Source organism: Rissa tridactyla, chromosome 19, assembly GCF_028500815.1.
Source record: "Rissa tridactyla isolate bRisTri1 chromosome 19, bRisTri1.patW.cur.20221130, whole genome shotgun sequence".
Lineage (NCBI taxonomy): Eukaryota > Metazoa > Chordata > Aves > Charadriiformes > Laridae > Rissa > Rissa tridactyla.
In genome coordinates this window covers 7,322,278-7,842,970 of record NC_071484.1, presented here as the reverse complement: position 1 = coordinate 7,842,970, position 520,693 = coordinate 7,322,278, and the positions used below count along the sequence as shown (strand labels likewise).

The 520,693-nt window shown below is 53.2% G+C and overlaps 26 protein-coding genes and 4 long non-coding RNA genes across 67 annotated transcripts; 20 read left to right on the top strand and 10 right to left on the bottom strand.

Moving 5' to 3' along the window:
• Positions 1–7,904: 7,904 nt before the first annotated feature.
• On the top strand, positions 7,905–14,152 carry LOC128919293 (uncharacterized). 2 transcript variants are annotated; one of them, XR_008469875.1, is made up of 4 exons: positions 7,905–8,035; positions 8,620–8,835; positions 10,109–10,194; positions 11,352–14,152. It is a non-coding gene; the product is annotated as an uncharacterized LOC128919293 (long non-coding RNA). The 2 variants fall into 2 exon arrangements; XR_008469874.1 differs by having other exon boundaries at positions 8,620–8,922.
• A 16,257-nt stretch (positions 14,153–30,409) lies between these two features.
• On the top strand, positions 30,410–32,044 carry HOXB13 (homeobox B13). The gene is made up of 2 exons (XM_054224813.1): positions 30,410–31,028; positions 31,788–32,044. Exons 1-2 carry the CDS (start codon positions 30,410–30,412, stop codon positions 32,042–32,044), a joined length of 876 nt encoding a protein of 291 aa, XP_054080788.1.
• A 41,432-nt stretch (positions 32,045–73,476) lies between these two features.
• On the top strand, positions 73,477–79,393 carry HOXB9 (homeobox B9). Its single transcript, XM_054224680.1, has 2 exons — positions 73,477–74,111; positions 77,584–79,393. Exons 1-2 carry the CDS (start codon positions 73,604–73,606, stop codon positions 77,817–77,819), a joined length of 744 nt encoding a protein of 247 aa, XP_054080655.1. The 5' UTR covers positions 73,477–73,603; the 3' UTR covers positions 77,820–79,393.
• Positions 79,394–84,142: 4,749 nt separating this feature from the next.
• Positions 84,143–88,273, bottom strand: LOC128919355 (uncharacterized). The gene is made up of 3 exons (XR_008469883.1): positions 87,967–88,273; positions 85,365–85,473; positions 84,143–84,890 (listed from the first exon to the last, which is right to left on the bottom strand). It is a non-coding gene; the product is annotated as an uncharacterized LOC128919355 (long non-coding RNA).
• HOXB8 (homeobox B8) lies at positions 86,075–89,082 on the top strand. Of its 2 annotated transcripts, none has more exons than XM_054224632.1 (2): positions 86,075–87,104; positions 87,881–89,082. In XM_054224632.1, the coding sequence occupies exons 1-2, from the start codon at positions 86,684–86,686 to the stop codon at positions 88,186–88,188; spliced, it is 729 nt and encodes a 242-aa protein (XP_054080607.1). In that variant the 5' UTR covers positions 86,075–86,683; the 3' UTR covers positions 88,189–89,082. The 2 variants fall into 2 exon arrangements, with proteins under 2 accessions (XP_054080607.1, XP_054080608.1); XM_054224633.1 differs by having other exon boundaries at positions 86,078–87,104; positions 87,884–89,082.
• A 140-nt stretch (positions 89,083–89,222) lies between these two features.
• On the top strand, positions 89,223–94,890 carry HOXB7 (homeobox B7). Of its 5 annotated transcripts, none has more exons than XM_054224637.1 (3): positions 89,223–89,380; positions 90,751–91,033; positions 93,948–94,890. In XM_054224637.1, exons 1-3 carry the CDS (start codon positions 89,300–89,302, stop codon positions 94,199–94,201), a joined length of 618 nt encoding a protein of 205 aa, XP_054080612.1. In that variant the 5' UTR covers positions 89,223–89,299; the 3' UTR covers positions 94,202–94,890. The 5 variants fall into 5 exon arrangements, with proteins under 5 accessions (XP_054080612.1, XP_054080610.1, XP_054080613.1 ...); XM_054224635.1 differs by having other exon boundaries at positions 89,277–89,380; positions 90,434–91,033; XM_054224638.1 differs by having other exon boundaries at positions 89,282–89,380; positions 90,680–91,033.
• Positions 94,891–97,031: 2,141 nt separating this feature from the next.
• Positions 97,032–107,239, top strand: HOXB6 (homeobox B6). 2 transcript variants are annotated; one of them, XM_054224454.1, is made up of 3 exons: positions 97,032–97,467; positions 104,617–104,783; positions 106,155–107,239. In XM_054224454.1, exons 1-3 carry the CDS (start codon positions 97,454–97,456, stop codon positions 106,412–106,414), a joined length of 441 nt encoding a protein of 146 aa, XP_054080429.1. In that variant the 5' UTR covers positions 97,032–97,453; the 3' UTR covers positions 106,415–107,239. The 2 variants fall into 2 exon arrangements, with proteins under 2 accessions (XP_054080429.1, XP_054080428.1); XM_054224453.1 differs by having other exon boundaries at positions 97,047–97,467; positions 104,196–104,783.
• LOC128919246 (uncharacterized) lies at positions 97,587–116,445 on the bottom strand. 2 transcript variants are annotated; one of them, XR_008469865.1, is made up of 3 exons: positions 116,357–116,445; positions 102,172–102,464; positions 97,587–98,186 (listed from the first exon to the last, which is right to left on the bottom strand). It is a non-coding gene; the product is annotated as an uncharacterized LOC128919246 (long non-coding RNA). The 2 variants fall into 2 exon arrangements; XR_008469864.1 differs by lacking the exon at positions 116,357–116,445 and adding an exon at positions 113,018–113,242.
• HOXB5 (homeobox B5) lies at positions 109,121–111,795 on the top strand. Its single transcript, XM_054224450.1, has 2 exons — positions 109,121–110,058; positions 110,974–111,795. The coding sequence occupies exons 1-2, from the start codon at positions 109,509–109,511 to the stop codon at positions 111,219–111,221; spliced, it is 798 nt and encodes a 265-aa protein (XP_054080425.1). The 5' UTR covers positions 109,121–109,508; the 3' UTR covers positions 111,222–111,795.
• HOXB4 (homeobox B4) lies at positions 113,389–128,380 on the top strand. 3 transcript variants are annotated; one of them, XM_054224448.1, is made up of 3 exons: positions 113,389–113,510; positions 126,127–126,553; positions 127,320–128,380. In XM_054224448.1, exons 2-3 carry the CDS (start codon positions 126,133–126,135, stop codon positions 127,634–127,636), a joined length of 738 nt encoding a protein of 245 aa, XP_054080423.1. In that variant the 5' UTR covers positions 113,389–113,510; positions 126,127–126,132; the 3' UTR covers positions 127,637–128,380. The 3 variants fall into 3 exon arrangements, with proteins under 3 accessions (XP_054080423.1, XP_054080424.1, XP_054080422.1); XM_054224449.1 differs by lacking the exon at positions 113,389–113,510 and adding an exon at positions 122,562–122,641; XM_054224447.1 differs by lacking the exon at positions 113,389–113,510 and adding an exon at positions 125,823–126,018.
• A 10,700-nt stretch (positions 128,381–139,080) lies between these two features.
• Positions 139,081–154,994, top strand: HOXB3 (homeobox B3). 6 transcript variants are annotated; one of them, XM_054224656.1, is made up of 4 exons: positions 139,081–139,747; positions 145,375–145,437; positions 151,000–151,553; positions 152,630–154,994. In XM_054224656.1, the coding sequence occupies exons 3-4, from the start codon at positions 151,118–151,120 to the stop codon at positions 153,394–153,396; spliced, it is 1,203 nt and encodes a 400-aa protein (XP_054080631.1). In that variant the 5' UTR covers positions 139,081–139,747; positions 145,375–145,437; positions 151,000–151,117; the 3' UTR covers positions 153,397–154,994. The 6 variants fall into 6 exon arrangements, with proteins under 6 accessions (XP_054080631.1, XP_054080632.1, XP_054080633.1 ...); XM_054224657.1 differs by lacking the exon at positions 139,081–139,747 and adding an exon at positions 143,195–143,343; XM_054224658.1 differs by lacking the exon at positions 139,081–139,747 and adding an exon at positions 144,237–144,255.
• A 2,730-nt stretch (positions 154,995–157,724) lies between these two features.
• Positions 157,725–159,780, bottom strand: LOC128919405 (uncharacterized). The gene is made up of 2 exons (XR_008469895.1): positions 159,715–159,780; positions 157,725–159,096 (listed from the first exon to the last, which is right to left on the bottom strand). It is a non-coding gene; the product is annotated as an uncharacterized LOC128919405 (long non-coding RNA).
• Positions 158,584–161,467, top strand: HOXB2 (homeobox B2). The gene is made up of 2 exons (XM_054224725.1): positions 158,584–159,102; positions 160,273–161,467. The coding sequence occupies exons 1-2, from the start codon at positions 158,709–158,711 to the stop codon at positions 160,902–160,904; spliced, it is 1,026 nt and encodes a 341-aa protein (XP_054080700.1). The 5' UTR covers positions 158,584–158,708; the 3' UTR covers positions 160,905–161,467.
• An 8,754-nt stretch (positions 161,468–170,221) lies between these two features.
• On the top strand, positions 170,222–171,986 carry HOXB1 (homeobox B1). The gene is made up of 2 exons (XM_054224468.1): positions 170,222–170,822; positions 171,569–171,986. Exons 1-2 carry the CDS (start codon positions 170,222–170,224, stop codon positions 171,892–171,894), a joined length of 927 nt encoding a protein of 308 aa, XP_054080443.1. The 3' UTR covers positions 171,895–171,986.
• A 53,799-nt stretch (positions 171,987–225,785) lies between these two features.
• SKAP1 (src kinase associated phosphoprotein 1) lies at positions 225,786–382,192 on the top strand. Of its 2 annotated transcripts, XM_054224741.1 has the most exons (13): positions 225,786–225,881; positions 232,010–232,115; positions 242,704–242,729; positions 256,790–256,906; positions 351,841–351,921; positions 352,824–352,907; positions 354,362–354,486; positions 355,205–355,268; positions 356,008–356,172; positions 361,798–361,860; positions 367,899–368,011; positions 381,254–381,372; positions 381,984–382,192. In XM_054224741.1, exons 1-12 carry the CDS (start codon positions 225,836–225,838, stop codon positions 381,353–381,355), a joined length of 1,092 nt encoding a protein of 363 aa, XP_054080716.1. In that variant the 5' UTR covers positions 225,786–225,835; the 3' UTR covers positions 381,356–381,372; positions 381,984–382,192. The 2 variants fall into 2 exon arrangements, with proteins under 2 accessions (XP_054080716.1, XP_054080715.1); XM_054224740.1 differs by lacking the exons at positions 381,254–381,372; positions 381,984–382,192 and adding an exon at positions 373,343–373,577.
• Positions 382,193–384,796: 2,604 nt separating this feature from the next.
• On the bottom strand, positions 384,797–392,811 carry SNX11 (sorting nexin 11). Of its 2 annotated transcripts, XR_008469876.1 has the most exons (8): positions 392,665–392,811; positions 388,881–388,929; positions 388,591–388,677; positions 388,106–388,206; positions 387,762–387,860; positions 387,371–387,583; positions 386,224–386,330; positions 385,792–385,923 (listed from the first exon to the last, which is right to left on the bottom strand). XR_008469876.1 is itself a non-coding variant. In XM_054224513.1 (7 exons), exons 2-7 carry the CDS (start codon positions 388,899–388,901, stop codon positions 385,782–385,784), a joined length of 663 nt encoding a protein of 220 aa, XP_054080488.1. In that variant the 5' UTR covers positions 388,902–388,929; positions 392,665–392,805; the 3' UTR covers positions 384,797–385,781. The 2 variants fall into 2 exon arrangements, 1 of the variants encoding a protein (XP_054080488.1); XM_054224513.1 differs by lacking the exon at positions 386,224–386,330 and having other exon boundaries at positions 384,797–385,923; positions 392,665–392,805.
• A 183-nt stretch (positions 392,812–392,994) lies between these two features.
• On the top strand, positions 392,995–404,708 carry CBX1 (chromobox 1). 3 transcript variants are annotated; one of them, XM_054224515.1, is made up of 5 exons: positions 392,995–393,155; positions 401,971–402,146; positions 402,647–402,824; positions 403,564–403,658; positions 404,306–404,708. In XM_054224515.1, exons 2-5 carry the CDS (start codon positions 402,007–402,009, stop codon positions 404,481–404,483), a joined length of 591 nt encoding a protein of 196 aa, XP_054080490.1. In that variant the 5' UTR covers positions 392,995–393,155; positions 401,971–402,006; the 3' UTR covers positions 404,484–404,708. The 3 variants fall into 3 exon arrangements, with proteins under 3 accessions (XP_054080490.1, XP_054080492.1, XP_054080491.1); XM_054224517.1 differs by having other exon boundaries at positions 392,996–393,155; positions 404,339–404,708; XM_054224516.1 differs by having other exon boundaries at positions 393,014–393,155; positions 401,974–402,146.
• Positions 404,709–410,597: 5,889 nt separating this feature from the next.
• NFE2L1 (NFE2 like bZIP transcription factor 1) lies at positions 410,598–421,516 on the bottom strand. 8 transcript variants are annotated; one of them, XM_054224442.1, is made up of 7 exons: positions 421,402–421,516; positions 420,502–420,694; positions 419,573–420,084; positions 415,377–415,592; positions 414,684–414,773; positions 414,144–414,305; positions 410,598–413,808 (listed from the first exon to the last, which is right to left on the bottom strand). In XM_054224442.1, the coding sequence occupies exons 3-7, from the start codon at positions 420,080–420,082 to the stop codon at positions 412,483–412,485; spliced, it is 2,304 nt and encodes a 767-aa protein (XP_054080417.1). In that variant the 5' UTR covers positions 420,083–420,084; positions 420,502–420,694; positions 421,402–421,516; the 3' UTR covers positions 410,598–412,482. The 8 variants fall into 8 exon arrangements, with proteins under 8 accessions (XP_054080417.1, XP_054080415.1, XP_054080413.1 ...); XM_054224440.1 differs by having other exon boundaries at positions 420,502–420,712; positions 421,439–421,511; XM_054224438.1 differs by having other exon boundaries at positions 420,502–420,712; positions 421,402–421,505.
• A 3,606-nt stretch (positions 421,517–425,122) lies between these two features.
• Positions 425,123–428,138, top strand: COPZ2 (COPI coat complex subunit zeta 2). Of its 3 annotated transcripts, XR_008469870.1 has the most exons (10): positions 425,123–425,184; positions 425,716–425,784; positions 426,001–426,082; positions 426,238–426,329; positions 426,400–426,455; positions 426,651–426,728; positions 427,047–427,098; positions 427,184–427,293; positions 427,585–427,623; positions 427,797–428,138. XR_008469870.1 is itself a non-coding variant. In XM_054224466.1 (9 exons), exons 1-8 carry the CDS (start codon positions 425,167–425,169, stop codon positions 427,277–427,279), a joined length of 543 nt encoding a protein of 180 aa, XP_054080441.1. In that variant the 5' UTR covers positions 425,123–425,166; the 3' UTR covers positions 427,280–427,293; positions 427,797–428,138. The 3 variants fall into 3 exon arrangements, 2 of the variants coding, with proteins under 2 accessions (XP_054080441.1, XP_054080442.1); XM_054224466.1 differs by lacking the exon at positions 427,585–427,623; XM_054224467.1 differs by lacking the exons at positions 426,001–426,082; positions 427,585–427,623 and having other exon boundaries at positions 425,150–425,239.
• Positions 428,139–434,810: 6,672 nt separating this feature from the next.
• Positions 434,811–439,201, bottom strand: CDK5RAP3 (CDK5 regulatory subunit associated protein 3). 2 transcript variants are annotated; one of them, XM_054224705.1, is made up of 14 exons: positions 439,163–439,201; positions 438,920–438,977; positions 438,366–438,497; positions 438,056–438,156; positions 437,925–437,973; positions 437,479–437,657; positions 437,041–437,177; positions 436,715–436,859; positions 436,475–436,591; positions 436,284–436,359; positions 435,933–436,021; positions 435,619–435,824; positions 435,297–435,468; positions 434,811–435,207 (listed from the first exon to the last, which is right to left on the bottom strand). In XM_054224705.1, exons 1-14 carry the CDS (start codon positions 439,166–439,168, stop codon positions 435,142–435,144), a joined length of 1,533 nt encoding a protein of 510 aa, XP_054080680.1. In that variant the 5' UTR covers positions 439,169–439,201; the 3' UTR covers positions 434,811–435,141. The 2 variants fall into 2 exon arrangements, with proteins under 2 accessions (XP_054080680.1, XP_054080681.1); XM_054224706.1 differs by having other exon boundaries at positions 436,284–436,356.
• A 1,671-nt stretch (positions 439,202–440,872) lies between these two features.
• PRR15L (proline rich 15 like) lies at positions 440,873–443,137 on the top strand. Its single transcript, XM_054224456.1, has 2 exons — positions 440,873–440,966; positions 441,925–443,137. Exon 2 carries the CDS (start codon positions 441,937–441,939, stop codon positions 442,234–442,236), a length of 300 nt encoding a protein of 99 aa, XP_054080431.1. The 5' UTR covers positions 440,873–440,966; positions 441,925–441,936; the 3' UTR covers positions 442,237–443,137.
• An 836-nt stretch (positions 443,138–443,973) lies between these two features.
• Positions 443,974–447,094, bottom strand: PNPO (pyridoxamine 5'-phosphate oxidase). 4 transcript variants are annotated; one of them, XM_054224700.1, is made up of 7 exons: positions 446,988–447,081; positions 445,886–446,010; positions 445,719–445,801; positions 445,501–445,554; positions 445,099–445,253; positions 444,927–444,997; positions 443,975–444,851 (listed from the first exon to the last, which is right to left on the bottom strand). In XM_054224700.1, exons 1-7 carry the CDS (start codon positions 447,030–447,032, stop codon positions 444,686–444,688), a joined length of 699 nt encoding a protein of 232 aa, XP_054080675.1. In that variant the 5' UTR covers positions 447,033–447,081; the 3' UTR covers positions 443,975–444,685. The 4 variants fall into 4 exon arrangements, with proteins under 4 accessions (XP_054080676.1, XP_054080675.1, XP_054080677.1 ...); XM_054224704.1 differs by having other exon boundaries at positions 444,063–444,851; positions 445,099–445,227; positions 445,702–445,801; positions 446,988–447,094; XM_054224701.1 differs by lacking the exon at positions 445,719–445,801 and having other exon boundaries at positions 443,974–444,851; positions 445,886–446,027.
• Positions 447,095–447,247: 153 nt separating this feature from the next.
• Positions 447,248–450,953, top strand: LOC128919263 (uncharacterized). Its single transcript, XM_054224476.1, has 7 exons — positions 447,248–447,299; positions 447,839–448,004; positions 448,105–448,514; positions 448,699–448,769; positions 448,943–449,188; positions 449,663–449,909; positions 450,021–450,953. Exons 2-7 carry the CDS (start codon positions 447,916–447,918, stop codon positions 450,128–450,130), a joined length of 1,173 nt encoding a protein of 390 aa, XP_054080451.1. The 5' UTR covers positions 447,248–447,299; positions 447,839–447,915; the 3' UTR covers positions 450,131–450,953.
• On the bottom strand, positions 450,905–463,339 carry SP2 (Sp2 transcription factor). Of its 5 annotated transcripts, none has more exons than XM_054224471.1 (8): positions 463,237–463,338; positions 461,112–461,277; positions 457,348–457,423; positions 455,774–456,727; positions 454,867–455,167; positions 452,562–452,736; positions 452,290–452,483; positions 450,905–451,835 (listed from the first exon to the last, which is right to left on the bottom strand). In XM_054224471.1, exons 3-8 carry the CDS (start codon positions 457,408–457,410, stop codon positions 451,735–451,737), a joined length of 1,788 nt encoding a protein of 595 aa, XP_054080446.1. In that variant the 5' UTR covers positions 457,411–457,423; positions 461,112–461,277; positions 463,237–463,338; the 3' UTR covers positions 450,905–451,734. The 5 variants fall into 5 exon arrangements, with proteins under 5 accessions (XP_054080446.1, XP_054080448.1, XP_054080445.1 ...); XM_054224473.1 differs by lacking the exon at positions 463,237–463,338 and adding an exon at positions 462,963–462,983; XM_054224470.1 differs by lacking the exon at positions 461,112–461,277 and having other exon boundaries at positions 463,237–463,339.
• A 12,303-nt stretch (positions 463,340–475,642) lies between these two features.
• On the top strand, positions 475,643–476,746 carry SP6 (Sp6 transcription factor). Its single transcript, XM_054224619.1, has one exon. The coding sequence runs from the start codon at positions 475,643–475,645 to the stop codon at positions 476,744–476,746; it is 1,104 nt and encodes a 367-aa protein (XP_054080594.1).
• Positions 476,747–481,042: 4,296 nt separating this feature from the next.
• Positions 481,043–483,715, top strand: SCRN2 (secernin 2). Of its 2 annotated transcripts, none has more exons than XM_054224427.1 (8): positions 481,043–481,080; positions 481,418–481,589; positions 481,681–481,862; positions 481,951–482,150; positions 482,232–482,447; positions 482,561–482,726; positions 482,826–483,003; positions 483,128–483,715. In XM_054224427.1, exons 2-8 carry the CDS (start codon positions 481,419–481,421, stop codon positions 483,284–483,286), a joined length of 1,272 nt encoding a protein of 423 aa, XP_054080402.1. In that variant the 5' UTR covers positions 481,043–481,080; position 481,418; the 3' UTR covers positions 483,287–483,715. The 2 variants fall into 2 exon arrangements, with proteins under 2 accessions (XP_054080402.1, XP_054080404.1); XM_054224429.1 differs by having other exon boundaries at positions 481,050–481,080; positions 481,509–481,589.
• On the bottom strand, positions 483,706–486,638 carry LRRC46 (leucine rich repeat containing 46). The gene is made up of 8 exons (XM_054224811.1): positions 486,544–486,638; positions 486,346–486,442; positions 486,144–486,252; positions 485,746–485,792; positions 485,445–485,554; positions 484,658–484,727; positions 484,224–484,384; positions 483,706–484,097 (listed from the first exon to the last, which is right to left on the bottom strand). The coding sequence occupies exons 1-8, from the start codon at positions 486,572–486,574 to the stop codon at positions 483,706–483,708; spliced, it is 1,017 nt and encodes a 338-aa protein (XP_054080786.1). The 5' UTR covers positions 486,575–486,638.
• Positions 486,639–487,101: 463 nt separating this feature from the next.
• Positions 487,102–489,293, top strand: MRPL10 (mitochondrial ribosomal protein L10). Its single transcript, XM_054224713.1, has 5 exons — positions 487,102–487,163; positions 487,353–487,525; positions 487,949–488,113; positions 488,239–488,383; positions 488,642–489,293. Exons 1-5 carry the CDS (start codon positions 487,124–487,126, stop codon positions 488,890–488,892), a joined length of 774 nt encoding a protein of 257 aa, XP_054080688.1. The 5' UTR covers positions 487,102–487,123; the 3' UTR covers positions 488,893–489,293.
• A 1,200-nt stretch (positions 489,294–490,493) lies between these two features.
• Positions 490,494–497,655, top strand: OSBPL7 (oxysterol binding protein like 7). The gene is given in 24 exon segments (XM_054224743.1): positions 490,494–490,633; positions 490,841–491,033; positions 491,278–491,400; positions 491,539–491,592; positions 491,732–491,845; positions 491,940–492,059; positions 492,153–492,273; positions 492,361–492,464; positions 492,561–492,653; positions 492,751–492,880; positions 492,987–493,111; positions 493,346–493,426; positions 493,508–493,639; positions 494,187–494,277; positions 494,372–494,649; positions 495,459–495,596; positions 495,676–495,739; positions 495,824–495,902; positions 495,985–496,129; positions 496,680–496,783; positions 496,785–496,822; positions 496,935–497,061; positions 497,164–497,286; positions 497,410–497,655. Coding segments are annotated over 23 exon segments (2,586 nt in total). The 5' UTR covers positions 490,494–490,633; positions 490,841–490,940; the 3' UTR covers positions 497,519–497,655.
• A 679-nt stretch (positions 497,656–498,334) lies between these two features.
• Positions 498,335–508,092, bottom strand: TBX21 (T-box transcription factor 21). Its single transcript, XM_054224698.1, is given in 7 exon segments — positions 498,335–499,110; positions 499,209–499,270; positions 499,933–500,091; positions 500,198–500,319; positions 500,428–500,582; positions 507,279–507,622; positions 507,624–508,092. Coding segments are annotated over 7 exon segments (1,626 nt in total). The 5' UTR covers positions 507,747–508,092; the 3' UTR covers positions 498,335–498,449.
• Positions 508,093–520,693: the final 12,601 nt, after the last annotated feature.

Genomic DNA, 520,693 nt, shown 5'->3' with positions numbered 1-520,693 from the left:
TGGTTTAATACAGAAGTAGCTCAAATGGCTGATAATTAGATATAGTTATACTTTGGATGAGATCCAATATTACATTGATATGTATTGGATAAGGACCTTGAAATAAATTTTCAAGAGGGACAGTAGGTGTTTGGCACAATTTATACCCGAACTCACGTAGCATCTGAATAGACATTCTTAGAAATATATATATAAAAGGAAGAAGTCATACTTTGTGGGACAAATCTCCATGAATATGTAAGTTTTTAAACCTTTACAGAGCTTATCAATCTGGTCCAGCTTAGGAACTGGCCCAGTTTGCTTTCCATGAGCGATCACTGCTCCAATGCAGCACAGCATTGTCTATTCCCTCATCCAGGAAAACCCGCTCAACCTCAGAGAGCTCTTCTCCCTTTCCTTGGTCCTTTTGCTTCTCCTTCATTTTTGCCTGCCTTTTCCAAGTGTGTTCTTTCTTTGCGCTTTCTCTCCCATTCACACAGAGTATATTTTGAATGTATCTGTCCCTGTCCACAGCACATCATTTTCCAATTAACAGGTATGTTTCTGTATGTGTAAAATCCAAACCAGAGGATAACCTCTCAACTGCAAAGACACACTGCAAACTACGGTCACAGAGGGCATCACGTACCAACTGATATCAGTTCATTTCAGAGGAATGACCATTGTTTTGCCTGGAAAAGTTATTTTTGGTGCAGAAAACAAAGAGGCTGGCCACAAGGGAGACAATTCCAGATTCCCAAACTATTTCAGCCCTGAAAGCTGGAGTATCTGGAAGGATGCTGAAATAACTGACTGGTGGCTCAGCTTCTTTCAGAAAGCGATTCCCAATTGTACAGCCACAGTCCCCTTCCTCACTTGAACAGACTCTTTCCTCCACCCTGGTTCATCTCCATCTATCCACGTATTCTCTCCTCTTCCTCCAGAACAATTTGGACCTTCAGCACTGTCAGTCTCCTCCAAAATCACAGCGCTGAGGTTCAGGGTGTATATGAGGGGGGGGTGGAGGCATGGAGCACCACCCATCTGGCAGCGTTGCCTTTCACCCTGCAAAACACAGTCTGGGAGCGCTGCTGCTGTTTCTTGTCGCTTCACCTTAATGAGGCTCCCATGGAGAGCGGAGGAGGAAATAAAAAGATTCCTGACAAAAGGAATGTAAATAGACAAGATGCAGGTGAACAAAGGAGGAAAAGGAAAGCCATGTACAAGCCAGCTATTGAGTGGTTATACTCGGTAATCGACTTCTCAGTTTGATTTTAAGACACAGCAGAAGAGATCAATAATTCTCTAGAGCAGCACAATGCACATCCAGGGTTTAAAGTGTTTTGATCGTCGAAGTCCTTATTTCAGGAATCAGTCCTATGCTTACTTAGTAAGTGGAGAGACGCTTCTGTGTTTGGCGTGTCAATGATGGGAAGCGGAAGAGAGCCGAGAAGGGAACGGTGGAAAAAAATGTTCTAAAATGACACTCAGACAGACTGCCACACCAATTCAGGTGGGGCAGCTCAGAAAAATCTGTGGAAGAAAATGCTCACAGGCCTCTGTGAGAGTGAAAACTGAAGATATTACATTACACTTATGCAGAGGGTTTTTTTCTTTCTTATATTATTTTGCAAGGACACGTTGTTTATCTTTGTTCTGCTGTGGAGATCCAGACTGACCTATTCCTGCTTGCACAGGAGTCAATGAGTCCCTTTATCTCTAGTGCACTAGTACAAATAGAGAGTGCTTAGTGGGTATATAACGGCATGAAACCCAAACGCTGCCATTTATCACCCTCTTTATACTGAATTAAATCACTATGTGAAACGCACTGAAGAATCGAACCTTTATTGTTCTGTTGGTGGAAGGATTGGGTCCCAGAATTACATCAGTTGTTTTCTCTAAACAGCTATTAGCCTCCTCCATTATACTAACAGAACTGGTTTCCATCCTCTGCCTCATTTATTCCAAACCAGCATTATTGAAGTGAATGGGGTCTAGGCCCTGGATATTAGAAGAGCTGTTGGTCTACCCATAAATAACAAGTTGTCAAGGATTTTAATGGAAACCCTTAGAGTGCTGTAAATCTGTGCAGTTCTGCCTGCATCCCCTCCCTCATTTCCATCACAATATCACTCCAGTGGGACCGCAGCTTGCAGCATGTGCCAGGCAGCCTAGATTGGTAGGACACGGGGGAAGAAGGGGGAAAAAAAGAGCTGGAGATGGGGTGGGGGATTCAGAACAGTTGGTACTGCAGAAGCATCTGCCGGGTGGCCGGTTTCGGAGTCACCTGGGCTATTCAGCATGGCAAGGGGAAAGGGCTATTCATCCAGGGGGACTGGAGCGGGGAATAACAAAACCAGGGATGCTTGTGGAATAAAGACGAATGTATTGCAGTTTACATTTCGCTCCGTTGGTCTGTGAAGCAGTAAATCTTAGCAAGTAGAGGGTTTTGTTAGGTTTTGATCACATTTTAAGTGGCAGAGCTAGGGCAGTGGCACTGCATAGACTGGCTCTTGCTGTTAGGCAAAGAGGATTTCCCTTTTCAAGATTTATTTTTTTAACCTTCCTAGCCAGTCCAAACTACCTTGAGGGAAAATTTGACACCACATCTTGATCCAAACAGCAATGCTTCTGTAGTTCACTGGATCTGGCCAGAAACTGGCTTACTACAAAGTATGCCCCTTGACTTAGTCATCCCCCAAATATCTGTAGCTCAGCTGCCTGCTCAGATCATCGCACCTTGCTGTATACAACACTAAAGCCTTCTAGGAAGGAACTTGAGCTCACTCGTCCGTTCTTCGTCAGCTATATGATATTATGGAATATATTATGGTTGGCACAGCCACGCTTGTGCCCATCCCGCTCACAAAGCAGACAAGACGGCATGAGGCCCTGTTTAAGAGATTGTGTGGACCCTCTGCCTTCTGAGGTGCCAGAGCTCATTAAAATCTTTATGCAAGGTCAGTTTAGGCTTAGATGTAGGCTTGCACGCTGGCTTACCACATAATATAAATAAAAAATTACATTGGTGACAAAGCTTTAGAGTGCCCAGGGCTTACAGTCTTACATAATTACTAGTCTAGCACTGAGAGTTTAAAATACAGCAAAGCCATCAGCAACACAGATCCTAAATTAATTACTTTAAATACAGCTCCTTTCACATTACAACCTCCCATGACAAGCACTGAAGAAGCATGCCTTATGAGACTTATGCTCTACATAACATAATTAAATATTACCCCTATGTTACAGACAGGGAAACAGTTACACAAACATGAAGGAATTTGGCCAAAGTCTCTCAGAAAATTTGTGGCATAATTCCCCTTTCCCTCACCAGATTTACCATTCATTTTGAGAAAGGCTGAACAGCACGAGAAATGAGCCAGGATGGAGAAAAAATGGATGGCTGCCAAAAGGGATTGATGCCTTTCAGACTCCAGGGAGTTTTTAACCCTTCCCAACGGTTTTCCCAGTCTGAAAAACCTGGTGGGGTTCATCAGGCTGTACTTCTCCTCTACTGATCCATAAGAGATTCGCCAGTGGGAGCAGCTGCTTTGAGACTGAGTTGATAACTCAAGCCCTGAGGCACTTACATCTGTACGCCTCATCCCCTGCCTGCTTCCCTTCCCCAGTAACAGGATGAGACTAGAATATTGCATGTGCTTTTATAATGTGTATTCCTGTGGGGCCTTGGTCATGATTACGGCATCTAAATGCAACCAGAAACAAACAGTGACAATGAAAAAGACAAAAAAGATGGTCAGCCTGAAGATTCTGAACATTTTTTACACTAAATTTCTTTCTGTTTAATAATATCTTGCAGTTTCATAAGCCATTCAGTGCAGTTAATTCCTTTTTTAATAACAGTTATAGTATTTCTGAGAGCAGCTGCTGCACATGTTATGTAGTACAGCTGAGAGCGCCATATGGATTTTTAATTCCTAAGAGTTATTACTTGGTTGTAGCAGTATATGTGAACCCACGCTTGCCTTAATGGAGTCATTAGACTTGACAATCCTTCCTTAAAGAGGGCTATTGTTAGGATAGATCTGATCCAAAATGTAGGAAACGTGTAGAAGAAGGGCTCTTCATTATATAAAACACAGAACCCCACTTTTTTTTTTTTTTTAGGCAGCTCAGTGTTTTTTACACCTTCAGGAAGTTCCTTCTCTGTTAGTACGAGATAATTTTAATGACCTGTATTCTGTCCATTTAGAACTATACCTAGAAAGTGTGCCTTGAGGTGTTAGTGTTGCTTTACACCAGCAGGTTTTTTAACAAATCAGGCAAAATGGGGACACTCAAACTTTCTTGCAAGCTACTAGAACACCCCTCTGCACTTAAAGGAAGAAATCTTATAATACTCAGAGTTACAATCCTAACACATATTCTGGAAGAGACCTTAGCTTTGAGGGAGATATTAAATCATATTTCTCAGTGAACTTTTCTAAGACAAGCCCTAAACATGAGATTCTCACACTTTATCCTAAAACATGTGGCCCAATGAGAGACAGAATATAGACTAGACGCATCACTGCACAATCCTGAACAGAAATTTCTTTGGTCCCAGTAAAGGTTGTAATCCTTGTGTTTACAAGTGGCAGAAGAGAAAAATACACTGCTGTAATGTAGAAGTTATATATACCTATAGATCACTTGAATGCATTGTATTGAGTATGCTACAGATTGCTCAAATAAATCTAAGGAGCTCACTGGATCTTTAACTCTATTGAAAACGTTGGAAAACTCTTAACCTTATGACACATATCAGGATTGTAAAATTTAAAATGAATTCTAGTAAATCTGCTGCTGGCTGCCATGGAAACGGAGCAGGTTAGTTTAAAGGAATCAGTATCACCCAAAAAAAGAAAAAAAAAAAGGGGAATCCAGGCCTTTTTTTGTGTGACAATTAGCTTAGAACAACCTGCTCCATTTTTAGCCATCTCAGTCTGTTTCCATGGCAGCCAGAACTGAATTCATACAACTATTGCAAATTCTGGATGTAAATGGTGCAATCCATTGTGTGTGCAGCACTAGCAGACCTTGGAGTCTAATTTCAGTTTCTCAAAGCTGGCGGTTTTCTTTCATTATTATTTACGTAGGATGATTTTTGTGCCTTTTTAAAGATTTAAGACAAGGATCTGTGCATGACTGCTAGCCCAGAGTTAGGGCAGCATAGACAGAGACAGTGCAGACCCATCTGCAAACCTCTGTCTGTTTAAAACCCAAGTCCTGAAACCCCACCCAACCAGCAGCACAGCGCCTCATGACAAGGCATGTTGCCTGACAAACTCCTGAAGGGAAGATCCTGTATGCCCACTGCTGCTTGGGGATCAAAGTCAAGGACTTCACTACCTGGTGTCACCTGAAGCTCCTGTGGGCCTCACGCCCTTCTTCTGGCCTCCCAAAATGGCATGCTATAGTGGTGCAAAGGCAGAGTCCTCCACTACCAGCTCTCCACACGAAGCTCGCAGAAGGGGAGCAGAGCTCTGAGGCGGTGGGGAGCAGTTTAGTACCACCACATCCCGCCCGGCCACGAAGCGAAGGGACAGATGCCCTCAGGAAAACTCCCCTCCTTCCCTCACGCCCTCACGACGCCCCGCCTCAGACAACACCTCCCAGAAACCCTTGCGCAGCCCCGGCGTCCCTCCCCAATATTCAAATCACTCCGGTCCTCGCAGCTCGGATTGGCTGTGACCGTTTAAATGAGGCCACGCCCCCTGAGCGAAGCGTGGCCGTTAGTAGGCCGTTGGTTTGGGGGCGGGAAAGGCGGCCAGCAGCGCCGGAATGCGCGTGCGCAACTGCGGCGCAAGCCCGCGCGTCCTCTGGTTGCCGTAACAACACCGCTCCCTCCCCCTTGCTGTTTTTATCCAATCAGAGACCCCTCTGCCTACTTGGCCCAATGGAGAGGTCACATGTTAATAAAGTGGCGGGGCGGCAGGGCGTCGTTTTGCCCAATCAGGAGGCGGGAACGAGCAAGGGTCTGCTACCCCTCAGCCGTCCGGTCGCAGTGGGACTCGCCTCGGCCTTTTACCTCAGGGGCCGCCGTGGGGGCGGTGGTGCTGGCTGGCTTCACGGAGGCGCCCGCCCTCCCGGATCGGCCCTGCTGGGGCCTCTGTGTAGGCCGGGGGAGGGGGGCGCTCCGGCCCCGCTAGCTGCCCCCGCCTCCAGCCCCGTGGTGCTGGATATGGTTGGCCAGGATATGGTTGGCCTTCTGGGCTGCGAGTGGACATTGTCGGGTCACGTTGAACTTCTCATCCACCAGCACCTCAAAGTCCTTCCCCTCAGGGCTGTTCTTAATTCGTTCTCTGCCCATCCTAGATGTGTGCTTGGGATTGCCTTGACCCAGGGGCTCACCAGGGGTCACAAAGTTATTTTAACACATCGCTTGAATTGTTGGAAATCAAAAGCTTTAGTGTCCATGCGCCTTGTTTTGCACAAAGTTTGGCAGGCTGTCTAAGAATTCCCCCACTGATGCAGTTGCCTTCAGACATGTGCTACCAGTCATTAGTCAGAGTATTTCTTTATTGGCCCCGGGGTGTCCCCTGTTGTTCTAACACTTGCTCTTTGCGAGTATGTGCTATCCCTAATGTTTAATCTTCCTGAAGTACTAGCTTGTGATCGTTATACATATTTCTTTCATAATGACTGAAGTTAGGCAAGAAGTCAAAACTTAATATGTCTGTGAGCTCTTGCCAGTATTTTCTGGATTCGTGCCTTGAGAGAAGAACATGAAGAAGTACTGTAAATGGCTCCTTTCCCAGTCCAAATAAAGCATTATTCAGAGTTGTATTCCAGGAATCTTTGTTTTTCACCAGTTTTCAGAAATATCAATGGAACTGTTTGTTATTGCTAGCTAGTATGAAGCTTATGAAACAGTAAGAAATTGTCGGTTTGTTTAGTAGTCATTTATGACTAATTGCCTAGATTATCATCTAAAGCAGGCAGTTTGTAAATAATACATCCATAGTCAGCAAAAGCAATCCACCTTGATTGATTGCCAAGGTCTAATTGAACGGTGATTCTACATCTCCCTCCGAGTCCAAACAGAGAGTTTGAAGTTACAGATCTTCCTCCTCTTGAAACTGCTTCTGCTCTGCGCTGCAGTGCATGGAGCTGCTGGCGGGTATGGCTTTTGGGGAGCAAGAGATAACGAGGAGTGAACAGCATGCTGGAGAGATTATACCGTCTCAACAGATGGGTTAATGGAAATGAAAAATAATCAAGTGCTCATGAGTGTGAGTTGGTTAGGCTATACGCATATCATGATCCATTTAAATTTTTTTTGCAATCAAAAAGGTGGAGTTCAAAATATTTGTTATGTCTTTTTGTCTCCCTGGACTTCTTTCCCCAGAAAGTTAGCCACTTCCCTGGAAGGAGTGAGATCTGTAGGAAATATTTGCCAGCTGGGAACATGAGCAAGGTAGTAAAGCTCTTCCCAAAATAATTCAACTTCTTTCTCAGTGTCTTCTTGCAGAGTAAGCCCTTCTTAAAGCCTTTTTTCTTGGCACAATTATTTTTTAGCTATCAGATTTAAATTCTATTATTTGCATGTCAGAATTGTCTAGCTTCCAGCATATTAGACTCCTCTCCTGAGTACTAGGCAAAGATAGATATGCTGGGCTAGAGGAAAGCAAATAGTTTTCTCTGTCTGAAATTAGTGCTGGAAAAGAAATCAGGAAAAATAAGCAATTGTCACTTAAAACTTTTTTAAGTGCAGAGGACTGAAGGAAAGTAGTCCTGATTCTTCAATCTTACAATATTCTTACAATCCTATTTGCCATTATAGTTAAAGTTACACTTTTGCAAAATTCTTGCAGTAGTTTGAAAACCTAGACCTAGAAAATCTACGTTAGAAAGCAGCTTTAATGCAATTTTTTCACGACTTTTTTAGTGTCCCTCTGTTCTGTTTCTCTCCTCATAGATATGACAATTTGTAGCCTGTATCTGTAAACTGGACTCTGGCTGTCAGGGCAGAGACGTCTTCATCGCCAAATCTGAGAAGGACACAAAACCCGGACAGGATATGATCTGCCAGCTCTACAGCTCAAGGGTAATCCCTCCGTTCCATGCTTCAAGATTGCTGCTTTGTCACTGAGCTGGTGTTTTAATATCCAGTTTAGCCTTGCCTTGATGTGGTCACTCAGCCATAAATAGCATTCACTGGTCATTTTCTTCAGATTCATCATTGTCGAAAGAATTCATTGCTGTCAAAAGACAAATGTCTACTTTACATGTTATTCTGTAAACTCTTGTTCAGAAATGACTTCTAATATTTTGAGACAGAATCACCTTGACAATAGTTCAGGACATTCGGGATAGATGCATTGAACAAGGAAAACTTTATCCCTCATTAGGGAATGAGCATTTAAGTTACTCATTTTTCATGAGTCCCATTAAGCCCTATCTCCTCTTCCAAATAAGTGTCTCACCAAGGTGTTTTTGATTGACGCTTTTAAGTCATGTCCCAAATGAAATCTAATATAAAAATTTCTGTAAGCTTCTAGCTGTTTGGACTTCCAATAATTTGAAGAGCAAAACCTTAATTTATTTTGTTTTATTGTTGACCTTTGGACACACTTTGTTTTATGGACTAAATTTGTTTGACTTTGCATTGACCTCATTGTTATTTTTTAGGGAATGTTCCAAGGAAAGAATGAAAGTCTATGAATGTCTGAAAAAAATAAGAGATGGAAGGGAGGACACGTGGACCCTCTGGCTTGGAGAAAAAGAAAGTAGGAAATCAGATCCTCTTGAGCAGGAGACAGAGTGGACTGACCCACAGGCTCCTTTTCTCTTGTTAATGTTTCATTCCTTCAAACATTCATGCTTGAAGTGAACTTCAAACACTTGGTGAGCTGTATGAAGAGCAGCTATGGCTTTAAATGAAGCGGAGAACCTGCGAACACTGGCTGTCATGCAGACCCAAGCTCTAGTTTGGTCAGTGTTAGGGACGTACACCCCAGTAAGGGGCATTTACAGTATCTTTCCCAGCTCAGCATCAGGCTAGACTATGGTAGAAGCATATCTGGCACAGAAGGGAGAGCAGCAGGGCCATCAGCGAGGCTTGTCACCTTTGCTATAGCGATTAATGAGTTACCAGTGTTGTTCGTGTGTTTCAAGCAAGTTTGGAAGCAAATTGGCTTTGTGTACTCCTTCCAAGCCTTTTATTATTGGTAGATTTAAGTTTGATCTGAGGATTTATGTGGTGGTGACATACTGTGACCCTCTGAGGATATTTGTCTATAAAGAGGGCCTTACACATTTTGCTACTTCAGCATCCTCTGACCTTTTGCATAATAGCTTGGTAAGGAAACAAGTCTATTAGCAGAAGTTAATGACAGTTCAATACATAGCAGACAGAGAGACAGAGAAATCATAATAGTTCAACTGTCCAAAGCATCTTTCTCTTGAGAATCTCTAAGCACTTCATAAATACTAGTAATTCATCTTTCTACTATCTGAGCACCATAAATAAAATTATGCATGAAATATTTGAGCAGATTCTGTAGTAGAAGACAGCATGTGTTATATTATCCAGATCAGTGCTGCATACAAGTTTTGGCACAGTTAATACTTCTATAAATACATACCTAATTAATTTTCTGTATTATTCTGGTACTAGTTTTCATGAAGCATTATTTTGGGGGAAAAAAGATAGTTATAAGAAAAAGAAATCTTGGAAGGAAGAAAGTCCTAAATGCTAAAATATTTTGTTTTACTTCTTTATGAAAAGAAGTCATGGCTTAGCTGATGGCCAGGAAAGGTTCTGGTATGCAGTTCTGGATCATTCCAACACAGAATTAGCTCTACTAATAAGTGGTTGTAGAATGGGGCCTGACTGAGAAAGAGGGTTATCTTCCATTGAAACTGCTGATTTCTCAGAAGTGATGGAATTGGAATGCTGATGAGATTGCAGTGAAGTGAAATTGAAACTGTTGAGCCTCATTTATTGGGTTCTTTAGAGTAATGGGATCAGTATAGGGCTGATCATATTTAGTGCCATTAAATCTTCTGTGCTTAATTAAGATGCTTTGTACATTATGCAGTGTGACCAGGATCATGTAGAGAAGAAGGGAGGAGGCTAATACCTTTCTAACCCTGCATCTTGTTCATTCATTTACAGGATAATGTATGCATGCATCTGACAAATTATTCCATTAACAAGAACAGAGTTAATTCTGCCAGAGAAAAAGACACTGGTAGTAAGAGGTAAAAAGGAGATAACATTTCTAAGCTACTACTCCCAGAGGGGGTAGTGTTTACCTTTTCTCGTACACCTTCATATGCTTGACATAAGTCTTCAAAGCATCTCTCTGTGTTTCCCCAATGCACCATATTTTTTGCTGTTGAATAAATCAAGTGAAGCAACTCAGATGAGTAACAGAATTGGACACCAAAATTGTGAAGAAAACTCCACAGAGGGGAGTTTGTACTCCAGCTTGACAGCATACATTGGATTTGTTTCAATTTTTTTCCTTGAGGTTAAATGCTTGCCGGCTTTTCCTCAGTATACTGATTTGTCTAATAAGATCTTACCACTCCTTCCAAACTTTGCTTGTAATCTTAGATCATCACACCATAACAATTCTATATCTTTACTGTATTTATCTTGTCAGCTGTGATAGACAGGTTTATATTCGTTTACCTAGACATAATATTTGTCCTATTGCAAGCATTTCTCTTGCAATGTTCCATGTTCTTTCTTTGTAAATAAATCGGCAGCAGTGCTGTGGCTGTGCAAGGCATAACTTTTGTAAGGTGATCCAGGAGTATACATTTCTTTTTTACATTTTGCTTCCTAAATCCTTTCCTGTACTAGGACATGAGACTGCTCTAACTCAGCAGTAGGTTGAGCAATAGGAGTTTCTAGGCGTGAATACAGTTATAGCGATATAAAGAAGCAGTACAGTGATTGAGCTATTGGAATATTAGGGTAGAAATACATCAGTTCAGTTACATTTGTGTTTGTTATCAAAGTTTCCAATATTCTGCCCTTTCTAGGAAACTGGCCACTTTTTATAACTGCATGCAGAAAGATGGCTGTGATGCCAGCCAGATGTGGCTGCATATAGAGATGTTATTAATAAAATATGGGTAACAGCACATGCTATTATGAAACATAACTATCACATCTGCTCACCCAGTCACACCAGAGTAGTGTGTACTTTGAAATGCGTGGGTTTGATATTATCTTGAATCACAAATCCAAGCCCCAGTTGCTTGAGGATAAGAGTCTCTCGTTGACCCTGCAACATGAGCATGTATTAACTGGTCGGTCTTCCTTTTTTTTTCCCCCCACAGCCTGTTGGTTGCTACCATCAGCCTCTTTCTTCCCACCACTTTCGCGTTGGTTTTGCTCTTTCCAGGTCTCCTGCAGAATTCCTGGAGCCGGATGGGTGGCCAGCAGAGGGGGATAGACTACACTGAATCCGTGGAAAACCAGTGGCTGTGCTCCTGAACGCTTGCGAGGAGCTTTGCCCGCCTGCAGGAGTCCTCACCTTGGTGCCCAGCTTCACTCCAGTTCTTTGCCTACAGAAGACGTTCAGTTATCCGTCACCCTCGGTGGAAGTTGCTTGGTAATGGAAGGGGCAGACAGTGGTTCTTGGAGCACAGCGAGTTAATGCCAATTCCTCCTCTTCTTCTACTCCCAGCACCCACTAATATTGATATCAACTCTGCATTCAACCTGAGGATATAATTTCAGTGTAACCTGACTGTGTTACTGATTTGTTTCCCTCTTTCCAATATATATAAAAAACAGCTGGCATCACTCTACCAAGAACAGGCTGAATACGAAGGCATTTTTTCCAGCTTAAGTGACTTGTTCACAAATCCTTGTTGAAACCAGCAGCAAAATGCCAGATTTCCTGTCACCTCTGACCTTAGATGCTGGGATCAAGTATAGTGCATCCCCTGACCTGGCTCCGCATGTCTGTCACCTGTAAGATATATTTAACTTCCTAACACACTACATACTGTGCTCTACGTAGCCATCAAATTACATAGGAATTCAGTTTATATGCAGTTTGAGGCAGGTAGGTGAGGAAGGGCTTTCGCATCAGTTATTTTATCTTATCGGTTCTAGCAATAAAGGCAATGGGGCCAGACACAGAGCCCGGTTTGTGGGCTCTGCTTTCTGCAAAAAGTTCTATGCAAAGGGGTAGGCTGGGCTCACAATTTCTGCTTTAGCATTTCCTGGAGCCACAGAATGCAAACACAGTTCAATTCTAGGCAAGTGCGGGTGCTTGGGATTAAACCTAGGATGCGGTGTAAACGCATTCCTTTAGTCCATCTGTGAGCTCAGATATGCCAAAGGATATTGTCTCTGTTGCTCCAGGCTGGGTATGATTTTTAGCAAAAGTCAAGTAAGATTTGGAGCCACTGGATGGCAACAACTACAATCCAAGTGATCCTGCAGTATGTGGTCATCACCCTTCAACAGAGTCAGATCAGTAAGTAAAAAACACTTCAAGGACTATATTCACAGTATTTTTTTCTGTTTTCTAATTCCAGTTCTCTAAATCCTTGATCTCCTTGTGAAAATATTAAATAGCTTGTGGCAGCAGCATACTAGTTATTTGATGCAGAGAGCAGCATAGTGTGCCCTAAGTTACAAGCAGTGGAAGCTACAAATAAATTTGAGGACAAAGGAAGAGGAGGAGGAGAAATTGGGTGGTAATATTTACCTGTCCAAGAACTACCACCTTCCAGAAGTATTCTGCAAATAGTGGGTGAACTGCATACAGTGAAAAATGGTATAGTGGGCCCTATCCCTCGCTGGGGCTGTAGTAAGGAGAGACAGGAGTTACTCAGCGGGTGATTTTTCTTCCTCTGACTCAGCATTGTATCCTCAGTGTTCTATTTATAGATGTTAAGGCAAAGCATCAAAAGAGCAAAAGTTTCCTAATTTTAATTTTAAAGTGATTTAGGAATGAAGGATTGAACACTGCCAAGAGGGGAACTGATTTGCTTTTTGTGCTAGATGATTAATCAGCAATATTCAGTGTATGATAACTGTCTCAGAAATGATGTATTGACCTGGTAGAAGTTATATTTAGAAGGCAAAACCTTGACAAGGAAGGTGCTAGCTTCTGCTGCCTTCACTTTTGCCATCGTGTCGTTCCTGGAGACAATACAGAAATACACTGCCAGGAAGAGGATTTTCAGGATCTGTTTTGCAAGTTGTTCACTAGTCCCACGTCCAGGTTTAACAGAATCTGTGGGAGTGTCACAGGCTGGTGGGGAAGGGTGTGCTTTCTTTCACAATATGATTTCAGTCTGCTTCCAAAGCATGTGTCTGTTCTGCAGTCTTACAGTGGTAGTATGGAGTAGCTGGTCTCAAGCTGGTGCCTTTATGAGCAGTGACACAAAGGTGGTGATAAGCAAGTACCACCAAAATAATGAAACACTGTCCTGCATGCAGGTTAGTTGCACAGAGGAGCAAGCTAATTTGGGAACCCCCTTGTGAAGCAATGTCTGAGCTGAGAACTGACAATGCACGTGCAGCTCTGCTTTAGCTCTACCGCTTCCAGAATCTGAGCTAGGTTGTTTAGAGTTTCAGCCTGTAGTGTGGACATACCATTCGTATGTTAAATATCATGTTTCCTTCCTTACGGGGCTTGAGCAAACCTCTACTCCCAAAATTTGTGTCTCCCCAAATGAAGACATCCTCTCTTCTCTAGACAGTGTTGTTCACTGGGAACTGACAGAACCATTTCGTTGTTTCTTTTTTTTTAAAAATATACTCTTTGGCAATTGCTTCCACTTTTACAGCTTTGCTAGCAAGTAACATCCATCAATAGATGACCAGTGAAATTTGCCTTTAAAAAAGAAGTGTCAGGAGTTTGTGGGTGTCCTGTCGTGAAACCGTTGTACTGGAACTTGATGTATATATGCTTGCTACGATGGTAGCTGATTGCTGCCAGCGCTTGTTTTGCTCAATGAAAAATCCTTTGCAAAGAGTGCCGGTGTGGTGTCTGATCTACTTACTGGAATACAATTAGTGAGGAAAAAAACGTCTCTGTACTGAACTTCAGCTGAACCACCGAGTCCTTGCACCACATCTCAAAAATTTTCTATTCACGAGGCAAGATATGTTCAAACAAGTCCTATGCATTTATGACTCTTCATGAGACTGTAGAGTATTAAAAAAAATACATTCATGTGGTGTAGCAGACTCTCAATTCTCAGTCTCATGAAGAGTAAAGGGTGGAAGAGGCCGAAATGAGGGACACCAACTGTGATCTTGTGAGTCTGGGGGTTTGGCAGGGCTGGTTGTTTGTATTGCTCCATTGAGAGTCATTCATTTTGCACTTAACCCTGTTAAGAGAGCACTCAACTACTCACAGATATGCCCTTCCTGGGCCTAGTTTTCATCTGATTAAAGGCAAAAAGACCTCATGCATCTGACAAATTGCTTCATTGGATAAGGCGATCTCTTTTTCAAGCTCAATTTCAGAAAATGTGTGTGTACTGCATATTAACAAAACTGGAGGTAAGGAGACACTGTCCCCATCCAAAGCACTCACAACATCTGCCTTGATAAAAGAAAGATTTGAGGCTATTGCTTCTTGTTTCCTCTCTCAGCAACAGAACAAATATAACCCGGTGCCTCATTCTGCCTGATCTTCATCCTTGTGTCCAGAGCCCACTGCTGTTAATAGTGCCGGTTCGGTGTTCAGCGCTCGTTCTTTGAATTTGAATTTCACCTGTGGAACTATGTTAGAAAAATGCTGGCAGGGGAGTGGGGGGGAAGTGTTGTTTTGTCATGGTTTTTAACAAAAGCACTTTCCAGATCTGCTGCAGAGGTAGCTACAGGCGCTGTTCCACTCTTTTCTGTTCAGTTGTTTTGTTTCAAAGCAGGCAGTCACTGAGGGAAGGTGGGGACTGAGCAAGGGATGAAAACCTCTGCTCCAGCAGAACAACAACATGAAACAAAATTAAAAGGTAACCAGTGCCTCATCCTCAGTTTTTTTAGCTCATTTTTTAACACTAGCCAATTTTGTAACATAGACTGAGCTGATGCTCTCCATTTCACTGACCTCAGCAATGTTGCACCAAGAATGAATTTAGTCTTGGTGCATCTCATCAATCTGATTTTGAATCAGCTCCTGATACAAGCTGTTTAGCCCTGTGAGACAGATGTGTCTGTGTTAAGGAAGATAATTCCAGTGCAGGGCATCAATAAGGTATTCATCTTTTCATATATTTTAATTGAAGTTTTGGTAGAAATTAAGGTACCTACTCCAAGACTGTTCCTGTGTAAAAGTACAATCAAGGCAATTAGTACCTCTTTCTTTTATCCATCCTTCAGTTCTGGAACCAAACGTACATGGAGAAAAGAAGCACGGCATATTAGAAACACTATACAAAACATCACGAGTGGATTGGGAAAATATGGTTATAACAGTAGTATTGTGGATAGGGAAACTGAGGCACCGAGCTTGCTGCTAGTTGACAGAGATGATCTTCTGTGTCACTGGACCTCTCTGGAACCTTCTCTGTGACCCACGGAACGAGGAACAGAACCAAATCTCATTCTCTCCAAAGTGGAGTCGATCATTCTGACAGCTTCAGCCTGGTTTTGGTTCCGGCTCCAGCTGTTAATGGCACAGGCTTGGATCCGACAGCAAAGACACCCCTCGGGGGCTTTAGCTCCTACTGACTCCTGAGCAAAGAGTGAGATCCCGTAACATTCGTGTCTACAGCCTTGTTCTGGCCATTTCAGAGCTGAGAGTGAACCTTCATGGTTGGATATATTCAGACACCTCTTACCTTTTAATTCTGGAAAAGTGAATTTCATTAGGATATTCTTTTTTGAAGTCATCTATTTCAATAGCAGAATCTCAATAAAAGAGGTTCTGTGTCTGTAAAAGGAAGTTTCTTCATTGTCTTGTGTTATTGTGGAAAAAGAAAAATGATACAGAACTAATTATTTCCTTTTTTGGTTTCACAGTGATATAAGTTTAAGTATTAAAATGGACAGATGTGTAAATATAGTCAGAAAACAGCGACTCCAAGCAGCTAATTTCAGAAGATCTGGATTACTGAAGGTTGCTGTGTGCGCCCTGACCAGTGAGTTAGGACAGGATGGGGTATCCTTAGGGGCAGTGCACTGGGAATGCACATTTTATTTAAGAGCTTAAATGGAAGATGGCCATTTCTGGCTTCTACATAATTGCTAAATACTTAAAAATTGTCCCAAGCTGTTACAAAAGTTTAGTCCTTTGAAAGCCCCTAACACATAATCCCACAAGTTGTTAATACTTCTGAAAAATCAGATTAATCATAGAATCATAATCATAGAATCATAGAATCATTTAGGTTGGAAAAGACCCTTGGGATCATCGAGTCCAACCATCAACTCCACTCTACAAAGTTCTCCCCTACACCATATCCCTTAACACCACATCTAAACGAGTCTTAAACACATCCAGGGATGGTGACTCCACCACCTCCCTGGGCAGCCTATTCCAGTGTCTGACCACTCTTTCTGTGAAGAATTTTTCCCTAATGTCCAGCCTAAACCTCCCCTGCTGCAGCTTGAAGCCATTCCCTCTTGTTCTATCACTAATGACCTGTGAGAAGAGACCAGCACCAACCTCTCTACAGTGTCCTTTCAAGTAGTTGTAGAGAGCGATGAGGTCTCCCCTCAGCCTCCTCTTCCTCAAACTAAACAGTCCCAGCTCCTTCAGTCGCTCCTCATCAGATTTATTCTCCAGGCCCTTCACCAGCTTCGTTGCCCTCCTCTGCACTCGCTCCAGCACCTCAAGATCTCTCTCGTATTGAGGTGCCCAGAACTGGACACAATACTCAAGGTGTGGCCTCACCAGTGCTGAGTACAGGGGGACAATCACCTCCCCCCTTCTGCTGGTCACACTATTTCTAATACAAGCCAGGATGTCATTGGCCCTCTTGGCCACCTGGGCACACTGCTGGCTCATGTTCAGCCGCTTGTCAATTAGAACCCCCAGGTCCTTTCATGCCAGGCAGCTCTCCAGCCACACTTCCCCAAGCCTGGAGCGATGCATGGGGTTGTTGTGGCCCAAGTGCAGGACCCGGCACTTGGCCTTGTTGAAGCTCATACCGTTAGCATTGCCCCATCGGTCCAACCTATCCAAGTCTCTCTGTAGAGCCTCCCTATCCTCATGCAGATCAACACTCCCGCTTAGCTTCGTGTCATCTGCAAACTTGCTGATGATACACTCTATGTCCTTATCAAGGTCATCAATAAAGATGTTAAACAGAAATGGTCCCAACACCGAGCCCCGAGGGACACCACTTGTGACCGGCTGCCAGCTGGATTTAACTCCATTGACCACCACTCTTTGGGACCGCCCATCCAGCCAGTGCTTGATCCAGCAGATCGTATGCTCATCCAGGCCTTGAGCCGCCAGGTTTTCCATGAGAATTCTATGGGGGACAGTGTCAAATGCTTTTCAAAAGTCTAGGTAGACAATGTCCACAGCCTTTCCCTCATCCAATAATCTGGTCATCTTGTCATAGAAGGAGATCAGGTTCGTCAGGCAGGACCTGCCTTTCATAAACCCATGCTGACTAGGCCCGATCCCCTGCTTGTCCCGTATATGACTTGTAAATCCATCCGTTATATGACTTGTTAATCCAATTAAGTGCCCAAGTGAGAGGTGTACTCCTCTAAAAATCTGATCAAAAGAGATGATAGTAACCGCACCTTTTTATTTAAGTTGAGGAAAATCAGCCAAGCTCATAGTACTGAAAAGGAAAACGAAAAAGAAAAAGAAAAAAAAAGAAAAAGAAAAAGAAAAAGAAAAAGAAAAAGAAAAAGAAAAAGAAAAAGAAAAAGAAAAAGAAAAAGAAAAAGAAAAAGAAAAAGAAAAAGAAAAAGAAAAAGAAAAAAGAAAAAAAAGCCACTGTCCGCTTGGTCTGGCTGCAGAGCACATTTTCAATAAGTTTATGCTCTAACAAGCTGTATCAGTTTCATCTCAGTAGATCTGATGGTTATTGAACAGTGTTCAATGTTCTGGAGGGTGCCAGGCACATAATTGTTTTTACAACACTGTAAAATGAATCAGACTGAAATTAGTGTCACTCAGCAGAATCGCTTTCCTTCCCTTTAAATTACTTAATCTGAGGGTTAATCAAAAAGAAAATGAAGTTTTGACACTGCCCTTCAGCTAAGGGCAAGTACAGGTTCAGTTGTCTTCACTCCATTTGGCCAGGAAGAAACGTTTTACAGCGTCTGCACTTGTACGCGTGCCACTTCCCAGCCGCGCAGCCCAGGGAGAGGCAAGACGGTGCTCAATTTCCAGCGCTTCCCACTTAAAAAAAAAAAAGTTGAATTGGCAGAAGAAGGAAGCTGATGCCATTTTGCCATTTTAACTCCTGTGAAGCGGGAGCTGGCAAAGAGGAGTTAGAGGAAAGCTAGGGAAAAGGGTGTTTCTGTGGGGAAGGTCCTCACAAGAAGAGGTTGGCGGGTTCATCTCTTACAAGGCAGAGACATTCTCACCCTCCTCTGGCCCCGCCTGAGCTCGGGAGCTGGGGAGGTGCGAACAGCTAATACAGCCCAGGTATGCCCTTGCGTACAGATAGCAAGTACCATCTCCCTGATTTCTCTGCTATAAATCGGCTCCTTGCTGAGATAAACCAAACCTCCTTTGTTCTGCCCACTTTGAATTGTGTATCTTGGAAGCAATTCCAGTAAATGTCTCTGCCTTGAAGGCTTTCAGGTCCCACTCTATGTGACTATTGCTTTGTTCCGATCATTCGCAGTAGCAGGTTTATTATTTTTTCACTCCATCATATTTTGTATGCGCGCAGGTTTCAGTGGCATTTATTAGTAGTATGTTTTTAGAACAACGTCTGGCTGATGAGTTATATCAATAACAGCTGGGCAAAGTGAGATGATCATGAGCTATAATTATTATATACAGCAATACTGTCGACTAAAGGCTCTGAGAAATGATCTAGGCTAGAGGATATCTGTAGTTTCAATAGTGCATAATCCCTTTGCAACAATACAATTATGCAAAATGAGATTAAAGGGTTTATCTGCATGTGAAAATTGCATCGGTTTCCTTCATATTGCTTTTCAGCTGGTGTAGATAATATTCGTCCTCTGATAGCTTCATTTCAAGAGCTAGTGGCACAACAAGCCTCGGCTTCCACTTTTCCGGCTTTCCTGAAAGAAACAGTACGTCGGGGGCATTTCAGTCCCTTTGGGGTGAGTTCAGAGAGCCCCTTCTTACACAGCTGGTCTGCCAAGGCTGAGCTGCTGAGGGTCAGTCCTCCTCCGTCCCGCAAATGACCGTCACTTAATTCAGTTTCAATACAGCCCTATCATAACCGTAAGCTGTTGCGATCCGGCACAGGCAGCGTGGGCAACCTGCCGCGGGATCAGGGCAGGGCTCTCCGCAACACTCCCGTAACAGATGGACATGTGAGTCCAGCAGCAGAAGACATACCCCCCATACCCGCCCCAGCTTTAGTACGCTGAACAATGGGAGTAAAACCAAAAATAACAGAGGCTTAATGCACGTCAGGGGCCAAAATATTTGCTCAGCAGCTTTCAGGGGCCTGTAATTCCAGCTACCAGCCGGTGGAGGAAGGTGCAAGTCTCTACTTGTGTGCGTGGAGGAGCTGTGCTGCTCCCAGGGCACATCCCCTCTGTTGGGAACATCTGATTGGGATTTAATTAGTTCCAGTGCATATGGGATGGCTTCTTTCAGTACAACATATATCTGAAGATTTATATTCTAGCAGAGACAGGGAGGGATGTAGCTTGTGGAGTGCTCTGACTCCCTTCTGCTGAAACTGCTCTAGATTCCCTTCTCCACAGCAGAGCCAGAAGAGGGGTTGTGTCTGAAATCCCTGACTCATTATACCGGAGTAGTGTTGGGATCAGGGGGAGCCAATACAGATTTTTTAGAATATCCGAGATAAAACCCCTCTACCTTCAGAAAGGATACGGGCCGTTACGGTCTGAGGAAAATGTCTTTTCTACAAGCAGTAAAAATGGGGGAGCTCAAGAGAGGAGATTATTACAATAAGCCAGCCATGAGGAAACAATATTTACTTCTCAATCTCTTTTCTTAAGCAACAACCAATAGTGTTTCTGACACATGTTCAGTAACGAACGGAAAATAGGAAGCCACTGGCAGCAATGTCACACACCCCGCTTTTAACTGTCGGGGCCTGGGTGCAGAAATACATGATAACATGGAGTCCCGCGGGTGGTGACATTGCTCCCAACCGCCGAGGACCAGCGAGCAGCGTTTATTGGTCCTGGCATTCATAAAGTGCTCCGGCGCTCCCCGATGCCTTGCGGTACGTGACTAGTCAGCAGGAGAAGTTGTACATACTGACAGTGCAACGGCAACACGAGTCGTCAACCGTCTGGCGGGCGGGTGCCTTGGAAGTGCTCTGATGTGGCGCACTCACGACGCAAGGAGGGAGAACCCAGATCTGCCGCTCCTTCTGGTGAATACAAAATGATGTGGGCAGTTTTAGAAAGTCTAGATTAGCTTGGCACTGGGAAGAGAGTGACAAGCCAGATCCCGTCTCCTGCTGGTGGGTGTGCAAGTGTATGCACATGGTCAACCTCTTTTGCTACAGGGAAACGGGTCTGGACGATGTTGGAAGGACGTTTGTCAAAGGGAATGGCTGAAAATATTTTTTTAAGGATTTCTAGGGTGGTAGTGAATAACTTCTGCATTGTGAATGTTTTTTTCCCTATATTATGCTTTGGAAATCAGAGTTATTTCCCAACTGTGTTGATCAGCGGCAAGGATCGGACTTAAATGAGGAGGAAGAACATAGTCTGAGACCACCAAAATACTCAGGGCAGGTTGCCCGGGGCGGCTGTGAGATGTGGCCGCAGGGAGGTGGGCAGCAGCTCGGGCGTACGGCTGCGTGCGTGGGGCTGCCTGTATTGAACCTGCAGCTCCCGCGGAAATGCTGCCACTGGCCGTTTCAATATCTAGACTTTTAAGAATACCATGCAAGCTAAAAAAAATCAGAATTCTGAAAATGGGGAATCTTTGAGTGGAAATCATGACCTGTAGATCCAAAGAGTGCATAAACACCTGGTACGGAGACACAGAGAACCGTCTCTGGGTAAGAGAAATGTACCCATCAGTGAGAACGAAGGAAAATAACTTAGTGTGGACAGAAATAAATGGTAGGAAAAAATGTCTAGTTTGCATATAGCTTTCCTAACAGCATGCATGTGTGTTTTATTTTTTATTTATGATTGTGCTGTAATCTGTTCCGTTTTTTGCATCCTTATTATTTGATAATTAAGAAAGCAAATTGATTCTCCTGGCTGGAGGACAAGAAGCTGGAGAGATCACCTGGAAATTAAGGTACAAATTTGGTGGGGAAATGTTGCTGAAAGATGCATTATTCCATTGCCATTAACGTTTCATGAGGACACGAATGATTCAACAGGGAAAGTTTAGAGTTTTTCCAACCAGACCCAAGGGTCTGTCCCCTGTTCATGCCCGGGATCCCAAGGAGCCCCGGATCCCACAGGATAAATTTGCTGGGAAGAAGAAAAAGAGAAGAAAATGAAACCGAAATAAACCACAATTTCGCCGTGGGGGTGCTCCCAGCTGAGTCGTTCGCAAAGAAACCTCTCCTTAAATTAATGACTATACTGGCACCTTTTGGGGCACCTTGGGGGCACCTTCAGTTTTGCCTCAATTTTAATAATCTGAATAATTAACATAAAACAAAGCAGTTGCCTTCCCGGATGGGAACTCGATCCCTTTGGCAGCCCACGGGGAGGAGAGGCAGTGGGTGTCAGCGGGCACCGGCGGGGGGGTCCCTGCTGCGGGACACCTTCCCTGCTCCCAGCACACCTTCCCCCCCGGGGGAGGGTCTGGGGGGGGCAGTGCACCCCCGAAACCCAGCGGGGGTCGCCCGGGGGAAGCCCCAAAGTCAGTGGCACAAAAACGGGAGCGCAAAAACCAGCCGTTTCCCAGAACGGCTTAAAAAAAAAAATCCCAGGTAACGCTGAAATATTACGGAGGGAATATTCAGGAATTAGGGTAATTCGGGCAACACAGGCACTAAGTGGAAAAAAAGTTTTTTTAAAAAAAATCTTAGCCGATTTTATAATAATTTCTCTGTTTTGCGGTGTTATCTCGGTATTTTGTTATCGGGCTTTTGGGGTGTGGGGTTTTTTTGTTGGGCGGTTGTTTGGAATTTTTTTTGCGTTTTGGCACATACTAATAAACTAAGGGAAGGAATGGAAAGAAACCTTTCCTTTCCGCTGCATTAACTGCAACAGAAAAAACCGCGTATTTGTGACTTCAGTAACAGGGAGCTTCCAGAGCTTCCGCACACGCCTTTGTACGTGCTGAAATGCGGGGGCTGGTATTAAATAAAAAGATCGTCGGGGTGATATTTTGTGTATTATTATTATTATTATTATTATACATATAATGCCTTAATAATTTAGTATTTACCAATATGGTTATTACTGTATCAATATTAAAAATACTAACATAATGACTGATGTTAATATTTATTCGTAACTTATAATACATTGATAAATGCACTTCAGTTACTTAAACCGCTCAGGGAAGCTCCCAAAGGGATATCGGGTCTCGATTACAGTTGGAGGGGCTTAATTATTCCATCTCCATGGCCCAGACAGGGGGGCAGCGGGGTTCCCCCGTGGGAAGTTCCGTGTCCCGAGCACCGGGAAAAACAGCAAGTGGAGGGCGAGGAATCTGGGAGGGGAACGGGCTCGGGGGGGCTCGGGGCAGGTGTGGGTCGATCCGGTACTGGGTCAAAAAAGGTATTCCGTCAAAAAAAAAAAAAAAATCTATGGAGATGTGGGCATGGTTATAGTTACGGCTGGTTTGCGACACAACTCGCCTTAGGTGTTCATTCTGCTCCGCAGCGGCGAAGGGAAAATACAAGGAATTTCCTTGCTTTTTAGGGAAAACGAGGGAAAAGGCTCGGGGCATTGACTCTCGTATTGACATGAGGTCTGAGCCCTGCGATGCCCTTGCTGCTCTGCCACGGTCCTTATTTATCAGGAGGACGTTGGGAGCAGGGAATATTACAACCTTTATCCTGCTCGGGGGCGATGGAGATGGGAAACCCTCTGCCTCCAGCGCCGGGATTTATTTAGCTGAAATGTATAGACGGGGACAGATATTTTTTCTTTAATTGCAACTGCGGTAAACTTTTCAGACGTGATGATTTCTTCAGCCCTAAAGCAGCTATTTCTGCATCGACAAGAACTTCTTCTTCTGCCAGCCCGACCCGAGCTCCTGGTGCAGCCCCCCCGGCGTGTGCTGAAACCCGCGGGGTTTTGAACAGTCTCAGGGTGGGACCGGCCTGAAATGCCTGAAAAATCCCCGCTCACCCCCAAAAGCGGCGGGGCTGGGAGAGGAGCCCCAATTTCCCTTCCGAGGGTGGAAAAAAGGGGAGAAAAAGCGATTGCAAACGTCGGACTCGGGTAATGCGGTCTCCCTGTGTTTTGCCCTTTGGAAAAGGACGGAATTATGTTTCTGCAAAGCAGAATATAAAGCATCCGACCTTGTCCTTCTCGTAAAGCAACAATCCTGCCATTGTATTCACGCGTGGGATTAATGTAGTCTGGCACCGCTTGTAAACGCACATTTCACTCGCCCATCGACTAATACTTGGCACTATTTATTTATTTTCCCCCCACCATTCTGGCAAGTAACGTTTGGGCATTTAATTGATTCACAGCAACGCATTTATCTCCTAAACCAAATCAATTCGGCACCAGCTGGCAAATCCCAACAGCCGGGAACGCGTCGCGGGGAAGCTGCGAATCCAGCGTTGAAAAATGACGGGAAATACCTGGATTTGGCTATCGGCTTCATTTAAGACTAAAATGCTGTTCAGGTCCCGGAGCCCCCGGAGCCCCCCGAGCCCCGGCTGCAGCCCGGGCAGGGAGGCGGGAGGCGGCTGCGTGTCTCCCCCCGGCCGCCCCCTTCCCTCCCTGCCTCCCCCCGCCTTCCTCCCCGCCCTCCTCCTCCCCGCCGCCCCGGGCAGGCCCGGCCGCCGCCCCTGCAATAAGGAAGGGGACGGAGTGGGGGGAAAGAGCGACCTTTGAAACCCCCCTCCCCGCTCCCCCTGCCCCGGGCACCCGCCCACGCCTGGCGCTCAGGGCCGCCCGGGGGGGGATGCAGAGCCGGGGCCACCCTCGGGGCTCCCCCCTGCCCTCCCGGCCCCCCCACGGGCTCTGGGGAGAGGAGAGAGGTACAGGGTGCAAACGGTGGGAAGCGGAGGCCGGGGATGCTCCGGGAGGGATTTGCTGCCCGCCCCGTCTGATTCACCGGGGGGCTTTACACCTCCCCGGCGGGGTGAGCGAAGGAAGCGGGGCAGCAGCAGGGGAGAGGAGCTCTGCGGGCCCGATTTGGCCTCAGAGCGTTTCCATCCACCCACATCTTGTGTTGTGCTCTCAGTCCTTATCGCTCTTCCCACCTCACGCTGGGATCTCAAACTGGATGCAAGGGCTGGGGAGGGGGCGGGGAGGAGACCCTGCTCTCAACCTTTGCATTACAGAATAAGTAGAAAAGTATAAAAATGCATTAAAACCCACCGGGACGGGGATGTCTTTCCCCGTCCCCCACGACGCTGCAGCCCAGGGGAGCTCTGGGCTGATTCGGGAGCGATGCTCGGTGCCTTTCCACGCTGCATCCAGCCATCTTCACTGGGAATCACCCCACGCCGAGTGCAGTGGGCAGGGGGGACAGGAGAGACCTCCCCAGGCCTGGCCTGGCAGTGACAGTGACAATGGCAATGGCACGGACCATCTCCCAGCAACTGTATTAATCTCTTGGCAATCTGTTCATCCCAACACACCCGCTCTGGTCTCTGCTCTGCCTGGGCAATGCTGAGCCCCACCCCGGGCCTGTCGGTAACCCCTTTCAGGCATTATTTATTGACCCACCACCAGGCTCAGGAAGGCAAAAAAAGCCTGAACGGGGCACTTGGCCACTTTGTGGGTGTCCGTGGATCTCTCCCTGCAGCACAGGTGAGAAACACACAAGACTGACTCAGAAAAGCAGCAATGCTGCACCCCAGACACCTCCTCGGGGCATTTCCACAGCGTGGCTGCCCTGAGGAGGTTCAGATCTGTGGTATTGACCCGCTCTGAAGACCAAAGCCCCAAAAGTCTCACGAGGTTTTGTCACGAACAGCAGGAGGCATAGTCCCCATTGCAGCGGTCACCGCAGGCCTGGGGACCTCAGTTGCCGTCCTGCCGGCCTGAGGACTCGGAGCAGCCATCGCTCCTCTTGCCGTGATTTACGGTCCATCCTGCGCAGCTCAGTGAGGCTCCCCTGGGCGCAGGGCGTGAGTCACGCCAGGAACGTGAGCTCGGGCCAGGCCCTCAGTGCAGATCACCGTGTCGGTGGCTCGGTCCAAAAGACAAAAGCCTCACGTTTGAATTTCTACCCCAAAAAAGTCTCTGAGCTACCAGAGAGACCAGAAAAGAGAGCAACAACCCATCAAGGGCAGCGGAGCCACCCTGGAGCAGAGGCACAGTTCAGCTGAGAGCCTTTCCTATGGGTTTACGCTGTGAGGGAAGGGGATTCCTCTGGTTCCTCCCTCCAGGCTGCCCCGTGCCCCGGGTACCCAGCAGAGACATGCCTGGTGCGGGGGAGCTGCCCCTGCCCTGCCTGTGTACCACGGATTCGCCTCCTGTGGGGCACGTTTTTAAGAATAGGCCTCAAAATCTTCCTGATTCCACCCAAAATGTGGCTCACCTCCTGCCCCTCCCCACATGTGGCCAAGCTGTGCCCCCTCGCAGGCTGCCTGCGCCACCCTCAGCCCTCTGCGGGCTCCCACCAGCAGTGGAGGGAGCAGCAGGGAAGCGTGAAGGATCCCGACGGCTCCTACCGAATTAAACATCAGAAGCGGGGCTGAAAAAGCCAAGCCAAAAGCAACTCCCCTTTTCTCCCACAACAGCTGAAATGGATCGCTTCAGCTGAGCAGGAACCCGGGGGACAGGGAGCGAGTGCCTGGTGCGTGCAGGGATGGGCGCACGCTGCCGGGCTCGGCGCCGACAGGGAAATGTGCTCAGGAGCAAGGGCTGATCCAGCGGGACGGGATGGACGGGATGCACAGCCACAGCACACAATGCACGTTCGCGCACATAGAGGGGTGTCTGGAGACGCACATTTTGCCATATTTAAAGAAAAGGTATTTGAAGAGCTGGACTGCACATAGAGCCAACACAAGCAGGAATGCGCAGCTGCATTTATGTGGCTGTTCCCAGGCCGAGGATGCGCAAACGTCTCTACTGCAGTAGACAGAGAGATAAAACACAAACATATTGTATAATACATTTGTATTATGTATAATAATTAAAAAAGCTCCAGGCAGGAGCTTTGGTTTCATAAGCTGCACCCAGGCCCCACCCCCTCCAGGTTTTTGCTCTGTGGGTAGAGCCATCGCGGACCCCCACCACGCTGCTTCCCCTCCCGGAGGCAGGAGCGGGGTCGGGGTTGGTCCCTTCTGAGGTTTAGGCCTCCCTGGCCGAGGAGCTCGGGACAAGGCAGGATGCGGGAGTGGGAAGGGGGCTCCTAGAAGGGCATTTTCCAAGGGAGCGGAGGGGTTTGGGGCTAGGAGCCGGGGGGGGGGGGGGTACCGGCAGCTGCGGTCTTTGGGGACCCACCACGGTATTTCATTCTCCATTTTTGACAAACTGGAGGGAGACACCCAAACTGGAGGTTTCAGGCTGGACAGCCTGGGAGCAGCACAGAGCTCCACCTCGGCCATCCTGGTTTATCATAAAGAAATCAAAAGGAAAGGAAGGAGCCTCCGGTCAAGCCTGGGGAGAGGAGAGGAAACCTGGGAGGTGCAGGGACGGCAAGAACCGAGTTAAACAAAACACCTCGAATTTGAAATGACCCCAAATTTCACCCCAAAAAGGGGAGGGGTGGGTGTCAGAAGCGCACTGCGGTAATTGCGGCGCCGGGGCTTCAGCGTGGAACGGGGATAAAAAGAGGGAAGAGAAGTCAGGCCAGGCTCTCTGTTCCCATGCCAGCTGATTTGTTCAAAGGATCCACGAGAAATGCACTATAAAGTACAGATTCTGCCCCTCCAGGCATCGGGGAGAGAAATATTCGCACCTACGTCCCCCGGGCTTCCGGGGATGCTTGTGGGGTGGGAAAGGAGGGGCCGGCGGTGAAGGGAGAAAAGAGAAATAAAAGATCAAAATGTTTGCCTTTATTTGATTTTTTTTCTTCCCAGAAATATTGCCAAAATCAGAAACCAAAGAGCTGGGCTCCCTTCCAAACCCAGAATTCAATTTTCCAACAATTGATTATTTCCAAACGTTCAGTCTTTAAGTAGTTCCAATTTTATTTTTTTTCCCCCTTCAAACTGCTTTGGGGTTTGGGTTGGTTTTGAGGGTTTTTTTCTTGTATTTTTAACGATGGCCTCAAATTCAATTGCTTTAAAAAAAACATAGACCATTAAAAAGTTATTTCCCAGTTTTTCGTATTCCAGATGGTATAAATATTAAATGGATCCTAACGAGAACACAATAAAAGAATAGTTGCAAACTAATAAGCGCATTTGATAATTTTAAGCCCGATCACAGAGAGGAGAGAGGAACTAGTAAAAGAAATCCGGTTTTTCCTTTAAAATAACCCAGTTCCTCTTGCTTTATTGTGACCTTAAATGTTACACTGAAATTTTCTCCGTAAAATTGTCAAAAAACGGAAATCTTAATATCGGTTTGGAAGCCGCATTTTAAACTATTTCCACGGCAAAGCCTGCTCGAAAATTTCCGAGCGTGTTAGAAAGAGGATGAGCTGAAGGGAAGCGAGGTCTTAAAAGCACGAGGTAGGCTGCGATTTCGGAAACCGGTAATACCTCTAAATAAATTAGCCGAAGCGCAGGGAGGGAGTTTTTTGGGGTGAAAAAGGTGAATTCCTGCCCGACGCTGCTCCCGCCGGGGCAGCGGCCGCGGGAGGCGGAGGGGTGGCGGCGGCCGCCCGAGGAGTCCTCGGGAAACGGAATAAAAGCAGATTTCCCTAAATCGGAGGTTCCGACCCCTGCTTCGTCGGGGCGCCTGGGCGCTGGGCTGCCGCTGGATCCCACTCCTCCTATTTTACTTTTTTTTTCCCCCGCTTGGATTTAAAAATAAATAAATAAAATGAAATAAAGTGACACAAACTACCGGGAAAGTCTGCAGCCGGTCGCTCTGTCCGCGGATCCCGCTCCAGCCTCAACCCGGGACACCTCGGGAGCTTCTCCCAGCGAAGCCCCCGGGGGGACCGAGCTCTTCCCGCCGCCGTGGGGGCTCCGGGGGGCGGCGGGGCCGGGGGCAGCCCCGACGGCCGCCGCCGCAGCGAAGCCCCGAAGTCAACAGGCTCTTAACTTTCAACTTGGCCTTGACCTCCGGATCCAGCCCGACCTTTTTCTGGGAAGGAAGCGGGGTGAGACGCGGGGGAGCTGCGGCCCCGTCGGCAAACACTCGGCCGCCCGTCGCCCCAGCGCCCGGGTTATGGGGCTGGTTCAAAGCAAATGGGGAGAGGGCAGGAGCGGGGGGGAATAAAAAGGGCATCAAAGAAGGAGTGCAGTCGTTAAACTACGGAAAAGGGAAGAAAGGAGCTTTGAAATCGGAAAGGTGAAGGCTAAAAGCACAGGGATTTTAAAAAAAATAAAATTATTTTTTTCTCCAGGAAAAGAAAATCATCGTTTTCGGTGAGACTGCGGGATTTTTAGTGGACGACAAGGGCCGAGGAGCCAAGATGCAGCTTTGCGCTGTGGTTTATTTATTTCCCTGGGAGGGAGGACGGGGTGCAGGAGTGGATCTTGCCGAGACAACGTGGGACAAAGACCCTGCCGATGCGGGGAGCTGGAAGGAGCCCTGCTTTTCAGGGGGAAAGCTGCCCCCCGCAGCCAAACGGGGCTTTTCCCCACCTGGGCGAGTTTGCAACCATCACTTTTAAGCCCTGTTTTCTGTGGTGATTTCTGTCTCTACGCATCCTACCTTGCTGTGGCTCATTGGGCCACTGGGTCGTTGCTTTGGTGGCCCAAAGATGTGGCAGAAGGAGAATTTTTATTGTGATTTGACAGTCAGAAAGCATAAATCCCCGATTTCTTTGCACGAAGGAAACAAGACATGAGCTCAAGCTGCCTTCGGGGGAATTCTGGCAAAGCTTTTCCTCAGACAAGGCCTTTGGGGGAAAACCAGAGAGAAAAAGGAGAGAAAAACGCGGCTGTGTGTGTTTATACCATGTGTACAGACTACTCGAAGCGCACGTACCTGTATCATTTATTAGCACGCACATGCACACAGGCCTCAGAGTATTTACCCCAAACTTTTCCAGGCCAATGTGATGCCTCAACACCGTGTCCGTCCATCTTTCCCCCTTCTGTCTGTCTCTCCACCTGCCGGTGCTCCTGGCCCCCAAAGGGGCTCACTCTCTACATTATTTTCCCACCACCCTCCTTTTCCAAGCCCTTTCCCTTCAGGATGCTTCTCAACCGACCTGCAGACCCGGGCCAGGCCCAGACCCACACGTGGCAATATCTTGGTGCAAATAGATTGTTTTCCCCTCCCTTGCAGTTATTTTTTCGGGGTGCCTGGGACCCCCCCCTTTCCCCTCTCTCCTTGCTTTTAAGGCCATGCCCTGTCCCTCTCCCCAGGGAGGCAGGTTCCGGCCTTTTGCAGCTGGAGGTGGGGGTGTGTGGCGATGTGCGTGGGATAAACCCCCCCCGAGCAGGGGCAAAGAGTGAGGCTGGGGCGCGGGGAGGCCCCGTCCCCGGGGGTTCATCTCTGCCCCCATCGCTGCCCGCCGTCACCCTGCTGGGCCGAGGGGGGTCCCCGGCTCTCCTCGGGCTGGGCCGGTTTTTTGCCAGGGCAGAAGCCCCCGGACCTGCGTGGCAAGAAGGGGCCACACCGCAAAAAAAAATTTAAATAAATAAAAAGGTGGTTTTAATCTGAGCCCGGATTTTTCCATCGGGGACTGCTCCTCCGCGCCGTTCGTGATCCTCCTTCCCTCCTTCCCCTTCCCCTCCCTCCCCTCGTCCCCCCCATTCCTCCCCCACCTCTCCCCCCTTGATTTTTTTTTTTTTTTTTTTTGCAAGATGCAGCGCAAAGAGGCGCCTCCCGTGTACCCGCCTGTCACGTGCAGGGGGGGGTCGTCCTCCTCCTCCCATTGCAATAAAAGTATTTTCGCAATTTCTGCAGCCAGGGTTTATTGGGGCTGGAGGGGTTTTGTGTGGGGTTGGGTTTTTTTTCCTCCTTCTCCGTCCTTTTCCCCCCGAGCGGCAGCCAATGAGGCAGCCCCCGGGCGTTGCGTCAGGGCAGCCCGGCGGGGAAAGGCAGCTCTCGGCAGCTCGCAGCCTTTTAAAAAGATCCGGGGACCCCCCTCGGGCAGTGCCCGGGTGCTGCCGAGCAGGCTCTCCCCATGCCCCGGCCCCCGCGCTGCCCCCCATGCAGCCCCCGGAGCCCCGCGGCCCCCCGGGCCTGGAGGGGCTCCTGGCAGCCGGCGGCTTCGCAGGCGGCCAGGGCAGGGGGCTGCTGCCGCCTCCCCCGCCGGCCCTCGGCGGGCCGTCGCCTCCCCCCGGGATGAACCCCGGTTACCCGCCGGAGGGGCCGCCCGAGCCGCCCAAGCCGTGCTCCGCCGCCCCGCCGCCCCCCGCGGCCGCCCCGCCGGGTCCCGCCGCCTCCGCCCCGCTGCCCTACGGATACTTCGGCAGCGGCTACTACTCCTGCCGGGTCGCCCGCAGCGCCCTGAAAACCGGCCCGGCGCAGGGCCCCTTCCCCGCCGAGAAGTACCTGGACCCCCCCGCGGGCAGCGAGGACTTCCAGAGCCGCCCCGCCGAGTTCGCTTTTTACCCCGGCTACGGGGCTCCTTACCAGCCCGTCGCCGGTTACCTGGACGTGTCGGTGGTACCGGGGTTGGGGGGGGCGGGGGAGGCCCGGCATGAGACTCTGCTGCCCGTGGACGGTTACCATCAGCCGTGGGCTCTGGGCGGCGGCTGGAGCAGCCAGATGTGCTGCCCCAAGGAGCAGGGACAGGCCGGGTACCTCCTGAAATCCGCCTTTGCAGGTAAAGTCCCTGCGCTGGGGCTGGCGGAGGGGAGGGGGTGTGGGGGGTGCGTCGTGTGTGGAGGGCGGTTGGGACCAAGGCTTAAAGTAACCTGCTGGGAGCGGCTTTTGCCCTCCAGTCGCACTTAATTACGAACCAAATTAGCCAGTAGGTAGGTTTCACGAAATAATAATTCAGATTAACACCGGGCTTTGCAACGCATCGCCCTCCGAGCAGGGAGGCAGATGGTGCTACTATCGGGATCCCATAGCGATACTATCGGGATCCCATAGCGATACTATCGGGGTTCAGACCCGATCCCTCGGAATCGGGCTGCTTTAGAGGGGGGAAGGGGTGCCCATGGCCCCCCACCGTGCAGGGCCGGGAACGCGGGGCCCCTTCCCACGCACCCCCGTCCACGCCGGTGGGACTGAACTCCCCCCCGGCCCTGCGCGGCCGCGCACTCACCGCGCTGAAAGCGCGGAGCGAGTACGCGAGTATTAGCGCGGGTCTCACCCGCGTCCGTGTTTTGCCAATACATGGGTTTCTGCCCCCAGAAAAATAATAATAAATTCAGGGAAGAAAAACAATATTTAAATATCAATTGGGCGAATGTATCATTTAAATATCTTCAAATATCATCGCTGTCAGGAGGCCGGAGGGAGGAACCGGGGTGGCAGGGAGGGGGGGTGCTGCTTGCAGGGAAAGGTGATGGGAGGTGGGTGCAGGGTGCGTGGAGACCCCCCCGGCCCCGCTCAGACCCGTTTCTCCCCACCCCAGACTCCGCCGGGCCGTTGCCCCCCGACGGCTGCTCCTTCCGCCGGGGCCGCAAGAAGAGGGTCCCGTACAGCAAGGGGCAGCTGAAGGAGCTGGAGAAGGAGTACGCCAGCAGCAAGTTCATCACCCGCGACAAGAGGAGGAAGATCTCCGCCGCCACCAACCTCACGGAGCGACAGATCACCATCTGGTTCCAGAACAGGCGGGTGAAAGAGAAAAAAGTCGTCGCCAAAATCAAAAGCAGCAGCAGCACTCCGTGAGGACACGGCCACCGCAAGCCCCGAAGGGGGTCCCCGTCTGCCCCCCCACCCCGGGGTGTGTGTGTGGGGGGGACACACCGGCACCGTCAGCGGCGGGAGCGAGCGGCCCCCCCGGGGCGGGCTGAGCCGTCCCCGCCGCCCGGGGCAGCGCAGGGCGCTGGGCACCGCTCCCCGCCGCTCCCGCGGGTGAGACCCCCCCCGAAAAGTGTGTGTGTGTGGGGGCGAGTTCGGAAGATGCCCCATCCCTGCCCGCTTTGCACGCAGAGGACCCTGTACAGTTCGCTCTCGCGTTACAGCCGCCGCCGCCACCTCGTGCTCCCTCCGTCTCCCACCGCTTCGGGTTCAACCGCATCCTCAGAGCGCTTAAAAAAAGTAATAATGAGGAAAAACTGGCCTAATTGCATTAATTAACCCCAATACTCAACTCCCGGCTCGCCTGCGTGCGGCCGGAGCGGGGCTGGGAGGTTACAGGGAATTCGTCTTTTAGAAACGAAACAAAAATCTCCTTAATTCCGGCAGAAGTATCAAAATGCGCGTCTAAAGGAGAATAAATATAGTCCAGGTGTGCTGGATAGAAACACACGCGCATTTTTTGCATAAACGCGCAGGTTTGCATCAATGTACAGTATATGACGTATATGTACCCGTAGGCACACATTTATGAAGGCATGATCTACGTTTTTTTGCGCGGTTATATATAAAATATACATAATGTATGCACATGCACATATTTAGCAGTACGCATTATTTTACCTTTTCTCATATACGATGTTTGTGTTCGTGTCTTTATATATACCCAGCTGCCCAAACGTATGCAATATAGTACTGGATGTGTGGCTATAAATATATACTCGATAAAGGTGTATATACACGTGTTTGTATACGTACATATAAACATACTTATATGTACGTTCATGCCTATATTTTGATACAGGTAAATGCAATTCGTATAACTCCATAGGCGCGCTTTCGTTTGTGCTAACATACGTGTATTTGTACACGCATTTTCCTTCTACTAATACAGAATTATAGCGATACGTTTCGTAGCATGTGCTGAGATAATCCCCGTATAATACTAAAGGATCCTGGCTAATATTAAGAAACGTCGTCATCCTTTTCAGCAGAATAAATCGGGTGAAAGTAAACATACTTGAGCACGCGCTTTTCTCTGTCCTTCTCGGGTTATTCACAGCTCCAGGGAAGCGCAAACTCCGCGTACACAATTTCTTTGTTTAATATCTCGGCGTCTCAAGGCAGCGGCGTGTCGGCGTGTCCCGCAGCAGCGCCGCGTTTAAACCTGCCTGTAAACCCCCCAAAACCTCTCAAACGGTGAGAAAACTCAAAAACACCGTTACCGCAAACAATAATTTGCCTTTTTTTCCTGCCTTTTATTTCTTTTATAAATTTGAAGCACTAAACCGCAGTGCGCCCTAAATAATGAACGTTTTAAATAGCGATTTTGTTCGTGTTTAATAACGTATTTATTCAACATTTTAGGCTTGGCCTGGCTCTGGCTTCCAGCAGGTTCCCGGCGCGCTCTCCCCGGGTTTTTCCCCGTTTTTTCCTCGTTTTCACCAAATATTCCGTCCCCGCGCTTTGCAGGAGGTGCGGGCGGCACCCCGGGGTGCAGCCTGACCCAGCCTGGGCGGGCGGCACTCTCCCGTGACGTCACGCCTGACGCCAGAAACTCCGGGAGGCGGACAGCCAATGGCGCTCGGGCTGAGCGTTCCGAGAGGTGACGTAAGCGGGGGCCGTGGGGCAGACGCAATAAATCCCGCCCCGCACGACTCCGGTCCCCCCCCCAAAAAAGGATCCCCCAAAAGGAAGAAACGGGGCGATATGGTCAGCGTGAGCGCAGAAACGCGTAGGAAACCGCGCGGCCCCAGCGCGGGCTATAGGTCCCTGTGCTCGCCTATAACGCTCGCCTACACGGCCCCGCGCTCGCCTATAACGCTCCTCCGGCCCCCGGCATCCCTGCCCTGTGTGAGCAGTGACCGGTCCCCCGGCAGCCGGAGCCCCGGCGGCAGCTCTGTCCGGAGGGACCGGTTACACTTTGCTCTGCCCCATCCGGACCCTGCTCTGAATTAACTCGGCTTTGAGCCAATTCGGGTTTATTTTCTTAATTTCTGGGCCGGAGGGGGGATCCCGGCCCCGAGTCCTGGGGGCACCGGCCGGACCCGCCGTTCCTCCCCCGCTAGAAAGCGGCTGGGAATGTTCCTCTGCCTTCCCCGATGGATGCAAAACTCAAAATCTGCTTTTCTTTCCCCCTCTGTTACCAAGAATGAACATTCTCGCCCTGATTTCTGTGTGCCTGTAGGGGCTGGAGAACAGAAGCCCGAGAGAAGGAAACCTCTCGGATGTCCCCCAAAGAAAAGCAAATAATGCAAGAAAAGAAACCAAATCTGACCCGTATCTGAGCGCAACTTCAAAATAAACACGGTGTGTTTACAGGTTTGGGAAGGGATGCTCCTCTTAGAGCTCCCCTCTACGGCACGTTAAGGGTTAATCCCTTTAGTGAGATGCTTCTTTCTTCCATCCTTATTTCCCCACCACCACCACCGTATAGGGATCTCTCCCCATGTCCCAAACCCGCTCTGGAACGGCTGGAATCCCCCAGACACCTCCAGCTCATTTAGCACCCCCCTCCCCAGTGAGAAACTGGGCTGAAACTGGGAGACGTGTCCCCTCCCGCCCCCAATCCCTGTCCTCAGCTCCAGCCCCGAACCCGAGGCGGAAAATGCGGATGGGAAGGGGAGGAGGAGAGTCTCGGGACGAGCTGTAAAACCTTTACACGGCGGCCTCAGCAAAGGGCGAGAAAGGCCCGACATCCTCGTAAAACGCGGGCAAGGAGCCGCTGCGGGGGGGCGCCGGGCCAGGTGAAGGCTCCCGCCCCCTCCCTTTGCCGTTGAACTTGAAATTCAGAAAACCTGGGGCAGAACAGCCCAAAATGTGGGGCAGAGCAGCCCAAACCTGGGGCAGAACAACCCAAAAACCTGGGGCAGAGCAGCCCTGGGAGGTCCCGGGTGGGCAGCGGGGTGGGGTGGGGGGCTCTGGTATGGGTTTAGTAAGAAAATTGCTTTTAAAACAGCCACTGGAAAGGCACCATCTGCCGGCTGCCCTGTCCTGAGGTCCTCTCCTCTCCCTCCTTTATTTTTCCCCTAACTCAGACGAAAAGGCACCAAAGACCCACCTAGGAGCGTAAGGGGGGCAGAAAGAGGCGCAGTGGGGACACCTCTCCGAGCCCTTCCTTCACGCCTCCCCCCCTTCCCCAGCCTTTGACTCCTTTCTTTTGTTCAAGTTCATGCCCACTGCACAAAGTGTCTGAGCTGCTCTTTTTTTTCCCTTCCCTTTCCCCCTTCAAAGGATTTTGTCATTGAACTTGAGCCCACGTTGTAAACATTCTTGGGTCTTACAAGCATTTTGACGGGATGTCATTAACAGGGACCCCAGACTGCTCTGTCGTTCCCTGCTTCTCCTTCAACTGAATCAAAGGTACAGTTCTTACATCCTCACTCCATTTGTTTCCTAATCTGAGTCCAAAAAATAAAATAGAATACAAAAGGGAGCTCTGCCTCTCTCCCTCTCTTTCTTTTTTTAAAATTTCTTTTAAAACGTATTATTTTTTCAAACATAAGACGACGCGATCTCTTTGTGTGTGTGCTGCTGTACATCACCGTGTAATTTTAGACCTGTAAACAAAACAGGAAAACTCCTCATTGTGGTTACATCCAATAAATTTAAAATGAAATTCCTTACTCTAGAGCACTGCCAGGGAAATGGCTTTTCGATGTATTATAGTGTTACACTCTGTACAAAGGCGAAATATAACTAATATTCCACGGGAATCCACATTATCTTTCTCTGCTAGATGACTTAATTGCTTTTTATAAAATTAAAAAAAAATTTAAAAAAATTAAAAAAGATGAAACAGGTTTATTGTTTGCCAGCAGACTCGCCGTTGATGGGTCTCACGCCACTGTGGAAGTGCCACAGGGATGGAATATTCCCTAAACAGCAACTAAAGCCCTCTTTTCGTTGGGTTTTTTTTGCTCTGATCTACAGAAGTAAGCGTCCAAGTGAGAAATATTTCAATTTTCCGAGCTGAAATTTAATACAGTCATGGTTTTCTAATGGGTTTTTGTTCATTCACGCTCAAACCCATTTCAGTCCCACCGCAGAGAACCGTGTGCTGAATGTTAATGGCCACTGTAAGACTGTGAAATACCCGCATTATACATCCGTGTGCGATTTTCTGTCGCAACCAAAAGACGGAGAAAAGGGGGCTCTTTTCAATTCCTTTTCAAGCACCGTTTTGTCTTTATTGTGACGCTAAACACTTATTTTTTTCTTTTTTTTTCGCCCCTTAAAGATCGCTGACGAACGCCCAGAAACGCGAGGCTGCCTATTTGCATTTCCCCGCATCCCGCAGCCTCCGTCGCCCTCTTCGCCATCAATTTGCGTGCAAAAAAGTGCAAGAAAGGGGCGATTCCTCCCGCTCTCGGCCGGGCAGGAGGAAAAACCAGAACCCGGCCGAGAAATGAGGGGGAAAAGCCCGATTTACCTGGTCCCACCGCCGTTCGCTTCTCCTGAGGCTGCACCGGGGCCGCCGGACCCGAGCGGGGCAGCGGCTGCGGCCCCGAGGACGGGCTACGGGAGGAGGAAAAAAAAACACTTTTAAAGCACAATTTTACCTAGAGAGAAGCCCTGACTGCACCCGAGCTCACCTTGCAAGTGTCTCCTGTCCCCTTCAGCAATTTGCAGCCCGACAGATTTTTTTACAGTACCTGTAAGGTTGTTCTTTTCCCTGAACACCCGAGGCTAAAAGAGGTTTGTTTTTTTTTTTTATTTGGAGGATACACCCACTTGCTTTTAATTTTCATAAGCAAGTAAGAAAGCCTGTCTGTATGGCCACAGGAAGGGTACTACCTAATGAAGAAAAATACGTGGAAATTAGCGTGTTGGTTATTATAAGACTACGGGGGTTTTGCCCAGAGAAGGGAAAGAAAATCCCGGTGCATAAAGCAACATGGGGAATCGAATTAAACTATCTGTTGTTTTTTTCATGCCACTGATTCCCGTCCATTGTATAGGTATAAGACTAGCAAGGGGGCTTGGGGCCACCTGAGGGACAGGACACTTGGTGTGTGCAATGTCCAGAAGAAACCCAGGTCCCAGCTGGGTCACCTTCCAGGGACCATTTATCAGAGTCTTGGTAAGATTTGATTTACTAAAATTCACCTCCAAGTCCAACTCGCCCTCGCACATCGCTGAAACCCTCAGGGGCCCACCCTGGGTCTGTGACCCCGAAAGCGGGTCCTGGCAAGAATATCAAAAGCAGAAGGGAATGAGGTGTGGAAATGCCAGGGACAGACCCAAACCCGGACAAAGGGAGCCAATACAGAGCCGACGGCAACGCTAAGCTGCCAAAACCAGAAAGCGAGCGCGTGGGCTTTCATATCTCATCCCCACTGAAATGCACTGAAATGCTGGAGAGAGATGGAAACGGGAGGGGTGGAAGCAGAGACAGGTCTGCGTTTGCACACATATATTTCAGCAGGACTCAACAATTTCTTACTAAAAAAGTAACCTGGACTCACGGCTTCATTTCCTCATCGAAGTCTCAGTTTCACAGGACACTTCAGTGACTGCTTTAAGCAGGTGAATGAGACACAGGAGCTTCATCTGGCTTAAAACCAGGCAGCTTTCGAGCACCTTGTGGGACACGGGGCTTCTAAGGTTGTCCTCGAGCACCGCACGCAGCCGCAAGGGTCGCGGTACCCGCGGGTGTAAATAACCGAGGTTGCTGGGATGGTCGTTGCTCAACTGAAGGGCTGTTACTGGATGAGGGAAAGGAGGAAAACCATTCTGGCTTGGAAAATCCCATGAGGAAAAGGCTAGTTGGAAGAAATACCTTCCCGAAAAAAATTGTCTTTATTAAAATGGCTATATGCCTTCATCTTGCCTCCCCCCTCAAATTAATGAAGCGATGTAAAAGAAATTTCCTTTGTTTATCCTAAAATTTATCCTAAAGTTTATCTGAAACATAAATATTACATTGGCCTTCCTGAAAAAAAAAAAAACAAATCGAAAACAAACCGCACCATATTCTTTTCTCACATATTTGAGTTTTAGCAGTTTACCACATGAAACAGGAGAGGCGGGACACGGAACACAACTAAATTATGTTAAATGCCTTTTTTCCTGCACGGTGAAATGCTTGGAATCATGGGGGCTCTGTCAGTGTCGTGAGCTCTGGGGGCAACAGCTTCCAGCTTTTGTCCATGTGCACCGAAAAGCCGGGAGCCGTGTTGAGGCGCGGTTCATCCGTCCCTGCCGAGCACTCGCAGCCCTGAGGGTGAGGGTGAGGGTGAGCGTCTCCTCCTGGGGGGGTTCCGAACCAGCACCTCTCCCCATCGCCCCCTTCAGCCCCTGGGCTGGTGTTGATATAAATCAAACAATTCCCCTCAAGTGCAGGGGCAAAATTGTGCCGTCCCTTGCTTTGGTTACAGCTGAACGGAATCTCCTCGAGTTCAGCACGGAGGAGACTGGGACCGTCGTTTCGTGCACGTTTGCGAGGCACGAAGCAGAGCCTTTCTACAGCACGAGCCATTGTTTTCTGTCGCCTTATTATGGCTTCTCCTATTTGTCCCTCCACAATATCCCTCAGTCGACACTGCTGGAACACCGACCCGATGCTGCAGATCCACTGGGGACGGAGCTGTTGCTTGCTCCCATGGGAACTGAGATTCCTCCTCCAACAGCAGGTTTCTCAGCGTCTTCTCTCCATCCGCCCCGTGCAAGCGGTGGCCTATTGAGACAATGTCTTTCAGATGGACAAGAGACTTGTGAGCTGCAATAGCAGAAGTAGCACGTGCTCTTGTGTCCCTTCCTATGTGCACCCAGAAACGGTCCCCGTGGGCCTGTGAGAAGAGGCTGAGCCAGACGGTTGAGAAAGAAATGGGAATTCACGGCTTCACAACTTGTTCTCTTTATCCACCAACAAATTTTCCCTTGATGACAGAAGAGGAATTTGGTCATGGGTTTTGGACATCCAGAAATACAGAACAAAGGAAAGTGGGAATAGATTAACTGCGTGGAGGGCTGTGTCTGGTGCAGTCGGGACATGCTGGGACCTACGACACGAGCAGGTAGATGCGGAGTACACAGACAGCGACTCCAGCAGCCTCAGATGTGCTGTGCGGCCCGTGACCTCCTCTTTATGCCCAGGATTTCCACACTGTGACCCTTCCTTGCCCTCCTCTCTCCAACACTAAGTTCCTCATGTTTTTCGGATGCTCGTTTTTTAACCCTGGAGAATGTTTGTTGGCGCCAAATGTTTCCTCACGGCTGAATCTGAAATGCATGGTGGCAAACACGCTGCAGTCCGCTGCGTACTGGCCCTCCAGCCGCGCGAGCAGCTGAGCTGGGCTACCCCTGGGGACCATTTGCTGGGCTAATGCTTCTACCGGTGTCACACAGACACAAAGCGCAGGTCGGTTGTTAACTCAAATGCCTTTACCGTCTCATCATTTCTCGCCTATGATATTCCTCAGGAGTCTGCGTGAGCTCCTGGACGCTGGTGCCGAGAATATCCAAGTTCCCGCTTCAGGGCGCAGCACGCAAACAGTCTGCACGTTTTTGGCTGATTTTTTTTTTTTTTGGAAATTTTTAATACACCTCACTACCTTCACCTATATGTAAAAAAATAGCCATAGAGAGTTTAATCATTAGAAACAATATGTAAACTGATGTGCTTGATTAAATTTAACAATGTGTGTAAAGCCATAAAGGCCGGTGCTGAGCTGGAAGAGACAGGCAGGTGCTTCTTGTTAAAATTCCTCTGCTGAATTACATGGCAGGTTGGGGTGAACTTCCTGTCATTTGAAGGCTCACCCTTTTTGCAACAACCATCCATCTCCCCCAGGATTATAAAATAGCGCTTAACATTTCTGTATTTCCTGAACATACTTTTGAATAATGACATTTTTCTTCTTTTTAAATAAATCAGCCTATCCCAGATCCCAGATTATTTTCCTGAAAAGGTCTGATCCTTATATAGAGGGCTCTAAACAATGATTTTGTTCCTGTTTCTCCCTCTGAGAAGTCAAGCACCGGCATTTAGCACTGAGATAGCTTCAGCATATTTTTCCAGAACCAACAGGAGCGATTTTCCCAGCTCCAGCCCGTCACAGCGGCGTGTTTGCCCAGCCCTGGGACCTTCCCTGCCCGCCCTGGGACCTTCCCTGCCCAGTCTGGGACCTTGCTCCCCACCGACACTAAAAGAGAAAGTGCTTTTGCGTAGACGGGGAAACAAGCGCCGTGGTGTCGCAGCTCCTCAGACATAAGGTTTTCACAAGCAAAGGAAGGTCAGTGGTATTTTTATGGGAATCCCTGGTTAATGTATGTTGCCGTCTCTGATGAAGACTCTTGTTTTTCTATTCCTACTTTCATGAACTCCCTCACTCCTTAGACCCAAGTGCCCCATAACTTCGGAGGGTTTGCAAAGAAACACAAAGGTTTGTATGCAGTGGCAAACGTGCCCCAGGTACAGAGTCTCCTGAGCAGTCCAAAGAACCGTCATCTGAATAAATGTTGACATAAAAATCACACACCTTGAGCTTTATGGCACCGTACGGCTCCGTCTGCGGTCTGGGCGGGCGGTACAAGGCAGGGGGTGCCGATGCGCACCCCGCACAGCCCTGCGCAGCCCATTGCGGTGCCAGGGGACGCGTAAGAGGCCCAGGCACTCCTCTTGCTGCCCAGACGGGCCGGGCACGGCTGGAGCCCAGCGGGCTGCTGCCCTCCCCTCCACCGGCGGGCGAGGAGGGGGCTGCTGGGCCCCCCGGGGCTGGGAATCTCAGCTGAGGCTTTTAGAGGAGCCTCAGGGAAATCGGCGTGCATTTTTAACGGGCAGCCAGAGAGATTCTGGTCTCAACCTTATCACTTTGTTCTCATTAACAAATGGGCTTTTCCTCCACAGTGACTCAGCTCAGCCCAAATGAAAAAAAAAAAAGGACAAAGCTCACTCTTGCAGCCACGCACAGTCCCGGTTCTGAGAGGAAAGGGAGAGTCAGGCGTAACAAGCCCTTGCATGTGCTCTGTTAGTCCCTGAGGCTGGAGAGCTTATGGTACAGGGGGAGAGCACTTTTCCTTACGCTTCTGCGTATTCTGCTTTACCCCTGCAGTCTGCATTTGGCTGCATCGCGAACTGGCACCTGGGAATTGCAGTTCTCCTACCCCATCTGCACGGTGCTTTCCGTGCCCTGGGCCAAGCCCCCATCACCGTAAATCAGCAGAGATAGTATTTTTCAACATAAATCATTGAACCACCCTTAATTTTTTTAACTCTGATTTCCCACTTGCTCTTTTTTTTGTTGCTAAATCTAATGCTGAGCCTATGCCTGAGCCGCGGGCGTTGGGACACCAGCCACCCAGTTTCCTGTCCCTCTCCCAAGTTCCCCATCATCATCGGTCCGTAGAGGATGTGAAATCTGGAACGAGATTCCAGGGCTCAGAGCCTCCATTCCTGCTGATGCAGCTCCATTTATTGCCAGTCCCATGTCCTTTCTTGGAGCGCTTTTGGCAGTCTTTTCCTACATCTGTGCTCAACCATCATTCAGGCACATTCCTCTAAACCTAGGGTTACACAAACGCATGAAACAATGCGATACGTGTGGAGCAGAACTGGAAACGCACTGAAGGCTTTCGGTATTTGCCACATCCCACCACTGCCGCTACCTTCCTCTGTGCTCCACATCTTAAAATTCCACAGAGAGGTAAAATTAAGGAAATCAGCTCAATAAAATAACTGGAGGTTTTGAATTTGACTGCAGCTATTCTTTATCAAAATACTTCCCAGAATCAAGCCAGTTCTTCCCCTTCCCCACCCAAGTTTTAGAAGAAAAGGGGAACGGTCAGGACTAGGATTTCTCAAAGACAAAAATAAATGTTGGCTTGTCTCTGTTCTCAGCGTGAATTCAAAGCCCAAGACTGAGTACTTTAAATAAAAATCCCAAGATTTGTTTTGCATTTGGTTCACGGCTTCTGCTGTAAAGGAATTAATGTATTTCAGAAGACCCAAGAGCCTGGTGGTTGAGGTGCTACCCTGGGACTTGAGAGGTTTGAGTTGTGCTTCTGGCTTTACCATTATCTCTAATTTTATTTCCACCTCTTACAGCCATTGTAAACTACACAGAGATCTCTGTGGGACTTTGCTATATAAGGGCCGATGTCATTTATAGTCTAAGTTGCAAAGAAATCCTCCCAAATCTGGCCAGCATCTAGCTCATCTGCCAGCAGCAGGCCAGAATCACTGAGAAATACAGCAAACCTGTGGGGTCCTGCAGCCCGGCCGACTGCAGACTTGGGAAAAAGGCTGGAGAGACGCTGTGTGAGCAGGAGGCATCTCAGTCACACTGGCTGGAGCACCAAGAATGGCTGCACGATCCACCGGGCCACCGAGAACCTCGAGGACCATGCACCTTGGAGGGCTCCTCTCTCCCTAAACGTAAATCTCCTTTAGTTGTTACCTTTAACCAGTCTCCGAAATCCAGCTTTCTCAAACCTTTTTCTCTCAGACTTGAAGAGGAAAAGGACGATTTGACGGTGGCTCTTCTTGGCTCACCAGACTGACATGGGGCAAGGTCATGAATGTCTGAGCAGCAGACACAGACCTCAGCAAAACCCTGCAGGAGAACAGGACCGATTTAATAAGTGGAGTTTCTAGACGTAGCCTCTATGAGAAAAGCGCTTTATTCCCACCTCTGCTGCAGGGATTAGGGCAGGAGTGTCTCTGGCTTTGCTCCCTGAGCAGAGCTGCGTCACTGGCGCTGGGCAGCGCAGAGGTGCTGGGTACGGGTCTGCCAGCCCCAGCCTCCAGCTCCTTGGGGGCTTCAGGTGTCCCCTCCTACGTCTGGCTACCTCCAAGAATAGCTCTGCATGGAAGGAAGGAGAAATTAATTAGGAATTAGGGATCTCTGCTCAACAGGATCTGTTGGAGTTTTTTTCTCCTTTCTCCCTGTTTGGTCTTAAAAGACAGAAGAACACACCACAATCAGTGGGAGTTACCACTTTTCCTCCTAAATTTTTTTTTTTTTTTTTTACTTTTCCTTTTGCTGCAAATGCCAGTGTGACGAGAAGTGAGACACCGGAATTCTTCAAGGGAGTTAGTGGACACCAGGTTCTCTGCTCTCTCCCCTCCTGCTCTTGCGAATCTCTACCATGCCGGGACATTTCTCACCCTTGTCACTTCACCATCAAGCCCTCCTCTCAGAGCAGAAGGCTCCAGGCTCCTCTATATCATGGAGCCCCAGGATGATGCGTGGGGCCGAGTCCACCCAAGCCCACCCCAAAGACCCGTGCCCCCTCCCAGGCTCTGGCCAGGGGTGCTCGTGTGTGTCTGGCCCTTTTCACCTCTCAGGAAGCGTAATTCAATCCAATGGTGCTTTGGGTATAAATCAGGATCCCTTCCCCGTCAGAGAGCCTGTGTGTGCTGGGACTGACAAAACTCGGGGGGGGAGGACACAACAGTGGGGCAACCATATTGTCGGGAAAGGTGGTCGAGGGGGGGGAGGTTTGGATCTGACCCACAGGGATAAAGATGCTGAGAAATAAGGGGCTGGAGCAGCGACCCCCTCCCCGCCCGGCCAGGGAGCGCCCCCCCGGCTCCCCCCCGTCGCGGTTCAATTTGCTCCGTGCCAGAGGGGAAATTTATCGCCGCCCGAACAAGAGCACGGTATTTTGGCGACAAACTCTGCTTAAGTGACATTCTCAGACTTTCTCGTCTCAAGTCCCCATCCGGGAAAGGCCGCCGCGACGTTTTACAGTAAATCCCGGTGCTGCGGTTTCCAACGGGCCGGATCGTAAAACCAACCCCCCCGCGGCTCCGCGCAGGGAAAACGCGGAAAGGAAAAACCGGGGGGGACCTTTTCCGTGACAGAAGGCAGGGAGAGGGAAAGGGCTTGGGGGTGATCGGTTGATAAATGAAATAATGCCACCCCCCTGCCCCCGAGGGACGTGGGTGCAGCCCACCTTGCCGCTGGGTGCCCCGGCCCGGGATTCATGTTGAAGTAGGGTTTGCTATATTAAAGCTGCAATAAAGAATATCTGCTTAATCGTCACCCAGGCTATTGAGTCTTAACTTCGGCATTTCACTGCATCCATGTCCCGGGTAATCCCGGCAAATCCCGGCCCCGGCTCTCGTCCCCCGACCGAGAGGGTCCGACGACAATGCCACATCCCCGCACCGATGGGCAGGGGGACGGCGGGGACCCCGTCCGGGCTCCGCACCCACCTTGTGCGAGTAAAACCACCTGAAAAAAAATATAAAATAAAAGCTTCAGGGAAGCGGTTGAGGGGCTCATCCGGCCAGAAAGGACGGGGAAAGGGCTCTGGGTGCAGCCCCGGCGGGGCCGGGGCCGGAGGGGGGCGAGGGGCCGTTTTCCTGCCGTACGGAGCAGAGTTTTGAGGTGGCTGTCGCAGGGGGAGGGTGGCGGCCACCCCGAGCCTTCTCCCACAGCCGAAACAGCCCGGGGAATCGTTGTTGTGGACGGTTAGAAGCGCCGGTTTTACCCGCTTAAATTTGCTTTTCGAATAAATTAATAAAGGCAGAGAGGAAAAAAAGAAAAAAGTAAGGAAAAAAAAACCCCAAAACACAAAAACCAGCCTAATTTTTTACAACAGTGAAACTCGCAAATTAATCAGATTTAAAATTATTTTGGACATCCGCAACTCCATAATATATAAACCCCGTCGCCAAAAAAACCTTAATCCAAAACTCCACCTGCCTGTTCGGTCGCAGCCCCCCCAAGCCCGTGTCCCAGCGCTGGCTGCGGGCTGAACCGGGCACCGCCGCCTGGGTCCTTGTCGCTTCTGGCCCTGCCGCCACCGCACGTTTGCAAAAGTTCTGTAAAAGCCTCTCAGTTTTTGTTGTTTCCGTTTTCTTTGGGTAATTTTTTACGTGCACGCACAGCAAATTAACGAGGAGGCATTTTTAAAATAAGACCGGAGACATACCATTCTCGCGGGGGTAACGATATCACTAAATGCAAGTTTCAACCTTGAAACTATTTCTGTAAAACTCTTCGTGTCATATTAACAATTTACGCTGTAGAAAACTCACAGCCACTATTATTCTCCCAGAATCAGAAATAAACCTTTCGCTCGCCCTAGACACCAAGTTTTTAGGGTACAAATTATTATTTGGCTCTATTTGCAGTTACACTTCCCCCAGGGTTAATTAAATTATCCGTACCGGTTTCTCTGGGTGTGTAAGTTTTTTCTTTGCTCGCTGCCTGACTGGAGAAAAGGAAAAGCGAATCGGATACACTCAGTTAAATAACAATAGAAAGTTATCACTGAAGATAAGAAGGGTCCTGCAGCTCCAAGTTTCTCAAAGAAAAGCGAAGAGAAAATCACTTTCGCCTATGGTGAGTGAAAAGTAAAGAAGATTTAAATTCTCCTTATGCTGTAATATCTCATGCTGCCACTTTGCGTCATCCTCAGTTTCTGTTTTGCAGAAAGTTGTGATTACAGCTATGGAAAACTAAATATCAAGAAAAAACCCCGCCGTTTCTTCCCTGCACGAAACCACTGCTTATTTGGTAATTTTCCTCGCGCATCTGTTTGGCTTGCAGAGACACTTGCAATCTTGCAGATCTTGGCTGCAAGAAAAGATGTCCCAAACACAGCCCAGGGCAGCGGAGCCGCTTGCGCTGCACACGCAGGGGCTCCCCAGGCAACAGTCCCCTCGTTCTGCCCATCTGAGACGCACCTCATCAGCTCGTAGAAAGCACAAATACATTGCAGCACTCTGATACCTATATTTTACCACTTAGCTTCTAGATTTTTCCTCCTCTGCGGGAAGAAGTTATTCTTTCTGTACCTCTGTGTTAAATATCGCTTAAGGAGTGTTGTTGTTGCTGCTGCTGCTGCTATTGTTGTTATTATTATTATTATAATTTTGTAATTCAAGGTGGTGGTGTTATTTTACTCTTGCAATTTAAGGTGGTGATATTTTTGTCTTGTTGCACAGTGCTTTCATGCAGCTGCGTGCACAACTACAAACCGATAAATGCAAGGAAGAAAAGCCAGGTACCAGCCCAAGTAACTGGGTTTACTCAACGTCTCTGTTGCTTCAGGAGATCGTGGCCATACCCAGAGCAGGGAGGATCTTCCCCATATCTGGACTGATGAGGACTCACAACCAGTACAGCTCTTGCTGGTCATGCCCATCATTAGCGTTCGCTGCCAGTCGCAGGGAGGAGGAGCAGACCCTCACTGTGGGCTCCTTTCAGAGGGTGGGTTTGGAAAAGAAGAACCCCAAACCTCGTAGGAAAGGGGGAATCCACGCCACGCCTGGTGGGACAGATGAGCTTTGCCATGAGCCAGCGCGGCCGTGTCCAGACCCTCGGTCGGAAAACCTGTGGATGTCAATGCCCAGACGGAATGATGCTTCCATATAGATATACGACAATATAAATATACAAATACGCGTACCTAGGGGTATATAGCTGTGCCCATACGTTGAGCCCCGCGTGTTCCTCGGCCCGCCCCGCCGGGGGGCGCGGAGCTCTCCGCGGTGCTGCGGGCCCCGGGTTCAAGCGCGGCCCCGGCGGCGCGGGGGGCTGCGGAGACAGAGCCCGGGGCGTGCTGGGGAGGGGTCCCCGGGCCCGCAGTCCCCCCTGACACCCCGCGGGGGGGTTGCTTCGTGCCTGCCCAGCGGTGCAGCGGGGGTTCCGAGCCGCATCTGGGCCGGGGCGTTGCTACAGGACGGGTAATAAATGCTGACAGCTTCTGATCATTGCGCAGTGGTTCCCTGTCCCGTGTTGAGACTGCGTATTGTCTGAGCGTTTTCTCGGTAATTAAGTGAAAAGTAACATATATTATATATGTTCTGTCACTGTGGGTATGGAGTTGGACATGATTTGTTTATCATTTTCTCTGTGATCTCTTTCATCAAAGGCACAAGACCCATCTGTTGGGCAGAGCAAAGCTGCTCGACTTTAATCCATAAATGTTACCATTTAAGGGGTGCAACCTGACAGAACATAGTACAAGTCTTTGAACAAGACAGTTGTGCAACTGGCATCAAATAACCTAATCGAATCTTTCACTAACCACACACGCTTGCTTTGGGCAAAGGTTTTCTTTGTGCAAATATGATCTTGTCCATTTGCTACGAAATTTATTACCTTCCCAATCATGTGAGTTCCATGCTATCTGCAGACTTAAAAGCTTAAACATCATGGATTCATCCTCTGCATGTCCGCATGTTTCATTAAGGTGCCTCATAAATTCATTCTGACTTTCATTAGTTTGCCTTTGCTTCCGTATTACACTTGTTTCTGTCTTTTCAAAGCATCTCAGTTTGATTGTCCCTTTATGCTCTGCCCCTCTGAGCTGGAGACACGATATTTGTTCTGGTGTGTGTTAAACTGGAGTAATTTCTTCTGGCTGAGCACCTGCCATTCAAGGGGAGCACCCAAAATCTTTTGAAAATATTGGCCATATGCTTTCTTCTTCCTCCCAAAATGCCTCTGAACAGCTGTGATCCAAACAGGACTGAATTACTAACAACTCTCAAGTCAGCGTTTCATGATCTCCTAGACCCTGCTTCTTCTCTCATCCTGCCTTTTTCGTGCGGATGAGCCAAAGCTGGGCACGGAGGGCAGGACTTGCAGCTGGGTTTCATCGCACTCGTGGAGAGCAGGGTCAGGGTCCAAAGGCCAGAAGCAGAAGGGGAAGCGGGGACGGGTCGGGACTGGTCTGTAATCTACTAATCAGCTGCTCCTGGCAGGGAAAGCAGGAGGCGAGAGCTGTAAGAATGAGTCCCGTACCCTCTGCGAAAGGCTGGAATGCCAGTCTCAGCTTGCCACATGATCTGGGACAGTTTTATCTTGTTACCTCTGTGACACGTATCCACCCAGCGTCAGGGATCTGCCACCACTTTCGGACTCCAAATTCATCCTTTCTGTTCCTTGCAAATAGAAAATCTTTGAAAATGTGTAACATAAATCCACCTAGTTGCAATCTAAGCCCATCGTTTCTTGTCCTGTCCACCATGAAAGTGAAGAACATGACACACTCCAGTCTTGCCCCCGCTTTCACATATTATTTAACCAATGCTCTGAAATTTCTCTTCAGACTCTACTTCTTTAGACTAATAAGTATTCAAACACCTGCCAGGGCTCATTGCATTTATACAGAAGAGGAGAAATGGCTGTGTAACTTGCAGAGATTCACTGCTCAGCACTTGCAAAGGGTTTGAATAGGGAAAAAAAAATTAAAAACCATTGGAATTTCTTTTTTTCCTACTTTGAAATCAGTTTGCAAGTCTCCAGTAGGGTTTGGCCTCACAGAGCTACTGCAGTGCAATAATTTTTATTAATAATGATGGTAAAATTAGATGCATATGGATTATATTGTTATAATATAACTGGATTATATTGTCATGATTCTCTCTTATTTTTGAAAGAATCATTATAAATGGCTATGAAGGGGGAGTTTAAATTAGAGAGTTGCTCTGGACACTGGATTTATTGCATTGCATAAAACACTCATCAACCTGCTCGATCTGCTTTTTTCCTCTTTATAGCTTTCTGGGTGATGGCTAAGATGGGACTTTGCCCAGAGTCTGCACTTCGCAGAAAGAAAGTCACTCCTGATGGTTATCACTGCTTTGTAGACTTTAAGGAGTTAACTCCAGACCTTGCTCTGGCTCCATTTCTGGTGAGTGGATTTTATGGGCTCCTTTTAACTCCCAGCACAGATTTGACACTCTGGCCTTTCGTAATAATCCTCTCACTCATGTTGTTTCTTCTGGAAACTTCTCCTGCTCAGCTTGTGCCAAAAAGCTCCACATTCCAGTTCTCCCAGGCTTGAGTCTTGTTTCTCATTCCTGCTTTCTTTCTGTAGTTAACAGTTAGCAAGAGACAGGATGCTCCAAGGACTATTTTAACAAGGTTTTGTTCATTTAGTTTCCAGATATTCTTTCTCTGAGCCACACACCCTCACCAGGATGAAGTGGCCCGGTGGGATGCCCAGTTCCCTTCCAATAGTTGTATATTGGGTTTTCCAAACCTTCTCCCTGGAAGTAATTGGGAAATCTCTGAGGTGTCGAGCAGCCCTCCTCAATGGGTGGTTTCTTTACTCAGAAGAATTTTGACCCCCTTTCCCTTCCCCACCTCCCTCCCGCCCCCAGCCCCTGGACACATTCAAGTGCAAAGTTAAGGCCATGCTTGGAAGTAACTTCACTGAAACCCATGGGACACCTCTCACACTTAGAATACAACACTCTTGAAATACTGGCGTAGCTCTTCACCGCCCTCTTAGGAAAAAGGACATCTGAAGAAAATTATGTTTAATTCATGGCTTCTGCAATGTGGCATCTTGCAAAATGTTACAGTTCTGTGATTCTTATTTTGCAGATGGGGAAAGTGAGACAGAGAAGAGGATGAGCTGTTGGATCTGTGACCCAATGGTATAGAATAAAACTCGGAATAAACTTTTGCCAGGGTCTTGCTCACCAGCCTGTCTCCACCGGGCAGGTGAAGAGTGTACTTGCCGGTGTGAGAGTGTATTGCGTAAATAAGACAGTGTGTGAGCTGGAAATCAAGTATCTGGAGGAGGTTGAGAGAGGGGCTACGTATAGATCTGCTTGTTTTCCCCAACGTACACCTGCATCTTCTGTCTGGGTTTTAAAAAGAAAGACGATGAAAGAAGATAAATTCAACCCAAGCCTAACAAAAATAAATGGCTGGACAAGCTTATGATTGCATCACCCAGCAAAAAGTTCTGACTGATTCAAAAGAAACTCTGCTTTATATTTAACTCTGCTTTTTCCTTTTCACAGAACTAATTTGTATTAACGAATCCCGCTGTGTAAAGAAACACAGGCTACCCCAAACTCCCACTCCCCGCAAGTTCCCCCATCTGTGTTTTCCATTTTACAGCCTTCCTCCATCACAGTAATTTGAGCTTTTGCTTGGAAGGAGCCGTGAAAGAGGAAAATCCTCCCAAGCATCTCTTTTTAAGCAGCGTTTCTCAGTTCAGCTCCAGCCGGGGATTGCCCTCTCCTGGAGGACAGGAGAAAGTCGCATCCCAGGACCTTGCAATCCTTCCTCCCGGGCTGTAATCCCTGCACCTGCCAGACCCCAGGGACAGTTTGGCTCTCTTGAGGCAGAGTGCCCTGTAATAAGATATTTTCTCCACCAAACTTGGGGTAACCGCACCAACCATTGCTGGCTAAGCTGCCAGGAACAGAGGGAAGGTTGAGATGGAGGATGGCAGAGGTCTGTCCCAGCCTGGAAGGCAAAGGGAAGGGTCCAGGGGAATATTTATCCTCTGTTTCAGAGCATGGACAGGTTGTTTCTCACAAAATGTGCACTTACACTTTGGAACTCACTGCTACTGGAGGTTTAGGAACCAGAATTGTAAAACAGGGTCAAAAAGGGATCCAAGAGTTACTGAGGGACAATCCAACTTTGGCCGTCAATCATGATGGTCCAGGCAGAGCCACCAGGTCAGAAAGTTTCTTGCTCTGCTGCTTGTCCGAAGCTGGGACATTACCCTCCGCAAAGATGTGCTGTGTGCATGTCCCTTTTCCCCTGTATATCTGCTCCTGGGCCCCACTGGAACCTGGGGTTGGTGTTGGAAGTGGGGCTGGATGGTTCTCGGGGCTGATGCTGTGACAGACCTTACTGCACCCAGCAGCACTGAAAATTCTAGGTCTTGCAGCTACTTTCTTGCTAATGCCCAGCCACATTCCCGCTAAGGACAGATACCATGGTGGCTTTTGTTCACCCCCATCACCCACTCGTAGGATGCCAGACAGGCACATAGCTATGACCACGGCCTACCACAAAACACATAGGGCGTCCCAGCACCTTATTTTCCACACTTCCTTGGCGTCCTGCTGTAAAAAAAACACCCCAGTGGCAAGCCACCATGTAGGCAGCCTGGGTTACGTGGACACTTCTCTTTCCCGGGCTGTGTCCCCAGCTCTGTCTCTGTCCCCGTTTCCAGCAGCTGCTGCCACACGTCCTGCATGCTACGAGGCAGGAGGTTTCCAAGGTGCTTGGAGACCTCCACGGGGCAGTGATACAGAAATGCAAAGCATAAATCCTTTATGTATTTAAGTCTCATAAAAAGGAAGCCCATGTCTCCTTCAGCTGCTCTCTGGAGCCCCAGAGACTTGGCCCGATATGAAACAGATTTTTTTCTTTTGTAACGTTGCTATTTGGATAAGGGCACCAGCAGGAGAGAAGGTCCATTTCTCTGCCTAATGGTGCTTCAAACACTCTTGTGAAGTTGAATTAACACCACTAAAGGGAAAGATTAGAAGTCACTTTAAAGTGGCTCTGGGGGAAGTTTTCAACCCAATCTATTTGCACCCGTGACACTGTATAAAGACAGAGCTAATGGGAGTGCAGTGAAGTCGTAAAGACAGGCAGCCTTGGTTTTAAATTAACGGGAGCATTATTTACACCTAGGACATGGGATACAGTAAACCCTTTGCATAATCTCTGCTATTTTCCTCCTCCCACGTACTTAGGCAATATTAGAGTAGTTAATTAAAAAGACAATATAAAACTTAAGAAAGGTTTGATTCCCCTTTTTTCTTTATCGAGCGATTCATTTTTATTAAGGTTGGTTGGTTTCTGTCAAGATAAATACACAATATCAGTGTTTTATTCTCCAAAGAGCCACTGAATGGGATGCTAATAAGATTAAAATGATAATAAATAAGACCAACAGCAGCTTTTATGACCTCGTTTCTGTTGAGCTCCCTTTTGGTTCAGTTTTGCTCAGACTCGAGCCTGAGCTCATCCACCACACAGCTCCAGCCCATCCACCACGTCACAGAGACATGTTTTGGTGCTGCTTTCCCCTTTCCCTACCCACAGGAGCTCCGCTTAAGTCTGCTGCAACCTCTGAAAACCCCCAGTTGCCTTCAGGAGGCTTCGGACCTCCAACAGAGCTCTGCACCATGCAGGAAGGACTGCAGAGGGAGGAAGGCGAGGGTTGTTGGGGCTCAGGATGGGTCTGCAGACCCTTCTGTGTGAAGACAGCACCACACAAGCACCCCAAAAAACAAGGGTCCCTGCTGCAGCTGCTTAACTGATACCCAAGGGTGCCCCTGGCCCCTGCGACCCTCTCCTGTGGCCTCTTGGCTGTGGTCCCACTGCGTTCGGCAGGCTCTGGATCAGGCCTGGGGACCTGCCTGGAGCAGCTCTGCTCTGGCCTCCCTGGCCATGAGCTTACGGCTGGGCCAGGCTGGGAAGCGTTGAGCCCCTTAACATTTATTCTTTACATTTCCCCTTCCTCCAGAGGCACTTCAAAAATCAATAACGGCATAAAAAAGGCATTTTGGAGACAGATTGATGCCTTCTGCTTTCCCTGGAATGCCTCAAAGTGAAGAATAAACACCTAGGCAGAGGGGAAAGCGGGTTTGACAGCCATTTAAATCAATTAGAACACAAATTGCCCCGAATCAGATCACAAATGCACAAAGCCATTTCCTTTTCTGCATTTTGGGTTAGTGTCATCTCGCTGCTACGCATATAGAGGGTTTTTTTAAATATAAATCAGCATAAATGCAGCTTGAAATGCCGGTAATAGCACGGGTAAACTAATTCTCACTTTCTTTCCCAGCGCCGATGTTTTTCTCACTTGGCTGATTCTCGCTCGTTAATTAGTCGAGCCCGGGGCTCCCTCTAGCGTCGCTCGGGGCCGCTCCCGGGGCCGGGGGCTGCTCTCGCCCTGAACCTTTGCCTTCCCCTCCCGACCACCGGCCCCGAAGAGGGAAAGGAAAAGGCCTTAAGGATGGGCTTAAGCATCGCAGCAAGACCTGGCCTGTGGAGTTTTACTGCAGATCTTTCCGTGCGTGGTTTGCAGGGATGGTACAATGCGGTCCTCATCGCTCTCTTCAAAAAAAAGTTGAAATAGGATCAGGGCTTTTCATCCTTGAGGTCATTTAGAACATATTGACATCATCAGAGGGTCTGGAGCTGAATCTCTCAGGGCTGGGGCTTCAGGGAGGTGGGCTGAGGTCCCGTTGAAAGTCATGGATGTTCACTTTCTGATGTGCTTCTTCCTCTTGGCCCAGGGGTCTGAAGGGGGCGCATATTTGAACATGGACTTTAATGCCACGTTGACTAGCCAAAGGGATCTGTTTCCAGCAGTGAATGGTATGTAGTTTTGGTGGGATGTGCAAGCCTTCAGCAGGGGACATCACACCACCCACGTAACCTCATGCCCAGGACAGAGCAGGGGCCCAGCAGCAGACATGCACAAACCTCCATCTGCGGGGTCCATGGGCACAAGACAGATGTCTCTGGACCACTAAATATGTTGCTTTCCTTATTTGGATGGAGATCCCAGCAGAGAAACAAGGTTTCTGTAGTCTATTCTACCCTTGCTGCCCTTAAACAAGTCCTCTTTGCTCCTCTGACTGGTATCCCTGTGGGGAAACTGAGGCGCAGAGCTGCGAGCTACTCCCCGGAGCACTGCAGGATCTCCCAGAGGGAAGACTTTCGCAGTCGTTGTGTTGGACACAGATTCGAGACTCAGACTCGTGCTGTGCCTCTGTGTTACTTCCCTGCCCTCGGGGGAAGCTCTTCCTTTCTTCCCTTCCTGCAAAGACGCTGCTGGGCAGCCAGCCCTGCCCCAACAGTGGGATGCTCTTTCTATCGCTCTCCACAGCACCTATCTCCATAAAACCGCCAGCGTCGGGGCCTCTGGGCCTGCCCAGAATGCAAATAGTAATAAATAATGGGACCTTCTGGCTCCAGCCATCCTGCCCCTCCTTTCTCCCCTCCTTTCTCTCCTCCCTCAGCCACGGCGCATCCTTTGGGGGGGTCTGCAGGTATGCAACCATCCGGAAGGAGCCCATAATTCTTGGGGAAGTTGTCCTTTCTCACCCTGATTGAGGCATTCCTCTTTGTTTGGAAGACTTTTCCTGTGATCTCCAGCAGACACACCTCAAGTTTCAATCCCAACCTCGCACTCCTGCTCCTTATTCAAGACCATGACCTGCGACCTTCAAGGTCAGACATCTCTAATCCCAAGAACAACATCTCTCCAGTCAACAGGGGGATCTCTCTCTCTCTCTCTCTCTAAATTCCTCGGATCTGGCTACACAAATCCCTCCTCCTCCAAGAAAGGAAAAAAAAATCCCACCACATTAGTAAAAATAATATATGAGGGGTAGAGGCTCTGGGGGTGGGGAAGGGAGAAGAGACCTTAAAAGGCCCCCATCTCCCATGGACGCGAACTAAATAGTTTCAGGATGGTGCCACAACTTGCCTTTGCTCTGTCGGAGGGGAGAGACGCCGAGCTCTGCTGCTGGGATACAGTCTCCTTTTACTCTTGTGACTTGCCTCTTCATTTTGGGGTCTTTTAATTTTATTTTATTTCTTTATCTAAAGAATAATGGGCAGAGTAGTGGGCAGACCCGCACCAGCTCCCAAGCACCAGGAACAATCACAGAGCTGGAGAAGCCTTTTTTTGGCTCTATTTGGGATCCAAATCTTCAGAGGGACTGGAGAAGGGGAGGCTGTGTCACCAAGGGCGTGAAACGCTGACATACACAGAGGAGAACCATAAACCCGAGAGGCGAAGGTCCCCGGAAAAGGGCTGGGGGGGCAAAGGGGAGAGGAGGGCTCACATCCATCCACTTCCAAGGGGAGTTAAGCCATGGATTTGCTTTTGTGCTTTTTCCCTGACTGGATTTCCAGTGCCGCTTTCCCCTTCTTTCCCCTCCTTCTCTCCCCACCAACCTCCTGCTTCGAACCACAAAATGCACAACTAATTAGAAGGAAAACCAGCAAGAACAGCAAAGCAACGCATCTGAGGAGCTTCTCCAACTGCTTCAGGCTGGGATTGGGTTGGGATTTTTCTGTGTGGATGACTGGGCCTACAAGGGAACAGAATGGCCCTTGGGATGTCCCAGGGCCAGGAAACCCTCAGGACAAACCAGTCCCAGCACCTTCCTGCAGATACTGGAGCTACTGCTGGTGGAGGGGCTCTAACCCCCATCATGGGGATTCCAACGACCTTTAAAAAGCCGAAAATCCCCCAGCTGGAATCAGAGTTCAACTCCAGCCGACACGAAAATCCTGCGGTTTAAGGCCAGGTCGTGAATCAGATCTCCTTGCAAGGTTTGAGTGTTTAAATTCATGCTAAACCCGGAGGGATCTCTTACTGGGAAACACAGCCAGGAGAGAAAGGGAGGGAGAGTTGAGTTAAGGAATGAAATGAAACCGTGTCCTGGGAGTTGGGTCGTAAAAAGTTGTTACCTGGTAATTTTCAGGCTCGGGAGATGTAAAGTGACTTTTACAAGGAAGGTTTCTTTAAGAACCGGAGCCATCAGGGCTGTGGCCGGGGGTGCCCCGTGCTCCGACGGACCGGACCGGAGCGGGACCGGGATCTCGGCCCGTGGTCGGTCGCCTCCACCACCGGTGGTGGAGCACGAATTTGCGGATGCAGCGGTTTGGGGTTGTTTCTCATGTGATTTGCACCGTGTGGCAAAATTCACTGTGTGTCCCCTGCCCTCGGCACCCGCCGCCCCGTGGCCCCGCACGATCGTAGCCGCGGGGCTTCAGCGTGAAAACCCCAAGGTGAAGTAAATTTTGTAAAGCCCGTCGGGGTGGGGAGGGGACAGAGCCCCCCGGCTGAAATCAAGTCGAGAAGCGATTGTCAGGATTTGGCGCGGAGAAAAAGGGAGGAAAGTCCCCACCCCACCCGCCTTCACGGTGTGCATTTAGTGCGGGCCCTTCGGCGGCTTCCCCCGGGCGGGGACAACGCCTGAGCCCTCTCCAGCCATCCCTGCGGACGTACATTTGTCATCCTTCAAGTACTTCCACAAAAAAAAACCTCTCGAAAGGGCCGAGGGTCCTTTCCAAGGGCTGATCACATCCCCTGCCCTCTTCCCATCTTTCCAGTAGAATTCAGCTGCCTTTTCCTTCATGCTTTTCCGACAAACCACGGATTTTTTTGCCTAAAAAAAAAAAATAAATCGCAAATCTTCACCCCTTTTAGCCGAGACACCCGAAACCTCAATCCTGAAATTTTCCTTTAAAAGTCCTGCCCCCGTTTATCCGTCCCGTTCCTCCTCCCCAATTCCCCGACGGCTCCCGGTGATGGGGAGACGGTCACGACCAGGGAGCAAGTACAGGGAGCGGGGCCGGGGCTGCAGCGGGCCCGGCGGTCGGGGGGGGGACAGTCACGGCCGGTCCCCCTCGGGCACACGCTGGTTTTGCCCCCCGACTCCCCGGAAGCACCCACGGGTGACCCCTTGGACCGCAGGATCAATGTGCAAAGCGGGGCTGGACTTTGGGCCCTGGAGGAAGAGGAGGGGGAGAGGCTGAAGGGAAAAGTCCCCCCCGAGGGAGCGCAGTGCAGGATCAGACCCTGGCGGAGAAAGGCCTTTTTTTTATTTTTTTTAAATTAAGAACTTTGTGTAAAGACTCGTTGCCAGGGCAAGTGGGGAACCGGTTGCAATAGAAGACGGGAGGCAAAAAAAGAGCTGAAATGGGGAAAAATACGCCAATTTCACAGCTCCCGGCTGCGGCTCGGAGAAGTGCGGGGCGCGGGTCCTGGTCAGTCCCGGCCGGGGGGGGAGCGTCGGGGCTGGAGGCGGCTGGGAGGGGGCAAACACCCGCCGGGGCTCAGAGCCCTCGGAAATGTGCCCCCTCTCCTCCTCCCTCGGGTGTTTTATAGCAGAGGTTTGGTTGCGTTTGGTTTGGGGTCTTTTTTTTTTTTTTTCTATGTGAAGTTTTGGTTTATACTCATGGTTTCCAAAATCTGTAAAATTCTACTCCTCCTTACTGTTTCCTTTTTTTTTTTTCATTATTGCCCATTGTTAGCCATTTAAACCAGCGTATTTTTATATTTTTGAGGACGTGTCACCAATACAGAACGAGATGCAACTGCAGAGTATTTCCTACTGGCGTAAGCTTGAATAGGTTTCCAATAACAGCCCGTCCCCGCAGGCTCATTTCCAGAAGGGAAGGTGAATTAAAGCGAGGAAACTGGATAAATAGATTCGACCGAAGAACCAAATTTCCCCTTTTTTCCATGCTCTCAGGCCGAGACGGTTTGGAAAAGGTGCATCCAACCATCGGAAACCCGCCGGTGCTGTTGGGGTTTGATTTCTTTTCTTCTTTGCACTGACAGCCCTGCAGAGGATTGTACCACAAACCATCATTTTTCTTAGAGACGGAGTCAGAATTAATTCACGCTGATTGTTAAATTGTCCTGTGCGGCCGGGCATTTAATCCTGCGTATAAATCCTTTCTGAAGAGAGAACAATCGGGCTGGGCGCCGTCCTCCGCGGAAACCCGGCTTTCCTCGGCCATGCCCCCAAGCAACCCCCAAACTGGGGACACCCCCCCGCAGCCCCGGCTTTGCCACCCCAAGAGGAAGGTCCCCATCCAGCCACCGGCCAAGAACTTGAATTCCTGCGGGAGGGGGTAGGAAAAAGAAGTTGGCTGAGGATGGGGGATATACCCGGGGGGGAGGGGAACTGCTCTGCTTGCTAATCCCCCAACTCTTCCCCACCAGACCCACGCGTGTGCAGCACCGCAGCCCGCGGGGCGCGGGTTTTCCGCGGGAGCGGCCCGACACCGTCCCCAGTCTGTCCCCGGGAAGGGCGAGGAGGAGCCGAGAGAGGAAAGAGGGGATCCCCCGACTTTTGGGGTGCTCCAAGTGTCACCTCCCGGCTCATCCCTCCTTCCGTGGGTCCCGGCGTTACAGCAAGAAACCCCAGCCGGAAGGTCTTTCCTTCCTTAAAAATGCCACGGCCTTGTTGCATTTAATATTTAATATATAATATTTATTATGTAATATCAAATATACAATATTTAATATATAATATTATAATTTTTCCCCTCTCTGCACGCAGCTGGGTGCAGCCTGCAGGCAAGGTGCACTGAGAGGAGGCAAAGGTCTGGAGCCCGGCTTGCAAACGCCGGGTTCGGTGGGGGGAGCTGGGCATCAGCTCTCGGCAGGACTCTTTCTCCTCCCTAGTTTTTTATTTTTGGGGATGGGCTTTCACGCCTTGGCACAGCCACAGGCTCCCGCTTCACCTCCGCAAAGGGCTCTCCCAAAATAATCCCCACTCCAAAAACGGGGAGGCTGGAAATAGAGGTGTGAGCAAACTGTTTGGGGCCGAGCGGGCGGGGAGGGGCGAGGGGAAAAGCCGGCGGTAGCTGCAGGTCTTTATATTAAAAAATACATCCCCCCCACCCCCTACTCTGCAAAGCGGTGAAGTTTCCCATTAAAACTGACACCAGGGGATGGTCTCAGCATCCTCGGCCGCCGCGGATTGGTGGGCTCGCCTGCAGACGCGCTTTCTAACAGATAAGTCAATCGGCAGAGACCTCTCCCCCCCCCCCCCCGCTTATCCCCAAAATATCTTTTTTTGTGAAGCCCCAGCCCTCTCCTTCCCCTGGCAGCGGCGGGCAGCGCCCCGCTCCCCCCGCCGCCTCCCCTCCCTCCCTGCCCCCCATCCTACTGCAAATTGGGGGGGAAGAGAAGTTCCCCCCCCCGCACCTCCTTTGGGGATGGAGATGAGCGGGCAGCAGCCAGGACTGGGGGTCTTGCCGCCTCCCCTTCACCCCGTCTGGGCTGCTTCCCCCCCGGAGAGGCCAGAGGAGCCCTGCCCACCCCCGTCCCCCCCTCTGCATGGGTACAGATGAGGAGTCCTGCTTGGGCAGGGAGGTTGGAAAACCCCCTGCCATCCCCCCGGGGGGCTCGGGGGGGGGCCCATGCCGCAGAGCGGCTCCCCGCTTTACCCACCGACCCCGCAGGTTGTGGGGTGCCTCTCCAGTCCGTCCCCCCGTCCCCCCCCCCCGCGCTGCGGCGGCCTCTCCCCGGGACTGGGACTCCGCACCGGCGGGGGCAGACGCTGCCGAGGGGGGTTTTGAGGTGCCCGTTGTGCTGGAGCCTGCCCATGGACCACGGGGGAGTAACAGAGAAGATAAAGTCCTTTTTTCATTTTTCTTTTTTCTTTTTTTTTTTTTTTTGCGTCAGGAAGCTCCATCTTTAGACAGGTCTAAAGATGCTAAAACAGCACGAGAAGCCGAAGGTGGGTAAAACAAATCAATAAAAATTAAACTCCCCTCCCCTGCTTTATAGCAGAAAAAGGCAAACAAGCAGGAATTAGCGAGGAGCGGGGAAAGCTGCGGTTTGCCGTCAAAACAGAGTGATTTTGTCTAGACAGGGGGAGGGAAGGTGGGTTTTTTTTCCCCTTTGCTAACACAATGGCCCTTTGGTTAAAAATTAATTTACAGCACCCTCGCTCTCAAGCCAGACTAACGTTCAACCAGGAGTCCCTAGGATTAAAGAAAAAAACAACCCAAACCTTAAATAAAATAAAATCAGCCGGAGCTGGGGGAGGTTTGCTCGGCTGTAACAAGTGGTGGAAGGATGCCTCTGCGAAGAAGAGGGGCTGCCGGTATTTATTCATTTCCCTGGTATTTTTAAGGGGGAGGGGAAGCATTTGCTTTAAAAAAAAAAAAAAAAGACAGAAAGGAAAGGAAAGGCTCGGACAGGTAAGTGAGGGCTGGATTCGGCCTCGCCAGGAGACTGCAGGGGGAGGCGGTTTTCGTAACGTCTTGGGTTTTTATAATTTCCCACGTGTAGCTTCCTGAGAATCCTTTATCCTCCTCATCAGCTGCAGACGTGTGGCTAGAAAACTGCTAGCCAGCTCTCTGGACGGGCGAGCCGACTTGCTTATCTTCCCTCGTCTTTATTTTTTAATGACCATTTCATGCTCCGTCTTCTAAAAAAACCCTCAAGCTCTCTTCTAAAACAGAGATGGGAGGCAAAACCGCGTTGGTCGTATCCCCCTTCTCCACCCGCCTGTTTCTCTGCCGGGAGTTTTGACTACTTTTCTTTTTTAGTCATTGGTCCGACTCTTCATCATTCGCATCACTTATTTATTCACCTATTTGCCTAAACCCACTAACCTGCGCCACGGACCCGGGGATTAGAAGCGGCCGCGTCGCAGCTCCAGCTCACCGCAGAGAAATCCTGCTTGGCTCAAAGGCTGGGAAAACCTTTGGAATAAATCCACCTCATTTCAGCCTCTCCCAGCGCATACGTAGTTTAAAAAAAAAAAAATAATAATAACAACCCAACCCACGCTTTCTACTTACGTGGCTCTACCATTCGCACGATTTTCTTTTCTCCCTCTTTATTTTTTTCCTTCTTTTCCCCTCTCTGCTGACTCTCCGAGCCCGCCGGTGGGATGGGAAGGAAAGCTTCTTGCTAGACTTGAAACTAAAAGGTCATTTCGACAGGACTGCCAAGTCCACTCGCTGAGGGGACTCAACCTTCTCATGTCGCCATGTGTTTCTCTCCGTCTGCATAAACTTGCGTCCGTCCGCAGCGATGCAGAGCTAGGAAAGCAGTTGTGCCATAATGAGGTACCTTTAAATTTAATTTCCTGTCCCCTCCCCTGCTTTATGGATTTCTAATAACAATGTCGAAAACCAGAGAAGAAACCTATTAAAGTCTCCGGGACAGAGGGCTTATGTAAATAATTGAAGGTAGCCAGGCTTAATTGAATTTCCCAACAAATGGATGGCGTAGGAACAAATGGAGTATTTTGTTCAAGGGACCGCCCGGTGCTGGATAGATTTCTGTTGCTCATTTCCAGAGAATTTTTATCAATATTGTTCCCTTTTTTTTTTTCTTTTTTTCCCAACTGAGAACTCTTGCAAAGATTCAAGTGTAATTCAAAATACCCCGAAATACAGCAACTGAAAGAATTCCTGAAAAGAAACAAAAACTCTCCTGAAAATCATTAAAACGAAGATTTTAGAAATGTTTTACTGGCATGCGAATATACGGGGCAAAATATATTCTCGCTCGAGTTCTCGGACCTGTAACGCTCTTGGCAAAGGGAGAGGTTTAATTCTGGAAAGTTAAAGGCGCTCGACCGATCGATTTCTTGTCTGACCATAGGCTTGTCCGAAATATTTTGCTAACTTATTTTATTTAAAGCCTACGTAACTCTTTTGTACGTGCAAAAATTACTTTCTAAGGCTTAACCCCTCCGCCCAAAGCCGCTATTGCTAATTAAAGGAAGCCTCATTTAACTAACTCTGAAACTTTGCCGCATGTCTGGAGACTGATTAATTTTTTTCCAAGCGAAGCAGCTCTCCCTTATCCCCCGGTTTTGGGGGGTCCCGGACCCCGCGGCCGGGCCGGGCTGGGGCTGAGCTCAGCCGGGAGCCCGCAAAAGCACCTCCGCTGTCCCCGGACTCCCCAAATTAAACTCGGCTGCGGGGCGGGGGAAGGTTCTTACGTCCTTGTTCGCTGCCGAGGGGTTTTCTCATTTTGCTTCTCCGCACCTTCCAGGGCTCCATTTCGCCCTGCAAAGAAACAGGGAATTATTATGAGGAGAGTGTGCTGGAGTTCTCGCCGCCTTCTCCTTCTTATTAATTGGAGTTTTCTATTAATTGGAGTTTTGGAATTAACTGGAGCAGCGAAGGGAACGTGGAGGGGGTTTTGCCTGGGTTCTGCTTTTAACCTCGGAGCTTTGCAGAGTTTATTTTCCCTTAATTCCTCGGGAATTGGGTGCGGAGGGAAGGGGCGCTGCGGGGACACGCGTGGGTCATTCCTTGGGTTTCCCTGCCCGGCATTAATGACTGTCTAATTGCGGGTTCAGTCCATAAAATCAGGGGCTCCGGCTCTCCCTGAACGCGGGAGGAGCGTTATTTCGAGGGGGGGGAACCCGCATACGGAAAAGCAAATCCCCCATCCCACGGAGCCCTGACGGAGGCCGGGACGAGGGGCTCCCACGGGCTCCTGCTTCACCCCACTCGTGGGGTTTTCCTCCCTTATCCCGGAGGAAAACTATTTTTCCCGCAGCAACAAGTAGCCGGGGCGACGCTGCCCCCGGGGCGACGCTCCCCCCGCCCCGGTTTTGCTTCTCCCCAGCGAGGGGAACCGCAGGCGGAGCTGCCCCCGGCCGGGCTTGGACGTGGTTTTGGCGGCCCACGGGACGTTCGCCCCCCGGTCCCTCGCCCGGGGCTCCTCCTGCCCTTCGACACCCCGGGGGGGCAAGGACCCCTCCTCTGTGCCTGCCCATCGCTGTCGGGACCCCCCCGGTCACCCCTACTGGGGGCCGTGGCACCCCGAGGCACCCCTCCGCCCCCCCGGGATTACGGGCTCGTAGTGTGGATCACAAGGGCTATAGGGGGCTGCGGAGAAGTGTATTTGGGGGTTTTGTTGCGGTTTTTTGTTATTGTTGTTTTTAATTTTAATGCGTCTTTCCTTAAGGCAGGAAGTTTAATTCCATTTTTACTCCAAAGCTCTTTTCTCTCTGCTTTACCCTCCTTTCACTAAAAAAAAAAAAAAAAAACAACAAAAAACCCCCAACCAACCAACCAACCAAAACAAACCAGTGAAAATGTTTGTATCCTCCTTGGCAGAGAAAGAAAAGCTGCCCCCCGCCTCAGCTGGCAGCTAGCTCTGCGGAGCGCGGCCGGGCCGAGGGCGCTGCGGGTCCCGGCCGAGCCCGGCTGGCGAGCGCCGCCCCGAGGCCACCGGCCCCGCCGCCGCCGTGAGCGGAGCCGGGGGGACACACCGGGGCCGCCGGCGCTGCCGGTGGCTCCTCCGGGAGCCGGGTGGTTAAATACACCCCCGGCCAGCGCAGGGGCGGCATTTATTATTTATTCCTCTTTTATTGTTGTTATTATTACCAGAACTGTAATGATTCAAGCGTCCACGTAAAAAATACATACATATTTTTTTGCAATGGGTGGTTAAGAAATATCACAGCGCGGGTTTGTGTGCATTGCTGGTATGTCCTTTGGCTTGATGGATAGCTGGAAGAAAGAGAGAAAGAGCCCACGCCGAGCTGTTTCCCCCTCACTCCCAGGCACGGACATGCGGAGGGGGAGGGAAGGAGGAGGGTTTAAGGCCAACTTTTTAATCTTTTTCCTATAAATGCGACAAGCACCTCCCGTTAGTAACATATTCTGCTTGGGAATATCCGCATGACTCCTGAGGAGCGGACACCAAATACTCCCAAAGGCTAAGGCTGATGAATGGGAACTGTGAAAACCAGCTGCTATAACCATATTTTAATAAAAATGCCGCTTTGTGAAGATCTAAGTAAGTCACAAAGAAACCCATAATGAGATCTTGAGATTCAGTGCTATTTCCCTTGGATGATCTGTAATAGATTCTTCTATTATGTAAGAGCGTGTGTGTAATGGATATGTACACATATATACATTTACTGATATATGCTCACGCAAACACTTGAAATCCCTCCCATCCCAGCCTATTAATTATTTTAGCACTTATTCCCCTGACAAGTAGAAGTTATCTTATAGCTGAGACATCCATTTACTGTCTAAGAGCTCTAACTTGTCTTTGACGTCTGAATTTAAAATGTCTTTTAAAACTTTAGCAACAGCCAGAAGGGGGAAAAAAATTCCCATTACCTTAAAATGTTATTCCAGCCCAAGAACTAAACCTAATACATCACCTACTTAGGTTTGGGGTTCTTTTTCTTTTTTCTCTCCCCCCCCCTTACTGTTATTTATTTTAAACCTAATCGTGAAATTAAATGGCACATGCAGTTTTGTTTTTCACGCTTATCTTGAGTGCTTTTCTTTATTTATGTTTTCAATCTGCAATTTAGGGGCGGGGGGGATGCTTCATTTCCAAGTTGCAGCAGTGAAAGCTCTGTTAAAATGTATTCCTCCTGCCTGTTTTGTCTGAAAAAGAGCTTTTAGTAAGACGAGTTCAAGTGTGACCGCGACTTTTGTCTTACAAATTGCATTGGCATAAAAAGTAAAGCAGTGGGTCTAGAGGTTTTTTTAATCCTCTTTGTAGGAAATAGAAAAAATTCGACAAATTTTAAAATTGCTATAGGTGCGGTACGTGTAAGTATAGCAGATTGTATGTATGCATGTCTGCAAACACATACCGCATGTATGTACTGGAGGTATGTAATATGATAGATCCCTCGTGTGTAAATGTAATTGAAGTTTTATGGTAAACCTTAAGTTTTTTCCCTGCGCAGGTTTGATTTAAACTTGAACCTGCCTATATTTGTGCATCAAAAAGGAGAGAAAGAGACAAATGATGCATTGTGAAATAACAGAAAAAATCTCTATTAATTTCAAATTACAGCCTCTACCAAAGATGCGGAATCAGACGTTTTCCTCCCTCGGTGCACTTAGAGAGCTCTAACCTCGCACAAAATAAAAACACAAACAACCCCCCCAAGGCTGTCAATATTCCCCCCCCAAAAAAAAAAAAGACACACACCCCCCCTTCCTATTCTCTTTCAAATGGGTGTTTGGGTTTTTCGGGGGGCGGCTGTTCTTTGTGGGTTTGTTTGTTTGTTTTCGGATTCCGCCCCGTCTCCCCGCCCGACCTGGTGTAAAGTGTTTGAAGTTCAACAACATGGCTAAGTTTTATTGTATTTCCGGTACGATAGATTTATATACCGTCCCAGCCAGGCTTTTCAAGGCTTCTCAAATGAAATGAAGTTAAGTTATAGGCCAGGTTCCGGCTCCTCCGTGCATCTCTTGAACTCGGAGGATTTGTTTCTTCAATGAACTTTTAAACTCCCCTAAACTTGCCCTTTCGGGACGGGGCTATCTCTGCCTATTGTCTTTCCAGCCTTTATTATTTCTTTTGCTCACCCCTTTTAGTTATTTAATCCACTTGAGGACAAACCCCCAGCTTACAAGGTAAGACATTGACTTTATGTTATATATGTGTAAATATATATATATATAAAAGTGTTTTGTGCCTTCACCCGATGGGCTGGGGATGTACGCCCCCCCCCCCTTTTTTTTTTCCCTAAATGGGAATTTTGGTGCTTGGTTTTGGGGTGGGGTTTTTTTTGGCAGACTTCCCCCGCGGAAGTTACTCGGGGCTCAGCAAAGCCCCCGGGGCCTGGCCGCCTCCCGGCCCCGCTCCTCGGCTTTAATTCTCCCTTTTGTCACCACCCAGTCATTATTTTATAACACGCTTTTCCAACGCGGGGTGCGCTTTGGAGGGAGGAAAGGCCACAATAAGTTTCTCTGTGTTGCTGTTTACACCTATAAAATAGTCACAATGACGCTTTTTTCTCTTGCTTTAATTGATTTATATGTTCTTGGCTCTTTCTTTCTTTCTTTCTTTCTTTCTTACTTTCTTCCTTACTTTCCTTTCTTTCTTTCTTTACTTTCATTACTTTCTTTCTTTAAATGAATCACGTTATACTTGCTTTCAGGGGAGGAGAATATGAATTAATTGCTTTTTTTCCCGGAACTCACTCATTTGACTCTATTCTCTGCGGAAAGTTATCCAAACCCTGGCAGATTTAGATACCAAAAAAAAAAAAATCTGGTAATAGAGTTTTAATACGGAGTCTTGATAAATCAGCTTCATATCGGAAACGATCCTTTAAATTAGCTTTCCAGAGGAGGTGGGGGAAGAACTTTAGGAATTTTTGCTCTTTTTTATGGCTGCGATAATCGCTTGTTTCTCAAAGTCAATAGCATTTTACTGTTTCCTCTGGTCTATTTGTAAACTATTTGTAAAGTCCTGCAGGAGGGATCCGCTCCAGACACTGTACATAGGAAATCATTTGAATAGTTATTTCGTGCAATCCGAGGGGTTTTATTTCGACTCTGAAAAGATCCTTTTGTTGCTTTTGTCTCCTAGCAACTGTTTTCTATTATAAAAGTTCAGATTGCAGATGATGTCAAACAAAATGGCCGCCCAGGCGCCTTTCTTGGGAATTTTAGCCTTTGACCCAAGGCTGAACTAGAACTGCTCTGTGAATTAGGTAGTTTCATGTTGTTGGGCTTTTAATTTTAAACACAAGAACATCAAACTACCTGATTTACTCCAGTTATCCTCCTCGCTCTTGTTTGCTGAGGGCTGTTGCCCGGGAAGGATGGGGTGACATCCCTGTATCTCCCCCATCTCCATCCTCTGCATCCCCCCCCGCATCCATCCCTCCATCCCCTGGGCCGGAGAGGCACCGGGCGCGGACCCGCCGGGTCCCTGTCCGCCCCCCCCGCCGCCGCCGCCGCCCCCGCACCGAGCACGGCCGGGCCAGGGGTGATGGTTTCTTTGTTTAAATCCCCGTTTCAGGGTCCTTTTGCGAGACGACGCAGTCACGCCCCGAATCATCAAGAGCTTATTAAAGGTCTAATTAGGGTGAGGCGCCTCTCAGAGGCTAAACCCCCCCCTCCCCAGCGACAGGCAGCCCCGCGATAGCAAACCCCTCCGTGTGCCCACTAAAGTTTGTGTCTCGCAGAAAAATATGTACTTATAAGTACACGCACAGCTATAAAGAAATAGAACTGTGTCTTATTTCAGTAGCCGTGATCTACACCTCGGTGTAACGGGTAAAACGTGGGGTTAGGGAACACAAAAGAATTCCGTCCAGGGCATGAAATTAATTGTCCCCGTTGTTAAAAATAAGTTTACTAAAGGCCCTGCGGTGCGTCTCCGCCGCGCTTCGCGTTCGTCGTTTCGCTGACAATGTTTATAGGGACCGGGATGGCGAGCGGGGCTCTGTGCCTTTCCCTATAGTGGTAAAGATTCCGGACTTAGCCATAAGCGCTGGATATTTAATTCGGTATGTTTAGTCACCGAGAAGCTCCTGCATCTCGTAAGAAACGTGCCCACGCCTTTAAAGACTGATAAATGCCAAGCCGCGGTCTGTACGCACGTAGCCGCACATAGATGCGCGGCTGATGCTCATTATTTGGGCATTGATCTTTAAGTTCATCGAATATACCACCTTTAGGCAAACCTGTGCGAGGACCACGGCTGCGAAGTTCATGAAACAAAAGGGTTCAGGTGGCGTCAGAAATGCCCACAATATTTCACCACGTCCTTCCTCCGTATCTCAGTGTTGCACGTGGGAATACGCTGTTTAAAAAAAAACAAAAAAAACAAAAAACAAACAAACAAACAAAAAAAAAACCCACACCAACAAAAAAAACCCCAACCAACCAACCAACCAACCCGTATATATCGATATATATACTAAAAACTATAAAAATCCGCGTGAGAAAGAGGGAGTGCGGAGAGCTCTGTGTGTCAGTGGGTGTGCTTGGATCTGGGATGAAGTCCACCCATTCCACTTTCTGCAAACTGGAAGCCCGTGGAGTTGTGCGTGTGTGTGAGCAGCCAGCCCATGGAAGCGATTTTCCCTGCACTGGTGTTTCAAATACGCATAAAACCAAGTTTCACATGGTCCTGGCCAGGGCTAGAGAAGCCTGGGACTGGATCTCCCTTCGAGGTTTCAAGAATTAAACTTTGATACCATATCCAGGGTCTAAACCACCATCTGCTGCTACTTTTTGTGGCCGAGAGGATTACTTGGATTTCTTTTTCTTTTTCTTTTTTTTTTCTCTACTCGGAGTGGTAAAAGAAAACGAAAACAAACAACCAAAAAACTTGTATGGCTTTTAAACCGGTGCATGCTTTATTCCCGAAACTGGTGATTCTTGTAGGCGTAGTGCCTATCTCGCCTATAAAACAAACAGCCGCTCAAGGGGAGGAGAGGGAAAGTCAAACAGCGTAAAATAACTCAGAGTTTTCTACCCCACTCACCAGCCCTGTGACTCCTTCCTTAGAAACAACGTGCTACTTGTGTCCTAACTCAAAGCCCTTAAACGGAAAAGGACAATCTGGGAAAGTTAATCATAAACTATTCGGTAATAATGTCCCCATAGGCAACCACTAACCTGCCTTGTAAATGTCTGGGCTTCTGATTTTGATCTCCCTCCTACCCACGTAAATACAGGAAACAAGGGCCAGGGAGGAGAATGGGGGACACAGAGCCGGGAAAGATCAGAATCAGGCCCGGGGGGTCTGTATTGCTGCCTGAAAACGGGAATTGGGACTAATTTCCCAAGGGCTTTGGGAAGGCAGGAGCGGGGAGAGGAGGGTGCGGTGGGCAGGGGGTCCCGCCTGTCCCGCAGGGACCCTTCATTTCTCTTCTTTTCCAAATTAGAAAGATAAGAGCGACCTTACCTGGAGAGGAAGCTGTGTGGGGATGGCTAAAACAACAAGAAAAACAATATCCTCCGCGTAGTTAATTGCCTGGTTTGCGACATGCTGCACATTTCTGCCGTTAATGCAGCAAATTCCCCCCAAGTCGCTCCCCTGCCAGGGTCCAGCCTGTCTGATATTACCCCGACCCGGGATGAGTTTTAATTACGGGCAAAAGTGTTGTGAAAAGAGCTTGTCTGAAAGAAACTCCCTCTTTTTTATTTTGCCAGGGCTCGTGCTCTGGTTTTATGGAAACAATTCCATCGCAAACTTAATTCTGGTACCTGCGCTTGTGTTTTCCCACCCTCTTCCCCTGCCTTGAGTGGGAGCGACAGATTTCTCACCACCACGGGCTGTTACTTCCCTTCCTCCCAGACTAATGCGATTTAGACGACTTTTTTTGGGGGTGGGGGTGGGGGATCAGTTATGTCGTGGTGACCCCAAAGCAGAGCCGGGGGAACCCGCAGCGGTTGCAGCAGCAGCTCCCGGGGTGTAAAATCCGCGGCAGCCGGAGCAAGGCGGGCGCCCAGCTATTTCATGGGAGCTGAATATTATTTCAAGGATGGAGGCGAGGGGAGCTGGGGGGGGGAATTAGTCTAGTAGCCAGAATGCGGGTTCCCGAACAACAATCAAACTTTATTTTAACTTTCTCCCCTTCCAGCTTCGCTTTTCAGATGCACATACGCTTTTACTTTGCAAGGGATCGAAATGCTTTATTAACTGCTGAGATTACAAACCTCATTTGGAATTGGGGTTTTTAGCCAGAGTATACTTTCTGTCCTTGGAAAATTGCCCACATGTGTAACTTGTTTTTGCTTCTCTTCAGACAAGGAATTCCCCCCCCTCCCTCCCTCCTTCACCACTTACGGATTTTTAACAGACGGCAGCATTCAAACTGAGAGCTAGCACAGGAAATGGCAAAGGTAGATCCTTCGGCTTTTAGGCTACAGGAACTTATTTAACTTTTTTTTTTTTTAAAGGTTTTACTCTTCAGGAGGGATTTTTTGTTGCGCTTTCGTGCATTTGGAGGGGTCCGTGACTGAAGTTTCTTTCATAGCCTCTTAGACCTGCCTAAATGTATCATTCATAAATTATGTTTGCTTTACGCGGAGTTTTTATTTCCGTTTCCTGGCTCTTAAAAAAAAAAAAAGTTATTCCTTGTTGTTGTTGTGATTATCACTATTATTGTTGTTATTATTATTATAATTTCGGAATGTTTCATATCGCCTAAAATAAACTCTCAGCCTTTTGAAGGATGGGTTATCTCAGAATCTGGTCTCCAGACTCTCCATAGCCATGAAGTTCACTCTCAGCTTTTATCCTCTCTTAGCTTACCCTTATCGGCTTCCAAACCTAAACTGGAGAAGCGAATACGCCCCAAGTAACGCGCGTTACACCCCGGCGCCGTGTCGGCCTCTTGGTGTAAAGATCCTGGTGAACCCCTCCAGCCCTGCCCTGTCCGGCTCCGCACCCCCAGGTCTCCTCCACCTTCCCCATACCCCTGATAAAGAGGCAAAATCAGCTGGAAGAAGGTGCCAGTTCTAATAAATGGTAACAACCGTCTTTAAAAAGTGATTAAATATATTTCCGGTAAGAAATGGCTCATCCGCTCTTTTTTCTTTCTTATGCCAAAACTTATAAATCAGTAAAAGGTGGCAATTGCACAGACTTAAAATCTGCTTGTTTTGAAAATATTTCATATTTGGTTGTTTTCAGCTTAGAAACGCCAACCCAAAGAGTTGTTTGTTAAGGATGGATTTTGGCAGTTGTGTGTTTCAAAGCACTATCTGGAAGTGATTCCTTCTCTCCACAAACAATAAAGAGTATTTATAAACAGTATCTGAGTTCAGAAGCCTCTGGCTTTCCATTGCAAGCTGAAACACTCCGAATTTTTCCTCACAGCCAAATACACTTGGCCCTGATTCTGAAAGCAGGAAAAAGTTTCCACTTCGGACTTTTTTTTTTTTTTTTAATAACTATTTCCAGTTCCACTTCCCTTTACCAGCTCACAACAATCACATACCTAAAATTAATCTAGTTTGCGAACCGAGCGAAGCTCACACATCCTGCCTCCCCTCTCCCAAAGATTCATCCTTTTAGACTTTTAGACTCTGCTCAGAGGTCACTTTCTCCTTGACGTTTCCTTCTTCAAGATTTTTTCTGCAAACAGAAGAGCTTTTCGTGTAATTTCTGATGGGCTTTATTTGGGGCTTTAAAATACAAACGCCTAGGTGGTGTCCCCCGAAGCAGGCAGCACCGCACGATGCACTCGCTCCAAACCAGCAGACCTGGGATGAAGCTGTAGTTTGCCTTAAGCCCCTCTCAGAAAAGGCTACAAAGAGATGAGCTATGGGGATATGTATAAAAAATAAACTACTGAACAAACGGAAACCTCCAGAGGAGCAAAAGCAAATGGATTTTGCAGATCTTCTTGTGAGGTTTCCATTCACTGGGGATCTGAAAGCCCTTGGTTTCTGCCTCACAGCCACACTCCTAAGAGTCTTCTTGGTTTAAATTTATATACTACAGAAAATTATATACTCACATGCTGACATAGTTCATCATTATTTATAGGAGGCGCACCAGGATTTTTTTCCAAGAATATATTTATTACAGGTAAGACATGGCCAATCTATCTAGCAAACAGAGAACAGGTGTTTTGCTTCAATTAACGTTCAATAATTTCATCTATACTTATTCAACATCCCGCTACCAACACGGCTGTTTATCCATCAGTTGTATAAACACATTTCCGTGCGCCAAGCGAGTTTAATCTCCACAACACACTTAAATCAGCCCTTTCCTTTCCCAAGCTCCCATAACATTTGCAGAGTCCCTCCGAACCTCTGGTGAAACAGTCTGATTTTTAGAAATCATTTCTGAAAGGCAATAAAGCCGAGAAATATGACAATGTGAGCAACGAACTCGTATTTCACGTCTGATGACACAGGGTCTTTTCATTTCAAAACTTCCCCAGGAAGTTTAAAAAAAAGGGGAGGGGGGGGGAAGAGATATAGAAATGTGAAAAGTTGGAAAAAGCAGGAATTTCCCCCCCTCGTTTCACACAACCCCCCGTTCGCGTGAGATGCGCTGGAGAGAGCAGCGACCCTGCCCCACGCTGCTCACTGGTAGGGGATTTCTCTGCCTTCACCGGTTTAAAGGGGTGAAGTGGAGTTACTTTGGAGCTGACCCCCCCGGAACGGAGAGGAGAGTTTGCAGGTCAGTGGGGAGTACTCACCTGGTGACATTTACCCACGGCTGGCTTTGCAAGGTCTTAGCCCAGAGGCTGGAGAGGGCTCCCCAACCACTCCTCAAACCTCACCTTGGCTGGAGCCTGCAGACTGACTCTGCTTTTCCAGCCCAGGGAGGATTTTGAGCTGGTTGGGGGGTTCTTGCTACCCTGATGGATGCAAAAATCAAAAATAAATCTGACCTCCGCCATTAAGCTCCGGCTCTCCTTGCCCACCATCCCGACCCTCTCGATTTTTTTTAAATGAAAATGGACAGCTTCCTAATAGCGCCTCATTTAGAGGAGCTCTGGTCCTGGACATGGGGAAACGTGTCCCTCCATCAGGCTTTAGGGCAGATGCTCGTGGAAAAGCACCGCTTATAGCAATAAGGGAAAAATCTCAGGCTTTGGGTGGAGGTTTTTAAGCGCATTCATAATCTTCCAGTACCAGTAAAACACCTCTGATAGCAATTTCCCACATCCGTTTTGTGCAGGCACGGACATATGGACACACGCACACACACTCTCATACGGACAAGGAGAAATGCGAAATATATTCTTCCTTCATTTGAGGCGGCTATCAGCACCCCTCAATGTTATTATTAGCCTGTTAATATAGACCTCCATCCCCATACACTTCAGGAAGGGTTCGCGATGATTTATCATTCCTAGAAATATCTTTGCCCTTCACTTTAAATATCCTTCAGTGTTGGGGTGAGAGGGAGAAGGGCGGAGGGGCAATAGATTAAAGGAGGCAAATTGATCCAGACTGTTACAGCTGAAGTCCAGGGAAACACTTTTGCCGTAATCACAGAGCGCACCTTTCCCTTAACCAACATTTACGACGCCGTCGGACCATCTTGCAATAATGGGATTTATCATCATAACTTGGTAAAACTGACCCCGTTACCCCGCATCATTTGTGCTGGGAGCCGCACCGGGCTCCAACCCCGCGTCAATCATTCGGTGCAAGGTAAAAAAAACCCGAAATCGCCGCGTTTTCCAAAAACACGCGGAATATGCAAGCGGGACAGGCGAGGGGGGGTTGTGTTTGACACGCACACACTCCGTGGGCACATACATGTGAGGTGTGAGGGGGGGCACGGTGACTGAAAACGCGAGGGATTCCTTTTTTGCCCCCTTTCTTTTCCACAGGCAATAAATTCAAGGCTATAAAAATCAAAGAAAGCTAATGTAAGTTTTATTAAACTATTTAACCATCACAAGTTTAAGGCATTCTGTAACAAAGCCGGATCAGTGGCGCACTGTATTTTACTAGCCTTGTAAAGTTAAATGAAGGCTTCTGATTTCAGCGATGTGGGAAACTATTTTAGCCCAAGCAAAGCAGCCCTGAGATTATACCGCCAAACATGCGAACATACGTTCATATGCAGAGATATTTTAAATATATATATGTAGAGATGTATATATAAGCGTGAAGTGTAAGGCAGGCTTTGGATGGATACAGGGGTTGCGGCTCGGCAGCTGCCTGGTCAAAGTTGCAATGCTCCGTCCACGCCAGTGACATTTTAAATTTCATATTTACCCACATTATTTTTACCGTGTTAACAATCCATTTTCCCATCCCAGCTGGTTAATTATTCGTAACGCCCTCCCCCCCCCCCCCCCGCTATCTAGATCCGTCTTTTTCTTTACAAAAACGCATATATGTGTGGCTCTACGTGTATATGCCTGTAATGCAGGCACACACATGTATGTATATGAAATCACGGCGGGGGGGAGTGGTGGTTTGTACTTATTCTCTGATTTTTTGCTATCGTACTCTGGAGCCCGAGTGGCGAAGAATAGCTTTTATCTCTATTCCCCCATGATGGTTATTAAAGGCAAAGCAAGCACATCAGCATCTTTCTTTAAAAAAAAAAAAAAATAAAAAATATCCGCCCCCCCCCCCCCCTTTCCGGACCCCCCCCTTAATATTTCGGGAGCAAATCTAGGAAGGGATATTAGCCCCAGCTCTGCCCGTTTGGTGGCTTTTCGAAACTCCTGACGTTTTGCAACATTGCATAAACATAAAACAATCCATCCTTGATATGGAATGCAAGGGCGGATGACAGCGCAGCGCAGCCCCCTCGGCTTCGATTGATTTACGCCGAGACTGACGCTTTATCAGGCACACGAAAAAAGTTTGACCAATCATTTTGCTGGGAGCTCACAACACAGCAGCCCAACTGTACTTTGTTGGCTGGGAAGTTGGAGAAGGGGGTAGAGTACAAATCTAGATCTGTCCTATATATTTTTTTCCCTTCATTGAACCGTGCTTTGTATGATGTCTGAGAATGTCCATTTCTGGGACTCTTAGCAATTATTATGTCGACTCTATTATAAGTCATGAAAGTGAAGACTCGCCTTCAGCTAAATTTTCATCTGGGCAATATACAAGTTCCAGGCAAGCTGGGCACAATGAGCATCTAGAATTCCCCTCCTGTAGTTTTCAGCCAAAACCTCCAGTTTTCAGCGCCTCCTGGACTCCTTTGAATCCACATTCTTCTGGTACCCTTCCTGCCGTCTACCATCCATATATTCAACATCAAAGCGTCCCATCTGATAGCAGGTATCTCCGGAGCTGGCTGGATCCAGTACCCAGAGCAGAGAACCTCCCCGGGCAGGGGTCTGTTAAGGCAGAGCCGCTGCTGGGCCGTCCCGGGGATGTCCATAAACAGGGAACACAGGAGTACAATTTAGAAACTTCTGCTGCAAGGGAAGGGATCGTTTCCAATCAAAGGCCCAGCTTCGAGGACAATAAAGTTTGTGAAGGAAGCGAAGACAAAGACAGGACAGATCAAAGTAAGTTATAAAAGTGAGGAAGTAAACAGTATAAAAGCTGGAGGAGGTGCAATAAAAGGGGACAATGCTGCGTAAAGTTTAAAATCAGGGCTTAAAGAAAAGTCTCAGCTTGCTGATGCCAACCTAAGGGGAGAGGTGGGGAGGGGAGAGGGGTGGCATTGTCTCTGCCGGTAAATAAAAATAAAAATAAAAATGAGCGTCGTCTCTGGGCTTAAACAGAGTCCAGAGCGGACAAAAGCTGGAGCGAGTCATCCTCTTTGCTACAAAGCGCTGGCTCCGGCAGCAGAGACCACTTTAGTAAGCGGGAGTAAATCTGCGCGGGTGCGGGCGGAGGGGAAGGGAAGGGACGGGGGGAGCCCGTGGATGTCGGGGAGAAAGGTGGGGAAAGGGGAGCGGAGGGCGGCGGCGTTGGGGGGGGGGGATGGGGAGAAAGAAGGAGAAGAAGGGGGGAAAGAGGAGAAATTGCGGAGGAAAAGTTCACGTGGGGGAAGTAAACAGCAGCGGGGGCTTTTCCGTGCCCGCCGCCCCGGTGCACCGGGCAGATGCGGGGACGGGCTCGCTGCCCTCCTCACCCCCTCTGCGGCTCTCGGCGGCGGTGGCTTTTCTTTCATTCCTCGTATTTGTCTGTTTATTTGTTGTTGGTTTATATTTTTTTAGTTGTGTATTAAACGCAAGGGTTCGGGGTATGAATATTGCAAAATCACGCTCTTTCCCAGTAAAAAAAAAAAAATGAGGGAGGGGGGTGCTTCCAACTTAATTAGCTTTTATTTGTAATCTCGCCAGATTGGGGAAACAGTTAAACTTCAGCATGTGCTTTTTTTTCGCGAGCTGGCTTGTCTTTTTTCCCCTGAAATATCGAAAAAAAAAATCATTCGCCTTGAAAATACTTAATAGTACCATCAATAATGCTATTAATAAGACTATTATTAATAATAATGATAATATTATTATAATAACGCTAATAATAATAACGCGATGGCGTTTGACTAAGAAAGAGCCAGTATCTTCCCCTCGTACCGATCCGGCTGGTCCCTGGTTTCCATCTGAGAGGAAAAGCGGAGCCAAAGCCCGAGCAAAGGGGGGACTTGTCTTCACCCCACGGTAAATATTTTGCAGTGAAAGCCCAAGTTTTCCAAACTGGCGGAGGAGCAGCCCCCGCCGAGGGTATAACTCCTCGGAGTCTGTGCAGGACGCACTGACACAGTCATTCTTTTTCCCCTTGAATTAACTTCTATTTCCCCCCCTCCCTCACCGTGGAAGAGCAGCAGAGATTGCCATTGCAACCATACCATCAAAAATACAGTATATTCTCGCCCTTCATGATTTCCTCTCCTCCTTGTGCAGGATGTTATGGTGACATTTTTTTTTCCTATCATTTAACTTGCACACAGACACACAGGCACACACACACGCACACACACACACAAAAAGAAAGTCCTGTTCTATTGTACTGGGCAGAGGTCCAGAACAAACTGCAACCGTGAGGTGAATGATTTGAGAGAATTAAATATCCAGGTTCTGTGCTCAACGTCCCTGAAATTGAATATATAAAAATCTTGTCCAAGAAAATGTTATTAAGTTATAAGTGCAGGGACCCGCGCTAAGAGGATGCTGTGTGGTTTCTATGGCATGTGGTTACGACGCATATTTTGTTTTAAATAATAGTTTAATTTGGGCTGATGTTGAGAGCTTGCCAGGGCTGGGAGACGGAGCTGTTTTGCAGAAAGTACTCCCACCAATTTCCCTGACTCTTTCAATTTTTGAAAGTATTTCGCAATAATGAATCTCCGCCCTGTGCAGGGCACAGGGATCTGTTAATTTATTTGCTGGATTTTAAAGAAAAGATGTGTCAGAACCTCTTCCCATTCGCTTTCCTGTTCAGGGATTTGTGTATAGTGAATAGATAAAGCCACATTCGCGTTTGAATTATCTTATATTTTAACGATCCAAGATGTGACCAAAAAATAAACCCAAACCGAATAAAAATCTGTTATGAAGCAGAGCCCTCCATCGCCATTAAAGGATGGGTAGCAGGATTAACAGTATCAATTATTAACAGCTTTCTTCCTCTTTAATATTTAATTCTGCATATTAGATCAAGTCAATTACATTAAGGAAATAGCCGTGCAAATTTGTAAGAGGCAGTACTTACAGTGGAAGATTAACCGGATTATTTTTTAAAAATATTCAATATATTTCATTTTACGTAGAGGAAACGTTCTGATGGCGCGCGCGTGTGTGTATGTATGTATTTATAATGGTCCATTTAATTGGTGTAAAGGTTTATGGCTTCAGTCATAATTTCAGAGGAGGCAAAGGAAATAAAATAGAAATACGTGGTCTGTCTATAACCCTTCATTTCACTCTTTCCCGCCTCACAGTTACCCAACGGTCAGCTAATATTTGCACGTGATTAGTAAATGCTCTATTATTTACCCTAAACCCACTTCACCTTTGGGTGCGACCTGCACCACCACCGTGTCTGCGGGGGTGAGTTCTGCGCCCAAAATGTTGTTTTCTCCCCCCTCTTCCCCCTCTTCCCCTCTCCTTGAATAAGCTAATTCCTGAAATGTCCTTTTCGCAAAAAAAATTCCCACGTAACTTCTCCCGCACGCGAGGGTGACGGGCAGCCTGTTATTTATTTTTGGCTGCATTTGCAGCCCTGCAAATGTCCGTGTCTCTGGGTAACACTGTCCAGATCTCCGGCAGCAGGGTCCAGCCAGCCCCTCAGAGGATGTTTATTGTATCGCGACCGTTTCTTGCCACATACCAAAAAAATAAGCAGGATTTATGAAAGGTTTCTCCAGATCCCCTCTCTCTGCTCTTTTCCTGCGCGACGTGGCTGTGGGAGCAAATCTGGAGACACGTGGGAAAACACGTCTGAAAAATATAGAATATATACAATTTTTTTTTCATGGATTTCTTTGTATATATGGTGCGTAACGTGCGCTATGCAAATCTCTAAGTGCATGTGGGTGTTTACCTGGCAGAGATGGACGTGGGGAAAAGTGGGGGGAGCTCTGCCGGGGGCACGTGTGAGCCCAAACACACGTGTGTGCACGGGTACGTGTGTGCACACACACGCGTGTGCAGGGAGACATGTGTGTGCGCACACACGCGTGTGCGGGGCAACGTGTGCGTGCACAAACGCGTGTGCGGGGGCATGTGTGTGCACAGACACGCGTGTGAGCACATCTATGGGTGTAACCCCGTGTCCGCGGGTCCTGGGCCCCCCCACTTAGGAGACACGGGGGTGCCTGTGCATTTCGGGATCGCCCCCCCGCCCCATCTGCGCAGCCTGACGGTCCCGTATGATTTTCGTACGGCCTCTGCTGCCAACGCCTGTGGCGGGGAGCGTTTTTCACCCGGGCGTGCATATGCGTCCGTGTAATCTTAATATTTGATGGCATGATTAAAACCTTCTGAGAAACACTCAAGCTGCATCGTATTGATCTTGCTGCTTTTCTTTCAGCCAACCCAGCTGCCAGCTGGCTTCACGCCCGTTCCTCCAGGAAAAAACGATGCCCTTACACCAAATACCAGACCCTGGAACTAGAGAAGGAGTTTTTATTCAATATGTACCTGACGAGGGACCGTAGACACGAAGTGGCCAGACTCCTCAACCTGAGTGAGAGACAAGTCAAAATCTGGTTTCAGAACCGAAGGATGAAAATGAAGAAAATGAACAAGGAACAGGGCAAAGAATGAAAAAGAAAAAAAAAAAACAAACCCGACAAAAACCCAGAAAAGCAACATCCCCCCCCATCCCCTTCCCCCCCCAGCTCCCAGCCTCCGCGGCCGCGCACCCCCACTGTAGTGCTGCCAAACACCCCAAACACGAGGGGAAAAACCTCCCCGTGTCCCATCTCCACCTTTGCATGCGAGATGTTGCTTTTTTTTTTTTTTTTTTTAAAAATCTTCTTAGTATTGCCACATAGGAGGCAACTTAGCCAAAACTGCAGCTCCTTTTTGGGGACACATGCTGGGTTTTGTTTCTGTTCTCTTGTTTTCTTTCTCTATTTCCCCCCCCCTTCTCTTTTCTTCTCCCTGCAGTGGAACATAGGCTCCTGTCTGAGCAGCAGCTTTCTCTGCTCGCATTTTCTCCATGGAAAGCAAGACGGCAAACACAACTGGCCGCAAACAACCCTGGCCCAAGCCCCCACCAAACCTCGCTGTCTTTCTTTATCCACGTAAGGACAATGATTCTCTATAACATTCACAACACCCCGGCGCACACACACACACACACGTTGAGGTGGCCAAGGAACCAGACGATTTAATTAAACTACTGCAAGACAGACACATTCGTAAGACTTGCGTTTAATTGCACCCAACAAATCATTTTCAATTCGCCAACTTTATACCGGGGTAGTCGGTTAATGACAGCCCAGCTCCCAACCGGGCTGGGTTTCTTTTCTTTTATTTTTGTCTTTCTTTCTATTTTTTTTTTTAGTTTGTTTTATTATGCGGGATTTTTATTTGAATCGTGCCATGGCAGATATGTGACTTTGACCTGAAAGTTTAGTAGGATCTTTACAGGCAGCCCTCCTCATCTGGTAGTTTTATACTGGGTCACTTGGAAGAGGAGAAAAGACGGGGAGGGAGGCGAGAGAGTGTGTGGGGGGCACTCTCAGAGCCGCATTGTAAATTATTTAGGAGAAAAAGGGGCGGAAGAACCCCTGCCAACTTATTCCTAACTTTTAGAGGAGAGGAAGAAAGGGATTTTCTAGTTAAAAAACTACCTTAGTAGAGCTATAAGGGAGGGGAAGGTTGTGTTCTTAGTGCTAGCATATTTATAATTTATTGTGAATTGACTTTTCCTAAAGCAGTAGGCTGTTGCAGAGATAAAGTGCCAACCCTAGCCTGTGTGTATTTCTTCCCCCTCCCGTTTGCTGAGATGCTTTTAATACTTGAATGTCGGTGGGGTTTTGTTGGGGTGGGGTTTTTGTGGGTGGTTTTGTTGTTTTTTTTTTCGTCTGAAGCGAGCTCCCGGCATGTTTTCCCATTGCCACCCGCTTTCCTCCGGGGCCCGGTGCCACGCCGGGGCCCCGCCGCCTCCCCGGGGAAGGAACCTCGTCCCGCGGGTGGCACCGGGGGATGCGTCGGCTCCGCGCCATCCTCATCCTCATCCCCAAGAAGGGTTTAGAGTAACAAATCTGGACCTTGCTGGTCTCATGTCACGCCGGCCGGAGCTGATTTCTCATCTGACAGATCCGCTGGAGGTTTCTCCAACCCGCCCGGGCGGGACTGGTTTCCGTTTATCTCTGTAAGACTTAACTTTGTTTTGGGAAGGGAGGGGGGGGAACGGGAGGAGGGAGGGGGTCCGGGGGGGTTAGTACCAGTCGATTATATGGTGGGTATTGTAAACTGTGTTTGTGGTTGTGTTTCTGTGACTGTTGAAGCTCGTTTTCTGTTTCTACTGTGGCTTTTTAAGTATGCGAAGAGTTCTGCAGTTGATAGTGGATGGAAAATGTCGAAATAAACCTCTCTCGTTTTCTTCGTGTGCAAATTTGTATATTTAGCTGCCAGGAGGCTTTCTAGGAACAAGGCGAGTGTAAGGTGCCTAGTTTTAATAGGGCGGGGGGGGGGAAATAGAGAAAAGAAATTTATTTCTGCTGTATATCTGAAGGAGCCAGTGCAGATCTGATTTCAGAAGTGACTAATTTGTGTATCCTCAGCGTCAGGTTTTGCGAGACCACTTTTATCTGTTGAACAGGGATTGCTCTGGGAAGGAGCGATAGGCAGATTTGTGTTTTTGGAAAGTGTTCCTGCCTTTTCTTTTTTTTTTTTGCCTCCCCCCTCCCCCCCCCCCGCCATGATCCAGAGATAAGAATCAAGTAGCTGCGCCTCGGTGCACTGAAATTTCCACCACTTCAATTCCCCTTGAAAGGGGTTAAAAAAAAAATAAATAAAATCTCCTACTCGACAAGAAACCAGATCTTAAGTGTTTAAGACCATTCCTCAGAAAGTTTTGTGCCTTTTTTTTCTTTTTTTTTTTTTTTAATGCCTAGACTTTCTCATGTAAAACTTTCCATCACGAAGTAGCTCCTTGGGGGTTTCAAAATTTAACTGTTCTGTTGCCGGAGGGAGTTAAATGTAACCAAACTTCACCCTGTGTCAAAGCCCCTAATCTCCTTCCTCGAAACTCAATTAAGAAAAGCTGTTTCGGAGACATTTTGAGCCGAGGAAAAAAAAAGTTGATGGCAGCAGCATCATTTCTCTAAATCTGGACTTATTAAAAATAAATAAATAAATAGTGGGTCGGAAAAGTTGATTTATCTGTGTTTAAGCTGGGCAGTCAAATTTTTCAGTTTTGTTTGATTCTTCTCAAGGATGGATGAATTTCAAATCTGCTTCGTGCTGAATTGGTGTGTTCCTCATCTCTCGAATGAGTATGGACTTGCCTAAATCCTCATTACTATATTTTTCAGAAGCGTATCCGTGACTTAATTGATGTTTGCAACCCATCGGCCACTAGGATTTAGAAACGTTTTTCACTTTCCTTAGAATTGTGGTAAAGAGCGGATATTTTTAAGACGACGATATAAGGTTCTTTTTAAATAGAATTTAAAATGTTAGTTCATTTTATTAGGAAATATGCTTACTTAAGAAATGTTGGAAAAACTGTCTTCTGTAGCATCAGCCCGGATGTATTTTCCAGAGATGTTTAATGCTCCAGAATAAAAATCGATTTTAGAACAACAGCTCCTATATGTCATTGTGTTATACTGCTTCATCTAAAATTTCAGAAATATTTTTATTGTGTTTTCCTGTGTTCTTTAGTGGCTCGTTAAGTGTATTATAAGAACCAATTTTTGCTTTGTCCAGAGGCAAATGGAGATAATTCCTCTCTGGTGTAGCGAGTGCTTATTTGGTCCCACGCAAACTTGCTGCCTTTCTAAATACTTTTTTATTTTTAAATCGGAGATCTTTAATCTTTGGTTACATTTACCGGTGGCTGCTTGTTTGTTTGCTTGTTTATTTGTTTGTTTTTGAGGGCTTGATCTTTGCTTTCCCGCATCAGCCTTAGGGGACCAGAAGAAAAGGCGCAGAGTGGGCTGGCTTTATTTGACTTTCTTTGGCTTATTCCCCTACCGCCCAAGGAAAACTTTGCTAAAGAAAAATTAGAAACCCAAAACAAACAGTGAGAAACCCCACCCCGCTTTCCCTGCTTGGCATCACCTCGGATTTGACACGCGGTTCCTTTTTCCAAGGGCTCAATGAGCGGCTCCTATAACTCCGTCTCTAAATTCGTTTGACATTTTATTGCTCATGAAGAAATACAAGCGCTTGGAAAGTGTTTCTATCTCTATATTTAAAAAACAAACAAACCCTAAGACCTGCTCAGCCCTGCAGGAAGCAGGTAGTGAGAAATATAACCAAGAATCTCTCTCCACTAATTTTTAACATAATGGGCGCTCTAAAGGGCAATATTTCACTTCTTAAAAAAAATCCTTTCTTTGGGGCAGCTCTGAAAAGAAAACAAAAGAAGAAGAAAGATATTTGGAACTTAGTGAGGGAAGAGAGAGAAAGGGAAGTAACTTGTCATAAAAAAAGGAAAATTCAGTGCAGTGTGCTGCAATAAAAGAATATGACCGCTATAAAACTTTATAGGGTATAAATTTCTGAAGGTTAAGGAACTAAACGGCTGTAAAGCAAACAGTGCAAGAAAACTTTCAGGAACTCCTAAATTACTACAACGACTTGGGAATGTGGGGAAACCCAACGTGTAAATGCTCTTGTTTCTGCTTCAGTTCCATACAAAGTTCCCCCTTTTTTTTCCTTTTTTCTCTTTTTTTTTGTTTTTTAGGGGTGGGGGTATTTAAGAAATAAGCGGGGGGGGGGGGGGAGAGGGAAGAGGGAGAGAAAAGGTGGGGAGGGACTTCGGCTAATTTATTCTTCTCTTGCAGATGCCGTGAAAATCCAGCGCTCTGGATGATTCCCTTTGTTCTTTTTTTTTTTTTTTTTCCCCTTCTCCCCCCCCCCTTTTTTTTTCTTTTTCCTTTAAAGCAATTCCAGGCTGCCAGAACGCTGAGCCGTGCACACAACAACACACACACACACAGGGGCACCCCCCCCGCACACACTCGAAGTTCTGGCGAGACGTCTGGGCTTGGGAAGCTCTTTATCGGTTTACAGCTCTGGCCTTCCCCCTCCAGAGCAGAATGACCAATTGTTTAGTCTCGGAATTTGAAACAATAGCGGTTTTCAAAAGCAAACCCATTTTCCCTCTTTTATTGCCGGCTGGATGGTGCGGTTCTCCCCGCGTAAAATTTAAGCGCTGCGGAGCGCGGAGGAAGAGCTCAATTTTTCCCTTTTCTCCGTCTTTTTCTCCTCCGCCTCCTCTCGCTTTTGCCTAGCTTTATTTCCCCAGGTCCGAGCGGGGATACCCCCCCGCTTTTTCTGCCCCCCCACCCCAAAGGGAATCTCCCCCCTCGCTGCGCAGGCTGCGGCTCCGCGCGGCGCCGCTAGGTGGCGCCCTTGCTCCACGCAAGACGCGCGTCTCCCGCGCGCGGCCGCGGGGCTCCGCGTAACACCTTGACTTCGTTAGCGGCGACAAGCGGGCTGTTGGCTGGCGAGCATGAATAATCCCAAGGCATAAAATATAGGGTTAATTATAGCTATTTTGCCGATTTTATCGCTTACATCTATTTTTCCCTGCCAGGGTAAATTATGCGAGTTTTGGGGCTTTTTTTTGTTTTTGTTTTTGTTTTTTTTTGAATGTGGAGGCTCTGTGTTGGGATGCGGTGAGAGGTGGGACACGCATCTATTTGAAATGTTCATTTAAAAGGGGAGAAAAAACACAAACCCATCGTTTTTTGTCTTCTGCTGGTTGGGGTGGAGGTGGGAGGACAGCTTAATTATCTCCAAAGCGAAGATTTACGTTTGCAGGGCTGGAGAAGAGAGTGGCTCCAAGATTTCGGGGAGAAAAGCGCACCCAAACCCAGGATATTTTTCCCTGACTCTTCACCTCAGCCGTCAGGATGACCTGCGCTGTCTCGGCTCTTTATTTTATATGTTTTAGATTCATGACCATTGCGGGGAAAAAAACCCCACAGTATATACTTTTTAGGAGCCGAACCGGTCATTTTTGGTATAGTTGCTCTGTCTTTTGGTAATGCTGCTGCTCTTTGCCCAAAGTCTTCACTTAACATGTTTGGAAATATTTTTAAATGCTGCAAAATAGTAAAATAATCCAAAAAGCTCTTAATTTACCACGTTTTGTGATAAGTACAAATACGCCACTGACGCAGCGGCAGCAAAAATTTAAACTTTTAACTCCGTTAGTCCACTTTTATTTTGGCCTTTGTTTCTTAAAAATTACAAGACAAAAACAGTCTGAATAGTTTCAGTCCTTCAGCTACAAATTCAGCTACAAATAACATAGAAAGGAACGGTATCAATAATTTCGATATAGGTTTTCTTCCAAATTGTTATAAACAGATATTTTTCTGAATAAATTTTTCTCCCAAGTCCCACCAGAAAATACGCCCGTTCTCCCGTAAGCAACATTCTGGGGGAGAACGTAACAAATTAAACCGACGCTCACGACAGAACGGGATGCGATATGTTGTTTTAAAAAGCAAAGTTTAAGCATCTCAAGACTGTTTAAATGCTATTAAATGACATACAAACGTAAACAGAAATAGATGGGGAAAATAAAGAAATATCTTGCCCTTGTGCGCTCAGTAAAATGCAGAGTAGTGAAAAGTTAAGGTTTACCTAAGAAAGGATTTGGGGTTCTTTTTTTTTTTTTTTTCCTTGTGAATTCCCAATAAATCTTTCCTCCACTGGGTATTTATAAATTATCTTCTCTCTCCCAGACACACACACGCACACACACACATCCCCACTTGTTTTTTCTTATAATAGAAACATTTTCCTTTCATCAGGAATCCGAGTACAGTATATGAATGATTTAAGATCAGCCATTGATTTCTGGTGCATTGGTGAGTTACCATCACATCATGACCATAAAATTCTACTGCACTTGATAAAAATGTTAACTTCCAAGAACAACTTCACTCCCGGCTTCCTGGGGTCCATGTACGAACGGGAATTCCTGCTATTTTTTACTTTACAGACTTCAGTAGGTGGAAGCACGCCTGCAAATACACACAGAGGAAGATAGCTGCTTTTCTAAAAATACTCGATTCAGATTTTTTTTGGTTTTTTTTGCTTTCTTGAAAATTCTAGCATCGAGCATCCCCACGCCAGGCTGCGAAGCTCTATTTACTTCTGTGCACCATTTCTGGGGTTTTATGTCCAAAGATGAAACCAAACTCTGCTCAATCGACAATAAAAGTGTTGAGAAAAATAAAATGTTAACTTGTCTTTTAGGGGGGAAAAAGTCTTAATTATACCACTGCAAGTACTCCAACAACAATAATTACTTGAAAAGGCTCTTAGACTCGACTGAAATTATCCCTACACAAAATAAAGGAACCGTATTTACTTAAATTATTTCTCTAAGGATGGTTTTAAAGTTTTATTCCGTTGCTATCTTTGTTTTCTTTCTTTCTTTCTTTCTCTCTCTCGTTCTCTCTGCCTTTCTCAATTCCCTGCCTATTTCCACTGCCAATTTTAATTCAGGTATTTTTTTTCACCAAAGCCCTGGCAAGACAGACTAACCGAAACACTTCAACTTTTTCCTCTTTTCCATGTTGTGGAGGTTGAATATCGTCCCTCAGCTCAAGGCAGGCAGGAGCGAAACCGTCTTTAATTCACCTTTCTCGTGTCAAAACCGCGCAGGCGGATGCAATGGGAAGCAGCAGCAATCTACCCAGGGCAAAGGAAAAAGAATGAATAAATAGAGGTTTAAAAGAGTGCCTTTAACTCCTGATGAAGGTTGAAGCATTGGAAAATATAGCTGGCATTGCGAGGGGCTTGGAGGGGCGCCGTGGGTGTTAGGCAGGCTGGGGCAGCGTTTGGGCTGGGAGGGTCTGGTGTCGTTATTAGCTGAAATACGTCGCGGTAATATTTGCTGACTGCGATAAATGAATTTCAAAATCTACCCCCTGTGTGTTTAGATGGTGGAAAATTGCAGCGTTGGCATCTTAGGGGTAAGTTTGCTCCGTTGTTACCAAATGCCAATAAAATAGAAAGCCTCGCTCCTCTCTGCCTGACCCCATCCCCCCTCTTCTCCCCAGTTTTCATTAGAAGTATCATGCAAAAAATAAATAAATAAATAAATAAATAAATATGAAATTATTGAGGAGGGGGTGAGGTAGGGAACAGCCATCAGTTACTGACCATAAAGGCTCTGTTCTGGATGTGATAAGCGACACAATACTTTTAGTTCGCAATCATCCCCGACCACGTCTTGAGCAAGTCCTCGGCGGGGGAGGAGGCAGGGAGGGGGCTGCGGGAGAGACACAAAAAGTCAATGTTATATATGAAAAACTATAATCATTTTAATTCAATATTGACACCTCAACATCTCGCTGTAATGCGGACGGGTCCAATCGAAACCTCTGGTTTATAGCAGTAGAGGAACGAACTCGTAAAATCCTAACGGCTTTTATGTAGTGCGGTATAAACAACAACAACATCCCCGGCTTTATGGCGTTTTATAGTTTGTTAAACAGTTTACAGCCTTTTTTGGGGCTATTACAAATGCAATTCCCTTCATGTGATAGTTAAACCTTTATCAATAATAAGGAAATTGATCATTAAAATGTTAAATATGACTACCTCGTTTGTTTTAAAATATGTTTAGGGTAAGAAGCTGTATGATTTGATAACTTGTATTAAAATACCAATTACATTTATAGGACCTTTTAAAACTGGTAGCAATTAAATCGTGTTCTTTTACAGTTTTCCAAAGCGACCCTGACATTTAAAAAGGCTAAAACTGCCTCGTTAAAATTTTGAAATTAACGACTGCGAGCGCTTCTCTTTAATTTTCCAACACTCCCCAAAAATCAATCTTTTGGGTGGTCTAGGTATGTGATTTGTTGTGAGGCGAGCGATATCTCATTAATGTAGGTAGTTAAACATATTTAATCCGTATATTCACCCCACCTCCTTCTCCCTTCCCCTCTCGCTCCCTCTCTCTCTCTCTCTCTCGCTCCCTCTCCCTCTCTCGCTCCCCCTCGCTTGCTTTTCCTTCTTTATTCTCTCACACTCTTCCTTTCACAATCATGCAGTGCAGAGTCCGTGTGGAGTAAGGAGAAGCCAATAGGATGAGGTTTTGGTAATAGATGCAAATGATCATGAAAAGACACTGCAAAATATGAAACAACTCATTTGCGCTGAAGTAAATCACTGAAAACTGTTTATGAACTGGCATCTCTTCTTGGAAATGTAAAGCGAGAACTCTTTAAGTGGCGATTTTTTTTTTTTTTTAGGGGTGGGGGGGAGGAAAGAATTCAATATCATGCAGGCTTAGAGTTTTGATTATATCCTCCTTTTATATTCCTGGAAATCACAAACTGTCGTTGCTTAGCATCTTAGCGCTTTCTTTTTTTGCTAATAGATTCCTGTGGTCTGGTTTGGTTGGCTTCTTTTTTTTTTTTTTTTTTTTCCTCCTTTTCTTCCTCCTCCAAACAAATATTCTTATTTAAATTAAAATGAGCTCTTATTTTGTCAACTCACTCTTCTCCAAATACAAAACCGGGGACTCCTTGCGTCCCAATTACTATGACTGTGGGTTCGCTCAGGATCTTGGGGGCAGACCCACGGTGGTGTACGGACCCAGCACGGGGGGCACCTTCCAGCATCCGACCCAAATCCAGGAGTTTTACCACGGAGCATCCTCACTCTCCAGCTCCCCTTACCAACAGAATCCCTGCGCCGTGGCGTGCCATGGGGACCCCGGCAACTTCTATGGCTACGACCCCTTGCAAAGGCAGAGCCTCTTCAGCGCCCAGGAGTCGGACTTGGTGCAGTACACGGACTGCAAGCTCGCTGCCAGCGGCCTTGGAGAGGAGGCGGAGAGCTCGGAGCAGAGCCCTTCTCCGACCCAGCTTTTCCCCTGGATGCGACCGCAAGGTGAGGCGAGATGGAGAGGACAGCGAGGAGGCATTTCCTGAGCCCATAAAGTAGCCCTCTTGCTTTCTTTCTGCCCCTCTTGCTTGCTTGCTTTCTTTCGCTCCCTTTTTCTTCCCCAGTGACTGTATTTTACTGCTTTATGGGGGTAAACTTTTGCACTTGTAAATTGCTTTATAGTTTAATTACCCTGAAGGAGACCTTTTCTTCTGGGGGCTGAGCGAGCCCGGCTTTCTGTGGAAGGAAGCGTCCTTAAAGTTTATGGCACTTTTATAGCCTTAAAAAGCCCCTTCATTTTTGTTTTGCGTTTGATTTGGGATTTCGGTGGTGCTGCTTGTTCTCCCCGGGCTGCAGCTCTGATTTTTTTTTTCTTGCGGGATCCCAAAGAGCCGGAGTCTGTTGTTGTTGTTGTTGTTGTTGTTGTTGTTGTTGTTGTGGTTCGGGTAATAATAAGTGTGCAAGTGCAGGCTTTAGCTGGGCTGCTCGGAGTGGGCTGGTGGGTGACCCCCCCCCGCCCCGCCACCATCACCCCTTTCCTTTATAACCATCTTCCCTTGTATAATATTCTCCAGGAGCCTTTCCCTCTCCCTCCGCGCTTCCTGCCTTTGCTCCTGCCAGTCCTTTCTTCCTCCCCCTCCCGTGCCTGTGTGCGTGTGAGTGTGTGTGAGTGTGTGTGAGCGGGTGTGAGCCTGTGTGTGCCTATTCCCGAGCCTGGTTTATGTATCTTTCAACCTCCTTCTCTTCTTCCCCTCTTCCACCCAACCTTTGCAATTCCCCAGCAGCCGCTGGACGGAGGAGGGGGAGGCAAACCTACAGCCGCTACCAGACGCTGGAACTGGAGAAGGAATTTCTATTTAATCCCTACCTGACCCGCAAACGGAGGATCGAGGTCTCGCATGCCCTGGGATTGACAGAAAGGCAGGTCAAAATCTGGTTCCAGAACAGGAGGATGAAATGGAAAAAGGAAAACAACAAAGACAAGTTTCCCAGCAGCAAATGCGAGCAGGAAGAACTGGAAAAACAGAAAATGGAAAGAGCCCAGGAGGTGGACGAGGAAGGGGAAGCACAGAAGGCGGACAAGAAATAAAAGGATTTTTAAGGACTGAAAGGCAAGCGCTGCTGGGGTGGAAGAGCCCCTGAGCCCCACGTTAATGGCAGTTAATGTAAGGGAGGGGTGGGAAAAAAACCAACAATGCATAGAAAAGAGAAAGGAAAAAAAAAAACCTTTTATTGCTGTAAAACAATATAGCTGTAAGCACCACTTTCCTGATTATCCTTTGATACAATGAACAGTATGCAAAAGTGATCGGGAGGTCTCTCCTGCCTTTTGCCAGTTATTAACTAGTGGTAGTGTAACGCAATAGCTTATGTAAAACATGACTGTGAAATTTTCTCTCTCTCTCTGTCTTTCTCTCTGTCTCTCTCTTCTTTCCTGGGGGGTGGGTTGGTTAACATAGCTTTCAATGCTATAGGAGTTACGTGAAATTACATTTGTGCACTTTTTTTTTTATTTTCCACCTTTTTTGTTGTGGTTTATCTGTATGTATTGGAGGTAGCTATTGAAACAAACATCCCAACAACATGAAACTGCCTATTTATGCTATAGTTATCTCTCTTTTTCTCTCTCTTTCTCTCTTTACTTTCCTTACTTCTTACTTCTGTTCTTTTCTTTGGTTAGGGATTTTCTTTTTTTTTTTTTTTTTTTTTTACAATTTTTAAATGTCTCTTCCAAAAAAAGGGAAAAAAAGAAAAAAAAAGACAAGAAAAAAAAGCGGTTTTCTCTCCTTTAGTTAGCATGCGCACAGTGAAGCAAGTTGTAAAGTGATCTTTAGGTTAACTGTGAAAAAGAATGTATACTGTATACGTGAATTACTTTATTGGGGGAACTAATGATATATTTTGTTGTTCTTTCATCACTTTGTTCTATTGTCTAAACCTGGAAGCGGCGGAAGAAAGTTACAATAAAGTTTACAAGCGAGAATTCCGTGACATCATTCTTTTACTCTGCTCCATTTCCTCCAGGACCACTTTGATAGAAAGGAAATAAAAGTCAATTGTGTCGGAGCTGCAGCCCTGGCCATCAAAGACTTCTTTGCCTGGAGAGATGCTGGCGGGCTGGATCGCTGCTGGGACGGGCTGGGGCCGGGGAGCTGCTGCCTGGGAGCGGCGGGGAAGGGGAGGGGGACGGGGCAACTGCCATGGCTTCTGCTCTTGTTGTTGTTTCTAACAGTTCCTGGGTGGTGACAGGTTGGGAGGCTGTGTGGAAATCCTTCCTGAAGGTAACGTGGCGCTTTTTTTTTCTCCCCTCTTTGCTTTCTCCTTCCTCCTTTCTCCCTCTCCTCGCCCACCCCACTGTCCCCGCAAGACGCAGCCCAGCTCTGGGTCCCCCTCTCCTTTCCTCCCACTCATCTGGGCTGCAAAAAAAATAAATGGTCAGTCGCGCAGCTGAGCTGCTTTCTGCTCCTTCGCCTGTCGAGCTGCCCTGCCATGGCAATAGAGGAGTGCGGGGACGCACACCCATCCCCTTGCAACGTAACCTTGGGAAAGGAGATCTAGCACAAACCCTAGATGCACGTCCACCATTGTCTGGGCTGCTTTTCCTGCCTCTAAGACTTTCTTTCTTTCTAAACCACCACCCCCATCCCCTTAAAAAAAAAATAAAAAATTGAGGCAGATCACATTTTGGAAGGTCTCTCTGCTTCTGCAGCAGAAAGCAAATCAGCCAGCTGGTAAGGTTTTACTTCTAACTGTAATTGAGTCCCGCAGAACCGCTGACACGCTAAACAAGGGATCTGTACACTCTTTATTTTTCGCAACAAGAAAAGCAAATGCCAGCTCAATACGAAGCTCAAAGCCTGTGGCACTGGAATAAATTAGATATAGAGCTGAATGGCATTTGGGGAAAAAAAGAACCCTGAAACTATTAGGTATCAATGAGACATTTGTCTTTTTTTTTTTGGGGGGGGGGGGGGGGGTTGGCCGGGGGGGGGAGGGAGTCACGGGGGGAGGGGAGGGAATTATGTACAGTCCTGTGAAAAAGTACCTCGGAGCTGGGGAAATGGTGCGAAGGAGGGAATTTTAGACGGGATCAATAAAGGGATAAATAGAGCTCCCTTCCTTTTCCTCCAGCAGAGAGAGACCGAGAGGGAGACGCTGGTTTATCAGCAACGTGCTTTTACCCCCCCCCTTTCCCCTTTCCCCTTTCTCCCTCGGTCTGAGCTGAAAACTGATTACAGGTTGCTTATCGACTCCAGCACAATTTCACTCTTTCCAGCATAGATCTTGGAGGGTTTTATATCGCATCAATTATTTATCATATTTTATAAATCCAGCAGCACTACAATTTTTTGCCCCCGAGGAGGGAGCGGGCGGCGATTGGCGCCGCCGGAGCCACGTGCCCGCGCGTCACATGGGCCGGGAGGAAAAAGGGCTCCTTTTTGGTGTAAATCTGGACTCTAATTCCGTAATATATCACGGTACCTCGTAAAACCGACACTAAAACGTCCCGACCTACAAATCACCCGGCCAAATTATGAGTTCATTGTATTATGCGAATGCTTTATTTTCTAAATATCAAGCCGCAAGTTCGGTTTTCCCATCCGGAGTCTTTCCCGAGCAAACTTCTTGCGCTTTCGCCTCCAACACCCAGCGAGCGGGGTATGGGGCCGGATCCACGCCTCCCTTCGCCGCCTCCATGCCCGGGCTCTACTCCAGTGGCAGCGCCGTGCACCCCCAGCCCCCCAGCATGTATTCCTCCGGTTACGGCCTGGAGCCCGGCTCCTTCAACATGCACTGTTCCCCTTTTGAGCAAAACCTCTCCATGATGTGCCCGGGAGATGCTTCCAAGCAGAATTGCAGCAAAACGGACCAGAGGGACTCAGATTTGCAAAGCGACAGTAACTTCCGTATCTACCCCTGGATGAGGAGCACAGGTAAGCCCCAGCCTCCCTAAAGAAAGGAGCCCGGGGTGGAGGGGGGGGCGTGGGGGGAGTGTAAATTATTCCATGGCGTGCGCGGGGGGTGGCGGAGGGGGAGGGGAGGGGGGAATTGTCCCCAACTCCTTTCATGACGTTTCACTGAAAACGCATCTTCAAAAGAGAGGGGGAGAGAGCGACCCCCCCCCACACACACACCCTCCCCGCCATAAAGCCATCCTTTTAGCTTTAAATATTTATTGGTGTTGCTGGGGCTGTGTATGTGCCATGCAAAAGGCAGTTTGTCTTAGAGGGGACAGACAGAGCTGCAGAAATAATGGCCAGCCCCTTCTTCTCCTATATTTACAGGATGGAGATTGTGCTACCCCCATGTAGATATAGATATAGATTCTGAAAGAAACTGTTTATGGGAGGTGCTTGCAAGCTTGGTTTGTTTTCTGTTAGATTGCAAAACCTTCATTTGCCAGCCCCTCACCACAATCTCCCAGACACTGCAATTAAGCGTAGCGTGTTGCCATCAGAAACAGCAACACATCATTCCCGCTGCAATTAAAAGCCCGGCTCTTAAAACGGTGACACTCCGGCCGGAGTCCGGATGGATGGATGGATGGATGGACGGATGGATGGATATCGGGGGGGAGAACGTTTTTCTGTGTCACCTCGCAAAAAACAGCACCGCGGAGGGGTGCGGTGTGCTCGGGAAAGGCTCTTTGGGGACGCCAGCGTGGCCCTGCTGGGGGTCCCCGGGACGCTGCGGCGGCGCAAGACAGCGCAGCTCCGCGGAAGGCCGCGCAATGTTCCGCGGGAGCGGAGCGGGGCGGGGGACGCCCCGCGCCGGGACGCGCTCCCCCCCGCACATGTGTCTCAAACCGGCTGAACGCCGGGCGGCCGCGCTGCCTTCAGTCACCAACGCGCTCCGTCTCAGGGTATTAATGTCAATTAACATTTAATAAATATCCATTTCCCTCGCGCGGGAGCCGTCCCGCCCGCACGGAGCCCACCGGGACCGGGCCGGGTGCTCCGGGGCCGGGCTGCTCCCGCTCGGAGCGGCCCGGCCGGAGTCCGTGTACACGCGTGGTTGTGTTTACACTCGTGTAATCCCGAGAAGGGGGGGGAAAGGCGCTGCTGTCCCGGCTGGGAGCGGAGGGGAAGGCGTGAGCTCATTTTCCAGCCGCCCCGGCTTCGCCTCTGCCGTGCCAGATTGCAACTTGAGAGCATCCCTGCGAGCCAGCCGCCCTCCGCCGCCAAATATTCGGGAAGGGTCTTGTTAGCAGCCCTCGGGGGCGAGGAGAGTGCGGGCCACCCTCCCTGCGAAGCAGAGGAAAAAGAAAGCAGCGAAGCAGCCGATGTGTAGCGGGTTATAAAGGCAGGAGTTACACTCACACTTATTTGGTGGTCAGTTCTTTCCATTACCTGCTCCATAATTCATTCACTTTTACAGTTGATTTATCAAAGACCAAATATTTCTGGCCGTAAACACTTCATCTCTGCTTTTATCTGACTTCAGATTTAAGAAGCTCCCCCCGACCCCTCCCCGGCTCACCCCCTTTTTAGCCTGTGACGCTGCGAGGATCGACATTAGAGAGGGTTTGGGAGCAGGGCAAAAAAAACCTGCGCTCCAAAGCCCCTGGATGCTCTGAGATCTGCTGTGCCTAAAACCAGAGAAAATCGACCTCGGTCGTAAAAGCGGGGTCCCCCTCCCACCCCACCCCCCCGGTGCCTCATGCCCACTGTGCGATCGCGCTTGTGGAATTTCATCAGCGAGCAGAGATAGAGTTGTCATCCCTATTCAGCAGCAGTTTATGGCTCTCCCCTCAGCGGATTTTACAACCCACATTCCACGACCTGCACATTTTTACTTTACAGCTAGCCTGGCTATTTTGCCTTTTTTCCCCCCTCCTTTTAATGACTGGATCTTTTCTTCTTTTAAAAGGAGGGGGGGGTGTTAAAAAAGGCAAGAAGAAGAGGAGTCCAGTGGAATGTGTGGAGGAGAGGCCGAGGGCTGCTGTTCGCCATCCCCACTGCTCTGGGAAAGAATACATTATACTATAGATATACATAGCATTTACATAGAAAATAGAGTCAGGATCACAAACACCATATTGTAGAATTATTTCCAATCAGGCCGCAGGAAATGTCGGGTGGAAGGGAGAATTAGGAGCTGGGCCCTTTCCAAACCCCGTTCGCAGGCAGCTGGAGGGTGGTGGGGAGCTTGGGCTAAGTGTTGAGGCACTTCTCATCTGCAGACACCCCCACAAGCGCAGACCGGGGGTAGTAGCCCCCCCCGTCAGCCCCAGAAGTCAATTTTGTACCTAGAACATCCCCTGAAATAATTAAGACCATCACACCTTGCAAGCAGGCGCCCTGATGACAGCTTTAAAAGAGGACAAATAGTTGGATTTGTGTAGGTAGCAGATGCCTCTCTCACTCTGTCTAAACTGGATTTCTGTATTTATTCCCCAACCATCCGAAATTTCTGGTGTCTAAATGAAAACTAAAGCAGGAGCTCAGAGTCTGAGGGGTCCTATGAGGGCAGGAAACTTTCTGAAGTTTGTTGTTCCCTCGGAGACACGCACAGGCAGCAAAAAAAAAAAGAAAAAAAAAAAAGCACAGCACGTTTTTCCGAGACGAAGGGAAATTAAAGCTGGGGTGGTTTGGGGGCTGAGAAGAGGGAGGGTGAGGTGGGGAAAGCCTCGAGCAGGATGAGTTGATCTCGCAAATAAAAAGAAGGGCTGTCCCAGGTTGCACAGATCCTCCGAGGACTTTGTCCCCCCGTGGGACTGCAGTGGATGGGTGCTTGGTGCTCGCTAAGCAGCACCCAAAGGAAAAAGGAAGAGAGCAAACCAAGCCAGCAGCCCCAGAACATCTCCCCCAAAACCCCAGCTGATGTAAATCTGTATTTATTTCCCAGGCACCGACAGAAAACGCGGCCGCCAGACCTACACCAGGTACCAGACCCTGGAGCTGGAGAAGGAATTCCACTACAACCGCTACCTGACGCGGAGGAGACGCATCGAGATCGCCCACGCCCTGTGTCTCACCGAGAGACAGATCAAAATCTGGTTCCAGAACAGGCGCATGAAGTGGAAAAAAGAAAATAAAACTGCCTGCTCCGGCTCCAACAGCCAGGAAAAACAGGACGCGGAGGACGACGAGGAGGAATGAAAGGGGCGAAGAGGTGGATGCAGGAAACGTGGAAACCCACGCGAGAAGAAAAGGCGGGGGGGAAACACACAGAAAAAGACTATATATTAAAATAGATAAATGATAAGTGCATAAATAATTAAAAACCCTAGGAATGATACATTGTGTTTCCTGACACTGAAAAAAATACTACCTATATTAAAGTCTTTTTTTTTGTACAATAGAATGACTATCTACCTATTAAATGTGGCTTTAGAGTCAGAATAGACACATTTTTCTATGTGAGTCTTCCTATAGTACAAGTAATTTGTAAATCTCCGTTTGTACTTCGCGGTGTACCTTTTGGTATGAAGTAACGTGGTCGTGTTTAGCACCTTTAATTTAGAAAACGTGACCTGAAAGTCTGAATGCAAATTATACTTAGCGTATATAGTTCTGTACATAATATGAATGATTATCACGCCTTCTCCCTGTAACCTCTGTGGTTCTTTTCTCCTTGCTATGCTCTTTTGTCTGTGTATATTTTTACCTGGATTTCTTCCTTGTCCAACACTCTACGAAAAAAAGAAAGGAGAGGAATTAATATTGTGCTACGTAAAATGTTGTATATCAAAGTAGCAAATTATTTAATGGCGACGCGTTGCTTTTTTTTTTTTCCCCCATGTCTGTGATTATTATTCTTCGAAATAAAAGAAATCTCCAATAATCTACCAGCGCGTTGGGTTCCTTCCCCTTGTTAAAAATTACACACCGGCTTTTGAAAGTGTTTTTTCGCACGTAAAAATATACTAAAAGATCCTTTTAGATTAATACATGCCCCGGCCCATCATCCTGAACTTCTCTCTCTTTTTTTAGGACAGTCACTCCTTTCAAAATTTTAGTACCTTTTCCATAGATTTGGCGAATATAGTGATATATTAATTGATAGTGGGGGCTCTCGAAATGCGGGCTGCTCTCCTTTCTCTCTCTCCCTCTGTGATTGCGCTGGGGCTATTACCGAAGTAGGTAAGAGCATAAAGGAGGAATGTAAAGAAGCCAGAATCAGGCCAAATAGTCTTTCCGCCCAGTGCTTTAATTCTCTTCTTCTTGCAACTAATTTGCAGAAAACCGATCTATTTTGCCGTGCCTTTAGTATTTTTTTTTTTTTTTTTAGAATCTCCCTCCGCCCTTCAATTACTTTACTGCGGACTGGAACTCTTTCATTAGCACCAAATAATGTTTAGCATCAAAGCACGCATAAAATAAATTAAAGCAATTAAACGCAGGGGAAAAAAATCAACAATGCAAAACAAAAGGCAAGTAAATTTAAGCACTTGCGCGGGGGAGCACCCTCCGCCGTCCTCTCCCCCTCCCGCCCCTGCCTGTTTATTTACATTTGCCAGGCTGCGCAGTAAAGTCGCGGATTCCTCCCGCGGAGGCTCCACGTAATTTGCTCCACAAATACGTTGCGCAAGATGTACAGGGGGGAAAAAAAAAAAACAAGAGGAAAATAATGGAGCCAGCTTTGGAAGGACTTGGTGGTGGCAGCTTCCCACCTTCTCTCCTTCCTTCCTTCCCTCCCTGTCCCTCTGCTTCTTCACCGCCCGCCACTGCAGATGACTTCGAGTCCTCGGCGAAGGCGCTCAGGGCATCCTTCAGCAGGTTTTAGCGAAAATAAGATGCCACGTCAAGCATCTGCGCGCCCACATCTACACCACAGCTTCCCAGTATATGCTGCATATACTAATTATGGGCAGCCCATTATTAAAGGCAGCGGCTCTAATGGCTTTTGCGCACCGAAATTCCCACTTGAAGGCAATGGGAAAAGAGAGGGAAATTGTCCTTTTTCCTTGGTGAAATCCCTTGGTGCAAGCTCTTTGCGGGAGCGCTCTGTGCATAGCGGGGATGGAGGGGGGAAAAAAAGAAAAAAAGGAAAAAGCAGCGGTTCCAGAAATTTCGCCCCCTCCCCGCTCCTGGACCGCAGTGGCCCGGCTGGTTGACCCCCCCTGGCACGGCCCTTGGCGGCCGGGGGGCAAACAGGAATTGAGGAGAATTCCGGGGAAAAAAGGCAAAGCGAGTCACACCGACGCTTTAATCTGGTAAAGGCAGGGTAGCGGTTTACCGGCGGGGTGACTCACCTTGCAGGAGCATCCCCCCCCCACCCCGCGCTACAGCCGGGGGGACCCGGGGGGGTCCCGGCGACTCCGTGGGGGTGTTTGGCCGTGGGGACCCCGGCGGGCACCAACCCCGCCGGCTCGGCTCTGCCCGGGGCGTGGGCACCCCGGCCAGCCTTTTATTGCCTTTATTTGCCTCTTTTATTTCCCCCCCGAAATCTGCTAATTGCTCCTTTCAGCGGAAAGGATCTCAATTGCGTTAAAAAAAGAAAAAGACATCCAAAATCCCACCCGAACCCCACTGTTTTACTGTGCCTTTCCCCAGTTAAAAACCAACCCCAACCCCAAGCTCTTTATTCTGGGGGGGCTATTATTGTTCATAGCCTAACGTCTGAGGCAGCGTTCGATTATTTCTCTCCAACACCCCCCACTTGCAACCAAGGAAGGGGGAAAAAAAAATATCTCTGAACCCCTTTTCATATTCTTTTATTTTTGTTTTAAAAAAAGATGGCGGCTAAGAAAAAGACTGCTGTTAAACCGGTCATGAAGAAATGCAATAAATTCCTTGTTGTTTTATGAAAATTTACAACTTTGTGATAGAACTTTATGAGTGGCTGGGTTCTGGGATTGGCCAGAGCCGGTCATGTGGACTGCTAACCGTGAACATGAACTTTTTATTATTTCCCATGTGGTTATATTGCACCATTCTTCTGTCCGCTGCACCTTGGGTCGGATCAGTGTCCTCTATAGGGCTCTCGCCTCTTTACATTTTTTTACTTTTGTGTATAAGCTCGATAGGGCTAAAACAGGGGAGAGGGGCGGGGGGGGGACGCCTATACACACATCCACACGCACACACAGACACCCACCTCCGCGCACACACATAGCAAAAGAGTTATATGGGGTTTTTTTATTATTTTTTTTAATTCCTCTGTTAATTTGCCTGCTGATTTGGAATCTCAGTAGTAATGGAGGGGCAGAGGAGATTCTGGACCGAGTGGAGGCTATCATTTTTCAAAGAGGGAAGTTACTCCATTTTCTATGCAAATGACAGAAATGCAAGAAGCTCTCACAAGTCAGAGAGGCAATCGACGGCTATCAGGTTGGGACAATATTTGTCAGCTAACAGATAAGCAAACGCTGTCTCTCTCTCCCTATATAATTTACTTATACCACAGAAATGGACGTCAAAAGGTAAGGGAATAATATCTGTTTCTCTTCATTTAATTTTTTCTTTGAGAAAAATGCATTTGTCAAGCTGCCTTTTCTATTCCAATCCCCATCTCCCTCTCCCCTCTACCCGGGGGGGAGGATAGAAAGAAAAGGGTGGGGTGATGAAGAAGGGAGGCACTGGAAGAAATCAGGGGTGGTGGAAATCTGTTTAAGTGACAATTTCCCCGAAAAAGTGGGGCGTAAAGGAGAGAAAAGGAGAGAAAGGGAGAGAGAAAGAAGAATGGAAAAAAGGTAAAGAAAGAAATTGAGAGAAAGAAGAAAGAAACAGAGAAAGAAAATAGAAAAAATATAAGAAAGGGAGAAAGAAAGAGAGGGAGAAAGAAAGAGATGAAGAAATAAGAAAGGGAAAGAAAAAATAACGGAAAAAGAAGGAAAAAGAAAGCCTGTAATGTCACCTGGAGATAGTAGACTTGGAATGAAGGATTTTGCAGTAGCTCAGTGACGGAGGCTTTTAGATACTGCCTTTAAAAAAATACCAAACCCTTTGTGGGTAGTTGTCGTGTTTTATTTTTTTTCCCCTCGCAGAATCTCCTGCCAGTTTGCCTGTCTTCAGGCGAGCCCAGTAATTTGGCGAAGTTTGTGTGGAAGCCAGTTGGGTTTTGCGTTGCTCTCCAGGGTCATTATTATGTGGGTGGTTTCTTCGGAGAGGGCAGTTCGCGGCAATCCTCGGAAATAAGGTTCTGGAAATTAGTTAAGAAAAAAAAAAGAAAAGAAAAGAAAACAAAAAAAAGAAAAGAGAAAAAAAAAGATAATAAGAATGAAGCCAACCCAGAGCGCAGCGCTCTCATTGTATTTTTTTTTTTTCCCCTCGTGAAACTCCCAAATGAAGCTGACGTTGCGATGCAATAAACCTCCTTGTATTTAATTGCGTTCTGCAGTGTTAACGGGGCTTTACGGCTTTCCCGACCGGAATGTCGGCTTGGGTTTCAGCCCCACGGTGTGCCGTGCTTTTCCACACCAGGTTATGTGCAAATCTCCCTCTGCTCTCCCTGTCTGATACCCTAACGCTTGCCTTCGGGTTTAGGAAAATATTTGTCCGGAGATGCCCGTCATTTTAAATGTGGTTTTTTTTTTTTTTTATTCCAAGATTTCAAGGCGGGGTGTTTGAAATATAGTACTAATTGCTACTGTTACGAGGTGATTTTTAAATAAGATAATGTAAGAGCCTGTGTATGTGAAGCGAGATTGAGTAAGAAGAGATTCATTACTTAAGCATAAACCATTTTATGACGTGACGATTTATCTCACCTAAACGGACTGTGCCTGAATATTGTGTGGACAAGAGTAAATGATCGCAAGCCGTGGAAATAATAAACAGAAAGTCATTTTTAAAAGCTATTTCTTCACGAACCTGTTATATTTTTCATAAATCACGGGGAAGAAATTAATGCCGGTTCAAACGCCTGTTCTCCCTTTTCCCTAAGTCTCTTCGCGCTCGTTTTTTTTGTTATTTTTTTTGCTCTTCGTAAGGAAAAAAAATATTGAAAATTAATTTAATTTAGAAACCTTGCTCCAAAACGCTTTTATGCCGATTCTTCCACATCCTGCGTGGGCAACCACTTGTGGAAACCCCTCACCTCGGTGCGGGCGGGTCTTTTTAACCATTTCAGCCCGGTCCGGCGTGGGATGACCGAGAAACCTCTGTGTACCCCGGTGTGCGTGTCTGGGGAGGGGGGCGTCCGCGCTGCTCCCGGCTTGGCTCCCCTCCTGCCACCCTCCCCTGCTTGTTTATTTAAGAAAACTAAAATAAAACGGCATAAAGCGGGGGGCAGCCCCCCGCCGCGCCGTCCCCCCGGTGCCGCCGCCGGGCTCGCCCATTCCCCGCCGTCTGCTGCCATCTACCGTCGGCGGCGGCGGCCGGCGGCTCCCGGGGGGCTCCCCGCAGCCGGTGTCCCGGCGGGGGGGGGCATGCCCCGGCTGCCCTCCCCTCTCCCCGGCCCAGGGACACCCCCCCGCCCCCCGGCAGAGCTCGGCCCCGCTTCACCCTTCAGGCCTGGTGCCCTGCTGTGAATTACAAACGGTGGATGTGCTTTTAGCTCTGTTTCTAGCCTTAAAGTGACTCTCTCTCTATACATACAGGATGCGCTGGCACATGTGTGTGCGCTGACATGTGAGCTATGGACACCTTATACGTGCATGTGGCTCTATGTACCCCCACCCTCTCCTGACACGCGTGTGCGCGGCCATGTGTGTACCGATCTCCACATGCATGCACATATAAAACCTCCCATCTCTTTTTCTATACGCACATGGAAGATGAAAGGTGGCTGCTCGGCGGCTGAGCGTGAACGCGAGCGGAGATGTTGTAAAATGCGATGCAATAATGACGTACGAGGCGAAGGGGATTTCAGCTAATCATAAAAGGCAGAGGAGCTTTTATTTATTTATTGCTTCGAGTGGTCATTTCGGTGGGGTCTGGAAAAGATATGTCAAGTCGTGTACACAGAATTGAGGTGGTTGCTGGGGAAGGAGCAGGGAGTAAAGGCAGACGACGAATCACTTTTAAGTTACTGTAGGCTTTGAAGGGACAATGCGGGTCTGTTATTTTAAAAGGTTTCTCTCTCTCCCTCCCTCCCTCTTGCTTTCTCCCTCTCGTTTTCTCCTTCTACCACACAGTTTCCTGGCAACTGTTTACGTCTAGACGAGGGACATTTTCTGGAAGAAAGTGAGATGCCCAGGGACTATGTTAAAAAAAAAAGAAAGGAAAAAAAAAAAAGGAGGAAAAAGAAAAGTTTCTCTCTTTTCACCAGCAACAGCCATGATTAACTTGTTCCATGCTGTAATTCCCAACACCCCCCAGCATTCGCCTTCCGCCTTACATGATCCGTCTCGCCTTTTCCTCTCCTTCTCCCTGCTTTCCCAATATTATTTGACCAGTAGCACCCCCTTTCCCCGGGCTTGCTTTCGCGGAAATACTTCGGTCTGGATGCTTTTTGACTCCCCCAATGTCCCTCTCCCCCTCTGCCCTTCCCTGCCCCCCCCCCTCCCCCCCACTTTTTTTTTGTTAATAATTAGCTGCACTCTTTAATAGAACAATGGTAGATTATTATTGCTTCTTTTCAAAGATCCCATTAACAAGGTTATTATGCACTGCACGGGAAGTCAGGTAAATTAAACTTAAATTGCTGGAAATTAAGTTTCAGGCGGTTATGCGCGGGGAGAGCGGGTATTTTTTTACACCTTCAGGGATCATTGTTTTAAATACTCCAACCCTGGAGCTCTACATGGCTTTGTCGGGTGTTTTTTTCTGAGGTGATTTCGGGTGTGCATGAGCATTTACAGAGGAGGTTTCTCTGCTGCCAATGGCTTTCTATGTCTGACTCCAGGAACAAGGGGTTTTTTCAAGTGGTTTCGTGGTGTTGGCTTGACTTTATGGCTGCAATAAGTCCCTCGGTAGGGAAACCCCCGCTGTGTTCTCACTTCAGAAGGATCGGGAATTCCAGCTCCACATGAAAAAAAGAGTTTCATTTTTTATTGGAACCAACTGCCCTGAACTTTCTACCAAGTTCTTAGCGGGTTTAGCTTTCACACAAGCAATGCTCTGTTCTGTTTGCTTTTCGAAATATTTGGGTGTTGTTTTAATCCCCTCATCTATCTGCCGAGCTCTGCTTGGTGGGGTTGGCGTTTGCTGGCCAGAAAAGCAAAGCGACAAAAAGCGGGACCTTGCTGGGCAGAGAGCTGAGGTTGTACAGACTGTAAATACTTCTCTTTATCTGTATTTATACCCTGCCAGTTGAGTGATGTCTGTCAGGAGGGGAAAGCCGGCTTCCCTGCGCAGTGAAATGCAACTTCCCCGCTTTATTGCTCCTTCTTACCAAACCCTGCGCCTGTTTTTGGGGAGATGGGGCCAAAGACTGAATAAAGACGTGCCCATAGGTGCCGTCAAAGACGGGTCTGACTTAAGGGCTACTGTATAAGCTCGTTTCTGCAACCGTTATTGCTCTGTGTGCGTCTCCCTCCCGGCCGGGCTGGCGCTAGAGGCGTCCAAAGGAAATATATTCGCAAAATCCGTCTCAGATTTACCTTCGGACTTCAGCGGGGAAAGCAGGAGAGCGTCTTGTTAAACAGCTACGCTGATAACCCAACATTTAAATTCCTTTCCCCCCCCCCTTTTCCTTTTTGTAAAGCTATTGAACTGGGAATAGAAACACCTCTGTGCTAAACATTCAGTTCTCGGATTTAGTGCGGTTTAAGACCTCTGCTCGTATTTACATGTATTATAGGTGGCAAATCAATTAGACCGCGGGCCTGACCCTCCGGAAGATGAAAACTATGGCAGGCATTGGGTTTTTTTTCACGTTGGGAACCAAGTTCTTTCTTTTCTTTTTCTCCCCCAAATAACCATCTATCCTGCTTCTAAGAGGCAAGACATATTATTTTTTTATCTATAGCGCGACTAAGATGTCAGCAATAAGCAATTAGCAAGCGGTCAGCTTCAATTAGTGCATTTTTATTTTCTTTTAAATGTCTACTGTCAAACTACGCAAAAAGCCTGTTTTAGCCACAAAGGTACTAGGATGAGCAGTATTTTAATACGGTAAAACTGGGGAGGGGGTGTGTGGATTTTTTCCAAACAATTTCGAGGGTTTTATTTGCAGAGCAATCACGAGAAGTGAGAGAAAATATGAGAGCAAAAGAGCAAACATTTTCAACAGATGTACTCACGCGTTGCATTATCAGGACATCCCATTTCTTAGCCCAAAATTTGCATGCGGAGCTGATCATGCCAGATAATCGCTGATTTTGCAGAGCTACAAATATTGCGTAACTCTCTATCAAACGTACGAGCTGTTCGGCTCCTGCAAAGCAGTTAACTTCAGGCTCCCATCCGAGCCTTTTTTTTTTTTTCCTTCTTCTCTAGTCATCGTTCCCTTTCAATCTCCTTTTTTTTTTTTCCTTGCATACCAATAAAGCAGATCTACGTAAGTTTGGGTCCATTCCATACACAAAGGGAAACTCTGCAAGAACAAATATAAGAGATATCAGTCAGAGAGGGGGTGGAGGATGGAAAACTACTTCCTTTGCATGTTATTTCCTTGAATTATAAGGATTACGTTTCAGTCGAAATGTTCATTGCAGCCGTGGCATGAAATAATCTTGGCTTTGCTGCTGTAAACATGATGTTTAAAATAAATTAGCTTGTAATAAGATACTAGTTTCGTAGATAGTTAAAGCTCCGTCAGAGAGCGCCGCATTGGCAGCTCTGCAGTCACCATGTAATATATGTAATTCTAGATTTGTAGCACACACATTCACAGATTCAAGTACAGGGGAGTGTGTATTATAAGGCGTGACATTTCATTGCATATAAGACCCGACAGACAGATGGCTACAAATTCGGACAGGAAACAAATCCTTGACAAAACGGGAATGATCGGAGGACAGTACTGGCTTTAATTTAGGTTTGGGTTGTGTTTTTTTTTTTCCCTGTGAGACCGCTCTGATTTTCCCATTGGAAAAAAAAAAAAAAAGGAAGGCGGCGATCAGAGATCCAACTCTACCTTGAGCAAACAGGGATCTGAGGCGGGGGGATGCACCAGGTAGAGCAGAGCACATCTCAGGCGAGGAAACCCGGGCAAAACCGAGAGAGGCAAAACCCAGAGCAAAGTGCAGCTTCTAGGGTGGCCGGGAATTGCTTGAGACTTTCCGGCTTATCCCTTCCAGCGTTTTAACTTTGCAAAAACAGGCATTTTTGCAGTGTGGACGGGCTTAAAGTGGGGGGATGCAAAACCGCGGGATCTCTGCGCACCTCCAAGGCAGCAGCCCCACTGCACCGCCACCTTTCCTCTCGTTAAAAAAAATATAATCTCTATCGGTAACAATCAATAAACTCAGCTTATGACCGTAACCCAATCCTTCCTTTTAGCCATAAAAGGTCGGGCATAGATTTGGTATTAACAAAAAAACGCAAGAGGGCACAATGCGGTACCGGACTCCGGAGGAGATCGGGATTTAGCAAGGGTTAAAGGAAATACTTCGATTTTCCATTTATCTCCCGAATACGGAGCTTTTGCAGGGAAAAAAAAAAAAAAAAAAGGAAAGGAAAAAGGTGCAATATATGAAAAGCGAAGGTTTGGCTCGTGCGGGCGCAGCTTGCCCGAATAGAGAATGCTAATCTATGGTAATTAGATAAACATGAACTGAAATAAGTTGTCAAAACCGATTTCTTCTCCTATAGCAAACCTAAGTTAATCAACCCGGCGGGATCTCCTCCTCGCAAAGTTCACACACACACAGAGAAAAAACTTTTTTCCCCTCTTTTTTTTTTTCTTCCCCTCCTCTAACTGTAGCCAAGTACCCAGACATTTCAGGACGACTTGGAAACACCAAGGGTTAAAGTTTTCCGAATGAGAAGAATTAACTTTCTTTTTCCCCCCACGTACAGGGGGTATTTGTATACGTTCTCTGTGTGTAAATACACATAGGCGCGCACACCGCCATCCGCGCAGACGGGCTCTCGCACACCCCCGCGCCGAGCTCGGGGGGGGGGGGGGGGGGAGGGGGGGACGCGTTTATTTATTTATGAAGCTCCGAGCGCGCCGGGAATGTTTCTTTCGGCAGATATTATATATTTGGTTAAGGGGGTGCATTTCTGTTGTTTAAAAGGGAGGGAAGAGGGGGTGGATGGTTTGTTCTTGGGGTCCCTGGTGCAATCTCAGCTCCTCATGGGTGCTATTTTGCAACCTCAGGCGCCTGCTATTGGTCAGCCCATGATCAGATGGTTGTATTTCCTTGTGTCCCTCGCTGGCACCACGCCATCTCCCTTCAGCTAAAACCCAATCTCCGATATACTACTAATAGCTAAACCACTTGGACTATAAAACACAACAAATCATAAAGCCGGGGAAAGGACGGCGGGCTCCTTCCAATGAGTTCTTATTTTGTCAACTCGACCTTCCCGGTGAGTCTGGCGGCGGGGCAGGAGCCCTTCCTGGGACAGATCCCGCTATATCCCTCGGGCTATGCGGATCCTTTGAGGCACTACCCCACCACCTATGGAGCCACGGGCGTCCAGGAGAAGGGCTATACCTCTTCTCCTTACTACCAGCAAAGCAACGGAGCCTACAGCCGCAGCTCCGCCTGTGACTATGGGGCCGGCGGGTTTTTCAGGGAGAAGGACCCTGCGTGCGGCCCCCCCAGCCTGGACGAGGTGCCCTTCGCCCCCGAGCCGCGCAAGTCGGACTGCGCGCAGAGCAAAACTGTGTTCGGAGAGAGCGAGGAGCAAAAGTGTTCCGCCCCGGTTTACCCCTGGATGCAGCGGATGAACTCTTGCAATAGTGAGTTTACTCTTTTACAGAAATAAATACATCAATCTCCTCCCCCCCTTTCTTATTTGTTACCGCCAGAGAGAGAGAGAGCGAGCGAGCGAGGGAAGCAGGAATAAGGTTCACTTTAGAGCCCAAACTTCCAGCGGGGAAGTTTGGCGACACGAGAGGCTCCAACTTGCTCCTGACACGCACCACAACTTCACGCCGCTAAAGTATTTTCCCCCAGCACCCCCCCAGCTAAAACGTTTGCTCTGTATTTAAACCCCCAGACAGTATTTCTCCATCCCCCCCCCCCCTTTTTTTTTTTACACATTCCAGTTTGCGTGTCACTCAGCTACAACGATTTGTCTCTGTCTTTCCCCCACACGCACAGGGAGATATCTTTTCTAAATCAGATCTGGATGACTTTACACACGCACGGACCTACCCCCCCCCAAACACACGCAGCTCCCTCTCTCGCTGGCTGCCCGATCTGGAGTTAAATAATATAAAAGTCTTTAAATATTTGAAAGGAGAGGGCTACATTTTTAATGAAACTCGCACATAATGAAAAGTCTGCCAGGGGAGAATTCCCCCCCACCCCACCCCCACCCGGTGATATATGACTTCTTTAAGTGCTGTTTCCTCGATCAGGAAAAAAAAAGGCAAAAAACAAGAAACAAACCCCCCAAAAAAGGAGGGGGGGAGAAAAATAATAGAGGCTCACCACCCTCCTTCCCATGTTTAGATGCATTTGTTGCCTTTTAAGTTCCAAATTGATGTCCATTAGCGCAGGGACATAAAGTGTTGTGTCCTCTTTAATGTAGAGTTTGGGCAGATCGATTCACTTCATTATTGCTTAAATGCTCAGATCTATTACAGTTGCCGGTAGGGTGGAAAATAGCGAGGGCGGGCGGGCGGGGGGGGGGAGCTGAGAACACCTTGCGATTTTTCATCTCGGAATAAGATAGATCTTGCCCTCTCTCCCCAGCCCTGCCTGCAGCCTGGCAACTTCAGCATTAACCCTTCTGCCCGGCTGCCTGCAGCGCGGCTGCGGAGCCTCCGCGGGTGCGGAGCCTCCCTGCGCGCACGGAAGGTCTCACCGCCACGGGGCTTATTTTGGGGGTTGGCCAAAGCTTTTGGAGGGCAGGGGAGCGGGCACACACCCCTCCGCACACAGCCGCGGTGCGGGGCGCAGCATCCCCGCGCATTATCCAGCATCTCCGTGGATCCACTAAACCTCAGGGCTTTCCCTTCTTTTTCCTTTCTTCCTCTTCTTTTCCTTTTCCCCATCCCCCCCCTCCCCCCCCTCCCCCCCCCCCCGTTTTGTTCCTATCTTGTTCCTATTTTTTTTCCTATTTTTTCCTATCTTTTTGCCTATTTCTTTTGCGGGTGTCACAGGTTCTTCCTTCGGGCCCAGCGGCCGCCGAGGCCGCCAGACCTACACCCGCTACCAGACGCTGGAGCTGGAGAAGGAATTTCACTTCAACCGCTACCTGACCCGGCGCCGGCGGATCGAGATCGCCCATTCCCTCTGCCTGACGGAGCGGCAGATCAAAATTTGGTTCCAGAACCGCAGGATGAAGTGGAAAAAAGAGAATAAATTGCTCAACTCCTCGCAACTGAGCGCGGAGGAGGAGGAGGAGAAAACGGCGGAGTGAAAGTATTATTTAAAACACAAAACAAAACAAACAAAAAAAAAAAACAAAAAAGAAAACTAGGGAGTGAGTGAGTGTGTGTGAGAGCCGAGAGGATGAGGAGGGTGTGGGCTGGCTGCGAGGACAGGGAGAACCTGCACATTGGTGGGACAAGCCCTCTGCAGCAGTGGCAACAGCTAGAAAGTTTGGGCCACCAATGCCATGGACTCGTGTTCCCAGTGATGTCGTGTCCAGGAAAAAAAAAAAAAAAAGAAAAAAAAAATCAGGCTTCTAGTTGCGTTTTTTAATTTTTCTTTCCCCTTCCTAGACCTCCCTGCCCTCCCACTCCACCCCCCGAAATGAAATAATAATAATAAAAAATTGAAGAGATAGAGAGAGAAGGAGAAAAAGAAAGGGAAAGAGAAAAGACAAAAAAAAAAAAGGACTCCTACCCGTGTTTCTACCCTTGGTGTCACTGTTAGTAATCTGCTAACTCTTGTATTTAATGGAAGTGCTGCAATATATGTCATTTGGGGTGTTTATTGTCTTAATTTTGTAAAAATGTTTCATGCACGGTTGACATAGGTTTTTTTTTTCATTTTTCTTTTTTTTTTCTCCTTTGGTAAATTAATCAAGCCCTGGGGTCTTTGTAATTAGTTTTGTTGTTTTTTTTTTTTAAAAAAAAGGAATATCTACTGAAAGAACGAGTACTACCTAAAGGGATGCAAAAGCAACAACAACGACAAAAAAAAAAAGTTATATTTTATTAATTTTTGTACGTGTTGTGTTTGGAGTTTGTCTTAGGTATGGACATGGAATTCTCTAATAAAAACAAAGTCTTCGATCTCACGCACACCGCCCTGTCATTAGTATTATTATCTTTCCCTTTTCCAGGGAACTTGCCATTCTTAAGGAGCAGAGAGTTGTAAAGAAAGCCTTGCTTCTCTCTGTATGACACTGTCTTCTAATCTGCAAGGACAAGCAACTCCAAGCACACGGAAGTTACAGTGGAGAGATAAATCTGGTTTTCCCTCTTTTTGTCTAATCTTAAATGGAAGACCTTTCACCAATAGTATTTCCTCGCTGACATTCTGCTTTAGTATCGCTCTTTTTTATTGTTACAGTACAAAGAGTTATGACGAAACGCTCTCCATATACATAATAAATCAAGGAAACGGGCAAAAATATGCTCTCATTTATCTACCAAAGATACCTAACATTTGCCTAGCATCTTTCAAACATCTGGTCCCTTACTTCATATACCCAAATCAAAGTGAAGTGTATGGCAAAAATGTCCAGATTTCAAGGGAATTTGCCCTGCGAAACGAGTGGCTTCTCAGCTCCAGGAATACAGCCTCCACTTAAGGCGGGGGGAAAAAAAGGTGGCAAAAATCTAAACTATGCCTGATGACCTCTTTTAAAAGCGTAGATTTTTATTTTCACTTGAAAGCGTTTCCAATGGCTCCTTTGGAGAGGCTGACTTTGCTCGGGATGGGATGGGGAACGTTTCTGCTCCGTACCACAGAGGAATCTCGTGCATGCAAATGGCAAACTTTTCCTGGGTTTGGGGCAATCAAACGAAAGGAAGTGCTTTTTCTGACGGGGATTTAGGACTGGAAGCAAGCGACCAGCCCAGCCTGTTTCGGATACCGTTTTCTGCAACTGCACAGGGGGAAAACGCGATGTAACAGTATCTCCTGCCTCCCATCCCCTTTCCCCACGACCCTCCAGAAATACCTATGTATGAATGCATTCCCCCATGCCACAAGCTGGTTTAATGTCAGTCACTTTTAAAATCAATTCATGCAGAAGCTTCACAGCTGTAGGACATTTACTATTATTGCCACGCTTTTCATTGCCCGTAATTATTATAATTATATGTCACTTTCAATATGGCGCATAATTTCCAATGAGTTGCAGACAAGCATATGAAATTCCTAAACTGCCTTGGAAAAAAAAAAAAAAAAAGGAAAAGAAAGAGAGAGAGAAAGAAAAGAAGAAGAAGAAAAAAAGAAAGTAATGCTTAACAAAGCACAGCTCTTTCACAACGTTTTTACCAATTTCAGAGTGCTTTTGCTCCCCAAAATTCCTTGCAGGTTAGCAAATGGAAAGGAAAAACCACGTAGCACAATGCTGTGTTCAAAGAGGACGTGAAACGCTCAGGAGCAAGAATATCCTAAACGTTGTCAACCAGTTCCACCGGCTGAACTTTCCCTCCTTTTCCTTTATTTCCCCCTCGTTTCCCCCACCCTTTTTTTTTTTCTTTTTTTCCTCCAGAATTAAGGTGCGACCGCATCGCTGGCTCCACGCTCAGCGTGCAAGAAACCTCGACTTTTCTGACAATAACCACGCGAAAATAAACCCAAGCAGCCACGCTCCCCCCGCCCTCCCCCTCAACAATTTCCAGCTTCGCTTTGCCTCCCCCCCTTCCAAATATTAAAAGAGAAGACTGCCCGGCCTCGCAGCGACCCGACACCTCATCCCTCGCTGCCTCTCAAACTTCCCCGGCGGTCGTACAAAGGAAGAAATTAAGAGTTTAATAAGGAAAAGGAGCCGGGGTAGAAGACCCACGCGGGGAGCGCGGACACGCGAGCAGGATCCGGCCCCCCCGCGCCCCGCTTTTCATCTCCGCCTTGATTTTTAGGAAGGAAAAGGGAAATAAAGGAGCAGGGGGGGATGCGGAGCGGCGTCCGGCGGGGGAGGGTTTGGGGGTGCGGGGGTCCCCGTGTGTGGATCCGTGTCCCCCCCCGGGCGCGGTGCGTGTCCCCGCGCGGCCGGCAGGTGGCGCGCTCCGCCAAGGTGGGGGGCGAGCGCGCGCCGGCGCGCCCGGGGATTTGGGGCGCCGCGCACCGACTTTGGGCCTAAACGACTCCGCGATCGTCATTATTTGTAACCATAGAGCATGAATTACCTCTTGAGGTCATCAGTGAGAATTTACGACTGGTCAACAAAAGCACGTGATTCCCAAACGCACCCCCACCCTCCCCCCATATTTGGCCGCATACATAGCAAAAACGAAGTACAGTGCATTGCTATAATTCATTAATACATCATAAATCGTCAAGCACAGGGTTATAACGACCACGAGCCACAAATCAAGCCCTCCAAAATAACCCAAATGAGCTCTTACTTTGTAAACTCGTTCTCAGGGCGCTACCCAAATGGCCCCGACTATCAGTTACTAAATTATGGGACCAGCAGTTCCATGAACGGTTCTTACAGAGATTCAAGCACCATGCATTCCAGCTCTTATGGCTACAACTACAATGGGATGGACCTTAGCATCAACCGCTCAGCCTCCTCTAGTCACTTTGGGGCTGTGGGGGAGAGCTCCCGCGGTTTCCCTTCTCCAGCTCAGGAGAGCAGGTTTAGACAGGCGTCCAGCTGCTCCTTATCTTCTCCCGACTCCCTTCCCTGCTCCAACAGCGAGAGCCATGGAGGCAAACCCGCCCCGTCCCCCTCCGACCAAGCTACTTCTGCCAGCACCACCAACACAAATTTCACAGAACTAGACGAGACCAGCGCGTCCTCGGGAGCCGACGAGGGCACTCCAATAAGCAGCAGCATCCCCCGAGCGCAGGCAGAGCCCATCGCAACCTCCACCGCAGCAACAGAAGGGCAGGCACCTCAGATATTCCCTTGGATGAGGAAACTTCACATTAGCCATGGTACAGCTACTTCTTTTTCCGTCGTTGTCGTTGTTGTTGTTTATTTTCGCACACCCCTCTCTTTTTCTCTTGTGTTTTTTCCCCCTATTTTCCCTCCCCACCCCCCCACTCCTCCTTTTTTTTCTCCCCCCCCCTCCTTCCTTTTATTCGGTGGAGGCGCTTTGATCAGAAACGCAGCTATTTATTGCTTTTGTATTTCTTGCTCTGGTCGCTGCTTTAAAGCTGCCTCTGGTGCCTGGAGGGGGGGCGATTTTATTTTAGTTTCGCTATTCTTGCCGCGAAATGTGGGCTTATTTCGAGCTCTTAGCTCTAAGCGGATGGTGGGAGAAGGTAATTTAAAAATCGAGGGAAGGGGGTGTTCCTTGGGGGGGGGGAGGAGAGGAAAGGAAAGAATTGACCATTAAAATGGCATTATATGCACAGATGGGTCTCTCAGTCTTTTCCTACTCTTATTTTGCTGGGTGTATTCTTGACAATCTGCTCTTGACAAAACCAAAATTGCGAGGAGATACACGGGGAATAGCGACCCCCCCCCCCCCGCCTCCGCCCCGGTTTTCTCCTGGAGAAAAGAAAGCAGCAGTAAAGCAGATGCCCCTGCAAACAGACCCAGAAACACCCAGGCAGAGGCGAAAAAAAGGGGAGATTTCAACATCTCGCTTCTCCAGTTAAATTATGAATATTGAGTTGCGAATGTCGGTTCTGGAGGGGCCAAGGGTGGGGGGTTTTACACGTGTTTGGGGGTGTGCGAGAAAGGGGGGGGGGGACAGTTATTTGGGGAATAAGCAGTTTTACTAGCTGCCCGAAGAAGGCGAATATTTCACCTCGGTATATTAAAAAAAAATAGCCTTAAGGATAAGGAAAAAATCCTAGCAGAAAGCAAAAAACCCAAACCCCGCTGTTGTCCGTGTTATTCAGACATGACTGGACCAGACGGTAAGAGGGCGAGGACAGCGTACACTCGCTACCAGACCCTGGAGTTGGAAAAGGAATTCCACTTCAATAGATATCTCACCCGCAGGAGGAGAATAGAGATCGCTCACGCTCTCTGCCTCTCCGAGCGCCAGATCAAAATCTGGTTCCAGAACAGGAGGATGAAATGGAAGAAGGATAATAAACTGAAAAGCATGAGCTTAGCCTCGGCGGGCAGCGCCTTTCAGCCATAAATTCTAGAGGAGGAATATCGAGGAAAGAAGAGGAGACGAGAAAGAAATACGTAAATAAATAAATAAAGCGCCGCAGATCTTAGTTTCGGAGTACTGTACAGTGAGGCACCTTCTTTTCGGCATGTTGTTGATATTCTAAAACAACGCGTATGGTACCGTTATCCCAGGACTGAGTTCATGTCGTGTTCTGCTTTTGTTTTTTTTTTTTAAAAAAACAACCTTTTTTTAATTAAATTTTATTTCCAGATGCTCCTCATGCTCTTGTTGTTCTTATAAATGTATGTGTCCGTGCTCTCTTGATGCTTTCTGGAAAGCTAGCATGTTTTATGTGAGCCCTTTAAATGTTATAACTTATTTATAAATTGAGAACAGATACGATTGTTTGTTTATTTGTTGGGTTTTTTTTCCCCTTTTCTGAGTTTACTGCTTTTGGGTGAGTTCTTCTCTGCCTAAGCTAAAATCGGGGGTTCCTGCACTGCAGTCGCAGAAAAAAAAAAAAAAAAAAGAATCTAAAAAAACCAAACAAAAATGTAAAAAAAAGGGAAAAAAGTAAAAAAAAAAAAAAAAAAAAAAAGCTCTTGTATCTTTCTGTCTTAAAATTGTCCAGTCTGTGTTTTAGTTCAAACTTCAGGCCAGGATTTCTAGTCCCAGGCTAATTCCAAGACGTACTCTTAGACGTGGGTAAACTTCACAATTAAAGAAAAAAAATGTATAAAATCGGACCAACAATGGAGTGCTCTAATGTTTGTAAATACTAGAAATATTTCTGATGTGACTAATAGACGGTTTGTAGTGGGCAGAGTGAATGCAATGTTATGTGTAAAAATGGCATCTGTCATGTCTAGCTGCCTGTTAGTACTTTGCCAATAAGCTTTTTGTATTTGTTTGTAGCTTTACTTGAAGTCAAATAAACGTTTCTCCTATTCACAAAGGCTCCCAGTTGCATTTTCTCCACAAGCTCGGGGGTTTTGCAGCACAGGCTGGAGCCGGAGCGGTGCCTGGCTGGGGCTGAGCCTGTGCTGGGGGCTCTCGGCGGAGCTGCAGCCCCTCCCGGGCAGCTCCTTGGGAGCTCAAAACCCACCAAATATTCGCATCAACCCCCCTTCTGGGCACCGCACGGGAATAAACCGCGACCCTCCGCACTGCCCCAAACCGCCGTCTCCCCCCAAAAAAACCAACACAGACACCCCCCACCACTACCCACACACCCCACTTGATCAGACAAACTGGTTTCAAGTACTTCAAGTTGCAATAACACGGTATAAACGCTTCCCCGGCAGATTTACGTGCATTTCAGGAATTGTCAGATACAGACATACACAACGCACATTTCAAAAGCGTAAAAGCGAGGTATTTATATCCGCGTAGATGTCCACGTAAAACTGTGTTCTATAGAATTACAGATCTGTGTGTTTGTATAGATATATTTATTTTATATATATATATACAAAACATGTATATATATAACACATTTCTGGCTAAACTGTACTCTCTCCGCGCCCTCTCGTCCTCGGTTTATTGTGCTTTCTGCTTTTACCTCCTACTCTCTGGCTCAACATGTAAATAACAGCTCACAGCCCTGTAACTACTGACACTACAACGAGTCGCTTCGGCTGCAGATAATTTAACATCATCAAAGATGGCAAATGTTGCCATTTCGCTACCTAGGGAATCTAACAAGGCACGACATACTCCGGTTTAAAGTCGCTCGATTTGGCAAAACGCCACTGACATCTCTACAATACAGCTTAGGCTTTTTCTGTTCGTAGCAAGTAAAGTTGGAGCTTAAAACTTACCAAACTTAATCTCCCACTGTTTAGGTACTTCTTAAGTGATTTTGAGAGGGATGTGAAGTGGACTGTCAGATCCCAAACCATTTGCTCGCCTTCCCTTGGTATTTTTTTCTTTTTTTTCTTTCTTTTTTTTTTTTTTTTTACCAATAGCAAACTATACCAAAAGTGGGTATGACATTTAGATGTCAAATGGATAGGGTTTTATCTAGAAGTTAGATCGTAAAAATCGCCCAGACCTCAGACAGATACCCCTCACTGGCTCTCAAAAGTCACGTGAGGTCCATAAAGTTAGTTTTATGGTTTTGGGGAGTTGACAATGTACAATATATTTCACATTCTCTAGAATGTTAAGTGACACTTTAACTGCTTGGTTTGGCTTGTAAGGGGCAGCAATGGGTGAGCACTTTTCCAGATGAGATAAACGTTGCAATTGCAGGGAACATGTTTTGCGGGTCCAGTTTTCAGTCCAGAGAGCCAATAGACTGGAGTCCTGAAAGTAAGTTCTTCTGAAATATTATCTGCTTAAACTATTTTAAAGGGTTGATATGGCTGAAGGCTGAGCGGGGAGGAAAGAGGGTCTGTCTCTCTTTCAGAGCTTTATTTCTCACTTTTAGAAGGTCCTAATTCCTATCCTCCCGAGAGCTGGAATTGCATTACATTTCCATCAACAGCTTCGAGGCCCGCAAGTAAACTTTGTGGAAGCGGGAGAAATAGAAAAATCTCTAAAGATTCATTATCATTGCAAGGCAAACTCCATCCTGTCTTTGCCGGGGGACATGTGTACTTCAGAAAAAGTTTGGTTTTGTCCTTCGCCATGTAAAAAGGCTCTTGCTCGTTTGTTGGAGGCGATTCGGGGTGGTTTATACTGCTCGCAAATAGCCACAAATCTGCCCCATGCCTTTGCATTTCAATTAGCTGTATTCTGTCTGTGCTCTTCAGGTTGTTAACACCTTTTGATTTTAATTGTTTTTACCTGCTTGCCAAGGAAATGTGTGCACTTTTTTTTTTTTCTTTTTTTTCCCTTTCGGCCTGTGTAGAGACCGGGGGTTTTGCCCCAGGGATTTTTTTTTTTTTTTGCCTTTTTTTTTTCTCTGTTGGGTTTCGGGTTTTTTTCCAATAATACGAACGAGTGTCCTCATATTTCCGTAGTTCGTTTCTACCATATGGAGACACTGAATGACCGCTGTTATGTCTCCAGCCTGTCTTGAAGTGCTACAGAAAAATAATCAGAGGCGCTGCAGTTTGCATACGGACCCTCCAAACCTCATCGAACCCACCGATATCTCCCAGATTTCCTTCTCTCCCTCTAAGGGCTACATCGTTCTGGAAAAGGCAGGCAGCAGCCTTTTTCTCTGGGAAAATAAACAAGTTTAGCGGGGAAGGGCAGGAGAGCAGAGCCTGCCATGGCTCGGGGGCGAGGGGCTGCGGCCCCCCGTGTCCCCCCGCTCCGCGCTGGGGCGGGCAGGTGGCCCCGGCCGGAGGCTGCGGCTCCGCGGTCGCGCAGATAGAGTAAAAGAGGGCAGATAGAGCAAAATAGAAAGGCGCGGGGGGGAAAACCCTTGGCTGTTGCTTTTTTTTTAAAGCCAAGTCGCCACATCTGCAGCCAGAGGTGGGGTGATACTTCGTCCACACCTGAACCAACTCACATCTACCGCCCCCCCACCCCCGCTCCTTAAAAAAATTATATAAAAAAAAAAGTTCAAAACGGAGGTACTGGGGGGGGATGGGGTTTTTCTAGAATTTGGAGCAGTCACAAGCTGCTTCCCCCCCTCCTTTTTACGGTAAGACAACATTTGGTGGACACATGTCCGTCTCTTTTACACAAAGCAGAATGTCCCCCTTTAGCACACTTTGGAGATTGCTTTTCCTTCCTTGGGCTGTTTTTCCTGTCCTACTCCATGTGTCTCCTAATATCTTTGCTATCATCATTTGAACTTCTGGCTTTTCCCTGAGCAGTTAGAGGGTGGCCAGTGCAATCCTGAAAAACCTCTGCTCTGAAAACCTGCAAACACAAACGCAAAAGCTGGAAATTCGAGGAGGGGAAGAGGGGTGCAGGGAGCCTTTCCCACCCAGCAGACTGGTTTTGTGCTGAGCAGCCTCTCCCTGGTCTCTGCGCAGGCTGGAACGCCTGGTTTTCAGTTGGTAATAAAGATATTTTACGGGATCCTGAAGGGCTTCAATGGCATGGTCTTTAATGGTGAATTTATCCGCGCAAACACGCCCGGCTGCAGGCGGTTTGTCCTACACGGGGTTAGAAACGCCGGGGGGAGAGGGGATGTGGGGAGAGGTGAGGGATCGTGCTGGGGTTAGATCAAGTGACGGCCTGCTAATTCTTTACCTTTCTGGTCTGTACTGGTGGCTACAAATAACTTCTACCGATTCAAATGATAACGAGCGATTTAGGCAAGAAAAGTGGCCTCCCTCCGCCTTAATGTATGTTTGAAAATGTGATCATACGTTCAACACCCACAAACACTGTGTTTCAAAAGTATATGAATCTACCCATGTACTCAGCGATCTACCCATCCATCCACCCCTTCCCCATCCATCGTCTGCATCCCTGCGCAAAGGTGTTTGTCTTTTCTACCGTCCCAGGCAAACTTTCCTTCCAAATCCACCCCAATCACAGGAGGCACAAGGATTTGTTGGTTTGGGTTTGTTTTGGTTTGGTTTGTTTTTGCTTAAGCGCCACCATTTCTAATGGCTTGGTGTACCCAACACGTTATTCCAAGGGGAAAAGGGCAGACCGGAGTAGCCAGAGCAAGGGGAATTTGCGATGCAGTTGAGCTGCAGGACGTTGCAGCCAGGAGGAGATGCCTGTATGGGTGACCACAGGTAACAGCCCCCTGCCGCCCCCCCTTATTTGAGCATCCTCGGCACAGGGGTGGCACTGGGCCTGTGTCACAGCAAAGGAGCCGGGGACTGGGTTCTGTTGCTGGTGTAATATCATCACCCTTCCCTCTCCTTTCCGTTGCTCACGAGAAACCCTGTCCTCTCTGTCCACGAGAACTGCTTTCTACCTGCAGCGTGTAACAGGATTTTTTTTGAGGTTTTGGGGTTTTTTTTACAAGCTGGATTTTGTGGGGCTTATTTGTAGGGGGAGTGTTCCTTTTTATTTCTTTTTCTTTTTGTTTTTTCCTTGCTTTCCCCCCTACATGTTGTTAACCTCCAGCTTTCAGTGAAGCATAAGGAGGTACAACTGGCTACCATTTTACAGCCTGGAAAGGGTCACAAGCTTAGCACAGGCTTCCCCCCTCCCCATCCTTTAAAGGAAAAAAAAATCTCCCTGTTGCTGATGAAAAGGAAGTATAAGGAGAGTAAACAGGAAAACGGAGCTCTGACCGTGCAGGTAGGCGGGGATTTTCCTTTGCATTTTTCATCGTTTCTCTCACTTTAATGGCATACATCAGACGTGGGACAATTAGTTCTTCTGTAGCTGTAGAAGACAGAATGAATACGAAATGCTTTAATATCGGGTCTAAGAATATGGAGAATCTCTAGGACGTGATGGCCGCTTAGGAAGGAAAATGTCTCTTTTTTAAACCTGTGGTTGTGCAGACCTTTGTGCCGTGGCTCTGGGTACAGAGCGGGAAACCTTTGATTTAAGGACTCTCCAAAGCTGAGTTCAGGGATGGCCTGGGTAGATGGGCGCTCTTTGCCCCAAGTGTGCAAAGCCCACCAGAGCCCAGAGCAGCCTCCCCATGAGCTCACCTGCCTCCCAGCATCTCTCACTTACTAAAAACGCCTGCAACCAGACCCATTTTTGCCTTTTTTTTTTTTTTTTTCCCCCGTCCTGTCTCTTTAGGCTCGCTTCATCCCTGGAGGTTTCCTATTTCGTTTAGTAAACGGTATACAAACCTCGCTGGTATTTTGAAGGCGGAGAAACCCAACCCCAAAAGCAGCTATTTCTCACCCAAGGGCCAGCCCAGGCTCTCCAGCCTGGCAGAGCCGAGCTGAGCATCTCTACTAATTACAGCCCCTTCAAGCTGCCTTTTGGGGCATCTCCCCAGGGCCCTGAGCCCGGGCGGGTGGGGGACCCCCATGCCCAGGCTGCTGCTGAAGGGCAAAAAAGATGGAATTTCACCCATCGAATACCTGTTCGGTTCCCAGCAATAAATGGGGAGGGGAAACGCGTTTGTGGGAGACAGAGAGAGGTTTGGGGAGCGCTTCAATGCAAAAGGCAGCTCGGTGTTGCAATGCCGCTGTCAGGCCATCTTGAGTGTCATGGCTTTATTAATTTTTATTTCTTTTTTAGGATTTTTTTTAAACGCCTTTGTGCATTTCAGACCTTCTTTGCTCACAGGGTACGGCATAACACGACATAAAATTTCCTTCTGCCCAGGTTTTAAAAACTCAACCAAGAAAGCAAGCAGATCAAACTAAAAACAAAACCAAACCAAAGAAACCCCACCAAAAACAAACTTCGCCAAGGTAACCTAGTTACAGATGTGTATGATGTCTTATTTTATTCAACAAAAAGTGATTAAAATCTGTTAAAGGATTTAATTAAGAGAATTAAATGAAAAGGAAGGGGCACAAATGAGTTGGAAAAAAGCGAAGCTATTCTAAACGATTAAATCGCCATTTTAACAGTATAATGGGGTTTGCATACTGAAAAGAGAAATCAGAGCTCATATCTCATCAATAATTCATAGGCAAGAGGGATCATTCCGAGGTCAGCAGACTTGTACAGCCCCGGCTCCGCTCTCGGAGGGGAGGGTGAGCACCGGATCACAACACCGCCCGGACCCCGGGGGCTGCCGGGTCACCTTTGGGAGGAAAACATAAGCTCCATTTTTGGATTTTTTTGTTTTCCCCCTTTCTTTCATTCTTTCTTTTACTCTTTTTTTTTTTTTTTTAATTTACCAAGTCCCACTGCCCGGGTGTGTCGGTGAGTGGCAGTAAGACGGGGGAGGGCTGGAGAAGGACTGGATGTGGTTCATATTGCTCCAATACAGACACACACCAACAATGTGGTAATTATGCTTTGAGAAGCCAAAGGGGTCTCCTCTTTTTCTCCCCCCCCCCCCCGCCTTGGTCAGAAAACTGAAGGTGGGGAGGCTGCGGGTCCTTATCTGCCTTGGCGGGGGTGGGGGGGCTGGCGGTAGAGACTAGAAATTGCACTGCTCGGGCTGTAATTCTTGCGTTTCGTTCTATTTAAAGGAAGAATCCGATTATTCACCTATTTATTCGCAATAGTGCTGTAAATTACTCCAGCCTACACGCACAGCCCGTGACCTCCCCAAGAAGGGAAAGCTTTCGAAGGAAACCAGCCCCTTCCCTCCCCCACAGCTGAATTTCAGGCTGAGAAATTGCTCTTTCTTTCCCCCAGCCCCAACCTCTTCCTTTTTTTTTTTTTTTTTATTACACGTCCGACCTGAAGGGAACGAGCTGACGGGATTATTTAAAATCCTCTTGATAAAGGTCTCTCCTCAATTGGGGAACCCGAAAAGGACTTTTATGGGGTTTGGCTCCTCCTCTGGGGGTCTCTTTCCAGTCCTAGAATGGATCTAATAATGAAATTTTCTTTCAGAGCGTGGCTATTTCGGTGTCTGAGCTGATTTTTCCCATTCTTTCCTCTCCTAACGTTAAATAAATGATATTTGGAAGGAGGTTGATAACTTAACTCGAGAGGTGTCCACCCTGCGTAGTTTTTCCGTGTTCTGTTACCCTAAATAGCTTTAAAAAGAAACTATTTTGACAGCGAGCGTTGAAAGAATAAGACTAGTACGAGAGGTTTTTTTCCCCCTTTGATTTATCTCTTTTTAACATGTGTATGTATATACACACGCACATATATATATACCCTTCAAGTCAAAACAAATTACAGCGCTGGGATTTTTTGTTAAAGGACGTTTGTTTGGTGGCAAATCGGGGCTCTGTTTACGCAGGGGGACTTTGCAAAAGCGGGGCTGGTGTTGTGGGGCCGGGCGGGGGGGGAGGTGGAATTTGGGATGGAGAGGGGGGAAGAGGCGACCCCGGGCAGGGGGATCGGGCGCAGCCGCCTCGCCTGTAACGTCCCCAAGCAGCCAGCAGAGCTCGCTTCAGACCAAGTTCACTGCCAGCAGCGACGGGCCGGGCCGGGCCGGGCCGGGCCGGGCTGGGCTGGAGCGGGACCGGCCGCCCCCGTGTCCCTCCCCGGGCGGCCGCGGCCGCTGCCCGTCGCCGAGCTCCGGTGCTCCAAAAATAATCATAGAAACACCTCCCTCTTTATCCCCCCCCCCGAAAAAAGGAAAAATCAAAGCAGGCCAGTTACCGCAGTTCAACAACTCACCTAGGTGAAATCCCAATTAAAAGAGAACTAAAGCAAGGCAGCTATGGTTTAAGGGATTTCCCCCCTCCCTCTCCTATTCTTTTAAATATAAAATAGGAGGAGCAAAAGGGGAAAAAATTCAGCTAAAACAGCGATGCGTGATCTAGAGATAAACATCTACTGTTCGTAAAGCTCTGATTTTTTGTTCCCCCTGGGAAAAAAAAATCCAGAAGAAATATCCAAGGTTTTTTTTCTTCCTTTCTTTTTAAAGTAAACTAACTAAAATAGGGGAATCAGCGCCGCATTGGTTTCTAGAGACGTAGACGGTAACTCTGGTCTTGGGGGGCTTGTTAGTACAGCATTATAGCTCGAGGGGTCAAAAAGTTGAGGGTCAAAAGTTTACGCTGTGCGTGACTCAGTCTTGTGTATAACCCTGATAGACTGATGTCAGGGTGGGAAAAAAAAGGGAGAGAGAGAAAAAAAGAAAGCGGGAGGGGGGGGGCGAGGTGGGAGGAAGAGTCTGTGCTCATGGGCAGAGATGGGAGATGGTGATAGTGAGGTGGGAGCGACCTTCAGCCGCAAAGCGGAGAGCCGGGGGGGCGGCAAAAAAAAGAGGGCTGCAGGATTTGGGGTGGGATGGCGGTAGGAAATAAGGTAGATTGATTTGGGTTTCCCGTGAGGAAACGCCGAGCGACTTCTTAGTATTTTTCTAAGATAACCCCTGAAACGCTATTTGGAGTCGAATTAACAGAATATAGGGGGAAATGCATTTATTAAATCCAATTACGTGGAGGTCCCTCTAGGATATTAACGCGAGCAGTTAAAAAATAATTTTCATTCCAGCGTCAATTTTGTTTGGATAGCGTTTAAATTATACCAAAAGAAAAAAAAAAAAAAAGGTCTGACACGGTTGCTGAAAATGTGTTCTAACATCTTTACTTGGAAAGGCTTCCAAACCCTTGAGAGGTGCCTTTCTCCCGCCCCCCCGGGCGCCGCAGCTCCAGCGCCAAACAGCCTTCGATACGGACTCGGTGTGAGCGCAAAGACTCATCCAAGAACCCCAAAGAATGACACGAAATAACGCCCGTGATTTACTGTTTGCGTTTCTACCTTAACCGTAGGAAATCTAGAGTAATGATATATAGGCAAAATCGATGGACTGATGGCTTTAAAAAATTCAACATATGTATTTAAAGGCGCTTTTAAGTGCCCGTTTCGTCGCTCGGCCCGGTTGAAGTAACTAATTTTGTTCTGCAGCACGCTTTCCGCCGGAATTTGAATGAAATGTTTTATATTTCTTGCTTGAAATGTGACTCCACTCTGGTCATTGCAACAGTTTAATGAACTGATATAATAAATATTTCCCTTGGCATTTCAAAGTTATTTCTACTCTGCCAGACTTTGAACCCTCCAAACTCTAAATATTATTTGCACTGGGACTGGGGAAGATCTTTTCAATAGCTTCTTAAGCAAACAGTCGTAGCAAGGCAAACTCTTCTGGAAAAAAAAAAAAAAAAAAGCCCTGCAAATTTGCTTTTTTTTTTTTCCCCCCTCGGCTTTTAAATATTTTCAGTGACTAAATACTTATAACAAGGGTCATTTTTCTTGGAAGAGAAAGAGAGAATATTAGAGCCCTGGGAAAGGCATTCTGGAAAATCCATTTGCTTTCCCGATGCGGATATATTCATGGAGTAGGTGAAATTCAAGAGAACGTAAAGCGTTTTGTTTCGCGTGATAAGGCTCGGGTTTAATTAATTGCCATGAATTTGCTTGGTATTTATAAAATATCACTATATAAGGGCTACCGTTTAGTTGTAACTTGGGTGATCCATCTCTTCGCCCTTGTAATTACTATACTTATCTCTCTAGAACAGTCATTTCTACTCCAGGTTTATAGAACAGGTAATGGATAATAAAGGCCATTTGTTTTCGGGATATTAAAACAAGCAGGTATAATTTCACGGCAATAAAAAAAAAAAAGCCAACCACCTCCCAACTTTCCTTTTATAATATTCACTCCTACATCATAACGTTTAACTTTCAATTTAGGGACGCGAGGCTGCGTGTGTTCGTGTGAAGTGGGTTCATTTGGAGAGATGTACGGAGGGAGAGAGGGGAGGAGAGAGGGAGGAAATTAAAGGTATCATTTTCAAGGATATTTCTAATTTATCTCCCTTGCTCGGCCCGGGGTGAGGGTCTCCGAGTGCCGGCCGGGCGCTGCAAACACAATTCAGGGTGGGTTTTCCTTCTATTTTTTTTTCCCCCAGCCCCGGACAATCAATTGAATGCGCTTTTTAATCCTGATTTTCATTCCGAATGACCTCTTTATCGCGGGGAGAAACGCGGGGTTGGGGCTGGAGATCAATGGAGAATCCCCCTCGCAGGGATGCTCACCCCGTCCCTGCCAGCGCTCCTCGCTCGCCGCCGCACGGGCTTTTAGGTGAAAGTACTATTTAATTTTTTTTTTAATTAAAAATGAAAAAGATACACAAGGCTGTCTGGGAAACCGCGCAAGGCTTAAATCTTCATTCCCCTGTTGCAAAACAGGTGTGGGCTAATTTCCACCTCCCCCCGCAGCCACCCTCGGCACGTTCGTCCAGCGCAGAGGGGCCGAGGCGCCGCTCGCTCCTTATTAAAAGTTCTACCCTAAAAAGGCACCTCGGCCCCCCAGCGCTCCCCGTTTGCTGGGGGCGGAAATCCCAGTTTAATAGACAAACCCGAGAGGTTTGGCGCTTCCGAAAAGGGAAAAAAAAAAAAAATTAAAAAATGCCTATCCTCATTGCTGCCAGAGCGAAATCTCCGGTGGAGGGAGGGGGATATACCCGGGGGGGTTGGGGGGAAAATCCTAAAAATGAAAGCGCGGAGAGGCGCGGAGGGAGCGCGGGGTGAAGCGCGGGTCAGCGCGGCTCTCGGCGGCCGCCGCGCTGCGGACACGCCTCGCTGTTTAACAAAGACTGACAAACTATGAGATTAATACCAAAACTTGCGGGTTTCCCACCCCAAAATGCTCAGAGGGCCTCCTGGCGCTGCCAGCAGCAGTTCCGCTCGCCTTTAAGGACAATAGTGGTTTATACTGGGGGAGAGGGGGAGGGGGCACCCCACCAAAAAAAAAAGAAAAAAAAAAGAAAAAAAAGAAGAAGAAGAGAGAGAGAAATTAGTGTTCTTATCGAGAATAATCTCAATGAAAAAGCAACACGGGGGAGAGAGAGCAAAACAGCCCAGGCTGGATTGGGGAGGGGGGTGGCGGGATGTGGGGGGGGGGAATTTTAGGGGGTTTCTATAGGATTCCGCCTGCAAAAACCTTCCCAAGTTTTGAGGGAGCGTCCTAAACCCCTCGGGAATTGCTCCCAGGAAAGGACCCGCCGTTCGCCGAGGTAGGTACCGCTGCGGCGTAACACCTGGGCGGGGGGCGGCGGGGGGTGGGTGTCTTAGTGCCCCCTCTTTTGGGGCCACCAAAGAGGCGCTCAGCATCAAGAGGGGTTTAACAGCACAACGCCCCCCCCCCCCCCGCCCCGCGCTGACAGGTGCCTTGTGGAGGCTTTTGGGGAGGACTGGGGGCTCTCCCGGCCCCCCTTTGTGGGTCAGGGGGGATAGGCCGTGGGACACCCCCCCCGCCCTCCCAGACTGGGATTGCTTTGAAGTGGAAAAGAGCCCGGGTGAAATCTGCTGTGAGAAACTTCCGCGGCGTGGGGCGGTTTCCCAGCGAAAGGGAGAAAGGTGTGCGGGGAAGGGGGGGGGCAGCGAGGGGCTGCCTTTAATTTGGGATCAGAGACGGCAAGGGGGGGGGGGGATTTCTTGGAGGTGTGGTGGGGGGAAAAATTCTGGTAAACGCTAGGGGTGCTGGTTTGCTGGCACCAAACCCCTTGTGTCATTGGGAAGGAAAATTAAAACCGATTTATTTATTTTATTATTTTTTTAAAAGGATGTGGGAGGGGGTTAAAAATACGGAATAGGCCTAGTTATTTAGTTATTTCTGTTCAGGCTCCTCTCCTCGGTTTGGAGATGGCTACGGTAGCGGCTGGGAGGAAATACAATAAAATAAATCAGGGATTGGGAAGGAAGAATAAAATTTAAGAGGGAAAGAAAAAGAAAAGCGCTCTAATGGGATTGGTTCTATAGAATTATTTTATGGCATCCATCTACATGTTGAACAAGCAGATTTGATTCGGCTTCTTAGTTTTTATGGCAGGTTTTAGAGAGGAAAAGGTAGATTTTAGGGTCGCTGTCTGCTCCCCAGCAAAGTGGAGGTGCGGGGCCGGGGGTGGGAAACTCCCTGCGCGGGGCCAAAGGCGCCTCCGCTGCGCTCCGCGGCTTTCGCTGGAAACCCGCGTTTTGTTCAGGCGCGTAAAATGTCTCGCGGATTGTCCTAGGTGCATTTGGGCTAATTTCTTAAAATATGGGTTCGTTTATCTGTTTATCTGGGAATGTTACGTTTTATCAGGAAAACCGACTTATTCACCTTAAAGTACCTGAAAAATCTCGGGCATCGCGTGTCCGGGGGAACTACGGGACATTCGTTCTTGGCCATAACTAATTTTTTTTTTTTAGGTAAAATGAAGGAGTTTGTGAAATATATTGAAGCTATTTTTCGAGAATTTTAATGTAGGGGAAACAGAGCTTTTCTCTCCTAGCCTCTCTGGTGCGGCATTTAAATGTCATTAATTCGGGAGATACTTGACGAAAAAAACGTTCTGCATTTTGAAATACAAAAAAAAAAAAAAGAAAGAAAAAGGGGGGGATGCTATACTTTTAATCTCTTGGGCAACTGTAATTTTAAACGAAATCTCAACATGATGCTACCCTCATTAGTTCCGAATGAAGGTTCATTACCTAGACAGTATGAATATTTTATTGCTTTATATCCCTTTTTCGGAAATGAAACGCCTTTGATCTTTTTCTCGGGTTGTAAAAAGAATTGCCTGTCATTAAAAAAAAAACCTGTCGTCCCATCTGCCTTTACATTCTGTATTTCTTTTCATCTGTTTCTTTCCCCCTTTTTTTTTATAATTTACCCGCGCACGCACGTATAAACCCAAACCTTGGTTGACCTCCAAGAACGAAAAATGGATGAAATCTTAGCGCTGCGTATCAGAAAATAATTACGAGTGTTTCAGGATGGAGGGGGACGGAGCTATGGCATTTTGCTTTTAAACTGCGATTATTTGGATTCGGGTCTCGTTGTGCGCCTATACTTATATATTCAGTCCAGGAGCTGATTTTTTTTTTTTTTAACACAGCGGTAAATTAATGTATAAGTTACGGAGGAGAAGGTAGAATAGTTGTAGTTTTTCTAATCTGGTATCAGATATTCGGATACTGCTTTCACGAATCGTCCTTCCTCTGAAGATTGAATTTTTTGACCATCTTTAGATTAATTCTTGATCTCTCGAGTCACAAAATTTTACCCCCCTGCTCCCCCTGCCCAGAAGATAATTATGGCGGTAGGCGAAGATCTCCGACCAAGGAGGATGCATCTGTCTTCTATATGTACCCTGTAGATCCGAATTTGTGTAAAGGAAGTTGGGTCACAAATTCGTATCTAGGGGAATATGTAGTTGACACAAACACTACAGGTCACAAACCCAGAAGGCATTCAAAAAAAAAAAAAAAAAGCCACCCACACCCCCAGAACACGAAATAAAAGGGTGAAAACAAGGTCTTAACTAGAAAACCGTTTTATAGCTGAAAAGAAATACTTTGAATTTGACCTTAGCTCAACTCCAGCGCTCCCGCGATAAACTTTATCATCACTTCGAGATAAAATCTGAGCTGCGAAGGCGGGGGGGGGGGGCGGGTGGTGGTGTGGTGGATTCAGGGGCGTTATTACCGCGATTTAAGAGCCAGGATCCCACTATTGCTTTAGTTTGTGTAATCTCAGCACTGACACCGAAAAAAAAATATATTCTCGCTTTCTTTCCTGCCGCTTGTGAGGAGCTTATTGCGCGTTTCAGGTTTAAACACGAATTTGAGGAATTAGGGGTGGCTTTTGAAAGGCTGCTGCTTTGCTCTGGCTTTTAAAGCGTCTTTATTACGAGAAGGGCGAGGCGAAGATGCATTAGGACTTGGGCTAATTCGCTTTTGTAATTGTTCATCAAGTCCTCGATTTCTTGCTTGGAGGATGGGGCTCCTTTTTTTTTTTTCCATCGGTGCGTGGGAAACCAGTCCATCTCCGAGCACAGCTAAATGTGATTTAGGAGACCGGGTACCCCGAATTAGCTGATGAATTTCTTATCGATCCCCAAGAAGCCCTATTCATCTCTGCCAGGCTCGGGGCGCAATGTCCCTTCCCGTATCACCTTAGCAGGGAATGAGATGCAGCCACCACCCGGAGGGACCGCCATGGATCATGTGCTGAAAAAAAAACCCTGAAAAATCATTTTTACCCTCTATTTCTCTATTTTAATTACATTTTTTTGCTTTTTTGGGGCGGGAGGGAGGAAGAATTTTTATTTTTCCCACCTTCCCTTCCCCCGGGTCCCCCCCTCCCCGAGCCAGGACACACCCCCGAGGGGTGTGGGCGGGGGGGGGCCGCTGCTCGCCCGCGGGGCGCTGCGGAGCCCGGGGCCGGCGGGGCCCGGGGCGGCGGGGCCCGGGGGCGGCCGGAGGGGAGCGGGCGCCCCCGGCCGCCTCCCCGGGGATGCTCGGGGCCCCGGGAGAGCCCGGGCTGGGCAGATTTCCTTATCCGGGGATCGCAGGGCACCTCGCCATTGGCCCGCGCTGTCACATGGACTCCAACTTTGTTCACTTGACAGTAAGTAGGAGGGTTTCACGAAACAGGAAAACGAGTAAAGGGGGGGACAGGAATAAATTTTAGGAGAGATATATATATTATTTTTTTTTTCGTGTGTGCAATTCTAAGAAATTAATGGCCATGAGCTCGTTTTTGATCAACTCCAACTATGTGGACCCCAAGTTCCCACCCTGTGAAGAGTATTCCCACAGCGATTACCTTCCCAATCACTCGCCGGAATATTACAGCAGCCAGAGGCGAGAGAGCACTTTCCAACATGAAGCGATGTACCAGCCGCGGTCAGCCTGCAAGGAGCAGCTCTACTCGTCCTGTCAGAGCTCCGGCCACCAAGCAGCGGTGTTATCCCCCCGGGGTCATGTCCATCCTCCGGCCGGACTGCAGAGCCACCTCTCTGAGCCAAACCATCCCTGCGAGCCGGTCACCCCCAGCCCACCACCCTCCTGCAGCCAAAACTCTCTCAACCAAAGCCCTTCCAATTCCTCTTGCAAAGAGCCGGTAGTTTACCCCTGGATGAAAAAAGTCCATGTAAGCACGGGTAAGTGAACTAAAGTGGCTTTGCTTTATACTAAGTAGCACCTCAAAGTCTTGTAGAAATCTTATTGCACCAGTTGTAAAATAACCATTCGTGGAGATTTACGATCGCCTGTTTGCAGAGCGGTATAATTACATCCTCCATAAATTTTTATTGCTCTGCTTGGCCATGTGCCTTTGAAGTCTCTGTTACCATCCTCCTCCAATTTCTTGCAGGCTACTTTTTTTATGGCTGTTGAATCTTCATAAGTTAAGTTTTATGTTTTCGTAATTTGTATTTAAGTGGCGGGTTGAGTAAACTTTTACTATTTTCCCTTCCCCCACACCCTTTTTTTTTTTTGGTGTGATATTTAATAAAAAGGAGAGTCTGTGTTTGCCTGCTTGCATGTGTGTAGGGGGAACTTTAAAGATTTGGGGATAATAGAGCGATGCTCCAGTAGAGGTGTGTATATAAATGTGTATATACACACGTAGAGGGCATGGAAAATGTGTCTGGGGGACCTTATAAAAACGTTTAGACAGGAATACACGTCAAGCAATGAGGATGGAGGTGGAGATTTGGAGATAGGTTCTGGGTGTATTTTTAGAAGGTTCGCGGTGTATTTTTTTGACTATATCCCCCCACCAAAAGGATGTCTGATGCTTTTTGGGGGGGAGAGGACCCATTAAAGGAACAGCTCAGTAATTCTTCTTCTGCTCTTTTCCCCCCCTCCTTTTTTTTTCCCCCTTTTTTCCTCCTTTTTTCTTTTTCCTCCTTTGTGTTTGTTCAGTAAACCCCAATTGCTCAGGAGGGGAACCGAAACGCTCCCGCACAGCCTACACCAGGCAGCAAGTCCTGGAGCTGGAGAAGGAATTTCACTATAACCGCTATCTCACCCGGCGGCGCAGGGTCGAGATCGCCCACTCCCTCTGCCTCTCCGAGCGCCAGATCAAAATCTGGTTCCAGAACAGGAGGATGAAATGGAAAAAAGATCACAAGTTACCAAATACCAAGATCAGGTCTAATTCCTCCAGCTCCTCCGCCAGCCTGCAGATCCCACAAGGAGGATCTCAAACCCGATCCCATGGACCAGCCACCAGCCTATAACTATTCCTTGGACGGATGGATGGAGTGTGCGTGTTTGTGGGTGTGAATTTGTGTGTGTGTGTGTGTGTGTGTAGGGAACACATGATAATTTTTTTTTTTTTAATGCTCCAAGAAGCGAGGGAAGGAGGGGTGCTTTTTATTTATAGGGGGAACAGAGGGAGACTCAGCTGCAACAAAGCAGAGCTGTGCTGTTGTGCCTCTCTTCCATTAAAAGAAGGCTGTAGATAGTAGTTTTCAGATTTGGCTAAGATGGATCCTTGTTTCATCTTTAATCACGCCAAGCTCTGCCCCATTTGTCATGTTTACTCTCCCGTACAAAGGATGGACCTTATGTCTGCTATTACCTCGACAACCAGCGCTCACTTTAATAAATGAGGCTCAGTTTCTTCAAGACGAACTGGATTTTCTCCCCCCAACCCCTTATTTTTTTTTTCCTCCTCTTTTTTCTCTTCTCGCCTACCAGCCACAAACGGAAAGTTTCTGTCCCGCCATCCCAGAGAAGCGGCGGCTCTAGCACAGCCCTGCGATGGAGAAAAAAATAATAATACCCAAACCCCAAGAAATATAACCAAAATCCCCGCCGGGCACGGACCGTGGGGAGCGGGGGGCTCTCGGACACTGCGCTGGTCGTGCGGGGGTGGGGGAGAGGAGGGGGAAAGGAAGATTAGGTCAAGTGGGTGGTGGACAAAGAAAGCGAGAGGAAGGAGGGTGATGTAGGGCCCCCCCTGCCATTTTTTTGGGTCCAGCAGGTTAATTGTGAGTCTGGGGAAGGGGGGTGGGAGGGGAGAGGGGAAAGCCGGGGGGTAGGTTAGAAACTGGGCGATGAACAGCAGCACCTGGATTCACCCCCCAGCCCAGGGTGAGGGGCAGAGGGGGGGGGATGCTCCTCTCCTGATGTCTAGCCCAGTTTTGTACTGAAAATGTGAATTACGGCCGGAGGGGTGAGGGCTCGCCCCTCTTGGGGTGAGCAGGGGGTGAGGAGGGGGGCGGTTCGAGGCTCCCCCCGACCCCCCGCCCGGCCCGGCCCGGCCCGGCCCGGCCGCCTCCATCCCCTCCCTTTGTCCTTCGTGGTGTCCGTGATTACCTGTAAATAGCAGAAAAAAGGAACAAACAAAAAAAAAAAAAGCGCAATTGGAAATAAATTTTTTCATTGTGAATCTGACCCTGTGTGGTTTTTTTGAGGGGGGGGGGTGTTGTCCTTTTGTTCTGGTGAGGAAAAAAAAACCAAACTATTTTAAAGAAATTAATTAAACAGCACGCTTCTTTTTTACAGGGATTTCTATTGTCAGTGGCACAGCCTCAACTCCCTAATGAAAACAAAAGATGTTTGACTATAGGGTATATCGGCCTTAAGTACTGCTAAGCCTTACATATTATGATTTATTTGTTCTAAGCATATATTAATACGCTCTTCCCAAACTGGTCTCAGACAAAACAGAGGTGGTCATTAGCGCTTCGCTTTGCTGTAAGGAATGGATGCAGCGTTGTATTTCTCTAGAGAGACTTCTCGATTTAAAAAAAAAATAAAATGAAAATTCTCCTTCTCCAAGGTAGTTAATGCATTAATGAGTCTAATTTTTGCACAGATGTTTCTCGGTGTTTGCAGGTTTTCTGTGTATTTTTATATTACAAAGGAGCTGGCTCCTGCGATAGCTCATAGCCTGACAAGCAAATAGATAATCAAGAAGACAAATGGCTTCTTTTGTGAGCCGCAGCTCTTGTATTAATTTTCATTTTCTTTCTCATAGAAAGTATCGAAAATACTGTTCGGGACGAAATAACATTCCAGTTCTAAGTTACAAATAATAATAAAAAAAAAGAGACTATTGTGTGCAGGGGGGTCCGCAGGGGGGGGGAAGCCTCCGAACCAGCTGAAGAAAATAATCATTTTCTTGTACTTGCCTCTAAAAAAAAATATAGCTTTTGCTTATTTGTTGAATGTCCACGGAATTCTCCGAGACCCCCCAGCAGGGCCGAAATATTCCCCCGCATTATTCAGAAACAAAGGCAGGGTTTGAAATATTTAAAGCCAGGGTGTGTTTATGTGTTATTCCTTTAGTTGTAGCAAGTCACCGCGCGGCCACCTTGCAAATAAAGCGTCCCCAAAAGTCTCCCTGCCCCCAGCTCAAACAAAGGCCCTTAGATTTTTCTTTCTATTGACATTTTAATACTTTAAAATAATATTAATGTAGTCACATGGTACAGATCTGTTACACGCTCTGATGTAGAGGGAATGGATTTATGGATGTATTTTGGGTTAACTATCGCATTTTTAGAGGTAGCAACTGCAAACATTTAAAGTTTCTTCCCCCACCCTTTTTTTTTTTTCCCCAGGGAGGGTGGCAAGGGCTGTATTTTATTGTAATGCCTGAGGTTGGGGTGTTTTGTTGTTGTTGTTGCATTTTATTTTACCGTTTCTCTCTTTGATCTGCTGGGTTGTAAAGAGGGTGTTATTTTCAAGATAGTGCTTCTAAGAATGCCAAAAAATCGTTCTTAAAAAAAAAAAAAAACAAAAAAAACAAAAAAAAAAACCCAAAAAAGCATATGCTTCCAGGAATGCGGGGTCTATAGAAGCAAATCAAAGCTGGAAAGTATGAATAGAATAGAAGGGGGAGAAAAGAAGATTTCTATAGGATCTAAAAGTTCACAGCCATTATAAGCAGACAGAAGCCAAGAAAAATGCGAGAATTATACAGAAAATCATTAATCACTTCTTTTCTTTAAATACTTATCCTTTTCCCATTGTTATTCAACAGCAAATCTCCGCAGACCGTCTGTTGGGAAAAAAGCACCCGGAGTCCTACAAGAATCTTCAGGGGAAATAATAATATTAATAATAAAATCTGGATCGTAAAGGTGAAAGCTTTATTTTTGGGGGAGAAAAACAAAACCAAACCCACCCCCCCCAAGCCACCCCTTCCCCCAGACCTCTCACTTTGGAAGAAACCACCCAAACCATGAGGGCCGTCTCTGGGGCGTTGGAAAAAGGATGTGGGAGCGAACCAGGTAACAGAGCTGCTCTCTTGGCATGCATTTCTGATCGGTTTATTGCCTCCTTTCACGAGAAAGTTGGGGGAAAGCAAAAGAAAAAAGGAGCTTATTTAAAAAAAAAAAAGGCAGAAAGAAAAACAACACGTGAATTCTTGTGCGGGGTTTTCCTTCTGTTTTCTTGTTTTATTTTGACCGATGTGAGGGAGGGGAGCGGGCAGAGAAAGTTTGCAGGCGGGTTTCTTGTGGCGAGAAGGTTGTTGGGTTTTTTTGGTGTGTGTCCTCCTCGGTTTGGGGCTGTGCGTGTTTGGGACTCGGCCCTGCGGGGTTTTGCTGCGGGACCCCGGGCAGGGCGGCGGGGGTCCCCTCGGGTGGGGGTTTGGGGGGTCACCACGCTTGGTTCCTTTTTTGTTACTATTTTTTCTCTTTTTAAAAAAAAAAAAAATTAAAATGCTTTTTCCGAGCAAGATCTCCCTGTCCGTGTCACGGGAGGGATTTGCAGTGTCCCAAAGGGGAGAGAGCGCCGGGGGGTGCGGGTGTCCAGGGATGCGGGTGTCCCGGGGGGTGCGGGTGTCCTGGGGCGCGGGTATCCCGGGATGCGGGTGTCCCAGGGTGTGCGGGTGCCCTGGGGAGTGTTTTTGTCCCAGGATGTTGGTGTCCTGGGGGTGCTGGTGCCCTCCGGGAGCGATGCGGGAATACCGTGGCGAAGGAAAGGGCTGAAAATTGGGGGGAGACAAAACCCAGCGCTGGCAAAGCCCCGCTCGGGGGACAGAGTTCAGGCAGAGGACACGTTTTCTAGGCGATTAGCTGTGTATTCCAGCCGGGGACTGACCTCGCAAACCCCTTGACCTCTCCGGGGCTGGACATTGTGCTCAGCCCCGCAGTTCAGCAAAACTTTGCGTGTGCGGGGTCCCGCCGGGCCCGGCCCTCACCGCGGTCTCGGGCCGTGGAAGGAAAAGCTGGGGGAAGAAAGGAGCGCAGAAGGGACTCAGGAGCGGGTTTATTTCTGTTTTCTCACGTTTTAATCGTTCTGTGTCCGAGCCCGGGCCCGACAGTCGCTTTTCCCTCTGATTTCATTTCAAAAGCTCTCGGTGTTTGCTCGTTTGTTTGCTTCTTTGTAAGAAAAAAAAAAGAGGGAGGGAGGCGCGGGGCGGGGGGAGCGGCAACGCTTTACCTGTGCAGAGCAGACTGTTCGCTTTCCAAAAATAATTTGGGGAAAAACAACCCCAACCCGAAGGAGCGAACCCCCCGAACGGCCCCTTCCCTCGTCCAGCGTCTCATCTCGCCTCTCATTTTCAGAAATTCCTTTGTTTCAGAGAGTCCCCCTCCATCCCCCCCCCCCGCCCCGACACCCTCCCCCCGCACCTCCTCCCATTTCGCCCCTGCCCACAGCGCTCTCTAAAGCCTCTCTGTGCCCAGCTGCCTGCGCGGAGCTGCGCGGAGAGGCGCGGAGCGGCGCGGGGAATCCCACCGGGCCGAGAGACGCTTGGGCGGCCTCGCCCCGGGACCCCCGAGCTGGGACCCCTATCCCATCCCCTCCCCCGCGCCGGGCTGCTGAACCCCTTTGTTTCCTCTTGGTCCCAAAATTGGACAAAAACCGGTTTTTTTGTGAGAAAAATCGCGTAACCCAACAGTACTGAGGTGCAGTTACTAGAGAGAAGGGGTATAGAGGAAGTTAAAATAAATATATATGTGTATATCTATCTATAGATGCGTCGATATGGGGGATGTGGGGGTTCTGCCCTGTATAGGGGGTCCGGGGGGGGGGTCGTGCTGCCCCGGTATAGCACTGGGTCGCTTTAAAGGCGGCTCGGCGAGCGGGTTGGGAGTTTCTCAGCCCCGGTGACAGATTTATGATCCGCAATAAGAACGGCGTGTTTAAATCCGTAAATCAATCTCGCTTTCTCACTATATAAACGTTCATTTTATCTTTAGAAAGAAAACGGCTTTGATCACGGCACCTCGGAGGGCGAAGCCGCTGTTTATGGCCGCGTTTCCGACCCTTTGAACTGGGGGCTTTAAAAACCCCACTGAAATGGGTGCTTCTTTTGCATGAAACAAACCCGAAAATGCCAGTGGAGGTGCAGAGGGGGGTGTCTGCCCCGTTTGCTGCCTGGGATGGCTCTGTTCCTTTCTTTTTCTTTTTTTTTTTTTTTAATTTATTTACTCGTCTCCATTCACAGGGACACTCCGTTTTATGACTAAGGAGAGAAAAAAAAAAAAAGAAGTGGTTGTGTGAAGCGAAAGTTGCGGCTTCTGAATTGATCTGAAGTTCCCATAAAAGCCCCCCCGAAGTTTCCTCCCTCGTGGAAAAGGGCCCCCCGCCCTCCCCGTCCCCCCAGCGACGGGAGCCCCTTTTAATCGGATTTTTCCCCCGCTTCCTCCTACACCTTGACCAAACGTCTCTCTTCCGACAACCACTTTCACTCGATAAAATCGATTCAGAAATAATCGAGGGCTTTTGAAAACCAAGCGCTTCTCCGCTCGCTCCTTCCTGGCTGGGGAGAGCCCAGACACATACAACCCCCCCCCAGCCCTTTAGCATCGGCTTAAACGAGGCAAAAAAAAAACTCTTTTAGTTTGGTTTGGTTTTTTTTTTAATTAATTTTTACGTTTAATACGAGCTCCCTCCAGGCGGCGGGGGGAGGGCATTTCGGTTCCCAGTTCAGCCACCCCGGTGTGGGTGTAGGGATGCTGGGGGTGGGGGGAGAGGCTCTGCCCTGGCGTGTGTGTTCCCCCCAGCCGGCACTGGGAGACCCGGGAGCGCCGGGACGCGGTCCTGAGGCTCCCAGGCTTTACGTACTGCCTTTTCCCGGGTGACAATTCCCCCCCCCGTGGACGTGGGGGCCGGCGGGGCCCCCCCTTGTCTGCCCGTGGCAGCGCTGTGCCAGGGCAGCGCCCGCTCGGCGGCTCCGCGGCCTTTCCCAGCGGCTCCTTTGTTGCTGATCCTTTTTTTTTTATTTTTTTTTTTCAGGATCCTTGTACTTGGCAGCCCTCTTCCGAGTCAAAATTTGATTTTTTTTTTTTTTTGTAATGCAATAAAGGCTGGCCAAACAATAACAGCAGCGGGGAGAAAAGGCCTGGAAGTGAGGCGAAGGGAGGGCTGAGCTCTTTAAAAACCGGGAGTATAAATATTCTCAGCTGGTTTGGACTCTAAAACAGTTGTGTTATTGTAATAAAAATCTCAGCGTGGAGAGGAAAAAAGGAAAAAAAAGCACGATGTGTCCAAAGTCCAGCAAAGCCAACCTGCAGGAAAGGTCTGGAGAAGGATTTAAATGCTCTCAGCTCCAGGCAGGAGAGGGGATGGGGAAATAAACCGAAAATCGTGCTTTTTAATGGAGAAGTGGATGAGAGGTGGGTGTCCTTTGCACACCCTCAGCCCATGCGGGCACGGCCGTGCCAGGCAGCCGGGCGAGCAGCCCTGGGAGGGGGGAATCTCTGTCCATCCAGACAAGCTTCGTTCAGTTCGAAACTTCTTTAAAAAAATACTGTTCCGGTGGAAGGTCACAGTGGTCCTTTGAGTATGAAACGGAGAGACCCCCTTCCCCCTTCCCCATCACGTGATTCATTAAATAATTAATGCAGAGGTTGCAGAATAGATATGTATTCGTCAGGAAAATCGCAGACATGGTCTCCTTGTGTCTGACGTGAAATTCAACTGTCCTTTAAAAAACAAGCCTATAGCTGAGGAAAAAAAAGAGAGAAAGAGCGAGAGGGAGAGAGAGAAAGAGGGGGTGAGGAGGAGAGAGGGAGAGGGAGAGGGAGAGGAGTCTGCAATAAAACAATTCTCAGGAACCACGAAGCCACGCCGAGGGCTGGATTATTGTAAGTAGCAGGGGCTTCCCAATTCCTAGCGTGTCTATATGTCCATGTAAATTTATTGTTTGTTATTAATGTTATTGTCGTAAAATGTGACAAATAGCCGTCTTCATTTCCTCCCATTTCTCTTCACATGGTGGTATGTGTGTTTATACCCATCGAGGCATTTCATTGATATTTTTAGGAATATTCCTCTCTCTCCCTCTCCCTCTCTCTCCTCGCAACCTTTTTTTTTTTCTCTTCCCCCTTTCTTGATTTATTACAATAAACATGTCAGCAGCAGTGCGGCTGCCATTGTGTGTGTGTTTGTGAGAGAGTTGTGTTGTTTATAGTGGTGTCCAAGATAAATCATTTCTCGAGTGAAAATGATGTGCAAGCGATGATATTTTAGAGCGAGGATCTCTCTCTACCCCACTCCCTGGAGTTGATTATTTCAGACGATTTACAGTAATAGATCAGCAGCTAATATGAAAGCTCTGTAGCTGGGGGTCTTAAATTACAGCATCTGTGATTACCAATTAAGGAGAGATTTGTATAAATTTGGTAAACCGGGAACGCCTCATTGGCATATAAACCTAGTAAAAGAGCACGACCTTAATATAAAAATTACAGCTCGGAGTCCTGCGTTGCAGCATCCTTTTATCAACGATAACTCATTTTCTCCCCATTTCCCTCTCCCCATCCCCCGGCAGGACTCCTCGCTGGAGAACAGGCACAGGTTGCTTTAGCAAACCAAGGCAATTTCTGGATGTGCCCTATTTTAAAGCAGACACAGAAATCGGACTTAAAATGCAAAAATAAACCAAAATCAAATCAGATTGCAGCAGGATGGCTGGAATGTAGCTGCCTCTGAGAGAGGCACGATTCTGGTCCCAGGCAGGAAGGGGAGTTTTCCCATCAAACCCAGAACAATGGGGATCTGCGGGAACTGGGGCGCTGCCGAGGGACCCCAGCAGAGGCGGGTTGTCCCCATAACTGACAACAACAACAGAACGGGGAATAAACTCCTTGCGGGTAATTCCTTGTGCTTTTCTAGCGGGACTCTAACTTTGCGTGGTTTTTCTAAGCGCCCCGATCTGGCTGAGGCTGCGATGGTGATGGATGGAGAGATAGAGGACAACGTCCTTATGAGGAAGGTTGGAGAAGGTGCTCTAAGGAATGTCTTTCTGTTGAGGAGCCCGGGCCTGTTATTAACCTCTGGAAAAGCAGAGCAAAATAGCACTGAAAATCGGTTTAAACAGTAGCAGAACCTGGCCGGCAGCTGCTACCTTTTTAGTGATTCCTATGTAAAATATCGCTGAGCTGTAATAGGGAAATCTCTTCCAAGCCACTGAGGAAGGGCAGCGAAGATGAAGCTTTTGGGGACGAGGTGTGTGTCCCAAACCGGGGGCACCGCTACCTGCTTTAATGTCAGCGCGGGGAGCGCATCCTCCGCGGAGAACGGGAGGTCAGGAGTCAGGCTCTGCCCGCCCCTCCCGTCTCCAAACTGGACCAAATTGGTCCTAACCGGGAGTGTTGAAAGGGAAGGAGGAAGTGGGAGATCGCGTTTTTAAATATTTTACAAGCTCCAACATGCGAGGAGTCAATAAAACTGACAACAGGAGCAAAGATTAAATGTTCGCACCGGATTCTCGGATGAGAATTCACCGCTTTTCCCCCCTTCCCTTCCCTTTCCTCCCCTCTGCTCGCCAGCCAAGTCTCACACCGCCCGAGCGGGGATATTTAACTCTGTCTGCTAGTGTAAACCTTTATGTAGCAAAATTAGAGCAACTCAGCGACTTTCATTAAATATTAAGGGAGATCCAGGGACGGTGACTGAGCCAGAAATAGAACATCATTCTCTGTCAAGCCCCGTATTAATTTAAGTTGTCGACTTCAAACGGATGCAGACCCCCTCCCCTCTTCCCCCCTCCTTCCCCTTTATTTTATTCGGTGGTATTTTGTTTTATTTTATTGTATTCTCGTTTTTCCTCTCGGCCTGGGATGCTAAGCGTGAGAAATTGGCCCTTGGCGGGGGGCGGCTGCGGGCTCGGTGCGGGGGAGCCATCCCGCAGCCCCCGCCCTGGGCGGCAGCCCCCTTTAAATCAATACCAGGGCTTTATTTACCCCCGGTCCAGACGCCTTTGTGCGAGTGTCGCCCTTTAATAATCAGATGTCAGAAGGCGATGGGGTGGCCGAGGGCTGCAGGGTCGCTCTGACCGAGCCGTCGTGCTGGGGACACTGCCCCGACCCCCGGGCTCTGCCTTCCCGGCCCGGGAGGGGACCCCGGACCCGAAATATGGCCCTGGATAAGAGCCCCAGACCCCGATTAAGAGGCTCAGAGCCGGGATAGGAGCTCCACACCCCCATTAGGAGACCCAGAACACGATTAGGATCCCCAGAACCAGGAGGGCACCCCATAACCGGGATAGGACCCCAAAACTCGGGAGGAGAACCTCAAACCTTGGAGGGGACCCCACACCCAGGGTAGGACCCGTGGCAGAGAGGGGCTTGGGTGATGCAAAACTTCCCTCCGTGTAGGATGCGGATTGTGGGGGCACCGTTACCCCCGGAGCACGGCCTCGGTCCGTGTTTCTGCCCCAGATCCTCAGGGCTTTGCTCCCCCGACCCGTGTCGGCTCCATCCTCCCCCCAAAAAACCAAGTTTCTCCCCTCTGCGGTAAACGGTGACTCGAGGGAAAACGGCTTCGTTTCGGCCACAGTTCGGGAAGGAAAGTCTGGAGCAGAAGCCCCTGTCCCGCGCATCCCCCGCGCATCCTCCGCGCAGCCCCGCCGCTCACCACCGCCTCTCCCAGCTCAGCCGCCCAACAGCTCCGCTACTCTCCCAGAGCCGCTAAAAATAACGAGCGAATAGTTCCTTACCACGTTTAAGCTGTATTTCTTTATTAACTCGTCGAAACCGAGTTTTTCGAGAAACCAGCTATTATGCCTTGGAGTTACAAATGGCAGAAATAACGTTCAAGAGGCGGGAGGAGATAATAAGCTATTTCAAGTAGCTCGAGCGAGTGCTATTTCATTAATTTCTGTGCAATAAGCCTTTCTCCTCGCCTGTCATCTCGTCAGAAGTTCCTGGTCTATCAGCGCCACGAATCCGTGTTTATCACATCTCATCCCCAAAGAAATCTCCCTCCCTTCCCCTCTCGGCCAGACGTACCCTATCTTTTCCCAAAGAGGAAGCTATTAACGTTGTAAATATGAGTCAACAGCACCTTAATACATAATTTATTGCAGGCGGTAGGAGAGAGTTATTTAAGATCAAAGCATCGCGGAGGGCGAGAGCTACAAGGCGTGGAGACCAGGGAGCGGCGCAGTAAAGGAGGATAATGCGGAAACCTGTGGCTTAGGCGCGGAGAGGCGCGGAGCGGCGGCGGGGTGGGCAGGACGCGGCAGCAGCTTCCACCCCCCCCCCTTTTTTTTTGTTGTTTTTCCCTGAAAGGGGGTTCCAGGCGGTGTTTGCCCTGCTCGGCCCCCAGCATCACCCCCAGGCAGCTCCTGCCGCTCCATCGAAGCGGCTCAGGCCGGAGCAAACCCCAGCATCACCCCAAACCCGCCCCGCCGCAGGCCCGCGGAGCCGCAGGGAGGGCCCGGAGCCGACGCCAATTATGCTGCTTCATTTTCATATTTAAAAAGGGAGGCGAACACCAGTCACAGGCAGACAAGACAAAAGGGAAGAGTTCGGTCGCTTTTCAGTTAAATAGGCAAAAGTTTGGAAACGGTGATGGTTTTCTTTGAAGTTTTCTCCTTTTTTTTTTTTGTATTGATGGGGAGGAGAGAGTGGAGGGGGAAGACGAAAGAAATAAAAGGCAACAACCACATTTCAACACTTCCCTGCGCGTAACCATCCCAGTTGAAAAGGAAGGTTATAAATCAGAGGCGATGGTGGAGATTTGACTCTTTATATTTTTTAGTGTAGATATGAGGGGAGGGGTTACGGAGAAATCCTCTCTCGTTGTTATTTCGTCCCCTTTTGATGTCCGACTCAATGAGAAATATATCAGTCCTTTATTGGCAGCGGTATCTAGAGGTCAGGAGAGAAGCCTGGAAAACTTCGGGTCAAATTCTCTCCGAGCATGTTCCGGTGAAATGAATAGGGAACTGCAATCCGCAGCCTCTGGGGCTGGGGGGCGGGGGGACGGGGACACAGGGAGAGGGACCGTCCGGCCCCCCCCGCGCCTCTCTCCCACCGCCCCGGGGGCTCCGGTACCACCGGAGCCTGGAGCCCATCACCTGCCGCCGGGTCCAGCGCTCCAGCCGCTCGCCTCTGCCCGGCTCGGGGTGGATGGGGTGTTTTTTCTTCGGTGTGTGTGGGTTTACCACCCTCCCCCCACCTTTCTCTCCCGGTTTTGGGGAGCCGACGCCGCGCCATGGCACGCTTCGCCCTTTCACCAGCATCCAGATCCAAATTTCCTCTCCCCGCGCTGAGGTCAGCTCCAGCAAAGCCAAGCCTAAAAATAACCTCCAGGATCTGGTTTGTTGCTACTGGTACCTCTGCCTCTGCGTGCTTCAGAGCCCAAAATATTCCCTGAAAAAGGGCAAGATTTAATGACAGGGTAGTTACCCGGACTACTGGGAAGGGGGGGGGTGTGAAAGAAAGAAAAAAAGAAAGAAAGAAAGAAAGAAACAAACCCGATGGGCTTTGCATAACTTTTATTCTCCCCCTTTCTTTCTCTCCCTTTCCTTCTTTCTTTCTTTCCTTCGTTTTTTTCCCCTTTCCCCGGGACGAGACATATGGAATCAATTTTGAATCCTGACATTGAAGGCTGGCCAATTCCTACTGGCTCTAAAAAACAGAATCCATTTGGTTCCCTTCTCTCCAGCACCCCTTGTCACTCAGTATTATAACCGTCTTGCAACATTTTAAGTCTTTATAAAGAGAAACAGCTTTCCAGATAGATACCAAGGATTCAGGAGTGGGGGAGGTTTTTGGGGTCTTATTTTTTTTTTTAAAGGGGACCGTGTGCGCAACCCCCCCTCCCGACACCCCCATCTCATCCCCCTCCGCTCGGTATCTCTCTGCAAAGGGGGCCTCATCCTTGCAATACTTTAAGCCGTTTTGGAAGATTTTCTATTTTTCTCCACGTCAAGTCAGTTCCGTTTGAATCGAACGAGTCCAAAAAAAAAAAATCAAAGCAGCTTTGGGGGAAAAAAATAATCCAAACCGTCCGAGAAAGCTGTCAGCAAGATCCACCGGGGTGCAATAAAGTAGTCTCTTCTCCTTAATTTGCCTGCTCCAGTTGCGAACTCACACCACCCCGATCCGGCTTCGCTCCTTCTTCTTGAAGTCCTGGGTCGGACAGTATCACAGGTAAGAAGTTAAAAAAAATAAATAAAAGAATGATGCAGCTCTGCCTTTCCTACCTTCTCAGCTCCGATGCTGTGAGATATAATTAATTGCTCCGAAAGCTGTGACAGGCTTCTCCCCCGGTCACCGGGAGCTATAGCTGACTTTCTCCTGGTCACAAATTAAGAGTGATGCCTCGGGAGCAGGACCGGGGAGGTTGAAGATGAGCAAAAATAATCTCGCAGGGTCCATAACCGAGACCGGCCGCAAACCGCTTCTTTCCAAGCGCGTGTTTACCCGCAAAGTTTGTCTGGGACACATTTGTTAAAGGTTTAGCACCTCTCTCGTTTGAAAAAGAACTACAAAAGCCCATTGGAAAAGCGGGGTGTTAAACTGAAGAATGTATGTGATGGTGATTTATGGCCCTACAAAGTTTTTTGTTTACTTGAAGCAGACCTTAATTACAAGGGCTTTAAAAAAAAAAAAAAAAAAAAGATTTCCCAAGCTCTGCGTATGTCCATCGCGGGTTTTCCCTCCCCAGGTCTGGGTGTAGTGGCCAGATGTGACTAACAAACATCTGGTTAGTTGAGCTGCTTTTCCTTGTAGCCGGGCAGTGCATTTGACCGAAATGGGTAAGACTGAGACTCTTAAACATTTGGCATAAAAGCGGTGGCTACTGGGGGAGTCCGCGCCTGAAAATATCAGGCTTTTAAAAAGGTTCAAGGTTTGTTTGGTTTTGATGGAGGGATGTCCTCGAAAATGGGTCATTTCGCTCAAATGCAGTTTCTGGGGTTGAAAGGGAAACGGCCGGGAGGGCGAGGTTTCGCGTGGGAATATCGGATGCGTTATTTTCTATAGCTTTGTGCTATTCATTTCTGGCTGAAAAAAAACCAAAAAACAAATCAAAAAACGACCAACATCCCCCCCCCCCCTTCATCCTCCCCCGTGGACGCCCGATGTGTATTTTAAGAGCGAGACAGGAAAATCGTTTGTATGGAGGAAAAAACCCTCCGAGAAATCGAATTAAACCTGGAAAGTTTTTCTAAATATATATATATGTGCTCTCTGTTCTCCTTTGGTTCCTTTCCCTTTAGAGCGAGATAATAACTCAGTCCCCGGGACAAGTTGCCAGTTCTAAAAATGTCCTCATACATTGTGAAACTGGAAAAGTTTTGACTCGGTGTCTGATATTTCCCGAGGCGAACTGGTATATTGGCAGAGAGCAGGAGCTCGGATACACAAGCGTCTGGGTTTTTTTTGCTGAAAATTGCTTTGCATTAAATTTCCTCAGCTTCGGAATTATTTTTACTCGCCTCCAGCTAAACTTGAGATTTTTTACCAAGCGCTTGATCTGTTGGCGAATGAAATCTGAGAAGAAACCGCAGGCCCTAAGTGGCCGTAATTTAATTGATTTTATCATAAATCATCAACTTCATGAAGAACCAAAGTTTTCATTGAAGTAAATTGATATTAATGGACACTTTCTGAAATTTAACCGTATAGATCTATACGGCGGTGGTGCTCCCACTTCTGCTCTTTTGGGACAGGAGATTTTGGGGAGGGGAAGGTATTTTCCCACACTTCTAGTTTTCGTTTCTCCCACCCTCTCTAAAAAAAACGACTTTTTTTTTTTTTTTTTCCAGCGTGGGGAATCTGATCCCGGGTGTGGAGGGGGGTGCTGGGATCTGAGAGCTCGGCTCCTCTTTGTGGCACCGCAGCGGTGGGTAAATCCAGGAGCGCCGAGACGAGTTTTTTTTGGGTGGATGAGCACCGAACAGTTGGGTTTCTTCGGGTTATTCCCCTGCGTGGGTTATTCCCTCTGCCCGGGGGTTTGGTGGGCGTAGGGGTGGGATACCTCTGGCAAAAACACGCGTGTCGCAGCGAGGTGGGTCTTCGCTCGCATCCGTGTTAAAAAGAGAAATAGGATTTAAAAACCCCGCTTGCATCTACGTGTCTTCTGCTGTGTTAAACATTACCGTTCTCAAAGCTTTCCCGCCTAATTAAAAATTAACTAAGAGCCCGGGATGGGTGGGAGCCTTTGATATGGTGATGAGGATGGCAGACCGAATACCCTTACAGTAATAGAGGATTTTCGCAAAATGCAGTGGCTCGGGGGTGTGCCTATGTTTGGGGGTGTTTGCAGAGATGCACTGGGCAGGGACGATGCAGGACTCAGTGGTATCCGCAAGGTTCCCTACAGACGATAAATATTCAGTGTAAACATCCCAAAAAGAGAGAAATATAATTCCTTGACACCACTTCTTTCTCATTCTCCTAAGACTTCCTCCTCAGAAATTGTTAGTCTTTATGAATTATCAAATGGAAACAGGTAAAATGGAACTCATTTCTTCTCCCAGGTCCCTTCTCCCCCATGCCCAGCTCGTTCTCCAGTGCCAGACGGGTCCCGGATTCAGGCGAGTATCACTGAAAAAAAAAAATAAAATAACCGAATTCCTTCCTTTTCTCACAGAAACGGCCACGGCGTAGCGTGGGTGCCTCATCCTCCCGGGAGGCGAAGGAAGGGGAGTGGGATAAAAGCTTTGAATCCTCATTTTCTCCCCACCCCTCTCTCTCTTTCTTTTTTTTTTTTTTTTTTTTTTTTTTGAGGAGTAGGAGGAAGGTGGGGGTTAAAATGGGAAGAAACGAGGAGCCTGGACGTAGGAAGCAGAAGAGCCGCGTCCTCGGTGCCGGGGCCAGCGGCGGCAGCCCGGGGGCGGCTCCGGGGGGCCGAAGAGCCCATCCCCAGGGCCTCTGGGCGCTGCCTCGCCGCCGGGGAGGCGGAGAAGCCCCTCTCCGTTTTTCCTGTCCCCCCAAACGGTTATTTTTCCCTCCTTTTCCATCGTCTTTGCTGTTTGGCTGGACGCTGAGGCTTTGGGAGCGGTGGCTGCTGCAGTGGCTTTCCTCGTTAGTGTTTGTTCGCCTCTTGCGCTTTCAGGTTAAAAGATAAAAAGGAAAACTTAAAGGGAAAAAAAAAAAAAAAAGGAAGAAAAAGCAGCCCAGAATGTCCCAAAAGCCAGGGCAGCCCCAGCTGCGGCAGGAGGGAGCGAGGGGCATCGCCTGCCCGGCTGTCCGGGAAGTTTGGGGAATTTGCTGATGGGGGAATTAGTGGGACGGAGGGGGGAGACGGTCATTTACCAGTTCTGTATAAAATGGGCAAAAGGTTGACGTGTCCCAGTCACGTGAGCGCATAATTCAAGCTATTATTTTGGCATTTGGAAGGCGGGGGTGGGGGGGGGGCGGGGGAGAGAGAAGAAAAGTGGGGATGGTGATTCCCAGTCCGCCTCTGGTGAGCTGCTCCCGAAATAGCTGTGTAGCACGCTGATACCGCAAACTGCCGTCTCCTCTCACCCCCATGGCCCCCCCTCATCCCTACCCCCACCCAGACCCCCCACCCCGCCGCACCTCAGCCCCCGCCGGGGCTTTTGGCGACGGGTGGACCCATGGGAGAGGGGTGCTGCAGGGGTCGGGGGGAACCCATCCCCGGCAGGAGCCTGGGGGTTGTGTGTCCGGCCGGTTTTTGTTTTGCTTTTGGGTTGTTTTTTGTTTTTTTTTTTTTGTTTTTTTTTGGGGGGGGGGACACGACAATTCCAAAGCACTTCCGCCGATTGATCATTAACCTGGTGAGTTATTGCTCTTCTAAGCAAAGGTCAGGGGGAGAAAAAGGTCTAATCTGTCAAGGCAAAACCCACCGTTCACTCAGTTTCATTTTGATTTCTTATCGGGGCTGGCTTCTGTTTGGGGTTTCAGGAGGTCCTGGACCCTCCATAACTCTCCCCTCCTCCTCGGAGCTCTCCCCTCCCTCGGGCTCTCTGTCTGTGGAGTGGGAAAACCCAAACAACTTCTCTTCAGACATAAAAATGGGCCATGGGAGGGTGAGCAGCCCCGCGGGAGGATGCGGTGGGTGCTGGGCGGCTCCTTGCCCTGCCCCGGGGGGGCTGAGCCCATCGGGACGAGCAGGGGCCCGGCTGGGTCTGCACTGCCTCTAAGGGAAAAATTAATGCAAAACAAATAGAGGAAAAAAAGAAAAGTTAAAACAAAGAACACCGGGCGAGGGAAAAACCTCTCTCTATCCCTCCTCTGCCTGTGCTGCGAGGGGATAAATTAAAAACAAAGAAAAACAAACACCACGCCCCCACGCCTTCCTTGCTGGATCCCTTATTTATGCCGGCTTCTTTTCGGTTGTTTGTTTGTTTCTCTTTTCCCCTCCTCCCTCCCGCATCCACTCTAAATAAACGCGATTTTTTCCTCTCTTTTCTCCACCTCCTCTCTCTCGGGCTGCCCACTTCTCCCCTTCCTCCCCGGGCCCGGCGTGGGAGGAACTTGCCGAGACTGAGCCTGCGTTTGCTGAGCTCCCAGCCCAGAAAGGGTGTTTTGTTTCTTCTTCCTCTTCTTCTTCTTCTTCTTCTCCTTCTCCTTCTTCTTCTTCTCCTTCTTCTTCTCCCCCCTCCCCCCCGCCTTTCCTCTTTACAAATCTCCGTGTGTACTTTACAGGGGGAACTGAAAAGCCCCAGTTAACCGGGGAAGGCTGTGATGTAAGTGGAATATTGCCAAAGCTGTGTATTAAAGGGTGCGCGCATGTAATAATAATACTAATAAAAAATACAGCTATAGGCCGCCGACTAGAGAAGGTCACGAAGCATCCGCGGGTGATTTATGGACTCGGGGATGTTGTCACAAGCAGAGTAGGGGTGTGAGGGGAACATTTTTATTTGAGATTAATAACATCAACATACAGAACGGAAACAGGATTATTAAAGCGACTGAATGTTTCCCCAAACGAAAATATTTTTAAATGAGATTGCTTTTTCTTTCTACCCTTCTTTCTCCCTTTCCGAGTCCTTCGTGCCAAAGTTGCGGTGATAAATCTCGGCGTGGCTTTAAAAATGTTTACGGCCCGAAACCGTTAATTCTGACACCAAATCACTGCTGTGTGAATGGTGTCCTCGTACACTATAAAGCATCTCCGTGCTCCTCCCCGCTTCGTGGCGAACCTCCGACCACGTTGGAGAAACACGAAAAAACATATTCTGAATCCTTAAGGCTTTTCTGCCTTTCAGGAAAACGGCCTGGTATTTTCCCTGCTGTTACCCTCTTACTGAACCCAGAGCTAATTAACAGTATGTATTTAATCTCTTAGACGCATTGAACTCTGAAATTACCACCAGAATGTAACCAAAACCCTTCCCGATGTATATATATATTTAAAATTGCATTCAGAGTTCACCACCAGCCGTGGACAAACCGCCCACGGTTCACGCCACCCCGTTTCCATCACTAACGCGAACCCCAGAACGGGCGAAGCGTTTTCCTCGTCGGCGTTGCGGGGGGGGAGGGGGGGGATTCCACGGGGGAAGGTGTGAGAAAACGCCGGGGAGACGGGGGATCGCATCAGATTTACAAAAATCAACCTGGTGTCCACCGCCTCCGATGGAAATATTGGGTTATCAATGGATGGAGACTGGGGCAATCCCTGGAAGTGCTGTGGTTACTTGGATGGGAGATAATCTCAGAGGAAATGCCGGGGCTTTTGTTCATTAGAGCCTCTCTTCTCCCCATTTCCACCCAGAGGTTTCTCTCTATGATTAATTCCCTTGTCTAGGCTTTTCTGACCGAAGTTTCATACTTTCCCCTCCTTTTTTTCCCCCTCCCAGTTCTTCTGCTTTCTCAAAGTCCACCGCTGCCTCGTGTTTGCTGGACCAGACATCCGAGAATTGGTGAGTTTTGCTGAATATCCTACCTGGTCCCCTCTCTGTGTGTGTCCGTGTCTCCCCCTGCATCAGGCTTGGAAGCCATTCCTTCTCCAAAGTCACCCAACGTGACTTTTTTTTTTTTTTCTCCCCCCCTCCACCAACCCCAGAATAAGGACGGCTGCCCTGGATTTCAGCTGAGTATTTTCATTTTGCTACTGGCTTGTCTTTAAACTTTGTGATTTATGGCCCTAACTTTGAGGGAGTGTTTTAAATGGAAGATATTTCCTGTACTCCCTTTGAAGGGAAACCCAGTCAGATTGCAACATTTGCTGCTGATTTCGTGACGAGTGCGAGGGAGTTACATTTTAAAGAAAAATAAGCTGCAACCAAAGCAAAGATGGCAATACACAGGGAGCCTAAAAAAACTACTTACAGGAGCTCAACACAGAAACGTGCAACGACCTTCTTAACAGTTTTTTTTTTTCGGCTGCCAGTTAGGGTTAAAACAAAATTTTGCACTTCAGAGGAGTTACTTGCAGAATCCGAGGTACCTCTGATTGTTTAGGTACTCCAAATAAGTCAGTGGAAATCCATAGTCAGTAATCTATAGAGTACTTCACCTACAGAGAAGTCTTTAAAAGAATAGTCCACGACAGTTTTTCCTCTTTCCTTCCCTGGAATTTCAACGCCGGGGCTCCAAAATAGGAACTAGCTTGTAGCAGGAGATTTATGTTGGAGCAGTTCATAAAAAGTCATATGGGGAGGGGAATAAAAGGCAATGATGGTGTCGCCTGGTCGAAACCCTCACGTCTGGGATCCGAACGCTGCAGGCAGAACAATAGCTGGAAACACCGTAGTCCTTGGGATAAGACTTTATCCATCACCTGGAAAACCTTGGCTGTCCAGCCCAGAGTAAGTCCTCTCAAAAGTCAAATGTTTACTTGGACACCCTTCTTTTTCTTTCCAGAGTTATCAGCCTTAAGGTGCGCACACACACACCCACACAAAAAAAAAAAAAAAAAAAAAAGGGGGCGATGGAAACCCCCCGACGGGTCGTACCTTCCCAGCGAAGTCCACAGAGCCTTTGTGGTCCCTCTTTTTCTTGCTTTGCTAAACGTAAATTCCCCCCCGTCAGCACTAAACCCAAAGGAGTGAGCGCCAGAATTAAAGGAGGGAAGACAGTCGTGATGTGAAAAAAAAGTAGCACTTGGAAAAAAAAAAAAAAAGAAAAGAAAGAAAAAAGTGCAGACACCTAAATTCCTTGCCCTGCCTTCCTCCCACTCGCCAGCCCCTCCTCGTCACGGACTTTCCCCAAAACGCATCTTGGCGAGTTTCTGCTTTGGCAGCCGTGTGGGAGCGGGGAAAGGCATAAATCTCCCGTGGCGACAGCGGCAGCGCCTTGCATAGCAATAACGGCGTTATTAATAATAGCAATAATAATCATCTTTATTGTTCAACACCTCGCTGCCTTGGCCTCCTCCGGGGGCGATTTGGGCCCTGACCCCCCCCTCCCCAAGCCCCTCACTCACTGCCCGGCGGAGGCCGAGGGGCGAGAGGAGCCCCCCAGACATTGGGAAGCACAAACTTAACGCCGAAGTTACGCGGGGCTGCGGAGTTACATCAACACAAGAGATTCCTTCCCCCTTCCCCCCCCGCCCGCCCTCGCAAACGCGGGGGCCGGCGGCTCCCACCCCCCACCCCTCCCAGTCCCCCAGAAAAGTGGGCTTCATATTGGGGGGGGCTCTGCGCGGAGCCCGAGGCAGCCCCAGGGCCGGGGGAGGAGAAGCATCAGCTATTGAAAGAGCCGCGATTGCCGCCGCGGAAGGGGAGGGGGGAGACTATGACTATGTTGAAACGGTTTATTAGCATAAATTGACACCTAATTGTTAAACACGTGAATCAAAGGCAAGCTTTGCTATCTTTCTGCCTAGGCCTCTGTCCACCACGTCTGCAATTAGCATAATTTTTCACTAGTGACGCTGTTTGGGAGGCTCGTTGGCTTTGCCCGGCAATCCGAAACAAATCTTTATTTTTAAATATCCCCTCCGCTTTATTCCCCCCTCGCCCACCCTCCCGTAGCCTGGATTCTTTTCGTTATTATTTTAATCCCAGCCAAGCATTGCATAGTTAAAAGGGGGGGGGGGGTGTGTTGTGTTCAGCTTTTCTTTCTTTCTTTTTTTTTTTTCCCTTCTCCTTTCCCTTCTTCCCCTTTGCTGTGGTAAAGCAGAGGCCATTGTTATCAGTGAGCAGCGCGTACCAGTCTATAGGGCAACTAGAATCTCAGGGTTTGTCCATTCAAAGCCCTCAGCTTTTCTGCACATCTTGGAAGCTGGAAAGCATCTTGATTTTTTTTTTTTTTTCCCTCTTCCCAAACGGAGACAGAGAGACAATTTGAGCTGCCGTAACCGAAAGCTCCACTGGCTGAGCCCCCTCCCCCTCTGTTTTGGCTTTTTTTTTTATACATATATACATGCATAGGCTGGATTTTTTTCCTCTCTCTCGTATATTCCTTTAACGTTTTTAAAGGAAGGGGGTCATTCCTTGCTTATTGATTGCGTGGATGCTGGATGTGAAAATATATTATGTCTGCCTGTGCTTTGCTCGTCAGAGACTAAGGTAAGCCGGACTCAAATAGGCTATCACTTTGTGAATGGCGGAGTATATGTCCCAATGATTTATGACCATATGACTCCAATCTCGGTTCAAGAAGAGTTCACAAGCTTTAAGCTTCCTTCCACGCAGAGACTCTTTTGCAGCCCTCATCCAGGGCCCTTTTTTTCCCCCCCTGCTTTACAACTGGGGAGTTCTGGTTGGGGTGAAGCTCGGTTGTGGGGGAGGGAAGAGGGAAATTTTAGGAATGTGTCTCTATTTTCCAGGCATATCCACCGCAAGGCAGTCGCTGGGATTTGAGCTCTTTCTGAGCAGCCGACCTATTGTTAAGGGCATGTTTAGAATATTTATTATTAATAATAATTTAAATTAAAAGCGGGGCTATGCCTGGTTTCGCTGGCTCTGGGAAATATACCTTAGGAGGGGGCGGGGGGAGGGGAAAGGCGCTGCTCTTCTTCATAAACACAGTCAGGTTGTGAATTTAGGATTTCCAACATGGAGGGGATGGCTTTGCAGGAGAATCCCTCTGCCTTACGTTTCTTTTATCTTTTTCCCCCGGCCGCCTGATTTTTTTTCCCGAGCATCCTCCTCCCCGCAGCCCTTTCCCTCTCGCAACTTCCCCCGATTTTTATTTATTTTTAATTTATTTTTTTTTTAAATGCCTCTAAATCCTCGCACTCAAAAGTTGCAGGAAAAGAGTTTGTGGTTAAATGTTACCGCTCGCAAAGTGAAACTTGGAGCGTGATGAAACACCCAGCGCGGATCCTGCCCGGGTTTAATTGGAACAGGAGATAATCGAATATTTATTATTCTGCCTGAGATTTTTTTTTTTTTTAAACAATTCCTTGGAGTAAATAATTAGGATTGCGGCCGTCCTCGGCGAAGATAAATGAGCGGCATTTGCGAGGCGCTGAGAGATGAGGTACAAAGCAAATCTTCTGTGGAAGCCACAAGCGAGCGAGCTTTTGGGCGAAGGGGATTGTAAATTTATTTTATGGACATTTAAAAAAAAAATCGTCGCTGTTATTTTTAGCTACTTTCGCTGAGCCTCTCCGCTCTGTTCTGGTTTGGGTTTGTTTTGTGGTTTGTTTTTTTTTTAAGAAACCTATGCCAGACGGGAAGGCCTTGGAGAAATTCCCACCTCTGCCCTCGTAGATATTTTCAGCAAACCTATTCATAATAAAGGCGCTGCTGTTTGTTAATTAATTCACAGCTTCTCGGCTCGGGTAGTGGAGTCTACTTTTTAATAAGACATATTTATCATGGCGAGGAAACCAAATGAAAATAACTCCCAGCAAGGATATCATCCTCTCCGTAGACAATAATACATCTCCGTGGAAGATACAATACAGATTTGGGAATGCATAAAGGGTTTAATCAGTGTAAAAAAGCAAAGCAGTCCCTTCGTGGACACGTTGTCTGAGGCTGTGTTAGAAGTGTACGGAGGTTTCATCTGACATGACATAAGAACACAGCAGTCAGGGAAAGGAAAAAAAAGATGTTATTTATTGTCGAGCTGTGGCTTCTGTTAAACCCTGGTACTTAGAAATATCGCATTAGACTTTATCTCCACCGAGTTTATTTTATTTTATTTTAGAGAATGAAAGAGCCCAGATAAAATTTAATATACAATAGATACAATTAAATATACAATGGATATCAATTTCAAAACAAAATGCACAGTGGCTCCTCGCAAACTCTAAGCTGCAGAGAGAAGTCACTGCCTTTTTAAAACACATTTGCTGCTTGATTGATCCTCACGCATCAGACTGTTTTCAGGTCAAGATAGTTTTCATATTTCTAAGTAGAAATAAGTCTGTGTTTATGGTAGAGAAAGTTTATGTTTTGAGAAAAGACAGAGAAAGAAAGAGATAAAGAAAAATAAAAAGGTCAGAGAGAGAAAGAAAAAAGGAAGGTTTCATTTTGTAATTTGAGGTTTTGGATTGGGTTTTTAGACTTTCTGAGCTTGGATTAAGGGAGGGAGGAACGATGAAAAATCAAAGGGTAGAAAGTTAAGAGCAAATGGCCTGGTGACACGATTGTTTTCCAAGGCAAAAAAAACAACAGCAATTAAACTGGTTTTGGAATCACATCTTGCCAATGATAGTTCCAGATTCAAGACTGATGAGTACAAAGCAGCGCAGGCAATGAAGGGGTATGTTTTCTAAATACAACCTGTGCTACCAGAGAGAGTAACAAACAGGCCAAAGGAAGCACATTCTTGAATTCATGCCCCTGCTTAAATCTGCTTAAAATATTTGCACTGAATTCCAAAGACATTGTGTAAACAGCAAATGAAGCCAACTGTGTCAGGACACCGTTACCTGGATAAAACACATTGACTATTTGCTGTTTCCAGTTTAAAAACAAATATACCAGACAGAGGCCCTACAATAAACTTAGCAGACTTTTAATTTCTGATGATATGATGTCTTGATGGTTTTCATGTGTGTGACTGGCAGATTTGAATAGGTCAGGGGTAAGAAAGCAAGACTTTCATTACTTTCATGCTTGTAGCTAGCAATTATCCATTCTGGATTCTTATATTTACATTAATGTGTGTGTTATCTGGACATGGATGTGTATACGTGCACACAAACACACATCTACATGCATATACGTATGCATGGATGTGTGTATATATGTATATAGATAAATACAGAAGTAGATGTATACAGAGGAAACCACGTGTACTTACAGAGCATATGTGTAGTTATACATCCTGGGTGCAATCCTCTAAGGGAAAAAAAAGGTGCAACCAACCAACCAACCAGGAAAACTACCCCCAAAACCAGCTCAACTCTTTTGCACTGTAACATTTGTTGAGCCTCCTTAGGCTGCACACAGGACAAAATCTGCTCAAAGCATCTGTTCGCCCTGTTCTACGGGACCCTATTCATGTCATGGGCCTTTCAGGCCCCAAGATGGATTCATAGGCTGGGTACTATTATTGTGTGTTTTCTCCTAACCTTTCAGGTCAGCTTCCAATAGACAGCTGGAAACGGCCTGTCACGTGGCCTTGGGGTGCCAATGTTCTGCCATAGGGGTGTCAAGACCCTGGTAGCCGGAAAAATCATTTTGGGGAGTCCCAGAGATGCAGAAGACAACGTACTACGACAGCTCCACGCTCTTTGGGGGTTACTCCTATGGGAGTGCCAATGGGTTCGGCTACGAGGGTCCCCAGCAGCCCTTCCAGTCGGCCTCTCACGTGGAGAACGACTACCAGCGGTCCGCCTGCTCCCTCCAGTCTCTTGGCAACACAACCCCGCACGCAAAAAATAAAGACCTGAACGGGAGCTGCATGCGTCCAAGTTTGCCCCAGGAGCACCATCCGCCGCCCCCCGTCTCGCCGCCCCCAAACCCTGCCACCAACAGCACCAGTAGCAACAGCAATAACCAGTCGGGGAGCACTAAAACTGCCCCCAGCAAAGCCAACCTCAGTGCAAACGCCAGTCTCACCAAGCAGATTTTCCCCTGGATGAAAGAATCGAGGCAAAACTCCAAACAGAAAAACAGCTCCCCTAGCACAGGTACACTGTTCTGCTTTTGTAACTCTCCGCTTTCCTAAACAGCGAGGTAACGAAGCCGCTGGCCAGAGTGGTCTTCTTTGGAGGGAGGGGAGATGGGGAGAGGATCCAGCAACAGTCCAGTGAGGATCCCGATGCTGGGCATGGTCCCAAGACTGCCAGCCTCACGCCCTGGCCAGGCTGAGCGAGCCTTGGCCCATCCTGCAGCACTGACTGCGCACACTTGGTTTATTTTAAACATATCCAGAGCACCACAGGGAAATACAGCCAGGCGGTTGTACACAGCCGGTGTCTGGCTGTGTGGATACAGATACATGAAAATGTACACCCATTGCTCAACCTAGCGATGCTAAAGCAGAGCGCTTGTTCTCATCCCACCTCCCTGCCTCCAGACACAGCAGTAAACATGGTGCTCTCTGAGTGTACGTGTGTGTATATAGAGCATATGTGTAAACACATGGATATTCTTGCATGCATACACACATCCCTAATGCCATCAAGAAAAAAAAACGGTACGGAAATATCACTGTTCTGACAAATACACTCATATAAACTTTGGGGCAAACACTTCATTCTATGTTAATATAATTTATCTCTTATATCCATGTTCATCTCCCAAAAAGGTAGGTACAAATGTGATTTAGTGTTTAACAACATACATGCAAATATTTGTGTTACACAAATACAAGATACACTCAAGATGTGTGTGTGTGCGTGCATTCGTACCTCGGCAAACAAAATACCTCCCAACACTGACCCGTGTTAGTATTAATTGGCTTTGCAGTGACTGCCCCCCTGCCAAATATTATTTTCTCAAAATTATCTGTTGGAAATAATCGACTCCTAAATAAATGGCCCTGGAATCCTTTTCTACATGACATGATCAAATTTTCATAAACCAGGGGCAGCTTTGGAGAACAGAACTCTTAATAAATGACATGATTATGGAGTGCAGGCTAATGCAAAGGGGTGAGGGAAGGGGGGGGTCAAACTCTTGTGCCTGTTCCAGGATTTATTAAGAAACGATGCATTCAATTTCTGCATGTAAGTAATTATCTTTTATTTCATTTCACGGCCAGCAGAAACCTGCAGCGGCGAGAAAAGCCCTCCAGGCTCCTCGGCCTCCAAGAGAGCCCGCACAGCCTACACCAGTGCTCAGCTGGTGGAGCTGGAGAAGGAATTCCACTTCAACCGCTACCTGTGCAGGCCCCGCCGCGTGGAGATGGCCAACCTGCTGAACCTCAGCGAGAGGCAGATCAAGATCTGGTTCCAGAACAGGAGGATGAAGTATAAGAAAGATCAGAAGTCGAAAGGCATGGGGTCCTCTTCTGGAGGGCCTTCCCCCACCGGCAGCCCACCTCAGCCCATGCAATCCTCCGCCGGATTTATGAACGCCTTGCACACCATGAGCAGTAACTATGATGCCCCCTCACCGCCTTCCTTCAATAAACCCCACCAAAATGCCTATGCCATGTCAACTAACTACCAAAACCCCATCAAAGGCTGCCCCTCCCAGCAGAAATACGCCAACACGGCCCCCGAGTATGACCCCCACGTCTTACAAGGGAACGGGGTGGCCTACGGGACTCCCAGTATGCAGGGAAGCCCCGTCTATGTTGGAGGTAACTATGTGGATTCTATGCCCACCTCTGGCCCGTCCCTTTATGGCCTCAATCACCTGCCACATCACCAGGCTGCCAACATGGACTACAACGGGCCTCCACAGATGCCCCCGAGCCAGCACCACGGACCATGCGAGACCCACCCCACCTACACAGACCTTTCCACGCACCACGCTTCTTCTCAGGGCAGAATCCAAGAGGCGCCCAAGCTGACCCACCTGTGATAGAGAGCAGGGACAGGCTCAGGTGAAGCGGATGGGACCTCACCACAGGGCACGGGAAAGGGGAAGAGGGCAGGATTGGCTTCAGGAACATTTGTGTTGAGCTATTTTATTTCTTTCTTTGACGGGGCAATTTCTACCCATTTGTTGTGCTTGCTATTACTATTTCTGGGTTTTATTAGGCACAATTTCCAACCATTTCAGTATTTACTGCCAAGAGCATCTTTCTCTCTGAAGAGATATACCTCCTGTGTTTCAACACAAATGCTTCTGAAAAGGGTTTGGGGTAGTTTTGTGGGAATCTAGCAGATTTTTATCAGCAACATCCTTCCAAACCAAGTACCAATCATCACTGATAATTCTTGGACACTGGAAAGGAGAACAGTCAGACAGCCAATTCCTTACAGTTGGTCTCTCTACATCTACAGAAACATGCACACGTGTATACATATGCAATCAAAAGAGATTTGCAAGAAAACTACCCTCCTCTCCAACTCCTTCTCAAGAGGAGCCTCGCGCTTTCCTTTCCAGCCTTCAGAAGGCGGCATCCTTTTTCACTGAGTAACTTCCCACCAGCCCCCACATAAACTGCAAATATACACACCTGCCAACACATGGGATTCACGCTCTTCCCCTCCAGCCCCTGTCTCCCCTCTCAAAAATAAATAAATAAAAAATTTTAAAAATTAGAATAAGAGAGGTCTAAGAATTGCAAAAAGGTTTGGGAAACAAGTTTTTGAAATGCCTAAAACCTCCTCTACCAACAATAACAGCAGTCCAAAGAGAGGAAGAAAGAGTTGACAGGTCTGAATATTTTCCCACCTTCGCCTCTGACGACATGAAGTCTCCATTCGACGACACTGGGGTTTTTTGTTCTGGGGGTATTTTTCTTAGGGTTCAGTAACAGAAAAGCAATCTTAAGACTTAGAAGTCCTATGCTTCTTCCCTCCTATTCTCTTGACCTTACGTGAAAACAGGGTATATTTGAACAAACGGAATGTCCTCCAATCGAAGCAGAAGTGAATGGATCTCTAGTATTTGCTAATGCTTTCTTGTCTGGACATCTTTGTTGCACTTAGAGTTTACATATAATGGGTATAAAAACAACTTTGAAGGGCGTTCGGACAACTCAGTCGAGACGTCCTTCAATAGGTGTGTGTTCTGGTGAACATTCATATATATTTATTGGTTATAGCCAGTTTAAAATATTTTCATTTTTTGTATTATTTATCCCCAATATTATGTATTTATATGAGGAAAAAAGAATCAAATTGTACTTTTTTAGTATTTACTTGTTATAAAGGACATTGTGTTTCCTTGTCATTGTACAACAAGCTTATTTTAGTTATTGTAATTTAGAAAGACCAGTAGTTTTATGTTACCTGCGTACTTATGAATAATGTAATTAGTTCTACTGGAGGCATGAGAGCAGAACCAGACTGTAATTGTATAGTCCTGAATTAGAAGAACTATAGCTAATCCCTCCCTCCCACCTCACCCCTCCTCTTTGGAGATCTTTCTTTGTTCTTATAGTAGTTATTTTATTTCCTTGCTTAAGGGTTGTCTGTTGAACAATTCTTGAATAAACTTTCTGTTATCAATTTTATCTTGTCCTCTCAGTCGGGCTGAAAGGCAAAAAATAAATAACGTGTATGTAAAAATAGCGAAGAGAAGGCAGGGAAGGCAGCGCTCGAAATGTTCCGGAGTTCGGACAGGGGGGTTCACGTCTGCGTCCCCTTCTGGGGTGAAACCCCGGGGATTCGGGCCCGGAGCGGCTGGCCCAGCCCCGCCTCCCCCTCCGCGGCCCTGCGCGGCCCGGCCCGCGCCCGCGGCCACAAAAGGGGGTCACGTGGCGCCGGGCCCGAGCTGCCATTGGGCCGCGAATGAAAACAAAGGAAAAGGATTAATCACAAAAAAAAAAGGGGGGGGGGGAGCCCCGGAGTTTCTATGCGGGGTCCTTCCTTGAAAGTGAGGAGAAATTAAATTACTTGTTATAATTAATTATTATAAAAATACGGCACATGTGCACGCACGCACAGACACACATACATGTGCACACGCACGCACACAAACCCCCACACACTTACATCCCCCTCAGACCAACACACGCATCTAAAATTGTTATTAAAAGGCAGAAAAAGCCACCGACAAAGGTTACGTTATCAGTGCGAGCGAAAGGGAGAATAACTCTGTGCCAGCAGCAAAAGCAGATGGGATAATACCGTGAATAATTTGCTTTTTATGCTCTAAAGCCCTAAGAAAACTTATATTAAAGCAGCGAGGGCCCGTAAAAGTTTTATGGCTCTGGAAAGGGGGTGAACTGTTTGTCAGGCTCCAAATGCTCCATTTCTGTGGCTGGTGAAGAGAGGAAGGTCCCCTCCGGAGGAAAAGAGAGGGGGGGTTTGATTGTTGCCGGGAGAAAAGGGTGAAAAGGCTGTAAAAAGTACCGAAAAAAAGAGCTGGGCTGTAGAAATGAGGAGTGTGTGTATCCGTATTTTACACACACAGGTGTGCACAGCCAGGGACGTCCATAGGTGCCTGGATAAACCCACACGTATAAAAAGGTCGAGTGGAGAAAGCTTTACATGAGAAATGATCTCGCGTTTCTTTCTATCTCTGCTCTCTCTTAATAAATGAAGTTCCAGGTTAATAATTATAACCTTCGTGCAATAATAAATAACGGTATAACAGAGAGACAGGGCTTGTTTTTCTCCCCAGGACCGGGGCTGGGTTATGCCCGTCCATGCAGAGAGCAATTTACCATTCGGGGATACTGTAATTTAAAAGCATAAAAGCGTGCAGGGTCTGATTGGGATCGGCTCAAAGAACAAGAGCTTGGGTTGGGCTTGGGTTTGTCGTTGGCTTCTACCCCCCCACCCCCCCTCCTTGAATATAATTTTCCCAGCCTCGCATCCCGGTCGCCATGTTGCTGGGGTTTGTGTCAGGGATTCCCAGGAGCTAGTTAAAATCGTGGAAAAAAGAAGGCAATTCCGAGGCTCGGAGCGTGACACCTCTCAGTTTGGCGATGGGCTCCCCCTCCTCCAGCTCCTCACAGCCCCACTTTAATTTGCACTAAAGAAGCAGGCCCGGGTTTGTTTTACAATTATTGCATTTCTCTGTCGCTCACTAACTCTGTGAATTTATTCGTATAAGGTGATGCCTTGCCCCTTGAGGAGGGAGATATTTCTTTTCTTGTGCCTCCGTCTGGTGCGTGGGAAAAAATCCCTCTTTCCCCAAGAGGTTTTTTATTTTCTTTCTTTCTCTTTCTTTCTTTCTTTCTTTCTTTCTTTCTTTCTTTCTTTCTTTCTTTCTTTCTTTCTTTCTTTCTTTCTTTCTTTCTTTCTTTCTTTCTTTCTTTCTTTCTTTCTTTCTTTCTTTCTTTCTTTCTTTCTTTCTTTCTTTCTTTCTTTCTTTCCTTCCTTCCTTCCTTCCTTCCTTCCTTCCTTCCTTCCTTCCTTCCTTCCTTCCTTCCTTCCTTCCTTCCTTCTTTCTTTCATTTTATTTCCTTGCAACTTTAGTGTTAGCAAAAGCAGCGAGACCAGTTGGAAACGGATGGAAAGATTTTTCCTTTTGCATCCCAAACTCTTTCGCTGTCTCCCAGCTCCCCACCCCGTCCCTCAAAGCGCGGGGAGGAACCGGCAGCCTCGGGACAAAGCCCGAGACCCCCCAAATGCCACTTTAAACCAAACAAGCAAGAAATGACCGGAAACTCAACTATTAATTTTTATAAAAGTCCTGATCTGCCGAGATTGAGTAGATTTATGCTGATTTCGGTAAGTGTGTTCACATATAGGAAATATTTATGGAAATTCTCCCTTCAATCAAGCTGCGTTTTGTAAATGCTTTTTTATTTTCTTCCCCCCACCCTTTGCTAAACTGCGCTTCGGCCTCGGCTTCAGCTTTAGATTTATTATGTGTTTCTCAGAAACCCTTACCACCCACACAGATGCTTGAACTGACAAAAGTTTCTAGGCTTCTCCCTGCGTGAATGCAGCCCCGCCAGTCCCTCTCTGCTGCAAAATGGGAGAAATGGACCTTGAACAAACAAACTGCAAACCAGCCACATTTCCATTCTACCGCAAGAAGCTTATTTTTTTTCCTCCCCCCAAATTTTTGCTTCCTAGACTTCCTGAATTCAGACCCTTGAATTAAACTTCTTGAATCTTTCTTGGTTTAAGTAACTCTTTAGCAAAAGCCAAATTTGTTAGCTGAGTTAGGCCGAGCTGTCAAAAGTCTTTCGAGAAAAAGATTGATCGTTTCTCTCTTCTTTTTGGTTTGTGTGGACCCGGGCACTTTAAAAGGAAGAAAAAAAAATCTTCCTGGGAAATGGCTTTTCGTTTTATTTATTTATTTTGTAAACTCTGGAAGTGGCGCTGTTTATTGGCGGTGGGGGAAAAGGGGGAAAAAAGATGGGAAGGAAGAAACGTGATTTCAAAGATATCCTTGACCTTAAAATATGTTTGGCCTTTAAGGAAAGCACAAAGAATCCATTAAGTCTGGCTTTAGAAGCAGAAGGATTATGCTGTTCCTTTAAAAGTAATTTAACCAGGTAAATCAGGCCGATTTAAATATACTTGACTTGAAAGCTCACTTGATTTCCTAAGTGTTCATACCCAGACTCAGACACAAACCTCCTGACCAAACCCTCCTGCTGGCTTGAACTTCCCAAGCTCTGCAATACATATATATATATATATGATATGCAAATGCATCAGGCACTCCCGGCCTCGGTTGCCAGACCCGAGATCCCGTCTGGCTCGCGGTTTAGGCTGCGTTTCCCTGGCTGCATTTCCTCGGAGGGGGGGAAAGCCCCTTTTCCCACGCCTGGTTACCCCCTCCTCGGGGGTACAAACACTCGGGAGCTCAGCGAGGGAGTCTGGAGCCGCACGGCACAGGCAGCGCAGGCAGCAGCTCCCTGGCCGCAGCCCCCGGCCCCGGCAGAGCCGCCCGTCGCCCCGCGGCCGGCCGAGGAGGGATGGCGGCGGAGGGGAGGAGGGGACTTTTCTGGGGATCTTCTCTCGCCTTTTTTAATCAATTAAAGAAAATAATGCTTTCTGTTTGCCACCAGGCCCCGCCTGCCATTGGCCAGGGCTGGCCACGTGACCAGGAATTGGCTGCAATTTCGCCCCAGTCTCGAGTTTAATAGAGCAAGGTCCCCATACGCCTGTATTATCAGCAATATAACAATTATAAAAAGCCCGAGAACCATCATCATCACTGCCATAAAAACTGAGGCCCTCAGATTTCTTTCCCTCTCCCCCTCCTCCTCCCTCTTCCCCCCTCCCACTTTTTAAACCCTGGGCCCTGGAAAAGCCATGAATTTTGAATTTGAGAGGGAGATCGGGTTTATAAATAGCCAGCCTTCGCTCGCAGAGTGCCTGACGTCTCTTCCCGCTGTCCTGGAGACATTTCAAACTTCATCAATCAAGGACTCGACATTAATTCCTCCTCCTTTTGAGCAAACCGTCCTCAGCCTGAATCCTTGTTCCAGCAGCCAGGCAAGACCGAGGAGCCAAAAAAGAGCATCTCATGGCCTGCTCCAGCTCCAGCCCCAGCCTCCGGCACAGCCCGGCCCCTTGGCAGCGGAATTCCCCTGGATGAAGGAGAAGAAATCCTCCAAGAAATCTACCCAGGCTCCATCCTCTTCTTCCTCCTCTTCCCCCCCATCATCTTCCTCGGTGCCGGTCCCTGCCGCAGGATCTCCTGCAGGTTCGTATAATGAGGGGGTGAGGGGGTATTTGCTGAAATCGGAGAGGATCCGAATAATAAACAATGCCCCCCACTCCCCGACCCCAGAGCAGCCCTACCCCAGCCCCCCCCGCCCTCCAGCAGACTTTGCCCCGCACCTCCCCCGAACGCATGTCACGCAATAAAATACACCGCAGCAATGTACACAGCCGAGGGAGGGGGGGGTTCTCCTGCCTTCTCCCCCCGCAAATAAAAGAGCAAATTGATGTAACTCCTGCGAAAGCAAAGAGGGAGAGGGGGCCGGGGGGAGCCGGGCTCTTTATTAGCTCCAGCGGGGGGACCTGGCAGCCGAGCCACAGCTCCATTTGTTTGATTTTCCCTCCCAGCCCTGAGTTATTTGTTTTTTTACAGCCTACAGGAGGGAAAAAAAAAGCCAAAAAACCCGAAGTAAGAGCGGAGGGGGGAAAGAAAGACGGGTGGGTAACGCGGCGGCTGCTCCCAGCAGGATGGGGAAGTGGAAAGAGCGAGAGCTGGACTCTCAGCGCCCAGCACAGTGGGGAGAGCCAGTTCCCCATGGCAAAATAAACTAAATACACCCCCAAATCCCCCCTAATCCCCCAATAAAGTGATAACCTCTCCCTGAGGCTCCTCTTGGCCGGGGAGCTCAGCAGCCCTGGACAGGGACCCTCCTTCCCCCGGGACAAAGTGTTTAAGGCACAATTCAGTGTTTCAGTATTTTAATGGCACCGTTCAGGTAAACGCCGGGCAGGAGAAGGGCGGACACCGGAGCTCATTGGCCAGATAATACAGGAATAATGAAATCAAAGCCCCACAGCGTCCGTCCCCGGACTACCGGCAAAAGAAAAAAAAAAAATAAAAGGAAGGAAAGGGTCGAAATTCCCCTTGTTCGCGAAGATGGCAGAGAAGGAAGGTCCCTGAAGGAAGGGGCCAGGGAGAAAAATCCTTTCTCCTCCGTGGGACAAGGAAAGTGATTTCCAAGCCTCTTCCACGGTGGGAAGAGTTTAATAAAACATCTATTTTTTTCCCGTAACGGCTCCCCCCCACACACACTCATGCTCGTTAATGCGGGGCACGGCTCTGCCCTGCCCGCAACAGGGAGGGGACGGATCCGGACCCTCCGCTTGCCCCCGCTCCCTCTCTTTGCAACGTGCGGTTTTTTATGTGTTTAAGACATCCAGGGGCTGGCAGACACCAGCGGCTCCAGGAGGCTCCGGACCGCGTACACCAACACGCAGCTGCTGGAGCTGGAGAAGGAATTTCACTTCAACAAATACCTCTGCAGGCCCCGGCGGGTGGAAATCGCGGCTCTGCTCGACCTCACCGAGCGGCAAGTCAAGGTCTGGTTCCAGAACCGCCGGATGAAGCACAAGAGGCAAACCCAGTACAAAGAAACCCCTGACGGGGATCTCGCCTACCCCAACCTGGACGAGGGCAGCGACCCGGCGGAGGAGGCTGAGGAGAGCCCGGCTTTCGGGCCGGCTCCGGAGACCGGCGGGCCCTACCGGAGGGAGAAGCCGGGGAGCGAGGAGCCCGGGAGCCCGCGGTTCGCGGCGGCGGGGGCCAGGGGGGAGCCCGGGGCCGTCGCCGGCCCCTCGGACCGTGCCTACCCCGAGAGCCAGGACTCGCCTTTGTTGCCAGAGCTGAGCATCTTCTCGGCAGAGTCCTGCCTGCAGCTCTCGGAGGGGCTTTCCCCCGGTCTCCAGGGCTCCCTGGAGAGCCCCGTCCACTTCTCCGAGGAAGACTTGGACTTTTTTACAAGCGCACTTTGTACTATAGATTTGCAACATTTAAATTTCCAATAGCCGCCCCCGCTCCCCGCCCGCCTCACCGTTTCTGGTTTCTGTCCCGTCCCGAGCCACCGCCAGCTCCCCCCAGGCTTCCGCAAGGAGGGGGGGCACCCCAAAAATAAACCCCAGCCATCTCTCATTCAATCAACTCATTCCACCCCCCAAACACTTTCTTTTAAAGCTTCTCACACTGTGGGACCCGCATCACCCTCCCAATATTTATTCTAGGAGGCTCACATGAAAGAACGGCCCGAGTTTTGCTAAATGCAGGTATTTAAGTATAGTTTTAATATTTTTTTCTTATTTATTTTAAAGAAAGCACCCGATAGTTCTCACGCACGTCAGAGATGTCAGCCCCCAAGAGAAAACATTTGTAAATCCTTCAAGCGACTTTCTCAGGAATCAGAACGAGACTTTTAGATTTCTTAATAAAATAAAATAAAAACAGAGGAATTTTCCTTCCTCTTTTTAAGTTTTAGATGTAGACTATTTATTCAAATCCTTTAATAGTAAATGGCAAATTATTTATTGTACATTATTTTCATAGAGTAAATAAATGTCTTTATAAAACCAAGAAACGTGTGTTGCTACATATTTCGTTCGAAAATGTGATATTTTTTGCCTAAATCATTCGCCTTCCTCTTTCCTGCTTTGCAGTAATGATCTCCTCGTGTGCATTGAGAGAGGAGACAAAAGACATTGCTCCCAACTAACACTTCAAGAGGCTTCGGGAGTCAGAAATATTTGCTGTATTCAGTTCTGTTTGCATTGGTTTTTATTTATTTAATTTTTTTACCAAACCAAAGCAGACATTTGTTTCCAATTTTAATGTTTGCTGTTATATTTTTGTAACTGCAAATCCCTCCTGTAAGGAAATCTCCGGATAAAGGGATGGAAACCGACACAAAGGCCGGGCTCGGAGAGGCGCGGGGGCCGCGGCCGCTCCGCGGAGCCCCCGCACATTCCGCGGCCCGTTCCCCGCGGCGATCCCGCCCCCCACCCCCCCGCGCTTCTCCCACAGCCCGGCCTGGCCAGGCGAGCGCCGCTTCTTGCCTTCAGCCCACTCCCCCTTCTCTCGGCTCTTGCAGCAGAAAACACAGCCGTGCCATATCGCGATTATGGGTGTTGTAAATGCCCCGGAGTACCAAAAAAGAGGCGGAAAGGGAGGATTTTGAGAAAATGCAAAAAATCCACCCTGGGAGGGTGGTGCGTGGCAGCACTTTAGTCAACAAATAAATGCTATAGAGGAAAAAGGGGTAAGAGATCAGCCTGAAAAAGGCCTTTCTTTTTTCCTCTCCTTTTTTCAACAGTACAAACCAGCACACACACACATACCCCCCCCACCACCCCAAGCCTTATAAATCTGTGATCTCCTTCCACAGCAATTTGTGCTGCTCTGTCCCGGCTCGCGGATCCCTTTACGAAAGCTTTCTGGCAACATGTAATTTTAAATACAAAACTCATATATCAAGGAGGGAGAGTGAGGCGGGGGGGGGTGGGGAGGCTTATGAATGAAAAGGGGTCAGCGCAGGAATCAATCGCGGTGACACCCAAAATAAATCATATTACGTCTTTGCTAAGTCATTGGTGTTTCCTCAGCCACGGCAGAAATGTGGTAGGCGTTCAAGCGGGGTTTGTGCGAAAGTAACGCGGAAAGGCGAGCTCGGGGGGAGCGTGGGGCAGGAGGCGAGCGGCCGGGAATCATGGGGGGGACCCGCGGCCTTAAAATGGCGCAGGGAGCCGCGGAGAAGAGCGGAGCGGCCATGACAAGCGACGTTGCCACCAGCCTTATTCTTTAGGGTTAGGGTTATTTTTTATGGTCTGGCCTTCGGGGGGTTTCCTCGGGGGGCTGCCGTCCCCCCCACCCCACCCCGCAGGGTCCCGGGCCGTTGTTGCGTCCCTGGGGCTGGCCTGGGAGGTGTCACCCACCCCCTCCCCCAGGAGTCCCCGGGAGAACCGTGGAGTCCGGGAAACTTCCGCGAGGTGGCCCGGTATTTTATTTCGGATTAAGAGCATCAGAAGCCAGGCTTGCTTTCTACTTCGGGCTGTGAAAGGAAATAAAATAAAATAAAGCAAGCCCTCGACAGATGTTTTCGAAATTGCTGCGCGAAGATCTGGATTGTCTCTTCCCGCTGTAACATAGAGGGGGTGATTTTACGGCTACCTTTTTATTCTTAATAATATTGCCAGCCTCTTTCCCTCCCAAACGAGCAGACGTTTCAAACCTGCTAGCATCTCACTCCGGGAAAGAGTAGGTTTATACTGAAAATCGAAGTAGATTGCAATTAAAATATGCAAGTGAACATTACTTAACACCTTCCCATAAATAAAAGGAAGCGCCTAGTGCATAGTTTGCGCTGCCTGCAGACGAGTTGCCTTCGCATCCCATCCTGGGAGTCATCACATGCCTCCCCCATCGCGCTGCCCTCTCTCACCGGTTCCTCTTCGCTCTGGAAGTCCCAGAGCCATTCGGGGGGGAAGAAAACCCAGGCACAGCCCAAGTACCACAGAAGGCTATTCATTATCTTTAAGTTTATTTAATATCTCCAGCTTCTGGAACATACTCAGCGGCAGCGTTGGCACTGCCAGACGTTGTCTATCAAAGCGCCATTTGTTCCAGTGCTTTACATATTTCTCCTCCCGCCTCCTCCCCCTCGCAAGCCTGAATACAGGCTTGTTGGGGGACGGCAGGAGCAGGGAATCAGACGGTCGGGGCTGGCCCACGCCAAGAGCCCCGAGCGCTGCCGGGCAGTCCGTGCTCGCAACGGCGGGGCCCTCTCCGGTCCCCAGGGCCGCTCAGCCCTGCCCGGTCCCGGTCCAGATCATGGATCTGCACATCCCCTTTGTCCCTCCAAAGAAGGGAACTTCTTATTCAACTTCAAAAATAGGTGCACATAGATAGATCTCTCCGCAAATCGATCGTGCAGCGGATTTCCACAAACACACACGCCCTTTCCGTGGGGAAGGGAGGAGGGGAAGGGAGAGGCGGAGGGGAGGGGACAAGAGGGACACCGTCCACTGCAGGGTCCCCCTTTGCAGGGAGCTGGGAGGGGGCGGCTTCCCCCCAGCGCCAGGATGGGACGGGAGCAGGGAAGGGGTTTCCACGAACCCCCCAACGTAAACCCTGACACCTTATCAATACAAATCTCTAACAAGGGCCCTGCTGCAGATCATAATGACTTCTCAAAGTTGCTGCAGGTCTAGAAAGCATGCCAGTCACAGCCACAGATCAATTCTACACCCACGGAAAGTGACTTAATAAATGGAACCTCGCCAGTTATTATCCTTGCTAACAGCAGGCCCCTTCTTATTTGTCCTAATTAGCAAGACTGAAATGTCGGAGGAAAGAAGGGGAATATTCAATAAAATCTAAATTATTGAATGACTGTAAGATTTCGCCATTAGTTCAGCCATTCTTTACCTTCTTCAAAATGTCAAACAAATGGGGAATGCATATTTGCAACCCTGCCCTTCTGTTCTGTGCAACTGGAGGGCATATATTAAGCATATTAAGCGTATTCAGCTCTTGATCGTTGTCAAAACACTGCAATTGCCTCACGATTATTAACCTAGAAATATGCAAATGAGATACGCTCGCACGTGTTGTAGGGGTGTTAAAGTAATATTTATCTTGTGCTGATCTAGTCTGGGGATGTGTTTGCTAAAGAGCTACTCGAAGCCCTGAAGATGTTGAACCAACCCATTCGAGCTACGGGAAGGCTCGAGGCGGAAAACCTTCTGTGAAGGAAACGCGGGGGAGAGAGGGAAGAAGGAGCTGAGCCTTTGATGGGTGAGGTGGGAAGAGTTAACTTCTCCTGGGGATTCATCCCAGTCTTCCTCAGCTGCCGGTGCCAGACTCCGGCTTTCCGGGAATATCCTTCCAGGGACCGTTTTCCCAGCTGTGTTGTAGCATTCTTTTCCAGCACTTGACCGCATCCCAGTCCTCTGTGGCCAGAGCTTGAGGAGTGCCCCTAATGCTCCACCACCATCAAAGGAAGGAGCTGGCAGAGGGAACCACCTCCTGCTCGACATCCTGGCACCTCCCGCCTCTATCCCAGCTTTGCCGGATGTTTTTTTCCCTCTTTATATACATCGCAGGGGAAAATACAGATTGCCGGGTCCGGGGAAACTAACTTAAGAAACGCTGCAGTTCGCCCACGTGAATCTAGTCCTCATCCTCAGTGGAATACTGTTTAACGCTGGTGGATATTAATAATGCGGACCTACTCATATTAGCAACGTCGATGAAGTTATTAATAAATTCATGCACTTATTAAAGGGCGGGTTTTGGTCGAGTTAGCCCACGCCGGGCCTGCCAGATGCTGGATCTGAACGAAACGCGGAGGGTTTGGGACCCCTCGGGTTCGGTCCCGGCCGTGCACCGCCCTGGAGCGGCCCGAGGCCGGCCCTGAGCCGAGACCCAACCGGGCCCGGGCGAGGCTCCCTCGGGGTTGCCGAGCTGTCCTGGGGGAAGGCAAGGACGGCCCGGAGCGGGGCTCGGCCGGGATGAGGAGCGCACAGGGTCTGCCTGCTACGAGGGAAAGCACCGCTGCACGCAGGAGCAGCAGATACAGACCTCTCCTCTCGCCCTCACCCAGTAGAAAGGCTTAAATGAACCTCATTAGTGAGACGAGCCGGTTTACAGACACACCCCTGCCCTGGGGACCAGAGAGAAATAGCCGATGCGATTCACAGGGAAACAGGACAGGTTCCCCAGAGCCGTCGGAGGAGGAATTTGATGTTTTGGCGCAGGAGGAGGCGGGATTTGAGCGGTTAGTGCCATCCTGACAAGGAAAAATACCGAAAGAGGCATTTCTCACCCAAATCTTCCACTCAAAGTATTGTTCAGGAGATCGAGAACACAAAACACGTCCCTTTCCCTGGTTAAGAGGCGCCCATCCCCTCCGGGGGACGCTGACAGTCCCCGTCCAGGGACCCTCACGACATCGTGCTGGAGCTGGTCACGGTGCCGGTCCCCCGCCCGGCGCCCGGCCGGTCCCCGCCGCCGCGCCCGCCCCGCTCCCGAGAGCGGCAGATAAGAACTATTGTATCTTATCTTAATTGTCTCGTATTTATTCTGCAGCTCGGGGATAGCCCGGCGCTTGTAACTCATTAAAAGGATTCCTTCTGCATTTCTTTGGACTCCCAAACTCTGAAGCATTTTTCCATATTCAGTTTTATTTTCCCCTCTTCAGTTTTTAGCCCCAAATATAGCTTAGCAGGCTATGATCTAACCAAGACACATGCCGGGGCTATAAATTTCTCTGACAATTTCTGGGGACGAGTCCTTTTTGGTGATAACGAAGTCCGCAGCCAAACACGCACCCCCAGCGTCAGCAGTGCTTCTTATAAATCACCCCGCCAGGAGCCAAAAGTGACATTTCTTACGCACGACACAAACTTTCTCTGCAGAGAGTTATATTTAACTCCAAAACGAAGTATCTGAAGACTCCGAGCACTCTGGAGCCTTTGGAAATGCTACATTCCTTCTGTGTCGCCTGCACAGAAAACTTCTCGCGTTAGGATTTCTTATAAGACGTGTTTCCACAAACCGCCTTCAGAAGGGCCCTATCCCTCATGTCAGGAGAGTTGTTTGAAATCAAACAAACCGTCTCTTAGGGAAGGGAGAAATCTCCCCTGCTCTCCCCGCCGCCAGGCTGCTGCAGCCCCGAGTTTTGTGGAACCGCTTTATGCCGCTAAAAGGGAGAAACTGCTCTCAAGAAAAGGTTTATTTTAATACGATATCTTCATCGGGTTGGAACAAAAGGCGTGGTTTTCCCTAGGGGGTCAAAAGCCCCATTTTGTAGTGAGAGGGTGTGGGTGTGCGAGCAGATGAGCTGCCCCGGGATTTGCCTCGGGGTGGATGGAGGGGCCAAGGGCACGGGATGCCTGTGGTGGGCATCGGAAGTCCCCCGCCACCAAAACCTTATTCTGCTGGTGACCTCCTCATTTCTTAATCTGCTCATCAAATAAAGCCTGCGGTTTAGGGGCGGTAGCTCCCGAAGTGCTTTAGGCCAGCATCGGCTCTCGGGGAGCGGGGATGCAGCTCTGCGGAGTCCCGCACACACAGTGCCGGGCAAGGAATCGGGACCAGGAGGTAAAGAAGTGATTTCTTCTGCCTCCCACCGAGCAGCCGACCACGCTCCTGGACAGCAGAGTTTCTTTTTCCAGGAATCAAAGAGCTAAAACTTCCCCGCTCACCTTCTAGCATCATCCATCTCTCGAGAATTTGTTTTAATCCTGTTTTGTGAACAACAGCAGCATCCCCAAAACGGCACCGTCTGTGGTTTAGGGGGTAGGAATAATTACTGTCTCCCTCTATACATAAGTGAAAATCAGGTAGTTAATATAGTGAAAGGCTAAGTAACTATTTCGGGGGGATATAGGAGAAAGCTCTGATAATTCGAGAATCTCCACCAACACCTTTTGTTTGACCGCCTTCCCTCTCTCAGCTCCCCATAAAGGAGGTTTTACAGAAATAAACGTGTAAGTGATAGGCTCACCCGGCGATTGCTTGTTAACAATAATGTGGTATTTCTTTCTCCTGCAGGTTATGAAAGTCTGCACCGAAACTGGGTCTCACACCTTCTCCACAAGGGGAATGGAAATCAATAATAATAACAGCAGCAATTTTATATCGGATCCAGGGCGAGGGGCTAAGCAGGAAATTCGGAAAAGCGATTCCTAAGCCGTTCCCAGTGCGCCTGCATGCACGTTGACGCTGCGGTTTTCGAAAATACCGCGCAGTCGCCACAAGCCATGCATTTTGGGGAAGACCGTACCACTTTGGGGAGGTCAGCCGGAGGACAGCGTGGGCTGAAGCGCTGCTACCCCGCTCGCCCTGCCCGGGGCCGTCAGCCTGGCAGCTCCGGGGAGGGGCGGCCAGGGGAGCCCCGGATGTGCCGGCTCCGGGCAGGGGGTGGGAAGCCAGCACACCCCGAGACCTGCCCGGTATCCTGCCGCCTGGACTTCCTTTCTGGGGGGAAATCGGCTCCAACACCCCACCTTTCGTGATCTGACAGTTACCTCAACTGAGAGACAAAAAAAGCCTTTGCCAAAGCGACTTCACCTCCGCACATCCCCTCCTCAGCTCTATCTTCACTTTCACACACCCACCTCCCCAATATCTTCACTTTCCCCCAAAAGTGGGGTTGCAGTCCAGGAGCCCGGGGACCTCATTTCATCCCCTGCTCGGGTCGGGATACTTACTGCATTTCATGGCTGAAATTTTGATCCCGTCCTGGCTGATTTTCCCATCTACCAAAGAAACTCCGTGCTTTCACCCAGAGCTGCCTCAGGTCTAAACTTTGGTTTAGCCTTCGCTGGGAGGAGGTGAATAGCAAAACTTTTTCCTCCATAACTCCGCAGCAGTGAACTCTCTCGGAGCTAATTCTGAAACTCCAGAAGACAGCTGTATTTTAATGACATAAAGCATCCCCTTAATGTAACAGTGGAGTGAGATCACAGTGGAAAATTATCAGACAATATGAAACAATTGATTCATGGATGAAATAAACATCTATCCTTTTCTTTTTTCATTTTACACCCATAAATCATCTATTGTAGACATCGTTTAAATATAATACATTAAATTTAAACGCGAGTGCAACATAATATAAAAAGCACTCCTGGAATCAAATTAGAAACCGATTTCTCTTGCAAGTGGAATGACATGAGAGTTGCTTTGAATCTTTATAATCACTTTTGGTTGTTTTATGCAAAAAAGGAGGTAGCGAGTTTCAGAGAACATTTGTAACCTGAAAGATTTTCTTCTTGAATATCTCAGCATCAGCAAAGTCGGCAGAATAAATGAATAAATAGGCACGCAGCTCTGGAAATAGTTTTCTCCTTATTCTTTTTATTGAAGGGCGAGAATTGTAATTGGCTAAAACTCACACTTTCTCTCGGGGGGGATCTAAAGGAGGGAGGAAGGTTGGTGTCGTGGCTGTCTGTGTTGCAGTTTCTTAACAAATGTTACCCCAACGTGTTGCATCAGCCAAACCTACCAACTGAAGGCCGTGTTTATGCCTTTCAAAGTGAACTTTTGGCCTGGGGAAAGAAAAAAAAAAAAAAAGAGCCCTCCTGGTTCTTCTTAGAGGCTGAATAACCAGTAAATATCTTGACAAGTAACAAATGACTGTGGGCGTCATATTGTTGGGTGCTCTTGTCTCCCTTCTGCTAACAAGTAAATAAATGTTGCCTACCTATGTTTCCATTCTCTCAGCAGTGGAGTGGCCGGCCTGAAGTCAGTGTCTTTCCACCTACTCATCAGCTGGACTCTGCTAGGGGAAAGCTCCAGTGGCAACAGATTTGGAGAAAGATCAAATCAGGTTTGCCATGGAAAAGAGGAGCTTAAAGTTCCAGCATTGGTTAAAGCCCTTAAAACAGCTGCTGTTTTCAGTAGTAAATGTGTAGATAGGTAGGTGCATGGGTGAGTGGATGGGTAGGAGGACATGAAGATAGACATACGGATCATTTTTAGTTCCATTCCTCCAACTGCTAAACTGGGCATGGTATTTCTCCAACAAAAGACATTCTGTCTTCCTAACTTTATTTCATGGCCTCATTAGAATATTGATTTAATTATGTTGCTTTTACCCACACTGGCCCTAGACACAAAGCCGGTGTGGCAAAATTAGAACACATGGAGCCTTTTTTTTCTTCGGAGCTTTTATTAGACTCTTCAGCCCAGAAAACGCCAAACATCTTCAAGCCACTTTGTAGGCAAAGTTTCGAAATGAAGAAAAGAGCATCCTTTTGTGCCTGGGGGAAAGAGTAGTCAGACCTCCCTACCTCTTTTCCCTCTGTCTTTCTTTTTCTCAGATGGAGCTAGGATTGGGGAAAACCTTTTTAAGTTGGGGTAAGGGGAAGTTCTGCTGAAACTGGCTACTCGCATAACTTGGGAGCCTTTTTAGCACTTAAAACAGTTGTGTATAATTCTAATTCTTCCCCCAGCCCCTCTTCCCCTCCACCTCCCCGCACCCCACCTCCCTCCTCTCTTTTAAAGTCTTTGAGGAAAGATTTTGACGTATTCGTGTTGTTATCAGATTGATGGGCAGGGTTTGATTGAAACCCCTTTGTCATGCAAATGTCAGGGCCTTGATGGATGAGCTCAGAGATGTGACAAACTTCAGGAGCCCCTCGCTCATTGGGCTGGGGGCGGACCACGTGGCCGCCTCCCCCTGCCCCCACCCCGGCCCCGCCGAAGGCTGAGGGGTTCGAGGGCCAGCGATGCATGGAAGGAAGTTTTACAGCTTTGACATACTATCTAAAGGTTGTAGGGCAGGCGGAATCCCCCCCAAAACAGGCTGACCCTCCTCCATCAGTGGCAGATGGACAATACTAGGATGAACTCCTTCTTAGAGTATGCAATTTGTAACCGTGGGACGGGCGCCTACCACCATTTAGAGCAAAGCTCCCCTTCCTTCCTCTCCTGCTCAGGTAGCCCCGCCAGTGACACTTTTAACGGAGACGGGCGCTTTGGCGTGGGAGGGAGCGCGGCCGCCCATCTCCCCCCGCAGAACCCCGGCTACCACCCTCCCTCCTCCGGGCGCCCCATCCCCTTCGCGGGCGCTGCCCCGGCCGCCGGGTACCCGGCCCAAACCTGCAGCCCCAGCTACGGCCACCACCAGCTCTACCTCGGCCAGCAGGACGCGGATGGCGTGTACTTCCAAGCGGCCGGCTACTCCGCCAACGCGGGATCCAACCTCAGCTCCTTAGCAGAGAGCTACTGCGGGGCCGCTGGGCAGTACCAGCAGCAACACCTTTACGGGCAGGAGCAGCCCGGCTACTTGCCCGGCGTTTACAGTAACCTCTCGCCTTCTTTAAACGAGGACAAAGACCCTGCGTGCCCCTCCGAGCCGTGCCCCCCCGGCGCCAGCGCCACGCAAACCTTCGACTGGATGAAAGTGAAGAGGAACCCCCCCAAGACAGGTGAGTTTGGGGGAGGGCAGAGCTGGGTGAGGATGGTCCCCAGCCGGGGGAGGAGGGAGGCGGGGGGCAGCTCCCCAGCCCTGCAAGGAAAGGTTGCCTTCTCCGGGGTTTGTACGCAAGGTGACTGGGCTCATCTTCCAGGGGAACACAGATTTGTTTTGCTTTGGGGGTTTGTTTTTGTTTTTTTTTTTTTTTTTTTTTTTTTTTAACACCAGCTCAGCGCTGCGGAAAAGCCAGCTAGAGATTTCCCAGACACGCCTGATGGAGGGTCCCTGAGCTCAGTTTCCCGCAGGCCCAATGCGATTTAAGCCCAGCTCGGAATAGGAAATTCTCCAGGCTTCCTGCTTCTTCCACAGTCGTGGCTTCCACTCTCCTATTGTTCAACTTCCTTCTCCACAACCTTCCTTAAATCACAATCTTCCCTCCTCCCCTCATCATCACCTTCGCCCTCCCCTTCCACTCCTTCCCACGCACGTTCAAGTTTCATGGTAGTTTGCAGGGAACTGGGGGGAATGGTTACAAGGGAAAGGGGGGGACAGCTCTGCAGAGCCCGGTGAAGTCCGTATTCCTGGGCTGGGAAGACAGGGGTAGCTGAGGATCCGGGAGGGAGCACGAAGCTCCGGGCGGTGGAGGGACCAAATGCCCAGGAGAGGAGAGGAGCGGGGGAAAGCCCCCCCGCCCCGCCACGTCCCAGCAAGGGAATTTCTCTGGTTGCTCCTGCCCTGTTGGTGTTTGCTCCTTAACAGCTAAAGTGTCGGAGTACGGACTGCTGGGCCAGCCCAACACCATCCGCACCAACTTCACCACCAAGCAGCTGACGGAGCTGGAGAAGGAGTTTCACTTTAACAAGTACCTCACCCGGGCCCGGCGGGTGGAGATCGCCGCTACCCTGGAGCTCAACGAAACCCAGGTCAAGATCTGGTTCCAGAACAGGCGGATGAAGCAGAAGAAGAGGGAAAAGGAAGGTCTCGCCCCGGCTGCTGCCTCCAGGTCTGCCAAGGAAGCGAGCGAAGCCTCGGATCAGTCCAACTGCACCTCACCTGAGGCCTCTCCCAGCTCGGTGTCTTCCTGAAACGCGTCCCCGCGGGGACGCAGGGACCAGCCCGGGGCTGCCCTCGAGGGGCAGCTGCTCCCCGCAGACCCCAGCAGACCCACAGGCACGAACACGCACCTCCCACGCACAGCCCCGACCGCACACAGGCGTGGAAGGAAGGCCAGGCTTCCCTACGAGCAGTCCCCTCGGCTCCGGCCACCTCCACACGTGTGATACCGGTTCTCCCGCTCGCATTTCTCTCTCTTAATTTATAGACCCTCTGTAAAACACTGGACTCCAAAGGAGCAGCCGTGTCCTCGTACATCCTTAGCAATAGGCGTTTGTCTCAGGGACGTTTCTCCCCCTCCCTTCTCCCCCCCCATAGGAACTGCACTTTCAATTACAGAAACTTTAAAACGAATTTAGTTTTCTCCCGTTTTAAAAATGTGCACAACGACTTTTGCCTGCAAAAATCCTACGTTTGATGTGTTTTTCCTCCCCGCGAGATTGTAAAAAAGTTTTGGGTATTTTTTTATTTCCCTTTTATTTACTGTATGTATATCTTGGAATGAAATCTGAGGCCCCCAAGATGCTAAGAAGCCTCTGCAAAGACACAAACACAAAGCAAAAAAACGCAACTCTTCCGCTACCATTTTGCACTATTACTGCTTTACAGGGTTTTCTACACGCTCTGCGACTGTGGCTGTTACTGATCCTGGGGGAGGGAGGGTTGTGCTATCAGAGGAAACGAGATGAGGCGAAGGCTGACCTCGGAGTACTTTGGGCAACGGTCACTGTCGTAGGAGGTGTGAAGGTGGATGGGAACAAGGCTGCGGGGGGGCCGCAGGGCTTGGCTCCCCCAGGCACTGATGCACTGCCTGCTATTTATTGTACGTCTCGATAGCCTGAAGTCTTGGAGCGAAGTAGCACGGTTCCTTGTACCCCCACCCTTTTAGGCTTATCGGAGTCCGATAAAAACATTATTTAACCATGGCTAAATTGTTTCCCTTCCCCACGAGGAACTTTAGGGTAGGACCAACTGAAAACCACGGCGACTTTTGTGAAAAATTGTTTTAAAGGGAAAAACGTCATCGAGAAAAACTAGCGGTTTCTTAATCGGAATCTCCTATTTCCCTTCCACTCCCTTCCCCATGCTCTGTATCTCGAAATGAAACTACCTCAGTCTAATAAAGTTTACTTTTTCCACACGCAAGTCCTCTCTACTCTAATGGAAATGGAAATCTCTCCCGTCCAGGGAAATGCGCGACACAGGGCGGGGGGAGCCTGGGCTCGGTGGGAGGAGGAGGAGGAAGGAAAGGTCTCCGGCTGCTGCCAAAGCTTCCAAACAAAACGCCCGATCCTTCTTCCTGTGGGTACCCTACGAACCCCTCCCACTCCCTCCTTGGCATCGGCAGGATCGGGCCCGGCGCTCGCCTCTGCTTCGGGGGCGTTCAGAGCAAGTCGCCCAGACGGGGCCGGATAGAAACGCGGCGCTCCCCGCGTGGAGTTATTTTACAGTCCAACGAGGCCTGATGAGAACAGAAAATCATCGTCATCCTCAGTGTAAGCATCCCGGCACGGAAGCAGATCTGCATTAATGAAGCAGCAACACGAATTGGAACGGACTTGCAATCCGGGGTGGGGGCAAAGCGAGTTTCTCATTGATACAGTACAGTCCTGTGAGGCTGATCCAACTCAAAACCAAAACGAAGCGTCGCTTTAGTTTCCTCCCTTCAGCTTCCCAAGGCGACCCCTGAAAGGCTGTTTTCCACAGTATAAGTAACATACAAAACCAGTTCGCGGGGGGATGGAGGTCAGGGCCCTGTGCGGGTACCGGAGCGCTGGGCGGGGGCAGAGCCGTGCTGGGGCCGGGCGGGGAGGAAGGAGGCAGCTAGCCCGAGTATAGCTCTGACCTTTTTACCTCGAAACGCCTCTGGGATTTCTAAACAAGTAAACAGAGGGGCTGCCAGGAGAACCTATTGTTCTGGCTTCGTCAAATTTGCGAACATTTTCGGTGCAGGCGTGAGTGGGGCGAAGAATGAGCAAAGTACCTGCTGGAACCGGGCACCCTGCCCCGCAGCGCCGCTCGGCCCCGGCCCGCTTCATCTGGAGGTCCCTGGGCGACAGGGCATCGCTCTTCCCCGGAGATACAATCTTCCCCCATCTAATACACCTCTCTTGCTCGAAAGAAAAGATTTTTGAGTGGCCAATTAGCTCAGAGATAAGAAAAAAAAAAAAGAGGGGGGAAAAGGTGAAAAGAGGATTTTGTTACACTAGCAAACACCGAGAGAGAAAAAAAGGCACAGCCAGACAGATTGGCTTTATAACCTGTTGGGTGTGAGTCAGCTTGATTTAACCTATTCGTTGAACCAACGGGATTGAAGGTTTTGTTGAAGCTGTGCGATTTTAGCTGTCTCATCGAAACAGGGCGTTGTGCTTCGGAAAGCCCGTGGGTTTCCACTGAGACGATATTCACCCCCGGTTGTGTCTCCGGGCCCTGCTCTGCCCCCCGGCCGCCGGGTGAGGCGGGCAGCGCCGGGCGGACCGGCCCCGCAAGAGCCGGAGGAGAGCGGAAAGGCCGGGACAAAAAGGAAGGTACTGGTGTGTCAGTGTGTCGGGCACAACAAAGGCTGCCAGCTCCCATTTGAAACTCAAAGGGAGTCTCCGGAAGAGTCCGCAGAGACGGTGCCGATGCGCCCTTACATATGTAACCCCCTCCGGGCTCCCCCCTCACCCGTTCCCTTTGCCCCCCTCGCTGCCCAGCCCTGTTTCTCTAACAACGATCACGGCACACAGCTAATCTCTTTTTCCCCTCCAAGTTTCTCACGCTCCCTTTTGTCTCAAGAGCCCGAAACCCACTGCTGTGAAGCAGGAGCCGGCTGGGAAGGCCACGCCAGGACACCCGCGGCTGGGGGTCCCTCGGCCGGTAGCAGATGCTCCTGTGAGGTGGTGAGGGACACCTGTGTCCGCTCCACAACCGGAGAAGCAGATAAAGAGCGGGCACTGGTACTTCAGTACCCGCACAGGTACCCATGGATCCATACGGGGCATGAACATGTGCTCCTCCCCACAGCCCATCGGCATAGGCTGCACAGAAAGGGGCACACACTGCAGATGTGCATGCAGCAGTCCCTGTCGAGATATAGCCCTATCGCCATAGTCAGGCTTTATCACAAATTCGAGGTCTACACGCACTTTGTTTTATATAAATGATACACAATGACGTGGCTATTTATAATCCGGTATATTCCCATATCTCTGTGTGTGTCTGTCTGTGGGTCCCTGGTATTGCATTTTTCATGAGCAGGAAAATTAGCCAAGTGCCCCTGTACACTCACACACAAAGCCGCTTCTTAATGGAGATTTATTCTTTTAATATCCCAAAGGAAGGGGAAATTCCCAGTTAAAGAAATGTAACTGTGTAAATTATTAATGGCAGTCACCGTGTTGGAGCTGTTGTCCCTCTGCGGGAGGAGGGGATGAGGAAGGGATGCCCAGAGTCCCTCTCCTCTGGCTCTGTTCCCAGAGCAGGGACCCGAGGAGCACACCCAGCGCTCTGGCCTGGTGTGTCAGCTACTCCGGGGCCATCTGTTCCTTTCCCCCCTAGTGTGAAATGTTTCTCCTCTTCCTAAAGCATTTGTTCTCACAATGTGAGGCCCTTTTGATCTCAGAAGAGGACCTCCTATTAAAAAATAATAATAATAATACCCTGAAGACTTCCTTACTTTCAACTCCACTTTGCTGGCTGCTATTAACTCTGCTCCTGGAGCCTCTTTGCACTGAAGGTGTGAAGCGTTCCTGGGGGTCTCTGGGGACAAAACCTCCCCCTCAGTGACTGTACTGTATCTGCATTGGGCTATTGCTGGCCCCTTTGGCCCACAAGGTCTTTGATGCCTTGAAGTGGAGGAGAAGAGGGGAGGAAGCCTTCTGTGTTTCTCCAAACTTGTTTCACACAGAAAAATTAGTCAGGGGCCACCCCTTCCCCAGCTCTCAGCAAAACCAGAGCAGGATGAGGGTGAGAGGTTTTCATCACACCATGAGTGAGCCAACTGCAACAGAATTTGATCCACTTTCTGTGAGTGGCACCAAGGCAGCAAGGTACACATGCACTTGCTTGCATGCTGACATTGCCAAGGGAGTTGATACACACTAAATCAGGTAAACCAGGAGGGATTTTCATGCCTGCTACGTAAAACTCAACATTTTGATATGAACACATTTTTAGGTGTCACTAAAACCCCTGGAGAACTGGCCAAAAGACCTGCAGCTGTGGGAAGCACTGGGTGAGTGCAGCTGCCCTCAGATCTCAACTGGGCAGGAGCTTGCACATCCAACGCCCTTCCCATCCCTGGGACTTCCCCTGCCCCAACGCCCCAGCAGCATGGTCTGGCATGGGAACTGGGCATATATGTGTTTATTTGGATTGTGTATGTTTATAGACAATGTATTTCACTTGTATTTGTATCAAATATATAGTATATTTATTTTTCAGTATCGATGCTGCATAGGTCACCTGGATTTAAGTCAGGGACCTCCGATCTGCTGTCTCGTGTCCGACCCCAGCTGTAATGTTCCCTGCTCATTACACTGAAAGGGCCACCCCACGGTGCCGTCCCTTTGCTCACCCCGCTGCCCCTCAGCCATTTGCTTCCACCAACACAGATATTTCAGCGCCTATCAGCTTCAGGGTTGCTTTAGCCTCTCAGGCAGGTGAAATGAGGTCTGGGGCAAAGGGCTTGGGTAGAAGGAACAATTGCAGAAGTGAGTGTACAAAATGTTTCCTTGCTCTTCAGAGGCCTCACCTATCCTTTCAGTTTACACTGGTCTGACAGCTCCATTTCAACCCCAGCCTTCATATGGACTTGTTCAATATTTACTCAGGCTGATGGGTTTGCTCAGAACTTGCCTCCATCAGCCTTGCTCTGTCGGGTTCCCTTCCCCTCGGGCCCAGGTTCACACAAAGTTCAGCCTGAAATGAATTCACCCAAAGATGGGCCCAGCTTGGCCTGAGGACCAGAGATGGGGTCAAGCCTGGGTCTCTGCATCCCAGCCAGCCCTCACGAAGGCCAGCACTCAGCACTCCCGGCCAGGAGGCTGCTTTGAACAATTATTTGGGGTTAAAAAAGAAAAAGCACCGGGCCAGGGAGGACACACCAAGAAAGGCAGGAGCTGCTTTTCAGTGCAGAGAGCACAGGTCAGCCCTTCCGGGAGGGTGGATAGTTCATGGACGTTTTCTCTGCCCAGGGGGCCTGTGTGACAAGGTACAACCCCGCAAACTCAGTACAATCATAAAAACTGCAGCAGGGGGGGAAAAGGGATATACATATATAGAAAATATATATTTATACAAAGTATAAAAAGCACACATATATATTACTAATTATATATTATAGAATCTATATTTTTTAATGTAAAAGTATACCCGACAGCAAGGGATGAAAACCTAAAATGTGCAAAATTAAGACTGATTTGTTTCTGCCTGAAGCCATGACACAGGAGATGGCTTTAGGCAACAGCAAGCTGAAATCTGCCTCTGCAAAAATACCAAAAGACTCTTCTGAAAGCCTTTTGTCAGAAAAGCAAATAAAAATCCGATGCAAATTAGAAATACTGCAAAGAGGCTTATTGCAACACCCGTACGCATTCCCATTAAAAAAGGAAAAGAAGACAGAACCACAAGGCAAAACCAAAGTGGCTTCAAAGAAAATAACAACTGGGTCGATATGTAGGGCAGATCTGTGGCCGAGGTGACTGAGGGAACAAGGGTCAGCTGGGGATGATCGCAGACACCCGACATGTCTCAGAGATACCGTGGGAGCTGAATCTGCCCCTCTCCAGGTTGCTGGGTTTCTGGTAAAGGCGGAGAGACTTTTTTTGGGGCACGCGCTGTCTGTTTGGGGCTTGGCAAAAATCCTGTACGAGTTTCTAGAGGGTTTGGGGTCAGACTTGGAGCTCCTACCTGAGAGCTGAAGGGTCCCAGAGAGGGCAGGGTTTGTCCCCAGAGCCCACGGCAAGAACTTATCTTTGAAGCCTTGCGGAATATTTGCATCCTTCTAACACCTTGGCAGGGCATGTCTGAGAACCAGGGGAATTTGAGGTCTATATTGTGAGTCTACAGCCCTTTCACACAGGATTGCCAAATAACCGTGCATGAGTTATGTCTTAAAATCAGACACGAGGAAGGTGAGCTCCCTTTCAGTGGCCATAAAGCTAATCCCATAAGATTTAACGGATTTGTAAATGGCTATAAAATTCTGGGGGTTATCACGGTCCCTGTTGATTAAACAACCTGGTGAGGTGGCAAAACATAAGCGTTTTGGTCGCAGGGGAAAAAAAAAAGGGGGAAGGGTGGGGAATTTGCACCATGATTCTCCTGGTCTTTCCCCCGGGAGTTAGTTCAGTGGAAATATTACCTCGTGGAAACCTTACCTCGATCTTTATTTAATTTCTTCCTTCATTCAGCAATTCTGCCCGAATCATTTTCTTTGCATTTCCCTCTCCCAGCTCAGCAGTGGGTGCTTGGAGTTCCCCGTGTTTTTTGTCCACTTCTTTGCATTCTTTTCGCTGGAGACAGGAAGGCAGGGAGCTACACGTGGGAAGACAGAGAGAAAACAGCGTTACCTGAAAGAAAACATGCCGCTTATTTCAAATAGAGAAGCTGGCACTGCAAAAAGACGATAAAAGAAACTGTTTCTCGTCTAAAAACAAAGTATCTCCTTTGCTAAGGGTTCAAAGAGTCCCTGTTCGCGCCATGCTAAGAGATCAAAACCAAGAAAACGCCTTTCCCAAAGAATTTCCGTAAATTAGGTGAGAACGTTTTCCTTCAAACAAAAAAAGCGGCTTTTAACCTCGGTTATATTGCTAATATGTCTCGGAGAAAGGAAGGAAATTTTTTATTTTTTTGGTTACTACTACAAAATATTTCTCTGTGTGAGTTACTGTGAACGTGACACACTTGAAAATATTGGCATTGCTGGGATGAAAAGGAGCAGTACTTGAAATCCTGTTCCAAATTTGAATCCCTTTTGCTCCAACTAGAGTGTTAAATGGCCACGGATTTACCCCGTGTTTCAGCACACCACACAGCGCCGAAACACTGAGCCTAACTCGTTTATTACAGAAAAGGATACGAGAAAAACGCTTTCTTAATGACACTTTAATTGTGTTTCCTACGGAAGGCTTCGAGATAGTTCACATTTAAATGCCGATCGACAGAGTGAAGAAAATATAGTTCCTTCTAGCAGCCGGAGATTTTTTAAGGCTGTCTTATTTCAAAAGCAACTCTGAGTCTTCTTGATAGAAACGCTCCAGCGTGTGCAAACAAAATGTTTTTGGAGCAATACTTCTAGTCCCAGGGCTCAGCCAAAGGACGGGTTAGAGCTACTGTCAGCTTTGCTGCAGTTTGCGGGGAACCCAGCAGAGGAGCCCGGGGGAGCCGGGGTTTTCCTCGGCGCCGGGACTCGCCGCTCCGCCGGGCCCCGCGGACGCGCAGGGACGGGGCGCTTCCCCCGCCAGCCAATAGCTCCTGCGGGCAACAGAAACGGCGAGGGAAGTGGGAAAAAAGTGGAAGTCCTTCCCTTTGCATCACCTTTAGCAGTTTCCAAAGGATAAATCTTTTCCTCGCTAGACTTCCCCCACTGAAGCCGATGGGTTTACTGCCTGCCAATTTTTTTTTTCCAGCCACTCTCTCCTTTAATGTATTATCCCCTCTGAGCTGAATGGCATTAGAAATTGTCCTAAATTATTCTTCAATAAAAGATCAAAAGTCTTTTACCTCTAATTTTGTCTGCCATGATTATTTTTGGAGGGGATCTTGTAAAGAAAAAGAAGTTTATGAGAATCATTCTCTGCTTTCCCTTTGTCTGTTTGCTCTGTGAAGGCGCTCTTCTCTTTATTATTAATGGATTTGGCGAAGCTTTTCCTGCAGTTTGGAGGAATACGCTAGTAAATGAAAGCATCTCGTTGATGGATGAGGAGCTGGGCTTTAAATCAGTCCCTACTGATACAAATTATTTTAATATGCCCCTTTTATGATTTATTTCAAATTTATGAAGTAGCGGGCTATGTTGTAAGACTTGATTATGGAGGCTGGTTGCCTACAAAGTTATAAAGTCTTCTAGGGGAGCTTTTTTTGAATGGCTTATTACAAATTCAGTACATTCACAACTGTGTTGCCAAGGCTGTGTGTATCAAGGAAAAGTAAATCTTTTTTCCCTTGACCCATACCCTGCCTCTCCTCCATGCTGGAGAGGAAATTGATAGTGCCATGAAAATCAGCAGGCATTCTTTGTGCATTTTATATTGTTTCTGCTGCTCCATCAAAAAACCCCACACTAATAATACAATCCAAACACAAAATTCTTGTTTTCTCTTGATACGATGAGGGGAAGAAGGCAGGGAAATACAGAGATAAGCTGTTGTACTGTGCACACTATTTCCCAGGGGGTGAGGCTCTCACTCTGCTAGGTGCTGTGGAGGGGAGACGCTTTCTGCTTCGTGCACCTTACACTCAAAGACATCAGAGGTACGACGGTTGGCTGGGTTGTCTCAGGTGGCTTCTGCCCTTCGCTGTAACTTCTGCAGCTGGGTGGGAAGTGACATTCCTCAGGTATGCTGGATCAAGCCCATTTAAGTTACGTTAAGACATGGCAGTCGAATTGACCAATTCCCAGTTGCCTGCGAGCAGGAAGGGTGGTCTGAGCGCTCCCCGAGGCCAGTTTGAGTGAGGTCCATTCAACCAGCTGATGAAGGTGGTCTGAGGGCAGCTGGCTGGTGCTGTACAATGCGGACTGAGCCCGAGGGCAGGAATCTGCAGCTCGCAGACAGTGCTAAGCTCAGTAGGGTGATACCCTCTGCAGACTTCTAGCGAGATGCAGATGAGAGTTTTTATTAAGGACCTGAATTTTTGCAATGTCTTTGACTTGCTGTGTTAAGCTTTGTCCAGTCATACATGAAATACACCAAGAGCCCTGTTTTAACTAGCCTGCACTTTTCTGTCATCATCAGCACTGGACATAAATCAATTGCACAGTCTTGGCTATGAAAGGTATGACTGGAACCTCATCTGGCTTGCTTAACTGTCTCTGCGCCAAGGCCTCCGTACCCTGCTGTGCTGCACTGTATTCCAGATGAAGCACATTATATTAACTGTCTTTGGTGGTCATCAACTCTCAGTGAGGAGAAACATTCATGGAAGCACAAGAAGAGGATACATGTCACTAAACTAATGCATTTGACGCATGCAAAGTATCTGCTCAGCATCTGAGTGCCTTTTGGCCTCTGTCTCTGCAAGATCGGAGTATTTCAGGTCAGTATCAGTGTCCTTTCAACAGCTTAACAGTCTAAATTTTGTTCCTTCTGAAAACCTTCGTACAAGTTTAAAACTCAATTCATAAAATTGGCCTTGTACCAGCTACTTGAACATAAAAACTTAATGCAGGGATCAGAGGTCAACAGCATCAAGCCAAAACTGCTGCTGTTTCTGCCAGTAAATTCAGAGCTGCGTATCGCCCTGTAGTTTCCTCGTTCTCGTTCACTCAATGGCGAGCTTGTGAAAGGTGCCAGTGAGAGGGCCTGGGAGAACGAGCCCTTGTGTGTATTTGTAAGGCGGGGAATGGCAGGGGAAGTTTCACCCTGCCGAGGTTCCTTCCACTCCTGATCTCGAGGAATGGGAATACCGTGTCAGTAATCCCCATTCCGTGCTAGACAGTGCCACTTGCAATGGATTTTGCTTATTTGTGTTTTGTTTCTTTTTTTTTTTTACAGCAAAACTGCACTTCTGCTTGGCCTTAGGTCTGCTGAACTCATTTTATATGACACCAGAGAAAGTTTATTTTCAATATCTACCAGCTCAGTCAAAGTCAATCAGTAGCATAAGCTTTCCTGTTCTCAAGTGTGTACAGCATTGCTAAATTTCTACTTTTTGGCTAAATCTTCTTCTATGGTGTGGCCACATTACTGACTAGAAGAGGGGTGGGGGGGAGCATTCCAAGCACATTTACTCGCTGGCTTATTTAAAACATCAAGAACATGGAGGGTTTTTGTCTGTTCAGTTCCTACAAGACAAACAGACAGAGATGGTTGCAAAATTCTCCTGATATTACCGCAAAAGGATTTTAATAAAAAATAACAGCACACACGCAAAGGCTCACAGCAAGATAAAAATTCTCCTTGATCTGCTGATAGGAAGGAAGAGTGCCACAAGAGTGGCAGATCAAAGGGAGAACAAAGGCCAAACCTCTGAATAACAAAAGCAGTTATGTCTCCTCTTCTCCATCAGTCCTCAAAGTTATATCTGCTTCTTATGTTCTTTGGGGCAAAAAATTTCCTACAGCAAATAATTTCCAGAAATTCAGTGTTTCAAGTAGCACAGTAACCCAAGGAACTTAGGGAAAAGGAGGAGGATTGGTTTTCATAATGTTTCTTGGAGGCTCCACATCTTTCAATTTCTTATCAGTTTTGAAATACAAGGCATGAAGTCCCTAGCACTGCTGGGACCAAAAGGTTATCAGCATGTAAATACCTGAGCTGGAAAGACATGTTTGAGAAAGAACAGATAACATTTTAAACATACTTATAGCCTGCATCCTTTCCAGCTTTTATCCCAATTTCACCTGAACTTTCACAAGTAAAGGTGTGCTTCTAATAACCCAGCAGATAAAAAAAGGGTTTATCTCAGATCAAGAGCAATAGAACCAGCACTGTGACCACCTCTGTTATTTACTTTTTGTTAGAAAGCAACATCCAGCTCTTTTAATGAAGAGCTTTTAAACCTGCATCTGAGAACGTGAAACTACTGGCCAATGGTAACAGGGCAACCTGCGTAACAGGGGTTTTACTGTACCTCTGACAAACAAGGAAATTGAGGCAAAATACATGAATGTGGCTTTCTCTTTCCTGCACAGGGGAAAAATCAGAAAGAAAGTCCAAGATTTTGAGTTCTCAGAAGTAACTACTAGACAACGTCAATTCTTAGAAGACCACAGTTCTTTCTATCTGGAAAGGAAACATGTCAGCTCAGAGACCAAGACTTCCTGTCAAATAGGTAAATGAAAAAGGCCAAAGGATATTTTCATTTGAGGCAGAGAAAGAAACCAGCTCACATGGTATTTTCTCCTTGTGTGGTAAATGCCTTGGTATTTAAAACTGGAGGGGAGGGTCTTGGCTTGTAAAGGAACACAAAAGAGAAAGCTGTACTTCTGATTTAAATGCTGGGTAGGCCTTATAGGATTTTGGAGTACTTTAGGAGACTGGTGGCCTTGCTCTTCAAACTGGTCTCAGATGTCCATAAGATCCATAAGGGCCTCTTGAATTAAGAACTAATCAGCTTACAAATCCAGTGGCAAACCTCTCCTTTGCACTGCTGTCTCTAGCAGCCTCAGAGAGCAAGGGCAGGACTCACTATTAAATGTGGCTGTCTGTAACAACATCACCTTTGTCTGGGCTGGCTTCCCCTTCTAATCACTGGAACTATGGTGAGTAGAGAGAGCAGAGTCCAGGGCACCATCCGTCTATTTCTAGAGAACGTCACGTCTGGTCAGGCGATTTCACTGACTGTATTGACTAGATCTCTGCTGACTGTAAAGAGTTTCTGGATAACCAACTTAGATAAAGACGGCTACAACCCAGGCAGCAGTCCCCCCTTGGAAACTGGGGCGCCCAACTTCTTGGTGTAAATTGTCATCACCCGATCAACTACAAACTCACAAGGAGAAAGCAGAGTCTTCAGTGGACAACCCAGAAACCATGACTGTATCGAAACTGTTTTAACTTACAGTGGGGCAGTGAGAGGCTATAGAACTATCTCAGATACAGGGAAATGAAAGTGACTTAAATTTACTGTTTCCCCCTCCCCTTCCATCCATACAGAAGTGGAGAAACTGATACCCAGATGAGGCTGATCAAAATCCTTGTACTAAATCATGAGTCAACTGAGCGTGTCAAGATTTGCACGTTTCTTACAAAGGCAGAACAGAGAAGATCTGGGAGATCACATGCTGCTGATGGCATTTAGGACAATACAAAACTGGTCCCCACAGTAAATTCCCTACTTTTTTTGCCCAGTCAGCTTCATAGTACATCTCGTAAATCTCTGTTTAAAAAAGATCACAGGTTAGTGTTTTATCTCTGGTATGTGCTACCCCATGTTTTCCCCACTCACAGCATATTAGCCTCACACAGGTGGGAAGAAAGCAAAATAAACATTATCAAACAAGGGCATCAAATATTTAGTGTAGAGGTTTCTGAGTGCTTCAGGATGAGTGGGACTGTTTAGATATCAGATGTTCTCCTGCCAGGTCAAATGAACCACTGCTGAGTAATGGCTAAGTTCCCCCCGCCACCTTTGGCCATCAGTGCATTATCACCCCTGCCCTTTAACTTTCTGTCCAGGGCAAGAATCACTTTCTTAATCCAGCATCTCGGCCTAAAGCTGTTTCAGCTGAGACAGGAGATTGTTTACAGAAGGTGCTGGCTCCCTCCCCTCCACCTGGTTTCTGTCTGGGCCACACTGTTAGGGATGAGGGCAATACATCATTTATCTTGGCCTCATTTCACAGGCAGGTCCTGCTGTCATTGTGCTGTTGGTGTCTGGAGGTGCAGCATCCTGATAAGCACGCTTTGCTCTCCAGCGGGTGAGTATCTGCCCAGCAGTCAGCAGATGATCTGTGCTTTGCTTGATACCCCCCGGTGTACAGAGTGCTGCAGGACATGGGATCCAGCTGGCAGGGGCTAACAGGAGTTTATGCAAAAGGGTCAAGTGGTTCTTGTGTGCAAGGGACCAATAGATACTAAATGGGGGGGGGAATTTCTTTTTTTCTTTTTTCTTTTTTTCCCCCACCTATACTAGGGAAAAGACTAGAGAGAAAGATGGGGAAATTGTTCATGTCTTGAGGCTGATTTAACCCTGCCATAACCCGAATATAAAGCGCCTTTTGCTTTTTCAGGGGCTTAGGGTCTCAAAAGCAAATGAGTAAGTGTATGAGTCGACTTTTCAATATGGACATTTAAGGTGGTTACTGTTAGAAGCAGTCAAGTAAGAAACACCATCCATATCTGATAATACAGAAAAGGAGGGAGAGAGAAAAGAAATGTTCAGACATAGAATTTTGTAAAGTTTGTAAAACCTCACGCTGAAGTGTATAAACTAACCTCTAACTAATGGCTGTCAGGGAGAAAGCTTCCTTGTGGGTAGGTGATTTGATAATTGCATTTGCAGAGGTTTCTTGTACCTTCCAGTACTGCAGTTGGTGCTGTGTCTCCTGGAGAGAACCTCAAACCAGAAGAAACAATGGTCTGATCCAGTTCCAGTTTTATGACGCTGGAAATCCTGTTCAACACTTCAGACAAGATGTTCGCTCTCTTCTGTGCTCTGTCATAAGAAAGCCAGGGAACGGACAGTAGTAGAAAAGCTCAATTTAAACTGAAGGTTTGCTCTGTGGGACATTGTCCAGGGTATTGCATGATTTTGCAGCCACATAGTAGGGTGCTGGTATCAGATACATCTATTTTAGATTATTGGGAGTTCACTGTTTGTTATGGGGCAGGGGCACTACGTACAATTATTCAAAGCCAGTACATGGATTGGAATGGGGTGGAGAGAGTGTGATATTTTTAGCAATAAAACCCACTTACTTGCATCTTAGGACTCAGCCCTCTGCTGTCTTTTACTCTCTGACAACATTTTTACCTGTGCAACTCTCATTCACCATTGTGAAAACATAGAACATGCAAGTCACATAGGAAGGGCAAGGCAGCAGAGAACTAGGCTCAATGACTTTAAAATGGTCTATTTTAAATCACACATGCCTGCTTCTCTCATCATATTGATTTCCCTTTTCTCAACAAGTGCTCTTGGCTGCTGAGAAGCTGGCTGAGACTTTGAAATCTCTGAGTAACTAATATATTGTGTCAGTTTGCAGCATTTCATAGAGACAAAAATGGCAAATCAGGAAAGCAAGCCCAGACTGTTCGCTTAGATTGAAAAAAAGAAGCTGTGTCAGTAGGATGACAAACATGGCCATCTTTCTATCCCAAAAATCCCAGCTCATCTTGTTCATAAAGATGAATGTTATGGTTTCGACCAGCTGTTGGGTCACTTGACAAAGCACTGAACAGTTGGGCACAGTCTATTGGGCTGCAGTTGTATGAAGGAGCAGAGCAGGATTTACTAGGGTTAGGAGAGCTGGAAAGAAGAAGGGCTGGATCAGAGAAGAGTCACTGGTGTGAGGAAGGACTGCTAATAGCTGTCAGACTTGGCTGTAGGCTCGGGTGGGGACAGCAGAGAGTTCTGCAGAAAAAGGTCATTGCCATTGTCAGATCCAGGGTTGTGAGATGACTGGAGTGGCCGGGAATGCCTCAGGTTCAGCTGCAGCGAGCATGTGAGACCCACCGGAGAGCAGTCACAACTGAAGGGCTGCACGGTGTTCTCGCACGACCACAGGCAAAGGGCAGAGTATTCTGACAGCTAGAGAGGTGGAGCTTTGTGGAGGTTAAATCTTCTCATTCCTATTTTTAGTGTGAGCTCATTTCTCCAAGTCAAAAACATAATTAAAAAGATTTAAAAAAAAAATTTAGCCATGGGGCTGTTTAGTCCACCTGCTACTCTATCTTTAGTGGCTGCTTATTCCTTCTGTGGCATACCTAAAGAGGGGAAAAGCAACAGGGTGATCATGTATTGGTTTAGGATTTTAAATTGCTGCCTATCATAGTAATAGCTGAATGCTAAGAACAAGCAGCAATAGCAAATTGACCAGCAGATTTCACCAGAGGGACTCATCTCTGCTAACTTTAGATGCTTACAATGTGTATGTTTTCATCCAATCCAGCCATCCAGACTCCTTTTATAGCTGGTGGAAAGTAAGTGGCATTTTGCCTGCACAGTTCAGCTAAACTCTGACTCGGGTGGAGATGAGCTGCAACTTAAAAGTGCCCGCTGCCCTTGAGTTATTATAAAGAAAGCATAAAGCACCAGCTCAGAGGCAGACATCTACCGGATCCATGACAACTTATCTGAAGTATTATTCATATTGCCCCCTGTATGGATGTACCAGTCTGCCTAAGGCAATATTTTAAAAGTTGCTGTAAGGCTTTAAATATTTTCTGATTTTTCATGGATGGAGTTTTGGGTGAAAAAGGAGATTTTCTTTCAGAGTTTGGATGGTTTCCCTTACACCACCAAAGAAAGCTTTTGTAAAGAGGAGCGGTATCTCCTAGAAATGGCCAGCTTCAGAATTTGGGTGAGTGCCTCTGAAAATCTACCCCTTTCCACACTTACACTACAGCATGGTGACAACATTGAGAATTTGTTTTCTGAACACCTGATTTTGCAGACAAGACACAGATAAACAGCAACAGCTCCTCTTAATGAACACAGCAGCATCTCCAGATAAACTGTCACCACTTGTGTCATGTCCAGCTTCAGTATCACCAGAGGAGGAAATGCCTCAAAGCTTGTAAAAACACATTCCCCTCTTCCCTTCCCAAAGTTAGAAATAGTGGAAGTAGTTCTTCATGATGCTTTTTGAACACAGTAGAGATGAAGAGGTTTCTTCCACCTAATCTACCTGTGTATGATTAGAATGCACGGAGTTCTAAATTGTTCCAGTTTCTGGAAGTGTAAGCTGGCCCTAAGATCAGCCAAGAAGTTTACAGTTCCTGGTTTACTATGCTGTGGGGCTCCTGGACATCAGATTATACGTATGGGTGTTATGTTAGAAGTTAACTACTATAAGCAGCTGCAAAGAGAACTGTTATGCCTCGAGTGAGTTAGACATTTTAAAATCAATGCACAGAAGTCTGAGAGCAGTATATGTAAAAATGTGCTTGGATCGCTGCCTCCACACAAGAAAAGACAAGATGGGGTTGAAAATATCATGCATCCTACACCACCTCCTGTTTCACGAGTCTTGGAGCTTGGAGCTGCTACTGTCACAGCTGCTGTTTCAGCATACATCAAAGAGGAAGAAGAATATCTCAAACCTGGTCTCTGGGTGACAAGGTTGTACAGCGCTGCAAAATAGGAAACATTCTGAACTAAACATATTTTTGCTCTTCTGTGCTTGAACATAAGGTCCTGACTCAGGAAAACAGCTCCTAGATGCTATCACAGCACACACTAACAATCAGGAATCTGGAGTCAGAGTCTGTGGCAGTCACAAGGGCTATTGGTGAAAGAATTTGACATTTATAACACTGATACAGATAATATCAAGGGTTTTGGACTACAATCAAGAAAGCCAAGCTAACTATATTTATAATCCTCCTCTGCCTGGGGAGACTGGCAGTCTGATTTTCATTCCTACTAAGGTCCCTTTACATAAATTGCTTTTGCACACACTTTAGAGGCACTTTTTTCCAAGCCAGAGAATTGTAAAGGCAGTTTCATGTAAATGAGAATCAGGCCATCAGTATGAACATTATCCATGTCTGCAAATGTTTGCCAAGCTTCAGTCCCCCTATAACATCTGCTGAGGAGAAAAAATTCGTGAGCCTCAGCAGTTAAGGGTTTGGGGTTTTTTAAAAGCCACATCAAGGTCCTGCTAAGCTTTGTGGTGACTGTTAAGCTTATTGCCAATGAGTGCATTTCTTTGGACAACATCACAAGGAAATGTGAAATGGAGCAGAGATTAAAGCACGGGTGGGTTTTGAAAAATGTAGAAACTGGTTTAATGTAACCAGGTGGAGATTGTCCAGCGCTTGGAGCTTTTCTTTGTTAAACTTCTCAGTCTTCTCACTTCTCTTTGAAAAGAAAGTTTTCCCCATTATTCTCTGTGGTTTACAAGAGGTCAGTGGAGCTGGGCCAGTTTACACGAGTTCGGAATCTAGTTAATTTAAGTGCAGTTTTCTCAGCAATATTGTGACACGCACCTGAGATTCACGCAGTTTTATAGCCTCTGAGGATCTGTGTAAAAGCCATATGTACGTTTGTTAGTCTTTTGTCTCCTCTTTACACGATTTCCTACTCATTCTGTTTCTTCCTTTTGTCTCTGCTGCATTTATGTTGGTCTGTAGCCAGAGTTCCTGGCTCCTCTATTCATGGCTAAGTTTTGATGCCCAGAAAAACACACTTGAAAGAGGAGGAACGTGCCCCACAGCCATAGTAGGTTTACCACCCATCTAGAATAAAATCTAGGGCCTATTCTAGCAGGATCTTTCACAGGCAGATTGCTCATTCCCTTTGCTCTCCTCCATCCAAATGTCCGTCAGACTAATCGAGGCCCCTATCAGCAGTTCTTTGACATTCTGTCCCAGTGGGAATTTGGAGAATCAAGGTCATACACTCTGCTGCCAACAGAGTGAGTGCCATTCCCTGGTCATGTAGCATCATTTTTGGTATTTACTTTCACCTGCCCAAGTGCCATGACTGTGTGGAGCCGTGGTGACCATGGGAAGGGACTCTTGGAAGGAGGTATCTAAGGTAGGACTCCACTGAGCTGTGTTTTTGTGACTATTGTAGGCAAAATTGCCCTGAGCCCTGTTCCAATAGCTAGGGCCACTGTCCCTCCTGTTATGTACCTCTGAGTCTCTGTATCACCCATGGGGGTAGAATCTGTGTTTCAGTTAATTGTGCTCAGATGCCCATGTAAAGCAGGATTAGACTGACAATGTTGTCTTCCTCTGCTGTAAGAGTAGCATTTAGTCTGGAATCCAGTTCCAAAATGAAAGAAAACTCTCTCTCTTCAGATTCCACAGACCTATAATCTAGGATCCTAAAATTCAACCACCACAGATTTTGACAGTACTTTTCTGAGAATCCAAAGGCCTCAGTCACGTTTTGCTCCATACTGCACCCTCGTACACAGACAAATTTGTACATAGCTGATTCCAGGCTTGGCAAGAGGTTGGAGAACGGTCCAGAGCCTTTTTAAGTGTGCGTGGTGTTCGAGTTCAAATGCTGTTCACTTCTGCCCACAGAGATTGCAAGGCTGTCAACAACCTCTCGGCAGGAATCTTGCCTCACTCGGGAGAAAGGGGATGCTGGGTCCTTGGCACAAACGATCCCATGAGCTGTGCAGGAATCAAAGCAACTCAGCTAACGAAAAAGAACACCAGTAAATCTCTGGATGTGTTGAGTGAGACAGCAAAAAGAGGCATTAAATGAAATCAGAAAAATGTCTGTCATGGCAGTTGAGGATGTGTCAGTTAGTCTGCTGGGTGTCTCTGCCCTTTGCAAATTCTCAGTGAGGATGCCTTCTCAGGCTTTGAATTCAGAAATTCCAATGAGGCAATGGGCTAGGATTTTTAACACCTTGAGTCTTTCAAAGATGAAGTCATTTCCCCTCCCCAAATGCACATATTCCTCATCACAGATATTTCTCTGGCAGATTTTTCCCTTTCGGATATACCATCTTTCCAAAGTTGGGAGGGGGAAAAAAAAAGCAAAGAGAAAAAGCAGGAGACATTTCAGAGGTGAAACTGGCCAGCTGGCAGTTGATTTATGAAGTGCTGAAAAGCATCTTCGGAGCTGTCATTTATCTTAAAGCTCTCAGCCTAAATAAACAAAGAGCCCCCCTTCCTAATTATAGTTACAGTAGAAACAACCCCAAAGCCTAATAGCTGGCATCGGAAAACAGCACCCTTCAGGCATCGAGCCCACAGATGCACCCTAGTGGATCAACACTTCCAGCCCTTCCTGGATCCAGCTAACCTGGCCCTTCTCTCCCTCGCCTTCTGAAAGGAAATCAGATCAAAAGCAACAGGGAAACCAAATCAAAAGCAACAGAGCCATCTCAGTCCTGCTGAGGAATTGCAGATCCACAGCATGCTGGCAAGGAAAACTTGCCCCGTCACTAGCATTAGATGCTGCTCAAGCAGCAAAAGTGCTTCCCATGACTTGGTTTTTAATGTTGACTGATGCTGCATCTTTCCTGGGTTTTGCTGCAGTTACCAGCCTAAGGGATGTTAGCCTCCTGTTTCAGCTAAGAAAGGATAATAAGTCTTCTGTAATTGCTGGTTGTCCTGTAGGGTTTGGGTTTTGTTTTAGTTTTCCATCACACTGAAGTCTATACAGATGGAGTAAAAATCCACACTAGAAGGAGCTCTGCCTATTGCCTAGGAATAAACAGGATACGGAAGCATCATGGCTACTGACGACTCAGTGGCAGAAAAACTCCAGCTCTATGGGCCTTGCATCGATCTACAGAGACACGTGGAGTGGAAACCACTCTTTCAAAATTCCTTTCGGGACCTGATTTTCCTTTTGCTCTTGTTGTAGCAAGAGTTCACTATAGGAACTGGATTCTCTTCTCGGCTATTACAAATAATCAGAATTCCACTGAAGGAAACAAAATTGCCCCAGCTGTACCAGCTGAAGACATGCCAGCCCAGAAATATGCCATTATAAAAATAAAGTGATAAAAACCCACTAGTGTGTCCACACTCCTCATCCCTCTACTTTCCATACTGCTGTTTTGCTTATATCCCCAGCCACATCGCTAGCCCTGAAAAGCCATTTCTCACATGACACTGGTCATAAATAATGTTTACTTAACAACCTTCGTCAGCAAATACCACGCTATACAAAGATAAAATGCAATCAGGAGATAAGTGAAAGACCAGTCCTGGTTTTCTCTGGTAGATTTCAGAAATGATATCAGCATTTTTATGATTTTATAATTGGGAATGTAGGGCCAAGCAAAGTGAGTTGCTCGTAACTACAAGGCAAGCTGACATGGGAACAAAATTCAGATTTGCTGAGTCCCAGCCCAGCGCTCTATCCACTAGCCTGCACTGTCAACACAGCTTCCTGCTAAAGCATTAATACAGCAAATATTAAAAGCACTTGAAAATACAAAATTAGACCATTTTGTAAGAAACCGTCTCTCCCTGAATAGCTTAAGCAAATCCTTTCAATTTGGATAGCTAAGGTGACAGAGAACTTGAATACCAGTTGAATCAGAATGAGAATCAGCGTGAAAGGAACAAGGCCAGAAATTATGGGTGATCAGAAAAATTTTGTATCATCAGAATTAGTGCCCAGAAGAGCAGTAATGGAGAGGTATATAAAGCCACTCATGAACTCTTCTCATTAAAAGCACTCTAATTCAAATTAAAGCCAGGCTGGTTCTAATTCCCAACTGTCTGAATCACCTCTGTGCCAATATCTGTAATCCTCCCCTGCCAGGAATGGTCCCCAAAGCACGCTGGCGAGAGCCAACATTGGAGATATTCACAGTAGAGAGGCCAAGAATAGAAGAGGTTATAGATATTATATTTTCTTCCTGGATAAGGAGAAACTGTTTCAGGGGCTTATCCACAACCACAAGGATGCTTACAGGGAGGTCCAACTCCCAGGAGCAAGTGCTGGAGGAAAGGTTTCCTCTCGTCTCTTGTATCAGGGTCACTGTCAACCAGCAGTTCTTGTGGCACTACCAGGAGGGAGTCTAGACTGCCAGCTCTTCTTTTATGGGAACTAAATGCACTATTAAATTAGATTTTTTTTAAGGCAGAAAGGTTGTTCTCACTGGTGGAGGGGGTCAGCCACAGTGCCATTTCATAGCATTGGATAATGGATAAAAATATCCCAAATCACTAGACTGTCATGGTTACAGTACTACTACTGTCTGTATGGTACAAACAGACCTGGGATTCCCTCTGACATACTGGGTAATTAGAGTTACCTTCCATCTTCCTCAAGGGCAGAAAACAACGCATTAGCAAACCTACATTCTGAGTAAAAATATTTGACAGCATCACTTTAACCTCTCAGAGCAGCTGCATATTTCTCTGTTCCTGCTCAGTTTGAACACATTCTTATCCATGTCCCTCAGATCTGCTTTCAGGGAGAGCAAAAGCAGCCTTTTCTCCCTCATATCTTTCTCTACACCCAGCATCCCACCCTGTAATCTCAGTTTCTCCAAACTGCATGAGATTAAACACTTTGGTCTATCAGCATTGCTAAGACCTTCCATACCTTTGATCAATTTATAGCTCTTCTTTGTACCTTCTCCAGAATTTGTAAATCAGATAACTCCTCATATCTAACAGATAAGTGAGTGAGTCCAGATGCACCAGACTCACCAAGAAAGCGTAAGAGATAATGTTAGGGATTCCACATGCATGAAATCTGGATCCTTGTCTAGTAGAAGATACCAGCTTTTTGGGACTTGTTAAATGTTGTTTTTTAAACACAGCATCCTATATCAGATTATTTTCAACCAGAAGCCACAATTGCATGTCTGATGGAAAAATAAAGGGAAGGGGAGAAGAGAGACAGACATGAGAATGAGGAATGGGAGGTATTTCATGGAGATAGGATAAATTGATGTTGTCGCTTTTCTGAAAGGGATTTATTGCACAACTTGCTTCAGAATACATGGAGCTTTCTAAGTACTGAGTTGCACCTGCTCGTTGTGGGTGCAAAAATCTGAAGGAAGAGAAGGGAAGGGAAAGGAAGGGAAGGGAAGGGGAAATAAAATGAAAGAAAGAGAAGACTGAAAGAAAGGCAAAAGAGTTATTCTATTCTGCAAAGTCATTCTGGACTTTTTTGATTGCTTCAGTCTGTTACTGTTTTTGCACTAATTCAGCCTACCTATTACTGCTTCCAGGAAGAGAAAGAACTGCACCTCCTCACCCAGAAGAAACAGAAGGAGGGAATTATCCTGGGCTCAATTGAAACTGTAGCCAGCAGAAATTTGTGTCTGTTTTTTCCTCCAGCTGCGAGCCATCTGTAGTTATCCCTAATTTTTTTTTTTATCCGTAATAAATTGATAGCTCCAAGGGGTGAGCACACTGCAAGGCAGAGAAACATATTTCCAGGTTGCCATCAAGAAGTGGTTCAAATGGATCAAATGAGAGAGGAGGAAGCTGGCTACTCCTGACAGCCACCATAACAAGGCATACGGCAATGAGGCAGTGACATGTCATCTCCTGGTAGCAATATGAGCTATGGGGAGGGGGACAGGAAAAGGGATACATTTGAAAGCAGTTTCTGCAAGTCTGGAGCCAGCAGACTCCAGTGAATGTGTGTACATGCAGGGTGTGAAGATGAGGGTGTAGGAGAAACATCTGCCTACTGGAAAGTTTTACGTATTCCTCTAGGCATCTCCTTCCGGCTCCTGAAACAAATGGGATTGAATTAAGCCTAGCCACCTTGGTATGCCAGTGTTCTCACAAACAGCGCTGGTGGCCCGTTTATTGGCTGTTGACACCAACAAGCAGAGCTGGTGGAAATGAAGAATTTGCACCAGTGTGAGCATAAGAATTAATAACGGAGCAATGGATTTGAAAGTAATTGGGTGAAATGTTATCTCAGCTTTTAGCTAGAGAGTAAATTCTGAGTTCCACCGGGCCTGTTGTACTGCCAGTCCAGCACAGCTCTGGGCATTTCTCAAGGCTGGCCGTGCCTGCTGGCTGTGGTGTGAGTCCTCAGGGTCACGGTGGGAGGCTGTCTGAACCTGGGCTCTAAAGTTCGTGGGCAGGGGAAAGCTCCAGATAAGCACGCCTCCAGGTTCTCCTTCACACAGTGCAAAGGGATCGGATACATCAGATGAAGCCGACTGTCCCCTAGCCCAGTCCATCAGCAGATAGTGTAAGGTCAGCTCTTTCTGAGTACGCTGCAGACCTCTGAGTCTGAGTGAAAGCTGGCCTAACAGATGGCTGCGTGGACGGAAAGCATGCGAGTCACATCTGCTCATCCTTCATTTCCCAGAAGAGATGAAGCCGCTTCTGCCTCACCTTATCACCAGATACCTTGTAAATATGGAGAATGCTGAGTCTGCAAGTCCTCCTTTGCATCACACCTCATACTGCCACAGTCCTTTGTGCAGCATGCTGATCCGGCAGCATTTTACATTACGCAGGTGTAAACTGGGCTACTAGAAATCAGGTCCTGCAACTTTGCTTTGGTACCTGGAAGCAATGATACATAGAGGAATGCAACACTGCTCCAAGGTATGGCCATCCTTGAAAATGGGCACTTTTTTTCAAGGGAATGCCAAGCATTTCTGGATCCGAAACCCCAGCAGCTTTTCTTTAGATCAAATGATTGCTGAGTATTTCCAGGAGGCTGACTCAGTAACTTTGTGAAATCACTAATGCCAAGTGCTCCTGTGTTGACAGGCAGAGGAACAGCAGTTTATGGTCTTCCTTGTTCACCAAAAGAAACCTTATCTCTGATCCTATAGTCACCCTGAACAAATGCAAGGCCTTTCTGGGGGAGATGTGTGTGTTGTGTTAATTGCATATTTTGCAGAGATGAAAGGTCTCAGCATCTCTCAGTAACTTCCTCTGCTTCCTTTTGTTCTCTAGAAGCCTCATTTTTTCCCTCCTAATATTTATTCATGAGGATTTTTGCTTTCAGAAGCTTTAGAGCAGCTGCTCCTGGTCTGATGGAATTCACTCAGCAGCAGAGATGTCTTTTCATCTGTTCAGCGCAGCCAGCTTCACCATCGACAAGCATCTGCTTCTCTGGACAGGACTCCAGCTTCAGCACCATTAATATGCATTTTATGGAGTGCAACAGAACACATGTGCAATCTGCAGGCTAAAGCATCTGCATAGTTTTGCACATATGCACACCTGCATGCAAAGGGCGTGTTGTCAAGCCAAGATCTTGGTCTTCACAAGATGGACAAGGTTTCATGAACTGCAGTGACACATGGATATGGTATACATATAAAAATATCCTAATATCCTTATTCAGACTGTTGACTTTTTTCGGTATATGTTACAAGTGGCCAAGTTTATCTTTAGTGTAACTCCAAAGTTCAGATTTTTAAAGTCATTAGTCTGGTTGTGAGTTGAATTTTGATGACTCAATCCCAGAAAGTGGAAACAGGCTTCAGTTTCATCATGGCAAAGCAAAAAGTGCTTTACTTACTTATAATTTCTTGGCAAAACCCTTTTTTGCAAGAAGGGACAGACTAGAAGGTCTATTGTCATTACAGCATTAGTAGTGCAATAGGAGGAGATTTCACCTTCTGTACTGTTGTGCTCGCTTCAGCACACACCAGTGAATTCATCTATACATTGTGGACGAGCAGCTGATTTTGAACACGCAAAACATCTGGTCTCATGGGCACATCTGGCAGCTGAAGAACAAACCACCTGCTGTGCAAAGTGGCAGCTGCATGTAGGGAACGGGGATGTACAGCTCAAAGTGCATGCACACGTAAACCGGAGGAAGGATTCAGGGTCAGTACGTGCCATCTAATATCTCATTGTTTTCTGGAGATTTTAAGCACACCTCCTTAGCTCAAGTATGCATCACTGTTGTCATTTCCCCACACATTAGACCTCCTAATTGAAAGCAGCCAAAGTTAGTAAATTCAGAATTAACAAATAAAAAACTTTTCTGAATCCCCTTCACCCTCAGCCTATCATCTTCGCTCACACAGAGGAGGTAACAGTATTTCCACTAGAAAAGTGAATTTTGCAATTTCCAGGCACAGGAGAAGGTGGGGGATGAAGCTGGAGTTACATTAGTACCAATAGCCATGAATGCTTGATCTAGTATAACATATGATCTATATGAAACACATCTTTCTTTTGGTATGTCTCCAAATTTCCTGAGACTTCTTTGACTTTATTTCAAGAATCTCAGCTCTGAAAATATAAAGGAAAAAGAGAAAGGGGAAGAGAAAGAGAAAAAGAGAAAATAAAAGAAAGGTAAGACTGAAACATATGGAACAGGCTCTGCTCTGGGGCAGAGTTAATCTCACAGGGATGAGTGAAACTGGTGTAATTGCTTCATTCTCCTCCCACTTTCCCCCATAACTTCAAGAGAGGAACCTCTGGGTGATAACTAGAGTGGGATGACTTTATTAGTTGCACCTTTCAGAAACACAACCCCCTAATGCCTTTGTGATTCAGTTTCCTCACTGGTACAAAAGGAAATAAAACCCGTCCCCCTGCTCACAGAAATTTTGGAGATCCTCAGGTGAGTCACACTGTGGAAGTCTGAATCACTGCTATTTAATTGCTTCATTACTTCATTAGAGGATTTCAGTAGAGTCTGGAGAACCAGGATGGCGGGTCCCCAGATCCCTGCCAGTATGGAGATGTCCCCTAGAGGAATCTAGAGCTCCACATCAACTATTTCCAGAAGGAAATCTGTGGAGCTGCAGGGCTTGCACTGGGGCAATGGCCAGAGCCTCTGCCTCGCCTGCCAGGCCTTCCATCTGGATGTGTCAGAGAGCACTGGGGAGCCACCGAGCCAGAGACAGATGCAGTGAAGAGGGAGCAATGTTTCACTAGTCTGTCAACATGTCATTAGGCTCTCATGAGGGAACATAGAGCAGAGGGGTGTGGGGAAGAGGGGGGAGATGGTGAGGGAGAGAGAAAGAAAGAGAAAGAGGGGCAGAGAAAATGACAGAGTATTGGAGAGATGGAGAGGTTGGTGCCAATGCCATGTAAATCACTGCCAAGGGGAGAGCTCCATCAAACACAAGGCCAGTACTATAAATCAGCCTATAATTAGGTGCAAAGAGAAAGCTTTAACATCCTCATCAAATTGATTAATACATCTCGTGGCTCAGGACAGATGTAGATGGTGTTTATGAACAACTGCAAAGCAGCCAAGGCTGTGTCTGGGGCAGGAGGAAAAGGGGGTGGAGGGAGGAGTAATGGATCTGAAAACAGAAGCTCCCCTTCTTTTCCTCACCACACTCTCCTGGGCAAGGGCTGAGGGTATCCCCTGCCTCTCAGCTCATCCGCCTGCAAGGTTTGTGGAAATGAAGTAGTTAATGTTAGCACAGCATGAGGGCAATGGAAAGCCTTTATTTTAGGGGCTGATCCAAAACCATCAGTGTTAATGAGCATCTTCTCACTGATTTTGGTGCAATTTGGTTTAGATCGTTAATAAGCACGATTACAGGTAGTCTTGGGTGAAGACAATAAAGAGCAAGCTGCTGGGTACAAGAAAGCAGAGAGATGAAGGAACAGAAGATGAGAGGTCTGGAGTCCCCCCATGTTCAACTCAGAAAATCTACCACTGATTAGAACGGATCAAGGGTTCAGTCCAGGTTGCGTGTTCCAGAGGGGAGGTCAACAACAGAAAGTGCAGGAAAGGATGGGAAGGGTGTTCCCAGCACCGAGATCCTGATGTTAGTGGCTGCGAGGCAAACCAAAGCTAGAAATGGAGAGCTCCAAGCCACCCTTGTGGCCGCTTATCCAAGGCTTTCCACAAACCACCTGCAATTTTTCAGTTTCTAGGAGTAAGCCACCCCCACTGAACCCACTGAAGGAATATGGTATTGGCACTTGCCATGTGGTCAGCTTGAAAGTACTCATAAATTTGGGGCAATGAATATTATGTGAATTCTGTGCCACTATTTTAATTGTTGATGTATTTCAAATCCCTGTCTGTGGATTGTTATGAGCTGCTAATGCTCATATTCATTCATGACTACAAACACAGACAGTCCCTACCCTAAAGTGCTTACAATCAAAGGGTAAGAAAGACAGCAGGTGGATACAGATAGATGGGAGAACCTAAGAAAATGATGAGACAATGTTGGTCAACAGGGTAAGGCCAGAGTGCCAGGGCAATTGCTACCCAGACGTTGTCAAATGAGTGTGCAGAGTGCACAGGTGAGGTGGTCAAAAGTGCACGATGCGAACAATTTATCACGCAGCTCTGCAATTTAGCTGTTATTCATCACTTCTAGGTGTGTGTGCAGCTCGCGTGCGTGGCCAGGGCATCTGAACATGGGGCAGGATGAACAGCTCTGTGGAGGGCAAGTTGCAATAGACTCTCAAATCTACAGTTTTTCTACCTGTTTTGTTGCAATAAATCAATGTCGAGCTCTCACAGATTGGTTTTTGTCAGTTTGGCCATAAAACCCTTCATAAAGGACGTCAGCATCACTCCCACCTTTTTAACAAATGGAGAAACTGAGGCACAGAGAAAGAAAGTGACTTATTTGCCCACTGTCATCCAGGAGGTCAGGGACAGAAGCTGGAGTAGATCTCAGTTCTTTGGACCCCTGCTCAGTGCTCTCCCACTCCCCTTTCCCCCTAGACTACACTGCCTGGCATTCAGAGACTATTCTGGGGTGCTGAGAGAGAGCCCTCAGCTTTCACTCTGGCTTGACAACAGGGAACCCCTACTCCTGCTGGGGAAGGTTGGTAAAAAGTCTGGGATTTGCAAGTGAGGTGTCTGTACTGGAGTGACAAGATACTTAACCCCTCAGCCCTCAGGAGTTACAGATGTGACGTGGTGTGCGTGTGTCAGCAAATAATTCAGAGGTGAAGGGGTTACAAGAAACACAGCTCCTCCAGATCCCTCCCTTTGAGAAGACACAGGTTGGCTTGATTCCTGTTCCAAAACACTGCTTGCTTTAAGCCCCGCATTGACCTGCAGCGACGGTTTCATAGGTTATATTAAAAAATAATAATAAAAAAATCCTTCCACAGAAACAGCACAAGCCTTATTTACTGCCAAGAAGCACCCAAGAAAGGAGCTCTTTATAAACAGGTTTTAAACACCACTGGTTCCGAGGACCTTTAACCTCTCTGTATTAATTCTCGCAGACAAAGACCTTGCCCGGGTGTCATTATGGGAGGAGGATAAGGCCCCAACAGACATGACTTACAGACTCCAAAAGCCACTCCCTGTGCTCACCAACAGACCACAGTCTCCAGAGATCCCAGCAACGGCTGGGGACACACCCCCAAGGGATGAGCCACCAAATTATCCTCTGCCTGCCTCCGAGAAGGGTTTGAGAAGGAAATACAGTCTTAGCAATTATTCCACCTCATGTCACCACCCACAAAACGTTTGAGCAAGCCTACAAAAAGAAGTACTGAAAACACTTGGCTTCTAGGCTTAAGAACTCTTCAGATTAAGAGGAGAGTGTTCCATTTGGAGCTTGTTTGTTCTCTGCTTTTCTGCTGGAATTATATATTCTTAAAACACAGGAAACACTAAAAAAGCAGAATATCCTTTTCAGCTGTGAAATCTCTCTTATCCACTTAGGCTGTCTGCCCACACTAAAGGATAAACATCTAATCCTTAGCTAGAGCAGTCATCCTTGCTGCAGAAAATAAATGCTTCCAAGGAAAAATAAATCAATGAAAATTAACAAAGCTCAGGGTAAAAAATCCATGCCCTGCCAGTGTGATTTTTGAGACAACATTTTTTTGCATGATTTAATGTCATATAATTACAGTTATCAGTTCCCATTTTTTAATTGATTCTTTTCCTCCATTTATTAAAGTTTCTTAAGGCTGAACCTACTCTTCTTGTAAAGGCTTTTAATTTAACAAGGACACAGATGGTTTTTCCTCCAGTATTTCCCAGTGTTTGTTATAACAGAGACCACTTTCTAGTGGGAGTTCTTAGGTAGTACTGTGATACCTTCAAATGGCTATACTTCTTTTTTCTTTTAACACATACATGTGCGCTTAATGAAAAACAGCCTGTAAACATTATAGCCTGGTTTCCTCTCATGCTTGGCGAAATATTGAACAACTCCTTACAGTCTGTAGTATTGCATTAGTAAAATAAGAGAATCAGACCTTCAGGTGTCGGGTACACTGTTGGCTGACTGCAGGATCCACTACTGATTGCCATGGCGGTTTTTCTTGAAATTAGGTCTAAATGAGAATTTTAGGATTTAACTCTATGTGCATTCATAAAGGATGTTATAATATTTACTTTTCAGGAATCAGACCTGGTTCTCTCACCTTTACCCTTCTTTTACTTGAGTTACTTTTCATTTCTAATTTTTAAAGTTACACAAGATCTGGGGTTTAGAAACAGTAACTACCTCCTCAAAGCATAGCTTTGAAGTTGCTGCCAAATGAACTCTCCCACAGAGCAGACACTGAAGCTTCATTTCTGTCCCATTCATTGTATCAAATTGGACATTGACGCTTATGATGTTTCCCCAGGTTAACTGATTTTTCAAGTAACAGTTTTCAAACTTCATAATAAACAACAAAAATCATGTGTCTATTCCTCTCTCCCCCAACTTTGACTTCACTACAGAGTTTTCAGTCAAATTGCTCCTCATTTACACCACATGAAGTCAGGCAGGAGAAAGAATATTTGCTTAAAAGAAGAAAGGGAGTGTTTGAATGTGAACCTCAGAAGAGAATTTCCCGTATCCCATCTCCCCATTCTACAGAGCTCTGAATGCAACTGGTGGTCAGGATCCGTGGTGGCCAGCAGCTCTTCGGCTTGTTGAGCTGACTTAAACAGAACTTCAGTCCATCATCTGAAGGTTGTACCTGCTCTGAGTCCATAGCATAACCAAGCCTGCCAATGCCTTCATGTTCCACTGGTACAATCATCCTTAAAAACCACAAAAGGTGACTAGCAATGTCCTGTTTCCCAAAACACAACCCCAGAGAAATACAGAAGTTTAAACATTCAAAAGGTGAGTGAAAAGATTTCTCTGGTGCTTCGGACAGCAAAGTCCAGTGAGTAAGAGCCCTGCTGTGGACTGTGCCCCAGCTGGAGTGACAGCACAACAGGCAAGCCACTTTGTGTATCCTTCAGCCCTGTCAGGGAGCAGTTATTGATGAGTAAGGGCCATTCTTAAGGTCTCTGCTCCAGCCCTTTCCTCTGCCTCAGGCCCCATTGTGGGCCCAGGCCAGGGAACAGTTCACGAACCCTGATAAGCAAAAAAGAAAAAAAAAATCATCTGTTTGTAGTGCAGGGAGAAGCCATTCCCAGTGGTTCTACTGAAGGAATGCAAATGTGCATCATGCACAACAAGCCAGAGACATGACCTCCAAAAGCAAAGTACGTCTCCAGCGATGCAACAGTTCTGGTATCTGTAAATATTTATGCAATCAAAACAGAAGGCTTTATCCTGCAAAATGCTACTAGTCCGCCTTTTCATCTAAACCCCCGCTCCTGAATTCAACAGTATTCAATATATGTGTTAATAACTCAGGCAATGAAACAGATGTGCAGATGATTTCAAGATGGGGAGGAGGTACAGAGCTGCAAGCCCTTCAGAGAGCAAGGTTTGAGTTCAGAAAGAGCAATAATCTGAAAGCAGTAAGATAATAAAGATGAGTGCTAAATTCCAAACTTGTGAAGGAATAATCACACAAATGTGAGCTGGGAAACAAGTGCCAAGAAAGCAGTTTTGCAGGAAAAGATCTTGGACAATCATTAAGCCATAACTGAAAAAGCATCAACAGAATTATGCTGGCCTGCAAAAAAGGGACGTAAGATTTAAGATACACGAAGAAAACTCCTCACTCTTCTCAGCTGTAACAAGGACCTGAGCTGGCCCGGTTTGGGACACCACAAGAGAAGAGTCTAGAGGGAGAATAACAAATAATTTCAGATCTAGAAAGTATGACCTATATCATAGAATCATAGAATCTTCATGGTTGGAAGGGACCCTTGAGATCATCGAGTCCAGCCATACACACACATACACAAAAGACCAAAAGCAGTGGCTGAGTGTAGGGAGCAGACTGAGGGGAGATTTATCAATCTTCAAGCATGTTAATAGCTGCCACAAAAAGGAAGGTAATAAACCATGCTCCATGTTCACTGAGGATTTGACAAGGGGTAATGAGTTTAAACTGTACCAAGGGAGGTTTAGATTAGGCATTAGGGAAAACTTTCTGACAGTAAGGATGGTGCAGCACCAGCATGTACTGCCTGAGGGGGCTGTGGGATCCCCATCACTGGACATTTTTAAATCTCAGAAAAGTTAAAAGTCTAACTGAAGTAACTGTTCCCGTGTTTGAACAAGAGATTGGCTGATACAGCTCTATCTTCCCTGTTTCTACAACTGTGGCTTCCAAGTGCCCTTGAAATACATAAATGAAAATGTACATAAGCACAAACAAAGCAACATAAACTACTTGTTGTTAAAGCACACAATACTGAGGCACTGAATTTGCCTGTGAAACTTTCAACAGTCATTTGCTTAATGTTTCTCTCACACCCAGGTAATAAAAGCAGAGCAATTCCTTCAGCAGCTCAGAACCAGGCACCCTCACCCATGTGTTGCTCTCTCCAGTTTTTCCCCTACTACCAAATCTTGTTGACTTAAACAATAATAAATCAAAGGGAACGGCTGCAGCTCATACAACACAGGCAAAATCACAAGCCTCTAACCTTCACCTTCAAGATTTCCCTACAAGGGTTTCAACATCTGGAGCCCATTCAGCTTGAAGTGATGACAATTTCCAATAAGCGTTAATGGGGGATCCTGCCCAGTCTATACTCTACGACTATAATTCAGTGTGTCTGTCCATCTGTCAGGGTTTATGACAGCCAGAGCTCACACACACAGGAACAAACTACAGCTACAGATTTCTTAATGAGCACATAATGAAGTCAACCTGCTTCATTTTTTTCAGCTCAGCTGATCATTTCCACCGGGCAGACTTCTCTCTGCTCTACCAGCTCTCGGTGCCAGGAGTGTGTCGGGCTGCGGATGAGTTGACGGGGGCAAAAAGCCATAAGCAGGAATCTTGAGAACACAAAGCTCTCGCACTTTTCCACAGGCAGCTCCCAAGCCCATGTAAACTACCAGAATGGCTTGCTGCTTTTGGATCAGACCCATAAGAAGGGCAACTATGCATTACCCTTGGGATGATGAAACACCCCAGAAAGTGCAGGCAGAGCTGGCAGTAGCACTTACCAAGCAGTGCTGCTCCTGCTGTTCCTGCATCTTGTGCTGTCTGTGCTGCAAAGTCCCTCATCACCTCCACCATCCAGAGCGAAATCTCAGCATGAGAAGGTTGCCGGAGAGCTGGCTGTGGCTCCTCTCCCCACAGGCTGCGGGTTGCTGGAGAGCTGGCTGTGGCTCCCCTCCCCTCAGGCTGCGGCCATTTTGTCCCCACACTGCAGGGAGCCTCGCAGGACCTAAGAGGCCTGGCCAAGGCAGGTGCCACAAGAAGGTGGCCTGGGCCTTCCTCTCCAGAGCCAGCATTGTGCCACAGCCCGAGTCACCTCACAGACTGAGGCAGCCGGAGTTCGCCTCACAGTCGGCATCAACACACCACTGGCATTGCCTCACAGCCAGTGTTGCCTCCCTCACAGTCAGTGTCACCTCCCTCACAGCCAGTGTCACCTCACTGCCGGCGTCACCTCACTGCTGGCGTCGCCTTGGAGCCTTCAGTGCCTCAGAGCCCCAGTCACCTCACAGCCTGTGTCACCTCACAGCCCAAGTCACCTCAGAGCCCATCACCTCACAGCCTGCGTCACCTTAGTCTGTGTCGCCTCACAGTGCAAGTCACCTCACAGACCAAGTCACCTCACAGACTGAGGCAGCTGGAGTCGCCTCACAGTCTGTGTCACCTCCCTGCTGGCCTCGCCTTGGAGCCTTCATCGCCTCACAGCTGGTATTGCCTCACAGCCTGTGTCGGCTCAGAGTCTGCGTCGCCTCAGAGCCCGAATGGCCTCAGAGCCCCAGTCACCTCACAGTCTGTGTTGCCTTGGTCTGCATCGCCTCACAGCCTGCGTCGCCTCACAGCCTCGTTGCTTCCTGGCCTCATCACCTCACAGCCTGAGTCACCTCACAGGCTGAGACAGCTGGAGAATCTCACAGTTGGCGTCACCACACCACTGGCACTGCCTCACAGCCAGCGTTGCCTCACAGATGGTGTTGCCTCATAGCTGGCGTCGCCACTGTCACCTCGCTGCTGGTGTCATCTCACTGCTGGTGTCACCTTGGAGCCTTCATCGCCTCAGAGGCCAAGTCGCCTCACAGCCTGTGTCGCCTCAGAGTCTGCGTCGCCTCGGAGCCCAGATGGCCTCAGGGCCCCACAGCCTGTGTCGCCTCACATCCCAAGTTGCCTGAGAGCCGGCGTTGCCTCACAGCCTCATTGCTTCCCAGCCTCGTCACCTCACAGTCCGTGTCACCTCCCAGACTGCATCTTCCATCTTCCAGCCCAGCCCCGCTGCCCTCCGCCGCAGCGGTCCTCCCCACGCTCCGTCTCCGACTGCGGACCCAAGCACCACAGCACTGGGGACCTGACAGCTTGCTTTCTGCCTAGCAATTACACTTGGAAATAGCCCCACAGAGCATTTTAATAAACAGCCTCGTGACAGGTAATGGTGTTTTCAGTCAGCTTGTGGGAAGAACCTTGCTGTCCTTCAGTGTCCTCCATTTGGGGACCCAAGAGGCCTCAGGAGGGGAAGGTACCGTGGCCTCCCTGCTGTTGTGAGGCTCGGGAAAGCTTGGCGGCAGAGGTGAGAATTTCCACCATGGTAGGAGCCTTCAGCCTTCACCCTTCTTTTTTTGGTAAGTTTTCACACAGGTTTTGCTTGGAGTTTGAATTTGATCCCATTCCTTCAACACATCACCCACGCAGACAGCCCCATCTGTGCCTGTCAAGGGAAAAAAGGGAAAAGTTCACTCTGATCTTGGTGGTTTAGGGTTAAAATAATGGGCACTAAATCTGTTCTGGTTGGGCTTAAAACCATTTAAAAGTGCCTTGGCAGATAGAGAAGCTGTCAAATTATTTGCTTCAAGCAAAAAAAAAAATAAGAACATACAGTTCACACTGCAACTTTATACTTCATTTCAGTGTAGATAATTTTGCCCTTTTATTAAGTAATATGAAAGGAAACCTGAAAATGAAAAGAAATAAATCCCTCTGGACGAGAGTCCAGGGAAGCTGAGCTTCGTCTTCTGCCGCTGCCCTGAGGGCAGGGGTGGTAAATGCTGTGGGGACCCAGACTGCGAAGGCTGCTGCCCCCAGCACCCTCAGCCACAGCGGTAGAGGTGGCTGTAACCCGGTGAGCAAAAACCAGAGACATCCCCTATTCTTGCAGCACACATAGCCAGGACTTGTCTTCTCCTTCATGGGCAAAGCAGTCGGCAAGGGCATGGGCATCCCTTTTACTGCTGTTGTGTGTACTCGCCTGCTTTGTGTGGCTCCTACTGCCAGGCTATGCTCCTACAACTTCTCCTGACACCAGCAACAGGCAGAACATGTATCTGACCAAGTCTGACTGTTCCTGTGCTCCCAGAAAGCGCTGCTTTCCAACTCAGGGGCCTCTGCGGTGGTGAGGACTCCAGGTGCCCATTTCAGGTATCTCTTGATGGCACAGACAGGGCTGAGATACCTTCAAACTACCTTAAGCTCACAAACCCACAGGGCACCTTACTCTGCTCTTTGATCTCTTTGCTGTGCACCTTGCTGCTACTGATATTTGCAAATCCATTCTACAAGCTCCAGATTTTGCCTGTGAAAGGGCCATTTAAAAGACTAGTTCTGCCTTGGGAAAGACGAGGTTGCAATTCTACTCATATAATAATGAACACTCATTGACAGTCTCCATTTATGTGAATACTAAAGTAAGCAAGATCTGAATTAGACTCTGTCTCCCTATGTTTTTTTCTCTATCTCTCTTTGAATATGCTGTTGCCATTCCTACGCTTTCACTTGCTCTCGGATCTCGGTGGATCTATGTAAGCTTTCTATCATTCCTGTTGAATGAATCCTTTTATCCTGATTACAGAGAGGTCTAGAGCATCCTACTGGAATCCCTCTACCCACCTAAACAGATATCAGCCCTAAACCTGTCTGGCAGATGTAACAGAGCAAGGCTTTCTGCTTCTGAATTTAACTTACAGCACCTGAGCTAAGGAGTTCAACGGGAGTTTCTTTCCTGCCCAGTTAAAATGACAAATTGGTACATGAGTGTTTAATGAAAGATGCTGGAAACGTCCATGAAGATCAGAAAAATCACCTCTTGGAATTGACAGGCAGGCCATCTGCATTCCTGCGTTCCTATTAATTCCCTAACAATAAACGACAGGAGAGCCTAGAGGGTTAAAAGCTTAATTCAATCTCCTAGATTCCTTCCAGGGGCCTGTCTGCATATAGAATGAGAAAGGCATTTATAAAACTGTTATTTGCACACTAGATTTTTCATATGGCTCCATGCACCAAGTATCAATCACGCCCCTCTCAGCCATGGTGTCACCATGCATCACACAGCCCTGCAGAGACTAATGATGCGCCTGCCTGTGACATCTGCCACACAGATTGATGACATCACACCCACTGCACACCATGTGACTGTTGCTGCAGCTCACATGGCTAAATTTGACCTGATTCAAGGTTTAATAATATTTCTCCCAAACGCTGATACTGAATTCGCGCCGTTTTATTTACTGAATTATAAATGCACATTTTGGGGAGTGTTCATTTTGGAAAAATCACACTCGTATTTTGGGGAAGTTCAGAGCCAGGTTAGGATTTGATTTCACTCCTGTCTTCACGCTGATCATTGTTTCAGGGTAATTTCCATCAGTAAAATGGCAGTCCTCTTAGTCACATGTTCTATAATCTCTGTGTGGATCAGGCCTTGATAGAAGCTTAATTAAAACAACAGTCAAGTTCATTCTGTTACATACTAAGCTTTGAGGAAGCCTCCGACACAGATTTTCGTCGCGCTTCAGTGAAGGATGACAGTCTCTCTGTTCTCTTTGCTGCATGTTTATCTGTTCTGCTGAAACTGTAAATTTGCCAGAAGCTGAAATGTAAAAATGCCTCGTTTTACTCTCCGTTCAGCTCTCCTTTCCCTTGCTGTGTTACAGACAGACATATGCACACATCCCTACCTGTGGGAGCACTTAGACGTGGTACTATTTACACTCTAAAGCTCACAACATGGATTGAGCTCCAATTTTTATGACAGAAATTAATTTTCCACTTTCTTCTGTCCTTGCTTATCAATTTTACTTTCCCATAGCTTGGACCAATGGCCATTAAAGTCAGTGTAATCCTTCTGTAGACTCCAATGGGCACTAGAACATGGTCAGAAAATACCTATGAGCTTTTAAAGTTTAGGTGATTGTTCCCCTAATGACACGATGATCTTTTGAAGGGAGCTTTTGTCTGTATGTGAAACTTATTCTGCAATAAAGTAAGGTGCAAATAGAAAGCAGAATGCCTCACTGGGATAACTCATGTGTAGACAAGCCCTAACACAGTGGCATTAATTTCTGTGAAGGAGTGTTACAAGCGTTGATCCTGCAGGCTCTTCTTGGATTGGGAAGGGAAGATTCATATTAAAGCATCTTGCCTCCCAGGGCTGGCCTTTAAAAAAGCACTCTCTGGTAGCATTAGGGATAAATACTTAAACCATGGAAAAACCTTTTATCCATCGCTGTATTAGTCAAACTGTCCCTCAAGAGCAGGGAGCTTCAGCCGAAACCTGAGGACTTGGTTACTTGAGGAAAGATGGATGGAAGGAGTCTGCATATTTTAAATATTCATCCAGCTGCAACGTGGTAGAGCTGCTGCTGAGAAGGCTGGTTTGTGCTCTGACTCAGTTTACTGACTGCCGGTTGATTACTGCTGCAACGCGAGAAACAAGAATGTGGCAATTCCTCTGAATGGGGGGTCCTCAATATGCTTCTGCCCTTCTGAAACTATCAATAATCTTTTGCTCTCTCTCTGTGTGTGTGTGTGTGTGTTCAGACTGCTTTCATTTCAGGAATCTGAAAAAGTACTGAAAACCCAGAGGAGCGAGCTCTTATCTCTAATGAAGGTTGCATGAGAGCAAGGATGGCCAGTCTGTAGCTTTTGAGCTACACACAGCTTTTCAGCACTTTAAGTGCTGCTCCTAAGCTGACTTTCAGTGTGACCCAGGAATTGCGCAGTAATGTTCCCACAGTTCACAGGAAGCTGTTAAGGCTGACACTGCTGCATTGCCTGGTTTACAGCGAGCACTGGAACACCTTTTATATCAACCCTTCCACCTCAACCCTGTGTAATGGACAGGTTTACATGTATTGTCAGATCCTGCAATGAGGGAAAACTTTTTGCTGAAATCAGAGCGCTGTGTAATAGGTTTTTACCGAGTACTGGTCCTGAGTACTGGTGGAAAGATTTTCTCTCTCTGCTGGTATAAACAAATCTTTGACTCCTGTTGTAAGGAAGGATTTCTGACAGCTTTCCCTTTCTAATAACGTGAGATTTACACAACTAGATAACACTGCCAGGTGGTCACCATCGTCACTTCTCTCCAAGCCTACTCACACAGACTACAGCGGACCGGCTTCTGCAGCCAACATTCCCCTGAGGGAGCATCATGACTACCTTCCTAATCAACAAACTTCAACTCCCTGGCCCAAATGATCGGCTACCCATTCTCAGCTGCTGTAGCGTTAAGTCTCCTGCAAAGCTCAGACTCACCATAGCAAGTTTTCTCAGCTGCTCTGCCACTGCAGCTCACTCACTGAAGATTTAGAGAAAGTTGTGCTGCTATTTCTCAAGCTAGTTGAGGTAATGTACAGCTGTGTATTTTAAAGAAAGCCTGGGAGGTAGCCATTAGCCTGAGGGCTGCCTCCCCAGATTCACAGTCCCTTTTCTTAAAGTGCAAACTCAGACAGTTTCTAAGCTGTGATTGGCATATGGGAATATAGAAATCAGCTTCATAAAGGCCCGTGCTAGCTAACACTTCCCACTGGTGAGGAAGATGGATGATATCCTGTAGCGTTAACATGTGGAAAGTGCTAATATTTCATCTGATTGTTCAGTCTGTAGGAAGGTGAGACACAGGCCCAGAGCTTCCCACTCATGGACATCTTGAATAAAGCTTTTCTTAAATTATTTCCATTGGAACTAATTCTCCTGCCCTTTTGTCAGTGGGCCATCCATCTCTCGTTGCAGCTCTGCACACTTACCAAAACGTCTGGGACACAGAATACAAAGTATTCAGAGGAAAAATAGTGTTTCTAGGGCTGGAACCAGGCTGAGAACAGTTTAGGAAGTCTCTGATGGAATACTGTGTTAGAGTTGTTTATGCAGGTAGGAACATGGCAATGGATGATGCTTGACAAAAGAGATTTTTCTCCAGATACCAATAGAATTACAGCAGGCATTAATTTAATCAAAGCGTATATTGTACCTGACCACCAGCTGGACTACTTAGTGTGGAGTGATCCTGGTTTACACCAGCAAAAGGCCTATGCTACTGAATGCCACATGCATCCACCTTTCCTGAAAAGACAAAGGAGAGTAATTGTTGTCCCATGAAATCTCGCCTTGAAAGGTCTGATTTCTCAGGGCATCTTCCATCCTAAACCAAGTTTCAGCTGTATACTAACTATTATCGACCTCTAGGACTTTGCCCTGAGTTAATAATAAGACATGAGGTCAAATACAAAAAATAGACTTCAAGAGGGAGGATGAAAAGAGAGGCAATATTGGCTCACAGGCTCTGTAGGGCAAAAATGTTGGCTTGGAATCAGATGCATGATTATATAGAGGGAGAAAGGAGAAAAATATGAAAGGAGAGAAGTGATATTGGAAAATAAGGATGATGTGAAAGCAAAGGAAGGGCAAGTTTTTGTAAATTCTGGGTGAGAAGAAAAGCCAGACAACTAAGACTAATTCTTGAGGGAATGAAGAGACAGAAAAAACTATGCCAGAGACAGCTAACTGGTATTGGCAGAACTGGAATGAACACCACAGGCTGGCAAGAGGCTCAGAATACTGTTTGGATCAAACAGGTGGGACACACACCTTTCTCTGCACAGCTCTGGGAAGGCAGACATGGCTCCCAGTATCTTTGGTGTTTTAGCACTGTTGGTCTCACGCAGCTCCAGGAAGGGTCTGTTTCTGACCCTGAACATCCGCTGCCTTTCCACTACCAGCCTTCTCCCACAGCCATTCCAATTCATCTCAACCCTGATTTCCACCACAGCTGTCATTGCAGGACTTGGGCTCCCCCTGACTCCTCAGAGGCTGCCAAGCACATGGAATTGTGCTGAACTCTGCAGCAAAGCTTCTGCTCTGCTTTTTGTGATGTGGACAAACGTTTGCTAGAGATTGGCGACCGGAACAGCTGTCTTTTGGAGCCAGCACAGTTTAAGAACAACACCTCTGCTAGGCCTTCTCTAGGCCACACAGACCTTATTTGATGCTTTGTGAGATTTATTCACTGACCTTTCCAGGTACAAAACGAGGAAGGTGGCAGTAGGAGGGGAAGAAAAGGGGAAATCAGCTCTGAAGCGGTTAATTTTACTGGCTCCAAAATTGATAAGCAGTGGTACGTCAGCCTGAAATGAACTTGCCTTGTTCAGTGGGGTTCTAAGACAGCGGAACTCAATCAGCAACGGGCCACATGGTTCAAAGCCGCAATTCATCCCACCGCGCCTCTGAAAAATGGGAGGTGACAGTTCATTTTGCCAGTGACAGTCTGTCGGTCTCGCTCACTGCTTCTCCCGTCGATTGCACTGCTGAGGTGAAGTGTGAGCTCTGAGACACCCTTGCTTTGTATTCCACTCAGCTGAACAGGACAATCCGAGGATCAAAGGTGGAAAAAACCTCCCCTAGCCCAACCCTATCCAATTCTATTTCTCTCTCCTTACTTTCAAAAGGCCTTTGCAAGCCAGATATCAATAGCCCAGGAAAGCCCTATTCCTCTCGTTGGTTTCATCTCACTCTTTTGGGTTAACGTTCGTCCCAAGCATGTATGTCTCTTACCATCATCACCTAGGTGTGCACAGAGCAATCCACATGACAGACTCACACCCGCTGCTCTGAAATGCTAAATCTGCTGCACAGAACTAGACAGGATAATATTTCAGGTGACAGGGTTCTCTGAGACGCACAGGATCCTGGCAGAGTTTCCATTCTCTGTCCATGCACAGTGTGGAGGCAGACGAAGCAAAAAAGATAATAGAGATGACAGGCAGTGAGATTTCTGCTCCTGAGCTTTGTCTTTAGCAATCGATTAGTTCCTCTCAGAGAGCACTTGCGTGAATGTACTCAGCAAATTCCCTCCTGAGCACAGTGATGGCACTTGAAAAGACTGGCACAGCACGGCGTAGTGAGAGTAAAGGAATGAAGAATTGGCTGGTACCTGCTGCCGGTGTGAGGGAAGCATGAACCAGTGGTTAGGACACTTGCTCACATGCTGAAAATCTTGAATGCTTTCAAAACATTCTCTCAGCCAAAGACTCAAAGGCACAGTTTCAAGGAATCTGTGCATGCCACATTAGCTGCCCAGTCAAATATGGGTTTGACTACATGTGAAAGTTGATCTGAAATTAAAGGCTATAAAGCTACAGCGGAATGGCAATTTTGGATGAACTCTGAATGAACAAGTCCTTTAACTCTTCTTTTCCAGTATCTGTCAAACTTGCTAGTGCTGAGCTGCTCTGTGGCTCCGATAGCATTCAGGGACTGGCCCTGAATGTATGTGGCTCCTACTAGAGAGAAGCTTTTAACTTCTCTTCACTGCAAATGCACAAATACACAGGAGAGAGAGCAGTAATTGCTATTTGACTTCCAAAGTCATCTGTGCAAACTGTTGACTCAGAAAATGGAGATCTCCAGTACTATTACAAACTGGGCTTAAATTATTCTTGGCTTAACTTAATAAGAGAGGAGAAGCCAGTAATTAAAGCTTATTAAACACCGTGCATCGCTAAAACAGTCTGGCACGTGCAGCTGCTTTTATCTTTGAAGATGGGAACTATTCAGTTCTTATGCATCTTAGAAGGAGATAAACTGAGGCTTGCAATGCCAGACAGATATATAGCCAGAAAAAGGATAAAGAAAAGCATAAAGCTGAGAACTATTGAAAATACTCAACATATGGCACAGTCACTAAATATCCAGCTTCTGTATATGTAAGAAATAGCCAGGAATTCTGTGTCTCATAGAGTATAACTCTGCCCAGACCCTATAAACGCTTAGCACATGCTCTTCTTGTAAATCTTCAGTATATTCAGCAAAAGTCCCCAGGTACATTCCCACAAAGCTCCTCTGCAGTGTGTTTCATAAGAAACACTCCTGCCCTACCGAGGAGTTGTCCGACTCTCAGCCAGCATGGAGGTACGCTGTTCTGCTGTATTGCACTTGGCATGTAGGCACTGCGGAGACAGGCACATTACAATGCAATGCCTGTGTATCCAGATGGAGAAGGAATGAGAGACCTGATAGATGTGGAGTGGAGGGGACTAAGCTATGCCTCCAACCTTCCACCTGCACAGGCTGCCAGAGTGGGATAGGGAGCAGAAATGAGAAAAGATGGTGGGCAGCTGAAACAACCTGAACAGGCTTTTGCAAAGCCCAGCGGAGTGAAGGTTGGGCCGCGCTGGACCCCGGGTGGAATTGCTCTGTCACTGCTTAAAAATTAAGGTGAGATGGCAGGCACGCAAGAGGACTGGCAATAGGCAGTGCCATCCTGAAGATAACAGGTTGTCTGTCAATGTGAGGAGCTTATGTACATGTTGGACCACAGAGCTCCCACTAACGGAGAAATTAAACCTGTCTCCACACAGCAGTCCCAGTGCTCTGATTACATTTACAGAGGTTGTGACCTGCATCCTGTCACCATGGAAACCTCTCCTGCTGCCGATGTACAGTCAGGTTGTTTCTGTGGGTGGCTGATATTTAAAGGTAGAGGCTATGGCGCTGTAATATCGAAAGCCAGGACACCAAGTTTACGAGCAGCCGAGTGGCAAAATTCATTTCACTCCCTTTGACACCTTGTAATCTCGACTGGCAATTCCAGGAGATGCTGAGAAGGTGGTAGAGAAAGAAGAGGAGACAAGAAGAAGAGAAGAAGAGAAGAAGAAAAGGGGAAGGGGGCGGGGGGGGGGGAGGCGAGGGGGAGAAAGAGAATTCACTCATCTTTATCAAGCAATTATTCTGCATAGGGAAGGGAATTTGAGTATTAAACTCATTACGAAACACAGCAATTTTCTGAATCCATCAAAATAGTCTTCCCCTTCCATTCCCACCTTCCAAAACAGGCTCTACATCCAGCCGACGTCTCTCCCATGCCAAACATACTCTTAGTCCTAGTCTGCCTTGATGCGAAATGATCTTTTAATTTTCTTCTATGTCTCTCTCTTCTATATATTTGGAACTGAGTGTACCCTTGGTATAATTCCCTGGCATTCTATGAAATCAGGGATGTTGCTCTGGAGATGGGTGGGGTCCTTGGTCCCCGACTGTTAGACAAACCAGACTTCCTCCAGCGCTGGGCTCTGTATCTCAGCAGTTCCATCTTCTCGTTAGCTAACTCGCCGTGTGTGCAGTGCACACGGATGTAAGTGGAAACTGCAGCATGCTGCTGTACAAGGGGAGTCCCCAGTGGCACTGTTACAAATACCAGCACAGAGAAAGAGCACGAGCTGGAGGACTCTGGGGCCAGGACTGATGCTCAGCACGGAGATGGCTGACAGTGTAGCTGACTACGATGTCAGCTTCTCACGCAGGCGACAGACACTACCTGACAGGCAACTACTTAGCTTCCAATTTTCTCTGGTATAAAACTATTCTGTTAAGCAATGGAAGGCAGTGCAATGAAGGTAAATAAAACTGACACAGGACCCAGGCGCTGCTCTCTCTCTGCTCCTCTCGCAGACGTGATTCTCTGATCGTTTGGTGGAAGACAGAGGAGAGCTGGGAGCTGGGGACTAGCTGATGGAGGCAGGATGAAAGGAGATAAACTACAGGAGAAAAGCACTTGTGGTGATATGGCTGGGAACCAGAGCAGTGCCCACAGAATGGGAAGTTTGTAGCTAAAACATTTTTTGGGATCTGAGATGAGCTTGCTTCAGTTCCGTATTCTTCCATAATTCTCTGTGTGATCTCAGGTGGATCAGTTAAAGAGAACTTCCTCTCCCTGGACATTAGTTTCTGCAAGTCCAGTTTGCAGGTAGTTACCCAGGCCCCCTCCACAGTGAGAACTGGAGATGTACGTTTTAACATATATGTTACAAAGAAAAGAACCATCATGATTACGACTGAATTGGCATGAGGGAGTGTCACGGATTTGCCTAACCAGAAGGTGTGACAAAATAGGAACTGTGTCAAGGAGAGTTGAAAAAAGGAGGACAGATTCTAGAGCTAGAAGCAAGAAACAGAGTGACACGTAACGGCTACTTTGTGGTGTGAGGAGTCAGGGATGCTTCCAGGGAGATGGACAGGATGGGGACCAGTGCATCTAGCTGAATTTTCCACTAGGCTCTCATTCCTGCACCCCTTAAGGTCCTACCTCTTTGTTTGCCTCGTCTCCTGCCTTATGCATCGACTGTAAGCTCTCTGGGGCATCTCTTAGCCCCGCTTGCCTATCCCAGCAGAAATCTGCACTATGAAAGGATTCAACAAAGCTATCATGGCACAAAGAATAAGAGTTTGCATACCAGCTCAGGAGCCCCTGGAGTCCAGCTCAGTGTAAGAAATCCATTGTTTAGGCACCACAAGAGTGATTACTGTGAGTGCTGTAGACAGAGGATGCAGAGCCATGACTAAGGGATCAGTTGGTTCAGGAGGAGGTGAGAAAGAAAAGGCATCAGCTGGAATCCCAGATCAGCTTGCTCTGCGTTGGATATCTGACCTTTGTAATGCTTTGATTTGAAATTGTAAACCCTTGTAATCCTGGTGGATTACATCTCCATACCCTTTAATATGTGCATCCCTCAAAGCCATGCAAATGCAGAGTGAGAGAGAATGGGGCAGCACAGCAGCACCACAGACATCCCTACCGATGAAGGGCACTTCTCCACTGCCCTCTCTTTCACCTTGAATAATCTCCATTTGCTCTGGGGTAGAAGCAGAGAAACAGAGAGTGGAGGTTAAAAGCAGGGAGTTGCAGAAGTTTAGAGAAGTGCAGTACAAAGTAGCAGATAATTACATCAGAGGAGATGAGATAAGAGAGTAGAGAAGGAAAGAGATTTTCAGACTAGTGGGATAATCGGGCACTTAGCTGGCTAAAGATCTGTACTGTGAATAACCACTCCAAAAGGCACACACTATTGTTTATATTAATCAGTGACTCAAAAGAAAGGCCAAACTTTTCACACAAGTTACCACTGTCCCTTTTCAAGCTGTAACAGAGGCAGCAGAGAGGCAGTTACTGCTGCCTGGGTCTGTTTGGGAGTGGTAATGGGATGAAAGAGAGGAAGACCTGCTGTAGGAGTGATGCACTGAAGCTGTATTTAGAAGACACAAGTTTGATTCCAAGCTCTTCTATAGACTTTGACCAAATCACCAGAGTAGGCTGGATCCAGATAATGAGCTGTAACATTCATCTAGGTTGTCCTACTGCAGTAGGGAGTGATGCTTCTCTGGTCCAGTTGCTATACTCTGCTGTGGGGAACTTGGTTAACGTTACTGAAGTCTGCCGTGTAATTTCACCTGAGAACATTCAGCAGGAAGCAGGTCAGATCTGCGGGACTGCCAGGTCCTTCATGGCTGGAACCATAGCCCAGCATGGATGTTTATCAAAGCAGGGAGTGGTAAGAGCTGTGGGTAAGAATGTCAGAAACGTGCTCCTTACCTAGCAACGCAGGAGACCATCCACACTTGAGATGGCAGCAAGCTCTGAGCGCACTTTGCTGATGATCCTGTTCCAGATCTCAGCCATTGTCTCAGAGATGCCCTGTTCAATACACACCCCCGGAGTGCTTGTGCTGTGCCTGCATAGCATCCAGAGAGGCTATGCTTGCTGTTCCCATATGCAGTCAAGCACTGATGGCCTCTATAGCCAGTGGAAGAAAGGAGCAGCTCCGGAGGATAGTTCAGATTCCAGGTGGAGTGAGACTATGGAAGTGTCACCCTCTGTTTCTCCATTGCCGGTAGACAGAGCCCGGCGTGACACGGCTCCTAGTGCAGATGCTTCTGTTGTCTGCCTTTTCCTTAGGTGGGAAGCACTAATTAGGGAAACTGTGCTATTTTCTTTTTAAAGTACCATTTCTGATGTTTTCAGTTAGACAATTCATAAGCTTGGAGTTAATCACATACTTAAGCGTTTCACTGGAAGCAGGCCAGAGCACCCAGCACTTTGCAGAATTGCACCCTTAGGGGATACCCATTGCAGTAGGAATTGCTAGAAGAGGACTCCGGTTTTAAACTTGAAAATTAATTGAGCTACTGGGAAGAGCATTGGATTGAAACTCAGAGGATATGGGCTCTGCTCCTCATCCTTTCACTGGCCTGAGGTGTTGTCCAGGCAAGACACTTCCTTTCCTTCAGCCTTGGTTTCCTCTTTCATGAAATGGGGATTGCATTTTTGTACTCTGAGGGTTCTCAAGTCTGCGCATGAAGACTGTAAGAGCTAGGCATTAGTGCCGTTACTTCAAAGATGTCTCTAGGGCTTCACCTTGAGAGCAGCTCTGTGATGTTTGAATTCATCCCTCACATACGAGTGTTTAAAGCATCTGGCAGAAGGGGGCAACATAATAACAGCTGCACAAACGTTTGGGGTATTTTTCAAGCCGAATTCTTTTGCATCTGCAAGTTTTATCCTTTAATTTCATAATGAATGAACTGTAGCAACACTTTGCATTTATAAACTGTAGCATCATTCATTGGAAGATCTCAAAGCAGTTTACAAACATTCATTGATTGCTTGACAAGCATGAAACGGGAGGGTAACTGTTTTACAAAATGACAGGAATGAAACAATAAGCTCTTGAATTTAGGGAATGCTTCTGCCTTCCAGTTCTTTTAGCAGATAAGATCGCCGACTAACGGTAGTCATTTTTGTGTTTAATTAATAATGTAATGCATCCAATATCCAAGCTCGCAGATAATGGGCTTGTAACACAGCCTAACATGCCTCCCATATCATTAAGTTTAACTGTCACACTAAATACCAGATTGTCATGCAGCCTTGTCAGTTTTTCTTTCTTTCTTTCTCATGAGTATGGAACAAGAGCAGCTGTGGGGAAGGAGAAGCCGAAGAGCTGAGATGATGCAGTGTGGCAGTAAAAAACCCTTGAGGGACAAAAATCATGGCTTATTCGCCATCACAGCTTTGAAGGAACAGTGAGGCAGTGAAGGCTTGCAGCCAGCCCCTGGTGTTGCGTCCATCACATTGCAGGGCTGCCTCCAAGACTGTCTGGATTTCTTTTCGCTATTTTTTAAATGCAAAAAAGAATGAGGTTTGGGATTTTTTTTTTTTTCCCCCAAGGAAAATGTTTGTTTTCTAAAGATTTTTTTTTTTCCTTCTTCAACAATGAAATACCCTCAATTACCTGGAATGGAACACACTTCAACTCGTAAATATTATTACATAGCATATTACATTGGATATAATCCCAGTACTCCATGTAATCATTTACATGGGCCCTGCACTCCCCTTTCCACCCCTTGGCTGTTTCTCTGGGATGTGCCGTGGCCCCTGAGGACGTACTCTCTTTGACAAGCCAGGTTGAGCACCACAGGGAAGGCAGCCTGGCTGAGAATCCTGTTCACAGAGCCTGAAGCACCCAAATTCCTACTTCCGTGCAGCAGAACAACCATAGTCCCCAAGCAATATACTTCAGATGAATATTTTGGTCTTAAGTCAAACTAGTTTGATTTTTAAGTTTGTACCAAAATAATCAGTTTCTTCAGGAAATTATTTTTGACCAAATCTATTGCTGTGCCGCTTGTGGTGCTGTGCTTCCGTTCCTCAGGCCTCTGGCTCTCATTTTTCTTCATGAAGATTTATAGTAATTTCTCCCATATCACTGATTTCTTCATAAGAGAAAAGATCACTTCAGGGACCTACCTCTGTCTCCAACTACCCTGTTTAACACCTCCAAATATTCCTATTTATGAACTAACATCTGGGTCAGTCTACCCAGCATAGTTTGAAAGCCATTAAGACAGATGCCTGCATTTCATTAAGCAAGATTTGATAAGGTGGGTAGGGTTACAGGGCAAGATTACTATGGGAATTCAGTGAGTTTAAACCTTCACTCCAGTTAATAAAATCAAACAATACATCATAAAAGTGTCTGGAAATTGGCTCAATAATTGAAATAGAGCTGTGTGATGGATGGAGATTTATGGATGTTAATGCAGAAGCAGGGCTACATTAGAACATCATATCTGAGTTTCTTCTGAATCCAGACCCTTGAGTCCAAATCCGTCTTTTGTGCTGGTTTTAGGTAGGAGATTCTTCTCCTAAATGAAGAAAACCTCACAGAATGGCTGGTCCAATTTTAATCTGAAATGTCACTGAACTGTCCGTGACATCTCAGGACCATCGAGTGTAACGTTTATGTAGATGTCTCTGAACTGTCTTTAAACTGAGCTGTGGCAGCCTGGATCTCAGTGCAGGTGAGCCAACTCCGTAATGCCAGTTTGGCAGATTGTACCAAAGCCAGCGCTACATTTCTGTCCATATTCCTGCTCACGGGAGTCTGACATGCTGCCATCACCGCCTTCCACAGCAGTGTGGACATGCTGTGTTATTATTATACTGAATAATAAATTCAGCCATTAGCCACCCAACATTTTTTCGTCTCTCATCTTCACCCTGAACTGAAATATTCAAGGAGATCTCGTGTCACGTCCTTTGTGTCCACCAAGACTCTTCTCCAGGACTGATCTCTCCTTCCACGATCCACTGCTTCTCAGGTCACGTGGACTTTTGTCCTAAATCTTTGCTCTCTCAGGAGCAGACAGGGAGCTCTCCCTCCTCTAGAGAACTATGGATCCTCCCTCAACTCCATCCTCCTCCCTCAGCCTTGATGGCAGCCCTTGGTCCTAGTTGTTTATAGGAAGTGTCCCCTCTGCAGCCTTAATGAAGTGTGTGGCAGCCCTCCTCATTAAGACGCAGTGTTGTCAATAAAAGAGTCATTAAAGTAGTTTGATGAGGATTGGGAGAAAGAGAAGAGGTGCTACAACACATCTACAGGGCAGAGGGCAGCCCCATCACACATTGTAACCAAACAGCAAGGGATCAATATCACCTTTGCTTTAAACTGAAGCCCATTCGTCAGCCTGAGGAACAGCAGCCTCCGCAGGAGCTCAGCTCACTGCTCATTTCTGGCTTCCTATCTATCTTTCTAATCCTTCCCTTTACAGTGTGATCTTCTCTTCCGGATGCGGGGCAGTTTTTGCCAGAGGCCATAGAAATGCCATCTCAGAGCTGTGTCCTGATTAGGATCCCAGTGGTTTTATCCATTCCCCACATCTCGCTTCAGGATCACAAGTTTTCAGAGACCATGCTGCTGGGAGATGCCTCCTCTGTGTTGCCACCTCACGGACAACCTCCACCCCACTGATCACTGTGGGTACTCCCAGAGACAGACCTCAACTCCTCAGGGGAGATGTAGGAGTGGACGGAGCAGTGAAGTCCATGAGAGGTTGTTTGTGCCATATGAAAAGGAAATGTCTGCCCAGTCTTCACTGATTCATGTCCATAGGATTACAGTGAGGGGCCATGTGGTGAACACAGATGAATCTGGATTCCGCATCGAGGCCTTGCCTTGAACTTGAGCTTGACGTACAGTCAAGTGTTGCACAGAAAGAATGAAGCAGGGGAGGAATCCTGGGCCTCTCTACTCCCACGTTAAGATTCTGAGCTTCCTGCCACTCTCTCAGCTAACAACTGCTCTGGCTCTGCCTTTCCATTTCCAGGGCGCTGGGCACAAAGCGCTGCAGCTGACAATGGCGGTGGGGACCTTGCTAACCCAAACACCAGCCCAGGCACCAACACTCTTCTTTATTTTCCCAGGGTCTTCTCTTGAGATACTTCATCTAGACTTCTGTACTTCATCTTGTACGGTCAGACTATAAACTCTTTCAGGGGTTTATGTGTGTTACTGGAGGAACATTTTAGTGGGGTCCTACTGTAACTAATGCGCCGGCGTGATGAAAAACAGTTACTATACATTCACAGATCCTCTAATAAATACACCTCAACACACCTGCTTGCTTCTGAGAAGCCTTCACAGCAGAAAAAATCCAGCATGTCTGGAAGGTAAATGAATCCAGAGGCTGGCAGTCTAAGCCAGGAGCAAGGTCCAGTCATTTAGTTTTGCTTTGGGACCAGATCTGTTTACCGTAACTAAGAGCTGCTGACATATTTTTGTTTCTCTTTGGCTTCAGAAACTGATGAACAGTAACCCACAAACCCTTGTGAAGCAGAGGTGCAGAATCAAATTATGAAGATAACAGAAGACCACTTTGCTTTAAAAAATGAAAGAGGCTTTATAAGGATTGTAACCACCCTCTAACTGAATGACTTAGTCACACTAAAAGACACATGAGCTGTTGGACAATGAAAATGACATGAGCATGTAAACTCTGGGATTACAGCAGAGCATTAGCATGGCATAGCTGATTAGTAAACCAGGAGACATTATTCAAGCAGTCAGGTGCATTACCAGATTGGAAAGTTGCCTTTTTTCTGAGTTGTTGGTCACTGTCAAAGGCAGCAAATGAGACCCAGTGGCCCAACAATTTGCCCTGGAATGGCAGGAGCTGTGATACAGAAATGGATGGAGCAGCATCTGCTCTGCAAAAGCAAGAATTAGAGGCTGCTCTGAATTGGCAGGAGCTACAGTACCGGGAAGAGAGGACAAAAGGGCAAGTCAGTGCACTATCCAAGGATATCAAGCAAGATGAATAAAGGGGCTGGAAATGTACTTTCAGTGCTGCAGCACCAGACTAGGTGAACAAATAACCTGATCCGGTTTAATGAAGCCTGTGATCCTCCACCTCCTTTGTGGAACGGGTGTCCCAGGGTCAGCGTGTGCCTGCACGAGCATGCACACATCCTTATCTTATCTAATTACTAGAAGTTTCAGATTAATTTCAGTGCAGCTGCTTGAAAGGGCTGTTATCAGCCAGGGCTTTGTGGTTTAACCTTGTTACCCTTTTGTTGTTAACCTTTCCGAATAGCAGCGCGGATGTGCTGGCGGAGCAGGGAGGGGGCAGAGGGGAACTGGGGAGTCTGCAGCCCCCCCGGTTTTGTGCGTTCGGGCTGTGTGACAGGACATCTGGCTGCTTACCTCCGCTGACAGGCGCTGGTACCCAGCCACACAGAACAGCCCGTAACAGGGACACGTCTCCTGCCAACCTCTCCAGATCCTTTGATATTTCCGACAGCGCAGTAAAGGACTCTGATGCTCACATTTTACCTTGCATCGCTCAGCTCCTCTAAGGCTGCCCGGCTTTGTTTCCATAGCTACACCCAATCGCATCTGGCTTCCTGTGAAATTGGATTTCAAAGCAAGACAAGCCTTCAAAGGAATTTGTCCATTTAACAGAATATCATTAGGAGAGAGCCTGTCTGCTGAACTTGGGACCTAAAATGATTAAGGTGGGGCTTTTATCATGTAGGGAGGCAGCTTTACATCTATAGCCCCTAAAGCTTGATGCTACATAAGAATGATGCAGTGGAATTTGCCAGTCACAGACTCCCCCATCTCCTTCCCAGCTGACCACTAAACTAAATTTGTAACCTGTTCACACATTCAAAAATGAAAGTGGCAAGGAAAATGGCAAGGAAAAAAAAGGTCATTTGCCTGGGAATTGCAAAGTAAGGACTGGATCCTGTACACTTAACCTCTGGGAAATCTTAAACTGGTCTTTGGAATCATTGATGAGCTTCAGATAAAGAGTCTGCCTGGCTCCATCTGCAGCTGCGTAAGGTGGAGTGGAAGGTTCGGCTTGGTGCTAAGGCTTCAGGTAATAGCACCTATGTCTCCACGGCAGCTGAGGCTCTAGGCCTCGTATTCCTCAGTAAAATGGATTTAATAATAACAACAGATGCTGCACATTCAACCTGGTCTTAACAAAACCTTCCTGTAGGGCCTGAGGGGATCATTTGAGGTGCTGGGTGCTGTCGTGGCCAGGACCATGGGATGGACATGTGGGCCAAGAGCAGCCAGGGTGCAACTGTGCCAGCCTCCACATGTGATACTGTCTTCTACGCTCTATGATAACCTTAAGATCTGTAGCAAAAGACCAAAAATCCAAGCTACAATACATCTGAGAAGCTGAGTAGAAAGGATCTAGAGCTTTACTGATGCTGTGAACGCTGCAACGGCAGGAAATTTGTTGGGTGAAATCCCCATGTGTTCCCAAGCAGTGATCACACCCAAGGCAGCAAAGGAAGGCAAAACCACACAAAGCACCTGCAAAACAAGTCACTGCCAGTTTGCTGTGAGGAAAAATTTATTCCAGACCCTAAATATGTTAAATTGGTTTAACTCTTGGGCAAGACTCACTGACCAGGTATCTTCTAGTTTACTCTTTACAACACTATGTTTTCAGACTATTATGTGAGCTACAGAAATGCAGAGAACGTGCGAGATGACCCTTTTCTCTGCAGTTGCATGAAGATTTCTTCCTCTGAGATTTGCATTGATCAGGTTTTATTGATCTTTCTGGCATATCTGAAGGCAGTTTCTTCCATCTAAGGGACCTAATTCATTCCTTTATAAACTCATTTTTAAAGTTAGTCAGTCTCAGCAAGCAGCTGCTTTTTATTTGTAGTCTGTAATGAACTGAGTAGGATTTCTACACAGAAGTGTTTAAATATTTATCCCTAAACACCTCTAGGTGAGAACACGTACACAGATCCATCTACCGTACACATCCACCTACATGCGCTGCCATTTCTTGCATACAATCAGAACACTCAAATGTGTCAGGAGCCGTAGGCAACAGAGATTCACATTTTGCTCCCAAAGGAGACTCAGTTTTCTAAATCCTGACTCATGAAAACATTAGCAGATGTGATGGGGAAGACTACTGCAATGTAGACGCTTTTTTGCTAAGCAGTCTCCTGTGTGAGGCCCTCTGAACTGCAGCAACATTTCCTGTGCTTTAAGATCTTTGCATCTGCTGAAGAGCTAATTCTTGCACATATTGTCCTAAAATCACCGCTGCAGCAGTGTTGTCAGTGTGGGTGAGCACCCACAACTGAGCACAAGGCAAAGGGGGAAGGAGAGAAGAGGAGTGAACTTACTCAGAGTAGGAAACCCACGAGGTCTGGATTGGTAATGGCAGACGGGGAGTCTCTCTCCAGGTTGTTCTGAAATTACATGTGCGTGCAGAGCACAGCCAAGTGACAAATCAGAAGTGGTGGTGTGTTTCTTTTCCCAGATCCAGAGAGCAATTGAGCCTCCCTAAGCAGGAGAGAAAACACACTGTCTTCTCTTCCTTGTGACTAAACCCCAAATGGCAGCTGCCACTTCAGCATTACCACGCGGAGAGACGTTACACAGAAAAGAGTGGAACGTTACTTCTCTGGTAAATCAGCTGCATACGCTAAACATGTTCATGGTCACGGTATCATCACTTCTCCTTTAAAGCCATCCCTTCCTGACAAGTGTTAGTTCTGTGTGAGTTATTGAGGTGGTGTGCCCATGCATAAAAGTGCTTATTTCAACTAAAAAGTCCCAAAAGAACTTTGCAGCTGCTCTGTGTGGCTGTGGGTGTTCCTCTTTCACTCCACTGTCTCCAGTGGAGACAATGCACTAGAATTGCAGGCACACACCCAAACCCCAAAAACGCAAAGCACTGTGCTTCATCTTATACCTGTTCTTTACCTGATTTGTACTGATCAACTAAAAGCATAACAGAGTCTTTCCCTTGTTTCAACCACATGTCTCAGAAAGTGGGTCACAAAGCATATTAGCAGCTGACAGCATGTGGAGGAGTATCTCGCTCCTCGATTTCCATCATTCCGAGTATAGCTCTTACATCACATATGTGAGATAAGCCTGAAACACACAGATTGAGTGAACGAAGCAAGAAGCTCAGGGCAAATCTGGAAGCTGCTCCAGGTTTCCTTTATCCAAGCCACCCAGAGGCTAAACCTTTATTCCACCCAGGTGATGCATCCAGAGAATCTGATTCTGCAATGATTTGGAAATACACTCAGCCTCACGACGTGGCACTGTCCCACTGAAGCCAGCAGCACTGTACTGGAGCATTTGTGTATTTTTGGAGGCTGGGACCCCAATGCATGCTGCTTTTTTTTTCTTTTCCCCTACAGATCTTGCTTTGCCAGCTTGTGATAATTGCTGTGGCAGGCTGGCTTGTCCAGAGCAGGAGGATAGCAAAGCAGTGAGAGAAGCAGTTTTCGGGGGCCGCCTTGGAGAGTTCAATGTGGCTCTGCCTATCGCATTATGACAAAACTTAGTGCCCAGCCCTGGCTCTCCACTCTCAGGAGTTGTGCCCCACTGAAAGTAGCGGGCACTAACTTTCATGGAGTGATGTAGTTTTGCATTTGCTATCAACACAGACGTATTGCATCCTTTTTGTGCCATCTCCAACATTTGCTATGTTGGGAAAACATAATTAAAGAACACATGCCAGGTATAAAATACTAGAAAAGTAAAATTGGCAACCATGTTCGGAATAACCTTTTCTATGAGCTATAATAATAAATATTTGTTTGATACCAGGATATTGCAAAGTAAGGACTGGATCCCATAGACTTAACCTATGGGAAATCTTTAACTGGTCTTTGGAATCATTGATGAGCTTCCAATAAAGGCTCCGGATAAAGACTCCCATAAAGTCTTTGTATTTGTCAAGCCTAAAATTTGGGACTGCAAGAATGAAAAATAATAGTGGTATCCTCACAGTCAGCTTGTGCTAATTCATTTATATAGAAGAGCGGAGCAGATGCAGGGCTGTGGGTTAATCTAATGCAATGCCATTTTTGTTTTGTAGAGCGCAGTTTGCATTTATTGCCTGTCATAAAGCAAGTTAAAGTGCGCAACCCTGTTATTTCTCTGGGCAAGACATAGAAATATGAACGGCTATTACAATCTAGCCCCCTTCCTACACAGGATGCAGGAAGAGGGGAAGTTTTGTTGCAGAACAGCCAAGCACCATTCTCTTCCCCTGCACATTAAAGGAAGGAGCCTGCCTTTGCCTGGAATAACTCCAATCCCCACCTCCTGTAGCACTAGGAAGCGGCACAGGAGGTTAAATCAATGGCTCGTGGCTCTGCTCTGCCAGCAGGTGCCCTGAATTGTGTGATAATGAAGGAGATGCATGCCTAAGTGCCACCAGATTAAAACGCTAATGCAGAAACATAGGTTCAGCTGTGCTGTTGCTGGGGTCGGGCACTTCTACAGCCTGTTGGCTGGAGCTCTGGCTCTCCAGAGCTTGGAGGTGCTTGGTGGCCAGGGGAGCTGGGCATCCTGGCTGCTGGTGAGGAGGTAGGTTGGTCTGGCCGGGTCTGTACTGGGAGGAAGCATCTGAGCAGAGCCTCAGAGTGGTTCCTCCTACCTTTTTTTTGGGTGTCCCCGCCCCCCCTCCTTCCTTTCTCTCTCTGTCCCTGCCCCTGCGGGACAGGAGCAGCAGCAGCAAGTTTGACTCCTGTGGAAAGGAGATGGCAGGTATCATGATCCCAGAGGAGATTCAGAGGCTCTTGGAAGGTAACCACATGTTCCTCTTTGCTCCCCTTGTGCTTAATGGGGGAAGTCTGCTGTGGTTGCAAGGGAAGAAGCTGAAAAGCTTTTTATACCTCACTGTGCTGAGCCGGAGAGGGGAGTGGAAGGACTGTGGGAGCTATTTCTTCAGGGCTGGTGGTTTTGGGATCCTCAGGTTATATATGCCTTTCTTGTCCCTAACCCCAGCGAGAGCGTAGGGGATGTGGCTGCCTGTCCTGGTGTTTTTGGGGCTGTCCTCATGTTGCTCAGGAGCTGGCAGGTGGGTCTGTGCCTGTGCTATGGGTGGGGGAAGCTCTCTGGTGGCCCCAGAGCCTGTGTAAGGGGAAGAGAGTGTAGGCAAGATCGAGGGGTGTCTTCTGGCATGGTCAAAAGATGTTTCCACTGAGTGCTTTTGGTTAAGGAATTGAGGCAGCCCTGGTGAGCATCACTAGGGTGAGACAAGGGCACAGATGCAAAGGGTAGAAGAAGCTTGTGTGCTGCAGTGAGCCCTCTCAGCAGGCTTTTGTTGTGGTTGTGTAGTGGTGTCTCCTGGCTCTAGATGTTGTGCAAGTGTTGTATGTCACACTGGGGATGCCATGAGCAAGCTCAGTGGGGGTGCAACCTCAGGAAAGGTTCAACCCTGTTGAAAAAGGGGGTACAGCTGAGAGCAGTGCTGGCTTCCAGTCCCACTTCTGATTGATAATTTGAATGTGACCTCCTGAGGTCTCAGCTTCTGAGTGAATGAGCTGTGCTGAGAGCTGGCAGCATTTACTTCTGTGTGTAAGATGGCAGGTGGGAGGCTTATGAAGCTGTTTTTCATGGATTTCTTCACAAACTTGAACTACAACACCTGCAGTCATTGACGAGGTGGGTCAGCCAAGCAGAAGCCATGCTAAACTCTTCTATTGAGAGACGCTTCACAAACACCAGCAAGTTCTGTATGGCCCTTTGCGGCCACTGCTGACCCTACGGTGTGGTAACAAAGGCTTGGTGGGAGCGGTGGTGTGCAGAGGTGACCACGTTACAACCTGCCCATAAATAAAACTGCAGCAGCCGTGTCAGCCTGGTGCCGAACAACACACGCACATGTTACTGACACATCCTGCCATCACGGATGGGGGTGGGTTGGGGGGAAGGAGTCGTTAGCATCTTATGTTTGGGGCTGGCCCCGCTGCTGCAAGGCTCGGTGACCTTTCGTTTCCTGCTGCGACGGCTCCTGGCAGCACCGAGTGCTTGCCCCGTCCTGTCCCCTCCGAGACGTGGGATAACTTCCAGTCCTGGGATCTGTCAGTCCGAGAGAAGGAGTGTGCAGGCTCCAAGCCCATCAAAGCTCGCTTCCAAATGCTTTGTGTCTTCCCCCAGATGTAGGTGTAAATTTTCTCCTCTGCTTTTTAATCATGGGGGCTTCAGTGAAGTTCACCCTTTCACATTTTTGATGTGCAGCACTTTATTGTTCAGTGCTGACACTTTTGTAAACAACTCATTTCTGCACCTGCCACCTTCCTTTAACTTAGATTATTTTCTTGTTAGCTGACTGTTTTTAATTGAAGGCTTCAGATCTCCTTCTAAAGCACAGCCTTTGTTTGCTGACAAGTGTAGCAGGCTATGAATGGAGATTAATTGCATGTCACATACCTCTGTATCAAACTTGCTGTGTCTTAACAATCTATATGGTTTTGAGGCCTTCCAGTGGCTGAGGAGGCTTCTAGCTACGCAGGCTGGAAATGAAGGAGCTTAACCTATTAGAGTGTTTGCAAACTGCATTACTGTAAGCATTACTGTATTTAAAATAAAAATTACAAATAGAGGAGGAAACATGTACTGATGTACAGGCAATAAGATCTGCTTCCTTACATGAAAGCATGGTCCGTAGTGCAGTGCTGCTTAAGTGATGCCCAGAAGTCAATGGCTTGTGAGTAACGGTTGCGTTATCGCAGAAGACATCTCTGAGGTTGCAGCGGTTGAAAGCCGACACAATATGGCTATTCTCTCTACATTGTGATCCTGCAACACTTATGAATGCTTTTTATTTTCTGTTAATGAGTAGATGTGGTTGCAACAACTATATTTCTTTAAATTCCACCTTGCAAATCAGCAATCCAAGTTTCATTAACTCCATGTTGTCAGTTAATGGTGCAGTTTCACTTTTGGCTCAGACAGGTCCCTGTTAAAACTACTTTTGCTTAAAGGTATTTCATGTCTGTTTAGCACAAACTTCTTCTGCAGGCTGAAACAGTGGTTCTAAAAAGTGTGATATATCTCTGACAAACCCGGCATGTCCGCTTTCGTGTGGAGAGGCAAAGGCAGCCTGGTTATCTTCCCTTCGCCTGCCTTGCTCCAGCCGCCTCATTTCAGGCAGTGGGGCTGGAAAGCCAGTTTCTTGCTGGAGTTTGGGCAGCAGGAGCGGGGGGCGCAGGTGCTGCAGTGGGAGGCTGTGACTGCACCTGCACAGCCTAACAAAGCTGTTAGCCGCTAATTGCAAGGCAGGCAGCCTCGACGCTGTTTTAAAAATAAACAATAAAATGCTCTGTTTTGTGAGGGCTAATAAGCCACAGCCAGCATTGACGTAGCACCATGAGTAGCTCTGGAATTTAAGTATTAGGGAATTCTGGATTGAGACTTGGAAGCTGAAAATCTGGGAAGCTGTTCTCAGTTCCCCCATTGTCCCTTGCGTAGTGGAGAATGTCCCATTTGGCCCATTGCGGGAGGATGGATGAAGATTGCTTCAGATCTCAAGGTTTTCCCTGACTCAGCCCCACAAAGGCAGGAAGGCTCATCTGAAAAATGTTGTTTCACAATTAAACCATCCTTTCTTGAGCTTGCAGAAAAGTCAAGAAATACTGTGTGTGATAGTTCACGGCTTTCATTTTGACAAGTGGGACAGGGGATGATACAACAGGCCTTCCAAATCCCTGTCTGTCTTGGGACACGTCCTGGGAATATTAATGCAGCCTTAGGGAAGCTCAAGGTACCTGCACCCTGTGTTGATAGGTGTCCTAAACTTTTTTTAAACTAATTTTTCCCAGCCAGCTGGGGTGATAAACTGCAGGAGGGATTGTGTGAAGCATCAAAGAAGTATTGGAGCGGGGTGGTTGGCTCAGCATTATCTTGCATGGCTAAAACATCGTGATTCTGCGGGGCTGGTTCCCCTGCACATGGAGGGCAGGATTTCTGCTGGCAGCCTTCTGATGGCAGAGGAGTAGACATGAGCAAAAAAAAAAAAAGTGAGCGTGTGTGCATGGGGAGAATACACATGGCATCTTAATACCTTTCAGCTCTGCTCATTGAGTGCTGATTAACTCCTAGAATTTAGTGCTGCCATTAAAAGGTTATTTACTACCTGGACTTCAGTGGTTGTGACATAATTCTCGTGATGCTGTGCATCTCCTGCAGGATTAATGTGGATAACTGCAATTGCCTCTAGAAACTCCCCTGAAACACTTGATGAAATCTCAACTATTTTTTTTCCCCCTCTTACCTTTTTAGCTGCAGGAAATGAAAAGGAGAGTCCTGTAAACTTTCAGAGTGGATCGCAGAGAGCAATCTATAAACATCAAGAATATAATGTTACCGACAAGCAGTAAAACTAACATTAGGGTGATTTACTCTAGAGCTGCTTACATATTGCTCTTCCTGATCCACTTTGAGAGTTTATGGTTAGGCTTTCTTTTTCATTTCCTGGCGCTATAAACATAGTGGCTGGCTCTGAAAGGGGCTCTGCCTGGTTTGCAGAAGTGACCCCAGTTCTACTATAACTTATCCAGCAGCTGATCTGTGCTGACATCCCAGTAAGTAAATACCGTATTAGAGCTAATCGCATACTCATGGAGCTAATCTGTGCTTAAAAATGACAGAGGGATCCAGCTGATATTTGCACAAGTTCTGGGAGCAGTTTGTCTTTCTTGCTGCTTCTTTCACTGTGGAAATACAGCCTGTACATGGTTTCTCTTGCTGACCCATTTCTACTCTGCTGTTTTTATGCTGGTTTGTATATAATAAATTGTCCCCTTAGCGTCATCTGTTCTTAAGCAGTAAGCTCCTCGGAGCAAGATATATCCTTTGTGCTTAGATATATGTACTTGGGTACTTTCTGTGTAATTCGTAAGTGGTGTAAGCCTCAGCATTGTTAGGCTTGTCATAAGCTGGTACTGTATCTTAGATGTACAATTAAAACTGCATAGAGATGTGCTCAAAATGAAACTGAGCGTAAGGACTGCAGGATTGGCCTGGGACTTAAAAAGCTTCACTCAGCTGCTCTGGCGAAGCCTTTGTGTTAGCCCAGGCAGGCCACCGAGGCCTAAATTACTAGCAGTGAATTGTTATTAATAGGCATTTTGGCCGGACACCTCTGTGCTCCTGGAGCTCCCAAAACCGCCGCTGGATGTAGGTGTGGGTTTGAGAGCGATGCTGTGAATTAGTGTTACTGCCCATCTGCTGGCATACGGCAACTGTGCATCCCCGCACCAGAGGGGCTGTGCTCGGACGCTTAGCTATCTCCGCTGTGTTCAGGCTTCAGCTCGGTGTCTTGGCGATGAAGTGGCTGCAGGTACGAGGCATGGCTGGCTCAGACCTGGTTCTTGTGGGTCAGGAGCACTCCTGGTAGGAGGAAAGGCAGGGAGATAGAGGAAGGAGCTAGTGAGGACCTGGAGGAGTCTGTGTTTGCCTGAAATGTGCTTATTAGTGAGTGCTCCCATGGAAACTGGTGCTTTCAGCTGAACAAATCCAGAAAGGAGAACTGGAGTGTTATGGAGACAAGTGTGCCTGGATTCATTCCTCCTTCCCAGGCTGCTGTGGGCAGAGTTGGGTCTCCCTCGTCCTGCCCTTCTGTCCCTTTGAAGAGGAGGTAGGAAGAGGGCTCTGCTCCTGGGGGATGCCCAAGCACCAGCTTTGTTCCCCTCTGTGTCCCTCCTTAAGCTCTTCAATTTAAAGATCTCCTTTCCCCGCTCCTCCCCCCCAAGCTCTAAGCTTTTCTTGAGTGTGTCTTGAGCAGACAACAGAAAGAAATGAGGGCTCGTGACTAACAGAAAAAGGTATTAATTTCTCTTGTGGCATTTTGATCTTGAGATGTGCTTGCAGGTGGAGGAGCTGTTTTTAAGGAGCTGTGCAGGTTCCTGGGGTGTGCTAAACAGTGCTGGCTGTTGTACCGGCAGCTGAAGCATAAGGAGCTGAAAGTCTTGCAAGCAAGATATTAAACTGCCATTAGTGTCACAGTATGGGGTGTGAGTTAAAGGTTGGAGAGGCCTGTGGATGCACACTACCATAGCTTTGAAGCCAATCTTTTCTGTGCTAGGGGCAACTAGCAGTAATGCTGCTGAAGTACAAGGGTGATATTCTCCTATCCAGAGCAGGTGTGATTGGAACTGTTCTGGTTTCAATGAGATTTTGTTTTTGAGGTTTCTGTAAAGAACATAAATATTTATGCAAATAGAAAACGCTTACTCCTTTTCTATTCCAGTTCAGGTTAAATTTTGGTGTGTAGATGTCATTTCCAGGTGCGAGAAAACCATATTTACTTTTGTTTAGCTGTCTCTGAGCAAGCACAGGGTGTAGTATTTCAGCGATAACCTTGCGGGAGAACCCATGTGGTGATACAAGTGCACAACCGACCTGTTGTTCAGGGCTTGTCCTCTGCGGAGGTCTCCCTTGTGAAAACCACAGGTCAGGGTTTTCTTCAAGTGCCAATGGATATCTTGCACTGGTGTTTTCAAAGAGCTTTGGATCCTCCTCTGAACAGGATAACTGCTTCTGTGTCCTTACTTAATGCTGAAAGTCTTTCACAGCAGCAGATTTTTAGGGTTTGGGGCAGCAGAGAGCCAGGTGGAGTTGTACTTTAGTCCAATAGACTTATTGATGTTTCATCTCCCTCTTCCTTTTTTCTACTTGGTGGTTTCTTTGCAGTTGTGTATTTGCCTTGTACCATTGCAGCTAGAGAGCAGCTCTGTAATCGCATGTGATATTTAGACCACCTTCTATCCGCAATCAGTTCAATGTCCTAACTTTTCCAAATGAAGTTTTCAGACTTGTGTCTCTAGATCAGACTGCTTGGTGCGGTGCTTCCCAGTGCACAGCCAGGTTTGGGTTTCTTGGCCAAGAACAGGTTAGGTTTTAATCTGTAATTCTCTTGTTTTCCCCAGATGTTGAATTTTACCTGGCGGATGGACTGCAGAATGAAAACTTGACTGCTAAAGCAAGGGAGCAGAGGGATGCAATTCTCTTTGGCTTCCAGCAAGTCAAAGCCAGGTTTGTGTTGTCTGTGTCACTTTATAATGAAAGTGCTTCAGAAAAGTGTGATGCCTTGGGGTACCGCGTTTGACTAGCTGGACCATGCTTTGGAAGTTAATGGGCGTTTGGGGATTGGTATAATGTGAGAGTACACACACACTGGTTTGTACGCTCAACTAGGTATATAGTTGTCTGCAAAGCTGTTATTATCTCTGTTTGGAATTTGGTTTGGTTTTTTTAAGGTAAAAAAAATAAATAGTATGCCTTGGACTGTGTCTGTACAGCTTTTTGTATGTGGGTCTCTGATCCTGTCCTGTTCTTCCTTCTCCCTTGTGCTACAGAGGGTTTTGTGGGGGGAAAAAAAAAAGGCCATCACTCTGATATTTGAGCACGTGGGTAAATCAATACAGTGAGCAAAGATTCATGCTGCCAAAAGCATCTATTTCACGAGTGGCTTCTGAACTCAAATATGCATCGCCTGGACTTTGATGCAATGAAGAGGAGGACTTCTTGAGTTAAGACTTGGGTCCAAACAGGATTCCAAAATTTCATGTCCTTGTGACTGTTCAAGTCCCGTGTGAGAACATGAGCTGCATCACTGAGATAAGCGAGTGAAGCAAACAAGGGTTGTTCTGTTGTGCTATATGAGGGAAAATCAAGGAATGTAAGCCTACAGCAACTTCTTTTCTGTTTAAATAAAACTTTCAGCCTAAGCTGCATTATATTTTTGGCTAGAAATGTGATCCAGAGCTTGCTGTTAATGCTCTAGTTATAAGATATGAGTTGTGTCACTCGAAGTGAAGACCTGACAATAAAACTCAGGGTGGCTGACTGATCTAAGCATCCAGTTTAAATAAAACTGCTGTCGAGTCCCTGAGAAGAGGAGAATTTTATCCTTCGGAAGGGCACAGCCAGACTCTATTCCCTGCAGTCCCACTGAAGAACTTTGCAAGATGCCCTGCTGTATCTTAATCGATCTTTCCTGCTGGCTAATTAAGCATCGGTTTTACTCAGCAACACGGGACTGTGTAATTATCAGCCTGGGTTGCCCTGAATAATTGAAACAAGCTGAACGCAGAAGATGGAAGCCTTTGGAAAATGGGGCTGTAGCATATCTAACGGAAGAATGGTGTGTGTGTGTGTGGCAGCGTCCTGTAATACTGTGGAAGAAAGGGCTTGATTCCATGTTTGTAACAGATTGGAGTGCTTTCTCTGAAAAATTCCTGCTTGTTGGCGGGTATTGATCTTGGATGGAAGGAGTTAAGTAAGCAGAATTCTGAATGTGAAGTATTTGGACATCAAGACAAGCTTTTTTCATCTGTCTCAGGAGCATGCAACTTTAAAAGTGACAACTCGTTATTTTCATATAACAAACTCTAGGTTTGTTTTTAATGAATTAAAAATAGCATAGAACTTGGTAGATGTGTGAGGCACTTGGCAAACTTGGAAATACTGGGTTCTTCTGGCTTCCTGAAGTCAGCGGTCTGTCTCTGCGTGCTGTTAGAGTTGTGAAGGGTGCTTGAGCAGCGGGGAAAGATGCTGCTATGACCATCATCCTGTGGACCTCTGGCTTCCCAGAGGTCGTGTGTGGTTTTGGTGACTTGCTCAAGAAGGAGGAGTCTTTCAGGTCCTGGGGCAAACACCGATGCTGTAATGCAGCACTCAGCCTTGGCTCTTAGCTCTTTCTCAGCCTAAGACTACAATTTGGGATAAAGCTTTTAGAACAAAGTCATCTCAAAAAAGCAGGAGATTCGGTGATGCAGCCTTTGAATCAGGAAGAGAGGCGATGTGCAGGTTCCTCCTGGATGCTCAGGTCCAGCTGTGGGCCTCAGTCCTGTTGCTTATTGAAATAAACTGCAGGTACTTCTGGAGGGGAAAGTGAGACTCTTGAGCAAAGACTACGGGGCACTGCTGATTTCCTGCTTGTGTTTTATTGCTCGGTGGCATTTGAAAGGGTGAGAAGAACAGAGTATACAGATGTCCTTGTTCTGACCCGAGCCATTAACGCAATGATTTGTGGTGGGAGATTACTGTAACGATGACTGTGTCTTTTTATTTGAAAAGATCTAAGCAGGTCTTGCTCATGGGGATGAGGCGCAGGGGTTTGTCTCTTCGGGGAGCTTCCTGTGGCTGCTGCGGCGGGCGTTCAGGAAATCATCAGCTGTCGTCTTCAGGAAGCGCCTGCCTCCCCCGAGCAGCCCCGCTCCCCGCCTTCCACCTCCGCAGGGCCAAAAACAACACGGCGTGTAGGGTTTCGTTATTTGGGTTCATAATGGACATAAGTAAACTGCTCAACTACTGGGGAGAGACACAAGTGTCTCTGAAAGGGAAGAGCTTCATCTAGTATGATTATCCTGAGCCAGCCTCAATAACTGTTCCTGTAACTTGGCCGTCAGGTCTTTATATCGCTGCTCTCCCCGTGGCCTCATAACATTCCCCCACCAGGAGGTTCGCTGATGACTATAATGTGAACAAGTGGTTGGGCTTTATGTCTCCATGTGCTACCTGTGAGGATATATTGTTCCCGTCTCGCCGCAAGAAGTGCGGTAGGCAGGGAGGGGATTGTGTTTGCAGGTTATAATTTTTTCCAAGGCAATCCTGGGGTATTTTTGCTTGAGGAGCTGTGTCAGAGGTGGTGCAGGCGGTGGCTGTGGGGAGGCTGTCACCATACGGCTGAGTTATGAGTCCCTGTACCGTTTTACTTTCAGAACTCATTTGGTTATTTAAAGTGCACTGTTGTGTTGAAATACTTCTCTCCTTTCTTTTGTTTTTTTTTTTTCCCCCTCCCTACTAACTCAGATCCTATTCCACTTTCTAATATCTTAAATGTAAATCCTGGCCTGGCAATTTTTTTCCTAATCATTTCTTTGGTTTTGTTTATAATCTTTTTTTCAATTTCTTTCCCTGATTGCTTTGCATGACATCCAGGAAAACAAGCCACAGAACACAACCAGAGGTTTGGTCCCCAGGAAGCATCTGTGTGAAGGATGAGGGTCTTGCAGCCTATTACCTGTGTCCTGACTGTAGGCTGAGGACTCTGCTCTAGTCCTGAACAGAGAAACAAAGTGTTTGAAATGGATAAAAATGACTTAAAAAGCAGCTTTGCTTTGGGGAGGATGTGGTGCTGGGGCAGAGTTTTACTTGTCTTCCAGAAGCCCCAAAGGTTGTCAGTTGCTTCTGTTTTAGGTCTGTTGGTGCCAATGTTTTGTTTCAAGTTGTTCCTTGGGAATGTGGCTGCTGTTTCTTGTGTCCTAACAAAGGCGGCTGCAGAGCTAGCAGCAGATGTCCGACACCTGGGATGAATCGGATACATGACTCCGCTCAGGAACACAAGCCCATTCTTGTCCTTTGCCAAGAGCAGTAACCAAAAAAAAAGTCGTCTTGCTGTTAAATGACCTCACCTCAGCATTTCGACATTTCTAGAGCAGTTACAATGGCAGGGGGTGAGGTGGGGAGAATGGGATTTATTTAAAAATATGGAGATAAATAGTTCTTCCACCTCCTTGGAGTCAGCTAGTCATTTAAACTCCCTGTTGGAAGGCAAGTTTGCATTGATGGAAACAAATTCTTAGTATTTTTTTTTTCCCTGAGGCGAAATGTAATAGTACTAAAAGGAGAGCAAGGCAGACCTGTTGTATATCAAAGCAGAAATGAAGAGAAAGGGGCTTAATTAATGTTGAGCTTCTCGCGTACACCCACTAGGAAATCCAAAATAGACACTGAAACTCTACCTTTAATTTGCTCCGCTGTGACTGAAACACCAGTGTGAACCTGAGGCTCAATCCTGCTACTCGTAACTACTACACAGGACCATTTTTTTGACATTCCTTCCAGCAGCAGGAGCTCCAGGGTAGACAGGCTTTCCATCTCTGACTAGCAAGCCCCAAAACCTCATTTTACTGCCTCGTTGTCTAATTCTTCTTAAAGTTTATGGCACTATTCCCAACTCTGCTACTGTGCAATTGGTGAGGAAAAGTCTGCACGTGGTCTTTTAACTCTACGATGAAACTTCTTGCATATCAGGCGTCTCCAGGCAATGTCCTGTCCTGCTAAAGAGCTTGCAGGAGCCATGGTCTTTCCTGGAGCTCTGCGGGTGCTGTGCTGCTACGCTGGTACCTGTGTGCGGTGTCACAAATGCAGGAGCACGTTATCTTCGGAAAGATAAATACAGCTTCTGAGCTTGGAAACTGCTCTCCTTGGTGCAGAGATGCAGGATACAGAGGGGCTCTGAGATGCTCCCAAACCATGGGTATGTGTTTCCATGCTCCGTTTCAATCTGAGCTGCAGAAATATTTGGGTTTTGGGGAGCAAACTTAGGTAACGCCTTCACCTAGTTCCTGCCGAGTGCTTTGACACATCTGGCCCTGGCAGCGTTACTCTTGATAAGAAATCCTGCACTTGCTGCTGGAGCGGAAACAAGATGGTTTGACCCCAAATGGAAGTGTCAGGGTAAAGGCAACACAGCAACTGCCTCTGCTTTGGGCATCCTTGAGGCTGTGCTACAAATCTCAGCAAGCTGTTGCCACATGTGGTTCATGCAGGCTGTCACAAACCAATAAGCTACTGGTTTTATAGGTGTAGCTACTTCAACACCAGGGGAACTCTGCCTAATTATTGGGCTGAACTTGATGTTTTCTCTGGCAAGGTATTAAAGTAAGATTGTAAAACATTCACTAATGGAAATATATCTAAAATTCTGTCTAAACCAGCCTGTTTGGCCTGTTTTAATAAACTTCTAACTGTATTAACTACATCTATTACTTCAATTTTCAACCTTATTTTAAAGTTTTAAGATTGAAATTAAAGAAAATGCAATTTCAGGGTAATTTTGCTTCATTAGTGTAAACGCACTGCCTGTAATTCCTACCAATATTAAACTCATTATGCTGAATAATGTGTGATACCAAGATAAAAAGGAATTTAAGAATGTGACCTGATGGGCAGATAATTGAGCTCAGCACATTAATGCCGGGGCTGGACTATAGCCCTGCCACACTGTCCTTAATTAGGCAAAGTGCTGTTCTCCTCCTTCATGTTCTTCAGAGAGCTGAAATTTATTTGCTCAGCAAGGAAACGATCTTGCTGAGCAGGATTTCATTCACACTTACTTTGGCCATTAAATACAGATTTGTTCTGCAAAAAATAAAAGCAAGTCCCTGTCACTTCAAAAGTACTTAGCACTCTTTGGACTTTTCTAGCCTAAAAATGAGCTCCTCAAGTTGCATATTTCTTTTTTTAATCTTGGAGCAGGGGAGCTGTGGTCCTGCGCAGGGTGGGGGGAGCACTGGCCTGGGGAGACGTGAGCGTGCGCTGCACCAGCTGGTGTTAATGGAGATCTAAAGCCTCTCACCACCCTGCACCAGTACATCTGCGCCTGGGTGTGTGTGAGCACAGGCATTCCTTTAGTTTTCAACAGCCAAGTTGAATACCGACCGTGGTGATTATTTCTTTTTAAAGTCTGGTAATGTTTCTGTTAGGATGTTCCCAATTTATTCTGTAATCTCGGTAGGGGATTTTTTCCCCCCCTTCCCCCTCTCCTTTTGGGGACTGCTGAGGAAGGAATTCTCCTGGGCTAAGATACGGCGTGGCAGGGGCACAAATTCAATTCTGCTGTTGTTATATTCTACCTGCTTTTATACCTGGGGTGAATGTGGCCATTCACTCTGCCAGTAATGCAGCTTGGTGCCTTCTGGGTTAGACTCCTTTCAGTAATTTGCATCATTTTCCATTCCAGCTGATAAAATTACCCCTGTTTCCCCATCCATTTCCTTGTGAATGCATTGTTAATCTGAAACCTGAGGACTGTAAATGATTGAAATTGTGTAACCAGAGTCTTTGCGTAGCTGCTGCTGCTGCTTCTCTAACATTTAACCGAGAAATGCATTTGAAGTGGTTTGTAACCGACTCTGCTAATGGTAAGCTCCCCAATCCCATTTTCATCTTTTTTTTTTTTTGCTTGAAATCTTGTACAGCATTGATTTTTTTCAAAATTTTTTTTGCAAACATTAAAACCCAACAAATACTGTGCACCAAACAAATTAGGCTGTCTTGAAATATCTAATTTAATAACATCTGTGGTGATATTAGTGTTCTTAATTGGACAGGAAAATACAGGAAATTTGATTGAAACCTGACTTTATTTTATGGTTCCTGCTGAAATTGAGTCTGAGAGGAAAGTGGGGTTTAGACTTCTGTAGATTTTACAGCTGCAAAGAGACCATTATAACCATCAAGTTTGACCCCCTGCATAATACAGACCGTAAGATTTCAGACAGCAATTTTTGCTTCTAGCCCCAAATGGGTCTGGTTTGACTCTGTCAGCTCTGGGATTTGCTGGAAGCAGCAGATGCTGGTCAGCAAACTCAAGTTGTGGATGGGAGGAATGGGTGTGTTAATCATGTGTTTTACTGGATTTCTGTGCGTTGGTGGGATTTCTGACGACCCCCCGCCCCGTGCAAAGAGGACTAGGGGCCTGGGGTTGATCTACTGCTTGAGTTTTGTGTAAAGGTTGTAAATGTAGGAACAAAACCAAATTATCTTGGTGCTCCAAGAAAATAGGAGTCCTGTGCTCCTACCAAAGGGCAAATCTAGACCTAGTGTGGCAGGAATAATACTGACACAGGGGGAATTTCATCCTTGCGTATTCCAGGGCTTAATCTGCCCTTCTTTTTGGATCAAAAAGGGGTATTTCTGGATTTCCCTAGTTTAAATGCTGCTGCTGAGGTGATAGGAGTGTTCAGGTAACTTCTTTGCTAGTAGTCCTGCATCTGCAAGGAATGGACTCCTGCTTGGGCGTACCTGGCAGCATCACGGTGACTGATTTTCAGTAAAAGCTATGAAAAGCAAACTCCCTTGAAGGTGAATCCATCATACAGTACAGCTAGGAAGGGTAGGATCTGGCGAACTCGTAAGTGCCTAACTAATGCTCTTGGGGTTGCTTCCAATCTTGCTTCTGCTACAAACCAGTGCAAGGATGAGATCTGTCATCAAGGTCCTGGTGTGTCCTGGAAGCATCCTTCACTTCTGAAGACCAAGCCCTGGCTCTGTGGGAGGCAGCAGAAGGCTCTGATCCTTACAGACCAGACACGGAGAAACATTAGTTCTGGCTCAAGACTGTAAGGACAGTGGGTTCCTGTTGGAAAGGAGGCTTTCTGGCAAACCTGCCTGCTCTGTGACTCAATTTCCCTTTCCAATGTGACAACAGCATTTTCTTCTACTCTTCCTCATGGTAGTTCACTCTCTGAGGTTTGCTTACACAGTTGAGTTGCAACTTTGATTGGGTCCAGTTGGAGACACTGCTACTAGGAGGCTGATGGATTAGAACTGTGATCTGTATGTTTTTCAGGAGCAAAGAACATAAACATTTCCAGAAAAGCAAGCTCAACTGATGTTTGCTTGTTGAGTGTGTAACCTCAAAGGCTACACGATCATGAGAAACAGTTTGTGTTTTGAACAGAACAAATCTGTGGCTTCTTCCTGTCTAGCCCAAAATATGCACCGATGAGGTGAGAGAGGTGGGTGGTTCCTTGCGAACCAGGCAGGGGAAATGCTGATGGGATGTCTTTTGTTAAAGTATTGGCAGTGCAACACTCGTCCTTTGGCTTTGTAATGGAAATCAGATATTTCTGGGTTAGTTCCTCACTTTACGTGTTGCATCAAAATTCTCAATAGATTCCTTTGTGAGGTTGTTTGGATGAAGCTAGTTAATGATTTGACACGAGTTCTTCCCCATCTCCCTCCACTTTCTTAAGGTCCGATGTAGACCGGACCTTCCCATTAGGCTGAAACTCCGCTATGCTTTGCCTTAGCTGGTTCTCTTCTTGGGGGATTACACCCGTAGCTGGTGGATAGGAGCGTTTTAAATTAAGTGCTTAAAAGGCATGACCAGATATATCACCTATTGCCAAACTTTCTAGTTAAAGTGAGTAAGGAGCTCTTAACTCTTGGTGTTTGTGAGATCTAAAAATTCTTTATTAAAGATGAAAATGTCAAACTGATCCCAAGGCAAATAACCTCCAAAATAAAGATGCAGTTGAATGAGGATTAAGCCTATAGTTTCTAACTTACACTGTCTGGCTCAAGGGGGGATGTGTATGGAGCAATTACAATTGGTTTTTTAAATTATTTGCTGGGAGAAATGATTGGGCTATAACTTTCAGGGTAAACCTCCTGCAAAGCTAAAGAACAAGATGTTGTGTAACTGCCTGGTACCCCGAGATCAGGTGCGTTAAAGGCGTAATGTACTTGTCAGTTAGTGCTGTCTTAATTGGGAACAAAAATCGGAATTGGCCTCAAGCTCTGTACTTTGGAGAATGGCCCAAGACGACAAACCTGCTTCTCCCAGCTGAGTTCCTCCTCCTCTGCTGCACAGAAACATGAGTTATTCTGAATCTGTAAGCATGCATGTGACAGGGCTATAGATACATTTGAACTAGTCTTATTTGCTACTCAGGTTGTTGCAGCAAAAATGGGCATTTTGCCCAAGTAATTGCATTTCTCGGGTAATGCAGGAACAAAAAAATATTCTGGCCACCTCTGAAAATTGTGAAAATATAATAACTTGCTTATTAACTAAGGCTGAGGTTACCTGCAGGAAGGGGTAGAGGAAACACCGAGCTGAAATTCATCCTCCCCCCACCCCCTTAGACATGTACAAAACACCAGGGGGAAAGAAAGAAAACCTCTAAGCGAACATACTGAAAATACTGTGGCATCGTATGCGGGTGCCTTTTAAGCTCTCAAGATAAGTAATTTATTCAAGATTTTCATACAGTCAGTGGCAGATGAAGGAATTAGATCATTACTCTTTCATCTTCCATAAGAACAAGACCATCTTCCCCCCACTCCCGATTAGATTTTTAAACTAACTTCCATTCTCTGCTTAAGCCTTTCCAGAGTGAAAATGATCAAAGCATGAGATTAAAGACACATCCTGATCTGATGAGATTAGAATTTTTGACTGTTTCCTTATGCTTAAAAAAAAAAAAGCAAAGCATCTTTTTGGTATTTCCCCCCCTTAAATTTGATCAGAGTGAAGCTAACATGAGCTTGCTGGTCCAGTAGGAAATGGAACTCAATTTTACATTTTTTTTAAACCATTTTACTGTATTAAAAATGACAGAGGTTAGAAACAAAGCTCTTATACTTTTATTGAACTGGAATTAGAAGTGACAGAAAATCATTTTGGTCCTAGTGCAGTAAATGTTATCACTAAAACATGTTCAGGGGAGATTAGGACAGTCTCTCAAGCACAAGAGACAAAAGTTCACAAAACAAGAAGTGATTTTGCTGTCCTGTCTCACAGTCCTTGTCCGTTCAGGAGACAAAAGTATTTCAGCTCTCGGGGATGCAGGGCCCGGGGGCTGGAGGGGATGCAGGTACCTTTTGCAGAGCAGAGGCTCAGCCCAGGAAGGTTTCTCAAAGCAAATGTTGCATAATGTTTGAATTCTCAAAGCGAATGTTGAGTAACCATTGATGATTGGAAGCAAAAGGACGGAGCTGCTGCAGGGGTTCCCCTGACCTTGGGCAGGTGGTGTCACTTCTCTGGGCTTGAGAGATAAGGCGGAGCTGCCAAAGGATGGCTAGGAAAGAGCTTGTTGTAAAAATGGGGGACCACTGCCAGGAGCATCCCAAGGCCCAGAGGAATTTGCAGCCCTTTCTCACTACAAAGCACTGTGGTGTGGCTCTTTCAATATCATACAGCTGTTATTTATCACTGAACCCATTCTCCCAGGAAAGTTTCTTCTGTCTGTGCACATTTTTTATTTTTTTTGTGTCCAAAGCAAACAAGTCAAATAAATATTGTGCCCTTAATCAGAATTCTGTTGTTGTTTTCTAATTAATCTGTGTCAGTAGCTTGAATGTTTGTGTTAAATCATTTTCTTCATGAAAGCTTTTAATGAGGAAACAAATTGATTTGATTTTTACATACTGGATTCTTGCCACTAATGCCTATAGACCACCCCTTTGTTACACGTCTTGCCGTGAATGGGTCACTTTGTGGTTTATCCCCCAGTCCTCGATCTGTTTCCAAAACATGTCAGTGCTGTTCCCTTATTAAAATAACTCAGATGTCAACCCAAGATGCACTCAAAGCGTGAGAAATTAAGAAATTGTGAAGGATTTTGTCTGGCATGGCCAGAATTGGGCAGTGTGTGTACTGCCCTCTGCGCTGCTGCGAGGGAAGGGGTGAGATGAGGCAAAGAAAAGAGTCACAGAGTAGAATCATATAATACCTTGGGTTGGAAGGGACCTTTAGAGGCCTTTAATTAAGGCTGCAAAGCAAAAGGTCACGTAAACCATTGCTTTTGGCGTGAGAGACCTGTTCTAATGGAAGGAAGTTGGGAACCTTTGGAACTGCTGAAGAGGAGGAGAAGTGGAGGAGGTTCCCTGGGTAGCAGAGGATGTCGCAGGGGCCAGTTGCATCTGTAGGACTTGCAATTCCTCTTGAAGCTTCTTGTACAAAACGTGCGTGGTGACCATTTGCTGAGTTCCTGGCGGCACTTCTGGCATAGTTCTCCCATCTGTCACTTATTAATCAGGCTGGGACAAATCATTAAGAAAATAATGTATGCTTATATCTGTCTTTTTCTTTTTGGTCTTTTAGGTACCACTTGGAATTTCTGCCCGGAGGTGAGTACGAGCCAGGGGAAGGAGGGGTGAGTTCTCATTGCTATGAGCTCAGGGAGCTGGGAAGGGCTGGATGTGTGTGGTGACTTCTATGCAAGGTCAACAGGGATCAGAGCTTAAACCGAATGTAAGCGTGTGGCAGTTCTTAGGGGCAGAAAGGGGCAAAGCTGTAGAGAGGGCAATAGCAGGAGTTGGGGTTAGTATCCTTTCTGAACAACAGAAGTCTTTCTCCTTCCCCTTGAGAGCAAGTGATACAAAACTGCAGTGCTGACATAAATGTATTGTCTTGGACAAGCGCAGGAAATTTTTTCTGCAAAACTTGTGTCTCCAGAAAAGGCTTAATAACGTTCAGAAAGGGCTGTATATTCCCATGGACCGTTGACTTGGGAGCGAAGACTGTTGGGTGACCTTCAGGGAGTTTCCTCTGGTCCCGTTGCTTCATGTTAACCCAAATTTGAAATTGAATCAACCTCCAGGTGTAGACAAATGGTCAGGCTGTAAATTTTTCAGGACCGTGACCATCTCTTGTTATGTCTGTTAACAAGCTGGGAGACTCTGATTGTGACTTTGATCTTCATTTCCGCAATAATGCGGGTGATGATTTAAACTTTCCAGGGTGCCTGCAGGTCACAAGCCGTGTCAGTGGGTACTTCTGTATATTCGGGGCAATTGATGGATATGTGTTTGCTCGGAGCTGACCTAGAGTTCCTTTGACTCTATCGGATCAGTGGAGCTCAGCTCCGATTCCTGATTTGGGGCAATGGGTACAGCCACGGTGTGTGGTTTGGTGGGTTCGTCCCTCTTCCTTAAATAATGGTTGTGATACGCGAGCACAGACAGAAGGATCTGCCAATGTTCAAACAAGATGGGAGCTGGGGCTGTAATAAAAATCCTTGCAAGCGTTCCAACTCAGCTAATCCTTCATTTACTCCAGGAATAAATTCCAGTATGTTACCTCCTCGGTCAGGGCCCACTTCCAGCACATCCTGTCTGTCTGGCAGCACAGAAATGTCAGAAATGCAGCAGCGTTGCAATTCCCACTAGAACAGTGTTATCACATTTTAATATGAGCCTCGGTGCAGCCTCGGTGCTTCTAATTGCTTTCAAACCATTGTTTTCATGCGTTTGGTTGATGAACCCAGCATCTGGCATCATTTGAGAAAGTACAACAGACAGCTGTGTTCAAAATTAAAAAAAAAAAAGAGTGAGAGAGGATTAGAACACATAAAAGGGCTCAAAATTAGATTTTTTTTTTTTAATTTTGAAAGTTCATACAATGTAAAGGGTGGAGGAGGGATGCTTTTGTTCTTTTGAAATATTCCTTATTCTTTTATAGAGTTGGAAGCCTAAGTCATATTAGGAAGACTGCGTTGTAGAACTGTGTATAGACTTGCAAATGAAGTGCCTAGCTCATTTAAATGCCTGCTAGGAATTACTGTACAAGTATTTGGATCTTCAGGTATATAGGTATCTCTAAACGTGTCCCTATGTCACCTTGGGAATTAATATTATTGGGGAAAAAATGTACTAAGGAAACAGGGCAACCTGGGAGTGAAAACATGGGCGCGGACATCACCTCGAGAGCCTCAGCTCCGGTTTGTGATGCCTTGCCGGGGGAAGGAACGGTGGCGATGAGAACTTGGTGCATGTTGAATGGAAAAGAGCCCGAGACCAACAATGTGGGGCTTGGTTTTAAATAAAAAAAAATAAAATAAAAATCTCATGTGCCTAGACACATAAGAGGACTGCAAAAAACAGGTATAAATTATCTGCCTAGCTGCACTGCCACTGCATTTAAATAACAGGCTGATGTGGCAAAGGAAAAGACGACTTCTAAGAAGCTTTGGGATTTTCTTTGTAATATCTAGTAACCAGCTTCTCTAAAGGGCTTTAAGCACAACTTGTGACCACATCTGGTAAAGGCAACTGAGCTCCTTGAACTCAGAGCTGTGCTGAAATCCCTCTGAAGACTAAAACCTCGGTGATTCCAGCTATCCCAACCTGTTGGTTTCTGGTATTGGCTGAAATGAATAGAATCGGTCTTGACATCTCCCAGCAGGCAGAGACGTATATGAAATGGACTGTTGGTCTGGTCTTGAGCATGAGTTGGGCGGATCAGTGCAGTGTCAGGAAGATGTAACTGAACAGAGCACACGACGCAGGATGAATTGCTGTGCCCAAGTCATAGGCACCAGGTGATGTTGTTGGCCATAGTGTGTAGCTGCAAAGTATTTCTGCCTTGTTCCGTAGGCGCTCTGTGAACAGAGCCCCAGGGTGACTTGTATTTCCTTTTGGAGGAGGGCTGTCTGCCTATGTAAAGCATTTTATACACTTAATATATTTTATGCATGCATGCCTTTGCTGTCTTGCAGCAACCTCCCCTTTGTGGAAAGGGAGCTAAGGAAAGTTGGCAAAGAAAATCTGGAGAGGACCTGGGTCAGCCGGAGCCCTCCCCCAAGTTCCTTTCTGCTGTTTCCGTCTCTTCTCACAATTCAGTGCAGGGGAAATGTTCTGCAACAGCTTTGGTTTGGAAGAAACGCGTGGTCTGAGGGAGCAGCGAGAGGCCGTTCTGGGGTACTGCAAGGGAATCCAGCATGAAATGGGAGGACAGGGAGACTGGAGGGAAGAGAAGAATATTTGGGAAGAGAATGGAGGGACAGGGAGCAATGCAAAAGGAGGGATTAAAGGAGAAAAAGGTGTGTGTGGGGCTAAATGAGAGCTGTGGGTCAGGCTGCAAGTTTGTCTTTGCTGGGTGGGACTTTGCCCTAAATTACTGTCACTGATGTGTTTCAGCTTCTCCATTCCCAAACCCAAAAGACATGCAATGATGGGCAAGTGTGAAAAGACAATATGGCCACTGGTAGAAGTGAGTTAGATTAAATCAGTGATGTCCATACAGTATTTAGAGATACTCAGGAGTACGAGTTGCTCTATAACGCTCTGCCTGAAGACACAGACCTCTGGAGATGGAGAAAATGTGGCTCTGCCCTCCCAGCCGAGGGCTCTGGCCTGGGGCTGGCAAAGGATTGTCCCTCCAAATCCTCCTGTGGGTACCTGGGTCTTTCTGCTGGGTGGGTGAACCCTTAGCACAGCATTGCACAGAACTCAGCTTCCACCTGCTCGTTCACGCTAAAGAAACTTCACAGTGGATGCAGTTGTAGGCAATGACTTCTTATTTTGTTTTGAAGAAAATCCCAAATAGATGAATAAAACCAGATTTATTTTCATTGGGCTTATGACAATACTTTTGTCTTTTCATCAAAAGTTCATCCTAAACGGTCTTCTCTGAAGTGCTGCGTGTATATTGCTGAATAGTAGTGTTTCTTAAAACACTTGTAAGTAACCAAAACATGTGAGAGCGAGGATTGTTCTTCCCATTTATGAAATTTAGGAAAACTGAGGCTCAAGAAATGTGCTTAAGGTACCAGAGCATCTGCAGGCGTGTCCAGGAACTGGGTCCAGTTTTACTGCTTCTCTCGGTTCTGTGCCTTAACCCCAGAAAATGTAAGTAGGAGGAAAAAACATAACTATATGGAAGGGAGATGGGGTAAGGGACAATCCAGGATAAAACATGACTTAAAAATTGGGAGCCTTCATGTTCTGTAAAAGGATTAAGTAAGTAACAGTGTGGAAAGTCTTAGTAGGCCACTTATCTCATAGTATATACTATTTAGACGAAGCACGTATCGTTTTACGTCTATCGGCCCTACTTTGGCTTGGGTGTGACTTCATGGGTCGCTGGTTGTTCCCGGGGTTGGATGTCGTAGCAGTGCACGAGGTATGTTACATACCCAGGGCACGCATGTAGCTTTCTTTCATTAACTGGCGTTACACAAAGGCCTCAAGTGTTAGATTTATGAAGTAGCTTTTCTATATAAAGCCTCAAATCTCTTGAATTGAACTGAAGCGGAGCTGGATGGGAGACGGAACTGTGCATTTCCCCAAACCGCTGCTCCCTGGTATTGCATACTTGGTTCGTGTAGTTATGACAAGTACAAGTAGCAAATCATTAAAGCAGCAAAAACACCATCTTTACTGTAAAGATCCCCTTTGAAGCTGAGGCAGAGTGTTCCTGAATTAATGGAGTGCATAGTGATTTTCCTAAGTTTTATTTATAAAAAACCCTCTTTGCGTTCATGCCAAGAGTCTCCAGCTCAGTGGTAAGCAGGGTTCATACACAGAAACCTAGTCTAGATTTATGATGTGTTTGAAAACGCAAGGGAAAAAATATTGAATTGACAATATTTGTAACATATTGTTAAAATATCTATTCTATCGCCATGCGTGGAATTCCCCTGCTTTATAAACATGAGTGCCAGCTACAACCCTTGAAATGTCATAACACACAGAGACAAAAAGAAAACAAAAAAACTTTTGTTAGAATGCCGTCTAAAGTCCAAGATGTGTTTGGGTGGTATGTGGAACAGAGAGTTAATTAATGAAAAATAAAATATACACATAGGCATATGTTCTTTAACTTAAAAAAAAGAAAAGCTTTAGTATCAACACTTCTGACGGGTCCCTTTATCAGCGCTGAAGCTTTGCTTCCTGCAGCTCTGAGCGTGCAGCTCCCTGCCTCTGTATATATATTATACTCTGGGCAAACTAATCTGTGTAGAGACAGTATTTTTTGCATTAAAATCCCTCCTGTTTCATAGTTTTGCAAACTCTGAGCAGCTGCACAGCTTTGCTTTTACATGGACTTATAAATTATTCTGCTACCTAAGGTATTGTGCACAAATTTTGGAGGCAAGTAATGATTATAGGAGAAAAGAGAACACTCTGCTTGGAAAATTGTCCTAGGTAGGAGGAAGGCGTCTGTGCTCTGGGAACTGCTGTATGGGGGTGTGTCTGCATTTTTATTTACATATATAAGTAGAATAATCAAGGGGTCTGTGTAACTTGGAAACTGTTGCTATTGCATTTTGAATGTTCAAACCAGAAACCAAGCCACCACCCCTTATCATGAAGTTTTAAAACCCTGAAAAAAACCCACCTGGGAGTCCAACAGAGCACGGAGCACCCTTCAGCTGGAGGGACAAGAAAACTCTGGGCAGAGCCCTTGAGTGTGACATCCCACCTTGCCCCAGGTCTCTGGAGCCAGGCTGCTCCAGTGAGCACCTTGAGTGGGGGTCTGTAGTGGTCAGAAATAGGGTTAGTTGGTGGCGAGTGCACAGAAATTAAGGGGGAGATGTTTACCCTTGATAGACATTCATATTGCTGTAGCGCAAGGGAATACAAAAGGCCATTTCTGCATTTCTCGAAAGCGTTAGTCACTTTTTTTCTTTCTGGGTGTGTTCAATGCATGAAGTGAGGGGAGGAGAAGGGAAAAGCCTCCAAACATGAACATGTCATTTGATTTTATTTTTTTAAATACTTGGGTTTACTGTTATCAGTCTTTAGTTGGAGCCAGCAAATGAAGAACTTGTAGAATTTATAATAGGATTGAAAGACTAGGTAACAGCAACTAGCGGTTTGGCTGGGTTATTCTGCTGTTAATGTCAAAACTTTCATGACCTTTATTGAGAAGAATTAGGTTAATGAGGAGGGCTTTTGAACTCTTTTTAAACCAGCCCATTGATTTAAAACTTCTTACAAACTTGAGGGAAGCTTCCTGGTTTGGATTACCAGGTGCTGCTTGCCGATCTCTACTTCATTAATCAAAGCGGTGGAGTTACCAAGTCACCCATAGTCCTTCGAAACCCATCCCAATTTGTAACACCTTGGGCAGAACTTGCCCTCTTGGCTCACATTCAGCAGTGTCCCGTGCTTCCCTCCCTGGGGGGGTCAAAGCCCACCAGACTCTTAAGAATAAAGCAATGCACCATAAAGAGGAAGGTATAAAAATGTCAGTAAAGATGCTAAATATACAGCAGTTTGGGGAGCCCCTGTAAGTTAAATATTAACAAGTTCTATTGCTCTCGCTTTGGTCAGTTAATAAAATACTCTAATTATTAGATTGTCTAAATTGCCTGATATGCAGCTTTGGAGATAGAGAGCCTTCTCAAATGAACCCTCTGTGTTTTCTGAACTTGTTTGCGTAATAGGAATGTGCTGCAGCTTTCTTTTTATAAAGAAATCTCAAGGGTTATTGTAATGTGCTTAGATGAACACGCCGCCCAAGCGTTGCTCCGTGCTCATGCAGAACAGAAGGACGTTCAAGAAATTGCCCCGCTGGGGATAGAGCACGAGAGCATTCATATATACAATCATCTGAGCTTTCTTGCAGTGGGTAATAGACCCTCCTGCTCCACGAAAATGGGGAAAAAGGATGTAAATTCTCTGGCCATTAAGATGTTTTGGAGCCCTTAGGGAAAGGAGTGCCCTGTCTTATACCTTTGAGCCTTGCTGGAAGTGGGGGCGTTGGTCCCCTCTGCATCCATAGCCCTCGCTCAGCGGGAGGGGGGCTGGGTCCCGATTCCTGAGTCTTCCAAGCCTTCAGCTGGTTCTAATCTGGAGTTTTGAGTAGCTCTCCCCACAGTGACTTTGGTTTGTAGAGCAGTAACCCCATCCAAGTCACCTACAGTAGTAATTCTGCCCTTTAGTCAGGCTCCATCCTGAAACACCACTGTAAGATCATCCTTTGCATTATCGTAAATGCCTAATGGGCATCTCCTCCAGTCCCTAGAGAGCCCATCGCTCTGCCGTACGCTCCTGTCTTTGCATTCGCTCGTTGTACTTATTTTTTCTTAACAGTGAAAATTGCTGCAGATACGGGCAAGACAGCCTCCTTGTGTCTTGTCATTGGAATATGCTCGCTAAACTCCAGCTCCCTCGTGGGTTAGTTCTGTTTATTCCTTGTGCGCTTGGAAGGGTTTTGGCTAAGAAAATACGTTGAACCTCCTGACACTACAACGGACGTTACTCAAAACTATTTGGCCTGTAGTCCCCTCTTCAGTACTGATGATGTTGACATCTTTTTTTAGATCCCAAACTGTATTTGCAGAACTATTTGTTAACTATTGCACTGCACAAGCGCAGGGTCTGGCTTGGCAGACCTTGTTTTCCATGTTCCTAGCAGAGCTGGTACCTCAGAGGATGAACCAAAGCACAGATTTGTGATCCTCCTCTGCCTCAGTATCCCCATCCTTTAAATGAAGACCTTCTCTCTTCAAAGAGGAATAATTTATCAGCAGACAGAAATACAAACTGTTGGTAGCTTTAGGCTGGGTTTTTTTGCTCACATTGGATGGGCTTTGTATTTTACTGACGTGTTACCGGGTCACAAAAGAAAGAATAAATCTTGTTTACTTGTTTACATCCCGTGGGAATCTTCTGCTGTGCTGGGTTTCAGGCTTGTTCCTAAGCAAGGCTGAAGTGTGCTGTGCTTCCCCTGTCAGGCAGCTGTTCTGTGTAGCTGCTGCCCACTTGAGAGGCGGAATATGCAGTGCCTTTGCTGAAAGGGTGCCAAGGATTGCGAGAGAGGAGCTGGAGGGGAGGAAGTTGGAGGGGGAGGGAGGGGGAGAGCAAACAGACAGTGAGAACTGGAGAGGAGAGCTCAGCTGGGGAATGACACAAGGGGCTGGCAAGAGATTAGAAAATAGAGTGATGGGAGAGATGCAGCGTGAGCTCAGCAGCTTCTTCTTGTCCTCATCGGTTCAGGGGGGGATATTTGGGCCCCCCAACCTCATCAGCTATTAGGATTCATGAGAATGCGCTTTGTTGTCTTACAGAGCAGCCCTGCCAAAGTTCTCTTTCGGGCAAGGCTTCCAAGTTGCAAATCTCATGTGTCATTTGTGGGGTGGCTTTTTTGGGGGGTGTGTAGGACTTGGGTTTTCTATTGTTGTAGCTTGCTTTTTTCCTTTTCGGAAATAAACCCGTAATCAGTTGCGGGAAGGCTTCAGTTTGGGTATCTGCATGTCAGATTAAAGACCTATGAATTAATAACTTCCAGGTTATCTTCTGTTTTATATAATCGTGAAGTTCCTTTGCCATGTGACAGAGAGAGAAAATAATTTAACCCCAGCCTGCCCTGAGCTTCTCAACATCCTTTGGGTTTATTCTCTCCCAGCTGAGAGTTGCAAAACTTGAATTCCTTTCAGTGTAATAAACTACTTGGACCCGTTGTAAGGCTTTGATTCCTCCCGCCCCGCCGACAATGAGACTAGGTTTTGCACCCCGGAAAGCTTTAGGAAGTCTACCGTGATGGATTTCCTTTTTTTTTTTTATGAATCCCGGGCAGTTTGTTGCCTTTCCCAGCCCGGCGGCGGGCGCAGCGGGGCCGCGCTGATGCCGCGCATCCGCGGCTGATGCTGCACGCTGCAGCCCGACCTGCTGGGCACAGGGGCTCACTGCAGCGAACTCGCCTCCGCGACACAGCTTCCCACTTTCGGCTTGGGTTTTTAACATAAGTGGCGTTTTTAGTGGGCTATTAATTTGCTTTACTGCATGTAATTAGCCAAAAAAACTGGATACTGAGCGAACAAAATTAGGCTTGGACTGGATTCACTTGTCAGCCAGCCAAGACCTGTTTGGGTCGATGTTTCTAAAACAATGATAAATCGGCTCCTCCTGTGCGCGAGGAGGTCCCTCTCTTTGCTTTTGACCCTGTTGCCATGAGGTAGACCTGTCCCGCTGATAAAACACAGCGTACGCAGAGACGAGTCCTGCTCTCACCATGGCCTTGTTTACCCTGTGAGCCAGGGACAAAGTTATTTTCCTTCTGTGTGTGATCTCCGCATCCAAGAAAATATTTATTAAGGGGGATAAACACTTTGAGATCTGTATATAAAGAGATTTCTCTCGTAGTTTGTTAATAATACTGCTGCTGGTAGTACAGCCAGGAAAGAGAGGGCGGACATATATGCCTATTGCAGTGATGTGCTATAGAAAAAATTGGGTTTTCAGGCAAATGTCATGTTACCCAGGCACTGGTACTATAAGGAAGTCAATAGCACCCATGAAGAAGGTGTGGAAAATCTGCATCCACCAACCTGAGCTATTCGCATATTAATCACAGAGGCTAACCACACAGATCCAAATGGGTGCTTAGGAGCCGATGAAGTCTTTAAGGCATTCAAAAAAGAAACATCGTACATTTTCTAGCACATAAGTGTGTTTAAAAAGGTATATAATTTATAATAGGGATGTTGACGGAGCTTTAACTACATTACAAAAGCTAAACTATAATATATTTACATGTGAGCAGTACTTACTGTGTGGGTGCGTCTCTGTTGATGTGTTTCCATGTGATTCTCCATAATTTCAGCAAGTGATTGTAGTAAGGGATATTAAACCATGGTATTGATAATACTTTTACAGCTCTGCTTTGGGAAATGCATTACTGCTAAATTAGTCCCTGAAAATCTAGAGATATTAACACTGTTGAGCATGAAGGCAGATGGGATTTGGATCAGAGACCTTTATTTGTAGTATGATACTAAGGAGTCATTACTTTAAAGCAGGAACTTCGTTTCCTTGAATATTAACTCGAGTTGGGGATTTTACTTCCGCTTTGGCATGAACGAGCTTATCATAAAAGCGTAAATGGAACTCGCTTGGTATTGATTTTTCTTATGCTCTAAAAAGATGCTTAAATGAAACTCTAGGTACCTAGATAAAGACCTTCACTGAATGCAAAGTAAGCTTAATTGCAGTTCCCTTAACAAGCTGCTGGAGATGAATTTTTTTCCACTACAAAGCCCTTTCACCTATTTAGATTGTTTCTCTTCCTGTGTCTGCCAGGATGCATTAATTCAGGTATTTTTTTTTTTTTTTTTTTTTTTTTCCTCCCCCCCCCCCCCCCATGAGAGGTAAACTGCAGCTTAAGGAAAGGAAAACTTTGCCAGTAAATATGTGGAGAAAAAAATTTCAGTCTTGGGGAACTTGATTTCTGAGGTCTCAGTAAGAGGTTTTAGCCTTCAGAGAGAGTAACTGTCCTCTCCTGCTTCTGCAGGAGGGGGGAGGTGGGCAGGGATGCATGTTCTGACCCCGCCACAACAGAATTACAGCAAAACCAGAACCTGAACGGAGGTTTTTCTAACATTAGTCTGAAGACCTGACATCTGCCAGATCCTGCGACTGTGCCAGAGCCGAGGTTGGATTCATATTTTTTCCTTCCAGCACCACAAGCTCCAGAGCACGTAGGAAGGTCCGATTATTCCCTTCGTTGCAGAGACTTGAGGCTGCGGAGGAAGAAGCAACAGTGTGTTCCCTGATGGTGGAGACTCTTTCTCCTGTAGCTCCTGCTTGTGCTGCTCTCTCGGAGCCCTCTTAATGCTTAATTGGCTTCTTTTCATTCTCCTCTTGGTCAATTTTTACCCCTCTGATGCAGGGGGTCTGCTGGAGGCTGCGTCTGTGCCTGCTGCCGGGTCTGTGTGGTGGCTGCGGGTCCTGCAGGGACCTGCTGTGACTGACGCGACCTGACTGACGCCGCTCTCCAAAGGGCCTGCGCTCGGAACTGCCACCCCCTCTTCTGGGGACACCCCTGTCACCAGAGACGCAATCTGTCCTCTCTGTAATTTGCTTAGGGTCGATACATATAAGGCGTGATATCTGTGTTAATTACGCAGAATGCCTTCAAGCCCCTCTCTCCGCTGCTGTGCGAGAAACTGTTTCTGCAGAAAATGTCAGACAGCTAAAAGATGGCATAATTTCATTTTTTTTTATCATGAAGTAAGGAAGCCGGGTATTTAGCACACTCGGGGGCAGCCAAATAGTGCCAGGGGAGCCCCTGGCTGAGGTATAAGCCCAAGAAACCTCTTGCTTTTCCCCTTAGAGTCAATCTTGCTTTTGTTCACGCTCCAAAGAGTGTAAGTTGGGGAATTTTGCTGAGGATTTGAGTAGGAAGATAGAGCAGCTTTGCGTCAGGTGCAGACTAATTATTTGCTGGGGTTCTGTGCTATTTGGTTTTTATTCCCTGCGTTTTCATTAAAAGCTAATGAGTTTTTTCTTCATTCAGAACAATAGCTTGGCCCCTGACAAGTTGTTGGTTATTTTTTCTGCTTGGACTCAACTAGCTGTTGCTGCTCCATAAACTTTATGGAGAAGTGGATTAAAGCACACGAAGTTCTCGTAATGCAAATCCAAATGGAAAGGAAATAGGATTTGGTTTAAGTAGCTATGTGTGCAGAGTTTTTGTTGATCTTTTTTTTGTTACTGAAACTGTAAGTGGTGTTGGAAAATATTCCTAATACTAAACCAAACAAAATGCCTTTGTTTGTGTTGATTTGTGTTGCAGCAGCTCATGCAATTTGGAGCCCCGCTGTGTTTGGCGTGATACATGTATGTACACGCTGCAGCCTGGCTATATTTGGGTTATGGTATCTTGTATGAACACGTGAAACCCCCGTTTCCACTCCTGCGTGGGGACAGCAAGAAAAAAGTGCTTTTGGAGTGACAGCCCCCCCATATGGGAATTATCCTGTCAAAACAGGGACCTGTGACTTGATTCTTCACCATGGCTGACGTGCGTAACAGCTTCTCCTGCCGTTAAGCCGTTAAAGGTGACTTATTCCTGCAAGTAACTTTCCTGATTGGGCCCTTGTTCTTGTTCCGAATGGTTTAGTGCAGCCACGCAGCAGTGCATGAGCCGTGCCTCTGCCGCACTGCCTCCTGCGCCTCAGACACCGGGAACAGTCTGCTCGTTATCGCAATAATCCTGCACCTGTATCTCGTTATAGGGGACCACCTGTTACCTCCGTGTTCGCTTGAAAAGCTGGGTTTGATGTGGTGCGGTTTGGGTGGAAGAAAATTGTTCTTTTTAAGGGGCTGAACGGGCTGATGGAAACTGTCTTTCAATGCTGGCATCCTCGCACGGCTGCGGATAGTTGAGCCTGCAACACTGTGGCGCGGAGGAAGGCTCCTCCTTGTCAGAACGAACGCTGTCTTTTTTCCTACGACACTGAGTTGTTGCTCTTTGGTAGCAGCTTTTTAGAGCGTTTTTATTTGAGGATCTCAAAATGCTACAGTAAAAACAGGGAAGAAACATCCCCTTGTCACACACAACCGAGCAAAGCTCTGAAATGACTTCTCCAAGGTCGGGCGGTCAGTGGTGCTCGCGGATGCACTCCACTTCCCGGAGTCTGCCCACCTGAGCGGGGCATTTCAGTCTCTGCTTTTTAACCCCTAATTGTGTGAGTTTTTTATTTCTTGTGGAGGTGCATGCGTGAAATTTCAGTCTGTTGTAGCATAGAGGAAGGTGCTTCGCTTACTCTTCATGCCTGAGAAGTTGTCCGTGGATGGCAGACGACTGTGGTACCACCTCTGCAGGTGCCTGATCCCTTTTGAGCCAGGGACCTGCAGCTTGCTTCTTGGCGTGAGAGGTTGGCAAGGCTGATGCTGAATGATGCACCTCCCAAAAGGAGAAAAGTTATTTTTCTGAATTTCCTTGTTCTCCAGAATCTGCTGTTCTGCACTGCGTGTTAGGATGGCTGCTGGAAGCAAGTGAGCGTAGAGCTGGGAAAAGATTTGATTAGATGAGAGCTCGGGCAGAAATTTTTTGCTGTGTGGGGAGTGAGCCCCTGGCCCAAGTTGCCCAGAGAAGCTGTGGCTGCCCCATCCCTGGAGGGGTTCAAGGCCAGGTTGGACGGGGCTTGGAGCAACCTGGGCTGGTGGGGGGTGTCCCTGCCCAGGGCAGGGGGTGGCACTGGGTGGGCTTTAAGGTCCCTTCACACCCAAACCATTCTATGGTTACTTCTTGGGCTCTTTCCTGTTAGGAAAGTTGTGGTGGGCTGCCAGGGACCCCTCTGTTCTGTCGCTGACCCCCCATTGGCCTTTGGTAAATCTCAAAGTCAAATCTTCAATCGGTTTTTCAAGGCCTTTGAGCTTATAACATCAGCAAGACTGTCATGGTGTCTGGCACCCAGTGGGGTTTGTTTTTTTGAGAAGCTGGTCTGTGGAAGGACAATCTTGTGCTTGTTACATTCTTCACAGCCAGATTGTTCCTTTTGGTGAAGAATTGAAGTTTTCTTGAAAATGTGCCCTTGAATGCAGGAGCCCAGGGTCTCCGAGAGCTTCATGCTTGGAGCAAGCAAGGGGAGGCTGCAACCTGGGATGTGGAAAATAAAACACATCTAAAATACTCTGTCACGTCTTTCTGCAGCTGGAGACTTGACGGCGCCTCCACTGTGTTTCTTGGTGGGAGGAAGAGCGTTGTAACCTGCGTCCCAGGCCTTGGTACCCTTTCATCAGCGCTTGATTTAAACTGTGGGGCACAGTTCCTCTGTTTGCTGAGATAAAACTTGTTTTTAGTGTTTGAATGCAATTAACATCAGCTGAAAACTCACCTTTCTTGCTGTTTGTTGTGTGTTGAATGAGTAAGCAGCTGTCTTTACCTCTGTTATCAGCAGTTTGGGCTGTGTGTATTCAGGAAACACAAGGCAGAAGCTTGAAAGACCACTTTTCCCCTTTGTTTAGGGCGAGTAGTATTTTCTTCTACAGGTAGGCTAGATGTGCTCCATCTATATTAAAATTTGATATTAACATCTGTAACTGCAGTATCTAAGTGCCTTCTGCATAAAATCCAATACCAGCAGCAAATTCCCTCACAAAATGCCTGCTTACAGAAAAATTCCGTGCAACATCAAGTCTGGGGAGGTAGTAGCTCCTGCTTCCACACGCAGACACGTCGCTTTGTTAATTTGTATGTGACCGCCTGTCATAGGAAGTCCATCTTTTTTTCCCTACCACTCTTCAATTAAGGATCTCAAAGCTTTTTTCCTACATTAGAGGAAGATTCTTCATTCTAGTGAAGCAGGTAGCGTAGTCCTCCGCTTTACAGATGGCTGATTGATGCAGAGGTCATGTGCTGAGGGCAAGAACAAGGAATTGGACGTAGCTCTGGTAGTTTGGCCTCAAGATGGGTATTTCCAGCCTCCTCCTTGTATGTCCTCCAGGTGTGAAGTCTGTACATACCCAGCATGAGTGTTCTTGCAGCAGGAACGTGCTGCCTTGGCCCTAAATGACGAATCTGGTTTAAATCCACAAAAGTGGTTTTAGGTTTTGTATAGAACTTCAGTGAAAGGTGGGAACCAGGAGAAGAGACGTCTCATGCTGTAGGCAATAAGATTTGTGTTTAGCAATGATTCCCTTTCACTAAAATTGGACTCTCCTTCTCTTTCTAGGAGAGGATCAGCATGATGCTGGCTATGGACAGGACAGTTCTGATGAAAATCAGAGCTGGAGTTTGGCCCCTTCCATGACATCTGATGCTTTGCTGCCATCAGACTTCCAGGACGATGGTAAGTCACTGATGTTTTCTGAAGTCCTTGAGTGAAGAAGATGGAAAGATAAGTGCAATCTAGTATGACTTCCCTGTTGTCATCCATCCATCTTGTAATGTTGGAGGCGTTTGGGGTTTTTTTGTTGTTTGTTAACTGGTACCTGTTTTATCAGTGACTATAAAATGTTATGACAATTGCAAATTTAGTATTGCTAAGTTAAATGTATTTATTGATTATCTTGGTGTGAACTGGATTGACAACAGTGATGGAGAAGAACAGAATTTGACCTGGTGGATACTGTTTTCCGAAGCTAATGTGTGATTTCTGGGTGCATTTCTTCTTGGGTGCTCAGCCTCACACTTCAAAGGTGCTGAGTCTTCTCAAACCTTGTCTCCCCCCACCCTTTGAAGATTAGACCTCTTTAGAGTGCTTTGTTTTGGAGAGCCTTTTTTTTGGGACCTTCTAGTGCTTGGGAATTTGGGGGTTATTCTTGCAAGCGTAGAAGCCCTCCCAGGCGAGCAGTGGATGGGAGCTGGCATCCAAGGCCAAGGGCACTTTCCAAAGCATTAAATATTGGACGAGGGTTTTCTGGGCAAAGAGTTTCTGTGATGCTCGCGTCTGCGTGAGTGGTGGTTTAGGAGTGATGGATTTGTGATAAGCTATTGAAATGGAAGCCTCCAGAGCTGAGATTGTTCTGATCTTCTCAGGGGTTATCTCTGGGCCCTAGTGAAGGCTTGACTGCTTTGGCCTCAGATTCTCAATCTCCCGCTTCCCACAGATCATGTTTCCTCCTCCTCTTTCCCTTCCCTTGCACTTTTCCCCTACGCTTTCTTACCCCCTGCCCTGGCCTTGTCCTTCCTCTTTCATTTTTCTCTGCTTCCGTCCCTCCTCTTCTCCACCTTTCCCTGCTCAATGTACTCTTTCATGTCTACTCCCACTCTCGTTAGTGAATCGCTAGTCATCAGTCAAGAATACGAAGAAACAAGGGTTTATTTGGGATGAGGCCATAAGTGCTGATGGGCACCAGAGTTAGCTTCTCCGCGCAGTGCGGAACGCCAGGCCTGTCTGCTGCATGTGTTGATTCATGCTATAAAATAAATGGCTTCGTTTAGACTGATTAGAGACAAGGTTGGTCTGATAGCTGGTAATTGCAGCATGAAAAGAGGTGTGGAGTTCGGGATTGGTTGTTTTAAATAATCTGTGTGCTCAGATATGATGCACTTATGCCGAGTGCGGATGGAGAACGTGTGACAAGGATAATGGATGTTGGCCTAAATGGGACATGAAAGGGTGCTGAAGACCTCAAGCTTGGCCTCGTCAGGCGAGCAACGTCTTTATGAAGTCTAGAGTTTCTCCTGGCGTGTTTATTAAGCTTGTCTAAGGAGATATTTGCTTTGCTAACTTTGAGTGGTGGTTTTTGGCAGCTCCGAGGGGCAGAGTTTGACATAACACTTGCAAGGTATGCAAACACTTGGCACCACTGGAAGTTTTCAGACACAGATGAAATGCCAGGCTCGATGGAAGGGTGCCCAAATGGGTGAATGGCGAGGAGATTGATAACATAGAAAAATTACATACTACAAAAAGGAGGGGGGTGGGGAAAGCTGGCATCGAGAGCAGTTACATTAAAATGAGGTGTTAGTTCTTGGAAACTGGTCAGAATGCTGGATAACAGCAAATCGTGGGCTTGACGCGGTGTGTGTTCGTTCTGGATGAAAGTTGAGCAATTTTGGCTGATTAGATGCAGGCTGTTGGTAGCCTGAAACAACGACGTTAAAGGGAGAAAAGGCTGAACACAGGTTTTTGGAACCTTTTCTCTGCCCTGCCATGGTTCGTAGGGGCATCATCAGAATGAATTTTTCTAGATATCTGCCAGGGGGATGGCTGTGGATCGGGGCTGTGATTTCCTCTGGGTTTTTGAATTTCTGTGATGACTTACTGACAGATTGTTTTGGTTACTTGGGGGATTATTTTTTTTTTTGCTTGCTTGTTTTCTTTGCTTAATTTTTTCACTGTAGAAGATGAAGGCACAATGGTTTTTTTAATAGAAGGGACAATGATTTTTTTTTATTAATTTAAAAATTAGTTTAAATTGGTACTTCTAAGTGGATTAAGCTGAAGGGCGTGTCAAACAGCCTCGGTTTCTGAATGACAACATCCTTGCAGGAAAAGTAGAAAGTTTTAAGATTGCATGAGCTGATTTTCGTCTTTTTGGTTTTCCTTGGCTTCTCCGAGTGGGAACTGTTCACTTTTACTGTTCCCCTTTTTGCTTCCACGCTCTCCTACCCGTTTAGCCGGCAAGGTCCCTGGAGCCTGGGCCACCACGGGCCTTCGGGGTGCTGCTGTCACACAGCCGGGTGACCCAGAGCTGCTCCTTTCGGGCAGCACAGGTGATGCGTGGGGGTGAGCCAGCCAGCCAGCTGTGGCCAAGAAGAATGAATTGGCAGGTCATGGGAACATCCTTGTCATTCCTGTGGCTTTTTTCCATCCCTTCTTAGCCCTGTTCTGCAACAACAAGAGGTCATGTCCTGAGCCGCAAGCCCATAGCACTGTTAGAATTCCTGAATTCCCCAACTTTATTAAGTCAAGGTTTTAATGGAAGCGGGTCTCTTGCTGGGACAATGCTCACTACTCTCTATCCTCACTGTGAAAAATGGGGGAGTTTGATCCACTGCTGTTCATTTTCAACAGGCTTTTCCTTGCTCGCTCTGAACTTCTCATGGGAATCGCAGAGAACGTTCCAAGTTGTCTCTGGAGGGAGCGAGAGGGACTGAGCGAGTTGGGGATGACTTTACTCAATGAGGCATGGCCCAGCTCTATAGGATCGTCCCTAATGAGTGATTAAGAAGCTAATGTTTGTACAGTGCTGGGAGGCTGGGAAGCGCTGTGGAAGTGCTAAGTACTGTTATAATGATAAGTATTTCTTAGGAGACACTTCCCACGTAATGTACTCCGCTCAGACCACTTGAAGACTTTTCAAAGATGTTTTGTCTTTTAGACTGGTGGATCACTTAATTTGCCAGCATTCGTTTGTTTGGTTTTACCGAAGCGTGAGGTGGATACCACAGAGTCCTGAGGGGCGGGAGTTGCGCGTCTTTTATGTTAGCACCTCTAGATATTGCTTTAGCAGTTGGGGTTCCCCGCGGCTCCTTAGCGGGGTTTCTGCGATGGTTGTGGGGTGTCTGGAGGGATGCGGAGCCGGGATCCCGGTGATTCGCTTGGCGGGATGTGGAGCCGGGATCACATGGAGCTGAGGGGTGAGGGCCACTGTGCCTTCTGCCACTGCGCCTGGCTGCCAGCTCTATGGCCGTGGCACAGCAACAAAAGCAACAATATATTTTCTTCTGTATTACACAGGTAGCTGTTAGCGCGTGGAAGGGAGCATAACTGAGAGTGACAGGGACGTACTTGATGGGTTCTGTTAGGCATGGTCTCCGGCGTGAGAAATCTTGCCTCTGGCTTCCAAGATTTTTTCTGTCATGTCAGCAGAGAACTTCGGCCGAGCATCCTTACAACTCATTTGGTTCTGTGTGTTGGGGTTTTTTTAGATACGCAAGTTCAGAGTATCTTAAAACCAAATCCTTTAGCAAAAATGCCCTTTGCTTTATAAAAATGTGCTAAAAATGGCTTTTGTCTTAAAAGGTGGGGAGGGTGGTAGATGGGATGGTACTTCATTGTGCCCCAGGGGAATGGGATGAGGATGGGGGAAACAGACAAAAAGGCAAGGTGATGCTAAAGGTTTTGAGGGGGTTAGAAACTGTAAAGAGGTGGCACGTCTTTAATCCATCTCCAGGTACTTCTTGAACCCATTTGCATCCTGGAGAAGGCCCTGTTTGCTCATGTTTGGCTGTCTAGAACATAGAAATGGGTAGGGAAACAAATAAGTACCAAAGTGAGTTTTGTACATAACTCTTCAGAACCCAGATCCTGGCATGCCAGGGTGCAAATCCAGGGGAGAAGCCTCTAAACTTCTTTCAGACGTTTCTTGCTCGGACCGTGGCAGCCTCCAGCCTCTGCGTGTGACCCGCGGTGTTCCTGTCTCCCAGGGCGTCCCCTGGTCCCTCATGGTGGTGTTTTGGAGCAGTGAATCCTCTCTCCCTGAAGTCCATACTGTTGTGAACCACGCGTGCCTCCCTGCTTGTAGTTAGTCCTCGCGTCTCCCACTACAGCTCCTGCTTCTATTTCCCCAGTGCTTCCTACACGCTTCTAAACTCTGAGGAATCTCTTCCTAAATATGGAATTAATTGCTTTAATGCAGCCTGCAGGGGTGTTCTCAGTGGTACCTGGGGGTGCGGGTGGGTGCAGCCTGGCTCGGGTGAAGGAGGGGGTGCGTCGTACGGGGGTACAGTGGTACAGGGTGGGCAGTGGGTGCTGCGCGGTGTGGGAGGGGGTGACCTGGGTGTGTGGGGTTGAGCGCACCTCAGAGGTGTTGGTGTCAGGGTGGGTGTTGGGGGGGGTGGTGGTGGTCAGTGGGTGCACAGCGCTCTGGAATGGGTGCGGGAGGGGGGTGTGCAGTGCCGTGCAGGGGGGGATGCCCAGTGCCATGCGGGGGCGGTGTACAGGGGTGCCCGGTGCTGTGCGAAGGGGTGCGCAGGGGGGGTGCCCAGGGCGGGGGATGCCCAGTGCCGTGCAATGGGTGCAGGGGGGGTGTGCCCGGTGCCGTGGGAGTTCGCGGCGTGGGTGGGGTTTCGCCCGGTGCTGTGTGGGGGGTGCGGGGGGTGCCCGGGGCCGCGGGGGGGGGGGGGGCAGTCGTAGCGGGGGCGGGCGGGGCGCGGCGGCGGCAGCGGAGTTCTGCAGCGCCCCCTTGTGGCCCGGGCGGCGCCGCTCCCGCGGGGCTGCGCGATCGAGACCCGCGTGGGCGGCGGCTGCTTTCTCGTTACTTTTAAATAAAAAACGCAACCAACAAACAAACCAACCCCAAAAGAACCCCAACCAATCAACCTCCACCCCCCGCTCCAGCCGCCAACGCAGGTGTTTCTGGGAGTTCCTTCTCCCGCCGCGGGAGCCCTGTCGGAGCCGGGTGGGCTCCCGTGAAGCCCTTGTGTCGGTGGCGGGACAGCAGGTCTCTGCTTTTCCAAACCAAAAGTGGAAATTGTGGTTTTCTCCCCCAATGACAGCCTGATGTCTGCTGCACCAGGAAGCACAGCGGTGGTGGGGCGCCAGGTGACCGATGGAGGGGGGGGTCGTGTGGCTTGGGGCGCTTAGCCTGCGCTGTGGCCCAAACGCTGCCGAATTTCAGGTGTAATAACAAAATGCATGAAATAAAATGCAGACTAAGAGCCTGCTTCAGAAACGCTGAGTATCTGCGAGTTTGATGGTCTGTATAGATCAAATCCTGAATGCCCGCAGATAAGTGGAAACGCCTCTTACGCCGGAGTTGAAAGCTTTATATTTTTCTTTTCAAATACCATTAGAAGCAATTATCTCTGCCTCCCTGATGTCCAGAAATGTCTTTTGTTGCTTTTGACCAGGTTATTATAAACTTGCTGTTGACGTACAAAACAGTGTAGGAGCCGTTCGGGGAGGGGGTTTGTGAGGGGTGCGAGGGTTTTTTTCCTGGCTCATTTTCTTCCTCAATCTCGAGAATCATCCAAACGACCCGAGGGAGCGAGAGGTTAAAGCACAGATCGGTTATTTCTCCTCACCACGGCTTGGGGCAGGTTTGACCAGTTCAACCTGAGTTTTGCCAAGGGGAGGAGAGCAGCCACAAATCCATGCATAAGAAAACAACATGTTTTCAAAAAAAATATCTACTTATACTGCTTGACAGTTTGTAAAGAAATCAGACTCCCTTAAAGCTACAGAGCTCATGGGCTTTGATTTATCGTTTTCTGAATGGAAATGCACCATAACATTAGCGCTTTCAAGCCCGGTGTGATAATGTCTCTGGCATTGTGCAAATAAGTTCCTGGAACGGTACTCTGGCTGGTCAAAAGGTTTGGCTATATTTTATACAGAGCAACTCGCCTCACCTCTATATTAAGGATTATTTGTTCGGGGTGGAGAGGAGGAGGGTGGGTTGCTTGCAGGCTGCCAGAAATAGATGCATAAATTATATCGGAGAGCTCAGACCTGTGTGGAGAACAAGCAGCAGCGAGAGTAATGCTACCAAGATTTTCAGCTTTCATTTAAAACAAAGAAATGAAAAAAACCCACCAAAACCAAACCCAACCCAAAGTGGCTTCATGTTCTTGTTTGGGGTTTTACAGCTGCAGCAAATTGTAGCGCGAGTGATAGCAGCAGAAATCCTATCAGGCTTGTGGCCATCGCTTCCATCAGCTGGCCACATCGAGCTGTGGATGCTGGTCCCGAGGGCACCCGACCGAGCCCGCAGCTTTGTGGGTGCTTGTTTTGAGTTCAAAGTCATTTTTCCTCAAGTGGAGATGTTTAGAAGTTGGTGTGAGAGGCTGTTCTTGTGCTAAGGGCGTCTGTGGAAGGGTGGGAGATGGGAAGTGCCTTCTGTCTTGTCTAATCTCCCTCCTAATCTTCCCCTGCACCCCGTAAAAGCATTTTCTTCTTTATGAAGTGTTGAAATAACACACCGAGGGGAGGACTGGAACGCAAATCCCTGTTGCTGCTCAGCCCTGTGCGGGGCCGGCAGCCTGGATCTCTTCGGAGGGACCCGTCCGGTGGCTCCTTAGCGCATTTTTGGGACATAATCCTGACAAAAACCAGATCGGGCTCCCAAATCTTTTAGTCTAGCCTATCCCTTAAGCTGCCACATCTAAATGGAATGTGATTTCATGGTGGTTATTTGCAATTGAGGACCATCAACCTCAGGATTCAAGTGCTGGCTTTAAAAGCATGAGTTGTTTTTACACAAAATAATGTGTTTGTGATTTGGTCCCTGGGTGTTGGATGCCTTGGGTTGTGGTTTGGAAAGGGGTTTCTGCCCAACTGCTGGGATGTTTGTTTGTTTTCTTTTTTTTTGTTTAAGCTGATGTTCTCAAGTAATTCCTTGATCGCAAGAGCTCTTAAGAAAAACGGAAACGTTATGAAACGTGTGGTGTAAAATCTCAGCAGTTCGGTGGGTCTGTGGGGCCTCAGACAGGAGTTATAATGGAAATTGCTTAGAAGTCAGTGAAACGCCGATAACTTATTAATGCGGCTTTTCTAAAGCAAAAATCCTGCCGCCTTTGCTGTTTGCCGACAGGGAAAAAGCATAATTAAAGTTTCTTTGTATTGCTTTATAAGTGCAGGATCAGATGAACAGATTTATTTTCCGTACCTAGAGGACAGTCTTTAACGACAAGGTGTTATGTGGATTTTTTTTTTTTTCTTTTAGTAAGCGGCTTAACAGCAGTGCGCTTCTGTGAATACAGGGCGTGTTGGCTTATGAACACAGCTTAAAAATAATTGTGGGGAGGATGCCCTCGGCCCGTAGATGGTTTCAGCGGCTGGGGGGGGCTCAGAGCCGGCGCTGTCGAGTGCGTGGTCCCGGGTGATGTGGCAGCTGTCAGGAGCCGGGATAGAGCTTCCTCTCATGGCGAATCGCATGTTCCTCATGTCAAACACACGTGAATTATCAATGCGCAAGTTACTGTTGTGCTGGGGGCTGGGTAACTTACGCACCCGCCTCCTAAAGGCCTTTTTATTCATGAGTATGTAAATCCAAGGCGTAAACACTTTGTGTGTCTAGATTCTCCCCAGCAGAGGGATCGATATGCAGGAAATGTAAGTTAACGAAGTGTCAGGGCAGAACTTCATCACAGTGTCTCTTCTGCCCTTTTTCGAAAGAAAGTGACTCCAGTTTCCTAAATTACCAGGCACCAGCGTCTCTCGTTACTGACCTGCTTGGTGGGTGGGATGCCGAGGTGCAGTGGTTGGGCAGCGTGGCAGAGCTGTCGGTTCTGGGTCAGCCCTGTGGCCATGCAGAAGCAGCCTTGGGATGCCCAGAGCCCCTGGTCGGCACCAAGGGCCTCACCATGACTTGGGAAACGGTATTTCGCCCTTGCAGAAGTGCCAGGCATTGAGTTCGTTGGCACCAGTAATAATGGGCTTACAGCAAATCTAGAATTGTCATTCTTTCACCAAATACATGAGTAGTACGACAAAATATTGGGTGGGTTCTGCACGCGTACTTCATCAGGAACAGGGGTAAGAGATGCTCTAGATCAGGCACTTGAAATGTACTGGGGAAGTGCATTCCACTGGTTGTGGAATCTCCTTCTCTGGAGATATTCAAAACCCATTGGAAGGATGCGTGCCTCTTCAGCCTGCTCTAGGTGACCCTGCTTTGCCGGGGGGTTGGACTAGGTGATCTCCAGAGGTCCCTTCCATCCCTGACCATTCTGTGATTATAGCAAAGATTTGGGTTTCATGTTTTTTGGTATTAGAATATTGAGTGTAATGAGGTTGTTAGCAAGGGAAGTGAAGGACGTTCTTCCTCTGCTCGAATGACTTGTCTGCAGCCAGGGTAAACTTCTCTTCGTTCCTCGTGGGACATGTTTGTGTGACAACTTGAGGACAAAAAGGCGAACGAGACACGTGCTTTCCCTGTGTTCCTGGTACCTGCACACGCAAAGCCTTGGGGGAGAAGCGAGGTATGGTGCGAATAAAGACAGCCTCGTCCCCCAGACACGTTCAGAGCAGTGTCTGCTCACCTGGGTGGAACTGCTGGTGGGAATGACGGTGGCCGTGCCCGTATCTCGCAGGATCAATCATGAAACACTAACAAGTCCTGAAATACAAAATTCCCAGCTGAGAGAAATGGTCTGGACAGCAATAAAAGCCCCTGCTATATATACATTAACACATACTAAACTACTGCTGACTTCATTCCGACTTAAGCATGTGCTTAGACGTGTGGTTCAGTGTGAGCCACAGGGAATACATTAAATTATTACTCACGTTATGTAGTGCTGAAAATCACTATGTGCAAAAATAAAGCTACTGTCCTGAAGAATTTAATTTGAAGACTGGTTATAATAAATTCTGAAGTGAAATGTGTTAAAGGACAACTGGAGGGAAGAAAAGGCCTCTTTTCTTTTTCTTTTCATTTCTTTCATTTCTCCTTTAAATATAAGGAGTCAAGTACAACTTTATTCAGCAAGCTTCTCCCCAGAGCTGTTGTACTCACCGGTGGGTTTACTCAAGCAAAGAGGCCACGTTGGATGTTCTGTCATTGTCATTTTGCACGAAGGCATTGTGTGTGTGTGCGCGCACGTGTGTATTTTAAACAGTAGCTTTGTTTAAGGCTTACGGTGATGAACTACATCTTAAAGCAAGTTAAACTTTTATTGTTTAACCCTGGGAGAGATTTGGCAGTTGAAAGAGATTGGGTGTCCGGATTGATTTTTGGTGAGCAGTGAAGGCTGGCTGCGGACGCGTTACCTGTGTGCGGCGGGGGCAGCGCTGGTGGGGCATTGAGCAAACACTGGGACTTCTTCGTCTAATCCAGTGTCACGGGAAGAGCAGCCGAAACAATCGGCATCATCCTTCACCCTGATAATGCTTTCTCGCCAACTAATAGCTCCTTGTTCATCAAGGAAACGAATGTGCGCGGAGGTGACACGCTCTTCACCCACCGCTCTTTGTTCTAGGGTCCTCCAGACTGATTGTATCAGCCCCAGCACTGACAAATATCCCCCCAAACTTTAACACTATGTAAAATTGAGTTATGGGGTTTTAAGGTTAGACTCCTCTGGCTGAAGGTTGATTGTCTCCGAGAGATAAAGGAATCAGTACTCAACAATAACAAAATCTTTGCCATAGGATAATGCCTGTTATTGAGCTCACAGCTCTCTTTATTTGGTTACAAAGCTTCACCCCTATTTTTTTTCCCTGCACTCATAGGTTGAAGTGGGAGCTGCTGTTTGAAATTGGTGAATTGCTGCCGTTCCTCTATCCACCCTCACCCTGTGCTTGAACAAACGCTCTGGCAGATAGATCAATTCCTTCAAACGTCCCATCACCCAGGGCTGTGTCTCGGCAGCTGCAGTTTTTAACTGAGTTGCCCTCACAATGGCACCTTCCCAGCAGCGACGCAGTGCGAAGATGCTGCTGGCGCTTGAGTAGCTTTTGGAGGAAGAAGCTGTGAATTTTTGCTTGGACAAACCCAAAGAGCTTACTGTGTAAATCAAAGAATAGCAAGAGGAGAGCGTTAGCCTGGTTTTACTGTAATATTAATCGGTTGGAGTAGAGGAAATAATTCCCATTGAGCTGGGGCCGATGTGGAGTGTGAGTGGCTCGACCCGGGTCCGTTACAGAGCCGGTGGTGTAGGTGGAGCCCCAAACACCTTGTTCAGATTCTCTGGCCAAAGAACTATTTTGCATTTAGTAATGGGGCTTGGCCATCTGCTGTACATGAAAATGATCCAGCATCACTCTGCAGAGGATCAAACCATTAACAAAAATGATGGAATTTGGGGGAAGAAATCGGAAGTTTATTTTAACTTTAAACTGATGGTATGTGGGGCAAAGCCATTCAGTGCTCAGACACTTTTATGTTGAGGGCAACAAGAGCCTGCCAAAAGAGATACCTAGGAGGGGCTGTGCTAGCGGTGGGCGAAGAAGTCACAAAACCCAAGGGAGGACAAAATTTAGTGGAGTGAAGCTCCCTGTACTCTCTGAACTCCTTCCAAATCCTGGAAGCGCTCTGCCTTTCCTGATAAACACCTGATGCATGAGGTGTGGGGAGAGGACATGCATGATAGGGATGAACTTCCCTTGAAGATTTGTAGCAGGCAGGCAGTTGGTGTCAATCTTTGGAAATATATATAGAGTGGTGCTCTCCACCCCCCGTAACTTGTGTTTCTGCTTTACCCGCTTTTAATTACCTAAAAAGATGGAACTCTGCTGTCCCCCAAAGGCGGTGGGCATCTGCAGGAGAGGCCTTTGGCTCAGTGGAGCTTTCAGGTCTACCCTGATTTCTGCTTCCTTAAACTTCATTCATATCCTTATGCTTCAAAGCAGAGCGGATTGTTCCAGAGAGCTGTGGACTACAGGATGAGTTCAGAGATCCCCTGACCTTGGAGGGAAACGGTTTCCATCCTGTTCCTGTGCGCCCCCATCCTGTGGTCAGTGTATTAGGTGTGAGTTGCCAAGATTTTGGGCCAGATCCAGTGCTGGGGTTTAGCCTGTGTTGATGTTGCATCATTGCTGGAAGAAGCCTGTTATCCCGACTCGCCTCCTCTCACTCCGTGGTAGAGGTCCCTCACCCCTGGGTACCGTGCAACCAATTGGGTTTTGACATCCTCAATAACATTGCAAATTGTTATTTTCTCCTCTTTTACTCCATAACATTCCCTGGTGCTGGATGTGCTCTGGATTACATTTTTTTGTTACCCTGGTTTATTCTGTAGTAGGATGAATCTCATTTTATTATTCTATCCATATTCCTAACCTCTCTGTGTCCCCTACTATTATTTCCTCTGCTTTCACTTGATATTTGCATTACCACCTAATTTAGTATCTTCCTGCTCATTGAATTAATGGACTGTTTACTTGCCTTAGATAAAACGGGGACTAATACCCTGCAGTACCCCAACACAGACGCTTCTCCCCCACGTGACAGAAAGCCATTTATCACCAGCTTTTGTCTGTGGCCCTTGGGCCAATTTTCAGTCTGTGACGATTGCTTCTATCCAAGCCGAGGTAAATTAATTTTTTCAGTGAGATTTGCTGTGGCACCACATCAAACGCTCAGTAAAGTCTCTAGATATATTGCATCTTCCACATTACCCTTCATCTGCTAATTTCGTAGCTTGATCAGAAAGGCTGACCGTATGTGCCTAAGGTCATTCGCTCTTTACAAAACCCAAAGGTTGCTTGTTGCTAAGAAGGCAATTGTAGCTTAGCTTATAAAGTAATTTAGTCCCTTTTTGATTTTTTTTTTAAAATCTGTTCTGTTATTTTATGAGGGTGACATTAGATTTGCCAGAGCCTTTTCCAGCTTCACCTTGGTATTGTATTTTTACACTTTGGTGCTACCTTTGTTTATTGCCCTTTCCGTATTTTTTGCCCTTTGCTATGGTTAGAAGGGAAGGCCAGTGGTTTGGTAAGTTTGGGAACTTTGTTATTGTAATTCCTGTAAGACTGCATGCAAAGGGAGACTGCTGGGAAGGAAAGCACAACCTTAGAAGTACAAAACAATAAATGGGTACATTTGTCTACCCTTTTCCATGCTCACACCCCTGTTCTCGCTCTGGTCTAGGAAGCCCATGGCTACCTGAGTAATCTCTGTAGCCATCAAGGAGCAGAACATGACTTTGGCTCCCTTGAGTTGTAATGGCATCTCCCAAGTAAGTGAGAAATCTCCACTGTTAACTTTTAGCTACGATTGTCACCTAGTGGGTGTCAGGGTGGTGACGCTGCTCTTGGGATGGGTTTCCACTTTGCTTTCTGCCAAGGTTGGTTTGAAGTTGCTTTATTTTCATCTGTAGGTAGAAATTCCACATCTGCTTCGAGTGTCTCCCTAGATCTGCTAGCTCTACTGGACCAGATCCATCAGCTTTGATTATTTTGTTGGGGAAAAAAAATGCATTTATTTTGAATCAAGGAAAAATTCTGTAACCCTCATCTTCCCCCAGCCTAGGAGAAATCTAGCTGTGAAAAAAAACCCCAAACACAAGCTTTTCTTTTCAAATGCAGTTGGAATAAGTTGATCAGAAATACTTCAATTTTATATTTAAGGTCTTGCAAAGCCATTCTTAATTTGTTTAAGAAAAAAAACCCCAACGAACAGAAAAGCAAAGCAAGAAGACTGAAAAACACACAAACTTTTATGATGGAAAACTAACCAGCCCTACCAAAGGGAAGTAAGACCAGACAATATCAGTATTTGAATATTCTCTTTTCCTCTGTTCTTTGATATGCAAACTTGCTGCTGATCAAAGAACTCTGGGAGGAGGAGGACAATAGTGCGGATTGTGGTGACTTTGGGTTTTGGTTCCTCGATTTGATCCCATGATGGCTGGGGTAGGCTTGGGAGCGATGAGCACCGCTTTCCTCCCCTCCCCCTTGGTCTTCCCGTTCACGCCCTGAAGTCACGGCTCAGCAGGGGAGCTGGGCTGTCTGAGCCAGGGGCACCCGCACAAGCCCCGAGGTTGCAGAAACTGCCATAAAATGGCTATAGCTCTGCTGTCTACAAAGCCCCCATCCCTCTTGGGTACCCCAGTATGCTAAATCTGTGGGTTCAGGCTTGGGGCAGGTGGTAGGATTTGCTCCTTTAATCTTCAGTGTCTATTTATTACAGTGGAGCTCCAGGGCATCTGAGCATGGCCTTTCTCGCCAAGAGACCATAACAAATGGATGCACTACCTCTTTGACACACAACCGAGGTTTGCGCACCACCTATCTGCACGATTCGGTGCTGGCTCTTTCTGTCTCTGCTTCTTCTTTTGTTGTGGTGCTTATAAAACTAGGAGGGAGCAGGAAGGGCTTTGAATGCAAAGAGCAGCTCCGGTTGACCGTCCCCACCTGCCCCTTCGCTTCCTGGCCAGTCCCTGGGGACATTTTTCATAGGGGGGGATGCTCACCTTGTGGATGAGAAAAAGCTCTGCCCCAGGCCATGGGACCATGACTTAGAGTAACCCGTTTCCCTTTGTTTACTCTTAGGTATTGAACCCTTTCGCAATTGCTAATTATTTTTCAATTGCCCAAGACAAATGAGAAGGTTAGGGAGGTGCCATTTCTCAGTGACCCTGCCTGTCAATTGCTGTGACGCTTTATTAATGTTGGGGCTGGTTTTGTTAGATTTTTCTTGTTGGTTTTAAAGAATAAGAGGGAAATATCTGGAACTGCAGAGGTAATTTAAGCCTTTCTCTGTCTCTGAACGCCACCAGAAATTAGCAGACTAATGACACCGGTGGGGAGTTCCATCTTCTCATTGCAACTTAATTTTATTTTAAAGGGAAAAAGTGTCCTCAGAGAAGGTGAGGATCCACAGTAAACCTTAACCTTATACGAGAAGGTACAACAGTCTTGTCCTAGTCTTTTGGAAGATGATTTAATTCTTGTTGCAGTGACATTCTGTGGTATGACCCCGGTATCAAAGCGGTTTTGTACCAAGTTATGGCTCTGAAGAGTTTGCAGTTTGAACAGGCAAACAGACGAGGTAAAGGATGACGAGGGGGGTGATGCGAGAGCAGAGTGAAGGGATTTGACTCCAACACCAGGTGTTAGAGGTTAATGTCAGACTAGGATCAACCCAGCACCCTCCAAATTTCCGTTGTAGTTTGCGAGGGTGAGTTTGGGGATGAAAAGCCAGCAGTGTGATGTGCACGTGAGTCCTGGCTTTGCCACACTGACTCTATTCAAGCTGAAAATAACATTTAGCTGAAAACGTTGATTCTTAGCAGTTGAGTGACCTTGGCTCGCAGGGGAGTTGTCCTCGCTTGGATTCGGAGGAACAGGGGACTGCGGGGGCCACCCAGACCCCAAGCCTTTGTGCTGATGTTCTCAATGCCATCGCCTTGCTCTGGAGTCAGAGGGAACATTGGCTTCCATCTCCATGTCAGAATTCCAGCTCCCTGGTAGCGTGAAGCTTTTAATCCACGTATGCAAACGGCCTGGGCTTCCCTGGAGGGGGGGACTGCACTGTGGGGTGTCACTCTGGGGGGATCCGAGGCTGCTCCCCGTGCTCGTCATGGGTGAAGGGTACAGGCTGTGCGTGCTTCCATGGGAGCCAGTTCTTGGCAGCTTTTGCAGGGCTGAGTCTCGTGGTTCCCTATTGAATGGGGGAGCTTGAAAAAAATCCAACAAAACAACAAAAAAACCAACAAACCCTGCGCCTTTCAACATGAGATGTATTTTGCAGCCTGTCTCCAGGCAGCTCGCAACCCAAAGGGCATCACCGAATGCGCCAGCAACAAAATAGCAACTGGGGGGAGGGAACAGGAGGACAGAGGAAGATGGAAAACCTCCTATACAATAATTAGAATAAAATTGGGGTATCAAGAATACAGGGGTCAGCTTCTGTTCACACCAATATGGCTTTCACCTTGTAGAGAAAGGCCTGCACCAGGTAATTAGGTCAAGTCAATGATTATATATCTTTAAGCGAAGTGGAAGGGACTGTAATTGTGATGAAATTTGTTTGAAGAGGGAAAGCATGGGGAATTTTGTTTAAAGGTAACGAGTTCAAAGGGTAAATGAAGTTCAAGGTTCAGTTCCTGTTCACTCCTAACAAAAAAAAAAAAAAAAGGAGAAAACAACACCCATGCACACCAAGCAGCCAATATTTCTATCAGACGAGTTGCTTTATCTTTTGGAGAAGGGAATGGGATCATATCCCTGTAGGAAAACTGGAATTAAACCAGTGACAGCTCTTTAATGGGGCTTTCTTTCTTTAGGAGCCAACAGAAGGGTAAACCTTGTGTAATGGGTTTTTTTCCTAGTTGGTTTATTCTTCCCTTCGGAGCGCGCTGCCACATGCAGCCACCTTGCATGCAAATCGGTGACATCCCGGGAAGGGCCTTTCCTGTGATATGCAGATACCCACTCTGTTCATGGGAACTTTTCAGGGGAGGGGAAGGCAGCTGGGCCACGAACGGTGGGGAAAACTGCCCACCTTGGGGGATTTAGTAAGATTTCAGCTTCCCATAAATGTGTTTAGGTGGAAAAAAATTGTGTTCCTATTCATGCTTCTGAAACGGTCTGTTTTCCTCCCAGTAGATACATGACTTCTCTCGATGGTAGTGGGTGTTCTGGTTGGATGGAGGGCAGGAGCGACCTTCCCTGGAGCTCGGCTGGGAAGCACTTGGGCACTCTTGGGCCTGGCAGAAAAGGGCGTAAGAAAAAATAGTCGATGGCTGCCCTTGCAAGTGGTTGGTCTAAAATTGGTGTAGAAAGATGGGCTAATAGTTACAAGTCAGGATCTCTGGCCTCTTCCTTGCAGCGTGCTTATGTGATTTTGGAAATGGTTTTGACTGTGGCACCGAATATGATCTGTAAACCACCAGTGCATCGGTCCTGGGGGTCTGGAAGCCTCTTCTACCTGTGGCCACAGCTGGGCACGTTTGGGCCCAAAGAGTTTTGCAACCGATGCTTGGAGGTGGCTCTGCAGGAGGATTCGTCAGTGCTTGTTGTCCCCTTTTCTGTGTGGAAACAAAGAGGGGTTGTTAGTGGTGGTAATGACCATGCTGGTTTTCCTTGCATGAGTCTGGAGCCTTGCTGCTTTTTTTCCCCTCATTTTGGGACAGGAGGCTCACTCCGGGCACAAAAGAGTGTTGTTTGACCTCATCTTGAAGCTAAACCGCAGAAGTTTAGGGCTTCCCTCGCTTGAAGGGGAAAAGTACCCCAGGAAGACCCTAAACTGGATAGAGATGGGGGGCAGCCCCCAGACACCTCGCGTGGTCAGGAAAGCTGGCTGTGAACTTGGTCTGGCGCTCGCACAGCCTGGCCGTACGTGAGTGCCTGGCGCTGGGGACACGCCACGGAGGAGGACACGGTGACACGGGTCCTGACCCATCCTTGCTGGGAGACCACGAGACCAACGGAGCCGGGACTGGGAAGGGGTGGCTGGGGAAGGGCAGAGCCTCACCTCTGCTGAACCCCGGCTGCAAATATTTCCACCCTGGCCAAATTTAGCAGAAGTTCAAGGAACAACATTGCAACAATATTAATGACCCTGAAGGGCATGAAAAGTTCAGAGTTCGCCTTCTGTTTACACCACTGATGCTTTTCTCTCTTTTCCTATTGCACCCGTCCAATCTTACGTTTAAATTGGGTGTCACTGGTCGCTGTTAGGATCTGTTTTGTGACATTTCAATCTGTTTTAGGTTTGTGGGTTGTTTTTTTTTTCTGGAAAAATATACAGCGGTTTTGTGTGGATAATGGAGGGCGAAGGGTGGGAGCGCAAGGGTGTCGGGTCCGTGGGGGAGCAGGGTGCTCTCGCCAGCAGTTCAAGGTTCACTCTTTGTTCGTGTGTAATAAAAAGTCTTCAGTTATCAGGTATTTAAACCCAAATCAGCAGTTCCATATCCGTAACCTGAGCTTAAGCGTTCCTCCGTCTAATGGCCGCGCGGCTGTCGTTTGCAGCGAGTTGGGTGACACTCGATTTGTACTCGGTGACGGGAACAGATGGGTCTTCATTGTGAGAGCCCGCCTGTATGCAAATGTGAACGGAGTTTCACCCGCGCCCGCGCCTGACCTGGCCACGCAGCGGCATTTCCCCGGCGCGCTCAGCCGGGGGGGGCGGCCAAGGGCGATAAAAAATGGCACTGGGATAGTACCAGCGGCAGGTCAAGTTTACCATCCGTCTTTTCAGCGGGGAACCGAGATGGCAACGCGGTTATTTAGTTTCAGTGTTGATGTTGGTTGCAATAAACTCCATCATTTCACCTGTTTATGAACCCAACCTCGCCCCGGTTTCTCGGCAAAAAGGCAAATGAGGGCGGGCGATCGGCTCCTTCTTTCTGCCGGGATGAGGAAGGGTCCTGCTCTCTGATGGGGTTTCTTTTATTTTTTTCCTCTTTTATTTGATCCTGCAGTCCGCATCGTTACATTTTTCCTTCCCTCCCCTTTGTATTTTGAGGTTTTGTTTATTTCTTCAGAAGAAACAGAAACCCGTCTGTGCCGAAATGGGCTTTTTTATTATTTAAAAATTGAGAAAAATGATAATTGATGCCGGAATAAACAAGCAGCATTTTAGGCGTTGGTTAACAGTTTTGCATGTACATAGGCGGGATACAATATATAATAAATCTTACCATTTAAATGTGCAACCCTTCATTAGAGTGAAAATATGAACAGCTGTAATCGCACATTTACGCCGGCGACAGAGAAAAATCTGGTTACAGTTGTAATTTTTCATGCTGATGAAGAACTGGGAGCAGGTTCGAACACTGATTCTGTAACTGGGTGGAATTTTATTCCTCCATCCCCTCTTTCCCCCCCCCTCACCTCCCTCTCCCCCCCCGCCGCCTCTCCCCAGCCACAGCCAGTAGTGTAGCAAATTAGCGTCTTTTGCTCACAGCAATGCTCCGTTTTTATATTATTCTCCGGCTCATCAGAAAAGTAGATTTCTCATGCCAATTGTAGAGCCCTCTTGGCTGCCGGCTCCTGCGGGACTGACCCCCCAAACCGTGGGTAGGATGAATGGTTACCCGGCCCCAGGACATCTGTTCTTCGAGGGATGCTGGGAGCCGGAGCCTGGAACTGATATAAAAGAAACACTCGCTACAAATAGAGTAAAAGCTTCTTGCTGCAGTAAATCTTATTTCTTGCAACTTGGCTTCCAGCAAGCGACCGGCACGTCTTGGGAGAGGAAGGGGGGCTGAGAGGGCAAATGCTTTTTTTTATTATTATTATTTTATTTTATTTTTATTTTTTAATGGTGGAAATGTCCGTTTTGCAGAACCGGAGCCTGGAATGCAGTAGCTGTAACCATTGCAAAGCATCTCGAAATCTTCCTGTCTTGTTTTTATAGTTTATTGTTCTTTCTGTGTAAAAAAAAAAAAAAAAAGAAAAAAAGAAAAAAAAACAAAACAAAACAAAAAACCAACAAAAACCAACCAACCAAAAAAACCCCCCCAAAAAAACCCCGACCACCAAAATGGAACTCTCATATATTTTTAGGCAGTTGAGCCTCTGCTCAAATCATCATGAATAGAAATGAATGGCCAGAATTCGAGCTGGTATTTGTCCAGTCGGCACTTGTCATAACTGACAGGGATGATGAAAATAAGGCACTTTGTACATATCGAGAAATTGAGGGCTTCTGAAATGGTTTTATTCCCTCGTTTTTAGTCATTGAAAAGTGGGTAGATCATTAATTTCCTGTCCTGGAATAAGGAACTGCTTTGAACATGGGGAAGGTTTCATACATACATTTGTAACACAAACATACACTGCTGCTCTCGGACGGATGATTGCCGTTTGACCTAATATTCTTACCTTAATACGCCAAGGTCTTTATTAAACCATTACTTAGGCATCACTTGTACGGACTGCGGGTCACGGGCAAAACTCGCAGCGAAGTCAGAATAATTACTAAATAAAACTGAATAAAGACTTGAGGATTTGGCCCATTCTTTGTGACCTTGAAATTGCTCTCCAAGGAAATTCTGGCAGGTAAAGAGAATTGGATTTATATTCTGATGTATGAAATTCTGGTCGTCTCACTTCAACAGAAAACTGACTGTAGGTTTGTTCAAATTTATGGGACTAACTAAAGAATTTGTAAATGATTTTTTTTCATTATTTTCTGGAGGAAGAAAAGCTAAGGGTGACTATTAGAAAATTATTGGTCAACCAAAAGCATAATTTTTACCATTGAAAGCAGCTTAAAAGAGACTGGTTTAAAAGCGGTGGGGAGGGAAGGAAAACTTTATTTCAAGCAAGTTGATCTTATTAATTACACTTAACAGTTTTCTGGTTATTTGCCAGGCTAAAGGAGCTTTTTTGTAAGTCAGGCTATTTTATTTGAAAAATATAAAATCTTGGGAAGCTGGAAGCTGCTGCTGGATGCGAGAGTGCCTACGTGCTTATTACAGACGAGTGCCCTTTGGCAAATAACTGCAGTGCTCGGCCGAAGTGCAGCAGCTTCTCGTTACTGTCGAGGACTCCAGCACCCCTTAAAGTGTGACTGTTTCTCATTAAAGGAGTTACAGAAACAATCTGGCTAATTTTCCCTAAAAGGCTGCAGCGTGTTTCTAGAACGCTCAAATTTTATTATTTCAGCCTCATCCTGCCGGTCCCTCTCACTGGAGGGGCTCGGTGGGACCCAGCCCCCCAGCCCCAACTTTTAGTATCTGCCCATCCTGGGGGTTTAATCCAGCCCTCCCCGGGGAAAAGCGGCACCCGCTCCTGTCCCCTGGCTTTCTCCCCTTTTCCCCCCCATCTCCCCTCTTTTTCCTGCCTGCCACATTCCCCCCAAAAATCCCACCCAGGTGAGCTAATAATCAAGGGAAGACCAAATTATTTGACTCTTTTCTGCTGTGCTGCCACATGAAACCTTTTCTCTCTGGCATTTTGGGTGCCCTACGATTTTAAAATTTTTGAATGATATTCCATCTTTTTCTTTTTTTCTTTTTCCTCCTAGTATTTCCTAAATGCAGCGAAAGGCAGTTATGGGGGAGTTTTGTGTGTAGATTTAGGTAGTGCTGATGCTCGGGGGAAGCATCTCCCTTCTGGCCAGCGTCGCACTGCGGCTCAGGGCAGCGCTGGCCCCTTGGGGTCCCGGTGGGTCTCTGGACCCTGTACAGACCCCGGTGGTGGCCAGAGAAGGGGGTCCAGGAGCCGGAGAAGGGGTCCAGGAGCCATCTCGTGGCCACGGTGCCGAGCCGCAGCCACCCTGCTTCGCTCCGAAGGTGGGACCTCAAGGAGAGGCGAGAAAAGGGGGGAAACTGCGTTCCAGTATAAATCAAACCGATCAGTCACTGGGAATCTGGAGAAAGTGGCACAGGATATAAATAGAGGCTATAACTGCGGTGACAAGCAGGGCTGCAGTTGTAAATACTCATTATCTTTCTTAATATGACACCGTGTGGATTGGGAGAGCTCGGGAAATTACAAAGAGGGGGGGAATTAAAACCAGGAGAAGGGAATCTAGTGGTTTTAAACCTAAAATCTTTTCTGTAAAACAAAAGGACACCCCCCACACCCATTTATATATATTATTAATATATATTAACTTAGCACCCTGTCTCCTCCCCAAAGCTGAGTGAAAGCCCCAAAGACATCTGTTTGCATACATTGTGTGTCAGGCAACATCAGATCTGAATAGAATTTATCTAAATTTTATATGCATGGCTTGATGTAAATTGAAATAAATTGTACAGCATACCCTGCGTTGGACATATTGGTTTTTCCTTCGCTGCTTGAACTTTTAACCTCGGGGTTTGAGCCGGTCACACGCTGACCCGTCTGAACTCTGCTGGTAGAGCCAAGTCTGGAGGGATGACCTTGCAGCCATGGCAACCCCCAAAGATAGTCCAGGCCTTCTCCATCCTTCCCTGGCCCTTAAAAACTGCCAAGAAATTGGTTATATCTTGGGCATCTCTGTGCAAAGATGCAAAAAGTTGGGTTTGTGCCTCCCCCACTGCCGAAAAGCTTTTCCACGTCAGCCCCTTGTGCGAGGACCACGAGGAAGAGGATGGGTGCTGGGTACCACGGTGTGGGTGGGTAGGATGGGCCCTGCCTCTGCCCCTGGCTTTGGTGCGGAACTGCTGCAGAGCCATTTCCCTCCTCTCCATCGTGACTCAGTTTCCCCACGAGTCTCATAGCAATAATCTTTTGGGGCATTTTTAGTATTTTTTAAAAGGTTTGGGCTTCCCAGGAGATGAATGTTAGGTACTTATTTGTTATGCATCGGCACATAACGTGGTGGTGGTTATTGCTGCTCTACCCAGCCCAAGCGAAAGTACAAATTCCTTAAAAGTTAGATGGAGACAGGGCTGAGAGCTGATTTTGGGGCTCTGGGCTGCCCCGTCGAGGGGGAGAAGGGCTGATGAGCAGCGGGTCCAATGGCTGGTAGCTCAGGATTGTGGTGGATTTTGGAGACGGGCACTTAATTGCAGTTTTTTGTGCTGAGGAAAGGATGCATTTCCCTTCCCGAGCTTTCGCACGAGTGGCCGACAGAAAGCCACGCTGCGGTGGGGAAGGTGGTTGGTGCCCTTCCCGATGGCGGCTGCTTCTGCTTTGAGCCCGGCAGAGCACAACAACGGCCCTTGGGAAGGGGCAACATGTGTCCACGCATGTTCTGTGGGCAGGAATAATTTCCACCCCTGTCATATACTCAAGTTGGAATCATGCACTTGTGCCCTATGCAGTTTGTTATTGTAGGTGTATTTATTATATTAAGTTTGTGTATAACGGTCGCTGTTTTGCTTTGCGGCTCATCCTCCCTGGATGACCATTTGGTCAATTCACTTCTGTGCCGTGACTTTTCCTTGCGCTTTGTAGGAAAGGGGAAAAGTTTCTGTAATTCTGAGCGATGCCCAGCGCTACGAGGCCAAATCCGGGTGAAGAACATCCACCTCAGTAGCACCAGCAAGTCTTCAAACTGGAAAGAGGTCTCGTACAGGTAACGATGGTTTGGGAAGGTCAATTCACTGGAGTCAGGCAGCAAGAATGGGCTTTCTGCCATCCCTGCTCCATAGATGTCTCAGCTGGAGCTGGGACTGGTTTTGGTATGGAAATCCAAGGAATATCACTGGTTTTGTATTGCTGACAAAATGGATGTTACTGGAAGGAGAGTCTCTCCACGTCCAATTGTTTCCCTTTGCCTTTCTGGTGCACCCCCAGTCTCCCTGTGTCCCAGAAGACATCTTCATTCAGCTTTTTTGGACTTGAGAAACGCCAGCATTTGCTGTTGAAGTTGTTTTGAAAATAACAATGTGGTTTCTCCCTCTCTGAGCTCCAGAACAGAAAATGATTTGTCATCGGTACCACACATAAGCATATGCTTAATTGCTTTCCTGAGTTTAGGTGTCTAAAGGGCCTGACTGCAACTTCCAAAGACCTTGGAACAGCTGTGAAAATACTCGCTTGCTCCGAACAATGTGAATACAAATACTGGTGGCGTTACCTACTCGGCCAAAGGCCTTGGGGGTAATGTCGATGCTCATCCCAGCACCATGGCTGCCTCAGCAGAACCGGGCTTGCGAGAGCTGTGCTTTTGTGGTTGCGGTGATGCCTTTGCAGACCTGGACCCGTTCTCCACCCTGCCCCAACCCCAGGGAGATTCCAGGGAATGGGACCTGTGTCCCTGCACATCCCTTGGGATGGAGGAAATGGAACCAAGAGGTTCTGGAGGTACCAGAATGGGAATTAAGGAGTAGAGCGTCTATTTTTACCTTTTATGTGATTCTGCTTGACCTGCAAGAGAATCTTTTTGCGTCTTCCCTCTGCATCACATTTGTTCATCTGTGGAGACGGTGCCCTAAAGTTTTAAAGCTTCACAGCGTCCAAAATACTCCGGGAACCTTGGCTGGAAAGCGCTATGGTGATGTGGGCCTTTATTTACTTCTGGTCCCCACCTGGGCCATATTGCGATGTTCCAGTGATGTGTGGTGTCTTCCAGACAACAGAACTTACCGATAATTTATTTAATAGATGCAGTGTTAAAAAAAAATTCCTTCTTGCAGCTAACTGAGAGCGAGCCGTATTTCATCATTACAGAGCAATAAGCAGGCTATAGATCCCTGTTTATGGCCTATTTTATCAGTATGACTTCATTGTCTTATTTTTAAAAATTGTTGTTATAACCCTATTATAAGTTAATAGATATAGGGCTGTAACCATAATGTAAAACAACTTTTGCAAATCAGCTGCAATGTGTGTGACTGAGCCCTGTTTAATGCAGGGAGCGCAGGAAGGGGCTGCGGGTCCTTCGCTGCTGCCTGTCGCCCCGTGGGGCTGGTAGAGTCCCTGCTTGTACCTCTGCAAAAGCAGAATATAGAAGAAACTTTGCATAAAATGAACGGAAAACCCTAAAAGCTCCACAATATTCTCGCCCCTTCTATCTGTTATAAAGAAAATCTTTCCCACTGGCATGCAGGAAAGCATGAACGCGCTCAGTAAGGCACAGGCTGTTTGTATTGGAAGGACGTCAAGGTTTCTGTAAGCAAAGCGGGATGTGGGAAAATCAGTAGCATCATTTTCTGTGTGCACGGTGCTCTCAGCTGCATGAGCTTGTCACCAGGAGGAAGCCAGAACCCCACGATGTTTGTTTTGTCCTCTGCCTTTACGGCCGGAGATGCGCTAGCGATAGCTGAGAGGAAAGCAGCAGACGTGGAACCAGCCCAGCAGTTAATGTTACAGCTCCACGTTGGTAAAATCTGGGTTTTAAAGTTATTTGCTTTGCCCGATGTATTTTTAATGCACCGAAATGTCACAATAAGGGCATAACTATGCCAGGAAGCTATTGTAAAGCGGAGTGAGATGTGGATTGTAAAGTGCCAGGGCTGCGTTTTGCGAAAACTCCCTTTGTAGGTGCTTCAAACCAAGAAAAGCCTTTCCTGCGTTCAGCTCAGCCGGACCCGCGTCTGAGTGTGCTCTTAGCAGGGAGTGGGGCTGCTGGGAACGGGCAAGGTCCTACGTGATGCTCTTCTGACAAGTATCAGACCACTTCATACTCTTTCTCCTGTGCCTCTGGTTTCTTAAAAGAGAGCCTGAGAGGGGAAAATAAGTTGCCTGAGATGAAAGAGATTTAACAGCAAAATTTAGAGGAACACCTGGAGTCCTGACTCCATCTCTCTGCTCAGCTCCTGGAGCTCATTCTCTGGAGCTTCCTTCATTCCCCTAGCTATCACTCATTTCGTTAAAGCCCTATGAAAACCTCATGTGATTTTTTCATCCTTTTGGTCTTCTTTTTGTTCTTTAGTGGCCATTTTTCTACATCTTAACCTTATTCTGAGTGGGAGGGTTAATTGTTTGGCCAGTGCTGGAGGATGAGGCATTTCTGAAGCTGCTGTGGATACAGGCAACCACGTGGCACAAAATCTCCAACTTTCAGACTTTTCCCAAGGTTTTTGGCAATGTGACAATGCTGGGGCAGAATCCTTACAGGACAGAGCATTGCCTGGTGAGCCAGGTGGGCATTCATGCTGACCTCTCCACTTGACAGCTGGTGCCAGTGGGGAATTGCACATTTTTGCTTGCATACACTAATTTTTGGAATTATGTCATCTGTGCCGCGATGGATGGGGGTTTTTTTGGCTGTGACCATGCAGGAGCCAGTGCTATGTATGCCGTGTTGCTGCTTTCGCTCTCGTGGTGTTGCTGGTAGACTGGGTAGGAATTATCTCCATTCTGCAGAGGCAGCGGAGGACTAGGAATTGAATCAGAGCAACTTAAGTTATTGTTAAATTAAAGCCTTAAACACCTTGTAGTCCCTAACGAATTGCATGCCCAGGCCAGTGGGCTATGTCACCCGCCCTTGATTTTGTGTGTGTATTTTTCCTGTGTGTACCAGATAGACCCCACTAGAGCACGGTCCTGCACATCATTTCTGGCATATTTGGTTTTCTGACGTTTGGTTTTCAGCATTTGCTGGAAAGATGTGCCGTCGCATTGTGCGCCTTTGCTTCCGTCCCTCTGCTCTGCAGCTGCCGTTTGAGCGGGTGAGAGGCAAGTGTAGGTTGTGGCAAACAGTTTCTACTTTTGTAAACTAGAGTATAAAATTGCACACGGTCACTAGGGATGTCAAAATCAGGGGGAGAGGTGTCTCACCCTGCGCCCTGATTTTCATTACTCTCCTTCGTTGCATTACCCTTCTTTTATGATTACTCCTGATGTTGGATTTTGACCTGATTAGTTTCCATCGGTTTCCTCAGTTGTAGCCCAGAAGAAATGTCCTCTTCTTTTGCTGGTGTTTAGCAGAGCACCAGTAAGATTTTGCACATTAATACCAACGTGTGACCAAGTGGGTTTTGTGGGGCACAGCTGGGCATCCTCCCGGGTCCTGCTATCTCGTGGGACTTGTCTCTAGGAAGGAAGAGTATTTGCTCAGAACACCCACCTCAGCACCGTTTCCTCTACCAAATTCCTGACGTTACTGCTTCTCTTTGGGCCAACTCCCTCCCCTCCCCCTTTCCTTTCAGATACTGTTAAAACTTGGAATTGTTTATAAAAATTGGCAATTCCCCATCCATGGGATTCAAAGCTCTGGACCCTTGTATGTTCTTAGGTGGGATGAGGGGTAGGGAGGAAGAGAGAAACGAGGAGAAAAAGAAGGGACTATGATCTTCTTGACCTATTGAGATCCGAGTTCAAACGTTTCTGGGGTTTTTAATCGAATAGGGTGGGTTTGCCTCTGACGGGGAGTTGGTCCTGCTAAAAACCCAGCCAAGTGGAGCTGGGTTGGGAGCGTCTGGTTTAGGAGGAACCTTGAGGTGATGTGGGGAAAACCCAGTGATTCTTCTCGACTCGTTTAGAAGAGCGTGTGGTCCCTGTGAGCTGCTCGTTTTGGGGCAGGCTGGGTGAGGTTGAGAGGAGGAGGCCGGAGGTGGACTCCATCTCTAAAATACAAGAGTCTTTTATTAAGGCTGACGGGAGGCAGATCTCTCATGGCCTCGCGTATTTTCAGCCAGATATTCCATCCTCAAAGGACGGGAGGTTTGGGGTTTGCTCAGCAAGCTGAAATACAGCAGTTTTACTCCGGAGTACGCCCCCAATTGTCGCTCAGCTCTTTCTTCCCAGCAGGGTCCGAGTAAAACTCCTCACTCTTTAACTGGGTAGTTCAGAGGCCACAGAGGGAGAAATTTGGGTAGTGGGGCTTCTGAGTCTTGAAAAGAAAGCTTTGCGTGCCAGTGGGCTGCGCGGCGCGTCTCGGTCAAAACATGCTCCTTCTGGCAGGGCGCGGGTAGGACGTGAATTAGGTTTCTGTCCTCATTGTTAGTGTGGGAATGGGGGGAGCTGGGTGGGGGTAGGGACTCGGAGCTCTGCATCATTTTCTGTGCTGTTTGCAAACCCCTCTGAATAGTGAAAAACAATGCGATTAATTTTCTCTAGCGCAATCATGCATAGATTTAATAAGCATCCAAAGGTAGGATCCATCTGTAAAGTACGCACTGCATGCTAAATTACTTCTCTTCTGCAATTTTTTTTCTTTCCAAACCTTAATTAATTGAAGAAAAAAAAATTGTTTATTAAAGTGGGAACAGGCTAGGCTCTGTCTCTGCATCTCTGGTTCAAAAGTTCATACAATTCCCTGAAGGCTCATCTGTGTGTGTGTGTGTGTTTGCAATCGGGTGTGCGCGCACATCTCTCTCACTCCCAGATTTGCTCGCTGCTAAGAGACAGATGCCCAGAAAGGTGCTGTACTTTAAACAAAGGTTACTTTTTTTTTTTTCTTTTTTCCCCTTGGAAGAATCCGAACTTGGTAGCGCCCTTCCTCCTCTCCCACCCCTGCTTGTCCTTTATCCCTTTTGGCTTGGGAAGGTAAAGACGCTTCCAGCGCATGGCTTAAAACGGCATAAGCGAATAAACAGGGGTAAGGGATGGTGGACGGGAAGTCGATTCCACAGGTGGATCCACGGTAGGAAGCGCCTGGGTGTGCGTGAGAGCGAGCAGCACGCAAACACGGCCCTGTGAAAGGAGAGCGGTTTGGGCGTGCAGGGCAGCCGTGGGGAAAACATCCAGCAGTGAGTAGAGCTGGGCCAGGTGAGGACAGCGGGGACAACATGTGTATTGCCAAACCGCAATCCCCTCCTGTCTTCCTTCAATGATGCCCTCTCCTTGAATCCCTGCCTGCCTCCCTGTCTCCAGCAGGCTCCTTATGTGCAGCTCCCAGCCCCGGCACGCCGTGTCCTCCATAGACGCTGTCTCTGGTTGCGGCCTGGGGTTCTGCTGGCTCAGCTCCCCTTGCCCCCCCTGGGCTGGCTGTGTCTATTCATCCTAGAATCACAGAATGGTTTGGGTGGAAAGGGACCTCAAAGGCCACCCGGTGCCACCCCCTGCCCTGGGCAGGGACACCTCCCACCAGCCCAGGTTACTCCAAGCCCCGTCCAACCTGGCCTTGAACCCCTCCAGGGATGGGTCAGCCACAGCTTCTCTGGGCAACCTGGGCCAGGGGCTCACTGCCCCCACAGCAAAGAATTTCTGCCTCACATCTCATCTCAATCTCCCTCTTTCAGTTTAAACCCACTCCCCCTCATCCCCTCCCTGCTCCAGAGTCCCTCCCCAGCTTTCCTGGAGCCCCTTTAGGGACTGGAAGGGTCTCTAAGGTCTCCCCAGAACCTTCTCGTCTCCAGGCTACCTCAGTTTGCCGTTTTTCCCCATCATCTTTTTCTGCTTGTCCCTTTGAAGTGGTGTGCCATCACAGGCTGGGAAACTTGGTCTGAGCTGGTTCGCTCCCACCTGCTAAGAGCAGGAGGGTGTTCCGCCGTTTAAGTGCAAAGTCCCCTCCTGAGATGCAGCTCAGTGGAGTACACCCATCCAAACACCCGTGTCTGCTGCGACGCGGTGGGGTGGGCTCTGTACAGCTGGTAGTAGGAGGTGGGTACTGCCGTGGTCCCCTCGATCCCCTTCTTCTCAGGACACGGAGTATCTGTCCCTCTGCACTTGACCACACACAGAGCATGCTGGGGTTACCGGGTTTGAGATGGGTGGAGCTGGGGAGGTGAGTCTCAGCGCTGGAGGAGGTGATGGCTTGTAAAGACCTTGGAGAACATGAAGGCTGGGAGGGGAAACACCAAAAGATTATGCAGTGGGTCGACAGGAAGGAGGAGATGGGCTCTCAGCACCTCTGTGTCATGATGGTGGGACTGGTGTAGGGGCGAGGTGGGACCCGTCACCTTTCTGGGTCAGAGCCTGTGCGTGCGCCCATCAGCTCCCGCGAGCAGAGGAGGAGACGGGGTGGTCGTGGACCTCCCCCGGCACGGCAATGGCTGCCTCAGCTTTGCCATCTACAACAAGGGAGTAAGTGCCCTTCCCAGCAGAGCGGAGGCTCCCTCAGCTTCCCAGAAAGACCTGTGACAGTTTCAGATGAAGGCACTAAAGTGCACCGTATATTTTAGATTGTAAACAGAAAGCAAAGACGCTTTTTGTTTTTTAATAGCTATATCCAGTGATGTGGGTGAAGTGGCACAAACACTTTATCCGATGCTGTTAAATTTATGCTCGGTCAGATGAGATTTTTCAGGTTTTGATTTCCACATCCGATCTGTTAAAGTTCTATTTATTGCGGGAGTCCTTTAATTTGAAATAATGGCATGATTTTTATTTTATTATTTTCATGTTGACAGTTGGCCAAGGACTCCGAACCACAACCCACAGATGGCAAGTATAGTGTTGTCCTGGATTATACAAGTCCTCCAAAATAAAAATTGCAGCTGGATTTTATAAGCCACCTGGATGAGTGATTTGAGAGTGGAGGAATGGACTATTTCACTTTTCCAATAAATTTAAAAGAATTTGTAAAATAATTGCCACTTGGGTAGCAGAATTTAGCTGTACATATGTCTGTGCTCAGTAGCATCTTTATAACCATTCACTTGAAATCCCATTGAAACTGGTGCTGAGTTCTGAAAATCCCGCACTCGCTGCAATCCCAAGCATTCAGAAAACCGTGAGATTTTTTTTTTTTTTTAATGGTCTTTCCTCCCTTGGATTCAAGTTTCCTGCTCTTTCCCACAAACAAGGGGACAAGGAATTTGGGAGGAGTGTGAACTGAAAGTCGAGAATCTCCTGCGATTGTATTACTCCAGTTGTTGGGATTCCTGGAATATTCCAAATACAACATCTTCCAAAAATTAGCAAATGCTGCTCGTCCTGTCTGTAAAGGTCACGCATCCAGCAGCGGGAGAAACGCAGTGGTTTTCCCTTGGAAACCTCTAGCAAAATCTTTACAGGTCTGAAGAATGAGGTGTGGGATGGACTGGGATGGGGGAAGAGAAGGAAGTTGGGTGTTTTGAGGGTTTTTTTTGAAATTAGAGATAGGAATGATGACACCGCAGGGTCTGAATATGGTGGGCACCAGCCCAGAGGACACTCGGTGCATCTCCAGAATATACCCAGGACCTGACACGGCGTCGCCAGCCACATGCCCGCTCGTGGCCCACCCTGCCAGTCTCACCCCAAATAACTTTTTAATTTTAAAGAAATCCTCATTCCATATCTGCTGTCCCGCGCACCCTGGGGGGGGGTTGTCCCGAGCCCCCCCCCCCGCACACCCCGCGTACTGTCCCCGTCCCCTCCCACCCCAGCCTGCGGGGACCCACCTCCCTCCGCCACCCCCGAGCCCGCGGCGCTGGCAACTGCTGGGGAGGGAAAAAAAGGGGTGGTGGGAGAAGGGGGGGGGGAAAATGTTGAGGCCGGTGGCTGTAATCATCCTAGTTGCTGTCTATTTCCTCAGACTAATAGCAGAGCGATCGGAGTCGGGGAGTTCAACCAGAGGTTATCTTTCCCAGGTACCATCTCGCCCAACGAGAATTTGATTTTTTTCTATAGGACTTTACTCCATTAGATTAATGAAATTTCAATGAGAGCCTGGCGCCCCCTGAAGCTTTGTTAACAAAACAAATGGGGATTCTGTAGGTGTGACAGCTTGCGAGGAGAGTTACGAGAAGGTGAATACATCCTCGCAATCCACTCAGCCTGCAACACATTGATCTCTATTTAAAGCACCAATCGGATTTTTGTTAATTATAAATGATTGATCTGTAGTTTTCCCCACTCCCATCGCCACCCGCCCTTCTCGTCTTACATGTGCTTTCCCCCCTCCCCAAGCCCCCAACACACTTGTAACTTCTTTGCATGCTGCATGTGGAGCTTTTTTGTTTCAGAGACAGCCCTGGAAGGCAAATTGCGGCGGCACCCAATGGCAGTGCTCTGTCTTTACTGTTGCTGTCAGCACTTTCATTGCAAACCCCATGTTTTTCATGGTTTATCAGCTGAACGTTAAAATTAACTCTGCGCCGGGCGTATTTTACAGGTTTAACAAAAATAAAAAGGAAAAAAGGAACAAGAAAAAAGCAAGCCCTTTGAAACAAACTAAGGTGCAGTAATTAAAAAAGGGAAAATACATTTGGCTTCTACTAGGTTCTGAGTTTAAATCTGTAGGAGCCGGGAAATTGAACTGCCATTCTTAAATCACCATTTTAAACCTGGGGTTTTATAGGGGTCACAGCGGCGCATGATCCTACGCGTGGTGCAGAGCCCGGCTGGAGACGAGGGTCCAGCCACCTCTGATTTCGTCCCCGGAGCTGATGGGCAAAGTCTCCTTTGGCTCCGGTTTTATTCCGGTAAAGTTGCTCCAGATTTGAGCACTTCTGAAATATATTTATCTGACTGCTAACGCTTTTGAAAAGCTGTGGGGTTCTTGGCTTGCCCCAGGGCTGCCCAGTCTGACGCTCACCAGTGGCCCAAGAGGACCAGGTGCTGCCATGGTCCTTCAGGGCTGCTCTGGTGCCTCCCTGTGGACCTAAAGAAACTTCTGTAGCTTTGTAAATCAAGCTCTTCTCTTGAGGAGGTGGTTCCATTTCCAGGGCACTACAAGCGTAGGATATTTTTCATCTCTAAATCTGTTTATTATTTTTATTTTTGCTGTGGCTTGCTGAAGCTGTCTTGATTTGGTTGCTGGGAGTGAGGAGGAGGATGGTTGTCGTTCACGTTCTCTTTTCTCTGATGGTTTCATTACGGATGGGGCCCAATGTGTGGAAGGGCCCTTGGAGGGTACCACCACATGGGTGAGGACCTACACTGTGCCCAAGTCCTTGTGCTCCCCACCCCCAGTAGGGTCAGTTTGGTGAGTTGTGGGGTTTGTTTGATTCTTCTCAACTGCTTTAAAAAAAAAAGAAAAAGAAAATCAAAGACCAAAAGAGGGGAGGTGGTGCTGCTGTGGCCTTTATTCTGGAGAATCCATGCAAAATTCCAAACTCCTGTTGCCTTTCCTCATCCCCTCCCAAAACTTGGCCATGCTCAGCGTGTGCGGAGCTCGACCAAACCCGCTGCCCCAAACGGCGACTTGCACAACTCTGCTTTGCAGAAGACGGACGAAAAATGAATAACTTGGATTAACGCGGCAACATTTACCATAAGAGCGATCTGGGTGGTGGAAGGTGCTATTAAAGATGTCCCCCATGAGATACCTAGTGGGGGAGAGTCCAAATTAAATGGGCTGAGTGTATTACTTAATGCTCAGAGAACAACTTGAAGCAAGTGTACTGGATTGTGCTTCTTCCCCCTTTTTCTCTCTGCCCCGCGCAGACCCTGGTTGGGTTTCCAGCCCAGGGGCTTCTCCAGGAGGAGCAGGGATGGTCCAACTTTGGCTCCAAATTTCCGTGGCTGGATGACGTGTTCCAGCTTTAAGGAAAGACACACAAAGTGTTTGACATTTATTTCTGTAATTAGGAACTAAATTCTGCCTCTGCTGCTGATGATAAAAAGGTGTTTAATAGCCTGCGCTCCTTCGCAAGGCAGCAGAGGAGCTTTTCAAAGGACTCCAGAAATTGGAGGAAAAAAAAAGTATGTTCTGCAAAAATGTTATGTAGCTACCTCGGATGTTTTGGTATCGAGCTCTAATCAGCACCAATGTGGGAAAACAGATGATTGTGCTGAATTACCGAATATCTTGGAATTCAAATATTAAAAAAAAAGTTGATTTTAAAAGATATTTAATTCTTTTCCTGTTGTCTTTCTGAATAGCCTAACTAATGATTTTCATTAGTGGGACTGTAATTTATGTGGTCCCAGTGGGCTCTACCAAGGTTAAATAATTTAAAGAAATAAAACCCTTATCTGATGTAATATAGCTAATGAAGTATATTAGATACTTTGCGCCAGTGCCGTGTGAAATAGATCTCTGAAGCAAAACAGCAGCCTTGCGTGAGGACACAAATCTCAACATAAATATCCAAATGCAGCAAGATGCTGCAAATTTTTAAAGATACGCCATAAAACGAGATTAACGCAGGGATGCAGCCCCCATTCTCCTGAATTACAAAGGGATATCATGGGATTGCAAGCGACATTCACATAAATAAAAAATCAATTCTTAATGATGAGGCAGGCTTGTTTTAGCGCATTACCCAGGTTAAATGGGAGCGCACAGAAACAGCGAGTCCTATAAGACTAGTGGAATCATTGTATATTAATATGATTTAGAGAGCTGCATACCTCGATGGAATAATTGTTATTATATCTATACAGCCAGATGGCACTTGGTGTAAACAGCCATCGAGCACCTCCGACGCCGGGGCTGTCAGTGGATCTTTCAGGTGTTCTCTCTGCGTCCCCTTCACTCGTCTCAGCGCTGCAATCTGCATTTCTGCTTGCAAAAAAGGCTTGAAGTCTGCTAAGCAGGCGCATTTTTCAGACTTATCCTCATCTTAGTCCTCCCTCTCTTTTTTTTGTTGTTTGTTTTTAATTGAAACAATTTTTTTAATTAAAAAAAAAATAAAATCTCTGCTACAAATGCTTCCTTGAAAAACTTACAGAGCATGAATTTTGCCTCTGCCGGGTCGCACAGTGAATAAAGACAGAGAATTCACTGCTGCCTGGTTTTGTTTTACACATTTGTGATGACAGATGTTTTCAAAGTCCTTTCAGCTGAAGAGCTTTGGACTTTTTTCCTTCCTTCCTTCCTTCCTTCACAAAAATGCAAGAGGTGAACATTCAAAAACTTAGATTAGCTTAAAAAAATGAACGCTAAGAAAATCAAGACTTAAAATTGCCAGTAAATTCAGTAATGCTGGATTTAAGCTAGCCAGGTTAGATTTTGCATTGCACGGCTTTTGTTTTAAGGTATTCTAATATTTTTTTTTCCTCTGGGCTTTTAAAACATGCAGTGCTTTAGGGACAGGGATCGCAAAAGGGTTATTTTCTTTCTCTTTATCCTTTGCCTCCTATCGGCCCCTTTCTGGCTTTTTTCTGTGCCCCAGCAGATTTCGTTCTGGTGTCTGAAAGCACCAGCTCGAATCTCCTGCGCTTCCCCATGTTGGGTGGCTGAAATATTGCCCATCCATTACTCTCCGAGTACTTCGTACCTTGCGCATAGTCTACTACAGGCATAATTCATGTAAATTCAAATTGCTGAGTTCTTCAGGTCTGTGTTCATCCGAATGCGTAACTCTCTGCTGTTCCTTCTACAGCTGAAACACTTATATATATTACAACTGTCCTCGGGACACCTGTGGCAGGGAATGGGGTCTCCCATGTGGAAAGGACATATGTGCTCCATACACGGAGACGGCGTATTTTATTTTTATCGAGGGTTGGGCTGTAAGGAGCCACTTCCCCGATAGTTTATCTGTAGATCAATAGAGGATCTCGACTGAAATACAGCGAACTCGCGCTGCCCAGAGCCTCTCCGGATGAAAGCGCTTCCATCTGCGCTCTTTGTTCAGATCCCCTTTTTGCCTGGATTTTGTAGATATTCTGTGAAATAGCCAGGGCTTGGAGAGAGGGCTCTGGCGAGAGAATCGCAGGAAGAGGATGGGAGATAGAGACTGATGTTTTCTGTCGATACGGCGGCGTTGGGAAAGCGCCGGCGTGGTTGTGACCCTGGTCAGCCGCGCGGGGCTATTGTTCCCGTGATGGAAGGGACTGTCAGGAGTGAAATATGGGCAGCGTGGCTGGCTTTCCTGTTTGAGGGAAACAGGAAAAAAAACAACCCGCAGCCCAGAAGAAAAGCGAAGCCCCTTTTTTTTAGTATTATTTACATCTTTGCTTACTTGTACATCATTTTTCCCCTGCACGTCTGAGAAGCTTTTTATTGAATCCCATCCTTCAGCTGAAGGGGAGAAGAAAAACCCCGTTGCTGAGGAAGGGACGTTGTTGTTCCTTCTCCTTTCTTTAGAGAAGGGAACAGTTCTTAGGGATCTCTTAAAGAGGTTTGTGCGTGCTCTGCAACGAGCTCTTAACTTCAGACTAATTCATTCCCTCCTCTCAGTATTTCTCTTCATTAGATGAACAGATCCTCAGCTGTTGTAAATTGTCATAACTTCATTATGGGGTTTGGGCAATTTACACCAGCTGAAAATCTGCCTGGGAGAGTTCTGCCCGGAGGGAGAAGGCACAATTCCGTGCATGGCACTTTGACCCTGGCATTACAAATGTCCTGGATGCCTGTGATATGTTACCCTATTTGCCTCATATATTACCAAACTTCAGCAGGAGGACGTGACGAAAGGCTTTCGGTCTTCATTTTGAATTTCCCAGTATTTTCCCTTTTGTTTCATTATCACTGGAGGACGTTTTGTCTCTTATCCTCGCGTTTGGAGATGAGGAGTTTGCAGTAAAGTGATTTTTAGGATGACAGTTAGAGGAGGACAAGGAGGGTTGTGATTCCCACTGCCCTGGGCTGGGAGTGAAGGGACACACGGAGCAGCCAGCCTGGCCAAGGACATAGAGCCAAAGCAAACTGCTCCCTGATTTAGTGGCTCTTAACATTAGAGTATTTCATCCTCAGTAACTTTCCCCTTCTTCAAAGGCTTGTCTGGGTTGATTTTTTTAATTGCACATTGTAAGTGTTTAATAAGGCATCGCTCCTCCAACATGGAGCTCTTTGACGCATCCTCGCCAACGTGGCTGGTCCTCGGCAGAGCATCCAAGTCCTGTGGCCTCCATTGCGGCAAAATATTTAAGCATATGCTTAAAACAGCCTTTACTTAACAAATTAAGTCAGCGGGGCTTAACCATGTGTGTAAGTACTTTTTGAATGGGGATTGTCTTTTTAAAGAGTCGGAGCCTCCATCTATTAAAGGCACGTCTGCACGCTCCCGTACTGTTTTAACGATGCGTTAAGACATACAACCCGCTCACGTGGAGGCGCTGGTACCAGAATACTTCCAGAGGAAGTAAACAAGTTGTACCAACATAAACCAGATCCATTCTGGTCTAACTAGACTCACTTTAGAAGTATGTACTAATATAATTATTGTAATCCAGTTCAGATAAATCACAGCAGGGGTTACAGCGTGCAAAAATCCATTTCTGGACCAAAGTTTTTTTTTTCCGGGACGGGGTTCACTGATAGATTGGATGCGTGTGAAATCCCGTATCTGTTCGAAATCCTGCAAAGACCCTGCTCTGTCCTCAGCGAAGGAAAAACCGAGCAGCTCCACCAGCAGCGCGCAGCCCTGCTGTCACACTGGGGCTTGACGGAGGAAAATGTAGTTAAAGAAGAAGCAGGGTTTCTTTTTTAAAGCTTCCAAAGGCGAGATAGAGCAATCATTTAAACAGTTGTCTTTTTTTTTTTCCTTTCTTTTTTTTTTTTTTTCCTAAACCCTTTAGTCCAAAATCCTGAAATAGTTTTGTTTGGTTTTAAGTCTCTCCAAAGCATTTGTGCGATTCAGCCGCTCCAAGCTGGTTGACTTTTTACACGTGCCTCCCCCCCCCTTTCGCTCTGATTATACCTCTCCGTGTGCTCAAGGGGAGGAAACTACTGTTAATTTCAATGAAATTAACTTACATTGTTGTTTTGCTGCTCAGTAATAATTTTTACGGGGTGCCCCAGGGGCACCTCTGTTCCCTGTTAAAAGATGTCACAATCTCTGGGACACAGTATTGCTGTTCAGCTTGACTTCTCATTTCTGTTGCCTGGAGCTGTGCTGCTCTCAGGAAACCGTATCGTATAAATCGAGGCATCTCTGGGCATTGTATACACATATATAATTTATCTATTTTTTTTTAATATTTTATGTATACTTTTAAAAGCTGCATGCTGCTATTGTGTTTTTCTCACCTCCAATTATTTTTGGAGGTGCCCAAGGGCCAAATTTAGACTGGTTTTCCACTGTAGCCAGGCTGAAGCGAGCCGGGTTGCACCAGTCCCGCCGAGCAGAGAATTTGCCCCAGAATAGCAGTATAGCTCCGTAACGGCACGGGTTATTTTCCGGAGGAACTTGGCAGCGTGACACGGCGGCATTGGGCGAGGGAGGGAGAGGATGCTTTGGTGGCGGTGGCAGTGGACAGGACCTATAAGAGGATCTGAGCGCAGCGTCTGGCTTAGCAACGGATTCTGCATGTGCAAATTATCTTTATGTCTCTGTCCCCACCTGCAAAATGAGGTTCATTATCTTCTGTTTAAAATATAATCTCCTCTGAATATAGACAGCCTTTTTCACCGTGTACATAAAACACCCGGCGTGATAGGGCCCTGATCTCTGCGGGGACCTCTACTTCCATCCTGATATTATTTATATATGGGAGTTTTTATAAGACATTTGAAGGACTCTGGAGATTAACCGTCCTTTTGTGCGATACCTGATATTGCATTTTCTGTCATGCCGCACGTTGACAGTCCCCGAGTCCTCGGCAAGCGAGGGCCGTGTCAGCAGCGAGGCAAACCTGCCCAGGGCTGCTCTGCGGCTCCTGTGTGGGGAGGTGGAATAAATTCTCCAAGACAATTTTAACCAAGAGGGCGGGAGTGAAAGGCTGCATCGCATGACCCAGGTCTAGCCCTTGCTAATCGGGCAAGCACCCGGCCCCGGCACCCCCATGTCAGTGGGTGCAGCCCCCCTGGAATGGGTGCTCTTAAATCAGTGCGGAACACGGGCTTCTCTGGGTGCTCTTAAACGACGGGCTTTTGTGTGCAGAAGGTACAAAACTATGCGGGGGGAGACTTGGTTGGTTTCAAACCGGTTTGGTATCAGATGGCAGAGTTTCCACGCGAGGTTAACTCTCCCTGTTAGCTGATACTGTGCCCCTGCCTGGTTGGAATCTGCGGTGCCTCGTGTCACGCTTGCGGTTAATAATTTGCCTTGGAAAGCTTCTGGGTATTTGTGTTGCACTTTATTGTGCCTTTCAGAAATCCTTGTCAGGGGGGAAAAAAAAAGACAACTTAGATGAATCTTCGGTAATGTTTTCGAAAAGGCGATCATTGCTTTTGCTTCATCGATAAAACGATGCGAGGGGGATAATTCCTGCGTTTTTTGGGTGGTTCCTAGGACTCTGGAGGTGACTGGGGCGTAGCGAGGGCTGCGGAGCTGATGCCTGTTCAGCTCGCTCTATAAAAGGTCATGCAGCTCGCTCTGTATAAACATATTGCAAATATTTAGTTAAAGTGGGAATGCTTGTAAAGAAGCAACTGGATGTTTTTCGTTTCTCTTGTCCCACTGTGTGTGTGTGTGTATCTGCTCTCTGCATATGAGGCTGTAAAAATTTGACAGGCTTGTCTTCTTGTAGGGAAATAGTTGATGTAATGGCTGAGAGTCAGTCACCTATCCCAACCAGGCTCAGAAATTGTTAATTCAGGAGCCAGACAGATGTATCTGGTCCAGGGAGATGTGTTTATTGAGCATATGTTTAGCTTCATGTGCTTATTCTGCAAAGGATGCTGAAATACCTTTTTTTTTCCCCTCTTCCAAACAGAAAAAGTTACAGAAGTGTTTTGTGTTTTGGCCTCGGTGCAGCATTGCTGGTTCTGGGTTGCAGAAGATAACTCGGTGCTTGTCCCATCATTGAGGATGGGTGCTACGGTGAGCTTGTGAGACCCAGGTTCTCAAAATCAACAAAAAATCCCCGTTCCCCAAGCTAATGCAATCCCAGCGGGGGAAACGCGTGCCGGGATGTTTCAAAAGCTGCAGTATCAAAGCGGCGACTGGACCTTGCTGGAACCGGCGCCCTGTTAAGAGCAAGGGCAGTTCTTTCCTTAAACTGGGGCCCGTTTTTGTGTCCTCACCTGTTTTTGCCAAAGTTGTTTTGTGGACTGCACCAGCTCTACATAATTAAAGAGATTTAATTGATAAGTGATTGTAGCGGTAGGTGAGTCAGCCAGAGTTGGGGACCTCTTCCCCATCAACTCCCATGCGACGGCCAGGGGGACAGTTCTTCCATCTCTTTTTTTTCCCCAATATATTACACACTTACAGGCGCTTTACGAACGCCTCTCTTTTTATTTTAATGTATTTCTATTCATATCACCCGTACCCCGTGTGACGGTCGGGGAGCAGAGGCTCAGTGATGTGCCCAGGGGGACTCGGGGACTCGGTGGCAGAGCAGATGTTGGAGCCCAGTCACCCCAGTTCCAGTCTGGTGCTGGCCCCAGCAGACCGTGCTTCCTATCCATCGGGTTTGAGCTGCTCATGCAAGGCCACGCTGAATTCCAGCTCCTGATGGATCGCTTTCTTCCCAGCAACACAAACCGCACACTTAGGCAGAGCATGGGTGACTGGTTTTGTGGAAACTTTCTAGAGCTGGAGTAACTCTAAAGCAAGCTGTAAATATATTCTGGGTAATGTTTAAAGATGCCCGGGTGGCACTGTTAAATATTAATCCAGCTGTATTTCTTTGTTTCGGCAGTTTATACCAACAGGGAGGGCTGGAAGCCACAGGTGTGCTGTGCTGAGGCAGGTGAAAAATGAGGCCCCGAGCTGCGGTGACATTCCTGTCCCTGTCCGGGGGTGACTCTGTGGCCTGGGCCCTGCCTTTGCTTCTGCTCGTTGCCCTGCGGGTATTTTATACCTGGGGAGATCAAACCAGGAGGAATGTTTACCACACCCTTTGCTTCCTGCCAGAAGTTTGCAGCTTTAATTTTTGCTTTTATCTGGGTTTTCCGAGGGGGGTGAAGTTCATCGCTCATCCCACCTGCCTGCGGGTTCCTGCTTTTGCTCTGACTTTTTTAACCCGTTGGCCAGTTTCACCCAAATTTAACAGAAGTTGTTTTAAAGGATTTAATCTCTTACAATTTCTATGAAATTCTGTGTCTGACAGAGAAGAGGGAATGAGTAAGTGCCTTGGCTTGGTGCAGGGACTGTGGCCATCAGCCCTGCGTCTTGTAGGACCCCAGGGTGGCCAGACCCCACGTCCCAGCCCTGGGGACAGCTTTGGGCTGCAGTCCCATCCACAGGCATCCATCCACCCAGGTCCTGTCCACGGGCATCCATCCACCCCAGGTCCCATCCATGGCATCCATCCACCCAGGTCCCATCCGTGGGCATCCATCCACCCAGGTCCCATCCGTGGGCATCCACCCACCCCAGGTCCCATCCATGGGCATCCGCCCACCCCAGGGCTGCTCAGCAGGCACTTGGGTCTTGTGCGTTGTGTGTGCTCGAGCTGCTGGGGCAGCCCTCTGCAGTAAACAACTCTATAAAAATAGTCTCTCTAGCAAAAACGTCGAGGTTTTGTTTTCAAATGGAAAACAAAAAAGTTCTGGTTGGGGAATTGGTAGGACGGAGAGAGATTATCTCAGGTTGTAGTCCTTGACCCAGACTTGCTTGTTGTATGAGTTTTGGGGTTTTGTTTTTTTTTTTTTAAACTCCAGAACTTTTTAATTAAAATAAAACTTTACAAACACGAAAAGCTGCCACTTCCCTTTGCAATACAACTCACTGCTACTTTTTAAAAAAAAAAAAGTAAAGCGGATCTTTCCAGCAAATAGTTCATAGCATGGATTAATCTTGGCATTAAAAGCAGGAGAGGTAAATGGCCAGATGTTTCATTTCCAAACAGGTCACAGTGCAAGAGCAGTAAACTTCTTCATGTGCGATGTCCCGCGGTCTGCGAGCGTGCGGCCTCGCTGCCAGCCTGCGACAGCTGCATCGATCCAATTCGGAGCCGTTACTGTCTGCTGGATCAATGATCAGCAACGTAAAAAGTCACTTAGTGCCCATGACACAGGCTGTAGCGTTAGGACCTATCGTGTCAAGGAGCCTGGTTTTATTAACTCTGTAATTACCTGTTAAGCCAAATCGGCCAATTTTATTGCACATTTTCTCCTACCTGGGCGGGGACCTTTGCCTCCCTATTAGAGCCCTGGGCATCCCCTCATTTTTCTCCGCTTCCTCTGGGGTCCTGTGTGTTATTCACCATTGCTCAGGCTGGGACCGTGATGAGCCGAGCGCTTCCCTACCTGCCCAGCAGCGGAGCTGCCCACCCAGCCCAGCCCAGCGCCCACGGCCCTTTCGGGAAGCAGGTTTCCCTGGGATGCAGCCCAGCGTGGGGGACGCCTTTCCCTCAGACCGACCCCTGAGGATGAGCTTCGAGCAAAGTCAGGTGATGGGAGAAGAGGGAGTTTTGTAGGAGGCTGCTTACAGGGTCTTCTCCATGCTCTTCACCTTGAGGACAGATTAGGAACATTTTCCATGGCACAATATTGGCACATGTTGGTGTCTCTTTGGCTTCCAAGTCTGGTTATAATTATTTACTTATTTACACATTCCTTTTAACATTTTCTTTTCTTCTACTCCTGAGGAAGAGGAGGCTGGGGAGGGGGTCTGAGGGCGATGGGCTGCTCTGCCCCCCTTGAATGCCTTTGCAGGTTCTTGGGAAGTCGAGCCCCAGCACGGCTGTGTGCAGGACGGGGATAACAGCCCCTCGCGCTCTGGGGGACATTAATGACTGCAAAGTGCTCAGGCGGCTCCAGCAGCGCTCTGGGCAGTAATGGAGACCGGGGAAATACACGGGAGAGAGTCGTGGGATTGGTTAGCTCACTAATCCTTGCTATTAACGGTCCCAGTGGAGCCGTACCTTGGGGTCTAGGGGGGACAGATGGGGGTGTCCACTGGCGTAGCCTTGGAAACTACAGTTCTCGGGGAGGGCAGGTTGTTGAGTAAAAGGGACTGTTTAAGAAATCCATCCAGGGGAATTCACTAGCTTATTATCAAGTATAGCATCTAGAAAATCAGATATTTTTATCGCTAATCTGTGCTTTGGGCATTTGAGAGGACAGAGGAGCTGCAGGCCTGCTGTCATTTATGGATGAGCTAATTCTTGCTGTGCTGAAATTAGATGTTAAAGTAGTCCCGGCTTATACCCAGCATGCACGCAGAATTCCTGTTACGGAGCCAGCTGTGCAAATAGAAAATCTGGGAGCCCAGAATTAAATTTCTCGTTCAGACCCAAGAGATTGGACCAAGATCCTGTGAACAGCCTTCTCCACGAAGGGCAGCCTGCATGATGCTGGCTTTAAGCGTTTGATCTTTCCCTGGTGCTCTGGGCTGGCCAAAAAAAAAAGAAAAAGAGAGCTCTGGTGATGCTGAGAAAACCTTGTTAGGTGTTCAGTCCAGTTACTGAGCCAGGAGCTTCACCGTCTGGGGCTGTGCTAGTGCGGGAGGAGGATGGAGGCACCAGGAAGGTGCTTGGGGAGGTGGTGAACTGATCCTGGAGCCATGTGGACTCCGACGTGCCCACAGCCCCGGTCACTGTGGGATTGGAGAAGGCTTGATCTGCCCCTCTGCTCCTCAGTCTCCTCTTTTGATAGCATCTACCGGTACCTTTTTTCTTGTTCTGCTCATGCCCTCTCATGGCAGCTCTTCCTTTGGCCATGGGAGATGGGACCGTGCTTGTGGAAATACTCAAGGCTGCTTGATTCAAGAGTAACCACGGCATTAGGTGGAAGTGTTTATAGAATCATAGAACAGTTTGGGTGGGAAGGGACCTTTAAAGGCCATCTAGTTCCACCCCCTGCCATGGGCAGGGACATCTCCAACCAGACCAGGCTGCTCAGAGCCCCGTCCAACCTGGCCTTGAACCCCTCCAGGGATGGGGCATCTCCCACCCCTCTGGACAACCTGGGCCAGGGTTTTTCACCACCCTCATATCTGGTCTTGATCCCAGCTTTGTCACTAGTGTCACTGGCTGGTTGTGCAGGAGCCAGGGGCTTTAGCAGAGATCGCTCTCAACTTGCATTGTATGATCTGAGATGTAAACAGAAGCAGGTGAGAAATCATGGGGACAAAGCTGTCCCTTGGAGAGCTGGGGAAGAAAGGCACGTGTTAAACCTCCGCTGCTGGGGAGGTGGCTTCTCATCACCGCTGCCAAGTCCGTCAAGTAGAGCTCATTGCTCATAAAACTCCACAAAGTTACTTGGGGACTCTCCTCGCTGACCGTGGCCCCACCAACGTGCCAGAGGGACACGGTCTTGGGGTCTGACCGGGGAGCGGGGGGGCCCGTGCACCCACAGACCCTTCCCGAGCGAGGAGGGGCTACAGCCGGCGCGGAGCAAACTGGCTGTGGAATAACCCCCTCCCTGCCCACCCTCGAGTGTTTACTCTGAGCATGTTTTAGTGCTGCTGGGGTCATTGCCACTGACCCAGGGACTAGTCTATCTAGCGCTAATGTCAAGAGACTGACATCCATAAAAAATTAACAAACTCCCGTTTACCTACAGACTGCTCCTTGTCTCGGAGGCAGGATGGGAAGAAGACAAGAGCAACAGAGGCAAAAGTGCCAGAATGACGTCCAGGGCCAAAACCAGGGTGTGCACTCCCCAGGAAAGATGAAAACTTCCAAAGATTGTTTAAAGAGCCCCCACCTTAATGATGGGATTATTTTTTTTTTTTAATCATCTCTGTCTGGAGAGAAATCTGGAAATTAGGGAGAAACGCGGTCAAGACCCGAGGAAGGGCAGGTTTGTGCGGCGAAGCCCTGTGCCGCGCTCCTGGCTGCAGGAGCGGGTGGGCTCCCACCTGCCGGGAGCCCCTCGGGCATCTGCAGGATCCGTCCCCCACGCTGCTTTCCACGGGACGTGGTTCCTGCCTCCAAGAGCTGAGCCTTGGTGGGAAGCCCCACCTCGGGGACAGCCCAGGCTCACCATGTCCCTGGGCCTCATTTTGCCTTTTGGGGTCTCTCGTCCCCTCTCTCCCCCTTGCCCGGCGCTGCTGAAGGTCACTGCCGGTTTGCACTCAGGCTCATTTTTAGGATTTGTAACCCCATAACCTCACCTGAGTGCTACGAGACCCCAAGGGCTCACCCCACATGATGTGAACCCCCCCCCAAAACAGCCACCCTCCTCGGGCTGGGACCCCGGGTGCTGCCAGGCAAGCAGCAGCTTCCGTGGGAGCAGGAACAAGCCCTTAATTTCTCGCCTCCTGCTACAGTGACCATTACCCTGTGCCGAGCTCCCACGCTGGGTGTTCCCAGCCCTCCCTGCCTTTCCCCTGGCTTTAATGGGTCTCCTCCTGGAGGCTGGAGACTTGGGGGGGGGGAAGGTTTCAGCAGGGCTGGGTTTGTAGAGTGCTCTCAATGGTCTGTAACGTGCAAGCAAATCTCAGCTATAATGTAAAGCGTAATAAGCAGTTTGCAGGCTATGAATCTGCAATTAAAACAGTTATAGTTAATTTAAATAGTAGAAAATGAGGTTGATTTAATGCTTATTGATTTGGTAATGGGCACCGGCTGCATGTGACCAACTGACTCTGGGTCATAGCGGCTCTCATAAAACCCTCACGCTCCTCTTCACAGGTTATTTCTCCCCACCTCGCCGGCCCCTTCTCACCCACGTATCCCCCCTCCCCAAAATGAAATACATCCCATCGTTAGGCACCGTGACCCTAACGTTGTTTAGAGCTGGCTGGTAGCCATAAGAGGGTTCCCCTGACCCCCAGGACTTTCCATCCACCCCCCCCAGCAATAACAGGAGTTGATACTGGTGGAAAGTCCTTCCTTGCATATCAATGGTGGCCAGAGCGCGCGGGTCGTCTAGCCAACAGCAATGCTAAAAATGACCGTGTTCAACATTAAGGCAGTGTGTTTTTAATTAAAATTGATTTTGGACTAAGTCCCTAACTAGTGTTTCTAATGGCTGCCATCTTTTTCCCCCCTGATTGCAAAAACTTGAAGTTTAAAAATAAAGGAGGAGGAGGGAGCGATGGGCTGTTGGGAAAGGGGGGGAAGGAGGGAGGTCGAGCTGAGCGGAGCAGCTGCCTTGGATTTCAAGTGTCAGAGCCTCGTCGGGACAGAAAAGCTCTGCTTTCGTACCTCAGCCCCGCTTACTGCCCTTCCGAAAGGTTTTACATCCCCGAAGCGCCAGGTTCTCGGCGAGCGGATGAGATTTGTTTAACTGCGCGAGCTGGAGTATCAAACGCACAGATCTAATGTTACACTGTTGTTTCCCTTTTTATTAATTAATTTTTGTCAGAGTCTTTATCGGGATTCTTTTAATTATCAACCCTTGGTACAACGTTAATCCTGTGAATACATTGAAGTTAATTCTCGGGTTATTATGTGTTTTAGCCTGCGGGAACCGAAGCTCAGTTGTAATTTGTTAATGAAAATCGGGATTTCTCTAAGGTGCCTGTGGGTGTTGGATCCTCGCTCCCAGGTAATTTGGAGTTGGATTCTGCACCTTCATCGTAAAACACGATTCTAGTCCTGCTAAAATAAACAAACGGGAGGTTTTCTGGCCCTCTCAGGTGTGCTCAGCCCGCGGAGGAGGGAACGCCACCCCCCGGCATTGTAAGGACGGCTTTGTGGGTACTGGCAACCAGTGACGGGGTTTGTTTTTAAATGTTACTCATCTAAATGAAGCAGAAAACCAGGAATTTCGCAAGTGTGGCCAAACGTATCTGATTGTCAATCCATGTTCTTTGGGCTATCCAGGGTTTCCTGGGGAAACCCCCAAACTACGGGACGGGGCAGCAAAGAGCTGTTGAAGCAAAGGCGGCCTCGTTTTGCCCTTTTCCTCCTTGATTTTAAGCCAGTTTTAAATGGCAGAGGGGTCGTTGAACGCCACTGTTTTGTGCCCGTCGACTCTCACCTTGGGGTTGAGGATTTCTCCGCAGTTCAGTGCCGCTGCAAGTATTTAGCTAATGGCTAGAACGTGCCTAAACCCACTCAGAGGCTGGTGCTGGGACCCTGCCCGCTCCTGGGATCGAGCATCCCTCTGGTCGTGCTCCGGAGATCTTCAGCCCCTAATTCACTATTAAGAAGATTCCCTGAAGAATCGAGGCACGCTGTTGTTTCCATCAAAGTGGAAACGCACTCTTCCACGGTACAGCCCCCACCCAGCTGATTATTTCCCTCAAATCCCTCACGGCTGTAGTTTACCCGTAATCGCTGCAATCGGGCAACTCGCCGTTCTCAGCTTGTCCCTTAAGTGATACCAGCGGCATCTTATTGTCCCCGTAGCGGTGTCGGCTCTGCCAACTGCTGAACGGGGACCCGGGGCAAGATGAGATAGATAAACCCTCCTGGGGTAAGGGAGGGAATAAAGGGCTGGATTATTTTCTTAAGTAAAGTAAATTCAGAGTATAATTTAGTTTAAGTCGCTGCGGATTTGTGCGGGTTCAAGTCAGTCTAAACTTGCTCCTAACACTCAGTTCCTTTTGCTCAAACTAAATCCTCCGCCTGGGCAGAAAGAGTTAATTTTTGAGCTTGTGCAGAGGGAGAAGGGGGAAATATGCCATGCTGCAAACTTGGATAAAGCAGAAAAGATGCAGATGGGTCGGTCTTGCAGGAGGCATTCTGGAGACAGGCCAGCTGCATTTTCCACATGCCGCAGGAGTTAGTCTTCGGACAGATGGGACTCTGGGGTCACCCAAGAAAACTCCAGTGAAAAGGTTACCTTGTAGGAGCATTAGACACACTTCTCGCCGGAGCGCAGGGGTCAGGCACACTCTACTGTACAGCCACCGTGCTAGAGAAAACAAACAGCCCGCAGCCTGCAAAATGTCAGGGACTGTGGGAAGCAACTTTAAAAAAATAATTAAAGGCCCCTGTAAGGCTTTCGTGGACATAGAGCAGGCTGGAGGCACCCGGAGTTTCTCTCTGCCTCCTGTTAAGAGGAGTTATAACGCTCCCTGTGTTCTTGGTCTTCTCGGAACGAGCTGCAGCGGGGAAGGTCGCCTGGGGAAATGGGGCTCAGATTGCACTTTGCCATTCGATTTTTCTCCTGGCATGGGGAAAACAGGCTGAGCGCTGGCCTTTCGGATGCAGGCTCCTTTCTGGGCTTAGATCTCGAGAAAAGAGCAAGTCCGGAGACTTCGCCCCCGAGGTGCTGCCTCTGCCCCGGCTGGGCTGGTTCCAGCGGCGGGGTTTGGGAAAGTGGCAGTGGGGACTCGGGCTTCGGCACCCGGTGCCAGCTCTCGGGAAGTCAAACAGATGTTTCCTCATTTAGCTCCGCATCATCCGTCCGTCATCCCAAGGGGGAAATTAAAATGGGCTCGGGACAGGCACGGCTCTGTCTGCTGCAGCCACTGAAATGGGAGATGAAAAGCTTTATTTTCCTTCCCCCCCCCTGTTGTGGGCTTGGCATCTGTATTTATTTACTCGTATTATTTTTAGATGGAATGAATCATCTCTTCGGGGCAGGGGGCAGAATATCGCTCTCCCTCTCCACACTGCCCCCTCCACCTCAAAGCATACTTTGTTGGTTTGTATTAATTTTGCCAGCATAATTCAGTGTCTTTTTAAGCTACTGGTTTAGGCAGAGCAAATGGGTATAATAGCAGTGTATTTGTAGCAACTTATGAGTTTTATTGTTTTCCATCTGGTAGTCTTGGAGCACTTAATAGATGTTCCTGGTGATAATTTGATGGAGGAGAATTAATTATTATCCTCACTTTTCAGTTGGGGAAACTGAGGCAGCTGTAGGCACTAGCGGTTTACTCTCAGTCTCGCAGCAAGATGGCAGAAAAATGAAGATATTGCTGAAATTCTGGTTCTGTTGAGACAAAATGCCTCTGGATATCTACAGAGCCCTGATTGCACCTAAATCTCCTGGTCCAAATCTCATTACAGTCAGTAGAAAAAACTCTCGTCGTCTGCAGACTTTAGGCTCAGGCCTCGTTTATGAGGTTAAAAACCAGCAAGACTCTCGTTTCCCTAACCTTTGTGCTGCTTAATTTTGCTCTGGATTAATAGGTTGTTCTGGTCTATTAGCAGCAGGGCTCGTTCGCTCTTGCCTCATTTTGCTTGGAATAATAAGACCAAAAAATTATGCCTCGGCAGAAGAGAGGGGGGCAAATAAACGGAGTCGGGATTTCGCATCCTCTGATAAAAAAGCACGGAGCAGCACGGCTGTTCCCAGGCGGTACTGGGAGGGATGTTTAGTGTTTGTTTGGGTTATTAAAAAAATAAAACAGCTTTGGGAAACACAAAGAGAGGCGAGATTTGCCTCTTCCCTTTTGTTGCGGGGCGCGGGGATGGGAATGCGGAGCTCCGTACCCTCCGTTCCCGGGGCTGCCGTGGCGTGTCATGGTTTTCTCAGGCCTGGGGAGAATGCTTGGGGTTTTGGGGGCTCTTTGTGAAAGGCGAGCTGTCGCCTTCCTTCCCCGAATGAATTCTCCCTCGCCTTAGGGCCCATAACCCAGCGGGCAGGGTCATGGCTGGTTTAGATGGTGCTCGCTCGCTCTCTCTCTCCCTGCGAACCAGCGGAGTGATGTCTGCGTTTCGGGAAAAGAATGTGTGTTAAAAGGACTAATGGTCCGACTGTCCATCAGGCCGGGCAGCCCTCGAGGTCATCTGGCGGTCAAAACCAAATCATTCCAGCCTGTTCCCGATGCTGATGGCTGGCCGCGTGGAGTTCACTGCCTCGCGTCGCTTTGGTACCCCGCGAGAGCGAGCGGGGTTGGTTTTAATTAGTATTTTTAGGAGGACACGGGGAGAGCAATGTTTTCTCCTTAGCAACTGTATTTGCATAGAGGCTTGCCTTTGCGGGCTGGGCTGCGAGGGTCTGAGGCACATGCAGTGTTCATCTTTGCTTGAGAAAGAAAGAAAGAAAATTAACTCTCCCCGGACTCCGCGCCGATGAATAGACAGTGGGACGGATTCTGACCTCGGGGCCAGCGCGAACGCAGGGGGAGTTTGGGAAGGCTCGGGCTCATTGCGTGAAGGGAGCGTTTGCTGGGGAGAAAGTATTTATATGGGACGAGAAAAGGGAACCTTTGCTGCGAAGAAAGTATTTATGTGGGAAGAGAGACTTTGCTCTGCTCTGCCCTGGGTAAACATGAACGAAAATGCTTCGTTGTGGGATGGGGAAGAAATTCTGATGCTAGATTTGGGAAAGAAGATGGATTTGGGGGCTGCTTGGTGTGTAATTGGGCTGGCAAAAATTTTGCTTTCTGTCTTCTGGGCGGTGCTGGCGTGGGGTTTTCTGCGTGGCCTTCGTTGCCCTCTGCCGACAGCGGCCGAGGGGCGGCCGAGCCTCGACGGATGCAGGTGGCGGAGCCAGAGCCGTCGGCAGCCAGGATGCAGGGCTCATCCTGGGGGGTGGAGATGCTTGAAACCATCCCAGCGCCGGCGTCCAAATTTTGCAAATGGCAGCAATTTCTGCAGCAGCCCAAACTCCTGCAGCCAGACTGTTTAGTACATTTAAAATCCTGGCTCTTGTTAAAAATGTTTATATTTGAAAATCACCCCTAATAAAGTCCAGTTTAAATTAACAAAACTGCAGAGAGAGACATTTCATCTTCTCCCGACTCCAATTTCAAGTTCTCAGGCTGAATTATTTTCCCCTGGATGGGGAAGAGAGTCAGACCTGAGGGGCTCGTTACGCTTCTTGCGCTACTTCATCAAAATCAGACAAAGCGCATCGCCGCCCAGCCCCTGCCGATACCTCCCACCGCGGGCCTGCCCGGACAGTCCCAGTGCTTGAAACTGGATGATGCAAAGGGCCGTTCCTGCCAGTACGTGCAGGATCGGGTCCATCCTGGGTCTGGCCAGTGGAAAAGGCGTTAACTGGAGGAACTGGAAGATGCCCAAAAATGAAAGCTAAAGATAATGCTGGAGTTCCGACAGTGTCTCTTCCAAGCACCTCACAAGGTTTTCCTCTTGGGATCAAAACCTCCCTTTCCTGCTCAGTTCTAAATCAGACCATTCTTTTTCTCTATTCTTAAATATTTCCTTAAAAAACCCCTCCTGCCTCTCCACCTTATCTTTATGGCATTGCTGCTTTATTCCCTACATTGTTCCCTAGATAAGACCGCGTGCCAGAGGTTGGGAGCATTTTCCGTCCTTTAGCCCGTCTTTTTAAGTCCGCTAATTGCACAGGGACACCCTTTGGCAGCAAAGGCATTGGGTAAACTGGGAGTTCATCGCTGTATTCAATTGATTCTTTAAAATTTATGCTTAATTACAAAATGGATTAGAATATAGCACGACCTCTTCTTGTAAAAGGCATTGCATTAGTTATGATTAAAATTGAATGACTGACTACACTGGAATTACATAGAAGAAAGTCCCAGAATGGTAATGGTAATGCTTGGTCTCCTCTGGTGCCTTATGCGTATCCCTGTGGTACCTTGTGGACTCTTTAAATGTCCTTCCAAAGCACTGTGTAAATGGAAATTTTCCATAAAATTCTGTGAATTTGGTAATTCCTGTGTCCCCATGCTCCATGACAAGTGCAGAGTCCAAAGCCAAAGGGAGGTCTCCAGATCTGCTCCAGGGCCTCAGACTCGCATCCATCGGGGTGACCACGGTTACCTGCTCTTCTCCTGGGTGTGACGTTTTAACCATAAGACATTCCCTGCTTCCTGTTCCACTTCGTAAATGAGCTGTAATGGTTGTGCGCCACCTCATGTTTTTAATATCAGCCCTCTCTCGTCTCATGGTGCCGCAAGACGGGCCACTGGAAGTGCACGTGGACTGAAAAGGGCAGGTTGTCTAAATACTCAGGGTTATTGTCCTCTGTGGAAGTGTTGGTTTCCAACTTTGTTTTAAACCATGGCTGCCAGGCCATTGCTTAAACGATGGCAAGATCCTCAGGCAGTCTTGTAGCTTCAGAAGTTGGCACTCCGAAGGTAGCGAGAGCCACATGTGCCGAGCTGGCGATGCTGCGCATCCTCTGCAGGTGCCTGGGGAACTTCTCGGGGACGGTGTGAGGCGCTGATCCGAAGACCTGCTCTGAAGCTGTCCCTGTTGGGGAGGATAGGGAGGAACAGGCCAGTCCCGGGTCTCGCTCTCAGCCAGGTGGAAGAATTGCCATGTTTTCTGGACAAGGCTCTTCACCAGCACCAGAGGTTGAGTTCTGGTGGTGAGGATGCAGCTTTCTTCAACAGCGCAGCCTTTTGGGCATCCCCTTCATCAGGGCATGCTCTGGCAGGTCACAGAGAGTGGTGCGGTGGCAGGAAGATGGGATGCCACCATTTTAATTTGATCCATAGCTAGTGAGGGAGACCTTTCCTGGGATACCTGGTTGTAAGGTTACTTTGCAGCTTGGTTTCAGACAGCATTCTGCCGTCTCGGTCATGTGCAAGTGCCAGAACATCCTGTTGTCCCATCAGCAATTTTCTGATCTTCTAGTCTTGATATTTAAAATGATGTTGACTGTCAAATAGGCTAACCCTTGCTGTCTATTCAAGGCTGCACTTTGTCTTCAAGAGTCTCCAACATTTTATTGGGACCATGCTATTTTGGGAAGGGCAGAGAAATGTTGGGCACCTAAAAGATGCTTAATCAGCTCTTTGCCAAAATGTTGTTGAAAACATTTGTTTGGACCATACCGTTAACGACACAGTGGAAGATATGAAGCTTATGGGCTCCATCACGGTGAGCTGCGTAGTACTGCAAGCAGATATATTTTCTTGTGGTTTAAAACAAGATTAATAGTTAAGATTGCTGGTTTCTGTTTGAGCTCTGCTGGTGAGCTCGAGACAAGAAGGGAACATGTTTTGCCTTGGTTTGCTCATTGATTAAACTGGATGACGGCATTCAACGTTCCCCTTCCTACTCTCCCTTTTCCCAGGAATAACTTGTTAACGTTTTCTGGCAGGAGCTGCTAAATGTAAGGAAAAATTCCCGACTAAAGAGCCTCTGCTGTGGAAATCCAGCTTGTCTCTGAAGACTCTCCCAACTTCTCCTGGCCCTTCCTCTAAAAATAGGAGTATATTTGTTATATTAACGCACTGCTGCATTAATATAATAGGATACTTAGTTCTGTCATTCCTCGTTTTCCTTCATCTTCTCAGTCCTTGTACCACAGCTGAACGATTACTTTTTCCAAGGTCTAATACAGCAATTTTGGGATTGTTGGATCAGACTTGTGAAGAGACCCAACTTCTCTCCCCTGAATTCCTTGTCTCCTCTCCTACCCCGTCAGCCTGCTTCTCGCCACTCGTCTGCTCGCTGCTCCTCTCTGCTCATCCCTTCGGTTCAGGCTCGGGAGTAGTCGTCGGAGCAATTGGTTCTTGGTCTCAACTGAGTAATTTTGAGCAAATGACTTTGCCTCGCTTTCTCTATCTGTGGAACGGGATTAATGCCATTAAGCCTTCTCCCATAAAGAACCTCGAAACCTCTGCATAAAAGCCCCGTACAAGAGCAAACACTGTGTAATCCCTGGGTTGCCGCTTTGGCTGCTCTAACAGATTTGCAGCGGGAACCCATTTTTCTCGAAAACATCAACCTGTCATTCTTTGCCCATTTGGCAAATCCTGGAAGTTGTCCTGCTCCAAAGAAACACAACTGGGTTTGCTTAAAAACATCGCCTCTTGCCACCCATTTCAGGATGAGAATACGTAATGAGCTTCCAGCGAGTCTTCAATCTTGCCCTCCCTTGTCAGCCGCAGGTTCCACTAATTAAAAAAATGAGTGAAGTTGCTTTCCAGATAATGGAGGTGGCTCTGTTATTCTTCCTTTAACACTTGTTCTTCTCATCACATGGTGGTTATTATACGTGTGGTATATCTTTCCCCTCTGTCAGTCCATTTACCTGTCTCTTCGTGTCTTCGGTGACAGATATATGTTGTCAAGTATGTCCTCGTGCTCCCTCCAGTTTCCAGTCTGACGTCCACTAGTCTATTCAATTAGGCTGAATTGGGAGTATAATTTACTGACCCCTCTCTCTCCTTAGCAGGTAAACTAGAAAATCATATACATGCATCTCCCGCACTCGCTGACCTTGGAAGGCAAATTTAAGAGGATTTATTGTTGTCAGCTGCAGGCAAATATTGAAAACGTTACATTTTGTCTGAAGGGGGATGCCGTGATGTTTGCGCGTGTGCATTGTTTAATAACATTTCACTTAACTCACTATGATTAATTCAATTGATATTAATTACATTGCAATATAGGAGCAGAGACCGTAATACTTTTTCATATGGGTTTCCACCGATGAATCATTTTACATGTGGCATTTGCTAATGGGCCCTTTTTAAAAACATTAACCAATAGTTATAAGAGGAGGAAATCTGATCTGCGGCAGAGCCGGTGCCGGCTCCCTGTGCCTCAGCAACCTGCTGGCACGCGCAGGCTCCGCTTTTAATTTTTTAGGCAACGATTGTCCAAATCTTCAGATCCATCACTTTATTCGAATGGTATAAAAACCCGGCAGATCTAATTTCCTTTCTTTGACTCTCTTTATTAGGGTATTGGTTATATCTCGTGTCCCCGCAGACTGATATTTTATTAGCTGTTAACAATGATCTGATAGAGGGAAAGAAGTTAACGTTTCGAGATGTTATTTATTTTTGTGTGTTTGTTCCTGGGCGAGGGTTGTTCTCCCCCCTCCTCTCCCCGCTTTGGACATTTCCAGCTGAGAAGCGTCGTCGGGAAATGTCGCCACTGCCACCTGCTTGCGGAGCAGGGACTGACACGCACCCGCCGGGGCTCTGCGGGGTGCGGGAGGGTGCGGGAGGATGTGGGACGCAGGATGTGGGGTGCGGGATGCAGGAGGTTGTGGGGTGTGGGATGCAGGGGGATGCGGGATGATGCAGGACGTGGGGTGCGGGATGGTGGGGGGTGTGGGATGATGCGGGATGTGGGGTGTGGGATGCAGGATGGGGGGTGCGAGATGTTGTGGGATGTTGTGGGATGTGGGAGGATGTGGGATGATGTAGGATGCTGTGGGATGCAGGAGCACCCACGGGGCTGGGGCGGGCTCTCCGTGGAAACCCCACCCGGCGTCTTAGCTGGGGCGAGACGATATTTTTTATTTTTAACTGACATTTAAAAACTCCGCCAGGATGCAGATTTATAAATACCTGCCCAATTATAATGTTAATTTTATTCCTCACTTCCCCAAGCCCACCTACTATTCCCCTACTATCACAGCAGACTATAATTTTTTATTATTACTTAGATACTCAGCATCGGGCCGTGGTTTGAGATATACATCCACATCCATACATCATCTCGCTCCCAGATAGCTCGTTTCTTGTTCATATTGACGTCAATGGGAATTTTGCCATTGACTTAAATGGGAGCAGGATCAAGCCTGAAATGATTCAGTGACGGGATGACAAAACAGTGAGGTGTGGGGAAGGAGAGACCGTAAACACAGCCGTGAGATGACACGGTTACTTGGCAATGGCCCATGCACAGCGCGCTTGAACTTTTTTAAAATTTATGGTACCATTGTATAAAATAAATGACTCATCATATAAAAGAAAATAGTCTCAAGGGATTCGCTTCTTGTGGGCTTCGCAGCAAAAGTAGGTTTTTAAGAATAATGATGAATGAACGGGTTTTAGTCTTAAAAAAAAAAAGGGGGAAGGAAGGAAGGAATGTGAAAATACAGATTTTTGCGGGGCTGGAGATGGAAGCCCTCCCCAGAAATGCCTCTCACTTCGGTTATTTATAATGCGACGGTTTTCCCAGTTAACAGTTTAAATGAAGGGGCCGTTTCTTAAATGCTTTATTCATATTATACAGCGATTACCAGCTATAGCCATATTCCTTAATAACCTGTTATAAAGCATGTTATAAAATCCATTAGTGATGATGCTAGGAAAAGCTGTTAGGAAGCATAATGCACGGTAATCAGGGCTGTGCAAAAGTGACAAAAATGTTTGTCGTTTCATGCCGGGGTTTATATAAGAGCTAAATAATTTATTTTGTGATCAAGGCATTTTGGGTTGATTTTTTTTGTTTCATGGAGTGTTTTCAAAATGTCCCTTTTTAACATGAAAAATAAACCCATTTCAGCTGCTTAAATATTCTGGGTTTGATTAAAATAAACACTTTTTTCCCCCCTCCCCCTCTCTCTCTCACATACAATCATTTGAGAATAAATACATAAATAAAAGGAACTTTTCCCCCCACTTTAAAATTTTTGCATAAGGGGATTTTTGAGTGAGATCTTCCTGTGCAAAATTGAGTCGTTTTTCACAGAGCTGAGAGGTACCTGTGCTTCAGGTTCTCGGTGTGCTTGGGAGATATTAGCAGCAGACGGATTTAAATGGTCTGCGGGTGTATTTAGTGCCTGGCTTTGTGGCATGGACACCCCCTTTGCTGTTTAATTTAAATACCTCCCTAATGTGTCCCCAGCAGCATTTACCGGTTTATGGGGAAGCGGTGGGGGTGACAGAAGGAAGCAGCACCCGCTCCTCCGCGCTAACGAAATCCTCCGGCTCCGGGGTTTGTTAGGAATTCAGTGCTAAAAATGATACCAAGGATCGACCTGGAGCAAAAGGGGGGTCCTGGGGGAGCTGCAGCCCGTGTCCTTGTTGCGGTGGGATGGAGGGGTGACCCCGCCACGGCGAAAAAGGGGGGGTTGGATCCTGGGACGGGGCTGTGAGCGGGGCCGGATTTGGGGCTGAGGGTGTTGGTGGGGATTCGAGACAAGTCTGAATCCCCCCATTGGCAGGGTTTCTCTGGGGTTACGTGGGAGCTGTACTCTGCCAAAACGGGGGGGGCAAATATTCTGAATTTCAGCACATATTACGCGGGAGAGAGAATGAGCCATCTAAGGGCTGCTGTGCAGAAAATACAAGAACAAGATGCAGGATTAAAAATAGCGCTTGCAGAAGAGGCGTCCGTCTAAACCAGCACATTTTAGGGTTGTTTTAACATCCCTTCACTTACCTTTTCTTCTCTCCTCTTCAGCTGGATTGCCGCTGCCGAAGCAGCTCTTCCAGCCCGGCTTGGCCTCTGGATTTTGGGATGCTTGTGGGAAGGAGGGGACAGGTATTATCTGTCGAAAACGGGCTCCAGATTTGCTCTCTGAAAAACGGCGCGTTTGTCCAGGGGATTGTGTGAAGCGAACGCCCCGGCGTTCACCCACCCCATTTCACAGCCTGCAGGTGCAGATTAGGTTTTATTGTGTGTGCAAATTTGAGGGTCACTCGTAAGCACCGCTTAAAATAATACCCGTGGCAAATTAGGGTATTAGTAGGATTCGTTAGGGCAAGCGAGAGTTTGGAGCTAGGACTGGAGAGCAGAGGAGCTCCGGGCACGCAGAGAGCGTGTGTGTGTGTGTGTGTGCAACGCTGGTGAAGTAAATGGCAGTACTCTGGATCTGGTCCCGTTTTTATATGGAAAAAAAACAGAAAAAAAGGGTTTCAACCCTCTGAACAACAGTTGGATGGGGCTACGGGAGGTGCTGGGTACCAGGTTCTCTGGGGTAATGATGTGCGTAGGACCGAGGGCAGCCATAAGGCCTTTTACGTGAGAGCATAAAGGTGCTCTATTGTACTTGGAAATCAAGTCCAGGATTTTAAGGAGCTTTTTTTTTGGTGGAGATCAGAACAGCTAAACTAATTACTGCAAAGTAATATCATGCAAAGAAAGTAGCAGTGGCTTAAATTGTCTTCCCCCCATGCCAACAAACCTCAAATCTGTGTAGTTCTTCCTCCTGTTATCAAATTAAAAGCTTTTTAGTCTTCCCTCGTTGCTCCCTTCGGTGGGGTACGCGACATCCCACTGTAAAATAAGCCCTGTCCTCCCCCCCGGGCTTTGGGGAGCGAAGGTGAGGGGAGTTCTGTGTTTTCACTGTTTTGCCTTGCGTATGGCAAGTGAGACCTTTGCTTCCTCCAGTCCCAATAAACCCCAGTAAACGTCTGTTAACTCCGGGGACCCCGCTCTCTTTCGGTGCCCAGCGTTACAGTAAAACGCCCTTATCTTCAGGTTTTCCCAGTGCAGCATATGGTTGGGGGGTGTTGGAAATGACGCTGTGCATTCTGCGCCGTCGGTTTACAGCTGTGGCTGCGAGCGTTGCCTCTTCGCTGCCAGAGGGACCGGCCGCAGGGGACGGCTCTGCTGGGCCACGGGGACAAGGAGAATTAAATCTCAGCCTAAATTTCCCCAGGTTGAGATGGAGTTGCCTTTGGGGGGGTGAGCGCTCCCCTCTGTTATCCCCCCCTCTCATCTCCCAGCCCTTCTCCCATGTCTCATCCCCGCGCACCCGTCCCCATCCCAAGGTGTCCTCCTCGCTTTGGGAGCATTGGCACATCCCGGAGACACGGAGACGGTCCCAGCGCCTCGGCTTGTCTGCTGCCAGAGAAACAAAGAAACTGCAGCTAGCACAGTTATTTAAAAGGAGCTGTAATATGTTACTGTTATGGGTCATTGCGGGGTTTTTTTATACTGATATTACCATTATTATCCTCTCCAGCCATAAAAATTGATTGGTGAGATGAGCAGTCTGCGATACTCTCCGATTCTGGCTGTGGGACTAAATCTCTCCATGCAGGTGGAGCAGAGGATGGATGGAGAGAGGATCCACGAGGATCCCCTCCACATACGTATACGGTGCCCACATCCATGCGCCACGGGGCAGCACCAGGCCGGCTGCTGGTGTGGGACCCGCCGCCGAGGCTTCTCCCAGGGGAAGCTCTTGCGAAGGGCACCGGGAACGCCACCTGGGTGCTGGGAAGATGCTTTTTGGGAATTCGAGTCAGGTTACCTGGTGCATACCGCCATTTTCCGTGGGTCAGGACGGTGTAAGCACAAGAAACTGAGGCTGCAAGTGGATTTTGGGAGGCAGACGGGAGGGTGACTGCGAGCAGAGCTAACCACACATCAATGTCTTAAAATACGGAATAAACAGTGGCACGCAGCAATGCTCAGAGAGTTGGGCTTTTTTTTTTCTTTTAACCACACAATTCCAGCTGCTTTTTCAAGATGACAGCGGTGTTATTTTGTAAAAAAATAAAGGGATACTAAAGGTAAAGAGAAGCAAACTGCCTTAAGCAAGCTCAAAAGACACACACGGAGCTGGCAAAAGAGCGCGGGCGTCCTGGCTCATAATCCGTTGGACCAGAGCTGATCCCAAAGCTGTGATAAAAGCCCGGACTCCTGCCTGCAGCCCTCGTGCGCTGCCGGCTCAACCCCAGTGGCATCGTACCATGTCTGGAAACGCTATTCTGGCCTGTTCTCCAATTACTCCGGTGGAGTTAAGCCAGTTTACGCCAGCTGATGAGCTGCCCTCCTGTGTGTGTATAATTATTCATAGAATGAGATCCAGGAAAGTTTAGATTAAGGCCATGGGTACATGAATGGGTCAACATGAGGCATTTCAGCCTGTCCTGCTTTTTGAAAGCTGTATCCACATAATGCAAGCCCTTGAAAGCAATTTAACCCCAATAGTGACAAATTTAAACCCTTGAGGAATTAGGGCTGAATTTGTCAATGTTTTTCCAGTGCTCGCTTTTCAATGCGCAGCCGGCTCATTTCTCACGCCGCCGGGCGCACAGCTGCCGCGCTGCAATTTCCCTCCAGGTTTGTGCCTTGAGCTTCACGTGGCTGTGGATGGAGTAAAAAGGGGACGATGGGCACAGGCCGGTCCTTGGGTGTGGAGGGGAGACCTCGGAGTGAGTGCTAATGCCATCAGGATTCTCCCTTGTCTGGATGCTCCCTTGTCTGGATGTTCCCCAGATGTGGAGGAGAAAAGCAGAGCATCCCGGCGGATGCTCCTGCCCAGACCTCCTCCCAAGGGGAGACCAAGCGGTGGTAGAGCAGCCCAGGGTCTTGTGCCACCAAAACCCAGCGTAGACCCGATTGATGGGACCTCAACCTCATTGGGCTTTTGTTTGCTTCTCTGCAAGATAAAGAAGAGCACACTCCTCCTCCGGCCGCGTGATCTAACCGACAGCTTGCTCCTGCAGCAGCCCTGGGCTGGTCCCAGTTCAGCAAACACTGGAGCCTCCTTGGCTTCAACGTGCTGGGGAACACGTGCGACATGAAGGGCTTGGTTCCCACCGCGGGAGATTAAATCTGGGGTTTGGTGACTCTCCAGCTCAAGTGCTCTGCTGGTGTCTGGTCCCAGGGCTTGGCTGGGATAAATCCCTCTTGATGGTGTTGATCCATACAGATTTTTTCCTGTGTCTTCGCCGTGCTCGGTTTTCTTTCTTTCTTAAACTAATATTCTGCAGTCCTATAACAGAGGGTGTCACCCACGCAAAAATCTTTCCTGACTTTCCTTGCAGTGACCAGAACTCAGTAACAGCCTTAAAAATAAAGGGCAATTTTACCCATCCAAACCTGGGCTTGAATCTTACAATTGCAAATTCCACGGAGCCGTGAAGGTGTTGAGGGCCACAAATTAATTATTTTCAGGATTGGCTTTTAATTTTTTTAACCTGTCATATTAGCCAAAATGGTATCGGAATATATAGCGATCGTGCTTCAAACTGGAGGCATGTGTCACGGGGAAACATGCAAAACCTGCTTATTATGTAACGAGGTTTGCACTGATTTGAAAAATATCCCGTGCCAAAACCTTCACACGTTCCCCTGCTTTACAAAAATAAATAAAATAAACGGGGAAAACCTCAGGGAAAAATTTCTGACAGTCCCTGAGTGCTGCAGGGAGATGCCAGCTAGTTAGGAAATATTGCGGTGTCAGTCTGATTTCATTTATACAATTTATTTTATTGAGAAATATTGGCTAAAATAAATTTCCAAAACAAATGTTATGACTTTCCATCCTCGGCAAGCGAGGTGCCTGGATTTCTCATCAGCTGAGCCTGTAGATCCTGCCGAAAGTGCAATGGATTTGCAGGCAGCGCGGCAGCGGCTGACGGGGAACAAGGAGAAAGGGATTTGAAAGCGTTAAAATAACATTGGGTCAGTTCTTTCAGGACGGTGCGGTGTCTGATCACAGGGTTATTATTAATATCACCACCAAGGGCCATCGTGTCGAGTGCTGAGATGGAAAGTGCTGCCGGCGCTGACGCAGGGGGATGCCAGAGATAAATTTCCATTTAGAGGAATCGCTTTGTTTTTCCATCCTTTTTGCAGCCCAGGTCCATGTGCGGGGCACGGACACCAGCGGCCGGTGCCACCCCGGGACCAGGGGCCACGGTGGCTCCTGCTGCCCCGACACGCAGCCACCAGCCCCTGGGCTTGTCACCTTCCCCCGGATGTTTGCAGGAGCCTTTGGGGCTTTCCGGGCTCCGGCACAGGGCAACCCAGCTTTTTGGGCTGTATCCTGCTGGAAACTGCGCATCAGCTGCCTTTGCTGGGTCTTCCCTCGCCCTGGGAAGTGCTCCGCTCCCTCGGTCCTTAGGGCTTGCGGAGGGTCCCACTATGAGGGGGTTGAGCATACGCTCATTAAATTAAAAAAAAAAAAATAAAATTTGAGCCTTACTTGTTTTGAATCACACGCAAAAAAAATCTGGTCTGGGAAACTGCTTGGCATGCTTTCTGATTTTTATTTTTTTCCTGTCTTCCTAAAATTCTCCGTGCCTTCGCTTTGTTTTGCTTAGTTAGTGGCGATATTGGAAATCAGGTTTCGTTGAAATCAGAAACACAAAGAATTTTCATCCCATTGTAGATATCGAGGTCTTTGGAAAAACGGCCACGTCCCCTCATGGACACCTGTGATCCGGGCGGGGGGTACGGTATTAATACTGTTAATATTTGGCCTCTAAAACTTGTTTCATATTTAATAAAAAACCCCACTACATATCACTATCACAGCATTCCTTTTTACAGGCAGAACCGTACGGGCTCTGAAGGAAACACTTAATTACGTGCTTAACTCTGTGCGTGAAATTAGGTGGGAATTTGCCAGTACTTTAAATTTCTCAGTGCATCAGGGCTTAAAAGCAGGTGGAGGCTGTGCTGCCACTCCGACGCAGTGGTATGTTACTGCTCCAGACACCCCGAACACCCAGGAACCGGTGCCCGTGGGTGCGGTGGGGCAGTCCCGGGGGACAGCGGGCGCTGGTGTCGGTCAGGATATGGCCCAAATAATTGAGCAGCGTTTGGGGCAGGGGTACGTGCCAGGGTCCGTCGGAGGCTGATCCGTGGTGGTGAATTTACCCGGCGTAAAATGAGCGGTGGGAGGATAAAACCCCTTTTTTCCCAGAGTAAATCACGGTGCGGTGGAAGACGGAGCCCCTGTTGCATGAGTCAAACCTAGAGAAATGTGGAGACGTAAAATAATTAAAAAAAAAAAAAGGAAGAAAAAGATTTAAAGTATGCAAACCATACTGAAAACTTGATTAATTAATTACAACCAGTGGACTAAATTCTGCTCTCAATTAACACGTGCAGCCCCATTGAAATTAATGGGGTTGCACATGTGCGCGGGCAGAAATTGGTGCGATAGGTTTATTACCAGTAAATGGCAATTAATAATGCTTCTCCTTTTATATTTTCTATTATAGCCTATTAATATTTCCAGTCCTCGGAATCGCACCGCTACCACGACAGCAGTTATGAATTAGGAGCTGGGGGAACCCCCTTATTTTTTTTTTCCCTGGAAGAAGTTTCTGTTACCAAAAGTTTGCCTAGTGTTATTTTTATAGCCGAGCGAGAGAGAATTTACAGGGAGCTGAAATCATTGAAGCTAATTAGCTGAATGGCCCTATTATTTATCCAGGGACACGTAGTACAATAATTGCTATTGCAGGTTTGAAGCATCTCAGGGATATTAATTCCAGAGCTTTCATGTCATCTCAGTACAGTAAAACTTCCTAATGGCACCCTGAAGGTGCATAATCTCATTTTAAAACTACTTTTTCTTCTTTTTTTCTGAGGGAACTGGCAGAATCTCCTTCCATAAAAGCTGAAAAAGGGGAAGAACTCATAATATTTTCCTCATAAGAAAGCAGTTATATTTTCTTATTATTTTTTCCACTCTCTGACCTTTCTTGCTTCCCGATGATGGGCCTGCCAGAGCACTTCATCAAAACTTTCCCTGAACTTTGATCTTCTGCCGCCCGCGGCGCAGCAGTGACGGTCGTTCCGGCAGCACCCTGGGGACCGGGGGGGCGCGGGGGCTCGTGTCCCTCCTGGGGGTCCTTCAAAAAGCAGAGAAAGGGTGAACAGAGGCCTGATGTCCTCGTGGAAAGGACCTGGGTTAGTCCCGTGGAGTGGAAGATGTTGGGCTTTACCTTCTCCCATGGGGCAGCCCAGGAGCTCTTGGAGGTCACCCAAGGCAAGGATGGTGCGAGGAACTCTTCTGCCCCCTTCTCCTGTCCCGGCACGTCATTAACAGCCACTTTTCGCTGACGATGCAGAGGGACAAAGTTTTCAGGATGAGCTCTGTGTTTTGTGTGGTTGAAGGTGTTTCACGCTGCCCAGGGGAGCACAGCGCTCGGCGTGTCCCCATCACTGCAGGTCCCGCCTGACCACCTTAACCGTGTGACAGCCGGTGCCTCAGCACAGCCACCAAGTTCAAGGCAGCCCCAACCCAGAAACACTCGCAGTCCGGGCATTCAAGGTGAGTTCAGATGGGAGAGAGCAGTGAAGTCCCCGCAGTGCCACCATCAGTTGTGTGACATGCACAAAGCCATGTCTCCCAGGCTCCTGTCCCCAAATGGGTTCTCCCAACTAAGCTCCGTCCCACCTGAGTTCGCATCGTTGCATCTGGCAAGTGCTTTTCACCCAGTTGGGCTGAAATAAAGCATCCACCAGAGAGGAAAGTCAAGATGAAGCCCAAGCTTCTCCATTCCTGTAGTTGATAGATGGCTCAGATTCGGCCCCCCTCACTTCGGGCCATCAGACAGCAGCCTGGGTGAAGACCTCAAGACCTTGGGGCGGAGCGAAGCGTCCCCATGGAGTGATTTGCATCTGGCCAGAGGAGGAGGAGGCATTTTTGCTAACGGAGACATCTCACCTGGGTATCAAATGTTAAACGGGGTGGGTCCAGGCTTTAGGGAGCACAGGGCTGGCCCTCCACAGCAACGGCGTAAGGAGCAGTGAGGATGGATCCTGCACCAAAGTCCTTCCTGGAGCCTGGTCAGACTCTTCCAAAGATGTTTATCCACAAAGAGAATGGGTCGTGGTAGCTGTTTCAGAGTGAGGTACCTCAGAGCATCTTCACAGCCCTTGCAAGGACGGGATGCAGGTACCCGGGGGATGCTCGGGGCGCTGTGCCCACGGCGTGGGGCCGACACTGGGCTGGAATAGGTGGCTTTCACCAGCCAGGGTGTGTGATAGAAACCTTGATGGGCCTTTAATTAGAACCATGTGAATGGCGCTGCTTTCACTTTAATTTAGCTTGATGTAAATGACACTCGTGGGCCAGATGAACCAAAGTCACTGGAGCTACACCAATTTACACCAGCTGAGGATTTGGCAGTAAAAAGGGGGGATGAAGGTGATTCCCTGTACTTTGTTTTAACCCAACAATCTTTACAGCCATCCATTAAGGCGCTCCACCAGGCATCTCTCCTTCTGCAGAAGAGGTTTCAGCGGAAGAAATAAAGCTGTGAAGATTCAGTTTTCACTTTGTTTCTCGTAAAGACAGTCAGACTCCAACATAAACAACAATTTACACCCAGCATTTATTCTGGAAATTACAGTATCGTGCAGCTAACGCACACAGATAAATAATGTTTTATGGGATTCTGTGGAGTCCTTTCAGGGTAGTGGATGTTTAGTAGAATTAGAAGACTTAGAAAACGGAGAGCTCCGGCTCTAGCTGTTAATCCTGGAAAATACAAACGCAGAGCAGGCTCTCACAATTAAAAAGATAAAAATAAATTCCTCTGTGTTTACAGTCTTTCTTTGAAAAACATCTTTATTAAACATTCAAGGGGGCAAGCCCTCAAACCTTCCAAGACAGAGAGAGTTTTGCGTTCGTCATGTTTCCAGCTCATGGTGGGAAAAACTGGTCAGAGTTCCTTGGTCCTCTGAAAAAAAGGTATTTATTTAACGACCCCCGTCTTGTCTGAGCTGTCCCGGCACAGGCTGACCCCACACACCGTGGGTAACCTTTCCAGGCACCACCGTGGCAGAAGCTTTATTGCTTTGCGTAAAATATCAGGAAAAAATGGCTGGATGTAAAAAACCTGTCATTTTTGCAGTGGAGTTGATGACAAAGGGAGTCAGTACGGGAAAATTCAGCATAAAACCCCTTGAGGTGTCGTTGGAGCGAAGGAGAAGTGTGGTCTCTCTGGCAGGAGCTCTCTGGAGGAGCTCCCGGAGCATCTCCTGCTGCTCCCCAGGCCCAAGGGCAGCTGAGGCACCTCTGATGCCTGGATGTAAGCGGCCTTAAAACGCCGTATCCTCTTGTGAGACACAGACGGTCCTCAGGTCCTTAAAATTAATTTCATCCTTGAAAAACTGGCTGGATTGCCTGTGGTGGCAGCTCTGCTCTGGCCAGGGCTCATGGAGGTTTGGTGTCCCCATGGCCATGCAGCCGTTCGGGCAGGAGCCGAGATGCAGGGCTGAGCTGGAGCATCCTGCGTTGGGGCTCCAGCTGAGGGCTGTCGTCAGCTCATTTCCTCCTACAGAACTTTCACCATTTCAGCCAGGATACCTCCAAAACACACCGTTCGTAAAATCAAAGGTTGGGGTCCAGTGTGATAAAGCAGTCCAGAGCATCCATTCCCCGGGCAGGATGAAGCAACATTTCATGAACTGTTTGAACAAGAGTCCACTGGTCCTAATTAACGTCAGCCTGTCACTATTATTATTATTAGTTAGGGGGTTTTAACTGCTTCGCCCAGAATTTCTTCTTTGAAGCACGGTGTGTCCCACCCGATTGCAGCTCTGTAGTAGAGCATCGCCTCCTGGCCACAAATATCGCAGGGGTCAAAAGCGCCGTCGTCTTGTCAAGCTTCTCCTGCTGGTGGGGTGGTGGAGGCTGAACGTATCCGTATGCTGCTCGGGCTGCTGTTCCTGTTTAGTTTGTTGCTGGCTGCGGAAATGCGGTGTTTAGGGTAGGGGTTGGTGGACCCCGGACCCGCCTCCACTGCAGTTTGGTGCGTGACCCTGTGCGAGTCCCTGCCTGCTCCCGGCTGGTTGCTCCACCAGTGCGTGGAGGGATGGCTGCACGGGTTTTTTGGCTTTATGGCATTGTCTGTCACAAGAAGGTGGATACGGCAGCAGGCTAGGATGGAAAATTAATACTTGGCATTTAAAAAATAGGCAATTAGTCCGTGGAATTCGGACTCAAGCTTTTGCGGCCTAAGCTCTTCATAAGAGTGGGAAAGCACCACCCCAGGAAGGACTGTGTTCGGCTGAGGGTGGGTGAGCTCCAGTGGTGTCCGAATAAGCCGTTCCTCCTGCAGAAATGTCCCTTCTGTCCAGAGTTGGGCATTGCAAGCCAGAAAGTACCTAGTGGGAGGATACGAGTTGCCTGCCCAAATCTTCAAACAAGTAGAAAAACTAAGTCAGAAAGGTGACAGTTTCCCCACCTGATCAAGGGAATGTTAATTGCAGGCCCAAAGGTGGCTTTTCCAGTAGAGAGCTGTGGGGTCTCAGGTCTTCAAACTAGAAGTGTCTCCCTCTGTTTCTTTGCCCAACAATACAGCAAACCCCGATCTCACGTGAGGTCCTTGCGTGCCGTTGCAATATAAAATGAAGACCGTGGAAATGTGGGATGTGCCAGCTCACATCAGACCTGTGGCCCACCTTGACCAGTAGCCAGTGCCTACAAGTGACCAGCACCAGCTGTTTTGGAGAGTCACAAGAAAAGCCCATAATGGACAGTGATGGAATAACTTGCCTATATTTAGAAATTCCCTTCTGACCCTTACTGCTTTACGACTTGAAGCATAAAGGTTTATAGTCCTTAACTTTTATCTTGCCTAATGAAGCTGCAGATGTTCGTGCTATTTGTGTAAATATCTAACCCATATCAGCGCAGGTAAACAAGAGGGTACATTAATCCTTGCCACAACGCCTGTGATTTAGATACACTAATGGGGGGGTGCCCGGATCCGTGGTTGGGTTTGATTTTTGGCCGCGTCAGCGCTGCTGGTGGGTCCTCCTGGTCCTGCTTCCATCCCATGGACATCTCATGGGGGACTTCATAAACCCGCCTATGAGACAGATGTGACTTTCTTTCCTTTTTGCTTGCAGATCCCATTTTCGTTTCACCCTCACCCTCTCCTTTCCCCTCTGTTGTTGGTTAAAATGAACCTCCAGAGGACGGGAACTGGCCCAGCGCGTCCCAGCTGTGAGAGACGGAGCGAGAGGCATTTACAACCTGACAGCGAGATAAAGATAAAGATGAATCTGAAGCCGCGGTGGCTGTTAGCGAGGGGAGGAGGAAACGTTTATGGCCCCATCTGCCGGCGTTTCAATAGGATTGGACCAGCTTTATGGCAGGAGCCTCCAGTGCCACTTCCTTCCATTTGGGGATGAGGATCTGATTTCAAGCTGTTCCCGGTGGTCCCCGCTGTTTGCCCTGGGGCAGGAAGGAAGGAAGGGAGGGGATGGCGATGCCAAAGGGACTCGGTGGGGTCCATGGGCACAGGTCGCACCCACGGTCTCAAATTCAGGGCGCGCGGTGGTCGAGGTGATGGAGCCAGCCTGGAAAACGGGGCTCCGGGGGTATTTGTGTGGGAGCTGGGGAGCAGCAAGCAGCACGGCCACCTGCCCTGCGAGCCTCTCCACCGCTTTCCCTTTCCCAGTCACCTGGTTTTATCAATGATCAGTGATATCCCAGTGACCTGTGATATCTCCAATGATCTATGATATTCCCAATGATCAAAGATATCCTCAATGATCTACGATATCCCCAACACAAACAGCGTCGCACCTCGCATGGAGCCGTTGCTTTTTTAGACCTGGAGGATCCAAAGCTGTTCCTGCTCCTGGGGCAGCTCCTGCAAGAGAGTCTAAACCAGGCCGGGTGAGGATCAGCCCCATTCTGGTTTCTCTAATAATAGGGACAAATTACAGTCATTTCCCTGTTAGGACAGAGCGCCTTACATCGAAGATTATCAAGCACTTTACAGTAGAGGTTAACTGGTGTTATCCCTGTTTTGCAGCTGGAGAAAATTGATAGTTAGAGAGGTAAAATGATGTTTTCAGGGTCAGTGGAGAGCCGGGAGCGGCGTCCTGCCAGGTTTGCTGCCCTTCGCTGGGAGCCGGCAGCAGGCGCCGAGCCCTCGTGCAGGGGCATTTACCACTTGGGTGCTGAATTGGGTCTGATTTTAAATGCCCCCCCAGAATGTGTGGGCTTTGCCTGTATTTTCTGCAAAATCTTGCCGAGAAGAAGCCGTACGCGTTTCCCCGAGCAGGTGATCTCTCCCCTCTCCTTCGTGCTGGCTCGGTGCTCAGCTCCGGGACTCCACAACAGCTTCCACAAATATTTGCTCCATAATATGACAAGGTGCCAAAAGAGACCCAGAGCAGCAAGAAAATCTCCAGGAAAAACAATTATATCACACCTGAGATTTTTTTTTTTTTCTCCAGTAACCATAGCAATAATCTTTTGGTATCTCGGGGTTACGAGGCAGCTTTCGAAAGCCTTGGAAATTGCAAACGGGCGAATCCTGCCAGGTGCTGAGCAGGGCCTGGGAGGGGAGGGCGGTTGAGCATCTTGCAGGAGCAGAGCCCTGGATGGTTTTAAACCACGTCACCTCCCACCTCGCGGCCTCGGCAAACTCTTTATGCGTGTGAGCCTGCGTGCGAGCGCGCAGCCCTCCCTTGAAGTGGTTAACTCAGCTGTGAAGCCTTCTATCAGCCGTAATAGCTTCAAGGTGGGGAATAAAAAATGGAGAGTGTTTAAATTGTTAATGGGTTTCATGTTCTTGTCACTGTTGAGGGTTTGTTCCCTTTTATAAACTCATAGTTTTTGGTTGACATTGCTTTTATGTGAGCCATCAGCCAGTTGGTGATGGTGTTCCTGTGTTAGACCATTACTGCCGGATTGTATTTGCAGTAAAGAAAGAGAATGGAGGCCGTAAATCTACAGCCAGAGATTTAGGGCTCTGTTTCCCTGCAGTTTAGGTCCATGTGCTCGGGAAGTCCATTCTCCTCCGGCAGAATTACACCCCTCCGAAGGCTCCTGCTCGGGCGCTGATGGACGGCCACCGCCGCCGGAGGGGCCGAGCCCAGAGGGCGGCAGGGGATGGGGAGGCAGATGCCGGGCAGGGGAGAGGTTTTATTCTGCACCTCCTCAGCCTCTAACTTTTGGAAGAGATGAGGGAAGCATAGAAGAGAATATTTGCTCCGGGCAGGGCAGATCCTGCTCTTGCTCAGGACAGGGTCTGGTGTGCATTAACCCCTCTGGCTCTGCGCAGGGGCTGCACAAGGGCTGGGGGTTCGTTGGCTCCCGCAGCAAAGGGGCAGAGGGGTTCTCTGCACATACGGATGGCCCTGGCACAAGTGCTGGCCCCTGGAATGTCCCTGTGATGCCACCGAGGGTGACTGACAGCAGCGGGGCAGGAAAACCTGCCACCGCAGTGAATCACATCCCTGTGGCCCTCATGGCTTTTTTCCCACCAGGACTCCAGCGGCGGACGTTTTGCCCCAGGAATTGTCCTGACGGTAAACTGTGCCTTTGCTGAGACTTCCCAGAAAACCTGGAACGGGGACCCAAGCACTTCCGAGTTCTGGTCTTGGCTTTGCCCACTGATTTATTGTAAACTGCATAAAGTACAAAGTGAAGGTGATGAATAGGTGGTGGGTTGTTAGGAGAACTAATTGCCTGCGTGGGGCCAAATTCTCCTGGCCACTGGCACATTAGCCCAGGGTTTACCCCAGCAGAAACGGAACCTGAGCCAGCTGAGAGCTGGGCACGGAGCACTCGCAGGCACGGAGGGGTGCAGGAGGTGACGGAGCGAGTGTGTGCGATGCCTTTGCCCTGTTTTCCTGGGGAGCAGAGCCGGTGGTTGGATGCAGAGCGGTGCCTAACCCCCCCTCTCCAGCACATCTGGGTTTGCCTCCCCTCCCCATGTCAGCCGTGACACTGGCGTGCATGATTTAATTGCACACAGCCGCTGAACCCGTGTTCGCCCATTAAGGGCGTCAGATGATCTCTTCATGAGCTGTCAGTCCAAATTGAGCCTAAAGTCTGGGGCTTAAAAGATCTAATTTTCATAATTACCCGGGACCGCTCCTGCCTGCCTCTGTCCCTCTCCGCCGCTTGCCACCCATCCACAGGGAAAGCCGCGCCGAAGGGCACGTTCCTGGGGGACTCGTGGCTGCCTCTGCTCCGAGAGCTGTGGAGTTCATCCCAGGGTCAGGCACAGATCCTGCGCAAGGAGCTTGGGCTGCTCTTTGGCCTCTCGGGCCGGTGCAGGTGTGGTTTTGGGGGGGCGAGGCCAGCAGCATCACTCGGTCCTCTTTTTGGAGAGAGCAGGCGTGGGAACACACAACTCCAGCCTGGACGGGCTCTTTCCCTGTGCTGGGAAGGAAAACTGCCAGCTCTAAGCATTGCAAAAGCCCAAGCCAGCCTTCCCCACCCTTCCCCTTCCCCTTCCCCTTCCTCTTCCTCTTCTTCCCCCAAAATAAAACATCATGATTTTTTGGCTCTCAGAGCATGTGCTGCCTGGGAGGAGGGTTTGGGCGGCTGGAGACATGTCTGCACTCTGGTACTCGGCACCGGCGCACCCCTCACTGCCCTCCGGGTCGAGATGGTGCTGCCCATAACTCTGACGCGTCGTAACTGCGGGGTCTGGCTTTGTTGTCCGTTTTTTGCGTTTTAAAGCTTTTCCTTCCTCTGCAAGGAAAACGGAGCCGTGTGTTGTGTATTCACGGGGCTCCAGGAGCACAGGGCTCTAAAGGCAACATTTGCAATGCTCCCCATGAAAGCGCACAACTGACGAGGAGCCGTTCGTGCAGCGGGGAGCGGTGAGTAGTCCCCCCCAGCCCCCTGCCTGTTAGCTGCCACTCAGGCTGGTCGGAGGGGGAGCTTTCAGAGTCTCTCCCTCTCCCCAGGAAGAGATTTTACCCTCTGAGACTGGGATCTGGGGGTGCTGCACCCCTCGCAGCTCCACCAGCCTCACATAGGCTGAACCATTTGACTCCGGTGCAAATATTGACCATCTCTGTGGGGCTGGCTCTGCCCCAAAGAGCCCCCAGGTGCATGTTCCACCTGCGTGGGGCCGCACCGCGTCTGGGACTGGTTCCTCCCTGCCCGAGTTACTGGTTTCAGTTCCTCGTACCAGCCCAGGACAAGGTGTTCCTCGCTCCGGGGTGCAGGCGGCGGGGTCCCGCAGGCAAACCAGGGTGCTGATTTCCTGCTCTTGCTGCCCTATGTGCGTACATATGTGTGTATGCGCATATATATACCCATATGCATATATGCATATATATATTGTCATAAGTGAAGGTTGAGCACATTACTCAAACCTCAGCTTTTCCCTGAAGTCCGTTGTTTACAGAGACAATGCCTCTCCCTAGGGTTCGCTCCCATAAAACCGTATTATCATATATTCCAGGGCATAAACTTCAGGCGTCAGCCCCGGCACGCTGCTCCTGAGCGCAGGCAGCCTTGGTTTGTCTTCCGTTTCCCTCCGGTTTGATTCTTGATGCTGCAGTTTTTATTTTGGTTGGGGTATTTGATCTGCAGGTTGATACACTTCTTATTCTTCTAATAAGACGGGAAATCCTGGGAGGCCGTTAATGGGCCCTGAATACCTTTAGCTGGAGCCCATTAAAGGTTTTAATGCCTCACAGGCAACACAGTCACCAAACCTGCCTTCCCAAACCGTCCGCTTTGCTCCTGGCCGTGCCAATGTGACTTGGGGACAGGAACGATGCTGGGACCTTGGTGGAGCTGCTCCGGGTGCCACTTGCCGCCAGGCTGGGCTTTGCTGCCGTCTGGCACCGCTGAGAGCCAGAAATCAGGAACCTGCCCCGTTCCCCAGCCTCCACCTTCATCTTCTCGACATCGGTTGTTTAATGAGGCCGTTTCCATCCTCCCTTCTCGCATCCCTGCCACCAGCGCAGGGCCGGCTCGCTGCGCTCCCTTGGTGCTGCTGACCAGATTTCCTCGATGCCCCTGCGGTTTCTGAGGATTTATTTATTTTTTTTGCATTACTGGACTCTCTCCGCCTCTGTAGCGATACCTCAAGCCATGCAGAAATCGCTCTGCGTGGCCTGCCAGCCTCTTGCCTTTCTCTAGGAGGCTCATCCAGCATTATAGTATAGTAACAGCAAAAAAGGCACCTCCTTTTACTCCCCCTACCCTGTTTCATTCTTTTTTTCCCCCTTTTTCTTTTCTTAATTCACTGTCTAGTGAGTTTCTGATTGACTCAAAGACCAATTAAAGTAAAATTTAATGGGAGAATAGATTAACTCCCTGAGGTTCCCCTGCCATCCATCACATTTTTATAGCAGGAGCTGTGAAGAAGCTCATAACTTCATGCTGTGAATGTGATAATAAAGAGGGCACGGAGAGGATTCCGATTTACTGCCGGGCTGATGTGCACCAGGATGGGATTTACTGCCCCAATCCCGTCCTCCTTTTATTTGGAGGGAGGTCACCGGCCCAGGGAGCTGGAAGATGGGATGGCGGGTTGGATCCTGCACCTGCATGGCTGAGGAACCGTCTCTGCCCTCGCGTGCTCGGTCTCAGTCACGGTTCTGATACGCCAGTGAGGTTGGAAGCGAGGGGTGGCGTTGGGTGGCACTGCAGCTCCCTGCCTGTGCTGCTGCCCCGTGGGTCCCAGGGAGCCGGGGGACACGCGTGCGAGGCTGTCCCTTGCCATCGAGTGGTGGCGGGGGGCTGGTGGCAGGCAGAAGGGACGTGCCCAAGGCCAGGCAGGACATCGGTAGCGCTCCCAACATGGGGACTTTGTGGGACTCCGCTCCTCGTCTGCGGCTGCGAGGGGATGTGTTTTTCTTAGCTGAGGGTCAGAAGAAATGTGAGGGTTGGAAAGAAGTGTGTTTCCTCTGGGATGGATTATAAAGGGGTTGCGGGGGGAGGAGGAGGGGGGAGAGACAGGAAAAGATGCATCTCCCCTGGTGGGTTCCAGTGAAAAGGTTTGTGTGTGCAACAGCAATGAACTGAAGAAGAGAGAGAATTTATCTGGAAATAATAGAAACTATTTGTTGGATTTTCTAGGCTGAAGATCTGGAGTTAATCATTATTCCGCGAAACCCTGAATGATGTTTCTTGCAGCTTTCCTACATAGATAGTGTTCCGGTGGGAGTGCTCCTAACGGTATTTTGTCAGGCACTATCAGCAGTATTGAGCCAACCTGAGCACCCGATTATTAATCCTTTTCTCCCAGTGACATGACGGCAATCGATGTCTGAACAAGCTATTGAAACTGCAGCAATCAACTGGACTCCAGTTAATCCAATGGGATCCTGACTTGGGGCCTGGCAGAAAGGGGGTGTTTTAGGAAAAGCTGAGTTTGGGCCGAGCTGCGCCTGCTTGGCCGAGGTGCTGAGCCTTCCTATAGACGCCGGTGGATATAGGGGCAGGAACCAGAGGTTTTGAGGTGTAGCACCATGTATTTCATCTGCATTAATGTTATTAATTCATTACAGGCATTAGCGCATCTTATTGCTTCTTATTGAGGAATAATAACGGATTTTTGCATGATTTTTTACATGCGAAGCAGGCCACTACATGCACAGACATGAAAACACGTGTGCGCGCATGCGTGTGCCGGGGGCTGTTCCTGGTGTGAGGTTTATATGCGGGAAGATGCTCTTCCCCCTCCTGTGGGGACACGGGTGGCCGTGGGGGGGGCAGTGCCATCTGCTGGTAAATCCGCTGCGTTTCCACATGGGGATTTCGGACTCGGCGAGTGTTTTTCCATGGGCTGGCGTGTGGCGTGGGGGTCTTTTCCCATCCCCGTGCATCCTCCCGCAACCCAGCCAGAGCCCCGCAGGGTCTGCGGCCCCTGTGGGTGGCACTTCAGGGGCAGAAGCTCCTCCAGAAAACAGAAATAGAGGAAGAAATGAAGCAAAAGCCTTTACCGTCCCTTCCACTCTTGCTGGCTGCCAGGGAGGGGAGCGCGTCCCGGCTGGGCGATGCCCATCGGTCCCCAGGGGTCCCCTGTTCAGGTCACCTCCACGACCCTGCTGAGAGCACAGCAAAGGGTTTGTGGCAGGAATTTGGGACTCAAGCGGGTGAATGTCACTGCTTGGCCTCGTGCATGGGCTCGGTCCTCGAGTGGACCCGCGGGAGGGCAGAAACTGGGGGAAACCCCATTTCTTTATGCAGTGGCTGGGCTGTAGCCATTGCGTCCCACCTACGGCATGAAAAAACGGGCTGAGAGGTGTGAGCCCTGCTCAGGTGAACGATGCGGCGGAGTCATCAGGGAGGCAAAGGCACAGGGAGAGCCCTAGGTTTCGGGATTGGGAGCCTCCGCACCAGCTTGGCCACACAGAATCACCACGATGTTAAAAACTGGCTCGCCGCAGGCCCGTGCCCTGTCCTGCGATGTGAGGGTGGGAGAGCGGGGCTGGGAGAGCGGCTGGGTCTTACCCCATGGTGCCGATAGATACTGGGTGTGCAGAGCGATGGGGAATGCCTCCGAGACCCATGGCGCTTGACTCCAGAGCTGCTGCAGCGCTGTCCTGCCACCACCGACGGGGCTTGACAGGTGCGCCCAAAGCTCCTGGCCACGCTGGAGCCAGCTCCGATGGTCGGTGACTGCCCGTGGTTCCCCACCGGTGCCCACCCTCGTGCGGCGCTGAGCCCACCGAGCCCGGCCGACACGTACCCCATCGCCAGCATCGTCCCCTGCCAGGTGGGACAGCCCGTTTTGGGCAGCGCAAGGGCGGCCGCTGTGGGCTGTCAGCCCCGGCGAATGCTTACTAATAAGGTTGGCCATTAAGGTGGGTGAGTGATGGATGGGCTGTGTTGCCGTGCCCCAGCCCGGCGTGTGCTGAGACACTCCCTGACCAGCAGCTGTTGTACTGGCTGCCTTGTTAAGGGTCTCTCTCGGTGACATCAGCTATACATCAACCTGGCTGATGCCTTTGATTATTTGGACAGCTCTTGGCATGATGAATCGTTGGGATTGATCTGCCTTTTCTTCACGTTCGCTCCTTGCCCTGTCTCTCCCAACTCTCTCCGCTCCTCAACCACAAATCCTTTAAAGGTTAGCGCCTTCCAGGGTGTCCCGCTTAAACAACTCCGGCGTCTAAATCACAGCACTGAGGAATCTATATGCCCTGATATAATTTCTCAGAGAGAGAGAGACTGAGGTGGGATGGCAGGGAAGGGCAGGTACCTCTGAGCTGGCCCTGGGGCGAGGTGACAGCAAGGGGGACGGCTCCGTCACCGCATTGCCACCTTGGTGATCCACCTTACGTGACTGCTTCAAAAAGGGGCAAGAAATGAGCATGTCTCAACTAAACCTGGTGCTTATTGCAGCCCAGGGAGGCTAAAGCACAAAATGCTTTCTGGGAACCTTTCCCCTCCTCCCTGCTTAGCGGTAATTATCCCTTGCAGCTTTCAGTAATGCCTATGTGTCTGTTCATGGCTTGTCAGGATGCTGCGATGGTGGGTCTGACGATGGTGTGCGTGTGGTTAGTGTCCTGCATCTCCCCGTGACATCCTCTCATGGTTGTGGTCCAGGTCGCAGTGAGGAGCAGCATCACCTGGCAGCCTGCGAACCCTCCCGCCCAGGGACTCGCCAGGATTTGCCTCCTAATGCAATTCGCCGTGTTGTCAGGAAGACACTATCCCTGTGACCCTGTCAGCAGTGGAAATAGAGCCTGGCAGGGTCTCTTAAATGTCCCTCCGATGGATGAGTCCCACAGTGCGTTTTGGACAGTCCTCTAAGAAAGGAACTGCCAGTACCAGAGGAATCAGAGATGCTGATGGGCATTTTTGACTCCATTCTACAAGCTTTTGGCCTTGTTTTTTGTTGAAAACTCTTATCCATCCCTGGGCTTTATTCCAGCTATGTTCTGCAGGTCCATCCTGTAGCAGACAGCTTCCAGGGCCTATTTTGCTCATTCAACTGAGTTTTTCCTGCGTGCGAGTGCCCTGGCGAGCTCTCGTACCCTGCCCCAGCTGCTGAAGCCGGACCAAAACACTGCGGGTGCTGCCCAAATGCATCACAGAGTCTCCAGCATCCAAGGCTGGAGGAATCTATGACCCTCCACCACAGGTTCCCAGTAGACGGTGTTGCTCCTGGGGTCACATCCCTGCTGTTCTGGCGGTCCTGTGGCCAACGTTGAATGTTTTATAACATGCAAGGGAGGGAGGGTGGTGAGTCCCTGGCCCAGGTTGCCCAGAGAAGCTGTGGCTGCCCCATCCCTGGAGGGGTTCAAGGCCAGGTTGGATGGGGCTTGGAGCAACCTGGGCTGGTGGGAGGTGTCCCTGCCCAGGGCAGGGGGTGGCACTGGGTGGGCTTTAAGATCCCTTCCAACCCAAACCGTTCTGTGATTCTCTAAGCTGTAGTACCCCCTAGCTGGGAGCACCTTTGGCTGCAGGCTCTGTCTGGGAGGTGCTGGGTACCAGCATCCTCTGCAGGATGCGGGACAGGGCTGGGAGGGCTTGTGGAGCAGAGCCCAGGGGCCTCCTCACCGGTGCATCTCCCCTGCCCATTGCTCCAGGGCCCGGGGCTTCCAGAGCCCGGGGCTGCGCGGAGGATGGTTCTTTACCTGCTCTTGCTCCTCGGTGCTGGGAAGCAGCTCCCTGGGCACGCCGTGGCCTGAGCGGCAGCCAGCATGGGCTGTCTCTCCGCATCGCTTTGAACTCTTATCTGTGGCGTCTCCTGATTTTCGCTGGAGCAGACGGTTGAGCCCCATGCGGGTCCTGATAACCTTTCCCTTGTTCATTAAGGGCCCACTTAGTGCTCTGTGGGACTGAAGCGAGACAGTCTGGAAGAGAGAGCGGCACAGGGCTTTTAGCCCAGGTAATGCAAAACTTCATCAATAATCTTGCAAACGCAAACCCAGAACTTAAATACAACCCTGGCGCTCCCCAAACTACCCCCAGAGAAAGAAAAACCTGCAAGGTGAAGACACAGTGTCTCCTTGTGAGCTGTTGTGCTTGGGGAGGATGAGTTTGCCCGGCTGCATCTGTAGCAGCATCGTATGTGTATGGACAGATTAACTCTTTGGAGCAAGGACCGTGTGCTGGGGGTGGATGAGATGGTCTTTCCTCAATCCTGACTGCTGCTGATGTTTTGGGTGTGCTGGTGGCAACGGCACGCTACGGAAAGCCAGCAGAGAGCTGCCGGGGCTGCAGCCGGGACAGGGCTTGCACGAGGGTGTTGGTGAAGCAAGAGCCAAATTATTTGGTTCAGCAGTAGGATGCAGATCTGCCTCCCCTGGCTCGAGCACGCGTGCTTGGACCGGGGCTCCCTCTGCCCTCTTGGTGTCTCTGGAGGTGGTTGAGATCTGTGTGAGTCCCAACACACCCACCCCGGGGCTGGGGAGGGCCAGGACCAGCCTCTCCCCCTCTCGAGTGACTTGTTCTGATTTTCAGCCCAAAGGGAGTTGAGCCAGAGGCAGAGGGGAAGGAAAGACCCCTTAAAAATTGTCGAGGTAATGGAAACAACCTTAAACTATCATATTTCAAGCATAACGCCATAATAAAAGTAACAGGATAATGATTTTTTTCAGTCCAGATATTAGAGGCCCAGATATTGATTGGTTGTTTCCCTTGTCGTTCTCGCCTCTGATGGAACTGCATTTTTTGACAGAGAGTGCAATAAAATGTACAGTTTCCAATTTGAGAGCCCTATAAATGTCATCTCTACATGCACGGTTACAAATTCTTCATGATGTTCCGCTCCCTCCCCTCAATGCCAAGAGGGTCCTCCGGGGTGGAGGAACACACATCGTCTCCCTTCCTGGAGGAGAAAGTTTGCGTCGAACCCGTCCCAGCTCCGCTACGTGCCGTAAAGATGAAAAGATGCTTCATTCCCGTGGGAGAGCTCTCTTGGGGTTAGAAGGACCGAGGTTACAGAGTTAATATATCTTGCAGTTTTCAGATTTATAGATTCTGGGGCAAATTATCAAGCTTGCCACAGCCCTTGGTTGTGCGGAGTTGAGCTGTCAGGAGCTTCCAGTTTCACTCCTCTGGGCAGAATCTTATTTTTAATGTTTTTCCTATGAGAATTTGGGCAAAGGTCTGAAGAAAAGCCGAAAATTTACAGGGATGTCAAGGGAGAAATGCAGGGTGGTGGCGTATGAAGTTACATGAATAACATGGTGGCGCATGAAGTTATGTGAGCCCTTTTTGCTCTGTGCCCATATTTTTGGGGGGGTTCAGTCTGTTTAATGCCTCGATCTTTTGCCCTGTCTGGGTTTCCTCCTTGGTTTAGAAAGCCGGGATTTTCAAAGGAGGCTAAAAAAGTGAGCGCTCACGTCATAAGAGATAAGGTATCTCCTGTGGAGATAAGCCCTTGGCATAGATATGTTTCAGGGGGATGCAGCCAAAGCCCTCCTGCATTTTAGGGTCAGCAGAAACACTGGTGTAAAGGCTCCGTGTGCCCCGGAGATGGAGAGAAGCGGGAGCGATGCTGCCCCGGCGGCTCAGGCAGGGTAAGGGGCGGTTGGAGGCAGGTCCTGGTGGGGAAGGACTGACCCACGCTGCCGCATTCCCCCCCAGAGTCTGTTATTTGCCTTTTTTAATTTTATTTTTAAATCCCTGAAGAAATTCAGGGCTGGAAAAAGGGGTTGGTTGCAGGTGCCTCAAGTCAAGTAACCGAAAGCAGGGAAAGGCGGAGCGGCCTGATGAATGCGCTGTTCCTCCACTGCAAAAATAACAATAATCAGTTTTATATAAATCTCTTTTCCACAAAGAGACCTGAAACCACTGGCAGCATCCCCAAGGTGCAGGGGGTACCCTGGTATGGGTAATGAGGGCAGTCACCTTCCATGAGATACGCTCGCGCTGTGACCTTCCGTTAGGTTTAATGCAACCTTTTTATTTATTTCCAATAACTCTCCAATCAGTCAGCACTCTGCCAGGTTTCCTCTAACCTCAGATCACAGTCTCATAACCGGTTTTGGGGCTTTTATTGGTCTCCGAGGTAGCCAGAGCCATTAAGCTCAGTGTTTTGATTTGATGAGAGACGTTTCAAGGGTCTCAGTGTCTCTCTCACCTTTGCCTAAACATTTCAGCCCTGTCTCTATGCCGGGAATTGGGATTGCAGAGCCCAGCCCCGCTGTTCCTCAGCTCCCCCTCTGCCAGGCAGCAACTTTAAGGCTTCGTATTAAAGGGGTGCAGAACTGGCGCCGGAAATTTGCCATTTTCTCCCCATTTTCATAGAGCATGTTACATGTGGTTCGTGTCAAATCCCTAATCGGAGCCTTCACCCAGTGGGGTGCTGGAGGTTGGGTGAAGGTCTGAATGTCACCCCTGGGTCCTGAGCCCCCGAGCCAGCCTGGATTTGTAGCCAAGGACACATCTGATTAACCACATTTGGTGCTTTTTATAATAAACTTCTGATCTATAGTGTCCTGGATTTATCACTTGGTGGGTATCTGAGATGTAATAAGCAGCAGCTTCTTTTTTGGACCTGGCATTCTTTATACAGCCCTGTCACTTTCTTATATTTCCAGAGGTGGGATACAGCCAACCTGATCAATACTTTATTTTACCTCCTTTTACCAATAATTTTTTTAATCATAGTGTGTTTCTCTCATCCCCCACCTTTGGATAAATAATGACAGCGAAGCAGTGCCGCGTTCAGCACTTTTTAGAAAAGTCTGCCGAGGAAAAGCGATGAAGTCAGGAAAGGGGAAGGGCAGGAGCTGTGCTGGGCCGTCCGCGTGCCTCAGCATCCCCACGGTGAGCAGAAATGGTGGGGTGAAGGTACAGGTACCCCAAAAGCTGCAGCAAAATGTCCGTTACTGACCTGCCCAGGGTTGCTGGAGCCCCCGAGCCCCAGCGGGACGGGGCTGGGGGCAAGCTGCCACCCCTGCCAGCCGTCCCGTGTCCCTTGGGCTGGGCTGAGGATGGGTTGAAGGGACACGGGGCCAGGGGAGGCTGGGAGAGGTCAGGCTTGGCCAGTCTAACCTGTAGGACACCAGACTGGGAGCTGGGAGAGCCCTGTTTTACCCCCAGGTCTTGTTTTAGTACCTCTTTGACTCTGCCCATGGATATTTTCTCACCCGTCCCCTCCTCTCCAGGCTTTTTAGGATGAAAAGCTCCAGGGTTGGGATGAAAGTCTCCAAAAACTATTTTTCCGGGTGATATAAGAGCCCCCCCAGTCTTCCAGCATTTTGGTGCTCCTGAGCATCACCCGCAGCAGCAGGAGCACCCCCAGGACCGGGGGCTCCCCAGGGTGCTGGGGTGCCCGCTTAGGGGGGGATCAGCACAGCCCCTCTTTGGGGAGGGCAGACCGGGCACGGGGGGTCCCCCTTTGCCCCGAGCGGGGTCCAGCCCTGCTGCTGTCGCCGCTGTCGCTGCTGTCGCCGGGCCGGGCCGGGGCTGGACCACGGGGCTCCCGGCTCCTGCCTTCAATCCTGGGCTTCTGCTGCTGCCTTGTGGCGAAGCCCCGGAACGACACGGTCCTTCCCCGCCTCCCTCCGCCCCCAGCCCCTTCCTCCCCCAGCCCTGCCCGGCCCCCGGAGACCCCCCGTGCCCCGAGCATCCCCCGGGTCCCGGGTCCGGGGTGGAGGTGGCTGCACCCCCTGCCCCCCGGCTGGGCTCCCCCCGCCCCGCGGTGGCAGGAGGGAAGTGCTTCACCCCGTCCATCCCCGCACTGACCTTTGCCGGGGCCTGTATAAGTCAAAGTGGGATTTCTGTCTGGGAGCCCTTCCCGGAGACCGTAAATATGCCAGAGGAGCTGATGGAAGCACTTGATTTCAGCCGTATGTGTTTTTAAAGACCCGAAATGTAACCCTGATGTCAAGATGGGAATTCACGGGATATTTATGGTGTAAAGCTTTTTTTTCCTCCCTTCCTTTTCTCACTAATTTTAAGTGCCGTTGCTGCTCGGGATTAAACGTGGGCTTCGGTCTCTATCTGACACCCCCAGTGGTACCCACCCCCCCTTCTCCCTAAAACTGGGAGGTTTGCCCCGGGCAACGTGTGTCCTTCCCCTGCAGAGAGCCCGTCGTGGTGACCAGTGGGGACAAGGAGAAGGGGTGGCCGGGTAGGAGGAGCCCCACCAGGGTCCGGGGTCCTGCCCGGAGCCGAGTGGAGGGGAAGGGTTTCTTCACATGTCTCAGCAACGCTAATCCTGTTTATACATGGCCGGGTGATGCTTCACCCCCCCAGTGTGACACCGTTGATTCATGTTCGGCTCCAGAACCGCCCTCACCCTCAGATCTGTTCCCCTGCTCGTGTCTGGAGGAATCAGAGGATGGGAACGGTGGGGCCCAGCATCCCCTGGGAGATGGCCCTACAGGGGGCAATGGCGCTGGTGGCTCCCAGGTGCCCCATGTCAGCGCTGGGCTCTTTTCCACGGGGAGACGAGGGAGCCCAGCGCAGCCGGGAGGGATGGGGAGCGGGTGACCTCCCACCGCCCCCCTCCGCTTCCTCGTTCTGGGGCTGCAGGGTGAAAGCTGAAAGTTGAAGAGTACAAAACCATCAACCCCTGGCTCTCAGCTTGTGATGGGAAATGAAAATATTTGGATAAGCCGCGATACGGAGCTGCCGCTATTTACAAACCTTGATCCTGCGGCCTGCACATCAAAAGGCCTTCTTTTATAAAGCACGCTCTGCTCTCCTGGCTCCGTTTTCAGGCTGTCAAGGGCATTATTTGATGTTCCTCTTTTGTTTGTTTACATTAATTAAGATGGGCAAATCCATCACTGTGACTTTCTCCCTCCGCGGCGGCGGGGCGAAGGCGGCGGGGGCACACGCCTGCTGCAGGTGTTCGGCGGGTTCTGTTGGGCGGGTGATAAAACACACATTTGTTCTCCAGGTCGTGTGGACAGACTGACACTTTCCCGATAAAAGCCCACCCCATCCCACCGCCCCCCAACCCCGACACCCACCCCGCCCCACGGTGACAAATGATTTTCTTATCTGGAACAAGGAAAAGCAGTGGCCAAGTTTCATCTCCGCTTCCCGCCCGGATGCTGGGGGCAGCGGGGTGATGCTGCCGCACTGGGCTCTGCCCGGCAGGTTGGGGGGGCTGGAGGTTTAAGGGGGGCACGTAACTGGCTGGGCACGGAGCCCTGGCCCTCTTCCCCGGCTCTGTGTGCCATCACTGATGCAACGTGTGAGAAACGCTAATTTTCCTCCCTTTTTTTGCCCCACTGCTGAGAATTGCCCCAGGTTCGGTGCCAGCAGTATCCCCATGTGCCGAGCCCCACTGTGCCGAGCAGGGCTTGGCACGTCCCCACCGTGGGGCTGTGCCCTGGGGACCGTTTCATGATTGAAAGTGCCCAAAATAGGAAAATAAGTGAAGCCCAAGGCCGGCCCCAGCTCCTGCTCTTGGCGTGGTCTTGTAAGGGAAAGCTGGGCAGGGCTGACGGTCCTGCTGGTCCCTGGGTGCTCCCAGCCCTCCTGCCTCCACCCGGGTGGTGTTTCGGGGGGTCTCTTGGATCCCCCCAGATTGGCGGGACTGGGGCTGCCCCAGCAGGGGCTGTGTGGAGGGGATGGAGGATGGAACAGGGCTCACCGTGGCACAGAACGGCAGCACCACGGCTGAGCCGGACCGGGTCAAACAAAGCGGCACATAAATTTCAGTCAAATTAGTTGACAGACGAGAGTCGGCGTGGTCTAATGAAATTTGCATGGGGACAACTATCTCTTTCCAGCGATTTCCCTCGTGTCCTGCCCAAAGTTGTGTGAAGGGGGGTGGAGGCCGTGCAGGGCTGCTGCGTCCCCCGCTCCCCGGCGCGGCGATGCCCAGCTCCCGCAGCATCAAACACCCTGGCCCTTCCTGGGCCCGATGCACGACCGTCGCCGTCCAGCGCTCCCTAAAAATCTGCCCCACCTGTATCATTTCCCGGCTGTCTCCCTTTAATACACATCCCTAACTATTTATTAAATACGCCAGTTTTCTAGAAGTGGGTTCGCAAAGATGGACCACGCTGATACTTGAATTTTAGGCAGGGGATTCTGGAGCTCAGTCTTTCCAAGAGGAAGCAGCTTGCTCTTTTTTGCTGTTTTTTTTTTTTCCTTGTGAAGGAGGTAACTGGCACTTCATTTATCTGTGGGTTTGTTATGACTCTGGGCTAACAGATCCCACACTTAGCAAACTCTCACTCTTCACTAATGGAAGATACTTTAATCTAATTGCCCCGTATCACCCAACACCGGAGCCTAGAGCATCCTCCTCCCACGGCAGCGCAGGCAGAGCGTTATTCCTGTGCCGGAGCGAGCCGTGGCTCGGGGGGAACCTTCCCCTTTTCCCAATTCCCGCATGGCTCCGTGCCCAGCCAAACCGGGACAGCGGGAGGTGGGAGGCTGGGAGGCCTCACGGACACCAGATTTACTCGTGTCAGCGTCGCCTCGGGGTGCCAGACCCCGGAAAGAGCTGGGGAGTGGGAAATGCAAAGCCAGGGGGGTTAAACCAGAGCGGTCGGGAGGTGGAAGTTGCTGGAATAACAGTGGCGGGTTGGGAAAAATGAGGTGTGAAATCCCGGGTTACGCTCGCTGCGGTGAGCCCCGTCTCTTTGCTCCTCGGCTTGCGGAGGGTGAAGGAAGGCGATGCTCTGTCTTTGCATCCCATCGTGGGGCCTGGGGGGCTCCGGCTCAGCCGGGGGATGGAGCCGGTGCCGAGGGGCTGTGGGATGCTCCCCCCGGGAAGCCAAGCCAGGGTGCTGAGCCACCCCGAGCACGGCGCGGTTTGTCACAAGGCCATCATGGAATGAGTTCGGTGGGGTGTATTTTAAAAATCCAAAGATATTTTCTTGAAAAATGAAGCTTTAAAAGAATTGTTAAGACTCAAAACCCCAAAAATACAAAAGCCCGAAACTTTTTCCTTGCCCAAGTCTTAAGCAAATCCCTGCAGAGTCCCAGGAGTTCTGAAAGGTCCTCAACCAGACCGAACACCACACAGGGAGAATATTTCCTTTAATTTGATCCTCTGCAGCAGCTCAGTTCACAGTCTCATGCAGGGCCAAAATCTGAAAGGCTGAGAAAAGCAATGTCCTGTTTTTTTCAAAATTTAGAAGAGGGAGACCAGGTTTGGGAGGATGAGATCTGCCAGCAGGAAGGATGTGGTAACCAGGAACCTTAAACTCCATCCCATCGCTACTGATAATACTTCCTTTGTTAAACAAATCAGCTTTAAATTAAATAGGATTTAATTTTTTTTTCCCCTCATATATCCATCAAGTTAAATGTAAATTTATTTTACCCAATATAATTCAAAACATTGCTTTTGTGTATTTTTATTTGAATTTCAGTCTCAGGCCATATAGTGTTTAACATCAGCTGTGAATAAAAGTTAATAATCGCTTCCTAAAAACCGCATCTTTCACCATTTTGTGACATAATACAAAATTTAAGTACCCAAATAAATGTTTGTTAAGCTACATAACGACCGAAATATTTTTGCGTAGAAATAGCGTGTTCTGCTGGTTAGTGAAGAGAAATGTTAAGTTTACCGTAAAAGTGAACTTTATCAACACGTTTTAATGATTACGAGCTTTCCTTAAGAAAGTGAATAAAAAGTACAAATTCAAAACAACATTAAAATGGATGATTTCAATCAAGACGTCCTGCTCGATGATTTAAATCATCATGAAAATTGACGATTTAAATCACTTTGAGTTAAATCAAGCCGCCCAGGGCTCGGGTTCCTGCGTCCCCGCTGGGACCGCCGCCACCCAGAAAGCTTCTTTCATCACTTGGGCTCCTGCCCGCAGGAGCCCGAGGCTCTAAAAGGAAACATCTTTGTCCCAGACCAGCGCAAAGCGGGATCCTCTAATGAGCTCCAGACGCTCCCCTCGCTCCGGCTCCTCCCGGAGTTGCACCAGGAGCCATGAAGTTGAGTTCAGTCTTGGGAATGGGAATGGGGACTCGGGGGCAGGGGTTATTCCCATCACCTGCCTCCAGCCACGCACCCCAGGCACTCTTTGTGCTCAACAGGGAGAAAGCGCCCGTTTCTCCCTCCTGATTACAGAAGAGAGCGGAGGGAATTAGCCGAGAGGTCTCCAGATGGATCCCAGGCCGGGTTTAGGGGTGGGAATTCTGCCCGGCTCCCAAAGCCCCGCTCACTCACTGAGATGAGGAGACGCTCGGAAATTTCTCAAGCTTTTTCAATTTTGCAGAGTTTGCATCTTATTAAAAAAAAAATAGATCCTAACCAAACCCTCAGACAAAAAGCCAGAGCATCTGGTCAAAAGCTCTTTCTCAGGGAGGGGTTCCTCAGTCCCGGCGGTCCCAGCCCCAGGTCCTGGGATGCTGCGGAGGGAACGTGGTCACGTCGGGCTCCCGCTCCATGTATCCCGTGTCCTGCATCAGGCCCCTGTTCCTGGTCCCGCTTCTCATCTACACGTGTGTTTAATTGTGGCTGTGGACAGACAAGATACTAAAAACCAGTGTAAGGCACTTAGGACCGAACAAAAGCATGTGGTACAAAGCCTTCTGTCAGGAGAGATTGCCTCGGCGGAGGCAAGTTTGTGCAGAAATAATCCTGAGGTTAAGTGTGGTCTGAAATTCGTTTGGCGGCTCTGGAGATCCTCCCTCCCGTCTGCTGGTGGCTCCCGAAGGCGTCCCTGTCCCCATCTCCTCTCAGTTGCTCTCCCGTCGTGCGAAGCCCTCGGTGCTTCCTTGCTGGGGGGGTCCTGCCCTGCTCAGCGTGGGGGTGATGCATCAGAAAAGGCAGCAGGTTTTGGGGAAAAAAAGACCAGACTTGGAAAAAAAGGACCCCTCCAGACCTGCATGGAAAAGGGAGCAGGACAGCACCGTGTCCCAAGGGGCTGGGGGGACCCCGAGGTGTCGGGTCCAGCAGAAGGAGCCGTCAAATGCCGTCAAACTGCATTTCAGTGAGGGTTTGCCAGTGGTTTTGTTTTTTTCTAAACAATATATCTGTATCCAGATTGGCAGCTGCTCTAGCACATTCATTTTGTAGAAAGGCATCCCTAAATGGGAAGAGAATAATTTATACTGACATAAAGCACCTTTATTTGGATATAACTATCTACATTAAGGAGGTTGGATTGCTCTCACCGTATCAGTATGGTGTAGTTGAAGCTCTATTACTCGTATATAAGCTATTCCTGGCTCTGCTCCTGATTTATTTGACTAGCAGAGCTAGGCTGGGTGTGTCTAGATTCATGTTGTGTTGATATCAGAAAATCAACATTTCTTTCGTAATCCAAGGTATGTGATGTAAATCAAGAGGGCTCCGGGGAAGGCAGGGGCATTTTATCAGTGTAAAATGAGAGGAGAAGTGAGCCCAAGGGGAGGATTTACCAGAGAACGTGCTTTTATCATTTTACGACCTGTTGATTTTACTTTTCTAACAATTACTCAGAAGTGGGAAGCAAGGAAAAAATAGACCTGAGCCGAGATGAAAGGGAAGTGGGAGAACCAGGCTACTCGTTTGGAATGGAAGAGTTTAATAACTACGGGAAGGGCGGCTTCCTCCCACTCACTGCCTCCAGCCCTGGCAAGGACCTTGCTTATCATTGCAGGAGTCGCACAGATGAGACAGTGATTTCCAGTATCGAACTGGGCCCTTTAGACCATGCCAGGGAACTTGGGGATTTGGTTTGCCTTTGGTTTAATCGGACGCAGCCCTAACCCACAGCCATCGCACCCGTTAGCAAGTGGTGTTTGCGTGGGGGGGTGTCCGTGGGGCCACCACAGTGCTCCCCATGACCGAGGGATGTCACTGGCGTGGTCTGGCAGTGCAGTATGGAATCATAGAATTGTTTAGGTTGGAAACGACCTTTAAGATCATCAAGGCCACCCATTAACCCAATGCTGCCAAGTCATCGCTACCCCATGTCCCTCAGCGCCACGTCTGCCCGGCTTTTAGATCCCTCCAGGGATGGTGACTCCACCACTGCCCTGGGCAGCCTGTTCCAGTGCTCGACAACCCTTTAGGTGAAGGAAGTTTTCCTTATGTCCAGTCTAAACCCGACTGGCGGTGCCGGAGAGGTTTTGCCAAGGAACCGACCGCCAAGGTGCCTCGACCAGCTTTTGAGATGAGACAAACCAGTGGGTAAATTGCAAATAGCAGTGAGGACTAATTACCTGCAAAATTTGTTTTTAAAGAGTGATGCTGGGTTTGAATGATGGAATAATGATCCCACTTAGGGCTTCGGTGCGGTTTTAGGCTTGGGAAGACTGCACAAATAGCAGCTAATGATGCTCTCAGCGTCAGCAGCCAGGTAAGGTGGGCTGCCTGCTTTCTAGAGAAATGTTGCCAAGAGCTTGGATAAATATACCTAAAATAAGCTGATTTAGTTCCCCAAGACATCTTGTTAGCTTCCTAGCTCGCCATGGATATGAAAGCCAGACTAAAACCAGCCAGCGAGGTTCAGCTCACCAAGGTGCCCCTCGGTGGTGTCCCCGTCCCATCCCAGCTGGGCAGGACGGGGCAGGCTCGGGGGGGTTCGAGTTGTTCTGCTGCCCGGTCGGGGTGTGCAGACCCCAAGCAGTGACTCAGAACTTGATTGCCGTCAGACATCCCGCCTGTCCCTGCTGGCTGCCTGCTCCTGCCTCCAGAGCCTTTTTTCTGCCCCACTCTTACCCCAGGTGTCTCCTAAAATCTTCCTGCCAGGAGGCACTTGGGGGTGTTGGTTGATGAGAAGCTCCACGCGCCCCGGCAACGTGTGCTGGCAGCCCAGAAAGCCAACAACATGCAGGGCTGCATCCCCAGCAGCGTGGGCAGCTGGGCGAGGGGGGGATTCTGCCCCTCTGCTCCTGCTCATTGCGGGAGACCCCCCTGCAGCGCTGCCTCCAGCGCTGGGGCACCAACAGCAGAAGGACACGGAGGTGTTGGAGCAGGGCCAGAGGAGGCCCCGGAGATGCTGGGAGGGCTGGAGCCCCTCTGCTGTGGGGACAGGCTGAGAGAGCTGGGGGGGTTCAGCCTGGAGAAGAGAAGGCTCCGGGGAGACCTTGGAGCCACTTCCAGGCCCTAAAGGGGCTCCAGGAAAGCTGGGGAGGGACTCTGGAGCAGGGAGGGGAGCCATGGGACGAGGGGGAACAGCTTTAAACTAAAAGAAGGAAGATTCAGACTAGATCTAAGGAAGAAATTTCTTACACTGAGGGCGGTGAGGCCCTGGCCCAGGTTGCCCAGAGAAGCTGTGGCTGCCCCATCCCTGGAGGGGTTCAAGGCCAGGTTGGACGGGGCTTGGAGCAGCCTGGTCTAGTTGCAGGGGGTGGAACTAGATGGTCTTTAAGGTCCCTTCCAACCCAAACCATTCTATGATCTCTTTACTGGACTTGCACCGGTTTTGGTTTGCATGAGGCCAGGAAGGTCGAGCACAGCGAGTTTGGGCTGTGGATGTGGTTGTGCCCCTCCTGCCCCCCTCCAGGTGGGTGCTGGCTACCAGCATCCCTCCTACCCCCTCTCCCGGTCATTTTATACACAAATTGAGGTCTCGAGGGAAAGTTGTTCTTCATGTGAAACACAGCTCTACAGTTACAGGAGAGAAACCAAGTAACAGTGAAAACCCTCAGGGAAATCATTTAATATTTCCAGCCTTCTCACATGGGTTCTTGACACTCGGGTCTGCGGAGGGGAAAAACTGATTTATGCCGTCAGTCGTTAGACAATGTGGAGGTGAGGTCAGGCGCGGGCATTCCTCATCTCTTCCCCGGCGCTCAGAGATCCCTTGGGCAAGGTGGAATCAAAGCATTTCAAATGGTAGAGGTCATGAGAGTGACACTGTAAGAGGTAAAAGAGCACAGCCTCCTGCCTCCTACAGAATGGCTGACACCTATATATCTTCATATTGCCATTGTTTCCGCTTGAAAAATTGCATGTCGTTTGTTTTACTTTTTCCTAACCCTCTGCTCTCCTTAAATCCTCTCGATTTTCCGCGGTGATCTATAGGAATTGTTTGTGTCAAGGCTGACGATTATGCAGTACAGAATTTTTATAGGAATAAGAGGCCGAAGCCGCAAGATGGACTTTAGCCAACAGGTGTCTGGTCTTTTCACAGCCTTGCCAAGAGCCTGTAAATTAAAATCACATTTGCCCTTTGGGAATTTTCCTGCACTGATTTGTGGCTGCGGCGAGGGTTGAGCGGCTCTTGGGCATGGTGTCAGGATGCTGGATGACGGAGCCCGGTGGGGAGGGACAGCTGGATGCCGAAACATGGTGCGGTTTGGGGAGAAAGACCAAGAGGGATTTCTCGAGTTGGACCCAACCCACTGTGCTCACATCTCTGATGTCCTATGACAGTGCGGGGTGTAGATGATGAAGCTCCAGAGAAAATTCAAGATGGTGAAATATTTCCAGTGGGAAACTCCTTGGTACGAAATTCCCTTCTGTTGGGAATTAGAAGAATTGGATGTTGCAGATCCCTTGGATCTCTGTATTGGCCCTGTTAGCTCCACAAGTGGGTGTTTAATGAAGCCGGAGAACGGCTGAGCAGCCTTCCTTCTGGCAGAAGGAGCAAACGTTGCTCAGCTGCATCCTGCATCCATAACCTTCACTCCGGGAGCAGCGGGGGGGGAGAGGGTTCCAGCTTGAGCACGCAGTGGCAGGGCTGCGTCTCCTGCTCCGAGGTCCTCACAATGCCATGTCCCATTCCCACTCTTCCAGTGCTGTGCTTTCATCTAACCCTGGAGGAGAGGAGAAGCATCTCTAAAGGCCTGAACACGCAACGAGGGGACGTATGTGGCACCATTCATAGCAGGGACTATCTCTTTGCTCGTACAGCTGCGGTGGGGTCCTGGCTCAAGGGACACCCATCCCTGGAGGGGTTCAAGGTCAGGTTGGACAGGGCTTTGAGCAACCTGGGCTGGTGGGAGGTGTCCCCGCCCATGGCCGGAGGGGGGGAACTGGATGATCTTTAAGGTCCCTTCCAGCCCAAACCATTCTGTGATTCTATGACAAGGCGGAGCAGGTCTCATTTGTGTGCTGTGGGAAAGGCACGTTCTTGTTCAAGTCCTCGTTGGCAGCCCTGCAATAACGAACCCACCAGCACAGTTAATGGATCAGATCTGCGGCTCCTGGTAAAGCCAGTGGTGGTTTTCTGCAAAGATCTCAGGGTTGAGACAGTCATTAATAACTGGATGGTGGTGCCTGTTATTGCATCCTCACGGCTCCCATCCCCCAAACGCCCCCGGGACCCCCCCTGAGACCTGCTACGGGGTGAAGGGGGACGGGGAAAGACAGTCCCACGCAGGGACCAGCCAGCCCCGCCGTCCCCCCCGCGCCGGGGGGGATTTCGATAAGGCTTCAGATGTCAGGCTTAGGTTTCCAAGGTGGTGGTGGAACATCAGTGAGAAGCAAATATTTGGCCAAGTGTACCCTGAGGTAAGGCTGGTGTCCGGTGTAAGCGCACAGCGTGCCCATATGTTATTACTTATCCATCAGCCTCTTTGAGTAACGACGTACAGGGCCAGGGCGAGGGTTGGCTTTTGTCAAAGCATATATTTCAGCAGCGTTTAAATAAACTCATCGAGCTGCACGTCTCGTGAACTTTCCTATTCCATCTGTCTGCGCCGAGCCACCCATGGAAGGAAATGGATGAGGCCTTCAAACCTTCGCCAGTCCCCGGAAAATGAGCCAGTCCAGTTAACAATAAATGGTGGCCGGTTGGAGCACACATGAGCGGTCTAGTGAAGAAGAAAAGAAAGTTGAGCTTAATGAAGTCCCCGCGCCTGTGTCCCTGCGCGTGGACAGGAAAGGACGGGTGGTTTATAACTGTTTATTGGAGTTAATGGTAATAAATTCCTCACTTGTGATGCATTAACTTTAATGTTTTCATTACGTGATGATTTAGGTTTTCCCTTTTCACATTGTAAATCATGTTGTCCCGGTAGCACAGCAGGTCGAATGTCTGACATAATGTTATGTTTGGGGGAGAGAAATAACAGGGGAATGAGTTACACAGATTATATATTTATATATTTCATACATTACGCCTTTTTTTTTTTTAGAGGACTTTAAAAAATTGCGTCCTGGGGCAGCCTGTGGAAGCCGGGGGACAGGGGACGGGTGGACAGACAGACCCATCTGAGCAGGGATTTGCGAGACGCGGCTGCGAAGGGCCGGTTTCCATAGCAACTCCCCAAATCCACTTGGTGCTGAAGGGGTTTTTTCCCCTCCCTCTTTGCTGAGCGTGAGCCCTTGGCTAATGAGCTGTGCAAATAGATATTGAGATTTAGTGTTTTTTATTTTGCAATTATAGACTTAGTGATTTGGAAGGAAACTTTTGGGCCAAAGGCTCTGCCTCCTCTTTGAATTTTCTTTTCTTTTTTTCTTCTTCCCTTGGCAAAGTTGGTTTAACTTCAAACTTGCTGTTAAATTTTCCAGACAGAATGAAAAATAAAAACTGCCAATAAAAGTTGAAGGCTTTTTTCCACCCTCTGGGGCTAAATTCCAGTCCAGTCTACTGTCAACTGTTTGCCATTGACTGTCTCTTCTCTTGTTTGCTTATCAATCATAAAAACCACAGTCATGGACTCCTCTGAAAAAACAACAATGAATCCAACACTAACCCCGCGCCTAACAAAGCTCCATCTGTACGGCCCCTACTTGTTTGTGTTTCGTCATTAATTGTGGCCCAACGAGGACATTAGGGGCAACACAGTTAATCAGGCACCCTTCAACCCCAGGTGAGAATTGCGGTTCTCTTGAGCCACTTCCATGGATTTTGTGTTCGCTCCTGACTGTCAGCACTTGTCAAAAGCCTCCACCGTTGCCTGGGACCAGTTAATCTTGGCTCCTGTTTTCAATACTGGTCTGTACTGGCTGCTACGAGAGAGTGTTTAGCAATTCCCCGCCTGTCCCGGGGGGAGCTCTGGGTTTAGCTGCAGTTTTTGGATGGGCTCTTTGGGTTGGGACGAGTCCGAAGGCTCCTGAGCCTGAGGACAATGTATCCTGAAGCTGAACACAGGGATATTTCGGTTGATAATTTCCCCTGGGTGATTTGTTGCCATTGATTTTTAACTGCCTCCTGCGTGCTGACTAGCCTTCAATCTAGGTGGTTATCCTGGGGTGGATGCCTACACCCTGAATTTTGCTTACTAGCCTCTTCTGAAAAGTCAAGCTGAAGCCTGAATAAATCTTCTCTGCCGTGCCTTGCCTTTTCTTCATCTACTTTCTTATTTTCCTGCTCAAAAAAATGCAATGAAATTAGCCTGGCACAAGACCTATTTCATGTGATCCATGTTGACAATTGTTTAGTTCCCCATTTTCTTTGAAACAGTTACTCATTTCGTTCCCGCCGTTATAAATGATCCCCGGCTGTTTCCAAGGTGTTGAAAGGTTCAGTGACATTCCTGAGGCACAGAGAGAAGCGCGTCCGAGGGACATCGAGGGGCTGGGAGCCACTGAGGAGGTGGGCTGGGACCTGGAGCAGGGGGATGGAGGAGGCAGGGACCATCAGGGGACCACGCTGATGGATGGTGGCTCGCTTCCCACAACGGCCTTTCTTCTCCTGCTCCATTTGGTCGGGACATCACTCCGTGCCCGTTGCCGGCTGCTTTGCGGGGCTGCAGCACCCACGTGGCACCGCAAAGGTCCTGCCCGGCTGTGCCCGATGCATCCAGCCTTCATCAGCCGGAGCATGGAGCCACGGGGCCACGCTCACTCCCGTCCTCCCCCAGGGACTGGGCCGTGGGGTAGACCTGGCTGGTAACTGCGATTAAGGGTACCCGGGAAGAGGGTTTGGGGGGATCTGTACCTGTGTGGATCCTGATGTGAGAATGCAGAGATGCTTTCAAGATCTTCTTGATCTTGGAAAAAGGTAAGGGTTTAAATACGGGTTTCAGGATGATCTCATCAATGCTGATCAATATCTAAAGGGTGGGTGTCAGGAGGATGGGGCCAGGCTCTTCTCAGTGGTGCCCGGGGACAGGACAAGGGGTAACGGGCACAAACGTGCCCCTGGGAAGTTCCATCTCAACAGGAGGAGGAACTTCTTTGCTGTGAGGGTGGCAGAGCCCTGGCACAGGCTGCCCAGAGAGATGGGGGAGTCTCCGTCTCTGGAGACATTCCAACCCTGCCTGGACGCGTTCCTGTGCCACCTGCTCTGGGTGACCCTGCCCTGGCAGGGGGGTGGACTGGGTGATCCCAAATGTCCCTTCCAACCTCCACCATTCTGTGAGTCTGTGAGTCTGTGGAGCATTATTCTCCCATCAGAGACTGATAGGAGCATGGCTTACAAACAGCTCCTTGTTTTTGCACATATGAAGCTTGTGTTTGAATAGACCCACAGATGTCACTCGACAGTGGCCACCAGTGCCATCAGCCCCAGCAGCCACGTCCTGGACCCCTTTGCCGTGGCAGACCTTGGTGGCGGTCAAGATTTCCAAAAGCTTTCAGCATTTCCCGAGTCCGTCTCGCTCTGAAGGCGGCGGGAGGGGTTGTTTGTCTCTTTCTGATTGTTTTTCTTCTCATTAGCTTCAATGGAGAAAGAGTGCAGCCACCACGGAGGGCTTTGGGAAATCACAGCCAGTTGTGCTCTGCTTTGAAATGTAGTTGGGTGTTCCCTGCGAAGTCCCCGGGAGCAGAATCTGCTCTTGGCACATTTGAGCCTGGTGAATAAGCTGGAGGATGGGGAATTAGCTGGAACCGTCGTGCCTCCGTGCTCCATCCCTTTGAACAGTCGGTTGATGTGACAGCGTGGGCACCGACGTGGCCCCCGGGCATGTTTGGCTGCAGCTACTGTGACATTTTGTGCAGCTGGTGTGCATGACTCAGAGACCAAAGGGGTGAGAGCTGAAATACAGAGGTCCTTGAGGACATGGCGAGGACGGGGTTGGAACGGTCACGGCGCTCGGCAGCCAAACTCCTAGAAATTTTGCCCAAAAGATGCCATTTGGTCAGTGAAGCCAAAGGCCCGGTGTGTGACCTGGGTCCACCCCTGGGCCAGCCTGGTGTAGGAGTGAAGGCTCTGGGGCTGAGAGCGTCCTTCGGCAGCACCTGGGGGATGCAAATCATGGCGAAGGTTGAGGTGCGATAAGGAGGGGAAGGGAATCAGCCGATGTCTCCTCCTGCGCCCGTGGGTGTGGGTCTCTGGCCCCACATTTCTCCCACTCCTGAAATGCTCTGTATCCTCTGCAGAAAAGTGGTCTCCAGGATTATGGCGCAGAGCTATTCCCTGTGCTGCCAATGCGTGGCTCGTCTGTGGGAGGCTCCAGATGGAGCGATGTGTCCCATGGTTGGGGAAATTCATCTGCGGGAAAATCCCTGGGGATGAGCAGCTCCCTCGGGAGCCAGGTCTGAGGCTGCAGAGGATGGAGGTGGTCACCAGGGGTTTGGGGTGCTGGTGGCACTGGGCAGCGCGGCTGGTACCAGCCGTCTGCTGGCCTGGGGGAGATGGCAGGGTGGAAAGGACCACCGAGACCACCCAAACACAGCCGCAGCCCTGCCGTGCCATGCCAGGAGCGACTGGAGAGGGGCCGTGTGTCTGGGAGAGCCCAGATGTGTCTCTCTCGGATGAATTTAAGGCCTTTTCTTTCTCTGTTTTTATAAATGGTGAATGGCCATTAGTGGTTGGAACAGATCGCCAGGCGACGGGTTGGCTTTTCCATCCCTTGGAGCCCCAGAAGAGGTGGGGAGCTGTGGTTTACCTGCCAGCTGTGTGGTCCTGGGGCAGAGGCGTCTGGTCTCTGACAGGAACATCCAAGCAATCAAACCCTCTGCCCTTAGAGACCGGAGAGTTTTCTGGGGCTGGGCTCCCACCTAACCTCTCTGCATCATCTGGGTGTCCATTAAGATGGTTTAAAGAAAAAAAAAAAAAACAGGGACTGTCTTTGTGGGTTAATTTAGCTATTTGCTGCCAGCAAAAGCCATCTGGATTGTTGTTAGGGGCAGGCTGGGGACATGGGGAGGGACGGGGACACCCCACGTAGCCCCAGCCCCGTCTGCAGCCAGGCAGAGCCCCGAGCGCTGCGTCGCCTGCGCTCACCCACCTCGCACAGATTTAATCTTCCCGGCTCTGCATTAGTGCGGCTGCATTAGAGAGGCTGCGTGCAACGCGCAGGTCACAGCTGCCGTCTTCATGTCATAATCTGTAAAACTTAAAATTTCCAGAGCCCCGTGCAATCAAATCAGCCCTCGCAACCCCTCCTTAATTGTATTAGTTTGTCTGAGCAGCCACCGAGTATTTAAGAAGGAGGGAGTCTCCCTTCACTCTGATTTTCCTGCTGGGAAACTGAGGCACAGTGTCCCTTACAGAGCAGGAGAGATTTGGGCTCCTGATGGTGTTTTGGAGGTGATGCCAACCCGGCAGATCCTGGCATCTAGGGCCACAAATAAGCTGAAACATGGGATCTGTTTACGTGGAAAATTGATCTCAAACAGGACAAAGTGCACCTGAGAAGGCAGTAGCTCTCCCAGGGCCGAGAAATGATGGGCAAAGAGAGAAGATGCGGAGCTGGAAGAGGCTGTTGCTGGCTCCCATCGCATCCCTGCTGCTTCCCCGCTTCAGCTGCTCTTTGCGGTGTCTGAAAGGTCCTTGTATCCCCCAAATCTCTCTTGGCAACCGAGGAAAGAGCAGAAAGTGCATCCCAAGGAGGACCAGGATGGCCGGACACATCCCCGCCTTGGCTCAAGCGACGGCAGCATCCGGCACGACGGCGATTTCCACAGCCGGTTTTCTTGGGGGAACGGGGGCAGAGGGAAGCCCCATGCTGATAATGTACTGAAAGTAAATGAAATTAAATAAGCGAAGCAGCACTCGCAGCTCCTGCCTTCCCCCCTGGGTAATTCAATTCGAGCGCTCGCGCTGATGGGATCTCGCCGGGGCTGCCTCCGTCACCCCGCTGGGGCCTGGATTCTTAACGTCTAAATAAAAGTTTCAGTCAAGCATTTTTTATGCTCCTGCCAGCGGGATCAGCGAGCTGGCGTTGGGCACATTAATGTAATATTCATACTCGCAGGGTCTCCCTGTGCATCCGGCAGCACCGTCCCATTTTCATAATTATAAATGTCCCATAAAATGACATTTAGATTTGCATTAGCAAAAGAGGTCGGGGCTTGGATTTGAGAAGACAATGTGCCTTTTTACAAGTCAGATGCTGGGCGTTGCTAGAGAAAAGCCTGGGCGCGTTTATGCCAGGCAGGTGCTGGAGAGAAATGAGATTTCTCTGTGCGGGAAGGGGCTGTCCGTGTCCTCCAGGCGTTGCAGAGGGACAATCCCACAGCGTCCCAGGCTTCCCCTAATCTGAATCGTCTCGGACAGCTTTGTACAAGCCAGAGATTCGGTCTTTGAAGGCTCCGGTTTCCAGCCAACAGAGGAGACAGACGTAGGGGAGCCTTTCACCAACCCAAACCTCGTGTGTCTTTGTGTTCACCCCGAGACACATTTGCGGAGGATTTATAGCGAGCCCAGAGTTTGCAAACTATAAAACACAAAAACAAAAATAGGCCGTGAGTGAGGGAGGTGACGGGGGGGTGGACTGGGCCAAGCGCTGGGTGTTCGCGAGACACACCAAGAAAACAAGAGGAGCTTTTGTGACCTGGGATTCTGGGAGGTTGTCCATACTGAAACGGTTGCCAAGGCTGGGCACTGGGGAGGTGATTAGTGGCATTTAGTTAGTCATTTTGTTTTGTGCTTAGTACAAGTTATGATGGCAGGAGATGAGCGGGAGAGGAGGGGGAGACCTTCTCAGCAGCAAGCTGTGGCTTGGGGGCATCCTGGCCCCGCTGGCTTTGGGGATGAGATGTGGCCGTCACCTCGTGCAGTGCACGCCAGAGCCCCTCGGTGGCCGCAGGATCCGTCCGCCAGCCCAGGTGAGGTGCCGTGGTCTGAGTTAGACCAGATATCGGACAAAGGGATCATGTTTTCCAAGTCCGTAAACCTGACCAGATCCTGGCTGCTGCCAAAGGCTCGCGGGGACCCAGAGAGCCTTGGCTGGGGGGGAAAAAGGCTGAGCATCAGCCCCCGGCGCAGCACCAGCCTCACCCCATCGAGGACGGGTCTCTGCCACCGTGTGCATCGTGGTCCTGGTTTCCTTGAGGATTTCTAGGTGCCTGCAGCCAGGATTGGGAATAGCTGGTGAGATCGTGGCGGACAGTGATTTTCACCTCCAGCTGCTGCTCTGCCTTCCGGATCCTCTTCTGCAGGGAAAGGGGCTGGAAACGTGCTGCGGGGTTGTGTGAACGGGAGATCCCAAGGCTTTGCTTTGCTTTACTCTGTAGGGTTGGAAGAAATCCCACCGAGGCCTGTTCAAGACACGGGGAACATTTTGAAGCAAGGATACCTGGAGAAGAGGTCCCGAGGTAAGGCCTGACAAGTACATCATAAGATGAGGTTTGGGGATGTCACCTGAGAATTACCAAGAACACAGTTCTCAGATGAAGAACAAAGAGGAAAATACATCTTTTCTGCGGATCTGTCTGTAGGCACATGCAGAACCTTTCAGGCTTTTCTTAGGCATCATACACACAGGGAGGGCACAGCCTTTATTTATTCTCTTTTGCAGATCATCAGACTGCACAAAGATTAAAACCCAGCAATTGAATTAAGCACAGCCCGGTCCTCTAAGGCAAGATGTGCCCTTCTAACGAGCAATACCTAATGAGGATAAAACCCCAGTGAAGACAAGGTAGTTCGTAGCATCACACACATTAGCAAGTTGAGATAAGGACTGTGAGTCAGCCTCAGGTTTATCTTGATTTTACTGACTCTTGTGAAAGCTACAAATTATTTCCTCATCACTCAGATTTTATCTTGATTTATTTACTGTATGACAGGTGGTATGAGGCAAGAACAGCCTTTTTTCCTCATGGCCATCAGCTGAGCCGTGTAACTGGCCGGGTGCATGTTTTAGCTTGCTCCAACTACAAAGAAAAAGACATTTGCTTAAACCTCAATTATGGAGGTTTAACCCAAAGCTGTGTTCCCTCCCCGTTAGCAGGATTAAGAGTCACAGCAGCTCAGCCCAGCCTGGCCTGGAGAGCTGGGGAAGGTTTGCAGGGGCTGCAGCCTGGTGGGACAGGCTGCCTCTGCCTTACTCAGTTGAGCTCTTCTGTCTAAATTTGCTTGCCTGAATTTTGTGCCAGAAATCTGCAGGGTTTTTTTGGGAAAAAATTCTTCTTTCCCCTAAATACTCATCTGAAGCATACAGCGAAAGGACAGAAATGGATATTTTCTTACTCTTTTGCTGTCCTTTTCTTTCCAGAGCACAGCTTTTTTGGGTCGGAGTGGCAGAAGCGGTGGTGCGTCCTCAACAGAAGGACCTTTTACTACTACGCCAACGAGAAAAGTAAGTGGTGAGAGACCTGCCTCCGGTCCCCAGCCTGTGGGTGGTGGCCGAGGGCATGGAGGGGCTGGAAAAGGGAAGGGGAGAGCCCTGGCTGAAGGACGGGCTAACAGCTGACAAGAGAAAAGGTTGTAATTCCCTATCGAGGCATAACATATAGGATCTAGAAAGGTAGATCTCAGCTTGTTTGGTTTTTTTCCTTCCCCCAAAACATCTTTATAAGTATGGAACAAGAGAATAGAGACACAGGAACCGAGCTGTGTGTAAATAAAATGATGTACCACGTTTTCCATTAGCCATCAGCTGGGCTTCAACCCCCTAAGTGACTGTATATAATCCCTGTGTCAGTGTATATAAATATTTTGCAGTCATGCTCCATCAGGTACATATAAACAGACAGCTAATATCTCCAACAGAGTTTGGCGTGATTAGATATATGGCCTTACCCTGTTCCACCCGTCCAGAAACACGGCATGGAAATGCCTTACAAAACGCACACGTACATTCTTGGTTTACACGGACCCAGCTGCAGCTCAGGCAGGATTAAACTCCAGTGGGTCGTGGGGATGAAGCTGGGTCTCTTTCCTTCTTCCTCATCCCTTGTCTGAGGATCTCAAGCACTTTTTATTTCCAAAAAAGCTTCCCAACTCCTCTCGCCCTGGCAGGGTACGCACAGGGCTGTGAGCTGCTGGCAGAGGGAGGTGTTGAAGCCAAGGTCTGATATTGGGTTGCTTTTGTGAAGGCCAAGCAGTTGTCAGCTTCCAAAAGGTCTCCAGAAGACAAGAGAGTAAAGGAAACCTGTTATTGATGGCCTGAAATCCTTATATAGGGATTGACCTCACCCCTGGAAACTTCTTCAGGACCTGCAAATCAAAAAAAAAAAAAGGTTCAGAGCAACTGCCTGAATCGTGTTCCCACACTTCTTCAAGAAGCTGCATAAGGCAATAGTGAGCTGGGGTAAATACGGACGCTCGGATGACTGCAGTGAAGTTCCTTCTCTCCATCCTGGCTGACACCGACCGTCGTGTGCATCGGCAAGAGCCGTAGGCCAATTCTCAAAGGTCCCACTAAGCATTTCTTCCTGCACGCCAGCCCGTTAATGCCTTACCAGCAGAATAATCATTGGCATCATATTTCCCCAAGTACACGCTGGTCTCTGCTTCATTACAACCAGCTCATCTCATCCAACCTCCTGACCCCGGCAACCTCTCGCTGGCTGTTCGCAGTCTCTAGAGGCTTAAAAGGGCATCCTCTTAACTGTGTCTTTATGAAGATTTTACAATATTCCCTTTGGAATTCCTGGGGGTGGACATGCTTAGACTGAAGGGGTTTTTTCTGGCCATTTCCCATTGATGCGTGGTGTACCTCGGCTTCCAAACATCTGCAACCACCCAGCAGCACTGCAGGCTTGAGAAAAAGGTGCAAACTCCAGATTTAGCTTTTTTCTCTCCTTCCAGGCAAACAACCTAAGGGCAACTTCTCCATTGAGAACTACAGTGCCCGGCTGGCTTTTCATCTGCGCAAAGACTCTCGAAAAAAATGCTGTTTCGAGTTAACCTGCCCTGGCAAACGCACCTACGAGGTAGGAACCGGGGGAAGAAATGGACCCTCTGTGCTGGTTTGAGCGCTAGGCACAAAAGCACATGCTCCCAGGTCTGGGGCACAGGCTGCAGGGTGAATCTCCAACCCCCCCGGTAAAATAAACCCAGCTGCAGAAGGTGTCGGTGCTTCTCCGTCTTGGCGGGTCACCCCATTGTGGAGCTTCCCATGGCACAAGAGTGACCCTGGGCTCTCTTTGCACTTGTGGGGCACGAGGGTTAAGGGAGAACATGGGGTAGAAGCAGTAGAGGATTGGCTTTGGAAAGGCTTTTTAAGTAAGCAATTCAGAGCCGGGTTAAATTTAAATCTGCAATTTGAGCATCCAGTGGGGGCCTAAAAACTGGTGTAATGAAAAACCTGGCCCAATCCACAAAGTGTGATGGGAGCCTTCCCGAGCCTCAGGGAGGCTTTGGATGTAGAGTCCTGGTTCAGAGTCAGTACAGTATATTCGTGGGGATTGTGGTTTTCATCTGAATTATTTTAATGAATTAGGCTTGACAGCCTTCCTCTGGGATAGTCTAGCTTAGTTCCGCTTCTGCTTCCCTGTTTGGAATGGGGAGATGAAGAAGTGAAATATCTTTCCCAAAGTCACAGGGCAGAGAATGGCAGATCCAGGATCTCCGTCCCCCATTCTAGCTGCAAATCTTTTTCCTTCTCCTGCACACAAGAACCAGGGCAGTAACATGTGAACCTCTCTCCAGTTCACAGCCCCGAGCCCAGCAGAGGCTGAAGACTGGGTGGATCAGATCCAGTTCCTCCTGAAGGGTGAGTCTGGCGGCTTGGCCCGTTTGTTTGGGCAGATGCTGGCAGCATCTTCCCACCCGGCGTGGGCTGTTCCCTCCAGCAGCGCGTGGGCTGGTGCTCATTGCCAGGACCTTCCTGGGGTCCCAGCAGCCCCTCTTAGCAAAAAGAAAGGTTCTGGGGCTTTGTTCTTTTGAGCAGGTGGTTAAAAAGAAGTGGGTTTTGGAGCCCACAGGCATTTGGCTGCTTTTAGAGGACCAAGTTGCGATCTGTCAAAGGCTGCAAGTGTCACCAAGTGGGACAAGAAAAGGGTGGGAATCGCCTCTCACTGCTGGGGCTGCAGCTCTGCTGTTCTGTCCTTGGCAGATGAAGGACGGGGTTTGGCTCCACTGGAGTTGCTCCAGTTTGAGACCAGCAATACTGAGACAAGAATCCAGCCCTGTGTGTGGAAACCCTCTGGGAACCACAGGCAGCTGCCAGGAATGGGGTCGGGCTCGCTTCCTTGAGGCGTTTGTTGAATTTGGCTTTGTTCTCTGGCATTTACCATCCTTTCTTGGGCCTTTCCTTTGTTTTAGCCTATTCTCAGCTTCCATCTCATTTTCTTTACACCAGTTGCTCATGGGCCAAGCAAGGGGACAGTTCACTCCTTGCAAGGTCCATAGGGAGCACAAAGTACAGCGGCACAGGCTTGGTTACTGGATTTCAACTCACAGAAAGTGAGTGGTTTGCTCTTTCTCACCACGCTCTTGGTCTCTTCTGCCAGACCTGAGCTCCCTCACCATCCCATTTGATGAAGGGGACGAAGAGGAGCTCTACAATGACGTGGAGAGTTCTGACTCGGTGAACACGACATCCCACAATACCACCCTGAATCAGGATGAGCCCAACGTTGAAATGGAAGAGGATGACATCTACGAGGTTTTGCCAGGTAAGCAACAAAAATCCAAGCCATCCCTTAGCCATAGCCCTGCAAACATGGCAGGAGGCCTTGGCCGCCCGACGTGTTGATGGGAATGAACATCTAGGACCTTGCCGAGTTTAGTGGACCCATAACTCAAAGGGTTTTGGACCACAAATGGACCACAAGAGAAAACGCTTTCTGCTCTGGTGAGGTGGAGGGTTTATAAGTTCAGGTAAGGCAGCTTTTAGAGGTTGTGTTCTGTTCAGCTCGGGTAATATTAAGTTTGGTGAGAGTGGAATCTCTGGGCAGTGTTACCTGGAAAATCAGACTTTAGATGATGAAAATGCTCCCTTCTGGGCATGCAGTCATGGCTGTAACACAATTACTGGCCTTCCAAGAGATGATAAAATAACTGCATTAAAGACTAGCGCTTGTTCGCTAAGAGTCAGGGCAGCAGCTGCCGGTTAAAGGAGCCAGCAGCCATCTTCCTGGCACAGAACCAAACGGCCTGCGAGGGTGACACGGTCTGCAACATTTCTTACCATTAATAGCAGAAATCATGGTGTGACATGCCCCAGGGCTTGGTCAACGGGTCACCTGAGCCTTATTCCAACCCGTGTGCTGTTCTGCCTCTGCGCTGAGGTTGGGACCGCCCAGCTCTGCTCCGCGTCCCCGGGAGCAGGGTCCCTTGCTGGCTGCATTCAGAGATGCAAAATAGGTCCTTGTTTCTCCTTATTTATTTCAGAACTTTATATTCGTAGTGATTAAAAAAGAAAGGAAAAAAAATGAAATGCACCAGGAAGTTTTGTGATGCCCGAGATCTTTGTCTTGTTATTGCTGCCAAAGGAAATCTCAGTGGTCTGCGAGTGGCATCCAGACAGCTGCTGGGAGCGGAGTCGGGGCTCCGGGGCTGCCCGCGCAAACCCGCAGCCTCTCTCCATCTCTCCTCTTCCCTTCCTCTGTTTACATCCTCGGCTTTTTGGGCAGCAGCTTTCTCTTCCTCTGGGCGTACCCACAGCCATCCCTGCGCTCAGCAGGAGCCCCCGCGCGGGGCGGGCGTCCCCGGGCTGCTGCGTGAAGTGCTGACGGTCTGTCAGGACAGGGGCTTTCAGCATCCCTGGCTGCTTCGGCAGCTGGGTCCGACTCCTCGCTGCCTTGGGGCTGCCAGCACCGACTGCAGAGCAGAGATTAGACGCCAGGTTTATTCCACACGCGGCTAATGGTGATTCTGCTGGGAGCTTGGCCAGTGTTGACTTAAGGACAGCCCCCTCTGTTGCACCTGTATCGGGGTTCAGGGTGTCCCGAAAGAGCTGGAGCTGACCCTGCCGGCCAGGTTCACCCTTGGTTCCCATGGCTGTTGCTCTCCTGCTCCCACGCACGGGTCAGTGCCTGGATGCTGGAGCTGTGGAACATCGTGGTGGAGAAGGGAACATCCCAGCCAAACCTTTCCTTTAATTACGGGCTTTTACTGGGCTCTGTGTCCTGTCCATCCTCTTCTTAAAAGCTTGCTAAGAGGTTCCTGAGGCAGCCCGAAGGCTTGTGTCTCAGGCTGCTGGCCAAGCCCAAAGCCTGCAAGCGGCAGGGTCGAAGCCCGTTGCTTTAGCGAGGCTGTTGCAGTATCTTTTGGTCCTGGTGTGCGGACGTCCCGGGGGCTGCTGTCCTTGGGCTTCGGCCAAGCCCAGGGGCGGGCAGGAGTTGTGGGGCAGCTGCCTCTGTCACATCGCTCCGCTCTGCAGCCACGGAGCGTCCTGCCCAGCACTAGAACGGCACCGAGACATGGGGACACGGCTGGGACACCGTGCAGGGCAGTGCCGCTGGGACACAAAGCCACAGCTCTCCCATCTGAGCAAGTTTCTCCCCCCACAGTAGAGCCAGTTCCCCGCCAGGTTGAAGGTAGGTGCTGGGGGCACGTTGCTGTAGAGGCAGATGCCCAGCGTGCGAGTGGTGAGAAACCAGTCGCGGGGCTCAGGGACAGGCAGGAGACGTCAGCTCTGCCCCGAGCTCATCCCTCCCTGGCCCTTCACACCCCTGGGACCCGCAGCAAGCGCAGGGAATGTCCCCGTCAGAGCTGGGGTCTCCTCTGGTCCCAGCTGCCTGCCTCGTGTCCTGGGTGAAAACAGAGAGAGAAAGAGGGAGAGGGAAAAAAAAGAAAGGGGGGGAGATGAAGAGATAATTTCCTCAGCAAGTCATCGTCGTTAATGAAGTTTTACAAAAACAGATACAACCAAGGAAAAATAAAATTTCACAGGTGATAAATTTTTCCAATTTCCCTGGCAGAATTCGATAGGATTGTTAAATTAAGAGTGAAGGTGTCTGTTAGGAAGCAACGAGCAGTGATGGGTAATTTTATAGAGTGGAAAATTGAATCAAATTGCTACATTAAAACACAGCTCCTCTGAGAATGTGCCCAACGCCCAGGCTGCTCTGGCTCAGCGGTGGGGTGCACGGTCTGCCCGCTCCCCGGCCATGCCCGGGGCTGGGGGCTGCCGTGGGGCTCTGGACCCCCAGCGTGGGCGCCCGGGGCTGCCCATGGAGATGTAAAGGCATTTTCTTGAGGGTGGTGTGGACGAGGTCAAGATGCTCCGCACAGGGGATAGGACGAGGGGCAACGGTTTTAAACTGAAAGAGGGGAGATTGAGATGAGATCTGAGGAAGGAATTCTTTGCTGTGAGGGGGGTGAGTCCCTGGCCCAGGGTGCCCAGAGAAGCTGTGGCTGCCCCATCCCTGGAGGGGTTCAAGGCCAGGTTGGACGGGGCTTGGAGCAACCTGGGCTGGTGGGAGGTGTCCCTGCCCAGGGCAGGGGGTGCCACTGGGTGGCCTTTGAGGTCCCTTCCCACCCAAACCATTCTGTGATTCCATGACCCCAGGAGATGCATTTTTCAGCATTTCTCTCTGATTCATCACTGCAAAATCCAGATATTGGCTGAGATCGAACACCCAGGCCCAGGGAAGGCAGAACATCACTTCCAGACTTGACTCAGAAAAGCACCTGGATGCAACAGGCTGCGGTGTGGAGGGGGGCTCCTCCTGCCCCCACGGGCCCTGTTCATTAATTGCACAGCTCAAAATCTGTGAGGACAGTGCACGGGGCCAGCGCACCACAGCACTAGCCGCAGTGCAGGCAGGGCTCAGCGGCACCCCAGGATTTGTGCCTTCATCCCCCCCTTCCCCAGGCTCCTGCAGGGAGCGGGTGGCTGCCCCCACCATGGCGGTGCAGAAGACGGGGTGCAGGAGGGCGAGTGGATCTGGCTGCTGTTGGCTGAGGGGAAACCACGCCAGCCAGCTGCCACCCCACCATGTTTTCCTGAGAAAAATCCCCTGCGAGTTTCCTCCCTTCCTTCGGCAGAGGCTCCGTCCATCGCAGCCCGTCAGGGCGGAGGGGCTCGCTGTGGGGACCGGGTCTTCCTCCGAGCTCCTTTTGCAGTAGGTGCAGAGTGAGTGGTCAGCAGGGCAGGGGCTTTCTAAAGACAGGGAAACTGAGGCACGGAGGACTGAGATACATGAGAGACCCTTGTCCAAGCCGTGGAGCTGTCAGCTGCCCAGCTGGTGTCTCAGGTGGGCGACGCAAACAGGGCAGGGGGCTGTGGCTTTGATTTCTGGTTAGAACATGCCCCATTCCATCAAATATGGAATAAAATGGCCCAAGGTGGGAGAGGGAGGGGGGACTGCTCTGGAAAGCCTCCCCAGCCCCACGTGGCTCCTGGAGAGCGAGGACTGGGGGGAGCAGCAGCTCTATGGGGCGAGGGGCTGGGACCCACAGAGCTGCTGGAGCTCGTTAGGGGCTGTAACTGTGATTCCCCATTAGCTGTGGGGACCAACTCTGCCATCTGAGGGGAGCTCCCAGGGAAGTGGGGAGGAAGCAGGACAGATACGTCTCCCCAGGGCTGACCCAGCCCCTCGTCCTGGCAGTGCCAGCCCCTTCCCTGGGCAGGATTCCCACAGCTTCGCCCATCCTGGAAACCCAGCGTTTCCTCCCCGGCACGTGTTTTCCTGCGCTGGTGCTGGAGGAGGCTTCCGCGGAGTGTGTGCGCGTGCTGGGAAGTGCTAGAAGGGCTCTGGGAAGAGGTTTCCTGAGGACAGCGTGGCTCTGGGATGGATGCGATCCCTGCAGGATGCGGACGCGAGCCGGAGGGGTGTGCACAGCACGCATGGCAGGACGGGGGTGGCTGTGGGGAGCCCCTGGGCGCAGGCGTCACCCCCAGCAGTGGGGGAACGTTGCTGCCCCGCTTTGGAGGGTGGCTCCGGGGTTTCCGTGGTGCGCGGGAGGTGGTTTCACTGCCCTCCATCTCACGCCGAGGTGGGATTAGGGGATGTGGTGCCATTGGTTAAAGTATAAAGGAATTCCCATGCGAGGGTTTGGGGCGTGTGCATGGGAACGATGGGGGGAGAGCGCTGGTACGGATACATTTATGTTCTCTTTTACAAATGCAAAGAGCAGGCAAAAGCCACTTTCAATAATTTATTTTAAAATCAATGCTAATGAGGTTCTGTCTCGTCGGTGGCCGAGTTTTACAATAAAGTCTGATTTATTTAGAAAAGATCTTTGGTGCCGCTTCCCGTCTAATGGGGGAGCAGTTGCTGTGACCCTCCAACTTGGGATGCAATTTGTAATTGGCAGCGGAGGTCTGACCTGGTTTGCATCGATCCGTGCTGGGTGGGAGCGAGGGCCGGGGCCGCGTCCTCGGAAAATGCCGAGCAGGAGCAGCAGCACCTCCCTGCCCTGCGATCCGGTGCCCTGGGATCGGCAGAAGAGCCGGGCTCGGCTCCGCTTGGCTCTGCATAAAGGCGACAGCAAAGCCATGTCCCCTGAGGTGCAGCGGGGACACCTCTTCTGCCCCGGGCTCAGCCGAGCCAGGGCTGCCCCACACCCCACATCAACCCAGAGGTGCAGACGACCAATGTGCTTTCTGAAATGTTTCAGAGTTGGTTTTTATTTGTATTATTTGATGAGGTTGCCTCCAGTCTTTATGGCTGGGGAAGGAAGCCTGGTCTGCGGTGGCAGCTAATGGGGGTGCTGTGCCCCCGCCTCGCCTCAGCACCCCGAGCAGCTCAGGCTGGATGGGTTGTACCTGTCCAGGTGCTAAATAATCTTATTTAAACTTATTTGTGTGTAGATCCTTGCCCCCATCAGTCTCGAGCCGTTTTCGCAGGGCTTCCCCGTGACTTCCAATCCTTAACCTTTTCCACGGTGTCATTTCTTACTATTTTCTTCCACCCTCCTTCCCCACCCCCGGTAGCCGCCTGCCCTCCACTGCCTGGGGTCCCCTTTCTCCCCCTTCATTTCTGCTTCTGTCCCCCATCCTTCTGCGCATTTCAGTTCTGGCGTTTCTCCTCGGCATCGCGTTTTCTCTGGGCTGTGAGTCCTGCACAGGAAGCGCCTCTTCCTATAGGGCACTCGGCAAAGTGCTGCCTAAATTTATGGGGCTATAATAAGTGATTTGTTTTTACCAGTGTTAACAACAATTCATATTTTTATGCAACACGTTTTAAAATATTATCTGTGACTTCCTCCCTTCCACTCTTCACAATTAAGCCGGGAATTTATTATTCTGACAGTCGGATGCTCTCGCAGCCCTCTGCCTGCCCGGGGGGTTGGTGCAGCGGTAATGCTCAGCCCTTCCCCTGACGTCTCCGCTCTGTTTCCCCCCCCAGATGAGGAGCTGGAGCCCCCGTTCCCAGAGGACAGCGAGGATGCCGGGAGCAGACAGAGAAGTGGTAAGAGCCCACCCTGCTTTGGCCATCGCAAAGGACCGTGGTGACTGGGGGGTCCGAGCCTGGCTGCCTTCAAGCATCCTGAGGTGTGGGTGGTGATGGAGGGGTGGTGGAACATGGGAGAGGTGCCAAGAGCAGACCGATGGGTGACCAAGGAGACTGCAGCAAGTGAAGTTCAGATAACTCGGATTTGGGGACCTCTCCCCACCTTCTCCACGCTGTGGGCATGGGGGATGCCTCTCCTTTTCGGACAGGCACCTCGTGTGGGTGCCCTTTGTGACCTCTCCATGGAGGAGAGCATCCATCCCCTCTCCTGCCTGGTGAGATCTCTGCGCTGAAGGGTATCCCATGGAGGCACTCCTGTCCCTGTCCCTCACCCCATCCTGGACCGTGGAGAGGGAGCCAGCCCTCCTGGTGCATCCCAAGGGGCCGGGGAGAGGAGCTGGGGCAGAAACAACCTGGAGAGAGGGCAGGAAGCGAGTCATGGCCAGAGGAAGCCGCCGCAGGGAGGGATCTCAGCGCGGGAAGCCGGAAGGACGCGCACCACCACCCCAGGAACCAGCACCACCCGCCCGGAGCCAGCGGCCCGAGAGCCTGCTGCGGTGGCCAGGGCCCCCACCCCTGCTTTTTCCTTAAGAACCTGCACCGTGGGACGGGAGCGGAAGATCTGTTTCCTCCCCAGTCCCACCTGCTTGCTTTTCCATCCCCGCTTCCGCCCCGGCGCAGGAAAGCAGCGCTTGTGTCCCAGCAGCCGGGGCTGGACCAGCCAGAGGCTTCCTGCCGCCCCACTCCTCCTCGCCGCATGGGAAAACACCTCCTCCTGGCAAAGCCTGGCTTCGGAGAGCTTCCCGCGCCATCCTCCCGCTCCAGGGCTCAGAGGGGACGGTTTTGCCCCGGTGATGGAGCCGGGGACTCACACCAGGCGTCCCGCTTGTTGGGTGGTGGAGACCAGAGGGTTCGGCACTGGGTGCTGTGGGTGGTGGGTGACTAAACACTTGTCCTCTCCTGAACCCACGAGCGCCCCAAGAATTGCTCTGCCAGTTTATCCCTCCCAGGGTCCAAGAGCCCCTGTGCCCAACTTTCCCAAGTAACAAGTGATAGGACAAGAGGAAACAGCTTCAAATGGCACCAGGGGAGCTTTAAATTGGATATTAGGAGCAAATTCTTTCACAAAAAGGGTTGGCGAGCACTGGAACGGGCTGCCTGGGGCAGTGGTGGAGTCACCATCCCTGGAGGGATTTAAAAGCCAGGCAGACGTGGCGCTGAGGGACATGGGGTAGTGATGACTTGGCAGCGTTGGGCTGATGGTCGGACTCGATTTTAAAGGTCTTTTCCATCCTAAACAATTCTGTGATTCCTGGCATTTATGGAAAGCCTGATCCAACAGTTCCCTTCCCCCCCTCGGACGTTCCCTGGGCAGTGGTCCCCAGCCCAGGCGGGTGCTCAGGCCTCTTTCTACAAGATCTGGGTAGCGCAGACAGGGCTGAGCCCCAGCTGTTCGCAGAGGCCGGAGCACGTCGGCATTTCTCCGCTCCTCCTGGTTTTGCAGAGCTTGTTTCCCACCCCCCAGCACTTTGACTTATTCGGCCACTAGAGCGTGTGGCAGCTGCAGCCGGTACCAGCACCCCGAGCTCGGAAAAAAACGACATTCCCGCTCTTTATAAACCGTGCCGAGGTCCTAAAGCAGGGCTGCACATTTATCCGTGGAGACGCCTCAGCATGGGGTAAGGAGAGCAGAAGGTGATGGGACATGCATGCGCACACACACGTTTTTCTTTGCCTTTCACCACTGTCCTGGCATTTCCCCATCCAAAGGAGTGGGGGGCAGGAAAGCAGCTCCCCCCATGGGTTTTCCAGCCCGAGGGGGGGGTCAGCGGGGAGCAGAGCGGGGCTCCATGGCAGGCTGGTGCCAGAGGTGACGATGAACCCGCGCCCCGAGACCGCCCCGAGGATTTTGGCTCTCGCCTGTCACAGCCCTGCCAGCCCTTTAAACACCCTGCTCATACTCATTAGCATCTGCCCGGCAGTCGTAATTGTTGTTAATCGTTGTAACTGGTTTAGTTATTAGCGTTGTCATGATTGCTTTAAGTCCTGCGTCTGTTTTTTTTACGCTAAATAATATATTAGGCTCTTGCCTCTGGAAAGCTGGGCTGCGTTTCAAGAGGGAAAGGTTATCGCGGCGCCGGGATCCCCAGCCCTCGTTGCCTTTTGCCTTATAATTTCTGTCCAACTGGACCAAGGGCGAGAAAGAGATGCCGAGAGTCCTTGAGCAGAGGCTGGGCTGCGGGGAGGGAGGGAAGGGGCTATTTCTTAATTATATCACACGGCCAAAGTGCCAGATGAGCATTTGGCTAATGGAAAACTATCGTTTCTCATTTCGAAGAACCACAAGGGTGCCACGGCACTGGAGCAGCCCAGCAACCCCAGCTGAGAGCTGCAGGCTGCTCCTGCCGAGACACCCCTTTGCTCCGCTCAGGGCTGTTTCATCCTTGCCCCCTGCGCCGGGCGGGCGGCGGGGCTGCTGCCGCAGCGCCGGCTTAGCCATCGCATACAAACAGAGCAAAATTCCTCCACTTAGAAAATAATAATAAAGAAAAGCCTCGCAGCACTGCCTCCTTTGTCACGGTCCCTGCGCTTGGCGTGGCAGGAGGTTTCATGCAGCGTGAGCGCGGCAGCGAGGACCCCTGAGCTGCAGACGGTTGTCATTAGGTTTCAGCATCAACAGGCTTCCAAAGCAAAGGGGTTGGGGCGGATCGTGCCTCTCCCACAGCCCCTGCTTGGGGCTGCTCGGGCTGCAGAAGAAAACGATGCGGTTGTCACGTTTGGCTGGTTTTTCTTAATGACCCCAAGGCCCATAAACACGGGAGCAGGCTCTCATCCCACTTACATCAGTGTAGATCAGCCGCGCGGAAATCACGCCTCTGCCCTGAATGTGGATTTCAAAGTCTGGATGGGGCGTTGGGGCTTTTTAAACAAAACATCTTCTCAGCAAAAGTGAGCAGAATTGGTGCAGGGCGATGCAGGAGCCCTGGGCTGGTTTGTCTGGATCCCACCCCCATCCCACCCAGCCGGGAGCCGGCAGGTCGGGAGCATCGCAGGCATTCACCGTCCCACATGGACACTGCGGAGTGAAGTTGTCCCTTGCCTGGCCTTGTCTTTAAGTGCAAAAATAGAAACCAGGATCCCTTTTCTGCAAACGGCCTTAATTTTAACAAGATATTTTCAGTAGCTGGCACAAACATCCTTGTTGCTTTTGAAGCTGCGGCTGGGAGTGAAGCGTGGAGCCCGACCACGCTTTCATCATGACGCATCTTCCTCATCCGATGCAATTAATTGTGACCTTCTGAAGGCAGGCTTGGAGGGGGGGGTGAGACCTGCCATCCCAGCAGCTGATATAGCCGGGAAAAAATACACAAACTTTTGGGACCACAAACCTTTCTGTGGGCTGGAAACTTTTCTCCCTTTGTACTTGCAGAGTATCGTGTCCAGGCTCACGCGTGCGGCTTCTGCAAAGTCTCTGTTCTTCTTCTGCACGGCTTCTCTTCTCCCCGCTCCTTGGCCAGGTGGCCAGGTGTCTCCGAGGTCCTCTCCTTCCTTTGAGAAGCAGGAAAGAGCAGATGTGGGATAGGGAGGCACCTCCCAAGCGTTCCTGGTAAATGAGGGGCAACTGGGACAAGGCTGGTTCCAGTTCCCTGCGTGGAGCAGACACCCGGGTCCCCATCCCCAGGGGCTCCGGGGGAAAATGGCCACTTTTGACTCTGGAAACATCTCGTAGGAAGATGTCTTTTCTATCTCAACCCAAACCCCCTTTCGCTCCCAATACTCTCGTGACGCAGAGCAGAACTCTGAAGAGGTGCAGAGGCTGATGCGGGGATCACGATGTTCAAATCTCAGCCACTTCATGGTGATGCTCCATAGCGTTACCGGTATTGTCGATACCCCCAGAGCAGCTCTTCCCCAGCCTTGTCTCCAAGGGGACACCAACAGGTTGGTACCAAGCACCGTCCCCCAGTACTGGGTTATCCTCCCCATCGGGGTGTTGTCCTCACACCCTCCCGTAATGACCTTTTGTGTTAATTACACAATCCGGTGGCTCCTACCAAAGCTGCCGCTGGCCTCATCCTCCGGCTCGGTGCCCGCACGTCCCGATATTTCCTCTGCCTCCAGTTCATAACCTCTGGTTCCTGCACTTAGCACAAGCTTAAATAACTCAGTAGCTCCTACTCCTTCTATTCCCTTCACAATCTTTTCCTCGCCACTGTGTGCTCCCCCTTTAATACTTTCCAAAGGATGCAGACCTACTTTTTTTTTTTTTTTCCCAGCCTTTCTATTTAAGTTCCCCAAGTCCCTGAGTCATTCCAGCTGCTCCCCGCTGTGCCATTATCCATCTCTGTAATGTCCTTTTTCATATTTAGGTGATCAAATCTGGGCACAGCACTCCAGATGCACCCTTATCGCTCGGTCCCTTATACCATATTAGAAACATTTCCTCCGACATGTGCTCGCTATTCTCTATTTATGCTTTCTGGGCTGGGTTCAGCTGCGTGGCACAGATCGCTGGTACAGCCCCGGCGCTCCGCTCCCCCCCCCCTCGCAGGATGTGGTTTTACTGGGTTTAATTATCCATGGGGGTCGCATCATGGAGATGTCCGTGTCGTGACATCTGGATTCACCCCCGCCTTGGTGCCGTGCCATCAGAGCAGCCTCCTGCCTGAAGCCTTTGGTCCAGGAGCGTGTTTGAACTGTCATCTTGTGTGCTTGAAAACTGGGAGTCTGGAGGGTTTGGGGGTGTTTTTCTGATGCTGTGAAGGATCTGTTGGACGTGCTGGGACAAGTCGCTTCCCCAGTCCACAAACTGGGCAGAGCAGCATCTCCTCCGGTCGTGGGGCTCTGCAAGACCTTGGCATCAGGCTCGGCTGGTCCCATCGCACGGCAGGGACCCACCTTCGGTGGTGGTTCTGGTGTCTGGGCCAGTTTCTGGGGTGGGAAATGCCATGCTGGGATGGCAAAGATGGAAACGTTTCCTTCTGGAAATGCTGCTGCAACATTTTCCAGGAAACCCACACACACGTTTAGCCCAGGGCAGTGCCCAGCCCTGGCACGCTTTGCCAAGTCTCATCAGCCCAAACCCACGGCTTTCTGCAAACAGATCATTTGCTTCTTCAAAAAAAAAAAAAAAGGGAAAAAAAAGAGTTTGCTGGCTCATGTTCCGTTCCCTTCCCTTTCTGCAGCAGACACCGATCCCGGCATCGAGCGAAGGCTCTGCCTTCCCAAACTCACAACTCCATGGGAAGACCAAGACCCAAGCTCTAGGGCTGTATCATGCTACCGAAGGTTTGGGACCTTCTCTGAGCCCCCAGGAGCAGGGGGTGAAGGCAGACATTGCTCCCTGCTCTCTTCCCATCCCCGTTCCTACTCCGGGCACTCCAGCCGAGCGGTCAGTGCGGTGCCCTGCTCCATCTGCTGCAATCCCTGGCTTGGCTGCTTTAATTAATAAATAAACGTGGCTATCGCCTTCCCTGGCAGCATCCTCCCCGAGGCCCTGTGCAAACACCCACGTTAATCAATCGTATTCCTCTTCCACGGCCCCTGGCGTGGCTGTCACCGTGCTGGGGACACTGCCCAGTAGAGCTGGCACCGGTGCCACGTGTCCCCTCTTGACCGGGTTACGGATGTCGACCTTGGGGACAGCTTGGTTTGAGCCTGAGGAGGAGATGAGGGACCTGGGAGAGAGGGAAAAGCGTCTTCGTTTCCCTTTGTGGTTTGTAGTAAACAGCTTTAATTCAGCATCTTCTGAAACTGCAGCCTTTATCCCTGTGTTTATGCGCGTTTACTGATAGATACTGCACTTCGTTATTGACCAGCCCCTTTTTTCTTGCAGTACCTCTTCGACCTCTGCCTTTTAATTGCAACGCAGAATTAAGAACCCTTAACATTTCCTTCCTTTCCCCAACAAATACCACCCCACAGCCCCAATATTTCCCTGTATAATTCCCTGTCACCTTGACCTCTCTGGGTGTTTTGGTTTTTTTTGTCCCCAGGAGGTCCCCGGCGAGATTATGCCAATTATTACCAAGGGATGTGGGACTGCAGCAGCGAGCATCCCGACGAGCTCTCCTTCCACCGCGGGGACCTCATCTACATCCTAAGCAAGGTAAGAGCATCGCTGGCAGCCCCACCTTCGTCAGCACGGGGCTGGGGCTCAATTGCAAGGTCAAAAGTGGGTGAAACTGGTAAAAATCAAGGTCCAAAGTGGAGTGAAATTAGCAATTTAATGGAGGGGGGAGCGGGATGCCGGGGTCCGGTTCCCGCACGTACGTGCAGGAACCGGACCCCGGCATCCCGCTTCCCCCTCCGTGACTGCCCCGTTAACGCCACCCCTGCTTCACGTGGCATTTCAAGTGCCCCAAAGCAAGATTCTTTTATTTTTATATATATATATTTATTTTTTTTTCCACGGTGATGGAGTCTGTACGTGCTGTTGCTCCGGTATTACAGGGGTAATTGAGTTGCTCAGCCGGGTGTGACCAGGGCTCCCTTCGGCAAGCGCACGCAGGTGAATAAATTAAGTCTTCGCATTAAGCGGGTCTTGGGGATGGTGGGGGGCAAGAGCAGAGCCACCCACGCCTGTGACCCTCTCCTTACCCTGCTTGTCCCGCAGGGCTCCATCCTGGCTCCCAGCTGGTCCCCGCCGGACCGTGGTGGCCAGCGATGGGCTGGGGCGGTTGCGTTTTATGTGTGACGTTTTGCAGTGCGATTTGTGCCCTGATCTGGCAAGGAAACAGCAATGAAGTTGTGAGTGTGGGGGGGTGCGTTTTATGGGTGATGTTTTGCAATGCATTTTGCACCCCAATCTGGCATGGGAACAGTGAGGAACTTTGGCGGGGGGGGTTGTGTTTTATGGGTGATGCTTTGCAATGCAATTTGTGCCCTGATCTGGCGCGGGAACAGTGATGAACTTTGGGGGGGGGGGTGTTCTGCGACACACTTTGCACCCCGAGGAGAGCAAAGAACCTGGGGGGGTTGGATGGCGCGGATGGTGTTCCGCAGTGCACTTTGCGCCCCAATCTGGCGCAGGAAAAGGGATGAATTCGGTGGTTGTGCCCCCTCCGCCCTCGGTGGGCGCCCACCCAGGGAAGGTCAAGTGGCCCTGATGTGGGGACGGGCGGCGCGTGCGGTGGTGGCTCAGCTGGGGGGGGGGCGGACCTTTGGCGATGCAGAGCATCTCCGAGTCTCCGGCTTGTTAAGACCAAGGCCACATTTTAGAGCCGAGAAACAGAATCCGATTGAGTTCAGCATCCTGGTGGTAGCCCCAGGGTGGACACGGGCAATCGGACACCGCAGCAACGGGTGGGAGAGCTGCGGTGGCAGTGTCCAATGTCTCCTGGAAGCTTTGTCGGTCCATCAGAGCCCTCGAGGCCGGACCCGATGGACACGTCCACACAGCAGCAGGGGCAGCACAGCCGCTCAGCCCAGCGGGCTTCGAGCTGGGCACGGCCGGTGCTGCGGTGGCCCCGAGCCCGGTGTGGGCACGTCCAGCCTCTCCAGGGGCTGGCAGCCAGCGTGGCACCCATGTTTTTATCTGGTGTATTTGAAGCCGGGTCCTGCGCCTCTTTGCGGCGGCAGCTGCACCCCTGGCAGCAGCGAGAGCAGCTCCGCGCCTGGGCTTCACCCCCCCTTTCTGGGGGGCTGAGAATTCCCCATCTGAGGATCTCAAAGCACTTTACGGTGGCATTTAGTGACCCGCTGCCCCCCCAGGATGGGACTGACGTGCTCCGGGCACTGAACCCACAGCCCTAGCTCGTCACCTCATTTATCCAGGGGAGTGACACCAGGAGCAACCCACGGCCGTCCCTGGGGCCGATGTTCCCATCGGTCCATCCCACTGATGGCTGAGTGGGTCGCGTGTCCCCCCCCAACACCAGCTCGGGGCCACAGCTTGGAGTCACGGCAGGGTTTTCGCTCTCTTCAGTGGCTCCAGATTGCGACTCTTGTGCTGGCTCCCTCACACGTAACCGATCGGTCCTGAGAGCTTTTCCCCCGTAAATTACTTTGCGCGACGGATGCTCGCGGCCGCCACAGAACGGAGGCGGCGCGGGGCTGGGGAGGGGGGGTAAAGGAGGGAGACGGCGAAGGAAAGAGGGGGGGGGGAAAGGTGTTTGAAAAGCCTGTTCACTCAGCTGCATTTTAATTTCCTTTTCAATCTTGTCCCAATTAATTTCGCAGAATTAATCTCACAGAAGCAAACTCGGCAGCACCGAGGCTGCCGTTTCAGCGGTGCGGTCGCTCTGTCTGAACATGAAATAGTGGCTAATATAAAAATCCATCTGGTGTGTTTGAAACACACGCCGGCTGCTGCTCGGGTCCTGTCTGACATTTCCAGCATCAACAGCGGGGAAAAGTGATTTGGGGGTTAGTGGACATCAGTGGCCGGCGGGGGGGCACTTGGCAGCCCCGGGGCTGAGGGCACCGGGAGGGTGAGGGATGCTGTGGTGGGGGGGCGATGCTCGGTCCTGCCCGGGGCAAGGGCAGCGTCGTCACCCACCACATCCCTCCTTGGAGCGGTCCCTCTGGTGCTCTGTCCCCGCAGAGCCGACCCCGTGCCCGGGCGCCTGTGGCGGCACCAGGGGGGCTTCAGTGGGGGTCCAGGGAATGCCACTGTCAAGGGCTTTTCTCATCATCCCCCCAGACCCGGGCAGGAGGCTCCTTGTTGCACCCCCCAGCACCATCAGCGCTTTGTTGGGCCCCGGTGCCGCAGGGGTAATGGGGCCAGGGGGTGTCATGGGTGGAGCCGACCAGCTGCAGAGCCCGAACCCCACCTCGTCACCCCGCTTTGCAGGGACCCCCGAACACCGCTACCCAGCTCGGTGCTGCCCGGCCGGGCTGATACACGGGAAAATTAATTTGGGGAGGGGGAAGCAGTAATTCCAGCAAAACCCCGGCACCGCGTCCCTTTCCCCGGCACTGGTCCCTTGTCCCCTGGCTGAGTGATTTGTACGTTATGATAATTATTTGAATGCAGCGAGACTTCCTATTTTAAGTGGGCTTAGTTGGATGTGACAAGCAGGCCATAAAACCGGATAAGTTAATTCTCTCAATTGCTTCCAATGAAAGCAGGGGGGGAAAGGGCGGGGGGGCATATTCCCATACCCCGGACCCCGAGCGAAAGGCGTGTGGTGACATCTAGTGGCATTTTGCCTGGATTCGGGGCCATCTCGCTCGTGGGGAGAGGCCACGGGGGTGGCCACAGACCCCCTGCAATGTGCCGAACCTCCTGGGCGACGGAGCCAAGGTGTAACGAGCCCGGTCGGGGCTCAGCGCGCAGCAGCATCCCGGGGCGCTGGACTCAGCCCCGCGGGGTCTCCGGTGGGGTGGGCTGCCGAGACGGGCTCCTTCGACTCCCATTAATAACCCCTCCGGGAGGCTCCCGAGTTGGGAGGGATGGGATGGGACGGCGGGGTCAGCTGGAAGGCAACGGTCACCCACCGGTCAAATTCAAGCGAGGGCCATCCTTCCCCCGCCGGCCCCCTCGCCCCCCCGGCGGGAACCAATCGTCCAGAACAGGCCCCTGGCAGCCTCATTCCTCCCAGGTAATTTTTATAAATGAGGGGACACCCATCGCAGGCGAGGACAAAAGGGTGGGCGAGTGCCGGGGAGGCAGCGCCGATGATGCCCAGCGCCCGCGCGGCCCCCGTGCTGCATCCCAAATATTTCCCCATCCGTGGGGGCTCACCGTACATCCCCAATGCTGCGTCCCAAATATTTCCCCAGCCATGGGGGCTCACCTGTACATCCCCAATGCCACTTCCCAAATTTTGCCCCATATATGGGGGCTCTACCTGCACGTCCCCGATTCTGCATCCCAAATATTTCCCCATCCATGGGGGCTCACATATACATCCCCGATGCTGTATCCCAAATTATTACCCATCCATGGGGACTCACACGTACATCCCTGGTGCTGCATCCCAAATTTTGCCCCATCCCTGGGGACTCACATGTACATCCCCGATGCTGCATCCCAAATTTTGCCCTAAACCCACTGCTTCCACCCCACACTGACCACCGTGCCCGCTCTGAGCCTGCCATGCTGCCCTCGCGGGGGGAGACCCCGGTCCCCAAGCGGCAGCGGTGGCCGTGGCAGGGACACGTAGTGGCCCCTTCCCCACGGTCGTGGGACCCCAATGCCAGCCCTGGGGGTCTCAGGGGGATGCTGACACGTTGCCCCCTGGCCTGTGAACTTCTCCCAGGCTGGCACAAGGTTACACTGGGGTCTTTAAGGTTCAAGGCGTACTCTGAGCATTTATTTTGCACAGAAATTTATAATAAATGCTGTTAAAGACTTTGGCTTTGACAGAGGTAATAATAAATTCACTGTTAAAGACAGTAGTTTAATTCCTTATACCCTCCAATACCGCACAGAATAAACTATATTCATCACCGAGTAATTTTTTACCACATAAATCTTTAAAACTAACCGTTGTAGGCTGTTGAGGCTGAAATATTGTGAATTTATTAGATATGCCCATGTACTATTGGATTCAGAGGTTTCCATTCGAATATATTACAGGGGAAATTTGTGTCTTTAAGTGTGACAATCCTTCCATTTTCCAAAGCCAGCGTTATAACCAGCAGCTCCTCCAGAGTCAACTCTGCCTTTATTAGACAGAGATTTAGTAACGAGCCCCTCGCTAATCTGCCGGGGAGGTGGGGGGGTGACATTTGCTGCGACGCCCTGTTTCAAATGGGTGGCAAAAAAAAAAAAAAAACAGGGATAGAGAAAAAAAAAAAAAGCTTTTTGTTTCCAGCCTTAACAAATGCCCGACGATTTCCCGGCTTGTTTCGTAAATGGAAGTGGAAATTTCACTGGGGGGTTGCGACAACGGGAAATATTAAAGCGGAGCCTCGTCGTTAAACCCATCCCTCCCCGGCCATAACTTTCATGGGCTGACGTCGTTTTATGGATCTACATATTTATACATAGACATGTGCGGTGCCGGGGGGGGACGCCAGTCGGTTTGGTTTGGGGAGGTGGTTAATGGGCGATAGAGGGACCGAGAGGAGGCCTGAGGGCGAACCCCCAGTTGCAGAATAAATCAGGAAGGTTTTAAATCCGGCAGGGATTTTTCCGAGAGGTGAGAGGCAGCCCCTCTGCCACCCTCACAACTCGGGATTTTTGTTTGTCCGAGCCTGTTGAGCCCCCGCGTTTCGAGCAGGCGTCCTTGTTTCCTTTGCTAATGTAAAATACCAGCAGACAGTGGAAATCTTTGTTCGTTAGAGAGAGACGGAGATAATTATAAAACCATCTCCCGGTTCATGAGGCGCGGGTAACATTTAAACCAATTGATGTGGTAACATTTAAAGCAGTTATATTGCAAAATGTCACGTACGGTCTAGTTTCATTAGAGACAAGTTAATAGATGGATGGAATTGAAACTCCCAGGCCTGGGCATAAAATAAGAAGTTTCCCTTTGCCATAACTCAGTCTCTCCAGCCGCCGCTGTGCCCTTCCCCAGCCCGAAGTCCCAAAGGTCGAAAACTTCCAGCGCTTCGTCCTCTCCACAGCAAAGTCACAAATCAAGAGTTAAATATGAGAATCACGGACAACACAGAAATCCCGCGGCGGGGGAGAGGGGTGTTCGGAGGAGCCAGGTTTGGAGGATAACGGTAACGCACACAGTTAATACTCAGCATCCCCCGTTTGTGCTCTCCTCCACCCGAGGATGCTCGAAGCCACCGGTGTTTCGCGCTCGCTTATGCACCGTCTTGCCTTTCCTCCTTTTTTTTTTCCCTTTTTTTTTTTTTTTGCCTTTTCCAAGCTGCTCCATCTGTAAATGAACAAACATCTTGATTTTATAGCCTTTTGCTTTGTAACGCGGAGGGGAGGAAGGGGGGGAAGTAGTGGAATGCCTAAGTAAGACTTTAATTCCAAATTCATTTACGCTATAGCGATGAAGTTGTCACAAACCATAATGCAGTATTTAATTAAAATAACAGAAGTGTATCTAGATATGTCCTGGGGTAGCTATCACCAAATTATAGCCTGTGCTGCCCGGATTGTATTTATGAAGCGGCGGTGGCTAAGGTACAGCTGAGCGGGTGCGAAAGACGAAACGTTTAAAGCGTCGTTCTCGCTAAGGCTGCGCCTCTCTCCCTCCTCTCCTCCCCGCTGTGCTTCCCCGCTCGTTCCGGACCCTCGGCGGCACCTCGGCTGCGTGGGGGCCCTGGGGGTCCCGGCTCTGGCTCCTGCTCCTGGCCTGGGCTGTCTGGGGGATGCCAGAGGTTACAGAAAGGGGCTGGAGGCGGCCGGGGCTGGGAGCAGGGTCTGGGGCAGAGGGGGGCACCCGCTCCCAGAGACCCCCTGTCCCGCCTCGGGTCCCTCTCCCAGCCCAGCAGCAGCGGGTGCACCCACCCCCGGGGGTCCCTGGCCCCCTGCCCGCAGCCCTGGCAGCACTCCCCGGGGGGAGGATGGGTGATTTGGGGTCATCACTTAATTAGGAGCGTGAATCCTAACGCAGGAACCAAGCTGCCACTTTGTGCCCAAGCCGCGGTTGGGCTTTGCGGTGATGCGGCTGTGAAGAAAACGTGTGTTTTTCCAAGTTCCCGGTGAGGTCATGGAGCCGTCGCCTTCGCCGCGTCCCCTCCGCCGGTCCCCATCCCTCCTCACGCCACAGCCACCCCCTGGGCTGTCCCCTCGTCCCCCTCTGCCTCCCCCGGTCCCGGAACCCAGGCGAAGAGTTATGAATGAAGGGGAAATAATTGCGGTGACCTTTGCAGGGAAGCGGCCCTGGGGGTTACTGTATAAAGATATTTTGATAATACCCATCACATAATGGGCCCTGGCTGCTCCCACCCGCACGCTCCCGCTCCCCTCTCGGGGACGGATGGCTCCTCGCACACGCGTGTGCGCACACACACGGAAGCAATTATTTCGAGCCCTCTTCACAGGTCACAGGCGGGGTTTAACTCCGATGGCTGCTAATTTTCATCAGGCGTGAGCGCGTTCGGGACTTTAAAGGCGAAAATAATTGGCTGCAGAACAAATTTAGGAAATGGAGTGTGCGATAAAGCAAATAAAAAACTCTCCCGGCTTTCCCCCCCCCGCCGCCTCCCTTTTCCTGGTGGCGGGGAGGAGGGGGAGAAGGCAGGGATAGGTGGGAAGGGAACGGGCCTGGGCTTATTTTACCTCCCTTGCAACTTTGCCGTTAAAGTTGCACCTACAGCTAGGAAGTTTGTCCGTGAAAAATGGTCATTTTGTTTCCCCTGCTCAAAGCACGTTATTAAAATGCTAATTTAAAAGAAAAAGGAGTTAAATATCTAGCAATGGTGCAGTCTAATTGCAGCCATAATGAGCTCTCTAAATGTGAGTGCCCCTGACACACAGAGAGCATAAACAGCCAGCAAACACATCATTAGTGCTCACGTTCATTTATTCTGCCGACCTGGCGATGACCCCGCGGAGGGTCGGGAAGGAGCAGGTGGATCCGGCTGCGCCGGCCCCCGGGGATGCGGGAGCCCGGCCGGGAGCGGCTGCCATGGCAACGCCGGGGATGCAGCACCGACCGGCCACCGACCGCGCACCCCCGCACCCCGCTCACCCCCGCACCCCGCACACACCCCCCCGCACCCCGCACCCCTCACACACCCCCCCCGCACCCCGCTTACCCCCGCACCCCGCACACATCCCCCCGCACCCCGCTCACCCCCGCACCCCGCACACACCCCCCCGCACCCCGCACCCCTCACACACCCCCCCGCACCCCGCTTACCCCCGCACCCCGCACACACACCCCCGCACCCCCACACCCCTCACACACACCCCCGCACCCCGCTCACCCGTGAACCCCCATCCCGCACACATCCCCCCGCACCCCGCACACACCCCCCCGCACCCCCGCATCCGGCACGCATCCCCCCACACCCCACCCTGCACACACACCCCCGCATCCTGCTCACCCCTGAACCCCCATCCCGCACACATCCCCCTGCACCCCGCTCACCCCCGCGTCCTGCACACATCCCCCTGCACCCCACTCCGCACACACACCCCCGCACCCCCGCATCCCGCACACACACCCCCAGACCCTGCAACCCCCTGGACCCCCCCCACACACCCTGCACCTTGTAAACCCCCCCCAGACCCCGTGCACTCCCTGGATCCTGCACCCCGCCCCAGACCCCCTGCACCCCCCACAGCCCCTGCACCCCATGCACCCCCGGACCCTGCGCATCCACTGGACCCTGCAGCCCCCTCATGGACCCCCTGCACCTGCAGCAACCCGCACATCTCCTGCACCTCACACACACCCCCTGCGCACCCCTCCTGGACCCCGTGCACCCCCTGGACCTCACACATGGCTCTGGGGTGGTTTGGAGGCGGCAGCACCCAGCAGCCTGGGGAGGGAGCGGGGGCCTCGCCATGGAGATAGGGTCACAGAATGGTTTGGGTGGGAAGGGGCCTCTAAAGGCCACCCAGTGGCACCCCCTGCCCTGGGCAGGGACACCTCCCACCAGCCCAGGTTGCTCCAAGCCCCATCCAACCTGGCCTTGAACCCCTCCAGGGATGGGGCAGCCACAGCTTCTCTGGGCGACCTGGGCCAGGGGCTCACCCCCCGCAGTGTAAAACATTTCTTCCTTAGATCTAGTCTAAATCTCCCCTCCTTTAGTTTAAAGCCGTTATCCCTTGTCCCACCGCTACAGGTCCTACTAAAAAGCCTGTCCCCATCTTTCCTACAGCCCCCTTTAAGTACTGAAAGGCTACATCGGGGGATCAGTCTTGGTGCGATGGGGAAACTGAGGCAGGGAGTGGTGATGCACCTGAGCTGGAGCATCTCGGCTGTAGGTCTCATTGTGCCGGGGTGGGGGGACCCAGGAGTGTGAGACCCAGCCACCCCCACCCCGGGCTGCCGCTGCTTCGGGGTGTCCCCCCTCGCCCCAGCATCCGCGCCTGTTTTGCGTGTGAATCTGGGAGCAGGATGGGGCCCTCTGGAGAGAGGAACAGCAGCAGCCGCACGCAAAAGTGAGCGGCCGAGGAAGGAGATTAATAAAAGCGATTCTTTGGAAATGATTTTTGCTCCATTCCAGCCTGTTTGCTTCTAAACAGCCTCGCTAATCGCCTCCCAGCAACAGCACAATAACTTCCCTCTGATTTCCACAAACCCCCCCTTTCTTTTTTTTCCCTCTCGCTTGTCCGAGGGGCACAGGAACACCATCCCTGGGAAATATTTTAAAATAAAAAATATCCCAGCCGACACCCCCGTCCCTCATCCTCCCCTCCCTGCACCCCCCCTTTCTCCCGTGCACTCTCGATGAACCTGTGATATTGTAGCAATGGCCCTTGAAGTGCAGTGGGGAGGTGATTTAGGAGAATATTAAAGGCAATGTGGAGATTCGAAGGCGCCTCTCTCAGGGAGATCTGGAGAAATACGCAGCACAGATGGGCTGAGCAGATTAAACATTTCCGTCACATTGTTTTCAAATTGTGTTTGCGGTGCCTGAGGGTTGGTACTGCGGTCAGAGCGCGCCGGAGCTGCGCAAAGCTCGGGAGCCGCGCGCTTTATGGAATAAATATTAATACGGCAGTTTCACATGGGCTCCCAATCCCATCAGCGCCGCCGATCGGATGCTGCCACCGCTATTGTCTCCCGGCCCGTCCCCGGCGGCTGGCGGGGCTCCAGCTGCACCTTCTGCCCGCTCCCGCGCCGCCGCCGTCTGTCTGTCCCGGCTGTGTGTCCCCCCTGCTGTGCCGTGTCCCCGCTGGCTGCGGTGTCCTGGCGAGGAGCCGGCCGGCCTCGGGGTGCCCAAGGGACATTTGTCCCTCCTGCCCTGGCCATCCCAGGGCGGGTCGTGCCAGCGCTGTGGCATGTGTCTCACCGGGATCCTGGGTCCCTGGCGCTGCCCTGCTCGGCCGCTTGGCCAGTGCATTGTTTTTAACGGGAAACGACTCATGGGCTAAATCCTGAACGCCTTCGGTCAGGCTGGTCTCCCCAGTGAGAGTCATCTCGAGGAGGAGCTGAGCCGTTGTCCTTGCCAAAACTGCCCAGGTGCCCCCCCCCCTCGGGGGGGTCAGTTCTGCCTGGCCTTTCCCAGCTGGGGACCATCACCTTCCTCTCCCTCCACCTCCCCTATGTCTGTTGGCTTCTTCCCTCTGGGCTGGGTCATGGAGAGCCTGGTGGGATGGGACACATGGATCCCAGTGGGATGGGACACAGTGGCCACCCCAGGCAATGCCGGGACAGGTGCTGCAGATGGGACAAGGGGCAGGAGCAGCAATGTCCCTGCCCCAGCCGTGTGTCCTCAGCTCCTTGCGACAGCTGAGAATTGAATCACTGGAAGCAAGTGGGAATCATTTACTTTTATAGGGATTTACCCTACAAAAGAGCAGCGGGGGGCTGGGGGCAGGCAGTGGCAGGCCGCCATGGGAAGCGAAGGGCGAGCATCACCCAAGTGAACTCGCTGCGCCAGGCTGGGTGACGTGCCAAGGAAACGGCATTCCCCGCCGCATCCCTCAGCTGCTGCCGGCTCCGAATCCCCCAAGGACAGGTAGCCCCTCAATTTCAGAGCTCGCCGCAGCTCCGAGCCGGTTTTCAAGGTAAATAGATGTATAGCTGACCCGGTATAAAACTCCCCGGTGTCAGCCGACCCCTCGCACGCCCGCCATACCTCATCTATGAATTAGATTCCTCCATTTTCCTAACAATAATGTATGACACACAAGCACTAATAATGGGGCCGAGCAATCATAAACCGATAAGTCCCTGACTGATTGGCTTTTCCTTCGGCATCCATCAAAGCGTCATTGATCTTCTGTGCGAAGGGGGGTGATTAATGGCCTTCCCCAAGCCCGACGGGGTTGTTTACGAGGGCTGGCGAGGGAGCACGATGGCAAGGAGAGCTTGGGAACACCGGTGGGGAGTAAATATCATCCCTGCGGTGCTTGGTGGAGGACAACAGCCTGCGCGAGGGGCAGGCGGGATGTTGGATGGGATAATTTGAGCTTGGTGGAGCCGGGGAAGTGCTACAGGAGAGATGTGGCTGCACATTTAGGGTCCCACCAGGCGGTCATCCATCTGAGGCCATGCAGGGGACAGTTGGCCACGTTCCTGTCACTGCCTCTGTGACCTCGGGCTTGGGCTGTGGGACGTTCCCCCTGATGGGGACAGGGGGAATCTGGAGCTGGGTCATTCGGGGGCTCCGCTTTCCCCCTCCTCGGAAGAGCATCGTCTCTCCCAGGCGATGCTGGAGGAGCCGTGGTGCAAGGCAGGGAGGGAAACCGCTTTGTGGTTGTCGTCATCTTGTTTCTTTTCCCCCTTTTCCCTTCTCCCTCCTCGATGGAGATCAGCAGCATAAAAGCTTTTTACAGCCCGTGCACCAACCCGCCATAAAAGCCCCGACTGCGGGCGATTATCTGAACGAGCGTCTGCTTCGGGCTTGCTCGGCACCGGGGATCTGGGGAGTGAAACACAGAGAAGCGCTTTGAGGGGTTTTCTTTGAGGGGTTTTCTTCCTTCTGGGAGAAAATCGCAGCGTTCCAAGAGCGGAGCGAGGCCATCGCGAGGATGGCTGTGGAGGGGGGATGGCCGCCGGGGTGTTGGGGTGACCCCTAAATCCAGTTCCCTGTTAGACGCCAGCCTGGAAAGGGCGCTGGGTTCCCAGTTTGCTCAGTCCTTGCCTTCCTGGGGACGGGGCAGGGCGACGGCTTTGCTCCGTGTCCTGGCTGACGCTCGGTGCCGGCTCCCAGAGGCTCCCAGTGTGGCATTATCACCCATGGGTGCTGCCTCCGCACCCGTCACGCGGCGCCCCATGGAGGTGAGGCCGGCGGGGGCTGGGGGGGGCCGAGCATCCCGCTCCCCTCTCCCGACGCCGCCGTACCCGTGCGCTTGGGGCTCGCTGGAGCCATTACTGTCCCCATTAGTGGGTTTGCAGTCCCTTCTGTGAAGTCTCAGCTAAATTACTCCCCCCCGCCCCCCCCAACCCAGTCCAGGCAGGTACTGAGCGCAGAGGCCTCATTAGCGTGTAATTAGGTAGATTCTAGCAAAACCATCCTCAGACTCCCTCCTTCTCCTCCCCCCCCAAAGCCGGTACCAGGCAGCAGCGCGTTAGCGAGATGTAAATGAGCTCCTCCAGACGAGAGCAGAGTTCACCCTGCACTGGGCTCTGCCTTGCTGTGCCAGTGCACTCCTCGTTTTAATAGTTTAATAAAAATTAGCATAATTAACGAACATCTGTATGATCCAGAGTGGTGCAATTTGGCACTTGGAAACGAGGACTTAAACATTATTGCTGGGAGTTTAATGTTGTTTTAATTCTTTTTGGCACTGCGCAGTGAAATAAAGGCTCGGTGCCGTGCGTTCTCGGCTGGCTCTCATTTGCATTTTTCCTCCCTTTGATTATGAGCAATCGCAGACTACCCGGCAATTCATCAAAGCAGAAATTATTTTAAAATACCTCACAGCGTTCAGGCTATGGTAGAGCTGGGGGGGGGCGAGCGGATGGGGGCTCCCCATCACGCCTGGGGTGCGCCCCAGCCCCTCTGCCCACGGCTCTCCAGCAGATACACACCAATTCCTTCCTTCTGGTTTTGCAGCGGGATTTTTCCCCCCTGGCTGGTGGGGACGGTGGGGCGGGGAGAGTTTAGCCCCCATCCCTCCCCGCTCCTTCCTTTCCGGCAGCATCGCAGGGGCCTGACTCGGTGCTGGTGCACTTTGCTGGGGGTGGGTCCCCTGGGAGCATTGGCATCCCACCCCGGAGAGTGGGGGGACTCCTGGGACCCTTTCCCGGCTCCATCTGCAGAGCTGGGAGCGGCAGGAACAGCGTCTGGCCCCTCTCCCGAGCAAAGCCCTTTCCCTCTTGGGAAGCAGGGATGAGCTCGGGGACCCATTAAACGCCCCAGACAGGCCGGGGGGGACATGGGACGGGACGTGCTGCTGTGCACATTGCTTTGAACACCTCCTTTAAAAAAAGAATAAAAATCTCCTATTTTGATTTTTGATGGCAAACTTCTTCGGCCTGCTATGTGCTAACCCCTCCTCTCGCACACGGCGTGGGGGGAGGTTTCCTCTATTATGATTTGCCTCCAATATGTGCTGTCAGGGGGAAATCACAGGTAAATCTGGGGAGAGGACGTGTTCCCCAGGCACAATCCGCCTGGAGGGGCTTCACAGAGCTCCAGGCTGGGGCCCAGGACGTCCCGAGGGCTGCCATCTGTAACTAAAATACCCCAAAATATCAGGTGGGAATTCAGTGCTGAGGTTTGGAGCGAGCCCGAAGCCATGCCCCGCAGGATGAAGGAGAAGAGCTGGGACTGGGGTATTATCTGCCAGGAACCGCAGGAAGGGACGTGGGCTGTGTCCCCTGTCCCCAGCCTGAGCCCAGGGCTCTCCCTCTGTGTCCCCCAGGAGTACAACATGTACGGCTGGTGGGTCGGAGAACTCAACAACATGGTCGGGATCGTCCCGAAGGATTACCTGGTGGCTGCCTACGACCTGGAGGAGCGATGAGGACCGCAGCACCCCAGGTGAGAGGTGGCACCGCGGGGACGCACCTGCTGGGGATGGGGGGTGGAGGCGGCTCCCTTCCTGGGGTCCCCCAGCATCTCCGGGGTGCCGAGCCTCAGGGACTGTCTTTGGCTCCATCTCCTGGTCTCTGTTTCACTTGGGAGCAGGCGAGAGCGGGAACCACAGTCGTGGCTCAGGGACAATGCCACCCTGCCCGGTGTCCCTCCCCAGATTTCAAATCCTTCAAGCTCCATGGGCAAACCGTGCCAAAACCCCCGCAGCCACCTCCGTCGGACCCGGAGAGCTGTGTGTGGGCAGCTCTGACACCACCACTGACACCCAGCAGTGGTTTTCTCCCAACCAAAGCCCATTATGGAGGCGTGTGGCAGACAGGGAAACTGAGGCACAGGCCAGGGCTGGGAAAGCGGAGCGGGTCTGCAGCCGAGCTAGAGGCAGAGTCCTGGCACCTGCCTGGGGCAGCAGGACCTCCCCGTTCACCTGGAGATCTCCCACCCTCCTTGTCCCTTCCGTGCCCGCGAGTCACCGACGTGTGCGGCTGCATCAGTCCCAGCCTGCGTCTCGGTGTCCCCTTCCCCACCATCACCCGTGTCTCCCCCTTCCCCAAATCCAGGTGCTTCTCCCTCCCTGGCCATGCTGAGATACCGGTGACACCATCCCCAGCACCAGCCTCCCCTGCCTGCGGGCACCCAGTGCATGAAGAGACTCACGTCCCATCACCGGCCACGCGCGGTGTCCCGGAGCTCTGCCCCGTGGTGCCCACTGCAACGGCGTCGGGGCATGGCGGGGGCGCGGGGGGCTGACAGCCCACAATAAAGCCATTTTCCTCTCCACTTTGGGCTGCTCCAGGCTTCGCTGTGGGTCTGGAGCCGGAGCTGGGTGAGGGCAGTGGCCCCTCGCCCCCAGCCCCAGCTCCGAGCATCCCTGGAGCCCTCTGGTCCAGGCCCATCCCAGCCCAGGACTGAGGATTAACCCAGAGCATCCTCCTCCTCCTCCTCCTCCTCCTCCCGCACTTGGCTGAAGGGCCACTAGATGGTGGTAAGTACCTGCTGACTGCAGCCTTCCCGGGGAGGGTGCCCAAACCCCCTGGGCCACAGCAGCCCCCCCGGCACCCATTGCTGGGGCGCTCGGTGCCAAAACAGGAGCATCGTCCGTGGGGTGAGCCCAGGCATCGGCCGAACGGCTGGACTGAAGCACAGCTGGGCAGATGTATGGAAGCCAGGTGGGACCAGGGGGACCCTGTGGGACCCCAGAGGCACACACGGGGCTGCGGGGATGCAGCCGGACTCATCCCCGTGCCTCGCCAGGCACCTGCACACGGACTCGCTCGCACCCACCTCCCTGCCAGGCACCCCTTTGATGCAGAGGTTGGCTTTGGGGTGTCCAGAGCTCAGCTTGGCAGGGCACAGGCTTGGCTCAAATCCCTCCGGTGTTCCCGAGCTGCTCTTCCAGCCCCAGCTCTCCGCACCCTGAGCAGGCAAGGGAGCCCGGAGCAGGAGGGATCTGTGTGCCCAGGGAGAGAAACCCTCCCTCTGCTCTGCCCCCCATCTCCATTTCCCCATCCACGAGCATCTTGGAAGGAACATTTTGAGGGCAGATGCAGGGACAGAATTCATCTCACCAGCATAATTTTTGGGACCTCATTGGGATTCTGGCAGGGCAGAACCGCTGCTTTTGCCCAGGCAGATGCTCTTGTGCAAAAAGGACCAGGGATTGGGACAGACTGGATGCATCTGCCCCAGCCCTACATATAGGAAGCGTCTGTTTGCACCGCGTTACCACTCCCGATGCTCGAGCATCAGGAGGCCTGATCCTGCCCCAGCCTCACCCAGGACACCTGGGCTGAGACCTTCACGCTCTGCCTGGGGAGAGGGGACGGGAGAGGGAGGGGGGTGCAGGATGCTTTGGCCAAGCAGGGGCTGCTCCAGCCCCAGGGCCACGCAGGAGCCCCCCCGTTGCAGGGTGCTGCGTCGGGGGGGATGGCAGGGGGGGAAGCACCACGGTTTGTTTGCAGAGACTTGAGAGCCAGCCTTCCCCAGGGAGGGTGAGGATGGTGAGGATGCGCTGTCTGGAGAGCCTGGCCCGCTTCCAAGCGGCGAGGCTGTTTTTCTGGCAGGCGGTGGGGAGGAGAGAGACGTGCCAGGCTGCGAGGGCACAGGGACGGGGAGGGGAGGGCCAAGCCATCCTCCCCTGCTCCAGCTGGGAAAGGTTACCTTGAGCGGCTCCATGTGCCCCCCCGCCACATCCCTGACCCCACACAGGTGACGGGGGTTGCGGCTCCGTGCCCAGAGCTGACTCACCGGCTGCCGTCACCCCCAGGGTGGCAGATATGAGGGGCTGAGCCAGCCCCATGCGTGGCAGAGGGGACTGTCACCCCCCCCCAGCCCCTGCAGCAAAGCAGCCCTGCACGGTGCCACCAGGGCAGGACCCCCCCCACCCCAGGGGCTCTCTGCATCCCCCGGGGGGGGGGCGGCAACGCTCAGCTCCCCAGGAGCAGGGCTGCTCCCCCCAGCATGGCCAGGGCCGCCTCTGAGTCACTGTTTTCCCGACAGCTTTGCAAAGCTGATCAACACCACTAAAAATAATCTCTGCCTGGCTCAGAAACGTGGCCGCAGCCCCGAGGGGGAAGGATGGGCACCGCAGCACCCTGCGAGGAGGGGGATGCAGCCCTCGCTCCAGCATCCCCATGGGCTGTCCTTTCCAAATCCGCCTTCAGAGGGAAGCCCCGGGGCCGGCTGGCTCCTGGCGAGGCGTTAGGCAAAGGAGGTGGCCGTGCCAGGCCAAGTTGGCGGCGACAACCCTGCTGGGGGACCGCGGGGAGCCCGGGGGGGGCAGGACACGGCCCCGGCCGAGGGCACGTTGTCTGGGTGAGGCTGCGCCCAGGCAAAGGCCAGGCGTGGGCGAGGGCGCGCGTGGGCGCGGGAGCGGGTCCGTGGGCACAGCTGGCCTCACAGCTGCGCCATTTGGAGCCGCACACTCATGAATACACATGAATATGCATGAGGGGGGGGGCAGCCAATGGCAGCAGCGCTCCAGCGCACCAGCAGCTGCCAGCCTTCACAATGAACTTCTCCTGACATTTTGGATGCGCCTCGTTGGGTTTCCAGCCCTCCCTGGTCTGTCCTGGCCCCCCACGTGGGGCAGAGGCCCCCCCACAGCCGAGCCCAGCACTGCAAAACTCACTTCGGGGCCAAGGTGGGACCCCTCAGCCCTGCACGTCCCCTGCCACCACCCCGGGGCTGTCCCCAGCATCCCACGCTGGCCCCAGGGACCTCTCTACTGCCCAGGGCAGGGTCGCCCCGCTGGTTTCAGCGGCTCCAGCCCCGTGTCTCGGCGCAATAACCCCCTCTTTTCCCCCAAAGCCATCTATCCGCAATTAGCTCAGCCTCGGCTCGGCTCCCTCCGCCCACGCAGCGAGGACACACATTGCCAGCAACCAGTAAGTCTCTTCTACTTCATTTTTATTTCCAGTCAGAGCACGTCGGCTCTGCCTTCACCAGTGCCCAGGGTGGGACGAAAAGGTGCAGGAGAGCACAGGGAGAGGCATCAGGAGTAACCAGAGCCCCAGCGCTGCCGGGCACCCGCTCCAAGGCAGCTACGTGCTCCTTCTTTCTGAGCAAACCAGATCCCAGCTGTGAGACCCCCATTCCCCCTGTGCTTGGCAAGCGGCGCGTGTGGAAGGAGCAACGCCTCAACAGGGCAGGGGAGGCAAACTGCCCCCTCTCTGCCTCCCCACTGACTCGTTCCCCTGCCCCACGCTCCCGGGGAGAAGCCCAGCTGCAGGCAACCTGTGGGGCGAGCTGTGCCAGGAGGCCCCAGGTGCGGATACGGCCTCCGCAACCCACGTGTGGGCTCCGGCTCCGCGCAGCTGAGACCACCCTCCCCCGGAGCTGCACAGGGAGAATTACCGGGGAAATGCAGCCTCCCGCTGCCTGCAGTGTGGAGGGGAACACGGGGGACTAAAGAGACCTGCTGGGCCATCCCAGCCCCTGCTCCCAGCCTGCAGCTCCACCAAGGGAAGCCTTCCTCCATCGTGCTGGATGTAAGCCAGCGTATCCCGCCCTGCCCCGGGCCAGGGACGTGCCAAAAACACAGGCCCTTGCTGGCACTGCAACCTAAGTAAGCCCCGCTACTGCTCCAGTCAGCAAGCAAAGGCCATGGGAACAACAAACACAGGTTTCACTAACCACTAGATCTCCTCTCCAACGAGAAGAGCGATACGAACACACTGCCTGGGACATCAAGGACAGTCGAGAGTCAGCAGGGGGAGAGCACGTGAGCCCGGGACAAGGCCGTGTTCCCAGCACAGCCCCAGTCCCGCCAGCCTGGACATCCCTGCGGCTCAGCAGCGGTCTCTCTTCCAGCAAGGGCTGCAGGTCCCGGGGAAGGCAGGCGAGGTCGCTACAGCCGTTTACTGCACCTCCCGCCGTCCGCCCAAGGGCTCAGCTGGCTCATCCGGACTGTCCGAGTGGGTGTCATCCATGCCGAAGTCGCTCCAGTACGGGAAGGTCTCCAGGCGGCTCGGACCCTGCGGGCTTCCCAGGCCGGCACAGCTGGAAAGAGAGAACAGGTCAGAGCAGAGAAGGGATCTGGGGAAGATGCAGGGCCCGAGGTGCCCGTGTGTCTCCACGTCAACCACTGCCTCCTCGGCGCAACCCCTCCTGCGCAGCGGAGGCTGCTTCCCCTCTGCACAGCCCCAGCACAGCCCTCGGCTGCCTCAGCCACCGCAGCAGCCGCTCACCCTCGCACGCAAGCCCACAGCAGGAAAGGCGGGGGGAGACAGCCACCAGCGAGAGGCAGACGGCACTGGCAGCCGGGAGGGACGCGCGGAGCCGCACTGCCTGGGTACCTACCCATTAGCCTGGGCTGCCGCGCTCCCCTCAGACCCCTTCCTTAAACCAGAAGGGGCTCTATTTAAAAACAGGTCTCTCGCTGGAGTCCAGACACCTCTTTCTTCCTGCTATTTGAAAACCAAGATGAAGAAACACGGGCACTGGGTGGTGCAGAAGGCCAGACACGGCCTCCCGGTGAGCGGAAAAACACCTCATTTGAGGGGCAGGGGGACCCAGAGCACTTCTGCCAGGCACAGCCAGGGACCCCGCGCCTGCCGCAGTCTCAAACACGCAGGTGATGTCTGTGCTCGTTCAGCTTCCTGCAGGGAGCAGCAGCAGTGGCAAATTGAGGATGTCCTCCTCTCCCACCAGGTCAGCTGCCTCCCCAGGTGCAGAAAACCCTTGACTGGCTGCAGGGGAGCCAGCCCCCCCACAGGGAGATGCCTGATTAATTCCCCGGCATGCAGCAAGCACTCTGAAGCTCTGATGGGCATGAGGAATTGCACAACCCAGTCATGCTGCGAGGACGAAGGCAAGATGCACAGAAAGCCTGAGCTTTGAAAGCCTCCAAAGGCTCCTTGCTCCCCAGAGATTAAGGGAGGAAAGCAGCCCAAGACCTTTGTAAATCTCAGCTTAAGTTCTTCTGAGAGACTCAAGCTCTTTTCTGCTAAGCCCTGGCCACAGCCAGGACAAGTCACCCCTGGGGGCAGCCTGAAGGGCAGCACAGGAGACTGCTGGTGACAGCCCGAGATGTCCAGCTCCAATAGGCTGAGCCCCAGGAATCCTGCCCATTCGGTGTGCAGGGCAGGGGAACACACGCTCAACTTCATTCCCTCAAACGACCGCTGCAAGGATGGGACAGGGAAATTCAAGAACATCCAGGGGTCTCTAGAAAGCCCGGCAGCTCCTGTTTCACAGCAGAGGCTGTTCGCTACTGGTGAAAGGCCCTTGCAGAGGCACCAACCATTTCAAATCAGGCTGTGGCCAGCCCCACAGCTGCAAGCACTGCCAAGGAGAGGTGCAGACAGCCAGTCACCAGCTGGCTCAGAGCACTGCCGGTAGCCAGCCCTGCTCCAGCCAGCCCAGAGCAGCTCCAGGCACAGCAGAGATGCTGGGGGCTGCCCCACTGTCAGCGCCCCTGGGGCCAGTCCTTCCCTGCCTGCGTTACCTGCCGTGCAGGTCTTCTCCGGGCAGCAGCACGGGACGGCTCTCTTCCTCCTGCACCCAGCCGCAGTTGGACATGGCGTAGTGCAGGATGGCTTCTGTCACTGTCTGCGAGCCCTGGCCTTGCACGCACGCCTCTATCTCGGGTACCGAGAGCTGGCTCTGCAGGAAAAGGTGCAGCCGGCTGTCGGAGAGGAGGACCACGTTCTGCACAACCCTGTGCACAGAGAGAAGAGGGCGAGTGAGGAGGGAGCACAGAGCATGCTGAGCCCTGCCCCACGCCGTCAGGGCAACCATCGACAGCTCCGCTGCCACCTCACAGCCAGCATCCTCTAAGCAAGACCGGAGCAGCGTGTCCTCTCCCTCCAGCCAGCCCTCACAAACGCTCTACTCACTTCTCCAGGAACTGCTGCAGCCCCTGTCTCCGCTTCTCGATGAACTCATCTGTGCTGCCCACGAAGAAGGTGGATTTCCCGGGCAGCTCTGGGACAGGCCTGCAGGCACAGAGCAGAGGCAGCGGCTCAGGGTCAGATCAGAGCAAGGAGACACAGGGGCACCGTGGCAGCAGCAGCCAGGACCCTGCTTCGTGCAGAGCCGGATCCCAGGAGCTCAGGTATCCTGTGTTAGTGTCTGGGGTTTCTATCCACACCTGTTCAGAGAGGATTTGGGATCTCCAGGGCAATGGGAAACAGTGTTTGGCTGTGGGTGAGGGAAAGGAGGGAGCACAAGGCATGCTTACACCAAGCCAGCATTCTTCTGGAGCTGCCTCCTCAGCCACACGAATTCACGGTACCGACGCCGCACACATGAGGTCTTGGCAGTAAAGGCCTTGCTGTTGGTCTGCAAAAAAAAAAAAAAAAAAAGCCACCACGGAAATAATCCACGTGATTGAGTTTGATTGAGGGGCAGCAAAGCAGAGGAGGCAGGACCTCGCCCTCACAGACCCCTGAGCTCAGTGACTAAGGGATCCCCTCGAAGCGCCGGGTTTTGGGCAGTGCTGGGGGAGCTGACAGTGCCTTAAAGGCCTGAGCAGGCTCCAGGGGAGAAGCTGGGTCTCAGACCCACATGGAGAAAGCACAAAGAGTGGGACGAGTGTTCCCCCTTCATCCCTCCTTCCATCCCTGCTCAGCACAGCCAGGCACGGCCGGACAACTCCTCTCATGAGCCTCACGTATGGCACGACCGAGCTCTGCAGCTCATCCCTCTCCCTCAGCCCCGACTCACGTGGAGGAAGATTTTATAATCCACATAGGAGTTCCAGGAGCCTTCGTTCTGCACCCGGGGGTCCTGAACACGCACCGTGGTCAGCTCCTACGGCACAGACACCACCTGAGCGCGGGGAGGCACCGCTCGCTGCCCCCACCAGCATCACCCCCTCGGCTCTGCCCCATGGTCCCTGCCCAGCCTGCGGCGCCCCCCGCCCCTCCACACCACGCTCAGCCGAGACCAACCACCTCCGGCACTGCCCAACCCCAGGCAGAAACAGACCAAACCCATGTCAGAAAGGGTCTTACTTCCTCTCGGGCCTCCAACATCCTAGAGCCAGAGCCCAGCGGGAAACATCTGTACAGAAAAAAAAGGATTTAGTAAGACAAGATCAACACGTCAGGGTCTGTCACGTACTCTGCATCCCCCCAGGCACCTCACACCTCTCTCCCAGCCAGCAGGCACCTCTCCTGCCCCACGTCCACACTCGGCTGCCCTCCCCGATCCTCTCCCCTGAGTCACCATGAAATAAAGAGGGTGAATTCAAATCCAGCAGCCCACAGGGGAGAGAGCAACCAGCATTAATCTCCATGTGCTCCTGAGGCAACGTGGCCCGCCGGGCTCTTGCTAGGGTGTGCTGGGGAATGCACCGTGACCAGAGCCGGAGCCTGCGGCACCTCCCTCCTTCACGGCTCGTCTTCAGGTCACCCCTGCCCACAGAGAGCCACTGGGATCCTGCAGCCTTCTGGGACGGCACTCAGAAACCCCTGGATCACAGACAGAGGTGGGCAGGGCTCCCAGCTCAGACGGGCTGTAACCTCCCGAGGATGGGAAGGGGTAGCCCTGCCTGCCCTCCTCTCCCACAGCACGTCCCTGCTCCCGGGCAGATCTGGGGAGAGCCGGACATAGCTCCAAGAGGACTCTTCTCCCCAGTATAACTCCTGTTAGCCAGGAACAGCCTCCTCGCTGCACAGCACTGAGACCCCAGCTCCCCAGTTTGCTCCTGCAGAGCCAGAACTGGCAGCGCGGGAGGGAGACAGGGTGGAAGAGCTCGTCCCAGTCCCCTCATGGGCAGGTTTGCACTGAAATTCCAGGGGAGCCAGTTCGGCTGGGGAGGAGAAAACCCTGTTTTTAATCACAGTTTCCTCCTACAGGTTTCTGTCTCCCCCAGCGCCTGCCCAACACGAGCTCTGCTGGGTTGTCCGAGCAGGGGAAGCTGCCAGCCCCCGCTGGCACCCCGCTGCCCCTCCCCAGAGGAAACCTGCTCTTTTCTTGCGTAGACCAGACCCGTTCCCCAGCTGCCACCTCAGCAAGTCTCACATTAGCACCAGATGCAGATGTGCCCTTTCTTTCTGGCTCTTTCACAAGCCACCTGAATAAGCAGCGAACTTGGTACCCGATTTCCCCACCCAGCTAGGTTTTGTATCTGTGACTGTCCTCCCTCCCTAACCCCCCCATCCCCCTCTCCCAGCGGGAGCTGGGGGGCTCACAAGTGTTGATGAAGCCCTTGGGGAGCTGCAGAGGTGCCCGGTGCCCCCCAGCTTTCCCAGCTCAGCTGTGCCCTGAGCTGCTCGCACACTCCCGTCGCACCAAGCCTCTTCCTCCGCCACATCCCTCTGGCGCTCCCAGGTCCTGCTGGACCGTGTCAGCTAATTTGCTGCACCATTACGTGCTCCTGCAGTAATTCCTGTTCTGCAACAACACCATGAACACAGTGCCAGGGCTTGCAGGAAGCGGGGGGACAGCGAGATAACCCCCCACACCCAATAAATGCATAGTCCAGCCACTGAAACCCCTCAGAGTGTCCCCCGCAGACGCCCTGTGCAGACACAGCCCGGGAGTACTCATCAGGGGGAGCTGGAAGACCAGGCGCATCCTGTGTCCTGGTTTCACCTCCTCTGCAGGATTGTTTGCAAGAGGTTTTGGAGCCCCTGGGATGAACCGGCAGCACAGGACTCCGCCTGTCACAGCCCAGGCTCCCGAGGGACACGTCCGCCGGATCGCAGAGGCAAAGCAACCCTTCACCTGTTCCCCATTCCTGGAGTCTTGCCTTTTAGGCCACGAGAGCTGCCAAGTGTCAGGCAGCGCTGGAAACCCAGCCTTTATTTATACGCTCAGATGTGAAGCAAAGCTCTTCTGAAGACAGAGCTAATTTTAGCTGGGACAAGGGGAGGGGTTGAGCCACAAACCACGCTTTAAAAAAATCTGGCTCCACCGGTTTGCAGGTACTTTCTGCAAGACTTCAGCCATCCGATTCCACCCGGAGAGCACAGAAATTGTTAATAACAGCGGAGAAGAGTTTCGGCATAGACAGCAAGAGACCTGGGCCCGCCGCAAGGTGTCTCCGCGTAATTGAACTCTCGCTGGTGTTGGGTCAGGCTGCTGCTGTTTCCAATTTGAGCTGTAAGGGGGAGGGTGAGGGGAACCTACCAAAAAAAAAAACCCCACGCTTCAGCGCACATGATTCTTCCCCTGGGGAAGGAGGGGAGAGAAGGAGCCAAATGTGACATGAGTCACTTTCCTCAGCGCAGTAATGGGGGAGCTCCGATCCTCCCCCGTGCTGGGGGCTCCCAGCCAGAACCAGTTCAGCGGCAGAACTTGACCATTATGTTCCCCGGCCTCCCAAGGGGATGCTGCCGCCCTCCCGTTGCTTTTAAAGCTCCTTGCTCTGCATAACAGCCCTGCCTAGATTAAAAATGCAGGAGGGAGAAGAGAGAGACTCAGAAATTGCCTAATGGAAAAGCGGAGGGTTGCCAGGAAGAGGAATTTAATTTCCCAGCTACTGAAAGGGTGCTCCGAAGAGCAGAGAGACCCAGGAGGGGGAGACGGCTCTCTGCAGTCAGCGAAGAGGCGAACGGGCTGCAGGAAAAAACCCCTGAGATCAGAGAGTCCAGGAGCTCACGTCCTTTACCTACGCTTTCATCCAGAGTTGTACCAAGAAACTCATAATCTTATTTACGCTTTATTTGGAGTTAATTGATCTTAACTTGATAAACCAACTTAAACCCAATGGAGAAGGCAGCTCTGAGTTAGCTTTAAACAGTTAAACAAAAGCCCTGAAAGAGGATTTGGTGTAAAGCCTCAGTTTAAGGGGCCCTGGGATACGTGGTTTGGGGTTTGGTTTAATCTTCCTCCAATTTGCATTTCATTGTTTCCAGGGCTCGCGCTTTCAATGTCTTCTAGCTAGAAAGACACGAGAGGTGGAAGCCGCACAGAAACGCCCCACATCCACGCTCCTGGAGCCTCAGGACTTTCTCCTGCCCAGGATACAGCCGTCTGGGTCTTTTAACGAGCCACAGACACGGTCCGACTCCGGGTGGATTGCCTCCCCAGCCCTCTACTCACACTGCTGACAGAGAAAGCGTTAGTTTTTATCTCTTGCTTGCTATCTTCTACCTTCCGCGCTGACTCAGACACATCCTTGGCAGCGGTCTCTACCCCCCCGTACCAGCAGGACCTCTGCCGAATGTCTTCCCTAACCAGCACACCCCCGTGATGGCTTAGTCCAGCTCAGAGCTCCCTCCCCGGCTCCATTCCGGCCGAGGTTTCACATCCATCCGCCCAGACAGCACGGCTCCGGGCGACTCCCACCCGCAAAAGAACCCCCGGGTTTTGAGGAAAGCCTCACAGAGGAGCTCCACGGCAGGAAAAAAGGGAACGAGTCCCGTTTGTTTCTCCTTTTGCCTGTCGGGCTTGGGCAGAGCCGTCCACAGCCGGCACCGGGGAGGAGCTGCTGAAGGAAAAGCATTTTCTGGCCCCCCACTCAGAGAGATGTCCCAGAGCCGGACCCCTCAGCCCACGCTGCCCAGCGGCGGGGCTGTCCCCAGCCGGACCAGCGCCGCAGCACGTCAGGCCCGGACCCTCACCGCGACCAGGGGCTGGGCCCGGCCCCCGCAGCGCTCGGGGTGCGCCGGTCCCCGCGGCCTCGGCCCAGCCCCACCGGGAAAGGCCACAGCGGGGGGGTGAGGCCAGGCCGGGCCGGGCCGGGCCGGGCCGGGCCCTGCCCTACCGCCGCCCGGGGCGGGACAAGGGCCCCCCACCCGCGGGGACCAGACGATCCCATCCCCGGCCCCCCACCCCAGGCCCCCTCACCTCCTCTCGCAGGCCGCGGCCCCTTTAAGCGGCGCGGTGGCGCGGCGGCCTTATAGCGGGGGCGGTGCCTCCCCTTCCGGCGCGGGGCATGCTGGGAGTTGCAGTCCGACTCTCCCCTCCCTCAAGGCGGCGAGGCGCGGTACGGGCCCTGCGGCAGCGGGCGGCCTCCCCGAGGGGTTCGGCCCCGCCGCGCCGCGATCCCCGCCGGGGCGGCGGACAGGCTGCGGCGGGGCGAGCGGCGGAGCGGAAGATAGAGGCAGGACTACAACTCCCAGCGCACCTCGCGGCGGAGGACTACGCCTCCCAGCGTGCCCCGCGGCGGGCGGGCGGGTGCGGGTCGCGGCGCAGGCGCAGTGGTGCGCGGCGGGCAGTGGGGCTGGCCGGGCTCTTTTGTTCGAGGGAGGCGGACGGAGCGCGGCCAGGCCCGCGGCGCCACCCGACCCGCCCCGCAGGCCCCTTCCCCTCGGCGACCGTTGGCGGGGCTGTGCAAGGTGAGCGGGAGGGGGGCGGGGGGGCGCGACGGTGGGGAGGGACTGGGCGTTACTGGGTGTTACTGGGTGAGGCGGGGGGGGTGCGCGGGAGGTGGCGTGTAGGGCGGTGAGGTGGCGGTTGTGTGTGGGGGTGGGATGTTGGGGGCGTTGGGGTTAATGGAGGGGTGTTTGGGGTGGGGGGGGTCGTGGGGGGTGGGTGCCGACAGAGGGGGGTGTCAGTGGGGGGCTGCTGGGAAAAGGGATGTTATCGGAGAGGGGGTGTTGGGGGTGCTGGGAGAGAGGGTATTCGTGGAGAGGGGGGCTTGGAGGTGCTAGGAGAGGGGCTGTTAGTGGAGGGGGGTGCTGAGGGCCGTAGGAGGGGGTGTTAGTGGAGGGGGGTGCCGGGAGAGGGCATGTTAGTGGAGTTTGGGGCTTGGGGGTGCTGGGAAAGGGGTTACTAGTGAAGGGGGAGTTGGGGGTGCGAGGGGAGGGGGTGTTAGTGGGGGGTGTGTCGGGGCGCTGGGAGAAGCGTTAGGGTTCTCCCTAACCCTTCCTAGGGTTCCCCCCGAGAAGGGGGTTTGGGGGTGTTGGCAGGGCTGTGGCCCTCAAAGGGGCTGCAGCGGGGGTAAACCGGGACCTGGGGCGAGGAGGGGCTGGGTGGGGGACAAAGGTGGATCCAGAGGGTCTCTGGGGGAGAGGAAGAGCTGGGGGAGAAGGAGGGGGTGCCGTCGGATAGAGGAGAAAGATGTGTCTTGGGGGGCTGGCGCCTGAGGAGGGAACAAGGGGCTGCTGCAGGGGGTCTGGGGAAATGGGGGGGGTGGGTGGGGGGCTGCAGGCTCCGGCGGGAGGCCGGAGCAGGGTCCCTGCTCGGGGGAGGAGGTGGCATTTGGGTAGGGTGGCGGTTTAAGAACCGCTGCTGGAGCCCCTGGGGTGAGGAGAAGAGGAGGGAGGGAAAGGCTCTGGCCGCTCTGAGAGCGGGGAGGGGACCAGTGTCAACTTTTGGCGGGGAGAATGAGCGGGAAGCTGCTCAGCGGGCTGTGGGAGGGCAGCCAGGCCGGGGGGAGGAGAGCTGTTGGGGACTGAACTGGGGGGACACGGGGCCTTGGGGCTGAGGGAGAGCTCTGCTGTGGAGACCTCGGCGTGGGGCTGGCAGGAGGTGGAAAAGAGGGTTGTGGCTGGCAGGCTGGGAGCAGGGATGTGCTGAGGAAGGGGAGGGGGGAGATGCAGCGGGACCTGGTTTTGGGTCGAGTCCCTGCTCTTCCCCAGTGGGGGGTGGGTGTCGGGGCAGCCCCCCTGGCACGGCTGGCTTTCTCCGGCTCCTTTGCTGAGGCAGGAGGTTTGGGAGCTGGCGGAGTCATGCCACGCTTGGAATGGGAGTTGTAAAGTGTTTGGGGGAAGAGCAGGACTCCTGGAAAGGGAAGGCGATGGAGCCACAATGGGATTTGTATCTCCGGACAAGGAGGTGGCAAAGCTTTGCTGAGAAGTGGCAGATGCTGAGATGTGGGGCTGGCCAAGAGGGTGGCAGCAGGGTTTGGCTCAGGATTGTGCTGGGAAGCTGACCCGCTCCCCTGCGGTGTGGAGGAGGTGGCAGGGACGGGAAAGCGGCCTGCGTTTGGGTGGGGGGGTGAGCGTGAGCATCCCAGAGACGGGGCGGTGCTCGTGGCATTGGGGGTGATCCGTTTGGAAGCGACAAGCACATCTGTTGTCCATATAAAACTGAGAGATCAAAGTATAAAAGGGCTTTCTGGCTGAATAGTTACAGGCTCTATCTGTGAAAGATTTTATTAACCCTTAAAACCAAAAAAAATTCCCTTGCGCATTTGAGAGAGGAAGGTGTTTGCGATGGGTATGTTTGTAATCAACGGTCCCCATTGGGTTTGCAACCCAGGCATGGTTTCCTATTAGTGCTTGAGGTGCTGGTAGTGAAAATGATGAGAAACAGATGTGGCTGCTCTAACCCAGCTGCCCAGCGCCGGGGAAATGCAAAAATAACCAGGTGAAGGGCCTGCGAGTGCCGGCGGCTCTTGGGCACAGGGCTGCTGGGGGTAACGTCCCCAGGTGCGGTCCCTCTGTCCCTGGGCATGGAGGCTGGCAGGGGATGGTGCTGGAGGGCCTGGGGCTGCTCGTGAGGAGGGAGGCAGTGCGGTGTCGGGGACACTGGAGAGCTGGGAATCCTCCAGCACTTGGGACAATATTTATACAAAAGGGGGAAGAGCAACGCGAATCCCCGCTCTGATTTCGTGAGCGTTTATCTGATCTTGAGGAGTTCAGAAGTTGTATCTGCCGTCACATAACAAAATTCTTGTCTGTGCGATGGGATTTCTGACCTCTTTTTTCAGCAGGGAGGTAACGTTCCTACTGTTGCATGTGTGTTTCTCTTAAATCCAGAGGTGCATTCTCTCATGGATTGTGAATTTAACTGGAAATGGTGTGGCTGAGCTTGAAGGCTATGGCTTTTCTTTAGTTTGGTCTCCGCTCAAAGGCCTGAGCTTTCACTCAAACTTTCCAGAAACGTTTTCTGCTGTTTTCAGGTTCTGGAGAGTGGAAGACTTAACATGCTTGTTCCCACTTCAAAAGAAAGATGCCTGCTGCCTTTCCCTGGCGCATGTGGAATAAACTTGGCGTGCTCCTAAGTCTCTAAAGAGAGGAGTGATCCCAGCCAAGTTTGAGAAAGGCAGGAGGAGGAAATGTTTTAAGTCTAAAACTCATTAAAGCTGAGCTGAACTGTTAATCCTATAAGATGCAGCTAATGGAACTAGTCTGTACTCAAATTAAACCTCTGGGTCTCCACATTTTTTTTTTCTTAGGCTGGTCGTCTTTTCCTTTGTTAAACTTTCTACTGAAAAGATCAGTGCCAGGCGCGGGAAGGGTGTTAGGTAGAGCTTCACCAGATTCCGAAGAAAGCGTCCCAGCCAGCGGGGCTGAGTGCATTTGTACTTGTCTGGTGGTGATTTCACTACCTGGATGCTCTTCTCCAGGAGATCTCATGACACCAGCACGTGTTTCGCTCTGATCTGCGATGACATGCCTTCAACACTGGCTCTTGCTCCTCCGTCTGCTCCTCCTGCCCCAGTAACGCAGGCTTTTGTACGTACCTTCGTGCTGGGTCTCTTTCTTCATGGCCTTTTACCGGAGTTTGAATTCTTTTCAAGTGGCTTAGGTGTGTCCTGGATCCTTTTCCTCTTAGCTGCAGACCAAGAAGTTATTCTTTCACTCTCTCTCTGTTCTACCTTCCTCTTCGCAAAGGATTTCAGCTTTGCCTTGAGTGTTAGGTAAGAAGCAGCAAATGAAAATGGAAATATTTGGCATAGGCCCATCCTGAATTTGTCTTGAAATCGTATTTTTCGGTATAAGCCAACTTTTTTCACACATTAATTATATAAAACTGAAGCTGAATTTTAGGAAGCATACTACTGATGAGATCTCTCTCAGGCAGGAGTAATCTAGCTCCAAATTCTATACGCATGAGCCTGCTTGTGTAAACGTCTGCCCTCCCCAAAAATGCCCAGGCGGAATGAAATGGCTTCGTTCTGCACCTCCTTGCACAGAAACTCGGTGCGAGTGAAATGTGTTTGTTTGAAAGCTCTGGAGTCGAGGGAGCAGAGCACAGGGTAAGTCTTCCCTGCGCTGCCTTTCCAAATAGACGGGTATTGTTCAACCTCTCCCCCTTCCTCCAGAAACCAGCCGTGCTTTGGGTGGCTGTGGTTTGTTTTCAATAACTAAAATTGGAGGGTTTGGATGTTCCCGGTCACAGAAGGCTGAAATCTTTGTCGAGCGCTCTGTGTTCCATGGAGGCATTCCTTACGAGGAGGAAGAGGGTGTGGGGAGCAGCTCAGATGCTTTGCAGATAAAGCCACACACTGAGTTCGTGTGTCGTCCCCCCCGAGGAAGGGGGGGAGCTGAAGTTCCTTTCTCACGCTGGAGCTGCGTTTTTGACTGCAGTGCAGCGAGAGGCCTGTGCAGCAGCTTGTCTCTGCTGCTGGCTGGAACGCTAAAACCTGCACCGTCTCTCGCAGCAGACACTGGGAGCTATGGCTTGGCCATAGCTGCCCGGAGCACCTTTCTGGCTCGCAGGCTCTGGTGGCAAAAGCAGATGTTGTCCCCGCCGCGGGGGTGAGTGCCGAGGGGACGGCTCGGCAGCGGGGCGCCGGCCCCGTGCCTGCGTGGGAGCAGACATCTTGAGAACCCACGGGGCAGAGGGGGTCCGTGCAAGGGGGGACACTGGTAATCTGGTGTAAATGCCTCTGGCAGAAGCAGGGGAACATCTGCTGAAAGGAACAGGCCCCGGGTGACTGGGGACTTCAGAGAGGTTGCTGCCTGCCCTGCGCTCGAGGTACGGTTGCTGCAGCCCTTTGCACTGGGATATTTGTCCCTCCCCTTGGCAAGCTCTTTCTCAAAGTGCTCCTGGCCTTGGATTTGCATCTTCTCTGCCCGGTGCTCACCACAATAAAATGACGGATCCGCGGTGTTGCATTGCTTTGCTGCCTCTCTCTGTTTCCTTTTCCACACCTACACACCACCTCTGGTTTTAGCAACTCACCTTGGCCAGCCTCTACCGTTAGACACTTGGATCCAGTTGCCGTCTTACGAAGCCGCTGGAGTGGCCCAGCAATCCGTCTGAGCACCCTTAGATGCCTTAAAAACCAGTCCATCTCCAAGCAATAACCACAGCGCTTCCGACTAACGTCCTTTTTGGCTGCAGCTGAACAGAAGTCCCTGCTGAGAGAGGGGAAGATCTCGCCTCTCCAGGCTGTCTCGGAGTTTACTTGCTGATTGTAGTCGGAGCTGCGACAGCACCTTCTTGAGAATCTCCTCTGCCGTGGCGTGCTCAGCTCTGGTCCCCTTCTCTGTCGGCCATGTGGTGCTGGAGGAGGAGGATGGAGGGGAGGAAGGCCATCCTGCGCGGGAGGAAGGAACTGCCTGAAGAATTCCAGAGTGAAACACGATCTCTCGGCTTCCTGCTGCAGCGCTGGCTCCTGCTCGGGGATTAGATGCTGGCGGTGGGTCGGAGGCTTTACATTGTTGTATTGCACACCAGCTGAGGCAGCGCCAGGCAGCCCGGCCTCCTCCCCGCCGAGTCCGCAGGCCACCGGGAGCCTCGCTGCTTTGGGTTTGCCTCCGTCCGGCGTCTGATTAAAGATGCTGACAGTGTATCTCAGCCCAGGAGTTGAGGAGGGAGAAGCCTCTCTCGTCCATGTTCTTGTACAGCTCCGTTTTAGTGGGCTGTTTCCAGGTGGTTGGGTTTTTTTCCCCCCTATTGAATAGGGCAATAAAACCTCGTCCTTGGGGGGCTGGGTGTCCTCTGGCATTGAATAAAGGTTCTATGGGGCGATATCTCCACCACCACCTCAGCTGCTGGTCTGTAGAGGGCAGGGAAATTCTCACTTCATTTAACACTTAGAGGGGGCTTAGTTTTCACCTTCGGCGGATGCTGGAGCTCTGCAACCAACGCACAGCACGAGCAGAACAAGCTCTTGCCTTGTCCCTGTCTGCTCTGCAGCCCCTTCAGGCGCCGACCCCTCTTCGGAGCCCACCAGTCAAGAGAAAGGCAGGGGAGATGTCTGTGCTAAACATGAGCAGAAGGAGGAAAGGGCTTGTGATGCAAAGCCTGGGCTCTGGGACCCCCTGACTTGCCCAGTGACCACTAAACACCCGAGACGGTAGCCAGTTTGGCTGGCTTTTATTGCCAGTCCTCTGCCTGGCTGGCGAGTAGCCCCAGCTCTGGGTGCCATGGTGGGGGGGAAGGCGTTCGTTCTTCCTTCTGCCCCAACATTGCCATCAAAGGAGGGGGCTGTGGTCAGCTCACGGCTGGTGCCTGCAGGGGTGGGGTGTAAAGGGAAGATGTCTGTCTGCCAGCAAGCGCGGCTGGAGGCTGAACGCCCTGCGGAGCGAGAGCCCGGGCGCTGGCACAGCTTCTGCGCCAAGGTCGGGTTGAAAGCAGCAGTGCAATGGCAGGGTCCAAAGTATAAAAAACGTTGGTCCAGCGCCTGCCAAGTGGGGGAGTGCTGCTTTCTTCCTCCGCGTTCTTCCACGCTCCTCCTCGCTGCCCTCAAGCCCCATCTGAGAGATAGCAGCAGAGACGGCGTGGTCTGGAGCCTGCTGGCTCGGCTCTGCTCCCTCCCGTCCTCTCTGCTGTGGCTTCTGCTGGTCAGAACTGGCCGTACGTCTTTTGAGCTTTGTGGGGCTTGGTTTTAAGCTTTCTCCTTTGAAGGATACTCTTAACAGCAGCTGCTCAGCTCAGCAGCATCTTGCGCACAAGGGAGCCTGTCCAGCTGTACCCCGAGAGCTGAGGCTGTTGCTGAGCTCGGACATCTCCTTCAGGCAGCGTAAATCTGCAGGATCTTTGTTTTGCCGTATAAACCAGCCCCGGTTTGCATAGATTTTCCCATATGAAATTTATTCTAGAAGATTTGTGATAACCCGAGTGCCAAAACGAAAAGTTTCCAGGCAGGTAATGTTTGACCTGCTCACCAGTCATTTTGCTTGGCAGAAGATCTGTGTTTTACTGGAATAAAAAAGAAGTGTTCCTCAGCGTTTGGGCTGTGAAAGCTCCTCGGGCAATTCTTCATCAGGGTGGGGTTTGGGGAGGCTGAGGTACGGAGTTGGTTTCAGGCAGTCTGGGTCCCGTTGCCAGCTTTGCCAGCGGCTCTCCGTGCTGGCGTGGCTGCCTATCAGAGATAACAGATGGGGAGACTCAGAACCTCCTGACCCTTTGGTTGATCTAAATCACTGCAACTTGTTCGGCGCGCTGGGCTGGCTGCGCGGACTTCTTTGGAGCAGAGGCTGGTGATGAGGTCGGGGTACTCGAAGGCTCTGTATTTTTCTTGAACCTAAAGAAAAAGCCCTTCCCACGTGAGCAGATCATAGAAACACAGAATGGTTTGAGTTGGAAGGGACCGTTAAAGACCATCTAGTTCCACCCCCTGCCGTGAGCAGGGACACCTCCCACCAGACCAGGTCGCTCAGAGCCCCGTCCAACCTGGCCTGGAACGTTTCCAGGGATGGGTTCAAGTTATGTCAGGGGAGGTTTAGATTGGGTATTAGGAAACATTTTTTCGCTGAAAGGGTTATTAAACGTTGGAATAGGCTGCCCAGGGAGGTGGTGGATTCACCATCCCTGGAGGTGTTTAAAAAAAGGGTAGATGGGGCACTTAGGGACATGGTTTAGAAGTGGCTTTTGTCAGGGTAGGTTAAAGGTTGGACTTGATGATCTTAAAGGTCCCTTCCAACCTCAGCAATTCTATGATTTCTATGGGGCATCTCCCACCTCTCTGGGCAACCTGGGCCAGGGTCTGCCCACCCTCAGTGTAAAAAATTTCTTCCTTAGATCTAGTCTGAGTCTTCCTTCTTTCAGTTTAAAACTGTCCCCCCTCGTCCCATGGCTCCCCTCCCTGCTCCAGAGTCCCTCCCCAGCTTTCCTGGAGCCCCTTTAGGGACTGGAAGGGGCTGGAAGGTCTCCCCGGAGCCTTCTCTTCTCCAGGCTGAACCCCCCCAGCTCTCTCAGCCTGTCCCCACAGCAGAGGGGCTCCAGCCTTCAGATGGTTTTTGTGGCCTCCTCTGTCCCCTGGCGGGGCTGTGTGGTGGCTCATGGTCTCGGCTACAGAACTGGGACCTGTCGGTTTAACTGGTACCAGCCAAGAAGCGGCTGGAGAGCGTTTGCAAGGACCAGGGGTGTTTTTAGCAGAACCACTTGCCCCACAGAGGGCAGGGACGAGGCGCACGGCCATCCCCCCAGCAGTGGGGGGAGACTCTGACCCGGGATCTGCCCGGCCGTGGTGATTTTATGGTCCAAGCTGGGTTTCAGCAGGGAAGCGGGGCCTCTCTGTGGTTTTTGGCTCTCTGAGGTGTTTCGTTTCAGCCTGGGGGAAGCACCCGGCGTGTTGGCAGGGCTGCTCCTCCTCCGCGGTCCCCACCCCGCACCAGTGGAAGGCAGAGCTGCGCCGAGGGCCGCACGTCACGCGTTACCTGTGTGCTGCGGCGTCTGCGGCAGGTAGCCTTGGGCTGTGTCGGGCCAGGGAGTTCTCCTAGCTCTGCATCGCTTCTCACGCTTCCCAGCAAGCACTGGATATATATGCAGGAATTTTTGACTGTCTAAACAGCTCTGGAAGATACGGGGGGGAAAAAACGTTTTCTGGGTTGGTGAATTAGATAAATATCCCAGAGTGCACGTCCATAAACCAGCAAAGAAATGAATATTGGGAGCTCGGTATCAGGGACTGTGACTTGTATTTAACTTGGATTAACTATTTATTACCTTTTAGTTAATATCAGCGGCATGGTATCTTCTCCCCACTGCTGTACAGCTCTGCAAATGCTTTCTGCCGCTCAAGGCGGGGTTGGGCTAAGCAAAGGGCAGGTCAGCGAGGTGAGGAAGGAGCAGGTTGAGGGGGGACGCGTGGGACTCGACAGAGGAAGGACAAGGTGTGGAGCAGCTGACGTGGGATGCCGCTTCATTTCTAGAGGTCAGTGGGCAGCAATGGGAGCAGCAAGGTCAAGACACGGTGTACTGAGAGCGGGGACAAAGTATGGGTGGAGTCAGGTGGGATTTTGATGGAGTAGGTGAAATAAGGTGCTGGGGAGACAAAAAGGCCAAAGCCGGGTGTCAGAATGGTGTCGTGTAAGTGCAGCAGCTCCTGCTGGAGATTCCTGTTGGCCTTTCCAGCTCCAGGACCAGCCCAGCCCAGCTCTTGGTGTGTTACCTACTTTGTAGGCGCCCATTTTCTCCAAAGCAGCGTTCCTGTGCTGTGCTTTGCCTCTTGCGTACCCAGTATGTTTGCTGCCCGGCAAAGGCAAACCCGACCTTGACACAAACATGTGGTTCTCCCTCCTCTTTTAGCAGCGTCGCCCGTAAGCTGAAAAACTGGCCAGCACAATGGGAAAAAAACAGAACAAGAAGAAAGTAGAAGAGGTCCTAGAGGAAGAGGAGGAGGAGTATGTGGTGGAGAAGGTCCTGGATCGGCGAGTGGTAAAGGGCAAAGTGGAATACCTGCTGAAGTGGAAAGGCTTCTCGGAGTAAGCGCCTGCCTTCTCTTCTGCCTTTGGCTCCCGAAGGCTCCGGGCGGGTGGCTCGGTCTCCCTGCGCCTCTCTCCTTGTCTGTAAAAGGAAGCTAACAGGCCAAGGGCAGCCGTGGTGATAAAAACGGCGGTGCTAAATGCCTCGAGCTCTAATCAGGGCGACGAGAGCACAGCCTGGGTGAGAAAGTCCCGTTTCTGTCTCGCAAACAGGCTGTGCAGCGCCGTGGTGGGGCTTCCCCCTCTTAAACCTTGTGTGAAACAGGCAGCCAGATAAAATGAATTGCATTTCTCTCCTGAAAAGGGAAATAACTGCCCTGCCCTCTGGTATCCCAGCCTGGATCGGGGCAGGGTCCTGTTTCATGGGATGAGGACATCCTCATCCAGACTGCTGCTTCTCTCGGCATCTCCGTGTGACCTGGTGTCCAGGACTTTTCTTGGCAGGGAAAGCTGCAGCGAGCTGCCCGTATGTAAAACTAAGCTGTTGTCTTTGATTGCAGTGAAGATAACACATGGGAGCCAGAGGAGAACCTCGACTGCCCAGACCTCATTGCAGAGTTCCTTCAGTCCCAGAAAACCGCACACGAGAGCGAGAAGTCCGAGGGAAGCAAGCGCAAAGCGGAGTCTGACACGGAGGATAAAGGGGAGGAGAGCAAACCAAAGAAGAAGAAGGAGGAGGTGAGGCGGGGGGGGTGGTTTCAGTGCTCACCTCCGTACCCCTGCGTTTGGCACGGTGTCTAGCAGCTGGAGCAGCCACGCTCCAAACCCGCAGTCAAACTCTTCTCCTGCACGGAGGGGAAATGATTTCACTTCAACGAGACACCGCTGAAGTGCTTTTGAAAAGCTGTAGCTTTCGGAAGGAGGCACGAGCTGTCGTCTAAGCCAGGCCTCTGAGCGAATCCAGAGCCAGCCCTAGCACTAAAGGGAAAGGCCAGATCTTGAACCAAAAGGGTAGAGAGCCCCAGCTTCTCCTGAAGAACCACACAAGGGGTGAAACCAGAGGCAGGAGTTACCTGTTGCCCCTTGAAGAGAGAGAAGAGGGTGGAGCAGAGAGCCTCCTGCTCAGGGGGCTCATGTTTGCTTGGGAAAAGGGGCAGTAAAAAGGCTCTGCCATCTGGTTTTCATCCCAGGAGCTACGAGTCTTGGCCAGCACGAGAATTTGACCAGCAGAGCCTTGGAAATCGGATCCTCTGCTTGCTGCATGAGCAGGGCACTCTGCTGGGCTGCCCCGGGGCCTGGCAGAGAGAGGTCACCTCTGTGCAGTGGGTTTACACCTGGGTGGTCGTCACAGTTCCCCACTGGCCTTGGTCTGAGCACCAGAGCCCTTCTGAACAGCCACCAGTGTGTCCTGGTGACCAGAAACAGGGTTGTGGCTGTCACCCTGCGATGCTTCAAGTGGAAACTTGTCTCTTTTCAGTCGGAGAAACCGCGAGGCTTTGCCCGAGGATTTGAGCCAGAGCGAATCATTGGTGCCACGGATTCCAGCGGGGAGCTCATGTTCCTGATGAAGTGGTGAGTGTGTCTTTGTGTCTGTCACTTCTTCACTTATTCTATGCCAGAGAGGGAAGGACCTGCGCCTGGGGAGTCCCTGCTACCTGGCATGAAATCTCTCGCGATGGCACTGCTGCCTGAGGTGACCCTCTGCGCTGAGGCTAACGTGGATGTGAAACGAGCAGGTAGGGCCCTCGGGATTGTGTGGCTCTTAAGATGTCCCCCGGCAGCAGGCGCGAGCTTGGGGAGAGAGAGGGGCATGGCGTCATGGTGTGCGGGCTGCAGTTTCGGAAGGCTGCACCCAGAGGAGAGCCTTGACCATGACCATGTCCCCTTCGGCCGTAGTGACACAGGGCTTGTCGCTGGCGCAGGTGGGAGCCACACCAGTCCGGCGTAGGTGTGGGAGCCGTTTGCTTTTGCACCGTCTCAGGAGTACGGAGTGGCTGAGGGCAGGGCCGCAGCTTTGATTTGGCTTCTCTTCCCCATCCCCGACAACACCGAGCTGAACTGACGCCTGAATTTTTCCTGGGCTCACGTGCTGCTTCTCCCCGCTCCAGAGCCACTCGGGAAGGGATCGCTCAGATCCCCTGAGCAGCTCGGGGACTCTGTTTACCTACTGCTTCTTGATTTTTAATCCGGTCTCCACTTCTTCCGTCTCCCCTCCGCAGCCCCCTAACTTGCACCTCTGCTCTGGCCTGTAGGAAGAACTCGGATGAGGCCGACCTGGTCCCTGCCAAGGAAGCCAACATCAAGTGCCCCCAGGTGGTCATCTCGTTCTATGAGGAGAGGTTGACATGGCATTCCTACCCCTCAGAGGACGATGACAAGAAAGAGGACAAGAACTAACCCCTGGCACCCGCCCTGGCCAGCCTTTGTATAAAGATCTGAACTGTGGGTTTGAGCAAGAGGGAGAGAACGCAGCTCTGCTCGGTTGGGAGCGTAGAGATGGCTGAAGAAGATGCCCTTTGAAGAGACCAGTATGGTTTCTGTGCCCTGCAGCTGTTCAACTGCTTTCTGCAGCTTCATGCTGTGTACAGATTCAAACCAGCCCGGCTCAGTCTTGGGGGGGGTGGGAAGGGGGAAGGGAAGGGAAGAGAAGGGAAGGGGGAAGGGAAGGGAAGGACAGGGAAGGGCAGGGGGGATACCGGGGGGGTTTGGGAGGGAGGAATTGGGGTGTTTGTTTCAAGGCTGACTATTTTGCAGCTTGTGGTAGAGGAAGCAAAGCCCCTTCCATGAAGGACTCTCGCTGGTATGGGTGGGCTGGGGAGGGGGAGTGCAGATGGATACTGCTTGTTCTTCAAAGACCATCTCAGCAACCCACAGCCTTCTTCCCAATAGTGTTAACTCTGCATTTTTACGGCGTAGCATGTGTGTAGGTTTTTTGGTTTTTTGGTTTTTTTTTTGGTTTTTTTTTTTTTTTCTTTTGCTATTTACTGGTGTATCGGTTTGAGGGGCTGGGGGGAGGGATGTGGGGAAATTGGTCTCTTGTTTAATCGGGGAGGGAGGGAGATGAGGTCTGGTGACAACGTTTCAGATCATTTCCAGATCTTTTTTAGAACCTGAATTCAGAAAAGAAAAAAAAGGGGGGGGGGGGGGGGGGCAGAAAAAAAAAAAGCACCCAATATTGATGACAGAACACAGGACAGTGACGTGAGACTGAAACTGTGAATGTCCAAAGCTTTGGAGCCAAGATCCTCAAAACCCTGCGAGCAATTTTTTTTTGGGGGGGGGGGGGGGGGGAGGGGGGGGGATGAGGGGAGACTTGTGAAAATGCAAACTTGTGATTCGTATTGTCCAGAACTGCCAGTTACTGACACATGCATTGTATGTGGGAGGGTGGGGTGCGGGGGGGGAATGGATTTTAACCCTTTAAAAGCCTTTCTACCCTTCTTTCCGTTATAAGGTGCTATTTCTCAAAATGGGGCGGGGAAAGAGGCTTGACTACTTGTTCCTTTTCTCCCCCGAATTCGACTGTCCAGCCAGCAGCATTGGGAGCCCTTTAGTTGTGGGAGGGAGAGGAAACCAACAGCAGCACAAGAAAAAAAAAAAAATCAATTCCATATTCTCCCATAAGAAGTGATTGTTTGTAGGAGGCCAGACCTTGGTGCTGGAGCCGGATGTGTGACCCTGAACCTTCTGAGGGGGTTTTTTTTCAAATCAGATTTATTACGAATACTGAACTATTTAATGTCTGGAGTCATGAGCCCCACCAGACTCCTGGCACCTCCTTGTAGGGTGGTATGTATCTAGACTTGCATTGTACAAACCTTTTTTTAAAAGCATGTGTTTAGGTTTCTGTGAAAACGTTGTTTAAATGTAAAGTACGTGTTTGGATTTTAACTTCATACCAAGCTCTGTCAGTTTTTGTCTCAATAAAATTTTAGATTTATAATCCTGATTTTTTTCTTCTCTACCAGCTCTTTGTGCGGGAGGTGAGTGACGAGGTGTAGCGCAGGTGACGGAGGGCAGTTAGCCTGCGGCCGTGGGTCCCTCTCCGCGAGGGGAGCTCTGGCGCAGCCCCGCTTAGCCAGCGGCTCCCGTCTGGGTGTCGACAGCAGCAGGAGCTTTGGAGCAGCTGACAGCAGGTTCTGATTTGTGTTGACTTCCATCTGGAGAAGAGCAGTGTCCTAGAGGTTAGTGTCTAGAGGCCCGAGTCGAGTCTCGCCCCTGGAGACAAGAGGAGGAGCTGTGATTCGGGACCTCCGTTGATGCGGCAAGATGCTGCTTGAGCCGGGAGCGAGCGCCGCGTGTGTTCCTAGCCGGGATCCGGCACCGGCAGTGGGGTAAGTGACCTTTTCTTCAGTTCTCATCCCAACATCGAGCAGACTCTGTCACTTTGCATTTACGGCTGGGTTTTTAAAGCCCTGGCAGTGGTTCTGTTCAGTATATTCATTAATGACTCGGACGAGGGGACAGAGTGTATCCTCAGCAAGTTTGCTGATGGTACCAAACTGGGAGGGGTGGCCGACACTCCGGAGGGCCGTGCTGCCATCCAGCGTGACCTGGATGGGCCGGAGAGCTGGGCAGAGAAGAACCTCATGAGGTTCAACAAAAGCAAGTGTAGGGTCCTGCACCTGGGGAGGAGGAATGCTAAGCACCAGTACAGGTTAGGGGTGGACCTGCTGGGAAGTAGTTCTGAGGAGAAGGACCTGGGGGTCCTGGTAGACAGTAAATTATCCATGAGCCAACAATGTGCCCTTGTTGCCAAAAAGGCCAATGGAATCCTGGGCTGCATAGGGAAGAGTGTGGCCAGTAGGTCGAAGGAGGTCATTCTCCCCCTCTACTCTGCACTGGTGAGGCCACAACTGGAGTACTGTGTCCAGTTCTGGGCTCCCCAGTTCAAGAGGGACAGGGAACTGCTGGAGCGGGTCCCGCGTAGGGCAACTAAGATGATTGAGGGACTGGAGCATCTCCCTTCTGAGGAAAGGCTGAGAGAGCTGGGACTCTTTAGCCTGGAGAAGAGAAGGCCGAGGGGAGACCTTATGGCATACGAGTATCTGAAGGGTGCGTTGGAGGAGGATGGTGCCAGACTCTTTTCAATGGTTCCCAGTAACAGGACGAGGGGCAACGGGCACAAGGTAGAACATAGGAAGTTCCGTTCAAATACACGGAAAAACTTCTTTACAGTGAGGGTGACAGAGCCCTGGAACAGGCTGCCCAGGGAGGGTGTGGAGTCCCCTTCTCTGGAGATTTTCAAGCCCCGCCTGGACGCAGCCCTGAGTGACGTGCTCTGGGCGATCCTGCTTTAGCAGGGGAGTGGGACTGGATGATCTCCAGAGGTCCCTTCCAGCTCTGAAGATTCTGTGATTCTGGTGACCGTTTGGCTGAAGATGGAGATGGCTTTGCTTGAGTCTCGGTGCGGACTTGCTGAAGGCCATAAGCTTTGTGCTTGGAGAAGAGTAGACCCGTCCTCTGCTCAGCAGTAGCACGGACGGCGGAGCGGGCTGAAGCCAAGGGAGGAGGAGTGTGGTTCCAGCACAGAGGTTTCTGGGTGTTTGCAGGGTGCAGGATGGAGCAGGGAGAGGCCGGCAGGTTCTGGGTGGTGTTTGGGGCTGAACGGGGGCTCTGCCAGCCCCTTGCTGGCACTTGGAGCTGCAAAACTACGCGGCCAGTTGAAATCCGGGTTATTCGCAACAGCACAGGCTGTACCCAGTGGGACGGCAAAATGTCTGCCCTGCCCCAGCAGCCAGCACGAGCAGCAATTAAACCTGTATTAATTGCTAGAGATGGAAGGGGTATCGTCCACTTAATTGAACGTAAGAAGGCTGCGGTTCCCCGGGGAGGCTCCCGGGCGATCGATGGATCGCAGCAGGTAGCTGGAAGATGCGCGTTGCTCCATCCCGGGGGTGGGACTGCGGACGCACCGGGTCCAGGGGGCTCCTGGTGAGCTGCAGGCAGGATTTTGGGTACCGGTTGTCTCTGTCTGTGGCGCTGTGTAAGCAGGATGGGTCACCTCGTGCTCGGACATCTGTGGGCGATGATGGTGAGGTGGTCCTCGCCCAGGCTTAGTGGTCCAGGGCTGGCAGAAGCCGGGCAGGGAAGGGCAGAGGCATCTCCTCCGCCGCGGAGACCGGCAGAAACCACGCCGAGGGCTCGGGCGGCAGCCGGACACCAGTTAAAAGTGCCGCTGAGCCGTGGCTCTGGCTGGGATCAGAGGGAGGAGGCCCCGCTGGTGGCTAAGTGCTTCCTGCTACGGCGAATGAAAGGTCTGCACTTCACCTGATTAGGGGCTGGCAGGCAGCCGGCGCCGCTGACGGCGCATGGCGTGACACACGGGTGACAGCGGCGGAGGAGAGGAGCTGCCGAAGCGCCCGTCTCGCCCGCCCCCTCCTCGCTGCCCGCAGGAGGCCGGTGCTTGGCCGCCCGGCGTGGGCTCTGACGGGCAGGGAGCCAGAGGGGAACGGATTTTGTCAGGCTCGTTCTCAGCTTGGGCTTTGCTGCGCTGAAGCCGCGGCGGAGGCTGGGGGCCGGCGCTTTGCTCACCTGTAGCCTCTGGATGGGGAGATGGGGGTTTGCTGGGGGGTTCGTGCGGGAGCGGGGAGATGGGTGAGTGCGGGAGCGGAGCCGGGAAGTAAAAGGTCCCGTTCTGCGGGGGGGAGGCAGCACAGGGGGATCAGAACCCAGGGAGAGCAGAGAGTCCTCCCCTGCTGTGTCCCTGCTCCGCTCGGGGAGGGGACAGTGACCACGGGGAGGGCTGAAACCTTCTCACAGCATCACCGGGGCGGGGGAATCCGTGCGGGGTTTTTTGCAAGCCGGTGTTATGGTCTAAAACAGCCCCTGAAGGAATATCTGAAATAAATACCCTAGAGCCCAGGAAGAGAGACAGGAAGCACCTCGGAGTGTGTGTTTTAATGCTTCACGTTCCCCTTGGCTGAGCTGTGGCCTGGCCTGGGCTCAACTCCGGCAGACGGAGCAGATGAACTCTAACAGTCCTGTACAGAGAGGTTTAATCCGCAGGAAAATGACATTTGTCCCATGGGAATGCCAGGGGAAGACCCTCAGGGAGCAGAGCGGGGCCGGCAGCGCGCTTTTGGGTGGTTCTTCTGGTCGTGTCCGGCCACGGGAGGTGTCCAAGGCCGGCGGACACAAGGCTTTGGTGCCCCCAAAGCGGCGTCTCAGCCAGGCGGCCTGGCTTTTGTGGCTCAGATTATTTAATACTCGATGTAGGGGTGCGGGAACTGCTATGGAATAATGCTGCCAGATGAGAAAAGGCAGCGCCAAGGCGGCGGTGGGCATTAAAGCCTTAGAGAAAGGCGTCTATAACTAAAAGACATGGAGCTGATGGGGGCTGAGCCACAGGGACGGCATCGCAAAGTACTTCTTTGAAGTGCAGCGGGCCGGGACCAGCCCAGTCTCTTGCTGGTGCGTGAGCGGTTCCCAGGAGCAGTTTTTCCGTCCCCAGTTCATTCATCCGAGCGCTTGTGATGTTTTTCTGCGGGGCCTGGGCTCCCGCCTGCCCTGTTCGGAGGCTTCAGAGCAGCCTGTCCCCGTCCCCGGGGTCTGCCCGGCCGGGCTCCCTGCGCTCAATCCCCCACACAAAAGAGCAGCAAAGTCAGGGGCTGCCCTTGAGCCCGGCTGGACGCAACGCGAGCTCCGCTGAGCCCTGCCCCGGGGAAACGGGGCTGCAAACCAGGGGCTGGAGCCAGCCCCGGCCTGGCAGCTGCCCGCCGGCTGGTAGCCAGCCCTTCAGAGCCACCAGCCCACACAGGGATGGCCACGGTGCAGCCAAAAGCTGAGCCGAGGGGTCCACAATGCCCCTCGTCGGCTCCGCTGCTCCGAACGCTGGTCCCTCCAGGCAGTGGGACGAAGGGCTGTGTCTCCTCGCTCCCGCAGGGAGAGGACGGGCAGGAGCCGGCCTGCAGAGCCCCGTATAAATACACTCAGGATTGAATAAACTTTGGCTCCGTACCCAGCGCTCCAGCCGAAACCTGCGGGGAAGGTGGGGCCGGTGGAACAGCGGCAGCTGCGAGAGGGACGGGAGGTTTCGAGCTGCGCCGATGCCGGTCGCTCACCCAGGACCCGGAGGGGAAGCGGCAAGGAGGGGCCCGGGGCTGTGCCGGGGTGGCTCTGCCCCACACGGGTGGCCTGGGCGGCTTTGGCCAAGGGAGTCGCAACTTGCTCCACATTTAACCAGAAACACACTTTTCCTCGGCTTTGTTGAGAAGATGCTGTTGGGAAGTAAGGAAAAACCCAAGCGGCTGAGCCAGAGCTGGCTGTTCCCCACAACCGCGGAGCCTTTTATTCCCCTCCCGGGCTGTTACCTGCCGGGACAGCGGCAACTCCCTCCCCAGACCGTGGCTGGAGGCAAACCCGACCTGCTCCAAGCTCCGCACCACAGAGGAGAACTGGGAGCTGCTGTGGGTGAGAAGGACCCACGGGAAAAGGCTGTTTCATTTCCCTGATGTTCTTACTCTTTTACAAAAACAAAACAAAAAAATAAATCCATGAAACAAATACTCGTACAGTGAATAAGCCATTTTATTTTTGTCCTGTGCTCACACAATCTCTCTTCTTTCCCTGACAGGTCACAGATCATTAAAATAAAAGTTTCTAAGAGGAAAATAATTTAAAACATACGCGCAGGGCTCCCTTCCAACCTCCCCACACCCACATCTCCACCACTTGTGCTTCGTCTCATGCGTAAGTAAAGCCGTTGGATCTCAGGCAGATGGGATGCGAGACCCCCGCTGGGTCTCGGCGCGTCTGTCTCACGCTGTCCAGTGCCACAGCGAACACTCCGAACCCCCCGCGCTGCGCTCCGAGATCCAACTACTTTCCCTGGAGCCTGGAGAAACGCGCCCACGGCCGCACATCTCCCCCGGGGGGGCGTGCCGGGGGCTGCTCCAGACCTCCCTCCTGCATTCCCAGGTTTCCTTCCCTTGAGTTACCACCCCGAGTCTTCCCTCCGACGTGCCGCCCTCACCCCGTATCACATGCACAGGACTGGCTAGGAAAAGCCTTTTTTTTTTTTTTTTTTTTTTGTTTTTTTAAGCTTTTTCGGTTGCTGGTAAAGTCAGTACACTCCCAGCTGTGCTATATTGTAAATACAGCTTCTAGGATGGTCTCCGTGGCGGAGACCGACAGTGATCAAGGCACTACCCCCACCCCCCTCCTGAAAACAAAGGAAGTCAGACCAACACCTAGGGACAGAAGAGAATCCTATAATGTGATCACACGGTTACACTGAATCTTTATGGCAAAGAGAACATTTAGCAGCTTTGAACGGTTGGGCTTCTCCCTTTTACTCAACACAAGCACTCTAGACCCTATAGGGAAAAAACCAGGGCGGAAGCCCTAAAAAAATCAAAGCGCGGTTAAGAAACAGGAATCCTAACAGCTGTCTAATTTCTAGAAGTGACAAGCCCACGGCCTGGGGTGGGAACCCTCTGCTCCCCTTGTGCTGTACGCTGACTGGGCGGGGGGAACGACCACCCTCCTCCTCACCTTCCTCCCCAGGCAGTTCCGCAGGCAGGCGGTGGGAGAAGCCGGCGGTTGCATGCAGGCTGCTGCGTGTGCCGGCTCAGCGGCGCTGGCCCGGCGGCAGTGACATGCTCTGAGTGTGGTGGGGGACCGCGTATCACACCGCTTCTCTTAACCCTCTCCAGCTCCAGACACCCCTCCCCAAAATCCTAAAGCTCTACGTGCCCCCCCAAGGCATCACAGCTCCTCCAGACGTACAGTAACGGTTCTCCCGCGAGCCCCCCCCCCCCCCCAGACTGGAAAGGGTTAATGGAAGTCACACCACTTGTGTTTCCATGTGTGCACTGGTCTGCTCTAGGAAGGGATGTCGGTTAATCTGGAATTAAGTCAGATTGAATCACACACACCGATGTCAAAACTGGTTCAGGAAAAGGAGAAAAAAAAAAAAAAAAAAAGGGGGAAAAAAAAAGAAAAAAAAACCAACTACCTGAAATCACAGAACTTTGGAAGTTCAGAAAAATGTCTCTCCTATAACTTGTTTTAAGTTCATTTGCTTAAATCTCTTTTCTTATTTAAAGCCAGTTCCTAACAGTAGTTTTTCCACCTCTGCCAATCTCAGGGCCGGCGATGCCGGCTCGGTTCCTGCGCTCAAAGGATTCCAGGTTGTGGAAGGCGCCGGGCTGGGCAGTGCGGGGTCCGCTCCTCCCCGTCCCTCCCCGCAGGGAGCCCTCAAACCTCAGCCTGCAGGTCCCGCAGTCTCTCCCGCACACCGACCGGCAGCAGTCACGTTTTGTTTTGTTTTGTTTTTTTTGAGACGATATATCGGATAAGAAGGCATGAAAGTTCCTCTAAAGTACTTCCAGGCTCAGCCCTTCTCCAGTTCTCACTTGAGCGAGTGTCCCACTCCTCCCGCGGTGCCGTCCCTTCACTTCCTCCGGTCCTTCTGTTTGCGCTCCTGCCGCCGGCCCTGCTGGTCGGCCACGGCGCGGGGTATCAAAATGACGCTGCCGTCGCTGGCGTACTGCAGGGCGTACTGGCTGGGGGAGTAGGGCTGGCCGTTCTCGTCCCGCAGGCGGCCGAACACTTCTTGGTAAAGGTTCTGCACCTTTTGCTTCATCTGGCGGATGGATTTGAGGAATTCCACCTTCTCCCTGAGCAGTTTGGACTTGTCCCGTTGCAAGTCCTCGACGTCCCGTTCCAAGTTGAGGATGGTGTCCAGTTTCCTCTTGCGGCAGTTCTGGGCAGCCATCTTGTTCTTGCCGCGCCTCCTGATGTCGCGGATCAGGCTCAGCTGCGCCTCGCTCAGCTGGTACTTGGAGAGGAGCTCGTTGAACTCCTCCACAGGCAGGTTGATGATCTTGTCGTTGGTGAAAGGGATCTTCATGGCTCTGGCTCGGTGCTCGTCCCTGCTCATCTGCTTATCCAGGAACTCGGACGGCTTCTCCTTGCTGCTCTTCTTCCCCGCGCTGGGCAGTTTGGGCTCCTCGGGATCCAGGGCCCCCGGAGCCATGTTGTAGGTGTGGTTGTGGCCAACGTGCTCCAGGTAAGGCAAGTAATGGAGCTGCGACGGGTCCTGGTAGCTCATGCGGCAGAACTTGCTGTACTCTGGCTGGTATCCAACCGCCCCTTCCGCTTCTTCAAAGTCCACGTTTTCAGAGTCTGAGCTGTAGCCGACAGCTCCTTCCTCAGAAAACGAGGAGGAGGAAGAGGACGAGGAGGAAGAAGAGGAGGAGGACGAGGCTTCTGAGCTGCTCAGAGAAGCAGGACTGTGGCCAGAATCCAGAGAAAGACCTGAGTCGGAATCAAACTCCTCTTCCAGCTGCGAGGCCTGCACCGGGTTGAAACCTTCTTCAATCGCCAAGTCCATCAAGCTGATCTCATCAAGCATGGCTTCGTCTAGAAGACCGCCCAGCGGGTCCGGCAGCTCGGGGCCAGCCGTCTCGTTGACTGTGCTGTTCAACTGCGGAGGGAAGAAGATGCCGCTCAAGTTGGTGGAGCTGAAGGTGGTGTTGAGGCCGGTGGAGTTGTCCGGCGCCAGCTGGAGCAGGGCCGAGCTGCTAGCCATGGAGGGGCTTTCGATTTCGGAGCTGAAGAGGGAGAAGTCCTGCGAGCAGCTCCCCAGGGAGGCCTGATGCAGGCTGACATTCTGATTGATGGGAGTGTTGGGGGCCAGGCTGTAGTTCGAAGTCAGCAGGTCTCCGCTCGTGCCGTTGTACAGGGTTTCTGCGGTTGTGTTGTTCACTTCCATAGCCTGGGAAGAGACGCGAAACAGCTCGGTAAATGAGCCGCGCTCAGGCCCTGCCTTCGCTCCTGGTGTGTGCCAAAAAGAGTACGGACAATGTTTCTAGATCCCACGGCAGGAGCTCTCCCCAGCGGCCCGGCATCGTCTGCCAGCCGCAGGAGGGACGCGACAGCAGCAGCAACCACACACGGTGTCACCGCAAAGGCTGGGAGAAAACCAAAGCGGCTGCGACCGACCCCAAACCACGATTGTCTGGGAATCGGGTGCTCGGGACAGCCATCGAACCTAAATTCAGGAGAGCCTGGAGGGGCAAACGCCTTCCCGCAGCCCCCGCTCCAGCTCACCTGCATTTCCATGATAGACATGAGGTCCTGCCACTGCTGCTCCAGATCGAAGGGCGACTCGGTCTCGGTGAGGAGAGGGGACAGCAGGCTGGTCTGGATGCCCGCGGACCTGCTCTCGCCGGGCACGGCTTCGCTCAGGGTGGAGACATCCGCAGCTGGGAACTAACCACGTGAGGCAGAGTCAGTCCCCGGCTGAGGGAGCCAGCAATCCCCAATGCCCTTCCACCTCCGCGCGGGCAATCGCTTCTCCTTTGTTCAAAGCAAACTGGTTGCAGTTATTCCTCCACAGTTCACTATGAACTAATTAGAAGCAAAGCCAGAAGTCTTTAATTAATTGTGACCACCCCCCGCCCCCCCCCCCACTGCTAGTTTCGCAGGCACGATGCCTGGAGCCTCCTTAAGCAGCCTAACCCAATTTACTGCCGGTTCTGCGGTCTGGGTTAGGGGTACGAGAGGCACGGAAAGCCCAGCGAGCGAGCGAAGGAGAGCCGCCACCTCCGGATCTGCTGAGGGGCAGAAGCCGTCGCCCCATGCGCTCACCTCCGAATTCTCCCCGAAAGGGAAGGTGGCCTCCAGCAGCCTAAGGCACTCCTCCAGGGACAGGGCTGTCTGATCCTCCGCACCAGGCACCTGATGTGAAACACAAGCAATCGTAGCCCCGGGATTAGGGAGGAGGTGATGAGAAATGAGCTCTTTACAGCAGGGCTTTATTACAGCGCATCCAAAAAGAGCCAGAGGCCCCACCCAGTGCTTCGCAGACTCCATCCTCCCGCTCCAGAGAGCCTCGGAGCAGCCCCCTGAGCGCAGCGGGGAAAGGGAACGTGCTGCTTCTGCTCACCTACTGCCAGCGCAAGGACTCGGCTACAGGCTGGAGGGGACTCTGCGCCTGCCCACGCCACCGCCTCTGCCAGACAACCAAAAGGCGCAGCGAGAACCAGCCACCCTCGTCCCAGCGTCCTGCCGAGGGTGACACGGCCATTACCCTGCCCGCCTGGCTGCGGCTGCCCGGCCCGGCAGGCAGCCTGCCTTGCTCTTTTCCACCATCAAATCCTCTCGTCCACCCCAGGCAAACCCTCATCCTGCGGCTCAGCACATCCCCAACGAAAGGCACACGCGATGCCGCTCGCCCCGACAGACGGACGGAGGGCCCTTCGCCTCGGCGGGGGCACGGACGCCCGAAACGCTGCATCCCCGCAGGCACAGACCCCAGCCCAGCCGGCCCAGGGGTGTTACCTGTGCAGGGAAACTCTCCCCGGTCTCTCCATCAACTAGCAGGTTTCTATCCAAGATCTCATTCCCTCCGCTCCTCCAGCTGTCCCCGCGCTCCCTCCCATCGCTCAGCTCTTTGTCCACTTCGCTCTCTTTCTGACGGTGGCTGTAGTCAAAAATCTCTCGCCCAGCGCCGAGATCAATATCCTGTCTCCACAGGATGTCAATCAAATCGATGTCCTGAAAGACAGACCAGATTTCCTTCAGCCCTGGGCAGGGTCCCCACCCGAGGGACATCCCCCCCCAGCCTCCGCCGGGGCTGACCCGCAGCCCACCCGCCGGGCACCTCCGCCCGCCTTCCCTCGGCGCCCCGGGGGGGCTCTGCCTCCCGAGAGCGGCTCTGCATGGCGGGAGGTGAGCCCGGCCCTCGGCTCCCCGTCGCCCATGGCCGCCCGCCCACCGCCGGCAGAGGCGGCTGGGGCCACCGGGCCCCGCGTCGCGGCGGTGGCTGCGCCGTGCCCGCCTTGCATCAGCCCGTGGTGCCATCCCGGCCATTTGCATAAGGGGTGGGGTGCGCCGGTAGGAAAATCCCCGCATTTCCACCCACCTGATGCAACTTCAGCCGCCGCCGCCGCCGTCCCCGGGCTGCCCCTCGCCGTCCCCGGGCTGTCCCTCGCCCCACGGCTGACCGCAGCGCCCCCGCCGCCCTCCCCCGGCCATCCAGCCTGCCCTGCGCCCCGGCCGCCGCCGGCCTCCGCCCCGCCGCGCCTCCCCCACCTCCCGCCCCGCCGGCAGCATCCCCGCGGCACCGGGGAGCGGCCGCCCCCTTCCCCCCGCCTCCCCCGGCAGCGACCCCCGGTACCTTTCTCATGTCCCCAGCTGCCGCCCGGGCCGCGGCGCACGCCGATCATGGTCCCCGGAGGGGCGGGATGGTCGGGGCGCGGCGCCGCGCACGCATCGCCGGTCGGGGCGGCGGCTGGGGGAGCCGCGCTCCGCTCCGCCCCACCGGCCACAGGTGCCCGCGGCCCCGGGGCTGCGGCGGCAGGAGCCCCCCTTCGCCTCGCCCCCCACCCCCGGCTCCGTTGGGCCGGGCTCGGCTGGGCTCGGCTCCCGCCGCCCTGCCCGGGCCGGGCTGCGGCGCGCCCCGCCCGCCCCTCCCCCGCCGGTACCGTGGCTGCGGCGGCGCCAAGCCCCGCCCCCGCCCCGCCCCGCCGGGATGCGGCGCCGCCGGGCCACGCCCCCCGCCCGGCCAATGGGCCGCCAAACCCCGCCCCCGCGCCCGGGCGGCGGCGCGGCTCCGCCAATCCGCGCCGGCGAGGGGTGGGGAGGGACAACGCCCCGGCCAATCCTCGGCGACGGGGGGGCGACGCTTCGGCCAATGGGAAGCGGCGCAGCGGCCGCGCGGCGCCCACCGGGCCGCTCCCCCGCCCTGGCGCAGCGCGGACGCCCCCCCCCCGCCCCGGGCCCGGCCTCGCCCTGCGCCGCACCGGGGGGGGGGGGGGGGGGCGGCCCGGAGCACCCCCAGGAGGGCGGACATGCCAGGGTGACCTTGGCTTCCCCCTCCCCCGGGAGACCCCGGCCACCTCCCCCGGTAGGGCCGGGCCCGGAGGGGACTCTCCCCACCCCCCCGTAGGACCTCCTCGATGCTCCTCGCACCCCCCCGCAGTCCCTCACAACGGGCACCGGGGGCGGGCGGTAACCACGGGCGCTGGGGAGGCGAGGCCAAGTGTAAGGAGATCTGAGATCTCCCCCCGCCCCCGTCCCCAGCCGGGGGGCAGCGGGGGGGGGCACCGGGCTGAGCACCAGCAGCTCATCACATGTCTGTCGGCCGCGTATTTTTATCCTGCTGTTGTGGAGACGGCACCGGGCAGCGGGTGCCTCCCGCCGTCCCCACCCCCAATGCTGCAGGGAAAAGTCCCAGGGATTAAACCCAGGATAGCGAGGAACGGATTTCAGAAAAAAAATAGAAATTAAAGATTTTTTTAAAAATTGAATCCCCCATTTTGGCTGATTTCTGCTGCAGTCCCCCCCTTCCCCCCTTCCCCCCTCCCAAACCCCACACCGCACCCAAGGGCGAGCTCCAGCTCCTGAAATTATTAATAACAGCCATATTCCCCGAGCAAGGTTGCGCCTGGCCTGCGGGGAATTGCAATATTTTAAGTGCCGGGGAAAGTCATGGAAAAATTTAAACCCCGGCCCTAAAGCCATCTGCATATTGTCACCATCATCATCCTCCACCTCAGGAAGGGGGGGGGGGGCCGGATCGAGCCCTGCAGGTGCCTTTCCAGAGGCAGCCGCACTGAATTCCCATGGGAAGGGCTGGGCGGCTGCTCAGCGTCTCCCGTGGGGGAGCCAAGATTCCAGACAAAGACAGCAAAAAAATACAAAAAAAAAAAAAACAACCCAAAAAATGCTTTGAAATAAGACTCGGGGCTTTGAAGCGTTACAGCGGCGGCGAGCGCGGCTGGGGGCCCTGGGGGGGGACGAGCGGGCGGCGTGACGGGGTGGCGGCGTGATGATGTGACAGCGTGACGCGGGCGCGCGAGGCGGGCCGGCGGACGGGAGTTCCTGGCGCCCTGCACACCTCGCAGGTGCAGTAACACCCTCCCCTCCCCTGCAAGCCAAGCATTTGGGGGAAAAAGAGATAGAAAATAGAGACCTGAGGAAGAGGACGGGTGCCTGAGACCCAGGGCGGGGACGGTGCAGACCCTGAGCCCCCCACCCTGCCCCGGAGGAGCACGATTCCCTCCCGGCATCGCCTGGGGGTTTCGCTTCAGCAATTCCAGCCCGAGCTGGACGGGTTTGCAACAGCATCGAACGCAGGACTGGGGTTTTAAAGACAGAAATAACGAGGCCGCTGGGAAAGAGCGGTGTCAGCGGCCTCTCGCCTCCCAAATCCGCAGCATTTCTCTCGAAAACCCGACCCCGGTTTCTCCACACCGCGCTTGAAAGGCTCCCCACACCCAACACCCTCAGCCAAGACGACCAGGGAGGGAGAGCGGAGTCTTCCACGGGCTGCGCGTGACCTTGTACGCGGCATTTCATCAAATTCTTCCCCGTTCCCAAGGCAGGGAATCACCCCTCTCATTTATCAGGGAAAAAGCTGAATGCATGAACAGTTGTGTGTTCTGTGACCCTCTGACCGATGCTCCGCTCGTTGACACCTCCAAGGTCGCTGGTTGCAAACCCAGAGTGGGATTTTCATTCTGTCCCGCAGCCCCAGCACCACCGGAGCTGGGAGATTCCCCCGGGAAGGGGAAAAGCTGCTGGCAGGTACAGCCGAGGCACCATCCACGGCAGCATCCCGCTCCTCCTCTGTCAATACCAGACCCCAAACAACCGTCACCTTTGTCTCTCGGGCGCGCAGGCCTTCACACCGCTTTGCTCATGCCATTCCCTGCCTGCTGCTGCTCTGACACCACAAAAGCCCCCTGGCACCCGCGACAGCCGCCTGCCACGCTGACCACCCCTCGCCGCAGGGGACAGGGGTGACAGCAGTCGAGCTGGGCTCTCCCCATGCCCAGCCGCCTCCGAGATACAATTTACGAGACACAAGAGCGACGCTGGAAAGGACCCGACGCTGCAAATCAGCACTAACATCCCCCACGCGGCAGCCAGGGAGACGCTGAACATGCCGTGACAAAGAGAGCGGTGCCAAAAAGGAAAAAGAGCAGCAGCTCTCGAGGCCCGGCATTGCATCACAGCCTCCGAAAGGTTGCACTCAGACAGAAAAAAAAAAAAAAAAAAACAAAACAAAAAAAGCCACCCGCTTTCCAGTTCACCTCTCCCCACCCGTCTGTGATGAAAACCAAGCAACAAACATCGCCACTGGATGAACTCCAGAGCCAAGTAACCCAACCACCCGCTCGACACCTGGGCTGAGGCTGTTACCCAATGCCCCTGTTTATTTCCCAGCCTGGTTTTATCGGTTTCACAACACAAAGCTATGCACACAGGTTGAGACGATGACCCCAACCCTTTCCCTCTCCTTTCACTATTACTTTCAGAGCAAGAATAAAACAAACAAAAAGGAAAAACCCACGGCACGCATACCCCCCTCCTTTTGTATTACGCCACTCCCAAGTGTGGACCCACTTTTCCCAGGCACTAAACACCCACAACGTACAAAGTACCGCTCACTCGGATGGGTACCAGAGCGCACGAGCCCCCCCAAGGGCTACCCTTCCCCCCCGCCACAGGCGAAAGAAGGTCCTGCCTACCTCTTTGGTCAGGTCTCCGTTCACCGGGGCAGCCACCGCTCCCAAATCTTCCAGTTCTTCCCCAAAACCCTGCTCTGCTCCACTCTCCCTCACCCCGTTGTCGGGACTGTTGCCATCCTGCAGGCCGCTGCCGTTCTCTAGGGCGATGCCGGCGCTGGGCTGGCTGCCGGACACGGAGCCTTCGGGGTCTCTGTGCACCAACCAGGCATTGACTTCAGTGGTGGGCACCTGAAACCTGTCCAGGGCCCTCACCTGGTTGAGCAGCCTGCGAGCGGTGAAGTAATAGTCCAGGTCTACGCTTTTTGGGTGGATGCCATATCCATCCAAGGTGTTACGCAGGTTGTGAAACTGTGTCTGGGTGTAAGCAGAGCTCTGGCCAAGAATGATCTCCCGCAGAGGAGGGAGCTGCGAGTTCAGGTAGGTGTCCACGTCCACGCGAACGCCGATCAAGCTGAGCAGAATGGTGAACTGGATGAGGCCTTCAGTGAAGTATTTCTTCAGAGAAAGCATTTCTGGCAGAGGAGAAAAGAAAACAGGTGGAGGGTTTGGGAACTAAAAAAAAACAAAAAACAAAACACCAAAACCCAGCGTCAGATGAATTCTCCACACAACAGGTTGGTTGGGTTTGTCTTTCCTCTGCCCCACTTTTAAACAAACAAAATAAAGCAACGACTTCAGCATTCGAATTATCGCTAAACAGGATAAAAGTTCAAAGAAGATTCAAGACTTTGGGTTCAGGACGACTTTGTTTTTCTTTTCAAATTCTGGAACTCACCGGTCAGCCAGCAGAGTGTAATTAAAGATTTAAATCTCGAGAAGCAACAAACCCTCCCCAGATGACAGCCTCCACCCTCTCTCGCCCCTTCCTCTTCTTCGCAACTGTTTGGGAACACAGACCATGCAGCTACATCAAAATCCACGTGACTTACTGTCCAAAAACTCCACATACAGCGACTTCCTCTCGCCCCCCCAATGCCCCACACTCCGGGACGGGGTCCGCTCCCTCCGACAGCCGCCTGCTCTTTTCTTCCCCTCTTCTGCTCCGCGAAGCTTCCTGAAGGAGCCTTTTACCACTCAAAGGTCCCGATGTTGGGAAGGTCCAAAGACTCCTCCGCTCTCCGGCTGCAATTTCATCAGCGGCTGAAACGCAACCCGAGAGGGCAGGCGATAACGCGCCGAACAGACACCACCCTAAACATTGCACATGGACCTACTACACCGGCGGGTCCCCCACGCGCGGGGCCCGGGGAAGCCGAGCCAATTTCACTCCAGAACGATGATTTTCTTGACACGGGGCGGGGGGCACAGACACACACACACACACACCCCCCCCCCGGCGGAGGTTACCTCTGGTGACAATAGTGCCCGTGCTTCCCCTCCCGGAGCTATTCTTAGGCCGGTGCGTCAACTTCCCCTCTCTCTGAAGGAATCCAGCCCCGACTCCCTTTCGCTCCTCAACCCGCTTTCCAGCAGCTCTCGGGGCGGGGGTGGGGCAAAACACCCCCGACCACCCCCCGCGCTGGTGGGGGCTCCGGGGCTCGCCCCACCCGGCCCGGCGGGGCGGCTCCCGGGAGGAGCCGCCAAGGCCCCGGCTCTGCCCGTTCTCCCCTCCCGGGATCCCAGCGCTGCCAAGCGTGGGGGCCGGTGGGACACACCCCCCCCCGCAGGGCCCTTTAAGCCCCCCCGGGGCCCTTTAAGACCCCCCCCGCGCCTCGTGACCCGCCCCCCCGCGCGCGGCCTCGCCGTCCCCTCAGCGCCGGCCCCTCATGGCCGCCCGCCCCGCGCCCCTCAGCGTCGCCCAGCCCCGGCCCGGCCCGCGCCCCCCGCACCCCTCGCCGCAGTCCCGGCTCCTCCGCCCGCCGCTACCCGCTCGCCGCCGCCGCTCGCTCCCGGCCCCGCCGCCGCCGCCGCCGGCCCCGCTCCCGCTCCCCGCCCTGGCCCAACCACCTCCCCCCTCCCGCCTCACGCGGCGTCGCCGCCAATCAGCGCCCGCCATGGGGAGGCGGGAGGGAGCGGCGGCCCAATGGCAAGCGGCGGTCAGGCGTTGCGCCCGCCCCCGCCGCCGCCTGGATGGGCAGGCCGAGCGGCCAATCGGCGCGCCCACAGCGCCGCAGGCCGCTGTGCTTGGCCCGGCGGTCGGGCGCTAGGCCAATGGGAGCGGAGAAGCGAGGTTAGGCGACCCGCCCCCAGCGGCGTTTGAGTGACAACGCCTCGACCCAATGGAACGCGAAGTCTCCGCCGAGCAACAGCGGCAGTGGCCAATGAGACGACGCGCAGGAGCCAGCCGCCCCGTCTGGGCGCTTGACTGCCAGCGGCGCGCACCAATCCCCGCGGCGCTGAAACACCGCCCCCCCCCTCGCCCCGCAGCTGTTGCCATGGCACCGGGCGCCCCCGGCCCCGGCGCAGGGCGAGGCCTGGGGCCGCCATGGCAGAGCGTCCTTCGCCCCGCCACCGACAGGGGGGGCCCCCGTGTCCCCGGGGTCCCCAATCCCGACACCTCCCGCGGGCAGAGGGAGCTCTGGGCCTGCTCCGGGCCCACACCCCAGCTCCCAGGCCCACACAGGACATGGCGCCTCAGCCTTGCTGGCTCCCCCGGAGTGGCCCAGGAGCCTCCTCTGCGCTGCCACAGGCCCCGGGGCCGATAACACTGTCTAAACACGGCCCTGCCCTGCCCTCACCCGTGGCCCTCGCAGGTCCCCGGCCCAGCGCAGGCGCGAAGCCACTTGCAGATGGAAGGAGTGAGTCAAAGCCGAACCTGGAGCTTCGCCTCGGGCCCCCAGTGAGTCAGTGGCGGGGCTGGGAGCGCAGCCAGGGCATCGCCTGCAAACCCTGTGCTTTACTTTCTTCATTGCTCCAGCCCTTTGCTAATTAAAAGTCTTTAATTTCACGCTCCAGCAGCTGCCCAGTCGGCATATCCCTGCTCATTACGCCCAGGTCTGGTTTTGGGTTGAGAAAAGCAAGTTCTCCTGGTCCGCATCTCCTCGCCTGTGGCGATGGGAGCTGCTGGAGGTGCAAATGGCTGTCGGAGAGAGGAAACTCCCTGCCCCGACCTGGGTTGGCCAAGAGCCGCAGGGAAGGGGGCAGCCCCGGGGGAACGCCGCGACTCTGGGGTGCTGGGGCTTGGAGCAGGATGGGGCTCCCCACCACACAGAGCCACCACACTGCAGCTCACGAGCCAGGTGCTGCCTGTGTGTCTGGCCGTCACTTGTTGGCCTGAAACAGTCGCACTGTCCGTGGGTCATCCCATGAGTGCCGCGGCTCATCATGGGGGAACCCACCGGCCAGTTTGAGTTTGACTGAGCAACCGAGGTCTCGATGTTAGATGCCTTTTGAGACAGTAACTACCCAGCGGAGGTGAGGGAAAGGCTGCAACTCACCCCAACCACCTCCCCAGGTGCCCGAAGACCCACGCCAGCACCATCAGCACATGAAGCCAGTGGCTCTGAAGCCACTCGACAAAAAGCGCCGGGATCTTCTGTTAGAGCTGCAGGAGCAGAGGCAGAAAGGTGCTGTGAAACGGCCGGCATCAGGCCCCTGTCCCATCCTCACCTCTCTGGGATAATCAACCACCAGATCACCCACGGGAACTCCATGAAGTATTTAAATAACTAAGCACGGAGCGGGGTCGGTGTTAAAACTGTCACCTGTGAGCAGGTTATTTAATACCTTCCCTCATCGATCGGCGCCGGCTTCCTGCCCAAATCAATGCCAGCGCCCGCGGGGCGAGGGGCAGCCGGCAGTGGAGGCAGGCAGGTAGGAGGTAAGGGCAGCACCACCCCTGCCTGCTATTCCTGCAACGCTGCAGCTGCCTGGAGCGGCGGCAGCTGCCAAAACCAGACACCCTCTTCCCTGCCCCAGAAACTTGCCGGGACAAACAGGATGCCAGAGACAATAGTTCATCCGAAAAAAAACAGTGGAAAACGAGTGCGGGCTCTGACACCTCGCAGCAGGGTGAGGTTTCCCAGCTGGGGGTGTCTGCCCAGGGCAGCAGCGGGAGCAGAGCCCCCTTTTTTTATGGCAAGGACCATGCTCAACAGCACGGCTGAGAGACGGGGGACAGGCTGTGCATCCCCCTAAACCCAGAGAGCCCCAATGCTGCGAGCAGGGATGCTGCAGATCATCCAGGGAGACAGGCAAGGCAAGGAGAGGGGCTGGAGCAGCCAGGGGAAGGTGGCGAGGAGCTTGGAAGCACTTGGATCCAAACGATTCTGGGTCACGGGCTCACTCTGCCCCGGCTGCTCCGTCTCGCTAATCACCTCCTGGAAAACAAGCCACGAAACACCCACAAAAGCCAGGGTGCGGCCACAGCCCACGTCGTGCCACAACCAGCAATTTGCTGAGGCAACGGTGGCGGCCCCGGGGGGCAGAGGGGCTCGGCCCCATTGCCAGAGCCCAGCGGGACCGAGAGCCACCGCTCGGCACGTTGCTCACCGGGTGGGAAATCTGGGGGTCCTGCCCACCCTGATGGCCACCGACGGTTTGCTGCGGGGCTGCTGTGCTTGAGAGCTTTATTCGGGCACCATCTCCCTGTCCCCCCCTGCACCTCACGGGGAAAAGGGTCTATGGGAGTGTCCTAAAACCCTCCCACCATGGTCAGCCTCCCACCGGCAACCCGAGCCGCGTTATTTTTAGTGTCCCCCCAGGACTATTTGGAGGGCTGGCAGGCGTCCCTGGCCCTGCAGCCTGCCCAGCTCCCAGGCAAAAGCCTTTCAGTGCTTCGCGCCCGTCAGGGGGGCACAGACACCCCCTTCCCCAGTGCTCCCACAGGAAAACTGTGCCCCCCCCGATTCCTTTTTGACCGTGGGAACAGCTGGGGACAGCCCGGGGGGAGCAGTGTCCCTCTGGTGGGGTGGCTCTGGGCATGGTGTGTCCCTCTGGCCCTCGCCCCAGGGCCGTGGCCGGGGTTCCCCCGTGGGCTGAGCCCCCACCGTGGGGAAAATCTCCAGCCCCAGAGGTAAAAGCAAACAAGGGTGATTTGGGTGCAACCGGTGAGTCACCGGCAAACGCCACCTGGAGAGGCCAGTTGACAGGAGCGGGGGCATGGGGGGCTGTGCCCCATGGCCAGGATCCCCCGTGATGGCAGCCGGGGGGGATACTGCCCCCCCAGCAGAACCCACAGCCCGCAGCAGGGATGCGCTTGCACCCACCGGCTGCCAGGACCCTCCACCCCAATTTGGTGACCCCAAATTAAAGGCAGCAGAGGTTCGGTGAGGGGTGACCCCTCCCTGTCCACTGCTGAGCCCCCCTGCCTGCTCCCCCGGGACTTCCCCGAACCCCCCAATTCGGGGTGCGGGGGGGTCCCAGCCTCCATCCCACCCCACTACCCCCCCCAGGTGGGTTCTTTCCCAAAGGAGGTGCCAGGGTGCGGGGGGGGGGAGGGGCACCAGGGGAACAGCCCCCCATGGCCACACGTGTGTGTGTCCCCCATTTCCCCACTACGTCCACACACGGCAGCACACTGGGGTGCGGGACCTCTGGCGGGGGGACCCCCTCCTTTACCTCCCCTACGGCGGGGGGGGGATGCGGGGACCGGGGCGGAGCGGGCCGGGGTGGGGCGGGCACGGCAGCGCGGGGGGGCCCGCGGCGGCGGAGCCATGGAGCCCGCGGGGCCGGTACGGGACCGGGGCTCCGCACCCCCATCGGGAACTTCGTGCGACCGGGGCTGGGGTGCGAGGGGAGCGGGGAGATAAGGGGGAAAAACAGGGAAAAGCGGGGAGAAAGGTGGGGGAACGGGAAAAAAACGGGAGGAAAAACATGGGGGGGGGGACACGGGGAGGAAAAAACGCAGGGGAAAAATAGAAGAGGGGCAACATCGGAGGGGGGGACGGGGGGGGGCGATGGGGATAAATGGTGGGGACCGGGGGGAAAGGGTGGGCAACGGGAGGGGAAGGATCTGGTGGTGGGAGGAGGGGGACAGGGGGAGTGGGGGACCAAGGGGGAGAAATGGGGAAATGGAATTGGGGGGGGGAATGGGGAGAAACGGGGGTGCAGGGCAGGGAGCAGGGGGGCAGTGGGGGCAGGACGGGGGATCAAAGGGGGTCCCAAAATCCAGACCTTGGGGGGACCCCAAGGGAGAGAATCCAGGGTAGGATCTCCCCAGGGTGGGCTGGGGGTGGCTGAGCCCCCCGGCCCCTCTCTCCCAGGAGCCCTCCCTGTACACTGTGAAGGCCCTGCTCATCTTGGACAGCCTTGGCCAACGTCTCCTGGCCAAGGTGAAGCCCGCCCCCTGCCCCCCCCCGTGCCTCAGTTTCCCCAGCAGGTGCTGCCCAGGTCTCCCACCCCCCCTGGCTCAGGCATCTCCCCTCTGCCAGGCTGCAGGGGCTTGGGGGGCCCCAGCAGGGGCTTTGGGGGTCCCAGCACCCACCCCCCCGGTGCAGGACCCCTGCTACCCACCCTGCCGTCGCCACCCCCCCTGCCTGTCCCTGCAGTACTACGATGGCACCTTCCCCACGGCCAAGGAGCAGGCGGCCTTCGAGAGGACCATCTTCAGCAAGACCTACCGGGCAGGCGGTGAGGGGGGGGGATTCCGCTCAGGAGCTTCTGCAGTCGGGACCTGGGGGGGGGCACACAGTTGCAAAAGGTTTAATGCTGGGGGGGCACCAGGCTGGAAGCAGTGTCGCCTCGGCACAGTCCTGGGGGACACCAGCACCATCCCGTGTCCCCAGGGGAGGTCGCCTGTCTGGAAGGACTCACCGTGGTCTACAGGAGCAGCGCCGACCTCTTCTTCTACGTGGTGGGGGGCTGCCAGGAGAATGAGGTAGGTGGGGGGGAGCGGGGCAGCCCTGGGGACCCCCCGTGGCCCCACTGACACCCCCCTTCTCCCACAGCTGATGCTGTCGGCCGTGCTCGCCTGCCTCCTCGACACCCTCGGCCACCTCCTGCAGTGAGTCCCCAGACCCCTGTGCCTCGGGTGGGGAAACTGAGGCAGGGCATGGGGCAGCAGCTCGCCCCAGGTGGCCCCCCATGAGCTGACACGAAACCCCTGTCTCCTAACACCCCGGTGGCTGCTTTGGGATGGCACGGGTCCCCGGGCCCATAACTGTGACTGGGTGCAGTGACATCTCCCACCTGCTTGCAGGAAGGAGGTGGAGAAGCGCTTGCTGCTGGACAACATGGAGGGGACATTCCTGGTGGTGGATGAGATCGTGGACAGAGGGTGAGCTCCTGCTGGGGGGGATGGAGGGGGAGAAGCAGCCCCCCGTTGCAGGGACAGGGGGTGGCATCGTCCCCCTGGGTGCTGGGAAGGGGCTGTCCCTGTCTCAGGGTGCCGAGGGGGAGCTGGGCACCCCGGTTTGCCACCATGGCAGCAGCTCTTCCTCCAGCCTTTGTCAGGGCATCCCAGAGCTTTGCACAGGGAGGGAAGCTGAGCCCCGGGGCGGTGGCGGCGATGCCCGGCGGGGTGCAGCCAGGATCGGGAGGGAGCCCTGCCAGGGGGATCCCTGTGGGATGGTGCCAGCACCGCGCTGCTCCGCAGGGTGATCCTGGAGAGCGACCCCCAGCAAGTGATCCAGCGGCTGAGCCTGCGGGTGAGTCCAGCCATCCCATCCCATGGCCTTCCTCCACCCTCCTCTGCCTTCCCCCACCCTCCTCAGCCTCTTTCCCCCCCGCCAGGGCCCGGAGCCGGCAGCGTATGGCTTCGTCCTCTTCGACTACCTGGCAGGTGGCTCGGAGCAGAGGGACACGAGGGACGCTGGCAGCCGCAAATAGGCAGCGCCGAGGAGGTGCAGACACTTCCCTGTGCCGGGGGTCCGGCTGGGATGGGCAGGGATGGGATTGGGGTCGGGGTCCAGCCAGGATGGGTAGGGACTGGGGTCAGGGTCTGGCTGGGATGGGCAGGGATTGGGGTCAGGGTCCAGCAGGGATAGGGGTTGGGATCCGGCTGCTGCCAGCAAGCTCCCGACTGCAGCAGCCTCGTGGGTGATGGGCACCGAGGGGGTGCTCCCCACGTCAGGGCACCCAGTGGGTCCCCTTTACCCCCCTCCTAAATCTGCCAGCCCCCTTCCCTCCCCCAGGGTGGTGACAACCCTCTGTCTGAGCAGAGCATGTCCCAGGTAAGCACTTCGTTAGCCTCGCTAATGAGGGGGTGGGCTGCCCGGTTTTACCCATCAGGATGGAAATGGGACACACCTGGGTCCCGCTCCTGTTGTCACCCCAGCACGGGGTCCCACGGGCCGGTAAGGGCACCCCGAGCTCAGCCTGACCCCGTCCCCGTCGTCTCTCACAGGTCCTGCAGCCCACCAGGGCGCACAGCGAACCATCCCCGCTGGCGTGACGGCGCCGGGGTCTCCCCTCGGAGGGACTGGCTGGAAAGGGGGAACCCCAGCACCAGGGGACAGTGGGCAGGGGGACACACGGACCTTCCGCGGCATCCCCCCACTCCCACCCCAGCCTACATCCCCCAGATACCCCCTCCCTGGCCGTGCCGCCTCCAGAAGCCCTTCAGCAGGTCTCGTATCCTTCCCCAGCGTTAATAATATTGGGGGAAAAATAAAGCGCTAATGAGGGAGGACTGGTTCACCGTTCCCGCTTGCTCCTGCCTGGAACCAGCTACAAATAAAGTTTTCCTCCCCGGTTTGGCGTCCTCTCTCCATCAGCCATGTCAGGTGGTGGGTCCCCGTGGGCACGTCGCCCGTCAAGGTCAGGCTCTGGGGGCTCAGCTGGGGCCACCGCTGAGTTTTGCTCTTTGAAGCGTTTCCTTTGGAGGTAAAAAGGTGAGATTTATGGGTTTTTCTGTTCAATCCCACTCTAGGGGTTCATCATTTCAAGCCACCACAGGTCGATGGGGTCTGGCACAGGGTGGCCCAGGGCTGGCGGGAGGCTGCAGAACCCCACAGTCGTGGTGTGGGTCTGGTTAAAGAGAGGAGCCCCCCACCCTCTCCCTGCCATGGCGGGTGGGGATGGGGGCAGCACCCAAATGCTGCCCACCGGTAGGTGCCGTGCGTGGGGCAGCCACAGCGCTTGCACCCACAGCCAAGCGCAGTCTGCTCTGCCACTGTCACGCTGCACCAGCCTAAGGACACCCCCCCTGCCTTGGCCTCCCCCCACTTCCTGGGAACCCCCCGCCCTGAGGGCCCTCCCGAGCCTGGGGACCACCCCCCCCCCGACCCCACCAAGAAACCGCCACCGCCTCTTGCGCGACGCTCCCTAACGCCGCGGCCGCAGCGCGGCTCTTGCTCGCCGCTCCCTGGCGGGGGCCCGGCCCACTTTGCATAACCCAGCCGCGCGCGGGAACGCCCCTTATATGGCGCGTGACCCCGCCCCTTCCCGTCTTAGCCCCGCCCCTCCACGGATGCCCCGCCCCTCCCGGCATGTCCATTCACTATCCTGCAGCGCCCCCTGCCGGCGGCCGGGGGGAACGGCCGGGAGCCCCCCCCTTGAGAGCCCCCAGCGCAGGACCACCACCCAACCCCCCTCCCGGGACCCCCCCGGGTCTGGGACACCCCTAGACCGTCACCCAGACCCTTCCCATCATCTTCCCCCCACCCCCGGGATTCCCCAAATCCCAGGGATCCTCCCCTTGAACCCCCCCCAACCCCAGCGGCGCCCCCCCCCCCCCCCCCCATTACAGGGACTCCTCGCCCTTCGGGACATCCCCCCCGCCCCCCCATCCTAGGGACGCCCCTGCTGTGGGACACTCGCCCCCCACCCTTGTGACCCCCCCACCCCCCCGGTTTCCCCCACACACACACACTCCGCCCCCTCCCGGGGTCACCCCGCAGCCACGTGGACTCCAAAGGTTCGTGTCACCCCCCCCCAAAACACGAGGGACACCCCAAAGTCTTCCCCACATCCGACCCCGACCCCCTCCCACCCCAGCCCAGCTGCAGGGGCGCTCCCGAGCCGGGGGGGCTGCGGGGGGTGGCGGCACCCCGAGCGGACGTTGATGGATGGTGTTTGTGTCCCCCCCCCCGGGACCCCCCCGGAGGGACGGGCAGGGACAGCAGCTGGCAGAGCTGCCCGCGTCCTCCGGGGGGGCCCAGGCAGATGTCCCCGCATCCGGGACACACACAGCCCCCCCCCGGCACCCTTCTGTGCACCCCCCCCCAGCCACCCCCCCCAGCCCCGGGTCCCTTGTGTCCCCACGTCCCCCCCCCCCCGTGTCCCCGAGCAGGGAGGGTCCCAGCCGAACACTCCCACCCCACCATGTCCTCCCCAGGAGCTCGCCGCCCCCCCGTCCTGGATCTACCCCCCGCAGTGGGCAACAAAGGCCAGCGCTTGGTGGGTCCCCCTCACACCCAAAAACTGGGGGGGGCCATGGGGGGCTGGCAGGCGGTGGTTTCCCACCCTGGGGACCCCCCGCCCCAGGGTCCCCCCCCCACCAGCGGCACCCCAAGACCGGGGACCCCCGCCTGGGCTGGATGGGGCACCCCAAAAACCACCCCGAGGCCCCGTCTGCTCTCCGGGGGTGCCCGGGCTGGCGGGGGGGGGGGTGGGGGGGTTTGCCCCATCATGGAGGGGCTGTGTGTCCCCCAGCTGCCCCTTGGGGAGGGGACACCGGGTCCCCCTCTCCCTCCCCATGGCGGAGAGCCCCAGCGTGGGAGCGGAGAACAAAGAGGAGGAGGAGGAGGAGCGCGAAGGCCCCGCGGTCCCCGGCCATGACAGCTGGTGCCCCCCAAGTGACACGGGGACAAAGGCGCCGTAGCAGGCGACGGGCCCGGGGACAAAGGGGCTTCGGTCCCCGGGGACCGCGGGGCTGGGGGGGGGGGGGCGAGATGTCACTCACGGGGGACGGGGCGCACCGGGACTGAGCGGAGCAGGGCGCTTCCCCGGGAGACACGGGGACGGGGGCCACCAGCCCCACATCCCCGCTGGCCGGACCCACAGCACGGTCACCCCCGCCGGCCAGGCCACCCCCAAACCCACGCTGGCCCCCACAGCCACGAGACACGCCCCCCCCCCCCCCCCCCCCCCCAAATCCTGGCAGCCTGCGTCTGTGCCACCCTGCACCCCGAAGCCCCCCCAGCCTGGCTCCATGTCACCCCCAGAGCCACATCACCCCTCCGACCCCATGTCACCCCCAGAGACATGCCCCCCCCCCTAAGCCATATCACCCCCAAGGCCGTGTCACCCCCAAACGATGTCACCCCCCCCCCCCCAATCCCATGTCACCCCCAATCCTACGCCACCCCCAACCCCACGTCACCCTGCACTCGGGTCACCTCCGTCCCCCTTGCTCCATCCCCCACCCCCACCCCAAGCTGGGACCCCGACTCCACGGGGGAGATGATGGGGGTGACCGGGGGGGGGGTGCCACGGTGGCGGGCCGGGAAGGGGATTCATTAGCCGGGGGGGGGATGGTTCCAGCGGCCGCCTTGATTGATGGCCCGGCCTCCATCTTGTCAGGCGGGTTTTGTCTCCCGGCCGGGGGGGGAGGGAAGAGAAAGGGAGGGAGGAGGAAGAAAAGCCCCCGGGGCCGGGGAGGGGGGGGCAGGGGTTGGGGTGCCGGGGGAGGGGGCCCCTCTCGCCTTTCCCCGGGCTGTCCCGGTGATGGATGGCCCGGCCTCGCCGCAGCAATCCCCACCTCGGGGCGGGGGGCACGGGGCCAGGGACCCCCGTCCTCTGTCCTCAGGGACCGGCCACCCCCCTCCCTGGCCGCGCGGGGGGGTTTGGCCACACAATAAGCCCCCATCCCTCCAAAACCCCTGACTGAGCCCCCCCCCAACTCATCACACCCGCGGGCGCTGCTGGCCGGGGGTGGGGGGGGGACGCACACACGGCCCCTCCTCCGGCCCGGGGCGCCCCCAGAAATGAACCCCGAGGATTTTCCCCTCCCCGGTGCCCCGACTCTGCCCTTCGCTCCGTTCCTCCCACCCCCGCCGTGGATCCGCAGGAGCCCCCGAGACCCCCGAGCTGGCTCGGGGGGGCCGCGGAGCAGCGCTACCCCTCCACCCCCCCCCCCGGGCCGATCCATCCCTCCCCGGTGCGCGGGGGCCGCTGTCCCCCCCCCCCGGCCCCATTGTTGTAACGGGGGATTTAGAGCCCGATGAGCAGCTGCAGCCTCTGCCCCAGGGAGAACGTGGGCAGAGCCCGGGGGGGGAGCCGGGGGGGGCAGCCCCAGCCCCTCTCTGCCCTCCCCACCCCTGGAGACCCTGGGGACGGCGCCTGCCCCCTAAAAATTGGCTGAGAGGGGGGTGGAGGGGGTGAGGAGGGGTGAGAGCACCCTGCGCAGGGAAGGATAGAGGGATGGGGGGGATGCAGGAAAGGATGCAGGGGTGGAGGGAGGGAGGGATGGAAGGATGCAGGGATGGAGGGAGGCACAAAGGGATACGGGGATGGATGGAGGGATGAAGGGATGCAGGAAAAGATGCAGGGGTAGATGGAGGGACAGATGCAGGGATGGAGGGATGCAGGAAAGGATGTGGGGAGAGATGGAGGGAGGGATGGAGGGAAAGATGGAGGGAGAGGGACAGAGGGATGCAGGGATGGATGGAGGGATGCAGGAAAGGATGCGGGGATGGAGGGAGGGATGAAAGGATGCAGGGATGGAGGGAGGGATGGAAGGATGCAGGGATGGAGGGAGGCACACAGGGATACAGGGATGGATGGAGGGATGAAGGGATGCAGGGAGGGATGGAGGGAGGGATGAAGGGATGCAGGAAAAGATGCAGGGATGGATGGAGGCACAAAGCGATGCAGGGATGGATGGAGGGAGGCAGGAAAGGATGCAGGGATGGAGGGAGGGAGGGATGAAGGGATGCAGGGATGGCGGGAGGGATGCAGGAAAAGATACAGGGATAGATGGAGGCACAAAGGGATGCGGGGATGGATCGAGGGATGAAGGGATGCAGGGAGGGATGCACGGGACAGGCAAGGGCACGGGGCCGGCTGGCACGGGGACAGCCATGGGGATGGCTGGGGACAGCATGGGGGGCGCCGGGGGGGGTCGGTCGTGCAGCCCCCCAGATGGCAGGGCTGGGGGCTGCCCCCGCGCCGGCTCTCTGCTGCGCTTCCCAGCTAATTGAGCGAAATGGCTGTCAGCGATGTAATTAAAGGGGAGCGGGAGCGCTCGGGCAGGCCTCAAACAGATGGAAGGCCCCTTAATTGGTAATTAAATTCCTCCCTGGCAGGTGAGACGGAGCAGCAGCCGGGGCCCCCCCAGCCGCGGAGGGGGAGGCAGAGCCGGTCCCCAGCACCAGCGGAGCCGGGGGGGGGGTGACACAGCCACGGGGCCGGGGTCCCCATCCCCATCCCCGCCTCGTCCCTTTGTCTGCGGTTTCTGGAGCAAACCCAGCCCCCAGCCCCCCAGGGCCACCGTCCCCCCTCCCGCAGCCCCCCTGGTGACAGTCACCCAGTGTGTGTGTGGGGGGGGGACAGCCGGGGAGGGGACAAGGACCTGCAGGGGACCCCAGCGTTTTGGGGGGCTCTTTGCCTGGGACTGTATGTCCCGGCCATCCACACCCTGCTGCGACGTCCCCTCCACCCACACCCCCCCCCCGTCCCCATCCCGAGGGACACAGACACCGGGGGTGACGGCAGCGGGGTGCGGGGGGGGGGGGGGCTGGGAACCCCGACGAGCGCCCGCTGCCCCCGGCCCCCCCCCCGCCAGCCGGGCAGGGGGGTGTGTGTGTGTTTTTTTCTGTCATTATCTCCCGTAATGTCGCGGATAATGGGAACGGCGATTGGCGGCGCCGGCCAATATTTCATGGGCGATGGGATGGCGGGGACCGGGCCCCCCAGACAGCAATATTAATAATGGCCCCCGCGCCGTCGCCCTAACGAAGCCCCTAATGCGGGGGGCCACCCCGGGCGGTGGGGGGGCACTGCTGTTTGTGTCGTCCCCCCCCCACCGCCGGCTCATTTAATTCCCCATTAAAGCCCCCGCGGTGCCGCCGGCCCCCCGCCAGCCGTGACCTCCGGCGGGGGCACTGGCCTCTGCCCCGGCTGGGCCACTGTGACCCGTGGGGCTGGCCAGGGGGGGGCCAGCGGGGTCAGGGGCCGGGGGCCCAGTGGCAGCCCCACGGCAGGGGGACGTTAGTTCCAGCAGGGATGGCGGATAAAGGGGGCTTTATGGCTGGGGATCCCCCCCCTCCCCGTGCCGGATGCCTTCTCCACCACTCGCTATGGTGACGGCGACCCTGCGCTTGCGCTGGTTCCCCCCCAAACCCATCAGGATGGGGACCTCCCCAGCCCCCCAGCACCCACCGGCCGCGGGGGGGACCCTCCACGGTTCCCAGCTCCATCCCCAGGCAGCGAGGAGTTACGGACACCGTTTAATTTGCCCGTTAATCACCGTTAGCGGGGTAATGAGGGGCTCCCCCAAGCCGGGCTGTCTCTCCGCGACCTTCACCCACGTCACCAGCGCGGCGGTGACACAGCGGGGGCCGCACGCCACCGAGCGCGGCTGCCACGACCCGGGGGGGGGAACGGGAGCGGGGGCTGCGAGAGCTGGGGCATCGCCTGGGGATCTGCCCCCCCATGGCCCCGCAGCCGGGGGGGACAAGGATGGGAACAGGATCCCCCCCCAGCCCCAGGTCTTGCTCAGGTGCCGACTGGTACAGGATCCCCCATGGCGGGCAGCATCGCCGCGAGCCAATGGGGCAGGAGCCCCCCCAGCCCCACAGCTGGATGCTATAGGGCCAGGACCCCCCCCCCTACCTCTGGGGATGGAGGCCCCTGTGCCCCATGGCCACCCCCGGAGGGGACAGACAGTCCACCGGGCCCCAGCAGCAATGGGACCCTCCTGCCCCACGGCAGGACCCCCCTGCCCCACGGCGCACCCAGCCCTCGGGGGGGGGGGGGGGGGGGGGCGGACCCATAGCAGAGCCAAACCAATGAGCAACTGCAAGGTGGCAGGGGGCGGGACCAGAGAGACCCAGCAACCAATAGCCTGCCTGGGGGTGTGTGGCCAATGCATGACGTGTGGTGGGTGTGGCAGGCCCCGCCCTGGAGATGCTGGGGGGGCTCCGGCTTTGTCCAGCCCCAGTATGTCCCAGTACAGCCCAGTAGGGCCGGGCTCTGCCCTCCCGCCGGCTGATGGGAATGGATGGGGGGCGGGGGGTGATTAATGGGGGCCATCGCTCACTGTCCGGCGGGGGCGGGGGGCCTCCCCCCCCACGCGGCGATAACGAGCGGCAGGAATAATGAGCGGTGTCACTCCACTTTTCATCGTGATGGAAAGTCATTACAGGCGTCACTGGCGGCGACAACCGGCCATGAATCAACTGCTCTGCTATGAAATTAAAATCGAATAGCCCACACCCCCCCTTCCCCCCGCCGCCCCATTGAGGCCCCCCCCCAGGCAAGGGCTGGCAGCCCCGGGGCACGGCTCTGTCTGCCGGTGGGGACAGCCCCCCCAGCAGGGCCACCCCAAGGACAGGGACGCATCCCTGGTGTCACCCTAGGGCCCCCACCCCCGGGCCCGACCCAGAGCAGGGGATCCGGGGGCTCCTCTCCCCGCCGTGAAGTCCAGATGGACGGGTGGGAGAAGGGCTTTGGATTTATTCGGCAATATCCACCCCCCAGGGAGGCCACGGCCACATGACCGGCACCCCCGAGCTGGGAAGGTGGGAGGGGGGGAGTGGCGGGTCTGGGGCGCAGGACCCCTCCTTGGGTGCCTGTCCCGGGGGGGCTCACAGGGAGACACCCATGAGGTTCACCGGCCGCCCGCTGTAGCGCTTGGAGACATCGGCCTCGATCTGCAAGACAGAGATGGGGAGTTGGGGGGTGCGGGGGGCAAAGTGGGGGGCCCTGCAGCATCCCAGCGGGATCCACCTCCCTCCCTCACCAGCTTCTGGAGCTCCTTGGTCTTCTCCAGCAGCCGGTCGAGCTTGGGCTCCAAGGCGCCCTGCTCTGCCAGGGCCTCCTGCCGCTTCTGGCTCATCGCCTCCTTCTTGGCCAGCAGCAGCTCCGCCTGCTTCAGCTTCTGCCGCAGCAGCTCGCTCACGCGGTCCACGTACCTGCGTGGGGACAGGCAGGACTCCCGTCACCCCAACGCCCACCCAGGTGCCATCCCCACCCCGGGACACCTCCATCTCCCGCTCCAGATCCGCCCCACGGTCTCCCCCCCCAGCCCCCAGCCCCTGTCTTTCCCTGCCCCGCGGGAGGACCTGGGGGAGGCGAGGATCATGAAGAGGTGCTGCATGCTGCGGGTGCAGAGCTGGCCCAGCAGAGCCCGTGTGGTGGCCAGGAGGGAGCCGACGTGGGCGCTGGTCTGGCCCTGCAGCACGGCGGGGGCCAGCTGGAACTGGCTGACGGCCACGACGTCGGCCTCCTCCTCCATCTCCACCAGGCGCTGGGACAGGAACAGCTCCAGCTGCGGGGACAGGGCAGGGGGACGCTCGGGCACTGCCACCCTTGCGGTAGGAGGACGGTGGAGCTGCCCCTTACCAGGCTCCAGCCCCGGCTGCCGCGTCCCGCTCACCTCCATGAGCTCGTCGATGAACTGGCTCCGGGTCTCGGTGTTTTCCAGGAGCGTCAGGGCGTCGGAGCCGCAGGCAACCCCCTCGGGCACTGGGGGACGAGCCGGGGGTGAGCGGGGCAGGGAAGCAGCAGGGGAGGGCTGTCCACAGCTCGGACAGTCTGGCCATACCCCACCCCACCGCCCGTCCCACAGCATCACCCCACGGCACTGCTTAGTGGAGTCCCCAGCAGGCCTTCACGCCCAGCCAGGGTGCTCGGGGTCACCGCGGGCAGGGGAGGGGGGGGTAAAGGCAGGGGGGACACTGTCTGCCACCCGTTGGGACACCCTGCATCCCTTCCCAGCCGTGCTCACCCTCGGTGCCGGCCTCTAGCACCGTGATCTGCACCTCCTCGCTTTCACCGTCTCCCCAGTCAATGCTGTCATCCTGCTGCAGAAGAAAGGGTGCCCTGTGAGATGGGGGGGGGGCAGGGCACCCCCAGGTCCCCAGCTCCGGCCCTGGAGCAGGGCCAGACCCCCAGAGCACACAGCCAGGGGTCACGCACCTGGGGACTGGGCTCTAGAGTGATCCCCCAGTCGATCTCATCGCTCGGGGCTCCCCCATCGGCAGCGGCACCATCGTCCACCCTGGTTGGCTCCAGCGTGAAGTCTCCCCAGTCGATCTGTGGGGAGAAGGACAATAACAGACCCCCTGAGACCAACAGCCTAACCCTAACCGACGCGCGGCAGAGCCGGCTGGGGCTCTGCCCAGCACCACAGCTCGGCCCCGGCTGGCCGGGACATACCGTGTCCTCCTTCGGCTGCTCCGGCACCTCCTCCACCTCCGGCCGCTCCACCCGCAGGGGCTGGAGCCCCGTCCTCCACTCGTAGACGGTGGTGTTGCCCTTCTTCCCCACGTGCCGCAGCATGGGCACCACCAGCTCCTCGGAGCTGGCAGCACCACGGGGACATCAGTGCCAGGCGCAGGGCGGGGACCCCCCAGCACCCCCGACCCCACCAGAGTCCCCCTGGGAGAGCCCCAGCCTGTGGACAGCCAGGAACCCCCCCGTCAGCCCAACCCACACGTGGTGACAGGAGATGTGGGGGTCTGTCTCTGTGCCCCCATGCCCACCTCTCGCACACGAACTCCACGCAGGCCTGATACAGCTCGATGGCCTCGGAGAGCGCGCTGGCTCCTGCCCCGATCTCGCACAGCAGCGACGGCAGGTCCTTCACCAAGGCCAGCAGCTCCTGGCGCACGTTGTCACCCTGGGGACAGAGCAGGGACGTGTCAGGGCAGGGAGGCTGGCACCCAAAGCACCCCCGGGGTGGCTTCCCCCTCTGCCTGCAGAGCTAGAGGTGGGCAGGAAGGGGACGGAGGGCTGTGGGGTCACCCTACACCCCCCCAGCTCCCCCCACAGGTAAGGTGGCACCGTGGGGACACCATATGGGACACGCGGCCCCAGCTTGAGCCCTGCTGAGGCCAATCGCAGGCATTTGGGGGCTGCTTTGGGGAGGGAGGTGGCACAGCAGGACGCCCTCCGCAGGGGGGCCGGCCGCGGGGACTCACGGTGATGCCGTACTGCTTGCAGGAGGCGAAGAATCGCTCCCGCAGCTCGGCCGCCCCCAGCTGACACTCCTCCTCGCGGCGGGCCAGGTCCTGCTGCGCCTGCTGGCACCGGCTGATCTGCTTCCTCAGCGAGGGGATCTCATAGCTGATGCTGCGCACCAGGAGGCTGGCGAGCTCGGCTGCAGGGGGGGCAAGGGGGGTGCTGAGAGGCTCCGTCGGCCCCCCGCGGGGCCCTCAGGGTGCCCCAGGCCACCCCAGCTGGTGTCCCAGCCGCACAAGAGCCAGCTCAGCCTGGGGACCTCACCCCGATGGGACTTGGCACCCCATCGCATCCTGCCCCTTTCCCTGCCCACCCCCCATCCTCATCCCAATTTGGAGACAAAAAGCCACCCACTGACACCCCCCAGGGGCTCTCCGGAGCCTGCCCACAGCCAGAGCTGCCTTACCCAGGTAGGTGTTCTCCTTCTCGTAGAGGGACACGATCTCCTGCCAGTCCTGGGGAGGAGGAAGCAGAGGGTGAGGGAGGCTGTGAATACGCCGGACGAAGCCGGCTCCGTGTCCCCAGGCCCCTGCTCACCTTCATGCGCTGGGACGAGTAGCGTCCAAAGAGGTTCTTGGTGGAAGCCTCAGTGCCCTTGAGGATCTCCACGATCCGCAGGCAGTGGAAGTAGTGCAGGTCTGCGTCGGAGGGAGGGATGCGGTCACCGGGATGTCTGCCGGGTGGCACCCCTCTCCCAGCTCAGCCCAGGGAGCGCAGGTCTCAGAAGGGGCCACGCCACTGACCCCCCATCTCCTCCTCGGGAGGCTGCTGGGAACAGGCTCCCAGTGTGACGCCCACCCTGGTGCTCCAGCTCTCCTGGGCCACCCCGACCCCAAGCTCCACTCACAGGCCCCCGCAAGCAGCTGCTTTATCTCCTCGTTCTCCGGCATGTCTTGGATGGCCGCGTTGATCTTCTCGCGGATGGCCAGCACCTGGCTCTGCCATTTCAGGTTGCAGTGTCTCCTGTCCACCAGCCAGTCTGCCAGGCGGGTGGGAAACGGGGGGTCAGCTGGGAGGGGGTCACACCCACGGGCTGCCCTATGGTACCAGGGGGAGGCAGACCGGCTCCCCATACGTCCCGTCCCCACCTTGCAGAGGGGCCAAACACTGGGATAAAGTCCCGGCTCCTTCCCCAGGTCTGGGAAGGGCTGGAGGGAAAAGGGGGGTCGAAGGGGGGGGTGTCGCCCCACTGCTATCTGAGCTGGGACGACCCGCCATGGCACCGCGGGGGGCGACGCTGGGGCCGTGAGCTGCCCCGCGGCGGGGCGACAAACCCTCCCGGGGAAGAAGGACACGAGTGACCGGTGCCACCTCGCCCCCGCCCGCCGGGGGGTCCTGGCACGGCCCCCCCCGAAGACCCTGCCCATCCTGGGGGCTCCCGCGCGGAGAGGGGTGCCGTACCCAGGAGTTTGCCGGTCTGGATGTCGATGGGCACGTTCTGGTAGTCCTGGGGAGAGACCTGCGGGGAGGCGAGGGGCGGCGGGACGCGTCGGGGCCTGGCAGAGACCAGCCGGGGCCTGGGGGCCCTCCCCGATCCAGCGCCCGGGCCCGGCCTGGCCCCGCTGCCCCGGGGCTGGTCCCCTGCCCCTCTCCCGTAGGCCCAGGCCCGGCCTGTACCCCCCGGCCCCGGCCCGGGCCCCCCACCTGCATGCCGCCCGCCGCCGCTCCGCTTCCGCTTTCCCCCCGCCCCGCGCCCCGCCCCGCCTCAGCCAATCCCCGGGCACGGCCGCCGCGACTCAGCCAATCAAAACGCGCTCTGTCCAACGGGCCCCGCCCTCCTACCAATCAGAAGGGAGCCGCGTCGCCACAGCGCCACGTGCCGGCGTCCCGGTTGGCTGGGGGGCGGCGGGGGGCGGAGGCGCCGGCGGCCAATCGGGCTGAGGGGGCGGGGCGGGGGGCGGGGCGCCGCGCACGCGTGCGCAGTGGGGCGGGTGCCCCGCGGCACCGGGGGTGACCCCGCACCGAGACGGGACCCTCCAACAGCCCCAGTCGCCCCCGAGGGGATCCCGGGTCTCTCTGGGATCCCTGGCAGGCCCCAGAGCAGATCCCAGATCCCTCGGGGATCCGCAGCTGCCCCTGAGGGGATCCCAGATCCATCAGGGATCCCCAGTTGCCCCCAAAGGGCATCCCAGATCCCTCGGGGATCCGCAGCTGCCCCTGAGGGGATCCCAGGTTCCCTCGGGGATCCCCAAGGCGGGCTCAGAGCAGATCCCAGATCCCTCAGGGATCACCAGATGCCCCCCGGAGCAGATCCCAGGTCCCTTTGGGACCGCTGGGTGCCCCAGCAGAGAGCCAGCATCCCTTGGGGATCCCCAGCCTGCCCTGAGGGGATCCTGGGTCCCTCAGGGATCCCTGGCAGGCCCCTGGAGCAGATCCCAGATCCCTTGGGGATCCTTGGCAGCTCCTAGAGCAGACCCTAGATCCCTTGGGGATCCCCATTTGCCCCAAGAGGGGATCCCAGATCTCTTGGAGGTCCCCACATGCCCCCGGAGCAGATCCCAGATCCCTCAGGGATCACCAGCTGCCACCGGAGCAGATCCCAGATCCTCGGGGACCGCTGGGTGCCCCAGCACAGAGCCAGGATTCCCCTGGGATCCCCAGCCGGATCTCTGGGGATCCCCAGAGCAGATCCCAGATCACTGGGGGATCCCCAGCTGCCCTCGGAGCAGATCCCAGATCCCTCGGGGCCCACTGGGTGCTCAAGCACAGAGCCAGGATTCCCAGGGACCTGCCTGCCGGGAGCAGCTGTCCCAGGATGCCCAGGGGGGGCTGGGGATCCCTGGGTGGACCTGGGGATCCTGGGACCTGGGGGAGCAGCTCCCTCTGGCACCCCGGGGCCGTCATCGCACCCGGGGGGACCCACGGGTCCTGGCATGTCCCCACAAGCCATGTCCTCATGTGGGGGCGAGATGGCGGCTCTCCTCCCCCCTCAACGGCATCACCCCCTCCCCAGCGCCGATGGCAGCATGGGGACACGCTGGCGATGCCCGCGGGGCAGAGGCAGCCGGCGGCAGGGAGAAGCAGGAGGCAGGAACCGGTCTGGCAGCCACCGGGTTTCGGCTAATCCTGCCTCCGAGAGCCAGAGCCATCTTCCCGCCGGCCGCCCTTAACTCCTGGCTGCCCGAAACACGTGCCATGTGCCACCCCGGCACCCGCCGGCGACCTGCCCTCGAGGCCGGTGGGGCGGCAAACCGCGCCCGGTGCCACGGTGGGTGCCGGCACCTGTCGGAGCTGGCGTCTGCCGTCGGGGCTCGGCCCTGGGTTCCCCCGTCATGAATATTCAGCCGTGCCCTGGCCCGGCCCCGCTGTTTGCTCAGGCAGGAGGGGTTTGGTCGCAGGTTCACCTTGACGGGGAGCAAACGGGGCAGCGGCAGGTAGACGGCACCTGCCTGGGCATCCCCAGCACTCCCCGGGCTGGGCAGCCGCAGCAGAGGCGTAGGAGGTGCAGGTACACGGACACGGGGTGCCCGCGGTGGGGAGTGGGACGTGGAAACCCCCCGCTGCCTGCCCTGGGAGCATGGCATGGCACCGCCGCGGTTCGGCGACGGGCATCGCCTCCGGGCTCTGGCATGAGGAGGGGGCATGGCGTCGTGGGGGGACACTGCAAACCATCCCAGGGGGCACCAGCCGCCTTCCCTGGGGTGGCGGCCCCGCTCTCGGTGTCCTTGTCCCCCTGCCCTGGCACCCGAAAGCAATGCCGGAGGCACCTCCCTGGGTGGTGGGGTCGGTCATGGCAAAGCGCCACAGGGACACGGAGCCATGCTGGCTCCCGGGATGGGGCTGGGGTGCTGGGAGTGCCCCCCCTGCCCACTGCCGGGGATGCGTTCGGCTCCTCGGCTCGGAAGCCGCCTTCCCCGTCCCTGCCCTGCAGCCACGCTCCGCATCGCAGCCTTCCTGGATTGCCGGAGCCTTCCTGGATTGCCGGAGCCCCACCAGTGCTCCCGCCTGTCCCTGCAGGCAGGGCTGGGCAGGAGCAAAACTCCGACCCTGGGGTGCAGCGGTTGGTGACCCCCCCGGCAGGGACCCCCCGAAATCTCCCTGGCTCCCACCTGCTTCCCAGTTCCTGTTCCTGTTTGCTCACAGGGCTCCCTCCCTGCCCCGCTACACACGGCTGCTATGGCAGCTCCCGGCGGTGCCAGCAGCCTTTCCCCCGCGCTCAGCAGTGCCTGAGTCACCAGAGCATACCCCCCCTGGCAGCTGGACCCCCCAGTTCCCCCAGTGCCCACCACGAGCATCCCAGCAGAGACAGTGGGAGAGTGCCAGAGCCACCTTTGGCAAACACGGGGGTCCCCGCCGGTGCTGCCAGACCCACAGCCCGTGTCCCTTGTCCATCCCTGCCACCTGTAACAGGGCTGGGGGGCCGAGGGACCCCCCGAGAGGGAGTACGACCCCCACCTCCATTTCAGGGGCCGGCGGCGATGGCCGAGAGCCATGGCTGGTGGAAGCTGACCTTCCTGCGGAAGCGCCGGTCGGTGCCCACGGTGCTGTACGAGAGCCCCGATAGCCACGCGGCCACCGGCGGCGAGAGCCAGGAGGGGCCGGGCGAGGAGGGTCCACCCGGCTTCACCGCCCGCCTGGAGAAGATCGTGGACAAGAACACCAAGGGCAAGCACGTCAAGGTCTCCAACTCGGGACGCTTCAAGGAGAAGAAGAAAGTGCGGGCGACGCTGGCCGACAACCCCAACCTCTGCGCCGCCAGCGAGAGGGAGGAGAAATGACCCAGGTGGTTGTCACCCGCCGGCCACCGCCACCACCGGCTGCCCAGGATGGCTCCATCCCCGCCAGGGACGCCGGACCACCGGGCTTCGGAAGGAGAAAGGACTCGGACTGGAGTTTGTTTAAGGGAGAAACAAGGACCCTGTTTAATCGCAGCCCCCCGGGCTGGCGGCAGCCTGGGGGCAGAGGGCGAAGCGGGGAGCGGAGCCAGGCACAGCCCGTCCCTCCCAGCTCCCCGCGGGCAGGGGGAGCCCCCCACAGCTGACTGGTTCCCACTGGGATGAGGACTGCTCCCAGCTCGGCTGCTTGCCGTGGACCACTGCACGTTCACCCAGCTCTGCCCCGAGCACGACGGCCCTGATCCCGACCCCCTCCTGCCCGTCACTCCCGCGGGGGCGATTCCAGGGGACCCCCCGCTTGTCTCCCAAGGGGCTGCGTGGCCGTGGGCAGAGCCACCGACGCCGCGTCCTTGCCAGCAGTCACCCCAAAAACAGGGGACATGATGCTTCCCTGCCCCGAGGGAACGACCCCATAGCGAAGTCACCCCCACGGGGACGGTGCAGGGCTCCAGGCTCCCTGGGAGGAGCCAGATTCCCGCTGGGATCCGGGAATCACTCCCTGCTCCTGGAAGGGGAGAGCCGACCCTGGAGCACGGTGACAGAGCCGACCCTGGGGACAGCTGGCCTGGCAGCCCCGCGGTTTGTTCAGGTTGTTGGAAGCTGAGCCTTTCGTCAGCTCTCGTGCCTGCTGATAATTAACTGCTGTTAATAAACCAGGTCTGGAAGCAATGGCAGCTCAGTGGCGGGGTGGGGGCAGAGCCCGGCGGACCCCCCCGTCCCCTTTGGGACCCCGGTGGGGAGCGGTGCCGGCCGCCCCGAGGCAGGGAATCCCCCGGAGAAGGGGGGACGCGCGGGGGTGGCCGTCCCCAGCGCTGCCGTGCCGAGCAGGGTGCGGCCGTGCCTCAAGTCAACAGGAGCAACCACTTCCCAGCTACGACAAAAGCCAGAGGGTGCCAAGCGCCAGAGTCCAACCCCCCCCCGCCTCCCCGTTCCCTGGCACAAACCTTGGCCAGGGCCCCCCGCCCTCGGCTCTGTTTGCTCTGCCCGCGCCCGCCGGCTCACAGGCTGCTCTTTGTCCCGGGCTGGCAGCGCCGGAGGGATCCTGGCCCGCGGGGGAGGGAGGGAGTGGGGAGGAGAGGAGCTGCCGCACGCAGCGGGTGCCCATGGGCTCACTTACGCCCATCATGGTGGCATCTGGGCTCCCGCCATGCTCCTGAGGCCGGGACGGGTGGGAGACCCAGCTGTGCTGCCACCCCCAGCCAAGCCCCCAGCCCCTTCCTGGGACACCAAGCTGCCACCTCGCGCTGTCCCCTCGAGGTGACACCGTCCCCTCCTGTCCCACCACGGCGGCTCTCACCAAGGGGTGAGGGACCGAGGCCACCAAGCGAGTCTGCGAGAGTGGCACAAGGTGTGTGACACCCCCCGCGCCCACCTAACCCGACTCCCCCCATCCTGGGGCCGAACCCCTCACCGTCCCCTCGCGCTGCCACCCTCCACAGGGCTCTGCCCGGCACGGCACTGCCGGGAACCCGCCGGGGGACACGCAGCCGTGACAAAGCCCTGGGGGACAATCCTGCCCCGGGGGACAATCCTGCCCCGAGAGCCAGCGACCGGCTGAGCAAACACGGAGCCGGGGAGGGCGAAGGTTATCGGATACTGGTTTCACTGGGAGGCGGCCCAGGGCAGCGAGGGCTCTGCCAGCTCCCGGGATCCCCGGCTGCACCCAGCTCCGTCTGCCAGAGAGCGCGGCCCGGCCCCCCCGCGGGTAAATATTAACCCAGACCCACTGCACGGCTCCACAACGATCGGGATTTATTTTTTCCAAGCTCAGACACGCAGCTGTGGGGGGAGGACAGGGAGCGGCGCCAGCCCAATTCCCCCCCGAACAGGCAAGCTGAGGGTCGGGGTCCCACAGCCCCGGGGAGACGGGGTGCGCCGGTAGCGACACACACAGCCAGCCACCAACACCGCTGACACGGTGGCGACGTTAAAACTGCAATTAAATAAGTTATTGCACAGACTGGTGACGTTGAAGCCACAATTATTGCACGTTGCACGGTTCTAGCTAAAACACCAGGTACGAGCGGTGGCAGCAGCAGGGCACGGGCAGGGGGTTCGCTGGGGTCTTTCTTGGTCCCTCGACAACCATTAACGTGATTAATTAACCACCAGCGGCACTGGGGTGGTCTCTGGGACCCACCCATCCCCCAGGGAGAGGCGAAGGGAGACGAGGGTCTCTGGGGCTGGAGCAGAGTCCCCGCCAGCGCCCCCAGAGCGTCTCCCAGGGCAGGGCAGAGCGAGGCCAGCCCCTTTCCCCAGGGCAGGACGGGAGATAGGTTTGGCACAGGTGACATTCCCGATCGGGCGAACGCATCCGGAGACGCCGGCAGCCTCACGGGGCGAAACGCTCGAAGACCCATTCGCCCTCTCCCCGGTGCGTCATGTCTCCCAGGGGGGCCGAGCCGTCCCGCAGGCGTCGGAAGACAATGCGGTCGTGCAGGCGGTTGGTTTGGCCCTGCCAGAACTCCATGACGTCTGGCTGCAGGATGTAGCCCCCCCTGGCAGAGAAACATGGGCCTTTAGGAGTCCCCTCACCCGTGGGCAGCGCCCTGCCCGCAGCCCCCAGGACTCACCAGTACGCCGGCTTCGGCACCGTCATCTCCCGGTACCGCTCCTCCAGCTCCGCATTCTTCTTCCTTAAATACTGCGGGGAAGGGGAAAGCGGTGAACGTGATGGCGGCCAGGGCAGCCCTGGTTCTCCCAGCCCCACCGGGCGCTGCCGTGGGGGACGGGACGGCCGCTCACCTCCCTGTTGGGAATGACGGTGCTCTGCCGGCTGACGACGGCCCCTATCTGGCTGCTCTTGGGGCGGGAGTGGAAGTACCGCTCCGATTCCTCCTCCGGCAGCCGCTTCACCGAGCCCTCGATCCGCACCTGTGCCGGGCACCCACAGCTGGGCTCTGGCCAACAGGCGCCAAAGCGGCTGCGTCGGCTCCTCATCGAGGAACTGCCCCGTCCGCCCCCACAAAAAACATGGGCACCCCCATCCCGTCTCATCCCCAGGACCCATCGGAGGGTGATCCCCACCCAAGTGTGTGAGCCCCAACATCCCACCCCGAGGCGGGGAGCACCCACTGCCTGACACCGTGCCAAGGGCCCGACCGTGCCCCCCTGGCCCCCCCACACCCCCGGGGGACCATGACTCACCTGCCGGTTCAGGGGCTCCCAATAAAAGACCAGTGAAGCGAAGGGGTTGGCGTCCTGGGCGGAGAGAGGAGAGAGCTGTCAGCAAACCAGCATCGCTCCCAGCTTTGAAAATGAGAGCCTCAGCCCCGATGCAGAGGGGCTGGGAAGCCGCCCACCCTCCAGGGACCCCCCCAGCACCCCCAGAGCCCCCCCAGCCCTCACCAGCTCCTTCCCCTTACGGCTCTCGTGGTTGGTGAAGAAGCGGAAGCCATCCTGCCCGAAGCCCTTCAGCAGCACCATGCGGGCCGAGGGCTTCCCATCCCTGCGGCGGGAGAGGGGAGGCGATGACAGGTCTCCCCCCCGCGACCAGGGGACCCCCACCCCCCATGGCCCCCCCCGGCCTCACCTGGTGCAGGTGGCCAAGCACATGGCGTTCGCCTCCCCGATGTCTGGGCAGCCCACGGCCTCCTGGAACCAGGCCCCGAACCGCTGGATGGGGTCGCGGGAGGCCAGGTGCTGCTCCTCGAAGGCCTGGGGACATGGGGACACTGTAAGGAAGGGGGGGGGGGGCACACTCGCCTTTGGGGACACAGCCAGCACTGGACGGGGCAGGGGGTCACACCAGACTCAAGGGCACGGCCAGCACAGGGGACAGCGTGACCCCCAGCCCCGGGGGTGCAAGGTGGGGGGGACCCCAGGGCTCGGGGATACAGCCAGCAGGAAAGGGGGGGGGGGGGGGTCACCCCAGATCTTGGGGACAGCTTTGGGGGGGTTACCCCAATTCCAGGAGCACAAGTACCGTGAAGGGGGGGCCACCCTGGTTCCAGGGGTCACTACCAGCATGTGGGGGTTGTGTCACCTCAGGTCCTAGGGACAGCCTGGGGCCTTGCGGGGGGGTGTCACCCCGGTTCCAGGGTCACTATCAGCACAGAGGGGGAGCATTGGACCCTGGGGACAGCCTCAGGGGGTCAACCCGGGCTGTGGGGACAACACTAGGGGGTCACCCCAATTCCAGTGGGACAACTAGCATGGGGGGGGGGGTCACCCCCGGCCTTGGGGACACCCTGGGGGGGGTTACCTGGGTTCTAGGGTCACTACCAGCATGGTGGGTGGACGTGCCCCAGGCCTTGCGGACATCCTGGGAGGGTCACCCCAATTCCAGGGGCACAAGTGGCAGGAGTGGGGGCCACCCTGGTTCCAGGGTCACTACCAGCATGGGGGGACGGTGTCCCTCGGGCCTTGGGGACAGCCTAGGGGGGTCACCCCAGTTCCAGGGGCAAAACCAGCATAAGAGGGGGCCACCCTCGTTCCAGTGTCACTACCAGAAGGGGGGGGACAGCGTCCCTCGGGCCTTGGGGACAGCCTGGGGGGGGTCACCCTAGTCCCAGGGTCACTACCCGCAGGGTGGAGGCGTCACCCCGGGCCTTGGGGACATCCCGGGGGTCACCCCGTCCCCAGTACGTGCCCGCGCTCGCTCCCAGAAGCCGCCCCGTCCTCCCCGGCCCCACCTCCGCGTCCCCCCGGTAGCTCTTCCGCAGCGGCCCCAGGTCCATCGCGGCGGCGGCCGACGGGAGCCGAACGGGGCCAAACCGCACCGCCCCCCTCCCCCGCCGCGGCCCCGCCGCGGCCCCGCCCCGGGGCGGACCCCGACCACGCCCCCTCCCCTCACCCGGGCAGCCAATAGGAAGCGGCGAATCGCGCCCGCCGCGGGGAGGGGGCGCGAGCGCCGCCAGCCAATTGGAGGGGGCGGCGGGGGCGGGGCGCGGGGACCCGGAAGTGGTGCCGAGGCTGTAAACAGGCACATGGAGGGGCCCTTAAAGGTACAGCGTCCCCGGGGGCGGGGGGCGGGGACAGGGACGGGGCGGGGGGACACTGGGGGCGGGGGGTTGAGGGGAGGGGGGGGACACCGGGGGGACGGGGGACAGGGGCTGGGGGGACACTGGGGTGACACCGGGGGAGACACGGAGAGGGCAGGGGTTTGGGGACACTGGGCACAAGGGGAGGTGGGGACGGGATATTTGGGGCTGGGGGAAACTATGGGGATGGTGACAAGGGACAGGGGCTGGGAGACGGGCGGGACAGGGGTTTGGGGACATTGGGGACAGGGAAGGTGGGGGGCAAGACACTGGGGTGGGGGACGCTGGGGACAGGGGCGTGGGGGGGACAGGAGCTGAGGGGCAGGGACTTGGGGACAGGGCCAGCCAGGCGGGCGGTGGGCAGGGGAGCTGCCAGGGGGGCCGGAGGGGACACGGGAGACAGGCAGGGCCCTGGGGACCGGGGGGAAATAGGGACAGGGAGGGGACACGGCTGGGAAGAAGGGCAGGGGGTGCCAGGGGGCCACCCCGTGTCCCCCCGCCAGGTCCCCTCCGAGCAGGAGGGGGTTCCCGCGGCCCTGGCGAGGCGCCTGGGGGCCGGTGCGCCCTGACGCTGGCACCCATGGCCGAACCCCGGGATGAGGACGAGCACACAGGGGGCCAGGACCCCACCACCCCGCTGTCCCCCACACCCAGCCCCGGCCACGGCAGGTATGGGACAGGGACACAGCGCCAGTGCCGGTGTCCCCAAACGGTGGAGGGGGCTGTCGCCGCCCGGGGGTGCCAACACTGGCCATGTTTCCTTCCCCAGGGCTATCCTGCATGCTGAGGACATCACGGCCAGGAAGAGACCCCGGCTGTCCCCAAGGGCCAGCCCCGGCCACCCGCGGGGAACTGAGAGCCCCTGGGCGGCGGGGGGCGGCGGGGGGTGGCGGGGGCCGCGGGCGGGCAGGGTGACGGGGCTGTACGCCCAGCTGCTGCGGGAGCTGGAGGCGGAGGTGGGCGAGCTGCAGCGGGCACTGGCAGCCCGGGACGAAGCCGTCCTGCACCGCGACCGCCGCATCCGGCAGCTGGAGCTGGAAAACCGGCAGCTCCGGAGCCACGTCCGCAGCCTGGAGGAGGAGAACGACCTTCTCTCCTCCGGGGATGGCCACGGGGGACCCTTGGCCACCGCTGCCACCGCCACCAGGACGCCGCTGGCCTCAGGCACCGGCTGCATCGGTAACTCCGGCTGCGTGGGTGTCCCCGCCGTGGGCTGGGAAGGGCACCCGGTTTGTGCGTGGCACTGGGATAGCTGAGGGGACAGGCTGGCAGGGCTGTGGGGGACAGAGGGGACCTGCCCGGTCTCCCCCTGCCTGGGGACAGGGTCTGTCCTGTGGCTGAGCCCCCCTCCATGTCCCCACAGGCGTCAGTGACAGCAACGTCCAGTTCCTCAAGGCGCTGGTGGAGCTGCTGGAGGGTGATGCCGCCGCGCAGGTGGGTCCCCGTCCCCACGGGGTGGGGGTCTGGGGACAGCTCTGCCCCATGTCCCCAGCCCACGCAGCTCCTCATCCCACGGAGGCTGGGGACCAGCCTGGCCCCGGCCCCCCAGCAGCGCTGGGGCAAGCGGGACCCCCCCATGCCCAGCCAACCCCGCTCTGTCCCTGCAGGTTGGGGGGCTCCGGCCCTTCTCTGCCCCCAGCCCCGGGGAGCAGGGCTGTGCCCTGGCCGACGTCCCGCGGAGCCCCCCGGCCTGGCGGCTGCGGGCAGGGCTGCCCAGTGGCTTCCCCCCCTGCCTGGGCAGCGAGGAGGGGGCCGGCAGCCCAGCTTCACTCACCGACACCACCTGCCTCTGGGAGGAGAGCCGGGGGGACGCGCTGCCCGATGGCACCCCGCTCTGGGCATCCCCCATCGAGGTGCGTGGGTGTCAGCTGGGGCTCTGGGGGTCCCACCAGAGACCTGGGGTCCCACCAAGGTTCCTTGGATGCCACCAGAGACCTGGGGTCCCACCAAGGACTTGGGGTCCCACCAGAGACGTGGGGTGCTACCAAGGCTCCTGGGGTGCCACCAGCAACCTGAGGTCCCACCAACACTCCTGGTGTCCCATCAGGGCTTCTGGGATCCCACCAGAGACCTGGGGCCCCACCAAAGCTTCTGGGGTCCCACCAAGGCTCCAGGGGTCCCACCAAGGACTTGGGGTCCCACCAAGGCTTCTGGGGTGCCACCAGTTACAGTGCTGTGGTTGAAGCAGAAGGGACAAAGGGGTTCCCCCAGGGCACAGGAGAGGTGGCCCAGAGGGTCCCCAGGGGGTGGGGGTGCCCGGGGGACGGCGCGGGGAGGTCCCCAGGCTCCATCCAGAACCCAGACGAGAGCTCTCCCCCTCGCCGCAGGAGAACGGGAGGCCCAAACTGGAGCTGGTCCCCAACTCGGGGGTCTACATCACCCACCCGCAGCTGGACGACCTCGCGCAGGTCCCCACCGACAAGCCCAAGCTCATGACCCGGCGCCTGCTCGGTTACTTCTTCTCGCGGGAGACGCTGGCCCGGTCCTCAGCCACGGGGCAGCGCATCGCCCACAACAACACCACCATGGAGCGGCCCCTCCGCCTGCCCGTGGCCGTGGTCAACGCCATCAAAGGTAGGGGACAGCGGCAGGAGTCGGGGGGGGGGGAGTGCCTTGTCGCCTTCCGGTGCCGCATCAGCCGCGGTGCCCCCCCCGAACGGTGTCGGGTGCCCCTCTGCCCCGCAGAGTACGTCACCAAGATGTGCGGCCGCGGCTGCAACTTCAACGCCGTCATCAACAGCAAGTGCGGCACGTCCCGGCGGGCCGTCAGGAAGATGGTCGTGAAGATGGAGTGAGCTGAGACCCACGGGATGGCCACGGCCCAAGGGCCACGTGGGGGGGACGAGCCCGGAGCCCTCCGGTGCCGCAGACGGGGAGAGGGGACAGGGAGGGACATGCCGGGGACAGTGGGATCGCACCCTCGTGCTTCCAGAGGGTCTGCGGCTGGAGCCGTCTGGCTCGTCCCCATGGTGGGACACCCCACGGCCACGCGTCCCACTCCCTCCAGCAGCGGGGAGCGGGTGCTGGCAGGGACAAGGGCTGGCCGGAGCAGGGAGACGCCGGTGCCGCGGTCGGCATGGCGGTGCCGGGGTCCCCGGCGCAGGAGACGGAGCCAGCGGCCATCCCCATCGGCAGAGCTGCTCCCGCGCTTGGCAGCGGCTCCACGCGCCCAGCCACGGCCCAGGGCTGGTTTCCTGTAAAATAAGTTCCGTTTCCAGCGATATTTGGGATTCCTGTAAATAAACCCCAGGTTCTCTCTGCCCGAGGCCGGCAGCTCACCTCCCCGCAGCCACGCCGAGCCTTTCGCCTTTGGCTCTCGCTGCTCGTCCCGCTGCAGCCGGCACAGCCCCGGTGACACCGGTGCCAGCCCGGCACCACGGCTCGCACCGGCCCAGCCCGGGAGAGAAAGGACCCTCGGCAGCACACGCGGCACTGGATTTGCCTCTGGCAACTAAATTTATTTAGCAAGGAAAGCTCCCGGCTGACTCCACGCCGGCCAACCGGTTACAGTTAATAAAGTATAACAGATCTGTCACGTAATCCAGAAAACAACCTCGGGCAGTTACAACTAAAAAATAAAGTGGATTTGTTTAATTTAAAAGCTCAAAAATAACAAGCCATATGTTTGTTTCTTTTTTTTAAACATGTAGTAAACACAAAAGCAATATAATCTATGATACAATGTACACTATACACAGTGGGGATGGCGGGCAGCACACGGGGGAGGAAAGGGGGCTGAAGTCCCAAAATTCGAAAGGAAATGCCACGTCGCTGGGAAACAGAAGAGCGGGGAGAAAGAAATCATCGGAGAGAAAAAACCAACACAACAACTCCTCAGTATCGGAGAAGAGACGTTAGGAGAAAAGGCGGGGGGGGGCGAGAAGATGGGCAGCATCTTAAAGGAAAATTAAATAAAGGTTAAAAAAAGCGCTCACAATACACAGTGTTTGCAATCGGGAGCGGGGAGCGTAAGGCAACGATCTCCATAGAAAAAAGGGACCTTCCAAAGGGGGTTATATAGATATTTATAGCTATTTATAGACTTTAAATATAAAGTAGGAATGTGCTGTGGAGCCTCTCCCGGCCCGCCTGTGCCGGAGCGTGCAGTCCCCTCCGTGCCCGGCTCCTGTGTGGCCGCGACACGTTTTTAGCGGGCTCCGGGCCACCGCCGGGTCACCCCGTGGGATCCGCGGGGAAGATGGGTCCCTCGCACCCTTCAGAACGGGCGGCTTCTGCCAGGGGGCCCAGGTGGTGGCAGAGGAAGGACAGGAGGACGTCCCCGAGGGCTCCTCTCCGCGGGCGGCCGTGGCCGGGGACGCTGGAGAGCTGCGGCGTCGCAGGCCGGTGGCCTCGCAGGGTCTGTCCGCAGAGGCGGGGAGCTGTGGGGCAGCTCCCGGCCCTACAAGTTCTTGGTGACCAGGTGGGTTTTATAGTGCTTTGTCAGGTGGTCGCTCCGCATGAAGCGCTTCTGGCACTGGGCGCACTCGAAGCGCTTGTCACCTGCGGGGGAAGAGCAGCGGCGGTCAGGGGGTGGCAGCCAGCGTGTCACCACCCCGGCAGCACCGTCACCGACCCGCTTTTGTCCCTCTATTCCCCTAAACCAGCCACGGTCAGGACAGCGGGGACCTCTCAGGGTGGCAGTGACGCCTGCTCTCCTTCGCTGCTGCGCCACCCCAGCCCCTTCCCATGACACCGCTGTCACCACCGTCACCTGGAGAGCCCAAAGGCAGCAGAACCCTCCCCTCCCCGCGTTCTCCAGTCCCTCCCAGTAACTCAAATCGCAAGGACAACTTGCGGTGGCCCAAAATCATCCCAGTCCTCCGCTCGGCCTCAACCCCCTTGGCTCTCGCAAGGCTCAGGACCCCGGGACGGGCTGGGGGGCGATTTGGGGGCTGCCCTGGGAGGGAGGGGACGGCGCCGGGGCGCAGAGCCGTGCCCCGCGGGGGCCGCAGACCTGTGTGGGTGCGAGCGTGCCGCTGCAGCTCGTCGCTGCGTGTGAAGCGCTTCCCGCAGAAGACCCAGTTGCAGACGAAAGGGCGCTCGCCTGTGTGCAAGCGCACGTGAGCCCGCAGCAGCGAGGTCTTGCGGAAGGTCTTGCCGCACTCGGGGATGTGGCAGATGTGCTTCTTCTTCCCTGGGTCCCCCGGCCTGCCGAGGAAAGGCGCAGTTAGCCTCGGAGGCAGGTGACGGTCCCGCAGAGCTGCCCCTCTCCCCCTCCGTGCCCACCTTTTCTCCCCATCCTTGCAGTTGGGGCAGGTACACGCCATCCGCCGCCTCTTCTCCCCGGGCTGAATCTCTCCAGACAACGCTTGCTCCATCTGGAGCTGGATCTGGGTCGGGCTCAGGCCGCTGATGGTCAGGTTGTTGCCGGAGACGTTCTGCACAGTCAGCTGCTGCTGGCCTGGGGAGGGAAAAGGGGGTGTCAGACTCTGCCCCTCCGCTCCCGGGGGGCCACGCTGCGCCCGCGCACCGGTGCTTAACGCGTCCGTCCATGCTCCTCACGCGGGTCCTGCTGACACCCTCCGGAGGCGGCCGCCGGAGGAAAGACCCCCCCCTGCGTGTGGGATGGGACTCCCCGGGCCTCGATGCCCCCAGCCCCACATGCAGCACTGCCATGGCCCCCCCCTGCCCCGCCATGTGCTGGTCCCCAAGCGGGGCCGGTAAGTCCCTTTTTTCTGAATATACTGTGCGGTTTTTCAAAGTTTTTGGTTTGACCCTTCGGGGTGGGGAAATGACCAAAGAGGAAACAAAAAAGAAACTTTGAAAAAACGTGCAATATATTGACCAAAAAAACGGGACTTACCCCAGACCCTAAGGGCCGCTCCACGCTCGGGCGCTCACGGAGGCGGCAGCCTGGGCCTTGCAGAGCACCCGGCAGCTGTGACGGGGGCTGGAAAGAAGAAGACGGGGTCAGCGTCAGCAAGCGGGATCGCTGCTCTCGGGGCAGCGGGGAAGGAGGAGGAGGAGGAGTGGGATCTGACGGCGGAGTGAAGAAGGGGTGACCGCAGAGAGGGAGGACGGGATCAGGGGGCGAAGGCAGAGCAAAGGCACCACCACATCCCCTGGGAGGGAAAGCGCGAAGCTGAGGGTCGGGGCAGCCCTTTGGCAGCACTGTGAGACGCGCGGCCGCTCGGGAGGCAGCATGTCCTGGCTGAACCCCCGGCTGAGACACGACTCCACTCATTTCATACACGGCAGCAGCCAGCATGTCCTACCGGTCCCCTTTCGCAGCCAGGGCTGCAGCCAGGTCCCTGCCAGCCTTGCGGCGCGTTGCGGGCAGCAGCGCAGACAGCAGCAACATCTGCCTGTGGCATCTCCCCAATGCTCACGGCTGGCCACACATTTACACGCGAAGCAGCAATTAAAATCCCCCTTAAAAGCAACCCCAGCGAGGACAGCTGCCCGCTGCGGAGCACAAAACCACGCTGGCCCGTGTTTTATGCTGACATGGTTTAGTCAAGCAAGAAAGAACAGCTTCCAACTGCAAAACTGAGCTGGGACTCCTGCCGGTTCTTGCTGAGAGAGAAACCACCGCACGGCAGCAGGTCTTTCTGGATCAGAAAGCAGATAAACTTCCCTCAGACACAGCTTCCTCCCCTCGGCTCCCTGGTGGCAGCCCACACCGCTGGGACTGGGCTGGGGAAGCTCTGCTGGGCAGGACAGGACAGAGCAGCTGCTGGGACGTGTCTCTCCTGGCAGTGGGGAGATGAGCAGGCGACGCGGGATCAGGCACGCGCCGGGGCTGTCTGCGGCTCGCAGTCCCCTCCAGCCACTCGCCAGGGCCATGGCTGGCTATTTTTAGCTTAAGGAAGACACCTGTCCCACGGAGGCGAGGGGCTGGGTTCACTCTCAGGGAACGGTGATCCCTCGCTAGAGCTTGGAGGAGCCAAAGCCCATGTGCGTGAGCGCAAATCTCTTGGTTCAGCTACTGGAAACCCAAACCAGCCGCCTTTACACCCAGCAGCTGCGAGGGGGGATGTCCCAGCCCCGGGACCAGGACCTGGCAGTGCGATCTGTGGTAGGGGCCGCTGGTCCAGACGCGCAGCCGGAGGGAAAGGCCCGGTGCACCATGTCTCTCTGCCTGGCTGGGTCCCAGCTCGCCCAAAGACACGCGTCTCAGCCCAAAGGTCTGGGCACAGCTCAGCCTTCCCCCCGCGCGCGGCTCAGGAGCAAACAGAGCCTCAGCCCCTGCGCTCAGACATGTCCTGCAGCTCGGCACGACCGCAGAGCCTGACCCTGCAGGCGGCTGTCTCCGCTAACCACCCTCCCTGACACAGCTCATCAGGACAGGCTTGGAAACACCCAGCAGAACCACCAAAGAGACACCCTACGAAACACCCGGGGCCTCCTGGAGCGGTGGGAGCTAGAGAAGCTGATGACATTTAACAGTCAGCAACATTCAGCTTCAGGGTACGCGGGATCTGTTTACAAAGCCTGCTGCAGCTTGGGGGGGCTTTCTGTCCTCCGGATCAAGGAGCTGCCTACATCCTGCCGTCCCCCCTGCCCCGCCCCAGAGCAGTGCGCAGCCCACCTCCAGTGTTGGTGATGGTGACAGGCACGCCCTGGACTTGCACGCCGTTGATGTTGATGGTCTGCATGGCCTGTGCCGCAGCCGCCAGCTGAGCCGCATTCAAGCTGATGATGCCTCCGGCGGGGGCAATCTTTGGCAGAGTGCGTTCCTTGCGCGTGGCTGGTTTCTTGCTGCTGCCCCCCGTGCCGGAGCTGCGGGACACGGGGCTGCTGCAAGAGGTTCCAGATGGAGCCACCGTCATGGCTGGGGCTTCCTGGAGCAGCACCGTCTGCAGCTCACCCGACGGCGTTTTGAAGTACACCTGATGGGAGGAGAGAAGAGGAATGAGACCAGACAATGTCACGGGGCAGACCCCTCTCCACCGCCACCCTCCACGCACAACCCAGAAATCTGGGCCTGTGATGAGCCAAGGTGCGGGAGACGTTGCCCGAGCATCTGACGACCCTTTGTGGGTCTCCTGAAGAAGGTCCTGGCCTTGCACGGCAGCAAAGGGCTGATCTAGCCTTGCAGCCTGGTTTCTAAAGGCAACACTAATGACAGTCCTGCAGGCTGGAGCCCCGCTCCCCCACCTCCCTCCATCTCCCAAGAGCTTCTGAGCAGGCTGGCTCATCCAAACCCCAGCTGGTGGCACAGCAGAGGTTTCAAGGACACTGTGCTCCTACAAGTCCTGTAAAAGCAGGGAGCCAGCAAGAGAAACTTAATAAAGCCCTGCAGAGGGAACACTGCACTCCCAACCCTTCTTAGACATCAGAGAATCCACACAAGCGACGCCTAAACTGGATGCCAAGTTGGCATGCAGTTGTGAGCCGGGTGGCTCACAAAACCCTTCTGGTTTCTAAGGCTTGGGTGCGGGCTCAGAGGAGACACAGGGCAGAGGGGCCTTGGAGGAGGACACAGGAGGCGGTACCTGGGTAGGAGTGGGTTCCGTTGTCTGGATCTGGAAGTTCTGGGAGGATTTTTGGGGGACGGTGGGGAGCGTGGCAGAGGCAGCCTGGACCACACGCAGGGCCTGCTGCGGGATCTGCACCACCTGCGACTCCTGCTTGGGCTGCACCACCTGGACCTGCTGCACCACGGCCGGCTGGCCGGAGCCCGGGCTCTGCACGATGAGCAGGTTGTTGCCCGCCTGGATGATGTTCTCCGCCGTGGTCTCTATTAACACCGTCTCCACCTGCTCGGCCACGGCCACGGCAGCAGGCTGGGAGGGAGACATGGCTTTCTTTCGAGTCTTTTTGCTGGGCTTTGAGGGACTCTCTGCAAGGATCTGAGCCTGCGTGCCTGACTCAGCGGTGTTCACCAGGTTGTTCACGGGCAGGGTAAGAGTCACGTTGCTGCCACCAGCTAACTTGACCACGTTGCTCGTGCCCTGTGCTGGTGAAGCTCCACCCTTCTGTGCCGGAGCTGGTTTGATGGGCACGGGCTTGTGAGAGGAAGAGGAAGGGGTGAGGATCGCTTGATTTGTGCCTGGAATAATCTGGATCTGGTTGGTGAGGTTGGGCTGGACCTGGATGGTCTGTCCCCCTGCAGCCTGGATCTGGGGCACTGCCTGGTACTGGATGTTGGTGGACGAGCGGGTGCCCTTGTTGATGACAGTTGGGTTCTGGATGGCAAAAACCAGCTGCCCCCCGGTGTAGGAGGTGCCGACCTGAGAGCCCTGGATCTGGAAGAGATTCCCTTTTGACGACAGGATCCCAAAGCTGTTCTTTCCGGAGCCCAGCGGGAGCGGAGCAGGTTTGATGGGGACAAGTTTGCGAGGCGTTGGCTGAGGAGGGGCAGGAGGAGTCACGGCGGCTTCCACTGCAGGGGGACCGATTTTGCTACATGTCGCTGCGAGGAGGGCAAGAGGAGACGGCTGGGAGTCCTGGGGAGCCAGGAGGGAGACAGGTAAGTTAGAGACAGGGGCTTGTGCCAAACATCTGGAGACCGATTCAGCGAAGGAAAGGGTACACACTATCGAAAGCAATCCCGTCCATGCCAATGAGACAGCCCTTATTAAGGGAACTGCTAAATTACCCATACCACATGTGCCTTAGCTCACCCCAGCCACACTACTTTTAGCCATCAGGATGGTGAAAGCCTTTTAATCATGTGCCTATGTTCTTACAACGCCTATAAAGCTGCAAATACCCTGCACGTCTGCTGGACCTACACCCAGTACACACACCCTGGAGTGTTCCATGCAGTTTTAATTCCGAGACCCCCTTGCGATATCAGCTGCTAACACAACCCAAGAGATCCTTAAGGAAAACACAGTGTGGGAAGGAGAAACAACGCTCCGGAAGAGTTGGCGTCGGAGCTGGGAACAAGGCCAGAGCGCGGCTCCCCAGCCTGTCCTGCAACCAGCTCTCCTCCTGACGTGGCAATGCTGGCTACGGCAGAGACAGGAGGGGCTGAATGACGTAGCTTTTGCTGTCCTGCACCCCAGGACACATTCCTCCACCCCAGCGGGGAGGTAGGAGCCCACCGATCCCCCGTACTCACCTGGCCAGCGGAGGCGGCCGGCTGCAGGTATTCACTGGGGCTGACGGCAGCAGTCGCAGCCATGCTGTCTCTCAATCTGCGAGGAGGAAGCAGAGAGACGGAGGAGTAAGACCAGCAGGAAAAGTCGAGACCACAGCTCCCCAGTGTGCCCAGCCCAAGGCCCCGATGCCGGGGGGACTCTCCCAGCGTCTCCCTGCATCACCCAAAATGTCACACCTCACCCACACGCCTTCAGTGGGGGATTACAAAGGGGCTAGAGGAATCTCATCACCCTCTCCTCACACCTTCCTTTGCCTGTCACCAAAGGAAAACGCCAATTACGGTGGGCAACCAGCTGCTGCTCTCATTCATTTGCCTGCATCCCAGCATAGCCTTGACCTGAAGCCATGGCCCCCCCAGGCTGAGACACCACCGCTGCCCTCCGGAGACCCCGGCAGAGGCAGGCACGCCCGGCAAGCCGACGGCCTCCCGCTTCCCAGGTCATGCCATCTCCCTGCCACTTGTTTTTCTGACTTTGGAAATCTCAAAGGACAGAGTTTTGGTACGGAATCGTGTTTTTCGAGGCTGGAAAAACATTGTTTCAATTATTTTGGTATGTCATGGGTGCTGAGTGTTTGTAAGCCGTTACGTAATTAAAAGGTCACTTCGGGGAATAAAAAAAGCTGCCGGCGCTGGCTGGCAGCGGGACCTCGGGAAGCTGAGAAAAGCTGTTGGGGAGCGGGGAGGAGAGAGAGCAGCAAGCGGCACATGGAGGAGAGGAGGCGCCTGCAGGAGCCAGGGCCGCAGACCCTACAGCTTCCCTGGGATCCTCACACCGGGGAGAGGAGAAAGGCGAAGTTACGGCGGAGGAGCCGGTTGCTCGAGGGCCTCGGCACAGGTGGGCAGGGAGGGCGCAGGGCAAGTGGCTGCAGCTCCTCTGACGGCGCGGTGGGAGCGTGGGACAAGGCAGGCAATGGCACGGGGAACCCGAGGGGCAGCTGCGAGGATGGGGGCGATTCATTGCCCCCCGTGGCTTCACAACCTCCAACAATCATCACTTCTGCTGCCCCAAATGCCGCAGAGCAGGAACACCGAGGCTGAGGCTCTTCTTGCCACTGGGACAGCAACAACAGTTTCTTTTTAAAGGTTTAATAGGGCAAAGCCAGGGAAAGAGACTCCTAAATCCACGCAATTTGCTAAACCTTTTGTTCTGGACTAGAAAGACATTTCATCCTCGACAGTTCCTTTGGCAAATTCCCCAGTCACCCCCATCCAGCAGTCGCTGTATGGCTCAATAGCCTGATAATATTTGCCTGGACAAAGTGCCAGGGAAAACTTGTCTGAGCTCGAACACTTTATTACCGCTGCTGACAATGTCCTGACTTCAAATGGGGAATTATGGCCGTCTGAGGAATACGGATGCTTGGGGTTTACTCAGGGCGTCTCTGAAACGCAGCCCCGGCACGGATGAGGTGATGGGAAGCTAGTGCTGTGGTATTTAGAGATGCTTGGACGGCAGGAGCGATGGGAAGCACTGGCATAGGATAAGTAACATGATGAAGATAGGAAGCCCCAGATGGCTTATAACACACCGTCCCAGCCAAAAATTAACTGTTGTCTAAGCACTGTGAGTGGCTTTTTGCTGCTCACTGGGACCAGGCAAGAAGAGCACCCCAGGACCGCGGCAGAGCGCTGGTCTCTGGCTCCCGGCAGGCAATGGGAAGAGCTGGCCCAGGCAGAGGTTCTATTTAACGACCTCGCGCCCCTGCCTGGGGAGCTGCGGGAGATCCAGGGTTGGACAAGGGGACAATGCGGATGGGGAAAACTAGGTGTGGGTTTTGTTTCAAAGGGAGCAAACTCCAAGCTCCGCAGCCCAGCGTGGCAAAGGCTCAGCAGCATCTATCACAGCGGAGGCGAGAGGCGTCAGCACAGGCTGGCTGAGGGCGACAGGGCCAGCACCCAACCTCAGAATGGGCAAACCTGACCTTCCTTGAAGCATCATCCGCTGCCAGCACGTGGCTGTGGGAGCCCCAGCCAAAAGGCACACATCTGCCTTGGGAAAATAAAGGAGTTCTTTTGCTTTGACACTCTCCGCTAGCAGGGACAGCGCAGGCGCTGCACACATGGCTGTCCAACACGAGGGCCGGTCGTCGCATCTGAGAATCATAGGATTGTCTAAGGTTGGAAGGGACCTTTAAGATCATCAAGCCCAAGCTTAAGGCTGGGAGAAAAGTCCTGTAGGTAATTGAGATGCAGCCAACGCTCGCATAAAACCAGAGGTGGGCACCCTCAGCTCCCCCTGCACCCCTCGGCTGTCCTGCGCAACGCAGACTGAGACAGACGTCTCCTCCCTGGGAACGCGGAGCCTTTCGCCAAAGAGAAAGCTGCTAAGAAACTGAACGATCGGGCCCCCAGCCAAGTCACCAAGGAGCCGGCTTCCCAAAGGCAGGCAGCTCGCCCCTCGCCAGCACAGGCTCCACGGCTCCTCTCGAGGCACCGCGGAGGCTCTTTCACAGCCCTGCTGCGACCGTGCGCATAAATCCTCGGGAAGAGTCAGGTCAGAGTCCCAGGCCCCTGGGACGGCATCGCATGGAAATTACTCGCCCCGTTCCTTAGCGAAGGGCATCCATTCCCTTGAAGCCACTGGCTGCTGCTCGCTGTGGCAACCTCCCGGAGACGAAAGCATCAGACGCTCGCACCCAGCAAGCTGGCCTGCGATAAAAGGACGCTTTCTTCCCAGAAAGCCGGGAGCTTGTACGGCTGCCCGAGTTCAACGGCTGCACCCTCCCTTTCAGCAGAATTAGGGCACTGCTGAGGATTAACAGCCCTGACTACAAACAAGAGCGATGCTGAGCTGGCCAGAAAGAGAGACACATACCAGGAGCGATCCCATTAGCCCGAACAAATAAATAAGGATAATGACTGGGGGAGAAGCCCAGTGTCGCCGCAGTTGCGGTGTAATCCCTCCACGAGTTTCTCACTTGTACAATTTACGTCCGAGTCCAGAAGTGACAGTTTCACATCCTGAGGGTGTAACGTGGTATAAACCTACTCACAGAGTGGTGAAACCAAGCGGGTACCAAAGCACACGGCTTCACTCTCCGGGTGTTTGCCCAGAACAGAACTGGGAGCGGGACTGTCACTGCCTGCGGGGAACGTTTCTGTATCTATCCTGGGGGATACAGGCCCTTTTGAGAGGCAGGAGCTCCCTCCAGCACCCTCTCACAGACATGCACCATGAAACCATCGCCTGCTGCGTGTTACGCACTTATTCACACCCCACGAAGAATTTGCTGAGCAGTTCAGGTCCAGTTTGCCCTTCTGAAAACCCCCAGCCAAGCCTCAAGTGGAAGAGGACTCTCCCTTAAGGCAATTAAAGAGCATTTATTCATAAAATTAATTTTTCTCTGGCCACTTCCTCTTCCTCCGCTTGGCACAAGTGCAGTTTTGTATGGAAACCATCTCCCTGCAGACTGGAAACAACGGCCTCCTCACCCCTTCCCTGCCTTCACCCCTGTAAAAGGGCAAAGCAACCAAAACCGCAGTGATTTCTGGCTCAAGAAGAATTTCCTCTGTTGCGTTCCTCAAACGAGCACAACCAGGACTCATTCCGTCCCCAGGACACACGGACCAAGTGCCTCGTGTCCCAGCCAACTGCCCAGATACCCTGAGGTCTGCCTGACGGCGCTTCGAGGAGCTCTCGGAGCCCGCTGTGAGCTCATGGCACATGGAAAAAAAAAGTCCCCGGGACTGTAGTGATGGAGCTGTAGGAAGAGAAAACTTACCAACCGCGCCAGCCCATGAGACCCCATGTCCAGCCGGAGGAAACGCCCGCTAGCAGCCAGCTGGACCGCTCACACCAGCACGATTGGTAGGTTTGCTCAGAGGCGGCTCCTTTGCTTCTCACAAGAATTTATTTACTTTGGAAACTGGGCCATTATCTTCAATATTCTACAAGAGATATAAAGGGGAGAGATGGGTTTTTTTCACTCCTAACCAGGACAAGCTCTCCTCCGCAGGATCTACGGCTTCCAGCTCGGCAGAGCAGCCCGGCACAGAGGCAAACGCAGCCCAGAAGGCACCTGCCAGTCCTCACAGCCACAACCAGCGCCCCGTCCTGCAGCTCGAGCAGCGGCGGGCACTTCTACCCAGCTACAAAACTCCCTCCTGGGGGGCGTCTGGAGAAGTTTTGTGTATTTTAGACCACGATTTCAAGCCTTATCACCACAATATCCCTGTTACCTTCCACAGCCCCCCTCTGAGAGACAAAATACCATACCAACTTACAGATGGGGCACAGGTATTCCAGTAGCAGGGGAGTCTCTGCTCCCCAAAACACCCTTCCCATCTGCCTGATGGATCTTTTTGGGGGGACATGGTGTTAACGTGATCCTAACTTTACGCATTTGGTTTAAACCAATTGACACATCTGATCCAAGTTACCACAGTTTTAATTAGCACCTTGAGCATGAAGGTGAATCAGAGTCCCCTAAAATCCACGAAAGACCTTGGCAACAGCAAAAAAGTGCTCAGGATTATGAAGCCAAGCACAGTCATAGGGGAAAGAAAACACACCGATGGTAACAGCCCCATTTGTTTGTCAGGGCCATAAGTGAGTATTCAAAGCCGGGTACAAAGCAGCTGAAACACCTGCATATTTACATATTAACAGCAGGAAATCAAGCAACGTTTTAGAATAAACTGGCTAGGATTTCTGTTGTTGTTCTTTTAATTCCTGGCCCGACTCGGACACGCCTGTGACAACACAGCCACTTGCCAACATCAGAGTTTGTTTTCTCCTTCCCTGATGCTGGGGGGAAATTCCCTGGTGCTTTGGCTGTGTTTGAGGAGGAGGAAAAGCAGCTAAAATAAAGCAAGCCAGGCCAGACCGCGCTGCCGAGGATGCACAGGCACTATGCGGAAGGACCCGGGGAGGAGGGAGCAGCTCCTCACTCCGCACATCCAAGCAAGGAAAGGTTTTGAGGTGCAGGGAGCAAGCGGATCGCGAGGCACCCCCAGAGTGACGAGAGGCCGCAGTGGAAACTTCCAGCAGCATCAATTTGTTGCTCCCTGCGCGGCTGAGATCCCCTCGGGATCAGGGATGACGGGCCTCAGTCCTCACCTCCCTGCTGCCCCCCAGCCCTGGGACGGCTCCCCCAGCCCAGCTCTGCCCTGCAGCCCCCAGTGCCCGAGAGGAACGAGCCCGAATCCCCCTCCAACATCCCAGGGGCCAAAACGGGGGGGGGGGGCTGAAAATACCCTTCCCCGTACAGCCCCCCCTCGACACACAGCAGCACCCCACCTACTGCGCACCACTCCAGCTGCCCCCCAGCCCCTCGCACCCCGCCCCGAGGCCTTAGGGGACCCCCACCACAGCTGGGCAACGCGCCCCTCCTCGCCCCCCACGCGTGGGGGTTCCCAGGCCCGACCACCCCCCCCCGCGCCCGCTCCCCGACGACACGGGCACCCCGGACACGGGCACCCCCGGCCCCCCGCAGCAGCCCGGGCACCCCCGGTAGGGTCGCCCCTCCCGGACACACCTCCGCCCCCCCGCGCCGGGCACCCCTTGGAGCGCGGGGCGGCCGTGGCGGACCCCAACCGCCGCCGGGCACCCCCGGCACCCCGCCGCCACGTACCGGGGCACCCCCCGCACACGGCCCGGACCCCCCCCGGCGGCGGGGCCGCCCCTCCCGCCGGCGGCGGCGGTCCCCGGGGAGGCGGGCCGAGATGGCGGGCCCGCCCCCGACCGGGCCTCGGCCCCGGAAGCGCCGCCCGCCCGCCCGGAGCTCGGGGAGGGCGGGCCGGGAAGGCCGCACGCCCCTTCCGGGCCCGGCGCCACTGTCGCTGCCGCCCCCCGCGCCGCCGCCCCCCGCTCCAGCGCGCCCGCCCCCGCCGAGGGCCCGCACACACCGGCCGGAACGGCGGCGGCGGCTCCGACCCCCTCACGGCGCCATCTTCCTCCTCCGGGGCCTCCTGGGCACCGCCCTGTATAGCCCGCCCCCTCGGCAGCGGCTTCACCAATCGTCACCCGGCTTGTCAGCGCTCTGGCCAACAGACGGCGAGGTACCTTACCGCTGGCCAATCAGCCGCCGCTTGCCACTTGATGGGCAGCTCCGCCGAGCAATAGGACCCGTGATGGAGTGACAGCTCACCCAATGAACGCGGGCCTCCGGGGTGACGGACGGAAGAGGAGACCCAATGGGAGGGCAGAGCTCTGATTGACAGCGCGGTTGGCTAATGGGAGCAAGCCCAGCCTGTCGCGTTCCGCTGGTTGATTGACAAGTCTTCGAGGCGGAGGAGGCGGACTTCCTCGTGGGCGGGAGCCACCAAAAATCCGCCTCCCGGTTGGTCGCGACCACCTTGATTGACACTCAGAGAAGACAATGGGAGACGCGAGGCGGCCCAGCTCCGCTTGTGATTGGCCGCGTGCCCCGGGAGGGGTGGGGCGTGTGGAACGTTGAAGCCTGATGACGGCGGCGGGGTTCCCGCGGGGATGGGAAATTTCGGGGATCTCCGTGGGGGCTCGGACGCTCCTGGGACCCCGTGGGGCCGGGGGTGTCTCCGGTGTTGCAGCCCCCCCCACCCCAAGCCCGGGGGGCGGTGGCGGGGCCTCCCGCGGCTGAGCCGAGGCTGGGCCTCACCCCCCCCGGCGGAAACCGAGGCACCGGGGGGGGCCCGTCACCGTCCGCTCGGGGGACAGCACAGGCGGCAGCCCTGGACCCCCACCCGCCGGGCCCGGCCCAGTCCCCCGGGGAGCGGGGGGGGAAGCCAGTGGGGGAGAAAACCGGGGGGGACACCCCAAGCCTGGTGGCAGCCGGGACCCCCGCTCCCGAGGGACCCCATACCCCAGGGGTGGGGTTACCGGGGGGCTTGGGGTGCTCAGAGGGGGGTCAGGGGCCACAGTGCCCTCGCAGGGGTTGGGGTGATGCAGGGGGGGTGTCGGGGTGCTTGGAGGGCATTTGGGTCCCCGTTCCCCTCGCAGGGGTTGGGGTGCTCCATCTCCCTCCGGGGATCAGGGTGCTCAGAGGGGGTCGGGGTCCCCAGTCCCCTTGCAGGGGTTGGGGTGCTTGGGGAGGGGGTGTGATGTCAGGGTGTTTGGAGGGTTTTGGGGTGCCCAGTCCCCTTGCAGGGATCAGGGTGCTCAGAGGGGGGTCAGGGTGCTCGGGGGGGGGGCGGGAATCAGGGTGCTCCATCTCCCTGCAGGGATCAGGGTGCTCAGAGGGATCAGGGTCCCCAGGGCCCTCACAGGGGTCGGGGTGCTTGGGGAGGGCGTCAGGCTGCTTGGAGGGCATTTGGGTCCCCGTTCCTCTCGCAGCGGTCGGGGTGCTCCATGTCCCTGCAGGGATCAGGGTGCTCAGAGAGGGGTCAGGGTCCCCAGGGCCCTCGCAGGTGTCGAGGTGCTCAGGGTGGTGGTGGGGGGTGTCAGGGTGCTTGGAGGGCATTTGGGCTCCCCGTCCCCTCGCAGCAGTTGTGGTGTTCGGGGGGGGGGGGCGGTTTCGGGGTGCTCCATCTCCCTCCAGGGATCAGGGTGCTCAGAGGGTGTCGGGGAACCCGGGGACCTCGCAGGGGTCGGGGTGCTTGGGGAGGGGGTCAGGGTGCTTGGAGGGCATTTGGGTCCCCGTTCCCCTCACAGCGGTCGGGGTGCTCCATCTCCCTCCAGGGATCAGGGTGCTCAGAGAGGGGTCAGGGTCCCCAGTCCCCTCACAAGGGTTGGGGTGCTGGGGGGATCAGGGTGCTTGGGGGGTGTTGGGGTGCCCTGTCCCCTCGGAGAGGTGGGGGTGCCCAGCAGCCGTGACCCACATGTCCCCACCCTGAGCTCCCCACACTCCCAGCCCCGGAACCACCCACCCACCGCAGCCCCGCAGCCGAGGGGGCCACCAGCCACCCCATGCCTGGCTGGGGGGTCCCCGGCAGCTCCCGACCCCCCCAGCCCGTGCCAGGCCTGCCAGCCCCGGGGTGCCCAGCTGGCTCCAGCCCCCACGGGACCAGCACCTCCCACTGGAGCCAAATAATTGCTCGGTGCTTTGTTGTGCAGTGTCTATGGCCGCGGGGCCTTCATTTGTGGGAACTTGCTGTGGCGAGTGCCTCCCTTTTAATTACCTCCCCTCCTCATGCTCCTGCTTACTCACCGCCTGGCACCGGCGCCTCCGACCCCCGCCTCGGCCCCTGGCCCCCTCCCTTCGTCACCCTGTCCCCGCATGGGGGTCCCGGGGGTACATTTTGGGGTGCCAGTGCCGGGTTCGCATGGGCAGAGCAGCCCCGACACCTGGGTCCTCCTCCCGCCATGGGGCGAAGGCAGGCGGGGGCCCGGCAGGTGGAAGGGGAGGGTTGGTGCTGGGTGCCCGGCGGGGTCCCCTGGGTGGGGGCCGCCCACGGCCACCCTGGGGACCCAGCTCCAGCCAAGCTCGTAAACGCTGCAAGAGGCACCGCAGCCACCGACGCCGTGCAGGCGTCGTCCTCCGCGTGCTGGGGACACGGGGACGTGCACGTGTGGGACGCGGCTGCGCCCGCCCCGTACCCCATTTCTGACCGCGCACCCCGGGAGCGGGACCCCCACCGCCCAGCGCTGCAGGGGGACACCCTGGGGTCCCCATCCAGCATCGCTGGCCTCTGTGGAGGGGGACCCCGGTGTGGGGGTCCCCGCAGGCTCAGCCCGGAGCAGGCGGCACCCCGGCCGTGCCAGGGCGAGGGAGGGGAGAGGGGACGGCCCTGCAGGGGGACCCCGGGCGGTTGGCAGGAGGCAGCGGAGCCCAAGGGCCACCGGCTGGCCTGGCGCCCGCGCAGCCTCGGCTCCGCTCCCGGCACTCCCGCCCCGGCTGCCGGGACAAGTCCCAGCTTGCCACTCCCTGCCTCAGTTTCCCCAGGCGGGCAGTGACGCCGGCTTTCGGCTATGAGCCTGGCGCGGACGCGAGCGCGGGCACGATCACTGTCATCGTCCCTGGGAAAGGGCCGTCCCCATGGCACTGACCATCCCAGCTCTGTGCGGCGAGGCTGGGACAGGGACATGGGCTTGAGCAGCGAGGATCGTGTGGGGACAAGGGTCTGCGCAGTGAAACAGGGGACAGGGACACACCAGTTGGCACAGCAAGGCTGGGCTGGGGACACGGGGACACAGAGACAAGGGTCTGTACAGCGAGGTAGGGGACAGGGACTCAGGTTGGCACAGCAAGGCTGTGATGGGGACATGGGGACATGGGGGCACAGGGACACGCACAGGGACACAGGTCCATGCAGTGAGGTTGGGATGGGTGCAGGCGTATGCAGAAAAGCAGAGAACAGGGACATACAGGTTGGCATAGCAAGGCTGGGGTGGGGACACAGGGACACGGGGACACAGGGACATGGGGACACTGTCCCCCGCAGGGAGGCAGGGACCCCTGCAGAGCCAGGCTGCACCGGCAGGACCCGGAGGTCCCAGAGGACCCAGAGCTGCGACACGGGGCGAGGACACACCGTCCCCCGCAGTCCCTGTCCCCACAGTCGCCGTCCCCGAGCCCTCTGCCACCCACCGCTTGCCCCGTGCCAGCTGGCTGTGCCCCGTGCGGGCAGCGTGCCCGAGCCCACGCTCAATTACAGCAATTACGGCACCTCCTCAGCCGCCAGCCCGGCCCCGCACCCCGCCGAGGCCCTTCACCCCTCCTAATGGTTTCTTCGGAGAATTAGAAAGTGGTTTTAAGGGAGGCTCTTCACGGGGCGCAGTGAGCGAGGGGGGACGGTGCCGTCACCACTGCCTGGGGGCCTGGCGTCCGCCCGGCGCTGCCTCCCGTCCCTGCGGTCCCACCGGGAGCAGAGTGGCTCCTGCCCCGGCCCCCGGCTCCCCTGAGACCCGTGGGGCCACCAGGGATGGGGACGGGCTGGCACGGGGCCCCGCAGGCTGGGGGGTGTCCGGGTTCCCCCCTGGCAGCCCCAACCCCAAGGGGTTCCCAGCACGGCCCCGTGCCAGGGGAAGGTGGTGGTGGCACGGCCGGGTGGTCCCCGTCCCTGGTGCACTTGTTTGGTCCTGTCCCCTGCTGCAGCCACCTGTCCCCATCCCTGGCACAGCCACATATCCCTGTCCCCAGTGTGACCATGTGTCCCCAACCCTGGTGCAGCCACCTGTTCCCAGTGCCACTGTGTGTCCCCATCCCCGCTGCAGCTGCGTGTCCCATTCCCAATGCAGCCGCATGTCCTATTCCCAGTGCAGCTGCGTGTCCCATCCCTCATGCAGCCACATGTCCCTGTCCCCAATGCAGCCATGTGTCCCCATCCCTGGCGCATCTGCATATCCCATTCCCAATGCAGCCGCGTGTCCCCATCCCTGGTGCAGCCGCATGCCCCTGTCCCCAGTCCAACAACACGTCCCTGTTCCCAGTGCCACCGTGTGTCCCCATCCCCAATGCAGCCGCATTTCTCCATCCCCAGTACAGCCCAGCGTCCCATTTCCAGTGCAGCCGCGTGTCCCTGTCCCTGGTGCAGCCATGTGTCCCTTTTCCCAGTACCTCTGTGTGTCCCCATCCCTGCTGCACCTGCACATCCCATTCCCAATGCAGACGCGTGTCCCCATCCCTGGTGCAGCTGCATGTCCTATTCCCAGCACAGCCACATGTCCCCACCGCATCTGCACATCCCATTCCCAATGCAGACGCATGTCCCCATCCCTGGTACAGTCACGTGTCCCCATCCCCAGTGCAACCATGCGTCCCTGTTCCCAGTGCCACCATGTGTCCCCATCCCTGGTGCAGCCACATGTCCCCATTCCCAACGCAACCGCATTTCTCCATCCCCAGTACGGCCTGGCGTCCCATTCCCAATGCAGCCACGTGTCCCCGTCCCCGGCGCAGCCCGGTGTCCCATCCTCAGGGCAGCTGCGTGTCCCTGTCCCCGCTGCATCCTCATGTCCCCATCCCCGGTGTCCAACGCCAGGCGCTCCCCGCCACCCTGCCAGCCAGGTGACTGACAGCCGGGCCGGTCGAGCGCGCGGATAGGCAGGAGAAATTACGTGAGACTAATTAAAAAACCCTATTTCATAAACTCCACCGAGCCGCCAAGCTCCCTTCGCCGCCACGGTCGCAGAGGTCGAATCCCGACAGTCATTCCTGCTTCCCCGGTGAGAAACGCTCCCTCGGGGCACGCCGCCACCTGGCACGCACCGCGGGCAGGGGAAACCCGTCGCGATAATCCCGGTAGATATCTCTGCCAGGCAGGCGGGTGCCCTGCCTTCGGCTTGTCCCCGGGGACCAAAGCGGGTAGCCCCGTGCCAGCCGTCGTGCCCCCCGGGGACGCAGCGGTAGCTGCGTCCCCGGGGTGGCACGACGGCTGGCACGGGGCTGCAGCGTTGTCCCCATGATGGCACGATTTGGGGACAGGATTGTGCCCACCCCTGTTTATTTTAGTGGGCTGCGGGGCGGGGGGGGCAATGGGGGCTTTGCTGGGGGTGACGGAGGTCCCAGCACTGTCACCCACGCCATACTAGGCACCGGTCCCCTGAGTGTATGGAAATGTCACACACACGCACGTCCCCCCCCCGCCCCGGGGGCTGTGAGCACCCAGGGCCACCCTAGTCCCCGGCATCGTCCCCACGGTGCCAGCCCCGGCAGACTCACGGTCCCCCGTCCCCCCCCGTCTCCTGCCAGCACCCGCAGGGGGTTCAGCGTCAGCCCAGCGTCATCCCCCCCCCCGGGGGCTGTCTGGGCGCGGGGCACCCCCAAAACCTCGGGGGAGGATCCAGGCACTTCATCTCTCCTCGTCTGAAGCCCCGCGGCCGCTCCCCCCGGGGCCTCCCCCCTGGGTTGGGGCAACCCAGACGGCGCAGCCCCGTGGCACCCACTTCAGAATCCCCCCCCCAGGCACCCCCGCCGGGCACCCAGCCTCCGCGGAGCTCAGCACCCGCACGCGTGGGTGGGTGGGTGCGCGCGTACAGGGACGTGCACACACGCAGGGACCTGGCGCAGCGCGGGGTGGGGGCTCCTGCCCTGCACACAGGAGAACACGCATGGACACGACACCCCCTGCACACACACGCGTGGCAGCAGCACCGCACACACATGCACCCACACGCGCGCGCTCCCGGCCCCGCTCCCCCCAACAGACACCAATTTGTTTTATGGCAGGGGAGGAAATTGCCGTCCGTTCCCCCGAGCCGGGAGGCGTTGGCAGTGCTCTGCCCCGGGGCCGGGAGGGGCCTCGCCGTCCCTCTGTCCCCCAACACCCTCCTGGGGCCCGGGGGGACATCTCTCCTCCTCCGCTCCCTCCGTCCCCCTGGCCCTGGCGGGACCAGGAGCTGCGTCTCCTCCTCCATCCCTCTGTCCATCCATCCCTCTGTCCATCCGTCCCTCTGTCCTTCCATCCCTCCTTCCCCCCACCCCTACTGCCCCCTGAGGACAGGGGTGTCCCCAGCCCCCACAGCGCTGTCCCCCCCCCAGCCCGGCACTGCCCGTGCCAGCCCCTTTCATCCCCCCATCACCCATCGGGGCGCAGCGAGGGCCATGGCCGTGTCCCCCCCCACGGCAGGGCCAGCCCGTGCCCAGCTCTGGAGGCAGCAGTGGGGTGAGAGCTGGGGGTGCGGGGGGAGGCTGCTGCCTCGTGCCCACCCACGCACCAGGGGCCTGGCTGCAGTTTTGGGGAGCACCCCCCCCTCCTGCCGCCGTCCCAGCTCCCTGTGGAACCCAGGACCCCCCCTTTGCCCCTTGGTCCCCCTGCAAGCGGCTGGAGCGGCTCCTGCTGCCTGAGCACTCGGGAGGGATTGGAGACATTTGCCTCTCGCCTTGTAATTTATGCAAATGGGCTCTGTAATTAGCTGTAATTTCAAGGCACGGCTCGAGGTTTCAGACGCTCCATGACGAGGAGATGCCCCCCTGGAATCCTCCGGCATCGGCTCAATTTCCTTCCCATGTGTGGTCCCAGCTGAGGCTCTGGCTCTGCTTGAGGCACCTCCAGGAGCCCCTGAACCCCCAAGGCCCCTGGTCCCCACGGCCCCCCCAATCCCGACGGTCCCCACGGTCCCCACGGCCCCATGCCACTGTCCTGTCCAGCCGCGGGCCCTCAGCCCCCTGCTGCCCCCGGCGGCTCCTTCCCCCCCAGCCCAGGAGCACGGGTTTGGAATGGGTTCCAGAGGATCCCAGGGGGGACCTTGATCCCGGTGACTGGCAGCGTGAGTAGGTTGGGGTGTCCCCAGGTCCTCGTCCTTGTCCCCAGAGGAGGCACACAGTGTCCCACATCCTCTCGCCCCGCTGTGGCCCAGGGCTGGCGGGGAGAGGGGACACACCAAGAAACGGTGGGAGAGGAGCCACAGCAGCCGGCACCCGGGACCCCCGGGCAGGGACCCATCTCCCTCCCACACCACCAGTTCCTGAAGCACTGGGGAGACTGGGCTGGGGCTGGAACAAGATGATCTTTAAGGTCCCTTCCAACCCAAACCATTCCGTGATTCTATGGGACCCTGGAGCGAAGGGATGCAGGACAAGTCATGTCCCCACCATGTGCACGACGCACGGGGAAAGGCACATCCTTCCCGGTGGCTGAGGGGCAGCTGGGGACCAGGGAATGTCCAGGCCAGTGTCCCCACCATGGGGTCCCTGCTCCCCGTGGTGGCACAGCTGGGATGGGGACTGGGATCTGGCTGGGGATCCTGTGCCCGGAGCTGTAGATGCAAAGTCTGCAAACTGCTCCCTGCCCCGGAGAGCTGCTGGTGGCCACAATACGGCGCCTGGGCGGCAGCTGGGGAGCCGGGGGCCAGTGCCCCAGACCCAACAGCTCTCAGGAGGCCCCGAGCTGGAGCATCCCCCTTCCCCACAGCCACAGGAATGGCCCCTGGCATCTCCTGGGTGGGTGCAGGGGAGGAGAGGTGGCGAGACCCTGGGGCTGGGGTCCCCCCAGATCCCCCATGTGTCCCACAGAGCACACTTGAACACCAGAGCGCACGTTCACCACAATCTATGGTGGCTCCCCACCAGCAGCAGCTTGCCCTGCCACCTGCCCTGTCCCTGCCCGTCACGGGGTCCCCAGCCCGGGGTCCCCATCCTGGGGTCCCCATTCCAGTGCCCAGCCGAGCCATGGGGCCACGCTCACCCCACAGGCAGCCGTGTTTCAGTGGCGGCGGAGCCATCCCTGGGATGATGAAAACCAGGAGAGTTTTCCCCAGGGCGAAGGAGTTCCCCGCGCCCTCCGCCCGGCTGGGTGCTTGGCAAAGCGCGCCGGGGAGATGCGGGCTCCCACGCACCGGCACACCGTGGTCCCGGTGCTGCCAGCCCAGGTTCCCGGCCCTGGTGAGGCACCAGCACCTATTTCCATGGGCTTTGGAGCGGGATGGGCTTCCCTCAGGGCCATGAGGGTCCCCACAGGGCTGTGGCCACCAGCAGCCAGCCCCGGGGATTTTGGCTGTGGAAATGGGGACACGACGCCCCGGTGATGAAGTGGTTTCTCTGGCCGTGGCGTTGCCACCTGGCAGCTCCTGGGGCTTCTCCCTCCCGGCAGCGCTGGCAGCCCCGGTGGCAGGGCACGGGAGTGGGGAGGGTCGGACACCTCCCGCCCAAGCAGGAATGGGCTCAGCCGGGACCTCCCGGACCCTTTTGGGGTGCCCCGAATCCATCTGGGTCACGCTGGGTCCCGCCATCAGCATCCCGCTCCCTCCTCTGTGGGTCCAGCTCTGGCCCCAGAACTTGTCCCCTGCACCCGTCGCCGTCGCATTTACCCCGTGGCGCGGGGCCGAGCCACAACGGAGGGGAGACACTGAGCCCCACACCTGGACAGGTGACATCCCCGGGGGCAGGAGGAGGCGGCCACCTCCCGGTGCCACCCCCGGGCGGGGGGACGGCCGGCTGGGCTGAGCCCGGGGGTCCCCGGGGGGGTGTTTGGCGGGAGGGCGGCAGGAGGAGGGCGGCCACGGGCGCGGGAGGGAGGCGGTTGTTTCTTTCTTCTTTAATTACCCCCCTGTTTGCGGTGTCTGCTGCGAACTTCCCGTCCCCTCCCTCCGCTTTCATGCGCCGGATCCTGGGACCGGGACCAGGCTCCTGTCAAGCGGCGGGGCTGGGGCTCTGCCTCCAAGGGTTAAAATCACCTGGGCCGGGGAGGGAGGAGCTGGGACGGTGGGGAGGAGGGAAGAGCCGGGAGCCGGGCTGGGACCCAGCCATTCCTGCTCGCCCGGCCCAGTGGGTGCCCCGTCCCTGGGGAGCCGCGCGGGTCCCTCGGGGTCCCCTCGGGAGCCAGCGCCCACGCCACGCCGATGAGGACGGAGCCGCCGGGAGCTCGCTGCCGCTAGACCCGTACGTACCTCCCCGGCGCCCGCCCGCCTCCATCGCCCCGACGGCCGGCGCGGCGGGAGGGTGGGCGACGGCGGCGACCGACGGCGGGGACCCCCGGGCCGGATGACGGTGCCGCGGCCGCCCCGGCCGGCGGCTGGGAACGTGCTGCTGGCGACTCCGCCGGCCCGGCCCGGCCCAGCCCCGGCAAGTCTTTGCTTGCCGCCCCGCCGCGTCCACTGGCCACCGAGCCCCGAGGCTCCCGGCCCCTTCGCCTCCCGCGACGCCCTGCCCTCGCCCCCCACTCACAGAGCGAAGCCCCCTCCCACGGGGCCGGGCCCCCCCCCCCCCACCGCCGCCCCGCAGGGACCCCGCGCCGGTGCCAAGCCCTGGTGCGAGGCGGCTGAGCTCCCCCGCGCCGTCCCCGGCCCTGTCCCCGTGTCCCCCCTCCCGCCAACAAAGCCCCGGGGAGTTTCGCTCCGGCCGCGGGGAGCGTTGCTGTGGGCTGGGCGGTGCGGCGAGCGCGGCGAGACGGCAGCATCGCCCCGAACCCACGGCATCACCCCCAAAACCCGCGGCATCACCCCCGAACTCATGGCATCGCCCCCCAACCCGCGGCATCACCCCAAACCCGCAGCATCACCCCAAAAGCACGGCCCCGACCATGTCCCCGACCCACCCGTCGGGGCTCCGCGGGGCCGGCCGGGGCCGAGGGCTGCGGGCAGCGCTCGCCCAGCCCCGCCGCGGGGCGAGGCACCGGCTGGGGCTGGGAGACGGGCAGAGCCGCCTCTGCCCAGCCGGGACCGTGACTCACGGGGACGCATCACCCGCCGCTGCCTCAGTTTCCCTGCGGTAAAATGGCCAACGCGTCGCCGAGCCCCACCAGGGAGGGGAGGGGGGGGAACGGACGCTGAGGGCCCCTGGGGATTTTTGTCGTCATTCCCGGATGGAAAAAAACACCTCGGGAGTCTCCACGCGTGGCTGGGGCAGCCGGGCAGGGCCAGCGACGGGGGGTCCCCCCCAGCTCCCCCAGCCCATTCCCTGGCTTCGGAGCAGGACGGGGTGTAGCCGCGGTGGAGGTGGTGGGACCCGGCTGTGGGTCTCGCTGCCAATGGTGGGGTCGTGGCGGGGGGGGCTCGGTCCCAGTGGGACCCCCGAGCCGAGAGGGACGTTTGGGAGAGGGGTGCACAGGGACAGCCGTGGCCATCGCTGCCTGGATCTCGCCGTGGTTTGGCCGTGACGGGTCTGCGTCGGGTGGGACCTGCCTGGGTCCCCACTGAGGGTCCCAACTCCTCCCGTGGGGGTTGGGGGGCTGGAGGACATCCCTGCCAGGTCCTCTCCGTCCCCAGATCTCGGAGGGGAGGGGCGCTGTGCAGTGCAGACTGCCACTGTGTAACCCCACAAAGGGCCATCACTGTGTCAGTTTGTGGTTGTGGCCCCAATCTGGCACCCACGGGGGGCAGGGGGCTGGGGGTCTTGGGACCCCGCTGGGGACCAACGCTGGGTGGGAGTCATGACCCCCCCTCAGTGCCAGCTGTCACCTACCCCACTGGTGTCCCCAGGAGGCAGGGACAGTCCCCAGGAGCCGTCCTCTTTAATTGGTGCCTAACCCCCACCAGGATTGGGGTGGGCAGAGCTGAGCCCCCCCTGGGGAGCAGCACCCCAAAACCTGCTCGGGCTGCCAGCCCTGGGCGGCTCGTCCCACCCACAGCCGCCCCAGCACCGGCTCGAGGCCGAGCCCCCACGGGTGTCAGTATCGCAGGTGGAGGTGGGTCTCGTCGGGGTGATTTTGGGTCCCCCCAGCTCCCGCCCCACACCTTGGGGTCCCACTGCCCTCCCCAGCGCTGCCTGGCAGGGGAAAACGGTGTCCCCATACAGGTGGGGGTCTTCAGTGCTGGGGACCCCCTCCCTGCCCTGGACTCATAGTGCTGGGGATCGGGGGGCTCTGGGGGTCCAGCCCCTTTGCGCGGGGGATTCCCCACTCCAAAAGCTTTGGTGTCCCCCTGGTGCTCCCTGGGGGTCTGTCCCTGCCCCGCGCCGGGGGGTGGCAGGGAGCCAGGGGGGACAGCGTGGGGGTGGCTGGGAGCAGGCGCCAGTGGCGGGAGGGGACAGTGGGGGTCTGCGGGGAGGGTGGTCTCAGCCGCCCCCCACCACGGCGCCGGTGGGAAGTCGGGGGGCGGGAGCCAGTGGCAGCAGGTGGATTTCGACACCGGGGTGGGGCCCGTCCCCAGTGGGGTTTGCACAGCTCCCGGTGAGTCACGGCCGCCGTGCTGTGGAGGCAGCGGGTGCCTGGGGGTCCGGGGGTGCAGCAGGTGCCCCGGGGGTCTGGGGCCGCGGGCGAAGGCACTGGCTTCAAAGGGCTGCCGGTGGCTCGGCCCTGGGGCTCCACTGCCTCCCCGCAGCCAGCTCCGCTCCCCCATCCTGGTGCAGCCACCCTGGGGGTGCACCTTCCCCCCCGCCCCCCCCGGCTGCGTTTTGGCCCCCCGGCAGCCGGGGTGCTCCGTGCCGGGCTGGGGGCTTGGGGCAGGAGTAGAGATGGGGGCGATGGTTTCCCAGCTCAGCTGGCGTGGAGGAGAACTGGGGTGGCCTCGTGGGTGCCGTGTCCCCCCCGTGGTTAGGGCAAAGGCTTGGGGACGCCGCTCTTGGGGACTCCAGCTGTCTTGGAGGGACACGGTCGGGGGGGTGATGAGGCAGATGCTGGCAGCTTCCTTAGATTTTGGAATTGGGCACTGACCCCTTTGGGCCACCGGCACCAGAGCTGTGCTGGGGGCCGGCACAGGGTCCACAGGGGCATGGGGATGGGTGCCAAGGGGTGACCCCCTCGTGGCACCACCATCCTGGTGTCACAGCGGGCTGCGGAGCAGAGAAACCCCCTCGGTGGGATGGGGGTGTCCCCCAAATTGTGGGTGATGGGGTGATGGGCACTAGGGACGCTGTCGCCTGTGGCACGTCGGGACGGGAATCGGTGCCGGAGCTGTGCCGGTGCCAAACCCCTCCCTGTGCCGGTGTGCCCCCCCTCTTCTGACACCTCTTCTCTTCCCCCCTCCCCGCCCGTCCCTCTTGGCCCTGCAGGTCTGTCTGCGCCTCCGCCCCGCTCGGCCATGCTCACAGCGGTCTGCGGCTCCCTGGGGACCCAGCCCTCCGACGCTCCCCGCGCCTCCCCGACCCCCCTGGACCTCCAGCCGCTGCAGCCCTTCCAGCCCCACGGCAGCACTGCAGCGGGGCCCACTGACTTCGCCTCCCCGCTGCCCCCCCCGGAGCTGCCGCTGGCGGGTCCCGACGCCGCTGCCGCCTTCGCCGCCCCCGGCACCTACGAGCCCCATGGCCCCCCGCGGTTAGAGCTGCCCACCGACGGCCCCGCCGCCTCCGGAGCCTACACCAAGCTGCTGCCGGCCGCCCCGGACATGGCGCATCCCTATGAGCCCTGGTTTCGGCCCCCCCATCCTGGCCCCCCTGGCGAGGAGGGAGGCGTCAACTGGTGGGATCTCCACGCCGGAGCCAGCTGGATGGAGCTGCCCCCCGGGCAGGGAGGGGGGCTGCAGGTGCCCGGACACCCCGGGTTGCCACCGAGCCTGGGGGGGTACGGTGGGGGGGAGCACCAGCTCTGCACCCCCCCTGCCCACTTGCTGCCCCCCCCTACCCAGCACCTCCTGGGACCGGAGGGGGCGAAGGCGCTGGAGGGACCCCCTGAGCCCCGGGGGCCGGAGGCAGAGGGCGGCGGGCGGCCCAAGGGTGCCCGTCGGGCTGTGCCGCGGGGTGGGGGGCAAGCGGCGTGTCGCTGCCCCAACTGCCAGGAGGCGGAAAGGGGGGGTCCCTGCCCCGAGGGGGTGAAACGCAAGCACCTACACAACTGCCACATCCCCGGCTGCGGGAAAGCCTACGCCAAGACCTCCCACCTGAAAGCCCACCTGCGCTGGCACAGCGGCGACCGGCCCTTCGTCTGCAACTGGCTCTTCTGCGGCAAACGCTTCACCCGCTCCGACGAGCTGCAGCGGCACCTCCAGACCCACACCGGCGCCAAGAAATTCGCCTGCCCCGTCTGCGGCCGCGTCTTCATGCGCAGCGACCACCTGGGCAAACACATGAAGACGCACGATGGGGGCAAGGACGGGGGAGAACCCGAGGTCAAGGGCAGCGGGGACCCATCGGCCGGCAAGGGAGGCAAGAGGGAGTCCGAGGGGGGTAACGCCGCCCCCACAAACTGAGCCGCTGAGCACCGGGGGGGGGGACATGGATGGAGGTGGGGAGAGGGCCGGGGGGACCCTTCGGGGCCGGTCTCCGAAGGGTGTTGGGGTGGGGGGCGCAGGGCTGGCACCTTGTGCTCGAAGCGGTGGTGAAGGTGGGGGGGGACACGCCGGTGGCACAGCCCCGGTGCCGGTTGGGGAGCGCCGGAGCCGGAGCTGCCCCGCGGCGGTTTCACTTGTCCCGCTCCCGCTCTCCCGCCCCGGTTTCCCCCCCTCCCCATCCTCCCCCGGCTTCCCAAATCTTTTTTTTTGGGAGGCTGCTGGCAGGCGGCGGGGCTGTTTGGGAGGAACATCAATGGGAGCCGAAGGAGCAGGCGCTGCCCGGGCACGTCCAGCCCCACAGGGGAGGAAGGAGAAGGAGAAAGGGAGAGAGGAGAAACCCGGGAGCCTTCTCTCGGGGAGGGCAGCCGCAGCCCCCCGGCCCCCTCCTCGTGGTTCCCCCCAAACTCTTGGCGTCCCGGGCTCGGCCCCCCCATGCCAGCCCCGCTCTTTCACCAGCCATGAGGTTTTGGCACCCCGAGGGGTTGCCAGTGGGCTCGGGGTGTGCCCAAGGCCCCCTGCCCCACCTGGGGATGCTGGGCTGGTGGGGGTCCCGCATCCCATGGAGCCCCGCTTTGGCTGGGGGCTTGGGGGTTTGAAGCCCTTTTTTTTTTGTCCCAAATCATGGTTAAAATGGGGAAAAAAAAAAAACAAACTCCTGCTTGAATGTGAGCCGTGGGGGGCCGTGGGGCCGGCGGCGGGCGCGTGGCGGGGCGGCGGGCGGTTGCCCAAGCGCACACCTGCAGCTTTCCCACACCCACTGCCGCGGCCCCGGGCGGGAAGCGCACACCGGGCGGCCGCGGCCCCGGGAGAGCCGGGACGGCCGCATTCCTCCGGCCTGGCATGGCCGCGCTGCCCGCCGCCCCGCGACCCCCACCTCCCCCCCCGGCACCTCGTGGCCGTCCCTCCCCAGGGACCCCATCACTGTGGGGGATCCCCCCCAGGGATGCTGCCTGTCCCCTGGGAATCCCATTGCCGTCCCTCCCTGGGGACCCCCTTGGGGACCGCAGCCATCCCCCTGTGTGTGCTACAGGTCCCTTGGGGACCCCATATCTCCAGGGGACCCCCGCTGTCCCCCTGTGCATGCTGCCTGTCCCCCTGTGGCCCTGTAGCCGTCCCTCCCCGGGATCCAATATCTCCAGGGGACCTCTGCCTGTCCCCCCATGCATGCTGCCTGTCCCCCCGGGGACCCCATAGCTGTCCCTTCCTGGGTCCCTGTATCTCCCGGGGACACCCTGGGGCATTCCCCCCCCAGGGACCCTGTATCTTTCCTCCCCTGGGACCGTCTCCCTTTCCCCAGGGGACCCCGTGTCTGTCCTTTACCCCTGGTTGACAGTCCATGGAACTCATTTTTTGGACCTTTTGGGTCTTATCCCCCCGATTTTGGCAGAACCCCTTGGACACAGAAGGACATGCTGAAACTGGGACCTGGGGGGGGGGGTCTTGGGGGGCAGTGCTGGGGCTGGGTGGGATGGGGCTTGCAGGCTGCTCGGGGCACCTGGGCCTCCCCCGGCTCTGCCCCACAGCCAGCACCAGTTCACACCAGTTGGGAATCCAGGGAGGGGGGAGATTTGGGAGGGGCCGATCTCCCAGCATGGCCCCAGCCTGGGGGCTCTGGGGGGGCCGTGTCGGGGGCTGTGGGGGCTGCCCGGGCTCGGAGCACCCTGAGGTCTGGGGGGGAAGGGGTGGAGGTGAAGTCAAGTGGGGTCCGTGCCCAGAGGGCGCCCCAAGGCCTTCGGTTTTGATTGTTTTATTATTATTATTAATTATTAATTATTATTATTATTAATTATTATTATTTTATTAAGGTGAAGCCAGGCTTTGCTGCTCGGGCAGAGTGGACGTCTCGGGCCAAAGCTGTGGCCGTGGGCCTTGTGGACGGGGAAGGGGGGGTAGAACCCCTCACAGGGTCCCATCCCCGTCCCTGTCCCTGTCCCTATCCCCATCGGCACGCGAGGGGCCGATGGCAGCCCCACTGTGCTGTGGGGCTGGGGATGAGCCATGGGGCTGGGGAAACCCAGAACGAGGTGAAGTCTCACTGGGAGGGTCCGCAGGGACGCGTCCCCAGCCCCGGCACGGTCACGACCATCCCGCTGCTGGACTCGGGTGACCTGGGCTGCCCGCAGCTCTCGAAGGATGTCCCCGACTCCGGCATTTGCCTTTTCCAGCACAAAATTCCCTCTCGGTGTCCGCCCGGCCAAGATTTCATCTCCTGAGGGGACCCCGGAGGGGCTTGGGACCCTCCCTGGGGTGCCGCAGCATCGTGCTGGTGGCCCATTGGATTTTGGTAGCCAAGCCCGGCTCTGGCAGTGGCCAGAGGCTCTGGCGTGTCGGGGGACCCCCATGCCGCAGCAGCCAGGGCAGGTTTAGGGGGGGCTGCCCTGGGAGCACCCCAAGGGTGGGCTGGGGAGGGAACCGCCAAGCAGGGGGTCCCACGGCGATGCCGGGGCTCGGGGCTCAGCCTCGCCGAGCTGCTCAGAGCCGGGGGGCTGCGAGGAGGGGCCCCGGGTGTGCTCTGCCCCCGCACCCCCCCACCCCCCCTCCCACCCCGGGGCCCTGCCTGCCGCGATGGGGCAATGAAGGCTGTAAAACCGGGTGGGGAAGGACGGAGGCCGACTCCCACCCGCCAAAACCAGTCCAGCCTGCTGCGGCGTGGGGATCCCGGCCCCGCGCCCCGAACCGCCGCATCTCCCACCCCCGAGCCGCCTCCCCGGGGCAGGGAGGGACCGGCCCAGACGGGGGCCCCGGGCGGCCCCCATCGAGCCCCGGGCGAGGGGGGCGGCTGAGGGGGTGAAGGGGAGCAGTGTGGCCTGAGGGGTGCTGCGGCCGGGGGGCGAGGGGTGTCCCCCGCCTGGCGAGGGGAGCGTTTGTGCTGCGAAGAGGCTGCGGGGCTGTGGGTTTGGGTTTTGTACTGGAATAAACGCCGCGTGTTTTCCACGCTCCGGCTCTCCGGCTCCGTCACTGCTCAGGGACCCGGGCGTCCGGCACCCCGACCCTCACCCTGCTGCTCGGGATGGGGATGCAGGAGGGTGCTGGCTGGGTGGGGGCTGAGCCGGGTGAACCCCCCCCCGCAGTGGGCTGCACCCCTCCGGCCCGGCCCCGCAGGCCGGGACGCGCCGGGCAGGCGCCCAGGGTCCCCCCCGGGGGCAGGGCGCTGCCCGGCAGGTCTGCCCGCATACCGCGGGGCGGGCGTGCCGCGCTGGGCGCTGCCCACGCGGGTGCTGCCCACGGGGGTGCTGCCCATGGGGGACACTACCCACCCGGGGTGCGCTACCCGCCCGGGGTGCTGCCCACAGAGGATGCTACCCGCAGGGATGCTGCCCACGGGGGGGTGCCAACCACGGGGGTGCTGCCTATGGGGGACACTACCCACCCGGGGTGCTGCCCACGGGCGGTGTTGCCCATGGTGGGTACTACCCACCCGAGATGCTGCCCATGGGGGGTGCCACCCACAGGGGTGCTGCCCACGGGGGATGCTCCCCGCAGGGGGTACTACCCACCCGTGGTGCTGCCCATGGGGATGCTGCCCATGGGAGGTACTACCCACCCGGGGTGCTGCATACGGGGGTGCCGCGCACGGGGGTGCCGCGCACGGGGGGGTTACTACCCACCCGAGATGCTGCCCCCAGGGGGGTGCTATCCATCCGGGGTGTTGCCCACGGACGGTGCTGCCCGTGGTGGTGCTGCCCACAGGGCAGCTGCCCACAGCTGATACCCGGGGTGTTGCCCACGGGGGATGCTACCCGCAGGGGGTACTACCTACCCGGGGTACTGCCCACGAAGGGTGCCACCCACGGGGATGCTGCCTACGGGGGACACTACCCACCCGGCGTTCTGCCCACGGAGGGGTACTACCCACCCGGGGTGCTGCCCACGGGGGGTTCTGCCCACGGGGGGTTCTGCCCACGGGGGGGTGCTACCAACGGCGATGCTGCCCGCGGTGGGTACTACCCACCCGAGATGGTGCCCACGGAGGGTGGTACCCACTCGGTGTGCTGCCCTCAGGGATGCTGCCCACGGGGGGCTCTGCCCCACGGGAACCCCCCCCAGCTCACACCCGTGTTCCCCGTCCCTGCCCCACGGGGGACGAACCGGGACCCCTGTCTCCGGGTCTGGTGTCCCGTCCGCCCCGCGGGGCTGCCGGTGCCGGTCCCCGCCCGCTGCCGCCGTGCGGCCTCCGGCCACGGGGCGCCGCCGTCGCCCGGACGGGACGGGGGAGGCGGGACCGGGCGGCGGCAGTGCAGGAGCGGCGGCAGGTCTGTGGGGCAGTGGGGTCCCGGGAACCGGGGCTGCGCGGGCGGGGGTCCCGTCGCGGTCGGTGCAGGGGGTCCCGGGAATCGGGGCTGTGCGGGCGGGGGTCTCCGGTCGGTGCAGAGCTGCGGGGTCCCGGGGCAGGAGGTGCCCCCCAGGCCACGCCGGGATGGGGTCCCTCATGTCCCCCCCGGTGCAAAGACGACGTCAAACCGCCCCCCCACCGCCCCGATCCCCGTGTCCTCACATCTACCAGCCCCAAAGGGACCCTGGGGACACATCCAGGACAGAGACAAGGGGGTGACGTCCCCGTTGGTGCCCCATCCCCTCCGCCCGGTTTAGGATGGCAGGGTGGGATCCCGCGCCCTCATCCTGCGACTGTTTCGTGGCGCTGCCGCCACACACTGCGACACCCGCCGTCATCTTTGGCAAGAACGCCGACCGGCCGCGCCATGAGGTCCAGGAGATCATCTATGTCCCCGCCGCCATCCACCAACCCGGGGACAAAGTCCAGGTGAGACCATGCTGGGGCCAGGTTGGCTACAGGGGATGGTGCACTGAGTGTGCCAGGTCTCAGCCCCGCTCTGCATCCCCCCTCCCTACAGTGCACCTACCTGGAGATCGAGCAAGTGGAGAGGACCCACGCGGTGGTGCTGAGCCGTCCTGCTTGGCTGTGGGGTGCCGAGATGGGTGCCAACGAGCACGGCGTCTGCGTGGGCAATGAGGGCGTCTGGACCCGTGAGCCCGTGGGGGAGGACGAGGCGCTGCTGGGGATGGACCTGGTGAGGTGAGGACCGTGGCATGTCCCCCCCATAGCCCTGGCTGCCCCACGCCGTCCCCCACCGCCGGCCGACGGGGTGCTGCCGGTGCGGCAGGCTGGGTTTGGAGCGGGGCAGCTCTGCCCGGGAGGCTCTGGAGGTGATCACGGTGCTGCTGGAGCGCTACGGTCAGGGCGGGAGCTGCAAGGAGGAGCCGGTGTCCTTCGTCTACCACAACACCTTCCTGCTGGCTGACCGCACCGAGGCCTGGGTGCTGGAGACGGCCGGCCGGTACTGGGCAGCCCAGCAGATCCGAGGTGAGCGGGCACTGGTTATACTGGGCAGATGGGGAGTCCTGTCTCCCCCTCTAAACCTGACCCCACCTCCGGCTTTCGCAGAGGGCAGCCGCAACATCTCCAACCAGCTCAGCATCGGGAGGGAGATCACGGCCGAGCACGTGGGGCTGCGGCAGCGAGCCCGCAGCCAGGGCTGGTGGAGCGGAGATGGCGAGTTCAGCTTCGCTGAGGTCTTCTCCCTGCCACACCAGCCTGCCCGCATGGAGGCTGCCAAGGCCCGCTACCGCGCCGGCAAGGAGCTGCTGCGGCAGCACGCAGGTGGGGACAGGGACGGGGGAGGGGGACGGCCACCCATGGCTCATCCCGGTGTCTCCACACTCCCCGTGGCCACAGCAGCCATGGCTGTGGCTGAGCTCTGCCTTGCCCGCCAGGTCACATTACAGCGGAGACGTTCATGGCCATCCTGCGGGACAAGGACAGTGGGATCTGCGTGGACTCGGAGGGTTTCCGCACGGCGGGCAGCATGGTGTCCGTGCTGCCCCAGGACCCTGCCTTGCCCTGCGTCCACTTCTTCACGGCCACCCCTGATCCCTCCAGGTGAGGACAGGGGACAGCAATGCCATGGGAGCGTCCCCAGGGAGCAGCATCTGTCCTTGCGCTGGCCGGTCCCAGCACCCTGGCGCTCCTCTCCGGCAGGTCCGTCTTCAAGCCCTTCGTCTTCGTGGCCAACATCAAGCCCGTGCCGCAGGTGAGGTCTCCCACCTTCCGTGACGACCCCGCCAAGCAGATCCCACGGTTCCAGAGCACGGTTGATCGGCGGCACGAGCTCTACCGCCGGCATCAGGCGGCGCTGGAGCTGATGGAGAGGGACCAGGTACCACAGACCCTTCCCCAGCTGCCACTGCCCCGGGACCCTCCCTCACCCCGCCGATGTGGGAGGCCGTCGAATTCCCTGAGGGCACCCGGTCTCAGCTCTCCTCCCTCCCTCACCCCGCCAGGAGTGGGGCCAGAAGCTCCTGCAGACGCTGCGGGACCTGGAGAAGCAGGGTCTGGAGGGGATGAACGCGCTGCTGGGGGGGTCGGTGGCCCACCCCCAAGAGGAGCTGGCTGACCTGTTCTTCGACTGTGTGGAGGCAGAGATGAAGTTTTACACATAAACCCTGTGCAGGTGGGTGGGCTTGCCCCTCGCCCCGACCCAGCATTGTTCCTGGATAGCGGATGAGAAAACCTTCCCAGTGTCGGGGCCTGGCTCCTCACCTCCTCCCACCACGGATCTGCCGCTGACAGCACGGTGGGGAACAGCTCAACCGGCATCTCCAGCTCTGCCTGGAGGTGCGGAGCCTCCAGCCCCCTAACTTGCCCCGGAGGAATTGGCACTTTTGAGAGGTGGCCGTGGCCTGAAACGCGAGGGCAGGGGGAAGAAGAGGGATGTGGAGTGGGATTTGCAGTCCTGCCTGCCACCCGGCATGTCTTTTCCCACCGTCAGGCAGAGCTGCCTGTGCTTGGCCCTTCCGGGGCTGCTGCAGGGCTGGTGGCGCCGTGGCAGCAGGCACATCGGTGTAGGAATAAAGAGGCTTTAATTGCAACTGCGCGGTGCCGTCCTGGCGTGGGGTATTGCGGGTAACTGCCTATTTCTTGCTCCTTTGGTGTGAGTTTCCTCCAGAGGCTTGGTCCGTGGCTGGCTCCTGCCGGGAGCTCGCTGGGGCTGCAGGCAGGCATGCTGCCTGCCAGGTCCTGGCAGGGGTGGCAGCTGTGTCCCCAGTTTCGCCTGGGGAGGGGACTGAGACCGCCTGGGGCCTGGGGCTGCTCTGCCCCTGCCTGGGCTCAGCGGTGCAGCAGGCAGCAGCAGACCCCGACGCTCCCGTAGATCCTCCAGCTCTTCCAGACGGGTCTGGTGTTCCTTCAGGGACTCCCTCCGCCTCTGCTGCGAGCGCCCAGCCAGCTCCTCCTGCAGATCCGCAAAGAAATCTGCCAGGGAAAAGAATTACAGGAGAGCTGGCACGGCCAGCTGGGCTCCCTGCCACTCCTTGGGGACAGAGGGACTGGCCTGCTTAAGCCCCAAGCACGCGACATGTCCTGCTTCAGTCCGGGCACCTTTGCCTGCAGTGAAAGGGCCGCTCGGCTCAGAGAGCAACTTGTCAACTTCGTCCTCGCTGCTGGAAGAGCCGCCTTCCTCCTCTTCCTCACACACACCGCCATGGATGGGCTGGGCGTCCAGCTGCAGGAGATGGGGCAGGGCTCCCACCACCAGCTCTCTGCAAGCACCGAAGGAAGAGCAGATGTACCCCCGCCAGGCAGCATTGCCTCGGGGCTGGGAGCGGGTTGGGGTGGCACCAAACCCCGCCAGCACCGCTCCACACAGCCACCCCACAGCCCGGCCTGGGCGGAGATTCAGATCTCTGGGGTTTGGGTGGGGGGCTCAGGCTGTATTGGATATTTGGGGGGGGCTGTACAATGCTGAGGGGCTCATGTGGTTTGGGGGATTTGCTCTCCCCCTCCGCTCCCCCCCGCAGGCTCCCCCAGCCCACCTGTAGCCGTGCTGGTGGGTGCATTCGTTTCCCGTTAAGTCGAGGAGACGGAGGCTGCGGGGCAGCTCGTCTGCAGAGATCAAAGGGAAGGCAGAAAGGTGCTGAGATGGGACCTGAGGCCCCCCCCCTCCACCAAACCCCACACCCTCTGTCTCCCGCAGCTCTTCACCCACTCCCGAGGCGACAGCTCCACCGTGGGAAGCAGTCTCGCACCTCATGACTGGGGAAACTGAGGCAGGGAGGGCAGGAATGTGTATTATACACACTCCCGTGTGAGAACTGAGGGTTTTCCCCTTCCCAGGCCCTCACCATTCCCTTTCTTACTCCTGTCTGCAAGCAGAGGGCCTGGTGCCACAATAGGAATGCTACAGAGGAAGACAGAGAGATAATTATCCCTCTGTCCTTTCCTCTTCTGCCAAAAATCACCCACAGGAGGAGCCGGCTGAAAGAAGGGCTGTCAGGGCTGGAGCAGCTTTGCTGCAAGTTGAAGTCCCCAAGTCTGATCAGAGCCGCTTGAAATGTTCTGCCAAAGCAGGACACAAGGTGGAAGCAGACACCTGGAGTCTGCCAGCAGCAGGGACGCCTCAAACCTGGCCACAGGGTTCCTCTGGTGTCACGCTGGGACAGGCAGGCCAGCCCCAGAGTGGCTCTGCTGGGGCTCTAGCTGGGACCTGGGGGGCAGAAGCCCTGGCAAAGGCCAGACCAAGGGTCTGCCAGCGTTTCTCCAGTACCTGAGGCACCTCTCGGGCACACCCGGGCCACATCCGGACCTGTTCTTGCTCCTTACCTGGGTCCAGCGTCTGGATCTGGTTGTGGGACAAGTCCAGGACACGCAGGTGTCGCAGGAGCTGTAGGTTCTCCACTCTGCGGATGCGGTTGCCAGCCAGGGAGAGGAACCTGCAGAGCACAGGGAGGGCAGTGGCACGAGGCTGGGGGGGCACCATGGCCCCCAGGGTCCGAACCAGCCCGATAACCAAGCTGTCAGGGGCTGCAACTTGAACCCTGCTGGCTCTGCCGAGGGAAGAAGGGAGCCCTGCTCTCCTCTGAGCACAGAAAGCGATCTCCCTGTGGGCAGGAGCTGCCCGTACCGCAGGTTGGGAAAGCAGCCCAGATTCTCGATCTTCTCAATTTGGTTCTGAAAAAAAGAAAAAAGCAACATGTTTTTCCATTGCATGAAAAATCAGACTTCGGGAGCCCCAGTATCACTCAAGCCTCACACAGGCAACGTAATGTCCCACCCACTGCCGCGGGAGCTTTACGGAGCAGGTATGGGGAGCCCAGGAGTTTGGGAGAACTGAAAGGCTGATGGCAGACCGTCGCTCGAATTGTGTTGGTGGCACTGGCATCGGAGGGGAGCACTGCCAGCCCCTCTGGCCATGCGGGGAGGCAAAACTCTGGAGCACAACTGGGGGTGTTTGTGTCCCCCTCAAGGAGGCCTTTCCCCACAGGACCAGGGCTGATCACCGCTGCCCCCGCAGTGCCTTACCTGCTGCAGATAGAGGCTGTGAATCTCCCTCAGGCTCTGGAGCCTCCCGATAGTGCAGATGTTTTCCCGATCCAAGCGGATGGTCGAGGGGGACAGCAGCTCCGTGGATCTAGAGGAAGGGGGTTGCTTGGGGTGTCCTTTGTGCCCAGAGACCCTCCCTGCCAGCCTGAGTGGTGAAGGTGGGGTCCGTGCGGATCCTCACCGGCTCTCTGGGCGCGGGGGCTCCACCAGGTGAGGCAGGTTCCTCGTGGCGATGAGGCTGTCGGTGAGCGTCACCCCTGGGGACATCTGCTCACGGGCTGTGGGAAATGCAGACTGATGGGGCCCAGGCCAGCAGGGTCCAGCCCACCTCTACCCCTCCAGGCTGACACATGAGCAGGGCCCATGATGGCTCACTCACCCCCAAGCAGGGTCTCCCCCTGCCCAGCCATGGCAGGAAGGTGGTCTGGGTCCTCGTCCCTTCCTCGGGCCTTTGGGTGGCTGTGTTGGGGGGGCTGGCCTGGCCCCACCGCTCTCTGCAAGGGGAAGGGTCCTGAGGCAATGGGGGGCAGGAACCGGTGGGCTAAGGGGGCGGTGAGGACAGGACTGCCGGGCTGGGGGTGATCAGCGCTTGGACTGCCAGATGAGGCAGAGAGACCCCAGGACCTGGGGGAACCATGGGATCAGACCCCCCAAGGGATGGGGGCACAGAGACCCCTGGGCTGAGGCGGGGGGGGTGGGTCACTGGGACCAGGCCCCCCTGGCTGAGGGGCACAGAGACCCCCGGGCTGGAGGTGGTCACCGGGAGCAGGCCCCCCGGACTGGGGACACAGAGACCCCCGGGCAGGGCCGGGCCGGGCCGCGGCGGGGGCGCAGGCCGCAGCGTGCCCGTTGCTAGGAGACGGGCGGCCCCGGAAGGGGCGGGGCGGGGCGCGCCCCTCCGCGCCCGCGCGCCGCCGGTCGTCCACCTTCCCACAAGCCTTTGCGCCTCCGCGGCAAACATGGCGGCGCTCAGCAGCGGCGGCGCGCCATGGCGGCGGGGTGAGGGGCTCCTCACCGGGGCTGGGTGTCTCCATGGGGCTCGGGCAGGGGAGGGAGGGCGTGCGTGCGGCCCGGCGTGTCCTTACCTCGGCCCTCCTCCCCGCTCCCGGCTCCTCTCACGCTCCCCGCCGGGGGAACCCGGGGCCTGGCGCCGGCCCTGAGCGCTGCCCGTCTGCCCCCTCTCCCCAGGCTGGCTGCCCGCCCTGCAGTTCGTCCGCCGCGGCTCCAAGGCGGTCACCCGGCACTGGAAGGCCATGCATTTCCAGCGGCAGAAGCTGATGGCCGTGACCGAGTACCTGGCCCCGCGGCCGGCCGTCCCGCCGCGCTGCCTGACCCCCAGGAAGGAGAGGGTCGAGGAGGAGGTAATTTTCTGGCCTGTGGCCGTTGTGGGTGCGCGGCTGTGGGGCCTCGGTGCGCAAGGAGACCGAGTGGCTTTGCACGCCCCGTCTGTGTGGTTTGCCTTGGCGATTTGACACGGGGGTCCGCAGCCGCCACTGGGTGCAGTACGGGGCTTTGGGACAGCCCTGCCCCAGGGTGAGCCTGGCTGGACACCGGTATGGAGGCTTCTGGGGTGATTACTGCTCCTTTTCCTCATGCTGTCAGTGGCTGGGAGATGCCCCAGCTGGTAATCCAAGTGCTGGAAGCCAGGTGAGTCCCAATCCGTGGCAGCATCTCATGATCCATGGTGGCATCTCATGGCAGTAGGTCCTTTTGCAGGGTCAGAGTTGGGGGAGGCAGCAGCCATTGCCCCTTCTCTGTGGCCCATCGCTGCTCACTCCCTTCAGGACAACGGCTATGCCCGGCTGTTGCGGCGGCAGGTGGAGGAGGTGTTCCGGGACAATCGGATGATTGCCATCTGTCAGTACAACTCCATGCCCGACGAGGACGTGGTGCTGATGAGGCATTACCTCCGAAAGCACAACATTGAGGTCAAGTTTGTCCTGAACGAGGTAGGGGCAGAGCTGCCGGGGCAGATCCCGGTGTGGCTGGGGTGGGGGAAGGTGGGTGAGAGCTGGGATGACCCTGTGGCACGTGCTGGGGTGAAAAGCTGCATTTTGAGAGCTGTCTCCCCTAGATCGTCAGACCCGTGCTGTCACAGTCCAAGTACAAGAATCTCCTCCCTCTCTTCGTGGCGCGCAATATCCTGCTGGTGAGCCCAGAATTGAAGGCAAAGGAGATGCTGCGGGTGCTGAAGGGAGTGCCGCAGATCAACCTCCTGGGTGAGAGCCTTTCCTGTGTCCCCGTGTGCTGGCGCTGGGCTTAGGGCTCCCCTCCAGTGCTGGGGAGAGGTGGAGGGTCCATGCTAACAGACCTGCGCTTGTGGGATCACTGTCATGTCCCCTAAAATGAGGGATAGATGGCGAGGAGCAGGAGTCCTGCCTGCAGGAGCAAGCCTTTCCTTATGCGCTTGTGGAAGATGACAGGGCTCTGGCTCTGGCACCCCATCTCCTGTCCTCAGCTCTGCTCCTCTCTTCCAGGCGCCTGCATCGACAACACCATCCTGAGCAAGCAGGGAGTGGAGAACTTGGCCAAGCTGCCCTCGCTGGAGGTCAGCCAGGGGCAGACAGTGGGTGCCCTGGCCGTCCTGCCCTCCCAGACGTCCTCCCTGCTCCAGCGCGGCTCTGCATACCTCACGGCTCTCCTGGATGAGCACATCCGTCAGCTGCAGGCCAGGGAGACGGGGAGCCCGTCCGAGCCCGCCCCTGCCCAGAGCTCGGGAGCTCACTGACGCTGAGCCCTGGGAGTCAGCTCCTTCACCGGCTGCAGTCGGGGGGGGTCAGGGACTGAAGATTTGTCCCCAGGTGGGCAGCCAGCAGCGGGACTGGGTGTCCTGTGGCACCACTGTCCCGATCAGGGAGCCCTGGCCCTTCTCTTTGCTCCCCGCTACCAGCACTGATGGCACCTGGGAACATCCCGGCTGTGATTCGGGTGCTGTGGGGCTGCGGTTGGAGGGTCTCGGGCATCGGACGGAGGAGGCAAGAGTGCGGCGGGGACCCCCGGTGGTGCTGGCGGGGGGAACCCCTGGCACTCTGAGCACCCCTGCCCGCTGGAACCGGGGGAGCATGCTGTAACGCTGACCGAGCCGTGTCCGCGGGGTTGCCATCCTGTCCATTAAAGCGTGGTGGTGGAGATGCTGGAGGACTCGTCTTCAATTTGTGGGGGTGTTTGGGGGGATTCCTGCCCCTCGATGTGTGGGGAGATGCTGGGAGCTCCTCAGGGGCTCTCCTGGAGCAGGGCCGTGCTGGGGGGGGCGAGGGAAATACTGGGGGAGGGAGGATAAAGCAAAGCTTGGGGGGGGTGAACCCCGGGACCCCCGTGGGGTGGTGGGAACCCCACTCTGCATGGGCAGAGCTGGTGGGTCGGCCTCAGGCTTGGTGGGGGGGGAAGCAGGTGCAGCCGGGATGAGACCCCCCCACACCCCCCTTCGTTACAGGAGAGGATGGATCCCCCCCACCCTGCTTCGTTACCCCGATCCCGGGGCAGGGGGGGTCCGGGTCTGTCCGTGTTCGGGACGCGGGTGGGTCCGGCTCGGGGCGTCGGGGGGGGATGTCCCGATGGCCCCTCCTGGGCGCTGTCGGCTCCGGTCCTCCACGGTGCAGGGGGCAGAGCCGAGCGGCTCCGGGCCGCCGCCGCCTCCGCCTCCTTCCGTGTTCCGGTTCCTGCAGCCGCCGGGCAGGATGCCACCGGCCCCGGCCGCCCGCCCGCCGCCCGCCCAGGTGAGCACCGGGGGCCCGGCCCGGGTTGGGGGGGCTCCGGCTCCGCGCCCACCCCGCCACGGCTCCGCCGCCCCCCGCAGCCCGATCCGTCCCCCGCTGCTCCGGGGGGTGACACCTGCGCGGGGACACCGGGATCGGCTTTGGCCCCCCCCCCCCGCGCCTCGGCGGGGGCTGCAGGCGGAGGGGGCGGCTGGGGACCCCCGGGGGGCGCCGGTCCGGCCCCGCTGCCGGGAGGGGGGGTCAGTCCTGCAGCACCCAGGGGGTGCTCCCCTCGCTGCCAAGCTGGGCAGGGCTGGGGGGGGCCAGGGCTGCGGTGGGAGCCCCCCGGTCCCTTCCCCTCGGAGCAGGGGTGCGCGGTGCCGCAGTTATCGGTGCCGGGGCTTGACCATCCTGCCGGCGACATCACCGTCCCCATCCCTACAGCGGCGTCCGGGACACCCGGGTCCCCCGGCAGGTGCTGGCGAGGGCGGGGGGGAGGGCAGGGGAGGGGGAACTTTCCTGTGCCTCAGTTTCCCCTCTGTTCTTGAGAAGGGCGAAGGGAACACTCAGCCGGGGGGAGCGTGGCAGGGTCGGGTTTTTTTGGGGGTCGTGTCCCAGCTCGGGGGCGCGGGGATGGACCCGGGGCTGATCCCGGTCTCTGTCCCCTGGGTCGCCCTCCCGGCTGCGCCTGCCGCGGGGTTGCCGTGTGGCACCGAGTCCATGGGGCAACGGGAGCCGGGCGGCAGGGCCGGACTCTGGACCCGCCAGGTGGAGGTGAGATAAGGCTGGATGGGTTGATGGCTCCGTCTCGCACAGAAGCTTCTGGGTCCCGGCCGCAGTCACATGCCGGGCTCTCGGGGGGCAGCAGGGTCCCCCCCACCCCGTGTCCCCTCCAGGGAAGGGATGAGGGTGTCTGTCAGGGCAGGAAACGCGCGGGCAGGGTGGGTGATCCCTCCCTGACGTGGCCTCCCCTCCTCGCAGTGGCTCCCACCGCCCGGGCTGTGACGGCCGAGCTCGGACCCCCAGCCCCGCAGCGCAGACGGGAGGGGGGGCTTGGCCCAGCCCCCTCTGCTCGCCAGCCATGGGCAGCCACGAGAAGGACCCGTCCTCTCCGAAAAGGGCCCTGTCGCGTTCCAACAGCACCGTGTCTTCCAAGCACAGCAGCATTCAGCAGGTCGGGGGGGGCTCTGGGCTGGGGGAAGGGGGGCTCAGCGGGATCCCAGTGGTGCACCCAAGCTGGACTGGGGGTGCCATGGGGCCTCGGGGGGCTGCGCCCCACTTTAAGAAGGGGGATACGGGGATACAGAGATGCTCCATCCCCTGGGAGGTACTGAGTGTCCCTGCCTGGGGACAAGGTGGGGAGCACCCCGGCTGCCCCCGGTGCCGAGGGACCCCCGTGCTGACCCCCATCCCTGCAGGGCTCGGAGAGCTGGGAGGTGGTAGAGGAGCCGCGCGCACGGGGCAGCCCGGGCCAGCAGCCGCAGCGGCACGAGGGCTACCTGCTCAAGAAGAGGAAATGGCCCCTGAAGGGCTGGCACAAGGTAACGGGGCAGAGCTGGCACCGGGAGCCGTCCCCCAGCCACACGGGCGCCATCCCTGGGGCGATTTGGGCCCCTGGATAAAGGGGCTGCGGGGACCAGTCTCTGCTCCCCAAAACAACCGTCCCTCTCTGTCCCCAGAGGTACTTTGTGCTGGAAAACGGCATCCTGAAATATGCCACCACGCGCCAGGACGTGAGTGTGGGGCTGAGCTGCGTCCGTGGGGCTGGGCTGCGTCCGTGCAGCTTCCCCAAGGGCTTGGGGTGGGGGAGACCCCATGGCCCCCATGAAGAAGGGGGTCTTCCTCCTGACGGGGGTCCCTGGGCTCCCCCAGGTCCTCAAGGGCAAACTGCACGGAGCCATCGACATCCGTCAGTCCGTCATGTCCATCAACAAGAAGGCGCAGCGGGTCGACCTGGACACGGAGGAGAACATTTACCACCTCAAGGTGCTGGTGGGGGCTGGAGCCGGGGCTGGGGGCATCGGGTGTCCCCCACCCGGGTCTCCCCCCTGACTCCATCCAACTTGCCCCTGTCCCGCAGATCAAGTCCCCGGAGCTCTTTGCCAGCTGGGTGAGCAGCCTCTGCTCCCATCACCAGGGCGAGGGGCCCGAGCCCGGCCCCCGGGGGTGTCCCGCGGGGCGGACCCCCACCAACGCGCAGGTGGGTGACACCTCGGGGTGGAGACGTGAGGCGGCACCCGGGTGATGGGCTCCCGACGGCAGCCCCGGCCGTGCCCCTTCTCCCCTGCTGCAGGGCCCGTGGACGCGGATCCTGCCCTCGGGCAGTGCCCCTGCCCTCTCCACCCTCGCCAGCTCCCGCGACAAGGTGAACGCCTGGCTGAAGGACAGTGAGGGGCTGGAGCGCTGCTCGGCCGGTGAGCGGGGCTGGAGGGGACGCACGGGGTCGGGGTCGGGCAGGGGGGATGCCCCGTCCCCCATCCCTGACTCCGTGCCTGTGGCAGAGCTGTCGGAGTGCCAGGCGAAGCTGCAGGAGCTGACGGGCATGTTGCAGAGCCTGGAGGCCCTGCACCGCATCCCCTCGGCCCCCCTCATCTCCGGCAGCCAGGTGAGCGTCGGGCGCGGGGCTGAGCATCGCCCAGCGTGGAAACCCCCCTCTTCCCGGGGACGGTCCAGCTCCAGCCCCCCCTCCTTTCCCTCGCAGCCCTCGGCTACCGCGGAGAGGCCCAAGAAAGGCAGGAGGAGCACCAAGATCTGGTGCACCCAGAGCTTCGCCAAGGATGACACTATCGGCCGGGTGAGGGGGAGCGGGAGTCCCACAGAGCTCTGGAGCCATCACTGGGGGATGGAGCCCCCCAGGGCCCTGCTGACCCCCACGTGTGTCCCCCTCCAAGGTGGGCCGCCTGCACGGCTCCGTCCCCAACCTCTCGCGCTACCTGGAGCCGTCCCAGAGCCAGCTGCCCTTCAGCCTCCCCCCCGAGTACAGCCAGCTGCAGCGGAGCTTCTGGGTCCTGGCCCAGAAAGGTGGGATGGGGGGGGGATGCTGAGCCCTGCCGGGGGTCCCGGCGGTGGCGGGGCGGGTGTGGGATGCCGTGCCGCAGCCTGACCCCCCGCCCGTGTCTGCCGACAGTGCATGGCTCACTCAGCAGCGTGGTGGCCGCGCTGATGGCCGAGAGGGCCCGTCTGGAGGAGATGCGGCAAGCGCTGGATCGCCGGCGCTCGGCCCCGCGCCCGGGGCGGGTCGGCAACACCGGGGTGAGGGATCTCGGGGGGGCTGGGCAGGGCTGCCCCCGGCTTTGGGTCCCGGCAGAGCCCGAGGGTTGTGGCTGCTGGGGTGCCGTTGGGTGCAGCGAGTTGGCAGGGTCTCAGCCTGGTGCTGGGTGCCTGGGCAGCAGCAGGGTGAATCCCCCCGCTCTGTCACCCCCACGCTGGCTGGAGGGGACAGGCTGGGGGTGGGGGGCCCGGCTCAGACTCCCCCTGCCTCCGCAGGCCGCCTTGCGCCGCTTCCACTCCCTCTCCGTCTCCTCCGACACCACCCTGGATTCCTTCGCCTCGCTGCATCCTGACGAGGTCGGGGGGGGGCCGGCATGGGGTGGGGGGTGCGGGTGACACCCCCAGGGCGGCGGGCTGAGGCGGTGGCTGTCCCCGCAGCCAGACGCGTTGCCGGCCAAGGGCCGGGAGCAGCAGCTCTCCAACCGCAGCATCGTCTCGCTGGCCGACTCGCACACCGAGTTCTTCGACGCCTGCGAGGTCTTCCTCTCCGCCAGCTCCTCGGAGAATGAGGTGGGGGGGTCTTCAGGGGGCAGGGGCGGGCCGGGGAGGAGCAAGGATCTAATGGCATGGGGGGTCTCTGCAGACCCCCCCCCTGCTGTGGGTATGTTGTGGGTTCAACTCTCCCTTCTCTCTCCCCCGTCCCCTCCCCGTTAGCCGGCCCGGGAGCCACCCCCCCAGCTCCCCACGCCCCCCCTGCTCCCCACGGCCCCCCCAGCCCCTGTGGCCCCTGCAGCCCCCCGCAGCTCCCCCATTCCGGGTGCTCGGGGTGTCCGCAGTCTCTGAGCCTGGCGGTGGGGGCCGGGTGCTGCCGGTGCCCCCCCTGCCCCCGCTCCCCCCTCCTGCAGTCCCACTGGTACCCACCACCCCCTCCCCGTCCTGCCCCCCCCCGCCCCAACCCATCCCAAGTACCCGACTCTCGTCCCATCCTCCCGGGGGGGCCCTGCCCGGTACAGCCCCTCCTTCCCCCCCCCGGTGGGGTAACCCCTAGACTCCCCACCCCCCACCCTGCCCTGACCCCCCCTCCCGAAGCCGCCGACGGTCCCCTGCGCCTCCCCAGCCCTCGGACGACGAGTCGTGCATCAGCGAGGCCACCACCAGCGCCTGCGAGGACACGGCCGAGCCGGGGGGGCCGGGCCGCCCCCCGACAGGTACGGAGAGGGGAACACCGGGGGTGGGGGGTGGGGGGGCACGAAAGGGGGAAGCGGGGGGTGCGGCTTGGCCCCACCGCCCGGTGCCCGGCAGGAGCGGAGGGTCCGGGGCTGCCCGTGGAACCGGCGCCGCTGGAGCTGCCGGGGCCGGACCCGCGGCGGCGGAGCTGCCTGCCCGCCCCCCCGGCGCCTCCGGGGGACGTGAGCCTGTGGGGGCTGCTGCGGAGCAGCGTGGGCAAGGACCTGTCGCGGGTGGCGCTGCCCGTGCACCTCAACGAGCCGCTCAACACGCTGCAGCGGCTCTGCGAGGAGCTGGAGTACAGCGCGCTGCTGGACCGCGCCAGCCGCGCCCGCGACCCCCGCCAGCGACTGGTGAGGGGGGGGACCGGGGTGGGGGGGTGGGGGGGGTCAGGGACAACGGGAGGGCTCGGGGGTCAAGGGGGTTCGGGGGACTTCGGGGGCACGGGGGACTTTGGGGGCAGAGGGGACACAGAGGGACGTGGGGGGCTTGGAGAGTTGGAGTATTTGGGGGGTTCGGGGGTCGGGGGAGCCGGGGGAACAGGGGGGCTCAGCGTGGTTGAGGGCCCGGGGGACACAGAGGGTTACAAAGGATTTGGGGAGTTCGAGGTTTTAGGGGCTCAGGGGACAAAGGGGCTCAGGGGACCGGAGGGACTTCGGGGGCACGGGGTGGTCAGGGGCTTGGGAGACAGAGGGATACGAAGGATTTGGGGAGTTTGCGGATTTAGGGGGCTTGGGGGCAGGGGGAGCTTGGGGGACAAGGGGGCTCAGGGGACATGAGGGACTTCGGGGGCATGGAGTGGTCAAGGGCACAGAGGACATGGGGGACACGGGGCCTTGGGAGACTTTGGGGACAGGGAGGGCACACGGTGGCCAACACGGGGCTCAGGGGCACGGGTAGCTCAGGGGACACAGAGGGTACTTGGGGGGACATGGAGGGACTTGGGGAGTTCGAAGATTGGGGGTGTCAAGGGACGCGGGGGACTTGAGGCTAAGGGGGGACACCAGAGGTCGGGGGACATGGGGGACATGGGGGACACGCATAATGGGCGTGGCCGAGGGAAAACACCCCCCCCCTCCCCGGGGGGAGGGCTCGGTAGGCACCCTGCCCGCGGTGCGGTGGCAGCGGTGCGGTGTCAGCAGCGCGGTGGCTGCGGTGACAGGTCTACGTGGCCGCCTTCGCCGTGTCCGCCTACGCCTCCACCTACTACCGGGCGGGCAGCAAACCCTTCAACCCGGTGCTGGGCGAGACCTACGAGTGCGTGCGGCCCGACCGCGGCTTCCGCTTCATCAGCGAGCAGGTGGGGACGGGGACGAGGACAGGGAGCGGGGACAGAGCCGGACGGGGCGGTGGCATGTCCCCCTTCTTCCTCCCTCCAGGTGTGCCACCACCCGCCCATCTCCGCCTGCCATGCCGAGTCTGACAACTTCATCTTCTGGCAAGGTGCGTGCTGAGGAGGGTGGGGGGACAGATAAGGGGGCCGGGGGGGGGGGGTGTTAACCTCCTCCTGTCCCCCCCCCCTCCCAGACATGAGGTGGAAGAACAAATTTTGGGGCAAGTCCCTGGAGATCGTCCCCGTGGGCACAGTCAACGTCCAGCTGCCCAGGTGAGCCCCCGGCAGGTCCGTGTGTGTCGTGTCCCCCCCCCCTGCCCGCGCTCGCCAGCCCACGCTGAGGCGGTGCCCGCAGGACCGGGGACCACTTCGAGTGGAACAAGGTGACGACCTGCATCCACAACGTCCTCAGCGGCCCCCGCTGGATCGAGCACTACGGGGAGGTGCTGATCCGCAACACCCGCGACGCCTCCTACCACTGCAAGATCACCTTCTGCAAGGTGTGCCCTGCCACGCCCTGCCACACCCAGCACACCCCGCCCTGCCATACCCTGCCCCACCTCCACCTATCGCAGCCCCTTCCCTGCCCCCTGCCCCGCCTTGGCCCCGCCCTTCTGTCCCCGTGCTCCGCCCACCCCATGGCCCCACCCTTCCTCGTGCCCCTGACCCCGCCCCTTTGACTGACTCCGCCCCTTCATTCATCTAAAGGATAGTGTTGCCCCGCCCCTTGCCTCGCCCCACCCTTTCCCAGTAGCCCCGCCCTTTTCCCAGTGGTCCCTCCCCCAAGTGCCCCACCCTTTCCCAGTGGCTCCTCCCCTCAGCGCCCCACGCTTTCCTAAATAGCCCTGGCCCTCACTCAGGACCCCGCCCTTTCCCAGTAGCCCCGCCCCTCAGGGCCCCGCCCTTTGCCAGTGGTCCCACCCTTTCCCAATGACCCCACCCTTTCCCAGTAGCCCCGCCCCTCAGGGCCCCACCCTTCCCCAGTGACCACACCCTCTCCCACCGGCCCCCCCCTCCGGCCCCCCCCGCCCAGCCCCGCTGTGGCCGCAGGCGCGGTACTGGGGCGCGGGGGCCAACGAGGTGCAGGGGGCCGTGCTGAGCCGCAGCGGGACGGTGGTGGAGCGTCTGGCCGGCAAGTGGCACGAGGGGCTGCACCGTGGGCCCCCCCCCAGGCCAGTGCATCTGGAGAGCCAGTAAGGACCTGGGTGGGGGGGGCCATGTCCTGGGGGGGGGGGGGGGGGATACCCCACCCTGGGGGCACCACCGGGGGTGGGGGGGGTCTCAGCGCTGTGCAATCCCCGGCAGACCCCATGCCCCGCGACCACGAGAGGAATTACGGCTTCACCCAGTTCGCCCTGGAGCTGAACGAGCTCACGCCCGAGCTGCGGCGCGTCCTGCCCTCCACCGACACCCGCCTGCGCCCCGACCAGCGGTGAGCAGCACCACGGCGTCTGGGGGGGGGGGGGGGCCGAGGGGAGGGGAGCTGAGGCCGCCCAACTCGTTACAGCGATGTCCACCCCCCCGCCACCCCCAGGTACCTGGAGGAAGGCAACGTGCCGGCGGCCGAGACGCAGAAGCGGCAGATCGAGCAGCTGCAGCGCGACCGGCGCCGGGTCATGGAGGAGAACAACATCACCCACCAGGCTCGCTTCTTCAGGTCCGGGGAGAGGGGGGGGCTTGAATACAGGGCCCAGGGGCACCACCAGGGATGCAGGGAGACGCCCTGGGGGTCTTGATGGCCCCCCAGCTGTGACACCCACCCCCCCATCCCCATCCCCAGGCGGCTGACGGACGCCAACGGCAAGGAGTCGTGGGTGACCAACAACACCTACTGGAAGCTGCGCCTGGACCCCGGCTTCGCCCACCTGGACAGTGCCGTTCTCTGGTAGCGACTCCCCGCCGTGGGGTGCTGAGGCCCCCCCCAGCTCATCACAGCAGTGGTGGATGGCAGTGGGGCTGGTCCCCCCAGCCCTGGCGGTGCAATGCCCCCCCGTCAGCCGTTTTGCTGGTGTTTAAGGAAAACTGTGATACAAAAGCGGGGGGCACAGGCAGTGCCTCCCCCCCACCCCCCCGACCTGGGGCAGAGCCCTGGGGGCACAGGACGCCTGGGTTCCTGGCTCACTATGGGGAGGCACGGGGGGTCCCGGGGTGCCCGCGGGCGGGCAGACCCCCCCAGCCCCCCAAGCTGTGCGCGGGGGCTGCTCTAATAAAGGCTGCAAAGAGCTGGGGTGTGCAGAAATCTTCCTTCCCACCCCGGCCCGGGGAGGGGGGCTCAGGTGCTCAGGACCCCACTCCCGGCCCAGGATGCCTGGGTCCCCCCAGTGAAGAGGGGGGGCACAAGTCCCTTCACACGCCCCCCCCCGCCCTCCACCGGTGCCTCAGTTTCCCTCCCACATGCCCGCAGAGGAGAGCAAAGAGCCGTGCCCCACAGCGTCCCCTTTATTGTGAGATATGCTGCTGCCCCCGGCCCCACGCTGGGCACGCGGGGGGGCTCAATAAATACTTCAGCATTAACCAACCCCCCCCCACACTCTATAAACCACTGACAACAAAAAAAACCCACCACCTCCACCCCCCCCCCCCCAGCCCGTCCCCTCCCTGCTCGCCCCCGCGGCTCCACTGGGGTGGCACCGGGGGCTGATTGTCTGGCTGCAGCCCCCCCCCCCCACCTCCGCTCAAGTCTTCCCAGGATTTGGGTGTTAAATAGGGCGGGGGCGGGGGGGGGGGGGGGGGGCACACAGGACCCCTTGCACCCAGCTCCCGTGGCTTTGGGGTGCCCGGGGCGGGGGGGTGTGTGTGTCTGAGCCCCCCCAGCACGGCTCAGTTGCCGTAGAAGCCGTAGTAGCCGCCGTCGGTGCCCGGGTCCTTGTCGTAGAGGTCGCCGTTGCGGGGAGGGGGGGAGCTCTCGGCGCTGGAGGGGTACGGGGACACCCGCCGCCGCTTGCACTCGTACAGCCCCGAGTCCGAGGAGTCGCCCGAGGTGGCGGCGGGGGGCTCGGGGGGGGGCCAGCCCTCCGCCTCCTTCCCCTTCTCCTCCCGGGGCTCCCGGTACCAGCCCAGAGCCCCCCCGGGGCTTCCCTTGGGGCCATATTGCCCGGGGCTCCAGCCCCCCGCCGCCCCGAACCCCCCCGGCCCCTCGGGGGGGTAGTAGGGCAGGGGGGGGTGGGAGGCAGGCGTCAGGGCGAAGGGCTTCACCCCGTAGGGCATCAGCTTGCCCCCCCCGTACCCCCCCTCGTAGCTGCCGTACTCCAGCCCCCCGACGGCGGGCGGCTGCTGGGGGGTGAAGTACCAGCGCGGGGGGTCCTTGGGGGGCAGGGGCAGCGGAGCCCCCCGCTCCCCCCCCCCGAAGAAGCGGCCGGGGGGCAGCGGGTACTGCTCGGGCAGGAAGGGCTGGAAGCGGGGAGCGGGCAGGAGCTGCTGGCAGCCGGGACCCTCCGGCGGAGAGGGGGTGAGGCGCTCGCCCTCCGAGGCCGCGTACATCCTGGGGGGGGGGACGACAGGGCAGCAGTGGGGGGGATGCCCTCCTGCCGGCCTGGAGGCGGGGGGGGCACCAGCGGGAGGGTGGGGGGGGACACTCACGAGTCAAAGTTATCCCGAAATCCTTTGGCAAAGGGGTTGTGGTCGATCTTCAGCTGGGTGATCTGGGGGGAGGGACACGGAGCTTGGGGGGGGGGGGGGGCTGGGGATGTTCCCCCCACCCCTCGAGCAGCCCCCCCGTCCTCGAGCAGCCCCCACCCCACCACAGTCCCCTGCCTGTCCTGGGACGCCCACCCCAGCACCCGCGGGGGGGCTCAGCCACAACCTCGGGGGGGGGGGGGTCAGGCTGTGCTGGGGGGGCGGAATAGGGTGATTGGTGATGGGATGCTGGGGGCGGGGGGAGCATTGCAGGGTGCTGAGGGGGTACTGGGGGGGCTACTGGGATGCTGGAGGGATTCAGGGGGAGGTACCGCGATGCTGAGGGGATGTCGGGGCGGGGGGGGTACCAGGGGTTGTGGAGATTCTGTGGACAGGGGTGTTGGCAGCTGGGGGGGGGGGCTGGGGGGATGCCACTGTGGTTTCCCTGATGCTGGGGACCTTAGAGGGTGCTGGGGGGGTCACCAGGGCCTGCTCGGGGGGGTATTGGGGTTGCCGTGATGCTGGGGCGATACCGGGGTGTATCAGTGGTTTCTGTGGCCCTGGGGGGATGCCGGGGGGATCGCTGGGGTTCCTCTGCTGCTGGGGGGGGGCTGGTTGGGGGGGGTACCCCCATGCTAGGGACCGGGGCTGGGGGGGGGGGGGGGGGGGGGGTGTGTCTCGTACTCACGTCGGCGTTCTGGTAGGCTGTGACGGCGATGAACTGGGTCTCGGGGAAGACGAAGGTGTGGGTGTGCGGGGAGGGGTACGCCTCCTCGCCCTCCCCCTCCTTCACCTCCGTCACATGCAGCCGGGGCTGGTACTTGTGCAGCGACTGCAGCACGATCATCTGGGGGAGGCGGGGGGGGGGGGTTGGGTGGGGGGGGAGCAGCGTGCGGTCAAGGGGTGGGCACGGAGGAACCCGGCCTGGCCCGGCGTGACGGTGGGAGCCGTACCTGGCCGACGTTGTTGGATGCGCCCTTGTTGTTGGTGAGCTTCAGCTTCCCGAAGGAGACCTCCTGCCGCATCCAGTGGGCGCCCGTGTTGGGCGAGTCGGGGTGCAGGTAGAGGCGGTTCCCTGGGGGGAAGACGGAGAGGGGGGGGCAGCAGGGATGGGGTTACCACCCCGCCCAGCACTGCCAGGAGGAGGAGGAGGAAGGGGATGATGGGGGGGGGGGGGCCATACCTGGCATGTTGCCCTCGGCTTTCCCGCACTGCACCCACTTGCCGCCCTGGTAGCGCCAGTGATGCTGGTCCACCAGCACCACGTCCACGCAGACGCTGTAGTGGGCCACGGGGTTGAGCCCCGAGAGGTTGAAGCTGAGGAACGGGAACATGCGCCTGGGGAGGGGACAGAGGCGCAGGCACTGTCACCACCCAGCCCCCCCCCCAGCCCCCGGCTCAACCCCTGCCTCGAGGGGCTGCGGGGTGAGGGGGGGGGGAGGTTGGTTCTGCCTCCCAGAGCAGTCATGGGGAAACTGAGGCAGCGTGATGCCCGGCCCCCTCATGCCCGGCTGGGTGCCCGTGAGGAGCTGACTGACCCCAGCAGCTGGGGGATGCTCTCGGGGCCGATCCCCCCCCCCACACCGGCATCTTCCTCCCCCTCCCCAAGCACCTTCCGGATCGGAAACCAACACCGCTGCTATTTCAGGCTGGGCGCCAGCCTGCGCCAAGGGCAGGAAGGGGACGGGACGGGACGGCCGGGGGTGACACTGCGGCCCCAGGGCTGCAGCTGTGGCACCCCCCCCCCATGGGGCTGCACCCTGCTGTCCCCCCGCACCCACGGGGGACCCCAAATCCCAGCCCTGGGGTGGGAGATCTGACACCTTCCCCTCCAAGTTCGGTCCCTCCTTTTCCATCACGGGCCCCAGCAGCCCCAGTTGCCAGCCTGGGTTTGCAGCAGGGGTCGGGGTCGCTGGTTTAGCCCCCCCCCTGCCATGGCAGAGCTCAGTTCTTCAACCGCGTCACTTTGGCGTCCGCTGGAGTTTTGGCTTTTGGTGGCCGGAGCTGGAAACCAGCCCCAGCACCGGCCCCCCCGTTAGTGTCACCTGCCTTAACAAGCCATCGCCGGCGGGGAGCAGGACAGAGCCCCCCCTGCCAGACCGACATGGGGGGCACGGAGGGCCCTCAGCCCTCCCGCCAGCTTTGCCTGGGTGCGATACACACGGGGTGATGGGGAAATTCATCCTCCCCCCGCCGGGGGAAGAGTGCTGGGGGGGCTGCAGCCCCGCACGCCCCCGGCCCCCTCCCTCTCTCCTCCCCTCTTCCTCCCTCGGGCTGTGCCGCTTCCCGTCTGCCAGTACCTGGTGGGTGAGGGTGGGGGGCGGCCGGTGGCGAGGGGGGGCTGGTTTCACACACACACCCCCCCCCCCATTTCCTCGAAGCGCTGGCGTTTCTCATAAAGCGGGTGCCAGGGATTCTCCGAAAGGCCCTATAAAGCCTTGCCTGGCCGAGGGGTCCCGTGTGGGGCTGGGGGGGGGGGCTTCCACCTCCCCCTGTGCCAGGAGGGAGCCCAGGCATCCGGGGAGGGTGGGCTGCTCCCGGGAGCCGACCTCAGCCCAGCATCATCCCTGCAGGAGTCAGGGACGGAGCCAGCCGTGAGATTCACCCCTGGCAGGGGGGTGGTGGTGTTGGGGGGGTTATTTTGCCTGCCCTGGCAGCTCCTGCCCCCGCCCCAGCGCACCAGGGCTTCCCACCAGCCCCAAGGCAGAGACCTGTGAGCTCACGACAGGGATGGCACGAGGCTCCGAGGGGGCTGCTGCACCCGGGAGCCCAGCCGAACCCCCCCCCCGTGTCACCGTCCTGCCCCCGCGCACCAGCCGGGGGGGGACAAAACATGGGTGAGGAGTAAAGCGAGGGGCTGGGGCCCGGAGCGCACGCAGCCCCGGGTGCCGGGGCAGGACGGTGGGGGCTCGGCCGCGGCCCCGGCAGGAAGCACGGCTCGGGCAGTGCCACGGCACCCGGGGAGCGGCATGCAAAGAGCGGTGGAAAGAGCGCACACAGCCTGCGCCGGGCGCCGCTGACTCAAAATTGCCCTTGCAAGAGGTTGGGGCGGGGGGGGGGGCGGGGAAGAAAAAGAAGAAAAAGAAATAGAAAAAGAAAGAAAGCAGCGCTCGTGGCCAGGAGCTGCGCACGTGCTTCCCGAGGCCGGGACGGACGGTGGCCCCGAGCATCCCGGGTACCCTGAAGGTCCCGCTGAGCCCTCGCAGGCCCTGTCTCGCCACTTGTGTGTCGAAAACGGGCGGCCCCCGGGGCTCAGCTCTCCCCCGGAGACGCAGCCGTGGCGGGGGACGGTGGTTCCTGCCACCGATAAAAATTGCGGCCACATCAAAGGGCGGCAGCGAGGGGCTGCGCTGCCTGCGAGCCCCCGCCGAGCTCTGGCAGGGCGCTCCCTCGCCGTGCCGCCGCCGCGCTCCGGCTGCCAAAGCCCCCGCCACCACCGGCACCGGCTCCCGGCACACCAGTGAGCCGGGGCGATGGCTGTCCCCGCGGCGAGCAGCCAGGCCGGGTGTTGCACCAGCGCCGAGCTCGCTGCGAGGAGCGGGGAGGAAGAAAACAGCCTTTTTCTTTTTTTTTTTTTTTTTTTTTGCTTTGGTTTTTTTTGGGGGTTTTGTTTTTTTTCTTTTTTGCACCTTGCTTGCTCCGACACCGCCAGTTCCCCGGCTCCCAGAGCCTCGCGCTGCCGGCGGAGCGGAGAGAGAGAGAGTTAGAGCTCAAACGCTGCGGCGGTGCAAACCGCAGGGCTCGGCCGGGGCACGGGAGGGTGGGGGTAAGACCCGAAACGGTACGTGCCTCGCGTTTATTTTTAAATCCCCCAACGCTCGAGCTCCCGGGGCCGCCGCTCGGGCAAGGACTCGCTTCCCCTGGGTATGGCCGCTGCGGTTTGGGAGGTGCCGTGGTGGGGTACAGGGTGCCCCGGCCAGCTCACCCCCCCACACACACCCCCTGCACCCCAAAAGCCGCCGGGCACCTCTAGTTTCTCTCCCTTCGCACGTTTCTGGGGCTGTAGAAGGGGCTCACGGCTCCCAGGCTGCCCCGAGGCTTGTCCCCACATGAACCCCTCGACGCAGGGAGGGGACAGGGCGTGTGGCCATGGGGACACGGGGAGCTGGGGGCACATCAGCACATCCAGGGGACATGAGTGTCAAGAGGACGTTAGGTGACACGGGACATTGGGGTCATGGGGACACAGGGAGCAGGGACAGGGGGTGCAGGATGAACCCAGGCTGAAGGGGAATCTGGGGGCCAGCTGACTGCAGACCTGCCCGGGGTGAGGAGCGCAAAACCCTCCCGGCCAGCGGTGCCCCCCCTGCCCAGCCCTGTCTGCACCCCCGGCAGCGCACGGGGGGGCTGCCGGCTTCCTGAGCCGCCTCCTCTCTCGATGGCAGCCCAGCGCACCCCAGCCCCAGCGGCCGCAAGAACTACGGCCGCGCGTGGGAGCCCGGCGCAGCCCCCAGCATGCAGGTGGAGCCTGGCGCAGCTGTATGGCACGGCTGCACCGCATGGCACGGTGACATGGCACAGCTGCATGGCACAGCACGGTGACATGGCACAGCTGCATGGCAAGGCACGGCACAGTGACATGGCACGGCTGCATGGCATGGCTGCATGGCACGGCTGCATGGCATGGCACGGCACCATGGCACGGCTGCATGGCATGGTGACATGGCACGGCTGCTCAGCATGGCATGGTGACATGGCATGGCTGCTCGGCACAGCACGGTGACATGGCACGGTTGCCTGGCACGGTGACATGGCATGGCTGCTTGGCGCGGCATGGTGACACAGCACGGCTGTGTGGCATGGCACGGTGACATGGCACAGCTGCTCGGCATGGCACGGTGACATGGCACAGCACAGTGTCATGGCACGGTGACATGGCGCAGCGCAGCACGGCGACACGGCACGACTGCACAGCAATGTGTGGCACGGTGCTGCGTGGCTGCATTGCACAGCGGCGTGGTTGCACGGCTGCTCGGCGTGGCACGGTGACTTGGCTGCATGGCGCTGCATGGCACTGCATGGCGCTGCAACACAGTGTGGCATAGGTGCGTGGCACCGCTACACGTCCGCACAGCACAGCACGGCTGCACCACTGCTTCCAGCCCCGCCGTGCCCCCCCGGCCCAGCCTGCAGGGAACGGTGGCTGCCAGCCCGGGCAAACCATCCCCGAGTCCCCCCCAAAAAGACGAAGCCAGGCCTCGTGTTCCCCCAAATGCACGGCCGCCCCCTGCACCCCTCAGACCGAAGCCAACCCTCGCGTTTGCCAAATGCAAACCCAGCTCTTGTGTCCCCAAAGCTTTCCTGCCCCCCTCCAATGGTGACGCCAGCCCCTGCGGCCCCGCCAAGGGCAAAGCCATCCCCGGCGTCCTCTCCAAAGGCAATGCCATTGTGTCCCCAAATACAAAGCCAACCCCTCTGTCCCCCCAAAAAGGTGAAGCCAGCCCCAGCTTCGCAGCGCACGCAGGAATTCCCCGGGCCCTTGGCAGCCAGGGCGATGGCGAGTCCTTGGGGGTTTCCGCAGAAATCCTGACCCGGCTGAACCCCGAGAGCCGCGGGAGGCGGAGGAGGGACGGGGACCTGCGTGGGAAACCAGCAGGAAATTCTTTTTGCTGGGGATGAGTGGGTAAGGGATGGTGTGGGACGGCGTGGGGCAGCAGGGAGGGCGCCAGCGGGGGTGAATCCCAGCGCCCGACTGGGTTTGTCCCAGTGCCACCGTCTCCCACCTGGCCTCAGCCCCTCTCTGCAGGGACACGGGGGGCTGTGCAGCACAGTGAGACGTGGCACCCGTGCCACCAGCAGGACAGGACATGTCCCCTGCCCTGCCCCAGAGCCCCCCAGCCCCGTGGGTGCCTGCTTTGGGGCACATGTCCCCCTCCAGCCCCCGGCTCTGGGGTTTTTCCTGTGTCTCAGCAGTGCTGCAGCCCGGCCCTGCAGACAGATTTCTGCAACAAACCAGCTCGGGGTCAGGGGAAGCGGATGTTTTGTGGCTCTGAGCTTGACGTCTCCTTGGGTTGGGTTCGCTGTGAGCCCCTCCTGGCACAGAGCACAGCCCCCCCCCGGCCCCCGGCCCCTCTGTGGAGTCACTGCAGGGGACGGACTGGGGAAAAGAGCCCCAAAATCGCCTGGTTTCAGGCTGGGAGCCGGCAGCAGAGCCCAGACGTGAAACTGGGCAAAGAGGATGGGATCAATCTCGAGCGGCACCCCGATTTCCAGACCCTCAGCACCAGATCCTGAGCCGCCCTGACGCAGCGGGGACGGGCACTGCCCCAGCACCTGCCACGGCGGCTGGGGAAGGAGAGGAGAAGAGCAACGGGGAGAATTTCAGCGGGTTCCTGTCGGACCTGAACGATGGCGGGCGAGAAACAACCAGTTGTGGGGCCCAACGCCTCTGCCACCCCCTCGGCCCATGCTGGGGACACGTCACCCCATCCGTGACGGTGCCTGTTTGCTGCCGAGCATCCCCGAGCCCGGCGGGGGGAGCAGGCCCAGGAACGGCTGTGGCAAACCAAGCGGCCCTAACGCGTTTAGACTTCCAACACATTAAGCAGGTTGGGCTCAGCATCGAAGTGACACCGTCTGTCTCGGCCGAGGGAGGGAAGGGGAGAGGGCAGGGAGCATCGCTGCCGGCAGCCCCAGCGCTGGGCAGAAAGAGCCCCCCTGGGCGGGGGGATGGCAGCGGGGGGGGGTGTCTCCGCCAGCTGCCCCACACATAGCCCCGTCACCCCCTCACCATGGATTTTCAGGAGCCACGGCAGTCCCTGAGCCCGATCTGGAGCGGGCTGAACGCCATGCCCAGCCCCACCACGTTCACACTCCCCTCCTCGGCCCTCCCAGAGACCTCGGGAGGTCTCCGATCCCACCGAGACCTCCCGGACTGCAGCCGGGGGTCCGGCTCCCGCCCCCTCCCCACATCACCCCGGTGTGGGGCCGAAGGACGGGCTCAGGGTGGGCACCAGCATTTCAGACTCCCCTTGTTCCAAGTCGGGGTGACTCCATGGCCCCCCAGGACCTTTATCACACCCAGCCCCCTCCAGACCAGGGGGCGTTGGCAGAGGTGGGGTGGACTTTAGCCCCCCACGTATCCCCCAACCCTGTCCCAGGAGCCCGCAGCCTGTGAACAGCCCGGGCAGGCGGCAGCATGGGGAGGACAGCAGGTGCCCAGCTGCAGTGTCACCAACGGCTGTTTCGGCAGCCAGGACGCTGCCAAAATGCTCCCCCTTCCCTGGGCACCCGGGGGGCACCCGGCCTCTGCCTGCCCCACAGAGCAGGGCGGGGGATTTCCATCCCGGAGGGAGGACAGCAAGCAGAGGGGGTGTCACCCACCCACCCGGGGTGCTCCTGGGGTGGCCGTGGCTGCTGGCCCCCTCCCGGGCCCCAGCAGGCACCTCCCTCTCACTACTTGTTGCAGCACCGAGCTCTGGATCCGGCCATGGGCCGAGGCCGGATAAACGCTGCCTCCAGCCCCCCCCCGCAACATCTCTGTGAGCTTCCTGGCACAACAAACCCTGCTCGGACACGGGAGGTCCGGATCCCTCCTCTCCCACCCTGACACGGGTGGGGACACCCTCCAGACCCTCTTCTCCTTCCAACAAGCCTCAACGCACCTAAAAAACAAGAGCTGGGGGGTCTGGTCTGCTTCGCTCCCCGACTTTTTTCCTTGCACACACAGGTGGACGTTGCCCCCAAAACCGCCAGGATGGGGATCCCCCCTTGCACAAACCCACCCCCTTGCTGATGGGGACCCCCAGTCCCACACAAACACCCGCCCCCACGCATCTCCAGCCCTTTGGGAGGACGAGGCAGGGACCTCCAGCCCCCCACTGTACCGGCCACCCCCTGCCCACCCCGCAGCGTCCCCCCCGGCCTGTCCCGCACCCCTCTCTGCCAGCGTGCCCACCCCAGCACCCCCAGTGCCCCCTGCCCTGCCTGTATCTCTGCCTACACCGGACCCCCACCCGCTGCTCCCCGATGCCCACGCGGGTCCCAGTGCCCTGCCGGTCCCCTGCGCCGCTCCCCCCCGGTGCCCCGGCTCACCTGCCCTGTTTGGTGATGATCATCTCGGTCTGGTGCTTGTGGAACTTGGCCCAGAGCGGGTAGTTGTTGAGCATCACCTGCACTTTACCGGCCGCCCGGTACCCGGGCAAGGCGCAGAGCGGCCCGGCGCGGGGGCACAGAGGGGCGGCGCCGGGGGGGTAAGCGCCCTCCGCACCCGCGTACAGCTCCGCGCCCGCGTAACCCTCCACCGCGTAACCCTCCACCGGGGCGGCGGCGGGAGGCGGCGGGGCCCGGTAAGGCGGGCACGGTCCCAGGAACCGGCCGCTGAAGCCGCCGGGAGTACCGTAAGGCAGCGAGGGGGCTCCCGGCTCCGGTCCCCCCCCCATCACCGTAGTAGACGGCGGCGGCGTCCCGGGGGCCCGGCGGCTCCTTGGCGAAGCTGGAGGTGCCGCTGAGCATGGGGGCGGCGGGGCGGGGGGCTCCGGTGCCCGGCTCCAGCGCGCCCATGGACGGGGGCGGGGGGCACCGGCCCCGCTCAGCCGCTCATGGGGGCCCCGCCGGCGGCCCCGGGACCCGGAGCCGGGCGCGTTTCAACGGTGGCCGCTTCGCCGGGCTCCCGCCGCCCCCTCCATGCCCGGCAGCCCCGGGGAGGGGGCGAGCCGGGGCGGCTCGGGGAAAGCCAAGGGGGAGGGAGGGCAAAAAAAACAAACCCGAAAAAAAAAACCACCTCCAAACACGCGGAAAGCCCCCAAAAGTGCCGTCGGGGGATGGGGGGGTTGTAGATCGTCGGCGGCGATGGGGGGGGAACGGGAGGCCGCCCTGCCCCGCTGCTGCCGGTGCCCTCACACGCTCCACCTGCCCATCCCCGTGGCCCCGCGCCTCTTATCCAAAGAAGCGGCTCCGCGCCGGGAGCTCCGCCTCCTCCCCCCTCCCCGACCTCCCCCCCCCCGCGGAGGCGGCCCCGACCGGGGCGGGGGAGCGGGGCCGGGGCGGGCCGGGGGCGGGGAGCGCCACACGCGGGTCCCGGACACGCGGGGAGCACCGGTCGGGAGGGGACGGGGGACACGGGGGACACGGAGCGTCGGAGGGGGCGGGGGACACGGGGGGACGTGGGGCACTGGGGGAGTGGGGAGGTGGGAGGGGGTTGGGGGACGTGGGAGGAGCCGGGGCCGTGGGACACTGGCAGGGGTGGGGACACGAGAGGGGACAGGGACGCTGTGGGGGGGGACACGGGGACAGAGCATGGATTGACCAGGGGGACAGTGCAGGGGCCACAATCCCACCCGTATTTTGGGGCTCAGGGGTGACACAAGGCACTGGGGGACGGTTAACGCCCTGTCCCCCCTCCTCGCAGGAACCTTAATTAATCCATTAATTAGCCCACTTGCCCGAGGGTGCTGGTTGGGCCCTGTGTGGGGGTGCTTCCCCCCCTGTGGAGGCCGGGGCAGCCCCCAGACTCTGTGTGAGTGCTAGGTGCCCGATATTTTGGGTCCCCCCTGCACACCCTGGTGTCGCAACAGACACGGGAGGTGGCTCGAGCTGGGGGTCACCTGGGAACCGGGGCTGGGGTCCCGTCCCCCTGCTTCTGCTGAGTTTGGGGTGCTGCAGGCTCCCCGGGGAGCTCGGACAAGTCGTGCCCACCCTCCGTGCCCGCTCCCGTGCCCACCCGGAGGCCAGGCCTTCCCGGCACCTGCCCTTGACCCTGCTGCGCTGGGGGAAGTCCCCGTGTCCCCTGGAGCCATCACGAAGGCATTTTGCTCCGGAGGGGCCGCTTCCCTTGGCAGCTCCCCAAGCTCAGCGCCCATCAATACTTTCCATTCCCAGTGGGGCAGCGCCACGGGAGGGTGGGGGACGGCTGGGTGCCACCCCGTGCCTGTCGCTCCCACACACCGCATGAAAGGACGAGTGACACTGCCACCGGCCCGTGTGTCCCCTTCCTGGGGTCCCGCCTCACCCCCTGGGTGCAGGGATGTACCCAGCTTTCCCCACGCCTGTGGGACCCCTCTGGGGCTGGGGGTGTGTGTGGGGAGGGGGGAGAAAGGGGCACATGTGGGTCTCTACCAAACCCATATCTAAATCCCCTGGGATCTGCGACACTGGCGTTGCAGGTGACGATGCTGCTCGGGGGAGGCGGCGGGAGCGGATGGGGACAGGGACGGGGATGGGGACGGGGACGGGGACGGGGACGGGGACAGCTCTGCTTCCCCCACGGAGGGGTCCGGCTGCGGAGCAGGAGGAAATGGGGAGTTAAGGATGCGCAGGGCAGGGGCCGCGGCCAGGCCATGGGGGGCGGATGGAGGGGACCCCCACGTCCCCGCGGTGAGTCACCTCCGGCGGAGCGGTGGTCGCAGGGGGTTGTGTATTGGCCCATCAGACACAGCTTAGCAGCCATTCGGGCCGGCTTTTCACCGGCGTCATTGTTCAGAGGGGTCCCCGGCTCCAATCTCTATGCAAAGCCCCCCCCCCGCTGACCCCCCCCTCTGCCTTTCCGGCTCCCTGCCAGCTCCTCCCGGCCCCTAATCCCCTGGGAGTTGGGGGGGGGGGGGGGCGGAGAGAGGGCTGGTGTTGGGGCATGAGGCAGAGGTGGGGGTGTGTGGGGGGAATTTTGCAGTGGGGGCTGCCCCCAGTTGCTCACCCCTGGCCTGGTGTGCGCACACACACACACACGCACACAAGTGTACACCCCTCCCTGGCACCGCCGCTGCCCCCCGTGTGTGACATCTGCATCCAGGGCAAAGCACAGCGGCTGCCCCCCCCCCCCCGCCCTGGGCACCCCCGGGCTGCCAGGGCACTGCCACCCCCTCCCAACCCATTGGGCAGGAATCCCCCCGCCCCGTTCCCAAGTGAGAAAAAGAAGGAAAACAAGGAAATTTCCAGAAAATTTTTCTAGGAGGAAAAATAAAGGCCGGAGGGGGGGTTATGAATGGGGAGGGGGGGGAGCAGCTCATTAACGAGGTGGGGGGGAAGCAAGTGCTGCAGCACATGTGCTCCCTGACGTCACGACGTGCTAATTCATTCCTGTTATACCATCGCCGGCGAGGATAAATTCACAGGCACACACACCCCCCCGCTGCGAGATCAGCCCTCGCGGCCCCCCAGATGGGTGTCGGGCTCACGAGCATCCCCCACTGCGCCCGCGGCCGGGGACCTGCCACCGCCACCCCACGTCCCCCCTCGCCCCGGGGGTCCCAGTCCTGCGCGGTGCCGCCAGCGGGGTCAGGCGGGGCGGGGGAAGGAGCGTGGCTCTGTCCCCAGGGTGTCATGTCCTTGAATCTTCCCCTCCTCGCCGCGGTAAAGTGACACCGGGGACGCTGCCCTCCCTGGGAGACACGGCAGGACTCCTGGGGCCGTGGTTGTCACCAGCGTCCCTGCGCAGGGAGGACTTGCTCGGGGCCGGGAGGGAGAGGAGAACTGGGAGCCCTGTCCTGGCTGTCACCTTGAACAGCCTCGTCTGCCGGTGACGGGGACGCTCCGGGGCATCCTCAGCCCGGGATTCCGGCTTGGTCCCCTCCGACGCGGTGTTCCTTGGGATGGGACAGTCTCTGCGCCAAGCGGCCTGGTCCAAACCTCCCTGCAGCCAGTGGAGCCGGCTGGGCATCCTCACCCCCATCCTCCTGGAGGGCAGGAGCCCTGGCACCTCCTCGGGGCCAAATTCCCCCCCTCGTCAAGCCCCGTGCCTCAGTTTCCCCTCTGCAGGTGGCTGATGCAACATAGCACTTTGCACATCCCAGCGTCCTCGCGAGCATGGGGCCGAGGGTGGCAGCGCCTGCCCCCCGTGCCCGGTCCCTCCCGGCCGCCCGTTTGGTTTCCGGCACTCACCGACACGCTGTTGCCCGCGGCCGGGCCGGGGAGGAAGCGGCTCAGGCTGCAGGATACGCCCCGCGGGCCCGGGCCATGCTCGCCGCCTCGCAGGCCACATCCCTCCCAAAGCAGCCGCAGCGCCGAGCCCCAGCCCACCCCCGGCGGGATTTCCAGTCTCCCCAGAGCCCAGCCCTGGTTTGAGCCCAGCCCCGGCAGCGCCCCGTGCCTCGGTTTCTCCTCCCGCAGCTGCAGCGTCGAACAGCCTCATCCCTGGGGTCTCCAGCGCCGGCACGGGATGGGGGTGGGAGGCTTTGCGGGGGGATTATCCCAGACACCCCCTGCTCCATGTCACCTCTGTGGCACCTCTCCATCCCTCATCTCCTGGACATCAACCCGGCTGATCCCGGGACCAAATCTTTGGTGGAAGCACTGGGCAGGAGCCGGCCCCCATCAGCGTGCAAGCCCATGCCCTGCTGTCCCCAAGCAAGCCCCACTGTCCCCACGCCTCTCCCCAGCCCAGACCCCCGGCAGGTGCTGGGTGCTGCTGTGGGGATTTGTTTTTCCGGCAGGAATTTGTCTGCTGGGGAGCGAGTGGAAACTTGGGGGTTATTTTCTTACTAAATGGCATTGTTCCTGTTTTCATTATTAAAACGAGCGCGAAGGCACCGGGCACCCACCGGGGCTAAATTTGGTCTCAGGGAAAAACAAAAATCCTCCCCCCGCCCCGGAGGAATTTGCATCTCGCTGCTGCTCGAAGGCAGCGCGTTGCTGAGAAGTTCATGGAGGCATGAATGCAAACCGCAGCGCGGCCGGGCCGGGCCGGCCACCTGCCACCCGCCCGGGGGACACCCAGCGCAGCCCGGCCCGGGGCCCCATCCTGCGCCCGCCGCCATCCAGCCCCGGGTGCTTCGACGTCCTGGGGCCGAAGGGTGCGGGGTGCGATGGAGCCACATCCCTGGTCCCCCTGTGCCGTACCCTGGAGCGGAACGATGCTGCTGAGCCTGCAGAGCCCCCTCCTGCACCCCCGGGCCGGCCATCCCACAGTCCCCAGGCGCCCTGCGTCTCCCCCAAAAAGCGTAGCCAGGTCCCACGCCACCAGCAGTGTCCTGTGAGTCAGAGCGGGCAGGGGAAACTGAGTCACGGGCAGTGATGACCAGGGGACAAGGCAGAGCCGGTGGCCGGTTTGGGGGGCTCGGCCCCCCCCCCCAGCAGGTCCTGGCCCCCGTCCTCCCCACGCCACCGCTCCCCGCCCTGCACCCCAGCACTGTCACCCTCCTCCTTCCTGCACCAAACCACGCTCCACCCCGGCCCTTCGGCAGCCCCGCTTTGAGGGGGAAGCCCCACGGGGGGTTTCGGGGGGAAAGGAGGGGAGTTGGGGGGGGGGGCCACGGGGCTTCCCCTTAGCACCCTCAAACCATCTTCCCATCTGGTGGGATGAACCCCGAGCGGGGCTGGGAGGATGCTCCGCGCCTGGAAGGGGAGCACCCATGGGTGCTGAGGATGGGTGCGCCGCTGGCGCCAGGCCTGGGCCAGCCGGGGGGTGACATGCCAGTGGCAGCTCCGGGGGGGGGGGGGGGTGTCAGCGGCCGGGGGGGGGCCGAGCAGACGGCTCCTTAATCTCGGGGAAGGAAGCGGCTCTGGTTACGGAGCTGCCCTCGGTGTAAAAGGAGAGCGACAGGAAGAAAAGTCATTAACATCGTTCCAGCCGCTGCCATCCAAAACCCTCCTGGTGCTCGGCGCCCCGCGCCCCCCGCGCCCCCGCCGCCACCGCGCTCCCCGGGGGGGGGGGGGGCCCGGCTTGGGGTGGCACCGGGGGGCCGGCCGCGGGACACCCCCGCCCGCCGCGATGTCCCGTCCCGGAGTCACGGGCGCGCTGCGGGACCGATCCTGCCCGCTGGCCCCGGGAGACTGAACAGTGGTTTGGCTCTGCTCCCCCCTCCTCCTCCTCCTCCTCGCCCCGGCCGTGGGAGCCGGCGTGGGAGGTGGCAGCGTGCAGCTTCCCACCGCCTCCCTGTCCCAGCGCCACCGTGTCCGGGGTGTCACCGTCCCCGCGGTGTCACCATGTCCAGGATGCCACCGTTCCCCTGGGACGCCGGGGAGCATCGATGAGCGTGGGGCTCTGTGGGTGTGCGAGGGGGCCGGGGTGTGTGCGCGGGTGTGCGAGAGGGCTGGGGGGGTACGAGGTTGTGTAAAGGCCTGATGTGTGCGTGGGGGGGTGCCAGAAGGCTGAGGGTTGTGTAAGGGGGCTGGTGTGTGTGTACGGGTGTGCAAGGACCTGGGGGTGTGTGCGCAAAGGGGGCATGTGTGTGCACGGGTGTGCAAGAGGGCGGGGGGGGGTGTGCAAGGCTGTGTAAGGGGGCTGATGTGTGCGTGGAGGGGTGTGCGAGGGCCTGGGGGGGTGTGCAGGGGGCCACGAGCGTGTGTGTGAGGGGGCCGGTGTGTGTGCGAGCGTGCAAGGGAGCCTGTGCATGCACGGGTGTGCAAGAGGGCTGGGGGGGGGGGGGTGGGGGGGCTGCAAGGATGCGTAGGGGGGCTGGTGTGGGTGTGCGGGGGGGGCGGGTGTGCACAGGGGCTGCTGCGGGTGTGCGAGGGTGCCGGTGTGAGCCTGCCCCCCTGTGCACAGGAGGCGGGGGGGGGGGTCCGCCAGGCGTGCAGGGTCCCCCCCCCACCCCACCCCCCCGCCAGCGCCCGCCGGGCTGGGGGGGAGTCAGTTTCACCCCCCGCCGCCGCCGCCGCCGCCGCTCGCCGGCCCCTCGCCCCCCCCCCCCCCGCGTACGAAGCGATTTTCTTCAGCGGGAGGCAGATCCTCGGTGAAAAGCCGCGGCTCCCTGGGGAGCGCCGGGGGGGGCGCAGCCCCTGTCCGCCCGGCTTAGCGTGAAGGGGGCGTGCGGGGCTCGGGCCCCCCGGCCCTTCCCCTTCGTCAGCGGGAGGCGAAGGCCGAGGAGTGATGGGGGGAGGACACGGCGCGGGGTGGGGGGGGGTTGGGGGTGGGGGGGGCGAGACACGGGCTACAGCTTCTGACAACACGCGACCCCGGCGGGCACAGGGGTGTGCGGGATCGCCCCCCCCACCCCCCCAGCCACCGCCACCGCCACCGCCCCCCCCGCACACCCCTCCCGAGAGCCCCCGTGCGGGGATGCGGCCGCGGCCGCGGGAGGGGACCCGTGGGCTCGGTGACACGGGTGACGTGGGGACATGGGAGGGGGGAGGTGTGCGTGGACCCCTCTGGGATGGGGCTGAGGATGCTCCAGCCCGGCAGAAGAGGTGACGATGTCTCATCCTGCCCCTCCGGGTCCCACCCTGTCCCGCAGGGTCCCAGCTGGGTCTCCAGGTCCTGCCCCATGGGATCCCATCCTGCCCCACAGGGTTCAGTCCTGCCCTGCGGGGTCCCATCTTCCCCCATCGGGTCTGATCCTGCCCCATAGAGTCTAGTCCTGCTTTCCAGGGGCTCAGCCTGACCCATAGGAAACAATCCTGCCCTACAGGGTCTGATCTTGCCCCACAGGTTGACATCCAGTCCCTCAGGGTCCTGTCCTGCGGTGCAGGGTCTCATCCTGCCCCTTTAGGTCCCATTCCACCCCTCGGGGTCCTGTCCTGCCGTGTCGGATCTCATCCTGCCTCCTCTGGTCCCATCCTGCCCTGCGGAGTCCAATCCTGCCCTGCAGCGTCCCTCCGTGTCACACAGGGACCGACCCTGACCCCTTGGGTCCCATCCCGTCCCATCGGGTCCCGTGCAGTGCTGCAGGGTCCGACGTGGCTCTGCAGGGTCCGATCCTGCCCCGGGGGGCGGCAGGGGCTGGGGGAGGCGGCCGGAGGCAGGACGGCAGCGGGGACGGACACTCGGTGTGTGCCAAATGCAGGAGCCGGGAGTTAAAAATACCCGTGGGGGCCCTGCCGACGGAAGTGGAGGTGTCGGCACCGGCTGCTTGGGGACGGGGGGGCCATGCTCGAGTGTCCCGGCCCCCGCCGGGGACCCTCCCACCCAGCACCGGGACCCCGGCAAAGTGGGTGGCAGCACCAGCTCATGGGTTCCACCAGACAGACCCGGGGCACCCCGAAACACCGCGCAGGAGGAGTGTCACCGGCACCCATCCGGCGGCAGGGACACCCAGCCCGGCGTGGCATGCACCCACCACGGCGGCACGGTGAGGGGCCCTTGGGAAAAATGCAAAGTGACAAATGACGCCCCGCGCACGTTAATTGATGTGACGCGGGGCTGACACCGCGCTCGCACCCGGGGCCGGCGTGCGGGAAGAGAAAAGGGAAAAAAAAAATAATAATAAAAAACCAAAATCCAATCAAATGTTAAAAATAGGTCAGGGGGAAGGAGCCAGAGCCGGTTCCATTTCAGCCGCTGGTTAAAAGGAGCTGCCCGCGGGCCCAGCCGGCACGGGGTGAGCCTGAGCGGTGGCGGGGGGGCGAAAATGAGGGAGGGCTGGGATGGAGGTGGAAGGGGACAGGCTGTGCTGTGGGTCCCCAGCCCCAAAAGCCCAAAGCCTGGCTCCCCCGAAGCGCCAGGGCTCAGCATCACACCGGGGTGGCTCCCGCTAGCGCAAGCGGGGCCAGATTTGTCCCCAAAACGCTGCTTTCCCAGCCCCGAGCTGCCCCACGTGCGCTGAAGGGCTTTTGGGGGACCCCGAGGTTTCCCGTGGAGGGGTTTCACGGTGGGATTGTGGCGGGGAGCGCTGGGGCCGTGCTCCCCGTGAGGGTGGCCCGGTGCCCGGGGTGGCCTCGTGCTGGCGGTGGCCGTGGCTGCCATCCCGGCGGGTCACGGGGAGTTCAGGCTGCTGGCACGGGTGTCGATGGCCCCCGGGCACCCGCTTGGTACTGGATTTTGGGCCACCGGCCAGAGCGGGGCCACCAGCAGTTCATGGCCGTCACGGCTCCACGTGTCCCCGTGGCTGCAGCGAGAGCCAGGACCTGCAGCGAGAGCCGAGGCGCAGCTCCCCGGGGGCACGTCTGCCAAGGGGCCACCACCATGGCTGGCTACCACCATGCCACCCCCAAGAGCCACACAGTGAGCAGGGGACATGTTTTCTGTCCCTCCCTCCATGGCATCCCCAACATTCCCTGCATCACAGAGCATCACCCCTGCATCCCACCCCTGCATCCCACCCCCTGCATCCCACCCCTGCATCCCACCTCGTCGGCAGCCAGGGACAGGGGGTGCCAGGGCACAGGGTGACTTGGGGGGGGGGCTTGTCTTCCAATAGACCCCCCTCCCTTGGATGCTCGATCCGGGTGACCCCGAGTTTAACCCCACTTACGGCGCCGGCAGACGCGGCCCCGGACGCGGATGGGTTGTGACAGCCGAGAAGTCCCCCCCGGCGGGCGCTGGCGAGGCGCTGGCCATGGCGGGGGGGGGACAGCGAGGCCCATGTCACGGCGTGTTGGGTCCGTCACCTCCCTGCAGCGAGATGGCGGGTCCCGCGCGCGAGGCCGGGGCCGGGCCGGCAGCCTGTGGGTCCCCGGGGGGCCCGGTGGCACTTGTCTCGCCGCGGCATCCGTGATGGCGCTGGGCACATGGCAGCCGAGGCTGTGCGTCCCCCCGCCCCCCGCTGTCATTTGAGGCCGTGGACCCCCTGATGGTTGGGAATGGAGGGGGGGTGACCGCAGACGGACGCTAAAAAGCTGATCCCGTCACGGGGATGAGGAAAGACGCTGGGGTGGCTTGGCCAGGAGGGGACATGCCGCATCCTCCCTGGGGCAGCAGGGTCAGCACATCCCGGTGGTGAAGCGCAGGGGGTCCCCGGGGGCCACGGGAGCCACCACTGCTCCCCTCAGGGCTGTGGGGAGCTGGGGCCGGGGGGGGGCAAGGCACGTGCGAAAACCTTCTGTCTGTGCAGGGAGAGCATCTGCGAAAGGTCAGGCAGCTGCGGCGCACGTGGGGAAGGGACCAGCGGTGCCGCAGCCCGAGCTGGCAGGGGACCGACAGGCAGCTGCTGCCTGCAGGGCAGGAGAGCCGGGCACCCGGGGCGACGCTGGGACCCCAAGGTGACGCAGGGACCAGGCACCCAGGGGTGACGTGGGCACCCAGGGTGACGCTTGGCACTGGGTGCCAGCCTGGATGCAGGCTCCCAGGGGTGACGTGGGCACCCAGGGTGACACTGGCACCAGGTATCCAGCCTGGATGCGGGGACCCAGGGGTGTAGCAGGGACCAGCAGGGTGACATGAGCACCCTGGGATGACGTGGGCACCTTGGGGCCACGCGCGCACCGGGCACCCCTGGGAAGGGGCTGAGCTGAGAAGCCAAAGCGCAGCAGCTGTGGCTCCTTTGCAGAAGGCGTGGGCCAAGAGAGCTGACCCTGCGGCCACCACTGCAGCCGCCGGCCATGCCACCTTCACCAGCGGAGCCAAAGGGCTTCTCCCCGGGGGTGTGGGCAAAGCCCCCCGTGTGGGCCGGGGTCCCTTCCCCTGGCCGGGCAGCCCCTCCATTTCTTATAAACGCCTCTGGCGATGCTCCCCCGTGACACGGCAGCTCTGGGGCTTGTGGTTAAACCCCAGGGCTCTGGCTTTGACTCACACCGGATCCGCGGCAGAGAGGGGCCTTTCGGCGCCCACGGCTGGAAAGAAACGCTCACCCGGGCAGGAGCGCCGCGCGCTTCCTCGCAGCGCCGTTTCCTATAAACCCCGACGGAGAGAAGCCGGGGCCGAGCCGTCGCGGCGGCCCCCGAGCCGAGACCAGGGGTCCCCTGGAGCCGCGGGGATCCCTCCAGCCCAGTTTTGGGGGGGGGAAGGGGCTTATCTTATGGTCCCCATGAGTGTACGGAGCCCTTCAGCGGGCAAAGTCGGAAGGAGCGAGAAACACCCAGGGCAAGATATCCGCACAACCCTTACTAGACATCAGAGAATCCCCTCCACAGCACGTGAAGCTGGGGACACCAGGTCGGGCTGTCACCGCCTGGAGCTGGCCCTGAACACCCGGCAATGGGGCAAGAGCATCCCTGGTCCCCGTCCGCCCCCCTTCTGTGAGCAAAGACCCAGCTGCAGGAGAAAGCGGGACCCGAGCAGCGAGAATTGTTTCATTTTTCCCCTAAATGAGAGAAACGCCGAGAAAAGAGAGAAAAAAAAAAAAAAAAAAAAAACAAAAAAACCCCGAGAGCCCGCTGGAAAAAGAAACCTTTCAACCGGCCCAAAATAAGAGGGTTTTTTTACCAGGGGAAAAAAAAAAAAAAAAAAAAAAAAAGAAAAAATTGCTGCATAGGAAACGGCGAGGTGTGACCCGCTGCGAGGCCGGGGACATCAGGGGACACGGGCACAGAGCCACATGTGTCCCACCATGGGCGGGGGGGGGCACGGCCCCAGGGTGGGGAGGGGGGTCCCGGCACGTGGGTGGCTCTGGGTGACAGTCCCCTGTGCGGGGGCTGTGACGCCCCTGGCATTTTGGGGGGACGATGCTCCCGCCACCCCATGGGACAGGCTGGAGGAGACGGACCCCAGCCCTGCCACCGCCGGAACCCCCCCCAGAGCTCTCGCGACTGAGCTGAGACCCGCTTGTCCCTTGCCACCGCGGCCGGCACAGCCAAGCCACAGCAGGGACCCAGTGGGTCCAGCCGGACGCCTGACCCCCAACTTGAGCCCCGACGAGGGTCCTCCCGCCCCCCGCTGCCAGCAGGACCCCCGGGCACAGCCGCTGCCTTGTCCCGGCGCCCAGGCGCTGCTGCCGAGAGCGGGGTGCGATGCTCCCGGTCACCCCGTCCCCTCCCCGAGCCGTGGGGACAGCAGCGCCACGTCCCCCCCCCCAGCACCCTTGTGGCAGGGCAGCTGCAGGGGCTGCCCGGGGTGGTTTTGAGGACCGGGATGTGCCACATATGGGTGGCATCGCGGCACCCTGAGCTCTGCAAGGTGGTCGGGCACCCAAGGGTGCAGCGTCCCCCCCGCCCCGGGAGCACCCGGTTGAGCCCCGGGCGGGCGAAGCCCTGTCACCCCGCGGGGGGAGACCAAAACCACAGCCCAGCGCTGCGGTTGGCAGCTCCCTCCTGCGAGGTGCCGAGGAGGCGACGGCACCGGGGGTGGGGGGGGGGGTCGGAGGAAACGGGGCCGCACCCCCCTCGGGCAGCCCCGCTCGGTGGAGCCGCGGGGGGTGGGCGAGGGGAAACTGAGGCACGGAGCTGGCAGGGGGGCGCGGGAGGCAGCGGCGGGGACCGGTCCCTCTTGCAGTGGGGCTGTCGCAGGGTTTCCCCACACGGAGCGGGGATGAGGCGGGGGGGTCCCCACGGGTGAAGCGAGGGGGTGTGTGGGGTGATGTGCCCGTGGGACGTGGCTCGGCCCCGCCACCACAGGCACAGCACGGCCACCGGGCACCGAGCCCCGCGGTCCCTGTGAGCACGGGCATCCTGGGGCCACCGCCAGCCCTTCGTGTGTCGTCCCCCCCCCAGCGCCACGCAAGGGCGGAGGAGTGGGGCAGCCCCCAGGCAGCGGCTTCGGAGGCAAACACCCCAAATTCGGGGTGCCAGGACCCCCCAAGCTCACACGAGCATCACGCGCTCGGGGTGGGGACACACGGGACACATCTCCCCCCGGTGACACACGTCCCGATGCCGCCTGGCTCCTCCTGCACGGCCCGGGAGCTAGAGAAGGGCTGGTGTTTTTTTGGGGGGGGCCGGGGGTCCCCGTGCCCCCGGGGGGAGCCCAGCGGCCTCCTGACTCAGCGGCAGCCGCCCCCGGAGGAAAGCGGTGCTGAGTCGGCGGCGGGATGAGTAACGGCACCCGCCGTTTGACATTTATCACGTGATTTCAAAAAAAAGGAGAGAGGAGCCAGGGGGTAAAAGTGGGTGGCGGGAGAGGGTGGGGGGCCGGGCACCCCCTGCCCGCCGCCGGGCTCCCTCCGCTGCCCCCGTCCCAGTGCATTTCCAGTCCAAACTGGTGGACGGGGGGGAGAAGGAGCCCGGCCGCCCTTGACGCCGCCGTGGGTGTGGATCAGGCCTTGTCCTCGGGTGGGTTCAACACCCCCCCACCCCCCCACCCCCAGTTTTTTCTTTTTGGGACCCTCCCCTGCAGCGTCACATCCCCATGGGTGTCCCCCCGGCTCAGCCCCCCTCGCTGCCCAGCACCCCGCAGCTGCCGGTGCCCATCTCGGGGGGGGGGTCAGATCCTGCTCAGCCCTGGGCAGGGGCTGCTGTACCTCCCCCCCCCCCGCCCCCCCCCACCCCGCCTGATGCAGAGATCAGTTTGTGATAACGCCCGAGGCTGCCGCTGCCTCTCGGGCGGCACGGTGCCTATCTCCTTCACACCATCGCCCCGCAGCCTGCCCTGCCGCAGCGGCTGGGAACCGGCTCCGCGCCCTGCTCGGGGAGACGGGGACGGAGCCCCCTCCGCCTCCTGCAGCCACCCCCTCCCCGGGACAGGGAGGCCAGAGAACGGGCCACAACTCATCACGTGGATGTGCCCAGCCAGAGCCAGGGCAGGCAAAGGCTGGGATTTCTCAGGAGCAGCCGAGTTTAAGGGTGTCGCGGCGCTGAGGCCGTGCACCCGCGACCCCACTGGGTGCAAAACCAGCCCCACGGGGCCCCCCCGACCCTCGGCCCGCGGGCAGGGCGGCTGTAGGCCCTACAATAACAGGGAGGAGGAGGGTCTCGGCGGTGCCGCCGGGGTGGTGGTACCCACGGTGGGGGGGACGGGGCTTCCCCGTGCACAGGGCAGACCCTTCCCC

What these genes read in the sequence shown, in the direction of transcription:
- HOXB8 (XM_054224632.1), top strand. Translation starts at nt 86,684, where the DNA reads ATGAGCTCTTATTTTGTCAACTCACTCTTCTCCAAATACAAAACCGGG. An exon ending in CCCCTGGATGCGACCGCAAG is followed by an intron (nt 87,105 to 87,880) that starts GTGAGGCGAGAT and finishes GCAATTCCCCAG; the next exon opens with CAGCCGCTGGACGGAGGAGG.
- COPZ2 (XM_054224466.1), top strand. An exon ending in CAAGACCTACCGGGCAGGCG is followed by an intron (nt 426,083 to 426,237) that starts GTGAGGGGGGGG and finishes CCGTGTCCCCAG; the next exon opens with GGGAGGTCGCCTGTCTGGAA. An exon ending in GGGGCTGCCAGGAGAATGAG is followed by an intron (nt 426,330 to 426,399) that starts GTAGGTGGGGGG and finishes CTTCTCCCACAG; the next exon opens with CTGATGCTGTCGGCCGTGCT.
- SP2 (XM_054224470.1), bottom strand. Translation starts at nt 457,410, where the DNA reads ATGGCTGCGACTGCTGCCGTCAGCCCCAGTGAATACCTGCAGCCGGCC. An exon ending in CGGAACCCACTCCTACCCAG is followed by an intron (nt 455,168 to 455,773) that starts GTACCGCCTCCT and finishes TCCTCCCATCAG; the next exon opens with GTGTACTTCAAAACGCCGTC. An exon ending in GCACGCTCGCACCCACACAG is followed by an intron (nt 451,836 to 452,289) that starts GTCTGCGGCCCC and finishes CTTCCCCCGCAG; the next exon opens with GTGACAAGCGCTTCGAGTGC.
- PRR15L (XM_054224456.1), top strand. Translation starts at nt 441,937, where the DNA reads ATGGCCGAGAGCCATGGCTGGTGGAAGCTGACCTTCCTGCGGAAGCGC.
- NFE2L1 (XM_054224442.1), bottom strand. Translation starts at nt 420,082, where the DNA reads ATGCTTTCTCTGAAGAAATACTTCACTGAAGGCCTCATCCAGTTCACC. An exon ending in GGGAGAGTTTCCCTGCACAG is followed by an intron (nt 414,774 to 415,376) that starts GTAACACCCCTG and finishes GTTTCACATCAG; the next exon opens with GTGCCTGGTGCGGAGGATCA. An exon ending in TGTCTATCATGGAAATGCAG is followed by an intron (nt 413,809 to 414,143) that starts GTGAGCTGGAGC and finishes GTCTCTTCCCAG; the next exon opens with GCTATGGAAGTGAACAACAC.
- HOXB1 (XM_054224468.1), top strand. Translation starts at nt 170,222, where the DNA reads ATGGACAATACTAGGATGAACTCCTTCTTAGAGTATGCAATTTGTAAC. An exon ending in GAGGAACCCCCCCAAGACAG is followed by an intron (nt 170,823 to 171,568) that starts GTGAGTTTGGGG and finishes GCTCCTTAACAG; the next exon opens with CTAAAGTGTCGGAGTACGGA.
- LRRC46 (XM_054224811.1), bottom strand. Translation starts at nt 486,574, where the DNA reads ATGGCTGGGCAGGGGGAGACCCTGCTTGGGG. An exon ending in ACCCACCAGCACGGCTACAG is followed by an intron (nt 484,385 to 484,657) that starts GTGGGCTGGGGG and finishes CGGTGCTTGCAG; the next exon opens with AGAGCTGGTGGTGGGAGCCC. An exon ending in CCCTTTCACTGCAGGCAAAG is followed by an intron (nt 484,098 to 484,223) that starts GTGCCCGGACTG and finishes TTTCCCTGGCAG; the next exon opens with ATTTCTTTGCGGATCTGCAG.
- MRPL10 (XM_054224713.1), top strand. Translation starts at nt 487,124, where the DNA reads ATGGCGGCGCTCAGCAGCGGCGGCGCGCCATGGCGGCGGG. An exon ending in CGGCGCGCCATGGCGGCGGG is followed by an intron (nt 487,164 to 487,352) that starts GTGAGGGGCTCC and finishes CCCTCTCCCCAG; the next exon opens with GCTGGCTGCCCGCCCTGCAG. An exon ending in AGGAGAGGGTCGAGGAGGAG is followed by an intron (nt 487,526 to 487,948) that starts GTAATTTTCTGG and finishes CACTCCCTTCAG; the next exon opens with GACAACGGCTATGCCCGGCT.
- LOC128919263 (XM_054224476.1), top strand. Translation starts at nt 447,916, where the DNA reads ATGGCCGAACCCCGGGATGAGGACGAGCACACAGGGGGCCAGGACCCC. An exon ending in CCCAGCCCCGGCCACGGCAG is followed by an intron (nt 448,005 to 448,104) that starts GTATGGGACAGG and finishes TTCCTTCCCCAG; the next exon opens with GGCTATCCTGCATGCTGAGG. An exon ending in CGTGGTCAACGCCATCAAAG is followed by an intron (nt 449,910 to 450,020) that starts GTAGGGGACAGC and finishes TCTGCCCCGCAG; the next exon opens with AGTACGTCACCAAGATGTGC.
- PNPO (XM_054224700.1), bottom strand. Translation starts at nt 447,032, where the DNA reads ATGGACCTGGGGCCGCTGCGGAAGAGCTACCGGGGGGACGCGGAG. An exon ending in CTTCACCAACCACGAGAGCC is followed by an intron (nt 445,555 to 445,718) that starts GTAAGGGGAAGG and finishes CTCTCCGCCCAG; the next exon opens with GACGCCAACCCCTTCGCTTC. An exon ending in GTGCCGAAGCCGGCGTACTG is followed by an intron (nt 444,852 to 444,926) that starts GTGAGTCCTGGG and finishes TTTCTCTGCCAG; the next exon opens with GGGGGGCTACATCCTGCAGC.
- HOXB13 (XM_054224813.1), top strand. Translation starts at nt 30,410, where the DNA reads ATGCAGCCCCCGGAGCCCCGCGGCCCCCCGGGCCTGGAGGGGCTCCTG. An exon ending in CCTGAAATCCGCCTTTGCAG is followed by an intron (nt 31,029 to 31,787) that starts GTAAAGTCCCTG and finishes TCCCCACCCCAG; the next exon opens with ACTCCGCCGGGCCGTTGCCC.
- CBX1 (XM_054224515.1), top strand. Translation starts at nt 402,007, where the DNA reads ATGGGAAAAAAACAGAACAAGAAGAAAGTAGAAGAGGTCCTAGAGGAA. An exon ending in AAGTGGAAAGGCTTCTCGGA is followed by an intron (nt 402,147 to 402,646) that starts GTAAGCGCCTGC and finishes CTTTGATTGCAG; the next exon opens with TGAAGATAACACATGGGAGC. An exon ending in CAAAGAAGAAGAAGGAGGAG is followed by an intron (nt 402,825 to 403,563) that starts GTGAGGCGGGGG and finishes GTCTCTTTTCAG; the next exon opens with TCGGAGAAACCGCGAGGCTT.
- CDK5RAP3 (XM_054224705.1), bottom strand. An exon ending in GTGGAGTTCGTGTGCGAGAG is followed by an intron (nt 436,860 to 437,040) that starts GTGGGCATGGGG and finishes TGGTGCTGCCAG; the next exon opens with CTCCGAGGAGCTGGTGGTGC. An exon ending in TCATCGACGAGCTCATGGAG is followed by an intron (nt 435,825 to 435,932) that starts GTGAGCGGGACG and finishes CTGTCCCCGCAG; the next exon opens with CTGGAGCTGTTCCTGTCCCA.
- HOXB9 (XM_054224680.1), top strand. Translation starts at nt 73,604, where the DNA reads ATGTCCATTTCTGGGACTCTTAGCAATTATTATGTCGACTCTATTATA. An exon ending in CAAAGACAGGACAGATCAAA is followed by an intron (nt 74,112 to 77,583) that starts GTAAGTTATAAA and finishes CTTTTCTTTCAG; the next exon opens with CCAACCCAGCTGCCAGCTGG.
- HOXB7 (XM_054224635.1), top strand. Translation starts at nt 90,634, where the DNA reads ATGAGTTCATTGTATTATGCGAATGCTTTATTTTCTAAATATCAAGCC. An exon ending in CCCCTGGATGAGGAGCACAG is followed by an intron (nt 91,034 to 93,947) that starts GTAAGCCCCAGC and finishes TTTATTTCCCAG; the next exon opens with GCACCGACAGAAAACGCGGC.
- HOXB5 (XM_054224450.1), top strand. Translation starts at nt 109,509, where the DNA reads ATGAGCTCTTACTTTGTAAACTCGTTCTCAGGGCGCTACCCAAATGGC. An exon ending in GAAACTTCACATTAGCCATG is followed by an intron (nt 110,059 to 110,973) that starts GTACAGCTACTT and finishes CGTGTTATTCAG; the next exon opens with ACATGACTGGACCAGACGGT.
- HOXB2 (XM_054224725.1), top strand. Translation starts at nt 158,709, where the DNA reads ATGAATTTTGAATTTGAGAGGGAGATCGGGTTTATAAATAGCCAGCCT. An exon ending in TGCCGCAGGATCTCCTGCAG is followed by an intron (nt 159,103 to 160,272) that starts GTTCGTATAATG and finishes TATGTGTTTAAG; the next exon opens with ACATCCAGGGGCTGGCAGAC.
- HOXB6 (XM_054224453.1), top strand. Translation starts at nt 104,375, where the DNA reads ATGAGTTCTTATTTTGTCAACTCGACCTTCCCGGTGAGTCTGGCGGCG. An exon ending in GCGGATGAACTCTTGCAATA is followed by an intron (nt 104,784 to 106,154) that starts GTGAGTTTACTC and finishes CGGGTGTCACAG; the next exon opens with GTTCTTCCTTCGGGCCCAGC.
- HOXB3 (XM_054224656.1), top strand. Translation starts at nt 151,118, where the DNA reads ATGCAGAAGACAACGTACTACGACAGCTCCACGCTCTTTGGGGGTTAC. An exon ending in AAACAGCTCCCCTAGCACAG is followed by an intron (nt 151,554 to 152,629) that starts GTACACTGTTCT and finishes TTTCACGGCCAG; the next exon opens with CAGAAACCTGCAGCGGCGAG.
- SP6 (XM_054224619.1), top strand. Translation starts at nt 475,643, where the DNA reads ATGCTCACAGCGGTCTGCGGCTCCCTGGGGACCCAGCCCTCCGACGCT.
- SNX11 (XM_054224513.1), bottom strand. Translation starts at nt 388,901, where the DNA reads ATGTTGGAGGCCCGAGAGGAA. An exon ending in CAGAAGAATGCTGGCTTGGT is followed by an intron (nt 387,861 to 388,105) that starts GTAAGCATGCCT and finishes CTGTGCCTGCAG; the next exon opens with GCCTGTCCCAGAGCTGCCCG. An exon ending in CTGCAGCAGTTCCTGGAGAA is followed by an intron (nt 387,584 to 387,761) that starts GTGAGTAGAGCG and finishes CTCTGTGCACAG; the next exon opens with GGTTGTGCAGAACGTGGTCC.
- HOXB4 (XM_054224447.1), top strand. Translation starts at nt 125,905, where the DNA reads ATGCTCGGGGCCCCGGGAGAGCCCGGGCTGGGCAGATTTCCTTATCCG. An exon ending in CCAACTTTGTTCACTTGACA is followed by an intron (nt 126,019 to 126,126) that starts GTAAGTAGGAGG and finishes TGCAATTCTAAG; the next exon opens with AAATTAATGGCCATGAGCTC. An exon ending in AAAAGTCCATGTAAGCACGG is followed by an intron (nt 126,554 to 127,319) that starts GTAAGTGAACTA and finishes GTGTTTGTTCAG; the next exon opens with TAAACCCCAATTGCTCAGGA.
- SKAP1 (XM_054224740.1), top strand. Translation starts at nt 225,836, where the DNA reads ATGGCAGGTATCATGATCCCAGAGGAGATTCAGAGGCTCTTGGAAG. An exon ending in CTTGGAATTTCTGCCCGGAG is followed by an intron (nt 242,730 to 256,789) that starts GTGAGTACGAGC and finishes TTCTCTTTCTAG; the next exon opens with GAGAGGATCAGCATGATGCT. An exon ending in CCTGGAGAAGAGGTCCCGAG is followed by an intron (nt 351,922 to 352,823) that starts GTAAGGCCTGAC and finishes TTTTCTTTCCAG; the next exon opens with AGCACAGCTTTTTTGGGTCG.
- SCRN2 (XM_054224427.1), top strand. Translation starts at nt 481,419, where the DNA reads ATGGCAGGGTGGGATCCCGCGCCCTCATCCTGCGACTGTTTCGTGGCG. An exon ending in GCCACCCCTGATCCCTCCAG is followed by an intron (nt 482,727 to 482,825) that starts GTGAGGACAGGG and finishes CCTCTCCGGCAG; the next exon opens with GTCCGTCTTCAAGCCCTTCG. An exon ending in AGCTGATGGAGAGGGACCAG is followed by an intron (nt 483,004 to 483,127) that starts GTACCACAGACC and finishes TCACCCCGCCAG; the next exon opens with GAGTGGGGCCAGAAGCTCCT.